This window comes from Podarcis gaigeae (genome assembly GCF_964106915.1).
Source record: "Podarcis gaigeae genome assembly, chromosome: 5".
NCBI lineage: Eukaryota > Metazoa > Chordata > Lepidosauria > Squamata > Lacertidae > Podarcis > Podarcis gaigeae.
The window spans coordinates 67,449,893-68,003,500 of record NC_139681.1 but is presented as its reverse complement, the minus strand read 5'-3'; the positions used below and the strand labels follow the sequence as shown (position 1 = coordinate 68,003,500).

General features: G+C 42.6%; 10 protein-coding genes and 7 long non-coding RNA genes across 46 annotated transcripts; 9 read left to right on the top strand and 8 right to left on the bottom strand.

The window, feature by feature from the left end:
- Positions 1–25,931: 25,931 nt before the first annotated feature.
- Positions 25,932–35,406, top strand: RBP2 (retinol binding protein 2). The gene is made up of 4 exons (XM_083742190.1): positions 25,932–26,076; positions 28,217–28,395; positions 31,721–31,822; positions 35,269–35,406. Exons 1-4 carry the CDS (start codon positions 26,004–26,006, stop codon positions 35,320–35,322), a joined length of 408 nt encoding a protein of 135 aa, XP_083598316.1. The 5' UTR covers positions 25,932–26,003; the 3' UTR covers positions 35,323–35,406.
- Positions 35,407–57,109: 21,703 nt separating this feature from the next.
- On the bottom strand, positions 57,110–62,034 carry MRI1 (methylthioribose-1-phosphate isomerase 1). Its single transcript, XM_083742146.1, has 6 exons — positions 61,874–62,034; positions 60,576–60,817; positions 60,321–60,490; positions 59,649–59,825; positions 58,538–58,762; positions 57,110–58,007 (listed from the first exon to the last, which is right to left on the bottom strand). Exons 1-6 carry the CDS (start codon positions 62,003–62,005, stop codon positions 57,874–57,876), a joined length of 1,080 nt encoding a protein of 359 aa, XP_083598272.1. The 5' UTR covers positions 62,006–62,034; the 3' UTR covers positions 57,110–57,873.
- Positions 62,035–71,984: 9,950 nt separating this feature from the next.
- On the top strand, positions 71,985–93,882 carry COPB2 (COPI coat complex subunit beta 2). Its single transcript, XM_083742082.1, has 22 exons — positions 71,985–72,131; positions 74,784–74,921; positions 75,313–75,399; positions 77,643–77,769; positions 78,995–79,143; positions 79,829–79,975; positions 80,318–80,417; positions 81,839–81,981; positions 82,216–82,415; positions 82,599–82,709; positions 83,132–83,220; positions 83,314–83,420; positions 83,599–83,742; positions 84,660–84,790; positions 85,961–86,168; positions 86,434–86,544; positions 87,467–87,681; positions 89,248–89,340; positions 89,428–89,608; positions 89,721–89,789; positions 90,959–91,048; positions 92,835–93,882. The coding sequence occupies exons 1-22, from the start codon at positions 72,129–72,131 to the stop codon at positions 92,925–92,927; spliced, it is 2,736 nt and encodes a 911-aa protein (XP_083598208.1). The 5' UTR covers positions 71,985–72,128; the 3' UTR covers positions 92,928–93,882.
- MRPS22 (mitochondrial ribosomal protein S22) lies at positions 93,301–100,972 on the bottom strand. Its single transcript, XM_083742147.1, has 8 exons — positions 100,816–100,972; positions 99,888–100,051; positions 98,966–99,130; positions 97,575–97,718; positions 96,551–96,634; positions 95,964–96,109; positions 93,855–93,963; positions 93,301–93,484 (listed from the first exon to the last, which is right to left on the bottom strand). Exons 1-8 carry the CDS (start codon positions 100,946–100,948, stop codon positions 93,392–93,394), a joined length of 1,038 nt encoding a protein of 345 aa, XP_083598273.1. The 5' UTR covers positions 100,949–100,972; the 3' UTR covers positions 93,301–93,391.
- Positions 100,973–180,689: 79,717 nt separating this feature from the next.
- On the top strand, positions 180,690–184,141 carry LOC310845289. Its single transcript, XR_014564618.1, has 2 exons — positions 180,690–181,291; positions 184,047–184,141. It is a non-coding gene; the product is annotated as an uncharacterized lncRNA (long non-coding RNA).
- An 82,198-nt stretch (positions 184,142–266,339) lies between these two features.
- LOC310844240 lies at positions 266,340–276,225 on the bottom strand. Its single transcript, XR_014564021.1, has 3 exons — positions 275,985–276,225; positions 272,394–272,488; positions 266,340–270,364 (listed from the first exon to the last, which is right to left on the bottom strand). It is a non-coding gene; the product is annotated as an uncharacterized lncRNA (long non-coding RNA).
- Positions 276,226–276,297: 72 nt separating this feature from the next.
- On the top strand, positions 276,298–278,481 carry FOXL2 (forkhead box L2). The gene has a single exon (XM_083738103.1). It carries the CDS (start codon positions 276,678–276,680, stop codon positions 277,914–277,916), a length of 1,239 nt encoding a protein of 412 aa, XP_083594229.1. The 5' UTR covers positions 276,298–276,677; the 3' UTR covers positions 277,917–278,481.
- A 35,040-nt stretch (positions 278,482–313,521) lies between these two features.
- Positions 313,522–320,470, top strand: LOC310845325. Of its 2 annotated transcripts, none has more exons than XR_014564637.1 (3): positions 313,522–314,112; positions 315,406–315,533; positions 320,370–320,470. It is a non-coding gene; the product is annotated as an uncharacterized lncRNA (long non-coding RNA). The 2 variants fall into 2 exon arrangements; XR_014564638.1 differs by lacking the exon at positions 320,370–320,470 and adding an exon at positions 316,425–316,635.
- A 4,586-nt stretch (positions 320,471–325,056) lies between these two features.
- Positions 325,057–425,452, top strand: PIK3CB (phosphatidylinositol-4,5-bisphosphate 3-kinase catalytic subunit beta). 9 transcript variants are annotated; one of them, XM_083742074.1, is made up of 24 exons: positions 325,057–325,341; positions 373,592–373,710; positions 385,745–385,928; positions 387,963–388,188; positions 391,608–391,831; positions 393,322–393,504; positions 394,175–394,336; positions 394,610–394,696; positions 396,777–397,028; positions 398,233–398,329; positions 400,168–400,298; positions 401,784–401,837; positions 403,047–403,235; positions 404,774–404,895; positions 406,553–406,696; positions 407,833–407,932; positions 409,948–410,126; positions 411,195–411,304; positions 412,252–412,330; positions 418,348–418,515; positions 420,072–420,195; positions 421,129–421,274; positions 422,722–422,854; positions 423,994–425,452. In XM_083742074.1, the coding sequence occupies exons 3-24, from the start codon at positions 385,776–385,778 to the stop codon at positions 424,129–424,131; spliced, it is 3,201 nt and encodes a 1,066-aa protein (XP_083598200.1). In that variant the 5' UTR covers positions 325,057–325,341; positions 373,592–373,710; positions 385,745–385,775; the 3' UTR covers positions 424,132–425,452. The 9 variants fall into 9 exon arrangements, with proteins under 9 accessions (XP_083598200.1, XP_083598197.1, XP_083598196.1 ...); XM_083742071.1 differs by having other exon boundaries at positions 373,592–373,731; XM_083742070.1 differs by lacking the exon at positions 325,057–325,341 and adding an exon at positions 351,811–352,090.
- On the bottom strand, positions 336,632–345,566 carry LOC310846111. Of its 2 annotated transcripts, XR_014565131.1 has the most exons (4): positions 345,439–345,566; positions 344,644–344,678; positions 339,016–339,099; positions 336,632–336,823 (listed from the first exon to the last, which is right to left on the bottom strand). It is a non-coding gene; the product is annotated as an uncharacterized lncRNA (long non-coding RNA). The 2 variants fall into 2 exon arrangements; XR_014565132.1 differs by lacking the exon at positions 344,644–344,678.
- Positions 425,453–431,486: 6,034 nt separating the features above from the next.
- LOC310845326 lies at positions 431,487–434,027 on the bottom strand. Its single transcript, XR_014564639.1, has 3 exons — positions 433,984–434,027; positions 433,734–433,866; positions 431,487–431,601 (listed from the first exon to the last, which is right to left on the bottom strand). It is a non-coding gene; the product is annotated as an uncharacterized lncRNA (long non-coding RNA).
- A 4,505-nt stretch (positions 434,028–438,532) lies between these two features.
- On the top strand, positions 438,533–458,122 carry LOC310846107 (vesicle-associated membrane protein 3-like). Its single transcript, XM_083742192.1, has 5 exons — positions 438,533–438,795; positions 452,449–452,572; positions 455,294–455,452; positions 455,971–456,022; positions 457,923–458,122. Coding segments are annotated over exons 1-5 (354 nt in total). The 5' UTR covers positions 438,533–438,793; the 3' UTR covers positions 457,940–458,122.
- Positions 458,123–473,206: 15,084 nt separating this feature from the next.
- Positions 473,207–496,697, top strand: PER2 (period circadian regulator 2). 17 transcript variants are annotated; one of them, XM_083742042.1, is made up of 23 exons: positions 473,207–473,542; positions 478,411–478,468; positions 480,388–480,813; positions 481,702–481,853; positions 482,415–482,536; positions 483,506–483,707; positions 484,639–484,690; positions 485,360–485,496; positions 485,593–485,671; positions 486,779–486,885; positions 487,746–487,899; positions 489,084–489,189; positions 489,976–490,110; positions 490,286–490,388; positions 490,663–490,819; positions 490,941–491,059; positions 491,557–491,757; positions 491,958–492,218; positions 492,894–493,738; positions 494,244–494,430; positions 494,530–494,719; positions 495,456–495,606; positions 495,918–496,697. In XM_083742042.1, the coding sequence occupies exons 3-23, from the start codon at positions 480,590–480,592 to the stop codon at positions 496,026–496,028; spliced, it is 3,795 nt and encodes a 1,264-aa protein (XP_083598168.1). In that variant the 5' UTR covers positions 473,207–473,542; positions 478,411–478,468; positions 480,388–480,589; the 3' UTR covers positions 496,029–496,697. The 17 variants fall into 17 exon arrangements, with proteins under 17 accessions (XP_083598168.1, XP_083598179.1, XP_083598175.1 ...); XM_083742053.1 differs by having other exon boundaries at positions 481,699–481,853; XM_083742049.1 differs by having other exon boundaries at positions 481,699–481,853; positions 491,554–491,757.
- On the bottom strand, positions 496,579–499,756 carry LOC310846113. The gene is made up of 2 exons (XR_014565133.1): positions 498,459–499,756; positions 496,579–498,091 (listed from the first exon to the last, which is right to left on the bottom strand). It is a non-coding gene; the product is annotated as an uncharacterized lncRNA (long non-coding RNA).
- A 16,875-nt stretch (positions 499,757–516,631) lies between these two features.
- On the bottom strand, positions 516,632–520,570 carry LOC310845217 (transcription cofactor HES-6-like). 2 transcript variants are annotated; one of them, XM_083740014.1, is made up of 4 exons: positions 520,290–520,570; positions 520,035–520,121; positions 519,826–519,901; positions 516,632–518,549 (listed from the first exon to the last, which is right to left on the bottom strand). In XM_083740014.1, exons 1-4 carry the CDS (start codon positions 520,368–520,370, stop codon positions 518,104–518,106), a joined length of 690 nt encoding a protein of 229 aa, XP_083596140.1. In that variant the 5' UTR covers positions 520,371–520,570; the 3' UTR covers positions 516,632–518,103. The 2 variants fall into 2 exon arrangements, with proteins under 2 accessions (XP_083596140.1, XP_083596139.1); XM_083740013.1 differs by having other exon boundaries at positions 519,826–519,907; positions 520,290–520,569.
- A 2,149-nt stretch (positions 520,571–522,719) lies between these two features.
- On the top strand, positions 522,720–536,786 carry LOC310845218. The gene is made up of 4 exons (XR_014564580.1): positions 522,720–522,863; positions 533,949–534,010; positions 534,296–534,426; positions 535,948–536,786. It is a non-coding gene; the product is annotated as an uncharacterized lncRNA (long non-coding RNA).
- Positions 536,787–548,546: 11,760 nt separating this feature from the next.
- LOC310844460 (transcription cofactor HES-6-like) lies at positions 548,547–553,196 on the bottom strand. Of its 3 annotated transcripts, none has more exons than XM_083738582.1 (4): positions 552,727–553,196; positions 551,491–551,586; positions 551,292–551,370; positions 548,547–549,249 (listed from the first exon to the last, which is right to left on the bottom strand). In XM_083738582.1, exons 1-4 carry the CDS (start codon positions 552,922–552,924, stop codon positions 548,840–548,842), a joined length of 783 nt encoding a protein of 260 aa, XP_083594708.1. In that variant the 5' UTR covers positions 552,925–553,196; the 3' UTR covers positions 548,547–548,839. The 3 variants fall into 3 exon arrangements, with proteins under 3 accessions (XP_083594708.1, XP_083594707.1, XP_083594709.1); XM_083738581.1 differs by having other exon boundaries at positions 548,547–549,252; positions 552,727–553,192; XM_083738583.1 differs by having other exon boundaries at positions 548,547–549,252; positions 552,741–552,907.
- Between the last annotated feature and the right edge of the window lie 412 nt (positions 553,197–553,608).

The following is a 553,608-nucleotide window of genomic DNA, read 5'->3' as shown; positions in this document are numbered from 1 at the left end:
CACCTCGCTATGTGCTATTTAAGGTATGTGCCTTCATTTCTAATACTTACCGAGACATACTGAAAATGTTTTTGTTCTAAACAAAGTGAGAGTCCCAAGAGTGTGGGTAGCACAATAGATAATGATATTCATTTTAAAAATTAAACATTTGTAATCCCTATGCTAATTCATTGCCACTGTGTTAATGTACTGAACCCAATTAGTAATTTGTATGCCAGTGCTAAAGCACTACAGGTGCTCAACAGAAATTTCATCAAGGGAAGAGAGAGCTGAGACCCTGAAGGTCCAAGTTGATAGGCAGACATTTGCTTTACAGTAATTCCAAAGAGACTATTCTAGCGAAAGAGATGAAGCCACTAGAAGCATTATCACTGACCCCAGCAGGCCCAGAACTTCAGCTATAGATTATGAGTGATACTGACATACTACTCATGCGCCCCCCCCCCCACTTGAGGTGAATGGGAATCTAACAACTGGAGGTGGTCACTAAATTGCCACTTTAAGGATTCCTTATACAATAAATGCCTCTTCTAAAAACTGTTTTCAGACACCCAAGAGAGGTCTCAGGCAGCCAGGAATGTGTGTATTATTAGTGCTGAGATTTTATGCATTTATTTTTTAAATCTTTCTTTAAATGCTGTTTGTTTTTCTTTTCTGAAGCTGCCATTTGAGCCTATGAAAGGAAACATATAGAACTGCTTGGCAATATTTTTTGTTTTCATTTAACAATGTGCGCTCAATTCTGGTGTTTGAATTGTTGTCTCACAGGGATGGCCATATAATTAGCCAGAGGGAGTTGGCCACCACAGGCAGTGCTTATAGCGGTGGGGGGTGGGATGGGGAGGCAGGAACATAGCATCCCTGACCCTCACTGCTACAATTAGCTGTGTAATCAGAGAGCAACTTGCACTTAGTAGCTGAGATATTAAATCACTCAATGCCAGTTGTGACACGCCCCATCTTTCTGAGTGAATGACTCTTAAGTCACTATTGCTTGGCTTAGCCTGCCTCACACTAAGCTCCTCTTAGGTCAAGTGGGAGAAACATGCAACTTTATTAATCTATTTATTTCATTTAAATTCCCATTTTTCTCTCCAAAGAGCTCAAGGTGACATACATGTTCTCTCCTGGCCCAAGGTCACCCAGTGGGCTTAATGGCCAAGTGGGGATTTGAACCCTGGCCTCCAAGGCCCTAGTCCCATACTCTAACCACTATACCACACACCATTGGATTCTTTATCTGGCTCGATGTATATATGACTAGTCAATTAGCACTATCATTTCACAAAGCCCTGGACAACTTAGGCCCAACCTCTTACAGTCCAGCTGAATTACTGAGGTCCTCTGTAGAAGTGTTCTTGGTTGTCCCCCGAGTTGGCCAGGCTCATCTGACATCAACCCAAAATGCAGCCTTTAGCATCATTGGGCCAATGCTATGGAATGCTCTGCCTTCTTGTTTCAACTCTTGAATGCAACCTAAAAACCCTTCCTATTCCACCAGGCTGATTAAGAAAAAGTATTTCAATAATTGTTAGTTGGATGGTTTTTTATTGTAAATTTATGCTATATAGAGATATCATTGCAAACTCCGTGTGTGTGTGTGTGTGTGTGTGTGTGTGTGTGTACAGAGAGAAAGAGAGAGTGGTATCTTGGGTTAAGAACTTAATTCGTTCTGGAGGTCTGGTCTTAACTTGAAACTGTTCTTAACCTGAGGTACCACTTTAGGTAATGGGGCCTCCTGCTGCTGCTGTGCCGCCACTGCACGATTTCTGTTCTCATCCTGAAGCAAAGTTCTTAACCTGAGGTAATATTTCTGGGTTAGTGGAGTCTGTAACCTGAAGCATATGTAACCCGAGGTACCACTGCATTTGTATATATATGTGTGTGTGTGTGTGTGTGTGTGTGTGTGTGTCTCTTTCTTTCTCTCTCTCTCTCTCTCTCTCACACACACACACACACAAAAGCAAACAAACATGGAATTGATTTTCCATATTCAGTAATACTAAGCTACCCAGGTGATTCATTAAAAAACACCCCACAGATTGTTATTTGGATTTGTTCAGTACCTACAACCCTGCTGGCCTGTCAGTTAATGTTAGCTGCTTTGCTTTGGATGACTAATTGCAATGAAGTTAGGGTTCATGTACGCTTAATAGGTTTGTGGATAAGGGAATTTTGGCTCTTCTTAATCCTGCATGACAAAGAAGGTTGGTGGTTCAAGCCCACCCAGGGATAGCTGTGGGCAGGCTTCCTGCATTGCAGGGGTCCCTTCCAACTCTAGAATTCGATGATTCTGTGAAAGTGCACCCACCAAAATTCTCTCCTCTACACAACTGTACAGGAGCCATGCTCTTTTTTGCATCTAGCCTTCTGCGGCTTCTTGCTGGAGTTGAGATACTTTAAAAATTGCTTCGTGCATCCTGTGAGAGCTACCGAAAAGCAGAGCCGAACACTTAACTAATGGCCTTCTGTGGAGTTGGGATTTTGGGGCAGAAGAATTGCTTCCAATTTTCTCCAATCCCATTCGCAAACTCTATGATGGAAAGGTATAAGCAGTTCAATTAGCAGCTAGCCAAGTAAATCCAATTGTTGAAGCTTCTTATTACTGTAATCAGACACACAAATTCTCCCCTTGGGGACATTTGACACAGGGGCAAGATTAGCATTGTAGTTAATAATGCTAAATGACTTATCTAAAACATAAGTACTGATTCAACGGTGAAGAAAATGGAATTTTGAAAAAGGTTTTTGCTAATGGTTTATATTCAGATTTGTAGGGTATTATCTAAGCTGCTTTGTCCCTTGTATCGTATTTTTCTGCAAACCCCTATTGAAAATAGAGTTTTTATAAGACTTTTCAAAACCCACAGAAATAGAAATACAGCTAAAAGCAACCAATAGGTTACCTGCCTAGATATCCAGCAATGATTATTATGTAGGCTGAAAAGGCAATGGAAAGACAATGATGACCAAGTATGACTGACTGTTGGGTCCCAGTCTTTCCCAGTCACTGCTTCTACACTTGCAGGTTGCATTGAGAAACCTGTGGCCTTCTAGATATTGCTGGACTAGAACTTCCATCATCCCTGACAGCTGGCCATATTGTTTGAGGCTGGTGGGGTTTGAGGCTTTAGGTTGCTCATCCCTGCTGCAGGATGCTGTGCCAAAATGGTATTTTGTATTTGAAATGTGCCTCTGCACACAAAAATCAGATTTTCTTTTATGATAACCTCAGGCAAGTTCACTAAATTGAGAAATACCGCATGGCTCACAGCAAATTATGAAGCAATTATGTTTTCTCAGAAATACATCATTTTCTGTTCATTTAAACTCTGTGGGCAATGGGTTTAGGACCTCAGAAACACACACTAATAATAATAATGAAATGAGAGCTGAGACAAAAATTCTCAGAAGACATTTTTCTGAGAAAATTTCTGAGCTTTTTCTTACTACACCGCTCTTCCCTGACCTCCGCACCACAAGAAACAGATAATTTTGCAGAACTTGCTCCAAATCTTTTTTTATTGTTATTGGTTGGTTGGTTGGTTGGTTGGTTGGTTGGTTGGTTGGTTGGTTGGTTGCTTGCTTGCTTGCTTGCTTGCTTGCTTGCTTGCAGCAACCATTTTGTCTCCCCCATCCCAGACCCAATAACATTCGCCAGAACAATATTAGGCATGGGACCTTGTGTATACAAAATGGTGGCCAGACTACCAATTCAGTTGATAGCTAGCTGGAGTGGGGGGCAATAGTTTCTACTGATCTTCATCCCCTAGAAACTGTTGAAGAATTTATCCTTTTTCTGGAGAAATTCTGTGGAATTCTCTCCTCAATTTCTTTGCCTGCAAACAAAGTGAAGAATTTTAAGAGGCCATTTGTGCACTGCTCTTGCTTAACCTAGTAAAATGATAAGGAAGAAAAAATATCTCTTTTTAATTTACCTCGGCACAGCTTTCAAAAGGAAAAAGAATGTGACACAGGGTTGAATCCATGGAATAATGATGATAGAGCAAAAGCCATTGTGCAAGACCAATTAAGGATTTCTTTTCACTTTATCAGATCCAACTGAATGCTAATTGGGCACAATAAGCTTTAACTTTGCTAAGTGAATAGTCCCCTTTTTATAATCAGGGATTGAATTGGCTAATTCATACCTTTTCAACAAATTATTGCCGCTGAAGATTTCTATAGCATAAAACAGAAAAATGTAAGAAGTAATAAATATTGTCAAGTCTTCTTTCACTGCCTGTGCAGATCAACTATGTCTCCCCCCCTCCCCCCCCCCTAATATACACAGTGTACAATATCTCATTATCTACCAAGATCCGTACAGACTGGGAATAAATGTAGTGTGTGAGTCAACAGAAAGTGAACTGGTACTGAATCTAGAGAAGAGGACTGACAACAACTTTCCCAATACAGATGGTAAATTTGATCAAATGGGAGCCAGGCTACACACAAACGCACATCCCTTTTGGGAAGATGCTTCAATTAAGCTCACTCTGTAGAGCACATAAGAGATCCTGACCAAGAGGGAAACCATATGAATGTTCAGAGCATGGGTACATTTTCAATTGTAAGAGAGCTCTTTAAAAGGGAAATTGCAGGAGCATAGGAGCCAATAAAATATTTGATGCATCCAGGGCCACTCAAAGTTGATGGACATTGCCATTCAAATGGTATGCATGTGCCCTGCCATGTGTTTGATTATACAGGGTGTGCCTTAGCTGCCCCCCACCCCCGATATTTTATGCAAGTTGGCACCCCTGTACAAGAGGAAGGCCATACAAATGATGCAAATCCAGGGGAAAGGTTCAATGAGAAGTCAGACCTTACACGACAGCAGAGATTGCTAACATGATGCTGCTCAGATGTTTAGGACTAGATAACACTCACCAGCCCTGATTATTGGCTATGCTGACTGGGGCTGATGGGGGTTGTACTCCAAAACACCATGGAGGCCAGTCTCTGGATAAGAGAATCCACACTGGATGGAGGCTATTTAAATGCACGGTGTCAGAAAAGCTACATCAGACAGAAGAGAAACCTTAAGACACAGGAGAGAATCCACACCGGAGACCAACACTATAAGGGAGTATCATCACCTCCTTTCTTTGTTAAAGAAATAGTGTTGTGTAAGAAGGTGTTTGGCTATTGCTCTGAAAGAGAACAAGTAAATATCTATAATGAGGCCTACCACAAGCTCTTGGTCCTTCTATACTTCTTGATGTCTGAAAGCATACCAGGAAACAAAATAATAGCAAAGTATTATGTACTACGTTATGCTAATGAAATTACACTCCCTAATTCTATTCCTGTGTGTAAGATGCCTTGGGAAAGCTTTTTTTGCTCTGATATGTAACCTAGCGGAATTTCAAATAAAATAAATACTAAACACAGAAAAAAGCAACTATTCCAAAATGAAATCTTAAAATGTCATAAAAATGATGGACCACTCTTTGCTGTATTGGTCTAACTGTAACTGAGCAGGTGATGGAAGTACCACAAAGCAGGACACAGTTTAAACTTTCAGCTGCTCAGTGCAAAGGGTTCTTATTATGCTCTTGGAAGATTTATAAAATCAGTGGGCACCTACAGAGTAATTGCCCGTCGAATGGCCCCCTTAATCTTCCCAGACTTTTCTAAGGCGATTCCCTGGGATTTGGTCAATTTTAACTGCTGAATTTCAAGCAGAAAATGTTTTAATTACTGTACAGTTATTCCATACTGGGATAAAAAATAAACCTTAATGAGCAGAACTCCTTTGCTTGACACATTTACTTATTTTTAGAAGCAAGACAGAGCAAAAGACAACAGGTAATTCAGGGATGTTGCCTCTTTTTGATGGATGGATTTATTTATCCTGTTTACATATATTTTCCCCATATAATTTATTATTTTTACAAACTGGGTCTGGCAGACTTTCTTCACATTTCTTTAAGATACTGCTTGAAAATTATATTCCTGAATTTGTTATTTTCCTTAGAAAAATAAGAATCTTTTTTCCCCCTCAGAAGCACTGGTTTAGTGTAGAATAAACATAAGCAGAATTTATTCAGATGTAAATCCCACAGAATTAAAAGGAGTAAAAATTGTGATTAAGGAAAAATGGGAAAACTCCTTCCATATTCTTGGCTTGCCAAAGTCAGGAAAATAACACATATGGTAAACTTCAGAAGGCAGACTATGATATAATAATTTTATAGAAAAATTGGACCAGCATAGTACGAGATCTAGTAAACCCTTAATTATTTTGTTAGGGATATATAGGGTATGGTGCCGCACGATGCACTTTTTCTGAATTGCTGTTGAAGAATAATATAGTTTTACACAGTGCTGTTTTTCTAGAAAAAGAGGTGCTGGAACTTATTATGAATGCCTACCTCATTCTCTTAGAATGGCAATAGCGCCCACCTGAGAGGTACCAGAACTGAGTTCCAGCAAGTTCCAGCCAAAAAAAGCCCTGATTTTACATATGTACTGTTGTAATTGCAGACTCCTGTACACAGCGGAAGGATGAGCAGTACATGCCACATGCTTTTCTTACTTTATTTACACTTCAATGCTGAGAGATTACAAGCATGCATCTTGCTTCTGCAAGAGCAGAGAAGCAACTCCCTCTCCTCGGAAACAAAGAACACCGAGAGAACAGTGAAAAATAGGAAACCAGTGTACGTCACATCCAGTCTCCCATTCCCGTCGGAAACCCAACAGTGCTTTGACTGTGGAATGCAAAACATTGTCCCGTGACAAGCACTTCGCTGCACAGTGAAGGAAGCAGAAACCAACATCCTCCCCCTTTCTGTGAACATCACTGGGCAGCGTGTTCGTACAATATCAGTACAAACCCAACTTCTGTACATAGGTACAGTGTTGATCCCTTGCTACAATCTTGGACAATACATCAGCAGGAATTTCATTACCTGGCATATAGGACACCGTTACGAGTCCCTTCTGAATACATTCCCTAGCATGTTGCAATTTCAATTTCAAGTGCTTCGTGCTTTGCTTACAACCTTCAGAATTCAGCAAAGCCAAACATGCTTTGTTGTCCTGGTAAACCTGGATTGGACATTTGACAGGAATTTTCATGTCTTTGCACAATTGTAACAACCATTCACAATCCTTAAGTGAATAAGACAGTGCATTCAGTTCAGCTTCACAAGTACTTAAGCTAATTGTTGTTTGCTTCTTGCATGACCAATCAAATAGACCCTGATTGTACATGAAGCAAACTCCAGATGTACTTTTCCTGTCTGTAGTGTCACTTCCAAAACTTGCATCTGCAAATATCTCAAGACCACCAGACTTCTGATTGTTAAATCTCAGTCTGTAATGCATAGTGCCTTTCAAATAGCGCGCTATGCCTTTCAGAGCTTTCCAATCCTTAACACTAGGATTGTTCACTTGTCTGCTTAGCAAATTACAGCTAACAGCAATGTCAGGTCTTGAACATCTGGCAATGAAGTTTAGCTTGCCTAGCACACTTCTGTATAGTGTAGTGTCAGAAAATGCTTCTTCAGTGTCTTCTACCTGATAACCTGTTGTCATCGGTGTGTCTACAGGGTTAGCATCCATCAGGTTTAGTTTGCTTAACACATCAGCAATTTTCCGTGACTGGTGTACTAGAATGTTACCATCTTGATCTCTCTCTATTTCCAGAGATAGGTAGTTGTTTACCTCACCAAGATCTTTCATGTCAAAGTGCTCTTTCAGTTGAGCTAGGGCGTTATTGTACATTGTGACATTTTTCCAAAAGAATAATATATCATCAACATAAAACAAACAATACAGCTTCTTTTGCCCCTCCCCTTTGACAAATACACATGGATCAGCTTTCCCTTGCTGAAAACCTAGAGAAAACAATACTTCAGTGAGTTTTGTGTGCCAACACCGTGCACTTTGTTTGAGACCATAAAGGGACTTTTTCAGAGCACAAACAAATCCCTGTTTTACCTGTACGCCATCAGGTGGAAGCATATAAAGTGATTCACCTAGAGATCCGTACAAAAATGCTGTATTCACATATACAAGGCAAGGAAATAGGCAAGGAAAACTACCAATTTTGGATATTGTTCCGAATGATCTATGTCTGAGGTGTAAAAGAATAGATGATGTCAGGAAATATTAGCAGGATGCCAAAGAGGGAAGACTGACAAGAGGGAAGACAAAGCTGAAGTGGAAAATAACATGGCCAGACAAATTGATTTTCTGCCCTGCATAAGTGATAGCACAAGCTTTGAAGAAATTGATTAGTTTTGGAAAATCATCTGTTGTCCACATTAGTTTGATCATCAGGGTCCATTTAAATTGGATTTGATTATGCTTGCTTAACCAGGCTAACTGCTGCAGCACAACTTTTTAGCAGAATAATCAGGAGAAATGGGATCATCGTAGATGGCAACAGCTGCAAAATAAAACACTGCTTCATTCCAAACTCTCTGAACTTATTGGTACAATGATTTGCATAAATAACTGACAGGAGCGAGCCAGCAGTAAATCACACTGGGCACTCTGGAGTAAACTCTTTATTACCAAAAAGCAGGATCTGCACGGTAGTGTCAGGCCTAATGAGCACAGCAACTCATCTCAGGTGGGTATTGCCCCCATGAAGCAGTTGCTGACACTGAAGGTATCCGCCTTCCTACAGCCACCTAAGTCCTCTCCTCTCCCGAGTTTTCCTCACACAGTCTAAGACTGCACCTACAAAAAGCTAACTTCTCCGCCCTCTTCATGCTTCTCCTGGTTCTGGGAGACCAAAGGGGAGGGGAGCTGCTCACAGCAGGAGGGGAAGACCCCCTGGTTTCTTCACTAGCCACATTCACCTCTGTCTCTTGGCCCCGCTCCTCTCCTCTCCCCGCTTCTAGACTTCTCTCTGCCACAGACTCCTCCTACTCACTAAACCCTGTTGCCTCTTCAGCTTCTGACACCTTCTCCTCCCAGTCTTCTTCCTCTTCTCCTTCTGACCACCCATCGTCCCACCACCAGTCCCCTGGCTCTGAACCTTCTTCCCTTGGGGGTTCTCCAGCTGGTTCCTTCCACCATTCCTTTGCATCCAACCAGTCCATGACAATGGCCCAGTACTATATTTCTTCAGCACTATTTAAACAATATTTCAGGCTATTATTTGGCATGAGATTGCTAATTCATCTCTTGCAACGTCCAGTTCTCCCTCTAATGGACTGGTGGAGGATAAGGCTATTGGTGGCTTATAGGGCATGTCTACTGCATCCAGTATGAGAGGTGATATTCCTCTGCAAACCAGTTTTGGGGAACCACGTCCAGAGAGCGCTCTTGTGCTCCTGTCCTGTTTATGGGTTCCCCATTGGAATCTGGTTGCTCACTATGAGAACAAGATGCTGGACTGGATGGGCTTTGGCTTGATCCAGCAGGGTTCTTATGTTCTTAGTTCAGTTGGCTGGTAGTGCAGCGCCAGTGCTTCAGACAAGACCCCACCCTACCTGGAGATGCCAGGGATATGCTCTTCCCCATGCCTTTAAGCAGCCCAGTGCTGTACACATTCTAGGTTCCATCACTTCTGATCCTTCTTGCTTGCTCTGGTGGGAAAAAGTGGAAGCAGGTGCCACACTAGAAGGAAGCTGCATAAACTGGGGCTATGGGAGATGGAGGCATTTATGGCCCAGGCTGAGACTTCTGTATTATTGGGAAGTATTCTGGTCCTGGTGGTTATTATAGTGGGTGAGAGGCAGTGTGGGGACACGGGTGGTGCTGTGGGTTAAACCACAGAGCCTAGGACTTGCCGATCAGAACGTCGGTGGTTCGAATCCTCACGACGGGGTGAGCTCCTGTTGCTCGGTTCCTGCTCCTGCCAACCTAGCAGTTCGAAAGCACATCAAAGTGCAAGTAGATAAATAGGTACCATTCCGGCGGGAAGGTAAACGGTGTTTCCGTGTGCTGCTCTGGTTTGCCAGAAGCGGCTTAGTCATGCTGGCCACATGACCCGGAAGCTGTACGCTGGCTCCCTCGGCCAACAAAGCAAGATGAGCACCACAACCCCAGAGTCAGCCACGACTGGACCTAATGGTCAGGGCTCCCTTTACCTTTTTATTTTGGCCCTGGTGGGTATTATAGTGGGTGAGAAGCAGTGTGGTGTGATGGTTAGAGTGGTTTGAATGATGGACTTGTTCCTGAGAGACCAGTTTCCAAAACCCTACACAGCCATGAAACTCACCAGGTGACCTTGAGTCCATCACTCTTTCAGCCTAACCTACCTCACAGGGCTGTTGTTAAGATAAATGAAGAGAAGGAGAACCATGCAAGCCACCTTAAGCTTAATAGACATTTAATTGCATGGAAGTGCAATGGGAACAAAAAGGAGGGATTTGGGGTCACGTAATAGCAGCTGCAGGGTGAGCCACATACAGTTCAAGGAAAATGCCTTTACCTGGACTCTTTAGTAAATGGTTTGGGACTGCTGTGCTGGAGAAATAATGCCTTCCTTCCTGTGTGCAGATCATCTGGATTCACAATAGTTAGCAAAGGCAATCTTGCCCTGTATTCAGAAAAGATAATGACACCTGAAAGGTAGGGGAATAGAAGTCACAGGTCATCGTAATTACTCTTGATATTAAAGGAGACAAAGCTGAGAAGGCGCATAATGCCCAGATCAGAGTAGCTGAAGGAATTATTGAATCCTCTGTGGGAAATGACTGTTAAATAGACAAGACGCTGTCTAATGAGAGATCAATGTTTTGAAGCATTGATCTGCACCCGTCGCTATGAGGAAAAGAAAGATTTCTCTTCCATGTTCCTGAAGTCCAAGACAAAAGAAAAAGCATTTCCTAGGGGAAGCGTCAGATCCATTCATACTGCCAGAACAGTAGGTCTTGAAGAGATACAGCGTGTTTCCTCAAAGGATAATTTTCAGGTTCTTAGATTATTAATGAAACTTCTTCCCCCTCCCCAAAGCTCTCATCACAGCATTGGCATCACTGGCTCTCTGGGGAGGCTGCCACGTTGTATACATAATGCTTTAACTTGTGTCATTGTTCGCTCCCCCTCTCGCTTTTTCAAAGCCAAAGATATAAAAGAAACCTGTTTAGTCTATAGAATCAAAGAAACTGGTGTAGTTTTATTTTCAGGGAGCTTTTGACTGATGGGCTTGAAGAGAGTGTTAATGCTGTCTGCAATTGGAACAAAGAAGGAGTCGGTGTCAGCGAAGTCCCATGTCTTGCCTGGGGCTAAAGAGCCTTAAGTCGCACAGCGTGTAGATGGGGAAAACAGGAATGCCCCTCATCCCATCATGTCCTACCCCTTCTTGGCCCTGAAGTATGATGCGCCCTCCTCCTGGACAAGCTGAGGATCACAGACCTGCATGAAGCGACAGCAGCCTTTTGCATACTGAAGCTTCGCTCCAGGTTTCCAGCCAAAGGTAGCTAGGAAAGAGAGAACGAGATGGCTGCTGCCAACTTGAAAGCTTTTCTGACATCTGTTTCTCCACTTGCTGTGTTGATGCATAATGAGAGCCAGAGCTAAGAATGCAAGGCTTTCAGGTACAATAGAACTGAAGATTGCTTCATATATTTTTTAGGCTTGGCATGTGCGGCAGAAATATTGAGGCAGGCACGTTTTCTAGCAAGGCCCATCACAGCATGTATTCAAGATGAAATGTCAGAAAGCACTGGGGTAGTATCTGGTGCTCAATGGAGAGGAAGACTTGCCAACCACCTCCTCCCCACTGCAACTTTTGGGCCTCTGTCCCCATAAAGGCCCTCCGGACGCTCGGAGGATCCACATGTGGAAGTTACATCTGACTAATTCTCAGAGATTCCTCAGTCCCACAGCAACTCCACCACCCAATACCTCAGGCCTTTCCTTAAGACGTTTGACCCTCAGGAGAGCCTTATAGGAAACACAGTGTGCTGCAGAGCAGAAGAGATAGAGAGGAATTCCTTTTGCACAACTGAGCGAGGCACTGAATGCCATTCATTGTGTATGGAGAATATTTCTGTTGCAGTTTCTTTTTTTTTATATAATAATTTTTATTAAGGTTTTCCAAATTAAAACAAATCAAAACAAATTAAATCCAATCTATAAACTTTTTGCCAATAACTAGGACTTCCCCTCCCTACCCCCTCTTGTGTTCCAAATCTTCCAGATAAGCAATTAAATTCAACAAGTTCTTATCCCCAAATTACACTTATCATCAATAACCCAATTTATCCAAATTCCCATCCCCTAAGATCGATCTATACCCTTCCACGAGTTTCCCCCTTTCAAACATAGTACAGATGGAAATAAGATAAATATGAATAGTAATTTTACAGCCTTTGGATTCCAATTTTCCCTCCCCTCTTTCCCCTTTGCGTTTCACCTATCCCTCCACTTCTAATATCTTCCTGGAGTTCCCACATTACACTATGTCCCTCAGGTTCTTTGCCAGTCTTTAATTACGGATGTCCAATCGTAGAAGGAGTCTATCAAATAAGGGCCCATTTCTTCTATCCAGGTTTTTATATCCAGGAGTAAAAACTCCAATTTTGTATCCATAAGCTTGTCAAACCTGAATATCCCAAATGTTCCCCCAGTTCTGTCCAGTTCTTGTTATTTCCTTGTTCTTGTCAATCATTCTCCTCCTTTTTATTTCTCTGTTCTCCCACAGAAATGTTCTTTTTCCAAAAGTTTCTAGTGTCTCTGCAGAGGCTTGTTATTCATGGAGCAAAGCATTGCATCATGTTCCTTTCATTTTCCAACAAATAGTTCCATTGTTTCCTGTAGTGTATAGACCTCTGTAGACAAAATAATGTTCCATTCCTGCAGTTTCCCAGGAGATTAAAAGTTCCATTCAACTGTTCAAGTTTCCTGTGAAAAACACATGCAATATCCCTCGGCTCCTCTAGGTGGATTGCAGTAGCAAAGTTCCCTTCCAGAATCACATCCACCAGACCAAGTAGCTTGTTGACCAATATTTAAAACAGTTTATATTCAATTTATAACAAATATAACCGGCAAAGTCCTCATAACAAAATCTCTATTTTAATCTTCCTTTTTGACAGCTCTTTGACAGCTGTCAAAACCTCCATCGCTTTTCTCCAGGCAGTTTCACGAATCGCTCCAGGGATTCCGGGGGGGGGGATTGCTTTTTTAAAAAACAATTCCACTTTTCTCCTCCAGCTCAATCTTATAATTTTCCCTCGCGAAGTTGCTGATTCGGCAAGATAAGGTTACACTCGATCTTAGTTGTCCAGTCCTTTGTTTTGGCTCTTCTACAATTTAGGGGTGGGCTGACTTCCTTTTTTCCGCCTCCCCCGTTCGCTCCGAATTTTAAAAATTTATCCCCTTTTTTTTTTAGTCCATATTCCAATTACTCACGGGTTCTTCTTTAGAGCCGAATTTTCAATAGAAGAAGTCAGCGCTCTCCGCCGGATGGCATGCGGCTGCGCTCGGCAGGGATAGCAGAGAACTCAAAGCACCACGCTTCTCCCCGGCACCCGATCCGTAGCCTTTAAAAAGGCTCCTTCACGAGTCGGGAGAGCGCTAACGGTGCCAGCTGAGTCTCCATGTCCACGGCCTCCTCTGGCCGTGGTTTTTAAGGGTCCCCGCATCGCCGGTGCGGTAGGACCCAGCCCCTGCCAAGCCGGCTCCCTCCGGAGCTCAGAGGGAGTCCGCCATTCGGCGATGGCGCCGACCCGGAAGTCCCTGTTGCAGTTTCTTTTCAACACATGAGACTTTTGCATTTTAGTCACAGATTTTTAATTTAATTTTTTTTAATCCAAGTTTATTTTCCGAAAGTTAATGAATTTAAGCAACATTTGAGGCTGATCTAAAAGGACCTGTATGCCCTTTTTACTTTTTCTGAAATATCCTGGATAGCTTAACATGTTTTGAAGATCCCTGTTTTGTTGCATTTTTCTTTAAAAAAATTGTGTCTGTTTTTGTCCTTATTGCCCCGTTTCTTCTTAGTGATTGGTTTTATTGATCATGTGCTTGGAGAAATATGGCCTAACATGTTGCTGTGCCAATAACCCCATTCTGCCTTTAAAAGCACAAAGAAAACACCTTTCATTTTCAAGGCAATAGAAGAATAGGGATTGTTCTAGCTACCAATGTACTAAATATGTTGCTTTACTTGCTGTGGTTATAGATATGTTGGTAAGGCAATGGGCTTATTTCTGTATACCGTAAGGGGGTTCAAATCTCAGTTCCCATGCAACACCAAACAATGGCTGGACGATGCATGTGGTTCCCGCTTTCCCTTCCTCATGCATTTCTGTTGCTTTAGTTACATAATTCAGCAAACTGTACTTTTCACTTCCCCTGCAAACCAGGTTTTCTCCCCCCCCTCTTTTTTATTAATACATTTATACATACATATTACAGATATACAAACAAACATACATTTCATACAATCCTTAAAAATATTCATACATGCCCACATTTGATCCCGCACATACTTCCTTTTCCCACCACCGTCCCTCACCCCTCACCCCACTCTGTGCTAGACTTCCAATCTACTCAATTGCAATTTCTTTCCATTTCTATTACTTTCTTTCACACACTATTAAACCATCTTTCCACTTCTTTTTCTGTTGCACATTGTTCTCCATATTATTTGATATTTCAGTATTTATAGCGGAACTTGTTTATTCTAATAGGAATTCTGGTTTTTTCAATATGATTTTGCAAATATTCTTTAAACGCCTTCCAGTCCTTGTCTATCTTTTCTTTTGAGATCCTTCTGATGCAAACCAGGTTTTCAACCCGGCCAGGATCAAACCCCAACCTGCAGTTCTGTTTTGTAGAACAGGCACAATCCACAAACCATTTCCGCTTGCCTGATGGAATGATCTGACCTCTCCTCTGACTGCATGCTGTTCCTGGACTCTTCAAACCCAACACCACTCTGAGCGACTTTGGCGGGCAACGTGGGAGGAGAGGGAGAGAAATGTCTGTTAAACAAGTGCAAGTCCTTGTGCAGGCTTCCACTGGTAGGACTAGTTCATTGAATCTGGCCCATAGTTTGCCCGTTTGAGTGAAAGGCCAAAGTATAGATTCTGCAAGCCAAGAAGCAACCAGTTAAACAGAATGTGTAAGGGGCGGCAGAGGAGGAAGGATCAGTTCGTTTCTCTCCTGCCAAACCATGGCATAGCACAACACAGGAAATTTCTCCATTTATGAGGATCACTTTAAATCACCTGATGGGTGGGTGGTTATCTTTGCATAGTAGCTGAACTTGTTGCACAAGCCCTCTCTATCAACACAGGGCACACCTTTGCTAAGAACCATTGCAGAGGCTTGAGAATAATGAAATGGCATCTGAGATAGTTGAGCTGCCACGTAGCAACTTAACCTTTACTCACTGGGCATGAGGAAGGTGCAGCAGGATTCAAAGAAAGATAGCGGCTTAAACCTACAAAGGAATGAATGACTTTCCAATCTGATTGGCGACATAAAAGACACCCAGGATCATTTAGAGCACTCCTTTGCTTTCCTCCACATTTTTTTTTTTTTTTTTTTTTTGCCCTTTGACACCGGCAACACTGATTGCAGCATTTAATGATGATATTCAAGGTGAAGCGATTGCCAGCTTAAGTTGTAGTTTTGACCTTCCTTCCACTAAAGTAATTGTGCTGAATTCATTTCAACCTATTAAAAAGCATGTCCAGCAAAGAGAAACTCTGGTTAATGTAGCAGCAAAAAGAGAATAAGCGCTGTGGCCATGTTTTGCTTTGAAGCAACTGTTGGAACCTTTTATACAGGCAATAAACATACGGCGAGGACTAATTGGTGTCACACCTGCTGGCACCACTTCTGCCCGCTGGGCAGAAGTGCTTAGGCTTACGCTTGCATGGTGCCTATACATGTATAGCCAAATGAGCATTGGCTCCTGTTTGTATTGCCCATCTTCTAATGTCATGCACAAAGGAGGCTGCACATGTTCAGTTTTATGTGCATACATTTCATGGAAACAAAATCCAAGAATTTGCAGCAGCAGGGCCATTGCCAGCGACCATGACCCCCATTTCCCCTCTCTGTGTGGGCATAAATGAATGTGTGTATCTATGTCAGGCATAAGCAAACTCAGCCCTCCAGATGTTTTGGGACTACAACTCCCATCATCCCTAGTTAACAGGACCAGTGGTCAGGGATGATGGGAAGTGTAGTCTCAAAACATCTGGAGGGCCGAGTTTGCCTATGCCTGATCTATGTGCATGAACAGAATTTACAGGCTTAGAGATGGGAGGATACATCTTTGAAGGACCAATGTGGGTTTGTTCATGCCACAGAAAAGGTAGGCCAGTGTCCAGATAGAGGTGGGGAGTTGTGGGGTTGTGAGCAGTCAAGGACCTATTACTATTTTTGCAGCAGGGTCTCAGGCAGGCCCCTGTTTCCAGTGGCTTAGAGCCACTGGCGGAGGAAGAGGAGTGTGGGGCAAGCACACTGCCCCCAGCAGCGCGATCCCGGTGGGGTGCCATGCAACTGCCCCCGCACCCATGCTGGGCGCCATGCCCCCTCAGGCGATGTGCCACGCCCCCAAGATGTGTGCCAGCCCCCACCTGCTCTCTGCCCCCCCCCCCCCGGCGTCCTGGAGCATGAAGCTCCACCACTGCTTAGAGCCACCCAATCAGCATGAAAGGGGGACTTTTATCTACTGGTTCTGTTCACCCTTTGTGCTGATTAGAGCCAATCAGGGTAAAAGGATGTAAGTCAGTCATTGAAGATTGACTCTTGGATCACTCTGGGGAAGGTACATGGAAAAAACACTTGGATGTTGTTCTGTATGTTCCAAAGCTAAACAAAGTGCTTCAGATTCAAGATACTGGTATGTAGTGTTATGTACAATGGAACTTCAAGGAGCTCACATTACTCTGAAAGACCATATTAGAGCACCCCAAATCATTTGCACATAAAATAGTAGATCTAACTAAAAGGAAACACATGGAGATCTGCATTGATAGTTGCAGTGCACCCCTTATTATTATTACTGTATCATTTCAAGATTATTCTATAATCTTAGAACGCTGTGCAATGTTAGAAGAGGGTGTGGTTGTGACTATCAGGTAGGGACTGCACACTTCTGAATTTGCCACTACACTACTGGTCCAGGAACACCCAAGACAACAAACAAGACTACTACGGAATTCGGGGATGATAGCAGGCTGCAGACAGTGGTGGAGCGCAGATGGGGGCGTGGCTGGCGCATGTCCCGGTGGGTGTGGTGGGTGTCCTGGGGGTGTGGCGCACTGCCTGCAGGGGCGTGGTGCCCAGCACAGGGGGGGGCAGCTGCGATGGCACCCCACCAGGATTGTGGTGCCAGGGGCAGTGTGCTCTCCCCACCCTCCTCTTCCTCTGCCAGTGGCTGCAGAAAAACATTCATGGAGAATTCACGGAACATAAAAACAAAAACCTGGCAGCATGGGAGGGGTGAACAAGAGTGCTCACCAGCATATTGCCAGCACCGTTCTTATTTCCTTTTGCAGGTGCTGCTGAGAGATCGTCAAAGCAGTCCTAACTGTTCCTCATCACAGGGCACAAAGCCACGATTGAGGAACAATTCCTGATCAATAGGGATTGGGATATACATGCCAGTTACCCATTCATCCCTGTCCATTTCACATCTTAAAATCACAGCTGCAGAACCTGGAAGCCGTCCTGATGGATCTATTCAGAGCTGGTTTAAGTGGTGTGTGAACATATTGTCTTCTCCACGCTAGGTTCCATTATCCTTAATGGTATGGCTTTTATTGGATAGTGTGCACATTTCAGAAATAAGAATCAAGGCATTGATCCAGCCTTTCCAATTTATCATCAATGATCCCCATTTGTTTACAGCTGCACCATCCTTCTGGAGCAGCAGTGCCCAGACATGGCCACAACACTTTAGATGTAGTGTTTTCATTACTAAACATGAATAGTACAATTAATTCTGGAATCATTGTAGTAATTGCCCTTTACACATGAGCCTCTCACAGTCACACCATATGTTTAAAGCACATTTAATGCACATGGCCTCTTACCAAAGAATCCTGAGGACTGTGGTTTAACCCTCACAGAGGAAAAATTCCGAACACCCTTAACAAACTACAGTTCCTGGGATTCTTTGGGGGAAGCCATGCACTTTAAATGCACGCTAAATCTGCTTTAAATATGTAGTGTGTGAGCGCCAGTCACAGCGAATGCACATGGGAAGATTAGGTATTTCAGCAGCAAGCCACAATCCCAACCTATGCATGTTCATTGTAAGGTTTCAAAAGACCTAGGTATGAACAGCAGATTCCCAAATGCATGTGTCTTTGCAGAACTTATTTGCAATCCTTGCATGCAGGGCAATGGAGGAGACTGTCACCCTCATGCCATATCCATTATGCATTTTATAGTGACACATTGGACACTAGACACATTGGATGGACTCTGCGTTTGTACAAATGTTTGCAAGTAGGCACTGCATGAACAACTGGAAGCAGGATTGTGCAGACAAACCTGCACACACTCCCAATTCATATGCATGCTGGAAGAGATATGCGCTGAGTCTACTACATGGGTTTGGGGTTGGCGCAAGACCTCCACAAGTGTGGATTCTACATAATCTGAGCATGTAAAAAGGGCTAGACATCTCTCTTGACTTGTTGGCCTTTTAGGTCAGAGCATGACGATGGTTTAATAATAATAATAATAATAGTTTATTTATACCCCACCCATCTGGCTGTGTTTCCCCAGCCACTCTGTGCGGCTTCCAGCAGAATATTAAAATACAATAGTCTATTAAACATTAAAAGCTTCCCTAAACAGGGCTGCCTTCAGATGTCTTCTAGAAGTCTGGTTTTTCTCTTTGACATCTGGTGGAAGGGCGTTCCACAGAGCGGGTGCCACTACCGAGAAGGCCCTCTGCCTGGTTCCCTGTAACTTGGCTTCTCGCCGCGAGGGAACCACCAGAAGGCCCTCGGCACTGGACCTCAGTGTCTGGGCAGAACAATGGGGGTTTATTCTGCTAGGTTGCAATGGGAGGAAGCTGAGTTCATAAGCCATTTACAACCTCATGCAGACTACTATTGTGAGGTATGTTTGCAGAGACCATAGTATATGGCTGACTTGGGCAAATTGCCGCCCTGCAGATCTCCCAGTTCCAATCATCCCCAGCCAGCATGACTATTGGTCAGAGATGCTGAGAGTTGTAGTCCAAAACATCTGAAGGGTATCAGTTTGGGGAAAGTTGGCATAGGATCATTGTAAAAAAAAAAAAAAGTATAGTATTTTCAGCTTATGCAAGTGTATTTTATACCAATAGATATTATTTATATAAAATACATCCACAGAAGCTTAGAATGTTAGTGCACTTTTACCATGATTTCCCGATGAGTTTTTTTGTGGGTTGTTTTTTTTTTAGGCAATACTTTTCTGCAAAGCATTTGACAAAATCCATTCTCCAAAACGCTCCTGTAATGGATGGGAACTGGTAATAAATGACATTACAGCATTCTCATTGGTCAGGCATGAGAAAGCTTAATGACATATATATCCTTTTAGTTAAATTATGCTTGTCATAGAGGTAGGAGAAGGGTGAAAGAACCATATTGCTTTCTATGGAATCTTCCCGTTCAAAAGCAATCCATCAATAGTGCAGTTCAATGTCTGAATATTGTAACCTTTATCTGATGAAGATAGAAACTGGCAGCAGCAATTAGAAAACTTTGCCACAGAATAAATACAATTAGAACAATATAGATATTAATGTCTGATTTCTGCAAAGGGTTGGGGGGGGGAATCCAAACAGTGCATGAAAGCTTGATGTTTCTATTTGGATTTATCAATGGTGGCATCTGATATTAATCTGGAGGCAGTCTGGCCAAGGAATCAAGCCAGTACAAACCCACAAGAAGTCTGTGGGTTGTTTTTTTTTTACAACTGTCTCTTCCATTTTATTTATTAAGATTCTATCCCCTCCTTCCTCCCAAAGGAGTCTCTTTGATCATCTTTCAGTGCAGCATGCAGATCCATGGCAATGCACAACGTGCCTTTGATTCCTCAGTTCCCCACTGTTGGCATGATCTGAAAACACAATTTCAACAAAATATTGAAAAAATTGGAAGGACCCAATGAAAGAAAGAGGCTGCATGCTACCTAGGCCTATCATTAAGAATGAAAGAACGGTTGTGCCACCAGGAAAGGGCAGAATTCATCCAGAATGAGCAGAAGAATGTAGCAATGCTGGCTTACCACATTTTTAAGTAAGCCAAGTAACACATTACAATCTTAAGGGAGAGGAAGACAATGAAGTCCAGAGTCTAAAATTACCTAACTGCACCATTGCTAATAAATCCCTGTCAGTACTCCAGGTTTTGCAAACATCGGTCATAAAAAAAACACCTGTGGTGGTTGTAACACCTTTGTCTAACCATCATGACGCCTCTTCTACGCAGACAGGTGCAGCCAGGACAACCATGTTATCTGTAACCAAAACTGACCGATGGGCTATTCATTCCTGCTCTCTGTCATTGCCAGGACATGCAATTTATTTTTAAATGGCATCTTCCTTTCCTCAAATGATGCACTGCTTCATTTGAGTTTTACTTCTGTTTCCTCCCAAGTATTACATGAGAATGAAGTTTGAAGTCAGCAAGAGAGGGATTAATGGCAATGGGAAAAGGATGGCAAGGAATTGACTGGAGACACAGAGGCATTGATCAGATGAGTTAGCAGCCACTGGTGGCAGGAAGCCAGCCATTTTATTTTCAAAAGATTGATTTCAAAATGGATTTTTATGCTTTCTCTTTTAAAGGGGGCTCAAGCACTCAGGAAAATATGCCAGACTGGCAGAACTTAAAGCTGAAGCCTGAATCTGCTGTCCAGACAACAATCGCCTTCTTTTTCCAGCTGCCGCTGTTAAGTTTGCTCGTTCTCCACGAGTTGTTCTTTTCCAAATGCGCACAGGTTGCTCAGCTGCTCATGGCCTGTTTGCACATTGCTCTAGTTGCATGCAACCAGATTTGAGGGTGGATAAGGGTTGGGAGGTGATACTGTACATTAGGGCTATGCGCAGCTCCCCTGATCCGTCCTGGGGGCCAGATGGGAGTGGGGAGGGGGATACGGCATCTCCGCTTCCCTCATGAGTGAAGTGAAGGACATGAGGCAGGAGTTATACAGGTGAGCTGCGCACAGGTGAGTTGCAAGCAAGCTGCCAGCCGGCTCTGTGGAGGCTCCTTTTATTGACACAAATATGCAAACCTAGGTAGATACATTTTGGCCTGTGACCTTTACACATCTTCCAGTCCCGAGATCGTGGGGTGGTACAAAGTTATTTTGGCACCTGTTTCCACAGTGCCATTTTCCCCTTGCACAATGTATGACAAAAGAGACGAGGTCTCAGAGACAAAGGTTACAGACAGGGCACCGCAGATTACTAAGACCGCAAAAGGTAGACAAAGGGCAGACAAATGTTCAGACAGCTGTGGCTTTGTCTGTGAGGGGGAGTGTGCCCCGCACCCCAAGGTCACGCGTGCAGGCAGACTGAGGCTTCCTGCAGGTGGGGAGTGTGCTCCGGACCCAGCAATCATTCCTACAATGAGAATGGAGGGTTCAATGCTGCAAGGTCTTCCTTCACATTCAGCTTCTCTGTGGGGAAGGCACACTTGCAGACAAGCACTCTGCACCCCACAGGATCAATGCCTCTGCTCCACAGATGATATGCTCCAGGGGTAAGTAAGGAAGGAAGGTGGCAAGGCTGGGGCTGTGTGGACACACTGGCAGGGGTGCAGGTTGCTTCTGCCAGAATGCTCACCTAGCCCCAACCTCACTCCTTCCCTGCCCAGGAAGCATAGTGACCCTGTTGTCAGGAAGGCTGTGGAACAGCACCACCACATCAGCTGTGCTTGTGTGCAGGCACTGTGCTCCTTCTCTATCTAATGAACAATGATTGATTATACTGAGATAACTATATCTGACTCTGAAGTAGAATAAAACTATGAATTCGGAGTTAAATTTTAACACCGTGCTTAGAAAAAGCAAAAGAACCACAGGGCCCGGCTTGCAGTTTTTCTACATAGAGAGGTCCCATTGACATCAATAAGAGTTCCCTGTGAAGAAGTTAAGCAGAAGTTAATGAATCATCACCAACAAAATAGCAAATTTGCTTCCAGGCAGCTGCAGCTGCAGCTGCTGCTGCTGCTGCTGCTGCTGCTTCTGACAGTCTAAAGAGTAACAGGAAGATCCTAAGTGCAGAGCATATATTAAAGTCAGTGAAATGACTGGAACTTGCCCACTGCAACTTTGTAAGCATATATAGACAAATGCACAGCAAGAAAATTTTTCCCCACTTAGAAATGGCTTCCCAGCAAGAGATTTCTATCAAAAATGCCAAAGGAGGTCTTGTAGCAAGTGAACTTGTGACCGCACCAACTCCACAGATCATTTTAGTTGTCAGTTCATTGCCCCAACACACCACTAGGACTCTGTTGGATCAATGACCTGCAAAATAAAGTATTTCCAGTGGAGCCCTGAAATAATATTGTGTTAGCCGCACCTGCAATGTCAGAGCCTCTGGAGTCTGTGGGGGTCTGTGCAATTTAGACTGACTTTTGAATCTGATGGAGGCATTATTGCCTATCATAGTATTGACCCTTGAGCTGCGGTGTCTCTTCATAGCCCCTTGCAACCCTTCGCTGTAAAATCTCAGCAGAACCGTCTGTTAAAGTCAATACTCCATATTTTCAGTAATTCTCTGTTTACATTGTTTTTTGGTGGAATATAATGCAATGCTTCTAATTATACCCATGCCTCAGAAGGCACAAAGGAACTGGTGCTAGTGTTGAGTAAATACATGTGTAGGGAATTCCTGAAATAGAGCTAATCTTTTTGAAAAACGAAAGAAAAAGAAACCCACACACCTCGAAGGAAACCAGCTACAAATTAGCAATTAAGAACAATTACATACAGGGTATGAATGAAGACAATCCCTTTATGGAAATTTTCGATTCACTTGTGAGGAAACTAACTGCAAAATAAAAACTGGAATGGGACTCTGGGATAGTACAAACCTTTTTGCAAAAGCAGAAAGCGTCGTCCCAAAAGCATCCTTGCCAGAATTTCAACAGCCTTTGCTTTAAAATCCCTCCGTTTCAACTGGCTTTGTCCCACTTTCTTGCTAATCTTAATTGTCAGGGTATTTTTCTGACTTGTTAATTTGCTTGTAAAATATGCAATGATGCTTCGTGTTTTCGTGTATGTGTAAATACTGACATGTCTCTTTAACTTTCCCTTTGCTGAGCATATCCAGTTTGCCCAGCTTTCACATGGGTGATATGCAACTGAGTTTTACTCAGAGTAGCCCCACTGACATTAATAAATATGACAGAGGGCCACACATATCTCAACTTAATGTGGATTCTGAACCCCCATGCCTCCTTTTCATTACCCCTGATCCATGCAGCAGCATCCTCCAACTATTGCTGTCCCACACTTTGTGCTTTCTAGATCTGGAGATTCCCTATGCTTTGAAAATCTGAACAGGAAAGCCACACCAGTTGCATAGGGAATCTCTGGATTTAGGATGGAGAAAGTGTGGGACAGAAGGAGAATGCCACATTTCCTCTGACTTCAGAGGGTGAGATTCAACTCCACTTTTTATGCTTTTCATGTATTTGGCAACAGATCTTTTGGTTAGCAGGGCCAAATATTTCTTTAAGCCACTGAGGAAAGCAGGGCAATTTTACATAATGTCATGGGATTCATTCTCAAGTATCACTTTGTTTCAATGAAATCGGAAGTAACACAGGGGTTTATTAAGTTCTCCTGCCTCTTCGCTTACTTCAAAATGCCATGAAAGTAGCTTCCCCTATTGCTTTTAGTATGTTACAATTTGTTTTCAGAGACCTTCTGACAAGTGCCTGCATCTTATGATATAAGCTCCCCCTGCCCTCCTTCGGTATGTCTGCAGCTGCAAGCAGAAAGAAAATAGCATTGTATCTGGAGACCTGTGATAGCAAGGAGTCACTTTAATGAAACCTGAAGCTGACCTCAGCGGTATCTCCATCCGAAAGGAAGCTACTGAGCTTCGCTGTAAAGTGACAAAGCAAATGCTTCCAGGGTTGTGTTGTTGGATGGAGCTATTATAGTAGTAAGGAAAGCAACTTGGCAAGAAAGCGCCTGAACATGCGATATTGGGTCACTTGGCCAGCTTCTTTGACAACAGTTGTAAAGAACAAGACTAGACGCATGAGACATTAAAATTCAAATATTATACCTTGTGTTTGTGTGGATCACTAGGCACAACGCCAACATTATCACAACAAAAGAACCGCAAGCTACTCACACGGGGGTCCATAAAAGCCTAGCGGAGGAATCACAAATTTATAAGCAAGCGAAGCAAGAGATTTTCAGTCATAAGTCAGGAGTGCCAAGCAGAGTTGTATTTCATTGAATTGAGTAGAGTAACTGATATTTGAGTAGCAGGTGTGGTGGAGTATGGGTGAAGGCAGTAATTTTTAGACTACTTTTTAGCTCTGTTTTGTTCATCTTTTTGTATAGACTACAGTTACTTATAATTGTTTTCTTGCGGATTTCCTAATTTTATTACCCGTCTTAGTGGGGTCAGCTCATAATGGCCCAGGCATTGCAACAGCTGCTGTTCAGTGCTGCAGCTGTTGTTATTTATCGCTTGTAAGCTGTATTGGGATTCACTTCAGTGGAAAGCAGAATGGAAATACAATCAATATATTTGTATCTAGCTTTTCGATAATTGCAGTTGCTATTTCAGTCTGGACCATAATGTCATAGGATTGGTGCTGGCGATCAGTAAAAAAAGGTAAAGGGACCCCTGACATTTAAGTCCAGTCATGAACGACTCTGGGGTTGTGGCGCTCTTCTCGCTTTACAAGTCGAGGGAGCCGGCATTTGTCCACTCCACAGACAGTTTTTCTGGGTCATGTGGCCAGCCTGACTAAGCCGCTTCTGTCAAACCAGAGCAGCGCACAGAAACGCCATTTAGCTTCCAACTAGAGTGGTACCTATTAATCTACTTGCACTTTTTGGTGTGCTTTCAAACTGCTAGGTTGGCAGGAGCTGGGACCGAGCAACGGGAGCTCACCCCATCGTGGGGATTTGAACTGCTGACCTTTTAATCGGCAAGCTCAAGGCTCAGTGGTTTGCAGTAGTAGGGTCTATTTCAGCACCTGGCCTTCTTGGACAGCTGCTGGAGCCTAAACACCCTTGTTAGGGCCCAACAGTACAGGTGCCTCTTTCGTCCCTCCTACTAGTTCATATCCCCAGCTGCCCTTGAGAAGGAATGGACCACCTCCTACATTGGAGGGGTGTGACGGACAAGTTGCTGTTTGGTGGTGGCAGTAGCACACAGCATCAATGCTCTCATCATTCCCAGGCAGGAACCAGCCTTTTAATTTCCTACCATGTCTGACAACATCTGGAGGGCATCACATTGACTATCCCAGCACTAAACATTTGCACAAGTGGTGACTTGGAGCTCAAAACAGGCAGGGAATGCCTGGTTGTGCCTTTGTTACAACCAGCCTTCAACTTGCAGAAGATATTTTCTTGTCCTTTATGTGATTTGTGTGCCTTTCTTTGTGTTTGGATGACGCAACATCGTGAACATTTCTATTAAAAGTAAATGTTGGATTTTTCATACATCCAGAACATCCACAGAATGTAAACAGGAGTTAAGGAAATTCTGAATAAGCACACACATACACACAATCAGGTTCATATAACTTGATATTATGTAGTCCATCTTCCAGAGCTGTGCTCCCATCAATGTTTCTCTTCTCTTCTTTTATATTTTACAAAGGTCATTGCAACATCATTTTCTCTCTGACCTCTAACCTCAGAAATCTGTTTGCTGCCTCTGCTTTGTCCTCTTGAACCTTGGTAATGAAGGGAAAGTTCTGTTTAGGTTATCTCGCTGACCCTTAGACTTTATTATCTTGGAAGCTGTAAACTTCACCCAAAGAAATATAAAAAGGACAGAATTACAGTAAGCTCTTTCTCCTTTCCAAGTTCCATATCTGAGCCATCCCTGGATTTAAATCCTAGCCGCAATGCCTGTTGATTACACTGGAACGTGGGTGATGGTATCCAATGACAACTTCGAAGGTTACATGGTTGCTTTAGGTAAATATAAAAATAAGAATTTTGAATTGGTGGGATACTTTGTTCTACATTTAATTTAAAAATAAATGAATAAGATTTAATTCAATGTTAACTTTTGCCTTTATAGCAAGCCATTTCTAAGCAGATATATTTTGAAGTAAGCCCAGTGAATACAATGGAATATGCTTCCTAGCAAGTACGTTTTATCTCAAACATTTCTCTTTGAAGGTTTTCTTTTCTTTTTCTCCCGTACAAAAGAATTTGTCAGTCATATTTCAACACCTATGCTATATATGAGAGATCATTGAACAGGTATTCTATAGCTGAAAGGTACAGGTGATTTGCACTGACCTAAACTGCAAATGGGTCAGAAAACTTACTTTGCAGTACAATCCTATGCACATCTACTGAGTCGTAAGGTAAGGATGACTAAGTCTTGCTCCTAGGAAAGTGTGCATAGGGCTGCAACTGGAATCTTGTATGGTAACATTTATAAGAAGCTCTCTGTGCTCCCAATTTGGTGGCATAATCAATAACCTGAAAGACAGGTGGTGCCTCGTGAAAATATCTCCCCCTCCCCAGCTAGGCCATCTCTGCATTAACAGCAGAAAAGTGGCCCTAAATGTGCCACAGTTGTCCCTGTATTTTAACTCCTGATTTGCATCATAAATTGTTGAGGGTGGGTTGTTCAAGCAAGGAGGGTTGTTTTAATTGAACTTATGGATCATTTGCCACACTATTTTTCCTAAGTACAAGAGGGACATCTGACCCCCACTCCCCACCAGTCACTGAGACCATGTTTCAATGATGTAAACAGCATGTTGTACCTAGATCTTAAATGTTTATACTACTGCCTGTCATCCTGCCAGAAAGTCCCTGCAGCATCTCAGCAGTCAGGACACCCTGTTCCGTGGCAATATTTGCTCATGCAGCAAATCTGGCCACAAGCCAGCAGTCCAATGGCCAAGATTGCTAGTCAAATAAAAATAGAAAAAAACGCTGAACAGCTGCGGTGTAGAAAAAGTCCTATAGGGACTTGGGTATAAGTCCTATTGAATTCAACAGGCCTTACTTCTGAGTAGACATACTTAGGGTTGCGTTGCACTGTTAGTCACTGAGGATGGTATTCAACTAAGTTTTACTCGGAGCAGAAATTAATAGACCTAACACAATCATGTTCATTAATTTTAATTGGTCTACTCTAAGTAAAATTTAGTTGAATACCACCCTAAATATATCTATATCTATATCTATATCTATATCTATATCTATATCTATATCTATATCTATATCATCTAATCCAGGCTTCCTCAACCTCGGCCCTCCAGATGTTTTAAGACTACAATTCCCATCATCCCTGACCACTGGTCCTGCTAGCTATCATGGGAGTTGTAGGCCAAAAACATCTGGAGTGCCGAGGTTGAGGAAGCCTGATCCAATCTATATCAATATCTACCAGCTTTCTGCCAAAGTGAGTTACTTCTTGATAAGTGAGGACTGCCTTAGATTACAATCTGGCTAAACAGTTAAACTTGTGCGCAAGTGCAATTCAAATGAGTGATCTTTCCACAGCAGTGCTAAGTACAGTTGTACCTTAGTTGATGAACGCCTTGCGAGTCAAATGGTTTGGCTCCCAAACGCCACAAATCCAGAAGTGAGTGTTTGCAAATGTTCTTTGGAACCTGAACATCCGAAGCAGGTCCTGTGGCTTCCGATTGGCTGCAGGAACCAAGCCACGCCTTGGTTTCCCAACATTTTGGAAGTCAAACAGACTTCTGGAACAGATTCCATTCGACTTCCGAGGTACAACTGTAATGTCTTCCATCAGCACAAGGATTGCCGCTTGTGCAAAAGAACCTTCCCCCCTTCTCCCCCTTTGCACCCTCTAAACCTGTTATGGGGACTCTCCAACCCTCCAGAGTAGATGGACTACACATGGAGAAGGAAGAGATGAAAAGTTCCATTGTGTAAACAGTAATCCTTATGCTGATGGAATGCGATAGTTGTATACCGGCAGTATCATATGGCCCAGGATGTAATACTCCACACACATACCCCAAAAGCAGAAAGTCCTTTGGGGCACACATTACTTTATTGTTTATAAATGTATTTTTGAAGTTAATCAGGCCCATTGTTAACATATTTATTGGTGTGTCTGCAGGCATTGGCCTTGCTACGAGAAAGATTGCAAACCACCTGACACAAACGAAAGAAATTATTCAAGAGGGAAACCATTTCAAGACAAAAACGCTGAGCACTTTCAGGAACTATGAAGTGAATTACACCGTAGGAGAGGAATTTGAAGAGCACACCAAGGGGCTTGACGACCGTGTGGTGAAGGTAGAAACTTATGATTTGCTTTCCATTTACACAGCAGTCAACACCAGCACCTGACATTCAAGAAAACAGGTTGAAAGCAAATTATAAATGTTAAAGAAATGTTTATTTATAAAGAAGCTGCTATTTGCATTTCAAAACGTGGATGTTTTTCTATTGCAACTATTTATTCCATATGTAAATCATGACAGTTTTTCAGCTCGTTGACAGCAAGACAGAATTTTTTCCCCAACTCCTCATGGTTCCACCAGATACTTATATATCCCCCACTGGCTCCTCCAGACTTCCCACAGGCTAAAGCAAATCCCGCTTTCTGGTGGAAGCAACTGCTGAGCTACTGCATATGACCATTCTACCTGTGGCGGCACATTTTTTTCATGTAAGTTTATTTTTGCCCCCTGTAGCTCCCTGTTTCTGGAGAACTTTTTAACCAGAGTGGAATCTATACACACATAAAAACCATTCTGAAAATGCTTTTTAAAAATTTTCCATAAGGCTCACCATCGTCATCTAGTGTCACATTGTATATCACAATTAAAACACACTTAAAACATTTTATTTGCAGCTGTATAGCTGAGTCCCAGGAGTCAAGTGAGCCTGATGCAAGCTGTGTCCTAGTTAGGGCTACATCATAGACAGTGGTGGGCCAGAACTGTGAGCCAGGTGCTGAGCCAGAAAGTTGAGGGGCCTGCACATCAAAAGCCAAAAAACCTTGTGGCTCATGCATGAATGCTCTTGTTCAAATAGGAAGACTTCTATATGCTTTCCTGTCTAGTGGAGTCCAATGGCCTTTCCTGAATAGGAAGGGCCATTCCACAGCTGGAGAGTGTTCGTATGTTCACTTTAGAAGAAGAAGAAGAGTTTGGATTTGATATCCCGCTTTATCACTACCCGAAGGAGTCTCAAAGCGGCTAACAACCTCCTTTCCCTTCCTCCCCCACAACAAACACTTTGTGAGGTGAGTAGGGCTGAGAGACTTCAAAGAAGTGTGACTGGCCCAAGGTCACCCAGCAGCTGCATGTAGAGGAGCGGAGATGCGAACCCGGTTCCCCAGATTACAAATCTACTGCTCTTAACCACTACACCACACTGGCTCTCTTTAGTGGCTTAAAATCCAGTGAGGTCAAACACACACACACACACACACACACACACACACACACACACACACACCTCTGTGTTTCAAGTCACATTTGCACAGTTTTAGAGTGGGGAGAGGATATCTTCACCCAAAGGTCTCCCGAGTTCCTCCATTGCTTCTGGTTCTGAGGAGAAAATTATAATATGGAAGACAAGCAGTGCTGTCAAAATTGTAACTGGTTAATAATAATAATAGAAATGCCCATAGGTTTATTCATCATTTACCAAGCTGTGAGATAGTTATGCCCATATTGACCTTATATGCAGGGATGGAACATCTAGTTTTGCCACCTGAGGTGAAATGGGAGTGCGCTGCCGCCCTGCTGCCCTAACATTCCCTTTGAAGCCTCACTTGCCAGGATCACAAGAGTTCCATGAGATGCCAGAAGCATCCATCATCACCTCTCCTCACTTCTCAGGTGGTGGCAGGGGCAAGGCAGGACGTCCCACTGATTCCACAGCCTTAGACAGCTGCCTCAGTATGCCTCATGGAGAGGCTGGCTCTGCTATTATGGAAATTTAGTTCCTGTGTTTTGTTGTTGTTACTTCCTGACAGTAAGATCTGGCCACTCTTCTGGGGGGGGGGGGACTCTCTGGATTTCCCTTGAGGGAAGATAATTGCATTGATCTGTCTCTCAGAAGATATTGGTCTGATTCTGAGGCAATTTTTATTTCAATTCATTTCCATCCATTGAATTGAACTCTATGTGAAGGAACTCTGAAGCCAAGGTCTTGTTTCCCATATAGCTGCTTTTCAGTGGGTAGCTTCCCTCTCCCCCAATTGGATTACGTTTTATTCCTGATTGTCACCTAATCTGTGCCTACAAAATTTGGTATCTACAAAGCTAAAACAGAATGGCAAGCATTACAATAGCCAAATCATTTCCTCTCCCCTCCCCAAGATAATGTGGAGGAGTATGCTGCTCATAGCTGACATCTTTCCTATTATCTGTGACCTTTTCATGCCCTGACATCACAGCATGCTCCTTAGACTTCTGTCAAAGCTATCCTTTACCAGTCCTGGTAGAAAACTGCCTCTTCCCTGAACTTTCAATAACCTCAATTTTCTCCTATCGTCACTATTGTTATCTGACGGAGAGTAGAAAAAGCATCTTATTTCTTTTATAATTCTATCTGATTTCTTATCAAGATGATTTCTGCCCAATATTCCCCCACCGACACGCTGCTGTTTTTGCAGGAGGCTCAGGAATTAATTATTTTTAAAGAGAGCTGTTCTTTTGCAATCTGTTCTTTTCAGTGCAGAGAATGTGGGATGTTGCCAGACAGCTACAGAATGTACAGAGGTCATATTTTTCTCCCGATCACAATTGTAGTGAAGCAGCACTCAAATGAAAGAAAGGAAGAAAGAGACTATAATTCAAATATCTCCTCTGGTGTGTGCCTGCACTACTATAGTAGCTGTGATCAGGGCATCCCCATTCTTCCAGCTGAGGAGTGGCTCCAAGATGCCTCTTGTTTGCACACAGAGAACTGTCTTTCATGGTAGTCTGACCATGATAAGGTTGACTCCAACCTTTCTTCCATTTCCTTTCTGTTCCCCCCTCTCCAGCGTTATTCTAGCAGTAAACACCTGTTTTGGTTAGCCTGAAAAAAAATTGGGGGACCATTTACATATTAGAATAGGCTCCTATGCAAAAGCTTTGAATACAAGCTGCTGTGAACAATCTCTTCCCTCCCAATATGCCCTCCGCATCCACAACAGAAGTGTGTGTGCATGTGTATTAATGTTGTAGCAGTTAAAATGATCCACGGCTTTTCCTGCTGCTGTGCTTTACAGTGCGTTTGTGGCTTTCTTCTGAGGGAGAACGGAATAATGCAAATTTCATATCTGTGCTCCCCTTTCTGGAGACAAATCCCGTCATAAATTCACTTTATTTAATTATCTTCTTTTGTGCGTATATTATGGATCATTGTGTCAGGAGAAGTAGCCGGGAATTGAAAACATAAAACACTTTTAGTGACACTATAGGCTTTCTACTTAAATTTGGGGAGCTGGGAGAGAGGGGAGGGGGTGGTATTTGCTTGTTGTGTGTTCCCTCTCCCCACCCCCCCACCCCGACCAACTCTGTGCTGCCATTATGTCACCCTGACTCCAGTTTATTCCGATTTGTTTTTAGCCTCACACGTTTCTCCCATGTTGCTGAACTTTATCATTTGATCCCTGCAGACGCTGGTGACCTGGGATGGTGATAAACTAATCTGTGTCCAGAAAGGCGAAAAGAATAACAGAGGCTGGAAACACTGGATTGAAGGGGACAATTTGCATCTGGTAAGAGCCGAAATCATTCATGAAAGATATACCAATAGCAGTACTGCAGGAAAATTCAGTAACTTGGGGAAAGGGCTGTAGCTTTGCATGCAGCAGGTCCCAGGTTCAAGCCCCAATGTCTCCAGGGGGCCGGGAACCACAGAGAGCCGCTGCCCATGTTGACTATTCTGAGACTGACTTCCTAGCATATCATTACCATAATGAACAAAGGCATATATTTCCCTCCGCCTAATTTGAAGCTATCAGGAGTATTATTTACCTACAGAAAAGATGTTCTTGGGGGGTTGTAAGAAGAATGATGCAGAAAAGCAGGTCAGAAAATTGCTCTCAGAATAACCATCAGGCACCCGGTATATACAATCTCTAAAGCGTATAATTTAGTGCCACTGGAAAAGCTGAGTTCATACAGCTGGGTTAGTAAATGAAGTCCAAGCCTGACATGTAGTACGCTTGAGTGGGGCTACAGGGGCCTGTAAAGAAAATAAGCAGTCAGTGAAGTATGGAAAAAATAAATGAGAGTTTACATATTAAGAGGACTCGAAAGAACAATCGGGAAAGCGAACAGGCAGACTTGAGTGAACCAAAGAATTTCAGTTCAGTTTTCAAAGCTCTTTATGGGCACAAGCCTCAGTGAACTAAATGAACAGGCAAAGGAGATGGAGATCTTCAGCCGACAAACACACATAGCTTTTGGAAATGAACCTGCATGTTTACTTCCTCTGATATGGATCTAGCTGCATAATCCCTAATGGCTTTGCACATCTTCTCCATGTAGAACAGGATGGCTTGATGAGTTAATAATTTTCTCAAACACTTTCCATATCCCCGTTCTAAACACATTTAATTGAAAATTAATGCAATGGGGGTTTTTTTCTCAGCTGAAGAGGCACATACCCTTATATGAAAACCTTCTGGGGGCCATATGCCACTGCTAGGGGCTGGAGGAGAAGCAAAAGCTCGTGGAGCAGCAAATGTTAATTTTATCTTTTTACAGTAGGCTTTACACACACACACACACACACACACACACACACACACACTTCTCTCAGTTCTCCATCCAGTCAAACAAGAAGTATTATCAGAGTCCAAGGACACATTCTAGCCAGGCAAAAACACTCAAGGAAGTGCAAAGCCAAGCTAATTGGAAGTGTGGTCTGGGATGAAGGGAAGGGGATGAAAAGGAGTTATGGACTCAGGGGATTCCTGAGGGATAGATAGATAGATAGATAGATAGATAGATAGATAGATAGATAGATAGATAGCTTCAAGCCTTAGATCCCCCATCACTGTTCTAAACAACTGTGTTTAATGTTAACCTCCTGAATGTATACATTTTTAGCCCTTGCCCAGAGTCCAAAGTTATTTTAGGTGCAACCACAGGCGTGCAAACCTCTAAGGTAGACTTCTGAAGAACCCATCTGAAGGCTGCCCTTCCGCATCCCTCTAAGTCCCACTATTCTGTTCCATTCCAGAGCAAGTTTAGAAGTGGCACTTTTTCACCCTGATCCCTAAAACGTTTGAAACATCCTCTGGAATCCAGATTCAACAAACTTTGTAACCAGATCGCTTGAGTTCCAGTACATTCCAATAAGTTCTAGTAGCTTGATATGGTTCTAGTACAGTAGTTTAATATGGCAACATTAGATTATCCTTTGGTCTGATCCAGCAGGGCTCTTCTGTTACATGTCACCCCAATCTCTGAGTGGCGCAAGATTCCTGTACTCTAGACACTTGCCTAGTGTTTGTGTTTCCTTTGGAAATGAGGCACAGTGGAAACTGTGGCGTCTTTCTTATATATGGCTTATTTACACACATATATAACCTGAGCCTATGATGGAGAGGTCGATGCATTACACTCCTAGAGGGTTCTGTTTCTCCCACTGCTGGATCCAAAGAGATCAAACATGGCTTTTTGTCCCTATGCTTAGCTTGCTGTGTTTAACAGACTGACACTTTGTCTCACAGTGGAAGGAGGGGCTTGCACTCATCTACCCTCCGGCACAGAGTATCTGCTTTGTTAATCACCCCTTACCTTTCTTTTGTTCTCCATAATAGCTTTTCTCCCAGGTGTTTTCCCGAGCACAGAAAAACTGCTTTGGCCTGTATTTTCACACTGTTAAATTAAGTGTCTGGCAGCCCATTTTAATAGTCTATCTTGATAATCCAAGGCCCACTAGACACAGGAATTAAGGGGAGTCAAGGCACCCACAAACGCTTAACAATACTAAATGGTGGACACTCACCAGATTCCAGTTAGTCCCTTAGTCAAAGTTTTAGCATAGGTGGACTGAAAAATCTGCTGATGGATTCCATATAAAAACAGAATATGGCAGCCTTCATCAACATTGCAGTGCCTCATGACACATCACAATTTTCTCCAAACCGCAGGGGTGAAGGAGATGATATTAGAAATTAAATTAAATTAAATTAAATTATTAATTTAAAAACGAGGACCATGGAGCGTAAGTCATATGATTCATTAGCTTGTGGTACTTTCCCTTTCACCCTGATAACAGCTTTGCACAATAGATTATTATCCCCATTTTACAGATGAAGAACCATAGGGTAGTAGTTTATCCATATGAACTTAACTGAAAAAAGAAAAGAATCCAAAATTATTTTAAAAAACTAAACACCTTTGCAAATTATGTTTAGAATTTTAAAAAATCCCGCTGCTGTTTTTTGCAACATTCTACCTCTGTTTACATTGTCTCTATCCAAGCCTGCATAGCTCACTTTAATACAAAACCGACTATTTGCAAACTCTGAGGGGCCAGTCTAAAGGGATGAGGGATTAATTTCACAGACTTACAATAGGAAGCTACCTACTCATTTCTATTCTTTTCACGATCATAAAATTCTGGCTTCACTTTTAGCAAAAGAAGGTCAATAAGATGTACAAAATTACCATTGGGTTAATTTCATCCCTGCAGAAACCAGAATCTTATCCTGCTCTGTGCCAGACCTGCTTTATATTGTTATGAAACAACTTCAGAATTGGCTAGTAATCTCATTGACTGGATTTGTTAGGGTTGGTATAACATTCTGAGAAAAGGTCCACATTTTGTTGGGAAACCAATTGACAAAGTGTTATACTTAACTCCTGTTACCTTTAAAGCTTTTCCTTCTCTCCTTTTGCAATTTCCTTGTTGCTTCAGTGAGTTTAATAAATTACAGTATGTTGGTTAATAATAGACAATGCAACGTCCCACAGTTACAGAGCAATTCCTATGCATTTCCCCATTTTTATCCTTTGTAAAAGTCAATTCAAGTGTCAGAATCTAATTACTGCAACCTGTAGTGCTTGCTGGCTGATTGGTTATATAAAATACGCTGCTCTTTCCCTTTTAATAGCCCAGCCCCACTGTTAATGCTCTGGCTTAGCTGTTTTCTCTGCAAGTCTGGAAGGGAATTGTCTGTGCTTACCGATGGTTTTAATGTTGTAGGAGCTGACATGCGAAGACCAGGTGTGCCATCAAGTCTTTAAGAAGAAGAATTAAATGGATCTGAATCCCATCCAGCTGCACACTGTGTAATTATTATATTCTTTGCTGAATTAAATAAATAAAACCTTGACACTGCCAGAGATCTGCTGTTCAGTTCAATGAGTGGGAAACCTCTTATAGTGACATCAAACACTCTCCTACATGGTTTTTTAAAAGAGCTTTTGCTTTCCAAAGTTAAATAATGTATGTCTTGTTCTTCTAATTGTCCCCCACGTAAACCTTGGCAAAAAAAAAAAAAAAAAAAAATCGGCACCAAAGACAAAATGTCCTCCAGTAGCGATGTAAGAAATAAGCACACTTATCTTGACAATGGCCCATCACTCCATGACAGTCTAATATACATTTCAATGATGATGAGGGCAAAGCCCATGTTCACTGTACTTTTTCTAACTTGCTTAGCTATGGTCACCAGGACTCTAGTTTCAGGCAACAAAATGGCTCAGTGGGCTGGGAATGAGACTCAAAGCCACTAACAGCTAGATCACTAAATTAAATTTAGGAAAGGAAGATCACAGCCATCAGGAAAGTCCTATGAACAAACCTAATTTGTGTTCCTCAGAAAGGTGTCTCTGAAAACCCATGCCACAGATATTCAACGGCATATTTAACTCCTGCCTCTCAGAGTTCTTCACATCAGAGTGCTTCATATCATGGCTTCAGCTATATCTCAACTGCTGTCCGAGGCTAAATAAAGGAACTATATTTACACATTGACATTTAGGGCTGATGTGGCCAAGAGGTGTCCTAAAGCACATGTACCATACAGGTACTCTTGTCAGGGGATCAGTACTGTATTGCCTGCCTCAAGAACTCTGTAACCCAGCAGTGGGGAACCCTTTTTCCAACCCAGGGCTGCATTCCCTCGTGGGCAACCTCCCAGGGGCTGCATACCAGTAATGTACCTTTGTACAGGAGGCCACATTCCAGCCATGCAGAGTTAAAGGTTTTACACATGCCTGTTCATCCTCCATCCAGCAAAGCGAGGGACATTATCACAGTCAGGCATGGCCCAGGCGTATCTTGCTTTGCCGCCTGAGGTGGGTGGGAAGGTGCCACTGCCCTGCTGCTGCTCCTGCTCCACCACTGCCCCACCACTGAAGGCTTGCTTACCAGGGTTATGTGGCAGTGGCTTCCAGTTGATAGACTCATGAGATCTTGTGGAACTCTCGAGAGATCTCACCAGAAGTCTCACGGGATTCAGACTCCTGAGGCAGCTGCCTCAGTGTGCCTCATGGGCAGCCTGGTCCTGATACCAGCCCAAAAACATATTCCAGCCAGCCAAAAGCACATTATGAGAGTGCAGAGCATGGTCAACAATGTCTGTGGATTTGGGAGCATTACAAGGGCGATACAGAGAGGTCTGAAGGGGCACATTAAGCCCCTAGATCTGTTCACTCATTTCTTATACGTGCTGTAACCTTTTGATTGCTCAATGCACAGAAATTATCCACGTATGGAAATTGGGGCCAGGATAGGGTCATTGGGCACAATTCTGATCCTAATGCCTAGTATAAACTGTCAAGACTGTATGAAACAAGCGGCTGTGGCAATGAGACACAGGTTTCGCATCAGGCCCTCTTGACATTATCAGCGTACGTGCCAAGATCACACAAGAACAGAAAGAAAGAAAGAAAGAAAGAAAGAAAGAAAGAAAGAAAGAAAGAAAGAAAGAGAGAGGGAACTAGCCACTTGAAAAATGGTGCAAAATAAAACAAAATCACATACCCCATGCACACACAGAGTTTAAACTTCCAAATTCATCATAATGTATTTTATTCATGAACTCAGTCCTTTAGACCAGCATGTTATGAAAAGGAAAGACATGTAAGGTAATGTATTATGTTGCAATTTGCAACAGTACTGGGTGATTTCAACAATGCTCATTATGTTCAATTTCCTACTAAACTACCACAAAGTCCGCTATCTTCCTCGCAGCAGGAGAAACATTAGCATTTGGGTGGGTGAAGGCGGGGGTGAGTTCTGACCAATAAATCAGAGAGCATTCACTCAGAGCCTCTTAACACCTTGATAGTGCAATATTATGTGAACCAGGGAGTCAAACTACACAATATGGTAGCTACGTATATGTGCCCTCAAGGGCACGTTTGGTTAGAAAATTGCCAGCATGGAGGGCAGCAATCCTGATCAGGACTATAGCATGATGGACTTTTAACACTTTGTCTTCTGTTGTACTGAGGGACCCCAAGATGTATTGCAAACATTTGCTCCCATTTAAGCAAATGGAAAGTTTTTACCAATGCAAATTGCAGGTGCAGGAGGCTTGTTCAGGGTGGCACGGGAGTTAAAGTCTCTTATATACATGTACTCATGCCATGTTAAGGTCCCAACCCAAATCAGAACCCCATGCTGGCAATTTGTGTAAAGAATAAACCTCTGCCCAGTGGCATAGATACATAGTGAATTTATCATTTCACTTATCATTTATCTGATCCATCGCCTTGCATGGTGTATGCAGGAGATGACCCACATACAACTCAATGAAGTCCACTTTCTACCCTGATCCTCTCCAGCTGTAGTCTATAGCTATTGCCTCCAATGGGACATCTATCTCACCACATTTTTATCCAGCTCTTGTTCTCCTGAGGCCTCTAAACACAAGTCTGCTGTTATACTGGAAGCATTTTTCTTTTTATTGTTAATTGCTCTGGGAGCTTGACTGTGAAGCCTTATAGAAATTTGAGAGGCGGGGGGACCTATAGTTCATAGCAGGAATAACATATGGACTTGGGCTGTGGCATGGAGAACAATGTCTATATAACAAGTCTTCAACCCCTGGGTCAGCAACCACAGGTGATTGGCGAGGCTACATCAGGTGAGTGAAAGCAGGCTGCCATGTTGGATTCCAGCTTAGGTTTGCAAATGTGTGCATGGGTCCCCAAATACTGACAATCCGTGTTCTACAAAGTGCAAAGTTCTACAGAGAGAGCAGCAGTGGATCCCTTCCTTCCCAGCTTTCAAGATTTTGCATGGATTGAATTACTTCTGGCAGACAACCCCCATCAATTCACATTGGGCAGCATACACCCAACATTTTATTCTAGTTTCAATGGAGACTGGGTACTTGCTTTTCCCCCTACACAATCCGCACATAAATCTAGATCTATTGTATATATTTTTTTGCCCCTGAAAAGTGCATCTTGAGAAATTGGTTTCATTCCAAAAACAAAAGTGTGTTGCAAATTGATTCTGCATCACCCTACAGTGCCTACTTTATTCAAGTAAGCACACCCACCAATGTGGACAACAGGATCTAGACTCAATCCAGATTGAAAGCAGCATGTTGAGGATGAGCATGAACTCTTCTAGAATGAGGGAAAACTACACTTCTGCATCACTAGTTGGGTGTGGATTTGTGGTGGGGGACTACTTTCTTTTTACAATATATTCTTCAGAATGGTTTCAGGAGAATAACCAGAGAGAACTTCTTCCTTTCATGTCATGTTTCACAGATCTTTACCTACAGCCACAGGTTCTATGCACCACACAACTACATGCCAGGATGATGTCTGTATTTTTTTCACACGGTTGGGATCTGGGTGGCAGGGGCAAGGGAGTTGGGAAAGTTTTTAAGAGGGCCCCAGTTCAAAAAGTTTGAGAAAGACTGCTCTAATACACACGGAGACAGGACGCAATTTAATTACAATATTTGTTTCTGCTCTAATTGGCAAGTTCACATTTAGCTGTAATGCAGAGAGATTAATAGGACAACAGATGCATTTACGTTTTTAATGTAGGGTTGGGTCCTTTTCCTTCCTCCCTGCTCCCACACATACACAGCAGAAGAGGCTCTTTTCACATTTAATTTGTGAGTGATTGGACGGGTAGCGGTGGGGATGGTTATTAATTTTGGTCTTCTTGATTGCACTTGTTATGCAGATCTGAAGACTGGAAGATGAGGTGGAATCATTTTGTGAAAATGAGATTAAAGGAAAATTAACCAGACATGCATTTTGAGAGCTGCAAAAATTTTGTCAATTATTTCCCCCACTTCCTACTTGCTATAATTAGATCTTGTGTTGCACCGTGACTGATTACACTAAGAGACTAATACATGAGAGGGAAGATGGTGGAATAATCAGAAAAGCAATAGGGCCCTGTGATGTCACAAAATAAGGCCAACGTGAAATAACATTTTGCTTGCGAAAAATCCCGAATTCAATCCCAGGAATATTCAGTTACAAACAACAAAGTACACTGATAGCTTGCAAAGCCACGCCCAGTCAGAATACTGGCCTACATGGACCAACAGTCTGGCTTAGTACAAAGCAGCTTTTGCGGGCTTTTTCATAGGTTATGCTGAACGTGCACAGGCATGGAAGCTGTGCTATCAACAGCTAACTGGAAAAGCAGTGGTTCCACAGGGGGAAATAAAATAAAATAAATTGGGACAACAGAAACAACCAAAGCTGTTTGCCTCCCTCAAACACACTATCCATTGCAATGTGGGAAGAGGATTTGTGATAGACATGCTCAGACTATAGATATGACCATAGCAGCCATTCTGGATAAGAGGAAAGTATAGTCATGAATGAAAGTTTAAGCAATAGATTTAGAAAGGAATGGATGTATTCTGGAGATGCTAAAAACAGTCAGTAGAAGGTTGCTGTGCTGGCCCCGGGGGTAACCCAATAACCACGGTCCAGGTCTGGTCCAGAATACAAAGATTCTGCTAGGAGTCAGTCCGACAGGGTCAAGGCAGGACATAAGGCAAGGACAGGTACAGGGTCTCAGGCAGGATATGGCATACAGTAATGTTGCTCCCACAACCTAGGGCAGGGTCTGACAGCCTTTTATCTTTGTCGGGGTAGCGGCCGGTCCTGATCCCCCTGCAACTCACCTCCCTGTTTCGCCCGAAGGCGAACACTCCTCCTGCAAGTACTCCGGTCTCTCCTTCTCTCAGACCTTAGTCTCTGTAGAGCGAGAGACGTCGGTGGGTTACTAGATCCAGGGGCCTCCTCAGCCTCCTCAGCCTCTTCAGGATCAGGCCCCAGACTTGGTTAGTTGATGCCTGAGGCAAAGAATCCAGTGCAGACTGAGGCTCCTCTGGTTCTGAATCTGAGTCTGAGCCCGAGTCCCAGGACATCACAGTTACATTGACCTGGATTAGAGACAGTGGTGTAGCTAGACGCTTGGGCACCTGGGGTGGTGCACGCCCTGCACCTGGTGGTGGGCCGAGCTGCCCATGAGGGTGGAGCAAGTTGCCCACAGGGGGGGCTGAGCCAGGGCAGGACACATTGTGCAGAGCCTCCATGGAGTCCGCCTCCGCCTCCTCCCTTTCAGTTGTAGGGCGGCTGAGGGGGAAGCGGCAGACAGATGGAAGCCCCACACTTCTGTTTCAGGCAGTGTGGAGCTTGCAGACACCTGAGCCACTGTGTTAGTCCCAGGAGAGATGCGTGGCTCAGGCACTCTGCAGGCTCCCCTAGCTATGCCTCTGATTAGAGAAGAGTTTTATGTAATTTTTTATGTGGTACGCTTGAAAGTTGAGGAAAATAATGGAATTAGTGGATGTAACTGGGGAGGAAGGGCAAAGAAAGAAGAAGGAAGATGAAAGGCTCTGTCTCCACCAAATTCAGTTTAAGACGGCAGTAATTCATCTGGAAAGAAATATTGCAGAGTTTGGAAGTGAAGGTGAAAAGTAGAGGTGGAAGGGCAGAGTTGTGATGCCTAATCAATCCAGCCAACAGCTAAGTTGCTTGAAGCATCACATTTTAAAGGTGTACACATAAAATAGAATATGTGTTTACTTAAAAAGCGTAAATGGGATTCCATGCAAAAAAACACCTGTGTGGAGTTTTTGGTGTCCATCCATCTCAGGAGACACCTTTGGGGGTGAAGTCAAACTGTTAGAAGGTTGCAGCGCTTGCTGTGGCTGTAGAGTTGAAGCAGGAGAGGCATGTTTGGTTGCAGCTGGGGCAGAGGAAGGCTCCGGTTGTGCTGTTGCAGATGCACCATGGCATTTCTTCTCTCTGCACTCCTCCCAGTGGTCATTCTTCCTCTGGTCATTGCAATGGATTGATTCATGACCTGACTGTCTCCAGGCACTATGCTTGTCCGCAAGGGATTTCCACACGGCAGGGTTGAGAGTAGCATATACTTACGTGTGCCAGAGAGCTGACACCAGCTGTGGTAGTAAACCTGGCTTTGCCTTCATTTAATGTGTGAAACACCACTGTGGCTAACCATTTACAATTAGGCCCCCTCCAGACATCCTTTATTTTTTATTGCGCACCCATGATAAGTTGTGCCTATGATGCTACAGGGGCAGTCATATGTGACCCCACTTTCAATACTACGTGGGCTTGTAAGAATTTGGGGGTCATCACCTTGCTACTAATCAGTCCATATCCTGTAATGTCCTGCTGAAATCCTGCAACTTTTTAAATCACTAATGTTCTGAGGTGCTCTTGCGCTCTCTCTCTCTCTCTGTAGATGTATTTGCTTGTGAATGGCTGGAGGGGTGTGTATGGGTGGGTGGGGTGAGGTGGATGTGACAAAAAGAGGAAGACCTAGGACCATTAGCAGTCCACACTCATGGACTGTAGACATGCCATACACTTAAAGTACATGGTCTCTCCAAAGAACAACAGAAACTGTAGTTTGCAAAGGGGGCTAGAAATTGCAGCTCTGTAAAGCATAAACCAAGGGACACTGTGCTGGTCCTGGGGGGAAGGTTACTGTTACCGTAGTCAAAGTTCAGTTCCGAGTCACTAGCCTGGAATTAGTCCACAAGGTGCGAGGCGAGGTCTGAAGCAGGGAGCCGGGTGGGGACAGGAACACTCGAAGATCAGAAGCAGGAAGCCAGGCGGGGAACAGGAACACTGGAGGAACAGGACTGGATGCTGGGCGAAACAGCTCTTCAATGATGACGTTGCTCCCGCAACCTGGGACCGGGCTGACTGGCCTTTATCTTCTCTGAGGCCAGGGGCGGTCCCGGCCCCCAGGAGCCCCGCCTCCCCTGGCCTTAAGGTGAGCACTCCTCCTGGGAGAAACCAGTTCCCTTCGCCTCTCTGCCCTAAGCCTCTGCAGTTCAGGAGAGGCTGAAGGGTTACTGGGCCCAGGGGGAGACTCACCTGCAGGCACTGAATCCTCAACCACCTCTGGGGCCAGAATGGATTCACCTGGTGCCTGCTCCTGAGGATCCGGCCCAGGTGCAGGCTCCTCAGAATCAAGGCCCTGCCCCAGTTCAGCCGGCCCTGGAGGCGGGGACTCCTGTGCAGGCTGGGATTCCTCCAGTTCACTCTCAGAATCGGAATCCCAGGCTATCACAGACGCGGGTGGCACTGTGGGTTAAACCACAGAGCTTAGGACTTGCCGATCAGAAGGTTGGTGGTTCGAATCCCCGCGACAGGGTGAGCTCCCGTTGCTTGGTCCCTGCTCCTGCCAACCTAGCAGTTTGAAAGCACGTCAAAGTGCAAGTAGATAAATAGGTACCACTCCAGCGGGAAGGTAAACGACGTTTCTGTGAGCTGCTCTGGTTCGCCAGAAGCAGCTTAATCATGCTGGCCACATGACCCGGAAGCTTTATGCTGGCTCCCTCAGCCAATAAAGCAAGATGAACGCTGCAACCCCAGAGTTGGCCACAACTGGACCTAATGGTCAGGGGTCCATTTACCTTTAAAGCATAAACCACAATTCCCAGGATTCTTTGAAGGAAGCCATGTGTTTTAAATGAAAGGTGTGGATTTGAGAAAGAGAGAAATATTGTGACTTGTTGATGTCCTTTAGAGAGAAAGTAAGACTGTGGGGTGACTTTGGCCCTGAGGGAATGTGGCCTTCAGTGGAGAAAAGTTTCTTCAACCCCAGGATGAGGCTTTCTGTTGTTTATTTAGCCATTTCCATTTTGTTATACTTTATACTCCTAGTCCAACCTAAAATTGCCCATTAAAGACTTTATGAACAACTAGGGTAAACTCTGTCAAGCATGCTGTTCTCAGAAGCCCTATTTTTGACTGGAGGAAATGAAAATGAGACATGAAGGTTAAACAGGGTCTTTACCAGTTTAATCCCATAGTATTGCCTTTGGGGTGCTTCTTTCGACTTAGGATAGCAATTCAGTGTAAAATGTCTTCAGTTTTTACAGCCAAGGGCTATTTGATCTATCCGTCTTCCTTAATTGCTCTTCTGTAACCCGTTTCCATCTTTTTTGTTCCCCTGCCTTAGCAAGTTTCACAATTTAAATCGTTAATCCTCTTTTGCACACCTCAACTCTGCATTAATACTTACCCCCCGCTGTTTTTCCTCAAGACTCTTCCATCTGTTTTTCTTAGCAAGTGTAATACTCAGAGAAGGGAACTGTAATAAGTAAACTAAGCTTCTCTTCCCAGGTATATATTATTTTCCCTGGAGAAGCAATGGGGATAAAGATTATCCGGCAATAAAATGTGACCAGAGGGCCTCTCTGATATAGGATTTCCTCTCCAGGGCTTTCAATGCGGTATTCATTTCGCCTATCTGGATAATACATTAAACATGTCTCTCCAGCGCATGGCCACAGGAGGAAAAGTACTTGGTAGCATGCTTTTTTCCCTTGTGTCAGGAAATACAACTTCCTTGGCTGGACTTAAGAAAGACTATGGTGCCTAGAAGCCTGAGAAACTTTAGTTGTATCCAGTTGATCATTTAGTATGACAACAACACAGCCAGGATCAGTGCCCCCCCCCCAAAAAAAACCCCATGCCATTTCTTGGTTGCTTGCACAAAACCCCATGTCAATCTTTAACAACTATAACTAGCTTTTGTTCACATAGCCAGCCCTTTGCTTATAGTAATTGGAAACACTGTAAGATTTAGGACAGCCTTTGCCAACCTCATAGGGACGCAGGTGGCGCTGTGGGTTAAAGCCTCAGCGCCTAGGACTTGCCGATCGAAAGGTCGGCGGTTCGAATCCCTGCGGCGGGGTGCGCTCCCGCTGCTCGGTCCCAGCGCCTGCCAACCTAGCTGTTCGAAAGCACCTCCAGGTGCAAGTAGATAAATAGGGACCGCTTACCAGCGGGAAGGTAAACGGCGTTTCCGTGTGCGGCTCTGGCTCGCCAGAGCAGCGATGTCACGCTGGCCACGTGACCCGGAAGTGTCTCCGGACAGCGCTGGCCCCGGGCCTCTTAAGTGAGAAGGGCGCACAACCCCAGAGTCTGTCAAGACTGGCCCCTATGGGCAGGGGTACCTTTACCTTTACCTTTTACCTTGCCAACCTCATGGACTAGATGGAAGGATGAACATAAAAAGAGTCTGTTGGCTGATCCTTCCAGCTGTTCATCCTTCCAGCTGTTTTGGCCTACATCTCCCATCAGCCCCAGCAAGCATGGCTATGCTGATGGGAATTGTAATCAAAATCAGTTACAGCCCTGGGGTTGATGGAGGTTGTAGCCCTAAGCATCTGGGGGGCATCAGATTGGTGACTACTAGTTTTGCATATATATTTGGTGTCTTCTACTTACACTGCTGTCTTGTGGACTTTGGTCTTCATCTTCTGCTGGCCTTGTTTCAATTCACCTCTAATTTCGCCTTCATTGACCAAAGGTCTATATAATTACTTTGGTCCACTGTTCATTCATTTGTTCATTTATGTAACCCCGTCCTTAAACTGAGATCCGAACTCATGATCACCTGCTACTGAAGTAAGTTGGGTTGGCATAAATGCTAAGAACATGAAGTTGCTCATTTATTTTTTTAAAGATTTTTATTAAAGTTTCAAAAATTATATAAAAACAAAACAAAACAATAATACAAACAGACAAAAATAAAAAACAAGTATAATTTCAATCCCTTTTTTTTCTTATAACTTACTTCCCCGACTTCCTCATACCTCCCCTCTCTGTATTCCAATTTCTAATTTATTAATTCAGCAAATTCTTTCCCTTAACTTTCTTTTAATTTTTGGCCTTTCTTTTCTTTTTACTTATCCATTACAGCTGGAAATCACGTAATTTCTAAACCAACGTCATTCTAACATTCATTAATTTTGCAATATTTCTTAAGATAATCCTTAAATTTCTTCCAATCTTCTTCCGCTGTCTCATGAAGTTGCTCATTTTGGAAGTGAAAACATTCGCCTTCGTGAGTTTGCTGCTCCTGTTGTGGGTCAACAATATCACCTTTGCTTCTCAAACCTCAGGGTCATCTTTGATCTCTTCAAGAATATTCCTGACAGGTGGCTTTCACTGGGTGACAGACACTCTGCTTGATAAGCATGTAAGAGTAGTTTGCTTGATCAGGCTTAATGCCGATCTAGTTCAGCATCTTACTCTCACAACCAGATGTCTAGGGTAAGTCCGCAAGCAGGCGTACAATAGCACTCTTCCCACTTATAATTCATAGCAAGTTGCGTTCAGAGGCATAGCCACTGGGGCTAGTAACCACTAATGAGTCACAGCAAAATATTTCTTTCATTACTAGTCCAAGATATCCAGGCATTTAACTTACATGTGTTGGGTTTTTTAAAATATACAATAAAATAAATGGCAAGCCATTTTACTCCTGTAAGTTCCCTGACCTCTTTGAGAAGCAAATGCTGGTAAAATATTCAGCAAACACACCTGGAAAACTGATTTTCTGCTGTTAGAGGATAAAAATGGCACAGACAGCCTCTGCTCTCTAAAATAACAGCTTCCCTTCCTTAAAAACACAGATTGCTGTTTGTCACTAATGGGTTCCCTAAAAGCATTAGCAATTTGCTTTTCCTGATGGCTGAACTGAATCTATGGAAAACATGAATATTTAGTTAAAATGTTAGCAAATCAGAAGTCGCTAAACAACATAACAGTTTTCTGCAGAAGAGCCTTGTGGGGTATAGGTCTCTCCACTGATTTGCATACAGATAATATACGCTATTATAAATCCCCAAATGTGAGTCCCAAGGAAGACTAGGATGTGGACCAGTCACACAGGCATTTTTCCTTCCTTCCCCTTCCCAAGTGTACTGTTATTCCATACGAGAGCCAGTGTGGTGTAGTGGTTAAGAGCAGTGGACTCGTAATTTGGGGAACCGGGTTCGCATCTCTGCTCCTCCACATGCAGCTGCTGGGTGACCTTGGGCTAGTCACACTTCTTTGAAGTCTCTCAGCCCCACTCACCTCACAGAGTGTTGTGGGGGAGGAAGGGAAGGAGAATGTTAGCCGCTTTGAGACTCCTTCGGGTAGTGATAAAGCGGGATATCAAATCCAAACTCCTCCTCCTCCTCCTCCTCCTCCTCTTCTTCTTCTTCTTCTTCTTCTTCTTCTTCTTCTTCTTCTTCTTCTTCTTCTTCTTCCCCATTCCCCCCCCACCCGGCCATGCATTTATAGCTTATTGCCCTTCCCCTCCAGAGTTCCATCTTCCTTTCTTCAGACTCTCCTGTTCTTTGTTTCAGGAACCTCTGAAGTCACATCCACCACCCATGTAGGTCTCTATTTCGTCTTCTCAAATATGGCCGTCACCCATCTTCACCAGTGAAATTGCCGCTATCGAGATCTTGTCACTGTGCCTTTTCTCCAGCACTGTTGTGTTTGTTTGTTTTTAACTGATCTGAGTACAGCTGATTGTTTTGCCTTTATTCCCTTCTGTTTCTGGCTTCTGTAATGCTCCTCCTCTTCCTCCTGCTGCTGCTGCTCCAACATCTGCTGCTTCTTGTAACCCCTATGTAGGTGTTACAACTGCTGGGAAATAAACATGTGAAGGGAAGCAGTGGGGGCAAGTATGCTCACTGCACTCTCTAGGGATGTTTTTATCACCTTTCGGCTTGTGGAAGGTGACTCTCTGCAGTGGGGAGCCTCTTGTGCCCATGGAGCTTAGGGGAAGAGCATCTGTCTCCACATTGGGCTGGGACAGACTCCTGCCTGAAAACCTGGAGAAAACCAGTCAGTGTAGGTAATACTGAACTAGATGGGCTGTTGGGTTAAGGCAGTTGAGATAAGGTCTTGGTATAAGGCAGTTTTCTATGCTGCTTTGTACCTGTGCATTTTGGAACCCTGATTTTTCCAGTGCTCCAAAATGTGTCAGGAGCTTCCATGAATTGAAAAAAAAAAAGCTCTCTGGTTCAGACAGTCACATTCCACAAGTTGGAAGCTCAAAGGGGATAGAAACACACACACACACACACACACACACACACACACACACAATGTGTTCACCTCCCAGGGTTTGTAATGGTCGCAATCACATTTCTTCCTGATTTTGTCTTTCCCCCATAAATCTGCCTGCATCTCTTGTCCCCCTCAAGTAACACACAGACACACACACAAAATCAGGTTTCTGCCTGTGACAAGGACTTCTGTTTATTCTGTTCTGTTTGGAACTTGATGTATAAAGGATAGAAATTTTTGCCATTCAAACTGGAAGAACAATTTTATGAACTCTGGCTCCTTCCATTTTTGATTACAGTATAGACTGTAGTTAACCTCTAAGCACTGATTGCAGGTACATCTCATGCGCAGAGAATGTTTTTTTCTTTAATTATTTGAAATTCGCCCCTCTTATTAATCAGGTTCTATTTAGAGCAAATGAAGACAAGATAATTCAGCATACTCCTATGCTGCCCATGAGATGAGGGTGACAAACTATCTTAAAGTAAAGAAAAGAAAAACTTTTTGCACTTTTATTATTGTATAGTATAATATAATATAATATAATATAATAGCTGCACTTTTATTATTATTGTTGTTGAAGAAATGCTAAATTCTAAAGGGTGTGCGAAATATTCACTGGCTAAAAATCCCTGCTAAAACGAGCACACAGGGAAGTTGTCATCTGCACAATAAATGCCAGTAAATGCAAAGGTCAGCTAATTCAAGGGTGCTATAACAGACAAGAGTCTGGAAGTTGCACAGGAAATTATTGAACCAAGCTAATACTCAAATGTCTCAAAGTAGTTTGGGTTTACAAGCCTTACTTTGGGGGAATATTATATGTCAAATGTAGCTTACATAAAAGAACATTCAACTAGGAATTATTGCTTCAGATTCAAACTGACTTTTCACCGTTTTCAGAGGCTCCCATTTAAGGGTGTACAATGGGGGGGAGAGACATGCATCTGGCTGGCAGGGAGGCCAAATCCATATGTCCCCAACTCTTCTGTAGACCAACTTTGACAAGTAGATGGGACCACCCAGATGTCAATCACAATATGCCATGTATGGGGTCTTGCTAAGGTCCCAGGATTCTCAGGAAAATATATATATATATTTAATGAAGACAGTATCTTTATAAATATATAAAAGACTTAAGGCTATGTCCAACCTCCCACCTCCACTAATGCAACAGACATGTGTGCAGTGGAACCACCTCTTCCTTCCCCTTCCCCTCCATGCTTTAAAATCAGCTCCAGATAGATTAGGGGGGGTGTAGGGGAAGGAGGAGGGATGCGGGTGGCACTGTGGTCTAAACCACTCGACCTCTTAGGCTTGCTGATCAGAAGGTCGGTGGTTCGAATCCTCACAGCGGGGTGAGCTCCCATTGCTCAGTTCCAGCTCCTGCCAACCTAGCAGTTCGAAAGCACACCAGTGCAAGTAGATAAATAGGTACCGCTCTGGCAGGGAGGTAAACGGCACTTCTGTGCACTGCTCTGGTTTCGGTGTTCTGTTGCACCAGAAGTGGCTTAGTCATGCTGGCCACATGACCAAGAAAAACTGCGGACAAATGCTGGCTGCCACGGCCTGTAAAGCGAGATGAGTGTTGCAATCCCAGAGTCGTCTGTGACTGGACTTAACTGTCAGGGTTCTTTTACCCTTACCTTTTTTAGGGGAAGGAGAGGAAATGGACATCATGTAGTGTGGGCAGAGTTATGCTGGATACAAGCTTTATGGTGGCAGAACTTGGGATGCAGTTTGCAGAGCTTCATCTCTCCTGCTGGTTAAGGTGCTGAAAGTAAAGTTATGTCGCTAGTTCTTATTCTCATTAGGAATGTGACATACATTTTTCCAACTTTGTATTTTGATTGTGGAAGGCAATACATGAATTCATCTCTCAGCTTTGTTGAAGAGTCGTTTCTACATAGACATCTGGACATGGGGCAGGATGCAATGTTGTTTGGTATCACACATATGAGCAAGGGTGTGTGAAAGTTTCTGAAAGACAAGGCTTAGGAAGTATTAATTCTACTTTAACTATATCAAAATACATCCATTAACAGTGTATGTAGCCACTGATGAAAGTTTCTTTTAAAAAGAAAAGAAGTGTATTGAATTCTGCCCATACAGTATTAAAACTCCATTTTTTATGTTTAAAGAAGGCTTTTACAGAGCAAGTAAAATGACGAGAAACATGAATAGTGTAAGTGGACTTACTGAACTAATCTGAATGACTTAAAAGTGAATCCAGTAAAAGAAAGTTTCCTGATGAGATCATTTTAGAACAGTTTACAGAGTCTATATGCCACCTAGTGGCAGAATATATGTACTTTTAGTGTGTGGGCAAATCATATGAAACAGGTCCTGTAGCTCTAAAATGCTACCTTGATAACACAAATGCATATGGCATTTGTGGCCCCAAACTGTATCAGAAATTAAGGAGGCTACATTGAAATACTGTGGTGCTTAATCACGGTGCAGGGGGCAGACATTTAAATTTACTCTGTTTGTGTGCGCAGAAACACCACTCACTGAGTCTTTAAATGTTTTCAGAAATGCTTGACAAATCCATGGTAGATAAATGCAAAAGTATTTGGACCAATATAAGTGACTACAGGGGTTAAGGTTTGGGTGTACAAATTCTGTCCACCACTAAATTGATCCACAGCGGTTATATATCAAAGCAGGCAGAACATTACGAATAAAAGACTGAAGACCAAGGCTATAATAAGAGGGCATTGAATCCTTAATTCAAGGATGGGGAACCCATGGTTGTGGCTCTGCTACAGCCCCATCTCAACAGGCCATGATGGCTGGGGCTGATAATAATAATAATTTATTATTTATACCCCACAAATCTGGCTGGGTTTCCCCAGCCACTCTGGGCGTCTCCCAATCGAATATTAAAAACACAATACAGCATTAAACATTAAAAACTTCCCTAAACAGGGCTGCCTTCAGATGTCTTTTAAAAGTAGGATAGTTCTTCATTTTCTTGACATCTAATGGGAGGGCGTTCCACAGGGTGGGCGCCACTACCGAGAAGGCCCTCTGCCTGGTTCCCTGTAACCTCACCTCTTGCAGCAATGGAACCGCCAGAAGGCCCTCGGAGCTGGAGGTGTCTGGGCTGAAGAATGGGGGTGGAGACACTCCTTCAGGTATACAGGACTTTAAAGGGCTTTAAAGGTCAGCACCAGCACTGTGAATTGTGCTCAGAAATGTACTGGGAGCCAATGTAGGTCTTTCAGGACTGGTGTTATGTGGTCTCGGCAGCCACTCCGTCACCATTCTATCTGCCACATTCTGGATTGGCTGTAGTTTTTGGGTCACCTTCAAAGGTACCCCCACATACAGCGCATTGCAGTAGTCCAAGCAGGAGATAACTAGAGCATGCACCACTCTGGAGAGACAGTCTGCGGGCAGGTAGGGTCTCAGCCTGCGTACCAGATGGGGCTGGTAGACAGCTGCCCTGGACACAGAATTGACCTGCGCCTCCAAGGACAGCTGTGAGTCCACAATGACTCCCAGGCTGTGCACCTGCTCCTTCAGGGGCACAGTTACCACATTCAGGACCAGGGAGTCCCCTACCCCTGCCCACGCCTTCCCCACAAAACATTACTTCTGTTTTGTCAGGATTCAGCCTCAATCTGTTAGCCGCCATCGATCCTCCAACCGTCTCCAGGCACTCACCCAGGACAATCACTGCCTTCACTGGTTCTGATTTAAAAGAGAGGTAGAGCTAGGTATCATCTGCATACTGATGAACACGCAGCCCAAACCCTGTGATGATAAGTGTACTTACACCCTAATAAGTGTAATATGTGTACTTATGATGGCAGCTAAATCTAACCACACACAAAAGACTGCCAAGAGTTTAGGATATTCATTGTCCATGCCCCCAGTTCCTATTCTGTGTCCAGGTTTACATGTGAACACAGTACCATTTGTCAGTGTCCACCTGCTCCTATAATCATTTTCATGACCATCAACAAGCAGTAAATTCTGGAGATGAGACTTTCATTGTTTTTATTTATTTATAAGTATTGATAACCTGATCTTCATTGAGTATTTTATTTATTCATTCATTTCATTAAATTCATATACAGCTTGATTGCAGAAAAAAACCCTCAAAGCAGTTTACAGAAAATATAAAACAATAAAATGATCACTAAAAAAATTACAGTCATAATTTAAAACACACAGAAAGCTAAAACTGCAATAGAATTGAAACAAATGGAAACTCCTCATACAAACATTCCAAACATTTAATCCTAAAGCAGGGAATAGTGAAATAAAATAAAAATCCATAAAAACAAGGCGAATAAATTTAAAAAAATTAAAATAATAATATCACAATTCCATGTAAAACAAGCAGGGACAAAAAGTAGAATTTCCAATTCATCGTCGTCATCATCATTTTATTTGTATGCCGCCTTTCCATAGTTGAAACTATGCTCAAAGCGGCTTACAACATGATAAGATTTACATAATTACAAACATTAACAGAAGTCATAAACAATAAATAAAACACATCAAAAAGTACACAACCAAATGGAAACAATTTCCACATAAATCATAAGATCTAAAACTAAAGATACAATAATATCAATAACAGCAACAGCTCTCTCAACCCCTCGGGAACAATACCCCAGCCCAAGAATCTGTTCAACAATATAACCAAATACATGGGGAGGGGGAAAGGGCGGACTTTAACCAACTGAAGCAAATGGCCTTAGCAAGAGCTCCCACACTCCCTCTCTCACCTGGGGTAGCCCACAACCTCCCTCTGTCTCTCTCACGTGAAGGAGGCTCCACTCTGCGCTATCAGACTCTTGATCTTCGGCTTTTGAGCAACACCTTCCACCCTCATGCTCCAACTCACCAAAGCTCTCACCCCAAGCGGCATGAATCGTTGCCCACAAGCAAAACCCCAAAGCACCAGGGGGTTTCTTGGTTACTTCTGCAGTCTCCTTGTTTGAAATCGCTCCATGGTAAAGCCTAACCCCTCCTACTAATTTTTGCATGTGGATCAGTAGTCAAAACAACCCATGTGGTGTTTATTTTTCTGTTGAAAAGAAAAAAATTGAGATCTGCAAGCAACAGTGGGAATAAAATACTATTATTATTTTTTTTAAGTATTTGTTTGTGAACTGGAAGCTGTACATATGGCACCTTGCATGCAACAAAACAAGAGCAATAGCCTGTACATAGGCTGCGCCATCACTCACTGTAGTGAGTAAATTATTGGTTAACCTGGTCTTGGCAAAGTCTCAGGTGGTTATACCAACATCTGCACTGTGCAATGAATATATTCTGCGATTGCTGGGTGATTGCTAATTGTTTGACCCACAATACAGTTGAAATGCCAGGTGTTTTTTTATTTTTTTTTTTTAAGGAACAATCACTGGTTTTACCCTTTCCAACAAGACCATTAAATAGGCATTACAACTTCTGGAGAAAGAAATTATTTTTAAAACACCTACTATTACCCCACACTGCTGACAGAGCTGTTTTCCCCTTGAAGGAACTGTGCCAAAATCAATGCTTAATATAAGGCATGCCTTATGAGAAATCTTGTGGATTATAGTCACACACTGGGTTTTCTAAAAGCTTCTCTTGACAGACTATTTAAATTACCCTGACCTTAAAGCAAATTTTCACATTAGGACTTTTCATGAACACAGTGCATCAAGAGCCCATCTGTGAGTTGGTGAAACAAAAATCATTAGACTCAGTCGAATGCAACTTAGCTGTGCAGATCAGGCTGCTATTGCAAATTTGATCACTAGCTGTGTAACAGTCATAACACACACTGGTAAAGCTTCAAATCCAGTTCATTTAACTGATGAAACAAATTTTAAAGCGTAAGGTCAGATCTGCAGCTGCTGCAAATGATGGTCAATCAAGCCAACTTAACCTACCGGAGGCAATTTTCATCTATACGATAAACGGAGATTCCTTTGACCTCTATTTTCCTCCTTCGTTTTGCTAGGAATTTGAAATCCCTTATGTATCATAAAGCCCTGCCTGGCCAAGTTAAACATTTTAAATGAACGGTTTATGCCCAGATGATTGGAAAAGACTCGGGGCCAAACTAGATGCGATGACATTCACAGAAATTAACCATTATACGAATGGCTTTTCGAAACGTTAATTGCTTGGGTCCTTATACAGATCATGGTGCTGGCATGAAGAGTTGGGGGAATTAACCCCTTGCTCCCTCCAAGCTCCTGAACTGGATTGGGGTCCGATCCCTGCTATTTGCATTGAGGGCAGAGCTCCAGTGGAAACTTTTTTTCTCAGTGCAGATAGTAGGCACCCACCTCAACAGGACTGCAGGAGGTGTTGAAATAATTAAATCCCCAGCACCATCATGTCAGGGTCTCTACCCAAATTGAGCCCCATCATGTCTGCAATTTTAAAAATTCATTGCCTATTGCATAAGATGCATCATGTCTAATTTGACCCTAAAATGGGGCTGACATCCATGCAGAAATCCTTCTTTTCTATCTGAAGTTTGCATATCTCTTTCTGGCATAGCTTCTGTGGTTTTAACAGCTGCAAGACTGCTGAGTTTCTGCTAAGACGACTCAGCATTTTCGTAGCATATGTTAAATGTTAGTAGCATTTCCTATACACTATCACAGTGGTTTCTACAATTGCCTTTCAAAAGTTTTATTATGCCCACGTTGGAATGGGTGCTAATGCTGAGAGATGGCAGCTTGAATAAAGCAATCTGGCATGGCAGAGGAGAGATTTGGACCACTCTTAGGAGGCAATGCTATGGCAAAATCCACCAGGATGAGCTTAGGAAGCACCAGATCTCTGGCTCAGCTGGTGGTAAATCTCCAATCCCAACTCAGCCAGAGTATAATATGCTGGAGTAGCTAAGGGTGGTGTAAGTCTCCCAAAACAGGCATGGAAGGGGCAACCATTGAGCTAGCTCACATGACCTAACACAGAGCACTGTTTTAAAGATGTGCTTTTCATTTGCCAAGCTGCATACAGAGCAGCCTCACTTCTGCACAGAATTTGGACCTGGTGTGACTTTACGATGGCTTAACTCATACTGGTGCGCTTTAATCCAGCTTCTCATGCAGAGGATTATTTCCTTAGCTTAGACCTACACTGGCTCCCAGTACATTTCCAAACACAATTCAAAGTGTTGGTGCTGACCTTTAGAGCCCTAAACAGCCTCGGCCCTGTATACCTGAAGAAGCATCTCCACCCCCATCGTTCTGCCTGGACACTGAGGTCCAGCGCCGAGGGCCTTCTGGCGGTTCCCTCACTGCAAAAACTGAAGCTACAGGGAACCAGGCAGAGGGCCTTCTCGGTAGTGGTGCCTGCCCTGTGGAATGGCCTCCCATCTGATATCAAAGAAATAAACAACTGTCTGACGTTTAGAAGACATCGGAAGGCAGCCCTGTTTAGGGAAGCTTGTAATGAATGATGTATATTATGTATTTTATTTAATGAATAATGTATTTAATGTAGGTCTTGAAAGAGCTACATTGGCTCCCAGTATGTTTCCAAGCACAATTCAAAGTATTGGTGCTGACCTTTAAAGCCCTAAATGGCCTCAGTCCAATATATCTGAAGGAGCGTCTCCACCCTCATCTTTCTACCCGGATGCTGAGGTCCAGCGCCAAGGGCCTTCTGGCGGTTCCCTCACTGCAAGAAGCCAAGTTACAGGGAACCAGGCAGAGGGCCTTCTTGGTAGTGGCACCCACCCTGTTTTTTATTATTATTGTTATTATGTTTTAATGTATTTTTAATCTTTTAAAGCCACTTCCCCAGAGTGGCTGGGGAAACCTATCCTAGTAAAGAACTTCCTAAATTTATTTATGCTTTTCATATCATATTCATCAAAATTGAGGTTTACTGAAGAGCCTTCTCTAAAATTCATGGAAAATCTTTTGAGTAAGAAGAGCTAGCAGCTGGAACAGCTATTAGATAGCTTTTTAGGAACTTAGTAGAAATGTTACAAAACTCTCCATTTTATGGCATTTCCCAGCTCTCCTGCATCATGTGTATTGATCATACATGAAAGTAAGTCCTGCTGAAAGTAGCTCAAGAAAATCCTACAGCCAAATCTGAACTTGGCAACGAATCCACCAGAGGACTTGAGTCAAGCCACTCTCTTTCAAGCTTGCCATCTCCTCTGCAATAAACAGCTAATCAATGTGACTTTTCAGCCATGCAAATGTACTCAAGATGGGAGTACAGGAAACAGGGGTATTGTACAGATTTCCTGAGTCAAAACCAGTAGGGTACAGAACAGTTGTGCAGAGAATCACGGCTTCTTGGGTCAAAGAACTAAACAAGTGAGACTTTAGGGGAACAATTGTTAAATTAAGACGATGAAGAAATAATTAAACAAGACCTATTCATATTAGTGTAACTTTGGAGGGGAGAATGATGTTTTGACATTGCATAGTATTACTTTAAAAATTTCATAAAATAATAACCGTGTGCCCTACAAGGAAAACAAAACAGAAAAGCTCTTTTAAACAAATAATTCATGTTCCCTATATGAACTCCGCAACAATTTCACTCTAATTAGCAGACTACCAAACAAGGGTAGATGGCTACTCTCCTGTTGCCCTGCTTGCAAGCCTCCCAGGGGCAGCTAGTGGGCTAAGCTTGAAGACAAGAGTGCTGGATTTGATGTAAATTGAGTCTGGTCCAGAAAACCAAGTCTTACATACTACAGAAGGTATTGTCAGAAAATGGATTTTCACTCCACTCTTTTACCTCTTCCTACACCAGGCTCCCCACCCCCCACCCAATTTATTTTGTTTCACTCATGGCATTTATATGCTGCCTTCCAGGACAAAGCCTTCAACGATGCTTCTTACATGTTGTCAGAGCTGCCCGAGGTCCCAGCTCACAAAGGACCAACGCCAGTTCGTTGTTATATACAAAAGTCTTTATTGAAGTTCAGTTTCGATTTCAAAGCCGCGGCGCGCAGCTCTACGTCTCAAACTCTAGACAGCTGAAGCTCCGTCTGAATCTCCTCCCCCCAGACACCAGTTTAAGACTCTAGCCTTGCTCCACCTCTTCCTTTGCTCTTTCCTCCTCTGGGTCCGCCTGTCTGCTGGGGTCTTGCCCTTTCTAGACTCTTCTGACGCTGAGTCCCCTGAGTCTTCCCCCCGCCTCCGGCGGGCTTTAGGACCTGGTTCCCAATCCGGGTTTTCTGCTGTCCCGCGCGCCTGTACATTCGAACTTGGCGCGCGCGCCCAGCCGACAACCTTTCTCCTGACTGTTACACTGCTCCTGTCACTGCTTCCCCCTTCGGGGAGGCTAGCTGGACCTGACTTCCCCTCCGTTCCCTCACTCTCCGATAGAGGCGTGGTCAGCCCTGACTCATCTTCTCTCCCTGCTGGAGGAGACGCTGGCCCTGATACATGGGACTCTTCCCCCCCCCACTACGCTCTGGTGGGGGAACTGGTCCTGATCTCCCGCTGCTGCTTTGGGAGTCCCCGCTGGCCCCTTGCTTCTGGTGCATCCCCCCTGGGACCCCCCTTGCCCTGGCCCTCGGCGCCCCCCTCTGGGAATCTTCTGATTCGCTGGAGAAGCTCATGGAATCTCTCGTGCCACTGTCATACTCCCCTACGCTGCCCTCAGATTCTTCCCCTTCGCTCTCCATTTCCTCTCTCCCCTGTGCCTCTGCTCCTGAGCCCCTGACACATGTGTTTAAAACATAAAATTCAGCTTAAATATTTTTATTGTATTTTTTAGAAAACCGAATGAGTCTGTTTAAAAGCACTACACAGTCAGTAGAGAAAAGCAGATTAACAGTGTTCCCCTCCCCCCAATACCCTAGTGCCCACCAATCTAGCCAAATAATAGTAGAATGCAGCATTCGTACAATTTCACATTGTGTCAAAGGAAGTCTATTTTAGCATGGTACACTGCAAAGCCAAAAAGGGACTATGCAAAATACAGAGTGCAAAACCAAAGCAGCTAGCTACAATTTGGCAGATAAGCTCACACATGAATTAATTTTGCTTTTGTGCAAAGAGGAACCTCACAGCTTTCTTTCGAAGGAGCTAAAGAATATGCAAGGATTTAAGTTGTGCCCTAAGGGTGTAGTGAGAAAGAAGTCTCAAACTTTTCTTTGCTGCTCCAGTAAAAGAGGAACATCTCTCTTGGCTGAGGCAGAAGCAAAGGATCTAAAGAGCCACAAATGGCTCAGGATCCAGATAACCATCCTCTGTATTATTTAATACAGATGCTGTACAGTAACTGGATGGAAACACGAACAACCCTTCTGATCTGGCTTTCCAATCTGCAGCATAAGACACAAGGAAAGTATGTGTCTTTTGCATAGCCCCTACTGGTTTGGCGGAATGGTAACGAGTATTTATCGACAAGTGTATAAATACAAAGCCAGAGAGCTGAATTAGGAATATATCCCACCAAGCTGATTCATCCTTGTCACACTCTTCTCCAGAAATCCAGAAAGCAGCCCAGCTCAACATATTCAGACTTTCTTCGCTGCCTGTGTCAGTCCTGCTTTAAGTTCAGCGGGAGCAAAGACACCAAATTCAGTGATAATGCCACCGGTTATCAGCTCATGAGGGGTGACATCGAAGGCTGGGTTCCAAACGTCAATGCCTAGGAAGCAGAAAGAATACAGTCGGTCCAACAGCATGGTAAAGGTTGTCCTAGCTCAATGCCCCCAATCTCTGCTTCTATGTTTCATTATCCCAGTGGTGCAAATAGGATGCAGACACCTCAAAAGAAAAGCAACATTGTCACAAGAACTCAGAGATGTTTAGTCCCTAAATACGTAAATCAAAACATTATGGGGATGGAGTGGAAATGGAAAGGCTTGTTTATTTTGATTTATTCATTTGTTACGTTTGCATTCCACTCTTCCTTCCAAACGAGCCCATGCATTTTTGCCTCTCGAAAAAGAAGGGGTGATGGGAGTTGTAGTCTAACATTGGGAAGGTCACAGGATGGCCATGCCTGGCCAAAGAGAAGTAGCTGTCTGCTGGATTCTGAGATACTTGAGCCACTTTTCTGTAAAAACTGGAGTACAGAGCCTGGTGTGTCTACCTGTTAAAGCACTGCAACTGAAGATGGAAATGTTCCACTGAATGACCCATTTCTTTGCACATGTCCTTCCCACGCTTCGGTACCTGGTGCTGCAACCCGCACACCATTGATGTGCGTCACTTCTTCACTTGGCCTCTCCTCAATAACGATCTTCCCGCCATGTTCCAAGGTCAGGTCACATGAGGTGCTGGGTGCTGCCACATAGAAGGGGATCCCATGGTACTTTGCAGCAATAGCCAGCTGATAGGTGCCGATTTTGTTCGCAGTGTCTCCATTGGCAACAACCCTGTCTGCTCCCACGATGACAGCTGGGGTAAAAAAAAAAGGGGGGGGGAAGGATGACAAGCGCCATACACATCAAAAAAATGCCCAGCTGCATGCTGCACTTGATTCCTTTTGAAATTCCCCATTACAGGATGGGTGAAGCAGTGCTTATGCTAACAATCTGTGGCATGTTTAGCCTTGGAAGACAGGTGACAGAGAAAGCAATCCCCATGGAATTCAGTGTGACACGAGCCCACTCTAGACACTGACAGCAGGTAGCCCTTCTGAACCAAGGAAGGACACTTTTAAGCGCCAAGTATTAATAAAACTGTAATGTTTAAGTGTCCGCTGTATCTTTGCAAAGGAAGCTGATAAAAAAATAGAATCGGAACGAGTGGAGGCCACATAACTTTTCTCTCAGCAGAGGAGCAACTGTGACAGCAGGCACCGCTTCTAAACCAAAGTAAGACACTTCTCAATTTAGTTGAATGCTAAGAGTCTTCGTAAAATCGCAGTGCTTAAGTGTCCATGGAATGTTTACAAGGAAGGAGGACGGGGCAGAACAACTTGGCCACACCCCTGTGACATCACTGGCCACACCCCTGTGACCTTACAGCAGCCTTGCCAAGTCCAGAGGACACTAGATGCCACTGACTTAAGGGCCTCAAAAGCTGGAAATGTCCTGAGTCTCTGAGAGGGCCTGCGTCCTCAGACTTGGGTTCCTCACTCAAACCAGTGTGCCACATTGGCTAAATTGTCCCAGTTCTTCCTCCATGTTCAAGAGATGCTCGAGCCACCAACAGCTGTTCCAATAGCAAAACTACCTCCAGAAGGCAGCCTGATTGCTACATATCAAGCTTCCTTGCTAAACCAAAATGCAACGCTAAGGGCCAAACTAGACGAGAGAGAGAGAAGCACACCAGCGCTCACCTGCACCAATGAGCTGCTTCATGAGGGCGGCCACCATGCTGTCCGTAATGAGGCATGCAGGGATCTCCTCATACTTTAGCTCGTAAGCAGTCAGCCGGGCTCCCTGATTGTACGGCCTCGTCTCTGTGCAGTAGACCTTCTCCAGACAACCCATGGCATGCAGAGAGCGAATGACACCTACCAAGCAACATCATAAATATTGACACTAGGGAGAAGGTGCCAGGTGTCACTCCATATACAACCTTGCTTTTTCAGAAGGGCAGCTAGGATTCCTAGCTCCTTCCTTTATCTGCCGGGGAGGGACAGTGGGGAACCAGAGAAAAATATGAGAGGGTTGGGAGAGGAAACCACAACTCATGGGAAAGGTGCCCCACCTTTTTTTGTGGGGCACCTTTCCCGTGTTTTGTACTTAAGCTTAGGTGACGCTTCCGAACTACAGTAGTACCTCGGGTTAAGAACTTAATTCGTTCCAGAGGTCCATACTTAACCTGAAACTGTTCTTAACCTGAGGTACCAATTTAGCTAATGGGGCTTCCCGCTGCCGCTGCACCACCGGAGCACGATTTCTGTTCTCATCCTGAAGTAAAGTTCTTAACCTGAGGTACTATTTCTGGGTTAGCGGAGTCTGTAACTTGAAGCGTCTGTAACCCGAGGTGTCACTGTATAACTTACCAAGCGCAGTGCCATACCCAGCAGTGGCCAGTGAGCCCGTGTTGCAGTGGGTGATGACAGTCACCTTGTCCTTCCCTACGTGCTGCAGGAGGTGGCGTGCCCCATGCTCCCCGATGCTTCTGTTGTCTTTCAGGTCTTTATCCAACATGGCTTCCGCCCAGCTGATCACGCTGTGACAAGAGGTTACATTGACCTGTGTGTTCTCACCTAAAAAAAAAAAGGTGTGGGGAGATTGGGAAGCTGTTGAGCCCTCACCTTTCTCGCAAACTCTCAGCAGTGCTCCCTTCACGCTTGGCCTCCTGGCGAACAAAGTGGCCCAGCTCCTGAGCTGCCCGGGCCATGTTGACAGCAGTAGGACGGGCACTCTCTAAGTAGCGCAGCGAGTCTGCCACAAATTTTTCAAGGCTGCCCACAGACTGCTCTGTGTTTCCTTTGGTGTGCAGCTCCACTGCAAGACTCAGGCATCCGACAATGGCGATGGCTGGAGCACCTCGCACCTAATGAAAAGGAAACTGGAGTGTAAGCATTTTTGTTTGGGAGACGGATCCTTCTAGCATGTGCGAAGTGCACTTGAACACATGTGACTTCTCCACAAGGCACATGGCAACGCTGCACACAGTTCAACTGGCATGTAGATTACGTGTGATAATTTTTTTATGTCACTCCTAACACAGAATGTGCCGTGGGGAACTGATTTTTAATGGCCTCATATGGGAACTTTAGGAGAAAACAATTTAAAGAACATGGATAGCAATTAGCAAGTTAAACAGCAGAATCGTATGTGGTCAGTTCTTGTTGGCCTGCATTACTTCAGACCTTCAGTGGGGGGAGAAGAGATCACATGTTCTAAACCAGGTAATGGATAACTTTTAGTCCTCCAGATGTAGCTGAACTACAGTTCCCATCCACCCCAACACTCCATTTTGTAGTTCCCATCGGCCCCAACAAGAAATTGTAGTTCGGCAACATCTGGAAGGTCAAAGGTTCCTCAGGCCTGTCTTTATAAATAGAAACAAACCCTGCCTGTCACGCTAGTTTCCTGCGAACGACTTTTTGAACAGGAGCTGCATCAGCTCAACTCTGAATGCGCGACTGCTAAACAGATAGAACTCTTCGCGTAAGCAGGAATTACAAACTTTAGTTTTGGCCACAAAGGAGAAAACCAAGTGTCCTGCCTTTTTAAAAGAAAATCCACCTCTGCACACGATGAACCCCATTCTTTTCGGCCGGTAATGTTTTGCCTCCCCCCACGATACGGGGGAAAAAATATCCTGCTCATATGCCTTCACTTCTGGATCCTCTGCCTGCCACTCTTTGTAGGGTTCCTTTATCCGAATGATAAACAGTCCCGCAGCTCTACCGCCCAAACTGCGGGCTCAAAAGGCACTCAAAAGGGAGTTGTTTTCCCCTATCACTGCCCCTCCACGTGGCAAGAGCTTCTCCTGTTGAGCCGCTGCCTGCTGTGCAGCTGATAAAGCTGCGAGACCTTAGCCCGGGGAGCAGCACAAGATCGCTCGGGTCCCTTGGGCGTTTCCCCTTCCCCGTCGTAGCACCTTCATGGCGCGGATGGCTCTCCAGCCGTCCTCCACGCTGCCGATTTCCTCGTAGAGGCTCTGCTGGGGCAGCAGGAGCTGGTTGAGGATCTGCAGGGATCCCCTGCGGTAGCGGATCGCTTCCAAACTCATGGCTGCTTCCGAGGCTGGGCTGCGGGAGGCGGAGCGAGAAGCGGAGAGGAAGCAGCCCGCGTGGGTGCTTCTGCCCGCGGCCGAAAAGCTGTGCTGGGTCCTAGGAAGAACCATTTTCAAGTCCCTGCGAATATGCCCCACTGCTGACCCCAAAAGCTCCACTAGGGCAAAGGATCCTTGCTTCTTCTCCTTCTTTTCTATTCGTCTACCGCTGAGTTATTATTTATTTGTAAGAATATTTATATAACGCTGCATCATAAAAATATATCGCAGAAGTTTATGTCCATATAAAACCAAGCAATAACATTGTAAAAAGTTAAGAACAAGCTAAAAGCAAAAAAGAAATTAAAAACATCAATAGACCATTTTGCGGGATGGATGTACTCTTACTTGCCTGCATAGGCCTGGCTGAACAAAAAGTTTTCAGCAGGCGTTTAAAAGTTGGTGCAGAAGGTGCTCACTGAATCTCTAGTGGCAAGGTGTTCCACAGGATTGGGCCAATGACACTAAAGGCTTGGTTTCTTGTTCAAACGAGATTCCAGTCGCGATTCAAGCCTCATCATGGGACTGAAACTGCCTTGGTTGCACTGGTCGATGATCTCCGGCAGGCTAGCGACAAAGGTGAGAGCTGTTTCCTAGTTCTGCTGGATCTCTCAGCAGCTTTTGACACCATCAACCATAACATCCTTCTGGACCCTCTAGAGGGGCTGGGAGCACTGTTATACAGTGGTTCCGTTCCTTCCTCCTGGGCCGTGTTCAGAAAGTGTTCAGACCCCTGGGCTCTCACTTGTGGGGTGCCTCAGGGTTCTGTCCTCTCCCCCATGCTTTTCAACATCTACATGCAGCTGCTAGGAGAGATCATCAGGGGTTTGGGGCTGGGTGTTCATCAATATGTGGATAATACCCAGCTCTACCTCTCTTTCAAATCAGAACCAGTGAAGGCAGTGAAGGTCCTGGGTGAGTGTCTGGAGGCGGTTGGAGGATGGATGGCGGCTAAGAGATTGAGGTTGAATCCTGACAAGACAGAAGTACAGTTTTGGGGGGACAGGAGACGGGCAAGTGTGGAGGACTCCCTGGTCCTGAATGGGGTAACTGTGCCCCTGAAGGACCAGGTGCGCAGCCTGGGAGTCATTTTGGACTTGCAGCTGTCCATGGAGGTGCAGGGCAACTCTGTGTCCAGGGCAGCTGTTTACCAGCTCCATCTGGTACGCAGGCTGAGACCCTATCTTCTTGCAGACTGTCTCGCCAAAGTGGTGCATGCTCTCACTTGGACTACTGCAATGTGTTCTACGTGGGGGTACCTTTGAAGGTGACCCGGAAACTACAACTAAGCCAGAATGTCGCAGCTAGACTGGTGACTGGGAGTGGCTGCCGAGACCACATAACGCCAGTCCTGAAAGACCTATATTGGCTCCCAGTACATTTCTGAGCATTATTCAAAGTTTTGGTGCTGACCTTTAAAGCCCTAAACGGTCTTGGTCCAGTATACCTGAAGGAGCATCTCCAACCCCATTGTTCAGCCTGGACACTGAGATCCAGCACCGAGGGCCTTCTGGCGGTTCCCTCGCTGCAAGAAGTGAGGTTACAGGGAACCAGGCAGAGGGCCTTCTCGGTAGTGGTGCCTGCCCTGTGGAACACCCTCCCACCAAATGTCAAAGAGAAAAACAACTACCAGACTTTTAGAAGACATCTGAAGGCAGCCCTGTTTAGGGAAGCTTTTAATATTTGACAGACTATTGTATTTTAATAGTTTGCTGGAAGCCGCCCAGAGTGGCTGGGGAAACCCAGCCAGATGGGCAGGGTATAAATAATAAATTATTGTTGTTGTTGTTGGTATAAATAATAAATTGTTGTTGTTGTTGTTGTTGTTGTTGTTCAACAACTCAGGGTATGACCAAAGATGTTTCTGCAAATTATTTCAGTGATCGAGCTGGGATATAAGGGTTCAGGTGATCCGTTATGTATCCTGGATCTGAGTTGTTCAGGGCTTTGTAAATCAATGCAAGAAGCTTGAATTGGCTCAGAAGCAGGTGGGCAGCTACTGCAGCTGTTTTAACAATGGTCTCACATGGTGTCTCGACCAGAAGCTCCCATCAGCAATATGGCCACAGCATTTGGCACCAGCTGAAGCTTCCAATCCAGACCCAAGGGTTGCCCCACATAGAATGCCTTACAGTAATCCAGCCTCAAAGTTACCAGTGCATGGACTACCGTGGTCTGGCTATCCCTGGCCATGAACGGCTGCAGCTGGCAAACCAGACAAAACTGGTAAAAGGTACTCCTGGCCACAGGACACTTGGGCCTCTGGTGACAAAGATGAGATTAAAGTGTAATAAATTGAAACAAACTGAGCACTCCTGTTCATTAGCCTGTGATTTATTGAAGCGTTGCGAATGGACTGCATTAAGAGATGCATCGTTTGCGCATTTGCTGAACGAAAGCTGTTTAATTACTTTCTACCAACGAGAATGCAGACATTAGGAATCCTGCTGACCATCTTATCTATCCCAAAATAGCAGGCGCACGTGTCTTACAATGCAATCCTATGCACGTTTACTCAGAAATGCATCTCCACTTTATTCAGTGGAACTTACTCCCTAATCAGTGTCTTTACAATTGCAGTTTAAACTGAAGATATTATTCGGTTAAAAGTGTTTCCCAGCAAGTGCATGTATGTGTCCCACAAACCTGCATCCAGTCAAGCGGGATACATATAATGGTAACTCATGTGAATGTAATCACAGTAATGCTGAGCGGATCTAGGCACTGAGCCTTGGCATACTAATAGGAGCCTTACAGTGTGTACCTGTTTTCATCTCCCTGCCTACCTGCTCATTGCAGAGTTTTGATAACATCCCTAAACATTGCCAAAGGCTATCTTCCTACGTAAATATGCTGCCTTGTAAATAATGCATGGTAAAATATGCGTCTTAGCATGCAATGTTTTTGCTAGTTTCAAGCATTGGAAGCAGAACTGAAATCTGAGCCGAGAGCAATCCCTAAAGCAGAAGGATACAACTTTCGTTCAAATAGAAGTGTGGGATGATAACCATGCAATCTGAAAGCTGTAGCACCGCGACGTACAGGTTCTCTCATTTCTGGTAAAAGATGCCTGCGATCTAAGTGTACTTACTTGTTAGCAGGGTTCTGAAGGCGTGGAGGGGGGGGGGAGTGCAGGCGGAAGAGATTAGTATTGTTGGGCAACAGCTGCAGCCCACAGGGCTATCACTAGGCCAATAAGGCAGCTGCCTAGGGCACAGACCTCAGAGAGGCGCAGTACTGACTTTGAAGGGGCACACTTTTATACAGATTAGTTTTTGCTATATCTTATGCATTACTGATAGTATTTTACCTTTATTTTATATTTTGAAGAATTTTATCATTTTGCAAGTAATTAATAAACGAGATAGAATTGTTGTTCAAGTATATACAAAATAGACACACTGTAGAGTTGATCTGTAAATAATAATACAGTGATACCTCCAGTTAAGAACTCAATTCGTTCTGGAGGTCCGTTCTTAACCTAAAACTGTTCTTAACCTGAAGCACCACATTAGCTAATGGGGCCTCCTGCCGCTGCTGCACGATTTCTGTTCCCATCCTGAAGCAAAGTTCTTAACCCGAGGTACTATTTCTGGGTTAGTGGAGTCTATAACCTGAAGCATCTGTAACCTGAAGCATCTGTAACCCAAGGTACCACTGTACATTTAAAGCAGTATCCTAACACTTTGAACTGTAATGGCTTCCCACAAAGCATCCAGGGACTGTGGTTTGTTGAGGATGCTGAGAGTTGCTAGGAGTTCTCTATTCCGCCCACACAGTTACAATTCCTAGAGTTCCCTGGGAAGAGGGGTTGATTGTTAAGCCACCGTGCAAACTGCAGCTCCCATTCTCCATCTCCAAACACCCAATTTCAGGGCCTTCTGCTAGCTATCAGTGGCGTAGCGTGGGGGGTGCGGGGGGGCCGGCCGCACCGGGCGCAACATCTGGGGGTTAGGGTTAGGGTGCGCAAATCCACGGGTTAGGGGGCACAAATCCATGGGTTAGGGGGCGCAAATTACTTGCCTTGCCCCAAGTGCTGACAACCCATGCTACGCCACTGCTAGCTATCACTAGCCAGTACCCATGGGAGAGCTTTGCAGAAGGATACCTCTGTTTAATCCAACCAACCTTCGCCCTGGCATAAGAGCCAGCTTCCCTGCTGAGCAAGTCAGAAACTTTCAAAACCACTACCCTGTAGGATCACAAGGGTTTAATATTACAGGAACTTATCTAGAATGTGATCCCACTAGTCCTCATTTTTCCATATGAACTATGGACAGAGGGTTTGGCAGCAGTCCCTGCATGTGCATCAGACATGCTGAGTCAATATGTGGTAGGGAATAATTCTAGCTTCAGTGAAATGAAAAGGCATTGTCCCGTACAGTATCTCCTTTTTAGGGTCAATGTGTTACTGTAGTATATTAGTCTATCCAGATGGCCATTGTTTTTTTTTTTATCTATTCCAAATTCTCTTTCTAAATAGCAGCAATTTTGGAACTACTGTTACTTATATGAAAGCGAAGAAACTTGGGCAAGCCCTGCAGGAAGTGGTACACGGGCTGTCACTACAGCACAGTTGCTATTGCCTTCTAGCTTTTTAAAGCCTGCTCTTCCAAGCTGTTTCCAATTTGCTTGTTGCTTCATTGCACCTCCTAAATCACAGTAAGTTGGTTAATAATAGAATATGCAAAGCCCTACCATTACAGAGCGGTTTCATAGCATTTTTCATTTTTATACTTTCTAAAACTCAATTCAAGTGTCAAAATCTAATTACTGCAACTTGAAGCATATAGTGCTTGATTACAGATAAAATAAAGTGCTCTTTTATTTTTTAATAACCAAAACTCATATTGATGCAGCGGCTCAGTTGGTTGGCAGTGATTTTGACGGAAGTGTATGTTATAGTCCCCAAGCAAGTTATTGAAGTATTTCTAGGACAGCGTTGCTGTGTTCAGTGTGATTTCATCTAGTGTATTCAAAAGAAAACTGTTTATTTTGTAATGGTCCCATAGACTTCTGGGCTGCCTGTTTTGGTAGTGATTTTAGAAGTCTGTAGCAATCTCGTTTGACAAGTCCTTTCATAACAGCCCTTAGACACATGATCAGAGGCTACTGAATGTGTGTGTATGTGGGGAATTGTTGGACCAAGATTGCAGAGTCCCTGATCACACAAAGAGCACTTACATGCATCTCTAGAGTATGTACATAGACTCTGCAAAAGTGACCAAAAGTGACTCCACATATGTATCCCCTTGTTTGGATGTAGGGAACAAGGCTAGTATCGGAGCTGGCAGAAAGATCACACGTGCAATAAAGTCTGCAAGGAAACGGGTCATGCGTCATTGGTAAAGCACTATTTTACATGCAGAAGGTCAGGTTTCAGTTGCTGCCAGCTCTGGAGCGGGGAAAGTTTGAAAACGTGGTGTTTGACTGTCATCCAGATTGGTAGACAGTACAGGTCTAAGAAGACTAGCAGCTTCACTCAATATAAGGCTATGTAAAAATGTGTTTTTAGGAGTAAATCTAAAAATTTAAGCAGATACAAAGCAACCTGTGAGAAACACTGATTGTTTTTCTATGGTGTTTGCTTTCTTTAATTCCCTGCTGTTCCACAAGCTGCCATGTTGCCCTTTGGCAAATGATAATGGCTATCTTGCTGTAACACATTCTCCACGCTATATTCCACCACCTTCCATGTTCAAAGTCCAAATGCTAATCATCGGATGTCGTTAAGGACAGACAGCAGGAACCAACTCAGGAAAGTACATCAGTGATAAACTAATTATTCTTTCGTGCAGAAATAATACAATGCATCTAGCAATTCTAGATTTTATTGTTTCCTGGGTGCTTGGTTCATAGGTTCAGCCAAGCAGTGGGATAGCCTAGCAGATGGGTAATGCAATACACAACCTGTCACATCTAGATCACTAGCTTAAATTCAGCACGGATTTCGGATGATCTGAGAGTGGTTACCATCTGTTCAATAAGGGTTAATGAAGTGGATTAATATCCTTGCAGCTCAGGCCTCTTGAAGGACATATGCCATTGAACTAAACATCCCAATTAGCCAACTAGTTGAAAGTCACGACATGGAGACCAATAACTAAATAGCCCTGCAAAATGAAGAAGGCATTTGCATCATATAGTTAAAATGTGTGCAAGTGAAGTTGGCATGGCGAATGCATGTGATGTACCTGAAAATGATTAATTATTGTGCTGGTGGCAGAAAGGACAAATAAAAGAGAACTGTTTATGTGTACATCCTGGATATTCTCTTTTTTTAAAAAAAATTATTTATAAAATTTTCAAATTTAACAATAAAAGAAAAACATTCCATTTGAATTATACATCCAATTCTAATCTTTCCACTTTCAGACTTCCTTCAGTCTTTCTGGAAATTTTCATGTTTTCACAATTATTCACATTTCTTGCATCTGTATTGTTTTGTTTTGTTTTTTAACCAAATTAATCTTAACAATTATTATAAAACAATATTTCTTTCCATTATTATCACAGAGCTTCTTGAAAACCTACAAACGTTAATTGACCTGCACATATATTCTTAATATACTCTGTAAATTTATTCCAGTCCTCGGTAAATCTCTGGTCTCGCCGGTTCCGAATTTTCCCCGTAAGCTTGTCTAATTCCGCGTATTCCATCAACTTCATTCTCCATTCTTCTTTCGTTGGGATTTCTTCCTGTTTCCATTTTTGTGCCACCAAAATTCTTGCCGCTGTTACTGCATATAACAGTAACATCCTGGATATTCTAAGAGCCCGTACCATGCAACTTTACCACAAGTCACTTCAAAAGCTTCCAGCATGGACCTACTTAAAATCTGCTAAATTGGGAATAGGGAACCTGTAGTCCTTTAGATGTTGTTAAACTCCAACTTTAAAGTTGTTAGGCTTTAAAAACAAACAAACATATAAATGAGTTTATTCTTCTAGTTAAAAATACTTATATGTGTCTCTGTACCTGGGCCGTGTCATGCGTATGCAGAAACTATTAAATTAATTTTGGGGGTAGCCCCATTTTATGCTTCTAAACCGATAGAAGCATGGATGTTGGGATCATCCAGAGGGAATAACGATTAGAATCTTGGCTGCTGTTCTTAGATTCCATATTAAGGTGTGACAAGAGGGCCCTGCAAAAAATGTTACTTTATACTGCTGCACGCCTCCCCAAGCTCCTAGCTGTGTGAGATTCCAGAGACTCCAGAGACCCAGGGTTTGGTTTTCTCAGAATGATATATGGTTTGTTTACACATATATACAACCTGAGCCTGTGATGGAGTGGTTCACAGCATTAACAGCCCAAGAGGGTCTAGCTTCCCCCATAGCCACAGCCTTGGATTCCAGCAAAAATCAGGCATGGTTCTGTCTCCCAGCTGCCCAGCCTGCAGCCTTGCTTCTACCTTCTAGCTCACATATACCTCAACTCTCAACTATGTCTTTTATCTAATTACCAGCAAGTTGAGAGAGCGGGGCCCGTCCACTTTTGTCTGGCACAGAGCCAGTTCCTTTGTTACCTTAATGGGCCATACTCAGAGGGCTGTTACCTTACCAGGAAGCTAGCCTGGATGTTTCAAGATTGAATCCAGGAGAGACTTCCGGTGCAGCGCGATCTCGTCGCAAGCGGGGATTTTACCGTGAGGGAAATCCCGGGCTATTTTGGAGGATTAGGGGTGCTACAGGGCGCGGTGGCCCCCAAAAATACCTCTGGTGGGTGTCCAGAAGGTCAGGTTCCCGGCAGGACCAGAAGCGGTCAGCCCGGTTGTCAGGTAGCTTCGAAAGAAGCGAAGAGAACAGCGGAGCGGATCTGCGGGTCGAGGGAAGCCATTATCTACCTCCGAATAGCGAAGCCCCGAGCTTGCTGAAGAAGCGCTACGCTCTCAAATTAATAAAATATTATTCTCAGTGGAATATTTTATAGTTTTAACTGGTTTTTATTTTCACTGTATTGTTCGTACACTGCTTAGAGGTTTTGTAATCAAGTGGAACAACAACAAAACCAAAAACAGTGCTTTTGTTCAGAGCTCCAATCAGTTTGCTATGCCTTCCTCCAACAGGCCATTCTCTCTCCTACCTGCAGTTTTCTGTTTTCATTTTCCAACAGACATTCACCATTCTGTAGTGACTGAGTATGCTCAGTCTTTATTAGGTTGTGTGTGTGTATGTGTGTGTGTGTGTGAGTGTGTGTTGGTGGCTCATTTTGTGTTGGCAGTTGGCACTCACTGCCTGAGTTCATTATTCATTCATTCATTCATTCATTTATTTCCATTTATGAATTGCTTCCTGTAGAAGACCTCAAAGCAAATTAACAATAAAAACATCCACAATGGAAACAAATATAAAACATTAAAGATTTATAAAAACAAAACAATTTGATTCAGCATGGAATAAAAATCCTCACTTAAAAGACTTGTTAAAAAAGGAAGGACCTCAGTAGGTTCTGAAAAGACATTTGGAGGAAGGGATGATTTTTTTTATACTGCTATCTAGGATGCAGGGTTTGAGTGTTCCTTATCGGTTCACGGCTCTTATGGATGACTGTGGAGCAGTGATATCTAAACGAAGAGCTGAGTCTTTTCTAAATGGAATCAATGGTGTACAATTTACAGATGGATCCCATGTGGGTGCAGACTTCTGTGTTCCAACATTTGGGTCCAAAAAGCCTATTGTCTAGATGGGTTTTGTCTAGATGGGTATTGTCTGCTAAATGGATGGTTATTCAGTTGACATAGGAGTGGATTATGTGTGTGTGACCTTAACAGTTTCATGCCCCTGTTCCAGATCCCTTAATTACCCAAGTATACATCATTGTTTCAACCTGAGTGAAACATGTATTGCTTATTTTGCGTTTCTTAGTGGTATTGAGGTCAGCTGGATTATTTCTGAGGCAAGTAGGTAGAGGGAGGGAAACGAAGCACACTTGCAGATAGAATCGCAGAATTCTAGAGTTGGTAGGTGTTATGTACTGAGTTGAACAGGATCCAAAATGCAGCAGTCTGATTGGTCTGCAGGAGCCACCCAATCCAGCTCCAGGTGGAAGTGAATCCACAACCTGATAGGCCTACAGGAGAATCCCGGAATTAGCCAATCACGTGTAAATAGTGTATAAAGGTAAAGGGACCCCTAACCATTAGGTCCAGTCATGACCGACTCTGGGGTTGCGGCGCTCATCTTGCTTTATTGGCCGAGGGAGCTGGTGTACAGCTTCCGCGTCATGTGGTCAGCATGACGAAGCAGAGCAGCGCGCAGAAATGCCGTTTACCTTCCTGCCGGAGCGGTACCTATTTATCTACTTGCACTTGACGTGCTTTCGAACTGCTAGGTTGGCAGGAGCAGGGACCGAGCAACGGGAGCTCACCCCATCACGGGGATTCGCACCGCCGACCTTCTGATTGGCAAGTCCTAGGCTCTGTGGTTAAACCACAGCGCCACCCGCATCCCTAAATAGTGTATATAAAGCAGATATTTTGGGAGAACTTTAATTCCTCACTACTATGAGCTAAATAAAGAGCATGAAATCCACACTCGACTCCGAGTATATTTCAGAAGGGACCACGAGGATCATCTAGTCCAACCTCCTGCAATGCAGGAATCTTTCACTTAGAGTTGGACTCAAACCCACAACCCTGAGATAAAGAGCCTCATGCTCTACCGACTGAGCTATCGCACTTCGCTAAATTCAGCGAGGCTCCCCTTAACAGAGCAATCCTATTCACAGCTACTGGGAAGTCGAATTGTCCACTTAATATTCACGGGAGGTAGAAACGCGCGTGCTTTCCCCCCATTCGAACAGCGCCCATAGAAAGCGGATAAGTCTCTCCGTATCTGTGTGTGTGTCGAGACATACGCGGTCACTCTACCCTTTTTGGCTACCTCTATGAACATTCCCTTCCGCTCCACCCATTGGCCGAAATAGAGGCGACTAGGCGGAAGGGCTCGTGCTCTCGCGTTGTTCCCCCGCTTCTCGCGGGAACTGCCGCAGCCGGAAGCTCCACGTCGGTGAATTGGGCTGTGAGGGAGACGAGGAGCGTCGGTGGCCGCAGCCCGGACTGCGCGAGCCAGAGCCATGGTGAGCTGGGCGAGGAGGGGGCGACGGCAGCGGGGCCCGAAGGCAGGAGGCCGGCTGTGTCTCCCAGGGAAGTGGGCTTGGTGGGTGGGGAGGAGCAGGCGCTGCTGGAACCGGGGAGAGAGAGGCCTGCCAGGCGGGGCCAAGGATCCCCCGTCTTTTTAAGCCGCACAGCAGGCAGAAATCCGGCAGGTGAAGTGTTTCCCGGCATGGAAGCGCCTTGACAGGAGAAGGCTCACCTGCTGGTTTCTGCCTGCTTTGATTATGGGGTGGGGGGCGGGGAAGGTGGTACCTGTACTATTGCTGCCTCTCCTGAAGCGGATTTACCTCTATCAAACTGCCTGCATCTTTCGTGTTGTGCAGCGCAAAGTTCACAGCCAGCTCCCCTTTGGAGCCCATGGTTGTGTGTAGGCTCCCTTTGTTCCAGTGCTTCTTACATTCACAAGTAGCGTCTGGACTGGTGGTGATGGAAGAGATATTGGGGGTGGGGTCCGAGTGATGGTTGATGGTTCAATGAAAGCATTTGCTCAGTTGAAAATGGCAAATTCTCCTGGCCACCACTTACAAGCTGTCAGCCTGTTCTCATCTGAAGATGTGTGAAAGGCAGGCAACCAGTGCTTTTTCCTCCTCCTAAAAAAAAATGTTTAGGGGTACTCTCATTTTCCTACCCTGTTTAGGGGCATATTGAAATACTACTCCTCAATGAGGCCAAACTTTGATTCACAAAATGTTTAGGGGTATACGTACCCCTGCGTCCCCCCAGAAAAAAAGCATTGCCTGCAAGCATTGCTGTACAGTAGTAACTTGGGTTACATACGCTTCAGGTTACAGACTCCGCTAACCCAGAAATAGTACCTCGGGTTAAGAACAGAAATCGCATTCCTCCAGAACAAATTAAGTACAAATTACGTCAGGTTAAGAACTTAATTCGTTCTGGAGGTCTGTTCTTAACCTGAAACTGTTCTTAACCTGAAGCACCACTTTAGCTAATGGGGCCTCCCGCTGCCACTGTACCGTCGCTGTGTGATTTCTGTTCTCATCCTGAAGCAAAGTTCTTAACCCGAGGTAATATTTCTGGTTTAGCGGAGTCTGTAACCTGAAGCGTATGTAACCCAAGGTACCACTGTAATTCACACTCTTATGTATCCTGTGTACATATCTTAAACTGAGGGCTCTGCGGTATGGATAGTAGCCCGATGGCCAGGGATGTGGTTAGGGTATTGGCACAGTTGCTTCCTGTATGTAGTGTCCCGTTTCATGCCTGCTGAAATGGAAGTGCATTGTCTACAACAGTTTTTCCCAATCCGTGGCCCTCCAGATGTTCTGCTGCAACTCCCATCATCCCATTAGCCTTGCTGGCTGGGGTTTATGGAAGTTAGAGTTGAAAACAAATGGAGGGTGAAAGTAAGCTTGCACATTTCTGGGTTTTATGAATTGTATAAATAGGTTAGCTTAGATGTATCCAAGAGGGTGTGAGATTTGATCGAAGCAGTATAATAAAAATGCCAGTTATAGAGACAGATCTGTGGTCCATTTAGCCCAATACTGCCAACTTTTACTAGCAGCAGCTTGATTTATATCAGGCATAGGGAAACTCGGCTCTCCAGATGTTTTGAGACTACAATTCCCACCATGTCTGACCACTGGTCCTGTTAGCTAGGGATGATGGGAGTTGTAGTCCCAAAACATCTGGAGGGCCGAGTTTCCATATGGCTGATTTATATGCTTTTAACTGGAAGAGCCTGGAGTCAAATTCATGCAGTGTGCTTTGTGGGTGACCTGTGAGTTTTCCTGGATGTTTGTATATATGCTAATGGGGCATCAGTTGTTTTTTAAAAAATCCTACCTAGTACTTCTATTACACTTGCCAAAAAAGGGCAGTGCACAAAGGGCATAAACATTCTCTTTTATCTGTGTCACTTTTTGTGAATATTGTAGCAGTATAATTTCATCCAAGGGACGCAGGTGGCGCTGTGGGTTAAAGCCTCAGCGCCTAGGACTTGCCGATCCCGCTGCTCGGTCCCAGCGCCTGCCAACCTAGCAGTTCGAAAGCACCCCCGGGTGCAAGTAGATAAATAGGGACCGCTTACCAGCGGGAAGGTAAACGGCGTTTCCGTGTGCGGCTCTGGCTCGCCAGAGCAGCGATGTCACGCTGGCCACGTGACCCGGAAGTGTCTCCGGACAGCGCTGGCCCCCGGCCTCTTAAGTGAGATGGGCGCACAACCCCAGAGTCTGTCAAGACTGGCCCGTACGGGCAGGGGTACCTTTACCTTTACCTTTTATAATTTCATCCCAAACTGTTCTTTCATATCTGAAATCCTCTCACATTGTCAACATTCTTAGCCTAGGACTAGGTATATGATGAATGTGTGTTATTTTTCACAATAATTAAGCTGACAGCTGTTGCTGATTTTAGCATGGCCTGGGTAAACTAAATCTTTGAGCCATTCCAGAGAACAGTCTGTAAGGAATGAATGAATGAATGAATGAATGAATGAATGAAAGAATAGGTTTATTGCAGTCAGGCTAGTGTGAACCACTTATGTAAATATGACTGGCTGTTTAGGTCCTGTCCAGTTTTCTTTCAGTATAAATATATTTAACCAGCTATTGTATGCGTTTGTAATAGCCTCATTATATTCTTCTGCTATTTAGCCTCTTCGACTTGACATAAAGCGTAAGCTAACAGCTCGATCTGATCGAGTGAAGAGTGTGGACTTGCATCCCACAGAGCCATGGATGTTGGCTAGCCTTTACAATGGTAGCGTCTGTGTTTGGAACCATGAAACACAGGTAATGTGTGATATAAAATATGTTCAGTGAAAAGTTGTAAAATGATTATTGATATTAGGGCCCAATTAAATGTGATTGGGGAGATTTGTGATCAGGACTACTTGTGTTTTATGAAGTCACAGGGTCCTCTGAATCTGATTGGGATTGTGGTATCACATTAAGACCATTGAACTGTGTGGTGTATTTATTTTCCTAAGAATATTAAATTTATGAAGTGTTTGAAACATTTTGCAACTTATTTATGTAACTTTTGTAACTTATTTATGTTTCTAGAATATTGTCCATCGTGTTACGACAGTTGAAAAACTGCTATCTGAAATAGCTAAAGAGATTTCTAAAAAGCGTTTTTTCATGAATAAAAGTTAACATAAAATGTAAACTTTGTTTTCAGACATTAGTGAAGACTTTTGAAGTATGTGACCTACCAGTGAGAGCATCTAAATTTGTGGCAAGAAAAAACTGGGTTGTTACAGGAGCTGTAAGTTATCTTCTTTCACTAAGAATGTTTTGTTGTTTATTTTGGAACCTTGAAGCTACTAATCAATTAGAGGTTTGCTTTTTGAAAAGAATGATATTTAAGTGGTAAGAAATTCTGAATTGCAAATTTAATTGCAGAGGAACCTTATGGACTGAGGCTGGTTGATGATTTTTAAGAGAGATACAGTGTGTTATAAGGTGCTATATTAGCAAAAATATAGGTATACAGTCCACTAAAGCAGAGGTGGTGAACCTGCGGCCTTCCAAATGTTGGGCTTCAGCTCCCATCAGGCCCAGCCAGGATGACCAGTGGTCATGCATGATGAGAACTGTAGTTCAGCAACAGCTGGAGGACCAGTTGTTTTCCCATCTCTGCACTAAAAGATATGCAAAGTGATGCTAGACGTTACCTTTTATTTTTTTTAACGTATCTTTCTGTATAATAATAATAATAATAATAATTTTATTTATACCCCGCCCTCCCCAGCAAAGGCCGGGCTCAGAGCGGCTTACAAGCAATAATAAAAACAAGATGAATAATTACAACTTAAAAACAAAAATAAAATACAACATTAAAATAATGGAACATTAAAAGAAAAAAAGAGAGGGAGGGAATCAAATTGGCTCCAAGCCAAAGGCCAGGCGGAACAACTCTGTCTTACAGGCCCTGCGGAAAGAAATCAGATCCTGCAGGGCCCTGGTCTCATGAGGTAGAGCGTTCCACCAGGCCGGAGCCAGAGTTGAAAAGGCCCTGAGTTGAAAAGGCCAATCTAACTTCCTTAGGGCCTGGGACCACTAGGGTGTTGTTATTTATGGACCTTGAGGCTCTCCGTGGGGCATACCAGGAGAGGCGGTCCTGTAGGTACGAGGGTCCTAGGCCGTGAAGGGCTTTAAAGGTCAAAAGCAGCACCTTAAATCTGACCCTGTACTCCACCGGGAGCCAGTGCAGCTTGAAAAGCACCGGGTGAATATGCTCCCATGGCAGTGACCCCGTGAGGAGCCTCGCTGCAGCATTCTGTACCCGCTGGAGTTTCTGGGACAGCTTCAAGGGCAGCCCCGCATAGAGCGAATTACAGTAGTCAAGCCTGGAGATGACCGTCGCATGGATCACTGTGGCCAGGTCGGGGCGGGAAAGGTAAGGGACCAACTGCTTGATGCGGCGAAGGTGGAAAAATGTCGCCTTGGCTGTTGCTGTAACTTGCGCCTCCATGGAAAGGGAGGCGTCAAGGAATACACCCAAACTCTTAACGGAAGGCAATGGCACTAATTGGGCCCCCGCAAGAGAAGGGAGTTGGTCCCTCATCCCCATGCCATCCCGACCTAGTCATAGGACCTCTGTCTTCGAAGGATTTAGTTTCAATCGGCTCCCACAAAACCATCCAGCCACAGCTTCCAAGCATCTGGTCAGTGTGTTCGGGGCCGAGTCAGTGTGGCCATCCATCAGCAGATAGAGCTGAGTGTCATCAGCATATTGGTGACAGCCCAGCCCAAAGCTCCGGATAATCTGGGCAACATAAAGATGTTAAAAAGCATCGGGGAGAGAATTGCGCCGTGCGGCACTCCACACACCAAGGAGTGGCGCGACGACATTTCCCTCCCTAGTGCCACCCTCTGCCCCCGACCAGAGATAAAAGAGCACAACCAGTTACGGGCTATGCCCTGTATCCCCACGTCTGCAAGGCGGTGGTCCAGAAGATCATGATCGACCATGTCAAAGGCTGCCGACAAATCTAAAAGGATCAGCAGTCCTGACCCGCCTCAATCCAGTTGTCTACGGAGAACATCTGTTAGGGCAACCAGAGCCGTCTCCGTCCCAAAACCAGGACGGAAACCAGACTGAAATGGATCTAATGCCAATGTTTCCTCCAGAAACCTACAAAGCTGTTCAGCAACCGCTCTCTCAATTACCTTACCCAGGTATGGAAGAAGCTTAGAAACAAGTTTAATAAAAACAATGCAAGATCAAAATCAATAAAGTTGTGAGTTGTGTTCCATTCACACAGTGGGACTTCCCTTCTGTTCCTGCACTTCTCCGCAATCTGCTCTAGAGAGTCCCCCAACTCTTTGGAGCAGGTTTTGAGAGTGCATGGGTGGGACACAGAGGAGAGAAGGGAAAGCTCTATTGCACAAATAGAAATCTGTTACACAAGCAGAATGGCAGCATTAGATACAATCCTTTATTTGGAAATGGAAATTCAGTTTTCATTTATAGAGAAGCTGATTTTTATTGGGTTTTTCTCATAGGATGACATGCAAATTCGGGTTTTCAACTACAACACTTTGGAAAGGGTTCACATGTTTGAAGCACACTCAGATTATATCCGCTGCATTGCTGTGCATCCTACACAACCTTTCATTCTAACTAGCAGTGGTAAGAGTTTAATTTTATTACTAAATGTTATTTTAATGAGTTATTCTTTTTTAGCAGCATCTTTAGAATTTTGTAAGAAAATAAGCTGTGTACCTCCTTGAAGTAGCAAATATTTTAGTGACTTCAGAACTTGTAACAAGATTGCTGCAGAATCCTACCGGAAGCTATAAAACAGGGTTGACAAAACAGCCTTCCAGATGTTGCCAAGTTATAATTGCACAACTGTTGTTCGTGCTGGTTGTGGCTATTGGGAGTTGTAATTCTGCAGCATCTGGATGGCCACAGGTTAGTCATCCCTGATTAGAAGTAGCTCCATATTAGCTGGCTTATTGTCTCATAGTCTTCCTATTTATGTTGTTTTATATCTTAAGTTCCCCAGATCTTTGCATTATATGGTAGTCCCATTTTAACATAAACCCAGTTTCTTCTTACAAAACATAAGTATTTATGGTTCTCAAGCATCTGTATTCAGTTATCCAGTTCACTGTGGTAGGATGTAGTCAAACCTCAAAGAATTTAAATGTATGCTGCTGCTGATAATGATGATGATGCATATCTATGCATCATAAAACTCTCATTATGGGGATGCAAAACTGGGGCCCTCTACATTTTGCTTGCCTTCAACTCCCATCAACCCCAGCTAGCATGACCAAAGGTCAGCCATGATGGGACTTGCACCTCAACAACATCTGGTGGGCCACAGATTTCCCATCCATGCTCTAGAAAGAATATGTCATAGACGTATTTGATTAAGAATAAAACTTGACCAAACAGCAGCAACTCAGTATCTGAAAGAGAAACAGTGCATGCTTTCCTATGGCACATCTGAATATAACAGTAGTTTGGGGAGGGGGCTTAGCTGTGAACCTTTTTGGGGGGCCAGGTAGGATCAGAGACAAACACCCTCTGCCAGGTTATGTCTAGGGAAAAGAGGAAGGGAGCGCTGTCAGATCAATGGCACTTAGGCATGATGCAGTCCCGCTGGCATATTTCATATTACAGAGGAGAGTGGGACTGCTAAACAGGTTACTGTAAATTTGATATCACTAGAATGAGTAGACTCTTGAAAAGTGATTTTGTAAAGATAAGCTTTTCAGCCATATTGAACTTTTCAGGTAGATGTTCAGGGAAACAAAAGAAAAATAGTATTAGGTTATCACTATTTTTCTTTCCCTTTGGTGCTTATGAAGTGCATAATGGATGATATTTTTTCTCTCTCTCCTAGATGACATGCTTATTAAGCTGTGGGACTGGGATAAAAAATGGTCCTGTTCTCAAGTGTTTGAAGGGCACACTCATTATGTGATGCAGATTGTCATAAATCCTAAGGATAATAATCAGTTTGCTAGTGCCTCCTTGGACAGAACAATCAAGGTAGAGTGATTTCTTACTTGAAAATCAGAATTTTAAATTTAAAGTGAAATACTCTTCTTATACAGTGGTACCTTGGGTTAAGTACTTAATTCGTTTCGGAGGTCCGTTCTTAACCTGAAACTGTTCTTAACCTGAAGCACCACATTAGCTAATGGGGCCTCCTGCTGCCACTGCGCCGCCAGAGCACGATTTCTATTCTCATCCTGAAGCAAAGTTCTTAACCCAAGGTACTATTTCTGGATTAGGAGAGTATGTAACCTGAAGCGTATGTAACCCGAGGTACCACCGTATTGTAGGTGCTTAACAGCTGCTTGGAGGATATAGCATAAACTGTATTTTGAGTCATTTTAATACTCTGGGAAGATTTTTTTAATTTATCCGCACCAGTATGCATCCTATACAAAGGTTGGTGCACATGATACACTTGTAGTGTAGATTGTGCTCAAAATAGTGTGATCCCTGGGTTTACCTTTTGATCTTCTTATCATAGGGGTAAATGTCATCACACAGAATTCGGATGGGACAAAATATGCCCCAGGATTTAACACAAGCTTCTAATTATACTGCTCCCTTTGTCTTCTGTTCTAAACACATGAAATTAGCCAATAGTGACATGTGAAAGTTTGAAAAGGGCTTCCTGGGTTTCATTAGACCCAGTCACCAATCATTTTCATATTCTTGCAAGGTGTGGCAGCTTGGTTCTTCATCACCCAACTTCACTTTGGAAGGCCATGAGAAAGGCGTAAATTGCATTGATTACTACAGTGGAGGTGATAAGCCGTACCTAATTTCTGGAGCAGATGACCGCCTAGTAAAGATCTGGGACTATCAGGTATGTTGTGTCCTACTGTTCCTATACCATTTATTTGCATAATATTGAAAAAGCAAAAATGTTATGGTTTTGTGTTTTTTAAATCAGGTATATGAATATTTTTTTCATTGGCCGTTTTCAGTTGAAGATTATTATATTTTGCTGGAAGCCACTCAGAGTGGCTGGAGCAACCCAGTTAGATGGGTGGCATATAAGTAATAAAGTTGTTGTCGTCATCAGAAAGGTCTAGTTAGGTACTTTGTAACTGTCATTCAGTTTTATAGTTTATAACATTTATCATATGTTAAAGAGTGCTATCAAGTCTTTGTATCCACAGCTTCATTTCTTTTTTTCCCTTTGCAGAATAAAACATGTGTGCAAACTCTTGAGGGTCACGCACAAAATGTGTCCTGCGTTAGTTTCCACCCTGAGCTTCCCATCATCATCACTGGCTCTGAAGATGGTAAAGTCAACCATTTCTCAATTCTTTTTAGAGTGCCAGTTTATTTCCTTATGGGGGTTTTCTGTAGCAGTGAGAACTTAACATCTCACCAAAGCTTGACATGAGCATTTTTTTCTTTCAGATGCTTACAAATTACTTGAGACAATTAGAAATAGTCCTGTTATAGTTTGTATAGATGCGTTGCAGAGCCCAAAGTGTAGGCTTGTTAATGGGTTTCTTTGTGAACTGTTTTCATTTACAGCTCCTTTATTGGAGGAGCATTGTAAACAAAAGTGAAATATACCTAGAGGCTGTGAGTTTTAATAAGCACAAAGGCTTAAAGGGGGTATAATTACAAATAAATAAATATGAAATGCAAGAAGGGTAGAATTGTTCCATGAGAGATATTTCTATTGTGCAGATTTAAATTCTTCTCAGTTAGAAATGTTTGAGAAGTGATAAACAAATGCTTAATACTCTGATTTGAAAATACTTACCTTTTATAAAAAGACTGAAGAAGGCAGACCTGGCCACAGTCATTCATGCTATGGCAACGTCCCTCTAATGTATCTCTTGTTAGACTGCCTTGAAAAAATGTACAGAAGCTACAGATGGTTCAAAATGCAGCAGTTACTTCTAATTGGGACTGCAGTAACTATGATGATAGTTAGGTTCAGGCATTTGTAAGTTATTTAAATGAAAAAGGGGGTGCTGCTAGAACCACACGCCCCCTCATCATTTTTGATGCCCTCCACAAATTGGAGGACAGTTATCTGAAGCAGGGAACCTCCTGCACACGTGATGGTTATCTACACAGTTGTAAAACGTGCAGGGAGCCTCCACAGGTACAAGGGAGCCTTCCCGCTCCAGAATATGCCCCCTTCGAACTCATCGAAGGCAACAGAAGACTGAGGGGCGGTGGATCTATTGTTCTCGTCCCCACAGCTCCTGTGCCCCGCCCCCAATGTATTGTACACAGGTTACAAACACCTGGAGAGGGCAGTTGTGCAAGTTTTATTGAGTATCTGTTTGTTTCTGGGTCCAGTTCAAGGTGCTGGTTCTATCCTGCTGTGTTCTCCTGCAGGGGAGAACAGGATAGAGAGCTTTTTCAGGTATGGCACCACCCATGTGGAATCACCTGGCCCAATAGCTACTTGCCTTTCTGTGGACAAGGGAAACCTAAATCTTCAGAAAAGTTTTTGATGATGCTTTCATTCTTTTATTTCATTATGATTCTGCTCCTTTATGCATTTAGGCAATTTGTGCAGTTTAGGTATTTGTTGCATTTTATTTTATAGTTTTATTCTTTGTTCTTTATGTAACCCAGTTTTGCACAGAGTATGAAACAGTGTATTAATGATCATGATTAGGGGTTGGGTTCCTCCCCCCCCCCTTTGAAGTATCTGCGTAATGCTGAATGCAATAACTCTGCCACTGCATAGGAACTGTTCGGATTTGGCATTCAAGCACTTACCGTTTGGAAAGTACTCTGAATTATGGCATGGAAAGGGTGTGGTGTGTGGCGAGCCTGAGAGGATCAAATAATGTGGCTCTGGGATATGATGAAGGTAGCATCATTGTTAAGGTATGTGCCTTAGAAAATATTTAACTCTGCTAGATGTCCACTAGTGGAATAATTACTTTGCATGTTTTTATTAAATAATTGGGGTCAGTATAGAGGACACCACTCTTATTTGTAATACTGCATTGGAGACTTAACTGTTGGTTGTCAATGTCAAAAGGTTTTTAAGCAAATTGGTTTATTAGTTACATTGACTATTGTATACATCTACTCTCCTCATGCTTCCTTCCTTGCTAGCTTGGCCGTGAAGAGCCAGCCATGTCAATGGATGCTAATGGCAAGATAATTTGGGCTAAGCATTCAGAAATTCAGCAAGCTAATCTGAAAGCAATGGGGGATGCTGAAATCAAAGACGGAGAGAGACTGCCACTTGCTGTGAAAGATATGGGCAGTTGTGAAATATATCCTCAGACTATTCAGCACAATCCCAATGGGCGGTAAGGGATTTCTTTTTCTGAAGATAAAAACTTAAACCCGTTCATTAATTTTAAATTCTGTTTAGGACCAGAAACATTGTATGTGTGTATCTTTCTGATCATGCTTTTCTGAGTTTTACAAGTCTTACACAACCTTCCTTGCATACTGTAATTTACATTTCTTTTGTTTTTACTACCTTACAGGTTTGTAGTAGTGTGTGGGGATGGTGAATACATCATTTACACAGCTATGGCACTAAGAAACAAAAGTTTTGGTTCTGCTCAAGAGTTTGCATGGGCACATGATTCTTCAGAGTAAGTCCTTTGTTTAATCTTAACATTTTGTTTAATATTATGACGCTTTGTTTTGGAGTATGAACAGCAATCGTCTTTGCATAGCTCTTTGGTCTGCTGTTGTTGTTTTTTTAAATTCAGTATGAAATCTAAAATGTGCAACCAACAGTTTTTGTAGTGGCTGCATCCCAATTCAGTTTATGGCCTAGTTGGAGGCAAGGACACATGGCCTGTGGACTGCATCCAGTTAATTTAAGCCTTATTCCAGCCGTCCTTTCACAGCTGTTTTGGCAAAAGGGGAATAACCTGTCTATACAAGTCTGCAAGAGAACATTGGCAGGATCTATATGGCCAGTGTGCCTAGTATTGACTGCTCCTGGCCTTGTTTGTTAATCTTGCTGAATAAGAGCTTGGTTCTACTGAAATCTTTTGTTTGTGTGCAGGTATGCAATCAGGGAAAGCAACAGCAGTGTCAAGATATTTAAAAACTTCAAAGAGAAGAAGTCTTTTAAACCTGACTTTGGAGCAGAAGGCACGTTATGCATTTTATCATCTGTACCCATCTTAGCTAGTTTTAAACACTGTCCAGAAAGCTTCTAATTTCTTCTGCTTGTGTCCCCTGAAGGCATCTACGGTGGTTTCTTGCTGGGTGTCCGATCTGTCAATGGCCTGGCATTTTACGACTGGGAAAATACAGAATTGATACGCAGAATTGAAATCCAGCCCAAACATGTGAGTTTTGTTCCAATTGCAACTTGCTGATTAATTAAAGCTTACCTTGCAAGGTCAGCTGCTGTTAATTCTGAAACTTTCAGAGTCTTAAAACAGAACTAGTGTGCTCTATCTCTTTTGGTGCCACAATATAGGCTTAATTTGTCTTTATTAAGGCTATTGCATTGTTTTGATGTAGATTTTTTGGTCTGATTCTGGTGAGCTCGTCTGCATAGCCACTGAAGAATCTTTCTTCATTCTGAAGTACCTTTCTGAAAAAGTTGCAACAGCCCAAGAGACACATGAGGGAGTCACTGAAGATGGCATTGAAGATGCCTTTGAGGTAACTACACTTATTGATTAATAGGCTTTTTGGATCTGATTCTGTCTTTTAAACCATTTATACTGCTGTCAAGTAACAGGCTAGCCATGTGATATAAGGAGAATGTGGAAATTGACAAGATGGATTGACTTGGAAAATTAGCTTTGGGACACACACAGTCATTTTAAATAATTTAGATCCTGTTTTCTTTAAGGAAATCAAAGTGGTATACAATAAAAATAAAAACAGTGTAAAATGATATGCAATAGACAATATAATACAATATAACCTGATAGCAACCTAAATACTTATGAGGTCTCTAAAGCCTAATTGAAAAAGAAACAATTTAATTGTTCTCCTAAACATCAGCAGCAAGGGAACCATATTAATATGTTAATAAGGCTTCATGTAAATAAGAATCGTACAGCTGTCTTGATCTGTATAGAGCAGGGCTGGGGATCCTGTGGCCCTCCAGGTGTTGTTGGATCCCAGCTCCTGTCATTCTGACCTTTGGCCATGCTGGCTAAACTTAATGGGAGTTTGGAATCCAAAAATAGCTGGAAGGTCACATTCCTGCTTCATAATATTTTGTTGACAACAAAGTTAGTGAATGAGCTTTGGTCTGCTGGATTTTAAAAGATCATTAGGCTACTTTGTACATATATGTCACATGGAACTTCTTGTACCATATCCCACTACTAAGGGAACTGTGGTGAATAGGGAATTTGAACTTTTGTTAATCTTATCTGTGGTGTAGTAGAAGAGGGTTTTTTGGTGGATTTATATTTTAAGCTGAACTTCCATTAATATGGGACTCTTCATCACCAAGCCTATGGAGTTGACCCATTTATATAACTAAACTCTTTTAATGGACCCAGTGCCTATGGAGAGTTTAGTAAACAAGATTGTCCTAAGCCTAAACACCTTTGTTCCTCCAGGTCCTTGGTGAAATTCAAGAGATTGTGAAAACGGGGTTATGGGTAGGCGACTGTTTTATTTATACCAGTTCTGTGAACAGACTGAACTACTACGTTGGAGGAGAAATCGTCACCATTGCACATTTGGACCGGTGAGTGTTCAGCTATTCATCAGATATAGTTCTAATTGATATGAAATTACCTGTTTATTTGCATATATTTTAAAATTTTCTATATGGAGGTTTTATGATGGCCTATATTTGTAACGCCTAATAAAGGTTTGGCAAAGTAAAATATGAAATTTTTGCTATTAAGTGTAGCATGTTCTACTTTGATAGTTCAATGCACATTGAGCAGAGTTCTGTGGCAAGAAATAATTACTGTGCCAGTGATAGGCAGAAATGTGGTCCTTAAGCAAGAACCTATTTAGAGTGTAAATCTGACTGTGGGATGCTCCAGCAGCATAGCTTTTGTGTTGCCCATGTAACCTGTTTCTTGAAGATTATTTTGTCTTTTAGATATGGCACTAAGTCAGGTGTGGGCTAAACTTTAAGATCACTTACTAAGCTAGGTGTGGCCCTCTAGACATTGTTGAACTACAACTCCTAGCAGCCCTGGCAAGCACAGTCAATGGCCAGGGATGATAGGAGCTGTAGTTCAGCAACATCTGGAGGGCCAAAGTTTCTCTATACTTGTGCTAAGACATAAATTCTTCCTATCCATCACTGCTGTTATCTCCAGTGTGTTACTACTTAAGGAAATGGAAGAGTTTCAGAAATAAAATTCCTTTGAGGTGGGGTTGGTCTCCTCACTGATCTGGAGTTTCTGTACCTCAGCATACTCACAGTTTGATAGAGACTTAGCATATCCTTAGCATATCAGTCCAATTCAAGTGAATTAAATAATTTCCTGATAATTCAGCGTGCAATCTTAAGGACTGTGATGTTGATGGCCAGAGGAGTGCAGGTTAGGATAGTATGTTAATGGCTCTCTTCTGGCCAGCAGGAGTGCTGGGGGTTGTAAGACCATTGCTATTGCCCATGCTAGTAGAAAGCTGCTGCCAGCTGTTGTTCCATCAGCAGTGGAAAGCAAAGCATCCCAGTTGGGTCCTCTCTGCTACACCAGCCAGGATCTGATGCACTAAATATACTGAAGAACCAGCCCACCACCATCTTCCCCAGCCAGTGGAGCTTGGGATGTGGTGGTTCAACTGCCACTTTGCTGTTTGTTGCTCCACATTAGGATTGCTGTGCCAGATGATTTCTCGGACTGAAGTTATTCTAATGAATGCAATCTCTCTCTCCCACCCCCTTTCCTTAAAGGACAATGTATTTACTTGGATATATCCCCAAAGACAACAGACTTTACCTTGGTGACAAAGAACTGAACATAGTGAGTTACTCCTTGCTAGTCTCGGTGCTAGAGTATCAAACTGCCGTGATGAGGAGAGACTTCAGTATGGCTGACAAAGTTCTTCCCACAATTCCAAAGGAACAGAGGACCAGAGTTGCACACTTCCTTGAGAAGCAGGTGAAAACATTTGTCACATTCTATCAAATTAATCTTTGGTCAACAAATATAGATTACAATACTGGAATTGGAAGTGGCTGCAAATTTAATTTGGCAGGGGTGGACATACCTATTAGGCACTTAAATGCTCTTAAATACAAAGTAAATAATCATGGTGTGTGTTTTTGGGCTTGTATAAAAAGGGAGATGTATTTGTGTATCAATTTTTGCTGTGGTTTGCTAAGAAGATTCCTTCACTAATGCCTTTTTTTACTATAATATTCAGGGCTTCAAACAGCAAGCACTCGCAGTATCTACAGACCCAGAACACCGCTTTGAGCTTGCTCTTCAGCTTGGTGAACTTAAGATTGCATATCAGCTTGCAGTGGAAGCAGAGGTATGCCGACACCATTTTAGAAACAAAGGAGGAATTACCAATGGCCATGTTAAGATGCAGAAGAATAGTTTCGTATGAAAGAAATGTTTTGGCTATAAAGGTCCACCTGTAGCAGCAAAACGGAATACCTACATCTGTCCCACCTGCAATAAAACATGTCTCTCCTGTATCAGTCTCTGCAGCCACAGCAGGTGCTGTAACTCTCCAGTGGTTTGACTTTACCCTCGAAGGGGCATTCTTCCATTGTCTCTCGAGACAAATGGATGTCAACATACAGGTGCAAAGTCAACCTGGTTGTTTAGTGTCAAGGCTGAACTGAATTTAATGGAATCTGTGCAAAATATTGATTGCCCACTGAAGTTATAGAATTCCTGATTTTTATATTATTGTAAAGCATTAAACAAGATTATTTGACATGATCTCTGTCTGTCATGCTGAAGCGAGAGCAAGATAGCTTTCCCCAGATTTTGACAGCAGCAAACAGCTTAATTCAAGTGTTTTTTAAAATATATTTTCTGTCTTGCTGCTTATCTGGAGTATCTTGACTAGATTGCTCGAATGATGTTTCAGTGGTATAAGATAGTCCACATGTCTAGGATAGTTTCAAGATCTACCCAGGTTCATAGTTTATGGTTTACAGAGCATAGTTTGAAAATACTGAGGCAGTGAGAAGTTTTCTGTGGGCTAACCAAGAGTTAATTTTTAGAAGAGGCATACCCATAGTTCTTGGGTGTCAAAATAGTGCAATAAGTATCTTCTCTTAAGGCATGACCATGTGCTTTGAATGAAACATTCACTGCAAGTGAGGAACTATAGATGAGAAAGCTGAGATAAAAAAACCTAACTGGGCTAAATTTAGTCTGAATAGGCTTCAGAACAATGCCAAACATGGCTGATGTGGAATTGCTCTCTGTTTACGCAGTCTGAGCAGAAGTGGAAGCAGCTGGCTGAGCTTGCTATCAGTAAATGCCAGTTTGGCCTTGCCCAAGAGTGCCTGCACCATGCGCAAGACTACGGTGGCTTACTGCTGTTGGCCACAGCTTCAGGAAATACCAGCATGGTGAACAAGCTGGCCGAAGGGGCAGAAAAAGATGGGAAGAACAATGTCGCATTTATGAGCTACTTCCTGCAAGGAAAGTAAGTAACAAATAATCTCTCATCTATACTAATCCCCAAACTGAATGCACACACACCCTTGGCAAATTTTTGACGGTGATATCATCATCATCATCATCATTTTATTTTGCTGATGTGGTTTCCTACTGTTGCACTTGACTTGTTCCTACAGAGAACTGCCCCCAAATTGCTTTGGCATTAGTTCTTCTTTGCCAGATTTACAGTGCTTTCTGAATCACTCAGCAGTAGTAATCTTTTTCTGCTGCTGCTGGCTCAGACAGCTGAGTTGTGTTGACTGACAAAAGATCTGACCACTGGTCATTCTGCAGAGCAGCCAAAGGCTAACTGTCTGAGTTAGCAGCTGATCAGAAGAAACCAGGAACCAATGGCAGTAGTGAGTGGGCAGTTTAAAAATTATTATTGTTATTTATAAAAAGTTATTAATAAGTACCTGAAACAGAGGAAGGGGGATGGAAAGCAATAGGGAAAGAAGGTCAATGAAATCCTTTAATTTTGAGAGAGCCAGTATTGGAAAGACAATAAAATGGATCATGACTTAAATGGACACGGGAAAGGGTGTGGGTGCAAGGGAATGGATTCACTTATGAGGGAAGACGAAGATGGAAAGTAAAAACATGCATGTGTGCAGGATCCAACATTGAAAGCTGTTTAAAAAGAAAATCCAGAATTTATCCATTGTCTATGCAATAGAACCTCTCTATGCAAATGTCCTGTATACTCTCAGTCTATTAGTTTTGGTTGTCTTAGATTTGAGGGAAATCTAAGAATGGTCTACAGGAGGTAACAGTGGTGTTAATTATGTTTCCTGCGTTGTTTATAACACAACTATATACCACGAAGAGGCACAGGGAGTATGTCTGGCACAATAGCATCAAAAGCTGCTTGCCAGTGCCAGTATAAGACCTACATACATCATTTTATTTGTATGCCACTTTTCCATAGTTAAAACCATGCTCAAGGCAGCTTACAACATGAAAAAATACATAATTACAAATGTAACAAAAGTAATCATAAAAAATAAATAAAACATCAAAAGGTACACAAGCAAATCAAACTGTTTCCCAACATAAATTGTAATCTAAAACAAAGATAAAATTAATATAAATAACAGCAACACCCCCAAGCCCCTAAACAGTACCCCAGTCCAAGAATCTATTCAAGAGCCTCAGTTTTTGTACTTGGAGTCAGTCAGGGTCTTGCCCTCCCAGTCCAGGTGGAAAAAGGCCTGCAAGGCAGGGAGCAGGTCTTCCAGGACTCACAGCCAAGATGGTATAAGAGAAAACCTGTTTCTTCTAAGTAACCTTAGCAGCTTTATGCCTGATCCTATGTAGTTGCTTCATATGATCAGGGCATTAGACATTCATTAGCCTTTAAAACCACATTGCCAGTAACGTTGAACACGATGGTTTGCTATTAGCATAATCCTCTGATTATTACTATTGTCACATTTGTGTTATACTCCAGTAATGGGTACATTTTAAAAACTAGATTTTACTTCTATTTTTGCTTTATTTAACCAAACCCAAACAAATGAAAATGTGACTTTCTTTAAATGTACCATTGTAGGCTTGACAGTTGTCTTGAGCTGTTGATTAAAACCGGACGCTTGCCAGAAGCTGCTTTCCTAGCACGAACATATTTGCCAAGCCAAGTTTCAAGGTAACTTTGAAGTGTTAGTGTGTGTTTTGTAAAAAACATTTTGCTTATAATGGAGTTGCTTGCAGTGACCATCTGTTCCATCGATAGGGTTGTAAAACTATGGAGAGAAAATCTCTCTAAAGTCAACCAGAAAGCTGCAGAATCGCTTGCCGATCCCACAGAATATGAAAATTTGTTCCCTGGATTAAAGGAAGCTTTTGTTGCTGAAGAATACATCAAGACAACACAAACTGATTTGCGGCCAGCCAATAAATATCCCCTAGTCACTGTAAGTAGATACAAGTTATGAACAGTTTCATATAGAATCTGGCGCGACCTTGAGAATTATTTAGTGTCAACAAAAGTTTCTACTCACATGATATATTCTCTGTCTTTGGTAGCCAAATGAAGAGCGAAACATACTGGAAGAAGCTAAAGGTTTCACACCCAAAATAGGGGAAGCATTGCAGGTCAGTGGTAATGAAATTCTGGAGTAAGAGTTATCTCCACTAAATGTTCAAAATCCTTACTTCCACAGTGTAGACTGTGGCTTTTTATGGACTGTGTTAAAAGAACAAAACTGAGCCATTTAGATTGCCCGTCCTATTTATATTTTACATTTACTTTGGTGATAAGCAATTGCTCTGTAATTGTGTTCTTTTCATACCATGTTACCTTAATATAGAAACCATTATGGATAGCATTGGCACTTAGGCACATGCAGATAATTATGTTGCTGTCAGTTTTCCTGATTTCTGTGTCTGAATAAATTGGTTGTCTGCCTGAACATTGCTGCATTTCTTCCCATCACAGTTGCTTTCAGCACTTTGAAATAGCCCTGAGCAACAGCTCTAAAATTCTTAGTTTTCTTTTTATTATTTATCGCTTTATGAGGCCATCCACATATACTTCACAACATCTAAGAAGATTGTCCTTCTAGACTAAATTTTGAGAGCAAGGGAAAAGGAAGGGTAGTAAGAAAGGAATGGCGAGCAAATGTTGCACATTCCAGGAATGAGAGACCTGGTTCATGTCACAATAAACTAGTTTCCTCTAATGAGAATTCTCAGGCTTGAATGCTCTGCTCCAACAACCTGATAGAAGTTTAAAGCTTTTGATCAGTTTTGAACATTTTGCAGTTTTCCATTACATCTAACTATGTTCAACTGTGGTTAGTTCCAACCAAAGTTAATTCAAATAAACTAGGATCTGAAACTAGCTTTGAGATCCTGGTATGTTAACTGTGGTTAGGACAAAGCTGTACCTGTTTAAATATAACCAGACATTTTAAGCTTCCTTCCCTATTGAGTGTGTGTTAGAAAGATGGGTAGCTCACTAGAGTTTATTTTTGTCACAACCAGGTCATTATTTGGTATGTCATCTGAACAGGGCGAGTGTCAATTAGATCAGGAGTTCTAAGGGCAATAGGTAAGATTGTAGGAACAATGTCTTAATGGAATAAAACGGTACATAGTCTTTCCATATGTTGCCTTCTCTCGAATTTGCTTTTGTGTAGGGCTAATATTACACGCTTTCTTGCTGAATCCGTTTCTTTGGGTTATGCAACCTAAGAACGGGATCCAGTTTTTCCTTATATGAGCATTATCAAATATTTAAATATTTCCTTTTTCGTCATAAGGATTCAGAAGAGGAAGAACTAGTTCCTCAGCCTGTGATAGTGCCTCCGGTTGCAGGGAAGGACCCAATTGAAACAATAAAAGATGAAAAGGTAAAAGCTCAAGTGCACCATGAAAAATCCTAAAGCTGGGAAGGTTCTAATCCGAGGAGCAATCCTTATATCTCTTGTTCCAAACTGTCATTGGAAGTTTCAAAATTAGACTTTTTCTACAGGCTATACAGAATAAGAGTAAGTCAGCAGAGCATTAGATTCAAGACTGGCGATAGCAAATCTCCCTCCATGTAATAAACTGGCACATGAGGTTAAGCTTGGTTTAGTTACTTTTGCAATGTACGAACATTAAATGCAGATCATTTGGGGAGTGAGACAATCTAGAATTCTACCATTACATTTCCATTCTGCATAAAACAATTCAGTGACAAGCTAACTCCATTCTGCAATTTCCTCCACTTTGCTCACTTTCCTATGTTACATTTTCCTTTGAGATCAGATTTGTACTTGAGAGCTCTTGAGAAAATAACACTTTCACCAGAGTGTAGCTAAATGTTAATCTGATCTCTTTAGGAAAGTTTGCTATTGGATTGATTTCCTCTTAATTTAATATAGAAACTTAGTAGTTGTTTACATTTCTGATCAGTACATCACAGTACATTCTTACTGCATGCTCTTGGCTGCAATCAGATTTTGTTTAGGATGGGTGATCTTAACTTGGGCACATGAAGCTTGTTTGCAGAGTGTGTGCTAAAAAGAATGCTTCCTTCAACTGTCTCCCACATATCCCTAATGTGTTTATACACCATGATCAAGTTGGACTGCAAAACTGAACGTTCCCTCTTTCCAGCAAGATAGGTATTTATGATATCCAAGATTAGTCATATTCCCAGTAGATCCATTGAAGTCAGTGGACTTAAGTCATGCCCAGAGTATGACTAGTGTTGGATATTGCCCCTTATCTTGTCATCTAAAAGCCATAGGTTTCAGGCTTGAACCTAGCTGCATAAAAACTTGAATTATTCCATTCAGCTTCTTAGGTTTTGGTTCTTTAGGACAGAATCCAGTGTTGCACCAAGTAGGTTTCCAGTTGTGCCACAGGACTTGCATTCCTCTCCTCCTCCCCCATTTCTGCTCCAGAGTCCTGAAGCAGATTGAAAGTGTGTAGGAGACAGTGAAGTCCCATTGTGCGAGCAGAAGTCCATTCTCATATGTGACAGCAGTGGATGCAACCTTAAAGTCGTTCTATCAGCACGCAAACCTACTTCTCAAGGAAGTCCTTATTCAGATGCAGCTCATTGTCAATGTGTCACAGAGATTGTGACTATCCTAACAGAACACAGGGTATCTTTGATAAAACCAATCTTGCCAATAGCCTCGTTTTAATCTTGCTGCTGACTTGCTGTACTGTACCAAACCCTGCCCCATCCTTATCTCTACTGCCTAAGTAAACTTGCTTCTGCTTGTGGAATGTGTAATATTAATGTAAATACTGTCCCATTATACAGCCTCTAAAACTTCCTTAATCGCCATTGCTCAGAGTGTAGTGGCCCTGTTTGGATAAGTGTTCTAGGTTTCACAATTCTTTATGAAGTCAGAAACAAGTTATTCATCCTCTTCCTTCAACATACAGATTGTACATTGGTTTAAATCAGAGTTGCTTATTATACCCAAATTTTGGGGCTGTGTTTTATAATAAGCAAATATATATAGCAGGCCCATAGTTGTTTAGGATGGTGGTAGCAGGATAGTCCAGTATCACACTAAAGTTGGAGCATTTCAACTTGCAGAAATAAAATAAGTAGTTCCCAGTAAGTAGTTCTTTAGCAATGATAGATGCATGGTATTTAGTAAGCCATTTTCTTCTATGTACTTCCTGCCACAGGCATTATTGGAGCTGGATGAAGACTTGGATAACTTAGACCTGGAGGATATTGATACTACCGATATTAATTTGGATGAAGAGATGTCTGACTGATTTTTTTTTTTTAAATGACCAAATTTCTTACAAATTTCTTTCTCTAAACTTCATTTACTGCAGTCTTCATGGTGGAAAGAAGCTTGGTTTTTAAATGCAAGCTGGATCAAGTAAGTAGGGTTAGATCTGTGAAACGCATTGCAGTATCTATTTTTGTTGTGTAGAACTCCTTAGATACTATGCCAAGCTCTTGTCACATGAAGACCATGCCTTGTAATAAATGTCTTTTAAAATGTAGTTTCCCTTTTAATGTTTTGATTACTAAGCCTTGTACCCACAAAACTACTCGATATGACAAATTCTCTGAATTTCTGTTAATCAAAACAGGCCAACTGTGCTTTAAAAGCTAACTAAAGCTACTTCCCATACACTATACAGCAAAAAGTATTTTATTCAGAATTCTATATACATTTTACACCACCCTTCCACTCACAAACATCATATTAAGTGGATTGGTAAGTTCTTTATGAAGCTGCAGACCTAGGCGTAGTTGCTTGATAAGACTGGAGTGCAAGTTCAATGTATCCAGCTCTCTGTGATTCTGTCTTCACAAAAACCTGTACAAAAATGTAAATGATAATAATTAGGTAGCCAGCAAGCTTTTGGCTGTGTTACTGGCGTTGGGGTCCAGCAGGTAACCTCAAAATGACAAAACTAGCCTACTGTTTTAAATTACATTTTGTGAAATGGAGGATACAGGTTATGAAGTTAAAAGCTGCGCAGTCTCTAGTCCATATAGGAATTATTTAACACTGAATAAAGATAAGTTCAGCTCCATGAAATGTTGGCCTTTCAACAAACTGTTCCATGGATGAATTGCTTCCACAAAACTGTACAATATTTCTTGTCCCAAAACTCCAAAAAAGGAAAATCGCTGTGATAAGTACCTATCACATGAAAAGAGGCCGATATAAAAGATTTGTATACCTTAATTAAATCTAGTCCTTGGATGTCATATTCGTGTGCTTCTTTCGCTGACTGGCAATCAGGATGGAGCATGTGATACAAAGTAACTAAGCTTACTGCGTCCTCGATTCTGAAATACAGAGGTTATTCAAGACTTAATTGCTTTTCTAGGAACCATCACAGTTAGTACTCCACACAAACACATTAAACTGGAACTAGCTTGTTGTTTTATTAAATTCACTAGCTAAAAGAACTAAGTTTTGAGGAATTACTAACAGATGTAAGCCACCACTATGAGCAAATATCTTCAAAGAGGTGGGTTTCCGATCTCAGCTTCACCCTTGCCACCTGTGCAGGTAGTGTCTCCATTTGGGTTCAGACCCATATAGGAGCCATTCCAGCAGTAAGGATTATATCGTAGAAAGACCTCTCCAACACACCTCCTGCTCTGGGCGTTCTGTAGTCACACACGTACCTTTACAATATAAATCACCCCCTTTCAATATTGGGTTACCTCCCAACACCACTAGAGTTTAATGCCTTTGTAAAACTATCCAGCATCACTGATGAACATGTATTGGAGAAGTCTTACTTTCCACCAAGTTTAAAGGGATTATTCCAAAGGACTGCAGCTTCACAGGAAAATCCAATCTTGTCCTTACCCTGACACTCGAATCACGTTCTGCAGCCTTACTCAAACTGAATTGATTCCTGGATGACACCAAAATCTGTTTCGGATGAGTAAATAATAATAAAATGTGTGTGGGGGGGGGATTATTCTTGTTTTAATTATGTATTTTCTCTTTTTTTCTCTTGTATTTTTATGTTGTGAACCACTCTGAGATGTATGGAGTAGTATATAAAGGGTGGTATACAAGTTTAATAAATAATAAATGGAACTTAATTATCCTACCCATACAGGTGGAAATGAAAATAAGCAGTAGCTGCAGGAATTGCTAGCTAGGCATAGTCTATTATTGACAGGAAACACTATTAAACTGGTGTCTCATAGCAAACTTTTTAAAAGTATGTTAATGATCGCTAAGAACCCAGCCTACAGTTCCTGAATAAAAGTCAGCCAGTGCTTTGATCCTGAACACATGCTTACAAGTGCAACTAATCTCAGCAGACAGGCTGCTTAAATATGAACTTTTAAATTCTATATTGCCATGAAGAACCTAGATAACTCTACAGTGGTGCCCCGCAAGACGAATGCCTCCCAAGACGAAACGGTTTTCCGTTTGCGAGTTGCTTCGCAAGACGAATTTCCCTATGGGCTTGCTTCGCAAGAAGAAAGCCCATAGGGAAATCTCCGGGGACCTCTTTTAAATGCTGGCGGTGGGGAGCAAAGCCTTCCCCCCCCCCCTCCGGCCTTCAGAAGAGGTCCAGGAAGGCCGGCGGGGGCCGAAAGGCTTTGCTCCCCACCGCCAGCATTTTAAAAGCGGTCCGGGATAGCAGGGAAGCGGTTCCCGCTATCCCGGACAGCTTTTGAAGGCAGACAGGGGGGAGCAAAAACTTTTGCCCCCCGCCGGCCTTCAGAAGAGGTCCTGGACCTCTTCTGAAGGCCGGCGGGGGGCAAAAGTCTTTGCTCCCCCCTGCCTGCCTTCCCGGGAGAGCGGAGAAACGCCAGCATTTTAAAAGCGGTCTGGGATAGCAGGGAAGCGGTTCCCGCTATCCCGGACTGCTTTTGAAGGCAGGCAGGGGAGGTCCTGGACCTCTTCTGAAGGCTGGCGGGGGGCGAAAGCTCCCCCCCGCCTGCCTTCCCGGGGGCTTTAAAATCGCCCCGGGACAGATTTAAAAATGCTGGCGGGTGGCAACGCTGGCGCCCGCCAGCATTTTAAAAAACCCCGGGACAGCGGAGAAGTCCTCTGCTGTCCCGGGGTTTTTTAAAATGCTGGGGGTGGGAAGAAAAGCCCTTGTCCCCCCCTGCCTTCAGAAGAGGTCGGGGGACAGACTGTCCCCGGACCTGGTCTGAAGGCGGTTTCCATAGGAACGCATTGATTGATTTTCAATGCATTCCTATGGGAAACCGTGCTTCGCAAGACGAAAAACTCGCAAGACGAAAAAACTTGCGGAACAAATTAATTTTGTCTTGCAAGGCACCACTGTAACTCAATAAACAGCACTTACAAATCTCTTTGGAGCATGTCTATCAGCAATCCATCAATCCTCTTTCTGTTTGTAAAGTACCACACCATTGCTCCAAAGTGTCTTGTTGAACGCAGCAGATCATATTTTCCATGTTTCTCAATATCATCATACGTCCGCTGATGAACCTGTGCAGAAGTTGAAACATAATAATGCTTAAATGTAATAGCTTCCTGAGTAAGTTTCCGGAATAAGTGTATGTAGCAAAAACAACAAAGACTTGGGGCACCTTAAAGACTAAACAAATGTAGCATTACCTTTCATGGACAAGTCCACTTCATCTGCATGTAGTGTTATCCTGAGTTGCAGGTATACACACAACCAACTTACAGGGTCAAGTAAGAAGGGGGTTGTAAACAGTGGTGTCAAAGGGATAACAACTTTGAGGAATGATACCATCTGGCATATAGGATAACACTTTGGTCAGCTGCAGCCCATGAAAGTTTATGCCATAATAAATTTGTTTAATGTGCAAAAAGTTAAGACTGTTACAACAAAAACATGACTACCCCTTTGGAAACAGCAGCTGTCTCAACCCCACACTCCCTGCCCAAATGTTGGCAACTCACTCTGATATAGTCAGGTGAATCTGGCTCAAACTGTACAAGGCAACGATCAAGGAGTTCTTCATGGCGGTCTTGAAGAAACGTCGTCTAGAACAATAGTAACAAGAATGAAATATACATGAAGCATCCTGCATCAAAAAAACCAGACTCAATAACAGTAATAGTCCAGGTCTAAACAATGGCAATAATTTAGGGTTCTCATCCGACAGCAGTTGCAAAAATGTTTTGGGTCCGTTCTTTAATAGATTCTATCAAGATTACCAGCACTGTCAAAGATCTGGATCTCAAAGTAGTTTTATCAGCTTCATTTTCATTGGATTTTTATACTATAGTGGATTGTTATACTACACCACTTACATGAGGACTCTGTTCTGGGGGTCCATGGGCAAAAACAAAATAGTGCATAGTGCCCCCACTAAAAGATGGGAGGGCTGCTTACTGGGGTCTGTGAAGGTTGCAGGTCTCGGGGCCCTCCTGTGACCTTCCCAGACCCCAGTAAGCGATGAGGCACCTTCCTTACCAGCCTCTGAGTCCTCCCACCTTCCCATAGACTGCAAAGGATAGGATATGTTTCCTCATCCCATCCTGGTATAATTAAACTGCAGTTTTCTCTAAAAAACAAAACTGAGCATGGTAGTCTATTACTGTATTCTTAAATGCAACTTCAAAATGTGCTTTAAGATTCTGGGAAGTAAAACTCATTAAACGAGTTTTGGACATAATAGCAAACTGCAGGTTAATTATACCAGGAAATAAGTGCCCAGACAGGAAGGAAACCAGAAGACAGTGAGAATGGAGTGTGTATTTTCACTGCTCATTCCCAGCTTTTAAACTATGGTTTCGCAAACAGAGAACTGAGTTTCCAAATGGGCCATATAGCCTAAGGATAATTTAGAAATCATGAAGAAGGATACTGGTAAGGAAGTTGAGACAATGGCAAAGGTGCAGTAGGCCAAATATATTTGTCTCATATTGCTCACATGAGTAAGATTAATTGCTTTGCACAAGGCTGAATACTAGCTTTTACCATAAGGTTTTCTTCTTTGAATAGAACTGGAGGAATAATTTTGCGCCCTTCTTTTGGGAAGTATATTTGTATCATTCTGTCCCGTTCCTCCCAAGTGGCCTTGCGTAATGTTCCATTTGTTTCTCGAACTACAATAAAGCGTTCCTGAAATTGAAAAGAGAAGTAAGCTGCACTTGTAGTCATCTGTTCCATGTCTCTTTACTATAAGATATGGAACAATGCAAACTTAAAAGGCCAATTGTTTTTCAGTAACTTCCTATCAAGATATTTGAAAAAGTAAATTGTATGATGTCTTCTTCACAGTGAAAACAGAACATGCTTGTTCAGCTTACCTGAAGCTGATGTTACTGCTGCTTGGAAGGGATTTAAAGACCAAAAAGCTAGGAGTATGGGAGTTACCTTACTAGTTCAGTTCTGCTAATCCAACTGTTCTCTCAACAACAGTCAGCCAATAGTCTCAAGAAAGCTCACAGGCTAGTCAGAACACAAAATATTGCCACCTGGAAAATCATTCTCTTTAGTTTCATTTAGCTATTATACCCAGTACCCCTTTATTGCCATATCCTGCGTGAATTTGAGGCACAGCATCTTGTAGCAATGAATTCTATAGGTTCAAGTGTAAACTTAATTCCAATAGAAAGAATATAGTAAAGGAGACAAGAGCCCTGTTCAGTCATCCAAAAGAAAATGATTCAGGCCTCTGTTGACCCCATGGGAAGTATCTTGAGGGACAACTGGGATCAGATAGGGCACAAGTTCTTAAACTTGTGGTCTGCAATCTCTACTGTGATAGCCTGTGAAAAGGCTAACATCAGCATACTTCAAAATGAAGCAGCAGGATGGATGCTGCACCTGATCTGAGAATAAAGCTGACAAACATTACAATTTCACATATCTTTGCTCACAAAAACAGGCCCATCTATCCTATTAAAAAGGCCAGACTGAAGTTATTAAAATGTGAGCTTTGTGCTTGGATTTGTAGAACAAAAAACAAATTTATGATGTGGTCTGTCAAGACTCAGCCAATATTCAAGTGGTCCAGGGAGAAAAAGTGTTTTTTTCAGAAGCATCAAGTACTACTTTACAAGAGGGTATAGGCCAGCCCAAGAATATAGTGTCACAACACGCCATGAGCAAAAAGCTCTCTGTGTCCAAGGATGGCAAAGTTCTTCCTTTCTTCAAATCCATCAATGGTATTTTTTTTAAAAGCAAAAAACCAGACCCAGCTATCTATCCTAAAACTGCATATCCTGATTCCAGAAGCAGCTGCTGTTGTGATCCTGTGTATACAATAAAACAGTGCATTTCCTTGTAGATTACAGTGTCTATTAGTGTAACTGCAAAGTGGGTAAAATTCATTGATATTTTTACAAGGTAGCTAACAGACTCACACGGTGAGGGGTGCTGTATGCTAGGTCAGTAAATACATATTTATAAGGTTCTATTCCATCCAGAATCTTGTCTTCTGCTAATACATCATTAATTGGCTCCCGCTCACTTAATACAGGAGGCATTTTGAGCCTCTCTTTAGCCTTCTCAACAGCAGCTTTTGTGGCCTAAAAGAAAGAAGTGAGTAATTAATTGCACAGAAAATGTCATATTGGAAAATCATCTAACATAAAAAATGTGTGAATATTTGATAGATATAGGTTTTTGAAGGACGGGGAGAAATGGTTTAGCCATGCAAAAATATGCAAATTGAAATGGTGACAATTAAACCCAAAGGTTTCAGATATTTTTGCATGTCTTACTACAATTTTTTACACCAAAATTATTATTTGTTGTCATTTCATTGGCAAAACATGTTAGCATTTGATAATTGTTCAAAAATACTAATAAAAACATAAGTGACAAATGAAAGAGCAGATACATTTTTTTTTACAAGCTGCACCTACTATTATTGATCTGAGTTCATGGAAATACTTATTTACATGCCCCATAACTAAGTGCCTGGGATATTAAAGAGTTGTGACCACATTAGCATACTTCAAGTTACATTTCATCAATTTTCATGTACTTGATTGCCATCTGGATCAAAATGAGACAGAGAGATTTTTTTCCTGCTGTACAGGGCTACTCTGAATCAGTTACTGTTTACAACATTTCAACATTCATGCTCATTATTACCACTGCATAAACAATACATTTCTCAAGGTATATTATATGGTCGTTGTATTGCTCTGAATAATTTAAATTATTTTTAATGTTTTTTCGCAACTACCTTGGTATGTTAGAACCACAACATATACATCTTAACAAATATATTCATATCTTAAACCCATATATATTATTTCTTGAACAGTGGCAATATACCTCCTCCAGCTGCGCTTCTGTCATGAGCTTGTATGTCGGGGGGTTGAGTTCTTGTTTTACTGGCTTAAAGACTTTCTGCAAATTCAGTCCTGTCATCTGGAAGAGTAAGTTCTGAACTTTTTCATCCGTAAAAGAAGGTTTTGGAACATCAGATTTCTTCTCCCCTGAAAAACAAGTGGTTGGTCTAGCACAGAGCTTTCCAAACTGTGTTAGTGCGTCAGCTGCAGTGTGTTGTATGATATCTCTTATAAGGGGTTAGCTCAACCTCTGGTTTGCTAGTAAAACTAAATTACTGCACTGCGGAATAATGCATGTCCAAAAAGTGCATCTCCAACGTGAAAAGTTCAGAAAGCTCTGGTCTTGCAGGAAAGCAACAGCTCAAATACTGTTTTAAAAATGCAGTTTTGAGAAGTGAGACTTTAACGATACTAAGGTGCCAGCTGTAATTTAGGCATGACCTATGCATGTTTTATCTTAGAGTCCCATTAAACACATGGGGACTAACTTTTGGTTGCAATATTGGATGTTTTACAAAAAAGACTTAGGCTGCAACCCTAACGTCCTGGCCAGAGCCCTGCCACTTTAGTGGGCTAGTGTAGGGAGGGTGGGAGAGGCGCACAGGGTGGGGTGGGGGAAGAGATGCTTCTTTCACTGCACAAAGAAGATGCCTGGATCAGGCCCAGCAGATCGGTGCCAGCCCAGCCCCTTCCCCTAAGCGTCCCATTTATTGGGGTGGGGTCGTTAACCGGCAAAAGCCAGCAGCAGCAGCAGCAAGTTCCGCCTGCCCACCTGCTTCCTTGGTTAGCCCTTGAGCCCCAACCAGGTGAGCCATTTCCACAGGAGGCGCTTTCAAACGCGGCGTCGCCTCACGCGCCCAACGTGGGGGGCAGCCTGTCCGCCTGCATCCGACCCCGAGGGAAAGACTCACCCGCCTCCGGGCCTTGGCAGAGGCCCCGGCATACCCACGCGGCGCGGCGTCCCTGCGCCCGCTGCCTCAGGAGCAGCGAAGCCACGGCGACCCTCCGGCCCCGCAAGCACCCAGACGCTCCTAGCGCAGCCATGGCGCGGCGACCCGGAACTTGTCCCGCATGCGCTTCCGGGTCGCAGCGCCGCTGGTTTCTAATGTAACGCAATCCGGAAGCGGCGTTAGATCAGTCCGCTCTAGGCTCCGATGATGCAGTGGCCTCTATGCTTGCGCCATAGAGAGAGCGCCGGCTTGAAGTGCTGGTGCTGTGTGTTGGCTGTGCTTTTGAGTCCGTCCGCACCCAGCACTGCGGAGCTTGGTTTGCGTGCAAAAAACAGCAGCGCCGAAGGAGAGGCGAAGGTGGGAGGGAGAGAAAGCGACACTAGAGAGGAGGCGCTCGAGATAGGCACCTCGTTCTGGTTTAGCGCGATTTATTGCTATGGCAGCTCAAGGCAGCAGCACAAACGCTGCCCTGTGACGCGAGTGGGGCTCAGTTTTAAGAGTTAGTGCAGGCATAGGCAAACTCAGCCCTCCAGATGTTTTGGGACTACAATGCCCATCATCCCTGACCATTTGTCCTGTTAGCTAGGGATGATGGGCGTTGTAGTCCCAAAACTTCTGGAGGGCCGAGTTTGCCTATGCCTGAGGTTACCGGCTGGGTGAAGCTCCTCCAGCTGCTGCTGCTTTTTTAAAAATATTTTTTATTGAATGATTTTATGTTACAAAAAACAATACAACCATCGTACCAATAAATATAACTAAGAAATAAAAATCACATACATCAATATTTAGTTTGTTATTTGCCGTCTTATTCCCTCCGAAACATTCCATACAAAAACACACATATGTGCAGACACCCACACCCAGCCCAAAATGATAATAATGAAAGTAATGAAAGTGTGCCTCCAGGCAGGGTGAAGTCAAACTGCTGGGTTGGCAGAACCAAGGGGGCCTCCCCAAGGTGCAAGTCTGGGCAGGGTGTATGGAGATCCTGGGCTGCCCAGATGACAAGACCTCCGTCTCAGCCTTGCTGATGTGGTCCAAAGGGAAGCAGAGCAAGACGTTCGGCACCAGCTTGGCTGCAGGAGTTGCTGGAAGGAGGCATACAAGACACCGTCCAAATGTCGTAGGGACTCTACTCTGGATTTGTGCAGGGTTTACTCATTCACCTCTCTTCTCCCGAAGATATATATCCCCAAAGGCAGTGAAGGTTTAAGATCAGAGTTTTCCTTCTCCCGAGATGAGCTACCTTCCCCATCTGCCCCTCACTTCCCTCTACATAACTGCCTTCTTGACTGCTGGCCCCACTATTGGTCTTGTCCACTCAAGTCTGCCGGAACCTGGCTTCACATGCAGGGGAAGTCCCTAACTCACCAAAGGCTTGAGAGCCATTGGCTACCCTCACCTGGTTTAGCCAGCCAGTCGATGCTGTTCCCAGCGTGTGGCCAGTCACATGTTGACAGCTTCTAGGAGCCACAGGTGAGAGCTGAGTGCAAGGTGGACAAACTGCCCCAGAAGGAGCATGACATGTCCCCCACCTGAGGTACCATCCCTCCCCATGCCGTCTTGGGGATTTTCTGTCTCTTATGTGATGACACATCTGGGTGTGCCACAAAGAATCAATCAATCACTTATTTACACCAACGGTAAAAATACAGAAGAGCAAAGGTGATCAAGCCTCGCTTGGACCAGGAGAGAAATGGGGAGCTAACCCACCAAATGTTGTTTAACTTCCATCAGACCTAGCCAGCATAGGCAGTGGTCAAGGGCTGGTCCTGCACAATAACCTCTAGAGTACCACCATTTCCACAGCCCTTGACTAGGAACACCTTACAACAGACTTGCATGAAAGGTTCTGCCCAGGAATTGTAACTCTAGAAGTTTTTAATGGTTGATGTTTTATTCTATTTTTATTTTTTTGTTGGGAGCTACCCAGAGTGTCTGGAGCAACCCAGTCAGATGAACGGCATATAAAATTATTATCATCATCATCTTTATTAAAACATTTACATTTCCAACACCTTTGTGAACCCTAAATCCGAAATCAAGGTTCAACAGGCAAAACAGTTTAAGCTATCATAAATTTGTGAAACATTGCATTAGTCTTTCAAAAGTTCCTTTCCTCTTAAAATTTAAATCTGGCCAACATAGGGCTGGCATATTCAGTTTCAATTTAAAGGCAAACCTACCTAATTTGCACTTCCCAAAACAATGTGTGAACCAAAACACAACCATCCTTTGAAATGTGCTTTTCTCATAATTTTGTGCTGCAGTGCTCCAGGCAAGTACGTAATGTACATAAGTGCACATGCTAGGGTGAACTGAAAATAACATATACGGTAAAATGCATTATATTGAGTAGAATTGTGTACAAAGTTTGTGTACAAAAGTTTGTTAAGTTTGGACAAATTTTCACTAAAGTGCTGCTGAATTCTCATGTGGACTTCAAAAAAAAAAAATGAGCTGATGGGGAAATGTGGAGATTGGAAAATGAGAAAGTGAAATAGATATGTCCATCCCTAACTATGCACCTTTGAGCAGACTGGATAAGGGGGGAGCCAGCTGCTGATGGAACAGTTGACAGGCCTGCAGGGTGGGAGACTTGGAGGCTGCACACTTCTTTGCCACAGGGTCACACAGTTAAACCCTGCCGAGGCACTTTGGCAATGCTAGGAAACTTTAAAAAAAACTTAAAGGAAATGGAAAGGAGCTTGTTTTTCCACGTTTGATGCACATATTTTCTAGAGGGAGAGTTCTATATACCCTATTAGGGAATTGGGAAGCTATTTGGCTACATGCCTAAAAGCCACTTCAGCCCAATACATGTGTCTGGATGGCAACCCAGAGTTCACTTTAATTTGCAGAAGTGCTTAAGAAAACAATAGAATTTATTAGGTTAGATCCAGGCGTAGTTAAAATCATATTCATTTTGTACTTGAGTGGGAACAGCTGCTGGGAGGATTAGCTTTGCTGGCATGTGAGATAAAGTTAATTCCATATATATTTATAATCATAAATCAAGGTATAGTCAGTTTGTGCTGCTTACAAAAGGACATGCATTTGAATCATGTAAGTAGAGTCAACACTCTGTAAACACGTTTGGAGATGTGAAATTAGTCTATAACAGTCATGGGCGCTGGTGAGCACAAAGGTATGTTGTGAGCATATGTTGGTGGTAAATGCCATACATGCCTTCAGCACTTTGTAGATTTGGGCAGCTGGCAGGACCCTTTACAGATGCCGGCTCTAAACCAACCCATATCCCCACCCCCACCCCCAAGCCTGGCACTCTGAGCAGTTCCAGGCAGTTTTAGCCACCATGCAAATTTCCCACAATGCTCCCAAATCTGGAGCTTCACTGGAGGACATCCAGCTCAAACTGTGAGCCCTTGCTCAATTTCAAATGGCACATGAGCATTTCCAGGGACTCTTTGCCACGTAGGAGGTGGGTAAAGTGGATGATCAGAGCTGAAGTTAGTGTAAAGGAAAGAGGAAATGAGCAGGAGGAAATGAAATGGTAGCTAGCAGAGGAAGGTGAATCTGGGCCAGGACTGATTTTCGAACAGGGAGCAAAATGGAGAAAGGGCAGGCACGAGACTTTAATCAATAATTTTAATGTATAAAATTAAAATTATGTAAAATTTATGTAAGCCTCTTAGAAGTGTTTACAATTAAGTGGTATACAAATTATGTGTGTGTGTGTGTGTGTGTGTGTGTGTGTGTGTGTGTGTGTGTGTATACACACACCCACACCCCAGACTCTCTCTCTATATATATTGACCAGGTCTGATTAACCAAGATAGATAGATAGATAGATAGATAGATAGTTTGGTCAATCAGTTCAGCATTGGATTCACTCCAGAGCTACTCCAGAACATGACTGACTATGCTTAGAACCATTTGGGATGAGCTTCAGCCCCACTCAAAGGTGACTCAAATGCCATAGAGAATGGGGTCTTTACTTCTAACCTAGGACAGATTGGCACAGATTGGAGTTTAGGCTGAAATCCTACACATGTTTTCCTCAGAGAATGTCCCACTGCTCTCGCTTTAAATTTATTTCCGAGTAAACATGCATAGGACTGCACTGTTAAAGTTAAACATGTGTGTGACTCTGCCATTGAAACTGATGGTATATAAAAGTACTGAACTTCGGCTGGATTGTGCCCAAAAATTCCATCTGGCATTTATGAGGAAAGAGATTGGCCCGTGTAATTTGGCTATAAAGTCACATTTCATGCCGTTGCCGGTTATACAAAAATTAGTGTTTGGCTTTCTGTTTTCTGAAATGGAAGTCGTGTGCTGGCAGTTGTGTGGATTTTTCTTTTTCCCGAGGGATGCTCTAGTATGGGCTAAAAGCCACTTCCACCTGCGTATAATCATGATTCCAGTGGGAGTGACCTTTTTTTATTATTTAACAAAGGAGATGGTGCTCAGATTGAAAGAGAGCACTTATCAAAATTAGTAAATTGCATTTATTTAGGCTGTAAAGTACTACACTTAATTGCCTGCTATTTCTATATTCCTTGCAAGGAGTCTCCAAAAGATGGTTTCAATTGACCATGAATGCAGTTACAAAAAATTACTTGCATTTGATTTGACTTGGCAAGTTAAAATGTTACACTAGCATAGTATAGATAGAAGCAGTGACATACGTTTAAAAATAGTTGGAATTTACACAGACACTTTCCTGTGCAAATCAGGGTATATGCATAGTGCAGTTTTTCATTTGCAGCATGTTCATTGTGCTACATATTTGGGTTGGACTAGAACCTTGTGCCTCCAGATGTTTTTGGCCTACAACTCCCATCATCCCTAGCTAGCAAGACCAGTGGTCAGGGATGATGGGAGTTGTAGGCCAAAAACATCTGGAGGCACAAGGTTGGGAAACACTGGACTAGATGATCCTCAGCCTTCGAACTCTATGATTCTATCAATCTGTCAACTCTTTTTGGTAAGCAAAACTAAGCACTTTGAAAGTGCAAAGCTTGCCTACTACAGTGGTACCTCGGGTTACATACGCTTCAGGTTACAGACTCTGCTAACCCAGAAATAGTACCTCGGATTAAGAACTTTGCTTCAGGATGAGAACAGAAATCGTGCTCCGGCGGCGCGGCAGCAGCAGGAGGCTCCATTAGCTAAAGTGGTGCTTCAGGTTAAGAACAGTTTCAGGTTAAGTACGGACCTCCGAAACGAAATAAGTACTTAACCCGAGGTACCACTGTATTGTATTTGCAATTGGCACCTATCCAGTGTTACTACTGAACTTATGGATGGGGGGGGGGGGAAATCAGTTGAAAAGTAAAGCGATAGATTTTTTAAATTAAAAAAATAACCCTCCCATGAGTAGAGAACTGTATTACCACCATACCAGCACAGAACTAGGCAGTAATATGGTGGTGGTGAATTAGGCTGCATATATCCAATTCTGTCTCCCTTTCCTCTTTCATATTGGTTTTTAGTCTTTTCATCATCCTGCAGCTCCTAATAATAATAATAATAATAATTTATTTATTTATACCCCACCCATCTGGCCGGGTTTCCCCAGCCACTCTATTGGTTGCTCCCAATAGAATATTAAAAACATGATAAATACATCAAGCATTAAAAACTTCCCTAAACAGGGCTACCTTCAGAGGTTTTCTAAAAGTCTAGTAGTTGCTTATTTCCTTGGCATTTGATGGGAGGGCATTCCACAGGGCGGGCACCACTACCAAGAAGGCAATTTGTACATAACCTTGTTAAACGTTAGGGACGCAGTTGGCGCTGTGGTGTGGGTTAAACCACAAAGCCTAGGGCTTCCCAATCAGAAGGTCGGTGGTTTGAATCCCCGCAATCAGGTGAGCTCCTGTTGCTCAGTCCCTGCTCCTGCCAACCTAGCAATTCAAAAGTGCAAAGTGCAAGTAGATAAATAGGTACCGCTCCAGCAGGAAGGTAAGTGGTGTTTCCATGCGCTGCTCTGGTTCACCAGAAGCGGCTTAGTCATGCTGGCCACGACCTGGAAGCTGTACACCGGCTCCCTCAGCCAATAAAGCGAGATGAGCACCGCAACCCCAGAGTGATCCGCGACTGGACCTAACGGTCAGGGGTCCCTTTACCTTTACCTTGTTAGACGATGGTGTCCAAACTTGAACACCATTCTCCAAGCATCATCCAGGATGGAGTGGAAGGATAGGAAAGGCATCAGGTATTATTACACAGCCAGCCAGTTTGTTCAATACCTGGGTAGGCGAGGGCAACTTTCTTAGTTACTCACCATCAGCCTCAACCAACACAGCTGGGCATAATTTTACTGCGGTTCCCTTTTGATCTCACTTTGACATCATGTGCATTATTCACCAAGCATGCAGCAACATATTAAGATGGCAGTCAAGTGCCATCCATTTACCAGCAATTTACCCAATGACTTGGATCAGTTTTGGGTCAGGCTGGTTTCAGAACCTAAGCACTGTGTGGGTAGGAACATCTTTTCTGAAGAACACCAGGGGGCACTGTCTTCCTTCATGTGATACACATGAGCTACAGGAGCAATTCATTTCATATACCGTTCTGAAAAATCTTTTTTTTTAAGTTTCTTTTGAATTATTTTATAGCACATTGGGTTTTTATTGCAAAAAAAAGTCATGGATTTGCTTAGTCTTTTTTCTAAAAAAGAAAAGAAAAAAAGTATTCTAGTGCATTGTAGACAAGCTTTTCTTCGTTGCGGGAGTTTTATTTAAGGCCACATTTTGTTGGATGGGATAGAGGAGTGTGAGCTCAGCCTGCGCCTTTCTTTTGTCTAAGCAAAAACTAGATAATTGCTAGATATTCAGGGTTGGAGGAGAAGGGAGAGGAATTTTGCAGACCCTGATATCATCAGAACATTCCTTAGACGACAGGAAGGAATGAAAATACTTCGCTCCCATGTCCCTTTTTATGACACCCTTTACACAATTCTGGAGCTTTAGAGCGAAAGCACACTGAGATTTTAAAAAATAATAATAATAATAAATTGAAGTGACGGTGGAGACATATATGGGCATGTGTGGTTTATCAATGTCAGAGCTAAAAAAAAAAAAAACCTTCAAGAGAATTTTATGCATTACTGCCACTAATGGTGCAATCCCAAGCACACTTATCTGGAAGCAAATCCAATTGAAAACAGTGAAAAGTATTTTTCAGAATTTAACAATTAGACTTTACAATATGAGATTGGCTTCATGGGTCTGAAAATGATGTGAAGTGCAGTTTTATCAGCTAGAGGGCACTCGCCTCTTTTTTTTATTTATATGCCCCCTCCTCTCTCACACACACACACTCACAAAATGCCAAGTATGGAAGATTACTTGTTGAGTTAAACAACTTTCAATTTCAAATATGTGCATCTCCTTTTCCTACCAACTGTTGACTGAAGCAGTGTCCCTTTTCGAAAAGAAACACAGGCGCAAATGACATACAGGACAGTGCACACGGTTCATAAAGAACACAGATGCCAAAGGTCCAGGGACTTTTACAGGCACACATTTTGCATTTGGCAAATATTTAGAGTAAACCGACAAACAACGTTGCAAGTCAGAGCATTGACAAATCAGCAGTTATTTTGTTTCATCTGGGAAACTGAAAAAGAAATGGTTTACAAAGCAGTGAAGAGTCTGATCACACCTTAAGGATCAACAAATGTATTGTGATACAGAATCATAGAATTGTACAGTTGGAAGGGACCCCAGGGGTCATCTAGTCCAACCCCCTGCAATGCAGGAATCTCAACTAAAGCACCCATGCCAGATGATCACCCACCCTCTGCTTAAGAACCTCCAAGGAAGGAGAGTCCACAACCGTCTGAGACTGCTCCACTGTCAAACAGCTCTTACAGTCAGAAAGTTCTTCCTGATGTTTCATCGGAATTTCCTTTCTTGTAACTTGAATCCATTGATTCAAGTCCGACAAATAGGGATTCCTTTGTCAGATCCACAACAACATAATTGCATATTCCGTTTCAGTTGGAAAGGCTTGAATCCACCAACCCCTTTTAAAATCTGGTGGTAGAAAGTAATTTAGTTGGTATACTTTCAGCCGGCAGTGAAGGCTGGAACAAAATCTTAGTTATCAGATATTAGTTATCAGATTTCTCCCTGATACATAGTTATTAAAATCACAAGATCTCTCTTGAGTCAGGACTCAGCCACAGAAATAGTATTTGCACTTTTTGTGTGTATTATGTATAATTGAAAAGCATGAACGCAACAAACACCTGCATCAATACAGGTCAAGGACAAACCTGAGCTTCCTATCACATACTGTGTGAAATAGGCCATAGTTTTAAGTGTCTGGATAGTAGGAATGAGGGATAAATTAAATTCAGTTCCTGTTTAAAAAGCAAACCCACCTAATATACTTTAAGGAGCAATATATGATCTGAAATACAGGCATCCTTCAAAATGTGCACTTCCCTGAATATTGGAATGCAATTTCCCAGCCAAATAAAATGTACAAAATTGTAGTTAAGTGGCATATAACATGTGAAACAAAAATAAATAAAATGTACATATTATTGAAAAAAAATACAAAAATGTATCCTTTTTGAGGAAACTTCTGTGCAAGAATGTCTACATTAGAAGAAATTTCAGAGGCTTTTGATTGACCCATTTCCGTGTGAATACAGCTTTGGGGTTTGCTCTGCCCTAGTTAGCAACAAATATGGAGATTCTGGTTTATAAGGAACCGAAGCAGGGAGGGTCTTTCACTTGTTATGAAAGAGCTTATGAAAAGTGCAAGGCATTCTCTTGAGCACTGAGTTTCTTTGAAAAATGCATCACACCACCATTCCAGATTATTCTAGGGTGAAAAGCCCCAGGACCAGCTCCACCATGAGATAGAGTGAGGCGTCTCCATCACATTTGTGCCTCTTCTTTCACTGTGACAACTGTTACACAAGTGATTACATAATGCATTCATTTTCTGTTGTATTCTCTGGTTTGGGGTCTCACGTAGCAAATTGCTAAAGCTATTTTAACATATTATTCTTGTGTTTTCACTGCTAGGGAGAGGGAGCAATGCTTGCAGGATTTTGTCTTGGGCTGGCCCTGGCTTCTATTTCCATTCCAAGTGAACACTGTAGAATAATCAAGTTACAGACTCCCCAAGCTTTTTGACAAAAACAAAAAACAACAATCTTGCAGCGGATTACTGAGGAATGTATGGATGAAGTGGGAAGCCTTTTCCCCCTATGGTTCAGATATGGATGCTCATTAGCTAGTTATACAAGTAAAAAAATGTATTGGTTTATCACTATAATCAAGCTTTAAGTCAGCCTTTGCTGACTTGGTGCCTTCCAGAGGTTTTAGATCACAGCTGCCATCAGCCCCAGACTTCTTTGTACTTATTTGTTCCATAGGTGGCTCCCTACAAAACTCTTCATTTTCTGTTGTCTCACACAATATGCATAACATGAAAATTCGGGAGCATTTTAGTGTGAATTTATCTGAAACATACACATCTTGCATGTACTTTTGCCTAATACACACACACCACTGCAGAACAATTTCCCCTAATACCATGCATTCTTGTATGTTATTTTCTCAAATATATACATACTTCACCCTAACATATACATTTTTGTACACATTACATGGCTGGAGAAACATTGCAAATTTTTAAAAAATGTACTCCTGTACAGAAATTGCTTTCTTTCTAACCACAGAAATGCAACAGATAGTTGTTGCTTTTCTTGTAAAGGGATGGATGAGCAAATGAGCCAACGTCCAAATCCTCAGAAGTGGCAGCTGGATTTCCTATTCATGATCTAAAATCCAAACTCAGTTCAGTGTGGCATATATGTGTAGAGTGAGCAATGAACATACAGGTAAATGGGCATTCAGAGATGTGCAGCCAGTCCTATGCACATCACATGTATGTCCCATTGTTTTTGATGAGGTTTCCTAACTGTAACGGGCCATAAGGATTGCAGCTGCAGCATCTTCTATTTGTGGCTTAGTTCCCTATTTCGGATTTCTTCTAGCTTCTCCTCTCCTTCTTACTCCCACCTCCTTTGGTCAAATATGTTGAAAGCACTCTGTTCATTTATTCCATCTCAACACAGCGATGAGGTCCAGCTGATGTGGGAAGTGAATTTAGGATGTGTGTGGTCATAGCTGATGGTCTTAGCAGTGAGCATGCAGTAAAATATCCTTGGAATGGAAAATAAAATAAAATGAATGCTAAACCAAAGCAATGTAAACAGCGGCTGATCTAGAAAAGGATCTCTGATGACAAATGAATCACTCTGGAAAGATAACGAATGAATCTCATAAGGAAGTTAAAGTGCAATCAGCTGAACAAATGGGGGGGGGAATTATCTTCAGCTGCACAGCCTGAGCCTATGAGTATTTACTTGGAAGTAATCCTATTTAGTTAATTCTTATTCTCAAGTTAGCATCAGGCTGCAGTCATGCATAAAGTTTATTTTTATTTTTCTATTACATAGCTACCTTTGTACTGTTCTTCCAAGATCCTCAAGATGGGATGACTATGTGAAGTGGGCTAGTTGCCTCTAAGAATCCTGGGAAATCAGAAATGGCACACATAGGATAATAATGGATAAATGATGGCTTATACAATATAAAACAACCATCTCATGAGTGGGCAAATATAGGAGCCTTGAACAAACATAAAGTGTGGGCGGGGGAGAGAGGGAGAGAGAGACTTTTCTGTGGTGGCTCCTCACCTTTGGAAAGCTGTCTCCAAGGAGGCCCAGATGGAAACCTCATTGCTATATTTTAGGCACCAGGCAAAATCTCTTCTGTTCTCCTAGGCTTTAAAAATGTGCTAATGGAAACTTAGTTTGATTTAAACGAGCTTTGCTACTTTAATTTGTTCCTTTAATTTTGATGCATTAGTTTGCATGTTTTATATTATTCTCTTGCATACTTTTTTACTACATTGTCAGCCATCCTGAGAACCTAATATGTACATTTCTGGAATATGCATTTTGTAAATAAATATATCACCTAAGGATCTAATTTGGGCTTCTCGCACTTTTTAATCCCAGGGTCCACTTGGGAAGATTAAAAATCGCAGAGGCCAACCAGTCACAAAATGCTAGTGCACGGGCAGAGTCAAAATCAAAATGGTGGCAGATGGATATTGGCCTAATCAGTTGACAATTACCAACATCATTTTTTATTGCTATCTAACACCTCTTTGGGAATGGCCAATAACCCTGTGGCAGGGAGTTCCATAGTTCAGTTTTTTCTCAAGCTGAGTACAGAGGAAAGAATTCATTATTGTTCCTATGCCCAGTCTTTACTGAGCTTTCTTTCTGATTTCATTGTGGAATGATTGATTATAAGGCAATGAGCATTCATCCTGATTTGCTTGAGTGGTATTTATATGTTGTTCCCATTACTCATTCGTTCATTTGGCATTTTTAAATGTATTTAGGCATTACTTTGCTAACATCAAGAAGTCCATTTCTTTTAAAGTAGGTTTGTTTCCCTAGTGCGACAGAGTGCTTGAATCCACTTTAATTGTGCAAACCTAAATTTGTGGCATGCACTCGAAGCCCTCCTACAAAATAATGACAGTCTGGAGGCAACCATAGATATCTGTGCACAGTGGGGTTTTGTTTTTTTTTTTAAAAAACTGCTTAGGGGTACTCTCATTTTCCTACTCATATTGAAATACTGCCCATCAGTGAGGCCAAACTTAGATTCACAAAATGTTTAGGGGTATGCGTACCCCTGCGTCCCCCCAGAAAAAGCACTGTCTGTGCACATATATTAGATGTAGCATTGCTTCTTTCACATTGATCCAACATGGCTGTAGATGCATCCTGTGTTGCAAAACCTGCTCTGAGCAACAGGTTAGACTAGATGGCATCTAATACACCTTCCGTGAGTTATTCAAGAAGGATTATTGTAGAAAAAAGGTCCTGACACAGTTATGGCCCAGAAAAAATGCTGTGATGAACCTCAAATTTTATTGTATGGGTTCAAATGAAATCTTAAATTCAAGTTGCATAAAAAAATGACCATGAGAATCATCTGTTTTTGAAGTTTTAATGTGTAAGAGTTCCATGGTCTTCTTGCCCCAGTCCAATTCTGCACCTCATGCTCCTTCAGTGTGTGTTCCTATATGTACCTTCATTCATTTAAAGAAGAGCACATCTTTATGCACAAACAAACATGTGTATGGGGTGATTGTTCCATCCAAAATGAATGGAATAAAAAGATGGTAAATGAATTGTTGAGTTGGAACATCTATTTTGTTTCTTCTTGCAGAAATGCAGCGAGAGAGGCTATGCTTAAGTTTGCTCCACGTGCGAGAGAATTGCCACATCCAAAGAACTCATATGTAGCAAATAGCACACAAACCTGAGAGACGGGGTGAAGACAAACAATAACAGCCCTCGTGGCACCTTAAAGGCTAACCAGTTTTATTATGGCATCAGCTTTCGTAGACTAGAGTCTATCAGATGCACAAAGTGTAATCCTCAGTTGACAGGTATGTATACACATGGGTGCAAAGGGAAGGGGATCTAGAAGTTGGCATTACATGGCAATGGAATCTGAAACATATGGTCTGTGATAATTTAATTACTGTTTGAATGTATGTAAAACAAGCAAAGTGACCCTTCATGACACAGCAGAAGACAGACAGACATTCTAGGTCTGGTGAAAATTGTCTGAACACACATCCTTGACCTGAAAACAAAATAAATTGGAATGTAGCTAATGCCAGTTGGTTTTATTATTTAAGGTCTTAGGCAATCATAATATTACAGTGCAACATATAGAGGCAAAAGCAAACAAAGCAAAACTAAAGGCCTTTTCTTCTTCTTTTAGAAATGTATGTTCAAACCATTTCAGCTACATTTTAGAATGCATGTCTGTTTTAATTCTTAGGTCACCACCTGGAATTATTGGAGGTGTGCAGGTCAAGGGTGACCATGTGGAATCCTCAGGTACTGGCCGGGGGCAATGCCCTGACAGGTCTGCTGTGATGCCTGGCCTGCCTCTCCTTTAATTCCCCATTCCCCAGTGCTGGGCCACCACATAGTCAGCATCTAAATATCCTACAACACTCTGGAATCATGCTTCATGAGGAATATTGAGGGGAAAACAGGAGAGTCGGATCAGGACACCCCCTGCCCCTAAAACCACAATGGGGGACACCAGTGTAGAAGAGAGCTCATCATGGTACTGTGCTGAGAGCCCACCCCAAGCCCAGATCCAGCCATAGTGGTGTGCATTTCATTCCATGTACATTGAATTAGATGACTATCTAATTTTGAATTGTCCACTTCTTTCTAAACAGGAGTGTTTTCCATTTAGGAATTTGGTCCATATTAAAAATGAAATGAAATATGGGAGACAATGAACTAGCCCACTCAGGGCCAATTTTTGTTTTGCATATTGTGTACCTGAGTACTAAATGCATAAGATTTTCATCAAGTTTGAAGGGTGCATGTGTGTAAAATTGGGTGCATTTCTCTTTAAATTCTTAGAAGTGGTGCTCCAGAAATGATTGGGCCCCCAATTCTGAATGCTTTGAAGGCACATGCGTCAAATTTTATACATGTGTGCCCTTTGCACTTGTTGAGCAACTTATGTATTTTGTGCTTGGGTATCCATGCCAGAGTGCAAAAACTAAATTCAGAATCAGATTGCATTGCACCCCCCTCTCCACACATACGCTTATGAATATTTTAAAGCAACATGTACTAAATTTTACACATGGGCCCTTCACATCTGTTTATCTTTTTTGTACTTTGTGTCCATACAAGAGAACAAAATGTGAAGTGAGAATTCACGCTGGGTGAGTTCATGAGTCCAGGCTTCCACCAGGTTCCCAGGACCACACTAACTTGCCTGTTTTTAACTGTTGCTTACAACATCCACAAAGGACATTAGAAGGAATATGCACTATGCACCTGTGTATCACTTTTACATCTCTATGTGACTTACGCTTTCCATTTCTTTTGAAGCAAACATTTTTTTCATTAGATGTCATTTTTGCCCCCTTTTATTAAATTATACCTTATCATGGCAACTTTTTTTTTTAAAGGAACAAGACATCCTAAAGGGATTTTGGGGTGGGGTGTGTGTGGAAGGAGTTACCTTTCAAGTCAAGCACAAGACAGATGCTTGGCGAAAATGAAAGCTACAAAGTCTTTGTTAATAGCCATGGGAATTGAAAAGCATTCCAAAGATTTGATCTATGCAAGTGTTCGGTCTGTTCCAGGTAGTTTGACCATGTCATCTAGATGTCACACCCCGGGTCACATCTCTTCAGGAGAGACATTTGGGGTCGACACCCAGGTCTTGGTTTGGCTGTGAACTTTTGAAGCAGCCTCTGGGGCACTTGAGTGGTTAGCCTTCTGCTAGCTTGTCATTTCCTTGTGCATTTCATTTCCCCCAAAGTCAACTTTGATTAGAGAGAGTTTCATCTAAGTTTGAAAACGGTCCTGGAGATCTGGTGGAGATTAATGCAGAATATCTTTTTTTATAGTTGTCAGGTCATAGCAAAAACAAAACAAAACAAAAAAAACCCCAGCTTGAACACTGGGTCATCTGCCAGCATAGTACCTACTGCACAGCAAGATTTATTGCAGCAAAAACTTGCCTAATTCAATGGCAGCATAATGTTTAGGGTCAGCATTTCCCTCTCCTTACATACAATGAATGGCTTTGCTTAAACCTGATCAGTCTAATGCAATTCAAAGTTATGATTACTCTGAATAAAGTATACTCACACCCACTTCACTCAGTGTATTGTACGATTCAGCCCGCTAGATGGATGTTCAGATATTTTCATGACCTCTGTTAAGAACAGATGGTTGTTGTGTTGAAGCCTCCTTCTAGTCTTTTTGGTCTTTCTGATTTCACTGGGAGAATTAACTGATTATCAGTGAGAAAACTTGCTTAGTTCTCTACTAGTAAAGAACTACTGGGACCTGGAAGTGCTCATCTTTGGTTCAATTGTGTCCTTGTTTGTAAACTGAATGAAGGAGACACATTGATTAGAAAGTACACTGGATTTAAAATAGTTCTGGTTGGTTTTCCTTTTCCCTCCCAAGCTACTTCCCACCTGCTACATGTCTTTTTAGACTGTAAGCTTGAGGGCAGGGACATTATAAGTTTCAAAATCCAGTCTAGCTTTATTTCCCCTTCTTCCGCCCATTTTGCTTATCATCCAGCTGGATGAAGAGTTAGGGCAGACTCAGATGCTTGCTTGCCATTTTGTGATGTTTTGGTTGGTCACAACCAGAGCCTTTTTTCAACTGGAACTCAGTTCTGGCACCTCTCAGGTGGGCACCATTGTCATTCTAAGAGCCTGAGGGAGGTGTTCATGGTGAGTTCTGGCACCTATTTTTCTAGAAAAATAGCACAAAGCGATTTGGGGATTTTTCAAAATAAAAGTGACAGTATAAATGCTTAGCCACGCATGCTACTGTAAGCTAGCCCTTCCTCTGCTTAGCATTCTGAGTGGGTTTCTCTCTGACATAAGCTTGTGGCATGCAGAGGATTCACAAAGAGCATCCCAGGAGATGATATAATGGCCCTGCTGTGAAATAAGTGCAGGTGGTTCCTCCTTGTCGGTCCCTGCACCACTACACCACTGCTCCACACTACTGAACATTTAGTGGTATATTTGTGTCACAGATATCATGGTGGCCCCTGTTGAGCCACATGGCTGTTGTTTTACTTCCTACGACACCATGCGGGGATACAATCTTATCTTTAGATGTGCCCCTTTCATCAGAGTGGCTCGAACATTGGGCAAGGTGAAGCCATTTGCTTCAGGTGGTAGACTGGACCCACTCCCTCATCTGCCCTTGCGCTCCCGCCAGCCATGCCAGTGCTTCGCTCCTGCCACCAACACAGCCCCATTGCCTTAGCCACTGCTGCTACATGTTGGTTGCAGTACAGGCACAGCTGTGGGTGAGAATACAGTTCTGGTGACAAGGCTGGCAGGAAGGGGAGAGTGACAGTGGGGGCAGGGAGGAGAAGGGGGCCTGGATCTCCGGAGGGGGGGGCATCATCATGGGGTTGAGGGCAGTGTCAGGGTGTTTTGCCTCCAGCAACAATATGTCTCAGGCTGGCTCTGCCTTTCGTGGATTTCATTGTGAGGTGATGGGTGCATACATTCAAAAGAGGCATACAGTGGTACCTTGGTTTTCGAACGTAATCCATTCTGGAAGACCGTTCAACTTTCAAAACGTTCGAAAACTGAGGCACAATGGGTGGTCTGCAAATTTCGTTGAGAAAAATGAGAAAAATACAGCAGAAGCCATTTGACTTCCGAGGCGTGTTCAAAAACAGAAGCATTTACTTCCAGGTTTTTGGTGTTCAAAAACTGAAACATTTGGCAGCAGAGACATCTGAAAACTGAGGTACCACTGTATATACAAAATAATTAATAAGGGCATTTGTTGTTAATAATGTCTTTTTATATCAAATAAAAACTTAAGCAGTGCCATCTAAACATTATAAACCAATATGGGTTTTACACAAAATGATTTGGGTCTTTAGCATACTTGCATACAACTCTATAGTTCCTATTCTTATTCTTATTCTATCTTTTCTTCCCTTCACCATAAGGTGAATCAGTTAAAAATTCTTTGTTAATAACAACAGAATCACAGTAATGACAAACAGTTGTAAGAAGTGGAACTACCGATCTGACTATAGATGTTGGATTTATCAAGATCGGTCAAGTAATAAGCCTCATGGTTTGGGGTTTGTTTTTTTCCATTTGAAGCCATTTCATACCAATGATTAGCATCCAAATTGGATTCACTTACATGATTTGTTTTAGCTGTGATTTTAAATTATGATATTTGTTTAGCATTAACTGGAAGTTTCCCCCAAAGCTCTGCTCAGTAAAACCTTATTCCGCTGGCTTTAGTTGCTGAACTAGGCTGTTGTTATTTAGATTAGCTTAATGTAATGATATGGTTGGCTGGTGGTGCTGAGGATCACCATTACTCTTTTTCATGCGGCTAATTCAAGAAATGTTTTGCTAACACTGATTAGAGTTGAAACCTGCCTTCATGGCTACTTGGGGATTGTATATACAATGTTTCCTTTAGGGATAGGTATAGAGGCCGGCAAAAGGTTCAGAATGCAGCCTATACAAGGCAGAAACTGAACGAGCATAACAAGGGAATAAAGTTATCTAGCAGGGGTACACACAAAAATCCATTCTGCAGATACATGATGTAGGGAGAAGACCCAAGCTTATATGACTGAAAGGCAGGCACACTTAAGGCAGCCTTTTCCAACCTCGTGCCCTCCAGTCTGGGGATGGGAGGACCTGTCAGTTTCTTAGATTCAGTTCTCCACAATCTTTCAGCCATTTTTTAAATAGAACTTGTACAAATCTGTGTATTTGTCAAAGCAGCATATGAAAAATGTACTGTTGGGAGAAATTCAAACTAAAATGCTAATCAATTTTCATGAGGATTTGGAAAAATAAATCAATCACAAACTTCTGCAGAAAGGGAACTGAATTTGAGATTGGGAAAATGAGAAACCGAAACTGACAGATCTGTCCATCCCTCCTGAACAGCCACAGAGGCTTTGGCAGAGGCCTCCCTCCCATCTGCCAGTGTTGCCATGGCAGCTGATGTGCATGAGGGGAAAACTCCAAAAGCCAAGCAATCTGATGCAGCAGCAGATGTTGCTAAAGCATGCATAGGCCCTAATCCAGCCCTCAAAGTGGGGTGGGATGCCATTGCAAGGCACCCTCCTTCTTTTTCAGGGGAACATAACTGAGTCTGGCCTAACTTTGGAATGATGTTATCTACCTTCCTCATCCTTGGGGCCACCTCAATGGCATATGAACCATTAGGCTAGTCCAAGGTTTAGAACAGGGATGGGGAACACTTTTTCAACCTGAGGGGCCACATTTCTTTCTGACCAACTTTCTGAGGGCCACGTGCTCTCAGACATGGTCAAACCACAAATGTAAATCAGACTAGCTTCTACAAACATCTGCGCACACTCTCTCTCAGTCATCCAAATAAAGTAGAGGCTGCAGCAGAGTTCAAGAATACATTCCAGCCAGGCAAAACTCTGTGTTCAAAGCAGGGTCAATGAGGGGTGTGGCCTGGGAAGAGTTCTAAGGGTCAGATGGAGAAGCTTGGTGGGTGCATTTGGTCCCTGACCCTGAGGTCCCCAACCCCTGGTTTAGAATAGAAGAGGAATGAGGGCAAGGGGAGCTCAGCCTTCTCCATGCCCGCAGCTTGATATATCACTGTAGCCACTCTTTTTCCTTCCAGATCCAAACTATACATGTTACTGGCATTAGCAGATGGGAAGAGATGGGAGATGAAGATCAGGGCTGGAGTGTGTAGATTAGGGGGGTGCATTTCCTTGTCTACTTTAGGTCCTTCCAAGGACCACCTGCCTGAAGCTGCTATTACTTCGAGAGGGAAGTGGCAATTGGTTAGCTGCTTTCTTCCAGCTGATGAAAATGAATATGAATCGAAACAGGGCCCTGTCCTGGTTTCTGATCCATAATTGACTTCTGACCTCTGCTCAATGATTGAAACAAAGATCTTCACATCAAATCTTACTATGGACTAACATGAACTTATCTCTACTCATAAACTCTTATTTTTAATACTGTAACGAATTATTGTGTTATACATATCCTTATGAGTTTGAGTTTGTAATCTCTGTTTGAGTTTGTAATCTTTATTTCAGTTTGTAATCGTTGTCAGAATACATGCTTTTGAATGGATTAGTTTTTGTTACAATTGACTATTGATTTGCGAGTAGGGGCAACTCCCACTATTGAAACTTATATTGGCCAGAGTTCTTGGTGTGTTTTTTTCTTCCTGTGGACAGCAGTGGCAGCTCTAGGGAGGAAGGCCATTTTCCTCTGGTTTGTGGCAGTGGAGGAATACAGGCCTGCCTTATTCCAAGTCAGACCTAGCTTAATGGAAGGATGTTCGGATCCAGAATTGGCCTCCACAGTCACTTACGGACACACCATTAAGGCCATGTTCATGGAAGACAATCTTACTTGGCTACGAGTGATTGCCAAAGCTAAGCTAAGTGAGGTTTCTACCAGCCTTGCCCATCCTGGTGTTCTCCAGATGATTTTGGATCACAATTCCCATCATCCCTAGCCAGCATGGCCAATGGCTCAAGGGGTTTATAGTCTTGCAGCATCTGAAGGGCACCAGGTTGGGGAAGGCTGCCTTAAGTGTCTGAACTCCCATATAGATTGGAACCAGGCTCTCCCATCTACAGCTAGCTGCATGCAGTTGCTGTATTGCTCAGGGCTGTGGCAGCAGGTGTGATTCCGTATTCACACTACATGCACATGTCATGCATCTTCATCCAGGATTTCATGGGGCTAGTCAACTCTGCCATACACATTGCAACTGGTTGTGGATCTGCATCCAGTCTGCATGTCCAGTTCCTCATCCAATGAGACAATGTGTTCATGGAACTCTAATTCTGGTATAAGAGTACAGTACTTTAAGTATGGTGATGTAAGCTAAAGCAAAGCACAGCCCAGAGCTGTGGAGTTATGAATAACCCACACTGCAATATCAAAACATCCCCTTTCCATTTCAATTCTTATTTGAAAGTCAGCCTTAATTATTTTTAAAATTGGTTATGCTGCCTTCTGTTGAGTTTTACCTTTATGTAAATATATGACTTTGCACTAGTAATTTCATTATGTACACGTTCTCTGCACACCCACCTGACACTTTCTAAAGCCTCCTTGTTGTTGTTACTGCACACTGTCCATATAGTGCAAACGACTGAAAGTGATTAAAAAAAACCAAACATATTTGCAAATATCTAGTACCGCTGAAAGACAAACTCTGCATTTTTGCACTCGGTAGCCTGGGGTACCCTTCTCCGTTAATAGGTTCAGGCCCAGAAATGGACTCTAGAGATCTGCATTCCAGGTGTGCAAGCAGAAGAGGACGCCCCTTTCTATATACAAACGGTTGCTGAGATCTTCATACTGTTGCATTTTTCTCATGTCTGTTCAGAAGTCTCAAAGTCCTTACACCTGAGTTTAAAAAAGCAGTTTTACAGATTTGACATAATTTCTTTTCTAAAGGGAAATGATCGTGGAAGTGCGTCATTTCTCCCTTAATGGCTCTTTGTGGCAAAGTGCGTACAGTACTGATATCCATATACAAGCATGCGCACCCCACTGGTACATGCAAGTACAAGGACCCGCGTCCTTTCCCCCCCTCTTTTAGATAGGCAAATAGGACACAGAATGGAACAGAATTCTTTTCCACTCCCCCCCCACAACCTACCACATGTCACAATGTGAGGCATACAAAACCCATGTATTATACCCAACAAATGCAGCTATTTCCCATTAACCATACGTATTGGATAACTGTTGCTTTTTCTGCCAATGCCCCAGTTCCATCAATATTTTCCTAATTTAAATGACATACTGTAGAGATATTTGGTATGAATCACTTCATAATTGGATACGCTAAAATAAGAGATTCAACAGTGCCCTGTTGGTTTCAGCAGCAAATATTGATTTCTGCACCCCCCTCTCCCTCATATATAGCTTTCTGGGGCATGCAAGACTGACACATTCACCAGCATTTGTCTGTTCTTACAAGTATCAGCCCCTTTTGAACCAACACCCACAGTTAATGCAAACGGTGTGTGCTGCTGAGAGAGTTTCAGAACGATGCCAAAAGTATCCTTTTTGGGGGGGAGGGGACCCGACTGATACTATGATTTGTTTTATGATAATCAAAGTTATCTAGAGAGCCAGCCCTTCAAAGATAGGACTGCGTGGCTGATCCTTTAAAGGTACTTTGCCTCTAGGTTCAGCTTTAATCGTTTTCATTCTGTGTTGCTCAATTTGCCCTCATATGTTTCTCCTTTAGATAACATTACTTGTACAAATTCCAACCTTAGCTGGATTGGTAAGACTCAGAGGGTCTTTATGGCATTTCTTATATAACAGATCTAGGGATGGGCTAATCTATCAATTTCATTTCTCCCTGTTGCTCTTTTTCCCCAATCTTAAGTTTGTTATTGACATTCCCACATAAGGTTGTAATTTTGTTTTGTTTTCTAAAAGCTCTTCAATAATTTTCATCTGCATTATAGTGCATGTTTATCCTGATCTACACATTTTGATATGCATTTTTTGCAAGCAATTTTCTGCCATATTTTGTATGTTATTCTCAACAATATATTTTTATTCTATTCTATTTATTTATCATTTATTAAGTTTAAATCCTGCCCAAAGGAGGGCTTTTCCACTTATATACACATTTTATGTACGTATTATCTGATTGGACTACTCCATTGTAAAAGTTGGAGAGGTTCACATATGATTTCAGGAGGTGTGAATTAGGTAGGTTTATGTTCAAATCCAAATCAAAGCAAAATTTTCCCTCATTCCTAAACAGAGTTCAGCTTAACTTTTTGTTCATTGCATCTTTTCAGTGTGTGTTTCCCTGTCCTCAAGTCCCCTAAGTGAAGAAAGATGAAGAGCAAGTGGGGATTGAATAAATATCAAAGGTTGGTTTGTTGGGGAATAAGGAATAGCATGGGGAGGTTGAACCTACTTCAGTTTGGTGCCTTCTCTATGGCTGCAAGCATTTGGGTAGAGGAGGCAATTGGAGTTGGAACAGAAAACAGTCACAGTAGCACCCAAGTAAGTTATGTCTAGCCTCTTCTATGTTTGGGTACATAGTAGAATGAAAAGTAAAATCAATTCCAAACACACAGACTCCACATACTGGCAATACTTGTTGCTGCTGAGAGCTATTTTATTAATATAAGTGTTTCCCTGATAGAGATGGCCCATGCTCATTTTGTGATTGCAAAGTTCATCTTAAGTGATTTCGGAGCAAAGAGTTTCAAGAGCAGGGGCGATATTGTGTAGCTTGTTAGTAAAACCCTGAAACATTCAAAGGAAGAGATCTTGACTCCAACTATGCTTGAACAGCTTGATATTTGTTTTATGCTTTTTCAGAATTGCATCATAGTATGGCCAAGGCGTGCGCACACACACACAATGGCTCTCCCTGAAAAGAGAGATGTTTTGGAATATTGCCTGTTCATTTTCTGGATGCATGGAAGTTTTTTATATATATATATGCTAACATTATTCCTTTCCTAAACTAGCAATATTAAGCTACATTTAGGTCATGGTGTGTTTCTCCAAGTAGGAATGGAAATGGATGTGGAACAGAACACCTAACTATATACATTAATAATGCTCTCCTGCACACATTTCATTGGAAATTAGTCCCACCATGTTCAGTGGGGCTTACTGCCTGGTTAGTGTGTTCAGGACTGCAACCTTAGTTGGGAAACAGACTTCCTTTCTGTATTTGCATTGTTAGGGACAAAGGAACATAGGAACATAGTAAGCCCACAACGTATGCAGCCCTGTATAAGATAACTTTTTAAGGCTTAATGTTTTACTATGTTTTTATATATGCTGGAAGCCACGCAGCAGCTGGGGCAGCCCAGTTTGCTGGGCAGGGTACAAATCATCATCATCATCATCATCATCATCATCATCATCAACAACAACAACTTTATTCAGGGGTTACATTCCAGTGATTGTGCCTAAAGCCAACATCACTTATAGTCAACACACATTGGGTTCAATGGCGGGTGAGATTATCAGTGTCTTTCCAACCATCCCCTTTCTTTCCCTTTTCTTTCTTTCCTCTTTCTTTCTTTCAATATTTTGCTCAGTGTGCAAAGCAGAGTGTGCACAAGTTAAATGTGCATAGGTTGTGGGCTTACTGTATTAAGTCAGATCATTGGTGCATCTAAATAGCTCACACCTGCCTGCACCAGGAATTTTGAACCCGTGGCCCTCTAGATGTTTTTGGACTCCCAACAGCCCCAGCCAGATACAGTTCAGCAAATTCTGAAGATTCTCCACTCGCTAAACATCAGGAAAAACTTTCTGACAGTAAGAGCTGTTCGATAGTGGAATGGACTCCCTTGGGAGTCCTCCTTCCTTGGAGGTTTTTAAAGGTTTTTAAGCAGAGGTTGGATGGCCATTTGTCATGGATGCTTTAGTTGAGATTCCTGCATTGCAGGAGGTTGGACTAGATGACCCTCAGGGTCCCTTCCAACTCTAGAATTCCATGAAAACATAGAATGGTTTGTCCTAGAAAAGCAGCATCAAAGCCCTTCTCCACTATGAAGAAGGAAACAAATCACTACCTTTTGACCCAACCTACTATGTATATTTTGTTGTGCAGCTGGAATAAGCTAATCCTGAGATCCTTGGAGGAAATATGATGAATATGTAATGACAAATAAAAGAAATATGTTTAAGTTGTGGATGTCATCCAAACTTCCTGTACTGAGTTTGAGGCATGCAAGTGAAGACTAAGTAGCGGGCTGGCAGGGAAGAATGGTATGTTGAAGAGCATTTAGCTCAGATACCGCACCGTCAGAAATGTCCTTGATAACAGCTGGGACCACCTGGAACCTCCCTTTCATTTTCAGACATTGTTAAAGTGCTCACCGCCATCTTTTTTTAATTGGCCCAGCTGGGAGTTATCCCCCCCCCTTTTCAATTTCCAAAAATACCCTTGGCTCAGAGACTGTGGCAAGCATGGACGCATGAGTTCAGAGGAAGCTCTGTGCACTCCTCTAAGTACAGTAGAAGGGCGAACAGTACTTTTGCTTTATAAAATATTGTAAATGCTGGAAAGCAGATTCCAGTGTCTCCAATCCGTGCTCTCCCCCCACAAAGAAGAGGTTGAATAGTCTACTGTGTGCTGTGCATGCCTGTGTCCTCTTGGTATCTGGCTGCCTACCTGGAGTCTTCCAGAAGAAGTTGGCTGGCTTGGAATTGCTATGACAAAAGGATGTTTGTTGCATTAGATGTTGTTGTTGTTTAGTCGTGTCCGACTCTTCGTGACCCCATGGACCAAAGCACGCCAGGCACTCCTATCTTCCACTGCCTCCCGCAGTTTGGTCAAACTCATGCTTGTAGCTTCGAGAACACTATCCAACCATCTCATCCTCTGTCGTCCCCTTCTCCTTGTGCCCTCAATCTTTCCCAACGTCAGGGTCTTTTCAAGGAAGTCTTCTCTTCTCATGAGGTGGCCAAAGTGGCATCAAAGGCACTGTGATAGTGCATTAGTTGAGAACGCATCACCCAAAATAAATGTGGGAGCAGTTACGTGAGACAGGACTCCCTTCATGGTGGCTTCCAACTTGGGTGCAGTTGTCCCTCTCATTACTGGCCTTCAGACACAAGCTAAATATTTGTTTACTAAATTTTCATTAAGTAATTTAACTTAACAGTTGATTTCAATTTTTTTTTTGTAAACTGCTTAGAAGTTCCATGTACAATTAGGTAGTATATAAATGTTAAATTAAATTAAATTAAATTACTCACCCAGGTTGGGAATCTTGATCAGGGAGGTTTTTTAATGTTTACATATTTTGGGGGGCGGGGCGGGGGGAATCATAGGCCACTACATATTAGAGAATGTTTAAATGGCAGACAAATGTACAGGAAATCTTAAAATAAAATCAGTTAAACTTAAAGCATCATAAAATTATAAACATTAAGATACAGCATCAGGAAAAGGTACAAAATTCAGCCTTAAGGATCAGGAAAGGCCAGAACAAAAGAAATTATGTTTTTAAGAGGCACCTAAAGCAGGCAACTGTTGGTGCCTCATGAATTACAGAGGGAACAGCATTCTACAGTACAAGGCCAACTGGAGAGAATGCCCACTTTTGAATTGCAACCCCTAAATAATCTGTGCAGCATGGTGCCACCAACAGGGTTTCTCTCTTGATGACTAAAGTGGTCAAAAGGGCCTATAAAAGGGATCATGTGGAAGAAACTTCCTCCTCCTACAGCACATTTCACATAATCTGCTAAATGCATGGAGGCTGGAGGATGCAGCCAACAGCATGTGCAGTACATACCTGTGCATGGAATGGGCTATGAAATGCATGGAATGGGCTATGAAACCAGGTTTGGAACTGGCCCTTTTTCTTTTTGCGTATCTATGAGCCAGAGGCAATAAAATCATTTCTACGATTTGACCCTGTCCAAACGGTCTTCCATCAGCTCCCACAACCAAATACACACCAGTAACCTGTGCAGCACCACACTGCAATGCTTTATAAGATAGCCGTCTAAAAGTAGTAGCAATTTATATCCTATCTACCAAAACCACTGCTGTGTTCTTTACACTGGTTAAGAAGGCTTTTCTTTCCCAACCAAAGAAAAGTGGCAACTTAAGTTGACAGAATATGCACAGCTTCCAGACGTAACACATAGAATAAGAGAACAAGAAGAACATACGTTTAGAGAAGATTGGAAAACGTTTATTGAATACACAGGAAATAACTGTGTACAGCTGAAAACGCTGGCAGCATTAAGTTGAATTCAGCAGTGTAAATAAGTTTTGATGGATGTAATAATGGAATACTGAATGGTATAGTTTCTGTAAAATATGGAGGGATTTATGATATGTAAAATGAACCATGGAAAGAGAAAAAGGGAAGTCATATCTGAAGGATATAAAAATGAGTACTTTAAACTGTAAAACAGAAAATCATATATATATATATATATATATATATATATATATATATATATATGATACATACATTTCTACAGATGCACAGTTAATGTTCCATAAAAGAATGGGTCACACCACAAGAAAAGCCGTATATATATGGCTTTTCTTGTGGTGTGACCCATTCTTTTATGGAACATTAACTGTGCATCTGTAGAATTGTATTTATCATTTTTAGAGTTTGTAGGAATAGTATCATCGATTTCAAACTTTGTAAAATGGGTTTGTTGAATTAAAACTTGCATTTTAAAAATATTTTGCCTCATTTTTATCTTATTGTATACCACTTGGATGGCTTTAGGCTGTGAAGTGGTTTATAAATTATAAAACAACAATGATGCCTACCTAGCAGGGGGGAGGGGGAGGGGAACCACCGCTTTCCATAGAGTTCACTGCAGAGTCAGCTAAAAAAACCTTGTGCTTCCTAGTTCTGGCAAAGGTTTTGGACATTTCAAAGGGCTTGATAAACAGCAGCAATAGCCTCGCCTCCCACACATTAAAGCTTCATCAACGACATTATGTGAAAAGAAGAAAAAGCTGGCAACACAGCAAAGCAAAGGGTAAGGTGTTCCTCGGATGGGTCAAGGTGCTCTAAGTTCCTCTCTCTGCACTGAAATAACAGCAGTTTTTCTGGCAGGAGAACATCTCTAATCTCCGTCTATTCCGAAGAGGCACATCTGTTCACAGTTATGGGTCAGTGCCCATACAGGAAGTGTAATGTTCTGCGCACAGAAAATAGACTCTGGATTAAGGAGATACAGAAAAGCTTTTAAAATAAAATCTTCCTTAAGTGGACTGGATGATAAAACGGATCCAGCTCAGATCCATAAAAGAGTTAAAGACTTCCAATTTGATAAACATCTAGAAAAAATGGTGCAGGCAGAGTCCCGTCCAGTTTCTGTTTTCTGCTGCTTAAGCATGAATTGGCTACAATCATGACTGCGGAGAGTGAACCATAGAAGGGGAGAAACTGGCTTAGATATACCTCCTGGGAGTGGAGGTGCTCAGTTACATCCCCTCCATTTCTATGTACAGTACCTCCAAAGGCCATTAAGTCCATTTCCTTCCAGCTTTGTGCATTTTGCCCAGTGATTTATGAGTGCTAAATTTTGAATGGCAGAACCACATCATGACAGCCCCTGAGCCCACACTCTCAAGGAGATTAAAAAAATGCAGGCAGCTGTATTGACTGATGGACTATCGATCTAGCCATCCATCTATGCACATTAAAGAGCAGCAGTATATAGAACACAATATCCTATTTATTAGGATCAGTGCTTAATTTTCAGGGGATACTCAAAGGTACACAGTACCGGCACCTCTTTTGTTTGTTGTTAAAAAGTATAGCACTCACTGTAACAGCTTCATGGTAAGTACCAGAACCTACTGTATTTTTCTAGGGGAAAAAGCACTGATGAGGATACACATAAATGCAAACCTGGGAAAAGTTTGAGAGTAAACTCCATTGAACTCAGTGGTGCTTGCTTCTGGTGATATAGGTTCCTCTCATAAAACACACTGAGCTTTCACAAAAGATCACCAGCCAACTCAAATGCAACCTTTGCCTTCAAATTAGAAATGCAAACGGTCTTGCAAAGAAATGCTACCATTTGAATTATTAGCATGAAGGAGGAACCCCATGAAAAGGAAATAGATGTTTAGCCTCTGCTTGACTACTTTAAACATTCTCTGATTTCATTATTGCTCACCTGTCAACTATTGTTTCCTAAGATGTAATATCCTATCATGTGTCTCAGGAAGTTCTAGCCTATATCTGATCACTACAATGGTGATAGTGGAGAAATGAAGATAAGGCATGGAGATAGGAAATGAGGCATGGGTTATAATTACAATAATATGAACGTAGGCTAAGGAGACTATTGCTGGAAGGTCACAGGTAGGCCTGCACCAGCAGTAAACCAGGTTGGTCACTGGTCAGGGATCTCAGTGGCTCAGAAGGGCCTCTGACTCAGCTAAGCTGCCTTACCACCCTTCTCCCCACATTGGGCAGGTGTCAACGCAGTTTTTCTGGAAGCCAAGATCAGCTACCATCTGCTGTGGCCACAAAAGATGGAAAATAAATTTGGCTTCCAAAAACATGGCACTACTGCTCGCCCAGTACACAATGCCCAGGGGCCTAGTGAGGAGAGTGGTCAGTGTTGCTGTTGTCATCATGGTGGCAGGAAAAAGGAGTGCAACTACATTTGTTATGGAGGTGTCGGTTGTGTATGTGTTGGGTGGAGGTAGCGAGGCCCATTGGTAGCATTGTGCTGAGGTCTGATGCTTACTGTAGCCACAGGTTGTTCATTCTTGGTTTAGAACATTTAAATCTCTCCTTTCCTTCATGATAGAACTCAAGACAGCATTCAAAGGATTTCCAAATGGTCACCCAGCCAGGCACTGGCTGGACACAGATCTGCTTAGCTTCAGCAGGTGGCTGCATTATGTGCTCTCAGAAAAGAAAAGGCAAAATGTAATTTTAAACTCATCTTCCCTTTCTCTGAACTGCATCCTTTAAGTCATGTCAGAGTTTGTGCTAAACATACACACATTTTACATTTTTACTCAACCCAGTTGCAAAAAGCATTAGGGTGAAAATCTCTCTCTCTCTCTCTCTCTCTCTCTTTCTCTCTCTGTGTGTGTGTGTGTGTGTGTGTGTGTTTCTGAAAGATATATGAATGCTGGAAACCAACCCAATTGCATTAGCAACAAAACGTTTTTCCCCTCATGACAATAAGCATAAGAACATCCAAAATGATGCAACTTTGAGATAAACAATGAAGTTTGCCAAGAATCTCATTTTTAGCCTAAATCTGGTCAGTAGAATTAAGTGAGCATTCAAAGCCAGGCCCCACTTAAATCAACGGAAATTCTTATTTCTTACTTCAGTGAAATTAGCTTTGATTGGTAAATTACTTTTATCAATGTATTCTCACTAAGGGCAATACACTTTTTTAAAAAAATGGAAGGTAAACAGACAAGTTGGCCTGCTAATGGGATATTCATACCTAGATCTGAAGCTCGGTTACCAGGCACAGGTTCTGGTGGCATTTCATTATTACAGCATAAACAATATAAGTGTGATCAGATAATCTCTGCTGCAGTATAATAATAGAATTTTAATCCTTATGATGGCATCCTTCTTCCTTATTTCTTATACAAGCCAAATACAGCCTGTAAAATCATTTATTGCACTGAGTATGTGGTTGGAGAGACAGCCAAAAATGGATCTCCTTTCTGGCTGCTCACCACAACTTTGCGTGCTGAGGTCCCCAAGACACCCCAAACCCAATAACTCAAACTTCACACATTATTTTTGTTTAAGGTTTTTGGCATAATTTTGGCCACAACTTTATTATCAATACAAATTGTGAGTGGTTGCTTAGGCATTGGTTAGACTATCTGTCCTCCCCGCCTTGGGGACAGCCCTGACTCCGTAGTCAGTGCGGAAGAGCAAGATCAGGGTCAACTGGAGCTGCGAAACAGACCCTCAGCTAATCCCCGCATGCTCCTTGGAACTTACACGGCCCGCACCCTGCACCAAGGGTTTGGACGAAGGGGATGGTAAGTTCCAGAATTCCTTTAACGGAATACCCGTGCAGCATTGGAGGGGCAGGCCCAGCCTATCCATACCCCTCCACCAACCAATTTTAACCAATGCCTAACCGCCAACCTTACAAGTTGTGACGATTTGCTACGCAGTAGGCAAAACCCAATTGGCACACACTAATCAGCCAAGAGGTAAATTCCTACTGGGCCCCCGCACCAAGGCGAACGACCCCATGACAGGCATAGCAAGGTCAAGCGAAGCCCAACAAGGGAGGGCGGGCGGGAGATCCGATGTCCACAGCAAAAGAGAAAGAGAAAGCTGTGGACCTTGCTTAAATAGCCACTGACCCCACCCCTAAGTTTGCAACATCAACTTTCCCCAGATAACCAGATCCTCCCATCTAAACAAGCCCTGGCTTTAACTTGCCTAGCAATCATGGGGTGCCTTGTATAGCCCCATCCGCAACCCGTGCTCTCCTTTTAGTGAGAACACGCTTTGCGTGCTGAGGTCCCCAAGACACCCCAAACCCAATAACTCAAACTTCACACATTATTTTTGTTTAAGGTTTTTGGCATAATTTTGGCCACAACTTTATTATCAATACAAATTGTGAGTGGTTGCTTAGGCATTGGTTAGACTATCTGTCCTCCCCGCCTTGGGGACAGCCCTGACTCCGTAGTCAGTGCGGAAGAGCAAGATCAGGGTCAACTGGAGCTGCGAAACAGACCCTCAGCTAATCCCCGCATGCTCCTTGGAACTTACACGGCCCGCACCCTGCACCAAGGGTTTGGACGAAGGGGATGGTAAGTTCCAGAATTCCTTTAACGGAATACCCGTGCAGCATTGGAGGGGCAGGCCCAGCCTATCCATACCCCTCCACCAACCAATTTTAACCAATGCCTAACCGCCACCCGAGCCCTTTACGCTCGCCGCCAACCACTCACAGACTAAACCACACCCTCAACTTGGACACCACTGCATCCAACCAGACATCATTCCCCAACGGGGAAAGATGCACCCCATCATCCCTGAATAATTCAGAGGCCTTGAACGAAATCAGAGGGTGAGGAATCACAAATCCGCCCAAACCAACCACCAATTTGCTTGCCGCGGAATTAATCCGCTTCCTAACTCTTTCGGTGGCCGCCGGGCAAGGGCTACCCCTCCAAATGCGGCGTTTCAGCAGCTGCGACCAAATTAGTGTGGTTGAAGGCACCAAGGCCGCCAAATCCCTCAAGTCCAGTAATATGGCAGCACGCAGCCCAAAGCAGGAAGAGGAAACCATATCATTCTCCCCCAGCTGCACCACTATCGCTGTAGGGGGGCCAGCGTGGAGGACCCGTCTGTGCATGAGAGGCAATAATTCTCTCCACTGCATCCCTCGTCTGGAAATCCAGGACACCTGCACGTGCTGCGGAAGGCCCAAGCCAGCTCCCAGACCAGATTGACGAGCTCTGACAGCGGCCCAGTGCACAATGCTGTGTCCCACTATCCAAATACGGATAGCGGCCAGACCTAGGGTTAAAACACAAAAATGTCAGTACACACACCACCATTATTTCCTCACATATACTTTGAATGCATCCGATCTCCAACGACCCAGGTCCTTTATCCTCCTTGCAGACAAACCCCAATGGGCAGCTGTCGTTGCAGCACCAATACGGAAGGAGTGAGGAGCAAATTCCGATGCTTTGCGGCCGCAGGCCACTACCACCTTGCGCATCACCTTAGTGAACTGATGCCGGACTAAAGGGTGCCCATTTTCATGAATAAACAAAGGCCCCTCGCCTGCCGGCCGCAAGGACAAGTATCTCTTAAGATCCTTTACGGGGCAAGGACCCTTCTCTCCCGTTGCCGAGAGCCGAATGACGGCTCCCCTACCCACCTGGTCGGTCTTCGAATTCCTGATATGCACCCTCAGGTCCGACTGTGACATGCTCACGTCCTGCAACAGCAAACCCCTGGAACCTCCATCCCGTTTTTGCTCCAGGACCACCTCGCCTACCCTCAGTGCCCCAAAGAATGCCAAGGAAAAGGCCGCTGAAAATAGACGGGCCTCAAACTTGGACCAACAGATGCTCCGCAGTTTACTGCGCATCTGTATCAGCAACTCAAAAGTGATGGGACTTCTGGGAACAGTCCTCGATGGGGTGAGCCGTCCCCATCCCTCCAATGCCCGGCGCACCACAAACTTCCTACATGGGTCCTTGTCAAAAGTGGCCCTGCTAAAGAAAGAAATTGCTGCCGAGTGAAGTCGCAGGGTCCTAGCCGCCCGGCGCATCTGGAACAAATGTGCCAGATACTTAAGCACCTGGGCAGTAGAATGAGGGGTGATGACCGCCCCCGCCGATTGGCCATTAAAGGACAGAAAATCAGCCCAGGCCTTCTTATAGGACCTTAGCGTGGAAGGGGCGACTGATGCTGCTACTCCCTGTGAAACTAAGTGTTGCCAAGGTTCCAGAGATGATCCGGGAAAATCTCCGGACGGTCTCGAGCCTCTGGCGCCAATGACCTGAATCGTTCCATCTGAAAACGGGACAGAGCATCAGCAATCTCATTAGAAATACCCGGAACGAAGCGAGCAGAAAATACAATATTAAAACGCAGACAGTGCAAAACAAACACCCGAAGCAAGGCCGAAACCCTAGACGACCGGGATGACTGCTTAGCTAAAACAGTCACTACTGCCTGGTTATCGGACCAAAAACAAACCCGATGGTCCTTAAAATGCTCGACCCACAAGTGTACCGCAACAACTATGGGGAAAAACTCAAGAAATGTCAGGTCTCGAGTTATCGCTTCCCCACACCAAGCCTGGGGCCAAGGTTCAGCACACCACCTGCCGTCCCAAAACAAACCAAACCCCAGTGACCCTGCCGCGTCCGAATGCACTTGAAAATCATTGTGGAGGTTCAAAGTGTCCTGCCACAGTGATACGCCATTAAATTCTTCCAGGAATTCCAGCCACACACGGAGGTCGGCTTGCACTTGGGCGGACAAACGAACCCTATGATGCGGTGCCTGCAGCCCCGAGGTAAGTTTGGCCAGGCGAGAGCAGAACGGGCGCCCCGGCGCCACCACCCTGCAAGCAAAGTTTAAATGACCTAGCAACGACTGAAGCTGTCGCAAGGTAACCTTCCTCAATGGGAGCAGTTCTTCAATGACCTTCCTTAAAGCAACTAACTTATCTGGCGGCAAACTAGAGGTTTGGGCCACGGTATCCAACAAGATACCCAAATAGGTAAGTTGCGTAGTGGGACCCTCAGTTTTCTCTGCCGCTAATGGAACCCCCAGGTCTTCAGCCAGGGACGCAAAGGCACGCAGCAGAACCACGCAATTCCCCGTGTCCCTCGCGGAGGCCAGTAAAAAGTCATCCAAATAATGCGTAACCCCGCCCAAACCGGTTCTGTCGCGCAAGGCCCATTCCAGGAATGAGCTGAAACACTCAAAAGCCGCACAAGCTACCGAGCAGCCCATGGGCATAGCCTTATCAAAATAGAATCCCCCGTCAAACTGAAAACCCAGCAGCCAGAAATCCTCAGGATGAATTGGCAACAAACGAAAAGCCGACTCAATGTCGCACTTGGCCAATAGGGCACCAGGCCCAAACTTCCTTATCATCTTGATCGCATGATCAAGAGAGGCATACTTCACCGAACAGAGCTCCGGGGGAATTACGTCGTTAACCGACGTACCATTAGGATGAGAGAGGTTATGAATTAGGCGAAACTCCCCCGGGGCCTTCTTGGGAACTATTCCCAAGGGTGAAATGTGCAAATTAGGAAAGGGGGGGGTGGCGAAAGGACCAGCCATACGACGTAAAGCCAGCTCCTTTTCAATTTTCTTACGCGCCACACCAGGCATGTCCTTAACGGATTTCTGGTTCCTAGGATTCTGGGCTACAGGGGCCACGACCACTGGGATCCTAAATCCCAGCGAAAAACCATTACTCAAATACGACGCTGACTCTCTGTCTGGGTAAGATTCCAGTAACGCCAGTAACGGCTGTAGCCGAACCGGAGTATAGGCCAAAGAAAAGATATCACTTTCCTGCTCCGGGAACAGGAGGCTGGGCAGGGACCTTGGGGGGCTGCTGGGAGCCCCCTCCCCTGCGAAAGGGCCGCCTGGCCGCGGAGCAAGCAGAAGCCGAGTGGCTCCCAGAGCATTTGTCACAAAGGTGTGCGAATTTACAGGCTTGACGTTGGCAAATGCCCTTATTAAAGTCCCAGCAGAACCACTTGCACCCAACTTTTTGGGTGGCAGGCTTGAATTTTTGCAACTCAGAAGCCTTCTTCTCAATACGTGGTGCCACATAAGTGGTCCACACATCCAAGTCCTTCCTGTCCCAGCGGGCCGTCGGTATCTTGGCCGCCCTACGCCTAAAGTTCTGGTCATATGATAATGCAGCAGTCTCGCCAGCCATCGTAAAAGCTGAACGGACAATAGACAGATAAACCCAGAGGTGCAGAGACCTCTTGGGATACGCTGCAGAAATCACACCAGCAAAAACCTGGAAACTATCCATCCAACGTTCAAAAGTCCTGTCAGCCTTTGCTACAATTGTCCGTCTTTTGGGAACGGAAAGGCCCTTGTCCAGCGGCTCCCGACCATCAAGCGGAGGAGCCAAGCTGAAAATATCCACGTAGCGGCCATCCAGAATCCTAGACCGCAATTTGGAAGACAAGTGGGCACCAGGAATAATATCCCTAGCAGAATTGGTGGAGACTCTTACGTCAGGCACCAGGACCCCTTCTCGACACTCCTGTACGGCGCCATACCTGGCCCTATGAGAATTTGCCCTACGCTCCCAAACCCACTTTGGCAGCCCCGACGACTCCCCGTAGCCCCAGTAAAGCTTAAGGGGGGCCCCCTCATCACTGCTAGAGCTGATGGAGGAAGTACCTGAAGTGGAGGACGATGTGTCCCTCCGTCTCTTCTTAGAGTGCCTCCTGGAGCCCCTTTTTCGGCGACGATGCCCACCGGAAGAGGACCTTGGAGGAAGAGGAAGACTGTCTTCAATCAAAGAATCTGACGCTTCACCCTGTTGCACTGCACCTGGGGCTGACTGAACAGAGACAACTTGTGAATGAACTGGATTAGAATGCCCCAGCGCTGGGGGCCGTACAGGTGAGCCCCGTACAGCGCGGCCCCGGGTCGATGCGCTTCTTCTGGCGCCGACCCTGGCACGACCACGGCCCCTAGGCACTGCATCCTGCGATACAGGCAGCACCGAAGGTTGGACCTGCGGAGCATCAGGTAAGCCAACTCCGGCTAACAGTGGCTCCCCTTCTTCACTAGATGATGATGCAGGAGAGGAAACATCCACCGGGGGAGGCGGGAATGCTGATGACGTTGACGGGGTCGAGCAACGGTGTAGCAGGCCATCCATCTCCGCCTCTACCCTTGCCAGTGTCACCGGGTCGCCAGACAAACTTGAAACCATAGCCTGGATGCGTTTCAAGGACTGACCAGGCTGCGGAGATCGCAAGGCCTGGGATGGGCCTTTTATAGGCCGCTTCGAGGAGCGGGCTGGAACAGGCCTTCCTGCTGCCTTCTTAGGAGCCATTCCTACTACTGGTGAGAAAAGAAAATAAAATAAAATTAAGTAGGAAAAAAAAAAAAAAAAAAAAACCAACTAAGTTCTTTAAGACGCTAGAATCTGCAAGAAAATGAAGCAGAATGAATTAAATAGTTAATTAAAACTAAGACCTAGACTATAAAATGATGCACCAGTAGACAGGAGGCAACCCCTTGCTTACAGATTATGCAACAGATCGGTAACCCAGGAGCAGCTGGGAAGAGCACCAGCCACCAAATCAGAAGCTGTCCAATACGGAAACAAACCACAACCTTGTGCTCTTTACCAGCACACACACCTACACTAGCCGTCCAGGCTGCGTGCAATTGAAGAAATTAATTGCCTGCAAACATATCAACTGCCACAAGAGGTCGCAGTAGTACCAATTATACTCAGCCTAGGATAAAGCAACCACCAGGCCCTGCAATTACTAGGCCTGAACGCTAGAGGCCGCCACGTGGCCGAGAGGAATCAAAATGGCGCTCCCGCCTAATGAGGCTGCAAAATGGAGGCCTCACAGCTCTCCGCTCAAATCAATGCACCTCTGGGGACAACCAGCGGCACCCAGCCCCCCAGCAACACCAGGCCGGCCTCCCAGGGCCTGCTACAGGGCAAGGTAAGCCACCCCTAGCCAGGCAGCCAGCCGCAGGGAAGCAAAGGCCCTGAATAGCGTTTTCGCGGGGGGGGGAGGGGGGGGAGGAAAAAAGGCCCGAAAACACAGGCCGCGGCACGTCGCGGCGCGAGCGCGCCCACCCCCCCACAAAGCGCGCACCCCCGGCTCTCACGGGGAATCGGGGCCCCGCTTGCCTTCGGAGGCCGATGCAGGCCTCTCCGGAGCCTCCGGAGGCCCAGGGAGCGCCAAATCGCAGGGAGGCCCCCGGCACCTGCAGGCCCAGGCGGCGGGGGGGGGGGGGGGATCGCGCGAAAGCCGCCCAGGAGGCCTACTCCGGCACCAACAGAAGCCTGTGGGGAAGGGAGAAGCAAGGACAAACTGAGAAGAAATGTTCCCTTGACTGGGGATCGACCCTGCAAGAGGGCAGGGGAATTGAGGGAAGCCCTCCCCACACGGCCCCTGGGCCCAGGCCGAGCACCCCCCCCCGACTAAATTAAAGGGAATTAAAACAAACAGGAAAATTAAATAAAGTGGGGAAGGATCTTTCAGCAACAAATTAAAGAAAGAGGAGAAAATGGAGGAAGAAAAACAAAGGGAAAAGGTATACGACCCAAACTTCTGCTGTAGTCACTCAGAGATCCGATGAGATCCGATGTCCACAGCAAAAGAGAAAGAGAAAGCTGTGGACCTTGCTTAAATAGCCACTGACCCCACCCCTAAGTTTGCAACATCAACTTTCCCCAGATAACCAGATCCTCCCATCTAAACAAGCCCTGGCTTTAACTTGCCTAGCAATCATGGGGTGCCTTGTATAGCCCCATCCGCAACCCGTGCTCTCCTTTTAGTGAGAACACGCTTTCTCATTACAACAATCATAGGGCTATTTCAAAGTAAATAGGCTGTGGATTGTGCTCTGTAGAACAAAATTGTCAATTAGAAAGACAGGAATAAATATATATAATTTGCTGAACTTTATTTTATGTTGATTTTATGTTGCTTAAAAAGAATCCCAAATGCTGCATGAAAACAAAGATGTAAAATATTAGCTGACCCTAATCATGTTTGCTTGGAAGTAAATTCTGTTGGTTTCATTATTAATTCATTAGTAGCCTATACTGAAGTGAGCTCAAATTCAAGGTGATTCTTCAAGGAACATAAAGGAACATATTTGGTCAAATATTCATAATTGTTGTTTCTGACCATTTGCTTCTCTCCCTAGCAATTTACTTGTGGGTTGTTAAATTGCTTCATTTCCAGAAGCTTTTACACAACACATGCAGGTGTGAATTCTAATCAGTTGAAGCAATTAACTGCTATCTCTGCAGATGCAAAGAAGCCAATCCGGGAAGCAGCTGTACTGGGAATGCCCTTGTTATTTGATAACTTGGTATGAGCATGTTGATGTCTAGCGTTGACTCCCCTGTAATATTCCCCTGAAGAATTCCTTCCAAGCTCGGACATTTGGGGACAATGAACCTTAAGTTTGCATTAAGCAACATGCTGCTTCACACAGGGGTCAGAAAAGGGACACAACATGATTTGGAAGTTGCATAAAAAAGGAATTTCAGGTGCTGGTATGTCCCAGGCCCAGCTACACCCTTCGGTGGGATCCTCCTCCTCCTCCTCATTGTCCTGCCAGTTCATAACATCTGCACTTTCTGAAACAATGATTGAACCTAAACACTGCCAACCTTTGAAATCTGCCGTTCTCCAAATTTTGAAATGCAGTTCTCCAGGCAAGCAATCTGGGCAAAAATACTAGGCTACAGTGTGTGTAAAAATCACATCCGGAAATGCATTCTGTTTAGGAAAATTGTTTTGCAAAAATGTGTGCACTGTGCAAAATACCTTGCAAAAATATTATTTTAGGAGAAAGTCACACCAAAACACTGATGAATTGTCACGAGGGCTTAAAAATTTCTGCAAACTGATGTTGAAATGTGGAGACCTAAACTTTAAGAGTGTGAAAATGAGAAACGGAGAGAAATGAGAACTGACAGATTTGCACATCCCTAGTTGGACCGCATGCTTCACTTGCCAGGGATATGTCTCGCAATGCAGCCCTGCAACAGTGAGTCAAAACGGCTTGCCATAGGGATTGCAGCTATTACATTAGGAATCACTGGGCCCTTACATTCCATTTCTGGAGGCTGCGAGCATGGAGAGAGGCATAATGCGACAGGTTGGGCTGGCGATCACTTGCTGCTCTCAGTGGCATCCCCGGGGGGCAAATGTGATTTACTACACCCATATGAAAGTGTGGCTTAAGTTTAAAGCCTAAATCCAGGCCTGTGTGGGCAAAGAAGATGATGGACTTCAGAGGGGCTTTAAGTGTATTTCGATTTGGGGGGGGGGGTCTTAATTATTTGACAAGCCTGTGTTTTTCAGAAGGGAGGGGAAACCACATGTGGTCATTAAGGATCCCAGGGTATTTTTTACAAGCATAAGAGTGTTAACCCTGATGTCCTGGCTAAGGTCCAATGTGTCTAATTATATCCTCCTAATATTAATTTCCCTTGTAGTTTCAGCTGGTTATGATATTCATTGTTTCCTGTCCTAGACTCCTGAAGTGTGACTGCACTCCCCCCCCCCCCCCGGCCCCGTGTGTCTGTGTGTGTGTCTTGCAGCATATGAATAAAATATTCTCCTGGTTGGAGAAAAAGAAATCATATTCCCTATATATTCCATAAACTCACAAGCCAGTGTATGTTTTACTTGAAACTAAGCCCCATTCAATCTGATGAGTCCTGATTCTGTTTGTGAGGCTGCAGCCTAGGTGCTTGGACAACTGCAATCTGTTACCTGTTGTGGCATTACTACACATTAAGGTAAGTTGTTCAAGGTGGCACTGAGTTAAGAGGATATTATATATATGGTTACATGACCCGATTTAAATGCACAGCTTTAATAAGCACACAGCTGAGCATATTACATCTTTTTCCAATAGGCTAATTTGACATTTTCATACATTAGGATAGTTTAATGGAGCTGAATGCTGAGATTAAGTATAGACAAAAGTAAGTACTTCTTCACACAGTGCATCATTAAAACTATGGAATATACTTCCACAATATGTAGTGTTGGCCACCAACTTGGACGGCTTTAAAATGAGATGTAGGGAAATTCATGGAGGTTAAGCTTATCAGTGGCTATGAGTCATAATGGCTGTTCGCAATTCGTGTATCTGAGATGGTGTGTCTCTGGATACCAGATGCTGGGTAAGACAAGCAAGGGAAGTACTGCTGTGCTCATGTCCTGCTCTTGGGCTTCCTATCGGCATCTGGTTGCCCACCATAAAAACAGGTTGCTGCACTAGATGATCCATAGGGCGCTATTGTATTTGTAACAAATTTGTATGCCTCATTCAACCATTTGGTTTGCTGTTACTGCTAAACACCATCTGAAAATTCCATGAAGAATCTGTTCTCTATTTACTTTGATTTAGATGGTTTGTAGAATTGTGCACTAAGCACAGTCAATAACAAGTAAAGTTGGCAAAAATGTTAAGAGGTGTTTATGCAGAGCGAGGAAATATTAAAGACACAGATGTGTATACGCCAGCAGCTCCTTCAGAACAGCATGCTGCTTCAGAACCCACAATACAAAACTATTTGGAGGGATTGCGAGTCAGAAAGTGGCAGGAAGCCATTCCAGTCTGCACTTGAAATGCTTTTCAGTTCTGTCTTCAGCAGCCTCCTTAGGGGGCTCAGGGGTACCATGGCTCAATGATATGCAGATGGTCCCCAGGTACAATCCCTGACATATCCAGCTAAAAGTATTTTGGGTAGCACGTGATGTAATTGACTGCCTGGGACTTGAGAGAGACAGTAATGGCTGGTCAGAATAGCCAAATACCAGTCTTTTGCATAACTAAAAAACAACTTTTTAAAGACATGGCTGACACACACAGTTTGAGCATTCTCCAAGTGTGCAGTGTCATTGTATTGGGGGCACGGGGGAGGGAAGGTTTCTCACTGCCATATATCACACACAACTCCCAGATCATGGATTAGCAGGGAAGGGCCCATTGCCATCTCCAACGGCATGAGAAGTACCAGTGACTCATCCCTACTTTGCCCTCTCAGATGTGAGAGAAATACAAGGAGGAGGCTATGACCCTGGGGCTTTCTGGCAGTCTGCTTTGCAGCATGAGTGAGAAGTTGGCCCATCAGCCTCAATCCCCTCCCATAAAAGTTGCTGACCATCTAAACTATGTAGCCAATGGGGACTCAGAAACGGACAACAGTGGAGTCAGAACCGTACTCCAGAAGTCTCATCACATTTCATAAATTGATCCCAAACTGAAGACAGATACCACAAGGCACCGAAGAAATACCATTTCCAGGAAAAACCATTACTTCAGAGCTCAGTCTTCTGGCTATTTAAGATGTGTCATTCTTGTTTTATATCAATTTAGTTTTAAAAGATTTTAAATTATACTGATGAGGGGAAATGTCTATTTTCCTATATGCTATGCTTTTCTTACTGAGAAGCAGAGATGATGACAATGATGCTATTTACATTAAAAATAGCTTTTCTTAAATGTGGAATTTTCTGCTTTGTGAGGTTGCTGCTGGGAAGCAGAGATGATGATGATGATTTCATAGAATATCAACTTTCCTTAGAAATAAAGCATCTTGGCAATCAGTATATGAAATACTTTCCTAGAACTGCAAATAACCAGCCAAATACCAACAAATTTGGAAACAATTCACTTGTATTCCCAGGTAAAACATAGGCATTTACCAAATTTTACCAGCCTTTCCCCAGTTTAGAAATCTGAGCCTAGACCTGCATACATGATCAAAACACAGTTGATCAATATGATCACTCAACCCAACAGAGTTGTGAGCTCTGCTTTCTTCTTACAGGTTAGTCTAAGGAGGACTAATATGGAATTGTTATTGCTCCCGGAGAAGGTATGTGAAATAGCACAATGTGGTTATCCCTGCCAATTACCCATACTGGATTTTACTCCAGTGTTGTCTTCTAGTATGGAATGTCACTATTTTCTTGGAGGGATTCAATCACACACCAGCAAATTTAGGCTTCTGCAATTAAAGTAGATTAAAGCTAGGAATGGGGGAGAAATTTAATTTGGACTTCCCCAAACAAAGCACAGCTTTCCTTAAAAGTTCACATTTATCTGAATTTTATGATGCAGTTCTCCATCCAAATGTGTCCAAAAATTGTATGTTTGATTTGATTATTTTTAATTCTATATCTCTGAATATATAAAAAATATCTCTAATCAGTGTACAGTGGTACTTCAGGTTACAGATGCTTCAGGTTACAGACCGCTAACGCAGAAATAGTACCTCAGCTTAAGAACTTTGCTGGAAGCCACATTAGCTGAAGTGGTAACTCAGGTTAAGAACAGTTTCAGGTTAAAAACGGACCTCCAGAATTAAAAGCTAAAGGGACCCCTGACCATTAGGTCCAATTATGACCGACTCTGGGGTTGCGGCGGTCATCTCGCTTTATTGGCTGAGGGAGCCGGTGTACAGCTTCCAGGTCATATGGCCAGCATGACTAACTGCTTCTGGTGAGCCAGAGCAGCGCATGGAAACACCGTTTACCTTCCCACAGGAGCGGTACCTATTTATCTACTTGCACTTTGACAAGGTACCACTGTACAAAAAACTGGAGCAACAGACAACTGAAAAAAAATATTACAAAAATACACAGTTACATATAAAATGGTTACATTAATTCAAAGTTACTAATATATAAAGATCAATATATCTATTCAAGTTCCTTCTGGCACACCCTCCCTCTCAGCTTCTGGGCTCTTGCCCAGAGAACTCTCAGCTTACCCACAAAAATCTCACAGCGAGAAGAGTTCATGGAAACAGCAGGCACCCTCCTGGTCTCTCACTCTAGACTTGCTTTTTATGGACAGGCCCAAGGTGGATGCTACTTCCTCAAGCTTCCCAAGGTTGTTTCCCATTCAGCTGCACTCTCCACACCCAGTTCCAGTTGCAGCAGGTTTAAATTAGGTGGTCTAGAGGTGCCCTAACCAGACACTGACAGAATCAAACTTTAGTGTCCTTAGCAGCTCAAACAGTGGCACATCCTCAGTAATTTCCATGTCCCAGAGGGAAGTCCTGCACATTGTTCCCCAAAGACTGTTCAGCAACATACTTTTATTTTTTTTACTCAATTCCAAAATCACCAGCATATATTATGACAGAATAATGGGTTCTTACTATTATCTTACTTGACAACATGGCGTAGTTGGGTTCCCACCCACACTGAAGCTCTACAGAGGGAAGAACTGCCACCTTCTTTCATTATCCCCCCACAAAAAGTCAACTATTGGGGGGGGGGGAGGTTTCAAAGAAGTGCTTCTTCAGTCTCCCACAGGGATTTCTGTTCAAGCTACTTTCAAGAAAAGAGAGAGCGGGATGACAAATAATCCATTTTGTATCTGAGATGCATAAACATGTTTGCTGGCAACAAAACATCCTAGGGGATGTTCTGATTGTGGTAGACAGAGATGTGAAAACCCAAAGCCACATAGTACATGATGCATGCTGTCTTCAAAGCATCGAAGCACAGCACGAATTCAGCAATGGTGACAGAATTTTTCACTACAACATTTCCCCCCTTGGGTCTGAGTGCAGTAGTGCCTTACACGTTTTTACAAAGTGTGAGGTGTGAGTCTGCCATGGTAGCTACACTTCAGACAGTGTTTCACATTCTCAAATCCTACCACACAGAGAGATTGGCTTGGATCCTAAGATACATTGATGGAAGGTCAAAGAAATATTTTTTCCTTCTCCCTCCTAAAGACACCTGCACTTCCCCAAAGCCTCTCCAGAGAGCTGGGTGGGAGGACAGGGGCTCCTGAATAGCATGAGATGATGGGATACAAAATTGGATCTGAATCATAGGATAATTTAATATGAAGAACTGCACTAAAGAAACATTTTATCTCCCCTTCTCACTACTGCATCCTTCTGCACTCCATCTTACATTGTTCAGGAAGGCCCCCTAATCCCCTAGAAAGGGGGTGTGTGTGAAGAGGGTAGGAGGGAAGGAGAATTTTTCCTTCAGTGAACTTCCTTACATTTTGGCTCCAAGCTGTAGTGAGGATGAATGCAAACTGTAAACCACTTTAAATGCACTGTAAATGCACGTCCTTTGTGTGCCACACAGCTGCCCCAACCTGTTGAAGCAAATGGGTCTGTTTTTGCAGTTATGTAAGTTTATTTGCCTAGGAGTCCCACAAAATATCACTGGATGAGAGCACAGATCACTATATAAGCCTATTGTTCTTAGGATACAGTTGTTCTTAATCTGCTTACTACAGTCTTTTTGGACACCCCAATACAGTACACACATATGTCACACATTGAAGGCTGGATTCTATTGCACCCTAGATAGAAACATCTCCCCCAGCTCTTTCTTTAAACACATAAAGTTAGAGGAAAAATTCTGTGGATTTCAAAACCTAGCTCCCTGCATTTAGATTTTTAGTTGGTCCTAATGAAGTTATGTTGGGTCTAATAGCTATGTCAGTCCTAATAAAGTTATAAGAACTTTACTTTTTGTTTGAAAAAGAAATGTCAACTTTCCTCTCTCCTTATTATCCAAGCTGAAAGTCTAAACATTTGTATCATTTCCCCCCAAGAGTGGGAGTAGTCTTGTTGAAGCCTGTTTACATTTTACAGTAGTCTTAGCACAAATGGGGGTCACATTGTCCTTTTCAATGAAAAGGCCATAAAGTTCTTTTTTTTAATCCATCAGAAGGCCAGACGTTAATACAGGAGCTTACTTTGTCTTATTTACTCCAGGCCTGTATCAGTAGGAATGGGTTTATCCTTGGCCCATTGACACTTCCCAACTTCTCTCCGTAATGGAGATGAGAGTCTAGGAGCTATCTCCGAATGATAGAGCCTGTTTTGTTTTCATCCGCCAAATCGGTAGCCTTGCTTTTAGAACAAAATGTCACTAACAGAAATAAGAGCTCCTTTGGGTGAGAACTGAACTGGCTCGCTGTGTAACAGGCTGTGATAAACGTCACCTCTGTGGTTTGACCACACCAAAACAACTTGGTATTTCAAAGCAATTAAAATGCTAGTGTTGAAGATCATGGTGAGCGGGCGGAAAGAGAAAGAAATCAAATGTAGATAAGCGAATTGCAGCTGGGGCAAGTCAGGTTCACAGCAAGGAAACTGGGCCACAATTTCATGTGAATCTAAATAGGGGTGGATTAATGCCTGATAAGATGAGGCACAAGGGGAGAGAGTCCTCCACTCTGGAATTCTGATCTCATTGACCTTCCATCGCCTCGCTCTCTTATCTTTTCCAAGAAATTTGGCTGCTAAGAAATCTGCATTGTACTAGGCTGAAGAAAATAAGGTGCTCTTGTGAATTGATCGTAAGGCAGAAGCTATAGCCTTTGAATACCCCAATAACTGTACTCTGCTGAACCACGGCTCCTGGACCTCAAATTCAATATGTAAGAGACTCACACACAAAATGACAAGCTCAGCCTTGGGAAATTATCTCTTGAATGTGGAACATGAGATTTATTTTGAAGATGTGAGACCAGATCTTCCTTCTTTTTAAGAAGAAGATCATCACCACCACATTTAACAAACTCTTCTGAGGCTATACAACAGGGATGGGAAACCTGTAACTCGAGAGATGCTGTTGGCCTCCAGGTCCCATCAGCCCCAGCCAGCATGCCAAATGGTCAGGGATAGTGAGAACTGGAGTGGAGGGCTTGAGGTTTTCCCATCCATAAAGTAGTTAGTAGACTTTCAATGGGTTAATAACCAGCCTGTTTCCCTAAAAGGTTTTGGAAGCTATCTGTGAAATCAATAACCTTTGGGAAAAATCTGAGCATTAAATTGGCATGAGCCTGTTTGCCGCACAAAAATACCCTGGAGCTAGGGTGCTTCCTTTACTTTATAACTTTATTTTAAAACAATTAAGAAATAAATACAATGTATAATTTGTTGTACATTTTTTAAAACTTTGCAGCTCTACATCAGCCTTCCTATCTGGTGGCTGTGTCCTCTGACAGGCCTTACTATCTTTGCAAGTCTTCCAGTAGGCCTTTTTACAAGACTCTGATAGACTTACATTCTAAGGCCTAAGAATATCTAGAACATTCCCTGCAGAGGAGCTGTTTTTGTTGTTGCTGTTAAAACAGAACATAATTCAGTTTTTTGTAAAATAAAAAATAAATTAAAAAAGCCCCCTATAACACTTTTCAAAAAATCCTAGAGCTTTTCAGTGCTCTGCAGGGAATAGTTTATTGTTAACCGCCCTATGATCTTCAGATGAAGGGTGGTTTATAAACAGCAACAGCAACAACAACAATTTTGGACAGTGTTACTTCTTGCAAAGCCCAGGGACCAGATAAATATAGAGGTAGGTTGTTGTATCCTCTCTGTGTGAGCAAGCAAGAGTTTGTGGGGGCAGCCACACACAGTGCTGGCATGTGACAATCTGCAGGGCTGGCCAAGGATGAATGAGGGCTTCAGGTCAATAGGAGTTACCCATCCCCTATTGTTAAGAAATAAGTGCATGTGGTAGTGGGAATGCTCATGTGGCCTAAAATTCTGGACCTGGTCAAATGTGGGGACTGTTATGCACAAGTGACAAGGACAATGTGTGCTACTGCAGTTTATAAGGATAACTTGCGCTAGTGTTCAGTACTGACAGTCACCATCAGTTCACTTGGATATACAGTGGTGCCTCGGGTTGCAGACGCTTCAGGTTACAGACTCCGCTAATTCTGTATCTCTGAATATATTAAAAATATCTCTAATCTCTGTACAGTGGTACTTCGGGTTACAGATGCTTCAGGTTACAGACACTTCAGGTTACAGACTCCGCTAACCCAGAAATAGTACCTCGGGTTAAGAACTTTGCTTCAGAATGAGAACAGAAATTGGGCAGCGGCAGTGGGAGGTCCCATTAGCTAAAGTGGTGCTTCAGGTTAAGAACAGTTTCAGGTTAAGAACGGACCTCCAGAACGAATTAAGTTCTGAACCTGAGGTACCACTGTAAATCAGGCAGTTTTGGGGGCCTAATCTGGCCCATGGCCGGTTTTATTTATTTATTTATTGGGGTCAAATCCTAAAAGAAGCTGAACAACCTCACGCATGTTCACTTCATCAAATCTGACCCTCTTTGAAAAAAAGTTTGGGCACCCCTAATGTACGGTACTGTTGTTGTGCATGTTCCTGTCAGTTAAAATAGCCTGGTTGGGAAAGTGGAGACTTCCATCTTCTTCCATTCCAAAAGCTAACACAGCACAAATGTGGGAATGGGAAATAACGGTTATAGGCTTGCATATCAGTTTAGGGAGGTCAAGAATCAGAAGTCTTTTCACCCTGTATGCTTCCTGTTTTGCCCTACATGTAGTCTTCTGAAGGAAAAGTAAAAACAATATAGGCAATAAATATACAGAAATCTAGTGTCAAGTTTGTATAACTAACCAGGTTCTTAAGCTCAGGAGAGGAAGGCAGTGGTTGTTGATTTAGAAATAGCAGTGATTTATTGATCTGTTATGCAATATATCTTGCCGACTAGAGGTTTCTCTTCTGATATCTACCTCTGTTTCTTGAAACTACTATCTATAACCTGGGTTATGCAGCTGTGTGGTTTGTGGTTTGGTTTTAGTGTTATTTGGGTCATTGATTTTTCCTTTCATTAACTGTACTTCTTGACATGTGTCTTCAATGAAAATTAATAAATATGTTTAAAAAACTAGACACAAGAACAGCTAGAAAGTCAAAGGGTGTCTGTTTATGTGTGTTTAAGAAACATCTCCTGTAAATATATGAGTGCATCAAATTCATTTGGCCTTAATATTCTGAATGAGACTTGTGTTAACATTCTACACTTGAGGCATTATATTATTACCTTTATTTTAGTTAGGCTCATCATTTCATGCCTATAATGTTAACATAAACAAAGGTGCTGACAGGAATAGCCGTTTAAACTGGTTCAAATTTGAATTTGACTTATGATTTTCATCAGCAAAAAAAGACTAAACAGTTTAAACAGATTACATTTTCTTAAAGGTGCAGCTAAATATAATGAAAGCCAGTTGTGGCTCTTTTTGTATTTTTTTTTAAAAAAGGAAGAAAATGAGAAAATTGAATATCTGGACATTAGTGACTGACTGGTTGGTGTGATAAATTCCTTTCTCCTGAAATAAAGAGTTAAAACAATTTCCGTTTCCCACGGGCTTCACAAAAGGTAGTTTCAGTTTTCTTATAGTCAGAGGAACTTCGCTATTTTTTTATTTCTCTACAGAGTGCCTGATTAACAAACCTATGAATCAGGATTACCTTTTCAAGGGCATTGGGGAGGGCGAAGAGATTTCAGTGGCAAGGTTTGCAAGACAGGGTAGCCACTTACTAATCTCCAAAAAAAGGAGTGTATCTACTGTGCATCTAAAACTCAATATCAGGCAGGCACTTTCATTGTTTTGTTTTCAATTCCTGTCTTTTTAAAAAATCTGTTTCAGCAGGTCTCCCCAGGCATGTAGTTTGATTAACTATAATTATTTTTAAATTCTGTTGATTTGATCTGTATTTTGTTAATCTTAACATGTATTTTTTTTGTAATACTTGTGGAATTTATATATATATATATATATATATATAAAAATACAGGTTTTGGTGTCCTCGGGTGTCTTCCCGTGTAAAAGTTGGGGTGTCTAGGCGACGTTTCGACGAGGTCTCACTCGTCATCTTCAGGCTGGTGCTTTCGGCTTCTTGTTACTGGAACAGAGCGGGATCTCAATGTTTGAGTTCCTATAAATACTGTAGAGGGGGTGTGGTGTCTAGCCTCCAATGTTCTGGGCAGAGAGGAAGTTCCCAGGCTAGTGTGCCTTTTCTTCTTTTGTTCCTTAATTACTTGAGAGATACCTTGAGTGATTTCTTGAGTGATATCCTGAGTACCACTTAGGTGGGTCATTAGGTGTGGATTAGTTGCTAAAGTCTTTGTGTCTTGACCTCTTGAACTTTGTGAAGAGTTTTCCTGAGAAGATGGCTGTATTGCACTTAGTTGTGCTTTGGCTTGGCTTCGTGTATAGGGGCGAGCTGTGGTTTTGTGGCTTGTGTCAGCCAGATCTGTGTAGGGATTGCAGGGGGGTGCAGCATCCGGAGGTGCCACCATGGATTGGCTACTGGATGGTGTCAGTAATTCATCTGTGGAGAGGGTCTGGGTTTGGGTCTGGTGTGGTTGATTGGTGTTGGCGTTCTGTGTGCCTCTGGATCTGGTGTCAGTTTTTGTGGGGAGGGCTAATTTCCAGATGTCTGGCAAGCGGGATGTGTCGTCACGCTTGTTCATGTTGTGAGGGTGTTTCTCTATCTCGATGGCTTCCATGATTATTCTCTTGTGGTGATGTTCCGTGTTAAAGAGCAATTTGGAATCTGCAAAATTAATTTCGTGTCCTGTTTCTTTCATGTGTTGGAAAAGAGAGGAAGTTTTTTCTTCTTTTTTGACGGCATTCTTGTGTTCTGCGATACGTGCATTTATTCGTCTGTTTGTTTGTCCAATGTACGTGGCTGGGCAGACTTTGCAGGGTATTTCATAGATCCCTTGGTTTTCCAACTGGATTTTATCCTTGGGGTTTCTGAGGATATTGGCTATTTTTTGGTTGGTGCAAAAGGCTGTTTTGATATTGTGTTTATGGAGGATTTTGCTAATTTTATCTGTAGTGCCCTTGATATAAGGAAGGAGGGCCATGCCATTGTTTTCTTCTGTGTCTTGGTTTTTGGGGGGTGTTTCCTTTTGGATTAGCTTCGTAATCCTGTTTTGCTGGTATCCATTGGCAATTAACACATTTGAGAGATTCTGTAACTCAGTTGTCAAGTGGTCTTTGTCAGCCAGGCGTTTGGTTCTGGAGATGAGAGTCTTGGCTACGGAGTTTATTTGTGCAGGGTGGTGGTGTGATTGTGCATGTAAGTAGCGGTTGGTGTGTGTTTTTTTCTGGTAGATAGTGTGTCCTAGGGAGCCATCAGGTTTTTTGTAGATTAGGACGTCAAGGAAGGGAAGTTGGTTGTTGGCTTCTATTTCCATAGTGAATTGTATTTTGGGGTGTAAGTTGTTGAGATGTGTGAGGAAGCTATCCAGTTTTTCCTTCCCGTGTGGCCAAATTACAAAGGTGTCGTCAACATATCTGAGCCAAAGTTTGGGTTTGTGTTCTGACTTGTCTAAAGCATTGGTTTCAAAGTGTTCCATGTACAGGTTTGCGATGACCGGTGAGAGGGGTGATCCCATAGGTGCTCCTTCTATCAAAACAGCCTTTTGCACCAACCAAAAAATAGCCAATATCCTCAGAAACCCCAAGGATAAAATCCAGTTGAAAACCAAGGGATCTATGAAATACCCTGCAAAGTCTGCCCAGCCACGTACATTGGACAAACAAACAGACGAATAAATGCACGTATCGCAGAACACAAGAATGCCGTCAAAAAAGAAGAAAAAACTTCCTCTCTTTTCCAACACATGAAAGAAACAGGACACGAAATTAATTTTGCAGATTCCAAATTGCTCTTTAACACGGAACATCACCACAAGAGAATAATCATGGAAGCCATCGAGATAGAGAAACACCCTCACAACATGAACAAGCGTGACGACACATCCCGCTTGCCAGACATCTGGAAATTAGCCCTCCCCACAAAAACTGACACCAGATCCAGAGGCACACAGAACGCCAACACCAATCAACCACACCAGACCCAAACCCAGACCCTCTCCACAGATGAATTACTGACACCATCCAGTAGCCAATCCATGGTGGCACCTCCGGATGCTGCACCCCCCTGCAATCCCTACACAGATCTGGCTGACACAAGCCACAAAACCACAGCTCGCCCCTATACACGAAGCCAAGCCAAAGCACAACTAAGTGCAATACAGCCATCTTCTCAGGAAAACTCTTCACAAAGTTCAAGAGGTCAAGACACAAAGACTTTAGCAACTAATCCACACCTAATGACCCACCTAAGTGGTACTCAGGATATCACTCAAGAAATCACTCAAGGTATCTCTCAAGTAATTAAGGAACAAAAGAAGAAAAGGCACACTAGCCTGGGAACTTCCTCTCTGCCCAGAACATTGGAGGCTAGACACCACACCCCCTCTACAGTATTTATAGGAACTCAAACATTGAGATCCCGCTCTGTTCCAGTAACAAGAAGCCGAAAGCACCAGCCTGAAGATGACGAGTGAGACCTCGTCGAAACGTCGCCTAGACACCCCAACTTTTACACGGGAAGACACCCGAGGACACCAAAACCTGCATTCCTGTACCCGTGAAAATCTACGAAAGCATATATATAAATAGTTTATACAAACAACTAAGAGATGCATTTTTTAAAAAATTAAGAAGTCTTTTTTTTGTTAAATAAATAAAAGACACAGAGTTGAATATGTTGATTTATATGTATATATATTTATACACTTATGATTTATATGTAGAAATGCAAATATGGGCATACTGAAAGACCAGCTGGTGGGATGAGTAACAAACAAACAAACAAACAAAAAAGCAACTTGGGAGAGAGGACATTAGAAACTTTCTCAGCCCTTTCTCCAAATTATTATTATTCTTAAATGGAACCAGCAGGTTTTTCATCAGCCAGGGAAACTTGAAGGAGCCCAGGGAAAAAGGCCAGTGTCTTACCATCACTCTCTGGTTCAGAGACTGGAAATCTTCATGCCTTACAACCCTGAGCATTTGGAAAACATGTATCCCACTTCCATCTGCCTGTATGTTGTAACGGTCCATTATGCTCACATTTTCAGCCAGGCAGTGAGAGAGCCAGACAGTTGCAATATCTTGTGACCTGTTTCTAGGGTTGGCCAGGAACACCGCTTTGGGAAATCGTAATCTAGTTTGAGGGACCTCATTTTGGCAGCTCCAGTTCCATTCCGTTGACATTTTGTGAGCATAATGTAATCCCCGAGCAGCTTCCATTTGGTTGTAAAAAATATCCTCGGGTATAATTGGCTCTGAGTGCATGGAAACCTATCTTGTTTCTGGTCTTCTAGTTCCAAGTATATCTTTGGATAGCTCCAAGATTTATTCCAAAAGTCAGAAGGGTCAAGGAGTGCATGGGAAAGAGGATCAGGAGAACCCATTTAGGCAACCACATACAATAGTTGGTGCCAATAAGAGCTTTCACCCTAATAATAACAATAAAAAGGTAGAGTGGAACCAGAAGTTGCACTGGTTGCTTAGATGTGTTTTCAGGTACTGAAACATAATACCTGGGTTTTCTTTTCTTTCTTTCTAAAGCTCATGGTAGCTTTACATGAGCAGAGGTATTGGAGGATCTGACATACAGCAAGGAAATTCGGAGGGGCATGCCATTCCTGGAAGTTTTACACAGTACTGCTTTCTGTTTGATCATACAGATGACTACAGAGCCAAGTTTAATGAAAAGTTAGTGAGTGCGTGCCCTGTAACATTTGGCAGGAGAAAATGGTTACTCTTGATGTGGGAATAAGCAGGATAAATGCCATTTCTTTGAGGTCTTGTGGCATGCTCCACCCAAGATACATTAATTCTGAAATATAACCAAGATCTATACAACACCATGTTTGGATTTAGATATCATGAGTTAGCATGTGCCACAAGTCACTCCCCAAATACTAAGATCTCCAGCATTTCAAAATTCAATACATGCTTGTATAGTTGTCAGATCCAGTAACCTAGGAGGGCGGGCAGCGCCCAAAATGAATGAAAATGGTGCTATATGAATAAAGCTGCACATTCATAAGCATACAAGTAATCTTTCAGCGGCACCGTCACATAGGACAACTGTTGAAAAGAGCAACCTAAATGTTCAGCCATCTGGCCATGTGATCCCAGTTGCCACCGACTTTTTATTTTATAAGCATTCATTTAAACTACTGCACAACAAAAATGTAACACTCCGCAACTGCCATTCTCACATTTCATAACAGCGTGTGGAGAGCTTCTCCAGTATTATGTTTTCTCTCGATTACATGCCATGTCAACATTTGGGAGGATATGTATTGCGTTGTATTGCTGGCATGAAGGAAATTGTCGCTTTCATGTTTATGGTATTCAGAAACAACCTTTTTGAAATGGATCCCAGACTCACACTCAGGCTGCTGATGAGGGACCGTGTCAGGAAATATGCTGTTACTTCTTGGCTGGCAAGAGTCTGTATTTTGGTCAGATCTTTTGAGGAGTTTGTAGGAGAGGGGAGGCGGGTTGCTTTGTTTTGATGTTCACCATCCACTTCTTTTTGAAGAAAGGAAAATCATTATTTCATAATGAGAGTCTACAGGCCTCGTGAAAACAATAGGATTGCACTTTCCACTGCCATTTTTAGGCCTGCAGGGAGTGATTTTGCTGGAATGACCTTCCCTGAGGGACTGAAAAGGACCAATTGTATGTTTTAATGCAAATTTCAAAAACCGCAATGGCAACTGGATGGTCCTGGCATTTGCTGATCCCTCTTGGTGGCCAATGGCTTTGGTGTACAGGGTTAGAAGAGTGTTATAGACCTCCTCCCCTATTCTGCTGCTGCAGTGTAATGTGGGTTATATTGTGGTACACCTCTTCGATCACACCTTTAAATATGGTATGGTGGGACAGCCATTTTCATGACAGTTGCAGTTGTCTGGATGACGTGATGTCAGGTTGCTCTGCCTTTCTCACTTTGCCATTTTCTTTGTTTCTTTGCACAAGTCAAATGTATGTCAGAAGTTTAAGTCTCCCCCCACAAAAAGAAATTTCTATTGTGTCTTTTTGATACTCATGCTAATTGGTTGATATCCACAGCTTGACCCTGGATAAAGTCTGGGATGAGGAGGTGGAATTTGAATTTGGATAGAAAAGCACTTGAACTGGAATTCAAGAGTAGGTGGGTCTGCTTTGCTGAAGGATATAAGCGGTTCAATATAGGCCATGGATTCATTCTGTCTCTGGGGTGAACTTCATACTTAGGAGGGAGGACCTGATAGCAAAACGGGGATGGTCTGGGCTGGCTGAACCTCTGAGCTCATTCTACTGCATGCCACATCAACTTAAGCCTAAAGCTTGGCTGGATCAAGAGAGTAGCTGGTAGCACAAAATTTTGGTTTGGACTGATTGAGCATCTAAGTGATTGTTTAGTACAGTAGGCCCGCAATTTGAATGAGGTTTCTGGGAACTGTGTCTAAAGCCAAAATCGTGTATAGTCAAAGAAGATTGTGTTAAGAGGCAAGCAGGACTTCCACATTCATTTTTCCCAGAACTGCCCCCCCTTTCCTCCTCCCTTTTATTCATTTATTGCCACACACATAAAGCTGAATTCACAGAAGTTATATGGGTGTAAGTTGTGGGCTTAGTGTACTTGATAGTTCTATTTTGTTTTCTTTTTGAGTTGAGATTAGTGCACAACTACCTTCAGAGGCCATGGCAAATTGTTTCCTGAGCAAGGTTCTGGAAGTGAGTGGTTGCAGTCCAGATCTAGGTGCTTTTGGAAGAAATGGATTTTCTGGATCCATTTCAATCTGGGTTTAGGCTCAGTTTTGGCACAGAAACTGCTTTGATCACCTTGTATGATGACCTCTGTTGAGGGTGAGAGAAGGGAAATATGGCCCTGTTAATTCTTCTCAACCTCTCAGCACCTTTCGATACCATCAACCATGGTATCCTCCTGGAGCGACTGTCCGAACTAGGGGTTGGGAGATCGCGTGCTCTTTGATGAGTTTACACTTCCTCTGAAGAAGCAGGTTTGTAGCTTAGGGGACACTTCTGGATCCTTTGCTGTCACTCAAGGCTCAGGTGGCCTCAGTGGCCCACAGTGCCTTCCATCAGCTTTGACTGGTGGCCCAGCTATGCCCATATCTGGACAGGGATAGCCTAACTCAGGGGTCAGCAAGGTTTATCTTGCCTGGGCCGGATCGGTACCACCGAGATCTGGTGTCTGTGTGTGCACAGATGTGATTTTCAGCGTCTGTGCAGATGTGATTTTCGGCATCTGCACACGCTCAGACATGATTTTTGGCACCGCGGAAGTGAGTCCCTGAGCTGTGCTGTGCTGGTCTAGCGCAGTGCGTGAGTGGGCAGCTCAGTTCAGGGGCAGCTCATGGGCTGGTCAAACTTCCAGCCCATGGGCCTTAGGTTGCTGACCCTTGGCCTAACTAATGTTGTAACCTCAAGGTTAGATTACTGCAATGCGTTATACATAGGACTGCCTTTGAAGACGGTTTGGAAACTTCAGCTGGTGCAGAATTCAGCGGCCAGGTTGCTCACCAGAGCAAGATTGTTTAATAATAATAATAATATATTTTTTTATTTATATCCCGCCCTCCCCAGCCGAAGCCGGGCTCAGGGCGGCTAACAACAATAAAACAGTACAAAAGTACAGCACAAACACACTCTAAAATCATTCATTATAAAATTAAATTTGAGCATATTACACCAATCCTAGTCCAACTGCACTGGCTACCAATTAGTTTCTGGGCCCAATTCAAAGTGCTAATTTGACCTATAAGGTTTTAAATGGCTCAGAACTGCAATAGCTCAAGGACTGCCTCTTCCCGTACAAACCTACCAGGACCCTGAGATCATCTTCTCAGGCCCTTCTCCATGTGCCTCCTCCTTGAGAGGTCCGGAGGGTGGCAACATGAGAGCAGGCCTTCCCTGCAGTGGGTCCCCATCTCTGGATTGCTTTCCCCAGGGAAGTTTGCCTGGTGCCTTCATTATATGTATGTTTAGGCACCAGGCAAAAATATTCCTTTTTAACCAGGCCTTTGGTTGATTTGATGTATCGTATGCCCTTTTAAGAATAGCAAGGAGAGACAAGAAGACCTTCTTAAATGAGCAATGCAAAGAAATAGAGGAAAGCAATAGAATGGGAAGAACCAGAGATCTGTTCAAGAAAATTGGAGATATGAAAGGAACATTTCGTACAAAGTTTACCATAATAAAGGACAAAAGTGGAAAGGACCTAACAGAAGCAGAAAACATCAAGAAGAGGTGGCAAGAATACACAGAGGAATTATACCAGAAAGATATAGATGTCTCGTATACCCCAGGTAGTGTGGTTGCTGACCTTGAGCCAGACATCCTGGAGAGTGAAGTCAAATGGGCCTTAGAAAGCACTGCAAATAACAAGGCCAGTGGAAGTGATGGTATTCCAGCTGAACTATTTAAAATTTTAAAAGATGATGCTGTTAAGGTGCTACACTCAATATGCCAGCAAGTTTGGAAAACTCAGCAGTGGCCAGAAGATTGGAGAAGATCAGTCTACATCCCAATCCCAAAGAAAGGCAGTGCCAAAGAATGCTCCAACTACCGCACAATTGCACTCATTTCACACACTAGCAAGGTTATGCTTAAAATTCTACAAGGAAGACTCAAGCAGTATGTGGACCGAGAACTCCCAGAAGTGCAAGCTGGATTTCGAAGGGACAGAGGAACCAGAGACCAAATTGCAAACATGCGCTGGATTATAGAGAAAGCTAGAGAGTTCCAGAAAGACATCTACTTCTGCTTCATTGACTATGCAAAAGCCTTTGACTGTGTCGACCACGGCAAACTATGGCAAGTTCTTAAAGAAATGGGAGTGCCTGATCACCTCATCTGTCTCCTGAGAAATCTCTATGTGGGACAAGAAGCTACAGTTAGAACTGGATATGGAACAACTGATTGGTTCAAAATTGGGAAAGGAGTACGACAAGGCTGTATTTTGTCTCCCTGCTATTTAACTTATATGCAGAATTCATCATGCGAAAGGCTGGGCTGGATGAATCCCTAGCCGGAATTAAGATTGCCGGAAGAAATATCAACAACCTCAGATATGCAGACGACACAACCTTGATGGCAGAAAGTGAGGAGGAATTAAAGAACCTTTTAATTAGGGTGAAAGAGGAGAGCGCAAAATATGGTCTGAAGCTCAACATCAAAAAAACGAAGATCATGGCCACTGGTCCCATCACCTCCTGGCAAATAGAAGGGGAAGAAATGGAGGCAGTGAGAGATTTTACTTTCTTGGGCTCCATGATCACTGCATATGGTGACAACAGCCACGAAATTAAAAGACGCCTGCTTCTTGGGAGAAGGGCAATGACAGGCCTTGACAGCATCTTGAGAAGTAGAGACATCGCCTTGGTTTTCCCAGTAGTGATGTATGGAAGTGAGAGCTGGACCATAAAGAAGGCTGATCGCCGAAGAATTGATGCTTTTGAATTATGGTGCTGGAGGAGACTCTTGAGAGTCCCATGGACTGCAAGAAGAACAAACCAATCCATTCTTAAGGAAATCAGCCCTGAGTCCTCACTGGAAGGACAGATCGTGAAGCTGAGGCTCCAGTACTTTAGCCATCTCATGAGAAGAGAAGACTCCCTGGAGAAGACCCTGATGTTGGGAAAGATGGAGGGCACAAGGAGAAGGGAGCGACAGAGGACAAGATGGTTGGATAGTGTTTTCGAGGTTACCAGCATGAGTTTGACCAAACTGCGGGAGGCAGTGACGGACAGAGGTGCCTGGCGTTCTCTGGTCCATGGGGTCATGAAGAGTCGGACACGACTAAACAACTAAACAACAACAACAACATGCCCTTTAAAATGTGGGGGTTTTTGGTGGGGGCATGTTATTGGGTTGTTGTTTTTATTTTGATTCTGTACTTTGTGGTTTTATATTTTGATTTTATTATGTGAACTGCTCTGAGACCTCTGGGTATAGGGTGGTATATAAATTCAATTATTTATAAATAAATAAATAAATAAATAAATAAATAAATAAATAAATGGATCCCTCAGGGTTGGATTGTTCTTTAATTTTTATTTATTTATTATTTATTTACAATCAAGCAGTTTATAAATTTTATGGAATAAATAAATTTGCAGAGAATACAAAGCAAAAGAACAGTAAAAATATCAAGGATAAAGGATCATTCTGTCACTGTATACATTAGCAATGTAGGAGAACATGAAGATACATGTTTCAAATAAAAATAATCAAGGAGTCCATATTTCACGCTTTGCTGGGGCCAAAGTGACTAATTGCTCATTTATAACCAAAGTCATTTTAACACAAGACCATCTCAGAGTTAATGTAACACATTAAACGTATTACAGACTGAGCTTTTGTAGAAAATAGACTACTTTGTCAGGTGCAGAGATGCATCATTTTAGAGATAACTACCTAATGTGTCTGCCTGCTTGCAAGAGGTACTTAATTAATTAAATAGAATCCTAGATACAGATGGGCATCAATCAAAGGTGATCCACTGTGTTGAAGATAAGTGGACTGGGATCTTGTTCCAGCTCTTTCTCATTATTTCACTACACAAACATTCAAGTAGAGAGAGAGAAAAGTGTTGAAATGACTTCTTTGTATGAAGCGTTTACGATGTTAGCTAATTGGTACCATATATGTTTAGCTTCTTTGGTATTTACATTTCCTAAGTGGATTTTCTTTTAATACTGTTCATAATTATAGGGCTTGTAAAAACGTACTCCCTATCATCAAATGGAGAATTTTATAACAGGTTTTTACAAGTCACCAGCACCTCCTTATCCTCCCAAAATATAAATATGCTAATTAAGAGTTTGTTCACATTTGTACATTAACCCTTCCCGTCAGCCTCAGCCACGGTAGCAGAAAATGAGCTGCTTCCTTGGAATCCAGGTAATGAAGTTCGTTTTTTTTTTAATTTAACGAGCCTATCGCTGCTTTCTGCCATCAGACCAGATGTATTGAATCTAGCTTACCCACATTTATCCTAATCTCTAAGTACTAGGAGGCATCGTCATATTGTGCCTCTTGCATGTTGCCCACCAGTGGCAGCCCATGATATGGAAAGAAGGTGGGGAAATACACAACACATATAAGCCTTGTGCTATGGAGGGGAAATGATGAACAAAGGATGCATTGTAAGTGGGATCCCAAGGATCTCCTCCAGGGTTTTGGATGAGATCTCTTATAGCTCTGCCTAGAGATGTTGGGCCCTGAACTTGAGACCTTCTGCAAGCAAAGCAAGTACTCCACCACAGAGCTGCAGCTTTTCTAAGCTGCCATCAATCAATCAATCAATCAATCAATCAATCATTAAGGGGGATTGAATGGTCCAAATTGTGAACTAATTTAATTTAAGTAGAAGAGGAATATGGACCAATAATTTAGAAGAGGATAACTAATGTGGTACCTTTCAGGTGTTTGGGACTTCAAGTTCCATCAGCTCCAGCCAGCATAGCCAGTAGTCAAGGATCATGGGAGTTGTAGTCCACAACATCTGGAGGGCACCACTGGTTACCACTGATTTATAATTCCTTTTAACTACAAAAGCAATGAATATTTGAACTCCATTTAATATCAGGCATTCTCATCTTCAATCAACTATTCTTTGTGCTGCATCGTTTCTTCATGTGGAAGTTGTAGAAATGTTAGAACAAGTATCTGAAGTTTTCTTTACCTTAGTAAGTATATTTTACAATATTTTAAAAAGCTTTGTCTTTGGGGATGGAAGGAAGGACTCTTAAGTTGCAGGGTGACACTTGAGACGTTGGCAACATTGCGAGCGATACGCTTCCTTGTATTCTCCTCCTGAAACCTCAAAAGCACCTGGCTTCTCTTTCTTCCCCTTTCTCTTTTGCTCCCCTTTACAACTCTGAGCATGATTTCTTTACTCTTCTTTTCCTCTTCCTCGCTTCTCCTCCTTCCTCTTGCCCGTGAAAAGGCAGTGAGTGGGTGATGGCCGAGCCAAACACTTTAGAAAACAGTTGACCTCCATCTTTGGCAACCGGCTCAAGTGAGAGATTGAAAGGACCCCCCTGACGGTGAAACAGGACACTGCAAAGGGACCCCTGGACTTCATTATATAAGAGGTCAGTGCACATGCTGTCTTGCAGCATGAATTTAATGAAGCAAAATAATTATTCCTTCTTAAAGGCTGCTTGAGAAACGCATCCAGAAAGAACTTGCTGCTGTCACTCCCGCCCCCACCAACCCACCCCAATTCTCCTCCAAAACCTCATACAGTTGTTAAAGCTCTTAGATTACAGCATTCCAAATGGAATGGCACTAGGGAATACCATAGGAGCAGAGTAAATATCTGAACACTAAAAGCCTCCTGAACAAGATACAGGCAGCACACACTTCCAAGATCTGTAATGCTTTTTAGTCATTTAGCAGCTGAATAGCTATTGGCCATATACATACGGAGCTAATAATTGTTCATCGTTGTAGCATAATGTGGGGCTAAAAATCACAGTGGCCACATGCTTGATCAACATTTGATCCACCACCCTATTTTGTTTAGGGGTGTCCACAGTGTGCCCCCCCACCTTCATCCTGGCGCTTATTTTTTTTCTTAGCCTCATTTCACAAGCACCTCCTGGGCGTATTTATCAGGCATTCTCATTTTTGTGTAGCCAACTTGGATTATACACACTATAAATTTTGCTCAGGGCAGACCATACTGGATTCATTTTGGATTTTGCTTTGCTTTGTTTAGTATTATATGGGAGTTTCCAAAGATTTATTTATATTCTATACCATGTGATTGGTTGCTTCTTTTGACACCGAGCTATCAAAGAGAGTGGCTTAATCATATCATTGCTATCCTTGCAATGCTGGAGGTGCTGAACTCCAAAAGCAGGGCTCTATCCTGATCAGTGAGACTTTCTCTCATGCCTCATGCAAAAGTTCATTGTGGCATGAGGAGTTCTAAAGAGAAGAAAGAAGCCCCAACATATGTGGGGCTTTATGTCTGCTAGATCCCCTTCAATCTTTGTTTCACAGCCCACTCTTTACAGACATCACAGTAAAGGTTGTCACAGAATCATAGGATTGGAGAGTTGGAAGGGACCGCAAGGGTCATCTAATCCAATGCCCTGCAATGCAGATGTTCTACCACAATTTCTTTTCAAGTTCTCCTAGCAAGAACATCTGGATTTGCGGGCACAGTATTGTGCATTGGGCTCGGATGCACGCCATCACCAGCGGTCTGGGAGCTGTGCTCGGGCTCCCATCTGACCTCGCAATTCACTGGCTTGGTTGCCAGGGCATGAAGTGGCATGAATTTATGCCCTTAACTTTGGCAAGAATCGAGTCACCCAGACCCCTGGATGCCTTGCTCATTCAGCTAGGGGGAAACGATTTAGGCCAGTGCAAGGACATGGATTTAATGTGGGCTATTATCAAGGACTTGCATATGTTGCACAACTTGTATCCCTCTGTATGCCTTGGTTGGCCTGAGATGCTTGAGAGACGTCAATGGCACAACCCAGACCCAGTGGGTATGAACCGCGCTCGAAAAAGGCTAATCGCACAGTGAGGCGCTCATACAGCAGTGGGGAGGTTGGGTGGTTTTGCACCCCAAGATCACATTTTCGGACGAGACTCTGTTTTGCCCAGATGGCATGCATCTTTCCCCATCTGGCAATTATATTTGGTTGTCATACATGTTTGAAGGCATTAAGAACAGGATACAGATGGGAGTGGTTTGGTGGTGAGCTTCGCTCGGTTGGCAGTTGAGCATTGGGGCAATCCCTTGTTATGGACGGAGGGAAGGTTGTAGTCCCTGCCTGCCCCTCTGAATGCTGGGGTATACCGTTAAAGGGATCCAGGGGGAGTGGCCATGTTTGCGTGCCTGGGGGGCCAGGGCTGAAGGCACTCCCCCAGACAGTGGTCCCTGCGGGGGTCACCCTATTTGATGTAAGCCTTAGGAACCCTCGCCTGGATTAGCCATGCGTCACTTCCGGTGGGCGGGCCGGAAGTATTTAGATTGCCCCATGCCCAAGCCAACCCCCTTTCATCTGTATTCAATAAAGTTGTGTCCTGTTTTTACCCCAAACCCAGTCTTATTGGTCTCTTTTTTATATGGGTTGGGGTATGGGAAGTCAGATGCCTTGTCCTGCAAGTAGCCACTCTAGGTTATGTATCACTCCCAAAGAGGAAATGCGCCATAAAAAAGAGGGTGCATGTTTGCCTGGAAATCTGCATATGCCAATTCATACGTTTAGATGCAGAATCAGAAATCAATACTAAAATTTCAGTAACCCTGCAGTACATCTCACATAATGGAGAAGACTGTGACCAGTGTGGCTGTCTAGGCAGCTTTCCACACACTTTATGTCCTCTAGCGAGCAGGAGAATTACATTTAACCCATGAAACTACTCTAGACAGTTTACCGTTGCTGCAGAGTGTGCAATCTACAACATAAGGGGAATAAGGATGACTTCAGTGTGGAGACTAAACAATTACCATCTGTGGATTGCGTGCTACATATCATAAAGCATAATTGGAAGGACAACTGTGACCATGGACAGACCTCTACCCAAAACAGTGTGTTTCTCAATCTCATCTGTATTGCATGTGCCCAACTGAGGTATGTGCAGCAGAAGGAAAATCTCTCTCTAAAAGCTCTATGCACCCCAATCCACACAGTTTTCTCTTTTGCTATCTTCTAAATGCAATTCTATACAAACAGAAGTCCATCTAAACATTGCATATCCCCCGCAGGTCTTTTAAAATAGCTTTTTGTAGCAGCCATGTAAGAATTATTCCAGACATTAAAGTCATAAGGAGAGTTAGCATGATCGAAATTACTTTCCATGCTACCATTTAATACTTTTAAAGGCATGCAACAATTTGCAAGCAAACAAACCAATAATCTCCCTCCCCTCAAACCCTTCCACAAACACATTTAAAAAGGATATAAGATGCTAATCAGTCAAAGGCCAGCTTGAAGAGGAAAGGTTTCACCTGGCATTTAAAGGTGCAGAATGAAGGTGCCAGCCAAACTTCCCTGGGGAGAGCATTCCACAAATGAAGAGCCACTGCAGAAAAGGCTCATTCTCATTTCGCCATCCTCTGGACCACTCGTGGAGGAGGCACACAAAGAAGAGCCTCAGGTGCATTGGGCACACACATGGAGAGAAGAGAGGAAGCAGAAATTCCACTGCACAGCCCAAAGTTCTTGCACTACCACCCCTTCTGAACAATAGACTTCCATCTTCTAACAGTAGTAGCCATTAATTTTTTAAAAAAAGGCATAGAAGGGGGCTGTTAGCAATTCGTCTTTAGCTGACTTTGAGAGAGAATCAGAACAGTCAGAGTTTTGTTGTGAATATACAGTAAAGCAGGCTTCCTCAAACTTGGCCCTCCATATGTTTTTTGGCCTACAACTCCCATGATCCCTAGCTAGCAGGACCAGTGCTCAGGGATGATGGGAACTGTAGTTTGAGGAAGCCTGCAGTAGAGAATGTGGAACATCATTTTCTGGTCTATTTCAAACCTCCTGCAACACGTCTGAAAGTGACTTCCTGCAGTTAGTGCATATGGTTTATTCAGGGCATACCTTCTCCGTGGATAATAAGGTGAGGGGAAATGAAAGACCATCAGGATCAGTATTGGACCTGAGTGCTGAAGACATAAAACCCTCCCTTCCTCCTCTCTTAATTCAGCTAAAATATTTCTGCATGGTTCCCATACTGGGTTGCAAAGGGTTATGTAAGCATACAGAACTCAATGTAGGATTAGGATTAAGCACCAACAACAGTAATCTGAATTGTTTCTTGGCACTCCCCTCTTCTGAAGGCAGCAGCTCAATGCTGTAACTACAAACCACAAAAGAATTATTTCACCACAAGTATTTTATTGTGCAACCCTATAACTGAACTCTCCTTTGTTTATTTCTAGATATAGTCATCTATCTTTTTCAACGACCAAACAGGATTATAATATCATTTCCTCCCATAATTCTAGTGGTGATGTTGTATTATAATTTGGTATTGTTATAATAAGGCTACTATTGGATTGTAATTGAAAAATTAATAAAAATTATAATTTTTTAAAAATGATGATGATAATGATAGGCATTATGAGAATATAGGAGACCATCTAGCAGCTGGGTGGGGGGGTTTTGGGGGGGTGATATTGTAATCTTAGTATATTTCTCCAACCAATGGTCAGCAGGTAACCACAAGAGTAGTCATGTTTGTAATATGTGGTCACAAGATCAACAAAAAGTTTTGTGGCATCTTCACACAAAGGTTCAATGATTTCTGGAACCAGGGACACACAATTTATTTATTTAATGGTTCCCCCCCCACACACAGTACAACCCATCAACTAATACTATCATTGTTTGCACACTGCCATCAACATACATTCACATATTAACAGTGTTTCATAAACAAACAAACAAATACATACCCTTGCCCATAAATACCATTCAGCCCAAAATGAGGAAGAGAAGAAAAGGCAAATGCATGCAGTGCAGGTACCTGTCCTACGGGGGGGGGGACAGGCTGGGAGTCTGGTCATTAGGCCTATGGTTGAGACAGTGGAGGGAAATGGAGGGGAAGCACAGTTGGTTTGTTGGAGCCTCTCAGATCTTACAGTGTCATGAAGATGAGCCCTAAGAGTGGGTTGGGTGGGAAGAAAGATGCCCTCCCAATGATTAAATAACTCTCCTTCCATGATACTTAATTTTGACTATTTATATACCATCAGGGGTCAGCAAACTTTTTCAGCAGGGGGCTGGTTCACTGTCCCTCAGACCTTGTGGGGGGCCAGACTATATTTGGGAGAAAATAACAATGAAAGAATTCCTATGCCCCACAAATAACCCAGAGATTCACTTTAAATAAAAACACATTCTACTCATGTAAAAACACGCTGATTCCCAGACCGTCCGTGGGCCGGATTGGGAAGGCGACTGGGCCAGATCTGACTCCCGGGCCTTAGTTTGCCTACCCATGACTTATATGAAACAAACCTCTAAGAAGTTTACAACAAAGGTTAGAACATTTAAAATAAACAGCAAGTACAAAATAAACTCCATAGAATTTCTGTGTTCTATAAAAACACAATAAACAACTAAATAGACCGCTCTTTAATATCATAATAAATTAGGCTTGCCATACATCAGGAAAATTCCTGACATGTCCTGGGTTTTGTGTGAAAAAATGGTGCTGGGGAGAATTTTGTCGAATCAGCAAAATGTCCAGTGTATGGCAATGAGATGGAAAACAGCCCCAAAAGCTAAAAAATCACTATTTTGTGTGTGTAGGTTTTCCCCAAAAAGCTCAACAATTCTGGGGTCTTCTAAAAAAAGCAGGTGTCAAATCTTACTTTTTGAAATAAGACAACTCAAAATAAATATTATACATAAAAAGAAGAACAATTACACACTTGTGGAAGAAACAAGTGAGGCCTTTTCCCTAATCTCAGAGGTAGTTAGGCAGTGGTAAGGTAAGTAAACAAATATATTTTCAAGTGTATTGGGTTGGATGCAGACTAAGTTAATCATGTTTTACTCCAGTTGAAATTGATGTGGCATTATCATGTTCTAGTGATTTCAGTCCGACTAAAGTAGGATTATGTCTTGCTTTTGTTTTGTTTTTCACGTCTAGGGGCAAAATGGGATAGTCTATTGAATGGAGGGCCACAAAAATCTGGAGCTGGCTCTTTAAGTCATGCAGAATATTCCTGTAACATGTTTTTAAAGTGTCCGGTGGACATTTGTTGCTGATCCAAAGCGTTACTGTTCGATCCATTATTCTTGCTTCCAGTCATCTTTGTGTCAGTGGGAAGAGTTTGCAAAGAAAAAAAAATGGTAAGTGGGGGAACCTGATTAAATTATTACATAAATGGGACTATAGTCTAAAGAGAGAAGGGGAATAAAAGTTGCTGCTCCTTGGAATATTACCAAGTGATCTTTTGAATCTTGGAGTAAACTGATACTGTTCAAATGTTTCACACACACACATTCTATTAGGGGAGCCCCTTGACATTGAGTTAATTTAAAGAAGATTTGAGAGTGTGATGCAATATCAGCTGCGTTTGCATAACTCATTTTTGTTTTAATTTGAAATCTCAAGTTTAGGCTCAAATTACAATTTTGGAATTCAGACTATTAGAACAAAGTTAGAGTGTCTATAAAAGTCCCCCTCCTCAACCCTATAGAAAATATTTTGCATTTAAGACAGTGAAGCACAGTTTTAAAATAGCAACTTTCTTCATATCTAAGGATCTAGACAGCAATCCTAATAGAAAATTTGAAACTTACAAGTAAACAAAATTTATCTTCCAAATGCAAACAATTGAAACCATACAAAATCCATGTTTCTCTTCTGATCTAAAATCTATTTAAAAATAGCCCACTTTCCAAAATTCCTTGGGAACAGAGAAACAGATTTTTAAAAAACCAGATTGGTTTACTTTAAACCACTTTGGGTAATGTTTAATGTACTAATGTGAACATTTCATCTCTCTCTCTTTTTCTCCCCATTCCAAATTCCCCCCACCCCCAGTTTGGGGAAAATGCTGAAATTTCTCACTGATAGGCAGATATGCTCAGTACACTGAATAGATTGCATTATTATAGATGGTATTCCCAAGGTGTCTGTAAATGCTTTTACTGTACAACATGCCTCCCATATAGCATTGTATCAAATTTTATTTATATTAAATGCTGAACATGTGTTTGTTTTCCATTAAGGCTATTTTTGAACAAAGAAGATGTGATATAAATTGAATCAGCCCTTTATGAATTTCCTCTTTATCTTTAAAAAGTCATTTGAAATCAATAAAAACCTGAACTCAAGAAAGCATTTTTAAGAGGGGGGGGGGGAATTTGTGTATTAATCTGCCTGCGGCTATGATTTTCACGTAGCGTCATTACAAAGGACCAGTTGCATTGCATTATTGTTAAAGCCTTACATTCCAACAGATAATATGACGTATCGTTTACAACTGCTGGTCTTTTATATACACTTCAGTATGCCCTAAAAACTGAATGAGATGATAGATCCTCTTTCTATACTAGGAAAATATTTTATGCGAGGAAAAATGCTTTCAGCTAGAATAAAGCTGTTGGACCATACATGGAGTCACTCAAAAACCAAAGCATGCAGAGATGTTTCCAATAACTGAGATCTGGCAATACCCGGGGCAAATGCTAAGTCAAAAGGACAGTGTTTAAAATCCATTTTGCCATTTAGATACATACACTTCACTGCCATCTGGCAAACCCAGGAGTTCTAGAACATAAATATTCAGACCAGACTTGGATAAGTCAGATTAAATTTCCGGATGTCTCCACCATCTGATTGTGACCATCATACTCCTTGAAATAGAGGGATGTCAAAGCACATTGCTGTGATGTTGGGTTATCACTTGGCTGGATATTTATAACATGACTGAGCTGGTTGCTATGATATTTATTGAAGGCCTTGATGGTGATTTTAGTGGTTTTAGAGTTTTTGTTGTAGTTGTAATTTTATTGTGACCTTTCTGAGATACAATTCTGCTGTGAGCACATGCAGAGAATGTAGCAGATACATTTTTACAACTCAACAAACAAACAAGAGATCTATCTATCCTCTATCTATCTATCTATCTATCTGTCACCATCTATCATCTATAATCTGTTTCTTATCAAGATGAACATTTTGTCAAGAAATCAAAAATGCCAGAGCAGGTTTCCTATGTCATATTTGTGGTCAGTATAATCGCTACAAAATAAAGTCTGCAGAATGTTTGCAGTGAAAGATCAATTGCATTTTTTAAAGCACATTCTTCCATGTAATGAATTACTGTATGTGGTTTGATTTTGTATGTGTGCATCCATTCCGACTGTTATCAGTTTCATTCTTCAGGTTCATTTGAAAAATAACTTCTGGTTCTGTCTGTACTTTTTGTACTTTCAACTCATTAAGTGGAGACCTCTTTTTAAAAAAAACCAACCCAAAAAACAACTACCCAGTTTAGGGATATAAGGCACACATCAGCGCTTTCAAACTGAAACTGAATTTATTTTATAATTGCATTGGGAATGGAAAGAAACACACAAGTTAATTTCAAATGAAACATCCATTTTCCCTCACCTGCCTCTCTTAAATGCACAAAGTCTGCATATGGGATACCTTTGTTTTAAACATCTGTTGTGAGATTAAAAATAAGATTTTAATTTCTGGCATGCTATTGATGTTAGGAAAAAATACATAGGATAGAAAGCATTATTAGCTATCTGCTGGTTGACAAGAGGGTAGGATTAGGTTTCTTTAAGGGAATTACACTTTTGATGACCCCAGTACATATAAAACATGTTAGCTAATGGGGGTGCGGAGGGGGCAGATTTAAGTGTTTGATCAGGAAATCCTGCATGAGCGTATTGATATTGGATGGAAATTTGATTAGTAACCTTAGTGACAAGGGGATCAGATCCACTCTCGACATACAATCAGATCTGGCAGTACATGCTTTTTTGTCTCTTTGAAGGAAAGAAACATTTGCACAGAATCAAGGCATCGTATTGGATAATTTAAAAAGTTGTCGCATATTGAAACCTGAAAATCACCTTTTTATTTTTGTTTGGAAATATGTTTGCAGTTAGTCTGATTTAAAACATATCAACATATATTTTAATCAGACACTGTTATGTTGTATTGAAAGGACTCTCTCCCCCTCCCTGGCCCGGCAAGGAGAAACAGTTTACCCCAACCTGCACCCTGAAGGAATGGCTATCTCATACCCTCCAACATTTCTCCAGTGAAAATAGGGACGTCCTATTCCATAATGTTAATTTTACCATTTATACCCCACACATCTTACTGGGTTGCCCAGCCACTTCTTATATAAAAACATAAGAAAACATTAAAGATTTAAAAAACTTCCCTATATAGGATTGCCTTCAGATGGCTTGGGGGTCAAATAACTCCATACCCTCCAACGAAAATGGGAACATCCTAAGGAAAAGTCGAACATTCTGGGATCAAATCAGAAACCGGGACAGCTTCTGGAAAATAGGAACACTTGGAGGGTCTGCTAACTTTTAAGCTCCAGAATCCAAAATATATTCAGAAATGAAGAGGACAAGAAGGGATGGAGGCACCTTTTTGAAAACTATTTGCTTGCAGGGAAAGTAATTATTTTGTGTGCTGTTTTTAGATTTTGATGATTCAGTTGCTAACACACCCCACTGCAGGCACTTGCATTGCAACAGGAGAGGAAGAACGGCTACAACTTTTGAAAGTCCTGTTTATTTTCTTAACTAGTTAAGAAATGCTATCATGCTTTCAACTAATGTGCTAAGAATAAATATATCCCTGTTTTGATAGTTAGGCTGTTTTATTTGTATTTAATTTGGAGGGAAGCTGAAATTAACTGTAACCATCACAAGGCCCCCACAGTTTGTTTGGGTGAGAAGGGTGTATTTCAAACAAGGCCTTCAACTAGTGAAAAATCAACAAAATTCTACCAGTCTCTGCCAAATGAGAACCTGGTCTCACTTATTTGGTAAAATCAAGGTCCAGCTCCTTCATAAAATAAAACTCGTGACTGAAACTAGAGCTGAGCTGAAATTTCCCTTTTTCAAATTTCCTTTTTGTTAAGGGGGGGGGGGGGCAAATGATAGTAGGGGCAGGGAAGAGAATGGTCCTGAAATTTTCAGATGAGGCTTGCTACTTAGGAAAGTGGCCAAGGGTTTTACTGGTTTTCTAAGTTGTTTCTAGCTACACGGCTTGGGAGAAACATCACATTGCATTGCATTGCTCCCAAAGCATCCTAGAAAGTGTGGCGAGTCAGAATGGCATGGCAGTGAGATGCTTTATAACTTACTGCTGGCCACACTTCTGGGAAGATCTTGGCAGCAACATCATTTCAGATTGCATTGCTCCCAGGGCACTATAGGAGGAGAGGCTAGTGAGAAACAGCATGATACTTTTTGCTCCCAAGGCATTCCAGGAAGTGGGGCAGGTGGAAAGTTGCCTTGTCCTGTTGTGTATGAAGGTTGCTAGAAACGTAAGCAGGCCAATAACTTCATTAGTTTGTGTGGATGGAAGCAACTGAGGCCCTAGGGCCATTGCTGGACAGTTTGCTGCCTAAAGGGGAAAAGCAAATAGTTAGAGTTGTCATATTTCAAAAAGTAAAACCCAGATTGTTGAGCTTTGGGGGGGGGGGGAATAAAGAAAATGCAACTTTTTGAACTGTTTCTGCTGCTTTTTTCCATCACGTTGCCATACATCTGGATTTTCCCAGACATTTTGCCAGTTTGGTAAAATTCCCCCGATGCCATTTTTTACACCCGAAAACCTGGACATGTCAGAAATTTTCCTGACATTTGGCAAGCCTACAAAGAGTGCCTGCCTCTCCCCGAGTCCAGGTGCAGAATGGGCTGGCCATGTGATTTTGGTACCTGAGACATAAAATCCCCCAGATGCATCTCCCCAGGAGTAAGAATACAATCATAATAGATTAAATAATCAATTATGATCCTTTTCTGATGCCATAAATTGGGTTCCTCAGGCAGCTGCCTCAACATAATAGTAGGACTGGACCACACTTGCAGATGCACCGCATAGTTTGCTCTCTCCTCCTTAAGTCACTCTGGTGGTGATGCTGGGAAGTTGCCCCTTTAGCGACCGTGGCAGCATCCCTGCCTGCCCGACCCTCAACTGCATCCCAATGGAACCCAGTCTGAATTCTGCCCCAATTGTAGCTCAAGTGGAGCAAGACTCCTTGAAGCTGGATCTGTTATTCCTAGAGACAAATTCCTCTTTCTATTTCTCCCAGTATCCAAAACAACACAAAATCATCACATTCAAAATCAGATGAAAGTGAGAAAGATGCCTAACCAGCTGCAGCCCAGTGCTGACATATAAAAGCACTCATTAGGCCAGGGTGGCTTGTTGTTGGGCTACAACTCCCATCATCTTTGACCACTGACCACACCAGCTGGGGCTGATGGGAGCTGGAGTCCAACAGCATCTGGAAGGCCACAAGTTAGCTACCCCTGAGGGCTCGGAAGCAATATGGCTGTGTTTGGGCCTTATGTTTGCCACATGTTCAGTTTGGTTGTATCTCAAGAAAGCCATGGAGTGCCTAAGCTACTGGCAAGCAAAATAATCACCATTACTGTTGTGAGAGATCTGCTGGCAGATGCACTCTTTGCAAGAACTCAGCTCATCTGCAAGTTAAGGGTCACAGAAGCCGGCCTCAAATTAAATAGTGGTTCTTGTAAAGCGGAAGCAGCAACGTATAACTATGCAAAGCCTCCAAAAGACTGCAATGTTAGTACACTGGGGTGTGATCTCCATGGATTCAGTTTTTGAGAGCCTGAATGCTCAGGGATCCTGGGAGTTGTAGTCCAACAGCTTCAAGAGGGTCACAGGTTCTCCCGCACACAATGCAATATATTCCTATCATAATCTGCTGGTCCATATGCAAGACGTTACCCACTGTTTCCTACACTGAAATGATTTCTGCCTTGAGTTCTTGAGTTCAAGTGAAGCACTGCTTTCCCACAAGTATCAAACAGGAGCAGAAGTGGTTTGGCAAGGCCATACAACAATAGAGAAATGCCCACTGTTTAAAGTGACCATAAATTTGTTGTAATCCTGTGCATCCTTACTTTGGAAGCAGTGGGACCCACTTATCAATAAACATACAGCTGCACAAAATAATTTGTTTAGACAGAAGATTCATGAGTGCCATGCAGAACCTATATATGGTATAATGTCATTTAGACTGTGAATGCAATGAGTGCTTGGGCAATTTATCTCAGCCTCACTTCCTCCCTTGTAAAATGGGCCTATGAAATTGAATTCTGACCTCAAGGTTTCCATCAGAGCCCTGGAAACTGTAAATGACTCAACTGTGGGGCTGGCCCATAAGGTGAGATGAGGCAATCATCTCAGGCAGAAGATCTGGCCTCCAAGGTGCGTGTTACTCACTGCCGTGGCCTCCTTCTCTGCCACCAGCCACTATCTCTGCACCTGTCTGCAGAGTGGCATCGTGCAATGGGACTTCCTCTCCCTCTTCTCCCCTAGTTCCCACAAGTCTGCTCTGGAGGATTGGGGGAACCCATCAAACAGGTTTCAGTAGGTGAGGGGCACACTGGGAGAAGAGAGGGAAACTTCATTGGATGCACAACTTCATTGGATGCAAGTCCTTATACCCAGAATACACCCTTGTCGGTAATCCTCCCAATGGGAAAACTGACTGTTCAGTGGCAACCAAGTGAGAATGTTTGTGGCATTTCATGCTGCTACTGGGAGGGATCGGTTTCCTTCAGGAAGAATACTGGCTTTTACAGAGCCCAGGTTTTGTGGGATTATTATTATTATTATTATTATTATTATTATTATTATTATTATTATCCTTCTTCTAAAAAGGACTTGTTGAAACCTTCTGATCAGCTTGATAATATTAAATTGTTTGTGTGAGAGAATTTCCAACTGCAATTAGAGACACCTAATGCCCAATAACCCAGAGGTTATTTCAAAACCTGTTACCTTTAGGATACAATACTCATTTGAGCATGCATATTATATATATATATATATATATATATATATATATATATATATATATGGTACACACACACTGTATATATAGCATTGCTACTTGATGTCAAAATATTTAGAACTATTATTATTATTAAACATTATTTTTCTTCCCTTTAAAAATATTGCTGTTTTGATTGCACAAGATAATTATGGAATGACAAAGCAACGTAAAAGGAAAAAGAAAATTTCCAGTGAGATTTTAAAGGCCAACAGCTAACCAGGAAAAAGAAACTTTTTTTTAACACCATCCAATGATGTCACCAGTTTGAGGTTTCCCTGGGACTTTATTAAAATGTTTGTGACAGAGCCAATGTAAACCATCCTAAATCTAACACAGAGCTGAAAAGGACTGATTTTAGGGAATGTGAAGATATGGATCATTGGGCCTGTCGAAGCAGCATCTTGAGCCAATTATTGGTGTCATCTTGAGCCAATTTAATCAATCCGAGGGGGACTCGAGGGAGGGAGGGAGGAGAGTTGTAAGTGTTGGTCAAACGCTCGGCTCAGATGTAACCGGTGTCCAATATGCTGACGTTTCCTCTTTAGGCTGTTGTTTTGCTGCAACTTGTAAGTAACTGATTGCTATTGACTTCAGTTGCTCCTTCCACGTGATGACTGCTGGAGAAAATATTTTCAGAAAAATACGTAGAAAGTGCTTTCACAGTGTTCTCAGGATCCAAAAACTTTTGCAGGGATTTTTTTTTAATTCCTCCAGTTTTGTATGCAAGTACTTGGAAGTAAACCTTATTTATTTCAATAGGGTTTACTTCCAAGCATTTGGGTGCCAAAACGGGGCTTATTTGATTTCCGAATAAATTCATTTATATTATGGGGTGGGTGTTTACTTGTTTCAGGTTCCTAAATGACTCCCTGGCTTCTTGTTAGTCATGTTATATCTGTCAACATATTTTAAAATGTGTTTTAATTTTATACTACCCTTCTTGATAATATGGAGAAGGAAAGATATGATGTTTGGTTTTATAACTAGGATTTGCATCACAGTTAACTGTAGATCAGCTCGCTTAATCATGCTTATATACAATACATTATAAAACTAGATGATGATGTTACAAATGTACTAATGGGATATCTGTATCTCATTTGGATCTTCAAATAGCTGAAGGACTGACTTGTAGATGATGGAGCAAATATATTGTCTTTTGCTCTAGAAAGTAGGAACTGAATTAATGGGATCAAATTACAAGAAGAGAAATTTCAGCTAAATATCAGGAAGAATTCCCTGATGGTGTAAGTTGTTTGACAGTGGAAAAGATGGTGCCTCAGAAGGTAGTTGGCCACCTAACAGCGATGTTGCAGCATGGACTTCCTACATCAGCATGGGGTTGAAGTACCGTAGATGACCTTTGAGGTCTGTTGATTTTATACACATTTATTTGGTCCTCATTCCAGTTTTGAATGAGAAGTCCCATTGAAAGTGGCTGAATGATATTTGGAAAGGACTTAACTTGGCTCATTCATGTGAGTGGGACATCCAGCTTGAGTTTACTCAAAAACTAGTCTTCTCATTGGGATTTACTCCCAAGTAAACGTACATAAAACTGCTGCCTTAGTCATGGCTAGCTTTCGTTGGATTGTGCCAATTCAGTATAAGCACATCTATTATCACTATCCAATAAGGCTGCATACACACAACATTTTACGCTAGAATCAGTAGAAAGTGAGTACTTGTTTTTCTATGTAGTCCACACACAAACTAGATCAACTGCAGATATTTTGCCCCCTGAAAAGTGTTTCTTGAAAAACGCTTCTGAAAATAAATGTTATTGCAGATTGATTCTGTTTTACCCTGCAGTATGTCCATTTGAAAACATATTTAGGTGATCTGGCAACGAGGGGGATATTTACACCTGTCCAGTGATGTTCTGAGTGGGCATATACAAAGGTCATAATCAGCATTTCCTTCTTCATTCACCTGGGGCATGTATAGGGAGGAAAAGGCATGGGTAATCTGACCATCACCTAGAGACATCACCTTGCCAACAAAGGTCCGTATAGTTAAAGCTATGGTTTTCCCAGTAGTGATGTATGGAAGTGAGAGCTGGACCATAAAGAAGGCTGATCGCCGAAGAATTGATGCTTTTGAATTATGGTGCTGGAGGAGACTCTTGAGAGTCCCATGGACTGCAAGAAGATCAAACCTATCCATTCTTAAGGAAATCAGCCCTGAGTGCTCACTGGAAGGACAGATCGTGAAGCTGAAGCTCCAATACTTTGGCCACTTCATAAGAAGAGAAGACTCCCTGGAAAAGACCCTGATGTTGGGAAAGATTGAGGGCACAAGAAGAAGGGGATGACAGAGCATGAGATGGTTGGACGGTGTTCTTGAAGCTACAAACATGAGTCTGACCAAACTGCGGGAGACAGTGGAAGACAGAAGTGCCTGGCGTGCTCTGGTCCATGGGGTCCCGAAGAGTCGGACACGACTAAACAACTAAACAACAACAAATCTGACCAAAGGAAGTGATTTCAAATATTCATCAGGTAACCAGACTCCCTGTGGACAGCAGGATCTAAAATCAATCTAGATTGAAAGCAGCATCTTGAGGAGAAACATGAACAGTTCCAAATGGAGAATTCAGTTCTATAAATGGATTGGTGTGCATGCTTTCGGAAACCCACTTCCATTAATCTCTCTCGATCCATAAAATGTGTGCAAAGACCTCGTGTATGTGTGATGAACCTCATTCACTTCTATGAAAGTTAGGACTATGTGTGCTCAAAGGGGTTTGGAAAGAAAGGTGGCTGAATGGAACCAACACAGTCCATATGTGTATCTATACCAGGCTTAAGCAAACTCAGCCCTCCAGCTGTTTTGGAACTACAACTCCCATAATCCTTAGCTAACAGTACCAGTAGTCAGGGATGATGGGAATTGTAGTCCCCAAACAGCTGGAGGGCCGAATTTGCCTATGCCTGATCTATACCTACTGAAGAAAATTGGATGTGCTGAGAATTGGAGTGCATTTTAATTTAGCCAAATATATACCAAAACTATACGTTAAACCCTATCCAGTGCAAACATTTGTAGTTATGTCTGCATATATAAAAACAGACTGATAGCATGTACCTTTGTTTCCTGATCTTCATTGGATTTACATGCAATTTGCCCATTACCATGCATTTATCTCCATAGCATTAAAAGGAGAGGTAAGCATTTAGGCAGTACACTGTGTAGTAAGCATATTCATAGCATAAAAATATACAGGCTGTATTTATAGGACACACACTAATACGATTTTTAACAGCTGGTATATGGCAAAGTTCCAAAGTGCTACTTTAGGTGAGTTCAACAGCTTGCATGGACTCATTTGGTTTTTTGTTCTTCCGACACTTTACACAGCAGAGAACCGCCTCCACCCATTCCATATTTCAGAATGCTTTTGAAACTAAGCACAATTTCCAAAGCAGTATCACCATGTGACATGAGGAGCTACTGTTAAAGAAAAAGAAACCCAGAATCCCCTTTGGCATATGGAAAGAGTACTTTGGTCCTTTAAATGTAGATCTGGATTTCAGGTACCTTTAAGAGAATCTGCCTGCTCATGAATCCAATTTTAAAAAACCCCTGCTCTGCAAAGCATCTTGTTTTGAAATAGCTAATCATCAAAGAGACAATGACGATATATATCACAAACCTAGCTTCATTAGTGGGGAGTAGAATCCATGTAAGACAGTGAGATATACCATACTTATTAAAGAATTGAAAAAACACATTCTTCTTGTTAAAATAATCTTAATTTTATAACTTTTCTATTTTAAAAAAACACCTCAGGAAGCAGACTAAAAAATGTATGAATGCAAATAAAGTTGTTACATAAATTCCAGGAAAGACAGTGATGTTTCTAAAAAAAATATATTGATTTAGATTTATGAAATGTATTTATACTTAACACTGAAAATAAATATACTGTTGCACTGAAAAAAGCTAGTGAATCTTTATACTTGTTTGCATGCACTAGTATAGTAGTAGATAAAACTGAACTATATTAGTAATTTCCCCAGTGACTTTATTGGGACTCAGATAATTGTTTTATCTGCTTAAATTTCAAGGCTAGGTGACTGACTAGTCCAGAGCAATTTTTAAGTGACACAACAAACGGAATCAAAATTCCAGCCTTGCTTGCCTCACTCCTAGTGAAAAGTCACAAAATACTAAAACAAAACAATTGGGGACTATAAAGAATAATACAGGACATCAAAAAGTTGATACTACAGAATTACTTTTGCAGTTCTAGAGCCTTCAAATGCTCAGTTTTAACAGTTAATCTCTTTTGACATTTCATTAATCAGATTTTTTTTCAGTGGCAAAAAATGTTTTTAAACCCAGAAGGGAAAGTATGTTGGCTGACCAACCTTTTGCTTAACAGCTTGTCCAGAGTGAAAAACATCACAGTTCTGTAGAAATTATCAATGGGAAAAACTTACTGCTATATTTATAAAATCATTTTACACTATTTATTATACAACAATACAACCCCCCTTTTCTCCTCATGCTTAGCAACACATCTACAGTGGTTTAGCTTCAGCTAGAATCTGCTGGCTCGGGATCTGTGATTTATTATTTTCAGTAAAAGATCGGGTCCAGAGTTTAAATGTCCCTAGCTGAAAGTTTATACCAGTCAGGATAGAAAATTATTCTCTATGCCTAGGTTGAAGTACATTACTTCTTTATTGAATTAATTATGATAAGGATCATAACTTTAAACTAGGGGTGAGGTGCTGGCTTTCTACTAGGATTGCTTGAAGCAATTTTCATCTGAACATTTTTGTAGAGTTATTGAGTCTGGCAGGTCTGAACTTTATGAGAGAGTAACTCGCTCCATAACTTAAAAGAGGTTGGACATTGATCCAGGCAAAGGTTTACCATATCCCATGTCTCTAGCCAGAAAAATTTGCACTGCATACTGAACAAATAACTGCAGAACCAAATGAAATACATCGTGGGGTTTTTTTTAAAAGGCAACTTGGCTCTTTCCCAGTGAGATTGATCAGAGAGCTGTTTTAATGTGACATCTCCCCTTCTTCTTTGTTGAGCATGGTGAGTGGCCAAAGAAAGTTCTAAAAAACAGAATAAATCAAGAGGAAAATACCCAACTTGTGTGCACAAAACAAAATAGTCCTGAAAGTAATTATCAACAAAGGCATAGGCCCACCACCAGACCAGGCTGCAGTCCATAGGAACACAAAAAGCCGCATTATACTGAGTCATAGTGTTGGGAGGGACCCTGAGGATCATCTAGTCCAACCCTCTACAATGCAGGAATATGCAGCTGTCCCTTATGAAGATTGAACCTGGAACCTTGGCATTATTAGCACCACGGTCTAACGAACTGAGCCATCCCAGCATTGATCGTTAGTCCATCAAAACAGCATTTTATTTTCCTTTCTTAATTTTTATTTATTTATGCTTTTTAGGTTTATACATTTCACTGATTTTACAATCTTTTTAACATTTCAAAGTTAACTTCCTTCCCCCTCTTTCTGCGGTTCCTTAAATTTATTTTTAATATCTTCTACATATCCAAATTAACTTAATTTGTTCATTTATTCATCTCCTTTAAATATATACTCTTATGAAACGGCCAGTTATTACAATAATCCTGCCAGTGTTCTTATCTGTTTACAATTCAGCTGTAAATCTTCAATAAGATTTCCATTCCATTTTTAAAAAGCTTGTTATCTTGATTTCTTATTCTTCCAGTAAGTTTTGCGCTATTCTGCATATTACATAAGTTTTTTGTATCCATTCTTCCTTTGCTGGGAGTTCTGCTTCTTTCCATTTGGGAGGCGAGTACCATTCTTGCCACGATAGTCGCCTACATGAATAAGTTTCTATACAGTTAGGATATGTCTGTCCCTATAATTCCCAAAAGAAAAGCTTCGGGGGAGGGGGTTGGTGTTTTTTTTATAAACATCATTTTAAACATCCTTTTCATTTCATTATATATCATTTCCCAGAACAGTATTTTTAGGGATATCCAATGTGGTGCTCTCCAAATGTTGCTGGAGTCCAGTTCCCAACCTCCATAGCCAATAGCCAGGGATTATGGGAGCAGAAGTCCAACAACATCTAGAAGGCATCAGGTTGGCCCGCTGTCAAGTATGGGAGTTCCCCTCTCCTCTCTGGTAGCTCACCGATAAGAATTAACAAGCTTTTGGTAGATTTATAGTCTTTTTATTACAGTATCATGTTGCGAGCACAGACAGGCAACTCTCTGCAAGCATGGCAGTTGCTCACTCTGACTTCTGCAGCAAGAAGCGCGCCAACAGGATGTCCCTCCTCGCAGAGGCGGAGCAACCTGCTCCAGTGCCCGGAGTGGCGCTTGTCTGAGGGGGCGTGGCATGCTGCCCGTGGGGGTGTGGCATGCATTCTGGGGGCATGCACATGCCCTGGGGGGTGCTGCAATCGGGGGTTGGCATTTTGTCACACACCCTTTGGAACGGCACCTGGGCCACCCGTCCCCCATGCCCACGCCTTGGAACGTCCCTGCATCTCCTTTGTTCTCTGACACACTCAGACCTCCAAGTTTTGGGGGAGGGAGGAGGTTCCTCCCCCGCTCTCAGCCCAGCTGCTCCCTCCCTTCTGGTTGCTTAGCTACTATCTCAAAGCTGGGTAGCTCCTCTCTCAACTGAGCAGCATCTGTCTCTGCCTGCCTGTCTGCTTCTGGAAACGCTGGAAGCAGGTGGGGGGGGGTAATCCCCCTCCTCTTCTGTTAAGATTCCCCAGTCTTCTGATCCACACCAGCCCCTGACACCAGCTCTGGTCTAATAGGTACTACTCTCCAGGATTTCAGGCAGAGACATGCCCAGTCCTACACGGAGATGTTGGGGATCTTTCACATGCAACACAGATACTCTACAGCTACAGCCCGTTCCCAATCCTATGCACATTTACTTGGGACTACCCCCCCCCCCCATGGAACACAATGGGACATTTCTGAATAAACATGTATAGGATTGTATTGTGGTTATGGATATGGTGTTACAGACTGTGTTGGATTAACTTTTAGGTCTACTAGGCTGTTTTGTTGAGAAGCACAATGCTATAATGCACTAGTCTAGTTGCCTTATCTCTAGGTGTTTGGAGGCAACCTGAACTGTGGATCTGGCAAGCAACTCACTTGAAAGGTAAGTTTATCTGCTCGAGCAAGTAAGCAAAGAAGCTAACATCAAGCAAATGTATGAAGCTGATGACACTTCCACGTGGAGGTTAAGGACTATGGCTGGTCCTTCATCTCAGTTGTGGCAGTAAATGAGCCAAGACTGAGCCAAGGCAAGGCAAGCTCAAGGTGGTAAATGAAGACACTGTGTTCAGTATCTTCCACCAATCTCATAGTAGGTGGTGTGGGTGTAGATTGTGAGAGGTTGCCAAAGCTACAGCAAAATGCAGCTGTAAACACTGGACAGAGGAATCCAAATAAATTATCCAAATAATTTTTATTGGTTTTCATGTAAATACAAGAACAACATATAACTACAGTAACTTGTCTAGTGGTATATAGAAATGGAATTTGAAGAAAGGAACAATGGACTAACTAGACACCAAATGAGTGCCAACTCTAGGTATTTGGCATTATATCTGGCTTGCCCTCTACCTATTAGGCACTGCCTGCCTTTGTGTGAAAGAGGGTTGTAGGGGAATGGTGATTTGCTCAAGGTCTTTGAATATCCTTGAATATAACTTACTGCCAGAGCCTCAGATGTGATGTAATAAGTACATGGAGATCCTGAACCAATGAGCTTCCATATTCACTTCAATGGACAGGGCAGCTCCATCTGCATTCCTTCCCCTGCTACTTAAACAATTGATCTTCTGGCCAGACAGCTCTGCACACACTGAAGTCCCTGTGCTTACTGCTAATTCCTAGATCAAGTGTCAGTACTTATGTCTTTCATTTTACATCCAACAGTTGTGTTGGGTGGTTTGTTTTTTTTTTAAAAAAAGAAACATTCATTGTGTTTGGGGCGATTTGTGCACATGTAGTCAAACACACACACACACTGGAATCTATTTGTTTTCTGCCAATTTCTAATTTTCTCAGTTTATTGTTTTTATCTAGTTCCATAATATATTTTATAACAGAATCAACACAGAAAGCCAAGTTATTTCCTCAGTAATTTCTTTTATATGCAAACATTTCATATTATACATTAAATTGTGAGTTGTAGCCAATGTTAGTTTTACTCAGTGCAGACCCATTGAACTTAATGGCCATGATGAAGTTAGGTCCATTAATTTTAATGGGTGTACTCTGAGTAAAACCTAGTTGGATATAACCCTGTGTTTGTATTTCTGAAGCTGTTCTATTCTTTGGAAGCTATTGTATTTAATTTGAGTAAGGGTATTATTGGCTAATGGACTGTTACAAGAGACAGCAACTTAATTTTAATGAGTTGCCTGCATTAGATCTAAAGCAGGCGTGGATCTCTGCCTTAGGAACAGCTGAAGTTGGTCATGTCAACAAGACGGAACTTGACTCCTCATAGGCTGCAGCACCCACACAAATAAGAGTGTGCAATGTTTTCAGAGAATACACACATAAAGAGAAGGTATCATTAGCATCTTAGTGGAGTGTGATGGATAACATCTGTCCTACTTTTCATCAATTTGGAAAGTGCCACCCAACGAGGGGCCTTTTTAAGCTAGGTTGCATCCAGACAACTCACCCAGTTCTGTGCACTACTTAAAGTGGCTGATAAATCATTTGATGCAAAGTCTACAGAAGTGGTAATTCAAGCTGACCACAGACCACCAAATAACATATTGTGGCCAGGCTGCATGATCCTTGACAAACCATCAGTTTTCAAAGTCCCAGACAAGTCGCAAAACCAATAAGCCCTGGTGGTCTGCGATGCACATATGGTGGATTGCAGTCAGTTTGATGCTTGTCAGTGATCTAGGCTTGATTAAGTAGGAGTAAATAAGATGAGGTTAGTCATTGTCACCAAAGTACAAAGGGTTGCAAAGTTTCTTCATTCTCTGTTTGGTTTGCTAGTCTGTAAGCTGCTTTTCGATTCCTGGCCTCCAACATTTATTTTTTTTTACAGGATTGACAAAAAATACAAATGTGGCCATGACAGGGCTTGAGGAAAGTGGTCTTGTGACGGAAGAGCAAGCGGAGGAGTGATTGACAGTAGAGTATGGAATGTTGGGTAGTGTGAGTGACAGGTGGAGAGTGTCGGTTGGGAAATAACTGCTGAAAGGAGAGAGTGACTAGGGGAGGGATTGAGAAAGAGGGAAAGAGATGAAAAGAGAATGAAAGCGTATGTAAAAAGAGATAGAATAGCTATTAAGGAGGATATGATATTAGAATTATGAGGAATCTGTACGCAATGACTGATTGCTCTGGATTTCATGTTGCTTAAGTAAATGTTGGAAGCTGAACATTGAAAGATACAGGGCAGACAAAAGGAAATACTATTTTACACAGTTGCATGGTTAAGCTTTGGCGTTTGCCCCTACAAGAGGTTGTGATGGGCAGCAATGTAATCAGCATTAAAAGAGGATTAGACAAATTCATGGAGGATAAGGCTATGAATAGCTACTAGCCACCACTGTTGGAGACAGCATGCCTCTGAACACGAGTTACCTGGAATCACAGGTGGAGAGCATGTCACTGAGGTCAGGATTTGCTTGCACCTTTCAGGTTTCCTATTGCCATCTGGTTGGCCAATGGGACAGTAATATATCTGTTCAGTATAATGCAATTGTTTACAAACCGTGGGATGTGGCTGCCTCTCGAGAAGAAGAAGCCAAGATCTAGATGGGTTCAATGTTGCCTGGAAGTGATCTTGTGAGTAAAGCCCCACCATCCCAATGTAGTTTAGGAAGAAGGACATTGTTTTGTTTCACTGTGTATGACTGGAAAGCTCAATTGGTTAAAGTGTGGTGCTGATCATGCCAGGGTTGCAGGTCCGATCCCCTTATGGGACAGCTGCATATTCTTGAATTGCAGGAGATTGGACTAGATGATCCTCAGAGTTCCTTCCAACTCTGTGATTCTATGACCCTCAGAGAAATGAGTAACCAAACAATTAAACCCCTGTGTTGCAAACAAATATCAGTAATATCCAAAGGCAACACAATGACCAAGTACAACAACACAATGTCAATATAAACTCTTTATATAATCTATACAGAACATTGAACAATATGAAATATATGAAATATGCACTCTCCGCAAAACCAAATAAACAGAAATCTTCCAAATCTCTGAAAGTCACAAAATAAGCGCTCTTGATGGATTCTCTTGAAAGCATAGAACCAAATAAAGATAAGTCTTATAGGTCTCTGAAAGTCTTTGTGCGCTATGCAAGTCTCTGAAAGAAGCAATGGGTCAGATTCTTATCTGGTGAAAACAAGCTGTGAAGCTTTGTCTTATGATGTCCAACGCTGCCAAAGTGGTCCGCAAACAGACATAGTGAACAGTGATTCCAGATATACCCACTGTTTTGTGGAATTCTCCTTCAGCACAGCAGAAGGATACAGAAATGCTTCATAAACCCATCTATATGCTGAATGGAATTGTATAACAACAATTGCTATGGAGCACCTATAAGACTTATGTTTATTTGGTTCTATGTTTTCAAGAGAATCCATCAAGAGTGCATATTTGGTCACTTTCAGAGATTTAGAAGATTTCTGCTTATTTGGTTTTGCAGAGAGTGCATATTTCATATTGTTAAATGTTCTGTATAGATTATATAAAGAGTTTATATTGATACCTCAGACAAATGAAACAGAATTTGTGACCCAGCTGAAGGAGGAGATGAGAGGTATCTTCCTCTTTTCCTGTTCTAATGCCAGGGTGGGATTACGACCCCAGCCCACAGGTGGTTGTATGCACAACACTACATTGAAGGATCTCTGCAAAGTGAGGAACAGAGGACTGGTGCTGGGTTGTGGGGTTACAGAAAGTAGTTTAGAAGAGGGCTGGCTGAATTTAGGGGGGTTACAAGCTGTGATATGATGGCTAGGGGAGATGTCTGCCTCTCCCCTATTAGCATACAACAAGGCACAAGGAATGATGAGATTGGTGCAAAGGAGGGAAGGGAGGTCAGGATCAAGTGTGGCAGGTGGAGCATTTTGATATTGCATCAAAAGCATCAGATTCCTAACAAAAGCCTTTGATTCCCTGATTGTAATGTAAAGAGCAGTGGCTTTAAACCCTCTTGAAAGACCCACCTTAACATAATCCAGGAGAGAAGAACCTCTTCTGAGCACCAGGCTTGGGCATGAAAGCACTTGTGTCTCCAGCTGCCATTATCACTGTTCAAGGAAGGACAAGTTCTAGGAAGCTGTAAAAATAAAAATAAAAATCAGGGTGTCTGCATCTCTGAGCAAAACAACTGATGGGCTGCATGTTTTTCTAAGCCCTTACCTTGAAGGAGATCATTTGACTTTAATAGGATTATTTCAGACCCTCTGGTTAGAGCAGTGTTTCCCAACCTTGTGCCTCCAGATGTTTTTGGCCTACAACTCCCATCATCCCTAGCTAGCAAGACCAGTGGTCAGGGATGATGGGAGTTGTAGGGAAACACTGGGTTAGAGGGTTGCAGCCCTGAGGAGCTTAATATTATCTTCTGTCTTGAGGACAAACCTTCAGAAAGGTCAGCATGTTCTTAGCTGTGAAAACTTTGCATGCAGAAAATGTGAGAAGCAGCTAATGAGCAAAGCATCTAGTCGCTTCAGAAGGTTACACTTCATTTGGGAGTTTTATACCTTTACATGACTGTAACCTAGAGAGATTGGCAGGAATAGTCCGTCTGGAAAGGCTTTCAGGCTTCAGCTTTCAGGCAGGCCTTTCCAGTTTGGAAATTTGGTACAAAACTGAAAGTGTGCAAAAGCAACTGGAAAAGAAGGAAAGAGACTTGTCCATTGCCTTATTGAAATTAATGGACCTAACATATTCATGTTCATTGAATTCAGTGGATCCACTTTGAGTAAAATTTAATTGAATACCACCCATCCTTGTGCATTATTATTATTATTATTATTATTCACTTTAAAAACTAAATATAACCTTACAAAGTGACTTACAAAAAAGTTGCACATAAATTAAAGCCAACATAAAACTAAAGCTAAAAGCAGATTCATAGCCATTAAAAAGCATATTTATAACACGTTTCTGAAGGAGACCACAAATATCAATCCCTTCCAAATTAAATGCCAAAGAAAGGCCTGGCAGGAGGGGGGAGGGGACCCACCATTTTTGCCTCACACCTAAAAATAGCATGGGATGGCGCCAGGCCTGCAGATCCTCAGTAGGGCTGGTCAGCAGCAGCACATTTCTTTATCTTTATCAACTTCATGTCAGGCAGAAATCAACAGGAGGTGCACTACTTCTCACACATCTATATTCTTGGAGGGGGCGGGATAAGTGGCATCTTAAAGGCTAACTAGTTTTATTAGGGCTGATGCATTGGGTGGCAGGATCCTCAAAGATGTCCTCTATGGGAAGCTGGCTTTGGGCACCAGACTTGTTGGCAGACTAACTCTGTGTTACAAAGCTGGCAACATTAACCCCACCATATGGGAATCCCTTGCAGATGACAGCAGCATCAGGAGACAATCAGTCGGGTTATGTATCCAAAGCAGGGACCAGAGGAAGAATGACCATTGGGAGGAGCGCAGAAAGAAGAAATGCCATGGTACACCTGTGTCAGCACAACTGGATGCCTTCATCTGCCCCAACTGCAACAAAACATGTCTCTTCTGTATCAGTCTGTACAGCCACAGCAGGCGCTGTAACTCCAATGGCTTGACCTCACCCCCAAAGGCACACTCCTCCATCGTCTCCCAAGACAGAAGTAATAGTGCCACTGTATTCTGCTCTGGCCAGACCTCACCTGGAGTACTGTGTCCAGTTCTGGGCACCACAGTTCAAGAAGGACACTGACAAACTGGAACGTGTCCAGAGGAGGGCAACCAAAATAGTCAAAGGCCTGGAAACGATGCCTTATGTGGAACGGCTAAGGGAGCTGGGCATGTTTAGCCTGGAGAAGAGGCGGTTAAGGGGTGATATGATAGCCATGTTCAAATATATAAAAGGATGTCACATAGAGGAGGGAGAAAGGTTGTTTTCTGCTGCTCCAGAGAAGCGGACACGGAACAATGGATCCAAACTACAAGAAAGAAGATTCCACCTAAACATTAGGAAGAACTTCCTGACAGTAAGAGCTGTTCGACAGTGGAATTTGCTGCCAAGGAGTGTGGTGGAGTCTCCTTCTTTGGAGGTCTTTAAGCAGAGGCTTGACAACCATATGTCAGGAGTGCTCTGATGGTGTTTCCTGCTTGGCAGGGGGTTGGACTCGATGGCCCTTGTGGTCTCTTTCAACTCTATGATTCTATGATTCTATGATTCTACAAGTGCCAAGCATGCATTGGATAAAAGTGCCACATGCAAGACCCCTTGTTGCATTTGTTGCAACAAACAAACATGGCTGCCCCCCCCCCCCATTTCCACAAAAGCTCCCTCAAAGGGGCTATGAAACTTCAGTAGTTCTGTGCTCCTGGCTTCTTTAGAACTGCAGCCCCTTCAGACTTCAGCTGAGGGCAATCTGAATGAACAGCAAGCTGGATGCATCTGGCAAATTACCTGCTGGTGAGCAAGTTTTGCTTTGAGTGACAGGGCTGTGTGCCTGTAACCCTAAACATCACATTGAAGGCCTTTATCCTCAAGCCAAGTTTACAGATTTCATAAAGGCATTAAACAAACAGTGCAATGTTTTCACATAAACAAACTTAGCTAGCAAAAATATTTGCTCCATTTCCTTTTCCTTTCGTTAGACTTTGTGTGATTAATACCTGTGTGTCAGTTAATGTTTCCCAAAGCTGTCAGCTTCCCTCATTAGTACTTTGGTGGAAACACCAGGCCATGCAAATTACTCTTAGGCCCAATTACAAGTGGGCAAATCAAAATAGTAAGCACTGGTGAGGAATGCCAGCAGCAGGATTCCTGCATATTTAACAGCCAGGAAGAAATTCTGTACTCTTCACATATTTCCTTTCCGGGCAGAAGGCAGGCAAATGCCATGCAGGCTGAGGAACAGACAGTTTATATTGTTACCAGTTTATTCTTTAAGCACAGTTGCAAGCGCCTCGCAGTATAGCTCAACAGAACAAAGTTTCAGGTGACTGAGCCATGGTTTTGTGGGAAATCTGTGGGAGAAATAGGAGCAATAAACCTGTCATCATTGCAAAACAATAGTGATACTCTTTTATCTGACAGATCTCTGCTTTCTTTGGCATTTATGATTTACATAAAGCAAGTGCCTGTTTTCTCAGCTCTATCCAAGTGCCTTCACATGTCTTCAACTTTTCTTGGCCTCTATAATACTACCCAAGGGTATTCTCATTATAAGCTCAAAAACGGGCCTCAGCAACAAATCCGGTGCTATGTCTCTAATTCCTATCACAATACCAGGATGGCATGGAAAATATAGAACAAGTTGGACTTCTCAGTTTAGTCTTCATCATCATTGGCACTTGTGTATCTCCAGTTAAGGAAAACTGGAGATGTCTTGTTTGGATATAGTATCTTTGGGTAGGGATGGAAGGATCTGTCAATGTTGCTTCTCTCAGTTTCTCATTCTTCCAATCTTAAATTCAGTCCTCCACATATCTGTAGCAATTTGTGATTTTTTTAAATCCTCATGAAAATTCACATTTTAGTGTGAATGTCTGCCAATCTACATATTTTTGTATGCAGGTTTGACTAACTTACACATGCCTGAAAGCATTTCCCCTTAGTATAATGCATGTTTGCATGTTATTTCCGTATATGCATTTTATACAAGCATTCTCCTAATTTATGCACATTTGTACACATTGGTTGGAGAACTGCATCGCAAAATCAGAGAAGAGTGAAGTATGTAGGAAAATTGTGATTTAGTTAACTTATTGGTTCACTATGTGCAAATTAGTTTCTCATTCAAATGAAAACAAAATTGAATTTTCCCTCCATCCCTAGACCCAACCCCACATTTACTCTTAACTGCTAAAATAAGGCCTGGACAATAGAATCACAGGTAGAAGTCAAGGTTGTAAAAAGTTTGGTGAATGAGCTTTCTTTTAGATTTTTTTCCCCTTACACATGCCATTAATCTTTCAGAGAGCTTGATTTCCCTAAATACCAGCACTCTTCTGCCAGTGGTTATGGATCAGTTTGTTCTCGGGAACCTCTGAAGCATGTTGGAATGTCTGGGCTCATTTGGGTGCATTTTCTGTAGTTTGCAATATGATCTCTGAAGGCTCTGGGGGCCTAGCAAAAACACAGAAATGCCTCGAGTAGATGCTTGATAATAGACTGATGCATATAATGGTGGCTTCTGTCACAGAAGAGTTTTTGGAGTCAACCTTCCCTCCCACATATGATAGTTAACTGAGCCTCAGTTAACTCACAGATAGCTCACAGAGCTATCTATTGGGATTTAAACCCCAATCTATTTTTGGACACACCTACTAGGCATGGAAGAATGGTATAGAGAGGTGTGGGATACAGCTATGAATCATAAATTAACACATGCTGTTAAGGTAAGATGGGGAATATGCAGGAGAAATGATTTTGAGGAGATATGGAAGGTATCTGTAGAATTTGTACTCTTAAAACGGAAAGGAGTCAATCCATCGCAAGAGGTGTTGAAATTTTGAGAGGTTGGATAGTTACAATGGAATGGTCTCGGGTGGGGTGCACATTTTTATTTTTATGTATTTATTATTATAACAGCTTTGTCAAAAGAAAAAACAAAAGAAAACAAAGAAAGAAACGGTTTCTCTGTGCAAACAAGGAAGTGATCTCTGATATCTTCCACGTTTTTATGTGATCTCTCACACAATGTAAGAGACACTGCTGGAAATCCAGTGCAAGGCTAGTGCTCATTTCTGTGTTAATTGTTTCCAGGAAAAAAAGCATCTATTTACAACCCTGTTAAGTTGGAAAATCGGGGGAGTTTTGAATTGTAATTTCATGTGTCAAAATCTGGGCCAGTGTCCTGGCATACTTTTGTTTCCACCATTTAATATTTAATGCAATGTGGAAGGATATAGATTAAAAAGCCACAGAACCGCAATGCAACAGGTAATACAGTTTAGGAGGAAAGCTAGAAATTGGGCAAGCATTATAACCTGACCTTGACCTTGACCTCGAAAGGCAGGGAAAGAGGGAGCAGCCAAGTCTTCCAAGGCAGGAAGTCTGCAAGCTTCAGCACCACTGAGGTCTTCTCTACGTACCCTCCCATCATCCACACCAAACTACTCCAAGAGAATCAATTTGCCAAGTACTAAGGATGGTTTTAGGTCAGGCATCTGGAACATATTTGTGGGAGGTTGCGTAGTAAAATCCATATATCTGTACTAAGGCAGAGAGAACCTGTCAGTTTGGGTTTCTCTCGGTTTCTCATTTTTCCAGACTTGAGTTCACTTCTCCACATTTCCACATCAGTTTGCAATTGATTTATTTGTTTATTTTAAAGGGATCCTTGTGAAAAATCACCAGCATTTTAATAAGACTTTCTGCTAATATACACATTTTTTGTATGTAATATGGCTTATTATTCACATTTTTCCAAAATAATTTCCCCTACCATAATGTTTTATTTGTCAGTATTTGTGTTTTCATGTTCCTGTTGCCCTCATAAATACATTTTTGCATTAATTACTTGACTGGATAACTACATAACTACAAATGGAAATTTTGAATGATGACTGCGATTCAGTTTGTGTATTTTTTCAGGAAGTGTGTTAGGTTCACCTTTAGATATGAACCTTATATTCTGCTTTCTCTTCAGATCATATACCTCTGAATCTTATTTCTCCTCTAACCCTTGATCTCTATGGATAGAGTGTTTACACACACACACACACATTTCTCTTTTCATTTCCTTTTTCTCTACAGCCTAGGGATTCATGGAGAAGGAATTTTAAGCCACCGATAAGCATTTTGAACATAGAGACACATTAGGGACTGCACACCTTTGTTGCCTGAGCAAACCTGGATAAATTAAAGAGTGTGGCTGCTGCTTGTAAATGTTCCGCGCTCATGGTTCCCACCCAAATGGCGATGTTCCCTTTTCACATTCTGTCTAACTTTGCAGGCGCACGGGAAAGAAAACTGGTTGTATCTGGCTGACGTGATCCAATATCAGATGATTTCTCAACTCCCCAGCGATGCACCATGCCAAAAAAGTAAATCTGCCAGACCTCCCAAGAACACCAGAGAGCTTTCCTCTCCTGCTCTCCCTCTCAGCAACAGTAAAATGGGGGGTGAGACAGATAAGATCGCTTCTTATCTTAAAGGGGTGTCCTTAATTCAGTTACATTTTCAAAGGGAGGACTGCCTCTCAGAACCCAGTGTCCTCCTTTGGGTTTGACCCTTTGACTGTTTCTTATACAGTAAAAGAATAAAGAGTGTGGAAATGGATGATGATGATTAAAAACTCACCTGAATGGTCAGGGATGCTGGGAGTTGTAGTCCCCCATCTGGTGAATCTGACTGTAGGTTTAGAGACAAAGAATCGTTTTAAAATCACCAAAGCAAGCATTCCTGTCTGCCCATTGTTGAATTCTCTTTAAGATGCTGGAAGTCACGTGAAAGGGCAATAGTTGCTTGAAATGCACATGTGGCTGCGTTTAAGTAGGCAGCACTGTGATGTGGGGAGAGTGCTGTTGTACTAATGTCCTGCTTTGAGGTTTCTCTCACTGCAAGAAGCAAACTTACAAGGAACCAAGCAGAGGGCCTTCTCCGTAGTGGCGCCCGCCCTGTGGAATGCCCTCCCATCAGATGTCAAAGAGATAAGCAACTATCCTACTTTTAAAAGGCATCTGAAGGCAGCCCTGTTTATGGAAGTTTTTAATGTTTAATGCTATATTGTGTTTTTAATATTTAATTGGGAGCCGCCCAAATTCTTCTTCCTCTTCTTCTTCTTCTTCTTCTTCTTCTTCTTCTTCTTCTTCTCCTTCTCCTTCTCCTTCTCCTTCTCCTTCTCCTTCTTCTTCTTCTCATGGGCATCTTGTTCGCCACTGTGATGGGCCTTTGGTTTGACCCAGCAGGGCTCTTCTTACATTATTATGGTTATGGGATTACCAGAGAAATCCTATAAACAAGAAGCTGGCATAAAGCAAGCCAGTGCAAGTTAAACTTGTGTGAAGTGCACCTGGGGCAGGACTAAAAGGTAAAAATAGGTAAAGGACCCCTGGACAGTTAAGTCCAGTCAAAGGGGCTTATGGGGTTGTGGCACTCATCTCGCTTTGAGGCTGAGGGAGCTGGCGTTTGTCTACAGACAGCTTTCCATGGCATGTGGCCAGCATGACTAAACCGCTTCTGCCACAATGGAACACCATGACGGAAGCCAGAGCGCTTGGAAACGCTGTTTACCTTCCCTCCCTCCCTGTTTATCTACTTGCACTGGCATGCTTTCAAACTGCTAGGTTGGCAGGAGCTGGGACAGAGCAACAGGAGCTCACCCCATCATGGGGATTCGAACCGCCAACCTTCCGATCAGCAAACCCAATAGGCTCAGTGATTTAGACCACAATGCCACTCATGTCCCTGGGGCAGGACTACTGCTGGCTGAGACAGACTAAGCTTGGCAGGGGAAAATAAAACCATTTAAAGGAGTGTTTGTGTTACACCACCCTTTTTTACCAGCTTAACTTTTGCTGGGTAAGGTTGCCAAGTTACATCACTGATCTGAACAGGCTTAGCATCCAACCTAAGTCTCCCCTCTGTGGTCGTGCCCTGTCCTTTTTGTGGAGGCTTACGCTAGCTTAAGATCAGCCAGGTTTGGCTCAGCCAGCTAGGTCCCAGCTCAGCTGGGTCTGGGATGGGGAAAATATGTTGTGTAGATCCCCCTGAGCCCAGGATGTGGATTTATGCTGGTATGGCCCAGTTACACCAGGAGCCTCCTGGCTCAGCTAGAGGCCCACTGGTTCCTAGCCCAACTCATCCCAGCAGATCTTGCTATATGATTGCTTCCCCAGTCACTAAGGTGAAGAAGGGCAATTTAGAGATGGGACAATTGCTCCTGGATTAGTTTCATGAATGATTCCAACATATCAAGGACCATGCACAAATTTTGTAAACTGCTTCGAGGTGCTTTTTAAAAAAACAATAATCAAGCAGTGTATTAATTTTATGTAATAAGTAAGTAAGTGTAAAAGCTGAAGTGAATTTTTAATCTGCTTTACTATTCTAACTTCTTGTATGTTTTAATGTATTGTGATGTGTTCCTGATGTTATGGTTGTATCTTTTTGTAAACCGCTTTGAGATTTTTTACAATCAAGTGGTGTACAAATTTTATTAAATAAAAAATAAATGAATGAATGAATGAATGAATGATGTGTCACAATACTATGTAGCTAAGACTGGCCTGTGTTTCATATCACTGAAGACACTTGAGACTGGTAGGAGCAGAGTGCAAGGCAAATTAACAGGCAAACAATGTTGCAATGAATGCAAAAAGATAATCAAAAAGGGGAGTCGTTTTCCTAAACTGTATATAAAGTTTCACTCAGCCCAGTGATATGAACTATATGCCCTCATTTCATTCATAAATTCATCCAAAACTGACAATGAAACAGGAGCCAATATTCTGTTTTGAGTATTGTGAGTAATATGAGGAGGAGAGCAACATAATAGAAGGAGTGGGAGAGAGTGAGGGGAAATAATTTTCAGTTATGCATATATTTTAATGTAGGAAATAATTCATTCTTGAGTAGCCTGTATCCCTTTGAAATCTTTAGTGTTCATATGAATAAAACATTGGGGGGAGGACACCAAAAGATTCAGCGTCAACATTGTGTAAAGCGACTGATGACCCACTCAAAAGGCAGTGTGGAATGGATTAAAAATCTGCCATCCCAGTTAAGCAGAAAACCATGCTCAACAATGTACTGTACCTGAAAGTGAAGAAGGAATGTGTTGCTTTCCGTTCTCTTACAGGCTACTATCTAATATGACACCCGATATTTGGAGACAAAGGATCCCCTCCGACAACAAACTACACAAAGCTTTGGGGATGTGTGCCAAATAAAATAAAAACAACTACCTGAGAAATGTGCAGCAGAACTACAAAAAATTAGACCCAGAAGAATGTCTCCCAAATCTTGGCGTTGGAATTGTTTCTCTGCTGTGGAATATTGACAAAATGTCTTTTTCTTCATCTGATTTCAGCTGTGCAGCCTGCTTCTTGCCTCTGGGCATCTAAAGATGATGTTTACCTCAACGCATGTGGCTCTAAACTGATGAGTTCCTGGTGTTCCCCTTTCCTTTTGTTCATGGTTTCAACCGAGTCCTGCAGCCATTGGAATTCATTCATTTTTGATGCATTTATATGAAGGTGTTCATAGAATCATAGAATTACAGTGGTACCTTGGGTTAAGAACTTAATTCGTTCTGGAGGTCCATTCTTAACCTGAAACTGTTCTTAACCTGAAGCACCACTTTAGCTAATGGGGCCTCCTGCTGCCGCCACGTGATTTCTGTTCTCATCCTGAAGCAAAGTTCTTAACCCGAGGTACTATTTCTGGGTTAACAGAGTCTGTAACCTGAAGCATCTGTAACCTGAGGTACCACTGTATACAGTCGGAAGGGGCCCTAAGGGTCGTTTAATCCAACTCTCTGCAAGAATCACAGTGTTTCTTGAGGAGAGAATGCCCTCAGTTTCCCACTTGAACAATTCTCAGTTCTCACTTGTACTTAATGTTGGCTTCACACATGCAGCAAAGGTGTGGAGAAGAGAGCAGGATCACACCACTAGTAGTCATGCCCCTGAGCTCAGCACACCCTCTGACAGTTTTTGTTTTCTCTTCCCTTCATTTCACTGTATTTCCACATAATTTTTTTGTGGTGGTGTTTTAAGTTCTCATGAAAATTCATCAGTATTGTCATGTGCATTTTCCTGTCCGTTTGTCAAAAAAAAATGCACATTTTTGTACGTGAACTTTGCCTGATCTAAACATGCTTGCAAGACATTGAATGATGCATTTTTTTGTATGCTATAGACACTCTTTCCCCAGTGTACACACTTTCCCTAACAGGTGAACAGCATCACAAAATTTAGATAAGTGTGATTTTTAAAGGATAGCTGTGTTTCAGTTTGTATACAGTTTCGGGAAATTCAAATTAAACAGTCAGTCAATCATGTTATGTGCACGCCACCTTTCCAAAGTTAAAACCATGCTCAAGGCAGCTTGTAACATGTAAAAAATAAATCAAATAACTACAAACAAAAAGCAGTCATACACAATAAACAAAACATCAAAAAGTACACAATCAAATTGAGTGATTTGCACATACATATGAGATCTAAAATAAAGATACAAAAAAACCCAGAAACAACAGCAACACCACCCAACAAAACCCGCTAAACAATACTCCAGCCCAAGAGTCTGTTTAGCAGCCTCAGCTTTTGTAGTTGGAGTCAGTTCTACTTTTTCTGCTATGTTCCATGGTAATTGTGAAGATCAACCAAGAACCACTCTTGGTGGTTGACTGTAACAATAGAATGGGCACAAGAGACGGGGCCTTCTCAGTGGTGGCCTTATAACTGTGGAATTTCCTTACAAGGGATGTGCACTTGGTTTTAAAACAGGCCTTAAATAACCATTTCCTCCATGCTGCTTTTGGCTGAAAGGATGGACTGAGTGTTTGATTATTTATACCACTGCTAGTTTTAGAACGTCTTCTTCTGAATTGTTTAAATTGGTTTTATGTAAGTGTTGTGCAGGGCTGTGCAATGTTTTTCAACTGCAGTTTTAATGGGTTAGTTTTATTAGAATAAGATGTTTTGCTTTAATGTTTTATTGATGTAGGTAAACCACCATGGGAGGGCTTTGCCTTAAGAAGCAGTCTAAAATCTTAAATAAAAACAAACACACAAACAAATCCTTTTTTGTTTCAGACTCACAAATGTCCGAGCCCAAATATTTCTCAATAGTACTGTAAAATATACTTACTTGGGCTGGCTTTTCATGGCTAGGATGAGGTAGATATGGAATAATTTTAATTCTGACATAGCATATTAGTATTTTGATAGTGATTTTATGCATGGGTTTTATCAGTTGGGGGGGGTTGTTTAGTTTAGTTTAGTATTATCTGTCCCAAGTCCTCAGGATGTGGCAGGCTAGAGAGCCAACAAATGTAATTAATTAACATTTTATGCTGAAGGAATTACCATGGACATGACCCTGCTTAATAAGTTATGCCCCTCATGCAACAAGAGGGAGAATAGGGAGGAAACACTTGGCCCTTGTTACCTATCCCCACCATCCTTCACAAACTGGGAGCCAAATGTCTGTGGTGGGAAGCTTTCTCCACTCATGTACACTCCCCATGTTATTTAAATTCCTGATTATGTAGGGGTCTAAATCAGGAGCAAGGGACGCGGGTGGCGCTGTGGGTTAAACTACAGAGCCTAGGGCTTGCCGATCAGAAGGTTAATGGTTCGAATCCCCATGATGGGGTGACCTCCTGTTGCTCGGTCCTAGCTCCTGCCAACCTAGCAGTTCGAAAGCACGTCAAAGTGCAAGTAGATAAATAGGTACCACTCTGGCGGGAAGGTAAACGGTGTTTCCGTGCGCTGCTCTGGTTCACCAGAAGCGGCTTAGTCATGCTGGCCACATGACCCGGAAGCTGTACGCCGGCTCCCTCGGCCAATAAAGCGAGATGAGTGCCACAACCCCAGAGTCAGCCACGACTGGACCTAATGGTCAGGGGTCCCTTTACCTTTACTAAATCAGGAGCAGGGAGTCCAGAGACCACATTCCCTTCTAAGCAATCTCCAGAGGACTCCATGCCAGTGGTGGGTGGGGTCAGTGAAAGAAAGGGGGCAGAGAAGCACATGCAAATTTTGCATATGTGCAATTGGCTAGTTTGTACACTCACATGATTCTACTTGCATTGAGTGTGTGTATGGGTCAACTATTGAATAGGTGGTTTAGTTCTATAAGCCAAGTCAGTGTTTTCCATTGGGGGGGGGCAGTTCACAGTTTGCTTTTTGGGGGGTGTGCACACATACAAAATGTGAAGTGTAAAGTAACAAAAATGAAAATGTCAATGCACATGCTCTCTACTGAGATACACTCCGCCAACTAAAAAGGCATGTAGGAAATGCTTGCTGTTATTTGACAGCAGAGAATGGACAGAACATCCTAAGTTATTTTGCTTAACATTTGAAATGGGCCATGAGCAAAGAGTTGGTTGTTGTGCGTGCTGAACAGAAACAATAATAAAAATGGTATTTCCAACTTTCACAGCATGGCATGTGTGTTATGCAGCCCTGGGGTTGCAGTTATAGTCATATCTTTCAATTACCGTAATATTTTCTCAGGCTCAGACTAGGGACTGTTTGTTACCATCCTTGTAACCAAATGCGCTCTTTCTTTAGGAACGCCAACACTTCTTCATGCCACAGTTTTCAGGATTTGGAAAAGAAATCCTGGCTCTATGTCAGTGTCATAGGTCTGCTAAACATATCATAATGAAGCTGTACTGTTTACTCTTCTTAGGATATTAGCTTTTGTGTGGTCCTCACGCTCTGCAGAGTTCAGCAACGCACGAGTTTTGTTTTACAGCTCTACTCATTTTGAATTGCACGAATTATGGTCTCCAAAATACTCTGAGCAATACATGGCAGGAGGTTCACTCTGCTCCTTCCAGATGCCTCTTCTGCAACTGTATGAACCTGTTTCCCTGTTTATGCATGGCTATGGGATTCTGTTCATTTCAGAGTTTATACAATTATATAATTTTAGATTGTATAAACTATTCATGTATATAATATAAACCAGAATGGTCCTAGGAACCACTCCAACACATGCAGTTGGATCCAGATTAAGGAAATTACTAGCTGATCCCATTGATTTCAACAGAGCTAAATTCATCAAACTTAATCTCAATCCAGTCCATGACACCCATGAGGTATCCCTCTTAGTGGTTCCAGAGATAGTTGATGCTACTCATACTGTCCAACACTTTGAAGCCAAAATCCAGGATGCTATTTCCTAGATGCCATCTTCCCAAATGATGGCTGCAGACCCCATGCAGCACCCTTTGTAGTGTTGCAGGGAATCCATATATACAGGGTCCTGCTGCAGAGGGCTCTCTGTGGATCAGGATAACAGTCCATCAAAACATTCACCATGGCATATTAAAGCAAAGCATTCTCCAGACATCATGAAACTCTACCCCAGAATTCTGCTTTTGGCTGGAAATGCCATTTTTGTTTATTTTCTACTAATTGATGAGAAGAGAAGTTCCTGAAATATATATTTGTTGGGAGCAAGGGGACCTTTGCTTTCTTTTATTGCCTTCCCACCAAAGTCAATCACTTTCCTTGCAATCATTTCATGCTGCAGATTGGGTTTTCATCAGTGCTGCATGCTTTCAAAGCAGTCTGTCAACTGTGATCAGACATGCTGTTTGCTGCAAAGCACAAAACTCAACCTGATGCCTTCAGACCCGGGCAAGCAGTCAGCAGGAAGTTCCAGCTGAGGTTCACAGTTCCAAAGTCTGCAACCTCCTAATATTTTCAAGGTTTCATGTGCTTTGCACAGGTCAACACATGGTCTGTTTCTTCTAAAAGTTCACCAACAGTTTAACAACATCTTATGCTCTGAGGGAGGGGATTTTTCTAAAAAAAAAAATTAGGGGGAGATGCTCCTTTACCTACTGCAATACAATTTTATGCAGTATCTATATATTTGACTTTAAAATCATCATTAAAGATTTACTAAATTGTCAGCTGGTCTTTTGAGGTGTGCATTCTTCCCAGCCCTCCCTTTCTTTTCCATTCTGTCTGAAAAAGATCTGCATGCACTGATTTTTATTTTTAGACATAGGTAGTGCTTTTTTCCCTGGGAGTACGCATACCCCTAAACATTTTGTGAGTCTAGGTTTGGCCTCGTTGAGGGGCAGTATTTCAATATGAGTAGGAAAATGAGAGTACCCCTAAACATTTTTTTTAGGGGGAAAAAGAACAGGACATAGGATCTGCAGATATAGAAGCTCACAGAGTTTGAAAATTATATTGACACTTTGGATACAATCCTATTACTGGTTGAAGGATGCTCCAATGGCAGAAAAAGAGGCTGGCTGAAGAAGCTACACCAACACAGTTTAGCGTACTAGGTCTCCCAGTACATTAGCAGACAGTTCCACCCATATAAGATACTGGCAAGATTCTACTTGCAGTGCAAGGGAAATCTGGGACATGTTAGGGAAGGGCATGAATCCATAGATAAGAAGCCATCTCATTCCTCCAATGCCCTCTCCCATCCAAAGAACCAAACTGTATACCTCTCCTGGGGCTGGCGTAGTTATTCCCATTCCATGGGAGTCAATGCAGTAGAGTCTGGTATATTAGGACAAATGGAATACCGCCTTACCAATTTTGGTCTGTCCTCATTCAGCCCACACCTGCCTGCCTTCTTACATACAACCAGTCCTGGGCTACTACTATGCAATTAGAGAAATGAAAGTAGGAACTGGCAAGGGGTGGTGTTGCCTCACATATTATCTGAATTATGGCATTTTGGTGTGGAAAGTATGTATGTGCACATACCTGCAAGATATACTTAAGCATCACCTTGCCTTTGCACAATTGGCTGGGTGGCTGATGCTATTAAATTCATTTGGGAATGTTAAAAATTGTTAAAAAGACTTTAATGCAACAAGATGTCTTCCAGCTGCAAAACAACAGCAAATCGTTCTGTTCTTCACTAAAGGCAGCCACCTAGTAAAACACACAGTAAATTTTCATTTACTACCAGAAGTGTCTTCTCTCAAAAGTTTGCTTCAAGTGAAAGTATTTGTTTGTGACTGCCAGCTTATAAAAGGCTTATGGTTAATCATCTTGTAGTTTACCGACAAACTGATTAACTCATAAAAACTAAAGATTAAAATGGGACCCTGAAATTACTTGAGAACAGGTTGTGTTGGACATGAGATGCTGCTGCTTTATTGAAGCTAAGTGGGTAGGTGTGGATCAGGTTAGCAATCTGGATGAGAAACCACTGGGAGTTCTATGCAAGGGCAGAGTATACCTATAATAACTACGCAGGCAACATCTTAACTGCAGAAGCATTTTAAGGCTATTCAACAAAGTGATAATTTCTCCTTTTTGAAAACTGTTTCATATCACTTTATCCAGAAATAGGCTGTGAGCAGAATAAATTTATAGAACTATGGTGCCATTTTATAATATATTGTCAGATAATTCCTTACATCCCAAATGCTCTCTTTGGTTTCAGTGTGTAAGAATAAACAAAGTTGTTAATACTCAGAATTATATCAGCTGTTAAAAGAAAGGTAAAAGTCAATATAACAAGACGTCAAGAAAGGCAACAAAGTTATGAACACTAACAGCTTTATTTAGCGCTAATATAATTATATAATATAAAACATATCCAATCATTTTCCTTGGTATAGTAATGAAACATTCATATGATATAAATCTACTGTGCTTTTCTTTTTTCTTTTTCTTTGTATCTGTTATCAATGTATTCAGATATACTGTGAAATTTTGGTGAAAATATTAATAAAAGTATGTTTGTGTGTGTGTGTGTGTGTGTTCTAAAATACTACCTTACTAGCGTGGAGGTTCTATCTCACTATACACAAAAAATAGCCTTTATTTGTTGACCACACCTAGTTAATAAAAGTTGTACACTGTGTGAAGTAATAGGTAAAAAAAAAACATGAACCATCAAACAATGAAAGAAGCTAAAGGAGTAGGAAATAAACCACAAAATTAATATGCAGATAGCCAAATTATGTGCATGTGTACTTGGAAGTAATTCTAACTGAGTTAAGTGAGAATTACTCTCCAAATAATGTTCATAGGATTGCAGCCACAGTCAAACCTCCACAGGAGCCAGTGATGGCCACCAATCTGGATGAAGAAGAAGAAGAAGAAGAGTTTGGATTTGATATCCCGCTTTATCACTAGCCAAAGGAGTCTCAAAGCGGCTAACATTCTCCTTTCCCTTCCTCCCCCACAACAAACACTTTGTGAGGTGAGTGGGGCTGAGAGACTTCAAAGAAGTGTGACTAGCCCAAGGTTACTCAGCAGCTGCATGTGGAGGAGCGGAGACGTGAACCCGGGTCACCAGATTACAAGACTACCGCTCTTAACCACTACACCACACTGGCTCTCAGTGTGGATGGCTTTAAAAGAGAATTGGACACGTTCATGGAGGAGAGGGCTGTCAGTGGCTACTGGGCATATTGAACATGCTTTGCCTCCACAGCCAGAGAGAGCAATACTTGTGAATACCTGTGCTTGAAACCACAGGAGGGGAGAGCACTCTTCTGCCCAGGTGTTGGATGAGGGTTTCCAACAGGCATCTGGTTGGTCACTGTGAGAAGAAGATGCTGGACTAGATGGGCCGTTGGCCTTATCTAACAGGCTCTTTTTAAACTTTCAGTATTGTCTGAATACTGTTGAATATTGTTGAATATTGTTTCGAATCCCTGTGACGGGGTGAGCTCCTGTTGCTTGGTCCCTGAACAAGGTCATAATCCACTGGATCTCCAGCTGAGCTGAGCTGGGAGGTTTCCTGGCACAGCCAGGTTACACCAGTATAATTCAACATCCTCAGCTCAGCTGGATGAGCCAACATATTTCCCCCCATCCCAGTGATATTTCATGAGGAACTTCATTCATTCATTCAGCTAGCAAACTGAGGTGGAAATATGGAGAACTAAATTTAAGACTATGAAAAAAAGAGAAACCAATAGTATTATTTTTGTTGTTGTTGTTAGTTCATTAAATGCATATATTACCCTTCATCCAAAGATCACAGGGCATTTTATAGCATAAAATACAAAATGAAAATACAAAATACCTATCCTAACAACAACAAGCAATACCCCCCCCCAAAAAAAATAAACTAAAGAGCCAGAGTCATGCCACTAAGGCATTTACATTTGACCTGATTCACTGCTCCTTCAGCACATATTTTTAATTGTTTGGGGCCTACCTTCAGGCTGCACACCTACACCCATTTACTTACGAGTAAACCTCCATTATGTAGGCTGTGTGGATTGTAATTAAATGAAGCAAAATATAGAAGGGGGGCAGCCTGGTTTAAAATCAGCCGCATGACATGCCGATCTGTAAGTTACATCAGGAGGGAGTAACAATTAGCTTTCAGCGACCCGGTGCTGATGCACATTCCTTAGAAAGAGATGTCCCCCACCAACTCCCCTTTTACAAAGCACTGAGCTGTCAAAGAACAATGTCAAACCTGGGGGGGGGGGGAATGGAGGGGAACCATCCTAGAGTGGCTTTGTAGTGTCCAAGTGCCTTTCTTGATGCTTGCTGTTGAATTTCGCTTTCCATCTGGCTTAGCTCCTGATAGGCCTTTCCTGGTTTGGCCTGTTGATAAGAGCCAGGTGGTCAGGTTTTGGGAGCTGTCTGTCATTTACTCAAAAAATGGGACTTGGCTGCAGCAGAGAGAAAATAGGATATATGTGGGGGACAAAAGGCATTGGCAGCTGTGTGCCGGCAACAGAATTCCTCTCATTCTGAGGCTATTCTCCTGTTAAAACTCAGCAACACCTGGGTGTTTGGTTGGTAATGGGCTCTCTCGGGAGGCGTGAAAGTCCATGCTGAGTGCAAGCTGTAAGCAAACTTGTGGGCAAACTGTGCAGACACTGCACAGATATTTCCAAGGGCTGAACTTGTGTTTCTGAAACTGGACTAATCAGAAGCTTTGAAGTGGTTTCCAAGCCAGTTGGACATAGTATCCATCGATGACCCATGTGTACAAAACTGTCAGTGAGAAGGTTCTGATGTAAAGTTTGGCACTCATGGAGTAACGTTTTGAAGTAAACCACCAACTGTATTCATGGGGCCTTCACAGCTGACATATAATGATGATGATGATGATGATGATGATGATGTATTGTTTATACCCTGCCCACCTGGCTGGGATGGTCGGAGCAAAGGACATCAACAAATCAATTCAGTTTATCTTGTAAATAATAGTAATAATTAAATTCATATTTGCCTGAGGTTTTTTGTTTTTTTTAGTAGTCCCAGGTATGGATCATTTTGGAAGCAGCTGGGTGGAATGTCTGCATGAGTTCCGGTCATATGTTTACTACCTAAAAATTCAGGAAAGATGTGGTTGGATTCTGGTAGTTTGAATTTTGATTGTCTATAGCAAATGTTGTTGAACTACAACTCCCAGTCATCCCCAGCCACTATGTCCAGTGGTCAGGAATGATAGGAGTTGAGGCCCAATGCACTTGTAGGGCAAATGATTAGCCATCCCTGGTCTATAAACTGTGATGTGTAGATATAAAAACATACCCCTAAATCAAGTAAATAAATAAAAATAACTAACTGACCAATTACATCACAGACAACTTGATCTTGCCCCCCTAACACAAAGCCTGTCCCCTCCCCAAATAAATACTGGCTACCCCCATGCACACATATTTAGGAGTAAATGCCATTACATCTGTGGTAGTGACATCACAATAAATATGGATAATAATAATAATAATAATAATAATAATAATAATAATAAATTTATACCCCAGATAGTTGTTTATTTCTTTGACATCTGATGGGAGGGCATTCCACAGGGCGGGCCCACTATTGAGAAGACTCTCTGCCTGATCTGGACAAAATAATACAAAAGGCCACACCATTTATTTTCTTTCCCAAGACAAATCCCTCAACAAATCCCATCAACCCCACCTTCTTCAGAAGGATGTGCATATATCACATGCTCAGAAATAACATTCTGTACTGTAACCATGACATTAAAAATAGATTTGTCGAGAAACAATGAATTTGGAGCTGTTCTCTTTGTGAAATAGTCTGGCTGGCATCAGTTGTAAAAGAGCAGTTTAGAAATAGTTTGCTGTCAGTTACTTTGTCCACTTCGTAAAAATCAGAGAAACATCACCAAGGACTTGTAATATGAAACCAACAGAAGTCTGCTCTTGCCCTTTGACACTGACTAACCAGGTAGGGTTTGGGCAACAAGAGATTCATGTTTTCTACCTCTCTTATAGCATCTCAGCGGTAAAGCTCAATTTTTATTGAGAACGAATACAAAGAACGACAGATTATTACACTTTTTGCTAAAGAAATTTAGACTTGACTAAATAATTGGAAGGATGATCTTAATTTGCAACATTTTGTCTGGATATTATTACACAATTACTGTGGCATTAAGTCTAAATTCAATTTTCATTTGTAGAAAGGAAAAAGGAACGTGTGTAATACCGTATGACATGAAGGGTCTAGAAATCAGCATGTTTGCAACTGTGCCTTGAACAGCATGTGGCCTCTAACACAATTTAATTATCCTAAATGATTACAGGAGTGATCACATTTTATAACATGGCGCCTGGCTATTGTTATGCAATTACATTGCAATAATGTCTAAAATTCTGTTTTCCTTTTGTGGAAACTCAAAAGGAAATCTATATACTGCCTAGGAGAACGTGATTAGTATGTTTGCAGTTGCACTCTTCTCGGGGACCACGATTATGATTTTATAAAAGAACACTGTTTTCAGAACTCAGGCTTGAAAATTCCGCTCACCTTTGGCGCGTCGGTGGTGGTTGCAACATGGCACAGCCCTGAGATCTGGGTGCTACTGGCCAGCGAGAGAGAATTCCACTCATGTCAGCCTCTGAAATTTGCCTGCCTGCAGATTGACCAATAGCAGGTGGCCTAAGAGGCTGGAGTCGCTGGGGGTGGGGCTGGCTGGAGACTCTGGCCAAGTCTTCAGCCTGGTCTGTTCTTGGAGCTTAAATAACATGTGACATGTGATGAAGCGGGGGAGGGGTGTATGGTATGTCTCTGCCCGCCCCTCCCAGAAATGTGGTATCTCATTAAATGGATTCTAGGGTAGATGCTTTTGTTCATATACCCAAATGCCAACCCTGACAAAGATGCATGGTGTAAGTCATAAGTCATCTCTCTGTCAGGATCAAGACCCAGCAGGCAGGCTGGTGGAATCTGGATTGCCCAAGGCCTAAGTCAAAACCCACTTACATCTATAACCAATAAAGCTGTTGCCTAATTTGAACCCCAAGATAGTGTACTGTCATTCTTTCCATGCCTAACAGACACAGCATCGTCCTCACGCCTGAGCACATGAGAAATGTTGCTAAATTTATGGCATATTCCGGTATACTGGGGCTAAATGTCAAAGCAACAATTTCATCCATTAATGTTTTTAGGGTGATTCCCCCATAGAGCAATCTGCTCTTGAAAGATCTTTGAGCAAGATCACAGATTCCTCCTACCTTAAGATCATTCTTAAAAGCTGCATGGGGTGACATTATTATTGTTGGCGGTGTTTTGCAGAGTAAGGAGTATGTATTTAAATATCTCATTTTAAGGGAAACTCTCACAAAATGGTCCATCTAACTCAGTTCTGAGAGCCTCCAGGGTTTCAGAGGAGAGTCTTTCTCAGTTCTTTACTGGAGACCCCAGTGATTGGATTTGGGACTTCCTTCATGTAAGGGATATGCTCTATACCACTGACCTATGGCTCTTCCCCAAACAAGTTTGGGATTAACATACACATTTCAGAGCTTCCTCTTCTGTCTGAGCACTGATGCTTTTGCAGAACTTTCTTAAAACTAAGTATCCTGTTCTCTTAGTCTGCATTCATAGAAACAGTGCCATTTGCGGGTGAGTTTCCGTTTCCAGAGATTTCTTTAAAATTTGTGGTTCTTGGAACAATGCCAACATCTACAGGTCAGAGATGTGTTGAGTGGTAGTACATTCCTTGATGATCAAGTTGGTATTCCCAAATAGAGAAAGTTTTAGAGTTATTACAAAGAAGGGATCAGAAATAATGGGAGAAGGAAACAGCATTGTGCTCCCCCCCCCCATCAGAAGGCAAAGTATGGAGTTAATATAAAAATCCTGTTTTTCACTTAGCTAAAGGATGACCTGCAGTTTTTGGAATTACGGTATGTTCAAAGATATGTCACTGAAATAATGTAATGCCACAGACATTGGGCCATAATGACCTGAAAAAGTATGTGTTTGGTAGCTTGCAGCTGGAGACTCGGAAGGAGAAAAAGCACTTGAAATGAGCCAGACCATCTCATTCTGAAAACTGGGCTTAGCTGAACAGATTTACTTTTATTCAGATTGTCATACAATTAGTGGATTCTGAGGAAATAAGCTAATTATCCCATTTTTATACCCCTAACAGATTGGAAAGACAAAGAGAAAAGGTAAGAAAATATTCAAAACCCACAGAGGCAGAAAAACAAGGAATATGTGGCTTCTAACCATTTGCTTGCCTGGTATACTACCACCACCCTGAAATCATTCATCCCATACATTTGTTTTGTTTTTGTTTTAAAAAAGAGATTTCTCCTTTTATTTGGAGGTGCCATGGATTGACCCCGAGTCCTTCTGCAATGTGCTATTACAGCTACTACGGAGCTGTGGTTGTTTCCCATGAAAGGAAGCTGCCTTGAGAGTGTTTCCCCCACCCAATACAATATCCATTGCAGAAGAGTTTCAAGATGAGTGGCCACAATTGCAGTCATTTCAGCTACAGATGGAAATCAAAGAGAAGAAAGGACTGAGGTCCAACCTTTGGGCTTCCTCTGACAGTGTTCAGATGCCAGATTTTTAAATGAGAAATGCTTTCTTAACCGCCCTGGTACTCCATTCCCTTCATCTCCAGCAGAGATTTACTGGGTCAAGGTCAGGTTCAATTACCATTGTTCTCAGATGAAGAAGAGACTGACTCTAGAGATAATAAATGGCAGGGAGAAAACTGGGCTGGGATGCAGGATTTAGCCAGAAAGGACTCTTTAATGTTCTAGACAAAAGAAGGCAAACTTTACATCATTTGAGGGCTCTTAACTCATGAAAGCTATTCTCGCTCCAGATAGTAGTGTGATCTCTTCATGTTATCCCAGCTCTGATATGTTGGCTCCAGAACATCTTTGATTAATAAGATACCATGAGATAAGCCATGTGATAATTAATACATCACTAGAGCTCAATACAGTTCATCAGATAAAACCATTAATGGCTCTCGTTTCCTAAAACATGGCAGGCTTGAGATGTGGCGTCGTGGTTTCTTGTGTGAGGACTTCTGTTCTGACATGGAAGAATGCAGGCACAATTAGCATCACCCTTTGCATGAATTTCTACTTGCTTTTTGCTCTTTTTTCTGCAGGCTCCCCTGCCCCACGGTAACCTTTATATATATGGTTACTTGGCATTCTTGCCCACATTCCATCTAAACAGCTTGTCTTGTTATTTTAAGAGGAGACAGCTTGGTTTGATAGTACTGCTGTATCTGTGATCCTGTAATACATTTTGGAAAGTGGCTTTTATTGGAACCTCAATTTTAAATTTCCCTATTATTATGGCTATATTCAATGTAACATGTAGATAAAAGTGGTATGCAAATATCTGCTCTTTCAAACAACTCTGCTCTGATCTGGCACCAGGTGAGAACATTTCTTTTTTGCCAAACATCTGATTTTATACAGCTATTGCATTATTTTTCTGCATTTATATATGCCATCTTTTTTCCACCAATGAGCCCAATAGTGTATAAAGTCCACGTACATGCAGCACATGCAATTCCCAGGCAGACTCCCACTCATGAATTTCATGTCTATGTGTTGTTTTTTGAATGGGGAGGGGGTTAGTTTTTATTCACCAAGAGACTGTTCTATGAGGAAGAGTGGGATATAAATGAAATACATAAATATATGCTGGTTTGACATCATCTGATAGGAAGTGCCTACAGAGGGTGGTGAATACAGCACAATATATTATGGGCTGTCCTCTGAATCCACTGGATGAAATAGCGGAAGAACGTTGCCTCAGGAGAGTGAGGAAAATTCTCAGGGGTGATTCACACCCTGGCCGGCACTTTCTTGATCTCCTGCCCTCAGGCAGAAGATATAGAAGCATTGTTAGTCGCACCAACAGGGTAAAGAAGAGCTTCTATCTGTGGGCTATTAGGTTGCTAAATGAAGATAACAACAGGGCAGCTGACTTTCGGGTTTGGTGGGTGTGCGTCAGTAAACGAGGGGAATTAAGACTAAGAGGGCTGAGTGGGAGGTGTTCGTGTAATCTCACTGTATACAAGTTGTACAAGTGACAATAAAGTATTTCAGTTTCAGTTTCAGTTTCAATATCATGTCACAAAGTCTGCTGTGTTTGCAATATGCATCTGTTGACTGGAGCAAAACTCAGGTTGTTGATTTACTAAGCAGAGGGACTGAAATTGCTCAAGCCATTGCAGAGTGAAGCATGGGCATAGCCAAGGGGGGGAAGGGGCAGGTGCCCCCATCAATAAAAATCAATAAAAATGCATAGCTAACTGAGGTTCAGCCTCCCCTAACAAAAGGCCTGCCCCCACTAACAAAAATGGCTATGCCCATGGAGTGAAGATCTTCTTGACATGAGTCCGAACAGAAATGTGACAGCAGCAGATGTCTCTCACCGAACAAGGTTCTTCCAGACATCCATCGTAAAAGGTACAGGGAAGCTTTGGCCTGCCAGACATTGCTGAACTACAACTCCTGTCAGCCCCAGCAAGCATGGACAATGGCCAGGGATGATGGGAGCAGCAGTCCAGCAACAACTGGGGGGCCAAAGGTTCCACACACCTGCCTTATAAAGTGTCCCATTTTATGAGCAAATGTAGCATGTGAATTGAAGGGCTATGAGCTCACCTCTCCCTGTGACTTACTTCCCAGCAGTCTGTTCTGCCAAGCGCTCCTCAGTGCTGGCTCACTTCCAGTAGGAGAGCTTGGCTGAAAGAAAAGTTCCAGGGAAGTAGTGGGGAGAGCTCCAGGGAACTGAGCCACATGATGGTGGAGATTTCCTTCTCACACTTTGTCTTCAAATAGCTCCCACGCAGGCATGCACACATGACATGTCATTGATGCAGATCTACATTTTTTAAAAAACAGCTCCGTGGTAGAGCATCTGCTTTGCGAATAGAAGGAACCACGTCCACCCCCAGAAACCACAGGAGTGAACCCTGTCTGAAATCCTATACAATCATGGCCAGTCAATGTAGACAGTATTGAGGTCAATGCACCAATGGTCTGAATCAGAATAAGGCCTCGGTCCTGTATACCTGAAGGAGCGTCTCCACCCCCATCGTTCAGCCCGGACACTGAGATCCAGCACCAAGGGCCTTCTGGTGGTTCCCTCATTGCGAGGTGAGGTTACAGGGAACCAGACAGAGGGCCTTCTCGGTAGTGGCACCCGCCCTGTGGAACACCCTCCCTTCAGATGTGAAGGAAATAAGCAGCTATCTTCTCTTTAAAAGACATCTGAAGGCAGCCCTCTTTAGGGAAGTTTTTAATATTTAATGCTGTATTGTTTTTAACACTTGATTGGAAGCCACCCAGAGCGGCTGGGGAAACTCAGCCAGATGGGTGGGGTACAAATAATAAATTATTATTATTATTATTATTATTATTATTATTAGGCAGCTTCTTGTTTTCCTAAAGGGCTATTGTGACACTGGCACATCTACAGTAGTTTGACCCTATCCCAGAGGAAGATGAAAATGCTCAAGGAGCCATCAGTGGTTTTTATCTGTCTGTTTTGAGTGGCACAGGACAGTGCCTTGTTTCATTCATCTTAAAAAATGATGCACATGGTTGATTCAGCCTCTGTTTATGGGGATACATGTGGATTTTTCAAGAACACCAAGAGACAAAAGCTTTGACACCATTCAGTACGTCTAAAGAATGGCCATGCCTGGGCAGGCCAAGGGAAGAGTCTATTTATTTTTGTATGTGATTATATTACATCACAGGCAGGCAGCCACAGTCACCAGCTCCAAAGGTTTACAATGTAACTATTATCAACTCAATTTCAGAAGACCTAGTAAAGTTTTGCAGAGGACTGGAAGAGAGGCGAAGAGAGCTATTTAGCATGTGTGGAGGAAGAATTGAGTAAATCCATGCAATCAATCAGTCAAACTTTATTGTGATCACGAACCAGCATAACCATGCAAGGTTTAGTAGTTCCTCCCTAAGAATCATAAGGTGTACAATATAATACAACACAACACAGTCTTCTCTTTGAAAGGCTGTCCAGTCCAAGTCCAGTTTAAAAATAAAGAGCCATAAAAGGGGAGAGCTGGAAGCTGGAGCTGGAAGCTTGCCCATCAATAGCTAAGAGAGCAAGCAGTCGCAAAGGTCACCAGGTCACAATTTCCCCCACTATGGTGAGATGTGTTGCATTCTCTTTAAATTTGTTGCTCTGTCTCAAGGTGCATCTATCCATATAAATAAGAAGATGGAAATCTGCATCCCGCCTTATGTGTTTTCCCTTCTTTGGCAATCTGTTCAGTGACCACCCTACCTGTAATGCTAAATTGCCTGAATGCAATTAGTGTCTCAAACATTTCCAGTCTAAGTAATAACCTTAGGGGAGATAGCAGCGAAATCAAGACTGTGATGGGATGAAGAGAGTTTTTTTAAAATGATTTTTCTCTCCTCCCTCCCCCCTTCATTTAAGACTAATTAGAAAAAGGCACAGGCAATGCAGCAAAATTATGCAGAGCTGCAATAACACCAGCCCCTTCTTGGGAAGGGGTACTTTGGGGCTCCCTGGAACTTTAACTATTTAATTGGGGGTGCATTTTAGTGGGCACAGCAGCTGTTCTTTCATGGTATGTTAACATGATCCAGCACATGGTCTGGAAATTACTACAGTGGTACTTTGGGATAAGAACTTAATTCATTCATTTGGCCATTATAATGTTTAGAAAACTAATATAGTGGTATCTCGGGTTAAGAACTTAATTCGTTCCGGAGGTCCATTCTTAACCTGAAACTGTTCTTAACCTGAAGCACCACTTTAGCTAATGGGGCCTCCTGCTGCCGCTGCGCCACTGCTGCACAATTTCTGTTCTCATCCTGAAGCAAAGTTCTTAACCCAAGGTAAAATTTCTGGGTTAGCGGAGTCTGTATGTAACTCGAGGTACCACTGTACTCCAAAGTAATATCACTTCAGAGGTATGTGCATTCTGAGCATGCAGCTGCGTAGTTCAGCATCAGTAGGTGCCCCGCAATAATCAGATGACCATAAAGAAGTGCCTAATGCCAGGTCAGACATTTTTAGACGTTTCCAGATAGGTGTTTACTGCAAGACTGGTCCTTTTCATGAATGCCAGGTTTTTGGTGTGGTGTCCACACAAAATTGTTAGGTTCACAATGCAAGCCCATATTCCACCCCACCCCTCACCCCAATTTAAAAAAAACCCAAAAACACTTTCTGGGGGAAATCAAATGACTAATTTGTATTATCTCAATTACCCATTTGCAAATTAAGGCCCCATCTAGAAGCATCCTTTGTCCACTTAACTCAGGTATCGAGAACCTCTCATGGGCCAAATTGGGCTTAGAGCAGGTAAAGATGCAGCTGCAAATGAAAAATATGAAGCTTTAAAGGGCACTCCTGATTGCTTTTTGGCAAGCAAGGCTTGCATTCAGCATCTTTTAAATTTAGTCCCACTGGACTGGCTGCACTTTGAGTCCAGCTGAACTCTATACTTAGTGGGGCTTGCAGTCAGCACCAAATTTAAATTCAGCCCTGAGTGCAAAGTCCACTTTCAACAGGGAGCTTCCTAGTGCAGCTGAACCCTGTCTGAAGCAGGGTTTTGTTCAGAATCTTTCTTTCCGGCCTAGCTCATGTTCAAGCCAGGTCCCAAAGGCAGAAAGGAAATAACCAGCAATACACTAAGAGCATGTTCTTGAGTGTTTCATTTGAAGTTTATTTGATTGTTTCATCATGAAGTTCCTGACATCATGATGGTGTCAGGTGATCAATAAGTGAGTAGACATGCCCACCTGTCAAAGTGGCCTGTAGGACCTCAGGATCCAACCTACCCATTGGATCCTGTTCCCCACTCCTGATTTAAGCCAGTCTGCTGAGTATTTAGCCCATGGGTAGGCAAACTAAGGCCCGGGGGCCAGATCCGGCCCAATCACCTTCTAAATCCAGTCTGTGGATGGTATGGGAATCAGTGTGTTTTTACATGAGAAGAATGTGTGCTTTTACTTAAAATGCATCTCTGGGTTATTTGTGGGGTATAGGAATTTGTTCATTTCCCCCCCCAAAAATATAGTTCAGTCCCCGACAAGCCCCCTGCTCAAAAAATTTGCTGACTTCCACGGGTCAGACGTTATCCATCCCTAATATGTTCTGATCAGCAATGGTTCTGCCGCAGACATCTTTCACACTGCTACTTGATCCTCTTAATGACAGACACCAGGGAATGAACTTGAAACTTTTCGCATGCAGAATATGTGCTCTACCCATTGACTATGATCTCCTCCCACTGCACACCCTTCCCCTGTTTCTGTATCTATGCATTTCCGCCCCCTCAACAGTTTCTAGATTGTAAACCCAGGGGGAAAGGACTTGCCCTCTTATTCTTTTTAAAGTGCCATGTACATGGATGGAGCTATAAATAATGATTTAACACACCATTTCCTTCCCCCGAGGCTTCAGAAATTGCCTTCTCGCTTTCCTCACGCTAGTCACAGGAACTTTAATGCCTCAGCCTTAACCCCACCCCCTGTTCAAAACCAGTGAGATCAGATCAGTTATGTGAGCAGCACTGTCACTTTGTAATCCAGGGCCTAAGTGGCAGGAAGATAGCAGACAGGTACTCAAGACAACTTCAAAAGATCATGACACAATGGGGGGGCACCTACAATCTGTGTAGCAATTAGTTTCAATAGAGAAGTACACCTGCAACCAGGAACTTCAGCTATTTGAAGAAGCTGATCTCCAAAACCATAAAGCGTAGTAGACTCTCAGATTTAGGTTTTAAAAGCTGACAGGATTGACCTATCGGCCCCTCTGAACCAGTGACCTACAGGTGGGAAGAGGTATTGTTAGCGGCGGATAAGCACGATTGTAAGTCTGGGTTGTTTTGATGTTTAAGATATCCATTTCATCTTGGACCAAAGAACAACAACATACAGATGAGCCGGCTGATAAAAGGGAAAACTGCACTTGAATTAGCTCAGCCAGAGAAGATAACTTCCACAAATATTTATACAAATTTAACAATGAAGACATGAGCAATCCTTTTCTAACGCCAGTAACCTGATTCATATATTTTACCTCACTATGATTCTGCATGTACTCTCTTAAATATGTTTAAAGCTTTTTTCGTTGTAAGATAATGTACATTGGATCAATATTTTTTTGGATCTCTTTTCAGGGACAGAATTCAGGGTAGACTCTGTGGAGAAGCCTACCTACTTCTTCTAAAATTATTATTATTTTGAGACACTCCATTTTTCAACCTTTTACTTGTGTTAGATTAACAGGAAACAATATAAATGTTTTGACATGTTATATTTTCCAGCTTGTTTCTTATGTCTTGTTTAACCAAAAGATTACATACACAATGTTGTGTTTGTGTGGTTCTCCTCTTGGCTTGGATCCTTAATGTTGAATCATGATTGGTGAGGAGCTGCAGTTTGGCCCAACCTGTTCATGGGGGACATAGGAAACTGCCTTGTATCAATCCTGACCATTGATCCAGCTAGTTCAGCATTGTCTACACTGACTGGCAGCTGCTCTCCAGGGTTTCAGACAAGGCTTCTTCCTAGCACCACCTGGAGATGGTCATCCCTATTTTCATTGCGTAACAGTTGGAGGGTGTGGTATCTGAAACCAAAGGGGCACACTGGTTGAATTCTTTTTCTCCTAACCCACTAAACTGTTTTCATTGGAGATGCACCAAAGTTTACTCAGATCGTGCATTCCTGTGTGTGATTACACAGAAGTAAACTGGATTGCCTTCAGATGCAATCCCATTCTCACTTATCTGGGAGTAAGTCCCATAGGGTAGAATCCAATGGGGGGGGGTCATTCTTCTGAAAGAAGGCATCTGTCAGTAGAAGCAGGAGTGGGACGATTTTTGGTGATCTCACTTCTGTCTCTGCAGCTCACTTGATCCGCCAGGTTGTCTTGCACCATGGAGATAGAGTAGGGTGAAAATCCTAAAACTTTTCTTCTTTTTTAACAATTCCATTGCAAATCTCATTAGACCCATTAACCTAAAGCAATGTCAATGTCAGTCTCTCTCTCTCTCTCTCTCTCTCTCTCTCTCTCCATGTAATGCTTATCATGCTTTTAAAAAAAACAGTAATAAAACAAATATAATTTCTGGGTGCTGGTTTAGATCTATAAAGTCTGATATGGCTCAGGAACCCAATGCCTCAAGGATCGCCTCTCCTTGAGGCCCTTCTTCATCTGCCCCCTCCATAGGAGGTCCAGAGGGTGGCAACGCAAGAACACATGGTGACTCCCCTCTTGTGGAACATTGTCCCCAAGGAGCTCACCTGTCAGCATCATTACAGTGGTACCTCAGATTAAGTACTTAATTCGTTTCGGAGCTCCGTTCTTAACCTGAAACTGTTCTTAACCTGAAGCACCACTTTAGCTAATGGGGCCTTCTGCTGCCGCCGCGCTGCTTCTGTTCTCATCCTGAAGCAAAGTTCTTAACCCGAGGTACTATTTCTGGGTTAACGGAGTCTGTAACCTAAAGCGTATGTAACCTGAGGTACCACTGCACATATCTTATGGCACCAGGCAAAAACTTTTTGGGGTTTTAGGCCTTTGGTTTTTACTCTACTTATCTATAGCTTTTTTATGTAGGTGGGACATATTAACCTAGTTTTTAAAAAGTAGAATTGCCTTTCAGATTTTTTTAAAAATGCTAGTTTTAATGTGTGTATGCATGCATGCAAACATGTATGTAAGTTGCATTGAGGTGCCACCATCATCACCTTTTAATAGCTGGTGGATTTAGTCAATGCCTTTAGTAGAAAGTCTAGATTTGCCCCACTCTAATTTTGAAAGAAATTATGCCTTATTTAATGTTTGTTTGTTTGTTTGTTTTTAAAAGTGCCCCCCTCAAAATGCAAGGCTCGCCCTAAGTTATATAGACCTGTCCCTATGATTTAAGTATAAAACAACTTTGTATTAAATAGAACCTTTTTAAAAAAAAATAAAGTAGCTAAGATATGGGCACTAGAAGTTAATTGTTTTTTTATGTTGCTGCTGTCTGTAATAATTTCATTAGTGAAATTTAGCTTCCAGATTTGCTTTGTAATCCCTGTGTCTATTACTTAGTGAAAAAGAAAAGCACAAATCAAGATGACATTTTGGAAAAAAATGTGGCTTAGGTAGACCTTGTAGGAACACCTGAACCCTTTCCTATATTAAATGCCTTATCTCTCCAGCAGCAGGCCAGCCATTTAAGGAAATTAAAGGGAAAGATAGGCAGGAGATTCAAGCAGATGACGGAAGGCAACCGTGCATTGTTTCTAGTTACACAGGTAATTAACGTGGCCTTTTCAGTTTATCCCTGTCTTAGCTTATCCTTCATCTGCTTAAATTTAAATGGATCAGTCATTATTGAAATGATTTTTTAACCAGAACACTCTAGTTTCATATGACTTATTTGTATGCATCCTATAAATCTGAAGGGTTTGGCCAGACAGCTGTTGTAGATGCTTGTTGATATAATTCACTCTGGGATTAAATTTCCCATCAGCTTCATCAAAAACACTAACATTTAATTGACCTTTAATTTTCCAGCCCCTTTTATGACTGCCATTGCTAATGCAATGTCCAGAATTTCCCCCTGTGTTTTCCTTCTCATCCATGATTCTGAGAGCGTACTCACCAATGTACCCAATATCCAATATTATTATCATTGAGGAAAACATTCCAACAAAATATAACAGAACATGGCGAAACATCAGACATTAAAAATTAAATACAGGGCTGCCTTCAGATGTCTATGGGATATTGTTTCACTTCAGCATCTGATGGGAAGGCATTCCACAGGGTGGGTGCCACTACCAAGAAGGCCCTCTGCCTGGTTCCCTGTAACTTAACTTCTCACAGTGACGGAACCACTAGAAGGTCCTCAGAATGGGAGAATCTCAGCTATGCATTCTTTTTTCTGTGTCTGTGCAAAATCTAGAATCAGTGTTCCCATGGACGACCATTTTAGATCCTGCTGAGGGCTTTCCTCAGTCACTGCAATAGATAATTTATATAGCTGCAATTATTACATGAGAGTTCATCTTCAGAAGACAGCAATCATCAACTGTGGCAACAAACAAAAGTGACATACAGCATGAACTTGCATTACAAATTTTAAAGCAACAGTCATGAGTCTCCATAGATGCAGATACAGATTCACTGTGTTCCTGCAACTGTATGATGGACGTCATATACACCTGGCACTGGTAATTAGAGTCGAAGCTACTTCAGTCTAATATTGCAAATATCAACAATGGCTGAAGTAGGAACTGGATCCCTTAGTTTAAGCGATAAGAGAACGTCATAACAAGAGCAGACCCAAAGCCAAATGCCTCTTCTCCATGAAGGAGAGTCCACCACTTACTGAACAGCTCTTGCCATTGGAAAGTTTCTTCTCTTTAGTCAAAAAAATGCCCCCTACAATTTCTGCCCACTTTTTCTAGTCCTGCCATCTAAGGTGATGTCCATAAGGACATAAGAAGATTCTTTGCTGGATCATGCCAATGAACCATATAGTCCAGTGCTCTGTTTTCACAGAGACCAACCAGATGACTATGGAAAGCCATCAAGAAAGACCTGAACACAAGAGCAAGCTACCCATTTCGCAAAATTTCACAAACATCCATTTACAGTTGCTCAGTAGAATGACACTGCAGCATAAACCAAAGTTATGATTTTAGGATTCAGCTAATCAAAGGGAGAGGTGTATCTATGTTCCCTCAGCTGACCTAAGGTAGGATCCTTAAAACAGCAGCATTTATTGTCCTGTACCTGCAATAAATTGTATCTGAATTAAAGAACTGATTGTTATTAACCAGTATTAGACAGCTCAGGAGACTGGTAATGGAATACAATGCCTTTGTTTGGGCTCATAAGTATGAATTTGGCTCGCATCAGCGCCTAGCAATAATAGCTAACATCTGATGGCCGTGCAGTTTTCCTAAATGAATTGAAACATTGATCTCTGTCCAGTTTGCAGTGTCCACATCACAGAAGCCGCCATCATACACTTGGCAACTTTGTTCAAGGTTTCCTTGATAAAGACCACAGATTTCAATTACTGCAAAAATTAATTTAACATTTCCAAGGAACTGGAATGGAACCCAGAAGGTAATCTTATTTGGTTCTCACCCCGGTCCTATAAGCAGAGTCCTTAGCTTTGCCATGATGTGCTTCCCTCCCCAAGAAAACTGAAAGGTTTGTTACTTTTGTATTAACTCTTCACCTTCCTGGGATCGTGTGCCCTGGCAGGGAAGGAACAGTCCTTTCACGGCCTGCATCCCCTGCATTTATGCTGGGAATTGGGGAGGAGAGGCCAGAGAGCTGCGCCAACAGCTTCCAGGTGCCATTGTCTGCCCTGTGCAAGATGCACAAAACCCATCTGCATACCATTTCTTGTGCATCCCTGCTTTAAAGGGAGCTGGCCCTGTGGCTAATCTTTCATCTTCAGACTCCTTGCATTTTGGTCCCTCTTCCTCCTCGACGCCTGTCTCCTTCACCACATCTACAGAGCACAAGAAATGAGTGGACTGTTTTTAATTGCAGGAGAGAGAGAGAGAGAGAGAGAGAGAGAGAGAGAGAGAACAAGCACTTTATTTTTAGCACAGAAATTCCAAAGTGAACAAGAGCGCGTAACATTCTCCATGTCGCAAATGGTGCGTAACAGTTCTGCAGACCTCGAGGCTATGTTCAAGCATTCTTATCCATAGCATGAACAAGAAGGGTACCAAACTGTTTATGAAATGATGTGTTTTCCTAAAACACACAGGATTCCATATGAGAGAAATCCTCATCAAGACATGGCAGAACTGTCCTCCATATGCAAATAGGGGTGTTGAGCTTTTTGGGTATTGGTTTTCCTCCACTGCAAACTGTAAGGCGGTTTTTGGCAACTGTGATGTGTTTTTAATAGAAGGACACACCAAACTTGAGTCTGTTTCCAGTCCTGCCAACATCTTGCTTGGTTGAATGAGGGAAAGAAAGGAGCGTAAGAACAAACAAGCTCATACATGAAGCTCTTTCCACTTCCCCAATCCCAGGCCAAAACATCTCCTGGCTCTGCTAGGTAGGAGCCACAGGGCAGCCAAATAACAAAGATTGGCACTTATTCCAGTGCCAATCCCAGACATTTCCTGCTTGAGGTAAAGGTCAGATATTGCCCCCTCTCATTACATGAACAAAATCTGACCAGACTGTGGCAACTGCTCACAAACACTGAGGATAGGATAATGTTGCAGGGTACTGTATGGGGTACAGGTAGGTAGTGAATCCATCCATTTTGGTTTCTCTCTATTTCTCATTCCAACCTGCCTCTTCAGTTCTCCATATTTCACATGAGTTTGGGGTTTGTGTGTGATATATATTCTCATGAAATTTCAAAGTGCAAATTTCTCCTAACACACACCTTTTCTTTTGTATGCAGTGTTACTTAATATGATATATTTATTATAATTTATCATTATAACTTATTAGATTTATAGCCCACCCTTTCTCCCAAAGAAGCCCTGGGTGGCAAATACGCAAGCAATTAAAAAATCTGAAAACAATTTCCTGAGTGCCCTCACCCAATGATGTGGAGGACCTTGGGGGTGCTGGTACTCTGATGACCTACATGTGATGAAACAAGACAGTGGATCGCTAGAGGAAAAGTGGCCTGATTTGTACTTTCCAAAATCATATGAGGAACAAAATACAACCATGCTTTGAAATTAGCAGTTCTCCAAATTCTACAGTGCAGTTCCATATACCCTCCCCTGGGAGACTCTGAAAATGGAACAAGAAATCATTCGTTGGCAGGGATACCAAGGCAGGCTGGCTGGGGTGTATTTTATACTTTTTGCATTGTATATTCATTAGATGATATTACTCTACTAGTATTTATTTGATAACAGTCTGGATGAGCTCTTATATATTTATTATTCCTTTCCAGCAGGAAACCATTTTTGAAACCCACTGGTGACTCAGTTCTCTGAGGTCTTTCCATAAAACTTAACTGAAGTCTGGAGACTGAGAGGCAATAAAGAAAATAACAAAGAACTATTTACAAACACAGCCAGTGCAAATTTGGAATATCAAAAATATTTTAACATTTGAGGCTTCCTTTGCCCAAAAATATTTGGATGCTTAGCAGCAGAACGTATGCAAATGAGCTGATTAAAAGATTTAGTGGCAGAGGTTTGCGTAGTGGCACAGAAGACACCTCTGCATTATCTAAAGGTGAACTAAGGACAATTATGATATTGACTGAGGTTTTTGCTTCATGTTTTTATCCTCATTAATGACTTATCATAAGCAAGCATTCGTTTCCTTCGTTTTGTGATAAGAGTGTTTTGAAGTCTTCGGGGTTATCTCTTTTTGTACACATGCTTCTGCCAGTCTCATATGTACCTGCATGACAACATAAGAAAAACCCTGCTGGAGCAGACCAAGAGGCTGTTTAGTCAAGTATCTTGTTTGCAACCGTGGGTGACGAGATGCTACTTAGAAGCTCATAAACAGGCAGTAAGAGAGGTGCATGAGGCAAGAAACACAAAGAACAAAAGCAGAAGACGACTGGAATCAACCGATTGGAAATGCCTGGTGATTGTGAGAGTGGCAGCATCAGGATATCAGGGACAGGAGACTTCAGCCCAAGAAGAGGAGCTGTAGCAATTACTGTAGATACTTGGGAAAATCCTAGCGCTACACGAAGTCATTTTGCACCTTACGCAAACTGCTTTTTCAATTCAACAGAATGGAGCCACAGCACCTGTAAGCTTCAATGTCTTCCTGGTTTATGCTTTCTTTTTAAATGCTGTGCATCTTTGTACAATGCACTCATCTGCCATGAGGCCAGCAATTCTTTTGACACTTTTCACTTAAAGAAGTGTCCACATCTTAAGGTAACGTGCTGCCAATCTTCATGAAAATGCTGGTTGTTTTACCATTGGTTTTTGTACCTTGCGAACCAGTGGAACTATTAGGATGTCTTGAGGGCTAATTCATCGACACTAATATGTAAGGAAAATGTAAGTATGCTTTTTAATTATTTTCTTCTTGCTGCAGTGAGGCTTCACAAAGGACTATAATACTCCTTTGCAATATTTACAGTCTGTATCTCTACATTTTGGGGGGACGATTCTCGTTAAACCACTCTGGTTATATAGCTGGTTGTTGTTGTTTTAACTAGTGTCTCAACTTCCAATTTTTCTGTCTCCACAATTGCCAATAAAAGGGGAATAACATGCTTCTTGTAAATTTAGAGAGTACAAGATCCAGGAAAATATTTTCATGAATAAACATATTTAAATATTTTACAGTGTTTCTTCCTTCACTGAATAGTAGAGGACAATTACACTAAAGCTACTCTCCTATAATCACTTAACTAAAAGTAAGTAAAAAACCCCAACTAAGATTAAATCCCAGTTTACTTACTTCTGAGTTTACTCAGAGTAGACATGCATAGGAATGCACTGCTTCAGTATTGTTTGGTTATGGAATCCTGCTGCTTTTGATCATAAGCAGTGATTTAGTGACCCTTACTTCCAAGTAAATATGTTTGCCTTTTGGAGAGATTTTAACACCAGTGCCACCTGAGAAGCAGTCTCTCTGTCTGCTTTACCATGGTGAATTACTACAGCATAGTATCACAAAATAGGATTTAAGACGAGTCCTAACCTCGCTTACCTGGGAGTAAGCCAGCTGAATTTAATAGGTGTAGAAAAAGGTTAGAACTGCACTGCAGATTGATAGAAAAAGATCTGGAGAAATAAAACCTAATTTGTCTCCACTAAGAACTCTTCATTTCAGTGTGCATAGAATTACTGAGCGGTTTAAGAAATAGAAAGCATTTTTCCCCCATTTGGTACCACCATACAGTTGCTGTCAAAGGGACAAAGCCTTTTACCTGGGGTTATGTTTTGTTAATATTTGTGGAATACAGTCATGACCACAAGGTGAAAGCCAATTAAGCATATGTAAATGATATTGATTCCAATGGGTTTTTAATATGCCTACCTGTGTGTGTTGGAGTAACACTCGGGCATTGTTGTGCTAGAGCTTTGTGAAATCTACAGAGTTAAGTGATGAGCATGTGCTTTCTTATTCCATTAGCTGAACTCTCTCCCAAAAAGACTGTTCTCTTCCATTCATATTCCCAAAATGGTGAAGGTACAAAGGGGAAATGTGGGCTGCTTCCCTGCCTTTCTCTCTTCCTACACTCCTATCCATTTATTTCCCCTACAACAAATGACTGTCTGGCTGTCTGTAAGCTGAGCTGTGCTCATGATCCCATAAGTTTTGCAACTTTTCTGTAGCTTCCTTCAGATCCTAAATTTAACCCTCCATGTGTTGGTAGGGAAACCCATCTACACCAAATCTCCACTTAAATCTCTCATTTATAGAACTGCAATAACATTAAAATCTCCCTTTTTCATACATACATGGATACATCGTCATCGTCATCGTCATCATCACATGCATATCCTGTATCCAATAGCCACCTCACCTCTAGCCTGAGTAGGAAGTTAACATAATGTATTAAAATATTTTACAATAAAACTAATGTGAATTTATTTGTTTCCATCTGTATCCCACCTTTCCTTCAAGGAGCTCAAGGTGGTCTCCATTTTGTCCTTAGACAGACTCAAGGTCTCCCAGTGAGTTTCATGTCAGAGTGGAGATTTGATCGCTGGTCTCCCAGCTCTTAGTCTGATATTCTAACCACTACACCACACAGCTTGGACATCACAACTGAAAAGCACCACACGTTTCTTCCCCAGTCCTGGTTGAAACTGCTATTGTTGTAAGAACATAAGTAAAACCCTGCAGGCTCAGGCCAATGGCCCATCTAGTCCAGCATCCTTTGCTCCCAGTGGCCAACCAGATGCCCATGGGGAACCCAAATGCAGAACCTCAGTGCAAAAACACCCTCCCCCCTTGTGATTCCCAGCAACTGGCCTTCAGGAACATCCTGAATGTAAATGCTCACATGATAATTGAGGAAGCAGGTTCATTCTTCAGACTCTGTTTTCGTGGGTTACCTAGTCTTTACCAGTAGTCATGTTCTTGCTCACACATCTCTCTTTGCTGCTCTTCCAGGAAATGGAAGGAATAAGTTGGAAGAAAGGATATAACAAAATCCAGAGTTCACAGCAGCACTGGGGCAACCAAGCTGTTTATCTTGAAGCATTGGTGTGGTTTCTCATGTGAAGTCTATGAACAATCACTCCATACAAGTGTAGCATTGTATAATATCCTTGCATAGCATGCATTCTTATTGAATTAAACTATTTATGTGTGCTTATTGAAGTCTATGGATCAAGTTTTGACCTGTTCCAGACCCTAAGCTTTTCTAGGTTTAGACCAATGGAAACAACCCAACGTGATGAATACCCAAATATCTACAGTGATGGAGATTGAGTTATAATTTCTTAAGGTAGCTGGCCATGCCATTGTGTCAATCATTATCATACCCACATTTTCCTGGTTATGTCAGTAGGCATGGTGCTAAGACAATATTTGAATCTCTAGACAGCTTGAATTCTACACAGAATTAAAATAATATGGATGAATCTGACACTGATCTGATGTTATGTAACATACATAGGAGACAAGGCATGCAAGCATGTGCATACAAGCAGTTTGGGGCTGTATTATGAAAGCTATGGATCAAACGTCCACTATTTCATAAGTGCCCCACCATGATTTACTATATGCACTGACCCTTGTGCATGTAGTGTTAGTATTCCCTTGACTGGCATATCAGGCAGGCATACCACTAGTGTACTAACACAAAACACAAATTTGTTTGTGCCTTTAAAGGTGTTTGTGTGGAGGGAGAGGAATGGAGAACACTAACATTAAATTTTTTTTTAAACCAAAGCCCATGTCACATATAATTATTGGCACTATAAATTATTGTCACTATAGATGGCAGTGCTCAAAATTTTACTATAGAGGGCAAAGGTCTGCACTTCCACTTCCCTCCTCCTAATTCTGAATTTTCTCTTTCTCCTCTCTCTCTCTCTCTCTCTCTCTCTCTCTCTCTCTCTGGAAGGGGGGACTGTACCTCTGACCCCCTAACCTGCCACGTGGGACATCTCCCCCTTCCCCCCACCCCTCAATACAGAGCAGCTAGGTGGCAGTGAAGACGTTTCTAACGTCTGTTGGTTGAGTTGTTTTATACTGAGATAGTAAAACAGGCAACATGGAATATTCATAGAATTTGCCTTTGAGAGAAGTGAGAAGTCGTGGATTCAGCTCTGGAAAAGTTACATGCGTGACTAATTCTAGTTGCCACATCACTTTCCAGAATGTAGGCACTCATATGTGTGGTTTAATAAGCAAACCATAGGTGCAAAACATTCCATTGGAAGCAACCCTAAATTTATTAATTACAAGTGGTGTTTAAGGCCTATGCTGACAAATGAGATTACTGTAAAAATGTTATATCGTTTATAGCAGAGGTGGGGAAACTTTGGTCCTCCAGATGTTGTTGGACTTCAGCTCCCAACAGTCCCAGCCAGCATGGTCAATGGTCGGGGTGGTGGTGGTTGTGGTTCAACAGCATCTGAATGCACACAGGTTCCCTGTTCCTGATTTATAGCATGAACGGTTGGGGGAAGCTTCATGAAGAAGACACCAAACACATGTCTAAAGAGAAGCCTTTTACATGAGTCTAAAGCATCAATTTGTTATTTATGAAAACCCAAAGTGAATTAGCACAACCCACAAAGTCATCACTTAGGGTGCTACACTGAGAATGCTGGAGCCATCATTCCCAGCAAAACCCATCTACAAAACCTGAGATGGGAAGACACTAATATATGGTCCAGCTGCCCTTCAAAATCTGGCAACACTATGATTTGTGAGAGCAATAGAGCTTGGCAAAAAGTCACAAACCTGAGTCACTATTTCCTTTCTCATAGCAGTGAGAGCAGTACCAGTGATTTGTTGCATGGAAACGAGAACATGTCGTCTCCCGACCCCATAGTGTTTGATTGGGCTCAGCTTCCTACACTGGCATGGGGAATAAGAATGAGACAGCTAACATTCTCTAAGCCTCCATCAATATGATTTTTCAAGAAGGATTTCCCCATCAGAAGACAACCTCAAAATTATTCTGGAAGTGAAGCAGTTGGAATCCATCTTATTAAGCACAAGTGGACTCCCCATTTGCTACTCACCAACCCCCATCACCCCCCCCATAGAACACCTTAGATATACTGCTTTCTGTCCTATACAAATACCAAGCCTACTTTTCACTTTCTCAACCCTGTTTCAATATGATCATTGATCCAGAATCATGGGAGCTATAGTTCAGAAACATCTGGAGGGCCACAAAATAGCTCCCTCTGTTTTGAAGTTTCAATGGTGTTACGTGCATACAGTGGTACCTCAGGTCACATACACTTCAGGTTACAGACTCCACTAACCCAGAAATAGTGCTTCAGGTTAAGAACTTTGCTTCAGGATGAGAACAGAAATCGGGCTCCGGCGGCGTGGCAGCAGCAGGAGGCCCCATTAGCTAAAGTGATACTTCAGGTTAAGAACAGTTTCAGGTTAAGTACGGACCTCCTGAACAAATTAAGTACTTAACCTGAGGTACCACTGTACTAGTCTTTTTCGCTGAAACCTGTTGACATCTTACATTTTTTTAATATAGTAAGACTACTATTGTATGGATTTTTATAATGTTGCATGTCGAACAAGTAAGCTCAACAAATTTGGCTTTGGGTTGTTGTTTTCAAACTCCTTTTAAAAAATCTTAAATCACTGGAAGTTATTATCATCTGTTTCACTTTACCAGATAATGCTGTGCTTAGTAAAGAATTAACACTAGACACTAAAATGTTAATTATCAGCCAACTAGTTATTTCTTGGCCATATGTAATTAAATTTTAGGATATTACACAACCAGTTGTAAAAAAAGAGAGAGCCATGCATGGATAATTTCTAACTTATCAGAAAAAGTATTACATGATGTCATATTCCGTATCATTCCCATAAGAGTTAAAAGTGTCATTCATTCCGGCCCCAAATCACTTGCAGTATATTGTAATGAAAATCTAATAATAGACATCTGGCTGTAAATGGCAGGCAAACATTTATCACAAAAATGTTCCTGGAGCTGAAATTGAACAGGATAACATTTTGTTAAGACTCTTAGGTTGCAATCCTAAAGTCAATTTCCTGAGAGTAAAGATCATTAAATGCAATGGGATTTACTTCAGAGAAAACAGAGGGTTGTGCTAGTAGTTTTGACAACTTTGTTCACTCAAATATTCCCAATTCACATTTCCACTCAAAGATATTTCCCATTGAGTCCAACAGGGCTTACTCCCAGGTAAATGGGTACAGAATTGTGCCCTCTATTCACAAAGTCCAGTCAAGTTCTCCTTCATATGACTAAAACAGCTATTTTGTGATGCCCATGAATTTATTACTTGGAGAATTAATTGCAATTTATGATATGGTGAGTTCACCCATTCCTAAACAAACGAGGGGCAGTGATTTATCCGAGATGGGCACTGGTAAAAGTATTGTGCCACTTAGATCCTTGTGCTGAACATTCTCACAGAAAGCATCTACTGAATTTTCCACATCTGTCTACCCATAAGCCGCATGGAAAACTACAACGTAAAGTCAGCTGGGCAGACTTACGTTACGTCTTATTTCCTGTCATGTCTTCAAGCTGCGATCCCCCTCCATAACCTTGACAGAATTAGAGTGCTCCTTGAAAAAGAAAATAAATAAAATTATAAGCTGCCACATTTGGTAAGCTTTTATAGTGGAGTCATTGGTGCTTCAGAACAACTGACCTTGGTTACTATTTTAGAGATATGGATTGTCGTGCCATGTCATAGCAGTGTGCTCTCTGGGGTCCCAGCTACACCATACATTTAAAGCAGTAACATACCACTTTGCACAGTCATGATTTCCCCCAAATAAACCTGAGAACTGTAGTTTGTTAAGGGTGCTGAGATTTGTTGGGAGACCCATCTTCCTCTCACAAAGCAATGATTCCCAGGGTGGGTAACTATCAATCCATCTTCCCAGGGGAAATCTAGGAAACTGTAATTTTGATTTTTTTAAATTTGTATCCCACCTTCCAAATGCAAACATACTAGCAGAAGGATCAGATTGGCACTGCTGGTGCATTTGCACCACACTGACCTCTCCACCATCTCCCACCTCCCCCTTCTTCCTCCTGGTAAGCGGCAGTGACTCAGCTATCTGGAAGTCAGGTGAGCACTGCCACACCACCATGCGGTCCACTTCTGAAAGACTACAATAATAAACAAGCACATAATCAGATTAAAACAGGCAAAAACAGTCAAGAGAATCAGAATGAAACAGAATAACAGCAAAACAACCAGAGGCACGATGAGAAAGAAAACAATAGCCGCTCTTTCTCTACTGCTCTTACTTCTTCTTCTGATAGTGTATAGATGTTCTTGTAAATTAAAATATGCAATATTTGTTGTTGTTGTTGTTGTTTATTGAATTTATATACCACCCTATACCTGGGGATCTCAGTGAGGTTTACAAAAATATCCAAAGGGGCTTTGTTTTATTGTAATTTGAGAAAAGCAATTATTTTTTGAAAATCTGCAAAGAGTTTTGCTTTGTGAAATTCGGGCAGTGGAGGTAATTGATCCATTTCACAGAATATAAATTTCATTTATGAAGGGGTTTTGAGCAAAATAAGCAATGCAATTCTCACCCTTGTTCTGCACTGCTAGAGGGGGTTAGGATTGATTGATTGATTACTTATATGCTACTTTCCCACAATGACTTATGCTCAAAGCAGCTGAAATAACTAATATGAATTCATAACCGTATCTATAATTTGGAAGATTATAACTCTGAAACACTGACAAATATTGACTCAATTGACACAGGAATCTTCTCTTCCATGTGAAAAGTCTCAACTCAGCCTCAACCCTAGGCAACCATGAAGGGAAACATAAGGGTGACCTGGTCAGTATACAGATCTAAACAACACCAATTTCTGAAAATTATAGACATGCTTTTTCTAGTTTCCAGAATACCCAAAATTCCATGAACTCCCAAATTACCTGGTGCAATAAACAGCTCTGGGGTTGTTGATGAAGATTTTCTAGTTTATTGTTGACGGTGAAGATTTCAAAATTTCCTTGCTAAAAATAAACTAAAGTCTGGAAATATATAATGCTTTTATTATAATGAGCCAGCAATGTGACTAGCATGGATTTGTCACGTCAATGATATTACCACCTCGGTATATGGAAATATATATATTCCTACAATTTGGCAAAAGATCTTAGAAGCCCTCGTCAACAAAGCAGTGAAGCACTGGCATAATTGACTGTTTTATTTTTCCACAGGTTGAAGAAAAGTAATGGGAGGTTTTGCCAAATGGATAACTTAGTACACAAAATCATTCATATTTCCCCCCCCCCATGCTACTGCAACGTTTACAGGTAAGAATTGTTTTACTTAATTTTTCCTCTTGACCCAAAAGTTCCACAAGTTTGCATTCACTAAATATAGCCGTCTTTCCCACTACCTGAATTTAATTCAAACCATTCTGCAACCTTCTAATATTAATCCTTTCATTTCGGTTTTAAGTTACTGCATATATGGCACAATGGAAATATTTTTTTCAAACATAAATTAGAAACATACTTTGAGAAAGTAAACCTACTCCCTTCAGTTCAGAATGAAACTGTTTTAAGTAACTTTCCAGATAAAATAGAATGATCTGATTTCGCTTGAAATTTCAGATCAGGAGAGAAAAGTAGTGTTAAAATTTGACCCACCAGGATCCCAATATGCAGCTTTTCATGAGTTGCCCAGAGTCTTCCTGGTTCTGAGTATAATTCACTTCTCTTCAACATTGAACTTGAACTTCAGCAGCATACATTCTTGGGAGACTGGGCCGTCTGATTTTGGCTGCACACACACAATACAGTTAAAACACATTTAAAATACATGCCAAGAATCCTGGGAACTGTAGCTTGCCCCTCATAGAGATATAATTCCCAGCACCCATAACAAACTAGGTTCCCATACTTCTTACAAGGGTGTGCGCTTAAAATGTATTGGGTGTACGCAAACTGTTTGCATGTGTTCAGCAGTTCGGTCAATAAATCATGAACCAACCATCCATGGAGGTGAGGAACTCCTTCCTCGCAGGGATGTTGAGAGGATAATATGGAGAGAACACTACCTTGAGCTCCATGAGAAGAAAGGTGGGGTATAAATACAATAATAAAATAAAAATGTCAATGGCAACAATGATCACCAACAATCAGGTATGTATCTTAACCTTTACCTACCTGGTACAAGGTCCCATAGTGTCAAAAGGACAAGTGTAAGTGATCTAATCTGAGCTGGCAGTCATTACACTTGTAGTACATGAAAGTACATGTAGTACTTGTAAAACACTTGCAGTACTTGTAGTACATGTTGCTCCTCAACAGTCGAGTGAGCTCATATAGGGAGAGACTGTCCTTGAGGTATGAGGGTCATAGGCTGTACAACTCTAAGTTTAAAACTAGCATCTAGAGCTGAGCCTGGAATAAAATTTGCTGACAGTACAACTGGTGCAAAATAGTTGAATACCGTTATACCTTCCATCTTCTAGCTGAAGACATACTGGCATACACATGTAGGGACTCTCTGTGTAAAGGGTAATATTGATTGGCCCAGAATCTACCCTTGCATTGGAATGCACATACTCTAGAACCCCTTCTCATGCTCACCAGATGCACAGATGGTGGGTGGTGGTGGGTGGCATGAACAAAGATGGGAGGTTGGGATTAGTCCTCAGAGTCTTCTTGCATGTGCTTTAAAAGTGTGATGGAGCTTATCTGGATTCCCTGAAATACCCTCCTCTTTTTCACCCCATATACTGTTCTCTTGGCTGCCAATGCATTTTTATTTTTTTTAAACTGAGAGGTGGTCAAGACACTTTTAATATAATCCAACTAGAAAAATTACACAGGTTAACCTACAGTGCCTACATAATCTAAATTCCTCTCATTTGTAACCTTTGAGATCTATCCTAAGTGCCAATTCGCTTAACCTGCCCCATTTCCACTTGGTAAAAAAATAAGCAACATGAGAATTTCTTGTTTTCTTGATATTAGGGAAGAAAATGCAAAAGTACCTTTCTGTTTTACCTAAGGGTGCCTACATCTCTGTCTACATCTCCCCTAAAATACTACAAACTCACATAAGACATCTTTGCTTTTTTCCTACGCATGCCAGGCAGTTTGAAACAAATGGAGATCAAACGTGCTGCACTCAGCTCAAGGTATTGAGTGGCAAAGAGGAAGGTGACAACAGATACAAAACCCAGCTGAATGACCCCTCTGGATCAGGTTTATTTTTTTTAAAAAAATGGTGCACCTGTTTGCAGACTCCAAATGTGATACTGACATGGTGGCGAAAGGAAATATAGCAGAATGTGGATGGTGGCAGAATGAACCCCATTAGGTCCTGGATTTGCAGTTTCTATTAAATGTAAAAGAAAGACTTAGGAAAGTAGAAGTAGAAGTAGAAGAAGTAACAAGAGCTACTGTGGTGTAGTGCAGAAATGGGAAACCTGAGGTCCTCCAGGTGTTGTTGGACTGCAACTCCCACCATCCCTGATTATCAGCAATGCTGGCTGGGGCTGATGGGAGTTGGAGTTCAACAACATCTGGAAGACCACAGGTTCCTCACTCACCCCTTGCACACAAACCACCTCCATGGTAGCCTTCTGCATCTTCCTCTTCCTACACATTGCAGCTATTAAACACCCTTTTCACCGTCAGCCCAGACTTACATTTTTTAAATGTATATAGGAAGAAATGAATAATAGAGCCACAGGCAATGCAGCGTTGAATGAAATCAATATATCTGAATGCACATAGTTCAGTGTGGGATCATGACAACAAGAAAGCAGTTCAGTTTGACTTTCATCCCTCTCCTACCACACTATCAAGCCTCTTAGAACTTGCTTTCAAGATGTGATCTTCAGAGCAGAATGTACTGTATTTTTCGCTCTATAAGACGCACTTTTTCCCTCCTAAAAAGTAAGGGAAAATGTGTGTGCGTCTTATGGAGCGAATGCAGGCTGCGCAGCTATCCCAGAAGCCAGAACAGCAAGAGGGTTCGCTGCACAGCGCTCCCTCTAGCTGTTCTAGCTTCTGGCTTAGCCGTGTGAAGCCTCCGCAGGGCAGCGGGGAGCCTTCATTCCCATGCCCTGCGGAGGCTTGGCGGGGCTATCCCTGGCTTTTGCGGGGGGGGGGGGAGAAAAGCCCCCAAGAGCTGCGCTCCCTTTCACGAGCTGCGTGGAGAGTGTCACTGACGGGCTGCCTTTCTCCCTCCTCGGGGAAAAGCATGCAAGTGCCGCACACATGCTCCACGCGGTTCGTGAAAGGGAGAGCTAAGCAGAGCCTGGGATGCATACAGGCTCTGCTCAGCGCTCCTTTTAAAGAATTTTTTTTCTTGCATTCCCCCTCTAAAAACTGGGTGTGTCTTATGGAGTGAAAAATACGGTATATGGTTCTGGAAATCCCCAATAGCTTTGCTTTGTTAGTGAAGTAACATCCCTTGGGAACATGACCTAATGACCCTATCCACACAGGCACTTGTTAATATTACAGTCCCCCCTTTTCTTCTACAGAATTCCTCAACTAAACTGAGAGAGTCAAACTGATTTTGTGAATAGTTCCACATACATCTAGATAACAATTTAGGACATTTGGTGAGCAGGGATGGGGTGGGGGATAGAGTTCTGGTTTGAAATACATTGTTTTCAACTGTGATAGGGATACATTGAGTCATGTGCAAGGCTAGTCAGGCATCTGCAAATCAGCAAAATTCAAATCAGCTAGATCAGCCATGCCCAATGCCCTCCTGATGTCTTAGACTGCAAGTCCCAGAAGTCCCAGCCAGCACAGTTGTGATGGATGGCGGTGATGGGAGATGTAGTCCAAAATTTCTGGACATCTCTGGGTTGGAGAAGGCTAGTGTAAATTGTAATGTATTTTTTATAAAAAAATAAAAAAATTAAGCATGTGAACATACAAAATACGTGCATAATGTTAATTAAGATCTTCCCTGGAATCTAATCTGATCTGGGACATGAGCCACGATCTCTTAGCAATGTCATCTTTTGTCTGCTGCACCATTAAGAGGAAACTGGCAAGAGCTTTGTGTGTGGCATGTAGGACATACAGAAGAGGACCTTGATCATGTCATGCATTGTGTGGGATGCTTTCAGTTTTCAGCATGAGAATGGCAAGCTGGGCTGTTGTCACTGTTTTAATTCAGCTTTTCTCTTCAGTTTAATTCTCAAGGCCCACTCAAGCAATCCAAAAGGAGTTTCTCAGTATGTATGGATAGATGGCAAGTACTTGTTGTGTGAACACCAAGTACTTTTGATTTTCCCAAGGATGGGTTCTGCAGCAAGTAATGAAGGCCTGAATAGTTTTATCTGTCTGTTGTTTTCTGCACTGAAAAGTGATAACAGCCTGAAGGAGCAAATGATTTTTGTGCAGGCCTAACCTTGGTTTCATCAAATGCTGAACATAAGCTGTGTTAGGAATTTATTGGTTACATGATCTCCTGCTTCTGTATAATCAGAGATTAAAAACGAACTATTTCTAAATACTTGATTTTAAATCCACATGTTAATGGGAAACTTCTTATGATGATATACATCAGTATAGCTTTTGCACTCTTCTCAATATGTAACTATACAGTGGTACCTCAGCTTACATACGCTTCAGGTTACAGACGCCGCTAACCCAGAAATATTACCTCGGGTTAAGAACTTTGCTTCAGGATGAGAACAGAAATCATGCTCCGGCGGTGCGACAGCAGCAGGAAGCCCCATTAGCTAAAGTGGTGCTTCAGGTTAAGAACAGTTTCAGGTTAAGAACAGACCTCCGGAACGAATTAAGTACTTAACCTGAGGTACCACTGTACTGAGAAAAGTGTTACATATTGAGTGGGGTAAAGAAGCTGGTAGCAGCCAACCAGACATAAAGCTTGTTGGGTCTACTTTGTCTTTCACTAAAAACCCTAGATTTACTAACCAGAGCCAGGTGCAAAATATGTAAGAGTGAAAGAACAGGGTGCCTCTGAGCACATTAAGAGGATAAGAATGTTTTTTAAGTTCCAGAAGTAGACTGTGAACATAGCAGCATCCTATTTGTTGTTGTTACCATAGTTAAACAAGTGGGAGTCAGTTATCTTCTTGATCCACTTCAAATCACCCAGAGATCTATTGCAGACAGTACCCAGCTAAATTGATCAATGCTGTGACTAGTATAAGTCAGCAGCTTCTGTTCTTGTGTACAGTGGTACCTTGGGTTACAGATGCTTCAGGTTACAGACCCTTCAGGTTACAGACTCCGCTAACCCAGAAATAGTACCTCGGGTTAAGAACTTTGCTTCAGGATGAGAACAGAAATCACGCAGCGGCGATGCAGCAGCAGGAGGAGGCCCATTAGCTAAAGTGGTACCTCAGGTTAAGGACAGTTTCAGGTTAAGAATGGACCTCCGGAATGAATTAAGTTCTTAACCCGAGATACCACTATATTAGTTTTCTAAACATTATAATGGCCAAAGGAAATTCTGTAATGGATTCTAATGGCAAGATGGGTTAGTGTCATCAATGGTCTTTTCCACTGGCTTGACAACTTGAAGAGCTTTTGCCAGTCAGGAGAAATAATACTGGACACTGGACCTGATGGACCTATACTGTGCCTCCATATAAGACAGCTTCCTCTGTTTGAAAAATTGATCGCATGATTTGGTGTGACTTAATGTAGCATGACTTGATTTAAAAGTGAAGATGAATTGTTTAAACTAGCCATTTCCAGAGAATGTGGTGTAACTTTTCTATGGAGCTGATTATAAAGATGCCTGTGAACACAAGAAGACCCTTGATGGGTCAGACCAAAGGCCATTACTCCAGCATCCTGTTTTCTCATTGACCAACCAGAAACCCACAAGCAGGACATGAGCACAATACTGCTCTGGCCACTTGTGATTGCTAATAACTAATATCCAGAGTTATACTGCCTCCATTAGTGGTGATAGTGCATGGCCATCATGACTAGTAGCCAGTTATGGCCTTGTCCTCCATGAATTTGTCTAATTCCCTTTTAAAGCAATCTAAGTTGGTGGCCATCATGGCATCTTGTGGTAGTGAGTTCCATAGTCACTGTTGTGTGAAGAAGAAGAAGAAGAGGAGTTTGGAAGTGATAACCTGCTTTATCACTACCCTAAGGAGTCTCAAAGTGGCTAACAATCTCCTTTCCCTTCCTCCCCCACAACAAACATTCTGAGAGGTGAGTGAGGCTGAGAGACTTCAGAGAAGTGTGACTGGCCCAAGGTCACCAATGCATGTGGAGGAGCGGGGAATCGAACCCAGTTCACCAGATTACGAGTCTACCACTCTTAACCTCTACACCACATTGGACTTTCTTTTCTCTGCTTTAAATCTTCCAGCGATCAAGTTCACTAGATGTCCCCAAGTTCTAGTATTATGCAGCATGGAGAAAAACTTCTGTCTAATCATTTTCTCCTCACTGTGCAGCATTTCATAATTTTATTCATTTTATGAGGATACTACTTGTGGCAATATGAGCCACCATCGTTTCTTTCTGTTCCATCTATAAAACCAGCTCCTTAGCTTTTCACTCTATTTTATTTATTGAGTTCCATGTTGCTTATTGGATCCTAAACAAGTCACACTCAGCTGCAGTGGTAGACCTACATTTGGGAGCCCTGAAGCTCGAACTGTTATGGGGGGGGGGAGCCTTCACAGCCAGTAACAAGGTCTGGTTAACCACTGTTAGCTTCTTCAATTGGGTTTTTCCATGACAGTTCACCACTGTCGACTCTCAGACTTTGGGATTGTTGAAGTACACACAGAAAAAACAATAAATCAGTTTGAATCGTATGACTGAAAATGGGTCTACTAGAATCAAAATGGTTAAGTAACTGGAACCAAAGTTGCTTCTGGGATCCCTCCAGAATGAGGGACTCTGAAACTGAGGCTTCATTAGTTGCATACTAGATCTGGCCCTGCTCAGCTGCAAATTCTGCGGATGGCATTGGTTCATGTTGTCCTTGAGGTTTAAAAAAAACCCACACAGAAGCTTATTTTCAAAGACAGAGAGAATCAGATTAAACAGGGGAGGAGATGAAGAATGCAAATATTTTCATTAGTAGGGCAGTTGTGTGTCAACAGCTGGTAGTGATGTGGGTCACTGCACAAGGATTCCACATCAGTGCCCCCTTTCTCACTCATTTCTCACCCACAGAACTGCTGCTTGCAGTTTAGCAGAATCTACACTGGAAGTCTAAAAAAATTAAAATAACTACAGCTTACTTACTGCTTCTTTTTTTATTGGGTTAGTGTCTGGAACCTCATACCGCTCAGAGATTGGGGTGGCATGCAACAACAAGTGGAACCGGATTCTCTCTTGCTGCTTTTCTATTAGGTCACATCACTGACAAACTCTCAACTCTAAACTCGGGCTTCGTCCTTCACACTATCTCCGAGTCCAGGGAGGGAGGGGTCCCACCCCTTTGCTGTCTCACGCAGATCCTCTTCCTTTGACCCATCACCCAGCTGATCACCTCAACACAGGAAACTAGCCTGTCTTATATTTTAACACTAGCTGGATCCGGGGATTAGAAGGATTTGCATGGAGCCTATTTTTCCCCCACCCCCGCAAACTCATAACAATATGAGTCACTGGCACATTTGTAGCAGAGATGAAGCGACAAGTTGTTTGACCTCAGTGGTGGATAGGAATGGAGGAGGAATTCAATAAAGTACACATTTAAAAAGCCAAACCTCATTTCACTCTCAGATGACCTGGAAGCTACAACTAATCCAGAATGCGGCAGCTAGAATGGTGACTGGGAGTGGCCGACGACACCACATAACACCGGTCTTGAAAGACCTACACTGGCTTCCAGTACGTTTCCGAGCACAATTCAAAGTGTTGGTGCTGACCTTTAAAGCCCTAAACAGCCTCAATCCAGTATACCTGAAGGAGCATCTCCAGCCCCATCGTTCTGCCCTGACACTGAGGTCCAGTGCCGAGGGCCTTCTGGCGGTTCCCTCGCTGTGAGAAGCCAAGATACAGGGAACCAGGCAGAGGGCCTTCTCGGTAGTGGCACCCTCCCTGTAAAACACCCTCCCACCAGATGTCAAAGAGAAAAACAACTACCAGACTTTTAGAAGACATCTGAAGGCAGCCCTGTTTAGGGAAGCTTTTTATGTTTAATAGGTTACTTTTTTTAATATTCTGTTGGAAGCTGCCTAGAGTGGCTGGGGAAACCCAGCCAGATGGGCGAGGTATAAATATTATTAAATAATAATAATAATAATAATAATAATAATAATAATAATAAATAATTTATTTTTATTATTATTATTACTATTATTATTATTTTCCAATGGAAAATAATATGGAACTTGGTCCCACAGAAGGCAGTGATAGCCGCCAACTTGGATGGCTTTAAAAGAGGATTCGGCTGTCAATGAATAATAATAATACTAATATTTTTTTATGGCTACTAGCCATTGCAGTTATCTTCTGTCTCCACTGTCAGAGGCAATATGCTAGTGAATAACAGCTTCTGGGAATCACAGGTGTGCAGTGGGCTGTTGTGTTCATGTCCAGCTTGCATTCTTCCTACAAGCATCCGGTCAGTGACAGTGAGAAGAGGGGGCTGGACTAGATGGGCCATTGACCTGGTCAAGCAGGCTTATCTTATGTTCTTACATTCTTAATAATAAATGGGACCACCCACCATTTTCTCTTTCTGTAAAATATGAGCTCTTCTGCAGTAAGAACACCCACAGGTGGGAAAGAAACGAGCAACAGGTTTCTATCTAAAAGAAAATTTGCAATGCTGTGTCTGTGTCTGGGACCTAGACAGATAAATTGGGATGTACTAATTAATTATCTTAAATCTTCAAGCTGAGCCAAGAGCACCTTTAGGGCAGTAGAGGAAGGAGGGGTGATAAAGAAATGATGGGCGGATTTACCTGCTAAAACCTATTGCTTTGGCTAGAATTTCTTGGAAGAAGGTATAGTACAAGGAAAACATCAAGGCCGTGGACACAGAATAGGAAGAATGTGATGAGTAATCCTGACATAATTGTACAACACTCTGTACAACAAGAGGTAGCCTTCACCTTTTGCTATAATTTTTGGCAACCCAGAGAGTTTATCTTTGAGAACATGTAAAATGTCAGGTGGATTGCAGAAAAAGAATGTAGACAAGGCAGTTATCAGCAGATTGTTTTGGTGAGAACATCTTTAGACTTTGTAAAATTAGTTGTTGTTTTAAAAAAACAACCCATGGTTATCCTTTATTCCCCCCTCCCCTCCCCTCCCCTCCCTGCCATATATGTCGCCATGTAAACATTCTGTTGAAGGAAATTATCATTTTAAAAGTTAGGTTTTTATTGTTTTTACACTACACTAACAGTGGTAAAAACTTGTTGACTCCTCTGATGGTTCTTTCAAAAGTGAACTTGGCATTATCATTTAAATTTACATACTGACCTTCACCCACAGATCTCAGGGCGTTTAGCAACATAAAACTATGATATAAAAACCACAAAACCCATAGTAAAAATAAGAACAGCAATAATCCAATAATCCCCCCCCCCAACACATTTAAAAGGGCATCAGGTGTGAATTTCCCCTCTTCCTTCATTCTCATTTCCTACCTTCCTTCCCTCTGCCTTTAGTATTTCATTAGGAGACAGTTGCCAGAGTATCACTGCACATGCCTGGCACAGATCTCCTGGAGACAGCTGGATCTACAAATGGGAAGCACCCATAGGACACAACACCTGTGAATGTGTTGGAAAATCCTCTCACATGCACGTAGCTGAACACATGGGCAGATGGCTCATGCCACAAAATTTGCTCACAATATTTTAGTACTTTAAAAAAATCATCTGTGCCCTTGCACATCCGTGGTTCTTATTCTATGCACTTGTGCATGAATGGTGCTTCTACTTAACCATTGAACAGATAAGTTTGCTTTTGGGGTGATTGAGTTATCTGATGGCAAACCCATTAATTTAAAAACAGACAGGTTTGTTTTCAGAATTGGATTGCATTATCTGTATGATACCTTTTTAGGCATAAGTAGAAACAAAATTGTTTATTTTTCATTATGCAAAGATGACTTGTGTGTTTGTTATACCCACTCTTCTTGTTGTTTTAATGCATTGCATAAGAACCAATATTTAGGTCAGGAAAAGGAAGGCAGCTAGGATTGCCATCACTCCCCCCCCCCCCCGAGAATATTTTGAGCCAAAATATGCTGTCATATTCTGTAAAATCAGAATATAGTTCCAGAATCATAGGCATCATTCACTAAAACCTGCAGTGGTTTTGTCAGATCCGATGCTTTGTCCATGAGAAATGTTTTTAAGTATTTTCACTGCCATAGAAACAATCTCCCCCCCCCCCTCAACAATATCTGTAACGCTTCGTACCAAACCCACTTGCTGTTATCTTGCCCAGCTGCATGATAAAACCATTTTGTACTGAGAATGCTAATTGAAAACGTTAACTCTTCACTTCATCTTTCTTTTCCTTCTGGGTCAGAAAAAACAGAAGCTTTGGGATTACCAAACTGATGGTGCAGCTCAACTGTGAGCAAATATATGTGCCACAATATTTAAGACAAACTAGGTGTGAGGAACCTGCAGCTATGACACCTATTGCTGTGTCAGCTCTTCTTTCTAATGCTAATATTTTATGATTTTGACTTTGATGTTGAAGGAGTAATTCAAATCCTTTGTTGCACTGGAGTTAAGCTTCATTTTGTGACAGCAGTCCTAGCTAGACCACAGGATCAACCAACCCGAGATACAGAAGCCCTTGTGTTGGGACCAAGTTGTGTGTTGGGACCAATCTGTCTCCAATGAGTTAGTTACTCAGATATGTCATCAGAGTGGGTTTTTTAAGCAAACAAACAGGAAACATGAGATTAACAGTTGAATCACTGATGTAAGGAAAAGACCAGGAGCTTCTGTTCTCTAAGAACAGATCTAAAACAACAGTTCTAGTAGATTTTAACATACACTATGGTGTTGCATATTTTCTGTGTTGGCTTTGCTGGAGTTATTTCGTGTTTCGTTCCCAAGATAAAACTGGTTGCAAATGGTAACTTGGAACAATGTGGTGGTAAGGAAGAAAGGGGCCTCTGTATGTTTACCCAAGCCATTTACATGCAAGAGATCCTTCCCACATCCCTGTGCAGTTGAGAGATGCTTCCTGACGGCAAGTGCCACTTGTGGACTAATGCATTTGTTCCTTGCTAGCAGGAAAGTGAACCTCCCAGTTACTGATTAGAGAAATGATTCCCATAGAAACATTTCTTTTAGTGTCACAGTGGACATCCTTAATGTGACTTTGTGGCTATTTCCATTAAAAAAAGCTAACCCAGTAAAATACCTTATCACCAGAAGAAAAACATCTCACCAATTGCCCCATTACATCATCCAGGAAAAGCCACAGAGAATCAACAGGTCTTCAAGACCTGCTCAAATATTTGTATGCTGTGGGGCACCAATGAGGCAGTGGTGCCTCTCCCACATGCACGCCAGCCTAAGTAGGCAAACAACAGGGCCTTGAAAGTGGGGGCTGGGGGCTTGTATGGGATAGGGAAATGAAACCATTCAGATAATTAGATATTCAGCTAAATAAATGTGTGAGCAGCATGACATTCACTTGTGTGATGGGGTCATCCCCACCTCCTCCCCTTGCCATCCCCAAGCCTGTTCCAGAGCCTTGAAGGAAAACCCAGATTGAGGGGCTACATGGGAAGAGAGGAGGGAGGAGAAAGCCCTATTGCACAATCAGAAATTGCTCTGCTTGTGCAAAGTGTGACTTAGTGTTACATTTAATGCAACCCTTAAAAATGCAAACCATCAAGAATCTACTGACCATCAGTACCTACTGTCATGGTCTGGTTCATGGGCGATCGAAGTCCTGGCTGGGGACATCAGGACCGGAGGCAAGATGGTGGGGGGGAGCAGGAACAGGAGTCCAGAAGCCATGAGTCAGAAAGCCAAGAGTCCGAGGGTCAGAGAGCCGGGAGTCAAGAAGCCGAGGGTCAAGAAGCAAGAAGCCAAACACAGCAAGGCAGGAAGCATGTTGCTGTGGCAAAGAGCTGAAGGGAAATGCTGACCTTATATCCCTTCCCAGCTCTTGCCACCAGGTGCTGTGAGTTACCAAGGTTGGTGTGCTTTGCCTCTTCAGAACAAACTTAGGAAGGCCCCAGTCCCGCAAAGTCCTACTGGTCACAGGGCCCGGCTCCTGCACGCACACCTGACACCTATGTTCCAAACATCCAAGGTTTGAATTACTGGTGTTTAACTTTACTTCTAGAAAGGCAAGGGGGAAACTACTCATTGTGGTTCACAGTGAAAGAATATTTACATTTCAAATGTGTCTCAGGTCATGCATTATTTCAGGAAGTGTGAATAAGGTCAGGTTCTCCCCCATCTCTGCTGTGCGCACACCAAAGAAATAATAAACGAGATACAAATCTAGTTGCAAATCTCAAGTTGCCAGGCGCATCTGCAGGGCACCATCAATGTACATGCAAGTCCCAACACTGCATACCAGAAGAGGACTCTTACAAAGACTCATAGCTTTCTCCTTTTACTGAAAAAAAGACACAGAAAGGAGAACTTAATAACAAATAAGGCTAGAGGGGAAGGTCACCCATCACTAGAGGTTTCTCTGCAAATGCTCAAAGCACTAGAATATTACTATGATTTCATTGGATTTCTCCAACATCCCTGTAGAACATTTCTTTCCACTCCTCCTTCCAACAGCTGGGTATGGAACAGCATTGCCTTACTGATGCTGCACTTTAGATTACACTTTATTAAGCTGAAACAAGAGAAGCAGCAAACTCTCAGAGGGAGTTGAGAAGTTTTCCACCTTTTGCTGATTGCATATCATACAGGAAATGGAGATTTTTTTTAAAAAAAAGGAAAAGGAAAAAATGCTTCAACAAGACATTTAGCATCTCATCTCAACAGAGTGATCAGCTTAAAATATGCTCTCATCATCTTTAATGTTTTCTGTAGATCAACGAACTACTTGGTTGCAGAATCCACCAACAAAGGAAAGGAATTCCCAGAATAATAAATGTTGCTCCATTTTCCTTGCATTGTGTCCTTCAAAAAGGATAGTAAGAAAAAGTCTATCCCAGCTTTTTAAATGAAATGCTGCATGTTGATGCATTCCCCCCCCCAACCTGCTTCAATCCAAATTTGTAAGAACAACCTTGCTGCGTTCTAAGCCAGTAATGTGCACATAGCCTAAATGAGAAGGATCTGGACACACACTACCAGCCTAAGGGCTGTTTCATATGACATAATTCAAGCAGTTGAGCAAGTGGTGAAGTGGATGTGCTGACTTTTCACTGTGTGCTTAGCTTTCAGCTTAACCTGCGATTTAAGCACTTCCAAACCTGTAATAGTGCAAAAAAAAAAAAGGTCGAGAAAATGCAATTAATAATAATAATAATAATTTATTATTTATACCCCACCCATCTGGCTGAGTTTCCCCAGCCACTCTGGGCGGCTCCCAATCAAGTGTTAAAAACAATACAGCATTAAATATTAAAAACTTCCCTAAACAGGGCTGCCTTCAGATGTCTTTTAAAGATAGGATAGCTGCTTATTTCCTTGACATCTGATAGGAGGGCGTTCCACAGGGCGGGTGCTACTACTGAGAAGGCCCTCTGTCTGGTTCCCTGTAACCTCACTTCTCGCAATGAGCGAACCACCAGAAGGCCCTTGGCGCTGGATCTCAGTGTCATTCAGTTGCCATCTGTGCATGTGTAGTCATTGTCTCAAATGTGCATACATCAGCTTTACTGCACATGCCTAAATTAAATGGAAGCTGGTTCATGGGGAAACACATCAAACAGTAGTATTTCTCACAAAATTACAGGATAGATGTGGATTGTGGCTAACATCATGTAAACACAGCTTCAAACACCAGCAGTGGGAATGCACCGAAGCCAGAATAAATGATAATGTGTGCACACAGCCTTAGAGCTATCTGAATATTGCTTTGTGGGAATCCAGTAACTTACTGCTAGCTGAGTATCTTTCTGCAAAATGTCTGAACCTGAACATAGGCTCTTAGACTTACCAAATTACATAAACATGGGATTTGGTTCCTGCTGTCTGTACAGTTAACGAGACATCTGCTAATGAAATACGCGTCTTAAATGTCAGTTGATGGAAGTAGTTGCATATTTATCATTTTTATCAATCTCTAAAATACAGATTAATCCCATTATTCAGCCAAAGCCCTATAAACTACTCAAACATGTGCTTTTGCTATAGTCCTTGAAAGCCATTTGTTTTTCCCCGCCGGCTAAAATTGTTTCTAACCCGTTTGCCACAGTGTCTAACAACACGTCCTGGGAATAATAGAAAAGGCCTGAAAATGGAAATCCTTCCACAGCTATTGTGAGAGGGCTTGAACCCATTCCATTTTCTATTTAGGGCACTTTATGGAAACCAAGGGGAAACACAGCTTTGCCCATAACCCAAAGAGCTTGAAAGAGACAACAGAAGGAGGAGGCCCAGCCTAGAACAACAACAGAGATGCTTCCCAAACAACAGAAATAGCTTGCAGGCCATGTACTCATACCACTGGGGGCATAACTTTCTTCTTTCTATCCTGGCTGGCAGGTGATGTCATCCAGGTGTCTCCGTGTGTGAAAGAGACCAAGAGACACCCAGAGTCAGGCTTCATACACAGCATACATTCAAAGCTCATTTAAAACACATGACTTTTCCCCATCTTCTCCCCCATATTCTTTAGTGGAAGCCATGTGCTTTGCAACAATGGTGTGTATGGGACTCTGAAGAGATGGGGGGCTATGTTTTGGTTTGGAAACTTAAAAGCATTTCAGAGGCTGGCTTTGTACCCCAAGAAATCTGATAAGAAGGACTGTATGTAGGGCATCAGTTACAGTCATGCTGTACTTTCCCCTATGCTCAACCTGTACATATGTGGAAATAAAAATAATATCACAAAAAAGTATAAGCCTCCAGTGACCTCATTCCAAAGGGTACAGACAACATCCCTGAAGTCAACACTCAGAGAATTGGGTGGGTGTAGCAGTAGGGTGTGTTGAATTTTTTTCAGCTTTCAAACTCCCCAAATGAGGGGGTGCTAAAAAGTTGTAAATGACTTGGGAATTCGAAAGATATTTGAAATATCTTTATACTTTAGTTTTGCTTGGTAAGTAAAATGTGTGTAAAATTGCATGGAAAATATTATAAATGACTGCCAAGTACTTGCAGTTATATTATATATTAAGATTAATATTTTTATTACGTATTATTATTACTTAGCATTACCTGACATTTTCAGAAGGTAAAATTAAAATTCTTTAGTTTCCCAAAATCAGTTTATACGTTTTTTAATCAAACATATTCCCAACCTAAATGTTGTCCAATGACAAAAATAACAGGCGATTTGAATTCCTCACTCCCCATCACTGAAGAAATTTGCAAAAATTAAATTTCACCCCCTTAATGACATGCCTAGTGCTCCCATGCTCCTTAACAGCCTGCCTCTCAAACTCATCTCCCCATGACCCTGTTGTTCATTCCATCTAGAGCAGCCTTCTCTCCTGTCTCTTTTGCCATCTATTTTTCAAGCCCCATCTGAAAATGTGTATTTTCAACCATGTCTGGAGAACTCCAAGGAAAACAAGCTCCGCCGGTTACACAAAGAGGGTTCAATAACCTATTTCGGTAACTGCCCCAAAGTATAAAGGTTGCCCATTTAAAACAAAGAAAGAAAAAGACCCCACACAATTGGGAACACACTGATTATTTTCAATCCTATGGGTCAGTTAGGTGGAAACAAAGCTTAGCAAATGATCTCCAGTGGGATATTGCTGCATGGAATTGCATAGGTGCATGAGCAACGTAAGGCTAAGACCCGAAGGAGTATTTCCTCCTCTGTTCAACCCCCTTCTAATTCCCAGTAAATAAATAGCATCAAAGATGTCTTGACTGAGATTGGTATCTGCAGAGTGAAATCAGTATGTAGCAACCAACCATATGACAACAACAGCCAAGGCTGACTCAAACACGCTCATTTGGAAGCAAAGCCAGATGAGGTCAATGGGTCTTATTCTCAAGTGTGTAAATGTTTAGCCTTAAAATAGTTCTAATTCAGCCAACCAGGGTTTAGGATTGCACCCTAAGTCCCATTGAACACAGTGGAGAAAACATGCATAGGACTGTGCAATTAGGGTTTTGTGAATCTGGTTGAACTAGCTTTTATTGTAAAGAAGCACAGCCCAAATTGGACAATTCTTCACACAGAGCTGCATTAAAGGCAGCATCACGGAAAAATTGGTTCCAATTTTTGGGAGGAAGGGGGCTCTTCAAAGTCAGTTGCCAGCTCTAAAATTTTCTCAAAGCCCTTTTTTTAACACAAATTGTGTGATATCCTTCCCCATAACACATCTTCTACTTTTCTCATCCTAGGAAAAGGAATGCAGGTTCAACCACCGGTTTTCAAAACTGTTATGCAATGCACACTACATTTCGGTCACAGTCAAACACATCATGATGCCATCATAAATCCCATTGAAGGCAATAGTGCAGGCTTCCTCAACCTCGGCCCTCCAAATGTTTTTTGAGACTACAATTCCCATCATCCCTGACCACTAGTCCTGCTAGCTAGGGATCATGGGAGTTGTAGGCCAAAAACATCTGGAGAGCCAAGGCTGAAGAAGCCTGCAATAGTGTTTAAGCACACCCAATCTGAATTAGATTGTGGCCTTCAAGTTCACTGAAGTTACCCTGGACCAGATCTCTCCCCAACCCAAATTCAGATTGCTGTTACCAGAACAGCTAGACTTTATCACTCATCGCCACCTCAAAACCTAACGAGGAATTATTCAAATGTTCTCCTGCAAGCTCTTAAATCAGTTGTTAGAAATTTTAGATTTAACCATCATTGCTTTTTCAAGGAAGTGACTATTTTCAGTTTACTTAGTGGGGCTCAGGTTCCAGTTAAAGCTGCCACTCAGTTCAACTCCAATCTAGTGCATGTGCGTCAAATATTTACTGTTGGAGCCTAATTACGCCTATCCTCCCCGCATCAGCATTCTTCAGATTGGGCAGATAAAACCAAACACTTATTTGTGGTTGCTGGTATTACTTGTGGTTCTGTCAAATCATTCAGAGGCACATTCCCCTCCCAGTCCGTTTTTGCTTTGTTTTGCTTAAGCATTGCTGGAAGGTAGGGTGGAGCATGGACAGCTGATCTTGCTTAAGAATAAGAGATCGGTCTTGCAGTCTGCAAGAACAATAAGCTAATAATTGCATGTTTCTCTTTGAATACTATAAATACGATCAGCTATGCATGGTTGTTGCTGTTTGAAGGCTTTTGTTATATCTTTGCAGCTCATGCATGATTTAGGGCCTCTTCAGACTGGTTGCTCTTTGATGGGCGTATTCTGCAACATGTCATTGAAGCAATAAGAGTGCATTAGTGGTGGAATACTTGGAGGACGCGGGTGGCGCTGTGGGTGAAACCACAGAGCCTAGGACTTGCCGATCAGAAGGTCGGTGGTTCGAATCCCCACGACGGGGTGAGCTCCCGTTGCTCGGTCCCTGCTCCTGCCAACCTAGCAGTTCAAAAGCACGTCAAAGTACAAGTAGATAAATAGGTACCGCTCCGGCGGGAAGGTAACCAGCGATTCCGTGTGCTGCTCTGGTTCGCCAGAAGCGGTTTAGTCATGCTGGCCACATGACCCGGAAGCTGTACGCCGGCTCCCTCAGCCAATAAAGCGAGATGAGCGCCGCAACCCCAGAGTCAGCCACGACTGGACCTAATGGTCAGGGGTCCCTTTACCTTTTTACTTTGAGGAAGGGCCATGGCTCAGTGGTAGAACAACTGCATTGCATGAAAAAGGTCTCAGGTTCACATTTCTGGCATCTCCAGGTATGTCTGGGGGTATCCCCTCTCTGAAACACTGCAGAGCTGCTACCAGTCAGTGTAGACAATACTGAGCAGAATGGACCAGTGGTCTGACTCAGTCTGGCATAGACTGGCCTGGCTCAGTTTCCTAGGTTCCTAACAGTCACACCTCACTCCATCTTATTAATTGTTCTGCAGCTGCAGATACATGACCATTGCCAGGACTGCCAACATCTGTTTTTATCTGTTTCCAAATGAACTCACAACAGGGTAGTGCAGAATCAATTTGCAATGAGCTTCTATTTTCAGAGCGAAACCAGTTTCTCAAGAAGTGCTTTTCAGGGACAAAAGATATGATACAGATTGCGGCTGGACTGTGTAGGAAAAACAAGTACTCTGTCTACATTGATTCGAGATTAAAATGTTCTGTGTACATAGCCAAGGACAAGCATACACAATTCTGTATTGAGGGGGAAATGACATTTTTGCACTATAAATGGTTAAGTGTGCACACAGCATTTCAGTCGACACAATGCCAGTCCTGTACCATTTAAATGAAATTAAGTGAGCCCTTTTGTAGCGTAGAATTAATTAGATGCATTAATTTTATGCAGGTTTATTTTTTAAGTCATGGAAAAATGTGTATCTTTTAGAAGTCTTCTGGATGCAAACTTCTAAACATTTATACACATACCAAAGGTTACGAAACAAATTCTTTATTATTGTTTAATCATTATAATTGCTAAACTGCTCTTCATCCAACCCATACACACTATATTGAACACAAATGCCAGAGTTCACAAAACCTCAAGTCAAATTTCCATTGGGAATATGCTTTGATTAGGCCTTGAACAAGAATTTGTAACTCTTGCTCTCTAACCTTTAACTTTGAAACTTGCACCCCATTTTGGTGGCTTTTTACTGTAACGCTATCTGGGTCCACTGTAGTCAAACAGCATAGGAAATATGATTACAATAATTGTGTTAGAAACAAGGTGCTGTCATGATCAAGTAAAGGCCTCCCAAATGAAACTGATAAAATTGTATCTTTGACCTTCATGTCAGCTCAAACGAGACACAGTTCAAATGCTGTCTATGAATATTAGGCTTATTATTGCTGAAGCAGAGGCTGGTTTCTGCATATCATTTCCTTTCAAGAATTTAGAAGAACTAGCCCAGTTTGCAAAAATCTGCAGCCAGAAATAAACAGGGGGTTGTGAAACAATCTGCCAGTGAAACAATGGACCGTGAACCTCAGTTAAGTCAATGGAACAACTTGGACAGGCTCCCCAGAATTTTTTTAAATTTTCCCATAAGTGCTCAGTAAATTATTCTGGTTTCTTCAATGAGAAAACTTCAGAACATCTCATTTGCTTAAAATGACAGCTCCACATATCTGTGGAGAGCAAGAGTAACATCAAGATTTGTGGTGTTGTGTCTGTACTGAAGATCTAATCTTGATCTAGCTACCGACAGATCTCGCTAGTACTCAAAGGTTGTTTGCTTGTTTGTTGATTTAATACATTTGTTTGCTTGTTTGTTGATTTAATACATTTCCTGCCTTTCTGTATGTTTTATTTCCAGGACAGTTTACATAATTGCAAATTAAAACAATAAACACAGAAAATGAAATAAAGTTGTTTTTAAAAGAATGAGAAATATTTCACAGCTTTCAATAGCTACTTATTCCACTTTGGTTACAACGCTTCAAACACTTATTTCAGAGTAATCCCATGCTTAGCTTGTGTGAGTAAACTCATTTTATTTAATTATTACTGGCTTACTACACATGTATATATGTATGAATTAATGAATTAATTAATTTATTACGGTCATAGACCAGAAAAAACAACAGCGATAGTTTACAAGGGGAGTAATGGTGTCAATTAAAAATTGTAAAATTATACATAAAAGCAATACACATATGCACACACACACACACACTGTATACTGCTTTTTTCCTATCGATGTACAAAGCAGTCATAAAAATGAAAGCAACAAAATCCATCTTCAAAACAAGCAAACCTTTTTAAAAAAACTACAGTAACACCCAGAAACAATACAATATGACACAGTCTGTATAAGGTATGAGACCTGACTGAGTAACAAGTTGTCTTGATTACAGGTGAAATAATAGATGATTTGGCAACTGGAGATTGAGGGAGACTCGCAGTGTCATTTAGCAATCTTCAAACCGTCCACATCTATAATGTAAGTTTTAATAACTTTTAAATCACATGTTTTTCCTAAAAGAATCCTGGTAACTGTAGTTCTGTAAGGGATAAATGACATCTTTGAGGATTCCGTTGGGGGAAGAAAGGAAAACATTGTCTGGTTCCAGATGGCACAAGCCATTATTAGCCCTACTTACATGAAAATGAATGAACCAGACTGATAGTTCTTGAAAATATTCACTAATATCATTCTTCCTTTTTCACAGTTAAACAAGTACTTAAAGGCATCCAGACCTCATTCCATTTGACCACTAGCACAAGCCTTGCCTCTTTTGTTTTGTTTTAATTATGATTCCCTATTTGATTGCTATTTTCAAATGAATTCTTTTTTTTTCTTTTAAGCATTACCTTGGAGGCAGAATGGCAATTCATAAATACTTTTAATAAATACATTTATTTGGTGTTTCAAACATCTATTTAAATTAGACGATCCATCGTCAAAGTGGATATGTTCTTACACACATCACCCCAGTGTTTATTTTCCTTTCTGGTATACTTGTGGCTGTTCGGGTTTGAAGAATGTAGCTCAGTTGGCACGAGTGTCGGTGTTAAAATGGTCATCCCATAAGATGTCTCTGCATTGTTTTGAAATGTACTATTACAAGGCATTTTAATAAACTTTGTTTGTATTTGCCTTGATTAATAACACATTTGCTGGTGAATTTTCTGGGATGTTTGGTTCATGGTCTTTCCTTTCCTTCCCTTAGAACTCCTTGGTGGTAGCAGCCGGCAGAAGGCCTTGTGGGACTATCCCATAGCGATCTGACCTGGTTCTGGCTTTGTCCAAGTAATTTTACTCGCACTAACACTTCTGACCCCTAGAAGCCACTGATAAGCTCCAGCCCACAAAGTGCAGGGTCAAAAAAGTTTGAAATGTGGCCCAGGAAATTATTATTTTTTTTTAAAAAAAAAGCATGTGATTGGTGCTTGTTTTTCTCTGTTTATGTGTATGCTGGGTGTGACATGACGCAGCACAACACACTTCGGCTGCACTCACTAAACCTCATTAAATCCAATGGCACTTACATGCCTAAGTAGGCATGCGTATGATTGCACTGTTAAAGCTAGGCTTCCCTTGCTCTTTCATAAATTGGATTTATGCTAAAGGAAATGATGCTGTTTAACTGGTAAAGGACTCAGATAAATCTCAAATGAGCATGTCAAGGAATAACTTTTCCAAACATGCATTTCCAAACTTCTCTTGACAGTGGCTGTGTGGCTACACTTCTGGCATTTCTCATGATTTGGGATTAAGCCTGAAATTTAATTTGAAAAGCAGTTTTATGCCATTTTTGCCTCAATTGTTTAAATGGTAAGGCACAGGTGGTAATATGGTTCCACTCTAAACTTCAGCATTTTTGAGTGGCATTTTTAATTTCATAGGACCCTTTGACTAATGCAACATTTAAGTTTCATTTCACTTAGAGAGAGAGAGAAAGAGTGAGAGAGTGCTTTTATATCAAACACAGCAGAAAACTGAATTACACTGAGCTCATAGTGTGATGTCATAATAGCTGGAAGCAGTCCTAAATTACATTGCAAAAATACTGGCATCTATTCAGGACATGTCGGGATGTCCTGAAATGTAATAATGCATGTTTTGCTTTTGGGATGTTGTCTGACGCGTTATTAGTGGCAGGCTGATCAGCACGAGCTCCTTCCATAAGTGAAAGTAGCAATCTGTTTTTCCACTCTATATATGGCAAATTCTTTTCTCCTTGGGGGTCAAAAAATGCAAATACTGAAGGGAGGTCCAAGCACTCCAATTTTGTAAGGTTGCACAGCTGGTGATTGAAACCATAGCATGGGCTCGTCCTTTGCGAGGCAGATACTGTAAGGGATCCGTGAAGTGTCCGGAAACTGGTGTAGGGTTTTGGCAGCCAGCCTCCAACAAAACATATTGCTCATGGTAATGATACCCAGTGATACTGCCAAGAAGGACAACTCAGCGATGCTGTATGAAAACATGCCCTCACGCATCTGTATCTGACTTGAGTAAATGGTGCTGGTGGTTTCACGTAATTAGATGGTGGTCCTTTCTAGGAAACCTGGTGTCGCGGATGGCTAAGAAAAACACAGAACCTTCAATGAAATTAGGTCCCTGATCCTAATCCTCTCCCTTGAGAATCTGCAGGCTTCAGGAAGCACTTTGCACAATGCTTTACAAGTTTGGGCTCCCCTGGAGAGGTCACGGCACACCACATTCTTTACCACAAATAAAGCACAGCTTTGTGCATTGCCCTCAAATACAAAGCTTTATTATTTTTATCTGGTCAATGGACAGACAGGCAGTCCATGTTGCTCCAAAGGTGTAGAGCAAAACCAGAGGGAGAAGATAAACATGGGGAGTGGAAACAAAGCATCTTCGAATTTTGAAAATCACATTTAGGATGCGACTTCTTCTTTTTTAGTGGAACCATTTCCAAACTGTGCTATTGAAATTTGACATTGTGACATGCTTTTGAAGGAATTAAGCCTTGAATCTAGTTGGTGGAGGTAAAGACAATGTTCAAAAAATGTCAACTTGACAAATTCAATATTTTTACAGTTCTCTCTCTAAAATCTCTGTATGTGAGGCCTGATCTACATATGCAGTGGAAGGAAGTGTAGGAAGAGTTCTAAGAGTTCCATAGCTTGCAGGAGGAGGAATCAAATTGTTGAATGTTCCCCTATAAAAGCAAGCCCCACCTCCTAAAAATTCAACCTCCCTGTGAGCAGAAACTTAGCACATAGGGAGTAGGCTAATGTGCTAGTTTTCTTATATACAAGGTTTTTTTTTTTAAAATGTAAGAGAATATTCAAAATCTATCCTTCCATCCGATTCTTCTGTATACCAGGTTTAGCAGTATACACAATTTTTTGTGGTTAATTAATTGCCTAATAGAAGTAAACTTCATACTGCTGTATGCAGGTTAGGAAGGTTTTTGTAAATATCCCTAACAGTACAACCTCTGCAAATCTACTCAGAAGTTAAGTTGCATTTAACTCCCAGGTAGATGCATAAAGGATTGCAGTGTAAACTGGCTTCAGCTCTGCTTGAAACTTTGTCCACAAAGTATGCAATTGTGGTGATTGTGCTAATAGCATGTAACATTTATTAAGTGACTATCTTGTACAGGGCAGTATACAAAATACGAAACAGATGTGAGTCTGCTTGGTTTACAGTCTGGAACAACAGGACATAATTGTGAGTAATGGAAAGAAGGAACTGATGGAAAGCACAATTAATTAATAACTACTGCTAAGAATCCCCAACAAGTCAAATTGGATTAACAAGCAGTGTGCCTTTCCAGACCAGGACATGCAGGCTGGAACATTGGGAATCAAGTGCAACCAGGGCTACTTATTTAGCCCTTACTTATTTATTTCTGTCCCTACTAAACAAGAACAAATGCCAGAGCACTCAGACTAGAGAGAGCATCTTCATGATGACAACAGATGGGACACAGGACAACACAATAATGAGAAGACAGAACGGTGAGACCCTTGCCTGGGAGCACCGTAGACAAGCAGATGATAGCATGCGCCTGAACAGATAGTGCTGGAGTAGAAGCCACTAGATGGGGACAAAAGGGCAGAACAGGATTGGAAGAAGGCACATACAGAAATATTTCACCGAGCTTACCTAGACCTTTCAGATCTACTCATCTTCTGAATATGCATCTGATGAAGTGCAGTGTAGTCCAAAAAGGCTTATACTAGAGACCAGTGGTCCTTTGGTTGCCTTTGAAATCCAACTCTCATGAAAGCCAGCCACAGGCATGGCCCATGGTCAATAATAATAGGAATAATAGTAACTTTAACCCACTCCCAGTACTGTATTGGGGTTTTAAAGGAGACATGTTTGAACAGGCATCTGGGAGGTTAGACTCTTTTGTGTGGGGGGCAGCTGCACCAAGCTAGACTCTTTTGTGGGGGGGGGGGGCAACTGCACCAAGCTCTCACTAACTAATACTGGAATTGTCTGAAAATATGTCCATACTAATGCCCTGTGAAGACCGGGACAAGAGGTTCTGTTTTATTTTAAAAAGTAGGCAAGTGGCTTTCTGCTCACACATCCTCTCCTATCCCTGGGTCACCCCTCATATCTGCTCCAGAGAGTCCCCCAATCCAGATTTGTGGGGTCCACAGGGGTCTCTTGTGAGGAAGAGAGCAAAAAGAAGTTCTGTTGCATTCCACTCACATAGAACACTGTCAGATACAAGACATTTTGTTTTGCACATGACATACCTACTTACAAAACCATTTAATCTGAAGTATCTGCTTCCCCTATGGTTGCTGCTTATGAGCTGAGACACTGCAAAGCACATGATCAGCATGTTTGTATCTGTTTAAAGGTCAACTGTTTAAAGGTCAACTTATGATAAATAAGACCTAGTTTTCTAAATGAGGAGTTGAACACTGAATGCAGTAGGAGTTGGTGATATCTCTGGGAGATACTTCTCTAGAAATAGCATGTGTAGTCTAAGAAAAGCATACAAGATGCAGACTGCTTAGAGTTCCCAGAGAAGAGGGATTTATTGTTCAGCCACTCTGAGAATTGTAGCTCTGTGAGGGGAATAGTTCCCTTAACAAACTACAGCTCCCAGAATTATTTGGTGGGAGCCATGACTGCTTAAAGTGGTATCATAGTGCTTTAAATGTATGGTATGACGGTGGCCTAAGTTTCTGAGAAAACATTAAGATCAATATTCATTCCATGATCATTTTGGCTAGTAGTCATTAATAGAAACAGTGCACCTAGTTGTTGACATTTGTGGCAATGCCCAATCAAATAACAGTATGTTTGAAATACAATTTATTAAAGGCAAACTAATGTGAAACCATCAGTTGTCAGTAATATTGTGAATTATTCCTGTCTTTACTGGTAAGTGATTAACAGTGTAAAGATTCCTCTCTGACCGCAGCTCTCTCTTTCCTATAAAACTAATTAGGTGATGATAATTGGGTCTCTCTCCTAGAAACACGAGAGCTCAAAGGAGGCAGCTGGATTTAATGTGCAAGGAAACCTAAAACCAGTGACAGCTTTAGTATTTTGTAAAGAAATTGACATATTCTTTCCTACCTGGGTGAGTATCGCAGATAAAACAAAACACTGTCGGTTTATTTTGACAGCTTTTTCTACTTTTCATGGATTTTCAAAATTATGGAAATTACATGCATCTTGGATATGATCCACATCCTATTGAAGTTAGTAGCGAAACTCTGACTGGCGCTAATGGAACTGGACTGGAGTGTGAGGCAGGGAATTACTGCTGAGTAAGTGTACAGTACATGAGATTTGGTGGGAAAACCATCAAATGAGTACAAAATATAGTTTAATCACCTACCTTTTAGAAAATCAATCCATTATTCAAATTTATGTAGATGTGCATATTAACAATACTTATGTAGTGTTTCCTTTTGACATTTTCAAGGAAGTGTAAGCTAACATGCCCTTTAATAAAGAGTATTGTGGCACCCTAACGACTTAACAAATGTGTTGCGGCCCACAAATCACAGGTGGTCCGCAAGCTTCATTCATGTGACCATTGATTCAGTGCATCTATGGGTTTGTGGTTGAAGAAAGAAGGCAGGACATCCATCACATTAAATATTCTATGGAATTCAAATGGTAATGTGATAGACTATAAGAAATAAAACAAAAGATTAAAAAATACAATTAAAAACCATACAGCACCTAGCACAGCACACTGCTATGGCTACAACAGGCAGAAAAAAAATAATTAAATGGCTGCTAGAACCCTCAGCAATGTTTCAATGGTCCAAGGGAGGGCACCATTTACGACACAATAAAGATGCTTCGTTCTTTTTGCTGCAACAAGCTAGCAGCGCTATTCCTCTAGAAATTGGCACACTAAAATCTAACCAGAAAAATCTATTTTTGAAAAAAGCATCTTTAACATTGTCTTTTCATTCTGTTACAGTAACACACCAATAACAGAACAGCTTTTTTTATTATTATTATGCCTGTAACTTGCAGCCTCGCTGACTGCAATTTCTCCCCAGAAATGAGTAAAACTAATGACTATAGAATCATAGAATTGTAGAGTTGGAAGGGACCCCAGGGATCATCTAGTCCAACCCCCTGGAATGCAGGGATCTCAGTTAAAGCATCCATGACAGATGGCCACCCAATCTCTGATTAAAAACCTCCAGTGAAGGAGAGTTCACCACCTTCCAAAGGTGTCTGCTCCACTGTCAAACAGCTCTTACCATCAGAACGTTCTTCCTGATGTTGAGTCGGAATCTCCTTTCTTGTAACTTGAAGCTTTCGGTTCAGATCCTACCCTCCAGAGCAGGAGAAAACAAGCATGTTCCATCTTCCATGTGATTAAAACCAATTAAAGCTTGCAACTGTGGAAGAAACTGGTAATTTTGGGACTGTTTTAATGGCAACAGTAATACCTCCCCTCCCCTCTGCCCCACTCTCTCTCACACACCATCTATTGTTAAAACACACTGTTGCTCCCAGAATGCCGCCTTCTGACAGAACGAGAACAGAATTCTGTGCTATTGCTTGTCAGCTTCAACCCCATAGAGCTCCTTCACACATTGTATAATCCCTGTATGGAAACAACTTCCATGTGGAAAGCTGCAGGAAGTCTTCATTATATACACAGACCATTCCCTGTGAGGATCCTGCATGTGCGTAAGATTATTTCATATGAAAATTATTTCATATAACGATGCACAGCTTCCTATACAGAAGAGAGTGGCTTCCGTGCAGGATTTTTACGGCATGTGATACAGCCCATAATCACACATAGCTGACATAGCTGGCTTCATCATAAGCCAAAATGACATTAGGATACTGTCACCAGTATTCAACTAATGTGACCTGCCAGGGCCAAGGATTTCTGATTGTGTGATGACGATGGTTTCATTTGTACTACGCCCATCTGACTGGGTTGCCCCAGCCACTCTGGGCAGCTTCCAGCATATATAAAAACTTTCCTCCCTCCCTCTCGCCTCCCTTACCTCATGTCCTCCCCAAAATCTGCTCCAGAATGTTGGGGAAGCCCTAGAGCAGATTAGGTGGTTGTGCAGAATGTTCACTTAGCACTACCTTAGATGCAACCTTGGGTAGATGTGTTGGCACCTATCCCATGCTCAATATACAGCTTCAGTGTCCAGTTCTATGACAGGGTGCTATGTGGATCGCGGAAAACAATAGGACAGCCTTGGTTCCCCTGGACCCTTGTCACACACTCAGAACTATATGTCTTCATTAGCACCCTATGGGCCTTTGCTGGAGTTTGCAGTCCATGGAAAGTTAACCAGGCTTGTCGTCATGAAATACACCAGGCATAAATAGGCTTAACCTTTCCTGGAGGGTACCCTTTTGTGCAGTAGAGGAGAGAGAATTACCGTATTTTCACCCCTATAGGACCCACTGTCCCATAAGGCGCACCTAGTTTTTTTGGGGGGGGGACCCCGACCCCAGCCCCCAAACAGGCAGCTCTCTGCAAGCCGTGGGAGCCCAGCGCTGGCTCCCGCTGCTTGCGGAGAGGTCCGCGAAGCCTGGACGTGCTGAGCTCAGCGCACGCAGGCTTCAGCATGCAGGCAACTCTCCGCAAGCAGCAGGAGCCCAGCGCCGGGCTCCCGCTGCTTGCGGAGAGGTGCGCGAAGCCTAGAGACCCCTCTCGCTCTCCAGGCTTCAGCGAAAGCCTGCATTTGCTCCATAGGACACACACACATTTCCCCTTCGTTTTTGGAGGGGGAAAAGTGCGTCCTATAGGGCGAAAAATACGGTAGGTCCTGTATTTCAAGGATGGAACTGACGTCCGGGGGGGGGGGGTGATTTCCGCTTTGTCAATTGAAATTTTTGGCATTTTTGTAAAAATAGAATAAAAAGCTCAACAATTTTTGTTTTTACTTCCAAATGTTACCTTGGATGTGCCATATATACAAGTAAATGTTGTTAAGGCCTTAAGTGTCCATTTTTCATGACACCTCCTAGCAAGCATTTCTTTGATTGGTAGTCCATAACAGACTTGGTCTCCTGAACTATGTATAGATTATAGGTCAGAAGGGGCTCAAGGTGGTATGTTTGTCTTACGCTGATGAAGTCAGAAGTTAAAGAAACAGCAAAACACTGCTGCAGAGTTTGATTCGCTCTTTGGCCGTAACCCTGAAAGGCAAACAATCTAGCGTATGAACTTGCCTTTCAGACATTTCATTTTTGTTGACAGTGCAATAGTTTCTGAATAGCAAGGCTTTTTGCCATTTAACTCGATGCTTATGTGGCTGAGCATCTCAAGTCACCTAGCAAAGAGAAATAGTAAGAAGCATTGGTATCCCTGGTGATTTCCACCTAAACCAAAACATTTTCAGCAGGCCAAGTGACACATCCATCATGATGAATGGCATTTCTAGTGGGGAAATGGCTTGTAGCTGTACGTTGTTATAGTGTAACAAGCTATACTGACCACTTGTCCGGTATTTATTTTTACTGTATCGCAATGATGGCAGGGAGTCTGAAAGCTCGCTAAGATACAAATGGCAAATAAAAGCTGCCCTACACTTCTGAATCACTGGATCTTCCTGTCTGGTGCTTATAAAACCTGAGCTACTTTACTGTTTGTTTTCATCCATCTGTTGTGGTCTGCATGATATTGATTGGGTACTGTTGTTAATAATAATAATAATAATAATAATAATAATAATAATAATAATAATAATAATAATAAAAATAATAGCAACAGCAGTCCACTATTTTAATTAATTCTTCTGCTCCGTCTTCCCTCTCATCAGCCACTTCTGCCAAGCTATTTTAACAAATTAATTATTTTTTATTTCACACAAATTAAAAATGTAATTATTCAAAGCAGCAGAATCCATTGTTTTCTGTTGAAACATCAACTTCCTTCCTAACACTTAAGAGCACTTCCAGGCTGTTGACAATTTTGGGCGAAATCCAATCACATCCTGACAAATTCTAGATGTGTACTTACTGGTGATTTGGAGGTTTTGCTGAACCAATCCACAAGTCCAATGAGGAAATGATGGGGAAATACACTCAAAAGTGTAGGGAAACAAATGATGCAATATTGTCTAACCTTCCCATAAGCAAATCAGAATGGATGCTTAATAAATATCTAACATCGTCCAACCTCCTTTCAAACAAATTGGTCGGGTCATCTGAAAGCTCCCTGTGTTACGAACCTTGTTTGAACTGCTTGAGTGCTCTCTTTGTTGATGGAAGACCTCTTATTTTAAGCATCTTCCCTCTCCTTACTATCCACTTCTATTCTATGTGGGTGAAGCACTCGTCTGTACAACTGGACATTTGTCATGTGCAGTGTCCTCATTGCTTCAGACTCAGTATTCAGACTTTACCTAAAGCAGATGAAAAGCTCTAATACATGGGAACATTCCTTTTGGATTTCTGGGTTATACAAAGATAGTTAAGCAACTACCCCACGAGGAAAAGGAAGAAGGGAGAAGTTTTCACCACTGAACATAAGTGAGTTGCAGAATATACAAGATGGAAGGACTATGAGGTTTGGTGACCGTAATGACTGTAGCCTAGCAGTAGAATACATCCTTTGGTAGCCCAACATGACCCTGTCGACTCTAGTTAGAATCATAATGTTGGAAGGGACTAATAACATCATCTAGCCTTTGGAGGGCAGGATAAAAACAGTGGTCAACATAAGACAAGCACAGGGATGGAAACCTGGAGGGTCTTCACCAACTCTGCTGTAAAGGTTCTTCTCAGTTCTGGGCCAGCTCTGCAGTGAACTGTGGTGTAAATCAGGAAGTAAATGCCATTTTATCTCTACTGTACCTCTTTAACATGGTCAAATTAATACTCACTACCTCCCTCAGTGAAGACTGCTTCCCTATATTCCATGCCTGAGAATTGCAGAAGGTAGCAGGAATTGTAGCTTGACTTTCTACACTGGGTTGGGCAGTGGCTGGAGCAACCCAGTCAGATGTGCAGGGTATTAAGTAATAAATTATTGTTATGATTACCAAGATTTACCAACCAGAGCCAAGATCAAAAGCCACAGAGTTAGAACTTAAGTCTTTGCTGCTATAGTTAAACAAATGGGAGTCAGAAGCCCTTGCATATCTCCCACATCTACCTTCCACCCACCCCTGTCTGAAGGGAATAAGAACAATTTATTTGGAGATTCCAAGAGGAAATTATAAAGTCACAAAGAACATTGTGAAGGGTAACTAACTGTGGTTGACTTTGCTGGAGGAGAATCCCATAAAAGGCAGGAGAATGACAGGAAGGGAGGCTGCTGGGGCTCAGAGAAAATCTAGAATGAGTGACCCCATAGCCTCTGCATGTGAGGTGCTGCTAGGATGCTCACAGAGAAAATGTGGCACTAATTATGTGTCATGAGATCTTGAAGGTTGCCTAAATGCCTATACATCAAATTCTTTCAATGTGGACTTTGTAGACAAGCCAATAATTTGTAACTTTAAAAACAGTTTGTTAGTAATGTGTTCACAGCTTGATCTCTTTACAGCCAGTCTTTAAATTCTTCCACAAAATGTTGGCATTAACTGGTCTTGTGTTTTAACCCATCTTTCAGACATATCTTTAACCATTTTTCTTATAAATGCCATTTGAGTCAAAATCATTTACTACTTGTTTCCTAGTATGTATGCTTAGGGAAGCAGCAAATATTTTTAAGATATTTTCCTAAACACAGAATCGTAGAGTTGGAAGGGACCCCAAGGGTCATCTAGTCCAACCCCATGCAATGTAGAAATCTTAACTAAAACATCCATGACAGATGGCCATCCAACCTCTGCTTTAAAACCTCCAAGGAAGAATAGTGCACCACCTTCTGAGGAAGCCCGTTCCACTGTGAAACAGCTCTTACCATCAGAAAGTTCTTCCTGATGTTTAGTCAGATTCTCCTTTCTTGTAACTTGAAGCATAAACATACCCAGGTCTTTCAACCACTCCTCATAAGGCTTGTAAATACCCTTCTTAAATTATGGCCCCCACGGAAATGGACACAGTATTCCAGGTGTTGTTTGACCAAGGCAGAATAGAGTGATATTATGACTTGATCAGGACTCTATACTTCTGTTAACGCAGCCTATAATAGCAATGGCTTTTTTGCTCCTGCATCACACTGTTAACTCATGTTAAGCTTGTGGTCCACTAAGACCCCTAGATCCTTTTCGCATGTACTACAGGCAAGCCAGGTGTTCCCCATCTTAGATCTGTGCAGCTGGTTCTTCCTGCCTAAGTGTGGAACCTTACATTTGTCTCTACTGAAATTCATTTTGTTAGCCTTGGTCCAATTCTCCAATCTGTTAAGGTCATTTTGAATCCTGATTCTGTCTTCTGCAACGTTAGCTATCCCTCCCAGAGCCAGTGTGGTGTAGTGGTTAAGAGCGATAGACTCGTAATCTGGTGAACCGGGTTCGCGTCTCCGCTCCTCCACATGCAGCTGCTGGGTGACCTTGGGCTAGTCACACTTCTCTGAAGTCTCTCAGCCCCACTCACCTCACAGAGTGTTTGTTGTGGGGGAGGAAGGGAAACGAGAAGGTTAGCCGCTTTGAGACTCCTTCGGGTAGTGATAAAGTGGGATATCAAATCCAAACTCTTCTTCTTCTTCTCCCAGTTTGGTATCACCTGCACATCCCCTCAGTTCCTTCATCCAAATCATTTATAAAGACATTGAAAAACAATGGGTCCAGGACTGAACCCTGCAGCACCCCACTTGTCACTTTTTTCCAGGATGATGAAAAATTATTAGTGGGCACTCTGGATTTCGTCAGTCAACCAACTACGAAGCCGCCTAACTGTTGCCTCATCCAGCCCACATGTTACCAGCTTCTCTGCAAGAGAATATCTTCTCTGCAAGAATATCATGGAGGACTTTGTCAAAAGCCTTACTGAAATCAAGATACACTATGTCCACAGTATTCCCCTGATCCGTCAAGCTTGTAACTCCATCAAAAAAAGACATGAGATTTGTCTGGCATGACTTGTTTTTGAGAAACCTATGCGGGGTCTTAGTCATTACAGAGTCCTGCTCTGTGACCTTTCCTAGTATTGGCATCAAGCTGATGGGTTGGTAGTTGGTAGTTACCAGGGTCTTCTTTTCTCCCCCTTTTGTGCTGGAATATTCTAAAAAGAACTTGAGAATTGGTCTTGAACAGGTTGCTAGGCAACAGAAAAATCTACCCAGCAACAGGAGACTTTGTGAAGGGCATGTGATCGACAAGAGTCAGTGTAAAGTGTCAGTGTGTAAATGAGCATGAGTCAGCATTAGGTCTCTGGCTAGATGGCTGGAAGAGGAAAGGATTATGTTATTTTATTTTTATTCGACTAGTGTAAATATTTGTAAATAATAAAGATACTCAATTAAAAGGAAGCTCTGCTGCAAGTCTATTAAAAGAAGAAAACCCAAGAATAGATGCTGCACACACATCAACATTTTGAAGATGGGGACAACATTTGCCTCCCTCCAGTCTGCAGGGGCCTCCCCTGTTCTCCCAGAATTTCCAAGATTATAGACAGATTACATCCACAAGCTCCCTTGGTTGCAGCTAATCAGGCCCTTGAGAGCTGAATTCATTTAAAGCAGCTAGGTGTTCCCTTACCGCCTCTTTTCCTATCTTGGGATGCAGCTCCCCCCTGGCATCATTTATTCTATTATCACCTGGTTCATCCCTGCTTTCCTTTTGGGTGAAGACAGAGGCAAAGTAGGTGTTGAGCAGTTTCACTTCTCACTGTCACCCAACGGCATTTCTCCATCTTTTCCACACAGAATATCTACTACTTGCTTGTTCTTCCCCTTGCTTTGGACATTGCCAAAGAAACTGTTTTATTATTTTTTAACCTCTCTTGCAAGCCTCAGTTCATTCTGAGCTTTGCTGTGCCTTACCTTCTCCCTTCAACTGTTGGCTACTCGTGTATACTCTTCTTCCATGATTTCTCCATTCTTCCATTTCTTATACATGCCCTTTTAAAATTTCAGCTCATCTGTAAACTCCTTTTGTAGCCACACTTTTGCCTCCCACTTTTCTTTATTGTTTGCATTGTCTGGATTTGCACCTTCAATGTTTCACCTTTAAGAAGTTCCCATCCATCTTGGACTCGCTTCTCTTTGAGTATTTCTGACCATGGGATCTCTCCCAATAGTTCTTTAAGTTTTCTGAAATCAGCCTTCTTAAAGCCCAGAGTGTGTGTCTGACTACACTCACCTTTCCCTTGCCTCTGTAACATGAAACCCAGGAGGACATGATCATTTTCTTCCAAGTTTCCCAGGACTTCTACTTCATTCATCAGTTCCTCCTTGTTAGTGAGGACCAGGTTCAAGTGAGATTACCCTATTTTTTGCACCATAACACTCTCTTTTTTTCCTCCTAGAAAGTAAGGGGAAATGTCTGTGCGTGTTATGGAGGGAATGCCTACAGGTGGCATGCCTACGGATTTTCCTCCTCTAAAAACTATGTTCGTGTTATGGTCGGGTGAGTGTTATAGAGCGAAAAATACAGTATCTCCTTGTTGCTTCTTCCTCTTTCTGGGAAATGAAATTATCAGTGAGGCAATGCAGGAATTTGTTGGACTTTACATTATTGGTTTGAGTTCCAAGAAATATTGAAGTCTCCTGTGGCTACTATATCTCTTCTTCTTTTTCAATGGTTGGAAATGGCTACATATTTGAAGCAAGTCCCATTAAAACTAATGGAACCAAATTCCTAGTAAAAATGTGCTTGAGGTTCCCCTGCCCACAGAAACACAGCAGCAACCTTTGTCTGGGAGAACTATAAGAGAGAACATTGCTAGTAGACACACACAGTGATGTTTTATTTTGTTTAGTCATTTTATTATCAGGCTGTCATAATATTTGTAGTTCGGAAGAGCATTCAATGTTCATAGCTTTTATTATATTCATTTTAAGATTATGTTTTTATGGATGTGGTTTGTTACTCCCTTCATTGCAGTAAGATTTGTTATTGAAACCTGGGTTTCTGTGTAAAGATGATAGATAGATAGATAGATAGATAGATAGATAGATAGATAGATAGATGATAGATGATAGATGATAGATGATAGATGATGATAGATAGATAGATAGATGATAGATAGATAGATAGATGATAGGCAGACATTGGCCTTTCGTGGTCAAGATTTCTTCAATATACCTTCTGCCAACTGATATTTATTCACAGCTGTTAAGGAGTTCTATAAATATCACTTTCCCCCTACAGTTAGAATCGTAGTGCTCCATAATACTGCCATGTTGTAGTTTTAACTTCTCCAAAATAATGACTTGGATCCACTGAGATTCTGATTTAACTTGGTCTAGAGAGAAATTAATAGTGGGGTGGAAAACTTGAAGTTACATCAAATATGTAATGGCAAAATTACAATCAGTCTTCCCCACCCTTAAGCAATTTGGCCATGTAAAAGGCCTTACTCTGTGTTCTTTCTTTGAAGTCTGAAGGCGGGGGGGGGGGGAATCTGGCCTTCGTCGTTCTTTTACTTGGGGAAAACGAGTTTTGCTGTGTGCAGCAATTGTTCCCATAACACCATGGGACACTTAGGGCACATTGTGTTGTCCTAATCCAAACACTTAGCTCATGTATTGTTTTACACTAAGGACTACTCAATTGAGCCCTGAAACATTTGGAAAGGAAGCCAAAGCCACATTTAATAAGGGATTGTCCCTTCCTTAGACCTACTGCTTCCCAAAAGCTGTCTGCTTTGTGTAATGCATTATAATTATATGACAGGGGACCAGGAGAGAATATGGCATACAGTTTCCCATAGGTTTCCTTTTTCAGATAAGAAAGATAAACATTCTGCTTAGCTTCACAACAGCCCTTTTTTTAAAGTCCCTCTGCAGTTTCCTGAGAAGCAACTGAATGTTGGATGATCTTTGTAACTCTTGTCCTTTAAGTGTCCAGACAATGATCTCTGGCGTATGGGGAAATTGGGTGCACAAAGTAAGGAAACCCCCTGGATTGAGGTGCATGTCCTATGCTTCCTGAGAATACAGACCTTTATCTGAAAACATTCCCTGGGCTTTCACACTACATTATCAGCACAGATCAGGGAGTGAAAAAAGAGGAGAGGCTGTTTGTTTTTGTGAGGAGTTCTCTTGTTCTATGTACAAAAGAGAGGATGCTTTTCAGTGAGGCTTATAGTGTTGCCATTTAAAGTGAGCAGGAAGGCATAAACCATGGGGATGGGATGCAGCAAGCATCTGCCTTCCATGCAGAAGGTCCCATGTTCAATTCCAAGCATCTTCAGGTAGAGCTGGGAATGTCCTCTGTCCTAAACTCTGGAGAGTCAGTGTAGACCATAATGAGCTAGACGAGCCAGTGGTCTGACTCAGTGTAAGGCATCTTCCTGTGTTTCTAGAAATGGGGAAATCGACATTGTTTAGCAGCAATCAACTCTAAAGGTTTCAAAAGAAAATGTGGACTGTGTCCTCAAAATGCTGCGCAGAGAAGCTGGGCAGGTGGCGACAATGCTCAGTGTTTCTTTAACGGGATTGTGAAGTGGAGCACGTGCCAGACTTGGACTGGGAGCAGCTGAGTTCAAATCTCTGACAGTGTGGTGTAGTGGTTAAGAGCGGTAGTCTCGTAATCTGGTGAACCGGGTTCGCGTCTCCGCTCCTCCACATGCAGCTGCTGGGTGACCTTGGGCCAGTCACACTTCTCTGAAGTCTCTCAGCCCCACTCACCTCACAGAGTGTTTGTTGTGGGGGAGGAAGGGAAAGGAGAATGTTAGCTGCTTTGAGACTCCTTAAAGGGAGTGAAGGCGGGATATCAAATCCAAACTCTTCTTCTTGTCTTCTTCCTCCACAAAGTTATTTTGGGGTCTTGATAGATTCATTGTCATGCATCCTGACTTACATGGAGTAAGGAAGGGCAGGAATAAGCATCAGAATCATAACAAACGGAGGCATGGTCAAAGATGGGAGGGGCAGCACCAAAGGGGTGTGTCTAAGGAAGGAAGAGGGGTGGGGCTACAAGACCTATCAGTGCCATATGTGAGAGTGAGTGGGTGTTTATGGTACCTCAGGGACAGACTTCAGTAAGATTAACAGCCATTATTATTATTATTATTATTATTACTACTACTACTTAACATTTGATGTTGCAGCTGTGATTCAACAATGGCATCCTAGTCAGTAAAGTGTTTGCTTTGGGTTGATGTCTTCAACCTAGGAACATTAAACAGCAGACACACACATGCACGCAAGTATATGCAAACACAGACACAACACATGCACTTAACAGTCAAGCTACATGGAGAATCATTTTTAATTAATAGCTAAATGTGATCAAGAGGCTCTTTTCCCTCCTGCATCTATTTGCTTAAAAGGATATGCCCGTCCTTGCCTGGGGAGGTGTTGCATTTTAGCAAGGCAAAATTTTCATAAGGAGAGTTTCAAAAGTAGCTGAGGTGTGAAGTTCCATATGGTAAAAGCACATGGATGAGAGAGGTACAGTACTCATTACTGTCACTGCGCCGCACTTAGCAGCACCTAACTCGTGCTATTGGTGCTTTTCTATTTATAATCTATATTGCAGCCTCCCTAAGATGTGTGGTGTACTGACATCTGCTGTGTGCTTGACTAATACAGCACGAAGATTCAAAGGTATGAAACATGTATTTACAATTTGGTTGGTAGGCTGCTTATTGCCAGCATGCATTAGGCTGTTTTGATTGCTTAGAGGAGATACTGCTTTAAAGTACAAATTAAAAACAGACTCTCTGCTCCGAGGACCTTACAATCTAATTGTGGTTATTCCATTGGAAGAAACCATAATCCTGTCGTTTTCAGATTCTAGTGAGGTATATTTTGGTAGGTGAACAGAGGAAATAAGCATATCTTTTAGTTGCATTTTATGGGTTTTAACTTTAACAAAGGTTGCTGCCTTACAATTTGCATAGTAAGGTATTGTCCTCCTGACAAATCCCTTCAGTGCTGTATAATAGAAACATGTGGCCCAATTCTATGCAGGCCTACTGAGAAATAAGCCCTATTGACTTCAGTGGGTCGTTTGAACTATACAGGTTCTTTTTAGAGCAAGTGTTCAGAGCAAACATAGCATTCAGACTTTAAAACTTATGCAAAACTGGTATGATAGAGTTTGGAAGGTTGCACTTGTAGACAAACTAGCACAACATTGCAGAATAGTCAGAAGTGACATTACCAGTGATAAATGTTAAGATAACTTGTCTCTCTTCATTTCTTTCATTAATTCTTCACCAGACCACTAGACCACTTTATGTTCAATTTTCTTTTTGGAGATATATGTTACCCTGAACAATTAAAAAAAAAATACTCATTTATTACCATAGTCTATTCACTAACTCTTTGAAAGGTTCTATAATAGCCAAGTGGAATTTGAGTTTCCCCTTACATCCCACACTATCCTCAGCATTGTAACGTAAAAATAAGTTTCAAAAAATAAGTGTAATTTCACTGAAATAATTTTGGATGAATCAAATTCATTTAGGGACTGGAGAGTTTTAAAAGCTGCTTTCTTTACAATTTCATTCCAAAACAATGTTGCAAAGGTGAGTTCTTATTAGTCCTGGACCAAAATTTTCTCCCATGTTTTTAATGATAAAATAAATTGCATTTGGAAGTAATGAATGGGGAGAGAAGATTTCAGTGAAATTTTCATAGTTGGGGTGTAGGATTTTTGTCCCACTTTTGTTACTTTGGAGGGGAGTGCCTTTTCTTTCATTCTGTAAATAATCCCAACAGTGGTGTGCACTCTGCAGCCTTCCCAGGAGCCTTCACCTCAATTAAAACCCAGGGGTGAGGCATCATTAGGTAACATCATTGGGGCTGTTTCTGACAAGTAAGTGTGGGAAGCCAGGAAGGCTGCAGTATGCTGGGTAAATGTTTCCTGGAAAGAAACACACATCCCTTCGCCCACCTTGCAATGATAGTGTGAACTCAAATAAAGAATGTTTAAAGTTCCCTGAGAATGAGGCAAGCAAATGGAAGCTTCTTTTGGATGGAAGGAAAACTTCAGAGAAATTGGAAGACTGATTTCAGCACAACACTATTTCTAACCTCAGCCTTAAATAATTCCTTCCCCAAGCAAACCAACTTGGACTCTAATCCAATTAACATAACCTACTCCAGGGTCATATCTCATTTGATGGACAAATACTGAAGACCAGACATCAGTGTATTTTACTTTTGAAGAGTTATGGCAGATGGGACCTTGTGGCTGTAATCCTTTATATATTTTCCTGGGAGTAAGCACTATTGAACCAAGTGGGGTTTACATGCATAGCATTGCACAGCATGGCACTCAAAATCTTGCAAAATATGTTTTAAGACTAGTTGTGGTTTCAGCCTTTACTAGTTCAATCTCTTTGTGTGACAGTGCACTTGAATATATGCAAGCATGCATCCAGAAAGATGGATTAAGTATAGAACACACCACTGCAATTTTTAAAAGATAAAGAAATCATTTTTTCTATCATCTGCTATGTATAATCTGAAAGCTAAATTTAGCCAAAGCTTAGTTCATTGCATTAGATAATTCACCTCCTTAGTTCTAGTTACAAGTTATCTGAAGAAGTGTGCATGCACACGAAAGCTCATACCAATAACAAACTTATTTGGTCTCTAAGGTGCTACTGGAATGATTTTTTTTATTTTGTTTTTCCTCCTTAGAAATGCTAAGGTGCTACTCTAAGATTGATAGTCATGAGCAAAACCTTAAAAACGTCTGGTGTGTTGCTATATAACGATTTAGACTGTCATGGTTTTCTTCCTGTGCAAAGAACACTGGGAATTGTAGTGTGGTCAGTTGCAGAGAATGACTTGTTTGGTATCATAGGAACTTGGGAATCTGCCTTATACCAAAGCAGACCATCGGTGCAGCTGCTGTCCAGAATTTCAGGCAGGGAAACTTTCCCAGCCCCACCTAAAAATGCTAGGTCTTGAGCAGATCCGCTCCACGTAGCAGTGGAGAGGAGTTGCAGTGGACCACGTGGCCGGGGGCGGGGGACTGAGTCCCACATCACCTGGAGGCTCCCTGGCTGGGGAGGTGGGGCCGGGACCCATTTAGACAAAGGCACAAACCAGAGAGCTTTCTCAGGATGCTTTGAATTCCAAACTACTTTCCTCCCTGACCATTGTGGCTGTTGGGAATTGTCGTCCAAAATATATGGAGGGCACCAAGTTGGGTGAAACTGATATAGATATGTCCTAAGGCTTTTTCAGACTTTCCTGTAACATGTAGCTTGGTTTGTTTTCCTGAGTAAGCTATGTTTCACTAAGCATATCATTCCATGAGATGATCCTCCAACTCTACAATTCTATGATTCTGTTATTTATATGGTTTATCTGCCATGGATTCCTCAGCATCTGGATGATCAGCAGTTAGTTAGGCATGTTCTCTGTTTTTAGGTAAGGGACGCGGGTGGTGCTGTGGGTAAAACCTCAGTGCCTAGGACTTGCCGATCGTATGGTCGGCCATTCGAATCCCCGTGGCGGGGTGAGCTCCCGTCATTCAGTCCCAGCTCCTGCCCACCTAGCAGTTCGAAAGCACTCTTAAGTGCAAGTGGATAAATAGGGACCGCTTTATAGCAGGAAGGTAAACAGCATTTCCGTGTGCTGCGCTGGTGCTGGCTCACCAGCTGCAGCTTCGTCACGCTGGCCACGTGACCCGGAAGTGTCTGTGGACAGCGCTGGCTCCCGGCCTCTTAAGCGAGATGAGCGCACAACCATAGAGTCGGACACGACTGGCCCGTACGGGCAGGGGTACCTTTACTGTTTTAAGGTAGATCGCTGGGCCCTATGAAATCATTGTTACCTTATTTACACATTGCCACAGACAGATATTCTGTAAAATGTGTTTACTGTTTCAGTGATGGCTAGGGGTTCTCCTTCAAAGAGGAAAGAATTCCTGTTTGTCAAAAATGTCACTAAGTTTGCCTCAGTATCACTGAGAAGCAAAATGCTGACACAGGCAATGACATTTATCTGAATTCTTAAAATGTAGCCGAACTTTCATTTATGCAAAATTTCATTTTCTGCTCTAGAAAATGGCCATGGCTGACCATTAATTCCTGTTTCTTGTCTTTGAAGCTGAGCCAAGCTGTCTATGTTTACAGCTTCCTAAAGGGACATCAGTTCTCTTTTGTTTCAAATGGGGAGGCTGGTCTGTTTGTTTTCATTTGCAATGTTCAGCAGCCTTGCTGTAGGCCAGTGACTGCAGGACAGCAGCAACACAGGATAATCACAGCAGCCAGTAAGCCTGTAACAGCCAACTGGATGGCCAATCTAACGCTGCATACACCAAGAAAGAACAACAACACTGTTTACATTTTATCACATGACCAATTGTGTAAATTCAGTAAGGTTTTGAGAATAAAGCTCTCCCCGCCACCCCCCGCCCGGCTGCCGCCTTTTGAGTTCAATCAGCATGCTCCTTCGGAGTATCTCTATTTTTGAATGAATGCAGGAGTACTTTTTTGTATTTTGAGACTCTTGAAAATAGGTTAGAGTTTAGAATTTTCATCTTCACACATGTTACTCATTTGTTCTTGTCTGCAGTGAAAGACATTCACGCAAGGGAGGATACTGTGTGGCGGAAGATGCTATTGGTTGGGGACTGGATTTGCCCCTGCCCTGAGGAATATGGGATGGACACCATTGGAGTTGAGCTGCCTTTTACAGCAAGGCAAGGGTTAATATTAATATCAAATAACATTTTGCCTTCAGAAAACTGTAGTCCTTTTGACATTTTAATTTCTTGGCTTTCTATCAATGCTAGTCATACTCAGTGTAGACCCATTGAATTTAATGGGCATGACTAACTTAGCTTCATTAATTTCAGTGGATCTACTCTAGGTGAAACTTAGTTGGATACAACCCAAAGTTTAAGATGGATCCCCTCCCTCCTGGGTTGTGTTTTTGTTTCTGGGGCATCCAACAAATTTAGTTTAGTGACATTCCCAGGGTTCTGTTCTACAGCTTCCTGATCTCTGCACAGTTTCCTGGCAAAAAGGAATAACTATTCTGCAGAAAATTATAGTGTAGAGACTGTGCTGCTACCTTTCCTGTAGCATGTAACAAGTTCTTGTTTTCTTGAATAATCTGTGTTTGTTTAATAAAGCACATCTCTTGTTCTCTGCTATGGGATTCCTCGGCCATTCCTGTAGCATGTAACAAGTTCTTGTTTTCTTGAATAATCTGTGTTTGTTTAATAAAGCACATCTCTTGTTCTCTGCTATGGGATTCCTCGGCCATTCACCTGCTTATGCCATACTAACATCCGGATGAATGTAGATAATACATGCCCTTCTCTGTTAGACTGCCAGTCCAGCCATACTTTTCTGTAAATAAGTCCCATTAAACTCACTCGGGTTACTTCTTAATGTATATAGGATTTCAGGGTTAATCATTCTTGAGAAATGTTAGAGGATTTCCACAGGGGTAGATAGACATGTTAGTTTGTTAGAACAAAAACAGGATAGTCTTGAGTCTTAAAGAAGGTTTCATAGACAAGAAATGAGACTCAATGACTTTCATGTCACTTTCACAAATTATATTTATAGAGCAGGAAAACTTTATCGGGGATTAACTGTGGGAAACAACAACCTTTGCAAAAAGACTGTGGGGAATTTGTTAAAAGCATGAGCCTTAGTGCACAATGCACAGCTCTTTGACTTCAATAGCAAAATACTCATGGACTTCAATAGATCAGATATACTAGGATATTCTCCAATGCAAAACTCAGAGAACTGAACAGTTCTTATTTCATCTGGGTGTGCATGGGGAAGCATACAGCTTATACTCACTGGAAGACATGCATTAGGTGTTTTTAAATACCCCAGCATTCCAACAGTGTGATCTGCAATGCAATTAAGCCAAGCGCTTAGACTCCTGGAGCCTGTTTAATTCCATTATGAAGTTGATAGCAAAGGCTAAGCAATTTTGCCCTGAACCAGTGACAATAATCTGGGCTCCAACTGAATCTGATTAGTGTTGGCATGTGCATTTGTACCCCATACAACCATCACACCCTACATGTAAAGGACATGGCTTCTCCCAAAGAATCCTGGGAAATTGTAATCTGCTGAAGATGCTGCAGTCCCCAAAGCCATGTGCTTTATGTGTGCTTTAAATGTACAGTGTGACTACAGTAATACAGTATGTGGGGGGAAATCCCATTGATTTCTGCTGCTGCCTATGAATTAACAGGACTTGCTCCCCCAAGAGCTAATCAACCTGAATGCAAATATATGGATTCAACAGTGATGTAGAACAAAGTTTGATTTGGATTCTGGGGGGTTGAACATTTTGACCAGGCCTGACTAAGTGCGGCTATCCAAATGTTGGGCTCCAACTCTCATCAGCCGCAGCCAGCCTAGACAATGGTTAGGGATGATGGGAGCTGTAGTCCAACAACATTTGGCGCCACAGGTTATCAATCCCTGATTTTGCAACCAAAAAAACCCCACCCAAGTACAGTATATTAAAGTTTGCTTGGGGTTTTTTTTAATGCTCAGCTGACTAGTTCCCCTCATGTAATGCAACAATTTATGAATGACACAACTAAAGAGTAATGTTTGTTTGGGTGAGTTCAAAAATGATTCAAGGACTTCAAGAGAGTTATAGATTACTACAGGATATTCTGAAATCCATAGGCAGCAATCATATATCCATTTACCAGGCAATAAGTCCTATTGAACTCAGTGAGGTTCCATCTGAGTAGACATACATAGGATTGCGCTGTTTTGTTCTTGTTTGGTATGGGAAGCAGCTCTCAGTAATTTGGGGTGCATGGTCTGGGAGCATCTTTCTGAGATGCCCCTCTTCTTTGTTCATGGCATGTTGTAAGTTTGGATTGCATAGACTGCATAGGATTGCATAGTCCTGTTCTGTAGTCAGGACTGGGTGACTGGACTTCTTTCTACTGTGTGATTTTATGGTATGTGTGTAGACACATATGAAGAAACTCACACAGTATCATAGGTGTACTACAGAACTGCAGTTAATCAAACAAATACTATATTCTGAAAAGGATTTTCAAATAAACAGCTTTTCCATTTCTATCATTTTTGTTTACTAACGAAAGAACAAAAAGAAAGCCATTCCATCAGGCAATTTGCATAAATAAGGTTGTATCATTATATGTTTGGGAGGCCTGTTTAGGTAGGTAATAATGACACCTAGATGCACCTAGATGCACATAACATGCAAGCGTCTCAAGTGATTGTTGATTTTGGCTGATTAGATGCCTGGTTGATTAAATAAATGCACACATTGAAAATCCTCAATTAAATTACTCATCTGAGGCCTGAGTATAATTTGCATGTCAGTAACTCAATTTGAACACTCAAAATACCATTTTCAGTGTGGCCGCATATTCCTTTTTGGTGTTCCTATTTATGGATCTGTCTTTGCAATGCTCCGGCTATACTTCTACAGTATATGCATATACTGCCTGTCCCCCCCCATGCAAACATGTACAATGTACTGTTTTGCATGTAATGCATACATAAATGTGTGTGCATATATGTGGGTTATAATCAAGCTTAGTCTCTTTAGGAGAACCCTAAAAGTGTGGGTATAAATAATAAACTTATTATTATTATTATTATTAATCTTGTGAAAAACCAATCTAAACCTGATGCAAAATCCCTCCTTCAAGAAAAGCTTTCCCTTCCATTTCCCACACTTTATTTCCTTTGGACTCATTACTTTTAAAGGAAAGAACAGTTCCTAAAATGCCATGTTTATGTGTATGCCTGTTTCTTTCCCCAATTGTTATTGGAACAAATAATCCAGGATCTTTAAATAAAGCATGGCGAGTTTATAAGGGGCGGGTGGGAGAGACCGACTTCTGTAAAGACTGTTTCAAGATAAATCAATTCTCGAAACTGTTGATGCCGCAAGCCTGCTGAAAATAGGAAATAGGGGAGGGGAGGAGGTAGGTACCGCCAAACAGCAACCCCACGGCTTTTCTTCTTGGGAACGAAGGAGATCACATTCTCCGCCGTTTCATCTTGCTGGGGGTCAATCTGTGCAAGGCTCGGTTCATTCTTAACAGATTGAGGTAGGGAACGAGGGCTTCAGAAGGGCAGGGTTCCTCTCCTCCCTCGGAATTGGTGTGAAATTGACAAGTTGCATGAAACCAGGCCGGAAAGTGGCAAGCGAGAAGTAGGTGATCGAGGGATCCGCAAACACGTTTCCCTTGGTGAAGGGTGGAGCGGGGGTGGGGGAAGGGGAAGAGATCCAGTTACCCCACAGTCAGCTTCTTCTTCTTCCCACCCCCCTCTTTTGAAATTTTCCGAGAGGATCTTGTGTTGCGTAATTTGTAGCCGCCCTTTCACAGTCTCTCTCCAAAAGAAAAAAGAGAGAGAGGGAAGTATGTTTACACGCTTGTGTGTGCCTGGCAAAAGTTGAAATTGAAGTATTCTGTTTTTCTTCGAGTCGGGCCGCTTGAGGACGAGACAAATGGCTTCGGTAGGAGCTTCCGAAAATTAAACAAAAGAGGCTTTGGGGAAGCGGGCCATTGTGAAGAGAGCTCTGCAGGTTTCGGGGAGGCGACCTCTGTACTTCCCTTCATATTTATTCCGTTGGAGTCAGAATAACCTTTACGTGGAATAGAGAGAGAGGAACCGGCTTCCCTAGCTGATCGTCCGTTTAGGGCGGGAGGGGGGCATAGCTACAGCATTCATCAGAGTTAAAAGGTTAAAAAAAGAGGGAAAAATACGTTTCTTTCAGCCTAGAATCGAAACTGTTCAGTTGATAATGATATGAAACAAAGACACCGGTCAACTCTGATTGGCATATATTTTTAAAAGACAAAAATAAAACAAAATTATATTTTAAGAAAAAAATAAAGCAAAGAATTTAAATGTAAAGGAATATTTCCCTGCTGAGTTTCGTTCTCGTATATTTCGCCTTTCCAGGCAAGAGTTGGTAAGCCCGGGAAAGACTGGCGAACTTTAACCACAAACTCAAACGTTCAAGTGCGGAAAAGATGGGGCTTCTTGGCTCAGGTTGAAATATTATTTGATCCGATGGCGAAGCTAGTTGCTGTCGTTGTACCCTCTGAATTCAGATATAGACTACGTTACAGTGGTGTCGACGATCTGTTGGTTATACTCTCAGTGTCTTAGCCTTCATAAATTAAAAGAATTGTTTAAAATGAGTTTATAAAAATCATTGATTTCCCCACAAGGTGAATTCATTACCATCATAAGATTTCATTTCTTTACCTGTCGAGGAATTTTGAGGATGTTCGAAGCGGGCTTGTTCTTTTCGGTAATTTCTACTATGTCCGTGTTTTCTGTCACTTAACCCGCCATGCCATCTTTTAAACAAAAACATGAGATGAAAGAAATGAGATATGGTAAAGAACTTCCATTGTGCCGTAGCCGTCAATGTGTGAGAAATTTAATCTGAATGGCCCAAATTCGCTGGTTATCCTCGGAGCCACCCTTGGAAACGTGTTTATTTTTTTTTTAAGGGCAATAGCCTCCGTTCAATAAGGAATTGATCTTAATAGGTTTTCAGGATCCTTCTCGCTTTTGGTATTGTAGCCGCTTTACTTTGCCTTGCATTACTTGAGTCTTGTCTGCAAGAACAAGAACAGAAAATTATATCCTCAGTATCTTATTTAAAATGCGCGTGCCACCTTGCAACCCTGGCTTAAGATCCAGCCGTAGTCGTATTTTCCATTGCTGTCAATTGAAAAATTAATTGTGCGCTCAACTCTTTCTGAGACCAATGCTACTTAAACAGAGGGAACCATCGCGTATTTACTCCGAGGTAAAACCCACTGCACTCGGTGGAGGCTAGAAATTGTTGAATTTCTAGTCAACAGAAGCAAGGCAATAAATGAGCACCATTTTTTAAAAAAAAGAAAAAGAAAAGAACTGTTGTGATATTTGGGTTAAAAAAAACAATGAAAACATCATAATCACCATTATCATTATTATGCTTTGTATTCCGTGGTTTTCTTCCCTTTCAAAATATTGTTTCTGTGAATACCCTGATCCAAGCCAACCATTTTACTCATCACCCTGAGTCAATCTGTGTGATTGAAAGCAATTAATATTTCCTGAGCCGGGGTCATTAAAATGAAATGAATGTGATTTTCCCCCTTGGCTACTTCCTGAATTGCCCATGAGCATCTAGGCAAGATGGTTTTCCAGCTTTCTATAGCTAACAGAGCAACTCAGCATGATTTTCGTTCATCTGCCCTTCCCTCTTAAGCGCAGAAAAGGATTCACCCGTGGAAGACTGGCTATTCCTTTCAGCGGGGATGGAGACTGCGCCACGGCGACCTAGATCCTAAACTGTGACTCTGAAGAAAACGCCGTATGGGCCTTACTTCCAAGTTAAACCCGAATCCTAAACGGTTTACTTAGAAGTAAAGCCCGGTTTATTGCTGCAGAACCTATTTTTCTGGGAACAGGAACCCTATCGTTTAGTCAAAAGAAAGATATGATCCCCTGGAAAACCTATAATCTGTGCCCTAGACTTATCCCTTCTTGATATTACCCCGATTGCCAATAAACCGTGGTATCGGCAGCCGGAGTATTTCAGGTGCTGAAGTCTTATTGGGCGTGTCCTTTTGATATCCATGTGATTGTGATTTATCCCCAACTTTACATTTCAAACCCCGCTAAGCCTGTCGCTCTACTTAACCCTGAATATGTTGAATTTCAACTGACTGGATCTAGATCCAGTTATATCTCGGATCCCGGCGCGTCGGTTTAATTTGGATAGAAAGCAGGTCGTAATCTGTCTTGGAGATGCCAAGACTAAACCCTCTGTGTGGGTTTCAGTAGTTCCAGGTTAAGATCCAGATACAAACTTGTGCCTGGCAATGCGATCCTGACCGTGCCTGGCAATGCGATCCTGAGCGTGTTTGCTCAGTTGGACCTTCTTCAATGGAACTTGCTGTCATTGGGACTTAACTCACCGTTAAACTGCGTTGTAAACAGCGTGCGCAACCTTTTCTGCAGGAATTTAGCTCCACTCCCGATTGCTTATGAATTTTAGAACTGGACCTTGTGAACCTGAATCCATTTTGGCTGAACGCAGATATACCTTCGCCTCTGTGCATTGCACACCCTTTCTAATTCCATGACGTTTTAGCCAGTGGCGTAGCGTGGGGGTGCAGGGGGGGCCGCACCGGGCGCAACATCTGGGGTGGGGGGCGCTCGCACTCGCAGCTCTCTGCCCCTACCTGGCTCAATCAGGGTTAGGGGGCGCAAATTACTTGCCTTGCCCCGGGTGCTGACAACCCACGCTACGCCACTGGTTTTAGCCCTGAGTTTGGGGAGAAAGAAAGGGATGGAACCGTGGCATCCCTAAGAATCTAAGGGCATCTATAAGAAAAAACTGATTGCACCCCTTTTCCTTTTTTGAGAGATGAGCCCTCCTATTCAAAGAGAAAGGTTTCACAAATCAACTCTTCAAGAAATTTATTTATGCGGAAGATGCTAAACCTGCTGATGTATACTGTTATCCCTTAGCCCTGATAAGAGTGACCTCGAAGTCAATGCCAGGGAAATAACATCTCGATCCCTGGACGCTTAATATTTACAGGCTGGATGGAGCCAGAGCAAATTAGGTACCAACCTAGATAAACTTACCTGGGAGTAAGTCCTATTGACCTCAGTGTGGCTTACTCTTCAGTAGGCATGCTCAGTAGATTGTACTGGAAGCGGCGCTTAGTTCTCCAAGAAACCTGCGGAGAAAGTCTTGTCAGTCTCGAGTTCAGCTGCAGACCTTGCTGCGCCCTGACCTGGGAGTAAGTCTAATTGGCTTCAGTGGGGCTTGTTCCTGAGTAGACATGCGCTGTCCCTTCCTTCGGATCCAACCTATTCTATAAACAACTAGATTGCTTCTGGAAAAGCTAAGCTGCATGGATCCTACCATTATTTTTTAAAATAATAATAATAATAACAACAACAACAACAACAACAACAACAATATCCTCAGGAAGGTCTTGCCAAGCAGGGGCTGGCTGCCAGTGTGCAGGAAGAGGAGAGGGAGCAAGGAGAGATTTTCCTTGAGCGAAACAGTGACCCCCGCCAGCCCTGCGCGCTGGGCAGAGACACCCACGGCTGTCCCCTCACCTTCTTCGCCATTTCTGTCCTCCTCCTGAGTTTCTGATTTCCTGTCAGATCCCACTGAAGCGTGTGAGGAGAGAGAAAGAGGGACTCCTCAGAAAACCACCCTTTGGCCGAGCGCGCTTGCCTCAGTTGCCGCCGCCGCCGCCTTTCCAGGCTTGGGAAGGGAGGGCTCTGCAGTCTGGCGGAGGTGATGACACACAGCACAATGCTGCCGCTACACCTGCGGAAGGAAATGCCTGTGAGCGGGGCGGGGTGGGGGAAGCAGCCCCGGCCAGCCTGGGTGGTCAGGGGGAAGGAACTGGCCCTCACTAGCTCACGCCACCGGCCTCCGAAAGAAAGAGCAGCCGCGGCTCTGAATCCCAGCAGGCGGCCGAGCGCTCGGTTTCCGTCGGGGGGCCAGGAGCTGGCCCCGTCGGATCCAGAGGCAGGGACTGCCCGCTTGCTTAGCAAAAGGGAAGCCAGGCTGCTGCAAAACCCTCGGGCCAGTTTGCTCCAGGGCAGCCAAGCTGGCCCTCGGGAATCAGACCCGCTTGAGTTCGGCGGGGCATACTTCCCAGTAAATGCGCCCACTGTGCCTCGCAGCTTATTCGGATCCACAGAGCCTTTGGGTGCGTGCTTGGCGTCCTACGTGGGAAAGAGGTTTCCCCGCCAGCTTCTCTGGGCTTAAGATTTCAGGAAGGGGCTGATCCTAAATCGGAGAGCTCACTTTAAACACCCAAGCTCCAGAAAAGCACCAGAAGGGATTCCAACAGAGATGACTCCAATAGAAATATGCACTCCATTAGAAGCACACGAAGATAGATCCTTAGCACCTCGGTTGCAAACCAAAAATAGTGCGCTTAAAAAAAACAAAAACTTCTGTCCCTTTATGTACCTCGTCTTAGTTGAAGCATTGACTCAGGGGCTTCCTGATCTTTAACCACAGTCTCATTCTGTTCAATAAAACTTTTGGCTTTATTTTACTTCTAGGCTGTAATAGTGTTATCAGCGTATGTAAGTATACAAAGATACAGGTCTTAACGGAAAAGAGAGCAGCACTTTCCCCGGTTGCTTTTGGGAGATGCATTGTACAGACAATATGCTCTTAGGAGACTCCTGCTTCAATGTTTCAGTCCTAAGCCTACTTAATTGGAAGTAAATCCCATTAAATACATTTGGGCTTCCTTCTAAGCAAGCTTCTTTTTTTCTTTTTCGATGGCTGAACAAGTCGTAAAACTTGTTTTTGGTTTTTTTACGCGTCCAATAGGAAACAGCATATATTTGAACATGTGACTTTTTAAGCTGCCAGAAACAGTCACACTTAACTTGGAAAGAAAGTTTTAGTGAAAATGATGAAATTTGGAGGTAAATGCGTTTGGGACTGTTAGTGACCTGCCACAATTTTGTCACCTCAGTCTTTAACATTTTAAATCAGGAAGATATCAAATAAACCTGATTTTATTGATTCCGACAAAGGGAACGGAACTATTGCCATGTGCGTTTATTAGAAACTAATTGTCAAACATTCCAATTTTTTTTTTAAAAAAATAAGCATCAGGTACAGTTACAAAGAAATCCAGTTGTGTGAAAGCAATAAAATAATCATAAATTACACACACGCGCGCGCGCGAAAGAGATCAGTTAGGTGCCTGTTGAGACCCATTGACACCAATGGGGTTTTCTTCTTCTTTTACAAATATTATATACGGGGGCAGAACCAGCGTGGTGATATTTCCCATTGTATTTAGCTCTATTCTCCACTCCCCAGAATCAAGCGTGCATAATTTCCGAACAGGCTACATAAACCATGGCAGGCAAGTTACCCTGATTCAAGGGCCTACCCACCCATGGTTAAAATCTCTACAAAGCCCCGCAGCTGAATGGCTGAACAGAGTCATAAGAGCCCTTTCCAGGAGAGAAAATTACAGAGCGCGCAAGAACTGCGTTGACAGAGCCCCTTTCTCTTCTGGAAGTGAGGGCGGCGAGGATTGTCATGCCCAGAATGAATGAAATTATGTACAGTACATTCGAAGTGGAAATGCAAGACCTGATGGTCCCAAGTGGCCATACGAAATGAATGGCAAAGAAGGACAGTAAAAGGATCCTCACAGGCCCGTGGCTGTTGAGAACAAGATGAGCAGTTGTTTACAGGTCACGGGAACGTGGAAGTGAACCATCTCTATTGGATAAACATCAGAAAATCGAAGGCCTGGTAGCTAACTCGGTTGCTAGGCTTCGGTCCAAGGCCTCGCAGAGATCGAGGCTTCAAGGCCGGCCTGTGCGTGGGATTTGCCCGAAGGCACTGGAGCACCTGAAGGAAAGCTCGAGGAGGAGGCCCTTTCCTAGGCACCAATTAACCCGGGGAAACAGCAGCCTCCTCGAGCTCTTCCTTTCCCCCCAGCTCCCCACCCTCCTCATTCATTCGCTGATTTATTTATTTGTCTCGCTGCCTCCCCCCCCCCTCAGACCTGGAGGATGTCTCTGAAATCTAGAAACAAACAAGTGATACCTGAATGACATGTTTTTGAAAAACATCTTGTCCGGAGCCGGCAGCGAAGCGAGCTGTTAGAGGGCTTGTTTGCTTTTGTGCACGCCTAAGGTGAACTAAAAGGTTGCAAGGACAGAGCCCCAATATGCGTGGGATATTTATATTTTGATGTGTCAAGTGGGAAGGGCGCCCGAACTCGATTCTAAGTAGAAATCACGCGGCTCGTTCTGTCTCTAGATGGACAAGATAGATAGGCAGAAAGAGAGGGAGAGGATTTTGACACCCCTTCTATGTATTAACTTCCTTAAAATATATGAGCAGGGCGTGCAACTTTGTACTCTCAAACAAGGTGACAATAATAGCAACACTTCTTTGGAAAACAGGCGTTGCAGCAAGACGTTGTCACCTTTCCAAGCCGAGATCCTTCAAAACTGCCTCGCGTTCCCAACCTAAGTTTTCCAGAGCAACCTCGCTGGACATCCCTGAGATGGTGGCTTCCGTCAGCGGCCCCCATCCATCCCGGCTCACTGAGGAGCCCCTACCTCCCCAGTCGACAGATCGCCCTTGCAAATTTGCAATCTTTTTGCAGCGTGGAAAGAAGAGAAATGTTTTCCCCAACACCAACCCCCCCTTCTCCTCACTTGTTTTGCTCCTAAGCTGCCTCGTGCAGGAGTCGCAGAGACGCAGCTTCTTTCTTTTTCTCCTGCCGTGGATTCTTGCCCTCGCCTCTTCCCACCCCCGCCCTTCCCTCTGCTCTGGGACCCCCAGGGGGCTCCAGCCTCCGGATTCCTCGCTGGGGTGGACTTGCGCGGTTTGACTTCGCCATGAACTCGCCCGTGCCCAGCTGGCTCCCAGGCTTGTGGGACGGGCGGGGGAGGGGGTGGCACACACACACACACACACACACAGAGAGAGAGAGAGAGAGAGAGAGAGAGAGAGAGAGAGAGAGAGAGAGAGAGAGACGGGGGGGGGGGGTGCGATGGGAGAAAAGGGATCCTGACGAAAGCGGAACTCGCCGGAGCCCATACAAATCAGAGGAGAGCTCGTCCAGAAGTTGAGTGGATATCTGAGCCCGCTGATCAGAGGCTGCCTCTTGCAAGGGAGACAGAAGCGAAGAGGAGGAGGAGGAGGAGGAGAAGTGGGTGGGGGACAGAGAGAACCAAAAAGCCCACCAGACTCAGGCAGGACTTAAAGCAGGCAGGCGGGACAGGCGCTCCCAGCAGATCGCCCTGAGAGATCGAGGGGAGCCTCCTTCGGGATCCGCAAGAGACCCCCTGAAGAAGAAGAAGGCGCCTCCGAGGCGCGCAGCCATCGCAGCAGCCGCAGGTGGTGCCATGATGGCCACCGGCTACCCAGACCCCGCGGGGCCCGAGGACGCCGTGTCTCTCCTGCAGCAGCACCAGGCCATCAAGGAGCCCTGCCTGGGCGGCGAGTCGGCGGCTGCCAAGAGCGAGCTGAGCCCGGCTGCCCCTGCCAAGGCTTCCCCGGCGGGATCGGCGTCCGCCTCGGCTGCGTCGGCGCCTGCGGAGAAGGGCGACCCGTCTCAGAAGCCCCCGTACTCGTACGTGGCGCTGATCGCCATGGCCATCCGCGAGAGCGCCGAGAAGCGCCTGACGCTGTCGGGCATCTACCAGTACATCATCGGCAAGTTCCCCTTCTACGAGAAGAACAAGAAGGGCTGGCAGAACAGCATCCGCCACAACCTGAGCCTCAACGAGTGCTTCATCAAGGTGCCGCGAGAGGGCGGCGGGGAGCGCAAAGGCAACTACTGGACGCTCGACCCGGCCTGCGAGGACATGTTCGAGAAGGGCAACTACCGCCGCCGCCGCCGCATGAAGAGGCCGTTCCGCCCGCCCGCCGGCCACTTCCAGCCGGGCAAGAGCCTCTTCGGCGCCGCGGCCGAGGCGGCCGGCTACGGTTACCTCACGGCGCCGCCCGCCAAGTACCTGCAGGCGCCTTTCCTCAACGCGGCCGCCTCTTGGTCCCTGGCGCAGCCCGCGCCTCCGCCGCCGCCGCCTCAGGCGCCTCAGGCGGGAGCCTACGCCGCCTGCACCATGTCGGAGGGAGCGGGCGGCTCGGGCGGGAGCGGAGGCGGCGGCTCGGTGGCGGGAGGCGGCGGTCCCCTCAGCCCCGTCGGCGGCGGCGGCGGCGGCGTCAAGGGAGTAGGCCTGGCGGCCGGGCCTGGAGGCGCCGCCGCCTCAGCGTACGGGCCCTACTCCCGCCTGCCGGCCATGGTGAACTCGTACAACGGCATGGCGGGCCACCACCACCACCCGCACCACCCGCACCACGCGCACCACGCGCACCACCACCACCCGCACCACCACCACCAGCACCACCACCACGCGGCCGCGGCGGCCCAGCAGCTCGGAGCGGCGGCCGTGGCGGCGGCAGCGGCGGCGGCGGCGGCCGCCACGGCAGGGAGCGGCTCCCCGCAGGGCTCGCCCAACGGGCCGGCGGGTTTGCAGTTCGCGTGCGCCGGGCGCCAGCCTCCGGAGCTGGCCATGATGCACTGCTCCTACTGGGACCACGAGAGCAAGCACAGCGCCTTGCACTCCCGGATAGACATCTGAGCGAGGGGTGGAAGAGAGACGGCAGGCAGGAGAAGAAGAAGCAGCGCCCTCGTCCTCCACATCCCCTTCTTCTTCTTCTTCTTCATCATCATCGTGTTGGATTTCTCTCCCGCTCCCTCTTGTAATTCCCCCTTCCCCCCCCCCACCCGCTGCTGAAATGGGACAGTGACTCTGAGTGCCAAACGAGAACCACACGCGCGCAACCCCCCTTCGCCCAAGTCCTGTGTGCCTGAAATCATACAGATCCTCTCGGTGAAGGCAGCGTAAGTTCACAGGACTTCCACGCTCATCCTCATTGCTGCAGGAGCTCCGTGGGTCCTTTGGTTCTGCGTTTCTTTTTTCACTGGGTTCTAGGGTTAGCGCGCGCACATAAAGGTGGCCGAACAGTATTTGCCTTTTGTTTCTCTTTTCCTATTTGCATTTCCTTGAAATTAATATCCCCATCATAAGCACTGTTTGGTTAGAAGTGTTGTTGGTTAGAAGTGTTGCTCACTGGTACGTAAATCTCTTTATGGTCGAGGTATTGGTCTCATTGTTTTCGCGGGGAGTTTAAAGAGAGGGAAGGTGGGGGATTTTTATTTTTTTTATTTTTGGTGGGGGGAGAGAAAAATAGAAGAGGGGAAAGCGCTTAGTGAGTTAGGGACAGAATTCTAAACTAGAAGAGGTCTGTTTAGTTAGGGAGGGAACGTGCCGAAGCAATAAACTGCTCTGCCGCCGGGTTGAACAAAAGCACTGAAAAATAATTCCGTTTTTTTGCAGAATTCCTGGCGCTAGCCAGAAAAAGTCAGCTGGGTTTATTGCGAAGTACATCCTATTAAAGTTAAAATGGGGTTTCAGCCGTCCAGCAAATGGGGAAGGCAGAGAAAACCCCGCTGAAATAAATTAATTTAACAATATGCTCCAGCGTTTACATCCCTTTAACTGCGGCAGGGTTTAAGCACGAATAATTTTGCAATCCACAGTCATCTGATTAATGATAATCAGATAGGATTGCATTTGATGGCATCTGCCAACCATAAATGGAATAATTTTACTAGAATATTTTTCCAGGTGAGGTGGCTATTTTAAGCATAGCACTGCGGATGAAAATTCCTTTGAAAGGATGAAGAAAAACCCAAATCACGCACACTGCATACTTGGAATTTAATTTAATTCCAATTGTATTTTTAGAGGTGCCAAAGACTCAGCAGTTGTTCCTTGTCAGTTTAATTCACACCTCGGATACACTTGGTCGGGTAGTTTGGCCCAAAACAGTTTCAACAATATTTAGCTCCAAAATATATTTGGGGATGAGCGAGGAAAACCGGTTCAATTCCTAGGGAATGAATTTAGGATCGGGGTCCAAACGTTCAAACTAAAGCTGAGGAAAAACTCCTTTGAAAAACTGCCTTGGGGGGTGATCCCTGTATTTTGAAATTCTGCTGATGCGGAATTAAACAAGTGTAAGGCACTAACTCTTTGCCAGTCTGATCTCTGAACGGATTATTTTTATTATAATTTCCTAAGGGGAATATTGCACTTCTTCAAAGATTTATGTTTCTATCCAAAGTAGTACTTATTTGGAGACTGTATTTGAGCAAGAACAGCCTTTTATACAGTATCTAGTAGCCATGTTGATTTGATTGTTGAAATGCGGAGGAGATTTGAGAAGAGTTGTGGGAACAATAGGTGTATATGTATATGTATTTTTTTTTTAAATAGAAAGCGTTCTCTCAAGATAGAGTAATTTTATACAAGACTATAATTATTCGGACAAAACAAGACTGTTTCCCGAAATTATTGTTAATAGTAATAATAATGGAGACTATTTTTCCAAATGCAATTGTTATATTTTTATTTTTATTTTTCAATGGATGTTAAGAGTGATTTTTAAATATTTTTGACCCAGACGAATCTCCGTTAGATTCTTATCATCTTCTTTTTCGAACAGAGTTGCAATCCTAAACCCTGGGAGAGCTAATGTAGAAAAAAATAATGTGTTTTTAATTGGGGGAGGGGGCAGGTATTAATGATTTCCTCAGTGTCTGTGTAAACAAATAAATATTTGGTATTCTGCCACCCCGGGACCAACTTTTCTAGAATAACCTAGCACTTTTATTGTATATCGTAGCATTGTATAGTCTCCAATAAAATGTGGTTTTGTTCTCTTTTACTAGAGTTTGATTTTCCTTTTGTCAAATATTTAATAATTTAATTGGCTTATCCTCTTTCTGACACACCTTAAAAAGTGACGTTTTGGTAATTAACGTGTGGATTTTGGTGGAACGGCTGCTAACAGCATTGGGAAGGTTTTTATGGTCGTGTGTAGAATTGTCAGGCCCTCAGTCGCTGGTTAGATTATTCCTTCTCCCCGCAACGCTCCCCCACCACTCCAATCGTTAAAAAACGACATAATCCGGGGAAAGAAAGACTTTAAAATACAGTCCTCTAAAAGGCTTCTCCCGCCTCTGCTCGCCCCGGTTTTTGGTCACCTGAAAATACAATGGAAATAATTTACTTTCTGTTGGGCACGCTTCAGTTGTGTTAAGGCTTACTTGTTTTGAAAAATAATGATAATAACCACAGCTGGTTATCTTAAGCACCTTTATTTGGAGTATCAGTGATGCTTCCTTCCAGGTAAGTTCTGCGTAAATCACTGGGATTTATTTCCAAGTCAATGCGTTTTAGGGGCTGCGGTACCTAACAGGCCTTCTCGACCACGTTTGGTCAGAAGTAAGTCCCATTGATTGCGGCGGAATTTACTGCTAAGCCATTGTTCTTATTATGAGCGCTGGCCAGGTGATCTATATCCCAATGAAAGCAACAGGGCGCTCTCCCCAGGACATATGGCTGCAGAAGCACATTACCTGGCGAGGCTGGCTTTAGAAAGAGAGTTTAAGAAGGTAAAGTAAAGGTAAAGTAGAAACAGCGTATTTGGAGCCAGGTCTCATCAAACTTTTATTGTAAACTCTAATCAAGTAGTTTAAGCCCGGCGTTCCTTGTTTGGGGTGATGGTTTGCTTGCACGCTTTTAATGCTCTTTCCATTCTGGCGTCTTTGTGCGTTGAAGAAGATGCCCGTGGCGCTTTAAATACTTTTTTTAATGCGTAGTGGTATGAGTTTCCTTACACATTTTTGTTCACAAGAGAAGAGGGATGCATGCAGAATTGCGGCTTGCCGATATCACGGAAGGCAGAGATGACAGAGATCAGAGGCGGGCGGGAGAAGTCTGCGAGTGCGAAGAAATATCAGATGCTTGCGCTGTTCTTTTTAATTTCGGAGAGCGAGGTCATTTGGGGGGAATGCCTCCTTCTTGACACGAGCACGGTGCTATTCTTAAGCTCGCTTGCAACAGCAGCCTGATCCTTAGCATGGCTACTCTGAAGTCAATTCCAGCGTGGTTCAGTGGGGACTGACTTCCTGGCGATTAGGCTTAAGAATTGCAGCCTTATTTGGAGGCAAATTCTGCGAGGATGACGAGGGCTTACTTCCAAGCAAATGTGCAGAGATGTGAATGCCCCCTTCATAATTATCCTATTTAGGGGCAGACTCTCATTTTCAGTGATCCCTGTTCGATTCTTTTAATTGTCACTCTGTTGCTGCTATGGGAGGGCCCGCCTCTTTCAGACCTTTTGCTTTGTTCGTTTGCCAAGCGGCCTTTTCTTGACCAGGGATCCTAAACGCAGCTACTTGATAGCAAGCCCCATCCATTTCAAATGAGCAGCGGACAAGGTTTCCAGTTCTCCAGACTTCTTCTTCTTTTTTTAACTATTCTGTGACGTTTAATGCTGTTCTTATGACAGTTTTATCAGGCTGTAATATTTGGGAACTCCCCTTCCCCCCGGTTAGGACACCTTCAGGGCTACCTGCAAACTTTTGATCTCAGTCCAGTTTTGCATGTGTAAGATTAGGAAAATAGGCTGACAGGACCGCGAGCAAAACTAATTGGGGAGTGGAGGGGAATTTCACAGCTCAGAAGGCTGCTTGCTGGTTTTTGAAAGGAAGGAACGATTCCGCTGACTGAGGAAGCCCGGAGAATCTGTAGTCCCTCAGTCACTACCAAAAAGGAAAGTCCCCCGCCGGATCCTGAACCCAGTTAAAGCCGAAGCCCTCGGATGGAAGGCGGATTCATCCATCCAAGTCCTTCGGAAGTGCGTGACTGTGGAATAGTCAATTAAGGCTGCAGTCTTAACCCCGTTTACCTGAAAGTTAACCCCATTGAATTCAATAGGACTTATTTCTGATTAGTCATAGTTAAGCCGACTCTGTAAGGCTCCCCTCCCTGACGGGGAGTGCTAAAGGTGGTCGCCCTATTCTTTCCCCTACACGTGTGTGTGTGTTGGCCAGAAGAGATGTGGTAAAGATCGAAGTGTGCAGAAAAGCAACAACCTTTAGATAAGCTTTGCACGATGGACCCTGCTCAATACTTGGCACCGGCCAATAATATACATGTGCACAGTGTTTGCATAGGCTAATTTTAAAATTATATATACCTTTGAGTAAATTAAGATGGTGGGTGTTTGGGGCCGGACCCGCATGCTGTTTTGCAAAGCACTCAGCCGTCCTTTAAGAAAAACCTTCTTTTTTTAAGTTTGTAAAAACTGAGAGGAAGGGGCAGGAGAGACCCCGAGCCAAAGACTCCTCCTGGTCTACCACCTAACAACGCTCCCTTGCATTCGGCCGGGATCTTTCCTGCTCACGAGAAGGATGCCCCAGTGAAATCCACGGGGATGTCACTCGACTTAAAATGGCTTCACTGGCTGATAGGAGAGAGAAAATAATGTTAGGGGAGAGAGCGGCCTTTGCAGAACGGAATGAAAAAGCCCGTTCCCAAGCTTTCACAACATGCAGACATATGCAGGTAGATGCCATCACACAACACTCGGAGGGAGATCGGTACGATCTGTTCCGAGGCAGGAAAGTTGAGCCCTGAGTCTCTGCCGACGCGCTGGACCCGATCCACCTCTTCGGAGCACGTGGAGGCTCCCGCTATCTATCGCACTGTAGCGGGTTGGGATAGATGACCCTTTGGGACTCTTCCATGTCCACAATTCTATGATCTGCTGCCAGGCGGCTAGCGCTGCTCTGGGTGCGACACCGCGGCTCTTGCAAGGCTGTATTCAGTCCGCCTCGCGGGCTCCCCGCTGCCCTTCCGCCCGGATTGTCCCTGGCCAGCCTGATCCTCTGCGCGCTTCCTCCTGAATTCATTCCGATTTACTTTAACTATTCTAGACATTCCTTTGCTTGTTTCCTGGGAAGGAAGTCCCCCTGAGTTAGAGGGGACTTCACTCCCAGGGTAAGAATGCCTAGGGTTATACGCAGGACAGTTTCTTCAGAGTAATCCCGACCCTTGCCGAGCGTGTTTCCTTGCTGATCTGCTTCTATTTTTATTAAGGAGGATCTGTTCGAGGTTTTAAATGATTTTTATTGTTTTTAAGTAGGAATGCATTGTTCTATGCAGCTCTGCGATCTCTTAGGAGAGCGAGGGCGGAATAGAAAAATGACAAAGCATGCATGGAATCTGTAAATGGTGATGCCCACATTTTAAAACCTTATTCCCCGGCAAACCCTTCGCTCCCTAAGTTGAACTTGAAGGGTTTGCAATCCCTTTTTCTGCAGGCTTCTTTTGGATTTGGCCGTGGGGGTTGTGTATAAATGGGAGCTTTCGGTGCGGCCCTGGACATTGAAATGAAGGCCGGGTATCCTCAGAGAAGTCTAAGTTACTTTTGGAATTGGCGGGGAGTTTGCGCCTCTGTGCAACCCTTCCTTCTCAGAGCACCGGTTCCAAAACAGATTCTAACCCGCGTTGGACCCTGCATGTCTGTAACCTAGGCTACTTGCTTGATAGAAAGGCGTTCTGTACTCAGTGGGGCTAATTTCTAAACGGGCATGGATAGTATTGCGCACTGAGAATATATTTTGGGTGAATTAAGGAGGAGTTCCGTGCTCCACACCGGAATGTTGCCAAGGAGTTCTGTGGAAGCGGGAATAGCCTTGGGCTCATTTGAATCAGGGACCCGCTTTCGAACTCATCCCTCCAACGCACGCACGCACAGCTAGGACAGTTATTTAACTGCTTCCGGGTCCCGACGCCTTTGCCTGGGGGGATGAGGGAAGCAGAATTATGGTTAGGGAGACTTGCATAAGGTGCGCCTTTTAGACACCCAGATCCTGAGCACCTTTCTTTTGTCCGATTTGTCCGCCATTGTTTTAAGCAGAGTGAGTTGACTGCTTCAAAGTAGCTCCTTGCGAGTACAATGAAAGGGCAGGAAATAGATGCTGATGCTGATGATGATACATTAACTATTATTGTTGCGTTTTTGGAAAATTGCCAGATAAGGTGAGAGGCTCTGGTGGGAGAACCTTCCGCCTCGAGTACCAAAAATCAACTATCCTTAGGGACAACTACGCACCTTGACTACAGACGGTGGCCGGGCAGTTTTGGGGTCGTCTCTGTAAAAACGAAGGCAAATTCACAGGGAATTACTTACCCTTGCACCTCAAATTAGGCATGAAATCCCAAGCAGGCTTATTAAGAAGCAAGTCTTACGGAAAACCGTAAACATAGTTAGAAGGTCGGGATGAAAATCGAGCCGAGGCAATCCCTCCGAGGAGCGGAGGTCGGGAATAGCTTGTACTCACTTGCAAATGAAACTGATTTCAGCAAGCGGTTTGTGCGTTTACAAATTACCCCCTCTCCATATAAACTCCTCCGCCGACTTGTATCCAAACGTCCTGACTTTCCCTCTAAGTGTGCGCGGGAGCGGGGGGGGGGGTACGACGACTCTGGGGCTAGGTGTGCGGAGCTAAGTGCTCGAGCTGAGGGCTTGATCCCGCAGCCCTTAAAACCAAGCGAAAATATAACACCGGCCAGCTTGCGAACGATCCTGTGCCAGTTCAGTTCAACTGGTTACGTTCTCAAAGCATCTCTATAGATTCCGTGTGGATTTCCTCCTGGCTTGGTATAGAAGGAGAAAACCTCAAGCAAAAAGCAAATAAAAAATTAAAACTGACGGGTTATGATTTATCGCATAGGGAGGACTAATCACAATCATAAATGTCTTCGCAAAGTCAATACATGTCTTCTTAATGTCAGGGGGAGTCGAGTGCAGGAGACACCGGGAGACTTTATTTGCGCTGTATGGGAATAGAAACTCTTGCGTTTCGGCTCTGGGGCTGACTTACTTCATTTTATGTTTTTCTCCACACTGCTGACTGTTCTTCGGTTTTCGCACAACCTCTTCCCAACTTCTAGGTCCTAGGACTTCTCTGGAGCTTTTTGGAGGAGCGGGGAGTGGAGGGAGGGCTGGAGTGACTGCCGAGATAATGCCTGCTTCCAGAACTTAATTTTAAAAACCTTGACCCTTTAGGCAGGATTCCAGCACAGTTCAGCATATTTTGAATGCGGGGGTAGGCGCGGGGGAGAGAATTAAATCAATCGGACTTTTGTAAAAAATAAAAAATAAAATAAATGCTGCACTTTGGCAAGATTGTGCACATTAATTTTCTGAAATGTATTTATTTCACTTTCGCTCTCCCCCTGTGTGTATGTGCAAACATTTAGAAATGAAGGCTGCAATCCTGTTCGGGTGTTTTCTTGGTAGAAAGCCCCAGCCAATTCACTGGGAAATGCTTCTGAGTAGACGTAGATAGGCGTGTGCTATAAGTCTGCAATTTATAGCGCATTTACCTCGCAGCAAGCGCCATGGACCCCACGGGACTTGTTTCCGAAGGAATCCCCGCTGGTCGAAGCAGCGTAGCTCTGGCTACCAGCTGCTGATGGTCTCAGGTGGGCTTCCTGTGAGCATCTGGTTGGCAACGTTAAGAACAGGATGCTGGACCAGATGGGCCTTTGGGGGTAAAGGCACTTAGGACAGGAGGCATATGCCTTTATTAAAATGCTCGAGTCCCCCGTTCTCAAATACTATGTTCATTGAAAACAGCTATCGTTTGTAAGAAACAGATGTAGCCGTGATAGTACATAAGATGCAAACCTTCCAAAATCCTCAGTTGGGCAATAGCTTTATTGAGACCAGGCAAAATGTCACAAAAGTGTGGCGAGCTACAGGCATCTCCAGAGTTCTTCCGCAGGGAAGACGTCAACACAACGCAAGGAGTGAGGAAGAGGAAGGGAGGTAACAATCAAGTGCATAATGATTAGGCTGATGTTGTGTAAGCTGCGTTCCAAGCTGTATCGATTCATAACGGTGAAAGGTAATTTCTAAATTAGCTGGGTTCTTCGTGAACCCTGGTGAGAGAGAAAGTTTTTATTTTACTTTTTACCCGAACTGTTCTAAGTGTGCTACAATATCTGTGGGGAAGATCAGCCAACATGAAATAACAGCTCGATCCTTCCTATATTTACTCGCAAGTAACTTCCACTGTCTTCATTGGGACTTGCTCTCCTGTAACTGTAATTACATCTGGCCAGGGGTACCTCTGATATCAGCTGGTAATGTAAGTGTGCGCTTGACTCCGAAATCCTATGCACACTGGATAGGAAAATAAGCCCAGTTTAAAGCATTTGAGACAGCTATTTTCCTATAAACTGCATAGGATTGGACTGCGAACCCACGGAAATGAATGTTATTTAAAAATTGTTTTAACTCTGGCTGGATAGGTACCTTAAATCTAAATACCGACGTCACAGCCAAAGATTAGAGTTAGGTTTGCTTAAACCTACTGATTTCAAGTATATGGTATGCGATTGAGACCCAAGTCCAAAACACATAGGGTTGTATTCTACTTAGTTTTACGCAGAGTACACCCATTGAAAGGAACAGGCCTAAATTAGCCAAGACCATTAATTTAAATGGGTGAACTCGGAGTAACAGTTGAATGCAATCCGTGGAGCAGAAATTATATTGCTAAGTAGGCCCATCTTCTTTTTGCAAAATCCCATATATAGAGAAGGCGCATTTAAATTTCATCCAGTTCAGTGTGGGGTGCATGACTGTACCGGATTGTGGATCAGATGCTTCGCAGCCGGTTCTAACACCGATCAGAATGTGTATGTGGAACAGCAGTCCGCGAAAGTTTATGCCATAATAAACTGGTGAGTCTTGAAGGTACCACAAGACTTTCTGTTGTTGTTTTCTGCAAGAGACCTAACAGAGTTACCCGGAACTCTAGAAATGTCTTGTTCTAGCACGCCTCTCTATATTTTTTAAGGAAACCAAAGATTAAAAACAACAACCTGGGATTAGAGCCAGATTTAGTTACACTTAGACCCAGTGTGATCAATGGAATTTGAGATAGACTAATTTAAGTCCTATTGATTTCAACGGATCTCGTCTATACATTTTAAGGTCTGGATCTAACTCCTAGTCAGTCTTTGAACATCCTGAGTCCAAAGGAAAAGCCTCTCTAAGAGTCAGGATGGAAACACAACCTAAAAGTAAACAATTTTAAATTGACTTGTGTAGGTTCCGCTGCTTTTCCTTTCAGTTGCGCTATTTGCATTAACCGGGCATTGATTGCAGCCATATGGTACCAGCCTCAGTGCTCAGTGAAGGAGTATGGCAAAAATAGCCTTTTTCATAGATATTGGGTTAAAACATGCTAACAACCTAGGGTGTAGTCAACTACGTTTTACGCAGAGTACACCGACTGAATGTGACTAAATACGCCCATTAATTTCATTGGGCCTACCCAGATTAAAATTTAGTTGAATACCACCCCATGCGATTACTCCTGCCCAGGCTCCAGCGCTAACGCCTAGGCAGGGACAGAGACCTGCGGTGGAATCCTAAGCACGTTCCATTGATTCATTGCTGGGTCTTACTTACTAGAGTACAGGACCGGGGAATCTGTGGCTCCATGGATGTTGTTGGACTCCAACTCCCATCAGCCTAGCCAGCGTGGCCAACAATTAGGGATAATGGGAGTTGTAGCACATCGGAATTTTGGAGGGCGCGCGCGCACAGATTCTGCAACCCAGGAAGTGCATTTAGGATTGCATTCATCTGGTTTTGTAGCACATGTTCTTGCGGTTCTTCTGAGTTTTACTTTTCAGAATTGAATCTTGTGCGTAGGGAGGGGGGGGGATTGTTGTTTTTAAGAAGTTATAGCACCAGTTCCCCCTGTTGTCCGGAAGGGCCTGATGAAGGGCTCACTGAACCCAGCGGAAACTGGCTGGCATTAATTAACCTGGGATCAGCCCTCCCCGAAAGCGGAGATTACGCTCGCCTCAAGATCCACAGGCTTTCCTATTTTTCCCTGCACTGTGTAACTTTAATGTGCGCAACATCCTATTGAAGTCAGTGGAACTAATTTCCAAGTTGTTGTTGTTGAATTGCTATTTATTTAGAAGGCTATTTGCATAGGCTCCACTACCTAACTTGGTTCTTTACTTCTAACTTCAAACGTTTTGGTCCTCCAAAACTGAAATACTTCTTTACATCCAGTGATACCAAAACGCATTAATTTCAACGGAATTAAAATCCTCAGCAATGTGGTTCCAGAGCCACAAGTTCAGTAAATTTAGCCTGTGATGCTGTGCCCCCTTTCCTGGGAGAAAGCTCCACTGAAGTCAGTGAGGCTTTCATCTGAGCAGACCTCTATGGGATTACACTGTTAACCTCTGCTGAAGTTAATGGTGTTTAAGCTTTTTTACTCGGAGGTAAGAAATACGTCGTCCTGCAAGGAGGTTTAAAAAGGAAGACATATAATTTGGGGTTGACTCGATTTAAAGCGTACTCATTCTGTTTCACTGGGGTATGAATTCCAGCTGTCAGCTCAGCTAAGAACAGGGACACCCCACTCGTCACAACATTTGGAACTAAATCCCATCGAATTCGACCCCTGCATTTGAAATAGTGCTTGATCCCGTAGACGTGTTTTCTTCGTGATAGCGGTATGTATGATCCGAACCCCAGGTATTTCGGGTTCCTGGCGTTGTGTGAATGGGAGTACACAGGACAGGAGCGCTCCTTATCGATCAAAGGAAAACGTTCCTCCTCCTCCAGCGAGATGAAAGATGGTGGAAAAAGCAGCAGACCAATTGTTTCCTCTCTGTATTGATGTGCGAAGGGCATTGCTGCTCTGAATCAGATGCTTTCAATCCTGATCATTGTTTATTATTCCACGGGAGCTTTCCGGTGGCTTCCTTGCCTTCCGCCCCCACGACTCAGGTCACTTCGTGACTTTAGTGTGTACACAAATACTCCTCCATGGAACCGAGCGGAGATTTCTGAGCCGCTTGCAAGACACCCGCCTACCTTAAGAAGTCCCCAGTATTTTTAAAAAACAAAACTGGAAGGCTGCAGAGGGCTAAAACTGGGCCTTGTTAGTAGGCCACCTCATCAGAGCGATTGCTATACCTCTTGAGTTATACTTGTATCTTTACTTCCCAATGGGACAAAGGATTGCAGGAGTGGGGGTGCTTAGACACGCGCATCTTTCCCTCCGTATGATTTCGAATCAGCTCTTGCCTATCAAACACAATTACCGGTAAATAATACCGCATACAGTATAAAATTACCCAGTAGTTGTATTAGGACACAAGAGCTGCTTGGACGCCATATGGAGAGAGAAGCGTGTGCAATATTTCACCCACACGCGCACACCTGTAAAGACTGCAATCCTATGCCCCCTTAAACATTGTGGACGTACTTCCAAGTAAAGAGACATTGTAGCCAATGTTAGTCATTGGTTAGACCAACATTGAGCAAATCGATTGAAAGGAACCCATTTGAAGAGCCAGGGTAGTGTGGTGATTAGAGTCGCACTGAGACGAGGGTGCATATCCCCATGATGAAGCTCTCTGGGGGACCTTGGGCCAGTCACCCACACTCAGTGTAACCTACCTCATAGGGTTGTTGTGAGGATACTGTAAGACGGGGAGGGGGAGAACGAAGTACGCCACCTTGAGCTCCTTGGAGAGAAAAAGGGTGGGTTATAAATGCAAGGAAATATACAATAAATAACAAAGATTGAAATCAATGGGCATGGCTCACTGAGGTCCATTAATTCCAGTATGTCTACCCTGAGTAAGGTAAAGGTAAAGGGACCCCTGACCGTTAGGTCCAGTCGCGGAGGACTATGGGGTAGGTGCTCATCTCGCTCTATAGGCTGAGGGGAGCCGGCATTTGTCCGTAGACAGTTTTTCCGAGTTATGTGGCCAGCATGACTAAGCCGCTTCTGACGAACCATAGCAGCGCAGGGAAAGGCCGATTACCTTCCCGCCAGAGCGGTACCTATTTATCTACTTACACTTTGACGTGCTTTCGAACTGCTAGGTGGGCAGGAGTAAGACTTGGCTAAATACAACCCATACATGCACAAAGAGGCACACAAACATGTGAATCACGCACCCAGCCGACCCTCAAGCAAAACAACAACCCCGCCGAATTGAAGGAATTGCGCAAGAACCGCAGCGCAGAGTTCAAATCCCGCTGTGCCAGCAGGCTGGTGCTCCGCCAACTGTGCTGCGCTTTCCAAGCAGAAAAAAAGACTTCAGGAGATGATACCAGGCAGTCCCTCTTCTGCTTTGCCGCAGATCGCGAGGAGGGGTGTGTGGCGGAGAGAGGAGCAGCCTGCCCAGATGATGTCCTCTTGGTGGCATCTCTGTCGTCTGGCAGCCTTGCGTGATAACTGTGGGACAGATTACGGCGGGGTAGAATCAAACGGCTGATCTGTTCCTGAGCATTGCTTCAATGCTGTGAACCGTAATGTCCTTTTTATATTCAAATTCCCTCCATCTGCTTGATTGATTCCTCTCTTCTGCAGTGGAGCCAGAGCTGGAGAAATGCAAGGAAGGCCCCGTCTGCATTATTCATTCCGGGGCATTTTTATTATTAAAACAGGGCAGGCGCATCAGGGGGAAAAAGGGGAGCGGCTGGCTGGCTTGATATTTCTCCAAAATGTTCCAAGGAGGCTTCAGCTGGTCCCAATCAGGTCTCTGCTAGATCCTCGAAAATCTTGCATGATTGTTCCTTTTGAAATATGTCAATGCGATTACCCATGTGAAAACAACCATGGGACGCGCATTTCAAGGAGGACAACAAGGGAACAAGCATGGGGGCATTTCTGGGATGCCCTGATCGAGTGGCTGCAAAACGGAACCGTTTGCTTGGGGAAAACAAACGCCACTGAAAATATCAGTGGGATAGCTGAGCAAGCGTGGAAACCCCACACCACCACCCCAACCTTCACACACACACACACACACACACACACACACACACACACACACACAAAACTATAGTGAAGGCTGAAAGTCCCATTGAATTCAACCGGACTTACTTCCGTGTAAACCTACACAAGGAAAGGGGGTACAAATAAAAACCTGACATTTCGGTCACTTCAGATCTACCGCAAAACATTAAATTTGTGAGCTACCAAAGTCTTTATAGGCTTGGGGAAAAACGAAGGGAACGAAACAGCCTCCTTCCTGTCTTTGAAGTTTTGCAATGCTCTGTGCCAGGTTTGGTGTCTTTAATATTACTATTAAGACCTCACAGGGTTGTTGTGCGGATTAATGCAGAAGAGGAGAACCATGCAAACCACCTAGAGCTCCTTGGAAGAAAAAGCAGCATATAAATGTAATAAATTTATTATTAATTATGATAATGATGATGATGATTATTATTAGGGAAGTGCTCAGAACCATCTGCTAGATCTGCCAGGTTTGTCAGTTTGGAGAGCAAGCCAAGGGATCGACCCTGCGCCCTCCTCCCTTCGAAGGAATTGATTTCTCTCGGCGTTTATACCTACAGTATTTCAAAGTGTCCTCCTTTAGGAAGACATGATGTACGCAACACAACACCGCTCACTTGCTGATTCTCAGTAGCTCATATTCAGGGGCGTCTTGGCTCCGATATTTCCCCCTGGGTGTCTTCACTGGTGATCACTTATTTCCGTATCAGTGGTTCAGTGAGAAAATTTGGACGTCATGCTCTTGTTTAGGGCGTCTTCGGGTGGTCTCCTCCGTTCCTACAAAACACGGTCATTCAGTCCAGCTGCGATTGAGGGTCCTCCTGCTCATTCTGCCGAGTTAAACCTCATTCAACCTCTGCCTGAAAGCCCTAACCAGATGGCCCCATTGCTTAGGTAGGGGATGGGTAGCTGGGCGGGGGCAGTTACTTGACTTTTTATTTATTGGATTGATATCCCATTTTTCCTCCAAGGAGTTCATAGTGGTGTGCGTGGTTCTTTTCCTCCTCATTTTATCCTCCCAACATCCCTGCGAGGTAGGCTGGGCTGAGAGTGACTGGTCCAAGGTCCGTCAGTCAACTTCGTCTCCCAAGTCCTAGCCCAACACGCTAACTTTGCCAGGAAAGTTGGATGTGGTCGATCAGTTCTTGTATGGACCGAGTTTCTAAAATGAGAGAGAGATTATAATCACAATTTTAAACAATGTGATATTTAGAGCTGAGGGGTTGGAACTGAATTAAAAACCGAGGAAGTCGAAGGGGAAGCCAAGCCTCGTCCTTGCGGGCTGTTTCTGCACGATCAGGATAGAGTGTCAGCCTCAGCCTCGATTTCCCTGGGACTTCTGTGCGGTTTGGAAAGCAAAACACGCTCGGCCCAGCTCCATGCAGGTCCCTTCGGTGGCCCGTCCTGGAGGTGCCAGCGGAGCGCAAGGGCCCATCTGCAGCGGATTAAGATAAACCACGACCGATGCTGCTGAGGCTCTGGAAGGGGCTGCGCGCGTTTGGCTTCCGTACTTATACTTTGTTTGAAAAGTCACCCGGCTAATAATTCCCACCTTTCGGAAAGGGTTTCATTTTGCGCTTCTATCACACGCGCTTAAGTCGCCGATGCCTTCCCACCCTCTTTCTTCCAATAGTATGGGAAAACTGCTGAGGTCCTTTACAGCGCAGAGCGATCCTATGCGTATCTACGCAGAAGTCGAATCCTAACTGCGTGTTCTCTGGGAGGTAAGTCCCATGAGTTCTGTTGACGTGCCTAGTGCTATCAGCAGTCAAACGCTACTCAGTTCAGAGTCAAACCGGATTCGATTCTTAATTGCTGCAGGCTGCGTTCATACCAGCAGCTACAGCTGCGCATTTCCAATCGCCATGAGACTCCGGACTCGCACACCTGCTGCTCGATCCGAGGCACGTTTACTCGGGAGGAAGCACTACTAAATTCAGTGGTACCTACTCCTAAGTAAGTGGATCTAGGATTGCAGCTTTGAGTCTTGCTTTTGGGGGAATGAGTTCCGTTGATCTCAACAGGAGCACTTCTTCCTCCCGAGAAAACATGCATAGGATCGGGTCGTTAACCACTATTCCCCCACTGCTCGCATCAGGGACCGGGTTGCCAACACTCTCCTTCTGGTACGAGTGCAGCATGAAAACTTCAGCAGTTAAATATCTGTTTATCACGGGTTCTTAAAGGTAAATAGCGATTCTAGTGGAGGGTTTTTTTAAAAAAATATCGGGCGATCTTATACGGAAGGCTTTTTGCTCCAGATATATATGCAATAGGATATTTTCATTATTTTATAAACAGAGGCCGCAGCTGAATGTAAACAATTTCTTTCAGCGTATTAAAAAGAAAACCTCATGATGTTGCTGTTTGTGTGAACAGCACCCTTTCTTATTCACGGTGGCCCTTTAACATGTAAGTAGTAGTATTTCCCCCTCGCTGTGTCCCTCAGCTCTTGGCAACAGCACAGAATAACACAGGCGAGGGGATCTTTGGACAGCTGACCATTTAAAGGATGTGTGTATGGAGATTTGGGTGGAAGCCGATTTTCTATCCTCAAAGACTATCTCATTGATTTGTGTGCAACTCCCAAGTAACTCTGTTTAGGACTGAGGTGGCAGGCATTTCTCCAAAGGACTCACTGAAGCCTCTTTCCCACTGCCTGCTTTTCTTTTCATGTGAGAATATTGGGGATGGTGGTTAGGAAGCAGAAAAGTGGCATTTTGGTCTAAAATAACGCAAATGAAAAATGCACAGGGCATGTATGTTACATGACAGGGCTGGCAGAATACATTTTGCCACCAGAGGCAAACCCCAAAAAGGTGCCCCCTGTACCTGCCAGGGAAGAAGGGGTGAGTGAAGATCTGCATCAGGAATGAGGGGGGGGGAAGAAAGACCAACATCAGGATTTGCTGCCCCAGTGGACTTTGCTGCCTGAAGCAGTCGCCTCACCTGGCCTTCTGGGTGGACCAGCCTTCATTACAGGTACAAAAAGCTCTTGCTAGTGTCCTGCGTGGAAAAAGTAAGGAGCAATTTTGCAAACAGGCAATTCTGAAAGTATCGACAGGTTGGTAACTTCATGTTTTTAAGATGAGATCTGGAATAACTATTATTGCATGTCTTAGCGAGTCACTGAAATCTCAATCAATAAACTTTGGATTTAGGCTCATGGATTTGTGGATTGCAGACTGCTGAAGAACAAGGCTTTTCCTAGACCTGATCTTCAAAACTACAATCTTCCAATTACAACTCTTGTAGACTGTGATCTTAAACCCACAATCCAGTTCCTTCAATAAACATATTTAGGGCCAGGGTTTCCATTGACTTTAGCCATTGGAATGAAGAGTCTTTCACTGACTTCTTCTGCGGCAATTCAATTGATACCCATGAGATTATTTCACATAAGTGATTTGGGTATCATGGCCTTAATTAAGCTTCTCTCCCATAAATATAACAATGTGCTCTTAAACTTGTGTTTAAGATTTAAAAACACAACGGAGGGAGAAATCATGGATATATTAATACTGAAAATGCATATTGGAATTGTGGAGACTATATGTCCATTGGTTCAATGAAAATAAGTTTCAGTGGCCAAAATAATGTTTTCCCTCTATGATTTCACTAACTGCTTGTTGAGCTTAGGTATGGAATGGGGAAAGTTTGGCCCTCTCAGTGTCATTGCTTCAGCTCACATCACCCACCGCTGGCATGGCCAGTGGGCAGGGATGATGGGAACTGTAGTCCAATAACATATGTAGGACCACAGGTTAGTCACTTGTGTAATGGGAAGAACCACAACCTAGCAATTCCCATGTTTTATCCTCTTTTCCTCCTACCCACCCCAATTTGAACCATATCAGTTTGTGGAGTTCTAAGTACAGTTCCTTGAAAATTTGTTTTGTTAAAACTGGGATCCCAGTGGGCAAACCCCAGGACTCCAGTATAACTAGATTCAGATTATTAAACTCAATCAGATATTGCTGGTGTGTTGTTCTTTACATTCTTTATTACAGACAGGAATGTTTGCTGGTTCCCTATACATCTGCTCCAGATTGGGCCTCTGTATGTGCAACTCTTGAATTTTCAACCATCCTAATCTATATGCCTGGACAAGCCTCTTCCGCCTCCAGCCCAAGCTGGCTGTCACTGCATTGAGCCTGGCTGGAAATCATGTTTCTAGTGAGATGTTTTCCTCTGCAAAAATTTGTAGAGAGCTGACAGAAGCTTGTTTTGTAAGGATGGGGAGGGGCTGTGAGTGACAGTAACCACACCCATGTGAGATATTTTGTAAACAGCTGGGTTGATAGGGGAGGGCTTCTTGTTTGTCAAGTTCATTGTGTCGGATTGGAGCTGTTACCTATAGCCCCAGGGCAACTAATTTCACTGACAGGAATGAGGTGTCTGGAAATACTAGAAAGCTTCCTAATTATATCGTTTCAGTTGCCTTATCCATGTAGCCTCGCACTCTGATTCTCACCAACTCTTAAAGCAGGGATGAGGAACCTCAGAACTGGAGGCCAAATGTAGCCCTCTCTATCTGGCCCTTGGGACTCTCCATTGACCATGCCATCTCCCCAGGCCATCCCTTCATCTGGCCTGCTCTGTGCTCTCCTTGAGTGCATTTGCCTGACTGGACCTTCTTTTGAACCATGTAGAAAGTTCTGATTGGTGTGTTGCTGGAATGTAGGCTGCTGGACAAAAGTAAGAATCACATTCATTGTTTCACCCACAGTTCCCATGCATGAGGCCCCTGGAAGGTTCCTCTTGAGGAAAGGTGGCCCTTAGTCTGAAAGAAAGGTCTTTTACACCAATTTTTAGGCATATAATCAAACAATAAAAGTATCTAAAGCAGTTAAATGGCCAGTTCCATCCCAATGATGATGTAAAGGTAAAGGTAAAGGTAAAGGTACCCCTGCCCGTACGGGCCAGTCTTGCCAGACTCTGGGGTTGTGCGCCCATCTCACTCAAGAGGCCAGGGGCCAGCGCTGTCCGAAGACACTTCCGGGTCACATGGCCAGCGTGACATTGCTGCTCTGGCGAGCCAGAGCTGCACACGGAAACGCCGTTTACCTTCCCGCTAGAAAGCGGTCCCTATTTATCTACTTGCACCCGAGGGTGCTTTCGAACTGCTAGGTTGGCAGGTGCTGGGACCGAGCAACAGGAGCGCACCCCGCCGCGGGGATTCGAACCGCCGACCTTTCGATCGGCAAGCCCTAGGCGCTGAGGCTTTTACCCACAGCGCCACCCATCCCACCTTTATCCATCATTTAATATATTTGATTGAAGTTCAGGCTCTCATGGAATAAAAAAGTAGAAAAATAGTACCAATCCTTAGATGGATCCTACAACTATTAAGACTGCAATCTGCTGAACTCAATGAGGCTTACTTCTGAGAATTTAAGTATAGGATTGCACAATGAGACTTCTGAAGGAGCAACAATCCTATCCATGTTTAAAGAGTGTGGATCAATAACAAACTGAGGGAGTAGATAAAATAATTCTAACAATGCTTTTGAAATTGCTGGTCATGAATGCTGGAAGGAGGTGTTTCAAACTCTTATGGGCAATTTTAAGTAGATAGACAGGAAGAAGAATGAGGTCATTTAAAAATAATGTTATTTTGAGAGGTTACCTGAAGGGTCAGAAGGGAAGATATTAGGTTTACAGAAACATGGTTTGATGTTTTACTGGAATTATCAGAGGACAAGCCTAGGATTTGATGTGCCTTTAGATCAGTGATGGCAGTTCATGGTCCTCCTGATGCAGTTAGACCCATCACGCCCAACCAGCATGGCACGAATAAAGCTGTAGTCCAGCAACATCTGGAGGAATTCCCCATTTCTGCTTCAGACTGAAATCAGGTCCTTAAAGATCTGATGAGAAACCATAATACATCTCCCACCCCAACAGAAGCCAGAAATACAGATTAATCAGCAAGTAAGCACAGCTATTTTTATTTTTAAATATTTGCTTTTTAGCATATAGTTGATGGTTTCCATTTATACATTTTTTCATTATATGGCTTTAAAGGTAGTTGAGGGAAGGTCATTTTAAAATGGGTTCAGAAGAGATATTGGGTTTACTGCATAAAGAGCTCAACTTGAAATGGCCAATGGTTTTTGTAACCAAAAGGTTATTTGTTTTTGTAAAGCTAGAGACTGTAAATGAAAGATTGTGATCTTATTGTGCCTTTTGAATTTGAGTTGAAATGTTGTTTTGATAAGTGGTACATTGTTTTTTCCTCGGTATTAGTATCAGTTTATTGTGGAGTCATTTGTTTATATGTTTTAAAGTTATAAATAAACAAAAGAAAAGATTCCCTCTTCCTTTACATGCACATTTCTTGGTAGGAAAAAAAAATCCAGTTCATTTTAGTGAACCAGGGGATGCTAATTATTCTGGATTAAGGAATGAAGTGTGCTATTCTGAATTAATTGGTCTGTAATATATATATATATATAAAATATTTAGAGGCTCCAATTCTGAATTTAAAAACTGATTCCTTTCTCATTAGATGAACTGTTTCACTCTGGATGCATCCAACCTTTCCATGAGGAAAAACAGAACCTTTAATGGACAGAACCCAAGAGGGAACTATCAATGGTTAAAGCTTGTCCCGGCATGGAGTTGCATTGATAGGAAAGGCATCACCTGTCTGCTGTCTTACAAATTTGTCTGCCGCATTCTGAATCCTTATCCTCTTATAAAAAGTTGGTTCCCATTTGTATTGCATGCAAACAAAGACTCTTTTGTTAGACCGGGTGCCAAGCCACACATGTCGTTTTGGTAGGATGTACTTAATACATAATACCTGTAATTTGCTGAGATTCTCTTGTTTGGGTTCTCTCCCTAAACTCGCACTTCTGTGCAGCTTTCTCTATCTCATTTGCATTCATTTATTTGCCATCTGTCTGAACTTGTTTCTTTTCTTTTCTATCCTTTAATAAAACTCTCATCATCATCATTATTTAAAGCCAGCTTTGTTGAGGACCCTCAGGACTGAGGGATGGCATGAGAAGAATTCTATAGGTCATTGGTGGCTGCCCTTTGCCACACGATATGGACTACAACTTCCATTATCCAGTATCAATAGGTGTTGAAGTCCAACATCTGAAGGGCCACAAATTAGTCACCCTTTTCGTAGATGCTGACTATGGGTGTAATTCAGCATCATGCTATGATGAACAGTCCATCTTCACAAACATTGCTGGATGAAACAAGCCCTCTGTTCTTGAGGTTCTCCCACTCCCTTGAGCCAATTTCGGAAGGCATGGGGGGGGGAGCGGGGAAAGGCCCATTGTGCAAGTGGAAGCGCTTTTGCTTAAATCCCACCCTATATCCTTAATGCAGTTACATCGTGAAAGTGTTGCAATTAGCCATAGCTTCTTGAGAGGATGAATCCAAATATGGTCAGTTTATTCTATCAGTAAATGGGCACAATCTAGTGAACACTGTACTCTCCTCTATGCAAATATTGGGGAGGGGGCTCCAGTGTGATTTTGTTTTCTGCACCCCCAAAACACAACTAATTCAGCCATTTGCAATGGAACAACTTTTTAATAAAAAATGTATAATAAAAACTTGAGTCAACATTTATTAACTTTTGTTTTATCTTTTTACTTACTTTTACTCACCAAAGTCTCTGCTGTCTCTCATTCCAAGGAAACCAAATCCACCCTAACATTCAAATCCAGGTAAGTGACTGGAAGGCTTGGAATCTCACACAGCTCTGAGATCAGGGTGATGTGCAACATTATTATCTCATGAAGGATGTATGCATTAAGTTCAGAGTCTAAAACAGGGGTCAGCAACCTTTTTGAGAGCCAGTGTGGTGTAGTGGTTAAGAGTGGTAGTCTCGTAATCTGGGGAACCGGGTTCGCGTCTCCGCTCCTGCACATGCAGCTGCTGGGTGACCTTGGGCCAGTCATACTTCTTTGAAGTCTCTCAGCCCCACTCATCTCACAGAGTGTTTGTTGTGGGGGAGGAAGGGAAGGAGAATGTTAGCTGCTTTGAGACTCCTTAAAGGGAGTGAAAGGTGGGATATCAAATCCAAACTCTTCTTCTTCTTCTTTTCAGCCGTGGGCTGGTCGACCATCCCTCAGACTGTTAGGATATTTCCGTTCCACCTTAAAAGGGAGCAGGATGTTTGTGTCACAGCCTGCGTATTTCCTGTTCACAGGATGTTTATGTTCTGTCTTTGCTTTCTGTCTTTGCTTTCGTTTCTCTGTCTGTGCCTGAGACATTGAAGCAGGCAGTCATGTTTTCTTTGTTCTGACCAACACCGAATAAAGTTGTAAATAATGCTCTCCTGCGTGCATCTTTTGCTCTGCATTATCTGCTGATAGAGTGTGCACCAGCTCTGGAATGTGGCAAGCTATTTCTGGAGCTCGTGTCGTTAATTGAATGATACTGCGTGTCTACGGGAGGCTGATGGATCGCAACGGAGACGACGTGGGGTCATGATGGACTTTGTCTCCCTGGCAGTATCCCAACACAGACCAGGTGGTGGGCCGGACTATATTTTGAAAAAATATATGAGCAAATTCCTGTGCCCCACAAATAACGCAGAGATGCATTTTAAATAAAAGCACACCTTCTACTCATGGAAAAATACCAGGCAGGCCCCACAAATAACCCAGAGATGCATTTTAAATAAAAGGACACATTTCTACTCATGTAAAAATACACTGATTCCTGGACCGTCCACGGGCCGGATTGAGAAGGCAATTGGGCCACATCCGGGCCCCGGGCCTTAGGTTGCCTACCCCTGGTCTAAAATAACCCAGGTACTTCACTGCACAATAAGCCTTTTGGACAGGGCTGGAAGTAGTCTTTTTAAAAAGTGGCTTTTGCGGGTAAGTGAAAGCCTTCAGTGGGGAAAATCTTTTTCTTCCTAGCTTCTGGAACGGGGGAAGAGCAGTCATCTTTTCTCACTCAGCACTTTCTAATTCTACTTCTTCTCTTTCCATACCCAAGTGAATGAAGTAGAATAGAACTAAGAAGGGATTTTGTCACAAGCAGTTGGAGCCAACCAGTTGGCTAAGGCTAGGGAACAATCCTGTTGTGAATTTGGGGTAGGGGTTAGGCTATATGATGCCTGAGTCCCTTTTAATTCCTGGATCCAGCAAGGGTTAAAATCTAATGGAGGATCGCATTGTTTAAGTAGCCAGGCAAGGGGCATAATGCCCTCTAAGAATGGATTGTTGGTACAAAAAAGGAAGATCTGTGCCAGAGGCAAAATGGGTGGTCCCCTCCCTTACCTGGCTGGTGATGAATGAGAGAGCCGGGCTAGGAGGTGGCAGAAACCAGAGAGGGAGAGCCATGCTTGATTTCTGCTTGAATCCAAGGCTGTGGCTATGGGAGAAGTGATACCTTCTGGGGTGTTACTGCTCTGAGCCCATCCATCGCAGTCTCTGATGTAAATAAGCCACATATCCTAAAGATACCACAGTTTCCACTGCCCTCATTCCAAGGAAACCAAACCCTGGGGAGGCACCTAGAACCCCTGGATTCTTGCACCGCTCAGAGATTGGGGTGGCGTGCAAAACTGAGATCACAATGTTATTGAAATATACTTGTAGTCGAGTGTGGATTTCATGCTCTTTATTCAGCTCTTAGTATTGAGGAATGTCTGCTTTATATACATTATTCACACAATGGGCCCCATGTGATTGGCTAGTTCCGGGATTCTCCTGTAGGCCAATCAGGTTGCAGATTCACTTCCACCTGGAGTTGGATTGGGTGGCTCCTGTGGACCAATCAGACTGCTGCAATTTGGATCCTATTGTTCTAGGACCAATCATACTGCTGCATTCTGTATCCTATTGTTCTAGGACCAATCAGACTGCTGCATTCTGAATCCTATTGTTCTAGGACCAATCAGACTGCTGCAATTTGGATCCATCAGTACATAACAGTCATGTCACACTACCACTTCCACCCGCCTATGTACAAGAGCAGTCACAGATATCATGGTCACCTATGAGATAAGACAGCAGAGGTTCTGCCTCAGCTATTGAAGAATCATGTATATGGTGGTGCCAGATCAGAGGTGGGAAGCCTTTTTCAACCTGAGGGCTGCATTCTCTTCTCGCCAGCCTTCCAGGGACCACCCTCCAGTTGCAGGTGGGGCTAGAGGCACCAGTGGGCAGGCTAGTTTCTATATACATGCACCCCCCCCCCCGTCTATCTTCCATCTGGGCACGCAAAGGACACTCTCAGAAATCAAGGACCTGTTTCAGCCAGGCGAAACATTTGAGAAGATTGCAAAGCGGGGCCAGTGAGGGGTGTGGCCTGGGGGAAGGGTGTGGTGTGGTTCAGACCCAGAGGCTTGGAGGACCACCCCTGAGGTTCCCCACCCCTGTGCTAGATATTTGTCTGATCCAATCCTCTAAAGCGGGGCTGGGCGATCTCAGGCCCAGAAGCAAAGTACATCTCCTCAAGCCTCTCAGTCTGGGTGTCACAGGAGCCTGCTTGTGAGTAACCACATGGTTCAAAGCCGGTGTTAACTCTTTAGAAGAGTTTGGATTTGATATCCCACTTTATCACACACTACCCAAAGGAGTCTCAAAAGCAGCTAACATTCTCCTTTCCCTTCCTCCCCCACAACAAACACCCTGTGAGGTGAGTGGGGCTGAGAGGCTTCAAAGAAGTGTGACTGGCCCAAGGTCACCCAGCAGCTGCATGTGGAGGAGCAGAGATGCGAACCCGGTTCACCAGATTACAAGTCTACCACTCTTAACCACTACACCACACTGGCTTTATTAGCAAACAAACAAACAAACAAACAAACACACACACACACACACACACACACACACACACAATCTCCCCAATCTTGACTGAATGTAAGGCGAATGAGAAGAGCAACTCATTCCCGGTGATCTTCCTTCATGAAAATCAGTTGCTGAGACTGAAATTCCCTGCCTCCTCAGGGCTTTCCCCAAGAAAGTGGAAACTTCATCTGCATCATGCTGCATGCAGCCAACCTCTCCCCCATCCCTTTTCATGTTTCTCCTGGTTCTGGGACACAAGGAGGGAACGGGAGCTTGTTGCAGCAGGAGGGGGAGACACCTATGACCAGGGTTTCCCAAACTTGAGTCTCCAGCTGGTTTTGGACTACAATACCCATCATCCCTGACCACTAGTCCTGCTAGCTAGGGATGATGGGAGTTGTAGTCCCAAGCTGGAGACCCAAGTTTGGGAAACTCTGCCTATGACTCTTCACCAGCCATTGCCCTTGAGCTCTGATAATACTTCTTGCTTGTCTGCATGGAGAATAGAGAGGGTCATGTGCGTATGTGTAGAAGCAAGCTTACTATAAAATTTACATTTGTTTCTCCATCCACTTTTGCCTCTGGCCCTACTCTCCACTGTCCTGTAACACTCAGCCTGAAAAAAAAGTTCCTTAGCAACTACCCTAATGTCACACTTTAAACCACATGGAATTTCTCCAAGGAACTTACTTGCACTGAAGAGAAATGCAATGTGTCAAAGAGGCCCTTTGTATCTCTGGGTGTTGCAAGAAAGTTCTCAACGCTCCTGGGACTGAGGTCACATCCTCTCCTATTCATCTTGGTGCCCCATGAACAAAGGAGGCCCAGAGTATCATTCAAGGTGCTGTACACCTTTCCCTTGGCCAATGTTGATGTTTGACTCAGCGTGATTCCTGGCATTCTTGTTTGTGTTTTAAGTGTCAAAGAAGCAATTTCCAGTCCCATGCTCTGGGCTTCACCTTAACCTCATTGAAAAGCAAGTGTGGGGTCAGTTCTGTTTATAATACAACCGATTAAAACAGGAAAATATGCAAAGCCTTCATTCACTGAGATCCGGGTATTGTTAAAACAAAATTCACATTTTTGTTTCTAAAATTAAAAAAGGGCATTGGTTACTTGACAGAATTTTGCTGTTTGCCTGCATCTGTAATATGTATTTCTGTCTCTTGTGTTTCACACTGTGTTGTGTTTTGGTCAATGTGGTCACTGTACTCAGGATTCCTGGAAGTGTAACATGGAATGGTGAACAGAACCTCTTGGAACCAAACAGAGTTCTCATTTTATTTTTATTTCTGCCATTCTTGCTATTATTTCTCCTGTAACAGGGACACACTTGACTTCAGATACACCTGTGCCTACCAGCCGTGGTTACGTGGAAACTTACTATTTCCCAAAAGCATTTCAAGGGTTCTAGAATGATAAATGACACACCAATTTCCCTGAAAGGCAGCTTGCACCTTATGACCAAATTCCTCTGCTGCATGTAGCTGGAGGAAATGTTTGGGTCTTGGATATGCTTGAAGCTATATTCTCAGTTGAAGGCAGGCAACAACAATGAGAACCAGGAGCCTGTTCCCTGTACCTTGCCCAAACTGTGTGTGCGCCATGCAATAATAGAATTATGAAGCTGGCTATTCCTTGTACCCTGCTCCATAATTCTATTATTGTATGTCACACATTCAGTTCAGACAGGAGACAGGGAATACCCTCATGGACCTCAGCATTGTTGCCTGCCTTCAGCTGAGAAGACAGTCTCAAGCATACATGGTACTCCTCCTTCTGTATGTAGAATCTACAATACAGGATGCAGCTACCTACAGTGTCCCTGGTGGATGGTGAAGCAAGATCTCTGGGAGTGTTAATGCTGTGAGCCCATATACACAGATATGTATATGTGTATAAATAAAAGAATACATCCTAAAGACACTGGAGTCTTCATTCCAAAGAGACCAACCCCTGGGTAAGTGCGGGAACCCCTGAAGTCTCTCACTACTCAGAGACTGGGGTGCACACAGCAATACCATTAGGGAATGCCTCCTGATGTTAAGTCTAACTATGCTTCCCTGTACTATAAAGACTCACTTCTGCATATCCTTTAGGTGCTTGAAGACAGCTGAAAGCTGTAATCCTAAACATCTGGAGGGGAAGGCTGACATCAAAGCTTTGGCTATCTAAGGAGGTGCTGTGATGGGACCAGTCCAAGGCAACCATACAAACCATACACATAACTCCTTAATGAGATTTTGTATAAAGAATTTCACAAAATTGATCATGAGTGACTGCTGAGACCACATAACACGAGTCCTGAAAGACCTACATTGGCTCCCAGTATGTTTCCGAGCACAGTTCAAAGTGTTGGTGCTGATCTTTAAAGCCCTAAATGGCCTTGGCCCAGTATACCTGAAGGAGCATCTCCAATCCCATTGTTCTGCCAGGACACTGAGGTTCAATGCTGAGGGCCTTCTGGTGGTTCCCTCACTGTGAGAAGTGAGGTTACAGAGAACCAGGCAGAGGGCCTTCTCGGTAGTGGTGCCTGCACTATGGAACACCCTCCCATCAGATGTCAAGGAAATAAACAACTATCTGACTTTTAGAAGACATATGAAAGCAGCCCTTTTTAGGGAAGTTTTTAATGTTTGATCTTTTTTGATCTTTTATTGTGTTTTTAATATTCTGTTGGGAGCCAGAGCTAATAAGCCAGAGCTGCTGCTGCTGCTGCTGCTGCTGCTGCTGCTGCTTCTTCTTCTTCTTCTTCTTCTTCTTCTTCTTCTTCTTCTTCTTCTTCTTCTTCTTCTTCTTCTTCTTCTTCTTCTTCTCCTCCGCCTCCACCTCCTCCTCCTCCTCCTCCTCCTCCTCCTCCTCCTCCTCCTCCTCCTCCTCCTCTTCTTCTTCTTCTTCTTCTTCTTCTTCTTCTTCTTCTTCTTCTTCTTCTTCTTCTTCTTCGTGTGAGAATGTCAAATTGTAGAGTTGGAGAGGGGGCCTGTAAGCCATCTTCTAGTCCAGGCACAGGCAAACTCTGCCCTCCAGATGTTTTGGGACTACAACACCCACCACCCCTAGCTAACAGGACCAGTGGTCAGGGATGATGGGAGTTGTAGTCCGAAAACATCTGGAGGGCCGAGTTTGCCTATGCCTGTTCTAGTCCAACCCCTTGCTAAATGCAGAGGACTGCCCGTGCTTTGCTTGAAGATCCTCAGTGAAGAGAGAGCTCACCCAGTGGTGGCTGGTGAGCATCAGGAATGGTGGGGCAGAAAGCAGAGAGCTCAACAGTAGGTGGAGCCAGAGCTAATGACAGGCAGATCCAAGTGATGCTAATTTGAGCCCTGTGTACCTCCTTTCTGAGTTCTACAAGGTCAACCGGGAGATTGGATTTCATTAAAAAGGCAGGCAGGTGGCATCTGGCTGAGGCTGACCAAGGTTGGTGAGGCAATGCTCCATTTCATCTAATGGACCAGCCACCAGTGAATACCCCCGCCTAGGTAATTGGCCCCAATGCCAAACTCTTTTTACCTTCAAGGGCAGATGCTTCTAACGTTCAGTTGAAATATGTATAGGAGACTAACATAGCCTCACATGCTCTATGTCACCTAAAAGGACTAACAGAACATCTGGAGCTGCAAGGCACTTCTAATGGCAATCAAATAAAACTGTATGTGAACATTGCATTAGGTTTAAGGGATGGAGTTGGGGTTGACTGAGAGAAGAAAGCACAGGGACTTAGCCCACTACCTAATCCCAGTGCTGCTGTGCAACTGGGAAGGAAATATACTCTGAGCACATTCAGAGTCCACTCCACTGTTTGCTCTGGAGCCGGGCCTTCGAAGGTTCTAATGCTCAGGATATGTAAATAGCCCTTTCCCGCATGCATCTTTATGTCTGGATACAGTGGTACCTCTGGTTATGTACTTAATTCGTTCTGGAGGTCCGTTCTTAACCTGAAACTGTTCTTAACCTGAGGTACCACTTTAGCTAATGGGGCCTCCCGCTGCTGCCGTGCTGCCACCGCACGATTTCTGTTCTCATTCTGAAGCAAAGTTCTTAACCTGAGGTACTATTTCTGGGTTAGCGGAGTCTGTAACCTGAAGCGTATGTAACCCGAGGTACCACTGTACTTTAGATATTACTGTGGCTGGTGGGAAAGGGTTAATATAAAAAAGAGAAAACAAAAACCCCAGCACACTGTGAAGAAATCACTGACACATTTTCCTTGAGGCTGTCCAGCTCGACGTGTACATAAGATCCCTTCTAGGAAATCTCATTATTGGGGATTTTACACTTAAGTTAATTTTTTTCTGCTGCCTACAGACAACTCCCAGCCCTTTCACATAGGCCTTCACTCCAGTGCTGGAGGAAGTGGGGGGGGGGGGAGAAGGCTGTCCAAAAGTCCAGAGAAGTCAGCCAAAGTTTGTTACAAGAAAATAAGAAAAATGCATTCATAAAAAGCCACCCTTGCAAGCAACACAATAACCAGCTTTTTGTTGTAGAGAAATTCTACAACAGTTAAATTCAGTGGAAAGAAGAGGCTCATTGGGGCTACAATCCTATCCCACTTCCCTAGGCAGTAAGGCCCACTGGTTCTTATGTCCAAGTGGGCATGTAATACCCCTTGACACAAGCCATTGGGATATGCTCCTCTTCAAGCCCCATTGAAATAAATGGGAGCTCCCCAACAGTACAGCATCAGGCTCCTGTGCATCTTCCATTCATTTGGGTTACACCTTTTGTCAGGCATAAGATGAATAAGCTTATTTATATTTTGTTCCGTTTCCATTATCAAACTAAACACGGCTAGAGTCAATGCAAATATTCTACATTAGGTGCTCAGTCACACCACACAGTGGTACCTCGGTTTTCGAGCGTCTCCGTTGATGAACATTTCGGTTTTCAAACACCGTAAACCCAGAAGTAAGTTCTTCGGTTTTCGAACATGTCTTGGAAACCAAACATGCCACGCCTAGCTATTGGCTATTGAGTTTTGGGTTTTTGAACGTTTCAGAACTTGAACGGTCTTCTGGGATGGGTTACGTTCGAAAACCGAGGTATCACTGTATATTGAAAGCACTATGATACCATTTTAAACAGTCATGGCTTCCCCCAAATAATTCTTGGAGCTGTAGTTTGTTCAGGGGGCTGGGAAATGTTAGGAGACCCCTATTTCTCCGTTCCCAGAAGCTACAATTCCCAAAGTTCCACATGAAGCAGTATTGATTGTTAAACCACTCTGACAATTGTAGTTCTGGGTGGGGCATAGGGGTCTCCTAACAACTATCAGCATCTTTAACAAACTACAGGAGAAGACTTGACTGTTTCTGTGGTAGCCTCATAGTGCTTTAAGTGTATGAAGGAGTCACCAGTGTGGTATCTCCAGACACATGTCCCTCCTCCCGGATGAAATTTTGCTTGGAAGATGCATTCTATAGAAACAGCTGCAGTGTGTGGGGGGTTGTGGTGTGTCTGCGGTGCCCACAACAGTTTCTTTGGTTTGCAAAAGCACCCATGGGCCCCCGAAAGGTTGGCAGCCCCTGTTCTAGAAGACCCTTGATAAACAAATTCAGATGCTTACCCAGAGTAATTATAAAGAAACCAGACGCCTTATTTTTCTTTTCAGCTCAATATTTTTGTAAAGCAGGGCAGGCTTAATTAAGTTACACTGGGAGAGTGTTAAAACTTAGCAGAAGTTAAGGAGTGCCCCTTTACTGAGGTGTTTTTTCTGGTCTCCAGGGCTCTGCTGTCAGTAAATGTTGACTCTATCAACCAGCAGAGGGCAGGGGAAAGAGTCAGCCCTAACATTTAAATTCCTGACAGCACAGTCCTTTGCAAGTCTACTCAGAAGTAAGTCTTAGTGACTTCAGTAAGCCATTTTCTCAAGTAAGCAAGAATAGAATTGGGGCCTCAATTTGAACAGAGTTAGATTTTGCATTTTCCATATATTTTCAAAGTATACCAGGTGAAAAGGAAGGACCTGGGGAGATAGAGCATTTCTGGTACAGACACATTTGCAGTGCTATTTTTCTAGAAAAAGAGGTACTCACCATGAATACCTCCATTGTTCTCTTATAATAGCTATGGTGCCCAGAGGTGGAGCTAGCTGCTCCGGCACCCGGGGGCAGGGCTAGCCAGCCGTGGGGGTGGGGCACGCATCCCAGGGAGGTGGGGCAGCGATGGCACCCCCCTCCAGGGATGACACCCGGGACGGACCGCACCTACTGCACCCACCTTCCTCCACCAGTGATGGCGCCCACCTGAGAGGCGAGTTCCAGCTAAAATAGCTCTGCACATCTGTATATGTCAATTTAGATACCCTGAAAATTAGGGATGAGGAACCTGTCATCCTCTAGGTGTTAAATGGGACTCTTAACTCTCATCTTTCCTGACAACTGACCATGATGGCTGCGGCTGATAGGAGTTGGAGTTCAATAACAACTGGAATATCACGGGTTCTACATTCTTGCTGTAAATGTTTTAAAGGATGTCTCCTAATAAAATATGCTGGGGGGGGGGGGAACTTTCATGTTCTGCCTGTGGGCTCCCAGAGGCATATATCTGCCTGACTGCTGTTGGATTTTGAAACCTAGGTGAGTGAGACCTGCAATAAAATATTGCAGTGTGGAGTGCTCCCTTTTCAGTCCCACCCCAATTTTTCTGTTTTCCCTCCCACAACTCTCAAACAGTGTTCTGTGGCCATTGAGGATAGTCTGCATTGGGCTGAGTTTAGGAATGTTTGCTCCACTTAGAGTTCTGTTCCCATAAAGTTTTTCTTTATAGACAAACCTTAGGATTCCCTCAAACTTGCAAATGTGTGTGGGTGATGCTGTTTTGGCTTCTTATGAAATGGCACTCACTTCCCAAACGTGGGAAATAAAGGATATGAGTAGATGCATCTTGGTTTAATCCAGTTAGGCACTTTGTAACATTTTAAAGTTGTGTAAGATATCACTTAAATCACTACTATATGGTATTTTGTTAGTTTAAGCATACTGTGCTCTACATCATTTTGGATAAAGTGTATGACATTTCTTTTTTAAACTGAGATTTCTAACTGCTATTGTTCCTCTATGTCCTCATAATTTCCCCACATCCCATCTGCATTGCTCATGTGTCAGTACCTGGCAGGTCCTGCTATGTTTTCATATGCAATTATTGTAAATTGCAGGCAGGGACTGTGGTAATTCTCTGTTTTGAAGAGCACATGACATGCTATTGGCAATAAAGATTCTGGGCACAATAGAGCAGGACATTCTTCGGCTTAAATCCCATTGGAATTAATGGGGGCATCGCAGGAGCAGCAGAGACCTTATGCAACTCCCATACTTTTCAGTGGGGCTTAAGCAAAATATTGTCATGAACTGACAGGACAGCGGAGAGGAGAAAGAGGATTCCAGCAAGGGGTGTAGCTGGGACTGGGACACACAGGGGAAAGCTGGGGATGGGGAAGAAGAGGTTAGCGCAGGAAGTACTCACAAGGTGATGGAAGATGATGAGGGGATGGGGTTCAGTGCACAGGAACCAGAGCAGCAGGACCCATCACCAGAGCCAGAGGAGCCCCTGTTTCCCTGAATACAGCAGGCTCTGAGGTGTAGGGAGCAGCAGGTGGGGCGCTCCACGAGGCTGAAGCAGGCCAGGACCCACAACCCAGCTGTATGGCTGGCCAGGTGGGGCTCGCTGGCTCTGGAAGGAGGTGTGTGATTCCTCTTCTGGAGTAGGCTCAGATCCGGTGAGGGTCACATGCCTCATCAAGCCCAGATGCTGCAATCAGCATAAATAGTAAAAGAAACGGCAGCAGAGATGAGGTATTGTGTCTACTCAGCTGCTCATGTTGATGGGCCTCAGTTTGGATGCTCCAGGACAGGCATTGGCCAACTCAGGCCCTCCAGATGTTTGGGACTACAATTCCCATCACCCCTAGCTAACAGGACAGGTGGTCAGAGATGATGGGAATTGTAGTCCTAAACATCTGGAGGACTGGAGTTTGCCTATGCCTGCTCCAGAATCTCTGCAGGACTGTGCTTCGGGTTTGACTCTGGAGTGTATCAGCCCACCATTTGTCATATTTTAGAAGCTACTGGTTAATATAAATAAAGTGATTTATGAATCTGCCACAAACTCCCCTGAAATGGATATGTGAATTGTTTGTTTAAACACTCCCAGCCCCAGCCCCCCCAAAAATGTTAATGCCTTTTTAAATTTTGGATTTTCTGGACACAAAGATAGGAGAGAGATGGGAGAGAGAAGGAAAGTAGCATTGACTTCTCTATACACCAGAAAGGTCATTAATTTTTTTCGCATCAGCATTGCCATTTCTTGAGGAACGATTTTTGAGTATATGCACCAAAATGCACTTTTGCAACTTTGGGAGTGGGGGGGGGAACGTGCTCTCTTAGCTTCTCTCGTGTTTTCATTTTCAAAATTGACAGATTTGGTAGAAAAACCTCAACTGTTTCCTATTAGAGGGGAAGAGTTCCCCAATGTGTCTTTCTGATATTCACTGTTACACATTTTAGAGCTCAGTGCAGAAGTACAAACTAACTAGCTGCAGTTGGCCTGAAGTGCAAACTCCTGATTACTTTATCTTTCTGAGTTCAGTGTGGAAAGAAGAGTCCAAATACTACAGAGTTGTTTTGATTGCAACTCCTCACACCTTCCTATCACTGGGACAAATTTTGTTTTCTCAGCACTCTAAACCTTTAGCTTATCTCACAATTGTTCTACCGACAGATTTTCTAAATGGCTCCCTAAAAGTGCAGCCCTCCCCACTCTCTTATAACACTACCTACATCAGGATGTCATAAGCAGTTAACAGAAGGGCTGGATTGGAAGCCTTAAGAACAGTTACTTGCAAGCAACTTTTAGGGACATAGTGAGATCTTGATCCTATTCACATTCAGAAAATGGAAGTTGCAATCAACACTAGTTGCCAAAAATGATCCCTGCAGAGTTCAACAGATGATCTCAGGTTTCTGAAAAAAAGAAAGAAAACCACGCAAAGCAAATCCTATATGTTTGCTATAGGTTGTGTGAACAGACACAATTACAAATGACAGCCTGATTCTGTACAGAATTACAGTAGCTGTGTCTTAAACTAACTGAACAAAATGGAACATTATTTTAAAAAAGCTACTTTTCACAACATGATTTATTCCAATGTACTGAATTGTATGGAACTCCCTGGGAATGGCACTCAATTGTGAGTTATTTTTGTGATTGCTAGAAAGGATCACAAATATATTGTTTGAGGAGTTACATCCAGACCAAACATTGGCTTCAGAAGTTTGGATTCCATGCACAGCTACACACAGAGAGATTATTTTAGATGACAACCATAGGCACACTTATTTGGGGAGTAAGTTCCAATGGGAATCTGTGGAATTTGCTGTCAGGTAAAGCTTATGCATACTTGGGGTCTTGAGCTAAGTGGGATTTGTTTCTAAGCTTGCTTGCTTATTTATTTAAATTTAAAATTATAACCTGCTTCGTTCAGGTACACAAATCCAAAATGGCTTATAGTGAAATAATCTTTTAGGAAACAGATCTGGGTAACAGCTGGATTTTATTTTTCCAAAATGGGGAGGGGATATCAAGCACTGTATGTACCTTCTTCCCTGAAGTCCCAGGTGCAACTCAAACCCTGCAAAGCACCTAATAAAACACAGCACACACCCTCCCTCAAAGAACTGTCATTTTAGGGTGCTGGGAATTGTAGGTCTTTGGTGGGTACAATTCCCAGCATCCTGGAGGGTTTGTGCTTTGAGAGTTTGGTGTACACAGCAAAGTCTCATTTGACTGTCTGCTTCCTCCTTCCACATTACATCTTAAGACTGAAACTAAGCACAGACGCCATCAACAGACCCCCCCCCCAAGTGTCCCGGTTTTTCAGGGACACCCCTGATTTAGAGAAGTCTCCCGGGTTTCTAGGAACGCGGGTGGCGCTGTGGGTTAAACCACAGAGCCTAGGACTTGCCGATCAGAAGGTCGGCGGTTCGAATCCCCGTGACGGGGTGAGCTCCCGTTACTCGGTCCCTGCTCCTGCCAACCTAGCAGTTCGAAAGCATGTCAAAGTGCAAGTAGATAAATAGGTACCACACCGGCGGGAAGGTAAACGGCGTTTCCGTGCGCTGCTCTGGTTTGCCAGAAGCAGCTTAGTCATGCTGGCCACATGACCCGGAAGCTGTACGCCGGCTCCCTCAGCCAATAAAACGAAATGAGTCGGCCACGACTGGACCTAATGGTCAGGGGTCCATTTACCTTCACCTTTAACCTGGTTTCTGATTTCATCTTGGAATGTCCCACTTTTCCTTTGGATGAGAAATGCTGGATGGTATGGAGTTATCTGACCCCTGAGCTGTCTGAAGGCAATCCCGTATAGGGAAGTTTTTAAAAATGGGTCATTCCACATCAAATCAACACGAAAAACAAGGGTTTCGCCACCCACCGTCTTGGATTTTGATGAAACTTGGTGTACACCCTTCCCTTATGGTTGAAAGAAACACCCTAACATTCCCCCCTCTATCTCGAACGGTTTTAATTTTATAGCACTTCAAAGTTTCGTGAAATCTGTGTTTCTGTCCCTCTTGAGATCCTCGGCCTTGTGGGCATTTTAATTTTTTTTCTCCAAAACCAATGATCTTTGAAATTTTACACAGAGCTCAATAACCTGATGAGGATTTCAGGGAAAAATACACCAACACTCAAAAGATTTTATAAATGCCTAAAAAAATGTATAAATGTAGTTTTTTTGTGGAAAAATGAGGTATAGGAAACCTAAATTTTCAGCATGAGGGCATGATGGAATCAGAAGTTTTTGATGGTGAAAATTATTGCAAAGACACACTCTTTCGCAACAGAGAATAAAATGTATGGATCTCTTATGTCTTCTAACAAAATTTTACATTTTTTGGACATCTTGGGGAAAAAATGGCTACGGGGTACAACTTTCCTACAATCCATAGCTGTAATAGAAAAAAATTAATGAAACAAAGTTGTTCATCTTAAATAATAATAAAATAATATTGGCTATTACAGAGGTTTCCCCCCCAAAAAAAGTGCAGGCTTGTTTTTCAGTTTGAGGGTATTTAAAACTATGAAAATTGGCTAGAGATAGAGTGGGGCAATTTAAGGGGTTTTCTTTCAACCATAAGGGAAGGGTGTACACCAAGTTTCATCAAAACCCAAGACAGTGGGTGGCATGACCGCGTTGAACTGATGTAGAATAACCCAAATGTTTAATGTTTTATTATGTTTTTATGTATGTTGGAAGCTGCCCAGAGTGGCTGGAGCAACCCAGGAATATGTGGGGGATATAAATAGTGACATTATCATTAGGAATAGGACGTCCCTATTTTCATCGGAGATGTTGGAGGGTATACATCAATGGCTCCAACATTAGCCAATTTTTATTCTCCCCCCCCCCACTCCCTGTTTAGTTTGCTATCTAGCCTGTTGAAGCCTTCTGAAGAATTCAGAAGCTTGCGCGCGCGCGCACACACAAACACACATTTTGGTTGGCCTGATAAAGATATTGCCCTCCTGTGGATTTTGGGATGAAATAATGGTAACAGTCAAACTTTTTTAAAAAAAGATTAAAAAAATAGTAGCATGCATATAATAGTGCTGTGTATGCCATGATCTACAATGCTGCAGTCACGCAGCATTTGACAACTCCCAGTGGCATAGCAGGGGTGGTTGCTACGGATGCAAAATTGTTAGGGGCACAAAATTTCAACACCCTGTGCTGCCTCAATACAGCTGTGCACTTCCATCGCTGGGCTCTGCTGAAAATGGCCTGTCCATGTGAACCAGGAAGTGACCTCCCCAGACAATGGAGTGACTCTTCTTTTCTTATCTCTGTGGCTGCGATCTCCTGGGTGACACTGAATGCGCAGGCGTACTCCGTCCATTTCTCTCCTTCCTTCCTACCCTCCCACCACAGGGCCCCGGATGCTGGAAACCCATGCTATGCCACCAATAACGCCTCTCATGTAAGGGCTGGTCCATCCATGCTTGTCCATCACTTGATGAGGGCCAACCTCCAGGGATCACTCGTACTCAAAAGTGAAACATTACAGACCTTTTAATGTCACCTTGTATCCGTTCACACGTTCATCTGTTGCGAGTAAGCAGGCCTTGCGCAAAGACGACCAAGTGAGGCAATACGATGTGTATGTACACACAGACAATTCCATCCCCTTCCTCCAAGGCTGGTATGGGTGGAGGTAGCAGCCTTGGGGAGCAAGTGCATCATCTGTCTGCAATGAAACCAGCACGCCTGTGCACCAGTGTACCTGACACAATGTGAGAACTATTTTTTCTATATCACTTACATTATAGCAGAAATGTGAAATGAACTCCATGTGGCAGCGGCCAATAAAAAAGAGGGGGCCGGTGAATTAAGAAGCGTTCTCCAAAAAGTTTCAGTTATCCCTTGGAGCTATATGACAACATAGACTGCCCTAATTGAAACAGTGTGAGAGCTTCCCCCGCCTCACCCCCCAAAGTTAAATCACTGCAAGTCCTTGTCCATCCCACTCCCACCCCATCTCCCGGAAAGACAGACAGTTAATAGAAAAGGACATCCCTGCCACCTTTGATATCTATTATTTCCCTCAAGAATTTAACTGTTAAAAATAAGGAATGAGCATTCGCCTTTCTCCTGCCCCCCTTCCCCTCAGTCCGCAGCATTAGCAGCCTCTGCCTATTCCCTCTGGAGGCCCAGACACTGGATACAAAGGGAACTGTATGGGATATTGGCCCCTTTGGGGTTTCATGTTTTCCCTCAATATTTCTAACAGCTAAAGATGACACCACATCCCTCTGCCATCCCCTCCAAAGAATTTGCCCCCAAGGGAGCTGCACTCGGAGTTAAGTTACTTGGAATAAACCTCAAGAATGAAGTCCAAGCGACTCGCATCCATCACAATCAGGTGGGGAGTATGATCCTATGTCATGCTTACCTGGGAGTAGGCCCACTGAACACACAGCAGGATTTACTTGTGAGTAAGCATGCTGGAAGATTGACATGGTCGGTGCATTTACTTGGGAGGAAGTTGGGCTTGCTGGGTCTGAAGTAAACAGGTGTAGACTCATGCTGTAAGCTTTCTTGAAATAATTATTAATAATAATTTATTATTTATACGCCACCCATTTCCAAGCCACCTTCAAAGGCAGCCCCATATAGAGCACACTGCAGTAGTCCAAGCAGGAGATAACTAGGGCATCTACCACTGGTGAGACAAGGCATAGGCAGGCAGGGTTTCAGCCATTTTACCAGGTGGAATTAACCTGTGCTTCCATGGGCAGCAGTGAGTTCAAAATGACCCCAAGGCTGTGCACCCAGTGCTTTAGTGGCACAGTTTCCCCATTCAAGACCAGGGAGTCCCCCACAATACTTCTGTCTCGTCAGTCTTTCTTCAGCATGGTACGAACCTGAAAAATACTGGAAGTCCTCTAAGTAATCATGCAAAGACTGAGGATCACTTTTGAAATATCAAAAGTATTTTAAATCATGCAAAGGATCCCATCTGCTGTAGACAGATGTTCGGTTGGTTGGACTTTGAGACTTTTGTAGCCATTTTTTCTTCTGCACAGCTTTGCTAAAAGGGCATGCATTCTATTACTTCTGATATGACAAGTGCAGGAGATCTTAAGAACTTAAGAAGAGCCCTGCTGGATCAAGACTTATATATTACAGCATCCTATGGAAAGCCCACAAGCAGGTCAGGAGGTCAATAGTCTCAATGGGTGGCGCTGTGGTCTAAACCATTGAGCCTCTTTGGACTTGCCAATCAGAAGATTGGCAGTTCGAATCCCCACGACAAAGTGAGTTCCCATTGCTCTGTCCCAGCTCATGCCAACCTAGCAGTTTCAAGGCAGACCAGTGCAAGTAGATAAATAGGTACCACTGCAGCAGGAAGGTAAACGGCATTTCAGTTTGCTCTGGTTTCTGTCACAGTGTTCCATTGCGCCAGAAGCTGTTTAGTCATGCTGACCACATGACCCGGAAAGCTGTCCCTCAGCCTGAAAGTGAGATGAGTGCCACAACCTCATAGTTGTCTTTGACTGGACTTAACCGTCCAGGGGTCCTTTACCTTTTACCTTTTTAGTCTCATTGTGCTCATGGTCACCTGTAATTGGTGTTCAGATGCAGTCCCCTTTTGTACCTGGTGGTAGCACCTAATAACTAATTTTCATGGTGGATTATGCCTCCAGGCTTTGTTATTTCTGACTTCTGCCACCACCACTTCCTGCATGTACACAATAACTAAAGCCTCTAGTAATCTTTACTCACCGCTAACTGGAAGTTAAACCAGTTTAGCTGCCTGGAGTTCATTGGGAAGAAATTGGTTTCAATCTAAACACCCTCTTAAGGGGCACAGAATTAAATGACAGAAAGTAAATACAGTAAATATCAGGAACCAAGCCTGGTATGTGGGAATAGGAAAAAAGGGGAGGGGAAAAGCTTTCTTCCTCTATATAAAGTAATGCATAAGTTACAAAAACATAAAACTGTTGTTTTAAACGAATGGGATCAAGATGGATTATGAGGTCTTTGAAAGGGAAATCTCCTGATTTAAATGTATGCCCCGCTCTGAATTGTTTCCGTTTAGGAAGAAGAACAACTGAAATCAGAATGTCAGAAACAGTCTGAGCAGCTCCAAGACTCATTTCAAATGAAGGAAGCACCAAAAAGCAACCAAAGAATCAGTGGATGTGGACAAACTATAGATCAGTGTGAGAACTAGACAGTTCTGTGCCAAGGGCAAACAGTTCCCTGTCTGCCTCTTTTTCTGAAGCTCTCCAGGGATTGATGGACTCAGCCCATGAGCAACATGGGAGAAATCAATATTCTTAGGTGGGGCACTGGAATAATTGACACCAGGCATGCCTGGCTCAGGAGGGTGACAAGGCTGGGCACAATTCAAAGTGTTGGTGCTGACCTTTAAAACGCTAAATGGCCTTAGCCCAGTATACCTGAAGGAGCGTCTCCACCCCCATCGTTCTGCCCAGACACTGAGATCCAGCACTGAGGGCCTTCTGGTGGTTCCCTCCCTGTGAGATGTGAGGTTACAGGGAGCCAGGCAGAGGGCCTTCTCAGTGGTGGTGCCCGCCCTGTAGAATGCCCTCCCATGTCAAGGAAATAAACAACTGTCTGACTTTTTGAAGACATCTGAAGGCAGCCCTGTTTATAGAAGTTTTTAATGTTTGATGTTTTATTCTGCTTTTAATCTGTTGGGAGCCGCCCAGAGTGGCTGGGGAAACCCAGCTGGATGGGTGATGTATAAATATATCATCATCATCATCATCATCATCATCATCATCATCATCAGGGCCCTGAGAGAAACAGAGGGTCCTCTGTCCCAAGAATGCTACATTTCCGTTTTACACAAAGTACCCAAGAAAATCTGATGTGACATAATGCCACAGCCCTGAGGACATCCATCTTACCTCTTACAGTATATGGCAGGCAATCTCTACCCTTGCTCAGAAGAGCTTCTGAGATATTTCTGAGTGCAGGTGTTTAGGAATAGGGGGTGTTATTCTCTACAAGCACCTCTCTATGGCAGAAGCTTCTGCCAATTTCTTCAGTATGATTCTGAAATGTGCCAACATTCCTCTTCCATTTTGGACCTTCAGTTTTACCAAAGCATCAGAAATCTTTGCCTAGCAACGTTTTCCACTGCCATTCATTGTTCCCATTATTTGGCACTGGCTGGCGCTGAGTTTGGAAGTTTCACACTCACTCACTCAGCTAATTGCATGGATATTTCCTTTTAACTCCCCTGCTTGCTTCTCGAAGACTGCCAAGCATCATGGCCAGACTGCACAAAGATGGGGTCAGCTTTGCTTTGAAGTTCTGTTGCTACTCCCCTTCAGGCAGAGCTTCAAAGGAAAATTTCAGTGCAATGCTCAACAGCACCAGGAAGCAACTGGGACTGAAAATGAAATTTTGTAGCAGAGAACCAGGCATTTTGTGGCATAAAATGCAGGGCTCAAATCGAAAGCAAAGGCCCTGAGAAAACCTGAGTGTGCAGCTGAGAATATTTCTACCGCCGAAGGTCACAATGTCAGCATGACTTCTGCAAAGTGAAATTTGCCTCGCTATTATCTTTGTGTTCTACAGGAATGTTGGTAAGCATGCAGATAGGATGAACATGTAGACACTATATGCCTGGACGTTCACATTTCCTTTTAACAAATCACTCAACAAAGTCTCCTAAGGAAACTTAGTAAGCAGTCATGGGGTAGATAAGAATGCAGGAACACAAAATGCAAAGATTAGTAATTGAGCAAGTCAGACCTGCAACAAAATGTTGCAGTGTGGAATTTTCCAGTTCAGTGCTACAACCAGTCATTTAGTCATATCTTCCACCATTATTCATCCATTTAATTATTAAATTTGTATACCTCCTTATGACCATACATCTTCATTGCATCCCCCATCCTACTCAGCCACAACAGTTAGTCAGCATGTAAAGTTAAAAAGGTAAAGGTAAAGGACCCCTGGATGGTTAAGTCCAGCCCAAGGAGACTATGGGGTTGCGATGCTCATCTTGCTTCAGGCCGAGGGAGCCGGCGTTTGTCCACAGATAGCTTTCTGGGTTATGTGGCCAACATGACTAAACCACTTCTGGCACAATGGAACACAGTGACGGAAACCAGAGCACACAGAAACACCATTTACCTTTCCACCACCTATTTATCTAAAAGGTAAAGGTAAAGGTACCCCTGACCATTAGGTCCAGTCACGGACGACTCTGGGGTTGCAGCGCTCATCTCGCTCTATAGGCCGAGGGAGCTAGCGTTGGTCCACAGACAGCTTCCGGGTCATGTGGCCAGCATGACTAAGCCGCTTCTGGCGAACCAGAGCAGCACACGGAAATGCTGTTTACCTTCCCGCCAGAAGGTAAACACTTTGATGTGCTTTTGAACTGCTAGGTGGGCAGGAGCTGGGACTGAATAATGGGAGCTCACCCAGTCGCGGGGATTTGAACCACCAACCTTCTGATCGGCAAGCCCAAGAGGCTCAGTGGTTTAGAACACAGCACCACCCACATCCCAGTCAACATGTATTTACTTATTGATATGATTATTTGTGGTGTGTGTGCATGTGTGCGTATTGCCCATTTGACATGTTGTGAGCCATTCTGGGGACAATTTCATACAAAAGCAGCATATGAATGAATGAATGAGAATTCCACAACCTCTGAGCATGCTTAGCTGTTACCGGGCTATTTTGGGAATTTCCTTTTTAAAAATTCTTAAGCTTTTTTTTGTACTTCTGCAAACTTTGGGTTCTCCCAAGCCTGTTGATACCTCCCACTTTTGCATTAATGGTTCTATTTTGACCACATTGGGACTGCCATTTGTCTCTGAAGTTCAGAAATAGAGGAAAGGATTAAGGGAAAGGAAATGGTGGCCAAAAAAAGAGATTGTTTTCACAAGGGGTAGAGTGGATATATTATGGGACCAATGCTCTTTAATGAATATTAAGCAGATCGTAAAAGTTGTGGAGCCAGGGTAAGTAGTGAAATATCCAAACTTGTAAATGGCAGCAAATTATTCAAATGAGAATATTATTCACACAATGCACAATTAATGTAGGGCATTCTAGCCAGTTAGACAAACTCACATGCTGCAGAAGTAACCACTGAGGTAGCCTCCAGATTAAGATACAATTCCCATCAGCTGCTGCCAGCAGGGCTAATGCTCAGGGATGATGGGAGTTGTAGTCCAATGAGGCACAGCATTGGCTATCCCTGTGATGAAAGACCCCCCCCCCCACACACACACACAGTTTCAGAGGCAGCACACTACCTAATACCAGTTGCTGGAAACCAACAGTGGAAGAAGGTTTGAGGACTTCTGATAGATGTCTGGTTGATCTCAGTGGGTTGCAGAATGCTGGACCTCTGATCAGACTCAGCAGAAAGAACTCTTCTTCTGTTTTTAAAACCACTTATGAGAAGCAACTAAGTTAAGTGCAAAATGCCAAACATGTCCATATACAGAGATTCCCTGATTATCTGTTTCTGACTACAAGCCATGGAAAATGGGTATATTTAGTATGTCTTACATTATACTATTTAATACATTTTGGCAACAGTGTACAGTGGTACCTCGGGTTACATATGCTTCAGGTTACATACGCTTCAGGTTACAGACTCCGCTAACCCAGAAATAGTGCTTCAGGTTAAGAACTTTGCTTCAGGATGAGAACAGAAATCATGCTCCGGCGGCGCGGCGGCAGCGGGAGGCCCCATTAGCTAAAGTGGTGCTTCAGGTTAAGAACAGTTTCAGGTTAAGAACAGGCCTCCGGAACAAATTAAGTACTTAACCCGAGGTACCACTGTATGCACATTCACCTGAGAGTGTGTTCCTTTGAACACAGTAGGGTTTCCTTCCAAGTAAGTGTTCATTATATTGCACTGTTTAATATAGTACGCTCTAAACAACTTTGCAAAATCCTTTTGTTAGATACTGTATGGGCTATTATAAAGACATTCTAACTGCAGGCATATGGACAGTTGTGTATTATCTTTTTGTACCCTCAGTGTAACATGGAAGGGAAAACAAACCCACATAGCAAATCTGCATGAAGCAGCATAGCAGAATTAGAGCAACTTATCTTACATATGTTCAATGAAATGACTGAGAGCGGCACAAAACTATCCATATATCCAAGAATAAATGCATTGACAGACTAGTTGGAATTCTGTTTTGGCCACTAGGTGGGGCTAATAGCTCTTTTAAGGAACCAATGAGGCTAGTTTAGCCATTTTCTTATGCTTATGTTGAGTATATATTGCCAACAAACTGGAAGATAGCTTAAAGATTTGTAAGGAAGACTATCTGATTATCTGATTCCATAAATACTGAACCACAGTACCGAATGCTCGTCCCAAAATTAGAAGATGTCTATGAAATATTCATTCCTTATCTTACAAAGTAGTTTTCTCATTTTAAGGAATTTAATTTACATTGGGATCATACAAAATGACCACAGGAAATAAACCAATGCACCCTATAAAAAGAGTGCCTGGTTTTGTTGCAGCCAGCATTCAAATGATGTCCTATTTTATTTACAAAACCGCTTCCTGTTTTGTAGTAGTTAGTCATGATAACTGTTATGGCACCCTTGGCATCAAATAGTAAGATATCCCAGGCACCCAAATTGTCACAAGTACTATTCAATTCAGTTCAGTGAAGGGGAAACATGAGGGAGCACAGTTCCATGACTTTTTAAAGAGAAGGGGTGATTACATCATCATGGAACACCAGAGTAATTGATGGACTTTCTTTGCTCCGGGAAGTATATTAGGGGATTATAAGGCTTTCAAGTTTCTTTCAAGTTTCTGTAATAATAGCATAGAGGAACTTGTAAGGTGAGAAAAAATAACCAAAAAGAGGCCGCACACTTCTTTCCTTTGATCAGGTTCCTATTTCAGGCCAATAGGAGCCAAACCTTGTCCTGATTGATAAAGTTAAATTTATAATGTACATAAAATGCTGTGTTTGAATGCTGTAAAGGGAAGTTTATCTTAGACAAGAGATTCCCCTCACAGGGTGTGTCAAGGAACAAGCTATGCCAGACTTGGTGGGGCAGTCAATCTACACAGAAGAACAGCATGACTGGAAAAATATTTTTACCCATCAACAAATGTTTTCTCTCGATTCCCCGCCCCCACTCTGACAATAACCACTGGAAATTATTTAAGCTCAGCCAAACAGCTTGATGACAGATAGATGTCACAATACCAGCCACCACAGCCCTCTTATCTACTGCAGTATCTCTGCTCCTTGAATTTGCCTTGAGTGTCTCATATTCAGATGAGCAATCATTTCTGATCTGAACTGAACTAGAAATGGAGAGAGGTGGAATGCAGACATGATGTCAACTACTCCAGGATAAAACTAATTCGCCTTAGGGCAAATGATGTCACAACATGAAGAGCACAACCTGAAAGGTATGCATAACGCAGCAGGTTCTAAACCTATGAATAAAGAAGGGGACATAAGATTTTAAATTCTGGAACAGAAAAGGTTTGCGTGATTTAACACATTGGTGCTATGCTGCATCCTTTGCTGTTGTTCTTTTTAAATGATATTGCTTGCCCATATCTGACAGTACAATACATAGCTTCATTGGCCTGTTGAAAAAGAGATTGTTTGTGACTCTTTCTACCATCACAAAACCAGTTACAATCCTGCATATGAGGTGGGACACGCCCAACACTTAGCTGCCAAGCCTCTGGTTGAAGATCTCCAGTAAGTGGGAGTCCATTACCCCTCTAGGTAAAGGTAAAGGTACCCCCTGACAGTTAAGTCCAGTCGCGGACGACTCTGAGGTTGCGGCGCTCATCTCGCTCTATAGGCCAAGGGAGCTGACGTTTGTCCGCGGACAGCTTCTGGGTCATGTGGTCAGCATGACTAAGCCACTTCTGGTGAACCAGAGCAGCACACAGAAACGCTGTTTACCTTCCTGCCAGAGTGATACCTATTTATCTACTTGCACTTTGATGTGCTTTTGAACTGCTACGTGGGCAGGAGCTGGGACCGAACAATGGGTCCCCCCGTTGCGGGGATTCGAACCGCCGACCTTCTGATTGGAAGCCCTAGGCTCTGTGGTTTAGACCACAGTGCCACCCACATCCCCACCACCCCTCTAGGTTTGTCCATAATGTTTGACAAAAACTACCCTCCTGTAACTTAAGCCTATTGGAATTAGTCCTGGTCTCCGGGCTGAGAACAAGTCATCTTTGCCCTCTTCTCCATGGCAGCCTTTCTGGCATTTGAAGAGTGCTATCATGTTCAGTGAAGAGATGCGGGTAGCACTGTGGGTTAAACCACAGAGCCTAGGACTTGCTGATCAGAAGGTTGGCACTTCGAATCCCAGCGATGGGGTGAGCTCCCATTGCTCAGTCCGTGCTCCTGCCAACCTAGCAGTTTTCTAAAGCACGTCAAAGTGCAAGTAGTTAAATAGGTACCGCTCCGGTGGGAAGGTAAACAGCGTTTCTGTGTGCTGCTCTGGTTTGCCAGAAGCGTCTTAGTCATGCTGGCCACATGACCCGGAAGCTGTATGCCAGCTCCCTCGGCCAATAAAGCGAGATGAGTGCCACAACCCCAGAGTCGGCCATGGACCTAACGGTCAGGGGTCCCTTTACCTTTATCATGTCCAGTGCCACCAAGCGATGGGTGCTGTTGGTACTGATGCACTCAGTCCGCAGCCTACAGGGATCTCAGACTCTGAGCTTTCATTTTTTAAAGAAGCAATACTTCAGCTCTCCTAGAAAGGAAGTTATGGAACAAAAGGTACAAGTATCATGCAAAGTGATTTCTGAGAGATGAGTCAGCCTGACTACTACTGCCTTTCAGTGTTTTTAGTGAATGAGTGAAGTCAGAGTTGAGTTGTTTGGACACCAGGGGGTTAGGAATCCCTGGGGTCCTAAAGAGATGCTATTTCCCCCTCCCCTTCAGTGCACTTTCCCTGCTTCTGTCTCATTTCCTAATCCTTGGAATGTCAAATTTCCCTTTTTCCTAGCAACTAGAATGCATCTTTCCTGGTTGGTTTCATCTGACACAAACCAAGGAAATAGTCTTTTCTGAGGCTTGAGAAGACTGCATATAAGCGAAACATACCTATAAGCCCAACATACGATAGTTTGAGACCAGACTTCTCAGTAGACAAGGGAACAAAACAAAACAAAGTTAATTAGCTCCCTGCTCTACTTTCTTATGCTGCTGGAAGTTTTATAGGACAACAATTTCTAAATAGGCTCTAGGACCACCACCAGCTGGGCAATCAGCTAATTACAACTCCAGGTCTACTCGTTCAATCATTTAGTAACTCTACCCTCATTTTTCCTCTCTTGAAAAATAATATAATTTCATGTTGTGACTGAATCTGAACCTTTAGCTTTCCTACTGTGGCTCCACCCCTCCAGGCAGCAAACCAATAGCAGATGGAGGGTGTGACAAAGTGGGGGTGATATGGAAATAAGAGCCTAGCTGCTTTGAAACACAGGTGTGGTGTGAGTAGAACTTCTGCAGCTTGAGGGAAGGGTCTTCAGAAGGCTAAATGTGTAGAAGTCTGAGGTCACAAGGCGACATTCTTGGCAATTGGCACCTCAGCTTTGCAACATACTCCACCGCTGCCACTCAGAGGTTTGGCTTGCACCAGCTATCTTTTGGCTGAAGATCTTCCTGAAGACTTGGAGCCTAATTCCGCAGAAAGGCAGGATATGGAGCCTGGGCTCCCAAGGTGGGATGGCAGTGGTGCCTCAGATTTGGAACATTATTCCACCCCCCCAAAGTTTGGCTGGTATCAACATTGTCTAACTTTTGGCATTGGCTGAAGCTTGTCCTCCTCTTTCAGTCCTCTTGATAATGAGACCTTTGATCTATGTAATATGGTGAAGTTATTTTGAAAAGCACATTTAGACTGATTTATGTATTGTGACTTCCATGTTTTGATCTTTGCATTCTAAAGCTTTGTATCTGCCTTGAGGTCTTTTGAGGAACGGAGGAATATAAATGGCTGAAATAAATAAAATGGAAGACAAAATGCAATAGAATACCTTGATACAAGCTAAGCAAAGATTCTGCCTCCCCCCCCCCCCCCCCGCCGCCGCCTCAGGGTTTCTCACTCTTAAAGTCTGTGATGCTTTTACATCTGCCATTTTGTTCTTTTTTCTGTTTTCATTGCTGCTTTAAAGTTCTTGCTGCATTGTAGCTCTGTTAGCTGCCGTGCATTGAAATAGATGTATTGAAGGATGGAGTACAGATGTACAGAGTAAATACGTTCATTTATCTAAGATCTCCCTGTCCAAGCTGAGGTAATAATAGGAGTGAGTCAGTGTGGTATTGTAGGATGACTATAGCCTTCTGCTCTTGCACTCTAAATAAACTCTTTTTTTGTCTGTGTGAATGGCACTTGCCCATGAGTAAGCATCCCATAATCCATTGTTTACATCCAGAGGTCCTGGGTAGTTATTTTTAGAGAGCATGTTTTGGTCTAAAGTAATGCTGCATCTTTATTTTGCTTCTGTGCCTTTAGGGCAATCTTCAAACGGATGACTGCGCTCATAGATCTCTGCATATCTTTCAGGCACAGCTCAGTTGCTAAAACTATTCATCCAGCATTCTTACCTTTCTACTCATCAAAGCAGCTAAACTATTTCTTTGCTGTCCTTTGCCACTGCTCTCCTCCAGGGAAAGAGGAGGGGTTTACTATTCCCTTCCAGTCTCCGATCGATGACTGTTTTTAGCGTTTGTATCAGGGATTCAGGGTTCCTAACAGCGCTTTTGTGTCTGTTTCACACAAACCTATATGGTGAAGCCCCACCCCCATTTTCTTCTTCTGTATTCCAAATATATATACAACAAAAGAGCTGAAAAGAAAAAAAAGTACAGCAATCATGACTTTATAGGAAGAATGACATGCCTCTCTGTGGCTTACCTGTGTTAATGGAAACCTAACCAGAGAACCCAGAAGAAGAAACCTACAGAATCAGAACCCGGACAAAGGTAGGAACTTAAATTCTTTATTGTTTTTTTCTTCATTAACAGACCAATGCCATTTATTAACAACTGCCCCTCTCTTTATGAAGTATTGTGTCATGTGTGTGGTACTCCATGCCCTTGTCCCTTTCAGCTTATTCTATTGGAAATTACAAACCTGCACAGGTGAAATTTAGAGAAAGATTACATATTTCTATTAGAGAAATAAGGTGGGCAAAGATATTAATACTATGAATTTTTGGTGTGCAACAGGAAGAATAATACAGAGAAAAGAACAAGGCAAACTCAGTGAAGAAGAACTAATAATAGTTTTGTGGCACTTTAAAGACTAACCAATTTTATTTTTCGTGGACTGTGGGACACACAACAGATGCATGAATAGCTGGTAGGTGTGGATGCACACAGTGGCGTAGCTTGGGGGGTGCAGGGGGGCCGGCCGCACCGGCCGCAACATCTGGGGGTTAGGGGGCGCAAATCCACGGGTTAGGGGGCGCAAATTACTTGCCTTGCCCCGGGTGCTGACAACCCACGCTACGCCATTGGATGCATACACTTTGAGGGGGGGGGACTCTTGTAGTAAACAGCGAAAGCTAAAAAAAATGCAAGAGGTACACTGTGACATTTCTCCACAGAAGGTTATACCTGATCAAATCGTTAACCAGAATCCTAACAAAATATCTCTTAAACATTAGACAGAAAGTTACACTTTGGATAACCATTAGGTATCAAACAGCTGTGTTACCTTTGTTTTAGGAGGGGTGAAGTTCAAAGATTGGGCATAGATAGCCTGTTGCCTGAACCCAGGCTTGTGACTGAGCTCTCTCCAGACTAACTGTAAATTATAACCAAGGTTTGTTCTTAGGCATTCACTCTAAGCCAAGGTTTGACTAAGGCTGCATTCAGGCATGGGTTTTATCCTGTTAGGTTCACTGGCTTCTCTCCCAATTTCTAACATTCCTTTTACACTGCAGTACCTGTGGCTTTTGACTGAAATAGTGCCATGTCATGGTAAATTTTAAATGGTGGGAAAGAACTGTATGCCAGGATACTGCTCCAAATTTCATCACGTGAAATTACAAAGCAAAACTGCTGTGATTTTCTGTCTCAACAGGGTTGCAAATGCATTTTTTTTCTGGAAACAATTAACATGAAAGGGAGTGCAAAACTTCCATTGGGTTTCCAGAAGTGGGTTTCACATTGTGTGAAAGGTCAGACAAAATGTGGAAATGAATCAGTAAGGAAATGTCAGGAAAATGGAATAAAGTACTGCCTGAATGCAGCCTTGGTGTGAATTGCAAACTAGGCCATTGATACACAACCCAGTGGTTGAGTCACTTAATTCAATGTTTTTCTTGTTGCTAGTCTTGCCGTACAAGACCTTCCGGCATAATGTATCTCAGGGGTGGCCAACCTTTTTGGCCAGTGAGCACATTTTGAATTTTGAAAGAGTGCTGGGGATACCAGTTACAAAATAGCTGCTGTATCTTCATGTAATTAAAAGTGCATGGAGCACTTTTGCTGCAAGGGACATTGTGTCAACAGTAGCAGCCTTGTGTTTTTGCTTTGTTTTTAATTGTAGGAAGTGTGAATTTTGGGTACTGAAAATGTGAATGCACCCTCTCCAAAGTGGGAGGGAGAAAAGCAGTTTTAAAATGGTCATGGCAGGGACTTACAGTGATGTTATAGCTCAAGGCTTTCAATACTAGAGGAACGACTTGCTGCAGTTTACTAGCAACTTGGCTCAGTAGTTTGATAGTTGAGAAATCTGTGATTTTTCCTGCCATGAAAATGCTTGATGGATGAAATGGTGTGGTTTTAGTAACAGCTGCACAGTTCCCCATTAAGTAATTTACAGCACCTGGAAAATCCCTTGAATCTCACATATTGAGTTCAGCAGGATATATACCCCATAAAACTTTAAATGTTTGTAACGTGTTATTGTATATTGTTGTAAACCACTTGGAGGTTTGCTTCTTTTTGCAGTCTAGCAATAGATTCATCTTATTAAAAATAAAATAAATAAAACTTCATGTATATTTTTTTATGTAAGCCATTCTGGTCTGCATGCAAATGTATTCTAAGGTGCCCTTCATACTGTTAATGCACTCCTTGCCTCTTCATGCAATAACAGCCTCCAAGGCCAGTGCTAACTGGTTTGTTTTCCTTCTGGAGCAAAAATTGCTATGGACATAATAGCATTTCTGTATTTTTTTATTGATTGATTCTGTAATATTTGAGTTTATAAATATACCAATGGAGTATAGGTGAAGATGGACAGCATAGCACAGTAATTGCATTCAGGTTCCCAGAGAGAGAGAGAGAGAGAGAGAGAGAGAGAGAGAGAGAGAGAGAGAGAGATGTGAAATCGGAAAGGTGCCTCCCAGTCTGCAGCCCCCCCCTCTCTCTCACTCTGCCTCTCCTTGAATCATGTTACTGTTGTTCTCTGTTCACAAGACCTCATGACCCACCTGTAGAGAAAGCCCAAAATGCTATCTCTTTAAAAGTCCTGGTGTACCTGGCACAATGTTCCCGTCTTCCTCGCTCATATGAATCATCACATACCTGTCACATTTTACGCATCCTCCCTGTGGAGAGACTGGATTTTCCCTTCGATGGTTTCTGTCTACCAGGAAATCTGGTCCAGTTCCCACTGTTTGGTTCCATCTTTCAGGGTTGTTCTGTGTATCTGTTGGAAATGTAATGTATTGTTGAAACTTTGGCCCTAGAGAGATGCTCAAGCCATATAGGCATAACTGGGACATGGGTGGTGCTGTGGTCTATACCACTGAGCCTCTTGGGCTTGCCAATCAGAAGGTCAGCGGTTCGAATCCCCATGACGGAGTGAGCTCCCGTTTCTCTGTCCCAGCTCCTGCCAGCCTAGTAGTTTGAAAGCCCACCAGTGCAAGTAGATAAATAGGTACCGCTGTGGCGGGAAGGTAAATAGTGTTTCTGTGCACTCTGGCTTCTGTCACGGTGTTCCGTTGTGCCAGAAGCTGTTTAGTCATGCTGGCCACATAACCCAGAAAGCTGTGTGTGGACAAACAGGGGCTCCCTCGGCCTAAAAACGAGATGAGCGCCGCACTCCATAGTTGCCTTTGACAGGACTTAACCGTCCAGGGGTCCTTTACCTTTACCTTTGTACCTTATAGGCATATCACTTACGATGCATGGTGGATCAGCTGAAATTGATTTGTCTTTTGCTGTTACTAGTTTATTGATTTTTCGTTTTATGAATGGTTTCACTGTTTTGATATGGAAACTGTAAACCGCCTCAGGATCCTTTGGATGAAAGTCAAAAATTAAAAAGCAGTAAATAAATACTGCTTGGATAATCCACACCCTACCAAACTCCCCATTCAATTCCACAGAGTTAAATTGGGGAAAGGTCAAAAATTAAAATTAAAATGGGGAAAGTCAAAAATTAAAAAGCAGTAAATAAATACTGCTTGGATAATCCATACCCTACCAAACTCCCCATTCAATTCCACAGAGTTAAAATGGGGAAACTCAGTGGCTTTCTAGAACAGTGTTCCTCAGCCGTGGGTCACAAGATGTTGTTGAACTACAATTCCCATCCTCTGCAGCCATCTTTGCTGACAGTCACGGATTATGCCAGATGTAGTCCAACAATAGAGGGATGCGGGTAGCGCTTTGGGTTAAACCACAGAGCTTAGGACTCGCCGATCAGAAGGTTGGCGGTTCGAAACCCCGCAACAGGGTGAGCTCCCGTTGCTCGGTCCCTGCTCCTGCCAACCTAGCAGTTCAAAAGCACGTCAAAGTGCAAGTAGATAAACAGGTACCGCTCTGGCGGGAAGGTAAATGGCATTTCCGTGCACTGCTCTGGTTCACCAGAAGCAGCTTAGTCATGCTGGCCACATGACCCGAAAGCTGTACGCTGGCTCCCTCGGCCAATAAAGCGAGATGAGCGCCGCAACCCCAGAGCCAGCCACGACTGGACCTAATGGTCAGGGGTCCCTTTACCTTTACCTAGTCCAACAATATCTGGGGACCCAATAGGTTATACAGCCAATATTAGAAAATTTATCCAGATTATTTGGGGGGCTTGCGGGATATCGCATTGTGAAGTAAAGATCCTTGCAAGGAATCAGAGTACTTATAAAAGGATTTTGGTGAGGAGCCCTAGATTAAAATAGAAGGGTATTAAAAGCACTTGATAAATGTCAGTGTCTTATTCTTGGGATGTGGGTGTTGTATTGGTGTTTGTCCACACACACACACACACACACACACACACACACACACGTAGGAGTTTTGACAGGAGGAAAAAAACAGTCAGACATGACACAGCTCTTAAAACTCTACCTCCTCTTTGTTATGTCTACTAGTACATGTTCTACCCCTCTGCATCATTTTCTGTGTGGGAGGAGAGAAAGTGGCAGATCCCTATCTTTCCTGGTAAGACTAGCTTCCTGGTACAAGTACTGTCCACACCTACATAGAGTTGGAAAATACCGGTATGCACATGGCACACCGTCTCCTGCTTCAGCAGATTCCCTCCTACCAACCTCCTGAACTTTTTTCTTCTTCCTGCATTTAGATGGAAAGAATAAAACTGGAAATACCTATAATAATATTGGCAGTGTAACAGGCACAGGGAAGACCAAGGCCTCATCTCAGTCACAACCACCCACTTCAATGACCTTTCGAATGATTGCCTTATTCATTCTATCTTTGATTGTGGCATTCCATTTGTCAACTGGTGAATATTTCATTTATGCATGTTATGTATTAATAAGCCACATTTCTGGGCCATGTCTTCTTGGGCTGACCTGCTATTTTGAGTTTATTGCTTACTATCTTTAGTGTATGGCTCTGGTAAATATTTGGCATGGTGCACACTGATGTTTCAAGAAATACTGAATACCAAAGGGTCCTTCCAGGCAGCAAGATGGAATGGATATTTACCTTGATTTGTTTGAAGGGCAATTAGGTGTTTACAGTATTGAGCATTCATTCTGATTTGTTAGCAGGGAGATTATACTGTGTTGCACCAAGAAACTGTTACCCTTCACTTTCCATTGCATTTTCTTGTCGCTTTCCTTATATCAAAAAGTCTGATACTTTGGGTAGGCGCGTTGCTGTACAAGAACTCCAAATCAATTTTGATTGTGCAACCTGAATTTGCTGGAATGTGAGGTGTAAGGTTGAATTGATGTGCCTTCCATTTTGATCTTCCTGCTATCCTGTTTTCACTGTTTATTTAGGTTCCATCCAATCCTTTCCCACATCCTTCATAGCCTGGAACATGTTTAAAAAGAGCTGCCCTCATCTTAATGTACACGGCAGCAGTGCTGAAAATGGAAATGCCTGACTGCATGCTGTGCAACTAGCAGCAGTGATAAACGATTTTTGAAACCCACATTTCCCCCACTTGTATGCACCTTCTTTGGCTCCATCTCTCCTCTCCTCCCTCCCCCAGTATTTGATGGGGATGCTTATCCCTTTTGTGACCTCTGTGGTTTTAGTAAATAATAACATGCAGACTTTTACCACATGCCTATTATGATGAATTAGAGAGCAACTTGGTGACATCAGCCCATCACTGTGTTTCCTCCTTGAGCAGAACCAACATTTAAAGTATCGTTGTTTTCAGTTCTAGGCGCATTTGCATCCCAGCATAAGTTTTAAAGAACAACACATACAATAATGTGGTGGTGGTGGTGGTGATTATGGTAGAAAACTTTTATATGCTGCCCCACTATTGATACTTGTAGATGACATGCGTTCAAAATCATCTTTTTAAGATATCCGGCACCTTACCTTCCTCCCCAGCCCCCTAATGTCTTCTTCATCTCACCTCATTTCTACCTGGATTAATCACAGGTGGTAGAGGGGAAGAGATCTAGTATAGATGTGGGGCATTGTTAAGCTTGGTGTGGAGTTCGGTTCAGGAGGGGGCACAAGGGTTGCTACATTCTCACCCATATTCATGAATTCATATGTCTTTATTTATTACATTTATCTACCACCTCCCCCTGCCCGCCTGCCGGGGAGCTCAAGATGGCGTATATGGCTATCGCCTCACAACAACCCTGTGAGGTAGGCCAGGCTGAGAGACAGTGACTGGCCCAAGGTCACCCAGTGAGCTTCTTGGCTGTGTGGGTATTCAAATCCTGTTATCCAGGAGCATCGCCTCATTGGCTCTCTAAATAGACAATGTTGTGGTCCAAGGCAAGCAATTTCTCCTATTTGTTTATCTTTAAGGATGTCTCTCCTATTATATCTTGTTGCTTACACATGAAAGGTCCCCCTTTCCTCACACTTGAGGCTCGCAAAACAAAGGGGATGTGGGTAGCAAAATTACTGCTGAATAAGCTCGGCCCTTTTAAACCTCAGCTTCAGAACATTAACTATGTTGACAGCTACCAGCAGAATTCAGGCAAAGAGATGTAAGGGGGAAGTGGAAAGAGCTGGATGTCTCAGTGCTTTTTCTTTAACTGAAGACCAGTTGGAACACCTCTCCTTAGCTTCAGATTGGTACTGATTTAAAGGAAAGGGAGAATGGCTGCTGCTGAAAGCAACCCATTTTTAAAGTCACAGAAGAAGGGCAAAGTTAGTGTGGGTTTAAAATGTAATATTTAAATATGGAGTTAAACAATAACACTCCTGTTGCAAAGTGCAATAAGAGTTAGATCTCCATGGAATACTTTAGGGCAATTCCTGTTCTGCTTTAGCGGAGTTACGTCAGTGCTTCGGTCTAGCAGCTTTGCTTGCATTGGTTATAGAGTGGAATGCTGCAGCTTTGAATAGGCTTGCCCTGCTTCTTGGCTGAAGTTACCACAGGTAACACACATACATAACAACGAACTCTAAATTGGAACAAATCTGAGGAAACACTGCAGCTCTGGCAGAGACCATATATGGCAGTGATAACAATGAAATCACTTGTGCTTTTGAAATGGTTCTGGAGATTCCCAGATCTCTTAGGTGGGTGACCCTAGGTTCTTGGTGATCATAGGAAGAGACTGCCTGCAGGATCAGTCCCTAGGTTTATGCATTCCAGCATTCTTGTCCCTGAAAGCCCTCAAGCAGAACCTCAATTCGCCTCTTCTGCTGTTGTTTTCCAGAGGCTGGTAATTTAAAGGGCATGATGTCTGTGATTTTGGAAGCAATATGCAACCCTCGTGACTAGTAGCCATTGATGGCCTTATCCTCCATGAATTTGTCCAGTCCCCCTTTAAAGCTTTCTGGCTAGGTGGCTAGGTGGCTATTTCATCATCTGCTGGTGATGTACCGGTACCATGTTTTGTCTTACAATAAGATTTGTTAACCTTCTGTCTTGTAGGTTACTCAGAGGGTCATTCGGCATCTAGTGCTGCTTAGCACTGTCATTAATTACTTAGGTTTACAAAATTGGAGAAGCAGTTGCAAATGCTTCAGAGCACGGGTTCCTAAACCATGGTTTGTCCATTAAAAACATACAACATCTAATACAGGACGTTGCAATGACTACGGCATTTTATTAAATTTCTTGATAGTGAATGGGGGTGGTGGAATCAAGCACACCCAGACTTCTGAACCCAATCTATCAGCCCTTAAATTCATCCAAGCCAAATCAAGGTGCTTTATGAAATGCTGAAATAATAATAATAATAATAATAATAATAATAATAATAATAGTTTATTGCTCCCAACAGAATATTCAAAACACAATAAAACATCAAACATTAAAAACTTCCCTAAACAGGGCTGCCTTCATATGTCTTCTAAAAGTCAAATACAGTGGTACCTCAGGTTAAGGACTTAATTCGTTCTGGAGGTCCGTTCTTAACCTGAAACTGTTCTTAACCTGAAGCACCACTTTAGCTAATGGGGCCTCCCACTGCCACCGCGCCACCGGAGCCCGATTTCTGTTCTCATCCTGAAGCAAAGTTCTTAACCTGAAGCACTATTTCTGGGTTAGCGGAGTCTGTAACCTGAAGCGTATATAACCTGAGGTACCACTGTAGTTTATTTCCTTGACATTTGATAGGAGGGCGTTCCACATGGTGGGTGCCACCAGGCCCAGACAGAGGGGGCGCCATATGGGCCACTTGGCCCAGGCCTCCGATTCCAAAGCGGGCCTCAGTCAGCATATTTATCTATATTTTCCATTTTGTCTTTATATGCAGATACTGTTCAAGCCTTGAAATAAAATTATTTGTCAGCATAACCTTTGTGAAAATTATTTATATATTTACTTATTTATAAGACTTCAGTTATCCCCAGGGTAAAAAAAGGGGGGCACATTATCTACCTGGCCCGGGCCTCTGCCTGGCTCTGCAAGGCCCTGGGTGCCACTACCGAGAAGGCCCTCTGCCTGGTTCTCTGTAACCTCACTTCTCACAGTGAGGGAACCACCAGAAGGCCCTCGGAGCCGGACCTCAGTGTCCGGGCAGTACAATGTGGGTGGAGACACTCCTTTAGGTATACTGGACCGAGGCCAGTGTTGGTCCAGGTATACTGGACCGAGGCCAGTTCCCAGCCTTGGAAGTGTTAATTTACTGATTTTTTTTAAAGAATAAAAAATACTGCTTTTATTTATTTTCATGGTACAGAAGATAAATTTTGAGAAAACAATTGTTACAACAGTAAACAAGTACTTGTCATGATAAAATTACTTATACCAAGAATCAAAGTTCAGCCCATCACCGGTTTTCCAACATCTGGCTATCTCAATACGCGCAGCAGTCAATAGAAAGGCTAAAAGGTCATATTTAGGATGATCATGAACAGATGGGATCCTAAAGTCAAGTAATGCTAGTGCAGGGGACATTTCAATCATTTTGTTGTGTATCAAGCTTATTTCCTTGAAGACAGCATTCAGAAGGGTTTGATGATGTCACAACACCACCACATATGTAAATATGTACCTTTGACTGCGCATCCCCTCCCAACAATTGGGATTGACTTCCTTACATATTCGGGATGCCCAATGTACAATTTAGCACACAGGTCGGTTGTTGCCCAGGAAAGAAGGAAATTGAATCATGCTGCCTTTTTGAAGGCTACCAGAAATAAATAGCAGTAAACACAGACTGTTGTGCCTCCTACATATACAGATACTATGACTCTGAGCAGATGTGATGAGTGGGAGCGTGTGTCATTGCATAATGCTCTCTGCATGTCAGAACAGCAAAATACTCTATTTAAAAACACAGCAGGAACTTGGCATCTAATTGAACACTCCCACAGAAAATACTAGTAATGGGAGGCAACAAATTCCAGTGGAAACCTGTGCGTAGTCTTACACGGAAAATAAAAGCGATGTATTTTTTCAAAGCAGCTAGTATAACAATAGCAACCATGTATACTTAAAATAGCAATTACTGTTAGGCATTCATGACAATATTGAAGGGTGTGCTTGTGTACATTAATGTTCAGAATCATCACAAGTGCTGGGATGAATGCACTGTGTTGTAAAAGCAACAAGGGGAATTCATATCCAGCCTATACAATAAATCATGGGGAGGAAACGTGAAAGTGATGGGTTAGGAAGTGAGGGATTGGTTCAGCTTCCTGAATATCGCTTCTCCAACATTTGAAAGCACTCCCATTGGAATGAGTCACCTGTTAGGCAGTTTGTTTTGTTAGCAGAGCTAATGTAAAAGTTGAAAGGCGGGAGATGGAGAAATCGAGACATCCAAGTTCTCTCTGATACATTGCCAAAGAGAGTAGGTAAGAGTGCTCCACATTTTAATGAGATCAATCAGTAACTGGAAGGGAGAGCGGCATAGCAGCTTTAAAAATAGATGCAGGAAAGTGGGAGAAAAGCAATAACATTATTGGCTGGCATTTTTAAAAGGCAATAATAGCTTCCCTCCTTGTTTAAGCTGCTACAGCTGTTGCGGTGCTACTTAGTTCAATGCAAAAAGTACCCTTTTTTATAGCTGAACATCAATATATTGGACATTGCCTGTATACCTAGTAAGAGTGGATGGACTAGACCAGAGCATTATTGGAAACCTTGGGAATTCTGACAGCAGGGGACCCAGTGCTGATCACATGAACAAGCAAGGTATTTAATACAGCGGTATCTCGGGTTACATACGCTTCAGGTTACATATGCTTCAGGTTACAGACTCCGCTAACCCAGAAATATTACCTCAGGTTAAGAACTTTGCTTCAGGATGAGAACAGAAATCTTGCGGCGGCGGCGCAGCGGCAGCAGGAGTCCCCATTAGCTAAAGTGGTGCTTCAGGTTAAGAACAGTTTCAGGTTAAGAACGGACCTCCGGAACGAATCAAGTACTTAACCTGAGGTACCACTGTACTTCTAAGACAGGGGATGAGATCCAGCAAGGCATCCCAGTAACAGCACTTAATCTAATGAGGAAACTACTGAACAGAACTAAATGCTCCCTAGTGATATTAAATAATTATTAAATCAATGGGATGCAATTATTATTGATTCTGCTTCCCTTCCTACTTAACCTTAGTTCATTAATACTTCAGAGCAGCAGTATATCAAGGCAGTAGCAGAAGGAGAGAAATAAGTGACGATGTGCAAGAAATAAGCTTGTATCGTATTTCTGTACTCTGTGCTAGGGATTATTTTATTTTACAAATCTAGCCCTTGCTCTTCAGCCAGTTACCAGGGCAGTTAAGATAATATATCTAAGAAGAGTGGTTCATGCAGGTAAGCAAACTAATGCTGTGCAAGGTTTTAAAAAACCTACACTCCACAGCTGGTGGTTGTAGATTAGAGTAATCTAATATGCCCTATCTTCTCTTTGCAATCAGCTTCCTCTGAATTAAGACAGGTGCTAATATTGATGGAGCTTATGTAGCCACTCTATAAGAGACTTGAGCAAGTTCATTTGAAGTTCATTTGAATTTTTAAATTATTTTTGGTGATGTTGGAAGCCATGGTGGCAAAATGGCACTGGGCATGTATAGAGAACAGCTTTAGGGCAGTGCCATCATGGGCAAGCTTGTAAAACTGCTTCATTCCCCCCCTTACACACACACATTTATGTTTACGTGTGGCATGGTGATTTTAAGCGGTATTGAATTTATAGAACTGAAGATTTATTCATTTAAAAATGAAATAAATCGATTGCAGGGTTTTTGTGCACTTCTAAGCAGCCCATTATAGTCAAAAGCACACAGGTCTTCCTTACAGCATGTTTGCATCATTGGTCTCACTTGTGTTACCTGAGTTGAACAAAGAGTTGAACAAAGTTGAACAAAGAGATGAAGCTTTTCATCTCTGCTTATTTGATTATTGGTTTTAAATCAATATGTTCTTATGCAGGTATTAAAACTGTCTATTGCAATGTTGTTCCCCAAGATACTTTGCAGTGAACTCTGCAGTTAACTGTGTTGGCAAAGAACCAATACTGCTAAGAGCTGCTAATCTCTATGGACATCATCTGCTCTCGGTAATCAGAGACTGAAATTCGTTTGTCCAACACCTGCATTTACAGTCTGGTGCAGATGTCAGTTGAGCCGTTCTTTTTTGGTGTCCTTCTGCCTCAGTTGTGCAGCTGGAAGAAACAAAGGGAAGTTTATCACAGAGAATAGAAAGCAGGAAAAGGCTGCAGTGAAAGAACAGCTGCCTCAAACACCTCAATAGTCTATTCCTCTCGCTGCTCTAGCAACAACAAAGTGCTCACTGTACTGCTGTATGATAATTTTAGCTCTCCATCTTGGGGAAGAACGGCTTGTGGTCAGCTCTGGCATCATGAGACAGCAGCTCATAGGATCAGATGCCAGGTTCCCTGATCATAGGACTGAGTAGCAAGGTCCCAGTGCCAGGGGTAGCTAGGCTAAGAGTACAGAACCTTTTCCGGCCCAGGGGCTGCATTCTCTCCTGGCTAACCGTTGGAGGTAGAGACTGTGTGTCACTGGTTGATTGGCCCACTATACCTCCTCCTCCTATTCTCTCTCTCTCTCTCTCTCTCTCTCTCTCTCTCTCTCTCTCACACACACACACACACATATATCCATTCAAACCACATCTTTATGTAAACACACATATATACCTAACACCCAAAATATGCTTCAGAAAAGCAGTTTAGCCTTTTTACTCTACAGAGGTCACCGACAGCAACAGAGCTTTGATATAACTGGGGGGGGGGGGCCACATCCTAATCTTTTAAGACACTTTATCTTCTGCATAGGGTTGCCTATGCTGTATTGTTTTTAATATTCAGTTGGAAGCCGCCCAGAGTGGCTGGGGAAACCCAGCCAGATGGGCGGGGTATAAATAATAAATTATTATTATAATTATTATTATATTGCCATATTTCAAAAAGTGAAAATCCAGACACAAAAGTTGTTGAGCTTTTTTCTTCTCTTTTTGGCAGAGTTATTGTTTTTAAGGAAAGCCCAAAACAATACTGCCGACATGGGTTACCATACGCCCAGAATTTCTGCGATTTCTGCCTGGACACTGCTTCCGACTGCAGTATTCCAGCTACGTCCAGGAAATTCTGGACGTATAGCAACCCTACCCTTGTGGAGCTCCAAGAGTGCAAAAGGAAAACCTGGACAGAGTCTTAGTAGGAAAGGAATAGAGCTTAGTTCAAATCCTGTTCTCTCTGCAGTGAGAGATTGGTTGGCACTTGCGGAGTTTCTGTTACTACATCCATATACCCTATCATTCCTCCAAGGAGCTCAAGGTGGCCCATGTGATTCTCCCCCACCTCATTTCCCCTCACAACAACCCTGTGAGGTAGGTTAGGCTAAGAGATTGTGAGTGACCCATGGTTACCCTGTGAGGATCATTCCAGCATAGGGATTTAAACCCTGGTCTTCCAGGGTCCTAATCAAACACTCTAACCACTGAGCCGCACAGGGACACCTTGGGCCAAGCTGTCAGTGTTGCTGTGTTACCTCTTGTTTTCATGGCAGTGTTTTGCCTTTCCCTTTGCAGCTCAGGATTCATATTATGCCAGCTGTAGTCATGACTTGCCGATCAGAAGGTCGGTGGTTCGAATCCCTGTGATGGGGTGAGCTCCCGTTGCTCGGTCCCTGCTCCTGCCAACCTAGCAGTTCGAAAGCACCTCAAAGTGCAAGTAGATAAATAGGTACTGCTCCGGCAGAAAGGTAAACGGCATTTCCGTGCGCTGCTCTGGTTCGCCAGAAGTGGCTTAGTCATGCTGGTCACATGATCTGGAAGCTGTACGCCAGCTCCCTCAGCCAATAAAGCGAGATGAGCGCCACAACCCCAGAGTCGGCCACGACTGGACCCTAATGGCCAGGGGTCCCTTTACCTTTATCTTCCAGGGTCCTAGTCAAACACTCTAACCACTGAGCCGCACAGGGACACCTTGGGCCAAGCTGTCAGTGTTGCTGTGTTGCTCTTGTTCTCATGGCAGTGTTTTGCTTTTCCCTTTGCAGCTCAGGATTCATATTATGCCAGCTGTAGTCATGCCACAGCAAACCCCCCCCCCCGCAACATAGCAGTAGCATTGGACTTGTCTGCTCATCTGTGCATTAACCTTTTTTAACCCATCTGGCTATAATACAAAACTAAACTGCTTTGCTTCGAGTTTCTCAAAAGAAAACTGTGACCCGATACTTGTTTGGTGGAGGGCAAATTCATAAAGGCCCTCAGAGCTTAGATAATGAAAATGAAAATGCATAAAGCCGGAGGAAAGAGAAACAATGTAAACTAACAACACCCTTAAGCACCGAAAGGATCAGCTGCAGAAATTTTAGAGCCGTAAGCAACCTTGGGTGGCGAAATCTTGGAAGACAGCTGAGCTGCTTGCAGACTGACAATGGAAGGGCCCCCATCTTGATATCTCATAGTGCTCTGTGAAAACAGAATATGTCAATTACAAGCATCTAACATGAACAGATCCTGCTCATCTCATTGTGAAAATCCAATATAATTTGGTGCTGGGATTGGGGTTCTGGGGCCAGGTGGGTTTCTGGTTGTTGAAATGGGGGGGGGGATGCAAAGCATACAGTGAGTGAGCTGATTTATGTTCTCTTGTACAAATTCCAGAAATATGGACCAGAATGCACTGGTATTAGGATCAGTGTGTCAAAGTGGGATGGAATGACAAGGGTTCTTAGGCTCAACTTTTGTCTATTTGCTAAACTATTGGACTGAAGGAATTGGGTGTGATCTCTGGGTGATTTTAAAAACAGAGAACAGATTGAAAATTCACTCAATCAGAACATGATGGGAAAGGGGAAAACCTCCGTACCATTATTTGTAATTAGGTTAACAGGATTGTGGATTGGGCCGTCTGTGTATTTTTAGAAGGATTATCTTTGCTGCTAGTAGTCCAAGCAAGTTAGAGTGTGAGAATGAATATGTGTCTCCTCAGTCATCCAATAAACCTTCCAGACAAATTGTCATTCCTGGCATTTTTCAGATAAAAGAGCAGAACATAGCTTACAAGGTGGGTTGGGTTGGGGGAGGAGAATTGTTTGTTTTGTGTTTGTATGCTTTAAGAAATGAGCTTCATTGGCTTTGAAGTAACATAAAATCTACCTAATTCCCACCTTCCAAAACAATCTGCAAACTGAAACACAGCAATGACCCTTCTCCAAATTTTGCAATGCAGTCAAGTAAAGTGTCCAAAATGCAGGCGTTAGGTAAATTGTACACAAAAATGCAGATATTCACGGAAATAACGTACAAAAATGGTATATTCTATGCACTGTTACTCTGGTCCAGGGGTCTGCAACCCGCGGCTCCGGAGCCGCATGTGGCTCTTTTACACCTTTGCCGCGGCTCCGGGGCGGATACTAGCGAGGGGAGGAGGCGCATTGTGCGCCCTGACACTCCCCACTGTGACGGGCGCTGTACTGGCTGTGATGTCGAATGGGGGCGGTGTGTGCGTTAGTCACGCACTGTCCCGACGTCACCTTCCCACCCGCTGTCAGATAGTGGCTCTGGAGATATATTTGTTTTAAATGTCGCAATGGTTTTGCGGCTCCCAGTTTTTTTTCTTCTTCGGAAATGGGTCCAAGTGGCTCTTTTTGTCTTAAAGGTTGCAGACCCCTGCAGTCTGGTCAAATGAAACATGATGTTTGTCATGTAATTTGTCCTAGCACGCAAGATTCTAATGAAATAGCTGAGCTGGATTTGCAGCAAGATTTGGGGTTAGTGGGATTTAACCCTTTGTCCCTGTACTGGTCCTGATTCAGCATCAAGGGAGATGTGCTCCCATCCAACTGGATGCTGTGCGGAGTGGTCGGTCAGGTAAGTAGATGGCCATGCCCTGCCCCCCCCCCCCGGGCCACCACAGATTGGCTCATTGGAAGGACAGGTTAGGTGGGAACCTGTGAGCCCCTGTGGTGGCTGGAGGAGATGGGGAAAACAATCTAAAATGGCATTGCGCGTCCAGGGGAGAGAGGTGGCGCCACATCAGGCCGCCACCACCACTCACCAGCAAGACGGTAAGCAGCCCTTCCCATGCCGGTAATTTGCAATGAGAAGAAAGTGTTAGCAAAGTCAATGGATGATGTAGTCCAGATGGGAATGTCTTGATAGCACTTTACTGAGAAAACTGCACAAACATAGTGAATAATTTGAGGAGAAAGGGTTTTGCCTTTCTTAGTTCCGACTTTGTACATAGCAGGGAGACGTCCCGCCAAACATACACAGAAAAAAAATCCCTCAGAACTACACAGCTAGGCAGACAATGGGCTACCTCACTAGAGATCATTTCATTCTGCCTGGTTGCTGAGCAACCCCTCCAGCTGACTTTAACAGGAACAAAATTAACCTTAAGTAACAAACTGAATAGCCCCTGCCATTGCACTTCCAGCACAAAGCACAATAAATGCATTTACAAATTATCATTTCTACGTGACAGCCACTATGCGTATACAATTGAGTTCACATGATTTGTGCAATAACCCATTTCCTCTTCTGGAGACACGGGGCACTTTCTGTGAATTAGGTTTCAAATGTAACACTTGTTCCCCCGCATTAATAAACTTCCTTCAGGTGATTCCCTAACGGACTATTGTCCTCAGCACTTCCACTCTGTTCTCAGCACATTGTGCAAGAAATCACGTGGCATTCTGGGCAGGCTGAAAATACTGTGGATATTTTTATGGCAAAAGGGTAATGAGTAATACATGGTAATGACTAATGCTTTTACTAAAAAGGAGAACTTCCACATGTTTCAGTTTCTGGGGTTTGGGTAATGCATTTCCCTCCACGTCTTTACATTAGAACTGGATCCTCTCTCGGCAGCAGGCAGAAATCAAGAGGAGATGCTTCTGCCATGCAGCTTATTCATAAAGAAAGTGATGGTCTCCTTGATTCTAATACAAGAGACATTTTGTCTGTAGCTACCATTTGTTGAAAGACTAAGGGCCCGGGAGAACCCAAGTAACATCCAAGTTACCGATGAAAAGTTTTTTTTTTTCTTCAAAAAAAAATTATTGGTTTTCACAATATATAAACAAACACACAAGATAAAACAAACATAAATCATAGCCTTATTGAAAATTACACTTATCAACTTTGTTAAGTGACTTCCTCGCTTCCCCTTGGTTGAATTTCATTGCATGTCCTTTTAACGGTTTTCCAAATCCCAATTCTTATGAAATTTAACTTAAACATTAACATCCTTAAATCTTCACATTATGGAATTAAACATATTAGTTCATCACTTAACATAAATAAAATCCTAAGCCAATTAAGTATCGGCAAGCTGTTTTCAGTTAATTTAACTTAACATATTTACCGTAACTAAATAATCATTAAATTTGATCCACTCTTCCTGATACTCCTCCTCCTTCTGGTCGCGGACTCTTCCAGTTAGGTCGGCTAGCTCCAAAAAATCCATCATCTTCATCTGCCATTCTTCTATTGTTGGTAATGCTTGGGTTTTCCACTTTTTAGCTAACAAAATACAAGCAGCAGTTGTGGCATACAAAAATAATTTAACATCTTTCTTGGGCAATTTCAAACCCGTTATTCCAAGAAGAAAGGCCTCTGGTTTCTTTATAAATGTATATTTCAACATTTTTTTCAATTCATTATAAATCTTTTCCCAGAAGTCTTTCACCTTGGGACAGGTCCACCACATATGATAAAAGGTTCCTTCCTTTTCTTTACATTTCCAACATAGATTGTCACAGTTATGATATATCTTTGCTAATTTTACAGGAGTCAAATACCATCTACATCATTTTCATTATATTTTCCTTTAACAGAGGACATACCGATGAACAGTTTAAAAGCCAAATACACTTCATTCAACAGTCTCTTCAATGCTTCAGAAATGACATGGTGATGCTGGTGCACTTTCGAAGTATGAAAGCCAACCTGTCTCTCCTCCATTCCCCTACATTACGTTAACTGCATCTTGGAACCAAATATGACCTTCTAATCCACCCTGACATATAGACTTCTTCAGTGGAGGTGGCTGTCCTGTATGGGGCAGCCACAGTCAACATGCTCAAACTTGGTACACTTAAGTGGTCTGAAGAACACGCCCTTCGTGTGCAAAGGAGTTTGCATCTATATCCATTATTATGCTTCTAGTCAAAGATTTTTGGTGTGCAGCTGAAAGAATGAAAGCAGATTAACAGCTGCCTACAGCCCCTCATAGGGACGCGGGTGGCGCATAGGGACGTGGGTGGCGCTGTGGGTTAAAGCCTCAGCGCCTAGGGCTTGCCGATCGAAAGGTTGGTGGTTCGAATCCCCGCGGCGGGGTGCGCTCCCGTTGCTCGGTCCCAGCGCCTGCCAACCTAGCAGTTCGAAAGCACCCCCAGGTGCAAGTAGATAAATAGGGACCGCTTACTGGCGGGAAGGTAAACGGCGTTTCCGTGTGCTGCGCTGGCTCACCAGATGCAGCTTTGTCACGCTGGCCACGTGACCCGGAAGTGTCTCCGGACAGCGCTGGCCCTGGCCTCTTAAGTGAGATGGGCGCACAACCCCAGAGTCTGTCAAGACTGGCCCGTACGGGCAGGGGTACCTTTACCTTTACCTTTTACAGTCCCTCATATGAACATAAGAACATCCTGACCATGCAGATCAGTTTCCTGCTCTAGCCATGTTTCTATGGGAAGGCTGTGAGCAGGACTCGGGTGCAAGAGCACTCCCTATACCTGCAATTGCTACCAACTGATACTCAGAGACATACTGCCTCAAATAATGAGGTAGAACATAGCCATCGTGCAGAGTAGCCACTGATAGTCGTATCCTCCATTGGTTTGTCTAACCCTCTTTTAAAGCCAGCCAACCTAATGGTCATTGCTATATATTCCAGTTTAACTATGTACTGTATGAAGCCAAAGTGGTTTTTTTGGCTGCCAAAATCTTCCAACCTTCAGCTTCAATGGAGTGTTCCAGTTCTAGTACCTCGGGTTAAGAACTTAATTTATTCTGTAGATCTGTTCTTAACCTGAAACTGTTCTTAACCTGAGGTACCACTTTAGCTAATGGGGCCTCCCGCTGCCGCTGCGCCACCGCCACCTGATTTCTGTTCTCATCCTGAAGCAAAGTTCTTAACCCGAGGTACTATTTCTGGGTCAGCGGAGTCTGTAACCTGAAGCGTCTGTAACCCGAGGTTCCACTGTATTATAAGAGGGAAGGGGAAAAAATCTTTCTCCACACCATGCAGAATGTTATACACCTCTGTCATTCCATATTCTCCATTTTCTAAACTAAAAAGCTCCAAATGTTGTAACCTTTCCTTATAAGGGAGATGCTTGAATCCCTTGGTTTAGGCATCTCCCCTTTTGGTTGTCCTTTCTGAACCTTTCCTTGCTCTACAATGTCCTTTTTGAGAGGATGCAACCACAACTGTGCACAATACTCCAAGTGTACAAATCCACAGATTTGTGATGGCCTCATATGCCTCCAGACCATTCCTGGAACCAAATGCAGACATTATATACAACTTGGTCACTGTAGGTGTAGAAAGTTTCATGAGCTTTGGAGTTACCATGTCTATTGCAATGGGATGATATGCCATCTTAATCTATTGGCAACTGTATTGAAAAAGGAACTCTACTATTTAAAAAAAAAGTGAGGTGTAAATGTATGCACCCCACCCCCCTGGAGCAGGAATCCTCCTTTGAGGGTACACCTTGGCTTCTGCCTCTCTTCTGCTTTTCTCCTCTAAGCAGGAAGGAACCCACCCAAAGGAAATTTATTTTTCTCAGTGGTGACCTGCAGTCTTTGGGCCAAGCTACACATGCCCCTGAACACATATCTAGCAATTGCTGCTGCCCTAAATTAAAATGAAATATAAATAATTGCAGGCTCCATTCCTTCCTCCAAATTTTCATTGGTGGTGCGTAGGAAAGGGTTGTCTCCAACCACCCTTCCCTGTGCCTTTTTAAAAGCACAGTTGGTGATTGCTGAAGATATCATCACCTTTGGCCTTCAGTGTTCCATTCTTCAAGTTTTCCCTGGAGGAAAGGCAAAGACCAAAGCATGTGTAAGACAAGGGAGCGACCACCAAGGCATAGTGTAAGCAAATTTTGCTTCCTTCCTTCTTTCTGACCAAAACAGATGAATGAGAGGAGGAGCTGTGCTCTTGCTGACACAGCCAGCCTCCCTCTGGCTTCCTGCCCGCTTGCAGGAGCAGGCTGGGAAGCCACAGAGAATAGATCTTTCTAATGCAAGTTTCAGAGAATTGCCTGTTAGTGAGCTCTAGCTTCCCCTTCTCACAAATGAAATTTCCAGAGTTCCCATGCAAGAACTGTTGCTGTCAAGTTGGTTTAGCAGCACCATCCAGCGCATGCTTTCTCAGAAGTAAGTTGAATGGTAATAAGATGCAAAAGTAGAGTGGGAGCAGGGTATTGGTTTGTTTTTGTTTTATTATGTATTTTGTGTTCTCATTTTGAATTTTTCTGTTGGGATTCGCCCTGGGATCTTCAGAGGAAGGGCAATAAACAAATGTAATACCTGCAGCAGCAAAGTGCTTTTCTAAGAGCTCACTGAAGAATCACAGTGAAAAAATATCTGACCCCATTAAGAATCAACTAGGGAGCACATGCCAAGTCTGATTAAAGATGGACAAATCTGTCAAATTTAAACTTCTTATTCAAATCTTCAGTTCAACACACCACATTGCAATTGTAAAATAGAAGTCCTCATAAAATTCCAGCAGAATTTATTGTGCATTTTACCTGTAATTTTGCCAATTAAAAAACCCCCAAAATTTACTTGCAGTAGCAGGAATTGAACAGTCTGAGAAATCTCTTCACCCCATGAGCCATTTCCATCATGAATCCTAGAAGGCACTCAACAACACAGTGACACAGCAAGTCATGTCTTCAACCGTGATTGTATATAATAGCACCTGGCTACTATGATTAAGCCACCTGACAGAGGTATTGAGCAAAGCCAGTTGAACACTTCAGGTTTCCTACTACAGTTTCCAATCAGAACATGAAAAGGATTCCTTGAGTCAAGCGTACAAACTACACCTGAGTTCTATTTTAAGGAACGTGAACTTTCAGTGGTTTTGTTAGTACAATTCTACATGGAATGGAAGTGGAAAGGAACATCACTGGGAGAGGATTTCTTGCCTCCCCATCCCAGAACCAAGGACAGCTTCCTGACCATGTTGGTTTTCATAAAAGGCTTTGGTTAGGACTAGAGGCAGAGTGCACTTCTTATTCTCTGCACCTTCATATTCATAGTGCAGAGAACCAAGTCAACATGGTCTTATCTAGGTAAAGGTAAAGGGCCCCTTACCATTAGGTCCAGTCATGACCGACTCTGGGGTTGCGGTGCTCATCTCACTTTATTGGCCGAGGGAGCCAGCGTACAGCTTCCAGGTCATGTGGCCAGTATGACTAAGCCGCTTCTGGTGAACCAGAGCAGTGCATGGAAACACCGTTTACCTTCTCGCCGGAGCGGTACCTATTTATCTACTTGCACTTTGAGGTGCTTTCGAACTGCTAGGTTGGCAGGAACAGGGACCGAGCAACGGGAGCTCACCCCATCACGGGGATTCGAACTGTCGACCTGCTGATCAGCAAGTCCTAGGCTCTGTGGTTTAACCCACAGCGCCACCCGTGTCCCATGGTCTTATCTAATATACTGTTATTTGGAGTCCCTTCCCCAAAGATGTATATCGCACAGAGCAGTTTCTTCTGTGTTTATGGTGTCTTTGTCGGGTATTAGTTATCAATGGAAAGAACCGAGGAGTTTATTTTGGTCTTGAAAAGCTGAATAAGACACAGAGCACTTGGCATAGTGAGTGGACCAGCCCTGAATTCAACACACAAAAGTTGGAATAATGCAAGGAACAAGTTAAACCTGAGATCCAAATTCCATTCATCAGCCTATATTTAGCAGAGGGAAAGCAAGCCTTTAAAATAGTGTTTGAGTTGCAGCACCCATTTTTCCAGCTTAATTTATGTCAGGTCACCATGTGACATAAACTGAATGGGCTTAGAATCCAGCCTAAGTCCCCCACTCTCTGGTCCCATCACCACAATGCACCCCGGAGCACCCCCTTTTCAGAGTTTATGCCAGTTTAAGATTCACCAGGACTGGTCTCAGCAAGGATCAGGAAGATACATTGGCGTATCTCTGGCTGAGCCAACCATGAGACAGTTAAGCCACTGTAGAGCTCAGCTGGAGACCTGATGGATCCCTTTCATCTTGCTGTAGGATTGCTGGCTTAATCAACTTTGCTAAATCAATTGTACTAACACCTGTTAGTACAGGAAACCATTGTCTTCATTCAGACTCAGATTAATAGTATCAAACTACTTGATGTGTTGCAATTCAGCAATTTAATGCTGGAACCTCCAGTTGGATTATTATTTATAAATAATATTTTTATAAATACTAATTATAAATAGTAACACAAAGCTATGCTCTCTTATGGAACAAAGTAATCATCTGTTTCTACTCAAGTCAATTTAAAAACTCACATAAAGAAATAAAAAATTACTTCACTATAGCAGGAAATTGGCAGTCTTCCTTTATTTGGCTGCTGGTGATTTAAAAATAGACATTGATTGTTGTTGTTAAAGGTTTTGTGTTGCAACTGGCAATTGCCTTAGGATTGTTTTTGTTTTAAAAAATCCCAATTCATTTAAGGTTCAGGATTTACTGAAGAACTAATAGGCTTTTCTAAGGAAAAGTAGTTTTCACAATAAATCTTCCTTCGGATTGCCAGTGGCCAATTCGCCAATGCTGCTATTTAAACAATGCTTCCTTTTAAAATTTATATCCTGACCTTTCAGTGCTTGTGCACATCATGGTGGCTAGCAACACTTTTACCCATCCATAAAAATGCAATACAATTCCAGATCAGCTACAATACAGCAGTGACGGACTCAAGCACAGTAAATTAAAACAAAACCACTGGATTAAAAAAAAATATCCCATAAAAGGAGCAAAACCCACCCCAATAATAGGAAGGTTTTCGTCCTACGGCACTGCCCTATAATATTCCACAAAACCTTTGTTCTAAATAGCATTATATGTTCTTAATCATTTTAAAACAATGTTTATTATTATTTGATAGCTATTCCAACTTTCCTCCAAGGAGCTCAGAGTGGCATACAAGGTTTCCTCCTTCCGCATTTTTTATCCTCACTAGAATCCATTGAGGTAGGTAAGCTTAAGAGGAAGTGATTGGCTGAAGTTTTGTTTCCATTGCATTGTCCTTACTACTTTGTGGTTTGCCACCCTGGATTGCTTAGAGAGGGAGGAAGGAGGGAGGAAAGGAGGGGGGTGGGCTGGATAGAAAATTAATAAATAAATAACAATAATGTAATAGTAGAAACAACAATTAATAAAATTGTGTCATACTGAGCCTCCTATTCTATAGTTCCAGATATGTGGTTATAGAAACCATCTCATTTATGTAGCACCCTATTTAATATCCCCCTTTCCATTGAAGTCCTCAAACTTCCTTATGATGACAACAGACACGTTCAAAATGACAGAAAACCCAGCCCAGCTGGAGTTTGATGTTATCTCTGTCTGCCTCTCTTGCTCTCCTGCTCTTTCTCAAAGAGCAATTGGTAGAAGCTGCCACTGCTGTAGTATGGAAGGGGGCTGGGACAGAAGGAACTTGATGTCATGTTCGTAGGCTTCCTTTCCAGGTGTAGTTGGTGTTAAGATGATCCTGTAGAGAGGAAAAGGATAGTCCAACTGGAGTGTCCATTTGGTGCAGATGAGTCCCAAGATCAGTTGCACAACCAAGTTTTCTGGGAGTGGAAATGTTCTCCTACTAGTTCCTGAATATTGTTGTTTCTGAAGCTAGGTTTGTGCCCATTTATACAGACTTGTCTGTATTATCTAGTACAAGCATGTCCAACTCCCAAGAGACTGTGATCTACTCCCAGTTTTAAAAAAACTGGCATTGAGGAGGATCTACGAGTAAATTGCGATCTACTGGTTGGACATCCCTGATCTAGTAAAAACATTCTGTGTAGGACAACTCTTAACATTCATCCTCAGTCTGCAGTATTTCACCTTTTGAGGCAGTGTACATTCTCTTAAAACACAATGCAAAGTTCCCATTAGGTCGCTGCTTGAAAATGGCATTAAATCTTTCTCCAAGTTCAGCGTGGCTCTGGGCCCAGCCTTTCCAGGAAAGTCTGAAGGGGTACACCAACATGCTTCACATTTTCCATTACGTAGTAACGGGAAAGGAGAGAAACACAGAGAGGCAGAACCAACAAGAAAATGTATCAGGCTTTGAAAAAGTCCTACAGACAAAACTGCTGTATGTATAGTAGTTGACCAGTTAATTGGCATCATCTCCAAACTTGTTTTTACTTGTACTGTATGTAAATTTAATAAATTGTTAAAACAGATGATTCCCTAAGAATTCCTTAAGTGGGACAGCCCTAAATTAAAACTGAAAGATTACTTTGTTTGCCTTAATTAAGAGTGTAGTCCTATTAATAATAATAATAAAATAATAAAAATAATAATAATAATAATAATAATAATAATAATAATAATAATAATAATAATAGAATTTATATACAGCCCTATTCCTGGGCGTCTCAGGGTAGTTCACAGTCCTGTCTTTGCCAATTGATGCTGGAGGGGTTAGAATGATGCAAAGATACCTCTTCATGGGCCTCAACCAGCGCAGTGATGGAGGCCCCACCTGCCGCAGGTGGTGAGAAAGCAACCACTGGCAGCAGCAAGCAGAAAACACTAGCCAGTTGTAAGAGTAATGTCAGAGAAGAAAGAACTGCATCACTGCCACTATCTACCCACTTCCTCTACTTGGGGCTGGGATGTGGCGGTGCATCTCCTGCCCTATTCCTCCTTGTCCCCCACTTGGGATTCCTCCACAGGTAGTTCTTTGAATCATATGCAGAGTGTTTTTCTCTCTTTCAGCACTGGGTAACTACAGCAATCACTGAGTCTATTAGATCATCGCTATATCTACTTCTACTATATATTTTGAAAAGTTGTCCATCTGTTCTCTACGCAGTTGGACACTTCTTGAGATAGCACCAAATTTGGCAGTGTGGTTCCTGAGATTGAGGCCCAGGTCTTTGATTTTCAGACACCACTTTGAATCCAGATGGTGGATTGAATCTTTCAAAATCACACTGATTTTGACATCACTTAAGATATCTCAACTGCCATGCCTCTGCTGGATGAATCCTGCTCAGAGAAGGACATGGTACAAACCCCAAAGCAAATGTTACAGAGAAGAAGGCTGTGTCAGTGACCAGAGAGAAATACAGTATATGGGGTATCCCAGGCCTTCAAGAGTCACAGGATTGGAGGCAGAGGGTGAGCTGCCATTGAGTCTATGGAAGCACTGGCTCCTAAAGGTGCAGTTCCAAAGTCCAAAGTGCCTGCCTGAAGAACAAAGCTCCTTGGAGGTAAGGGGCTACTCTGTATGAATCTATTTCTCATAAGCAGCCCAAACTCCTTGGGCAATCCAGATGGCCTGAATCTGTGCTCTGGGAAAGACTCTGAAGGTTCGTGAGAAAAGCATAAAAAAGGGCCACACATTTGGCAAGTTGAAAATGGTTTACTTACAAACTCTCAAAAGGTCAGTGTCATGTGCTTTTTCATACAGCATTAAGACAAAGTTGCACAGCTGTAAAGTGGTGAAAGTTTCTAACTTATTGGAGTAGGAAGAGGTTTCACACTGAGCTTCTCAGGTGGAGGGGTGGGGAAACAAAGGCTTGATTACCTGGCAGGACAGTTTACTCTGTGGTCTTAACGATTTCATGCATTGATTAGACTTAAGCATATTGACTATGAGGTTGGTTATCCTTCAAAATACTGGAATTTGGAAGAAGGCACAAGAATCTTTGTTAAAAGTTACTGATCCAATCTTAAGTACATGTAGTAGAGAGCAAGCCCCCAATGAACATTTACTTCTGAGTAAAACATGTATATGATTGTGCTGTATGTACTGTTTTTATAGCTGTGCTGATATCTGCCTCTGCTTCAGTTGAGATTAACCACCACCTCTTAGCTCTGTTCCCACAACCTGAGGCTTATCAGTTCCTGATTAAGCATGAATTAAAACTGTGGGGGTGGGAGTGGTAGGGATGGAATTCACTCTTTATTTATAAACTGTGTAACCCACATTTTAATTCAAAGTTCTCATGGTGGAGAACAGCATGTAAAACACTTTGTGATCTAATACAGCAATTAAACCATCAAATGAAGAACATAATAAAAAACAGTATAATAATTACAAAAAACCATGAGCAGAACGAGTAAAGCAGCAGCCAATAAGGCTACAGTTTTTTTAAATAAATAAATCTATCCAATGAAGTACATCTTCAGAAATGTATAGATGGGTCACCCGTTCGAAAGAGGGCAGAATCCCAAGGTTGCCCATCAAGCAGTAACCAAGAATACCCTGCCTGCAATGACAGCCACCGGACTGGAAATTTTGCCGCTGAGTTTGAGTGCGGCATCGTGGTTGAAGACTGCAGTCCAGTGCAAACGTCCTTAGTCACAAGACCTAGTGACCACAGGCGGGACGTACTCCGAGCAGAAATGCGGGGAATCAGACTGCGCGGGCGTTAATTTAACCAAGACCGGAGTTGCCTCCCCAACCCAATTGGGTGCTCTTGCGCTCGGGTCCTGCTTGCGGGCTTCCGTCGGCATCCGATCGAGCACTCTGAGGACAGGATGCTAGATTAGATGGGCCACCGGGCTGATCCAGCAGGCTCTTCTGATCTTGCCCACCGCATACGAACCTCTTCCCTTCTCCACCCTCTCTCCCCTCCATGGAACAACCCGAAAGCTAAGCGATCCCTCCTGTCCAGGACGCGTCCACCCGGCGCAAAGGGTCTCCGGAGTCGTCTCCCGGGCTAACCTGCGCCGCGCGCAACCGACTCCGCATTGCCAGGGAGGCACGTCTGTTTTCGGCGGCTCGTACCAACCGAAGGGAGATTCCAACCACCTCCCTTTGGCCAAAGCCGGAGGAGGAAAGCGAAAGCACTCCTGCGGGGCCCTGGGCGGTTTTTAATTGGCCTTTCTGCCACGAGCTCCCAGGAGATTGGCGGAACGAATTGGGAGGGCGGAGGAGCAGGAGGAGAAGAGGGAGGGAAGCTGTTGCCTAGGTGATGCGCTCGCCCTCCCCCTTCCCGCGCGCCGGGGAGGGAGAGTGCGCGCGCCCGGCCGCCTTTCGCCAGACAGGCACACTCGCCGCAAGGGGGCTGGCGCCGGAGCGACCTGGGCCCCGGAAGGTACCGTACGAGCAGGAGTTGCCGGTGTCAGGGGCAGGCCAGGGAAAGCCGCCGCCGCCGCCGCCGCGTTGGTTGGCCAGAGGAGGAAGAAAGAGCCTGTGGCGGCTGAGGGAAAGCAGGAGCTGCTGTGGCTGCCGCCGCCGCCGCCCTTGCTCGTCCAGGTGAGTGTGTGAAACGCGGGTTGCGCTTGGCTTCTGAGGGGGAAACCACTGACGTTACCTGGACTGGTGAGGTAAGGAGAGAGAGAGAGAGAGAGAGAGAGAGAGAGAGAGAGAGAGAGAGAGAGAGAGAGAGAGAGAGGAAGGGTCTGAGGGGAACTTGCGGGCTGCCGGGCTTCCCTGCCCCGCCACCCGAGCGCGAGGGGATGTGAGAAGGGGTGGGTGGGTGGTTAGAATCGCCGTGTCTGCTGACGCAGCGAGCCGCCGGGCTGTGGGAGCTCTTGGTGGGGAATGTGGCGCGGAAGCCGCTGGAAATCGGCTGTTTGAAGCAGCCCCGGATTGCGGCGGCGCCTGCGCGCGAGCGCGTGCCCAGCTCCGGTCGAAACCTTCCCCGCGCGGACTTTTACGACCCGGGCGTGTTTATTTAGCAATCAAGTCCCGCCGGCTTCTGTGGGGCTTCTTCCTCCTTCGTGACTCTGCTGATCCGGGATTGTAGCCTGACATGGATTCTGGGGCCGTTGTCCCCAACCGAGACCTGTTTTCTTCTCTCTTACCCGCCCCCCCCGCCCCTCTCCCTCCGGGAACAGCTCACTCTTGTGTGGGACATGGCAGTGTGCTGCTGTTGCTGCTACTGCTGTTGTTGTTCCTGTTGGTGTTTCATCGTAGTAAAGGCGGCAAAGGTATTTCTCTTCGTTTTCTCCCTTTCGGTTGCAACACCGACTTGCTCAACAGGCAGCGGAGTCCGCCGTCTGCTTCTGCCTTCCTTTTAGCGGTCATGTGAAATTTAGTCACTTCTCGCTCTTTTTATGGGCCGGGATGAGTGAAGGCTTCAGACAGAGGGGCTGGGGACGCCTCCGAAAGGGAACGATAAGCGCTTGAGCTGTGAATGTTTAAACTTAAGATGTTATCCCTCACTTGTATCTCTCCTTTTCTGCATGCAAGGCTAATCTTGCTTGACTTCATACTGCGAGGCGCAGCTCCTCCCATTTTACAGCTTAGCGACTGAGAGTAAGAACTGATTTTTGAAAACAAGTTTCTGTTTTACATTTGGGGTTCTTGTATTTAAGTACAGCTTTTGTTTTGTTGTGTATATACTTCTAGGGTGGCTTCGATTGCTCTGGCAAAAAGCTATTTCCCTCCAGCCCTGTTTCAAGTTCTTTTTTCTATTTCTGTCTCTCTCATTCAGCAGCTCCTTGCTGTTGTTTTAAAACATGTTCAAATGTTGCATAAGAATTTCCAGAACCTCACTAGTCTTGAGAATGGAGTTAAATGGGCATTCCTAGTGTTCCACTGTTAAAGATTTAACACTTTCTGGGAGCATTGCTTTGCTGAACATACTTAACTCCTGGACTCTCTTGTTGACTGACACTAGAGTTCTTTCTTCACATTGGATCCGTATTTCTAAGCATAGTTGATCTGTTTCAAGCACTTAAATGAGGAAGGGGAAGTTGCTTGGGTCAGTTGTGTTCTCTGTTTCCAAATCCTCCTACCAGCTCATTATGAGATTTCTCTTAGCAAGATAACAACTTCATTTCTGACAGCTTTAATGCACAGTCACTGACTTTGGTATCATATAGGGCTGGAGCTCACCTGAGTGCCTGTAGTGCATGCTGTGCTAATATTAGTGTTGTCTTTCATTACTGCTTGTAGGCGCACATAGCTGCTTAAGAGTGCAATCCTAACTCACGCCCCTTGCAGGAGGGGCTACATGGAGAGGCAGAACCACAGCCCTGATGCTCATAGTGGTTCCAGCACAAGGTGTGGGATGCACTGGTGGAGGAAGAGGAGTGGGGGGGGGGAGCACACTGCCCCTGGCAATGCAATCCCCAGGGTGCCATAGCGGCTGCCCCACCCACCCTGCAGGCTGCACACCCTGCCCCCAGGATGTGCACCAGCCCCGCCCCCGCCTGCTCTCCGCCCCCCCCCCCCGTGTCGGAGCATGAAGCTCCACCACGGGTGGGATGGCAGAATAATTGGGCCTGATCTGTAGCCAATGTTGCTGCATAATGACTTTGAGACCAGCTTGGGATCCAGCACAGACTGGCTTGGGCCTCCCCTCTCCCTGAACACTCTATGTTGAGGATTTCTGCTGGTGGGGAACTGACCATTGTGCCTTCTGCATTTCTAGTGGGCATAAAGGGGAGGTTGGTGCTGACAAAGTGACGTTTGTGTCACTCTGTTGGGAGGCTGGCTGAGCCAGGGGGAGAGAGACTTCTGCTTGCAGTCAAGAAGGGGTGTGTCAGTACAGTGGTACCTTGGTTCTCATAATTCGTTCCAGAAGTCTGTTCCAAAACCAAAGAGTTCCAAAACCAAGGCGCACTTTCCCATAGAAAATAATACAAAACAGATTAATCCATCCCAGACTTTTAAAAACAACCCCTAAAACAGCCATTTAACATGAATGTCACTTTCTAACGAGGCCATTAATCCATAAACAATGTACTGCAGTCACACAATCAATCAGTAGCTGAACTGGGTTCTGCACAGTCACAAAAACAGAACAAAAAGAGTTGCAAAAACGTAAAATAAATAGCAAAAATAGACCTCAGTGTAACACTCAAAACAGAAATGTGGCGCTCAAAACAGAAGCATAACACTCAAAACGGAACACATTCAGCTTCCGAAAAAAGTTCGTAAACTGGAACACTTACCTCCGGGTTTGCAGTGTTTGGGTTCCAAGTTGTTTGAGTACCAAGGCATTTGAGAACCAAGGTACTACTGTATTCTGAAATGTTGGCCTGAAAGACAAAGCATTAACCAAGATAAATAAATAATCATAATAACTTATTTCTAAACCATTTAGTTTTTGAAATGTCTTAAGTGTTGCACAAATCAACATAAAAACACAAAAGCATTACAGTAAAAGCTGAGGTTAAAATACCACACATAAATCCAATGGTGGTGGTGGGAAATCCAATGATTTGGGGAAGCCTGCAGAAAAAAATGTTTGCAATACATCTGAAGCAAATAGTGGATGTGATGCTTCATCTTTAACAGAGGGGGAGGGCGTTTCAAAGTTAGAGTCAATAGCAGAAAATGCTGGTTTCCTGGTCATATTCTGTAGCATGTGATGCCACAAGAAATTGTATCAGCTCCTAGTCTTACAGGGACAGATAACCTGCTTCTGAGCTATTCAGAGCTTTTTATATGTTAATAATCTGCTACCTTGAACATGGCCTGTTAACTAATCTACAGTCAGTGTGTTTCCCTCAGTGCAGCATAATACATGCATGTCCACCACTCAAAACCAGTCTGATGGGAAGCCTGTGTAGAGCACTTTCTGTAGTTTAAGCATGAGGTTGCCAACTTTGTTTTCTTTTTATAATATACTTCTGTGTGATGTGTGGTTGAATGTACACATTGTAGCTCACTGCCTGTAATTCAGTAAGGAATACTAATTTTCCAGGGCAACTACTGGAAGTGATAGGTTGTTTTGGGGGAGGGGGTACTGCTCATGTTTCAGTTGATGAAGAAACACTTCCTATGAACTGATTAGGAGAAAAGAGTTTTCATTTCAGGGATTAATGGAGACTAACTGGTATAAATTGTAGCAGCAAATGCCAACTGTAGTGGAGGGCTTCTGACTTGTGGTTTGGAAGGTCAGTTACCTGATTGCATAAACTGATTTTGGACTGCTTTGGGAGGAAGCTCAAGCTACAAATTTAATAAATACATAAATAAATCATAAAGAATAATCACAGTCCCATCGAGCTTTAGACCTGCACAGTCTCTCTCTGCTCATGTGGCAGCATTTGACAGCTATTGCTTCCAATTTCTATTAAACTTGACATGTTCTTCAGTCAGCTAAACCTGATCATGGAATATCACGATCTATTGTCACTTTCAAAACAAATCATCTTCAAACCATGATTTCTGATGCTGGCTTGTTTAAACCAGCTGTAGTTAGTGGCCATGTTCGCACAATCAAATTGAGGCTTAATAAGCTGAGGTCCAGATGAGCTTAATGTATGGCTTCATGTATTGTCTGATTGGCAAAACCATAGTTAATGGTTTCCAGATGAGTCAGGATCTGGAAGCCAACTTTAAACCTTGGCATTTGTTATATTCTGGCAGCTCAGAAAAAATAGGAAGCAATGGCTAGTTGTGGGTTTTGGAAATCTTTTGGGACGTATGTGTGGTGAAAAAGCAGGAGCAAAAAGGCTGTGTATGTAGGTGAGTGAAGCATATGCATGATTGTTTGAATGCAAATGTGAACAATGATCAACGGTTTGAATGAAACAACAAGCTGATTTTAAAGGAAACTGAAATTAAATGTGGAAGTGTTCCTTGATGCATGGGAAGGGAAACAGGGAGCATGTAAGGCCAAGGGCTTGGTGCAGCTCATTCATGTAGCAGTACGTCAGGGGTGAGGAAATGCTTTCACCCAGCTGGCCAGATATATATCTCTCCTGCCCTTGCAAGCCAGCTTTGACAGGTGGGTGTGGCCACCCACCAGTCAATCATCTGACATCATACCTCTAAAAGTGATACCTCTCAAAGCACAGCGCTTCCTAAACACTCGACTTCCAGCTGTGTAAGGGGCTCTTCAAGCACTATGTGTGGTGCTTGGAAAGCGCTGAGCACAGGAATTACAAAGTGCACAGTACTTCCCAGATGCCTGTCAGTCAGCTGCTCATTGGATGCTTGGGAAGTGATATGAAAGGGACTTTGCAGGCATTTGTCCCTTTCAGCCAAGCCCCATCTTTACCTGCCCCACATCCAGCATCATATATGATGGCAGGTGGGTGTGGCTTGGCCAAAATGACCTGGCAGGTCAAGTATGGCCTGAGGTTCTCAACCTCTGCACTAAGCCATGGTTTAATGCTGTGTCTGAACACAGCCACACAGTTGCTTGGGAATCCCATCTCTCACAGGAGCCAGATCTTTGTAGGATGAAATCTGGTAGTTGGGAAATTTCATGGCTTGGAAACACCAGGACACTTGTAAGCTGTAGGAAACATCCCATTTGAAGATTCCACAGGGTTAAGTTAGGTTGTTGCAGAAAAACCAACAGAGAGATTTTGAAATGACTTACAAATGGGCTTCCCTGGGCCAGAACTCATTTTCTAAGATGCATGAAGCATAGATTGGTTGAGACAGATACTCTCTTTATGAGTGTCAGCAATAATAAAAGAAGCAGTTTTGGTGTGGGACGGAAACAGGGAGAGAGACAGAGAGCTGAAGGCTGGAAGCAACTTCAGGTGCAAGGTGTCTCTCTGGAAATCTGATAAGCACCGACCGAAGAAGGCAGGTGTTATTACGAAGTGATTGGCCCATTAATGCAAGAGGGAGGTGTGTCCTATTACAATGCAGAAGCAGTTGAATATGAAACACCTCATAGGAACAGATTATTATTACTATTTATTAAATTTATATGCTGCCCTATACCCGCAGGTCTCAGGGCGGTTACAACATAAAATCAGATAAAAGTTGGCTTTAAGAATTACAGCTAAGCATTAATTATCACCATTTATTGATCCTCTTTCTTTAATGGGGGAAGGCTAGAGATATTGATTTGGAACTCATACTTTAAAATGTGACTTTAATCTGTGGCACTGACCTGACAACAATGTGTAGAAGTTTTTGAAAATCTTCTGATGCCTCATATTTTGGAAGAATTACATGAACAAAATGAAATGGAGCTTGAATTGGTTACTGGTGGGGGGAAGGGCATCACCCAGTTAACCATGTCTTCTGTTTTATTACCATATTACCAACACATTATAAGATTGCTGCTGATTATTGTAGGTGGACCATCACTTAAGCATCTTTCAACAGATCCCATACTGTGGTCAGGTTTTGCTTCACAGACTGGAATCTGACTTGTTTAAAGCATTTTTATCCCACTCTTCAGCCAAAAAGGTCTCGAAAGTGGCTCACAAATCAAGGAAAGGAAGAAAAAAAACCCCTCCATAGATATATTTATTTACAGAGCAATCTTAACTCCCACTAAAAACCTGATGGGGTGGGGAGGTTTTGCAACCCCCCCCCCCCGGTGATAGCTCCATCATCATTGTCACCTGTTTGCTTGTATGCTACTTTCCTACAAAATTGTGCCCAAAGGGGCTCACAACATATCAGCCTGAGATGTCTGAGGATTGACCCCTTGAGGGTTCCATGCCGTTAAAGACCGTATTTCATAATGGCCCAGGATGACTGGTAGACTTCCACTTTTTGTGTGCTAATCTTCTGAGATTGATGTAGAATGAGAAAATGATCAGAGTTTAGAAAAGGGATGCATGTAATGAAACAAAAAAGTTTTGGTATGGCAGGGAAAGACCAAAGTAGAGAGCTGGAAAGTAAGCTGGTGCTTAGACACACCTTGAAATGCAGGTGCCGCCTGAGAGAGCCCTTGTGAGGTGGGAGATCTGACGCCTTGTGTGTGTGCCATGTGTTTCTGCTTGTGTTCTGTTGTATATTTGTAAATACTCCAACTTTGCAGCACTTGGTTTAAGTCTCCAGTTTCCAAAGGAAAGCAAGCCTTGGTAGCACTGCCTCTAGAATTTCTCAGCTCCTGGAGAAGTGTGGAGTCCCATAACAATATATTAGATAGCAACCTGATAACCTGCTCTCAAAGTTGAAATGCATGTGCATTGATCTCTAGCAAGGTAAAACAATGTAATGATCCAGAAATCCAATATGGACAATTGAAATGATCCTAAGGGAGCAATACTAAGTATGAGAAGTCATAATAAATCATGCCAAATTCAGACTCGGTTCAGGAGCAGGGCTAATGCTGACAGAGCCAGCGTAAGGCTGGCATAGGGAAAAGAAACCTTTTTAAAACAGAGTTTGAATTACACCACCCATTTTGCCAGCTTAATTTATGCCGTGTTACAAGGTCACATGAGCATGCTGAATGGGTTTAGGATCCAGCCTAAGTCTCATTCCTTTCTGTTGCACCCCCCGTCCCCTTTTCAGGGCTTAAACCAGCTTAAGATATTAATGGAAGGCAATTCTGTTGAAATGAGTTGGACTAACACTTGAGTAAACTTTGTTCTTTATTTGGATCGGTCTATATTCAGAGGTTCTGAGCAAACTACGATGCATTTGTCAATGCCTAAATTTTACTAGTGTTTCAAAATGCCATGCCTCATCATAATTTCCACCTTTCTCATTTATTATTGCTCCACCTCGGATAGCTATAGAAGAGCCCCGTTCACAAATGGACCCTTCCACATTCCAGAGCTGGGCTGTAGTTCAGTGGTATAGAATTCAGGCTTCCTCAACCTTGGGCCTCCAGATGTTTTGAGACTACAGTTCCCATCATTCCTGGCCACTGGTCCTGCTAGCTAGGGATCATGGGAGTTGTAGGCCAAAAACATCTGGAGGCCCAAGGTTGAGGATCACTGGATAGATGGTCCCTACATTTCCTAAGTTTAGTTCCTAGCATCTCCAGGGCGGGTTGCAAAAGACTTTGTTCTTGGAGAGACAATTCTTCAGGTAGGCCTAGGAGAGATACTCCTGCCCGAAGCCCTGGAAAGCCACTGCCACTCTGTGTGGATGATGCTGAGCTTCATGGACCAGTGTTCTGATTTGGTATAAGGCAGCTTCCTATGTTCCTGATGTCATTTAAATTTGGAGTGTTGGTTAACCCTGTCTTCTGTGTTGGTTGAGTCTGTGCATATCCCTGTAGTAATGGAGGCAGGTCTGAAGAAACTGGTTGAATGGTTCCTGTACTACCTGCTTTCCATATATTAGGCCAGTACCTCAAAAAAGAGGGAATCATTACTACTGGGGCAATGGACTTATATTTCCTTGGGTATGTGACTGTTCTTAATATTTCAATGAGCTTTCTATTGTTTTTTTTCATCCGAAATCAAGGTAGACAGTACCTTCAGATGTTGTGGACTACAATTTACATCAGCCCTAGCTTGCAGCATGAATGGTTAGGGATGATGGGAGTTCTAGTCTGCAATATCTGGAAGGCACCATGTTGGCTACCCCTGCCTTATACAACACAAACTACCTGCTAAACATGTGGTGCGTTATGAGAGTGGGAAATGGAAGAACTACTTCTCTATTATAGAGACAGAGAGAGAGGTTGCTTGGGTGGGCTGCTGTTTTCAGCTTTTGCAATTTGTAAAATTTACAATTCATGCTCTGATTAAACTTCCATGAATTCCTTTATAATAATAATAATCCAAGTGCACCTTTCTCAAAGCTTGTCTCATTCAGAGCAAAGTATAGAATCATGGACTGCATGAAAGATGTAGCTTATTTTTCAAAGCAATCCTTAGAAGGTCAAGGTTGCCCTCTGGGAAGGAACAGTCTCATTTCTCTGCTCTCAACTGCACTGGTGCTAAATTAATGTTTAGCAACAGCAGTAACTTCAGTTAGAGGTGTGATAAAGTATATTGCTTTAAAGCCATTAAATGTGACTTCTAAAAAAATTCTTCTGGTAGTGAGTGAGCTGTTGGCAGTGGACAAAAGAGTATTGCACAGCTATTAGAGGTTTTATTTGTGTGATCTTTCTCCTGCCTGGGTGAATTTATATTGGTTCAGGTGTGCATATAATGACTTTTGTCTGCAAACTTGCATTGTTCAACAGGATGCATTTGCTCTGGACTTCCTGGTTCCATTCACCATTGTCATAGAACCTAGCATGGCAAATATAGTTGATGGAAGTGAAGCAAACTGAACTACAGCATATGATCCTAGACAAGTAAGACACTGGTAGCTCCTTTTCTGGAAACTCTAATTTGGACAGGTTCTTAGTGGCATTATAGGAAGTATAAGAAAGCAGTATTAATCTGGCTTTTTAAAAATAAGTTTTAGTCCGACTATGAAAAAAAGAAACTATTTCTGTGCTGTCAAAGAGAGAGAGGGAGAGGTCCTAATCAATCAAAGGAAAATCTACAGCACATGTACAAGATGTTCCACAGCCCAGTTAAATATGAATGCTTGGGTTGATTATTTTGTGCACCCTGCTTGCCATTGCTAGTAAATCTGGTCAGAGGGATCTTGACCAAGACCTTTCTTAATGAGCAAAATGTGTGGGTAAGTTCATATAGGGAAAAATCAGAATCTTCTGTTTCAGAAGATTCAGGCCCCAAGCATAATTAAACATGTTGAATTAATTAAACATAATTAAACACGAAAACTTTGAATGGGCCCAGAAACAGCTTGGGAGCCATTGAAATATATGTTGGTGTTAGGTGATCTGACATGTGGGCGCCTGTCAGCAGTGTGGCTCTGTTTTGTACCAGCTGACTTTTTTGGCACATATCAAAGGCAGCCCCGGGCAAAACTGAACTGGATGTCACCAAGGCAGATGCAACAGTGGCAAGATTGGTTTTCTCCAGAAACAGATGCAGACTCAGGTTGTGCAAAAGCACCTTTTGCCTTGGTCATAGCAGCAAACTGGTCTTCCAGAAGTGCTCCCTGTTTTGAAGCAAGTTCCAGTGTATTCAGTGTATGTTTTTGGATACAAGAAGGTACCTCTCCCATTAGGCCTGTGATAGGATTAGTTCCTTAAGAATTGGTCAAGCTGACAAAAACAACATTGGCTTGTTAGCCATTTACATTGATGCTCTTTATTTGCAAAGTCAAAGCATTACTGGCTTATAGTTTGTGTAACAAAGATATTTACTTTAAAGTTGGTTGTAGCTGGCATTGGCAACTTTGGATACTAAAAAACCCATCGGATTGATAAAGAATGTCATTGCTTATTTTATATGTGACTATTTCTATGCAAGTGTTGCATTTAGCTCTGCAGTCAATGAATGCTTGGTACAGATGGATACAGATGAATGCCTGATACAAATTTGCACTGAGAAAGTGTCAATTAAACATTTCCAGGTCTTTTATGATGCTGCTCACAGACCTTGGACACTAAATTCTATCACCAGTCTCCTTTATTACTTGAGTGCTTAAGCATAGATCATGCATGCAGCCCATCTGTGATCTGACCATCAGAGCTAACCGATGACAAGGAGAGGAGGTTGAGACACCCCTCACATCTGTCCAGCTGTTTTGTGACAAAGTGCAATTTTGAAAATCCATTACCTACAGGACAGACTATTACAATTGAGTGCTCCTGCCTTGGTGCAATTCACTGAAGCTTTTTCAGAGCTTTGTGATGAGCAATAAGATTTGAAATGAACAGTTTCTGACCTCAGGCAGATAACATTTGCTGTTTGCTTATGCAGGCGACAGCATTTACATAGTCTCTTGCATACTGTACTGCTTGCATTAGTAATCAGGAAGAGTCTAACATGTAAGAAGCTGCAATTGTGAGTGCCTTTGCATTAATTGTTTGAACTGATACATTCTTTATTCTGTTTTCCCCATCTTCTCTATGACTCCTCCAAAAATAAAATCTTATTTATAGCTTGGGTCCTCCCACATAATTACCAACAATATTTTGGATGTTCTGTAGTCACTTCAGTGAAAGTACACTAGCTGTTCAGTGACTCACAATGCCCTTGCTCCCCCAATAATAGTAACAAAAAACAAACAAACATTGGAGCTGTTTTATAGATACTAGTGGTGATGTACAGGGAATTCATTATATTCAGGCTCAAGCTTTGATCCTAAAAAACAAAGAAACCCCAAAAATCCAGTTTGTGCATCTGACTGATACTGGTAGCCTCAGTTCAGGTCCAAGCACCTCTTTTGAATCACATCTATCAAAGGTAATATTTGAAAAATATTAAAATGTGAATGACCTGGGATTCCTGGGCATTTTTAGGTACAGACTCAAGTATGAACTGATTTTGAATCTTTAAGTTTAGATGTCCACATATGACGAAGAAAGACCATAGTGATGTAGGGAACTGGATACAATTATTATTAAATGTCAGTTTTGATAAAGATGGGCAGCTTGCATTCCAAACATCAAAAAGGGTGCAGAAGTAAGGGTGCAGAGGAGTATGTGCAAATATAGTTGCATATACTCAAGCTTTGTTTCAGTTGGGAGTAAGGACTAGAGGATTTGGCAAAAGATTTCACAAAAGAGGCAGGTAGTTTTGAGAATGGATTTGAAGAGAAGTAGCAAGTTGTCTTTTGGGACGAGGTTCAAGCTATATGAGGTGGGACAGGACATGATGTAGTGTCCATTTAATGGAAAATGTCAGAATGGTTGAGTACATATGGAGGAACAAAGAACCCAGGTTAGGGATAGAATAGTGTTAGGAGTTCAGCCATCTTGATTACTGTAAATAAAATACCACAAATAAGGAATTTTAGCCTATTACAAGGTGAACTATATAGCAACATCTGTAGGAGGTGTGAACAGTTGCCAAGATAGACAAGTGAGATGTTTTAGCTACAGACATTTGCAACTGGAGAGTCAGTGTGGTGTAGTGGTTAAGAGTGGTAGACTCGTAATCTGGTGAACCGGGTTCGCGTCTCCGCTCCTCCACATGCAGCTGCTTGGGCTAGTCATGCTTCTTTGAAGTCTCTCAGCCCCACTCACCTCACAGAGTGTTTGTTGTGGGGGAGGAAGGGAAAGGAGAATGTTAGCCACTTTGAGACTCCTTCGGGTAGTGATAAAGTGGGATATCAAATCCAAACTCCTCCTCTTCTTCTTCAAGTGACTACTACTCACTCTAAATTAATGTAACAGGGAAAGGATGTGCTGCATTGTCCTAGAAGTATTGCATTGATGTGCACAATAGAAGAGATGAAAGAGTGCAAGCACAGTGCTTGTTTTGGGTCTGATAAACTCAGTTCATTAACTCATGAATCATACCATCTGAGTTAGGCCAGTATAGGATCTGTGGCAATTAAGTAGCATGTAACCTTGGGATTATTGCTGTATGATATGGGATTTGTAGGATGTAAGGTATATTTACACTCTGGGAAGTCTGACCTGGAATCCCAAATCTATTGCCCTCCCATTAGCCCCAACAAACAAGGTTGGTGCTCAGAAGTGTTGGGAGTTGTAATCTAAAACATCTGGGGGGCACTGAGTTGGGGAAACAAAGTTCTAGGTGGCTGATATCTATATTTTTTGTGAATTTTTCACATCACAATATAGAATGCTTGTTCCTGTAGCATGAAAATACTTGAAGCATCTTGGATGGACATCAAGTTTAAATATTGCAGTTTTCAATAAGTATGCTGCAGATGTTGAAGTACTTCACTCATTAGAGATGGACTGAACTTTATTGTTCAAGCAGAATTCTGCTGCTATTAAAACCTTGGTAGCAGCAATCATGTTTATTGAGTTACCATGGGTGACCAGGTGGCAGGACCTTTGAATGCCTCTCCCTTATCAGACAGGTCCAAGGATTGAATATCAGGAGCTCCTTCAGGTCATTTTCAAGGTCAGTTTCCTTATTTGTATAAATATCTCCTTGAGTAGCAATTCTTTTTACTTTTCCAGCTCATAAGATGCCAGTTCCCTATTGTGTGCATGGGAGTGTTTGTTTTGATTCTTCTGGGCTATCACTGCTCATTACATAGCACTGTGGTAAATTTGGCTGAACCAGTTGTTCTTCTGGGTGGCAGAGGAAGTACTTTTATAGAAGTTAGTCAGGTGCTACTGAATGTCAAATGCAAAGGTTTCACTCAGGTCCACTTCCCAGCCTTAAATTCCAGCCACCACAGGAGCCAGCACCTCAGCTGGAGCTGGCTCCTTAGTCAGGGTTGGTGGGGGGTGTGTGTGGACAGAATGGAAGACACTCATTCCACCCTCTCCAGGAAAACAGGGTATCCCACTAAAGGGATCCTAGGGAAGGTGCTTTTGTCCAGTGCCCAGAAAGGGAATTAGGGCCATAGCACTCCTCCAATGCTTCAATCCTGAGGGGTTGCATGTATTTGAGGATGTATGTCATAGGGCAATCTTCATCAAGGATTGACTCCTAACAGCAGTCAGCCAGCATTCAGGCTGGGTGATTCTGTATACACCCAATGACTATCCCAAAGCCTTACATCTGTGATCAATAAATTTGTGGCCTGTTTTGATCCATGATCAGTGACCTGTGATTACTTCACCTCAGGGCTTTTTTCCCCAGCAGGAACTCACTGGAACTCCATTTCAGCACCTCTCAGGTGGGTGCTATTCCCATTATAAAAGAACAAGGGAGGGTATCACTGTTGAGTTCTGGCACCTCTTTTTCTAGAAAAATAGCACTGCTTCTACTACCCACACTTAGCTTCTGGGGCAGCAGTCTCATGGTACCTGGGTATGCAAATAGGTCCTCAGAAGTTAATAATATCCCGATCCCTACAATAAATCTTAGTTGGCTGCCTACCAACCCATATAACAATTTAAAAAACAGTTGGGGGCAGGGGGTTTGTTCATTTGTTTCACTTTGTTTATGTCCCAGAAATGAACAAAAAAAGGCAAAAAAGAAAGATTTTCAAGCTATAGGCTTGACAAGATGATTTTCCTTTATCAAACATGAAGGGTTTGATATGAAACAAACTCATGAAAACTTTGCTGAGTGTTACATGTGGTTTCTTTAATGTGGTTTTTTTAAAATGAAGGTTACACAGATAAATGAGGTTTGCTTAGTGCATTTCAAATGCATTCTCTCTACCTGTTTACGTTTTAAACTCCATGTGTAGAAACGTGGGTTTAAACAATACAGCTGTTTGGAGGTTTACACAACTGAACAACAAATTTATGAATTCTAGTTTTTATTTGTTATTTTAATGTAACCAAACCTCCTATTTGGGTAAGAGCTTGTTAGAATGCAGGCCAGACTTGTTTCTACTACTTGGGCTCAGCCCCTAAATACATGATGTAATGTGATTTCTGCAGTGATAAATTGCTGTTTCTCGTTGACGAATTGTATCTTATTATCACTGAGGAATGGTAATCTCTTGCAGGCAGGCATTTTGGATGCAACTATTTAGGATGGGCTCTGCCTACTGCTAATTTAAATTATGGTCGTGGATTTTTGAGTTGTGTATAAGCTTGATTTATAACCTGTAGCCAGTTGTAAATGTGTTTCTTTTTCACCGTTGTTGTTTGCTGTCTTCTGTATTTCACCAGAAAGATGGCCTATAAATAAATACACAAGAAGGTCTTACATAGATCTAAAGGAATCTCTTTCCAAAGGCAGAATTCAAAATTGGATTTCTATTATTCTTTATCACAATTTACTTAAATTATGGAGAAAAGATACAATGGCACAGCTCTTCATTAAACAATGTTAATCAGTCTGGTGCCTTGCAGATGTTTTGGATTACAAGTCACATTAGCCCTAGCCAGGACTTGGTTGGTGGAGGCTGTTGTAAAGCAAAGCAGCAATTCTGGTACGTGAATACATGCTTAAGGCTGTGGTCCTGTGCATGCCTTTCTGGGAGCAAGTCCTTCAAGGGGGGACATGGGCCTTGCTTCTTAGTTAAATATGATGTTTTGGGCTTTTTTTTAAAAGTGGGTTTAGACTTATGTTGGTGTCAGGGAGTGTGAGACACCACCTGGTCACCTAGGGCAATTTGTAGTCATCAGTGGTGATAAGGACGCCTTACAAGCCTGGCTTTCCAAAGTTCAGATCACTAGTCTCTAAAGTACTGTAGTGTGTATATGTGTTGTTCCAGCTGCAACCCAGCAGGGAGAAACAGGAACCTTTAATAGACAGAAACTTCTTATACCTTGAGAATTGATACAGCATGGAAAGTCCCAGGAAAAACCAGCTTTAAGCCAAAATACAGAGTTATGATACAATTATTACACAAGTTTTATGAAATACCACTCTGTGTCTGAAAGCACAGATGGAATTCCTGTGCTACTGAAGCTAGCTTTAAGAAAACATATCACTCTAGCATTCCTACATATATTTAAATACCAAACTGAATAGAAATGTGGGTTTTTGTACACTATTTTTGCCCAAGAGCACATTTTTTGCTGTATGCCCTAAAAGCGTGTCCACTGCATTACAAAACAATCCAATGAGCTGATCTCTGTGCAAAGTTATGTACTTCTTCTTCTTCTTTAAATAAAGCAAGATAGAAGAGGGGAACTGCATAGTTGAAAGTGCAGCCACCCTAATCCTAAAGATGTGATGGCAAAGGCAGCGAAGGTACAAAAATGTATTCTAACTCGTGTTTAAAATATTAAGGAGTTAACATAGAGATAAAAAAGACTTTTTAAAGGTTCTTAAAAGAAGGAAGGAACAGTAAGGAAGAATGTTCCAAGACAATGTCCTGGACATGGTAGGAAACAAGAGGAAAATGGTAGATATCTGTTGGAACAAGAGATTTTGCACCTAATAAAAAGAAAGGGAATCAGTCAAGTGAAGAGCCCAGCCTTCCAATACAATGGTAAATCAAAGAGGAGCTGTAAGAATAGGTTAAGGTAATGTCAGATTGAAAAATTAGTTTAATCTGAATACAAAAATGAAGTCATGACACAAGTCAGTCAAAAAGAGTACAGTAGGTGGAAATAACATATTAAGAATGAGTCACTAGTCTCTTGTGTGTTACCTTTAAGCCTAGAAAAGTGGGAAAAGATGATATTTGGACAACGTTTGATTTGTTTGGTTTAAAGGAATTTATTGGTATCTGGAGCCTCACCATACCCCTTTACATCGAAGTCCTGCCTTTCTCTTTGTGATGTTCCACAAAGGTTAAAATCTGAAACAGCTTTCTTAGAAATAAGAGTGAATAAAATCCCTTTCTCAGTTTAATTACTTGCTTTGTGCTCATTATATTTCACAATACTGTTTCAGCACCATGCAAGTGAGTAGAGTAAATTTATTTGACATCTGCTATTCAGCTTTCTGGTAAGTACCTGAGTAAGCACTCTTTATATTCCCTGGTAAGTTCGCTCTGTATGTTCATTTCCTTTCCAAACAAAAGTATAGTAAAGGAAAAAGTTCCAGTTCAGAAGTTGTGTGCACTCATTAAACCCATCATGATCCTAACTGGAAACATAAAAGAACATCACAGTGATATGTGTTGCTTGAAGAAGAAGAAAAGACACGGTTTGCTTTACTAGGAATGGGATGAGAATTCAGAACAAGGGTGCTTGACATGTGCACATCACTTCTCTAATTGTTCCAAGCTGAATTGGAGGTAGACACTGCCCACCTCAGATAGATCCTCTGCCCTGATTCTGCTGGCACTCCTTATCCCTTCCAGCAGCCCTATGCTGCAAATAGATGGAAATGTCAGTTGATTTGCATAGTGGGCTACTTTGAAAGGCAGCTTGTGGCAGAACTGTTCCTGAGGGAGACAGCGTACCCCACAAGTGGAGACTTTAGGTGCGTGAGGGTCCCACATGGGGCATTAGGAGAAGACAGCTAGCACAGGGATAGGCTCCTTCTTCCATTGCTGGGATTTTTCTTTTCCTAATGATGGAAGAAGAGGAATTTTAATCTTTTCACCTACAGCTTAATTTGTCCCTGTTAGTTTTTTACCCACAATAGCTTGTATATACATCTTTTTGACTGTGAGGCTTCAACAGAACTTCCTTGCCTATTTGCGTACATTGTGAGTGGATTCAGAAGATTACTTAACGAGATGTACGTATGACCTCATGGTAAATTGGTTATATTTATCATCCTTTGAAAGAATAGGTAGAATTCGCCATGTGTCAGGTACAGATGCATGGTAAGCCACTTAGATCTTGCTATGGAAATTCTTGCCTTTATCAACCCACATTATGTTTCAGGTGCAGGTTACAATAATGATTTAAATGTGGTGTTTGCTTCTCAGTAGACTGCTTTGGGCTTCTCTTTTAACCTATGTATCCTATCACTGGTTATATTCCTAATATAAGCACAACAGTCTCCCTCCTCACATCTGCTTGGGAGGCAGATCTTGTTCTATATCTGCTGAAAGGGATGAAGGTGCTATTGTGGCTGTTGCTCTCCTCCACTGGTGCACAAGCCTTTAAGTGAATGCAACTTAAGGCCACACCCACACCATACATTTAAAGCATTATTACTGTATACCAGGGGTGGCTGTGATCTACTCACAGAATTAAAAACTGGCAGTGATCTACCCCCTTTTGGGGGGTTCAGGTCAAAGTTGTTGAGCTTTTTTTAGGCAGGAGGGAGGACTCAAGCCTAAGCTCAAGGGAAACAGCTGTTCATCAACAGATCACTGGCAAAACAAACATCCTCTCTGAGTAAACTCCATCTTATGTTCTGCAGGTCATGCAACAATGCAGGGCAGGGTGAGGGAGCGGGGCTGGATTCTGTCTTACCAACACCAAGAAAAGGGACCCAGTGATCAACCACAATCCGCCAAAACCTCCCAGGGATCTACCAGTAGATCGTGATCGACCTGTTGGACATCACTGCTGTATACTGTATCACTTTAACAGCCATGGCTTCTCCCACAAGAATCCTGGCAACTCTAGCTTGTTAAGGCTACTTGCTGAAAATTGTTATGAGACCTCTATTGCTCTTGCAATAGGGATGCGGGTGGCGCTGTGGGTAAAACCTCAGTGCCTAGGACTTGCCGATCGCATGGTCGGCGGTTCGAATCCCTGCGGCGGGGTGAGCTCCCGTCTTTCGGTCCCAGCTCCTGCCCACCTAGCAGTTCAAAAGCACCCCTAAGTGCAAGTAGATAAATAGGTACTGCTTTATAGCGGGAAGGTAAACGGCGTTTCCGTGTGCTGCCCTGGTGCTGGCTCGCCAGAGCAGCTTCGTCACGCTGGCCACGTGACCCAGAAGTGTCTCTGGACAGCGCTGGCCCCCCGCCTCTTAAGTGAGATGGGCGCACAACCCTAGAGTCGGACACGACTGGCCCGTGCGGGCAGGGGTACCTTTACCTTTACTTATTGCTCTTGCCGAGCTCTAATTCCCAGGGTCCTGGGAAGAGGGATTGCTTGTTAAACCACTCTGGGAATTGTAGCTTTGTGAGGGGAACAAGGAACTCCTGTCAACTCTCAGTAACCTTAACAAACTACAGTTCCCAGGATGCTTTGGGGGAAAGCCGTGATTGTTAACATGGTATAATAATGCTTTAAATATATGGTGTGGATGTGGCCTTAACTGATCAGTAATTTGAGGAGATAAAAGATTGATAGCAAGATTGATAGGGCAATATTTGTGACTCTCCAAGTCTGTCTGTTACTTATTTAAATGCAAACTAAAATAGTGCAGGAAATAAATAGGGAACTAGGGAAAACTAGTTGCCCACAAACGATTTCAAAATGTTAACAGAAATGTAGCAGTGAATTAAGGCTCTCTGAAAGATCATGCAGAGAACAGAAAATAGAAGTTTCATTCTGAAAATGTTATTAGAATTTGTAATCTTTGCAAAACTGCAGGTGAAGACAGTAAATTGATTCTGGTTATGGGGGGTGGGGGTAGTTTTGGATTATTTCTGGATAAACTGTAGAGTTCTTTTTAGCTGTAGTGATGCATGTTTGTATCTCTCTCTCTCTCTCTCTCTCTCTGTTGCATATACAGTAATCAGTAAACAAATGCTAAAGGTGGTTAAAACACAACCAGTGATGTGTCTTGACTATATAATGTAGTAAAATATCTTATCCATTGATTAATGCAAGTCTTTCCATTGTACAGTTTGTATGCGTATTGCAGCCAGAAAGCTAGGTATTCCTTTTTTAAAAAAAGAAAAAGTAAAATAATTACTCATACGTTGACGAAAACATTCTTGGCGTATGTGAAATAGTTGTGTCTGAGTGCCCCCATTTTAAATGGTATTTCATTTTCCCTACTCTTGTGAAATGTTTATTGTTGTTTACAGAAATAATCCCTTCATATTCTAATTATATGATCTCATTGGCTAGTAAGGAAATACATTTCCTGGAACATGGAAAAAGAAACTGTTGCAGCTAAAAAGCTTGAGTTTCAGACCCTTATCTTTCCTAGAATTCTTTTTTTTTTTTTTTTAGTTGTTATGTAAGCCTCATGGAAATTGGTGGAGTTTGTGCTGACAGCTAGAATTTCAGCCCTTAATGCTTAGTCCCTCATCTCCTGCTGGCTCTTTCAGATTTATTTTCAGTTTAACTTCCAGGATGGTTTTGTAAGGTAGAGAAGAGACTGCAGTGCTTTCTTCTTTGGCAAGGAGAAGCTAACTGTGAATTCATCCGCTGTGTTGGATTGCAGCAGAACCTATTTGTGAAAGCTTTGCTGCACTAGTTTAAAAGGGTTTTTATGGACTGGAAGCTTTTTATCCCTGTGAAAGGTAATGCAAAATAATACCAGTTCTTGCTAGATTTCAGCAATGTTTACATTTTACCTTGTAATGCAAGTGTAATATTAATAGCATGCTACTGTGTTCCATAATATGATGTGTTTACTTATATAGGGTTTTCTCTCTCTCTTTCTTTTGGGAAAGAATGTAGGAAATTGACAACTGATTTTACCATAGCTGTGTGTTTCCTCTTTCATACTTGAGATTTTTTGACTTGCTGGAGTATTCTGTGTTAACTGGATTATTGAGACAGATTTTGAGTGTTTGAGGATATGTGTGTGTGTGCATGCGCATGCGAGTGCTTGTGTGTGCATGCCAGTGTGGTGGAGGATGGAAACAGCAACATGTATTTCCAAACAAACCAGCAGAGAGAAGATTTGTGGAGTATCATCTGCTATACATGGTCATAGCCCCTCTGTCTAAAATCTTTGACTCATACTGGACTTGTATTAGCAGTAGCAGTTGGAGATTGCGGAACTGGGAATCTTGCACCACTCTTCCGCAGATTGTAATTCAGGGATGGGGAATCCATGGCTGTCTAGATGTCCTGGATTTGAATCCCATCAGGCTTAGCCAGCATGGTCAGCGGTTGGGGATGATGGGAACTGTAGTACAACAGTACCTGGAGGGCCACAGGTTTCCCACATATGCTAAAACCAGTAAAGTCTGCTACTAGTTAGGTTGTTTGTTCAGTAGTACAGATCTGTGGGGGCTTCGTGTTGCATACATACAGTTGCACAACCAACTTGTGCAATCTGCATAGTGCTTCAGGTCAGTGGAAAACTGTCCCATATAAATGGGTAATCCAGAGGGATAAATTGTAATGTTGGTGTCTGCACTACATTGATTTGTAAAGTGCTATATATCTATCAGTGGAATTTCCCCCTAAATGGGTAGTGTGATGCTATATAATTACTATTGATGCAGGTCTGGTTTGTGGTGGAACAGTTTGCTTTGCAACAGTGCAGACACAAGTGCAAATGCAGTCTGAGCACCTGTTATGTAAAGAATTAGGGCTGCGGTCTTGTACTCTGAGAGAAAGCACATTGAAATTGATGAAACTTATTTCTGGTAGGATTCATCTGCAGATTTTATATCTACTTGGCTACCATTTGAAATCTTCACTGACTATATATTTAACAATAAATAAATGGCCTTCACTGTTAGTGGATCAATAAGTTACCTGCTGTCTACCATTGTCATTATTGGATATATTGGTGGTGGCACTTATAAGTAGACTCAGAGGTAATGGATTACAGTTGAAGCAGCAATTTGTACCCTAGTTCTTGTACCCTCGCTGATGATAATAAACAATATTTGAGCCAGACTGCCAAAAAATAGGGGGGAAATGTCCTTCCTTTCCTGTTAACTGATCCTGTGTATTTAATTTAATTATCATAGGCTGAAAGGAAGTTCTTAACATCTGGTATGTTTCTTCTGATGTGTAATGACTTAGTAGAGATCTGTCATTTGTGTACGCAAGTTATCTGAAGCTGACTTTGAATAGCTATACTAGGCTTGTAGTTGGCCACAAACCTAAGGCAAAGTACAGTTCCTTCCTGGGATTGCAAAGCTTTGTACTGATACAGTGTTTGTACTTCTGATACTGTAAGAGGGTGTGCAGCTGCTGCATCTTTTGCTCTTTTCAGCTGGTCATCTCCTCATCCATCCCACTGCATATTGCTGTAGTAGAACCATGTAGAGCCAAGGCAGTCATAGCAGGTGGGTGAAAGCGCCCATGAAATATCAGGGCAGGAGGCACAGTGGTTGGCTCCTACCTTTGTGTTTTAGAGCCTTTAGAACAGAAATGGGGAACCTCTGTAGACCTCTAGATGTTGTTTTACTCTCACCTCCCTCAGCAGAGCTCCAGTCAACATGGCCAATGGTAAGAGATGACGGGGGTTGTAGTTGCACAACATATGGAAGGCTAGAGGTTCTCCACTGTTGCTTTGAATGTATATGGACATGCTCTAGGTAAGAACTTAGCAGTCCCTTTCCTTCAGGAGCATGACCTGCCAGAGCTGTCATTCAGGTTGTTTTGTAGCATTCAGTTCCTTGTGTTGAATAGTTTACTGCAGTGCCACTTATTGTCTATGCCAGAGCAAGCCTAAGGGGAGTTGGGTTCCAGCAACATCTGAAGAGCACTTTGTTGGCTTCCCTGCATCTAAGCCAATAAATTAGTGAATATATTATTACTGTTTACAGTATTATTATTATTATTATTATTATTATTATTATTACCACCATTATTATTATTATTAACAGTAAAATTGTGTAGATTTCACATGATGTACTGTGGAATGTTCAGGGAGAGTATTTTGGCTGAATGTGTGTTTATTAAGGGCTAATTTGGAGTTTCAGTAATTTAAAATTTCATTTCATGTAATTGTTTTAAAAACATGCCGATTCCCCTTTCTTCTTTTTCTTTTCTTAAAGGCTAACTTTTGAACATCTGATAGAGCCTTCCAAGGAAACCAGGAGAAAAGATGGTTTGTACAAATAAGCTTACATAGCCAGAATGAAATTAGAAGAGTTCTCTGGGAAAAAGCAAAAATGTAAGCTCTTCCTTTTTCAAGGTACCATTCCATACTTATGCTACTTATTTATCTCTTAATAACATGCTTAGAGGAAAAGTCTAGGTAGCTGTCATTATAGATCAGCTCTTAATGCATGCTCTGTTGGAAAGAGTAGAGCTTTTAACCCTAAACTCAGTGTTTCCTCTCCAGACACACAGGGAGGGGAGCAGGTTTGCATCAGCAGGTGAAACCTTTCTTTTGTATGTTTAGACGTGGGTGGGAATGAGGCTCCTTGAACACAGACCCTTTGTGATCAGATCCCCTGATTGTAAGTGTGCATATAGCTATATGTTCATAGAGCCCTGTTTTCATCTTTGAACACTCAGGAGACAGGATTGGCTTTTCCTTCACACGTGTAGAACAAATGCGCATAAAGGACTTTTGTGTCTGTCATTTTAAAAACTTAAGATACTGGGCATATTTCTGTTATGTTAAAAATCTCGCTCAGAGCTAGAAAACCCTATGCAGTTCGTTTAGGTAAGAATAAGTCCTTAACAAATATCATTAACCACAAACGATGATGTGGAATGATGGTTTAAAGTGTATTTGCTAACCATGGTTTATCTCTGTACAGTGGCGTAGCGTGGGTTGTCAGCACCCGGGGCAAGGCAAGTAATTTGCACCCCCTAACCCATGGATTTGCGCCCCCTAACCCATGGATTTGCGCCCCTTAACCCTAACCCCCAGATGTTGCGCCCGGTGCGGCCGGCCCCCCCCTGCACCCCCCACGCTACGCCACTGCCTCTGTATCATGTATAAGGTCTTCTCCAGTGTCACTGTTTTAACTGTGGCATGCTGGCTTTGCTAGTGGCTTACTATTCTTGTCCCATGGGGACAGGTCTTATTCTGGCAAGCAAAACCATGAATTTATTACATTTTTGTAAATTTAACTCTGTTTAAGGCAAAACACCATTGTGTTAATTATCTTAAACATTTGTCTGCACTGTAACAATTTGCCCGAGTTCAGTAGATCTTAGACAAAATAGAGGTTGCATGAAGAATGAAGACTCTGGCTCCCCAGATGTTGCTGGATTATAGCTTCCATCAGCCTTGATTATTGACCAGTCTCACTGGGTCTCATATGAGTTGTAGCCCAACAATATCTGGGGAAGGCACAGGTGTCACATTGCAAAACTCATCCAATACTTTGAGAAGAAGAAAAATAACTGCAGGGGGCTGCAGACCTCACCCAACTAAAGTTGATTTTCCACTAATTTTCTCAGTAAACGAAAATGAGAGAGTTACGTGTCTGCCATGTAGCATCTGGGTTTGTGTGGACAGATGTTTGATTGCAGAAATGAACCTGGATTTCCCATTGTCACACTTTGGGGCCACTGCACAATGCAGGAAATCTCATACTGGATACCTCCATTCTTCAGGCCTAGCTAAGCACCTGTTCCAATCTAGGCTCCTGAGATTTTCTGAGTAATTGTAAACAGGAAGTGTTCTGGAACAGTCATAATTCTACCTACTACTTCATCCTATTAGTCATTAAAGGAACTTGATATTTATCAGGCCTGATTATTCTTGTATGGCATCTGTAAATGGGAATCTTGGGGGGGGGGGAGATTGATTATTATATTTTTTTAATGTCACCCTTCAGTTGAAACAAAACAAAACTCACAAGGTATATAAAAGATACATAGGGGAATGGTTTTCTTCTACTTCAGGCAGGCCGCTAAGGATAAAATAAGTTTTCTTTATTGTCTTATAACTACTGCTCATACTTTTCTGCAGCTGAGTAATGAATTGCAGCGTGTTTGCTTTTTTTGGTTTGAATTCTCCATTTACCCATTTTTGTTTTTGTTTAATGCATTTTCCTCATTCAGCATTGATTTCTTTTATGGGGTACATCTGTTTATGACACTTAAAGAGCCTGAATAGAATAGAATTCTGTGGCTCTTAATTACTGAGGACCCCCATTAAATCAGTTGGCATACTGGATACTTTTCCAATCCAGTAAATGTAGTGTTGATAGGCAAAATCAAGAAAATACTACCTTTAAAAAAAAAAATCCTTCTTGATTTGCTTCTTGAAGGTCGTGATTGGGCATTTGATCAGTCAAAAAGGAGTGGTCAAGTTGTTGTTTTTAAGCCTTTAAAGTTATAGAAAGAAAGATCACAAACAACAAATTTGTTACCTGTGTAAATTACAAAAACAAATTGATACAGTGGGTTGCACCAATGCTAAATGCTAAACCTACTCAGTGTGAACCCATTGACGTAGATGAACTAACTTAGAGTAATTGATTTCAGTTGACCAACTATTAGGAGAATTTAGTAGCATTCTGTGACTGCCACCCCCCCCCCTTTAAATGAAATATTTTATTTCTGCCTCTGCCTGTACCTCAGGAAGCTCTAGATAGCATACATAGTTCTGACTAGCCCAACATCACCTAATGAGCAAGTGTAGATTTGTGCCTGGGTTTTGCTGGTCTTAACTCAACACGTGACTTTGCTGTGCAGTGGTATTTGTCAAAAGCAATTGCTTGTGTTCCTGTTTGAAGATGTTTGAAGATGTTTGCAGTTATAACAGGCCTGTGGTAGAGATGTGAAGCTCCAGGGAGAAATGAAAAATTGGAGGGGTAAACACTACATCCCTCCATTTTTTCCTCTCCCCCCCCCCCCAGTTTTTTTCCTGAAAAATTGGTTAACACTTAGGGAGAAACGGGCTGTTTCCCAGGGTCACTCCCCCTGAAAAACTGAAAGAACCAGGAAAAGTATCTCTCTGTGTATACACTAAGCTAAAGTGAAACTTGGGACCTAATACTAGACACATAAAGGAACAAAGAAATAGGAATGTTCTTGTTGGTATTCATGGTAGAACTAAATGTTGAGATATTGACTGCAACTGTCAAATTCCTGTTTATTTTTCAGTGGGTGGTATGAGAACAGAATAGACTTCATGAAAATCATTTATAAGCCATTTATGTTTTCAATAATAGTAATACTTAGCATTTTTACATTACTTGGAGTGTTGAGTACTCTTAATGTACTCAGAAATCCTTACACCACCATTCCCAGCCTGGGGGATCCAGATGTTTTGAACTGCAACTCCTGTCAGCCTCAGCTAGCATGGCTATTGGCCATCCTGTGGCTATTGGAGGGCACCAGATTGTGGAGGGCTCTCCTATATTGTAGGTAAATATCACTGTCCCATTTTATAGATGAGAAACATCGAATATTACTTCATTCTACCTAGGAGTTGAGGTGAGATTTGAGAGACAATCCCCCAGCTTGCATTCTTGGCTACTATGCCAGACTAGCTGTACAGCAGCTTAATCTTTGTTAAGGAGGATAAAAATCTTTTAAATACATTCTATAAATGCATGTGGTCAAAGACAGGCTTGCACAATAAGTTATTCTGTGTTGGTTAGTGCGCAATCTAAGTTTCTGGATAAAATAAAAACCATTCCTAGTGGTTGTTTTAACATCTCCAAACATTGTACTTTCACAGTTATTCAGTATAATAAATATGTTCTTCAATAAGAATTATCCTGTCCAAATATTACAAGTCTTGAAAAACATACTTGTGGTACAGCTTCCACTGTATTTTGCTCCTGAGCGAGGTTTCGTGTATCACAGAAGCTCCAAATACAGGGAGAAAGACAGAGTAGCCACAGACATTCAAACAATGATTTCTTGCCAGCTAACTTCACTGCTATCCAGGAAGGGGATATTCTGTGTAATGGTGCAGAAGGACCTGTCAACGGCTGTCTTTCATAGCTCAGGAAATCAAATATTCTCTTGACTACAGCAAGCTTTGCTAATATTGAACAATTCTGTGATCAGACTGAATCTGCAGTACTATGCATACTACTTTGGGAGTAAGTCCCATTGAACTCTGTGGAAATTAACATCCAAGTAAGCATGTATAGGATCAAGTTGCCCTGCAGAATTCAGCTCTGACCACAAAATCACACTGTCATTGTTCTAAGCAGCTGTGTAAAGCTTATGCAATGGAACAAGAATGAAAATATTTCATTTAAAAGTATTGAATGTCTATATTACTGTTTCCACTCTTCATTAGTGTTTGCTTATAGAAGGAGTGTGAATGTGTGGTGTAATGTTTTTAATGTTAGAAAAATACAAAAGAGGCACAATGTAGGAAAATACTGTAACATAGAGAAGAAATAACAAAGGTGCAGCTTGTCCAGAAATTTCCTGTTCCAGAATATAACAAATGTGCTTCTTCAATAAATGTGTTTAATCCTGAAGATGCTATTTGGAAATTGAGGGAGCAATAGAGTTTTCCCAAATGACAGCAAAGCAATGGTGAGAATATTTATTAATAGTTCTTAATTTCATCAGCATAACAAAACTGCTTCAGGGCCTTGAAGTATTAAATAGCTAGTCACTTCATTTCATTTACCAAGAATGTACAGTATGTTTAATGTTATGTATGTTAGTTTCTCCAGGGTAGTTGTTAAAAGTCTGTGATCACTTACTGAGATATCAGGGTTTGTAATGAAACATACTTGAAGCATTGATAAGGGTTGAAGGTTACTAAAGAAGAACTCCTCCTAATTACCTCTGAGGGGAACATCCTATATGAAAGCTGCTATGCTGTGGTAATAGTCCCCTATTGTAAAGAAGTTCGGCAGAGTTCACTGGGTGATAATTTGAGGGCCAAAGTAGGAATTACACGGGAGCCATGTGTCTTATCAGAGTCTTTGCCTTCTTCTCATATATAGTCACTGGGCATGAGGATTAAGTATGTTGGAAGTTGCCTGATGCCAGGCTACCCTGTTTTCCATGTAGCCTAATATTGTCAGCAACATCTAGAGGTGCACAAGTTCCCCATGCTGACTTTAATTGTATCATCTATTCACCTTTACTGGAGACCCAGTCAGTCACCCACTAATTTGAAGAAGAAGAAGAAGAGTTTGGATTTGATATCCCGCCTTTCACTCCCCTTCAGGAGTCTCAAAGCGGCTAACATTCTCCTTTCCCTTCCTCCCCCACAACAAACACTCTGTGAGGTGAGTGGGGCAGAGAAGTGTGACTGGCCCAAGGTCACCCAGCAGCTGCATGTGGAGGAGCGGAGACGCGAACCCGGTTCCCCAGATTTCAAGACTACCATTCTTAACCACTACACCACACTGGCTCAGGTGTAGATGATGAATAGATGATGTATTTAACAGAAAGTATTTGCAGGCTGCATTTGATGTATTTGCAGGCTGTTTGTTCATTTGACCTCTGAAGAAGACCTTTAAATAACAAATGCCCAAAATGTGTTGGGCTGTTTTGAAAACAAGGTCCTCATTTTGCCAACATCTTGAGATACTATTTCCTTTGGTCTGGGTTTGTGGGGTTTTTTTTGGGGGGGGGGGTTTCATATGAGACATCCTTTTTCATGGGTGGTTGTTCCATCATGTCTTGTTCAGACCCTGAGAGTTATGGGCCCTGTACTTTTCATAGTCATGAAATTATGCCTGGTAAGAATATGCCCTTACACAACAGTAGAGATAAAATTTGTAGGCTGACCTGTGTGTGCAAGATATTTCATGTGTACAGCTGTACTTGAGATTTCATCTTTGTGTGGATGCTTGGAGATAGGCTAATCTGGTGTGCCTCCAGGTATTGTACAAAGTAGCTAAATTACCAACTGTAATTCACAGTCAGTGCAGAAAACATATCAGGGAGGAGCCATAGGGGAGCTTGCTCCCACAGAGCCAACAGAAAGGGCCTTGCCTTCTCACCTCTTTCTCAGACACAGCCAATATAATTTTAGGTCCTGTGGCTAACAGTTTGAACTGGGGGAAAATCAGCCGATGTTCAGTTTTTTAGGTTCACCTCTTTCTTCAGTTCTTCACTAAGACGCAAAATATCCTTAGCTCCTAGAATAGTTACTCTAATGCTCAATATTATCTACAACAAGGATCCTGAGATTTTCTGGTTGACCCAACCATTTATTGATTATGGTATTCAAACCCAGGGAAATCCTTTTCTTTTTCACACTTCCTTTGGCAGGGAGTGAGTGGGTTACAAAGATAAGAAAGAGAGACTGGTGGGGTGAATTTGCCATGGGATTGTGAATGGTCTGAGACAGAGGAACCTAAGATTTGGAGAACTTCAAGGACACTCAACTGAGAACCTGCACTGTGGTGGGAGACTTTAGAACAGAAGTGTCTTTTTTGTATGTTAAGAGACTTTTCATAGCAGTGTAGTAACACCTTTAAATTATCTCTAACAGTAAATCATAGATAGCAGTGATGAATGAAACAACGTAATTAGAACAAAAATCTGAAGATATGAAAAACATATATTTATCTACTTTTATGATACAAAAGAATTGGAAAGAAAAGAGACTTTTAATAATCATGTGCCTCCTTTTACAGTTTTGCATCTGGTTAGAATTATTGATAATTGAGCCCCTCTCTTCAATAGAGATGACGCCCCCCCTGCAGTTCTGCCCCATTTTCATTCCCAGATTCTATTATGGCTTAAATTTAATTACAGTTATAAGTTGCTAGAAAAGGGGCGAGACTACATTACTGACTGAGTAAGGTAGTCATGTTGAAAATTGGCACAAAGTGCCAGGAAAAGAAACCATTATTAAGATCAACTTTATAATGGAGCATGTGAGTTTTTTGAGATAACGTGGGTTCTGCATGTTTGGGATAAGCATCGTGAACACTGATTCATTGACAACTTGACCCTCTGAACTGCAGTTGACCTATACAGATGCATGCTGTTCCAAAAAGCATTACAGCATCTCTTTCTATTGTATTAGAGCAAATGAGAAGTGCTACGAATTACTGAGCATGCCATGCATACTCTTAATAGAATAATTAGGAAGCAAACTAAAGAGTACTTTAAAAGGGATGTGCAGAACAAAGGCAGGGGCTTCCGCTCAATGTTAAGCCATTTTGTTTTTAATTATTTATACCCTCCTTCAGAGAAACAGTGTACAGTATACTGGTAGCTCTTCCACTGTGAAACGCATAATGCCTTCCGGTAAACACACTGCATTGATGAGCCATGCTGAAGTAAAAGCCTCTTACAAACCTGATCACTTGGGGAAGGCCCATAGCTCAATAGGAGAGCATGTGCATTGCATGCAGTCAGTATTTGGAATCTCCAGGTAGGGCTGGTAGAGACTCCTGCCTGAAATCCTGGAGAGCTTCTGCCAATCAACAATAAACAGTACTGAGCTAAATGTCCCAATGGCTTGGCATAATAAGTCTGCTTCCTATACCCACTAGGAACTTCTGTTGAACTGGATGGGACCTAACACTCCAGGAACTAGGCCATAGTACATATGACACAGTTCTGTGCATGTTAATTCAGAAGAAAGTCCCACTGTGTTCTGTGTGGCTTACTTCAAGGTGAGCGTATGTGGGATTGTGGCCTTGTGATCTAAGCCTTAGACCTGGCAGGGGCCAAAGATTATTCAATTCACTATCTGTCTTAAAATGGCATTCTGTTAAATGATATTCAATATATGCCATCTTTTACCTAAGTTAACCATAAACGCTGGTGGTGTGCACCCGCCACAGGATTCACGTTGTATCTGTTGTGTTACAAAACAACTTGAACTGTGTTGAATCCACTGTCTTTCTGATTTGGCTTGTTATTCAAGTCTGCATCATATGTCTTAAATCCAAAAGTCTGTTTCTCCCATCCTATTGACTGAAACAGGTAATCTGAAAACAACAATGGATGGAACTTGAAGGCAACAGAGCTCTTCCTGCAGTCAAACTGCAGGGTTTTTGTGTTTGTGCAGGGAACCTTGACAATTTTTTCTAACCTTTACTTTTTTTCACAGAATTGGATGCAATTCGCAGGCAATTTGTTGGCCTCTCTGAAGGGATAAAGGGTTGTATCCAATGCAGGACTTTTGTTTCCTCTTATGCCCCTGCTCTCCCCAGCCCTCCAGTGCTGATTTCGAGGGTGCAGAGGGGACTGGAGGGAACAGGTGGGGAAATTATTTGCATGCAAAGAGCTGAAGCATTGGCTACATCCCAAAGTCTGCCATTTTCAGTAGAATAGGTGTAGTGGTTTTCCTACAAGGGCAGACTTTATCTTGTGGGGGTGGGTTAAATAGAAATCAGTCTGGAAACTGGTGGCAACAAGGTGGTGCCCCTGGATAATTGGGTAATGATGGGTTGGCAATGAGCAGCACAACTGGGATTGTACTTCCATAGCTGAGTATGTATCTGTGTATGTGAAGATACTAGAGCTAGAAAAGTAAGAAGACAACTTTAATAGAAATTAATAATACTCACCAGGAAGGACTCAATGTAATGGAATCACAGGCATCTTAAAACTGGAGGCAGGAGAATGAAGCCTTGAACTAGCAAACTAAAACTGGGAGAAATAACATTTTAAATGAATGAAAAGCAACACGCACGGCAGTTTGTGTGGGATGGGGACTCTAATAAAAGATTGCAGAAGCCTAAAGATAAATAAGAATGGAATAAAAAATAAGTAAATGTTATTTGTTGGAAAATAGAAAGGGACTGAAATAAAAAGGAACAAATAAATCATGTGAAAACGGAAACAGAATTGAAGTAACCTGGAACGATCCTATACTGAGCTCTCCTAAAGGTTTACAAACTAAGAATGAACACAAATTGATTGAAGTATTGATTTTTTTAACTGTTATGAAAGAGACAGTGATTCAGAAGGGCACCAACACCCTTCCCTCAAATCACTGTGTTCGGAGTGCCCTGTGAAAATAATTCACTGTGGTTAAAACATAGACCTGTTCAACAAAATGAAAGATTCCACCCCCCACCCACCCAGGCCAAACACACACGCTCCCCTACTCAAGTTTAGGGTCTTTCTCTAGTCAGTTTGGTCACTTTAAATTGAAAAAGGCAGTGGTTTGGGGCACCCGAGTTCACAGAACAACTTTAGCAAGGCCCTGATCCACCTTGAGATTCCTTATTAATGATGCAGTCACTCCTATTTGCTTCGTAATTTGTACTGCACATGAAGGTGATAGACACCCCTACCAAATACTGCAACTCACAAGCACAAATTATGTAGAAAATGTGATTATTATGTATTATGGTATCTTCAGAAAAAAGCAAAACATATTTTTTTTAAGGAAATACACAGTTGACTAGGAATATTTGGCAGTTTTTCAATGCAGCATCATGTAGAATACTTCTCTACTGTATTAAAATGTGAGGTGAGTTTACATCATCAAGTGCAGCAACTCAAGCAAAGTTAAAATAGAAAAGTTCCAAACTATTGTTTTATATATAAACTGTATACTATTTTGTATATAAATGCATAAACACGCAAGAAAATGTACTTGCAGAAACTACAAACATTAAAACAAACAGTTGCGTGATTCACTGAACAAAAAGTGTGTTTCTACCAACACTTTTAAATTTACCTATCACATTTACCTATCACATATGATATGACAGCCATCTTCAGACATCTCAAGGAAGAGGGAACAAGCTTGTTTTCTCCTGCTCTGGAGGTTAGGACCCGAACCAATGGCTTCAAGTTACAAGAAAGGAGATTCCGACTAAACATCAGGAAGAACTTTCTGACAGTAAAAGCTGTTTGACAGTGAAATGGTCTCCCTCAGGAGGTTGTGGACTCTCCTTCCTTGGAGGTTTTTAAGCAGAGGTTGGATGGCCATCTGTCTTGGATGCTTCAGTTGAGATTCCTGCATTCCAGGGGGTTGGACTAGATGACCCCTGGGGGTCCCTTCCAACTCTACAGTTCTACTCTACAGATTTAAATCACCTTTACAGATTTCAACTTTCTTGCTTAAAATATTTTTATACTCTCCTTCATCAAAATGATTTTGAAGTTGTATTGTTTCAAACAAACAATAGTTAAAGATAACAAAACAAGAAGCTGCAGTTAAATAATAATAATAATAATTATTATTATTATTATTATTATTATTATTATTATGGAATCCAAACCTGCCTATCTTCTTGCACTTGGTGGAGGAGGAAGAGAGTGTGAGAGCCAAAGGCCCACTAACATTCATTCCCATCACAGTGAACTATGGTTCATCATGATGTCTGAACTGGCTCATTAGGTATAAATAGTTGCATACAAACTTTTCCCCCCTTTTGCTGTGGGCTGTTTAAAATTCCTCTCATGTAACTATTTGCCACAGATGGATCTTTGGCATTATTTCAACTGCTGGATGTGAGGGTGTTAGTCATTCACAGGCATCGCCTTGCATTATACAGTTTGGCCTGTGATTCATTCTCATAGCAGTCTCATGGCTGTGACAAGTGCCATTTTCTGTATAAATACTTTGCACTTCTCTGACCTTTATGTTGTCCGCAAGTGGCACAAATTAGAATGGCGACTGGATGTCATTTCTGAAATAAGCTAATCTGTTTCGTTGATAAACAAAATGCTCACTCATTCCTTTCTACTGTGCAGTTGTTGTATTTGCATATTGAAAACACGCCCCCGAATGCTAGTTTGATTTCAGCGCTTGCGAATTGATCTTCACCTGGGACACTTCCTCCCTCCTGGCAGCTTCCTATTGAATGCACAGTTTAATAATAAACCAGAAGTTTACAAAATGGTATCCACACAAAAAAGAGGAATATATTTGGTTCAGGTTTTTGTTGCTCTTTAGGGACTTCTGCCTTCCCCAAGCCTGTGATTTTCAGCCTGTGTACTAATTTAGTGCCCCTGACATCTGAAAAACGTTTAACCCCCTGAAACAGTTCCCAAGTCCTAAAATCAAATGTCAAATGTCACCTAGTGAGAGCAGGATTGCTTATAGGATTACATCTAGTTCACACATGACATTGTGACATGATCACCACTTGAAAAAAGCCATTAAATGGAAGAGAGATTGTGTGGTATGCTGTTCATGGGATTCACTTCCCACAAGGCTCCAGTGATTTTCGCCATGTCCATTGTGACATCTTTGCAAGAATAAGGTGAAAACTCCTGGGATGAGGGTAAGCTTCTGACATGAATGGCTTACTGTGTAGGGAAATTTGGGCTTACACTCTCATGTCCTGTGCATCCACTGTGCTCCCACTGCTGTATTTTAAGTTGGTATTGTGTACACAGCCTTGTGCTCTGTAGCAGTTTGAAGCCACTTCCATACCTCTTTACTGCATGGGTGGAGTTAGCCCTGTATACATTGCTAAACTGTTAATTGATTTGTTCCTATTGAAATCCCTTTGCTTTCATGCTTCTGCAAGTATTTCTAGAATACCCAATTGCTGCTCTGCTTTTCTGATCCCTATATAAAAATAGCAGGATTTTAGAAAGCTGCTATGACATTCTCCCTTTTCTAAGCTAAATATGCCTTTTTTCGAATTTTGACTCATTATGTTGCATACATGCTGGAATCCAATGGACTATGTAAATATTTGTCCAAGAGTGCTTTGTACTTGAGCTTTGTAAATGTAAATTCTCAACTCGGGCTAGAACATGAATTATAAGATGTATTTTGTGCACCCAGACATTGCAAAATGGGGGTTGGGAGTTGGGGTTGGGCTGTCTTTAAACTATTGTTTCAATGACAGCAAAAATCGACCTTCTGGGATTATTATTTACTAGTTGCACATCTCATAATCACACATTTGTGCTTCTCTCCCCCCCCACCCCCCAAAAAATGTCTGAGCAAGATATTCTAACTTGAAATTTGTATTTTCTTCTAATTTTACAGTTGGACAGTCTCTCCATTACAAAGATTTCTAATCACAGCTCAGAGCTAGCATAGCAGTCTATTGTGTGTGTTGTTTTTTGCCTTCTAGAATGCCTCATTTCCAAATGCCTACTAGACTGGAAGTTTTTTAAATGCGAAAAATACCCTTCAGAATATTGCAGTTCTTTCCTTCTTTATTCCTCCCTTACTCTACATTAGACAAACTTAAGTGAAGCTCTGACCAGAAGTCATGCCTAAAAAGGCAGCGTCTTCTCATAAACTTTGTCTATGTGAGTGTTGGTGCTACTGTTTGGTACACTTTGATGTTTGTTTAGTATTTGGTTCTGATTTAAAAGCAGTCCTATGGAAGTGAACATAGCAAATTATTCTAACTTATTTTTTCTTCTAGGACCACATGGTTATGAGATTTAAAGTCCATTATGCCTCCTGCCATGGCAGATGCCCTAGACATCTGGGCAGTAGATTCACAGATAGCAGCTGATGGCTTAATATCTGTGGACTTCCTGCTTCCCACTGGAATTTACATCAGTCTAGATGTCCCACGTGATGCCACTATCAGTCTTATAAAACAGGTAATACAGAACAGGTAAAACTGGCTTGCTCTTAAAGTGTCTATTAGCTACTTCTCATTGAAGTGCATTTTGTTTATCATATAATTTAAGTGTTTAGAATAATATTCCTGAGTATGTAACCTGATTTAAATTTTGTGAAACATGACTTAGGGGTCTGGTTTGAAGGGCAGATCCCAATAAAACATTAGCTTCTACATGAACATCATCCCATTGTTGTTTTCATGCAAGGGTGCATTCTTGTAACTATGTTGGTTAGAACTAGGCTGCATTCAGACAGTATTTTATTCCATTTTTCCAGGGGTTCCTTACCCGATTTTTTTTTGCTCTTTCACAAGGATTAAGGGACATTTATGGAAATCTATGGAAATTTTAGGGTTAATTTCTGTGTTAATCGCTTCCAGAGAAAATTCAGATGCAACCCTGGTTACCCGAAAAATCCTGTGGTGTAATTTCCCCGTGGTTTTCATCGGTCATGTCGTGTGATGAAATTTGGAGCGGCATTCCAGCATACAATTCTTTCCCACAGTTTTCATGGGGGAATCATGGGGAAATAGAAACACACACAAACACATACACACACACAAATGATAACACAATTCAATGTAACACCAAACCCACTCGTGCGAATGAGATTTAGCGTGACATGGCAGTAGTATATCAATAAAAAAACACACCAAAACAGTTCACAACACAGCAAGTATTGCAGTGTAAATGGAACTTTAGAAAGCAGGACAGAAGTGCTAGCATTATAACCAGGAAAGCTAATGGAATAATCTTCATGTCTAAATGCAGTTCTAGTCACCCCCATGGACTTTACTGGAAAGAATTCACAAGTACAGGAGGTGACCGTTTTGCGCCCATCCAAATGATGTGTGACTGCCAATGTGCGGGTCCTTTTGGACCCAGAAGAGAGCAGGATGGGAATGTAATGGCACATAATGGGAGTGGAGCAGGCAGCGGCAGAGCAAGCTGATCGGGTGTCTGTGCTGCACGTGTGCCCTGCACCCAGAGGTGTGGCCAGCTGCCCGTGGGGGCAGGACACTCCATGGGGCCTCCAAGGAGTCTGCCTGCCTCCTCTCACTCAGCCACCCTACAGCTGGGGGGGGAGAGGCAGCGGGCAGACTGTTTGGGGTAGTATGGAGCCTGCGGGCGCCAAAGCCACTACGTCACTCTCTGCATGCCCTGCAGTGAGTGCTGCCCAGCATTTTGTCACCCCCCTCGGTGATGACATCTGGGTCGGCCCACCTCCACCGCACCTCCCTTTCTCCATCCCTGGAGTCAGGGCATAATGGGGCTATAATTGGGGAGATCATGCGTATGCGTGCTCTGCCAACGTGGGGGGGGGCAGGAACAGAACACCATGGAAAACAGCTGCCACCAGTAGTGTGTTATGGGGCCCTGGGAACCTTGGAATCTGCTTGCTAAATATTCTCCTACTAGTAGACATAGAAGATGGTCAGGCAGATTCTTTTCTGCTGAGATGTCATCTGTTTAACTAGCTTACTGGCTGATAGATGCAGAAATCTTAGTGGCCCATAAATTCTACAACTGGCCTGAAATTGATGTCCTTTTCAGATGCTTCGTGGCCAAAACCCAACAATAATCTTGCCAAATCCGCAGTCAAAAAAAAATGCAGAAGAACTAACTTGGGAAAGAAGTCCCACCCCACCCCTTAGCACTTGTTTTTATTACTAAAACATGAATAAAGACAGTGACAAGTGTACCTTTTTATTCTTGACACTTAGTTCCAGAACACTCTTTACAGCAGAGAGAACCAGTTTTCTTTCAGGACCAGTGATTTTTAGTTTTAAAAAACAATGGCTGTATTAATTTAAAATACCACTATTCTCTGGAGGCTTGAGTCAGCTGTGTTTGATTGAAGGAAGTTTGTTTAAGCTGAAGTAAGGGCTTGCATGAGTGATACAGAAACACCTACCTAATGCTGTGCGTACAGTTGACAGAGGTCTTACTTTCCAGTGAGTGGGTTTTGTGAACAAAGCATTCTACTGTTACAGTCTCTGTGCTTATTTGCAGCTATTATGGAAGGAAGCACAGAGTTACCCTCTGTTTCATCTTCTTATGGAGATCGACTCCTATATGTTCTCTTGTGTGAACCAAACAGCGGTACGTGAAGAACTGGAAGATGAGACACGCAGACTCTGTGACGTTAGACCATTCCTTCCTGTCCTTCAACTAATTACAAGAAGCTGCGACCCAGGGGAAAAATTGGACTCTAAAATAGGTGTCCTCATAGGAAAAGGTAAATATTGGTGTTCTTGGCTGTGGAGATGGAGATACAGCACCAAAAGAGCACTGAGGTGGATTGAAATTAGCCCGAAAGCATTAAAAGGACTGGGCTTAACTATAGTAAGATTAACCCCAAATAAAATTTAACATGACCATTTTCTGTCCTTGAATGTGTGTCCCTCATTCTAATTAACTATGAAAAAAACAACCAAATTTTAATACTTTTACATAGCATCATAATTAGAGTAAATACCATATTGAAGAACGCATTCAGAAATCAGTTGTATGTGTTTCTGTGTTAGGATGTTACAAATGTTGGATAGTAATAATGTTCTATTAATGATGTGCATACAAGGTATGATGGAGCACATTAATATGTACATTACCCAGTAATTGGACTGTAAATAACTCCTATTAATTGGATATTCTTTCCCTAAAAACCCATTTTAATGATTTTCACCATCAGCTATAATTGAACAAGCTTATCTTGACTTAAGATAGAAATGTATTAGACACCAAACTTCTACTTCTTCCAGTGCTCCACAGGCTTGGGACAGTCTTTGTTGCCAAGACAAAAATTGTGGTTGTAAGGAGCTCTAATCTTGTGTTGCAGCTTCATGTAAGGTCAGCAACAATTCTCTGCTGTCTGTCACAGCTCAAGGTTGTTACTGAAAAGGATGGTGGGGACTTGTCTGTAGGGCTCTATGCTATTCATTCAGGGGACCTCAGCAATACAGCAGCCAAAGAATACCTTGGAACTAAGAACAGGGTGGAAACCTCTGCACACATCTGCAGCTACCAAAATTGACAGGAAAGCTGAGGCTCACATACTTTTTAGTGATGGCAACGACACACCTGTCAGTGATCACTGGAAACACAGTACAGAAATATCTGTTTTCATATGGTTTGCAAAAGTGAAAGTAAGATTTATCGGTTTCATTGCTTTTCTCCCATGAGGAGTTGTACTTTTGTAAATGATATCCTGCCCATGGGTAGGTTTACAGCATAACATTAAAATACATACGCACATACACATGAGAAGTTTTAAAGCCTCCACATCTATTGAATGCAATTGGGCCAAAAAGGCTGCTGACCCAATGTTTGAGTTGGAGCAATTCCTTATAACCAGGTGCTCCTCATGTTAGTGGTGGTAGTAACCAATCGCTGTGCACATGCCTTTCAAAAGAGAAGGGCAAGCCAGAGAAAATCCTCTTTTTCTACCATCTGCAGCAGACTGCGTGGGAAAGGAACATCTTTGCAGCAGCATTAGCAAAGGCCGTAAAATTGCTACTTCAGCATTTGAATAACCAATATGTTTTCTATGTGTGTATTTAAAATTCTTCTGGATGTTCTGATTCAGCTGCCTTTAAGGCAGGGCTAGGGTGAACCTCAGGTCCAGGGGCTGGATACAGCCTGCAAGACCTCTCTGTTTGGGCCTTTCTACTCTTCCTTGCAACACACTTTTACTGGCTGTGTTTTGCACCCCAAGTATTGCTCCCCCATAGCTCTTAAACTTTGATAATGCTTCTTGTTTGCCTAGATCAGCCTTTCTCAACCTGTGGGTCCCCAGATGTTGTTGAACTACAACTCCCATCACCCCTAGCTAGCAAGACCAGAGCTCAGGGATGAGTTGGGAGTTGTAGTCCAACAACATCTGGGGACCCACAGGTTGAGAACTGCTGGCCTAGATGGAGAGTTGAGAGGGTCATGCAAATGTTTGTAGAAACTTGCCTGTACAAAAGTAAGCTTTACATTATTTTCTCTGTTGGCTTTTGCCTCTGGTCCCACCCACCATTGGCATGCAAGTGGTTGTCTTGCCATATACAGCTAGAAATTTACCTATTGAGGAATTCAGAAACTACAAGTCATAAGAATATAAGGTGATCCTGCCGGATCATGCCAATGACCAGATGCCTGTGGGAAGGCTGCAAGATGGACATAAGCACAACAGCACTCTGCCCACCTGCAATTCCCAGCAGCTGGTACACAGAGGCATAATGCAGTCAGTTGCTGTTGAATTTTTAACATAATAAAATTTTTCATGCTTGCAATTTGCAAAGGGAATGATGCATTTTATGTTGAAATTAAAAATAATCAATATGCAGGCCATGCTTCCCATCAGAAACAATGGGCAGTTGTTAGTTCCTGGCACAATATCTACAAGTTCTGTTTAGCTTTCAACAGCAAACTGAACCCTAACTTGTCTGTGCTGACAATGGCTTCTACTGACGCACAGAGTTCTTTTATAGATTTTTGTAACTGATTATTTCGAAAAAGAATGACTGGGCAATTTCCCCCGTTTTGAACAAAGCAAGTTCTCTGGTTCTTTGTACTTCTCAGGGTAGAATTAGTTATTCCTCTTCGAACCTGCTTGACCTGCGCTTTATGCCATGTGCTCCTCAGTGAAGGCTTGTGTTTAAACGCCTAAGACATTGGCAAATACAACTGAAGTTATTACTAAAGTATTAATGGAAAATGTAATGTTCCTCTTCCCACACCTCCTGTACTGTACTATGCATATGTAAGGGGCAATTCATAACCTTTTGAATTAGCAGCCTATATCAATTTTGCTCTTTTTGTGTCTTTTTCCTATAAAAGTCAAAATACTTATCAAAGTACTCAGTGAAAATATGATTTCAGTGTTCCGTGGAAGACAAAGTAAACCTATAGCTGTGATTTACAAAAAATAAATAAATCTCAGACTTCCTCAGCAAAATAATCTACATGGAAAGTTCAAAATGACAGCTGTGGTAGTATCTTGAATGCTTGTGTGTGTGTGTGTGTGTGTGTGTGTTTAATGGAGTTAGGGTTTTTAATGGAAAATGTGGCATTGAATTGGTTTGTGTAATAACACTAAAAGAAGAAACAACTTTTTGGGCTAACTTTTTGGGCTAACTTTTTTAGCTAAGTTCAGCTAAATTTTACTCAGAATAACCCCATTGAAATTAGTGTCTTGCCGATCAGAAGGTCGGTGGTTCAAAACCCACAGCGGGGTGAGCTCCCGTTGCTCGGTCCCTGCTCCTGCCAACCTAGCAGTTCGAAAGCACATCAAAGTGCAAGTAGATAAATAGGTACCGCTCTGATGGGAAGGTAAACGGCGTTTCCGTGTGCTGCTCTGGTTCACCAGAAGCGGCTTAGTCATGCTCGCCACATGACCCGGAAGCTGTACGCCGGCTCTCTCAGCCAATAAAGTGAGATGAGCGCCGCAACCCCAGAGTCGGTTACGACTGGACCTAATGGTCAGGGGTCCCTTTACCTTTACCTTTACCTTTCCCTTTCCCTTACCCCATTGAAATTTGTGTCTATAGTGGAATTAGGCCCATTAATTTCAGTGGTCTACTCGGAGTAAACCTTAGTTGGCCGTGTGGTGCAATGTGATTCTTTGCCTCTGACACTTTAACAAATATGTATTGTTTAATTAAATCATTTCAGGCCTCCATGAGTTTGATGCCCTTCAAGACCCAGAAGTCAAAGAATTCCGGATTAAAATGCGGCTAATCAGTGAAGAGAAGATGCAGTCACTTGTGGGGCTGTCTTGGATGGACTGGTTGAAGTACACTTACCCACCGCACCTAGAGCCAGCAACACAGGAAAACCTCCAAGATAAACTTTATGGTGGCAATCTAGTTGTGGCTGTTCATTTTGACAACTGCCGGGTAGGATTATTGGCCATAGTTAGAAAACACTTCCACAGCTACCTCAAGTAATTCCCACTTGCAAGTTGCAAAATGTACATTGTCAAACACTTGGAAAGTTGTCGCTGTGAGATGAATAGGTGTCTTCTAATAGCTCGGAACACATTTACACACAGAGTAATGTGTGTAACATCTATCTATGTCCAGTGGTATCTGCCTTATTTAAAGTACTGTTTGTTTGCTTTATTAAGCTATTTATATACTGTCTGTTGTGCAATCATTTCAGTACAAATATACAAATACAATAAATATTCAGTACAGATATACAAATAAACAGTATATAAAAATATATACACTGTTAAAATCAAGTCCAATCGAGCAGTCAATAAAAAATAAACTTTATACAGTGGCTGTCGTTGGGCCTAAAACAGAGTCCAAACAGAGATAATAGACATCTTGCATAGCTTTTGATGGATGTATTTGAGTTGTTATGGGATTTAAACCCTACCTTGTGCACTAGTGGCGTAGCGTGGGGGGTGCAAGGGGGGCCGGCCACACCGGGGCGCAACATCTGGGGGTTAGGGTTAGGGGGCGCAAATCCACGGGTTACGGGGTGCAAATTACTTGCCTTGCCCCGGGTGCTGACAACCCACGCTACGCCACAGTTGTGCACCTTGAATGGACCCAGAAATGAGCTATCAACCAGTGCAGCAGTTGTAAAGTGGCTTATATGAGATCTAAATTGAACCTCAGTCAGTAATCTGACCAGCTGAATTTCTGACCAGTTTCTGAGTCATCTTCCTGAAGGGTTCCAAAGCATGAGATTCAATGTATGCCATTAATCTAAAGTCTATTTTGACCTTTATACATTAGTGTTTAGAACATTTTATATAAAAACAATTCTATAGAAACACTGTGTTTGAGGTCTCCTTTTTTAAAAAACTGAATTGCGAGGGCCTCTGTATCTGGCAGTTAACTTTTTTGAGTAGCTTTTTTGAGACAGATAACTTTTGAAACTGAGAAAATATTGAATTGATTTTGACAGACTTCTTCATTATGGCTATGATTTTCCATTGCAAGGTTTGGCTTGCTACCAGAAGGCTGCTATATAAATAGGCCTGTAGACAAAAAATATTATTCATCATAAAATGTAAAATGAAAGCAGGCATTTGTAAATAATTGCTTTTGAATTCCTGCATCTTCTTAGTGTGTTCGAAAAAAAAAAAAAAGCTCTGTATGTACTCTTATAAAAGCATTTGTGCACAACATAATAGGCTCTGTGATGAGGATCCATGTGAAGAAACGTATTTTATCCTGCACAATTGTGTATTAAATAGTAAAATGGGTACCTACACCTACCAGATTTCTTTTTATATATAAATCAGGAAATATTCTTAATAAAACCTATATGGTCCATAGACTGGGGGGGGGGGTTATTCTCTAAAGTAAAATGAATTACTTATATTCATTCATACTTGAAAGTAATATCTATTACATCTTCTTTTTAATAGGACGTATTTAGTTTTCAGGTGTCTCCTAATATAAACCCTATCAAGCTGAATGAACTAGCAATTCGTAAACGTTTGACTATCCATGGAAGAGAAGATGAAGAAGTTGATCCTTCTGACTATGTTCTGCAAGTTAGTGGAAGACTGGAATATGTTTTTGGGGACCATCCATTAATTCAGTTCCAGGTATTCTTTTCTTTTCTTTTAGAAGAAGAGTTTGGATTTGATATCCCGCCTTTCACTCCCCTTCAGGAGTCTCAAAGCGGCTAACATTCTCCTTTCCCTTCCTCTCCCACAACAAACACTCTGTGAGGTGAGTGGGGCTGAGAGACTTCAGAGAAGTGTGACTGGCCCAAGGTCACCCAGCAGCTGCAGGTGGAGGAGCGGAGACGCGAACCCGGTTCCCCAGATTACATGACTACCGCTCTTAACCACTACACCACACTGGCTCTCATATTGCTCTTTTAAAGCAATATGATTGCTTAGGAGATGTGTCTTCAAAATTAATCAGATATTAAGATGTCTATTTTTTTACTTCTTTGGTAATGTCATACCATATATAATTGGACAATTCAGATGTGAACTCTGTGTTTTGCTCTACAATACAATTTGTTGCCCAAGCACCCAAAAATATGAAACATTTTTTGAAAATGAATCAAGAGTTGCTGCAAATCTTTTAAGTGTGAATGTGCTTGACTGGTTAATTGCTTTTTTGAAAGCATAAATGACCCCAAATGATTTCCCCCCCTTCCTTTTTGAAGTATATATATGGACCTAAATAAAACATGCTTTAAGGACTTCATGTTTAATTTTCAGCATGCAAATAACAAATTCATTGCCTCTCTTCCTTTCTCAGTATATCCATCGTTGTGTGATGAGCAGAGCCCTTCCTCAACTCACTCTTGTTGAATGCAGCACCATAAAAAAAATGTGTGATCAGGAAATGGTGGCTATAGAAGCTGCCATAAACCGAAAACCAGGCAACCCTCCTGTTCCTCTACCACCCAAAAAAACACGTGTGAGTTTTCTCATTCATTTTAAGAATTGTTGCATTCATGTCTGGAAGGTACAAGCAAATCATTTAAAAATGCAGCTTAAAGTTGACTGTTAGTTAATGTTTGTATTGCTACCTCCATAAGCCATTCTTGGCAAAAGAGAAACATTCTTTGCAGAAGAGAGACATTAGTTGTTGATTTAGTGCAGGGCTGTTTTTTAAGCAGCATGATCTTCAAATGTATGTGTTTCTTAAAAAGCCTGGAAATCTCTCATTGCTGTTTCCTTTCTACAACAGTTGACTCAAAGTGTATGGGATATTAACAATCCTTTCAAGGTAGTCCTAGTGAATGGCAACAAGTTGAACACAGAAGAGACAGCTAAGGTAACTAAATTCCTCCCCAACACAAGTGATTTTTCTGCTGGTCGTCTTAACAAATTTCCTTTGTTTGTCAAGGCTGCATTTGATTTGATTATTTAATAAACAAGTGCCTGATTTAAATACCAGTAGTCTAAATGACTACATGATTACAATTGGGAATCGGCTTGAATCTCTGGCTGAGCTCTAAATCAAAAGCTACAGAGTGATGCTAAATGATACTTGTCTTGAAAAATATTTAGGTAGACAGAAATATCATGACATAAGGTGATATGTGAACTCTTAATCAATCTGCAAATTTAACTGAAACTGAAAGATATTCCTAATTTTATGGCATTAATATGTAAATGTTTTTGTAAATGTTCAGATGAATTTCCAGCTTTTAAAAGATTTGCAAGTATAATCTGGTTCCACTAAGCATTTTGCTCTGTACTTAGTTCACTGAAGATGCTGAATGTAGAAGCAAATGAAATGTTATTTCCTGTAAAAAGAATGCATTTTAAACCAAGGTTGTAACACAGGCATCCCCAAACTCCACCCTCCAGATGTTTTGGGACTACAACTCCCATCATACCTAGCTAAGAGGACCAATGGTCAGAGATGATGGGAGTTGTAGTCCCAAAACAACTGGAGGGATGAGTTTGGGGATGCCTGTTGTAACATGTAAGAGCTTACTGCACAAACCCCTTCCTATGCATTTTGCCTATGAAATAGAATGGCAGGCATTTTCCCTTCTTTGTTTGGCATACAGTTAAGTGAATGAATGAATTTTCAGCTGGAGAAGACAAATATATATATATATATGAATGGGCTCATAGTGTGGCATGACTGGCATGATGTTTAAAATAATTCACTGACCTTTCAGGGCAAATTGTTTTGAACAAAAATCAGTTCAAGTTTTTATATACTGAAAGGGAGACAAATGCAGTAATTGCTAAGGAGAAGCAGAATGCCATAAAGCTATTTTTAAGAAACATGTTTTACCATTTTGCGTTTTATGTAATCTGTGTTTTTATATTGTATTTTTATGTTGTGAACCGCCCTGAGATCTACAGATGAAGGGTGGTATACATAATTAATTAATTAATTAATTAATATATAATATCGTTTCCCTGTTTGTTATTTTGGATGAATATTGCAGAAATTATGCATATCTATAATCCTAGCAATCTTTTTCTTCCTGAAAACAGAAGAGAGAGAGAAAAGAGATTGTGCAATGATCTGTTTAAAAAATGGGACAATAATGTGTGCAGCAAGTTTTTGTCTACATTTTCAAAAAAAACCAGTGCTCAGTGCTTCATTTAAGCTGCTATTTAAGATTTTGCCACAAAGATTTGTCAGAAATAAACCACATTTAAAATCAGGGAGATTTAGCATTAGTTCTGGCTAAAACCCATGCCGTAAGCTTTGAAGGAAATCTGATTGTGAGTGACTAACTTTTTTGCTTGTATTGCTATTTTGAAAAGTGCTTTTTGGCAAAGGTACCTTAGACAGCCCCCAAAAGTTCGGTAATTATATGAAAGAGAAAGGACTACAGCTTTAGGAATACATTGTGGTGTTTTTTTTTAAAAAAAGCTATGTTTACATAGGAATATCACTCCATTAGGACACAGTGTAGAATATTAAGGCATGTGCCAATTATATGCACTTGAAAATAATCACATACCGTACGTGCATACTAATTTGTAATTCAAAAGCAAATTGAACCATTTCCCAGTTAAAATAATTGCCTCCAAAGATTCAAAGGCATACTGAATCGTCATTATCATTCCTGTTCTAGAAATATAAGCAAAAATATGTGTGTGAGGTTAGTTATGCTTCTTGTCACCATCTACTCTCCTAATTGGTAAACTTTGTGCCCAGTCATGAGAAGCAAAATGTTTACCATCAGTTTACCTTGGCAATACCCACAGATTGCTTAGATCCTCAGTGTAGCTAATTCTCTAGCACGTAGCGTAAGAACACTAATTAGGGCAAATATTCCAAAGCTGCCTTGCCTTCTTTCTAAGCAGGAAATACTTCTAGGTAAATAATCCTTACTCTCTGGAATGTGTTTGGATACTTCCCTGTCATGTCTCTCTTGCAGGTTCATGTCAGGGCTGGTCTCTTCCATGGAACTGAGCTCCTTTGTAAACCTATCGTAAGCTCAGAAATATCTGGGAGAAATGACCATGTTTGGAACGAACCCTTGGAATTTGATATCAACGTCTGTGATTTGCCAAGAATGGCTAGGCTGTGCTTTGTGGTCTATGCTGTGATGGATAAAAAGAAAAAAAATAATCCAAGCAAGACACTTAATCCGTCCAAATACCAGACCATTAGGAAAGCTGGCAAAGTGGTAATGGATTCGTTTCTTTACATTCCTGTTCGTTGTACTGGGAAGTCTCTGCATGTGTTTTGCATACTTTTCATTTCCATAGCTTTTTAAAATTCTGAACTTCAGAGTGAAAGTCAGGATATATACTGATATATACACACACATATACATATACACACGTACATAGAGAGAAAGAGAGAGAAATATATATATTTACACACACACACACACACACTTGAGTATGTACTATTAATTTTTAAACGGGGGATAGGACCAAATAATAATAATCTTGCCTCGCTGTATTTTCTACTTGATTCTCATTTCTACCATTTCTGAATTTCACCTACTGTTCTACATTTGAATATAATAAAAGGAATAAAGGTCAATGCTTCATATATATATACAGTGGTGCCTCGCAAGACGAAATTAATTCATTCCGCAAGTCTTTTCGTCTTGCGAGTTTTTCGTCTTGCGAAGCACGGTTTCCCATAGGAATGCATTGAAAATCAATCAATGCGTTCCTATGGAAACCACCTTCAGACCAGGTCCGGGGACAGTCTGTCCCCCGACCTCTTCTGAAGGCCGGCGGGGGGCGAAAGTCTTTGCTTCCCCCCCCCCGCCTGCCTTCCCGTCAGGTTTGCTGAGGCTTTGCTTGCTTTTCCATGGTGTTTCTCATAACAAACACAACTGGACTCTACATTGTTGTGTGTTTGTTGTATGCACTGAACTATGTTCATGACCCAGAGCAGGGTTTCCGAAACTTGAGTCTTCAGCTGTTTTTGGACTACAACTCCCATCATCCTTAGGAGCACCAGTGGTCAGGGGTTATGGGAAATGTAGTCCAAAATCAGCTGGAGGGACCCCCCTCCCTGTCTGGGAAACCCTGCTCCAGAGGAAAGAATTCACCTAATATGATGCACCTCATCCGTCATGTAGTTCTAGCATCTTATACTACAGGGGTGGCCAACTCCCAAGAGACTGCAATCTACTCACAGAGTTAAAAACTGGCAGTGATCTACACCCTTTTCGGGGAAGGAAGGCCTGTTTTGGGGGGTTCAGGTCAAAGTTGAGCTTTTTTTTTAGGAATGAGCATTTAGGATTTTTCCAAATCTACATCACAACTTCTTTTTCTCTGTGTGTGTTATGTGTGTGTGTTGTTCCATTGTCTTACGGTTTTGAATCCACTATGGCCTCATCTTCAAACAGTATGATTTTTTCATTGCAGCACTACCCTGTCGCATGGGTCAATACTATGGTGTTTGATTTTAAAGGACAATTGAAAACTGGAGACCTCGTACTGTACAGCTGGTCGTCATTTCCTGGTAAGGCTTAATTTGTGATAAGAAGCTGCTTGTGCCATCAGCTATGCTGTGTTACTGCACAGCCTCCATCCATTTCAGAGGGGCTGCCTTGCTTAGGCTTACACAAAAGCCCCTCTGAAATTGAATGAAAACTTCGTAACATCAGATCACAATCCATTCAGTACTTCCTGTAATACAGACTTCAGTGTCTCCTGAGCACATGAAGATAATGATTATGGTTATAAAACGCAGATAGAATATGGATAATAAAATATGCCTCGTAATATAAAAAAATGCAAATGTTACCTTGAGGTAAAATAAAGAAATTTCTTAGTGTAGGAAAAGCACTATTATGGCAAATTTTGACTCTGATGTTTTTCACTTAACTCATGTGACATGGGCTTGGAGCAACTGTTCAGCTAAGGTGCAGCTTTGGCTGAATGCATGAAATAACTTGGTCTGGAATAGTAGCCATTCTATAGGATAATCACTGCATGACTACAGACTGAATTGGCATTATTAATTCAATGGATCCTTACCAGTTCCTGCTGACTAAACATTTTGCCTTTTTTGCAATTTGAGGTTCTTTTAAAATGCAGAACATAGCAAAAAGTGAAAGTCGGTATTTTTATAACAGATATCGTATCCCTGGAATGGAATTGCTAGCTTTTTCTGTCTTTAGAAAAAGAAACAAATCCAGCCCCAAAAGTAATCCCCACCCTCACATCAAAGTTTTAGCAGACATTTCTGGTAAAATAGTGCCAAACCACTTCATTGACTTGTGTGTGCTCCTTGGTTTAAAGGAAAGAGTTATCTCTGTGCTGCCAGTATTCCAAACCTCACTGGTCCTCAAGTCCATGAAGGCTGCAGTCTTCTGCACAGAAAGGGTAGCCCTTCAGATGTTGTTGGACCGCATCCCTAACCACATCTAGCAACAGCTGGAGGGCCCCATTGGCTACACTTGCCACGTACATTTAATTGGGAGCAAGGCCTGTTGTACTATACATTTGGCAATAGCTTTATAACTACAGTGGAACCTCGAGTTGTGGACGTAATCCGTGGCGGAGGCATGTCCGCAACCCGCAGCGTTCGCAAGCTGAAGTGCCACGTCTGTGTAGGTGCTGGCACGATTTGGCGCTTCTGCACGAGCGGCAAAACTCAGAAGTGACCTGTTCCAGTACTTCCAGGTTTTCCATGGTCCGCAACCTGAAAAAAACATAACCTGAAGCAAACGCAAAATGAGGTATGACTGTACACCAGTCACCACGTTCAATATGAAGCTAATGACATGTCCAACATCTACCACTGAAACAGGATATCAGAACTTGAAATCCAACATAGTAAGGATAATCCTGAATGGAGCTTAATTCATGTCCTCGTCACTTCTATTATAGCAAGTCTGCTACATTTTTATTGTGGATTTAAAATAGAAATAGACCATTGTAGACTTTTCCAACCTCTGGGATTTGTAAACTTGTTTCTACATTGAATTAAAAGGTATCTCTTACGCCCAGATGGGAATGGTCCAGGAGTAGAAGAGCAGTTCTGTGCATCACAGTGTGATGAAATTATTGCACTTCGTTTCAGGGTGGGGGGCCATGGAATGTGTGTGAGATTTCTATGAAAGTCATCAGTGGAAGTTGACCACCTCTCCCAGCTTGCCTTGCGACTTTTAAAACCCAACCTCTAAAATTAAAATTATATAGGAAATAAAAGTTGGCTCTGCTTACTTGAGGCTCTTACTGTGGCTCTAGGAGCTTTTCTGCTAATGTGGCCTGCCTGCCTTGAATTTTGTTTAGCTATGCTACAGATTGAATGCTATTAAATATAAACACAAAATGTGTATTCTGGTTGCCTAGATGAACTTGAAGAAATGTTGAATCCAATGGGAACTGTACAGACAAATCCATACACTGAAAATGCAACAGCTTTGCAGATCAAATTTCAAGAATATTCCAAATTTCCTATTTATTACCCTCCCTTTGATAAGGTAAGATTGTTATGGGTTCTTGTATTTTCTTTTCCTCCATGCATGATCCTGAATGCATTCTCTCTAACTTTACAGAGTTGCTCCTCAGTTGCTGCTGTTGTAACGACAGTCAAGTATATGAATATGTGTCTACAAAAAGTTGACTAAACTTGGAAAACATTTTGGCTAACTGCATGTACGCAGATGCACATGTGCGCACACATGCACCTGCACACATACACACACTGCTCACAAAGGATTACATTCTATACACACTCCGGCTTCTGAGTAGAAGTGTATATGATTACCCTGCAAGTTAGTCACAAAAAAATCAGTGGGAATGAAGTTAGTCGTGACCTACATTTCCCTTGGTTATGACTAAGTGTAGTTCACTAACAGAACAATCCCAGTCCCCTGCTGCCGCCACCAAAGCTCTGCAGAGCAGCAGACCCACATCCTGGCCACTCATGGTGGCAGGGTGGGGGACAGGCAGATCAATCCTGATCCCTGTACCCGCCTCCAGACTGGTGCAGTGATCAAGCTTGTTGCCAGCCGGTACCAGCTATAAGAGCATCTCAGGATCCAACAGATCTTGGGCTGGCTTAGCTCCCTCCTCAGGGTACCCTATTTTTGGGCTTTCCACTGTTTCGGCATAACTGCCCTTCTCCTATTAGTGCTAATTTTAACCAAGGGTGATACAATGGTACCTCAGGTTACATACGCTTCAGGTTACATACGCTTCAGGTTACAGTCTCCGCTAACCCAGAAATAGTGCTTCAGGTTAAGAACTTTGCTTCTAGATGAGAACAGAAATCGGGCTCTGGCTGCGCTGCAGCAGCAGGAGGCCCCTTTGGCTAAAGTGGTGCTTCAGGTTAAGAACAATTTCAGGTTCAGTAAAGATCTCCGGAACGAATTAAGTACTTAACCCGAGGTACCACTGTATATAACTCCATCTTAAGAAACAGTCAACAAACATACCCATCTTGGAAACCAGAGTATAATCTGAGCCAAGCTGATGACCCATGTCCATTTTCCTACTTCTACTGCAAATGTATCAAGGCTGTTGAACCCAAGGATTTTTTATTACAGTTCTGCCAAATGGAGTGTAAGAGAAATGTTTTAAACTTGGGGGATCACAGAGTGCACAATTATAGCCAAAATAAATCTGACCTTTTGGGGACCATAGTGTTTCAGAGTCTACGTGCTCCTGGGCTAATTCTTTCCGTACATGAGGCTGTTTTCAGTTCTGTTGTTGTGCGTTAGAAGATGCAGTGCACTAATCCAGTCCCTGTTGAATTATGCACTTTGTTTACATAGGAGTATTGTGGCATAATGTACACGCGCTTATATACTGCACTTAGCAAAAGGATTTGGGAAAGAAGAGCATAAATATTTTATTTACTTACATGACTTTTCAAACTATAGAGATCATACCGTTTGATCATCTTTAATTTCATTGTTCTCCACCATTGTCATTTAATTCCTGTCTGGTGTTTGTTCTTGCAGATACTTGAAAAGGCAGCTGAAATTGCAAGAAATAATGATAGCTCTGGTATGGCAGTAAGTATCAAAGGTGAAACAATTATCCTTTCCCCCATTTAAGACTTAGAACAAGATGTATTTTTATTACCCTCCCGCTGCTTGTCCAGAAAGCATCTCTTCAAGCTGTAGTGAAGTTGTTCTGCACTTTCAAAATTATATTTTTAAAGGACAGGGCAAACACACAAAACCTGTTCATTTCCCTACAACCCACTGAAGGCCAAATCCACATTATGCTCATATTTTTAAAATGATTGCAAATTTGGAATCCTAAACAAATTTGAACAGCTTGGTTGTCATAGCCTATAATTTTAATGTTGTGAAATTATAGCTTAAATAATATGTCATTCAGCATAGTGCACAAATTCCTTACTAATGTGCAAAATAATAAGAATTAATTATATCAACAAAATATTTCATCTGAATTAATGATCTTCTAAGAATACCCCGTTCTATTTTACACAACTTGTGTGTAGATAATAAATTCACATGCTAATAGCCTCTTGAATGTAGAGACTTTATAAACAATTTTTGCCACTCATGATATATAAAGCTCCATTTGAAACTCACTGAAATATCTTCTGTACACGTTTAATTAATGTGGAATAAAAAGTCAGAAGAGATAGCATGTATAGTCATTATAAAACGTTAAGTCTTTGGTGGTGGTGGTTGTTACAGTTCAATAACAGATGTTGGAAATGCAAAAGTCCGTTTTTAGCATTACCTGCAAAACTGCTTTAGTTTTAAAGTATTAGTGACTTGTTCCTCAGTTTTGGCTTTGGCTTCATGTGCTCTTTTTCATCCTTTGCATACTAGCATTTAAGTTACTAGAATTGCTCAATTTTCATCAGTTGTGTGGGTCTAGAGACATCTACAGTGCCTGTGCAGCAAATATAAGCCTCCAGCATGGCTCAGCAGAAATGTTTCCCAGATTAAATGGGGAAATAGCAGTAGTGCCCTCTAGCGTTGAAGTGCACACTTGCTGAAGTTGAGTATTAAAATATATACAGGGTGAGTCCTTTAAAAGAGGCCCCGTGGATACAGAGTACACATGTTCCATAGGGCGCCTTTTAAAAGACTCACCCTGTATAATGCACATTAGTTGCTAGCAAGGAGAGTTCATGCTGTTCTAGCTTCATGCCATTTGGACATGCAGTATAGAAACAAGCACATTTGTCTCAGCATTATATGCATAACTTGTAAACGGTGGTTCTCAACCTTTAACCAAAGGGCCGTGGTGGCAAAAAGTTCTACATTGAGCTAAAGGAGATCATGGAAAGGGACCCCTTGTCTCAGCTGTGTGAAAATGAAATGGATCTCATTTGGACTTTACGGTATGACTGCCGTGAAAATTTCCCACAATCCTTACCAAAGCTGTTGCTCTCTGTCAAATGGAACAAACTTGAAGATGTTGCTCAGGTAAGAGGAAAAAGAAATACCTGTACAGCAATAATAGTAATGCCAGGGGCAGAATGTGAGCAATTGTGGGAGCAATGTGGGAGATTTTATTTTAATTGCCATTAACTGCTCATCAGTGAAACCAACTGCCATTAAATGGATCTTGTTTTTCTTAGGTCTTCTAAGGTGCCACAACATTCTTCCTTGTTTTTAGTAGACTTTGCATAGCTACTGCTCTGCACCCTCTTTGTCAGCAGTGCTTGATCTGAAAAAGAAGATATTGTTTACCTACTGTTATAGATAGGGTCAACCTAATGTGAACAAGGCACTGACTCAGGGATGGGTGCCTGTGGTTTTACTGATTGCTGAACTCACACCAGCCCAAGTCAGCGTGGCCCAACCATCAGGGGTGATTAGAGTAGCAATCCACCAACTCTGGAGGGCTACAAATTCTCCATCCCTGCTCTTAACTGCTAAAGCTTGCATTTTGCCAGTTTAGGCTTGCCAGCTCCTATGGAAACACCACACACATACTAATTCCCCATATACGTATTTCCAAACAAACATGCATTTTGTGGGTCAGTATCACCTGTCTGGTATTCCTACATATAGTAATTGTGCCACTTCATAGAAGATGCACAAGCATTGCACACAAGTAGCAGTGACTATTCCTGACTCTGCTTCTGAAATCCAGGAAGACTAGCATCTTTCTGACACTAAACAGAAGCTTCTCAGGCTCTGCCTGCCTGTCTGCCTTTGAGGAAGCCCCCCACCCCTCTGACTCCCCTAAGGTGTGGAGGAAGAAACAGCTGAGATACATTCCAGAGTCAGACATCCTGATATATCAGCATATCACAGTATTTAGCTGTTGATACATCTCATTGTTGAAAACCAGATATTACCCTGGCCAGGCCTAATGTCCACAGTTAATTAGTCCTAAGCAGATACCCTTGATCAGTGCAAAAGACAGACCCTCACGTTCCACATGTGGACAGCAGGTTGATGCATATGAGAGTTTGCCATATAAAACTAGCCAGTACCCCAGGCTTTCTAGAATCTGTAATTAATTCTTCAGGGTTGAACTAAATTGCTTGCCTCCATCACAGTCAAGATCAGACAACTGTACTAAATGAATGATTCTACCAAGTGGCAACACATCATAGAAAAAGCTCCAGATAATCCTAAGTGTCTTATCTGATGCCACATCCGATTTGTTGCCCTCCCCACAAACACCTCCTTTGCCCATTTTCCCTCTGCTGCTTCATTAGCCATACTCAGATCTTTGTTCTTGTGCTGTTCTGCCCTCTGGTGGGCGGTTGTGCTGCTGCTGTTGCTAGAAAAGCAATGCCAGCTATTCCCGGCCTCTTTTTCCCAATTGCATTTCCACCTAGATGAAAATATAAATGCACACTCTGAATTGCAGCTTTCTCTAAAGTCGGGGGTGGGGAAGGGTACCTGTGATTTATGCTATATAGTTGTTGAAATCTGCCCATGGATATTCTTAAACATGTATCTATTTAGTCTTGCTTAGTTATGTGTGTGTTTATTTTCCTTAACAGCTTCAGGCTCTTCTCCAGATATGGTCCAAGCTGCCTCCCAGAGAAGCATTAGAGTTATTGGATTTCAATTATCCAGATCAATATGTAAGGGAATATGCTGTGGGCTGTTTAAGGCAGATGAGGTGAGTTTGCTGGCAACTTTTATTTCAACAGCTGACTCAAAGAATTAAAATGCAGCCACAATGAAAAGACTCGGTGACTTTCACCCTGCATGAAATAAATCTTACAAATTAAGGAGCAGGCAGCCTCTTCAGTGTCCAGCTGTGGGCTAGGCTGCGATCCCAGTTTACTGATCGTATCAGTGGAACAGGAGTGGGTGGTCCTCCTTTGGGAAGTGCTGTCCAGTTGAGACAGAAGAAGGCTTCCTTTGGTATCTGGGTCAAAAGCCTCAAGGAAAGCTGATGGGTTTTTAAAGGTTTTCCTAGAATATAATGCTTTCACACATTACTTAACTGAAGAACTGCTTTGCAGAACTCAGAGAAGTGCAGATTTTGAAGGAGGACAAAGCTTCAGTTTGTGCATTGTTTCAGAAAGTGTGGATTTGGTAGGTTCATCTTTAAATGTGAATTGAATCCATTTTCCCTCCTCCGTACCTATGTATGTCACTGATGTCCTCTGTCTACAGTCCTATCCAAACATCTGGGAATAAGCTTCACTGAAAATTGTGAAACGTACTTTTGAGTAAGCATGCTTAAGTTTGCCATGCGCACATCCAATTTGCTTGTGGATGTTAAAAACTATGTATTTTCAAGAAGCTTCTCAGCTGTTTTTTTTTTTAATTATTATTTATCTACTTAAAATATTAATGGGCTTAATGCCATTTTTGCTCCAGGAAAGAAATGGGATATTATCAGTTGCAATGCTGCTATGCTCCTATTTTCCTTGACTTCTCAAGAGTACTGGATGTGATGTACAACATTTTTGAATTATTTTCAAGGCTAAATTGTTAACAACATATTTTGACTTCAGTAAAATGTAAACAAGGTGATTTGCTCTGTCAGGCTGGTCTAGACTTGTGTAATGAACCAGTACTGCTGATAGAGTTGTTCTTAGATTTCTTTGAATTCATTCTAGGTATATTCATTATTAACTCCTTGATGCGGTCAAATAATTGAATGCCTATGTAATTTTTTGGGGGGTGGGTAACTTTTCATTTGACATACTTTTCAAGAGAGTAGTTTTAGTCACTGTACAACATGTTAATTTGTTTGGACATCTTTTCTTTCTTTTTTTGCTGGGCTGTAAGTAGATGAGAAGAACCCCTTAAGTTATAGTGAACTATTTGGTAGTTCAGCAGTGTTTTATTTTGTCACCTGTAATAGTTATTCCTTTTCAAAAATAAATGAGTGAACAATGTTTCCTCCTTAGGTTAAAAAAACAAACAACCCATTACTTCAAATTTCATTTCAAACCCAAACAGCTGCAAACTAGCTTTTTTATTTTTATTTTTTTAAAAAAAGATGTCGTAAGCACAGGAAAGCCAGAAAGCAGTTACTGAACTTGCCTGATGATCTTTAAGACAAATTCATATGACTGATATTGAATACTTTGTACATCTATCAGAGATATCTGCTATGAATGATAATAAATGTTGCTGCTGTTTAAATACTTCTGGTTCCTATCCTCTGCTTTTATTCATTGCACGTCATCCATTTGCTTCATATATCATGAACATGTTTCTAATCTGATGCATTTCATGTTGAGAATTTCCCTCCTGTTGATTTAATGCATCTTCCCACAACTAAGCTAGTTTCTTGGGTTTTCTTTATCTTCTTCCAGTGATGAAGAACTTTCTCAGTATCTTCTGCAGCTTGTGCAAGTATTGAAATATGAACCTTTTCTCGACTGTGCTCTCTCCAGGTTCCTGCTAGAGAAAGCTCTGGCAAATAGGAGGATAGGACAGGTGCTGTTTTGGCATTTGAGGTAAGGCTTGCTCATCTATTGACATGCAAACGTATAAATTATCTCTCTTCCACAGAACTCCTTTTAGCAATTTACTGATACCATGATTTTGGTGTCCTTGAGACTAGTCTCATCCTCCCTTCATTTATATGTTCTGTCAGAAAAACTGGAAAATGAAGAATCTCCTCTTCTGAGACCAAGTTTCTTAGCCCTAATAGATGTGATGAGAAACTCTTAAGGCTGAGCCAATGTCTCAGGCACCGAAAGGGATCTAGATGAAGCTTCCAGCAAGGGTGTAGGAAAATTTGTAAACAGTTTTCAGGCTGTTTTGTTTGCTTGCTTGCTTTTTTACAATTAAATAGCATATAAAGTCTACAAAATAAAAGCAAAAATATCTAAAACTCCACCTAACTCCTGGCTTTAGATCAACTTCCTTCTTGCCACCTTTTGGCATGTTCTCTGCCTTCAAAGAAGAAATGGTCCTAGCCTGTCTTTGTAAAATAAGAGATGCTATTAGGGAGTCTGTTATATGGGAGGGAGAGTGCTTGAGATTTCCCTGTTGTATACAGTCTGTTGTATGGGAGGGAGAGTGCTTGAGATTTCCCTTCCAGCTATGCTCTTCCCCAGTTGTCTCACTGCCACGTTGAACAGCAGTGAAGAAGGACTTCAGAAAGATGGTAGGTGCTGCCGCGGCACTGTAACCCATCAGAAACCCATCTCTCTGGCAAGGCTCCAGCGTGCATTCCTTCTACTACAAAATAAGCTAACAATGTAGAAGAGAAGTCAGGGGAAAACCCTCCCACATAGGAAGGTGCCTGCCAAAATGTTTGACTCCCGCTCTGTTTCCTGTATTTTTGACTGACTTCATGACAGGACTCATGTCTACTCATTTTTATTCCTTTTAGCAAGGTATGATTTGAGAGTTCAGAATGCTTCACTTGGAGCATGGGGTGGACAGCTGTTTTGCAAAGGAGTTGAGGTCACAGTGGTATCATGCTATCCCATATGAAAGGCTACATGCCCACTTGACTTTGAATTTCTTTATTTTTAAGACACTGACGTGATATTGTTACATCCATCGTACAACTCCCTGATTATGTAGAATGAATGCGAGAGACGTATTTGTACATGGAGGGGTTTTTCCTCTTTTCTTGTAGATCAGAAGTGCACATACCTGCCATTTCAGTGCAGTTTGGTGTGATACTTGAAGCTTACTGCCGTGGAAGCATTGCTCACATGAAAGTACTTTCCAGACAGGTATTGCTTATTTTAAATCTTTACCTTCAAGTCACTCCTGGAGATGCGATGATGGTCCAGGTTGCACATTGCACATCGCAGAAACAGTTTACTATGTACATGGAGAATGCTCCCACTTCACTGTTCCCCTATCAGACAAACCATGATACTAAACCAAAAACAAAGTATGGCTTAATATTGTGGTTTCAGGGCATAACACTAACACAGGGATTATGGTTTGTTGTGTCTGCTCATCCTAGGAGAGGAGCCATCTCCATGTTCATAGTAAATCATTAACTATGGTTTACTGAGACATGCAAATGCTGCCTGTGAATAGGAATGAGATGAGCAAAGAGAGGATAGATGGGTACTATGATGTATAAACAGGTGTCCTGGACATAATCTGGAATTTTAGCAGTCAATCTGATTCTGCCCTTTTGTGTTAGGCTTAAACACCACGTAGCATAGCAGTGGTAATCTTTGCATGCACGCAATTTTTAAAAAGCACTGGTCTTTTCTAATGAAATAATTTTGAAAATGGTGCTATTTATAGTTGATTTGTAGGTTGGCAAAAATTTAGATGTGTGTGGTTTTTTCCTGTGCAACCATAATTACCTGAATTCAGCAGTTCTAATGGAATCTGCATTGCAAAAGAAAATCATTTAGCTTTGGAGTATTGAAAATGTTTTCTTTCTTACAAATGTGTTTGAATGAACTCCTAAAAGGGAATGGGGAGTCTTAAGCATATTTCAGCACTGATAGGCTTTGGGACTCTGACATTTCTGTGCACTTTCGAGGAGGAAGTGCATGTCAGTGCAATCAAAGAAGGGGCGCAAAAAATTCCCAACTGTGCAAACACGGAAGAAATACAAAGTAGAAATACTTCAAAAAGTTCCTGTTTGTGTAGCACAGGTTGCATTTTGTTCCCTTGTTGCTGATGTTTGCACAGCTCCTGGAATTGTGGAAATTAGGGAGCTTTGGGTTTTGACAGATGGCTGACCTGACAGGTCTCCACTGCCTCTCTTCTGTAATCAAACTCCATACAGCTTCCACAGCATCCTGCCAGGCATAAATCAGCTTATCTGTAAGAAAGTTTCAGCCCTTGAACTGTGCCTGATGCATTAAGGTAATTTTTACAGCAAAATAAAAACTGTAAATTTGAAAGTGAATCAGTACTGGTGGAGAGAAACCTACGCAGCCTCCTATCCCAAACTTAGTTCGCTTAATAATAAGAGAATCGATCTACGTTGGAGCTGCAGAGAGGTGCACAACACTTTTGCAGTGTTAACACTTAATTATTTTCAAGGCATCCCAGCTGCTTCCTCCTAGAAACTCCCAACAGTAAGTAGATAGCAGTTGGAGATAATTGCAGCAAAGCAGAAGTTTCAGTCGGCTCCGTGTTTGTGACTGACGTTTGCCAAAAACAGAGCCTCTATTTTGGCTTGGATTTAGCATGTAAGCTTTCATCTGGGTTTCGAAGGCACAAGGGCAGAGAGAAATAGCTAAGGATGGGGAGTCTTGTGATCACATTGAAACCATCAGGCATGCATCTGAATAAATGGAATGAGCAAAATATTTTTCTGGTGACCCTGACAGACGAGATGACAGAAACATTAAGCTTTTTTTGGATCTAGGTCAGGCACAGGCAAACTCTGGCCCTCCAGATGTTTTGAGACTACAATTCCCATCATCCCTGACCACTGGTCCTGTTAGCTAGGGATGATGGGAATTGTAGTTCCAAAACATCTGGAGGGCCAAAGTTTGCCTATGCCTGATCTAGTTACTTAAGGATCCTTTTCACATTAAAAAAAGCCCCTGTGTGGAAGCTGCTTTTTCACAGCTTTATCCCATGGTGCTGACTTTGCGCCAGACGGGCAGTGCAGATAATGGGGGTCCTTTCAGTGTCAATGCTGCCCAGTCAGAATCGAGGGTAATGCAGTGTTTTCTCCGAGATTGATCCCTTCCATTTTGATTGACTTAGACTTTGACCTCAGAGAGATTTAGAAATTAAAATCTATTCTGCAAATTTATTTCAGGTTGAAGCACTGAATAAGATGAAGACTTTGAATAGTATAATAAAACTGAATGCTGTGAAACAAAGCAGAGCCAAAGGAAAAGATGCAATGCACACCTGTTTAAAACAAAGGACCTACAAAGAAGCCCTTTCCGATCTCCAGTCCCCGCTGAATCCTTCCGTTTTGCTTTCAGAACTGTAGTAAGTGCTTTTATGTACGCTGTAGCTCTTAGGTGGAAGCAGACAGGCAGAAGGCTCTTGCTCTTTGACTTCTGTTGGCTGCATTGCTCAGCAGACGCGTTGGCACACAAGGCGGCATGTCTTCATGTGGCTGACAACTCCCTCATGCTTTGACCTGGCTATGTAAGCAAATCTCTGGCTTCCTAAGGTTAAGATGCCTGTTTTGGTTTGGACTAAAGATTTTTGTGATTGACCTTTCGTACTTAAAATGTGTTCTTACAATACCTTGAACGATAATGTGCCACCTTCAAGTCAGCAATCAGTGACTGACAAAAGATATATGAAATTATCAGAAAACCTACCAGTTTAAGGCTATCTCATGTTGGCACAAGCTCCACAAAGCCTGAAAATGCAAAGCTAAGACTGATGCCTTGACAGACGTTCTCTGCGTTAAGCAATGTCACACATTTTCCTTCACACCCACACTTACCCTTTGTCTTTCAGACCCTAATCCAGATAGGTAGGGAGAATGTGTGTGTGTAAAAAATGAAATATATTTTCTAAGTTAATATGGACACTTATTTACTTGCCTTGGTAGCTGCCAGATCCAAGATCTATAGGTTTCAGTGTGGAATTCAATGTACCACTAAGGAGGTTATTCCATCCATGCAAGCTTTTTTGCTTGCCTAATGGAACAAATTCCCATCTCCTCCCCGACATACCATTCTGGGGGTTCTCCTGGCCCTCTAGATTTGGGAAAGTGGGGGAACAAGGGGACTCTGTTTATGCTAGCAGGAGACCTTGTGCTGGCTTCCACTAGTGGAGCAGTTGAGTTGACTATATATATGTATATGTATATGTTGACTATATATATATGATATATGTAACATACCCTATATACAGAACATGCAAACTTGCCAGTGTACCTTATACAGTAGCAGCAAAATGAAAGTTTTTTAAGGCATTTATCCAAGTTGCAATGTTGTGTTACTGAGTTAACTTCAGAGTTAGTTTTACCCTGCTACATTTAGGGCGATTGTTCATTTCCCTTTTTAAGTCACTAACATTATTTATTACACTTTGGCCTAGTGTGGAGAAATGTAAATACATGGACTCTAAAATGAAGCCCTTATGGATCGTATACAACAACAAAGTATTTGGGGGAGATCTGGTAGGGATCATCTTTAAAAATGGAGATGGTAAGTAAACAAAACAACTCCCCCCCCCCTTACTGCTATTATCTTAATTGTGCTACTGTTGCCATTGCAATCCTTTAGTTTTGTTAAGTGAAAGAGCACTGGATAAATTCTATCATTTCGGTGCTGTTTGTACCACTGTACAGTCTGGGGAAAAGAGGGTTTATTCATGGCTCCATTTAACTTCTCCACTGTAATTAAGGCAGGGGTTGGGGACCTGCGGCTTTCTAGATATTTCTGGACTACAGCTTCCATCATATAGCTCCCATTATTCTTCACCATTAACCATGGTGGGTGTGGCTGATTTAACATCCAGAAGGCCAAAGGTTCTCCATCCCTGAAGTAGAGGTTTGAACAAACTGCCTTGAATTAATTTGTGGGCCAGAGAAGGACACTGACAAACTGGAATGTGTCCAGACGAGGGCAACCAAAATGGTCAAAGGCCTGGAAACAATGCCTTATGAGGAACGGCTAAGGGAGCTGGGCATGTTTAGCCTGGAGAAGAGGAGGTTAAGGGGTGATATGATAGCCATGTTCAAATATATAAAAGGATGTCACATAGAGGAGGGAGAAAGGTTGTTTTCTGCTGCTCCAGAGAAGCGGACACGGAGCAATGGATCCAAACTACAAGAAAGAAGATTCCACCTAAACATTAGGAAGAACTTCCTGACAGTAAGAGCTGTTCGACAGTGGAATTTGCTGCCAAGGAGTGTGGTGGAGTCTCCTTCTTTGGAGGTCTTTAAGCAGAGGCTTGACAACCATATGTCAGGAGTGCTCTGATGGTGTTTCCTGCTTGGCAGGGGGTTGGACTCGATGGCCCTTGTGGTCTCTTGCAACTCTATGATTCTATGATTCTATGTGTTTGTTGCAATGCACATAACACTGTTGGTCTTTAATTCAAATTTCTTAGTAGCAGCTATTTGATAAAATCATGCCTTCCTGTTTTGCAGATCTACGGCAAGACATGTTAACACTTCAGATGTTACGCCTGATGGATTTACTTTGGAAAGAGGCTGGTCTAGATCTTCGGTGAGAGTGCCTGCAGTTACTAGATTTTCTGTGTTCTTGCCAAGCTCTTGCTTTTCAGAGATGTATAATTAGACTATGAACATGTTGGGCACTACATACAAATGGCAAAGAGTCTGCTTCTGATGGCTGCACTTTTTATATTATTCATTTTTAACTTCTTGGTAGGGGGTGATATTAGACCTATGGTATGTTTGCTTTATTGTATGATTCTATATTCTTCTGTTAGTATTGACAGAGCAAATAACATTTGGGTCCTGAGCTGTGTACGGCTTTATGCAGATTAATTGCTGCCCACTTTGCTACAAGGAAGTTGTGAACTGGGTTCCTCTCATCTCCAGCAGCATCTCAGCTGCTTGAGTGTTGCATAGCAGAGCCGTCTGTGGCTTCTACGCCTCCTGGAGTTGTAGGTGTTTTTGTATGATACCATGATTTGTGCTGTCAATATTCAATCGCTGGCAAAATGCCCACCATTGTGGAACACCTTATATATTGCAAAGATATCTAGGAGACAGTATATGTCTCTGCACAGTAACAAGTTCTAGCCCTCTCCAGGATCTCTGTAAGTGAGAGCTGGGCCACAGTTGCAAAAAAAGCACACTTAGCAACAAAATAGGGCAAGGCGCTACCCCTGGTAAATGGATCAATTGCAAATACGAGTCAACTTGATTCGCCTGAATAAACAAAATAAATAAGTAAATGTCAGATTACATACAAAAGTTTAAACAAAATGCATGCACGCTTCTTGAATCCTGCTCTTGAAATTTAGTGGTTTCCACTTTTTCCACCTGCAGTCACTTCCCTCTCCAAATCATCATTTTATTTTACTTACTAAAATAGTTGCATTCCGTTTTAAAACATAAAACCCAAATCAATCAAATTAGCATTAAAAAAAACGAAAATGTAAAGACCCCAAAATATGAGCTTTGGGGAGGAGCCCTGCAACTTTCAGAAGAGATCCTAAACGTACCCTGAAACTGCAAACATAACCCTGAAGTCAACCTTTGCCTGACTTCAGAATAGCCCCAACAGAAAAGAATCCTGAATAAACATCTTCCAGAAGGGAATTTCAGAGCTCCAGTGCCATTGTAAAAAGGCCCTATCATGGGCAGCAGTCTAAAGGGGTGTGGACCAGAGAATAGGGAGGGTGAGCCGAATGAGAAGTCTATTTGGTTCCCTGCTCCTGCACTAAACTGTGGTTCTTAACATTACATGAGAATAAACAATGTGGCTTCCAAACACTCTGAAGTGCTTCTGTTGGCCATTTGTCCCATGCATGGTCCCTTGTCTCCTGGACCAGAGTGTCTTACATAGGAGTATTATTGTGCTGTAAGTTAATAGGACTCTACAATATTTGCTTATTTTACTTGCTACTGTGCATATTGTTTTACAAAGCTAGGAAGTGTATTCCTGACACACCAGATGGTGATCTTAAGCTCATATCTTAAATATTTTTTGTAGGAGTTGAACAAACAGAATGAGCTTCAGACACACAGCCATAGCCCACGCAGATAAGAGCGGCAGTTGTAAAACAGTGACCCATCAGGCAAATATGCTATTCACGAAGAGGTTCTCTTTAATTATGTCTCTGGTATCAGAAGAATTTAAATATAGATTATTTCAGGAAGTTTATTTGCTTCCTTCAGGGTAAACAGATGAGTGTTTATTTTCTCTGAAGTCATATATTGATTTACCATCTCTTTTGGTAACAGGAAAAATATTTGGAGATACTTTTCTTCCAAATAAGCAGCTTGAATTTTGCTAAGAGTTAGGGTAAGGTCTTCCTATCTGGCATATGTCAAACAATAAAAATGAGAAGGTTGAGCAGTTGTTTTGCATTTGCTGCCTCCCTAATGTAGGGTGGAGCTTATAAATCTCACCCACATACTTTGTTGGCAATCAGCGCTAAGTTTGGAAGAGTTATTTAAAATGATTTCTCTGATTCACTCTTATCTGAGGCTGACTTAAGGAAGTGGAGTAGGATGAGGCAGTTCAAAGGTTGCTTTTTAAATCTTCCAGGAAATGATTGACCAGCTGTTATAATAAGTGTCTTATGTGTCAATCTTTTTTTCCAAATAATGTTAGGGTTTTTGTTTTGTTTTGAAAAAAGGAATGGTAGGCTAAATGAGCTGACATAAAACTCCATCAGAAATCCTTGTGCTTATTTTTATACCCCCTTTTAATTGCAATGTTGGAATCTGTAAGAGGAGTTTAGGTTAGCCAAAATCTACAGGAGCAACTGAATACTTTTTTTTATCTAGGTTAGAGAAAATGGGGCACAGTCTGCTTCTCCTCAGACATAGAGCCTTCTGCCGGATTCCTCAGCTGCCACCCCAGCAGATGTTTGTCCACGCTTTTCTTGGGGGGGGGGAATTGGGGAGGGTGGTCCTCATTAACAATACATCTACATTATATTGGTATCCTCCAGATTTTTTTTTACTATAGCTGCCATGAGCCAGCCAACATGCCCTAATGTTTGGGGATGGTGGTTGTTGGACTCTGAGAATATCTGAAGGGCCCGGGTTGGAGAAGGTTGGTCTAAGACAGGCATCCCCAAACTCAGCCCACCAGATGTTTTGGAACTACAACTCCCATCATCCCTAGTTAACAGGAGCAGTGGTCAGGGATGTTGGGAATTGTAGTCCCAAAACATCTGGAAGGCCAAGTTTGGGGGTGCCTGGTTTAAGGCAATGACTGCATTGAAGCCCTGTTCTCCATAGAGAGGGAAGCAGAGAGCAGAATGACCAGGCCAGCCTCTGAAGACAACTACGGAGTTTTACAATCTCCTGAGAAAGTGGCATACTCTAAGAATTCTCTGCCTGGGAAGCTCTGGTGCTTAAGTATTCCTCTCCAAGGAAAAAACAACCACAAATTATGAAACTAAAGAGTCTGCCGAATAATGTCATCCTCAATGTATATTCTCATTCTCATATTTTGTTCAGTATCCTGCTGCATTACCAAAAGCGGTCACTGCAAGGAGGAACAGGATTCTTGTGACTCAGTCTCCAAATGCTTGGGGCTCACTTTGCTAATACCTCCAGAACACAGGTGATGACTGTGCACCCTTTCAGACAAATGGAGAGAAGGTGATCTTACTTGGCTTTCCATGCCTTCAGTCCCTTGGTCTGGCACTACCATATCTGCTTTTGGTCCAGTTTTGACAATGGTGTCTATAAAGTGTGTACAGAAAAGTAAAGGAGACCAGGTGGCACTGTGGTCTAAACCACTGAGCCCCTTGGGTTTGCTGATCAGAAGGTTGGTGATTCAAATCCGCACAACAGGGTGAGCTCCTGTTGCTTTGTCTCAACTTCTGCCAACCCAGCAGTTTGAAAGCACACCAGTGCAAGTAGATAAATAGGTACCACTGCAGCAGGGAGGTAAACGGTGTTTCATTGCGCTCTTTACCTTTACCTTTACCTTTAATTAATAGGGTTGCCAACTTTTTCCTTTTTCTATTGGCATTCTATGCTTTCAACCATTGCCCCAAAGGCAGAAATTCAGCACATATTATTCTGTTAGCATGGAGGTGGAAGTGGCAGGTTAAAGCTTCACCTGTTGAATTTCTGCCTGCCATGTAGCCATTAAAGGATTGATCTTCTGTTAAGGAAAAAGGGACAACACTAATAACGAGCAATAAGTTTCCTTTTTATGGTTAAAAATGTGGCATGGCTATGGAAAGGATATATTTATGGAACAAATAAAAGTAGGCAAAAGGACACCAAATCAGGGAAGAATCATACAGACAGTGGTAAATATAATACATTTAATGGGTTCCAGGGTGCTCCGATAACCAGGCCTTTGGGAAATGGCAAGACCAGCATCATGAAGTTCTGCGTAATGCAAGCAATTTACTCGTGAGCTTACTCACCCCCTCTACCCCCCACTCCCAACAATCCATGAAGGGAAGAATAAAGTTATGCATTGTGGAGGCTGATAAACAAAACTTATAGCAGACTTAGAGTTGCCATGTGTCCTCTTTTTCCAGGACATGCCCTCTTTTTGATGGGTGTTTAAAATGAGAGTTGTCATAGCGATCCATAGTTAAAAGTAGAAGTCGGCAGATGTGCCCTCTTTTTTGCTTTTCAAAATATGGCAAGAAGCCTGTGGTAAAATCTTGTCTTTGTTACAAAGAAGGTTATAAATTCAAAGATTAATTGTGATGTAAGGAAAGCACCAAACCATATCAAATTTATTTGAAAGAGGCCGGGCTTGAACTGATAGGTGGACCTTAGGGGGACATTGCAGAAGGAAAATAGCAGTCATTTCTCAGGGTGGCTTATAGATCTGTCAGTAGGCTATCTTTATATAGTTCTTTTATGGGGACAAAAGAATCCCTCTGGCAGATGTTGAAGGCAAGGATGAGGTGGACCAGGGCCCTGAGGATTTGTCCCCAGCTTGACTCCTGTCAAGCTGTCTCTCTGACGAGGATGTTTTTTCCTCTGGTTGTGAGCTTACCATCCTCAGGGGGCTGAGCAGCTTTCATCATTGCCTGCTTTTGAAGGGGAAGTTGTTGGAAGCGTGCCCAGCGAAAACTGCAAGTAAGGGTGGGTTGAAATGTCACGAAGTGCAGCAGGCAGCAAGCGTCACACTTTAACCTCACAAAACCCGCCCAAAGATTCTCAGGTCGTAATAAGGGCTCAAATGCACTTCCTTAGATCGAGGCAGCAGGAGTTTCAGAAGTGCAGCTGCTGTGCGATCGCCTAGAGTTGGTGGTGGGATTCAGCATTATTATTATGTGGGGAAATGTTGAATTGAGCGCAATGGCACAGATTGAGATGTTGCTTGCTGTGTTTGTTGACGTGATGGGAGGTGGAGACAAAAGTACATCTGAATGGCCAGAAGTTTGCCAGCCCTGCAGTGTAGGAAACTTAGAGCAAGTGGGGAAGAGGATAGCTGGACTTCTACTCTGAGCATATTTGAAAATGGAACTGTCCAATGAACATGGCTTGGCTGTGTTTGCATTAACATTCAGCTTCCTAAGTGATGGAGTAACAGCTTCTCATTATTTAACTCTGCCTTGATCATTGGTTTTAAACACATTGAACTGAACTTTGGCTTTGATGGGAATGTTCTTCAAAAGGAATGTTTACAATCTGCAAAATGTTGTTGTTTATTTGAAAAGCAAGCTGAGATTGATTTAATTCTCTTATAATGTTCTTATAATGTTCTAATCCTCCACAAAAGTTGCATTATAAATCCTACTCTGTAGGCTCCTGGTAATTGGTTTTTTAAAAAAACCTTCCTTCCACTTCAGGCAATTCTGCCATCCTTTATCTCATTCCTTTAACAGAAAATCAAATTTATACCACAAATCCTAAACAAAAATCCATTCCAGTGCCATTCACAACATGAAACTATCCAGCCCCTAAAGCCTGGAGAACTTCTTCATTCAACTGCCCTATCATGTGTATCCATTTTTCAGAATCCAGATGCTTTATCCTTCCACAATTGTGTTCCTTGCTAAAGTAAGTAGCCTCATCTCATGAAGCTCCCTAAATGACTCTCCATGGGGCTGGTACACCAGAGGCCATTTCATGCCTTTTAAGTACAAAGTGTGACTGATTTTAAATTGGCAAGATCCACTTGTCAGTTGCGAATGGGACACATACATTTAAGTGACTGAATTTCCTTACAAAATCAATAAGGGTTAGGCTCTTGCTTCTGCATTCACTGCAAAGAGTCTCTCTTTTGTATTGGTGAGTTCTTCATGCTTCTTTCTTCTTCCACATAGTCCATTATGCCAACATACCATTCTAGCAGATTGGAAGGAAGAAATAAAAGAAATAGCACCATCTGTTGTCAGAATATTAGAACTTCAAGACTATGATTTTTCTCCCTCTGCTTCAAAATGCTAGAACTTGGACAACATGTTGTGTTGAGTTTCCAATAGTTGTTTTATTTTTTAACCCAGTCCTTTTATTTTTTAACCCAGTCCTTTAACCCAGTAACCTATACATTTGCCCCGAGAAATTGTTTTAAGCATGTTTCTGATTTGTTTATAATTTCTCCATTTTCCTCAGAATATTACCTTATGGATGTTTAGCAACAGGAGATCATTCTGGCTTAATTGAGGTTGTTTCTACTTCTGAGACAATTGCAGACATTCAGCTAAATAGTAGTAATGTTGCTGCTGCTGCTGCATTCAACAAAGATGCTCTCTTAAATTGGCTTAAAGAATACAATTCCGGGTAAGCTGTAATTTATTTATTTTTATGATGTTGGATTTTTCATAAAACATTGACATCTCACAGTTCACACGAATGACCTTTACAGTGTATTAGAGGTGAGCTATCACAATTTGCATGTTTGTGGTGGGATCTAACTGTTAGCACAGGCCTTGAGTACTTTCTCCAAGAAGCATATTGCAAAACAAGATATTTAACAGAAGCCATAAACTAATGCAAGTTAGTGAATGGAATTAAATTCAGCTGAACAAGGTTACTAAGGGTGATTTAACTCATAAAAATTAAAGCTGGAAACACCCTCTCTCTCTGCCTTCTTTTTCTTTTCTGCTAATTGAAAAGCAGCACCTTTCTGACATTATCTCCCTGGAAAATAAATCCCCAAAGATCCTCATTGTGTCAGGCTGTGTGGAACTCCTGACTTCCACCCTTGTGGAACTTTTCAACACATCCAGAATTCCATGTTGGAATCTGGTCTATCAGGCGTAAAGGATGCTCTGATCTTTCATGCCATCCAGGGAGGAAGAGAGAGATCATTTCCACCTGTATAGTGTTCACCTAAAATTGTAATCAAAACCAACATTCTTCAGTAATGCTCCCCTTGAGAAATTCCTCCCCTCACTCATCCCTTTTATTAAATGGATGGCTTTGTTTGTTCTTCCTGGGATTCAGTTTCAGTCAAAAGCAAGAGAGTAGTAGCCGTGGTCCTGTCCACTAGGTCTATTTTGCTTTCCTTAGAATTTATTTTAGTCATAGTTAACTGACACAAGGCACACATGCCATATATTGCAGTGGGGTTTGGGGGTTTTGTGGTGCACCTGAACTTCCCCTCCTTTTTCTTTCCCTGCTCACCCTCCCACAGGCCTCCTAAATCAGCCCTCTGGAACAAACTTGGGGAGAGTGTGGGAAACAGAGTGGGGTGGAAACTCTATGGCATGAATGGAAATCCTTGCACCAACAGAACACAGAGCATTGGATACCACCCAGTTTCCAAAAAGATTGGCCACTGATGCTTTAAGTGTCTCCTGTCACCGTTCCTTTCAGTGTCCTTGCTTAAAGCTGCAGTCAGTTTTTTCAAGCCAGGCAGTTATTCAGATCCTGAGATCCAGTTTAACTGATCCTCAGCACTGTGTTTCTGAGTTTTGAAAGTTGCAGGCAATAATTGTGAGAGGCGTGTTCCGTGTTGTCAGCAAGGTGCTTGATGCGTTACCATTGCCAAACAATGAATATTGCCTGTTCACTGTATGTTTTCACAGTAAATCTCATAAAGGACAAGCGTAGCTCTCTACAGTGTTCTTTCTGTGAATTAAATTTGCACAGCAATTTCACATATTGGAAGGCCCCCATAAAAACACAGCTCACAATGTTTCATTATCTGGTTATATTCAAAGAGACTCTAATGTAGATTTTGTGTTTGCCTTCTATCTAGGAAGATGCTTACCTGATGCTGTGCAAGGGGCAATTCAGGATATGCCAGTTTCTCTTCTTTAATTTTAAGCAGCATGGATTTGAACAAAATGCATTAATATACCAATAAAATCCATTTTTTCTTTTCAATTCAGAGATGATTTGGATCGAGCCATTGAGACATTTACTCTCTCTTGCGCTGGCTACTGTGTAGCTACTTACGTGCTGGGCATAGGAGACAGACATAGTGACAATATTATGGTCAGGAAGAATGGACAGGTAAGGTCATGGTAGGCAAACAAAGCACTACATGGTCCTCTTGGTGAAATGTTTTCCTTGGAACCTAGTGTATTGTATTGATTTTATTTATATCCCACCCTTTGTTCCTCCTATAAATAAAACTGCTAGCACAGGTGCAAAGCTAAGCTGGGTCCAGTATGGTTTCATAGTGGATGGAGGACTGCATGTTGGAATTTCTGCCTTGCAGGGGGTTGGACCTGATGACCCTCGGGGTCCCTTCCAACTCTACTATTCTATGATTTTACGATTCATCACAAGCAAATCACACAAGCGGGTCACATTAAATTAAAAACAATACAGAAATCAGTAAAGCAATAAAATCTGAATTGCTTCAGTTGCTTCTTATGAAAATACCACATAGTTTGCTTATCTCAACTGCCATCTCCTCCAGAGGCAAGGAGGAAGACAAGGGTTTTCAGCTGGTGGCAAAAGCTGAACTATCAGCCGCACATTGGAGGGGAAGAGCATTACACAGCTGGGCTCTATCCCAAACTAATGCACGTGGGACTTCACTCAGTGATGGAACAACACTTTCAAAGTGTAATACCCTTCTAAATCATGTAACATTCTATAAATACTAAGATCCACTTTCTACATGGCATTTTCCTACACAGGTATTAAATGTAGAAAATAACTTCGTGTTTGGGGACTATGAAACCTGCTCTATTTTGCATTTCATTAATATGTAATGATGGCTTCTGCCTAGGGCCATATGTCTGGTGCTGTGCTGATTTACTTGCTAATAAAGTAACTTTTAAGTCACAAACCATTTCTGAGCATTGGGGCTAGAAGAAAAATTATTCATGTTGCATTTTGGAGAAAATGCATGTAATAATGCTTTAACAATTAGAGCAACAGAATTATGAAATTATTGATTTATTCACTAACTTCTCTTCCTATTCCTTTTCGCAGCTCTTTCACATAGATTTTGGCCATATTCTTGGAAACTTCAAATCCAAATTTGGAATTAAAAGGGAGCGAGTGCCTTTCATCCTTACCTATGATTTTATACATGTCATTCAGCAGGGGAAAACTGGAAACACTGAAAAATTTGGCCGGTGAGTCCTAAATTCTCAAAATAATTTCCTAAGATATTATAGTGGACCACAAAATGAAGTCATCAAACAGTAAAATAAAAACAAAGCCATAATTATGAACAAAATCACACAATATAATCTCAGTGTTGAAACTGATATTTTGTTAAAGCAGTTCATTAATTTCAGTGGGTCTGCTCTGAGTAAAATTTAGTGGACTACCACCTCTATAGTCACACAGCTTATCTCTTTTCCCTTGTAAACTCTTTCTGTTTCTCTGTCATAATATGATGTACACACAGTCTCAAAGCTTACTTGTGTTCACATGAAGGTTTTCTTTCATTCATTCTCCTTGGAGAATGAAAAAAAGAAGAAAATTTCCTGCTATTTTTGTAAACCTCCCTGGGAAATATAATTGAAGGATGGTATAAAACCACTTAAAAGGAATACATAACACTCCCATTCTATCAAGTCTAATTTCTTAATCTTCCTGTTAGTAGGCTAAGAAAAACTAGGCATAGTAAACACACTGGAGAATTTAATTTTGGAAGGCATATTAAGGTACAAACACACTCAGAAACGTGTGGAATTAAGTGTAATGGTATCTTTGGAACAGTGGCGTAGCGTGGGGGGTGCAGGGGGGGCCGGCCGCACCGGGCGCAACATCTGGGGGTTAGGGTTAGGGGGCGCAAATCCACGGGTTAGGGGGCGCAAATTACTTGCCTTGCCCCGGGTGCTGACAACCCACGCTGTGCCACTGCTTTGGAATATGTATTCCTATCACTAGGGAGCAGCTCAGACATGTTTGCTTCCAATAACAGCATATCCACAATAATGTCCAGTTTTCTGATCCTCCTCCATGGAATCACCCCGGTATGACTTTCCCTAAACTAAGTAACAGTTTCTGCTACAGTCAAGTCTTTCTTGAAGGGCCTTTACATTGCTGCTGCACCATAATCCATCGCAACCCTTTGCAAATCTTGCAAACTTGTTAACCTGGTACTTTCACGTGGGCTGCAATATGTGTGAATCCCTCTCTCCCTTCCTCCCTCCCTCCCTCTCCCTCCTGCATGCCATAGAACAACACCCCATAAACCATACAGACACCACCTGTTCCTTGGCTACATTAATTTGCTTTGGCGCTGCAATACAAATGACTATATTTGGCTTCCTTCCTTCTAGCAACTGGAGTTGTGCTGCTCTTGTATTTTCTGTTGCTACGCAGGAGGAAAAACAAGTGATTTGCAAGGGATCCCTTTTTTCACCTAAAGAGGGAACAGCCCTTGGTTTGTCCACGTCAATTTGCAATATGGGTGCAGGTGATGGGTTAACAAGTTCATTTACCTCAGATAACAGCAATGAGTAAATTCTGTTCAAACAAATGTCTCTTGAACCAGATCAGGCTGCCTGGGGTCTGGCCTACTTTTTGTTGCCCTGCTTTACAGTATGTGTTTGTTTGTGCATGTTAAAGGTTCCGCCAATGTTGTGAAGAAGCATACTTGATTCTGCGAAAACATGGAAACCTATTTATCACTCTCTTTGCACTGATGTTAACAGCTGGGCTTCCAGAGTTAACCTCTGTTAAAGACATCCAGTATCTAAAGGTAAAACTCTGATAGGCACCTTAGGTGATATTTGTGCTTTTTCCTAACCATGTTCAAAGTTTGTTCACTGTGATGCTCCTAATGTAACTGGTGTGGTCTTCCTCATATGCTGTGAACATAAAAAGCTCATTGGTTCCTCTAGTCTAGTTCTGTCTACTTCAAAGGACGATGGCTATCCAAGACCTCAAACAACATGGTTTGTTTTCTTTCATCTGAATACTAGATAAGTCTATACTCCATAGCAGAGGTTTTCAACCTTTTTGAGTCCACGGCTCCTTTGACCAACTACATTCTTTCTGCCGCACCTCTGTGGGGTTTAGGAGCCCAGTTATGTCACCCCTTGCTTGCACAGCTGACAGCCCTTTACCCCTTCCTTGTGGAGGGTTCCCTCAGCCTCTTCTCTTTCCCCCTCTCCTTGGGAGTCCTCTGGGTTGCCACACCTGTTCTAAGGCCTTAAATGAGCATTTTAGGTTATATTTTAGTGATTAAGATTTAACTTATATATATTTTAACTGCTTCTTTATCTGCATTGTCCCTGTTATACCCAATTGCAAATTCAAATGTATCCCTGTCTTGTTTTATTATTTCCCTGATGTTGTATGTGAGCTGGAACTGGTCTGTGATCAAAATTAATAAATTCATTCATTCAGCCACAGCTGCTGCCCCTGATCTCTGAGCTGTCCCCGCTGCTCCAAAGAGAGGTGCCTTTTCATGCTGCCCCCATAGGGGCCGGTGAAGCACCCCCTGCCCAGCGCCAGAGGCACCACTTTCCTGCAGAGCTTGTAGCTAGGGCTGCTGCAACAAACAGCTGTGCAAGCCTTTGGGAGGCAGAGATACAAGAGGTCATTAGAGGAGAGAAGGAAAGAGGGGCAGAGGCCAGTGTTGCCCGTGGCACCCTAGGGTGTCACAGCACACTGGTTGAAAACCACTGCTATTTAGTCCTCAAATTGGGCAGATTTATTTTTGTGTCAGACTGAAGAAACAATACTGTTCATAGAGCATAAGAAGCATATTCTTACTGTGTGCAGCAAAACAGTGGCAGTTTGCCATGGAATAGCAGTATTGGCAAGTAAAGAATTCTCAAGGGTTGGCTATTCAAGGCAAATAGCAATCTTCTTAATACTACTTTTTGTTCCTAGGACTCCCTTGCCTTAGGAAAGAATGATGAAGAGGCACTAAAGCAATTTAAGCAGAAATTTGACGAAGCGCTCAGAGAAAGCTGGACTACTAAAGTGAACTGGATGGCACACACGGTCCGGAAGGATTACCGATCCTAGGTGGTTCATGAATTTGCACTAAGCTTAATGTTACCCTGACAATAAAGTATTAAAAGGGAAACAACAGACCCTTTCTCAAAACAGACCCAAGGAAATTGCCTGAATGATTCCTGATTTTATTTTGCACTCTGCTTTGGAATGCTTCAACAAGATTTGGGATTTTGTAACATTAGCAGATTCCTCAATCGCTTCTGCTGACTTTGCACGCTGAAAGCTACCACTAAGCTTTTATATTATTATTATTTTGATACATTGAGAAGCTGTAAATATTTGAGATTTTTTATGTTTGGACAGTGTTCTCTAACTTGGTCTAGATGGGTAGAGACTTTTTGAAGATCTGATTGCTAAACAGCATCAGAGATGTTTCTGATGTCTTTAATTCTGCTGCAACTGAACATTGTTGTGTGTATATATACTTTTTTTTTCTGGCACAAACATATTTGTTCTGCTGTAAATAACTGCCAGATCATTCATTGTACAGCAGGGTGCTGCTTTATTGTCTTGAACTACTGCCAGAAGAAGAGAGGTTTCTACATTTAATAATGAAAAGAAAAATATTTAAAGAGACTCTTTTGCCCCAAGTGCTCTGTGTTGATATAAATGTATTGGAATGTATGTAGAGCATATATGTTTGGGACAACCTTTTGCTCTTGGAAATTCCACCTCAACGTTTACTGCCTTTTTGAATTTTATTGAACGTTCAGCGAAAGCCTGCAACATCTAAGCTTTTGAAGACATTTCAATAAAGAGTTTGTCACTGGAAAACCAACAGGCCACCCATAACAACTATATTATCTGCACACATTTGTGTAAATCACAAAACGGAAAGCATTAAGCATCATAGTCAGGTTTTGTATATGCAGCTCAAACTAAGGGAAGTGTATGTTCAAAACCAAGAGATTGTGATTTTAAAAAATGATATATTATATCCAGAAGGGAGTCAGACCTGTTCTTTACTACTTAAATGCCTGCAGCACTGTTTGTTTTGTCAAGGAAGTTTGTATTTTGCCTAAGTTGATACATGGGAGAAACTGGATTTATTTTAATTTATCCAATGAGGTACCATACTTTAAGGTGCTTATAACAGAAGAGTAATTCAAGTTAAAAGTGCAATAGGAACAGCTTGTTTAAAGATATAAACATAAAATGTTTTGAAACAGTGGCGAGGTGGACTTCTAACTACTGCTTACTCGCCAAAGAACACTGGTAGTTCTTAACTTTGATGATGATTGAATGAAAGTAATTATATATAAAGTTGTCTTTGAATCAGAACAATGATTTTAAATAGGAATTGCATTAAAGTCTATTTTACTTTGTCAAATGTGTTTGTGTTTCTCTAAAGTATGCTATATTCAGTTGGATAGAGTTCTGTGTTAATATTAAGCTGCAATCATGTTGGGGATTCACAATTTGTGAATATGCTAAGAGGCCAAAGCTTAATGAGGAATATGTCATAAATGTGAAATTACACTAATTACAATAATCATGCACAAGTGTGAGAGCATACACACAGTAGCACTGAGAAGCTTTCAATTACTCTTTCCATGATGTAAAATTTCATTTATTTCAGTCATTTACTATACTGTATCATCAGTCTGGAATCCAGCTGCTTAATTATTCCCATGTTTGTGTTTCAATGGGAGATCCAGCTTGTATTCTGGTGCCTATGACAGTAAAACATCCCATCTAAGTGGCATGAAGCTATCTATCATCTATCATCTATCTATCTATCTATCTATCTATCTATCTATCTATCTATCTATCTATCTATATCTATCATCTATCTATCTATCTATCTATCTATCTATCTATCTATCTATCATCTATCTATCTATCATCTATCTATCTATCTATCTATCTATCTATCTATCTATCTATCTATCTACAGTATCTATCATCTATCTATCTATCTATCTATCTATCTATCTATCTATCTATATCTATCATCATCTATCATCTATCTATCTATCTATCTATCTATCTATCTATCTATATCTATCTATCATCTTCCACCTTTTCTCCAAGCATGGTGCAAATGGTTCTCAATTTTATCCTCACTAATAACCCAGTGAGATGTTAGGTTGAGAGTGTGGTGGCTACACCTAGGTCACCCAGTAAACTTTGTGGGTGGATATTTGAACCCTGGTCTCAGCACTCTAGCTACTATACAACACATAACATGTGCATCAGATATAGTGCTTTTCAGGCAGATTGGACAGTTTCAGTTTTATATGTAATTCTAAGAGGTGCACCTCACACCAGGTGTGCCTAACCTGTGGCTCTCCAGCTGTTGTTGCTGGACTCCCAACTGCATGACCAGTTGTCAGGGGTGATGGGAGTTTGTAGTCTAGAAAGGTTAACCATCCCCTGCCCTATACTCTTCAGATTTGATTTTGGTAGTGAGGCCCAGCTCCATTTTTCCTGCTAGTAATTTCTCTGTGTTTATATCCTTTGGGCATAAAAATTTCAAGTCTTCTGTTACTCCTCCAAAAATCAGACTTGCCAAATCTCCAACAGGATAAAGGGTCCCCCTTTTATAGATGCCATTTTTATATGTTCTCTCCCTCCTCCCCCCTTTTCATGCACTGTTTTTATACCTGTTAAGGCTGTTGGAAGAGTGTTGTGATTTTTCTTTGCAATGGAAACCAATGAAAAACAAATGAATACCTAATTGCTTTTCATTTATAATTTATTCAATTGAATTCCCATTAGTTTTCCTAACAAACAAGTGGGGCTCAATAGTTTCATTTAGTTGTTCAAATGAATGCTCTTCCCTTTTGTCATAAAACGCCTGTGATCACAGTTTTCTTCTGAACCCTGTCCCTCGTTTACCTTCAAAGCCAATGATAACCCTTACACTGCAGTGCCTCCAAAGAACTGTGAGTGAAAGAGAAACGGATGCTAGCACTGTGTGCAAACCCTGGCAAGAGTTGTGCATCAGTTCTTGTGCTTTTGCTGGCTGAAGATGTCACACAAGAACATTTTTGCATTCAGTTTCACTGTTGCCATGCAGCACTTTAGCATGAGGTATCAAACAGTTCTGCTACAGGTGGAAAGGCGTTGCTGGGATCCATTGCACATAAAGGAGGCATTACTATGGTCATTTACAGAAAGGTAACGCCTTTCTGTTCTGCTGCAGCCCCACTCCCACCTTCACTGGAGCTAAGACCCGTGTGCCTTGAGGGGGCGGCAGGAGGAAACGAAGAAGGCTGGGAATCACCAGTTCCTGAAGACACCATCAATAGAAAGATCTGTTAGGCGTACCACCATCACCTCCTTTCCTGAGGCATCTTCACATAGACCTGTGGGTTCCTGAGGGAAGACAGAAGTGAGGAAGCCTAGGCCCATGGAGCTTGTGGGATCTGCTCCTGAAGTTAGTCTGATAATATTTATTACTGTTTGTGTTGAGGTTCTAAGTTGTGAGGTGCCTTGGCAGAAAGGTGGTACATAAATAAGAGAGAGTGCTGTTGATCTGAATGCATATCCTAGTAAGGAGTTGAACATATGACATGCTGGCATGGAGAAGGCCTAGCTAGCAGATCTGAGGTGCCTGTTGATCTTCTGCTGCCTCAGAATCAGGCACCTTATGAATACAATATTTACTATGGGCAGGAAATTTGGCAACAAGCTTAGCCTTGCTCTCTTTATTACTAACCATATCTCCAGCTGAGATACTTGTAATAATTAAGGCCATAATTTCCATCCTCTTTTCAGCCACTTGCACATCTAGCAGGCTACTCAGTTTTTCCTTGGCCCATAGACCTTAATCCCATCATTGACAAATAGCTGGTATTCTCAGAAATAGATCAAATGCCAATTTACTTGATAGGTCACATCTCATGTTATTTCAAAAAGTAGGAGATGCCCCAGTATGATAGTGTCCTAGATTGTACAGAAGGAATTCATAGTGCAAGGTTTTCTGGTGCCAGCGTTATAGCAGCTCCAAGAGACATAATGCTGAAATGGAAAGAATGTATATCCCTGGCCTGCCAACATTACCAAAGCAGTCCAGGAAAGAAGTCATGCTGCTGTGGTTTCTGTGCTGCTGAGGTAATATTGGAAGATACTGTCAAGGGCTTTGGCTGCCATTACTCTTGGATGGCTCTCCTAAGCCTGTCCCAATAATTTGCTTCTTCAATGTGTGACTGGAAATGGCTTCAAATCAGAGAAGTCTCTGGTCTCATGGTAGTTCTGTGTTCAAACCCCACTCAGTATGGAAATAGTTCAGAATGCAAGCGACACCCAGGAAAACTTGTTTATTATTCTGCATGTAAAAGTTGTTATGGATTGGAGGATATTAGAGAGGGGTTGGCTTGAGATAACCCTGTTGTCATGGTCAGACCATTTTCTGTGGAGCTTTAGTCTGAAAGAGTCAACTGCTCCCTGCAGAGGAAGGAGGACGAATTAAGATGGCCTGCTCACAGAGATATATAGCAACTGATGGTGAAATGAAGTGGTAGCTAGAGGCTTTTTTAACATTAAATACTTAGGTGAAGAAGGGATCCTTCCATCACTATCCTATTCCTCATAACACCTTTAGGCTATGGAATACAGCTTGTGAATACATCCTAGGAGTAGCCCATCTCCTTTATGGTATCACTTTAGGTATGCGCTGCTTAAAGAAAAATTCAGGTATTTCTTCTCCCTCTACCAGCTATTATGGATGATGCCAATTAGCAGCTGTTATCTATGATAACTGTGTGGCTCCTCCAAGCTAACAGACTCTGGGTGAAAACAGACCAGTTTACCACATGGCTAACTTGGGAGTTTGCCTGCTGCTTACATGGGCGTTAAAATGTGCTAAAAGGAAAACAGATGACCTTGGCTGCCTTGGTGTTTGCTGTGGTTGTCATTGCTCCGCCCCTAGTTACTGACTTGTTCTATTGCTATGGAGTGAAGAGACATTTCTCTCCATGCCTTGCTGCACTGTTTTATCACTACTTGCTGGTTCTCTGCCTTGGGAAGGTGATGGTTAATCCATTCTCACATAGTGATGCATAGTGATAGTGTTTCAAAGAGGTCAATAAAATATTCCCCCCTATTTGGAGTTGATCTCAGGAATTACTTTTTTTAAAAAAAAGGTTGTGCTGCTGTTTAGCTCATGGCACCCATTACTGTGTGTAATTTCGCAGTTAATTCTCACACGTCCTCACAACTCTTCATTGCACAACACACAGCGATAACAATACCTTCCATGATCACAGAATCTCTTAAAAAACGATGATCTGGCCATCTTATTATGGGATAGGCCAAGATTCAATCCTTAGGCTTTTATTCCCCTCTACCCATTGTTCTCCAGGAAGAAACAGCCACTTTTCTTAGCCTGCAGTGGTGAAAGTCTGAGATATACATTTGAAAAATAACTCCTCTGAAAACATAGCAGATATTTTGGAGAACTGCCAAAAGCCCAAGAGAGATTTAACCATTTCAGAATATATAAACACTTCTAGGAACAGAAATCTGAAAATCTGAAAAACATGGGGAAAAAGCGAAGAAGATGGTGTTTCTTTAAAAGTAGCTCTTGCTGGGACATTGTAGCCCAGGCAGTGGCGTAGCGTGGGGGGTGCAGGGGGGGCCGGCCGCACCGGGCGCAACATCTGGGGGTTAGGGTTAGGGGGCGCATATCCACGGGTTAGGGGGCGCAAATCCACGGGTTAGGGGGCACAAATTACTTGCCTTGCCCCGGGTGCTGACAACCCACGCTACGCCACTGAGCCCAGGAGAATAGTTCCCCACTTTGATATCACCTGCTTTGGGTTATTAATACAAACAAGCCCTTTTCAAACATTCTTCCCTCACATGAATACAATTGCATGAGGGGAAGCTGAGGCGTGTTTATTGGCTCTGCCCTCCTACAGCATTCTCTGCACCCCATCCATGTGGGGTGGGTGGGGAAGAGCTCCGAAGGGGAGGGATCCTGTTCTAGAGATGTGGTCTCCCCACATGATTTAAATTGTCTGAGAGAGCGAGAGAGCAAGCGAGCGAGGATGCAGAGCCAGGTCTACCAAACACAGCTCTAACTTCTGAAAGGGAATACAATCAATTTACCAAGTGGTTATTGTGGGTTCATAAGGAACCCAGGCTTTAGCAAACAGTAGGTTGTTAGTGGGGTGCGGGGGGGGGGGTCACACCCCAGGAAGCTGACATATACCAGGTCAGACAATGGGTCCATCTAGGTCAGTATTGTTTCCACAGACTGGAAGCTGATCTCCAGGGTTTTAGGCAGGGGATATTGCCAGTCCTACCTGGGCATACCAAGGATTGAACCTAGAACCTTCTGCATACAAGGCAAATGATTTAACACCAGTAACCTTTCCTCAGTGCAGACTATGCAAATCTGTGGTCAAAACCAAACCTTAACATTGGGTAGCTGTTTGCCTGAATTGGATCTATGGCTCCCATGACAAGATGTGAAAGAAAAATAAGGGGTTGGGGGACACTCCCCAAAATGACTAGTGAACCTCCAGAAGCCACTGACCTAAAATGGACCTCTGGACTTACCCAAAAAGGCCATTTTGTTTCCAGGTGTCCAGACAATGGCTCCTTGTTGTGTGAATCCAGCTATGAAAAAGCTTGCTGCATTAGCACCTGTAACCACATAAGTAGGCTGATACTTTTGGGTGCTGAGACGAGTTTGCTCATTTTCTGTTCTGCTGTGGCTAGAGATGGCAAGTCTCCAGAACGACTCCTGGTTGTCTGGATTCACCCAGATAATGCCCTTGTCCGGTGGCTTTTAAGTAGTCTCAGTCTTTCTGTACAACCCACATACAAACACTGTTTAAAACTTCAATAAAACTTTAATATACTAGAACATCAACAAACATTTTTCTGACAACAGGTCCTAGATCAGACAATATATTTTACTGAGCTAGCCTGACTTGCTAAGATCTGCATCATTGCAACCCTATTCTTTTCTCGATTGAGAAGTGAAATCAAATACTGTATGTTTCATGCAGCAGAGGGAATACAGCTTCCTGTGCTTTGTTGGTGATTTCACATACTAACCTTGCACACCGACTTGGCAATGTGCACACTGCTGAGCCATTTGAAAAGAATGCCTGCTATGCAGGGCAAGGAAATTTCTTCAGTTTGTCTCTACAAAGTCAGGACAGAGAGAGTCGCAGTAGAGATTCGGTTTCCAATGTAGCCAGGTTACAAGACCTGCCAGGAGAGAAGGATGGTCCTGCACAGTGCTTACATACATGGTGGTCTTGGGGAAATTCAGAATCCAAGCAGCAAAATGAGTGCCTTCCTCTGTCATAGTGATCTAGCAAACTGTGAGCAATGAAGCTGCTTTCAGTATGTAGCATGTTGCACACCCTGCAAACGACAATTTCACATTTGGGACACATTTTCCCAGAGTGAGCCTTCCCCAAGGAACACATCTCCTTCTGGGCTTTCAGCTGCATGGACTCTTTTCTTTGCACACCTCTCTTCTTGTCTTCAAGGTGCCCATTATTTTCCTGAGGACTAAAAAGCCAAGACAAAATAGTGATCTGAACAGTCAGTGGCAGCTACCATTTTCCAAAGTGCATCAGGGCAAAGGGCCTTCTCAGTGGTGGCGCCCGCCCTGTGGAATGCCCTCCCATCAGATGTCAAGGAAATAAACAGCTATCTGACTTTTAGAAGGCATCTGAAGGCAGCCCTGTTTAGGGAAGTTTTTAATGTTTGTTTGATTGTTTGTTTGTTTGTTTTTAAATAATTTTTATCAAATTTTCCATTTTAACAATCCAATCAGATCACATTAAGTGTTCCAAATTATATAAATACATATCATATGGTCCAAATATTCTGCCAAATTATAAATTTATGTTGGGGCTTCCCATGCTTCAAGTTCAGTGGGACTCTAATCAAATGTTTGATAGTTTATTGTGCTTTTAATTCTGTTGGAACTCGGAGCCACCCAGAGTGGCTGGGCATAAATTTATTTTTATTTTTATTTATTACCACCACTTTTCACTGCATGTATGATGAATCATAGAATTTTAGAGCTGCATAGCAGAAGGAGGCATCACACTGGTGAACTACCAAAAAAAGGAATCAAGCCATTTGAGTAATTTTTTTTGAAGATTTAAAGGGATTTATTACCTCCTCAGCCTAATATCCTGCCACCAAAGCAGGAGGGCCCTGGGAGGGATAGATCCTGGGTTTGCCTCATGGTGACCCAGCAACTGGTGGGAGCTGACAAGTTGCTCAGCCAATCAGGAAAGGGAGGGGAATTTAAGTTAATAATCAGCTGGGACTGTCAGAGAGTGCAGTCAGAGATTGTCTATGGGTTAGACAGGAACCTGGGATTGGGGACAGGGTGGGCAACTGGAATCTCTGACTATCTGCGTGGACTCTGGTAGGGTATATCTGTCAGCGGGAACAGATTCTAACTAGCTGAGGGAAAGTTTAGGATTCTAGAAAGGACTGGGTGGTGTACGAAAATAACCATCCTAGAAAGAAATTATCTTTCCAAAGTCAGGTTTAAAATATGAAGTTAAGCACAATTTTAAATATCTCTGTAAAGAGTGTTTGTATGAAACAAAGTGTTGTGCCTTACAAAAGTCACCAGTGAGCTATACAGTTTGGTTTAGACAAGCCTACCCAAATATCTAGGGCGATGCGTTTTTAGTTTTTGCTGGTTTAAATTTTGTGAATGTTTTAAATAGTTTTTACCAATAATTCTATTCTTATATTCCGTTTGTAAACCAAGCATATTTTTGTTACAATCAAGCATATCCTGTTTATTCCCCATTATTTCTATATATAATCTTCTAGTCCAGAGTTTTCTTACCATTGTTCTTCTTTCGGTGCACAGTGCAAAAATCTACATTTTTCAGATTACACATGAAATAAAACACAGTTGATCATAGTTCATGGGAAGGACAATGTGGAAGCAGATGGTTGTAAAACAATTATGGCTTTAAAGGTAATCAGCAGCACCTTGAACTGAGCCAGTGAAAATGGCAATTTTGACTGGGGTTGCCAGCTGGTCAGCAGAGGGATGGCTGTACCTCCCCTTCTACCTTTAACAGCACCTTAATAAGCAAACAGCAGATAAGCTCACAGCACTTCCAGATGAGCTGCTTATGAAGCATTCAGCCCAATTTGTTCACTGGGAGATTCAAGGACACTGGCTAGTTAACAAGCATTATTCCAATTTGCTTGCAGGTTAGATGAAGCCGCATCAAAGAAGTAATACCTCCCTCTTTCCAGTTCAATTCTTCCATCGCTTTCCTTATCACAAAACTTCCAGTATTTGGGGGAAGTGACTTTATTGTGCAAACCCTCTAATCAGCTGTAATTGTGTAAACCGAATTTGCCAATTAGGAAATGAATCCCACTCGAAAATAGCAACGGTCTCAAAGAACCCCAAGATGTTACTAATTGCTGGTGTCTGCATAGCAAGCTGCTGCTCAGGGCAATGGAGCCACCTGAAAATATGGCACTCTTTGATGTTGCCGCCCTTTGTCTGTCTCGGCCATTTAGTTGATCAACCTCCTTTTCCCTTTCATGATTACTCAGTGTTCACAATGGCTCCGGTGTCCAATTTTAGTTCAACCCATGCCATTTTTAATTTTCATTAGAAATAAAATATTAAAAAGAGAAACACTTACATCACATTCCGTGAAGGTCCAGAAAAGAGACTGAGTGTTGAAAGCCTCTTCTTAAAGAGATGCCCATCCTTTTTCCTGCAGTGTTTTGCATCACCGATACCCTCTTCCCTTCTTGACTTATTGAAACTCTGGCCTGTCTCAATGGCAGAGCAGAATGCAAAAGTATGTTCTCTGATCATCATGTTTGCAAGTAAGGAGCTTACTCCCCAAGGGAGGGTGGGATGGTCATAAGTCCAAGTTGCGTACTAACCTGCAGGCATCTTTGGAAAGCAGCGCGTCTCAGGCAATGAAAACTCCAGCTTCAGGGATCCCTAAGAAAGAAGAGATGGCCAGGTGTGCCTACTTCAACAAACCAGAAGCAGCAATGGTTGCGAAGTTTAAAAATTGCCTCTCTCCCTTTCCAAATGACCCTTACAGAGCAGTGGTAGGAGCAACAAGAGTCTCCCGTGTATGCAGAGCATGGGAAGGAGAATTTGGTTCTTGTAATGAACAAGCGCAAAGCCAGAAAGTGAACTGTTGCTCAGGGCGCTGCATATAAACAATTTCTTTCTCCTATTGGTAAATCAACTGATTAGTCTTCATTTCCGCGACGTGTCACTGCATCTCCAAGACAGATCCTTTTGCCTACTCTAATTGCATTAGTCTCTCTGCTCTCCAGTTGATATTTTAGTAATTGTATTTACTTTTGGCTGATGGACTTGCCCCACAGTTTACACTTGCTCTCGGTCTCCGGTAAGTACCTCTGGCTCATCCTGGTGATTTGTCAGATCTGGAAGCATTTCCCAATAATTACTTCTAAGAACAGATAATTAAAACTAATTTTGAAAAGTAGTTGCAAAGTATTCCTATTCCTGCACTAAACTGCAGTCCCAAACTACATCATACTGACTATTCCTTAATTATAGACTGTTTAAGAAGCTACTGAATTATAGAATTGCATAAGGGGGCCCAGTCTGACAGTGAAATTCATAGTCTTATAGGTTTGGGGTCTTCGGGCAGACACTCTCTCTCTCTCTCTCTCTCTCTCTCTCTCTAACATTAAGAAATATATTTACCCAAAATCCAGATTGAAATCCCTTTTCAGAAACAGGGGAAGATAGTCCCATTTTCAATTCACCCTAGAGACTTCCTCACCTTACTATTCCCATCACCTGCCAAATATCCAGATTTTACCAGCAGTAATTAAGTCCCACCCCTTTGTGACATCACCTCTGCAAATGAGAGAAAGGCTCTATGCTTTCTGACCTGGTAGATGAAAAGCCATAGCTCAGTAGCAGAACACATGGATGCCTAAGGGTGAGGGTTCAATCTCCAAGTCGGATCAAGACAGATCCCTGCCTGAATTCATGAAGAGTTGTTCCCAGTCATTGTAGATGCTGAACTAGCTAGATGGACCAGTGGTTTGACTTGATAAGCTAGCTTCCTATCAGCTATGAATACTACCTCCAATGGCTCTAAGACAGAGCAAAGTGAATGAGGCAAAAAGAATTGTCGTGATTGCTCATGCTATCGAAGCTTTCCTCTGTTGGTTTGTTGGTTTGGAGGCACTGCATATGCAGTATACCTTTAAAGCACTGTAGTTAGCTCAGAATGCTAACATTTTGAGGGGTAAATTGCAGTGCTCAGAATTCACCAATGTGATCCAAATGCAGCCAGTGACGCCCTTCTCTTCCAGTAACGATCTCATTTTTCCTAAGGTAAAATAACTGCTGTAGGGCATCAACTGATGTTTAAAACTTACAGTCCTATCCACATTCACTATAGAGTAAATTCATTTAATTCATTGAGACGTACATCTGTGTAAATGTAGACAGGCTTCATATCTCAGTATTAATTACTGAATGTATGATCTTTTATACCTGTGGTACCTCAATAAAATTTACCTGCATACTCTTATTTATAATTATTTGTTTATTTGTAGTATTTTTTCCTTTCTCTTCAGGAATGAAATGCTTTGTGGGTGGGTAGGGGGGTAGCTCTGGGATTACTCAGTTGGCAGAGCATGAGAATCTCAGGGCTGTGGGTTCAAGTCCCATGTTGAGAAAAAGATTCCAGCATTGCAAGGGGTTGGACAAGGAGATCCTAGAGGTCCCTTCCAACTCTACAATTCTATGATTCTAAGATCAATAATACCAAGAGATACCCTGACCACAGGCTTGCTGTCGGAAAGACATGACACAAAATGGAAAAGAAAACAAGAAAACTCAGGCATCACTTCCTAAAGCTACATTGTAGCTTATAGTGACTGTTACAGGTATCTGGGGATTTTCTGACTTCTTATAACAGTCTTTTACTATAGAGCTTTGATACTTTTGGGAATAATATCATTGGGCTTAATCATACTTGGGCATTCAACACAGGGAGTCCAGTTCTAAGTGTGCTATTTAAGCACACTGCTTTACTGCAAGTAAAAAAATATTCAGAGAGACAGTTTCTCTAGGCCTCATTGGAGTAAAGTATGCAGTTTCTGCAAATATTTGTTGGTCAAAGTAAATTCCAATGCACTTATGGATAGGAGACTGAGTTCCCTGTTCCTTTAATTGTTTGGGAGAAATTGAAGGTTCAGTCACAGCTTTTCTCATCACTGCACAATGAGCTACACCTGCCAAAATTCCTTTCTTCTTCTAGACAACCATTTAAAGGCATAGGAACCTATACTCCTTTGCATCTGGTCACCAGAGCTCCAAAACCTGCAATGAGAACATTGCATGAGAGAAGGTATGTTACAACTTAAGACTGACCCTTGAGTTATATATATGATAAGAGATGGAGAGGGGGGCTTTTATTACTCTCTTTACATTCCTTTCTGTGTAGCTGGAGGAGATGGGTAGCAGTGACTGTGGAATGAAGATGATAATGATGTAATTATTTGTACTCCTGCTCATTTGACTGGGTTGCTCCAGCCACTCTAGGAGGCTTCCAACAAAATATAAAAACACATTAAGGTAAAGGTAAAGGGACCCATGACCATTAGGTCCAGTCATGACCGACTCTGGGGTTGCGGCGCTCATCTCGCTTTATTGGCCGAGGGAGCCGGCATACAGCTTCCGGGTCATGTGGCCAGCATGACTAAGCCGCTTCTGGTGAACCAGAGCAGCACACGGAAACGCCGTTTACCTTCCCGCCAGAGCGGTACCTATTAATCTACTTGCACTTTGACATGCTTTCGAACTACTAGGTGGGCAGGAGCAGGGACCGAGCAACGGGAGCTCACCCCATCGTGGGGATTCGAACCGCCGACCTTCTGATCTGCAAGTCCTAGGCTCTCTGGTTTAATCCACAGCGCCACCTGCGTCCCTTCAAAAACACATTAGGAGCAACCAAAAATTAACAAAATGGTAAGCAAGCTTTCAAGTTCTCCAGAGCTCTTCACCAATGCAGATGTTAAGCAAAATGGGGATGGGAGGGATAGAGGAGGAAAGCTCACCTGAGCAAAGTGTGTGTGTGGGGGGGAGACTTACAGAATTCCATCCCAAGGGCATAGCCACATGACTAATTTTTGTTGGTTTTATTTTTACAATTCAAACTTTTACTTAATCCAATAGGCTATGCTGCCTGTCAAACTCATGATCTATCCAAGAGGTGTGACCATGGTTTATACTTGCATTCTACTCTGCAGGTGGTGAACCTGTGGATCTGTAGGGAGAAGACATCTGTGGCCCTCCAGTTGTGTTTGGACTGCAAATTCCATCAATTCAGCTAGCATGGTCAGCAAGCCTCCCTAGTAGACACATGTTTCACTTATGCCCATTCTAAGAGTCTCATGTATTAGAATCCTTGAACCATGGAAATAACATATATTGGCAGATTGAATCAATAATGTACACTTATATAGGGACAATGTTTATTGAGTACCTAAAACAAAAAATATACATGACGGTCTGGGAAATGCTTGTCACTCGGAGCCATTTCAGTGTGTTCATTTTCTTCTTCATGTTACTAGGAAACTGCTTTGTAGGAGGATAGAATGGATGGTGCTTCTTGTTAGATACTGGGAGCTTACATCCTATGGTACCTGAGAGTGCATCAAAGGGACATGTTCTGAAATGAACACATTTCAGTCCTTTAACAAAACCCCATTCAAAACTGGACCCTACACTCTCTGGGCAACCAAGTAGAATGATGGTGTAAAACTCCCTTGCTTTGATGGGCTGACCCTTCCTTTGAAGCCTATGTTGCAAGTTCTTTCTGCATCTTCCAAAGGTGAAGCTTTTCACAGCATGAAGATAAAACCACTAGTTGCTGCTGTTAAAGACACAGCAACCAGGAACTGGCCCAAAAGTTGGCAACATCACATAACAGTCATGTGCTTGTTGCACAGGACATTTTTTCTAATCTGGGTCAAATAGTTGGAATTCACAAAGTGTAACTCTGCATTGCCAGGGTGCTCTACTAGTTAGACTCTAACCATTAGGCAGTGATTCTCAACCTGTGGGTCCCCAGATGTTGTTGGACTACAACTCCCATCATCCCTGAGCTCTGGCCTTGCTAGCTAAGGGTGATGGGAGTTGTAGTTCAACATCTGGGGACCCAAGGTTGAGAAAGGCTGTATTAGAGCATTGTGCAGAACTGGGGGGACTCAAGTTCAAGTCCGCTCCCTGGGTGATCTAGGGCTAGTCACTGTCTCTCTCAGCCTAACCTCACAGGGTTGTTGTGAGAGAGGAATGGAGGAGCCCTGAACTCATTGGAGGAAAGATGGGATTCAAATGTAAGAAATAAAAGAGATGTTGGCTTTTCGCTGCTTAGCCCTCTTTACCAACGCTACGCAGCTGCTTGAGATTTCGTTCTTTCTTTCCAGGCAGGAGGGGGATTCAGAACTCCACCCCTGCCGGCTGCCCTGGGACTGCCACTGATACGAAGGTGGAAAGCGGCGCACTGACTCCTCGTCTTCGCGGGTGGGAGCGATGAGGTGCAGACATGCTCAGTAGCTTGTGCCTTCGCCTCAGCAACAGTGCCTACAATCCTAAGAGGCTGTTTGCATCAGAAGGAGAACTGGAAAGCCATCTTTGCTGGCGACTGAGAGAGAGAAAGGGAAAGCCGAGACTATAAAAAGGGGAACAATGTGAGTATCGCCTGTTTGGTTTTGTCTTTAAAAGGTTCGCCCTACCAGCGCCGATGGGCTTTCTGTGGGGGCTCCCGAACGCGGGTGATGTCGAAGCGGCGCTCGGGCGCTGTCCGGCAGCTGTGGTGCTGAAAAACTCCGACTACTCAGCTTGAGCTATGGGCGTGTTCCTTCCTCTACAACTACAGAAGGGCTACAAGGCTCCGAGGGGTCGAGATTCCTTTGCGGGGACACTCCAAGCCCCAGATAGGCTTCTGCTTGCAGTAGAAAGTGGGGAAACTTGGACCTCTGGAGGGTTTCTATTTAGGAAAGCCAACACAGTCCCCGGAAAGTTCATGCCTAGATAAGTTGCGATTTGAGCTTTTGTGCGATGGCTTTTTGTCCTGTATTTTGTTCTGAATAGCAGCAGGGGATTACCGTGGAACAGAAAACCTCCATTTGTGCTTTATGAGGTATAGCTGAGTGGTGAATGAGGCTGTAATAGAACTCCACTAAAGTAAAGGAGGAGCTCACCCTTGATTTAGCATTGGAACTATAGGCACTTGAAGGTAGTAATAACTGGCAGTTCAGTAGGTAATATACTTTTCTGAGATTACATTACAAGATATATGTTGGTAAAGAGAGGACTGGAAATACACAGTATTCTGATTAAGACACATCTCCAATACATATTTCACCTTCATGTACAGCAAAACAGTGGTCTGATGCCTTCATTTTAGCAATGGGTGGGCCAAGTAGTCCACACTGAGGTGTGTGCAAATTTCTTACCTGCCTCCTTGTGGGCTGAAAGCTTTAAGCTAGCAGTAGGAAGGAGCAATCAGATGACCATCTTGCTTTGCAGCTGACAGTAATTTACCCAGAACCTTCCTCTCCAGGGAGAGCTGCAATGAAGTGGTCTAACACATACTTTACCTGCACAATATCTTGGCTTCATCCTGGTCTCTGGCATATTCAGCAAAGGACTTAAATGAATCCTGGCAAACAAAAACAAAGAAAACTGCAACCATGCAGGGCAGGCAGTACTAGACAGACAATTAGCCCAACTTGATATAGGTCATTTCTTTATATCAGGGGTCAGCAACCCGCGGCTCTGGAGCCGCATGTGGCTCTTTTACACCTTTGCCGCGGCTCCGGGCCGGATACTAGCGAGGAGAGGAGGTGCATTGTGCGCCCCGACACTCCCCACTGTGGCGGGCGCTGTACTGGCTGTGACGTCGCATGGGGGCGGTGCGTGCGTTAGTCATGCACCGTCCCGATGTCACCTTCCCGCCCGCCTGCCCACTACATTGTAAGGGGCATGTACGCTGGTCACTGTTTTGAAGGGGAGTGAAGAACACATACACAAAAAAAGGTAACTTGTTAATTTAACGTTTATTTCTATGAGGAGGAGTAATTCTGAGGGGTCAAACAAAGAAATAATAAAAAAGTGACAAAAAAGTTATTTTTATAATGACGAGTTATGCGGCTCCCAGATTTTTTTTCTTCGGAAACGGGTCCAAGTGGCTCTCTTTGTCTTAAAGGTTGCAGACCCCTGCTTTATATTATATTATATTATTTATTATATTTACACACTGCTTTTCAGCCAAGATTGTCTCCCAAAGCAGCTTAGAATTAAAAGCCACACTGTAATATTATTAAGGGTATCAAGGCTGGGGGCAGTAGCTTTGGGCTCCTGGCAGAGGGTGATACACTTTAGGATCCATGCTTTTCTCACCAGAGAGAAAGGGCAAAAAGACATAGGTGGTGGCTGATATTGAAGATACCAGTTCACAAGCAGTCTGTCTGTTGACCTGCAGAGTCTTCAGACCATGGGAGCTGGTGTGTTTCTCACAAGAAGGAGGGGGGGGAAGGAATTGCAGATGAACTCAGGGACTTTGTATCTACTTTGTGTTTCTATATCCACTGGCCTCCTGTGAATCGACCTATATCAGGGTGGAGAAACTTTTCTAGCTTGAGGGGCACATTCCCTTCTGGGCAACCCTCTGGAGGCCGCATGTCAGTGGTGGGTGGGACCAGAGGCAAAAGTGGGTGGACCCACAAGTGTGAATTTTACCTTTGTGCAGTAGGCTAGTTTCTGTACATGCTCACATTCCCTCTCTATCCGGACAAGCAAGAAGAATTATCAGAGTTCAAGGTACATTCCAGCCATGCAGAGTCACTCAAGCAGGAGAGCTGGGCTGGGCTGGACAGAGTCCCAAGGACTAGACTGAAAGGTCTGGAGGGTGGCATTCAATCCTCAAGCCTGAGATTACCCATCCCTGCCTTAGATGGTCATTTGTGGTGAATAATATGTTCACACGTCTGCTCAGACACAGAGTAGGATACTCATGACTATTATGGAAGCAAGACTTTATGATCTGCTCAGGTCTCTAAATCTTCAATAGCTTGCTGTGTTGTGTTTCTAACATTCTTATCTAAGCAATGTTACAGCTGGGATGTGAAGCCTGTGGCCTTCCAGATGTTGTTAAGTTCCACCTCCTATCAGAACATCCTCTATTTAATATGTATTGAAATGTTTTGGAAAGATAGTGGGAGCCCATGGCAGAGCACTTTACTGAATGATGACAGTTGTTAAATCTATTTTCTGGTTTTCACATATTTCATTCATATTATGGACATCAATATTTATAGACAGATATAAACTGGAAAGAAATTATTAAGGGCAGTGAATCTGTGCAAAGCTAGCCCATATGGACACAATTGTGTTGATTGCTCCAGAACACAGGCAACATACCACTCAGTAGCACTTATCAAACCACGAAAGGATGAGTAGCCAGTTTGGCACTGTAAATATGAGTTACATTACCAGTTAGGCACATTCCGAAGGTATGGGATAAATATGAGTTGGTTTTTCTCTAGGTCAAGCTCACCTGAAAATAGAATGTGGCTGCATGATGCCAGCTTTTTATTCCCAGATACCTCCAAGCTCCAGAGATTCATCTCATGCCAAGCCAAGCCAAGCCAAGCCAAGGCTGCCCATGGAAACATAGATCAGTGCTTGGAGCCAAGCAGATACAAAAGAACCCATTCATCAGTGGGTGTGCCCACCAGGCAGGGAGCAAGTAAAGGCTTTGGAATATTTGCAAGGTCTCCCGTGCAGGGGCTGGCTACCCTGGGCTGATTTCAAAGGTCATCAGTAAATGAGCAGGTCAAGCATATGACAGCCCTGACCTGTGCTCTTCCAGCAGTCCATTGACTGATGCGGAAGGGTGATTGAGATAGAGAGAAGGAGTGCCAGAGGGAGGGAGGGAAAATGTTTTTTGCACTGGTTCTGCCCACCTATGCTTTCTGCTCACCCTCCACTGGCATGTGGCTCCTAACAGATTATCTGAAGAAAATGAAGCCCTCCACCCCTGCTCCACAGAGTGAAGTGGATAGGGAACACCTTACCCAAGACAAGCCACTAGGCTGTAGTTGTCCCCTGTTCTTACATGAATAGCACAGGTAAGGTGCTCCCAGAAGCTATAGCCCTATTAGATTTACTTTAGAACCAAGATCGGGGATATTTTTCATTCTGAGGGCCACATGAAACCTTCCAGGCAACCTTCCGAGGGCCACTTGCCAATTGTGCAAACTGAGCAAACCAAAAAATACCTTTGTACAGCCGGCTCATTTCTACACACACAAGCAAATTTCAAGTTTGGATACCATGCTAATTCTCACAGGGCTATAGATTTTACAAAGCTAATTGTACATATGTTTGCACAGTCTGGCTTTCAACACCCAGCCTCCTAAAATAGTGGCGTGTAGTAAATACTTATGCTTGCATTTTAAGAGATTCACAGATCCTGCCGTTCTGAATAGGTACATCATAATTGAATTGTTTCACATTTACATATCATTAGAAATGCTTTCCTTCTTCCATAGGTATGGCAAGACACTGGGCATGATTCATCTAAAGTTAGTCATGCCTGAAGCTTCACTCCTGCGCACCCATACCTTAGAGTAAGCTCCATTGAACACAACAGGACTTACTTCTCAGTAGACATGTGTAAGCTTGCTCTGCATGTCTCATAAGGAAAAAAAGCATTTAACATTATATACTGTATGTCACTGATCTATCCCCAAGGAGCTAAGGGGAAAATTTATTGCCTAGATTATGCCCATTGACAGCATCCACACAAAATTTGATGTTGGCTATCAGCTCCTTCAGGCAATCAGTTTCTTAATCAATTATCCTGTATTGCTTGCACTCTATAGGATAGTTCTTATTAAACAAACACATAACTTAAGATATTTTTCTTTTTCTTTGATTTAAAATAAAACTCATTTAACTGTGTAGCTATTCTTCCCAAACACAGCTTGGTTTGATGTGGCACCTTGTATCTTTCCAGCTTTTATAAACTTGCCCTGCAGTTCATGCTATTGCTGCTGTGTTGCCTAGCTGTGTGTATGCAAGTAGGCAGGATGACGTCAAATACCTTTATTTGTGTGGGCTGTTCTTTGGTGATTAATGCAACTATTTCCTGCTGCCGCATTACATAAACTGTACTAATAGGCCTTCTATATTTAACTTGCTTTGTGTGTTTTCTAGTACTTCCATATTTATTCAAAACAAAGTCACACAGAAAAACCTGAGAGGGGACTCAGGGCGGCTTACAGCTAAAATAGAAGCAGCCAAAAACATTGGGGGAGGAGAAGCAATTAAACATTAATAGAACACACACACATGCATATATATGAGCTATTAAAACAAACAGATCATTGCAATGAAAACATCACAGCACCAGCCTTTTCCTTAAAAACAGTCTCCAGAAGCCTGCTGGAAGTAGGAAGTTCCAACAAGATATTAGATAGGGGACATTACTCTCTGGTAGAACATTATGAACCTCTAGTTGATTTTTAGATGCCCAGCCATGGTGACCCTTGATGTCAGCCTTGGTCATAGTGACTAGGAACATTTTTTTTACTGGCTTCAGTTGGTGCACCAGCTGCACACTTTCCTGGACAAGATGGACCTGGCTTTGGCCATTCATACTGTAAGCACACTCACCCTGTATGAAACGCCTCTGAAGACAGTTTGGAAATTTGAATTGATTCAATTTGCAGCTGCTCAGAATGTTGATTGGTGCTCGCAATCATACAGCTTTGAATCATCAATGAAGAGATGTCAAAATGTGTGTCTCATCCAAACACTGCTTCGAGGGGGAGAAAAAGTTAGAATGGCCATTTTGGCTACATCAGTACCAGCACTTGCCTTTGAACATGGGAAATAGAAGGGATGACCATCTCCCTGCACCACCGCATGTTGCTTATTGGGTTGTTCTGTATGAAAGGGCAAGTCTCACATCATCAGATACCTTGATAACATCAAAGCATGTTTACAATCATTTAAAATTAGATAAAGAAACATTTGGAAGCCTTTGGGACTTCCGTAAGCAAGCCACCAACTGGAAATGTTACCATCAAAGGATCATATTGGAAATGTCATGGGTGAGTGGGAGTCAAAGATGGGTGTGCTGGGACCTGACTCAGTGCGTCATACTGGTCCCCTGTCTCACTTGACAGCATCACTGGTCACAGTCATCTCTGTTGTAAGTGCTTCCCAGGGAATGAGTCACTGATTGAATGACCTTCTGTTCCTGGCATCCTGGCCTTCTGTCACCCTGCAGATGCATTGTCTTACATTGTTACACCTGGATAACAACAGAATCTTTTTCACTGGTGTGGGTTTCATGCGCTTTTAGCTTTTGCACATTGCCTGATTGCAGGGGTAAAGCAGGTTTTAATGGCAGCTTATAGATAAAATGGAACATTCTGTTGTTATAGTCTCATCCCAGGAAATGACTTACCCTCCTCCCTTTGTTTTATCTACCTGTAGAGGATGATGAGTCAACAGTACTGATTCAACACTTACTGTTCACTACTCTTCCATTCCTGGATGTCTGTTAAGTAGTTTGCAAAAGATCGTGGACGGTGCAGATTATTCAGCCCTCAGCTTTGCAGAAGGCTTATTCTACCTCCTACACACACACACCCCTACCATTAGGGTGAGCAACACAGCTGCCTCAGGCAGCAGGTACTGGAGGGTGGGAAGCCGGTGATGAAGCATAAGCATTGGAGAGCACTGCTGCGGATTTCATACAGGGGGCTGCCCAGTGCCCCCTAAGCTGCCCTCCTGCCCCCAGGTGTGTTGAAGCATGCTGTCCCATTGACAGGGTTGAAGTAAGATTCAATTACCAGTTTGGATTGAATCTGGAGGGTGTGTCGAATGGGGAAAGGGGGTGGTCCTTTGTCTCAGGCAACAGAATGTCATGGGCAGACCAACAAGGATAGCTGGCAAGGCTTGCTACTCATCATTCACTTCATAAAATCATAAGGTTGTGAAGAGGGGAAGACTTTACCAGGCCCTGCCTTGCCCCATCAGTCTCTGAAAGGTAGATCTATGCACCACAAATGGAGAAGTGATAGCGATTTCCTTTCCCAGTGCCTCTTTGGGAGTATTAAAGCTTGAAGCTTTTAATGGTAAACCTGTGATGCAGGATGGATGAACAAAACAAGTAACACTAAGGCTACCATCCTATACACTAGCGGTGGGGAACATATGATGAGCCTGCTGAATCAAGTTAGTGGCCCATCTAGTTCAGCATCCTGTTATGGCTGTCGCCAACCAGATGCCTGGAGGAAACCTGCAACCTGGACCTGAGTACAAGATCATTCTCCCCTTCTGTGGTTTCCAGTAACTGGTATTCAGAAGCATTACTGCCCCTGTCCATAATCTTTGGCCTCCAGAAGTTCCTGACCTGTGTTTTTCCCCTCTCCTTTCCCTAGTATTTTTGTGTCCCCTCCTCTCTTTTTTCACCTCCAGATATGCACCGTATGTTAAGATTTGTTAGACTTGGGAAAACAGGCATAGAAATAGAATTCCTCCTGTGTGTTTTCACACATTCTTAATTGGCAGTGTTTACTAAAAGCATGCCAAGTTTAGGGACTGGAAGTGATAAGCAAGTATCTGGTTTTATTGGTACTCTCCTGTGATTGTGGTTGGTCAGTGGTTAATGGTGTGAATAATCATTTTTAAGGAAGAAAGATCAGCAAGTACGTATCACAGATGAAAACGTTTTTACGTGCTGTGCAAAATGTGTGACAACCCTTGGCGTAAATATATTCACTGCTTGTACCAACACTTTTGCTTCACAGGGACAGGAAGTCTTCGTATCACACAGTTTTTGATGACTGCGTGCGCATCTTCATGAGCATAAAGATATAGTTATAACAGGCTACTGCATGCTTCCTTGTTGCTGTTTTAAATGGCATCTGAATGCTTTTTCTCCAAACAATTTGCACTTGATTATTCTTAGCTTCTGTCCATGCCCTGGAGAATAAATCTAGAAATCGTTGATGCAAAAAGTAATTTTGTCAAATACGTATTGAAAACTACCCACATTTTCAACCCCTCGAAAGCCCACCCTTTAAATTTTGTTCCACTCACCTTTATTAGGAAAAAACCTTGGATGAAGGGTGGTATAGAAATTTAATAAATAAATAGGGCTTACATAGCTTGACTAGACTGTGTACCCTGCGGGCATATCGACACCATATATTTAAAGCACTCTTATATCACTTTAACAGCCATGGAAAGTCCTGGGAAGGGCTTTTTTCCAGCTGGAACTCACCAGAACTCAATTCCGGCACCTTTCAAATGGGCTCCATTGCCTTTGTAAGAGAACAAGGGATGTGCTCATGGTAGAGTTCTGGCCAGTGATTTGTGGCGACCTGTACCAATCAGGATGCAAGGAGGAAGCTTCAGAGCTGGAGGGTGGAGCACAGGATGGGCTGGAAGAAGAGGAGGAAGAGGCAGGTCAGGCATGTGAAGGGCTGGGTGCTTCCCCACCCTCTCCTGCACCACTGTCTCCCAGAACCAGGAGAAAATTGAAGTGGGAAGAGCAGAGGCAACTTCCACACAGGCATAGTCTCTGGCTGTACGCACACAGCCCATCGGGGGGAGCAACCTAAACTGGTGGAGGGGGAGTGGCCCCTGTTGCTGCAGCTGCTCCATAGAGCGCAGGCCTGGGAATAGCTGCCTAGATCAAAGGTTGGCAACCTAAGGCCCATGGGCCAGAAGCGGCCCATGAGGGTCGCTTAACCAGCCCATGAGCTGCCCCCAAACTGAGCCGCTCACTCGGCTAGACCCCATGCACTGCACTAAACCAGTGCAGCACAGCACAGGGACTCTTTTCCACAGCTCTGGAAATTGCTTCTGCACATGCCCAGACGCCGGAAATTGCGCCTGCGCAGGCACAATTTTCGGTGTCTGGGCATGCGCAGACACGATTTCCAGTGTCACGCTGCACCAGTCTGGCCAACAGAGGATCTCCACAGGAGTGATCCAGCCCATGCCCGTTAAGCCTTGCCAACCCCTGGCCTAGATGCTAGACTGGTGTGTGGGGGTATTCAGATCCACAGAATGACTGTAAGTCCCAGCTTGACAATAAAGAGTTAACTGTCTGCTGTGTGCATTCCTTTGAGTGTGGAGTGACTTTGACACCTGGCCTCCAAGGAGTGTGCCGCTGCAGTGGCGGCAGCAGTGAGCAATGCGTTGTTTGGAGGCTGGCTCTGCTGCCCCTGTGGATCCCTCAGACTGAAACCTCACCTTGCCTCATGGGTAGGCCAGCCCTATGCATGAGCACTGGAGTCCAACAACATCGGTCAGTCTCATCCCCAGTCTAGGCAAATCCAGCTTTCCCCACCTTTATGGATTTTGTCGTTTTGCTGTAGAGACAGTTGTGCTCAGTGCTGATCGGCTGACAATGGCAATCAGTCTTATCCAGCACATGTTGCAATATTTTGCACACTGCTTGTGCTCATTTGGGACCCTGTTTTTTTATGAAAAGTGCAATCAATTTGTAAAATACTGTGAAATGTTTTCGGGGAGTGGGCTATTTCCTTGGAGGAAGCGCAGTGAGAGCGCCTGCAAAGGAGAGCGGCTTTTTGCTTGCAAGTTGGAGAAAGTGGGGCCAGAGCACAATGGGGGCTGGCAGTTTGGATCCAATGTGGCAGCCACGAGAGAGAGAGACAGGACCCGCTTGTGGGTGTAATGCCTCCATTGTAGGCTCAGGTTGTATATATGTGTAAATAAACCATATATCATGAAGACAATCTCTCACTGTCCAAAAGGAAACACAGAGCCTGCTAAGCCCCTGGTACCCCTGGAATCTCTCACTGTTCAGAGATTGGGGTGGCATGTAACAGTATTATTTAGCATTTACTACGATGGTGTGGTCTCTTTGATCACGAGGTAGAAAAAGAGTTCCCATGCTTATGAGGTAGCCACAATTTACTGACCTGTGGAAAAGGTTTCAAGGAGACTTAGGCTAGTGGCAGAACAGGTGTGTTCCTCACATGGGGTCCAAGAAGATCCCGTCTGAGTAATATATTCCATCATCCAAATTATCCAACTTAAAAAGGGAAACAAATCTATGGACCTTATACCGCAATAGGTCTTCCTTCTGCTGTGTGAATATTACTAAGTGCTAAAATACAGAAGTGATTCATCTTGGTGCTTGTCAGATGTGTTCGTTGTGGATTCAAGGTGAGCAAATGCTACCTTCTGACTCAGTCTGGCTTGAAGAAAGATCTGGTAGATGGGATGGCAGGTAATAAATCTACTAGTTTAGGGAGTTGGGTCTGGATGATACAACAGGAATCTTCCACGCCTGTGATCCTGTATCTGTGAGAGTAGAGTCTATAAGAGGAAACCTGTCAGACTGGTTCTTTTATCAAGATGATGGTCTTAGCTGCTCAGCTAAGTCTCCATTATTTACATTTTGAAAGTGTGAGCTCTGTTGCCTTAAAGACAATTTTCGCCACCTCTCCTGGCGGGATGCCCATCATTGTAAGATGGAGAACAATGGGAGCTGGGCTAATGCTGGGAGCTGGGGACACATGTGGTGCTCTGTGCTTGGCTTAGAGATCCCCTGGAAACCTACTGGGGAAGCAAAATCTATAGGAGTCTTAATGCTATGAGGTCCCCCTCCCACCAATCCTATCCTCGCTGGGGAGGGCAGTAAATTGGGGTGCCACCACTGTGAAGACCCTTTCTATTTTATCATCATCATCAGCAGCATTTATTAATACCCTACCCATCAGACACTCTGGGTGGCTTCAAACATAATAAAAACACAGCAAATGTCAGACATTAGAAACAATCATAATGCATGGAGCTGCCCTAATGAGACACCTATTTGGAAGCAAATCATAAATTAATAGATTGCAATTTTGTGAGGAATATTCAGATCAGCTTTAGAAGTCACATCTCAGAATATCACTTATTCTTTGCTGCACCACTCTATTTAAAATATTTTTTTCTTGGTAAGTCTTCTGCCGGCATGAATTGTAGACATTCTGCAGCATGTAGGCATTCTGCAGCATGTAGGCATTCACAATTGCAGGGACTCAGGTGGCACTGTGGTCTAAACCACTGAGCCTCTTGGGCTTGCCAATCAGAAGGTCAGAGGTTCAAATTCCCATGACGGGGTGAGCTCCCATTGCTCTGTCCCAGCTCCTGCCAACCTAGCAGTTTGAAAGCACACCAGTGAAAGCAGATAAATAGGTACCACAGTGGCGGGAAGGTAAAGGGTGTTTCTGTGTGCTCTGGCACTTGTCACGGTGTTCTGTTGTGACAGAAGCAGTTTAGTCATGCTGGCCACATGACCCAGAAAGTTGTCTGTGGACAAATGCTGGCTCCCTCGGCCTGAAGTGTGATGAGCACTGCACCCCATAGTTTCCTTTGACTGGACTTAACTGTCTAGGGGTCCTTTACCTTTTACCTTTACTGAGGCATTCGCAAGCCTCTCAGCTTGCATATAAACCCACTGCAAAGCCTCTTACAAACTGATCTTCATTTCTCACAACATGGCAATGTGTCTTTGGTAGTAGGCAGTGTTACTAATGTCGTTATATGCTGTATGATCAATCATTGCAATGTTGGCAGCCAACTGACAAACTCTGCGCTACCATAGATGGCAACCACTGTCAGTAATGAGTTATAGGCATGCAGCAGAACATAGTTAAAACAATAGATTATAACAGCAGCAGCACAAACAAACAGAGGGTGATAAACCACACATTTCCTGGCCCCTTTGTAGTTTCCTAGGGACTATTCCTGCTCTGTGCCTATAGTTTTCAAAGTGAGAGGTGAAAGATTCCAGGAGCTCAAGAGGCACTCACTGGATGCCTTGTAATATACCCTAATAACAGACTATTAGGCTGTGTACACGCCACATATTTAAAGCACATTCTTTCCTCAAAATAATTGTGGCAGCAGGGGGAGGAATCCTTGCTCAGCTTGGCAGAATTCCACGCAACCCCCGTCTTGATTCATGCAACCTGAATCAGTTTTCATCCCATCCCTAATCATTTGCTGTTATATGCTGTTTCATTTTTGCATTTTGCTTCATTCCCAGGGATTTCTTTGGCACTTCTAGAGGAGGTTGGCTGTCTCCCTATGGGATTAAATGACGAGGGACCTTTCAGAAAGGACAGTGAGTCACAGGAGTGTGGGAGGAAGGAATCATTAGGAACTGTCAGGCCAGTGGGCGTGAGGAAGACTTGCTGGCCGATGTTCAGCCACCAGTACAGATTGGATCTGTCAGGAAACCTCCAAAGGGATGTTTTTGGTAATAAAAAACAGGCTCCTGGAAAGAAAAGACTTGCCTTGTGGATTAATTTGAACAGAAACAAATGCCAATTTCCTCTCATTCGTATATCAATGTTTCAGTTTTGTTTTCATTCTTTAGAAACCTTAGGAGGCTGACCTCGAATGTGAAATACGGATCAACGAAGGGAGGTGGTGCAGATCAATGGTTAAAGCACTAAACTTCCGGGCTTGTAACTGTGAAAATAGTTGCCTTGTGCATTCCTAGATTTATACATGGGACAGTGATGCCCTAGGACAAAGTTGAGGAACCTTTTTCAAGCACTTTCTGTTGCACCCCATGAGGGGAAATAGGATGTGATGTGCCTGAGTCCCTCTTCAGTGTGCAAAATTCTGGCTGGAATTCGTCCTTCAACTGTGAAAATGCCTCTTACTTGCCTGGATGGAAAACGATGAGTGCATGTAGAACCTATGACTTATGTGTGCCTGAAATGTAGCCTTATCAGGCAAAAGTAAGAGTCACTTTTATTGGTACCACTACTTTCAGTCTGGCCCTGGCTACCACAAGTATCCAACCCAACCCAGCCCTGCTTCTCACCTTCCTTGAGGGATTTTTCCCCTTCTTCAGGCTGGACTGTGCCCTTGAACTGCGAGGGTGCCTCTTCCTTGCCCAGACGGAGAATGGAGAGATAGATATGAATATTGTGGGGAGAGGAATAGAAACCGAAGACTTTTGTGTGACTCGAACATAGCCTACTATACACAGGCAGAGCCTCAAATTAATTGCACCGCCATATTTTTGCCTCTGGCCTTAGCCACATTTATCTATTTTCCCCCCTTGCATTGATATCCTGCCTTACATTCATCCTAGAAACCAAAGTGGCCTGCATGTGGTTCCCTTCGACAAGATGGTGTGCTCAGATGCTTCCACGCCACAGTCTGTGACTTTTGAGGCATGTGGTTAGAGGCATGTGGCCAGACCCTCCAAGTGTCTCTGTTTTCCAGGGACAATCCTGGATTTACAGAAGCCATCATGGTTTCTGATTTGATCCCGGAGTGTCCCACTTTTCCTTAGGACGCCCCTATGTTGGAGGGTAGGGAGTTATGCAACCCCTGAGCCAAGGAGATAAGTAACTATACAACCTTTAGAAGGCATCTGAAGGCAGCCCTGTATCGGGAGGTTTTAACATGTTTGATGTTTTATTATGTTTTTCTATATGTTGGAAGCCACCCAGAGTGGCTGGGGCAACCTAGTCAGATGAGCGGGGTATAATGATGATGATGATGAAGAAGAAGAAGAAATAGGACATCCTGATTTTCATCGGATAAATATTGGAGGGTAATCAAGTGCAAAGTTGCTAATGACACAATATGGCCCTCAAATTAAGAGAGATCTGCTGAACCATGTCATAAAGGCAGGGGCAAGGGGTGATATTCCATAGCCAGCATTCTGGGGGAAGAGTGTGGGGTTGGCTGGGTGCACTCTATGCCTTTAAAGCACATTTGAAGCACATCCTTTCCCCTCAAAGAATTCTGAGCACTGTAGCTTGTTCCGGGTTTCTCAGAACTGTAACTTAGCAATCAGAGAAAAATACAACATTGCGTGATGCTCCTGCCAGTTGAATGTTGGTTAGGATGTAAGCCATATCATACAAGGGTGAAGGAATGACCGCTGGTGTGGAGCACACTTCCACCCACAGACAAGCCACAGCTGTCTGAACATCATGCCCTCTATCTAACCTTTTGCTTTCTCAGTGGTCTGCCATGCCCTGTCTGTGACCTTTGTTTCCTTCGTCATACATTGTTCAAGAGAGAAATGGCGCGGTGGTAACAGGTGCCAAAATAACTTTATACCACCCCTCGATCTCAGGACTGGAAGCTGTGTAAAGGTGACAGTCCAAAATGTATCTGACTGGTTTTGCATATTGTGCTAATAAAAAGAGCCTCGGCAGAGCTAGCTGGCAGCTTGCTTATGCACAGCTCACCTGCATTACCAACTCCTGCCTCATGTCCTTCACTTCACAAGGGTATAAATATGTGCTGGGTTTCTGATTTAGGTCAACAGCAGCTCCTTCCCAAGGTGCAGGAGGAGCCCCCAGTCCAGGTGCAGCGGGGGCTCCGCTTCAGACCAACGTGACCAGCAATCGTAGGCTGCAGCAGACACAGGCTCAAGTGAATGAGGTGAGCTAAACACAAGTTGTCTTTGTTGAGATCTGTGGATTTCAGGATTGTGATCTGGATCATCTGTTGAGTACCAGTTTTGAATATGCCACTCACCTAGGGTGCGCAGTCATTGACCCGAGGTGAATACTCATGTAACAAATTCTGCATTGTTGTTTATTGCGGTGGTCTACCCTTTTTCATGTTTCTTGAAGTGACTAAGGCTGCAATCATAGCCCCGCTTACCTGGGAGTAAGCTGCCTGAATTCAATACTTCCAAGCGGACATGGTTAGGATTGCACTGTGAATCTATGTGTAGATTCGCAACCAGCCTGAGTAGCTCTTGTTTCTCAGGTTCTGTGCATCATCTTTTATGTCTCTCATCTACCTTAAACGCTCTTGTATGTTAAAGGCAGAAGCTGAAGATGGAACAGGGCATAGCTGGAGCAGCTTCGGACAACACAGACAGGCATGAGAAAGCGACAGGCACACAAACTCTCACTGCTTCATGCATCAACAGACACAAGCAGAGTCAAACACTGTCTCTCATCAATGCACAGGACACAGCTAACATCACTGGGAGTTTGTGTGGAGAAATCCACTAAAGTAGGGGTGGGGAACCTTCATCACATGAAGCAAATCCGGCCCAACAGGAGACTTCCCCATTTGGCCCACTTGGGGTGGGCGATGATGTGTAGGTGGGTTCCCATGAGCCAAGATACAGTGATAACAGCAAGAACCTTTATTGACTACATAACTGGGTAACAGGGGCAAAGCAACTGCTTATATACATTTTTGAAAGCCACTCCTAACATGATTGGCTGTCTAAACTTCCAAGCTGCAAATCACAACTCAGAGTTCAAGAGCCAATGGCAGAGGCCCAAACCCCTGAAATGCTCTGTGATTGGACATCATGTATCAAATCAGAACACAGGAGCTCAGAATCCTTAGTCCAAACAAGCTCAGGCAACACAGACCACTGAATACATAACAGGCAACCACCTTTTTTGCACTACTGTTGTTATTATCCCTGAACTCAGAGCTCAGCCTGCCACTGCCACCCACCAGCCTCTGCAAATCTGATGTTTGCTCCCCCCCCATGCCTGCTTGAGTCACCACTTCTGTCTCACTACTCTGCACTTGCATCCGCCCTCACACATAAACGTGAATGAGCCAGTCCACCAGACAGCAGGCCAACGCTTATTGACCACCTTCTCCTCTCCTGCCACCTTCTTGCCACCATCAAAGACCAAGGAGAGAGGTGAGAGCCAATTTGCATTTCAGCCACACAGTTAACAGCAAACACCAGATTTCCACCAGCTGCCTCTTGTCCCAGAACAAACCTGCAGCCAAGCCAGTTGTGTCCCCTCCCCCTCTACTTCCAAGTCAGCTGACAGCATTAAGTGGCAATGTGGGAGCAGCAGCAGGAACAGAAAATCTGTGCTCAGTTTCCTACGAAATACTGGCATTGGTATTGGGGAAATGCAACAGTCCCACAAAAGAATCCTATCTATTGGGGAATGCATTTGGATCTCACAGAACAAGCACATAACAGTTCTTGTCCATTTGCTGTAATTTGGAGAAGTGGGGGAGTCCATCTGAAAAGATCCTTAGAAAATGTCCATTAATATGTTGTGCCATATTAAACATATCCTCAAGGTGGCACTAAACATCCACACCATAATAAAATCTATTACTATTACACTTTGGGGTATTTCTGTGAAAAATGTCAAGCTGTTGAATCAGTTTGGTGTTATTTGCAGCTGTCATTCACTGGAGTACTTCATTAAGAAAACTTTTCACTCTTGAGTGTTTCACTTTCTTTACCATTAGCTGAAATAAACTAGTTGAAATTAGAATTCTTTGGTTGCTTCTTCATTTAAGATAGCTACTCTTTTCTCTCTCTAAATGGAAATAAACAGCCCTAGCCTTTGGGTGTTTCCTTCAGAATTAAGTATCACTTAAGGGGTTTATTTCCTGGCAAGTGCAATTAGAAATGCAGCCTAAGACATTTACTTAAATAAAAATTTTATTGGTTTTGCATAAAGTTATACACAATAACTATAACCATTCCAAATCATAAAAAACAAGGTTCTTTCAAACCTTCAGACCGCCTTCCCCCTTCCATAGGTTCCATTTCTAAAAAAAAATTCCTTTCCTTTTTCCCTGTATCTTTTACCATTATCCATCTATTATATAATCATAGTAACCAAAATTCATTTCACATTGCAAGTGTCATTGTATCTCTGCCAATGATTTTAACTGTATACAGTGGCCTTTTAAGTATGCAATAAAGTTATTCCAGTCTTTTAAAAAACACTTGTTCTTCCTGGTTTCTGATCTTTCACGTTAGTCTTGCCATTTCTGCATATTCCATCACAGCCTAAGGCATTTAAACCACCAATCCCTGCCTTGTATTTGACTAATTCAGTTGTTCCTCTTTCCTGCACAGAGCAAATAGACAGAGGGGTTATTGGAATTGGCAGTAGGACATCACTGCTTCCCCCAGCCCCATACCTGACATCTGCCCATGAATTTGCCCATAGTCTGAAGATGCTTAGTCTCACCTTTTGGACGTTGCACAAGTTTGAAAATGCAGTGGAGGGGGAGGGACAAGGATGAAGAGCATAGCTCTCTGTTTCTCCTTCCATACATTCATTCTCTGCATGGAGGGGAAAGACCTGACTAGGCCTATAGGTCACCACCCCAGTGTTTTACAAGCTATTGATATGTCCATTTCAGGTGGTGGATATAATGCGAGTCAATGTGGACAAAGTACTAGAAAGAGACCAGAAGCTTTCGGAGTTGGATAACCGGGCGGACGCCTTGCAAGCTGGTGCCTCCCAGTTTGAAACTAGCGCAGCTAAACTGAAGAGGAAAAACTGGTGGAAAAACTGCAAGGTAAACGTTACTACTGCAAGGACATAGTTCCAAAAGAACGAGTGCAAAGATTAAACTAGGGGTGGCCAGACATTCAGCCTGCTGCTGCAGCCGCTGTGTTTTTATTTGAACCCCAAGATCCACCAACAAAAGTCAGGTGCAAAATAGATAGAGGTGGGAAGTCGTACACATCAAATTAAGGAAGAGAGCACCCTTTCAGTACCAGAACTGAGTTCAGTACTTTCATATCAAACCTCACTTCTGCATTTTTGCCTTTAGCCGGTCTGATTTTGGTGGGGGATGAGCCTAATTGTTTTAGCTATTGTTAAATGTCAGAAATCCCATGGCAATCTGTTGCAAGTTGCCCAGACATCTTACGAGTAGATCATGATCTACTTTTCTTACAGCACATGTTTGTTCCCTGGGAAATCTGAAGTATGAGCTGTAGAAGGCAAACAGCCTGTCCAAGTGTACAGGCAAAGCTAACCTTTCTCTGTTTTCCTCCCCTAAACTGACTCTCCCTCTCTCTCCCTCTCTAGATGATGATCATCCTGGGTATCGTATGTGCAGTCATTCTCATCATAATTATAAGTGAGTGGTTCAATTCTTTGTTTTGAATTACCTTCACATTTCATTTCATGACTACTGACAAACTGTTCTGAAGGTAAAAAAAAAGAGTGAACAAATAATTTTACGAGTTTGGAATTTCCCAGTGTCTCCTTCTCTTACCAACCCACCCCCCAAAAATATCACCAATGCCCCTTCTCAGTGTTTTTCTGTGGAAAAAAATGTTTAGGGGTACTCGCATTCTGTCTGAGACTCAGGAAATGAGGCCGCCATCGGGGGTAGCAACAGAACTGAAGATTCATAGTGCTAGAGAAGAAATTAAAAATTTTAAAATGTTTAGTTTCTTCTCCCATTAGATTCACAAAATGTTTAGGGGTATGCGTACCCCTGCATCCCCCAGAAAAAAAACCACTGCTCCTTCTATAAGGAGGCACACTAAGTAATGCTTCCTTTATAGCTGGCTTGTTTTTGCTTAAGTATCCATTGTATAACTGTTTAATTTTCTCATTGCTAAAGGGACAAACCTTTTTCATGATGAAGTAGAACACTTACGTAATTATAAAAGCTCTAATCTTGGTCTTAAAATCAACAACAAAAGTCTTTCTGAATCCAGGGTCGGTCATTAAATTAGCTCAGTGCTGCAATAGCTGGACAAAGCCCTTCTGGTGGCTTGGTAGGGGTGGATTAGGAAACCTGAAACCTGGAAAGCTTGAGATGTGTTGAGATTTCATCATAACAAGGTGTATGCGTAGGACAGTAATGTATTTATTTTAATACTGTAAACCCACATTCAATGTCCTGTTAAGGAAAGCATTGTCATATTTAGAATATGGCATTACACCTGAAATTATAGATTTATCTTGTACAATACCCACTACAGTTTTATGACACTGCAAACCTATGCACTGTGCACAGGATTGCACCTTGAAGGTAATATATTAATAACAATCTGGTTTGGTTAAAATAACCAACACTACCAATGTTTCACTGTGTCTACCAGCATTTCAAAAGGGTTGCATTAAGTTAACCAGTTTTGCTGTGAGCAAGAGAAGAAAAAACATGGCTTTTAAACCTACTTGCTGCATTAAAATTGCAGCATAGACACAAGCATATGACAATAATTTCATCGCCTTGTGGTAGCTATGGACAGATGGACTTCAGTTAGAAACGGGACTCAGCTTGCAGGTACTTCTGGGTCCACTGCTGTCGCTTGAGGCTCTTGTGGCCTCAGCAGCATGGAATGCCTGCCATCAGGTTGGGCTGGTATCCTATGCTCTGGTAACCTCTAGGTTAGATTACTGCAATGCATTATATGTGGAGCTGCTCTGAAGGTCATTTGGAAACTTTAGCTGGTGCAGAATTCAGCAGCCTGGTTGCTCACTGGGGCAATATGTTATGGACTTCTAATGCCAATCCAGGCCCAATTCAAAGTCCTGGTTTTGTGGAATGCACTCCCAAGGGAGACTTACCTGGTGCCTTCTTTGTGTATCTTTTCGTGCCTGGCAAAAGCACCACTATTCTCCCAGGCCTTTGGATAATTAAACAATTTATGGTCTTTCAAATTGTTTGGTAGGGTTATTGTTTTTGCTTGTTATATTGTTATGTATTTTTGTGTTTTTTATAGTAAACCACCCTATGAACCTCAAATGAAGAGCGGTGTGTGTGTGTGTGTGTGTGTGTGATATCCCTCCTGACATCAAATGACCTTCCCCACTGCCCCATTTTTTTACTCAAGTCCTGCTAACTCCAGTACAAAACTTGGACGTAGCCGTGAATACCTTTATTTGCTTACTTCATTTCATTTTTAAATTCGCATATATAATTTTTTCACTGAATTTCTCTTTGTGTTTTGATTGGATAAGCATGCTCATTTCCCTGACTGAAATATTAAATATTTACCTTCTTCATTCTTCTTTTCTTCCAGTCTATTTCTGCAGCTGAACCACTCGTGGCAAATGGCTTGGCATGGCTTGTTTCCCGATAATCTTTCAAATGAAGCCTGCTTTTTAATTCCTTGTGTCTTGGGGCTCTTAGCCTGCAACAGTATGTAAGAATTCAGTGATTCAGTGTAGTCTGATTTTGTTTCCCTTTTGGCATTATGTGTCACACACACACACACACACACACACACACACACACACACACACATTGTGTGTGTGTGTGTGTGTGTGTGTGTGTGTGTGTGTGTGTGTGCGCCAGCAAATACTGCCAACCAATGCCACTTATTGATCTCTCACTGTGTCTTCACATGTGCCCATGCTGACCTTCAGAAACAAATTTTTGGAAACCATTTAATATATATATATTACATTGAGCAAGAAAAGTTTTGGAGCTTGTACGTAAAGGCACCTTCCAAAACAGGTATGTGTGATTAGATATTGGGGCCATCATTCTCAAAATGTGCCTAGGAGACCTCTGTCTCAGTGATAGATGATTGTCGTGAAAGCTGAGCACCCACTAAATATGCTAAGGTCAACAAGAGCTTCATATCCACTGGGCACTTTATCAGCAAGTGTAATTTTACTATCAAAAGAAGGTATCAATCCTAATAAGACTTAGGCTCCAAAGCAATGAGAGTTCCTAAATTATTTGTATAGAAACACAAAGATGGCTTGGTTAAGCCATGTAGTCTAAACTTGGAGCATCTGGCTTAGACCTCTTTACGGGTAGGGTTCACATGGTGACATGGGAAATGCTTGATAACCCTGCCTTCCCAAGGTGAGGGGCAGTGACCTAGTGAAGCCCAACAGGACAGCTTACTCTATGGTCTTAACCCCTTCATGTATTAATTAGACTCAAGCACGTTGCTAATATGAGGCTGGATATCCCACACCACCAACAAAGGAGGGACATTTCAATGAGGACACCCTCAAACCTGAAGCCAGCTTTGTCCACCACTCTAAGCATTATACTATACAGTGGTACCAAATGGAATCCATTCTGGAAGTCCATTCGACTTCCCAAACATTTGGGAACCAAGGCGCAGCTTCTGATTGGCTGCAGAAAGCACCTGCAGCCAATTGGAAGCTGCGTAAGCTGCATCACACATTTGGGTTCCAAAGAAGGTTCAAAAACCGAAACAATCACTTCCAGTTTTTAATTATTCGGGAGCCAAAACGTTCAACTCCCAAGGAGTTTGAAAACCAAGGTATGACTGTATTGACACAGGTACACCACTTAGGCATAGCCAAGGTTTATTTTAGGAGGGGCAGGCTTTATGCTGGGGGGGGCAGAATCGAGTTATCTGTGATGCAATTGGTCAGTTAAGTATTTTTATTTATTTACTTGATTGGGGGGACAGCCGCACCCCCCATCTACGCCCATGGTGCACCAACCCTAAGAGCATTATATTAAAACAGGGATAGGAAGTGCTCTCTGACTCTCCCAGTGTTGTTGGACTCGCATTTCCATCTGCCCCAGCTAGCATGGCCAGGGATGATGGGAGTTGTAGTCCAACAACATGTAGAGTGTTGCAGGTTCCTCCTCCTTGTATTCAAATGACTACTCATAGGGAAAATAGACAGAGAGATAGATACGCACACTTCTGGACAAATAACACATGTATGTATATTAGGAAAGAATAAGCAATGCCTAAAAAAAGTATGCAGGGAGTATATGTACCAGTGAGTGGGCATTTCTCTTTTTCCGAAGCTTTCTTAGTTTTCAGTTCCTTGGGATGTTTTCAGTGCCCTCTAACGTCAGGAGACGGGGGGCTTGAGACTCTTCCTGGCCTCTGCTATTTGGCCTAGAGGGGGTCTTAGCCCACCATCATAGGGGAGATTTGAGAGCGTACTTCTCTCTCTTTCCCTCCTGTGGAAAAACTACCATTCTTAGTGCCTTCCTTCCTTCTCCAGTGCTCTTGCTACTAAATTTCCTTGGCCAGACCGTCGCTCTCTCGTTCTCTTCTGTTGTCCTTCTCCTCCTCAATTTTCTGAAACTTTTAAGAGTATGATTCTTTGTGATGAAAAACACAAGTGATAAAATGGAACCCACTATTCTGTTTGTTGTTGCTTTTTTAACCCCCCCCCAAAAAAAATCAAGTCAAGTCCAGCCTTAAAAAGCCACTTTATTGTCTCCTCCTGAGTTAAGAAACTCTACTTTCAGGACAGGGAAATATCTTGAATATATAGGGCAGATTAAGAAAACACATCTCATTAGCAATGTATGCACGTACTCCTAAAAGTAGAATTTTTCTATACATGTGATATGCAGTGCATACTGTAAATTCAATGACTATATTCTTTGCTTAGAATGAACCGAGGACCTTGAAGTAGGAAGGGAGTGTTCGTTCAGGCTCACAGTCATGTCTCCAGTTTGTACTCCAAGCAGAAAGTACCGTACATTGTTCAGCATATTAAACCCAAGCAGCAGACGGCTGTCTCTGCCTTCTTGACCTGCCACCTCTAACCAAAACCTTCTTCCTTCTCTTCTTGGTATATGTTGAAATCTTTCATTGCAGAGAGAGAGAGAGAGAGAGAGAGAGAGAGAGAGAGAAAACTAGGTTTGCTACATAGTTTACCAGCTCTTCATCTTTACCTTCCATAGCCACCTTTCAATACTCTACACATCTATGTTAAATCTACTTTCCTCCTTCAGGTCAGTGCTTTTACAAGATGGAAAGTGAGTCTATTTTCACTCAGTCTGGCACAGAAATCTTCATTCTGTTTTCTCGATTTTCATTGTGTTCCCCACCCCCACCTTATGATGTAAATATTATCATATATACATATACACACGATATCAAGTGTAAGAATATAGAAAATATAAAAAACAAAACCTGCAATCCCACACATAAAAATAATGGGGAATAAAAAGGGGAAAGGTCAATGTGGGGGGAATCTATTCTGAGGGACTGGATCCTCTGGAACAAATCTGGGGACATAAAGGAGCTTTGTGTGGGAGGAGTGGATGGGAAAGTTCCATTGCAAAAGTAGAAGTCAGCTTGCACTGTGCTGGACATCACCCAATACAAATAGACAAACTTTATTTGCCAGAAGCAAATTTCTATATTTCTGAATATCTAAACTAATATCTAAACTGCATCCATTTTTCATTCAATTCAGTTCACAAGTTTATTGTTCTAGCCAAAGGACCATGGCAAACTTGTATTAAGCAACAGTATTAATAAAATAATACAGAACATACATCTATAGTGTAAAAATCTGCAAAGACTTTGCCAAGTTGCTGAGCATTAAAACACAGTTTCCCTTGTGCTTCTCTGACAGTTCCAATTCTAATCTTATTTGCCTTTTTAAAATCCAGTTTGCCAGTATTTATGGCAAAAGAGAGAAGTTACCAGAGACACCAACAAAGACAAATACATCTTCAGATTAAACCTCTGAATCACCACAACAATTTAGTGATTTTATCTAATTCATTTTTCCTGATATATTTTTTTCAGACAGTGCATAGAGGGCCCCACTGTGTATCATGAAGCTATTATTGTCGCTGGAAAAAAAGCTGAACCATTTCTGCCAGGGTGTGCTTGCTTGCTTGTGTAGACAACAGTTTCAGAAAGCAATCTCTTGGGTCTCTATATAAGGGTCAGGCTAACAGAATGAGTGATGTCTTCCACCAGGTTGACCACACATACAAAGTCTTTCTGTACACTGGACCCTGTTGTAGTAGCCATCCAAGACTGCAGTTGGCATCACTTGGGAACGCAGTTCAATAAAAGCACTTCTTAAGGAAACTGGTGAGAGTTTGGTCAGATGACTATCTCTAAAATGCTCTGTTCTCAAGAGTGGTTGCTAAGGGGGAAATTTGGTGTTTTTACTTAGTTGTATGTCCTTTCTGGATATTATCCAGAAGAGCCAATTCCTTAGCTGACACTTATTCAAGGTCAAAGCAGAGCTCTTTATGAATGATGTTGTTCCCAGAATTTGTCTTCACTCTGCTCCATTACTGCTAGTCCTAATTCCTACACTGGTTTTTTGTTGTTGGTGGTGGTGGTGGTGGTATATTCAGCTTTCTTGTTTTTGAGCAGACTCTCATATTCCAATCTACATTTCATCAAATTTTCTATGACTTCTTTTTTGGGTTTCTTATGAGAATCCCAAATTGCCTTAGCCAGAGCATTCTTAGCCGCTTTGCATTGAATGTCAAAGCAACCAAGGTGTGTTGATTGTGTGTAGTTATTAATTGTACAAGTTATAAAATAGGGCCTGAGTTCTGTGACAATTTGCTGGAAGCCTTGGAGATTTGCTTATAAAAAATTGGTGCTTGTTCATCAGAGGATTACTATATAGTGTCTCTTAAATGTTGCTGCTCCATCTGTGAGACCATTTCAGCCTTTTCACACCCTTTATTTCTCCAAACATTCTTGAAGATTCAGGTATTGGTATGCATTCTGATAAAACACATGGGGTCACTGACAGCTGTTCATTCTAACACTTCAAAAATGTTCACAAAAGTGAATAGTGAAGAAGAGACTATAATTGACAGCACTTTAACCATGTTTGTTCAAATAAGTATACTGACCCCCTGTGCTCCCTGGTCAGCTTCACATAGTGGAAGAGGACAAGCAGTAGGAAGAAAATAAACAAAGAACTTTCCTAACTGATTATCATTGGAGGTGAAGGGCTGTGACCTAGCTGAGTCTAGGAAAAAAGATTACTCTACGGTCTTAACCCCTTCATGCATTAACTAGAGCTGAACATGCTAACAGAAACTTACTTTGATTTCTGCTTATCTCTTCATCTCATCAGTTCTGTCAATTTAGACCAGGGGTCTGCAACCTTTAAGACAAAAAGAGCCACTTGAACCCGTTTCCGAATAATAATAAAAAACTGGGAGCCGCAAAACTCATCATTATTAAAATAACTTTTTTTAAACTTTTTTATTATTTCTTTGTTTGACCCCTCAGAATTACTCCTCCTCATAGAAATAAACGTTAAATTAACATGTTACCTTTTTTGTGTGTGTGTTCTTCACTCCCTTTCAAAACAGTGACCAGCGTACATGCCCCTTACAATGTAGCGGGCGGGCGGGAAGGTGATGTTAGGGGGGTGCGTGACTAACGCACGCACCGCCCCCATGCGACGTCACAGCCAGTACAGCGCCCGCCACAGTGGGGAGTGTCGGGGCGCACAATGCGCCTCCTCCCCTCGCTAGTATCCGCCCCGGAGCCGCGGCAAAGGTGTAAAAGAGCCACATGCGGCTCCGGAGCCGCGGGTTGCAGACCCCTGATTTAGACACTTCTACCACCTTCCATATTTTAAATGATTCTTTTAACATAGAAACAGAATGAGTTCTCCATTTCTTAGCGGCCAACATTTTTGCAAGAACCAGCAAATTCAGATCCAGAACCTGTGGAGGGTGAAGCAAGAGGCCAAGAAATATTTAAGCACCACTTTTCCTGTTCACTTCTCCCCTGTAAACCCTTGCACATATTTCTTAAAGAGAAGCAGAGGGGAATCAAATGTAGAAGTGACAGTAATTTCACTAGGATAGTAAAAGCGGGTTGGTGGAGGAAGGTGATTTTCTGCAGGAAAATAGTTTAAGAGCTGATTTTTCTTTCTGTTTCCCTGCACCCACCTGTCTCCTCTGTCAAACTGCAGCCTGCTATTTCTCTTTTTTTAAAAAAAGCTATAAAAAGTATTGCAGAATGGATTTACTCATCATATGTGCCTCTGTCACAACTTTAGTCAGACTTCAACAGAGCCAGGTTTTGTGAAGCTGACAGTGTTTCATGTAGTGGGATCTGCACAGGGCATAAGAGCAATGTCAACACCTGGAAGCATCTTCTCTCTCTCTTCTCCAACTGACTCTTCCTGAAGTCCCACCTCCCATTTCTCCCCCTCCAGTGTTTTCTTTCTGTGGATGTCTCTCCTGCAATTCATTACAGCACTTCAATGCAGCTCATCTCAGGGGCTTAATTTTCCCTTTGTGAACCGGAAGGCCACTATATTAAGCACCTCTGTACACAAACAATAGGGGCTCAAGTCACTCACCACAGTTACAGCTTCCCATTGAGGTGGCATTTAAAAGGCAACATCTGTGAATGAAAAGGAAGCACAGAGGTGGTCCAATTACATGTAGCTCTGTGAGTGTAAACACCTAGTTATGCAGCAGTGAGTCATTTAGGCAGTAACCTCATTCTGTCATGAATGTTAACATGCACCATTTCTCCAGATAAGACTGAGTGAACATCTAGCATGGCTTGTTGGAAAAGATAAGAACCATTATTAACAGCTATATTTGCATACAATAGTCAAGTATGTGCCAAGGCAGAACAGGAGAGACAATGTAGAATGATAGTTAAAGTAGGACTGGGAAGGCCAAGGTTCAGATCTTAGTCATGAAGTTGTCTTGGGGGTGGGGGATGTAAGTCACTCCTTCTCTCAGCCAAACGTACTTCAGAGAATTATTGAGCAGTTAAAATTGTGAGCAAGGTGTGAGCTATTGACGCAGCCACCATCTTGTTGGAATGAAGGCAGGGTATGCATGTTAATAAAAAAGAATAACTCAAAAGGAAAAGGAAACAGGCTCTCCTTTGAAATAATTCAGTTGGGACAGGTGGAGACCCACAGCAAAATATTGCAGTGCATCTGTGCTTAGCCCAACCCCTAAAAGGAGTGCTCCTCTTCAGGGCTCCAAACAGCCTGGAGCAAGAGCGTTGTAGTGTCCAAAGAGGGGAGAGGTTTTTGGAGGGGAGGTGTGGAGAAAGACAGGTGTTTCCCTTCACCTCACTTCCTGATATATGTGCATCCTTCTCACCCCAATATTACCAAACCACAAATATTCTAACCTGTTAGAGCAGCAGTGGGGAACCTTAGACTTATGTGTCAAATATAGCGACGGGGTGAGCTCCCATTGCTCGGTCCCTGCTCTTGCCAACCTAGCAGTTCGAAAGCACGTCAAAGTGCAAGTAGAGAAATACCTTCCGGTGGGAAGGTGAACGGCATTTCCGTGCGCTGCACTGGTTCGCCAGAAGTGGCTTAGCCATGCTGGCCACATGACCTGGAAGCTGTACACCGGCTCCCTCAGCCAATAAAGCGAAATGAGTGCCGCAACCCCAGAGTCGGCCACGACTGGACCTAATGGTCAGGGGTCCCTTTACCTTTACCTTTTTATAGCCCTTGAAACATCTCTATGTGAGTCTTAGGACTCTCTCCAGTCCATATCCCCTTTCTGGCCCTGCTTCATGTGTTCTTTGCCTGTTTTTGCCTGTCTGGAATCAATTCTGCTGATGCCTGCCTCTTGCTTCTCTGAATGGAGGATAGAAGTGTGTTTGTGTGTGTGGAAACTAGCCTACTGTATATAAAGGGAATATTTACATTTGTTGCCCCACCCACTTTGGTTCTAGCTCCACCTACAAACAGCATGTGGCCTCCAAAAAGTTGCCCGGAAGGGAATATGTCTTTTGAAAAAGATTAGCTGCTGCTTGGGTTCTGGCTTTCTCGTTATCCCAGTCCCTGTTGCAATGCAACAATAAAGGACCTTCCAAAAGCAAGGAAGCAAACAAAGCAATGTGAGTTACAAACAGGACACAGAAATAAACAAATCAAGGATGGTGAAAAAAATTCTTGGTAATCACATGGCTCTACCTAAGTATGTGTTTTCAAAGGGCATTTAATGTTTTCATTCTCTCTTGCCTATTAATAGACTTCACCAAAAACATTCTTTTTAATGTACTAAAAATATTCCACATCATTTAAAGCTAAGCTGTTCACAAACCCATCATTTTTCTGGTTTTGAGTAAAGTCTAATTAAGATTACATTGTACTAGCAGCCTTGGACCCAGCATTGCTTGGGAACCCTATGAAACCAAAATATCTGCACAGTTTTGAATACAGTGATTAAAATGAGTGCAGTTTTGAAAGATTCAAATTGGTGTCCACGTATCCAAATATAGATGAAAACCTGCTTTTTGGTCTCAGAAAACGTCATGTAAATTTGGTTACATCTTAAGAGGTGTCCAAATACACAGCAAACAAACCACTTCCCAAAATATAGAAATAATTCATTTATTGTTTGCAGCTCCATTTGATGGATTGGACACTGCCACAGTCAGCTACTTGTAGCCCTGAATTTAATTTTATTGTCTTAACCAATAAATGCTATGTGAACACTCCTAAGTGTCTCCACTCACATCCCATAATAGTTACCATTGTTAATAAGAACTGGGACACTTGATCATGTAGAAAGTTCTGAGAAGACAGTGGAAACATTAACCAAATGAGCTAAGGTACCTGGATGTCTGAGGCAGAAATTCAGAATCCTTCCTCCTCCTTTAGGGGCAGATGAAATAACAGAGTTGACAGTTTTGTTGCCTTTTAATGTTAATCTGAAGGTCAAAATAAGATATCTCATTTCTTTCATATTTACATACGGCTTGATGGTAAGAAAAACAATCTGTAAGCAGTTATATAGCTTACTGTGCCTTGTAGTTAAATTGAGGCAGTCCCCTTAGGGAGAGTGCTTTTGCTCTCGGTTGTGCTTGCACACTTCCCATGGGTATGTGAGAATGACGAGCTGACTAGATGGGTGTTTGGTCTGATCCAGCAGGGCTCATGTTCAAATGCTAGGGGGCAGGCAGAGCAGTAAAGTTCTGAAATGTGTGTGGTGTGTGGCCAGTTCTCTGCCTCCTAAACGAGCCTGACGGCTTCAGGTATAGTGGAGGATGCTGTCCAGTCACCAGTGCTGAAGTAATATTCAGCAACCAATTTAGTTGGCTTGGGGAGATAAAAGAGGGGATGCATCTTGTGCTTTGCCTCAGGCAGCAAAATGTGTTGGGCTGGCCCCAACATCAGCAGTAGATAATCTCTAGCAAAACCAGTTCATGAGATCTGGGAATCTCAAAAGACTGCCTTGAGAATATATTATCAACCATGAGAAAGATACTGCAATAAGGTTTTGTTTTGTTTTAGATTCCTCACCCCCAAGTGTTCACCTAACAAAATATGCATTACTTGCAGCCACAATCCATTTCATATATATTGGGGGAAAGCGAAATATCTGAAACATAGAGTACCCATTCAGTACAATACGTTATTTCCTCAAACCCTTTTACCCCAAGCTGTTGCTCATCTTGGCTCATGTGAACCAAGTAAATATATTTACTTTTGAGAAAAAATGCCCAGATATTACATGTTAAGCACTTATTTTGTAAGTACACTTTCTAGAGCTTTGAATCCATCGCTTTAGAGTTTCTGTGCCTTCCTCTTTATCTGGATAAAGTTTGGTGTTTGTTTTTTCACTCAAGTGAAATTTATTTTGCATAGCAGGTTCAGGATAACAAAGAATATGTTGAATTTAGCAGGAGCTTAATATGCACAGGGAATGACAGAGGGACTGGTCTTTTGTCAATCATCCATCTTCCTTTTTTACTGATGCATCCTTTAGTAGCTCAACAGAGCGTTCGGATCTCATTAGCACTTGATAATGAATATGAAATTTCCATTATCAAAGAAGATGAAATTGTAATTGCAAAGAAAAATAGTTTTCATTCTATTCCCCATCCTTTATTTCCAATTTCTCCAAACAGTATTGGTCTCCTCTCTATGCACTAAACTGGTACATATACTCCAGGTTTAATGACCAACACTGGTCACAAAGAGCCCATTCAAGAGCACAGTCCTAAGTATGTTTACTCAAAAGTCAGTGTCACTGCATTCAGTGGGGCATAAGCGGTTAATCCATTTGAAATCTCATTGATCTCAATGGGAGAGATATAACCACTGTACTTAACATCTGTTTGGTGCTAATGTGTTTCTGAAACAAAACTTGCGCTAGGTAGCACCTCTCATTCTGCACATTTTATTATGCAGAACAAAGTGTTGTGATTTACATGCCTCTACAATACATTCCAGCCACCATGTCTTAATATAGTCACTGGGGAAAGCTGTCAAGAGTCCAGCAATTTTGTTCAAGAAGGTCAGCAAAAATGCACATCTAAGTAATGAAATTCTGCATGTAAATAACTTGACTTCTTTTGATGTGCACTATTTACAAAATCTGATAGCATTATACTTTTGTGTATAGTGGAATTTTGAAGTGGTGGTGTATTTTTCAAGGCTACTGTACACATTTGTAATATGGATGTTTGCACCAATAAATTTTTCTTTTAAGAAGGTGATTGCTATAATTACATTTTTTTGAATGTGACTTTCATAAATTCAGAGATTTATTTATTAAATATAAAGGGGGGGTGCTATGGTGCATAAACACTGGAGCCAGGATCCAAAAGGCCCACTACTTTCACCCATTCACCAGGTGTGTTTGTGCGCATACCAATTTTCAAGTGGCAACTCTTATATTTCATAGGATGCAATTTCAGAGGTGTCTTTGGAAGGAGCTACTCCAAGAAGACAAAAACTGGAAATATACACAGCAGTGTATGGCTTTTGGTGTCCGAGTCAAGATAACAAGCTTTTTGGTGCTAGTATATGTGGAGACATACAAACAGATGCCACCATGAAGCCAAAGAAGTTGACAAATTCTTTAGGAAGTAATTAGCCGGCACCAGGCATCCCATTGGGAAGACCCAGTTTTCTGAGTGCATGTTCTGGAAGTTGGGTAATAGGGGCAGTACAGGATTCCTACTGGTATACCGACCTCCCCGCTGCAACAAGGATTCCCTGCCCAAGCTGCTTCAGGCTGTGGCCGATGTCCTCTTGGAGACACCTAGTTTGGTTGTCCTAGGGGATTTTAACATCCATGCTGACACCACCTTACAAGGGGTCGCTCGGGACATTGTGGAAAGCGTGGCCTCCATGGGCCTGTCCCGGAATAAGTTTGGCCCAACTCATAGCCATGGATATGCCTTAGGCCTGGTATTCACCTCTATGGATGTGGGTGATCTGAAACTAAATAAAAGTGAAACAAAAGAAGTGTCATGGTTGGATCACTTCCTGGTGCAACTGAACTTCTCCACAATCCTTCCCCTCTGCAGGGAAGTGAAACCAATTTGGATGATACGCCCCTACCACTTAATGGAACCAAATGGTTTCCAGAGAGTAGTAGGGGATGTTTTATCCCATGTTGATGGCCTTTCAGTTGATTCCCTGGTGGCCCTCTGGAATGCAGAGCTAACCAGGGCTATTAACTGTCTGGCTCTGAAGCACCCTCTCCAATTGCATGGAGCCTGGATGGCCCCGTGGATTTCCCCAGAGCTGAGGGTGATGAAACATAGCTGAGACGGCTAAAGCACTGATGAAGGAAAACTCATTCTGAATTGGACTGAACACAGAATAAGAGCTCAACATTGAGACTAGCAAGTGGCAAAAGCGACAGTGAAGAGGACCTAAAGGATCTTCATTGGCTCCCAGTGCATTTCTGAGCACAATTCAAAGTGTTGGTGCTGACCTTTAAAACCCTAAATAGCCTCAACCCAACATACCTGAAAGAGCATCTCCTCCCCCATCGTTCAACCCTAACACTTACGTTCGCCTTCAGGCGTCTTCTGCTGGTTCCCTCACTGCGAGAAGCAAGGTTATAAGGAACCAGGCAGAGGTCCTTCTCGGTAGTTGCACCCTCCCTGTGAAACACCCTCCCTTTAGATGTCAAGGAAATAAACAATTATCTGTTAGAAGAAATCTGAAGGCAGCCCTGTATCGGGAAGTTTTTAACGTTGTTAGTATGTTCTGGTATATGCTGTGAGCTGCCCAGAGTGGCTGGGGAAACCCAGCCAGATGGGTGGGGCATAATCATCAGCATCATCACCATCTACCGCTTCTGTATTTCAAATTCCTGGCAAGAATATGAAAGACATTGAATTAAATTTTCTGCTGATGTACATTAGCCCAGCTTCACAGAGTGATTTTTCCTTTGCTAGCCTCTGATTCAGTTTCTACAAAACATTTAGAAAGACAGGAGGATCACCCTACTTACATAGCCCAGTAAGGGCTAACTCTTTCATCACAAATGACAGGCTCATTCCACTACAAAATCTGACCTAGAACAAAGAGGAAATGTCAGTTTAAACTAATGGGATTTGGAAGAGGAGCCCTACAGTTTTCATCCTCTTAAGTGTTCAAAATGCTCTTCTCTTAACAAGTGTGGAATTAACCTAGAAGGGTGGTGACGGTGAAGCAGTAAGATGAAGGTAAATTGCGCAGTGAGTGTATGTGTTTGTCAGAAAGACGGACTTTTATGATACAAGTGCGTGTGCACCCGGACCCATGGAAAATGAAATACATGAATGCTTGTAAGCCAAATGTACCTCATATAGGATTTGGAAAGTTACTGGATGTATGAAATCCCTTTAAGATCTTTTGCCAGCCTTACTAAAATTCTGCTGACTTCCTGCAGATTTCTTCATAACGTTAGTTATGAATCACCTCCATTAGCTTTGAATTTTACTTTGGACAAAATTTTGGTGCCAACATTTTACTGACATTCCTAGCAATTCCTTGAAATAAATGTTGGCAATAACAGTTGCTAGAACTATATTGTGATGTTTTTTGGAATGTTACACTTTACCTGCATCTGCTGGTGTTGTCACAGCTTTTAAGAGAGAAATCAGGAGCACAGAACTTCCTTTTAAAAAACGGAAGGGATCCTACATGGCAAGGAAACAGCTGTAGTGCAAATGGGCATTGCAGCTGTCTGATTTCTCCAGCATAGCTAAACATCAGTACACAGCCATGTAGTTCACACACAGGTGTGATGTACAAGACAAAGCCAATGCATAATTATTTATTTAAATGTTCTTGGGCAATGAACATCAAAAATCACCATTAAATGAGACAGGATAAAAGTATTATCAGTACATAACAATAGATATATTGCCTTCAATAAAGTGTTATATTGCTGATATCAGAGTAAACATTTTACCTCTTTTAAAAGGGATAGAAAGTATGTGTAAAGAGGTCAGGCAATTTTTCTGACCTCCTGAGAATCAATGGAGAATCAATTCCACAGCTGGAGACAAAAAATGTGAAAGAAACAGAAGGCAGGCAGGTTTTAAAAACAAATAACAAGCACCAATTCCACAAATATCTGGATTACTTTAAAATTTGCTGTTCAGGAACCCTGAATATATTTCATAATATGAAGTAATGTAATCGGGTATCTTCTGCATTTTTTTAAATAAAAAGGGAAATGTGGCATTGGTGATGTGTCAAGTAGGCAAGGCAGAACTGGATTGCCCATTCCTGGTATTCTCTACCTATTCTCTCTTTTGTAAGTGGCTTTCATGGATACTGTAGTTGACTATGGAATTTTATCTCTGTGTCGTTTCCATAGGAACATCCTCCTGTGGGACCAGAAGCCTGTTTTATTATTGATCACTGAAAGCTGCCTTATCAACCATTTTTGGTTATAGAGCAGCAGCAACTTACTCCTATAGAGGGTATGAACTGTGACTTTGCTTTAAATCACTCCACTGGTTGCTTTAAAAACAGATTTTTAAACATTGTTTCAGGATATCCAAACCTATCTGCGGAAAAGTCTGTGTGACTAGAGACATACTGGGTAACATTTACATGGGGCACTGATATGGCTAGTTGGGCTTCACTGTTACTCCACAGGAACTGGATTTTAGGAAGCCTGGTGGTGATGGGCAATATTCTTTCAAGGAAGTCTGCCCACCATTACTGATATTGTCACTGTAGAATCCCCAACACACTTTGAAATACTCTGAGGCAGAACAAAAAACGAACATACTATAATCTTTTCTACATCCTGATGTTGAAAAAATTGTAAGACAGATGAAGTGAAAGGTAACAGGCTCATCTCAGCCCATTCTTTAAAACCAGGTAGGTGCAACTTCATTACCAAACTAATGTACTTGACGCCAGAAGTAATGAATGGCTCTGCAGGGTTAGCAACTTCTGTGATGCAATAACTACATTTGTAATTATTAGTTTTACGTCATCATCCCTCCTCTACCTTAATTAAGTTTGCTTTACCCTTAATCTGGCCCTTTGCACAGAGGTGGAAAGCACTTGCTCCTAGTGGATTTCCTTATTGAAAATGTTAACATCAAAAGCAGCTCATTTAATTGATGTAAAAGTGTGTGAAGGCACCAGCTAATCCAACAGGCAGAAAGAACATTTCTTCTCTTCCCTCAAAACATGTTTAGAAGTGTAGCACTAATCCACTTCCCTTTGTTTCACAATTTCTTCCATTTGGACTGTGACTTCTAGGCACAGGTCCAAGAGGTTTTATATTTTGTCCCACTTCCCCTGGGAAAACCCAGCTTGCCACTGTAGAAGAGGAGGAGTTTGGATTTGATATCCTGCTTTATCACTACTAGAAGGAGTCTCAAAGCGACTAACATTCTCCTTTCTCTTCCTCCCCCACTGTATCACAAAAAACGTCAACTTGCAGAAAACCCAATCGACAGTTGACAGTAAACAGTAGGACATGGACCAAATGGAAATGTAGAAAAGCCCAACATTTAATTGCTTGTCCTTCTGCAGACAGATGAGGACTTTGTTTCAACAGGCTTTGGGGAACTGACTGCTTTTACTGAAAGGGCTGGTGTCGTGCTTTTTATTGTAACTATTTGCATGGTTTTAACAGAATTAAATCTATCTGTCTATCTATAATCTACCAATGTTTAATTGCTTTTTCCTACATTTTTAGTGGTTTCTTCTTCTTCAGTGATCTTTAAGGTGCCTTGAGTCCCATCAGGGAACAAAAAGGGATATAAATTAATATATAATAACAACATACCACCCTACTGTGCTTTTTAATGTTTTTAATGTTTAAAGCAGTGGCGTCATGTGGGCTATTCAAATCAGGGCCACCCCACTGCTTATCAAAGGAACACCATCTGTCCTGTTTTCCTCGCACAGAAAGAAGGCAGACTCCCAGGGCCAGCCCAAGCTGCTCTTTCATGACACCCCAGATTTGCTGCTTCCTTGGGGTAGCTTCTCCTGCAGGCCCAACGACAGGGCCGGCCCTGCAGAAGCCTTCCCACCCCGCTAACCCTCCAGACACGTGGGAAAAACGTCCTCCTATGCCTAGGGGGCAATTCAGGACGCCGGTCGGCTGGCCGTCCCCTTCCCCGGGCTCCTCCGGGAAGCCGCCCCTTCCTTAGCTGAAGCGAGCCGGAGAAGGCTAGCAGCGCCGCACCGAGAAACAACATCGCTCCACCCGCCGCCGCTTCAACTAGCCCACTTGCCGAAGAAACATGGAGTCACACGTGAGGCTTATGCAACTCGAGTGGCGTCCGCCGCGGCCAATAGAGGCTCCCCGAGCGGCGGCGCGGCCCACCCGGTATGCAGATATGGCTTCGCCTCAGCCAATCCCCGCCCGCCCGAGCGGGCTCCCTCAGGCACGGTCACGTTTCTGACGGTATGAAGCCCGGAGTTTGCCGGGCTGTGAGGGGGCCGCTTCCCGAGGAAGGAAGGAAGAGGCGGCGGCGACTGAGCCGCTGAGGGGAGAAACGAGGGAAGGGGTGGGCGAAGGAAGGACTGCCGGCCGCTCCCGTCCTTCTCCTCCGCCCCGTTTCCCGCCCCCGCGGAGCCCTTTCGAGGCAGGCAGCGTCACTCGTTGTATAACCGGCGGCTTCCGCCAAGCGGGTCCGCCGCTCCTCGCGCCCGCCGCCACCCCCGGGGCTGGAGCGCGGGGGGCGCGGGAGCCTCGGTCAGGGTAAGCAAGCGGCGCTGGTGGTGATTGCGGGGCGGGGAGGCCTGGCCTTTTCCCTCCCGTCACACCCCCTTCCTGAAGGAGGAAAGGGGCGGCGGGACGGGGCAGCGCCGGTGGAGCCGAGGCTGCTTTTGTGCGCGGGAGAAAATGCCTGGGTTGGTTTGGTTTCGTGGGTGTGGGGTCTCCTGCCTATCTATCGGTGGGATGGAGGGGCTTAACTAATCTGAACCAGGAGGAGGAGGAGGAGGTTCCCACGTTTCCTCTTATTCTGAGGCGTTTCGTTGTGTGGCATTGGGGCTCGTCTTTCTTTCCTCTTTTTTAAATGGGATTCAAGGAAACGAGGTGCATGGGCATGAAAAGCGGCGGTATGAAGCACAGCAAGTAATGTAGCTGCGTGGCTTTTGCGACCCCCGGTGAAGGCGTGGGGGGGGGCGGCGGCAGCCGAAGGACACGTGGGGATCGGGATGCAGCGGAAGTTTTTAAGAAGTGGCCTCGCGCGTGCCTGGGTTGTGTAAGTGTGCTACTAATAATAAGGCTGCACTCCTCCTGAAATGCACGCACCGGAGCGATCCCCTTGGAGTGACAACTGGAATAAAATATTTGGGGGGGGGGCCGGTGAGCCCCGCCCCCCAAAGTCCATCACATGACGTGGTGCGCGAACAGCATTTGAATGACTATGCCCATCAACTTGTGGAGGGGGCGGCCCCGTGAAATATTTTATGGGGGGCGAAGGCCCCTTGGAGTTCGTTCCCATGGGGGGTTGTAAGTGACTGGCACTACCGGATCGCTTAGGCCACCGCTGGGTCACTGGGCTGCTTTCCGTGTGTCAGTCGTGGCCAGACTCTGCATAGGCTCCGTTGAAGGCAGTACTACACGCTTTGCACGTTTGCGGGGGGGGGACGGGGAGGCGAGCTGTCAGGTAAGCTGCGCTGGGGTTGCCAGGGTGGCTTTCTCTAATCCTTTGAGCCTAGCGTTAGATGGTAGGTTAGAATAATGGTTTACACTTAATGCTTCACTTGCGCTTTCAGCGAGACATGATGTGTTTTTAATTCTAGGTGCTGTAAACTTTTCCCGTTGGCTGGTTGCATGCCTTGTTAATTTTGTTCGCCCCCTCCCTCCCCACCCTGCCTCCCAAGTTCATTGCAGAATGATGTGATGTAACTGAGATTAGTTGTGTCTTTAGCAACAAGTCCCTAGGTTTATGATTGATTATGCAAATGTTTGCTGATGCTGAATGGCTATCATTTTAGATAGTGGTTAAATTGGTCTGGATTTTTAATAGTTTTGTAGATTACAAAAGTGATACAGTATTTCGTCTTTTAGTACTCCCCTGGTAAATTCAGAGTAGTACACCTGTTATATTCCTAGATAGTGTATGGGCAGCATAAGTAAATGGGCATTGTTGAGAAGGAATGGCAAGTTACATCTTTTTTATCTCAAAAGACTTTATAATTTTGCTTTTTTAAACTAGTTTGGATAGTAAACTTTCATGTCACTCTAATCTTTAAAATATTAAAACATCCTGATACTAGTAGATGTGCAGCTGTATAGTACTTCAAGAAATACTGCATTGAGTAATTCTCATTGGTTTGGGATTTCAGAATGTTATTTGCAAGGAAAACACCTGCTGCAGCCTTTCCCAGTGATGTAAAATACGTTTAAGAACTTGTACTGTAGTCTAATCCTATACAGAAGTAACTTTCACTTTATTGATAAGGGTTTTCCCCTAGTAGATATGCATAATATTGTAGCGCTAATGGATACATCATTTATAGCAGTTGATAGGTAGAGTTGAGATTAGTAGTTGAAACAAGGTGAGAAGTTTTTATCAGAAGTGATAATTCAAGTTTCTGCTGTGTTCCTTTAAGCAGGCGTGCTGTTTGTGTGCCTCTGACACAGTCATTTATGTAACTGTACTTGTGGCCTGGAATTACAAGAAAGAACCTTGCTGTTTTTTATGAAACACAGGAGTGGAATTTTGAAAGCTCTTTAGTAGTAGAAAGACAAACGTGGAACTGGAAACTTTTAGTCAGCTCTAGTACAAAATGGGGAGCAAATGATGGGCATTTGGGCTGAACAAAACTTATTCTGTTTAAGACTAGATGATATTTTCAACAACTTCAGTAAACTTGTATGACATCTTATCTATTTTTGTTGGCAATTCTTCTGTTCCTTTCTCCCAGTGCTCTTATTTTTTCCCTACCCCCTATACTTTGGGATTCATATATCCTGAATCTAAAAGAGCCAATCGTGTCATGCTCTGCAATAGAGGTTCTCAGGCTGTCATCTACGAGGTCCATTCAAGTGGCCCATGGCAAGGTGGCAGAGTACTTGAGAATATCTGTACTTGGCCCTGCACTTGATTTATTTTTTCTGATGATGGAATTGAAGCTGTTCTGACCAGGCTTGGATTTTCATACAGGCTAACAAGGCCCTGGCCTGAGGCTTGTGGTTTTCATAATAAACCACTGGTGCAGTCTACTATTTCCCCCCCCCCCTATTGATTTCCCATTAAAAGCCTGCTAGTTAGAGGTCTTTTTCAGTTGCCTGACTTAGGATTCATGATTTTTTTTTTGTAATTCAGAGCTGATTTTAACAATGATGTTGGTTCTGAAAGGTGGGGAAAGTTACTTTATCTTTGCTTCCCCAATTGTCAGAAGATAGCGAACCATAAGAGGACCCGGATTTTTTAAATGAAAACCTTGGTCAAATGCTGTTTGAAAGTCCATGACTAGAATGTCTGCCAAATAATTCCCATCCACATTCTTGTTGACACTGGCAAAGAACTGAAAAGTTTGGTGAAGCAAACTTCACCAAAGTTTATGTGTATATATAATCTTTAAGCTAATTTGCCTGTCGTTTCCAAGACATTCTGTCTTGTGACTTTCTAATTCTTAGTTTTGTTGCCAAGTCTGAGAATTTCATCTATTGTCACTGTTTCACTCTGCTCTTCAGATACCATTCCTGAAATAATGACTTTGAATTGTATCTCATGATTTTAGTAACAAATATAGCTTACTCATAGCTGAGTCAGTGAAAACTTAAGCTATTATGTAAACGCATGGCACATACCTATGACAGACTGGTTTTCATTGCCAAAAAGGCCTAGTTACTAAGTAACATAGCAACAAGCCAGTTAATTCTTATAGTATCTGTAGTGAGAATCTGGAGGTGGTTATGAGATGGAAAGATGTGTCTGCTGTTGAAGACTATTGGCAAACTGTGAGTGCAGTTCTGTTTACCAGCATTTGCTGACCTGGTTCCCCCCAGATATTTTGGATTACAACTCAATTCAGCCCCAGCTAGTAAAGTTGTGCATGAGTTGTAGTACAAAACATCTGGAGGGGTCCAGGTTGGCAAAAGCTGCCATACCCACTTACCTGGAGGGAAAGCTCTTTTGAACTCAATGGGACCTATTTCTGAGCAAACATGCACGGCTTTGCACTGTTAATGATGGTTATAATGAACAGTACAGTGGTACCTCAGGTTAAGTACTTAATTCATTCCGGAGGTCCGTACCTAACCTAAAACTGTTCTTAACCTGAAGCACCACTTTAGCTAATGGGGCCTCCTGCGCCGCCAGAGCACGATTTCTGTTCTCATCCTGAAGCAAAGTTATTAACCTGAGGTAATATTTCTAGGTTAGCGGAGTCTGTAACCTGAAGCGTATGTAACCTGAAGCGTATGTAACCTGAGGTACCACTGTACAGTGGAACCTCGTGTTACATACCGTCCTCATTACAAATACTTCAGGTTACTAGCTCCACTAACCCGGAAATAGATGCTTCCGGTTGCGAACTTTGCCCCGGGATGCGAGTGGAAGTTGCATGCTGGCGGTGTGGCAGGAATGGGAGGTGCCACTAGCGAAAGTGCGCCTCGTGTTCAGAACTGTTTCGGGTTACAAACGGACCTCCGGAACGAATTAAGTTCTTAACCGGTGGTACCATTGTACCTGGTAGGGATGCAACCTTTGTTCTTAGGTATAACTGGGGGCAATTTAACAGATCTGTTACATCTTCACTTTATTTCTTTTGAGGAATGCAAATAAAAATGGTGGAACCATTTGAAGTTTAGAAAAGTTTAGTTTTTCTTGATTAAGCAAGAAATTAGAATATTAACTTGTATTAAATGCTTGATGTTGCAAACCTGAGTAGGAGACTTGGATTTTCAGAAGAGAGGTGCTTGGTCAGTTCCTACAAGAGGTATGAATGCCTCTATAAAAAAAAAGTGGCATGTTAAAATATTAGCCATGCCTGAATGTACCATGATCACTCTTCTTCCTAAAAAACAAATGTTGATGCATTAATTTCTAATATGCATCTTCCTTATTTACCAGTAAATCCCTGCCCCAGTAACTGGAACAAATATGGTTATGTTGTAAGGCTTGGCTGGAGACAGTGTGTTATTTCTGAGTTTTAGCTGGAAACATGTAGTGGTCAGCACTTTTCTAGTATAAGGTGCTGGTTAGTTGTCAATTTCATAGTTGGACTGTGGTGTTAAGAAAGCAAATGTGCTGCATATAATGGTCCATATTTTATTTGAATTGTACTGTGGGAGTGATTGAAAATAAATAAATCTACACCTGTTACTATAACAGAAAGTCGTCAACAGATTTACCACATCTATCAGCCAATCACCCATTCCCACCACCCTTCTGAGTAATACCCCTCCCCACCCTCCCTATATATAAGGGTCTGGTGACTTCTGTTTCAGTGTATCTGAAGAAGTGTGCATGCACAGAAAAGCTCATACCAATAACAAACTTAGTTGGTCTCTAAGGTTCTACTGGAAGGATTTTTTTTTTGAAAGTTTGTTTGGATTTTTTCATTGCAAAAACTGCCAATTTACAACTGTCTTTGTTAATGCTACAGGTGCGACTTCTGCTCTCTTCGAAAGAACCGTTTGACTGACTCGAAGCCCGTGAAAAAGGTGTGTCCCCTAAAGCAGCTGCTTGGTATGCTTTCAATCTTTAAAATCCTTAATTCTTAATTTACTATAATAAGAACACACCCACACCCCTCAGACATATATCTGATACCTTGGTGACTGAGTAGTTTAGTGGAATTTACATCCTCTTAAAGTATGCTTAGGAATTAGTCTAAATGTTTTGAATTTTTTGTTTAATGAAAAAGTTTTCATGTATTGTAAATTTTTTCTGATTTCTTTGTTTTATCTTTTTGGAAACCGCTTTGATTTTTTTTTACGATCAAGTGGTGTATAAATTTTATTAAATAAATAAAATAATTTTAAAAAATTGCTAGTGTGTGTGTTTTGGGGGGAATAAGTACTTTCCCTTGTAAATACCACACTGGTCTTAAAATGCTATCTGCTCTTGAGCTCTGATTAATTCTATATCTGTTAGAAACTATTTTATAGTGTAATTTTTTTTGGATTTCATGGGTACTTCTGTATAAAACTAGTTTAAGTTGTAATGCCTTTTCCCCCTTCTCATACCTTTTGTTCCAGAGTTATTAAAAAATACATCAAGAGGTTGCTTGAAAAATCCACTTGTCAGTGAAAAATCTAATTGGAAACTATGAAGGTCTAAGGACAATCAGATCTTGTTGCTCTTTTGTAAATGAAAGGCTAAATAGTTATTTGTTACAGGGTTGGCATAACTGACCATCTTTGGCATTTATGTGCTTCCAAAATATTTGTAGAGAACATCATTGGGGGGGATTCCAGGTATTTCTCTTATATTTTATAGTTCTAGAGGTGTCCGGATCCTAATGGCTGAGAATTAACATTAGAAGAGGAAGAAACAAGGTTTAAGTGTTCTGGACCTAGGTTGTGCTTTTTGATGCTAGCTGGGAGGGACCATGATGTATGGTACATTTATGCCAACCTTTCTTTTTAAAATATAAGGTAAAGCATGACAGTTGTCTTTCATGATGTGATCCCAGTAGCTGACCATATCTCTCAATATAGATTTATGGCTCTGCAAATACTTATATCCAATTATTTGCTTATTCCCTCTTGTTACTTGCTGCTATTTGGTTCAAGGCTGTTTCTTGGTGTAAGAGGAATAGTACAGTAAGTTTCATAATAGAAAGTATCCAAGTATGGCTAGCAGTAGTAATGTAGTTTAAAAAGGTAAAGGACTCCTGACAGTTAAGTCCAGTCGCGAACAACTCTGGGGTTGCGGCGCTCATCTCGCTTTACTGGCCGAGGGAGCCAGCGTACAACTTCCAGGTCATGTGGCCAGCATGACTAAGCCGCTTCTGGTGATACCAGAGCAGTGCACAGAAATGCCGTTTACCTTCCCGCCGGAGCAGTACCTATTTATCTACTTGCACTTTGACGTGCTTTCGAACTGCAAGGTTGGCAGGAGTTTAGCTTGTAGTTGGCATGTAGTTTAGCAGTGCCCATAAAGTGCAATTCCTCTTTCAACCAAAAGCAAATTATCTTGCATGCATCTCTAGATAATTGGGAAGAAGAGTGTTGCATGTTTGTGAAAGCTTGGGTCAAGATGTAAAATGTCTAGAAAATTCAGTTAGGGTATATAAACCTTTGGTTCATCAGGGTTATATTAAGTCTCCTAAATGAGACTAGCTCTGAAAGCCCTTTTGGACAATTTCTCTAACCTTCCATCATTTATATAGAAATGGTGAGCCAGAAAATCTAAAGTGATGTGACCATATGACCTGCAACAATATACTAATTTTGTTAATACAACCAGAATATTAACACATTTTTTCACAATTAATATTTATGGGGTTAGATGCAAACTATGTTGTATACATTTAAGATCTGCTGATTTAAGTGGTACCAAAGTGTGACTAACTTCATCTAGATTCAGCCAGTAGTTCTTTGCATGCTCATTCAACAAATGTTTTTCTTCCTCCTAGGTGAACTCAGATGTAAAATTTGAAAATGCTGAATACAGATAACAAAGATGGCTTAAAATATATCAGAACTGTACAGCAGCTTATGCTAAGTACAGGTGTTCTGTTCTATAACGGAGGAGCTGGATTCTGAACTATATGAAACAATTTGAACTCTTTGAAAATATTTTATAACAGTCATTGACCCTGAAGTTCTTTGCTCAAAATGAGTGACTATTTGGAAATGGCAAATGCAGAAAACATGGATATTCAAATGAAGAATGAACAGAATTTGGAAGCCCTTCAGGAAGATATTGAAATGAATGGTGGATCCAGTGCAAATGATGCAAGTGAAAATTACTCCAGTGGGCATGATTCACATAGCAATGAGGGTGAAGAAAATGGGAAAGAAGCAACTATGATTATGGAATCTTTAGACTGCTATAAAAGGTAATGATGCTACATAGTATTTTTGGTTGTATGAATGAATTAGAGAGAGAGAGAGAATGTATATGTAACTTGCACTAATGTAGCTACAAAATCATCCAATATGGTGCCTTGGATATGCCCCACTCATCAGTCATTTATATGGAGATACTGAGAGTGTTGGTGGTTTTTAAGTCCTAACTTGAAATGTAACATGCTCACATCTTATGAGGGGGTTCGGTTCCAAGGGTAAAGTGTATATGCAAAAGTCACCTATAGCTGGGCTGCCACGAACAGTGAAGAGGGACCAGAGTCAGCATGCTGAACAGAAAGCAAGGCCAGAGTTTGAATGTTCTTTTCACTCTGTGTCCTCTTGGGTTACTAGGCACCAAAAGAACTTTTAAGCTCCCTACCTTGCTTCTCAGGCAAGGCCTGCTTGATGTGCTGGCTCTGGGACCAGCAGGGATGCTGTCATGAGATCTCACAGGAAGTCAGACTGACCTGTGAAATCCCACGAGGGCATCCCTACTACATTAAGAATAGGGCTTCTGCTACTAGTATTGTGTTGCACTAACAGCTGCTGCAGTTGGATCTCACCCATTGAAATAAAGAGACCTAAATTAGTCTTGTCCATTAATTCCATTGGGTCTTCTCTCAAGTAATCTCTTTTATATTAAATAACAGTAAATTAAGAATGATCATACCACACATCTTTTAGATCCTTATATGAACAAACACTCCATGTAAGGAAGAAATAATTATAAATCTCAATAGTCTTAAGAGCAATGTATACCCAGTCTGCATCCAGTTAATCATTTTGCTCTCTTAAGTAATAAACATTAAGAACTTGGGCTTTGCAGAATACAAAGCTACATTTAAACCAGAATTGTTTTTGTTCATGTTGTCTAGCAGCGAACTACCATCTAAATCTAAAACCCAGAAGGAACTAATAAAAACATTGCAGGAATTAAAACGGCATCTTCCTCCTGATAAAAGGATCAAAGGCAAACCTAGTATCCTGGCAACTCTGAAGTATGCACTTGGAAGCATTAAGCAAGTTAGAGGTAACTATATCAGACCTTTCTGCTGAATCAGTGAAATTTAAACCTCATTGTTGAACTACAGTAGGAAACAGCAAGAGAGATTCTGAATTAATAACTGTGTCTCTTGGTATGCTGGTTGGATTCCTGGAACATTTCATTTGTCTTAACCTTCCTCTTCTTGGTCCTTACTTTCTTCAGCTAAAACACTAGGGTGGGACTTGTTTGATATCTATTCAGTATGAACATGTATTGCAGATGAACAGTGTGAAAGCATTGCAGAGTAAAAATTTCAAATTAACTGCTCTAAAACATGATACCACTTGCATGTTTAGACACACACTCTCTCTCTCTTGCCTTACCTGCCACCTGAGAGCTGGTGTCATAACCCAAGGTGGGGGAGGGGATTACCATCTACCTGCTTAGCAACCTGAAGTTATATAGAAGAGGTTGTCTTTTCTTAATGTTTGTTTAAGCCTCTGGAAACCATGATGGTAGGATTCATATTCCTGAGCTACTTTTCTGTTCTAATTAGACTACCATGTAAACAGTGTTATTCAAAATATAAACTTTGTTCTCCTGTAGCCAATGAAGAATATTACCAGTTGTTGATGACTAATGAAAGCTATCCATGTGGCCTTGATGTATTGTCCTATACTGTGGAAGATGTTGAAAACATTACTACAGAATACATCATGAAGAATGCAGTGAGTATCCTTGCCCATGAACACATGTGCAAATGATTTTTTAAAAGACTGAACTGGGAGTTGCAGAAATTCACGGTTGTTAATAATCACAGATTCTATATTTCTAAATCGAATAACAGCATACACTGTGTTACGTCACAGATAGTGTGGTGTGGCGGTTAAAGTGTTAAACCTGGTCTATGAAATGTAGGTTCAAATTCCCTCTTGCCTGTGAAGATCACTGATGACCCCAGGGCAGCCTGTCTTCTACACACAGTTTGTGTGAGGTTACATTGGGGGGAGCAACCCAGATCCCCATGCTGCTTTCAGTTTTTGGGAGGAAAGGCAGGATAACATTGTAGGAAATGAAAAATAAAGTCTAGGAAACCACTGCCTTCCAAGGTAAAGCATACATCTTGTCACATTGTGAACAGAGAATGATCTTGGTCTAGTTTCAGTGATATAGGGGATCTCTGTGAATTTCCATCTTGCAGTATTTTGAAGCCTTTTGAGTGCTTCCAGAGGAAATTCAATAGCATTAGAAAAACACTTGGGGCTAATTAGACTCAACATTCATAATTGTGTAACTATGGTTAAGAGTCAAGAGTAAGCCATTGGAACCTATTCTTTCTAAGTAAATGGGAAGTCTGTCGCAGATAAGTGCAAAGGCAATCTGCAAGAAGGAGAAGAGGCAAAGAAGATTGTATTGATGACTGCTTGGAGTACTCCACACAATCTTATATGGAGTTACTCTTCTGGTGTGGCATCTAAGAAAATATGCTTTAGATTACAACTGCCACATTTTTGTTAAAAAATCATTGATAAATATGCAGGTAAATACTAATACTCTTAACAAGAAAAAATGTAAAACCTACGATGTCTCATTACTTTAGAATATTTGTAACACAAAACTTCTGTTTAACATTTTCCCTGACTAAACTAGTTTTGACTTACTATGTATTGGGTGCTTTATTGTCTGTTTTTTTTAAGGATATGTTTGCTGTAGCTGTTTCTTTGGCTACTGGGAAAATTCTGTACATCTCCGATCAGGCTGCCTCTATTCTCCACTGTAAGAAAGATGTATTTAAAAATGCCAAATTTGTGGAGTTTCTGGCACCTCAGGATGTCAGTGTGTTCTACAGCTCTACTACTCCATACAGATTGCCATCCTGGACTATTTGCAATGGAGTTGGTAAGTGTGTTTAAATTGTTGCCTCCCCCCCCCCCCCGCCACTGCTCATCTGCATTTGAGCCATTAGGATATGTCTTTGCTTAATTGCAGTTTCTTTGGTGTTTTGCTCTTTTTAATTGGCACAGTCATTTGTAGCTGTTAGATACAAATATTTTATATTCTGATCTGTTTTGTCTCATTTCATCTGGCTAATAGGATGATTAAGCACTGTACTTACATGCTCCAGAGAGGTCACTGTGTATGCCTGTTGCTGCAAAATCAACAAGGAGCCTTGTGGTGCCTTAAAAACAATATGAAAAAAATTATTGTGGCAGAAGCTTTCATGGGTCTGAGCTTACTTCATTGAGTTGTTTGTCTGACAAGGTGGACTCTGTGTGAGGAAAGCTTTTGTTACAGTAAGTGTATTAGTTTTTAAGCTCCCAGAAGAATTTTTGTTGGTTTTGTGCATACTTCCGTTCAATTCTTTGGCAAAACTAGACTTTACTTTTGATATTATTCCAGTCCCTTCACTGGAACGTCATACAGTTAATGTGAATATAGTCTGTCCAGCTTTTAAAACTGTATTGTTCAGAATAGAACAACAACCTTCATGCCGTTACTTCCCAGTCTTCTGATGCCCTGAGAGATAGCAACTTTGATAAGGGAGGAGCTTCCAAATTTTAAAATATGAATTTTCTCTTATAGCTTTGAAAACCTATTTTAACAACTACATCTAGTATTAGATAAATTAGTTTGGTGCAAACACAATGTAGAGTTCTCTTAACTGCACTAAAATAACAAGAAGAAAGGCACCTTTCTCTGCCAGTTACTCTGTGTTTGCATTGTTTTCAGCTGAGTAATTACAGGGGACATCTTTCTGACTTTCAGAGTATACACTTCTTTCTGTTACTGTAGATTATAAAGTCATTTTCATACTTTTATATTTTTATAGAGTCTACCACCCAGGAGTGCATGGAGGAAAAGTCTTTTTTCTGCCGCATCAGGTGAGGCAAAATTTTAAGTCAGCGTGGGGACTAACAGATGTTTTGCTTCAATCTATTTATGTTCATTGGTATGTGGCTTAGCCGATTTACAAAGATGAATTCCAGAATCCTCACTAAAAGCTGGATAGACCTTACAGTTTAAGATGTCACCACAAAAAGCAGTTTCTAGGCTGTTGCATATTCAGTAGTGGCAAGTGAGGTGGTGCAGGTGGGCTCTATTGCTCTCCCGGCTTCCCAACACAGTGGGTTGCTTACCAAGACCCACGTCTCTCTCCCCATAACTTACCCCTCCCCTTCTTCCCCTCAGTAAGCGACTGTAACTCCTGTGTTGGGAAACCAGGAGAACAGCAATAGAGTCCCACCTGGCCGCTACTGTACATATTGCTTCTCACATAATAAGGCCTAATGGCCCTTGCACATAGGTGGTCATGGAAAACGGGAGGTTGGCCTTTTTCCTTTCCTTGCACTTCCTAGAGTGTCACCTTGGAGAGTCTCTTGATTTTTCACCGGTGATTTTTCAGAGGATGCTTTAGTAAGAAGGAGGGTTTAAGAGTCCCCATATGTGCATAGTCCAAAGCCCATCACTTAGATTCACCTACCAAATACCTTCTTCTGCTTGGGGGCTATGCAAACTATAAGAACTCAACTGTTGTTTCTTTTAATTTTTAGTGCAGGGAAAGAGGAGCATACTAGTGAGATCTGCTACCACCCATTTCGTATGACTCCATACCTTATCAAAGTACAAGATGAAGATGATCAGCTTTGTTGTGTGTTGCTTGCAGAAAAGGTCCACTCTGGTTATGAAGGTAATAATACAGCAGTTATTTTTGTGCTTGAAATAAAGCATCTTGTTCATATAAATGCTCTAGTTCTACAAACCTTGTCCTTTTTTTCCCTTTCAGCACCCAGAATTCCTTCTAATAAAAGGATATTTACAACTACACACACCCCAAGTTGTTTGTTCCAAGATGTAGATGAAAGGTGAACTACTAAAACTATGATATGCATGGTTGTGTCTTTAGCCGTAGTATTGACTAAAATGCAAAAATAGGTAGGAAATATTGATGTGTGACTATAGTGAAATGTCCTCGGTGGGATACCTTTGCAGTTGTTTAAATAATGAGGATATTAAAAAATAATAATAGCTCTTAGTGAATCTAATTGTGAATTTGATCCATGTTTGACCCGTATTGCATTAGGGACAGGAGAGGTCTTTCTGATGCCCATTTTCTTGAAATGTTCTTCAAAACAGTGATGGAATGCATTTCTAGATGACCTCTTAGCTCCTTTTTTCTTTATTTACTCATACTGAAATTGTATAACTTAATCTTATTTTGATACCTTGTTCTATGTAGGAAAAGGGGGAAGATGGTCACTATAGCAGCTTGCTGGGTAGGACAGAGCTACTACGCCATCTTCCCAGTAGGTGGGTCACTCTTGTTTACCAGGAGGGAGAAAGGTGAGGTAGGGAAAAGGTTGCTGTGGTGTAAATCTACTGGCATAGTCAATCTGGTGCTTCTGATGGTGCATTTTCACCATGCCAACCCCCCCACTACCTCACCCGCTACTGATAAGCAGCTGCAACCCACCTGCCAGGAAGTTGGCATACTGAATCCACCCCACCCTGCTTCTGTTTTGTATTGTATCTTTTTGTCTGCACTATAAGTCCCCTAGAATCTTGCTTTGTTCTAGCATCAGTGTGTTACTGTGCTGACCTCCCTGCCATCTCACCTGCCCCCCCCCCCCCGATAAGCAAGAGAGACTCTCCTGCCATGAAGCCAATGTAGTAGCTCTGCCCCACCTGGCGAACCACTCTGGTTTATCACAGGTGACCACAACTGCTAGAGTTACTAGACTTTTTGGAGGTTGCATGCTTCGTAATTGCCTCTTACGTCCTGACAATTAGCACAGAAAAGAGTGTCGTAAATGCTACACAATAATATTTAGGTTCCGCTTATTGGTTTGCAGAACTAAACCTGATACAAGTCCAAACATTCTGTTTTTATTTCAACAAAGTCTGTAAATGAACTAAAGGCTGTGTTTAAATGTATTTTGCTTCATGATTATTTAACCTTTTGTTGTTGTTAGAGCGGTGCCTTTGTTGGGATACTTGCCTCAGGACTTAATTGGAACTCCTGTCTTAGTACATCTTCATCCAAGTGACAGACCTTTAATGATAGCAATTCACAAAAAAAGTAGGTGACTCCTTTTGCATAGTGTGTTTTTCATGAAGGTTGGGGGCAATAAAAGATGAGGGATCCTCATATAGTTTTTGGTAACTTTTAATCAGTTCATTGCTCTTCCGATTATTAGATCATAAAAACATACACACAGTATTTATTGTAGACTCAAGAATCATTAGCTAGATCATACAGTAGTACCTTGGTTTAAGAACAACTTAGTTTATGAACAACTTGGATTAAGAATGCAAACCCAGAAGGAGGTGTTTTGGTTTGTGAACTTTGCATTGGAAGCAGAACATGTTTTGCTTCCTGTTGAGTGTGTGTAAATTGAGCCCCTTGCTGCTATGGGAAAGCACACCTTGGTTTAAGAACGCTTTAGTTTAAGAACAGACTTCTGGAATGGATTAAGTTCGTAAGCCAAGGTACCACTGTATTAAATTAGGAGTAATATGTCATCAGTGCACCCATATCTTTTGTTTGAATTTTTTTATTGTTTTAGGTTGTCCATGGGTCTCCCATCCAGGTCTACATCTGCTTAGTTCTGAAACTTTTATAACATCTGGTGTTTTCAGATTATTCACTGACTCTTATACACCCACAGCCCCATTTGATTCCATGTTGATGTTAAGACCACCACAAATTCCTCTACCCCACTCAGAAATAGATAAGATTAATAATTAGGGAATAGAGTAATTCTTAGCTGTAAATTTTCAGTAGTCTTCAGTTCTCAAGCACATTTAATTTTGATACCTTTATTTAAATGTTTCAATGTGAAATCTTGAGAATTACAAATGCTTGGATCATTTAAAATGAGAAATTGTGAATATTTCTACAATAAAGCTGAAATTTGAATCAATTTTTTTTTGTTACAGTTCTACAGTGCGGTGGACAGCCATTTGATTATTCACCAATCAGGTTCTGCACCAGAAATGGTGAATACATAACTCTGGATACTAGCTGGTCCAGTTTCATTAATCCCTGGAGTCGAAAGATTTCTTTTATAATTGGAAGACACAAAGTTAGAACGTAAGTGGTAATAAAAATGAAGGTTCTTCTGTCATGAATTATTTGAGATTGGTCTCTTAAATACTGAAAAGAATAATGTGGAAACCCGATTTCCACAACTACCTGAATAGCAAGAACCTATTGGAAATGCTGCCCACCCCCCCAAAAAAAATCTTTAAGAGCTGATCTACACATCTTCAGAAACAGATTCCATTATATAACCAGAAATTATGGGAATGGCTTTTTAAAAGTAAATAACAGGTGCGGAGTGCCCATTCTGGATCAAGATGCTGGCAGATATAAGGGAGACTTTAACCCTTCCCCCCCACTCCAAGTCCAGACCTGATCTGAGGTGGATGGGCTCATGTGCTATTTGCATTGAAGAAACACTTCTATTGGTGTTAATGGGCACCTTTCTTCAAGTACAAAATAGCAAGTGCAGAGGACCTGATCCAGATTGGGGGACAACAGATTAAATCCTCTATTAATGCCCCTCCCCACTTCACGACAGGGTCCAAATCCAGTTCAGGCTCCTGCACCTGCTTTTATTTTTAAGAGTTATTCATGCAGTTGCAGAATGGCAGTGTGCCAATTAAATGGTTGAAACATCTGCTGCCCCTATGATGTGGATATTTCACAACTCTTGGAAAACCTTTCTGCTAACAGTTGCTGGCTTTCATATTAGTAGTAGCAAGAACCACCTCTATTCAATGTAGAACATTAATGCAATAATAATTGCTATACATTATGGCCACTGCTCAAAAATGCTTTACCAGTGATAATTGGATAATATCTGACTACATTTGGGATAGTTCTAGTGTTTTTGCTTCTGTGTATTTAGTACTGGTAATTATGGAGACGTTTGTCAAATGTGTGGAGCATGCAAAGTTCACACATAAGAAAATGGAATCTATTTGCAACCATATTTTGGAACATAGATTTGTTGAGGGGGGAGGGTATACATAAAAATTGCTCTTTTAAATATGTGCTATAAAGTAAATGCTTTTAACAAGAAACTTATAAGTGCTACAGATCTTTCCAATCTTGTCAAGAATTACTTCAGAATGAAGAAGTCATGTTTGGAGTGAGTAAGCCTGAATATTTTATTAGTTTAAAAGTTTGTAGATGCAATAGAAAAACAAGGGCTGATATAACTGAAACAAATGCATTTGTCACATTCTAGATATTATTAATGATTTTTACAGTGGTCCCTTGAATGAAGATGTGTTTACACCTCAGTGCGCAGAAGAAAAAATCCTTCACCCTAGCATCCAAGAAATTACAGAGCAAATATATCGGTTATTATTACAGGTACACTTTCCTTACTGTGTTTTAAATCTAAATTTACTTAAACCTCTGAGGTCTCCTCTCTAGAAGACTGTTATAAGGTGAAATGTTCGTAATTTTTTGTCCCAAAGTAATGTAGGCTTACAAAGTATTTAGATACTTGTTCTTAGAATTCTGACCTAGAAATTAACATTGGGTTTCTTTTCTCAGTTATTTAAGAAATTTATCATTACTTCAGCCACTGCAGTATTATTCACTTCAGTAGTTCTATTGACTGTAGGTTTATGGACAAGAAGGCTCAGGCGATACTAAAACTGGACTGCTCACCTTGAAATTAGTGGGATTACATCACCTTAAACTAGAACAACTGGGGTTTTATGGGTATGCTGACTCAATTTTTGCCCCATTTCTGTTCTGGAGCATGGACTTGCTGATAGTACTTGCATTTTCCCAGGTGTGTCGTGCCACCTATGCTGCGGGTGATTTGCAAAATGACATTCATTCTCTTAACTAGAATGTTGGCTTATCCTGTTATCCTGTTTTATCATGAAAATATATCCCTGCGATCATTGTCTGCCTATACAGGAGGTTGTGTCTGTGAAGATGCAGGTTCTAGGTGCAATTCTAAAATTATTTCTTGAATATGAGGAAAAACTTACCGACTTTCTTGATAGCTTGCTTGATTCTTGAACTGCTTGATTGCTTGGTTGATTCTTACTAGTTACAGTATGCAGTATATTTGCAGTATATAGACTCCAGCTAGTCATTTTCTTTTCTGTTGAAAATGTGTGTGTATATATTTATATTTAGCCTGTACATAACAGTGGCTCTAGTGGCTATGGAAGTTTGGGAAGCAATGGATCACATGAGCACCTAATGAGTGTGGCTTCATCCAGTGACAGCAATGGGAACAATAATGAAGATACCCAGAGGATACCCAAGCCTGTAAGATTTTCATTATATTATCTTAATAGATTCAGTCTAATGGGAAATTAACCCTGGGGTTTTTTCTAACAGAAGTCTAATACCTTCTTCATTCACCCCAATCAGCAATTACCGTGTATGGCTTACTGTAAGTTTTTTCAGTAACTCGTTTGTTTGTTTTAAATCTTCACTCTAGAACTCTTCTCAAGGTATTTGTAAAGATGGACGTGAGGCCAAAAATAAAGAGCATGTCTTCGTCAATTCCAGATCAAAGCTTGAAAGTGAGAAGAAATATGCAGGTATGATAGCCAAGTTAATCTGGAATCAGATTTTGGAATAACTCCAATAGTTTAGCTTTAACCAGGAATACCTTGTCCACAATGTGTGGTCAAGTGCACACAACCAAGCCCTGTTTGTAGTTGTCATTTTGCACAAACAGCTTTGCTGTAGACTGGACACTCTCACATGCTCATACTTAAAGCCCCCACCTATGTTCCCAGGAGTGCATTCAGCAGCTCCCTGGCTTTTGAAAGGTCCATATATAAACATTCTTGGGATGTTTCTGTTACACAGTGAAATCCAGTGACCACGTGGAAAGTGCTACTCAGCCAGCAGAAAATGATGCTGTTGGAATGGCTTGTCAGAGGAGTTTGGCTGCAGAAGAACTGGCTTGGGGAGAGCAACCTGTTTATTCATATCAGCAGATCAGCTGTTTAGACAGTGTTATCAGGTGAACAACATACCACTCCACTAAAGCAATGGCTATATGGAACTGACAACTTTATTTCTAAGAATATCAGGGTGTGTGTTTTTAACCAAGGGTTTCTGGGGTTTTTTGCTTTGACTTGTAGGTATTTGGAAAGCTGCAGTGCAGGTGATGCAGTGAAGAAATCACAGCCTTCCTCAAACGCTGCTTCACTGAATTCTGATATGCTTAGAGAGAAAAGGCATGACATTAAAACACCCACAGGTATTTACTGTTAACCATATTTGTAATGCAATCCTATGCATGTTTATTCAGAAGTAAGTCCCACTCAGTGGTGGCTGGTGTCTGCTGGGATTGATGGGATGGAAGGCATGGAGACCAACAGCAGGTGGCACCAGAGCCAATGACAGGCACAGTCATCCCCTGACTGGTTGTAAACAAGTAAGAAGACAGGCAGGTGGGGGCTGGCTGAGGGCAGACTGAGCTTGGTGGAGCAGTGCCCCATTTGCCTAACAGACCAGCCTCTGCTGCTTCCACTAATAATGCACTGTATAAAAACTTGTCAGTCAGTATCACTTGTCATGTTAAGTAGGGGTGGGAACTGTGTTTGACTCCTCAAAGTAATTTAGTTAGACCTGAGTTGTATTCTTCACTTGCTGTCACATTTATTTTGTCTTGAGAAACTTACATTTATACATTTCTTGTTCTTTCCTTTGTGTGTGTGTATATCTCTGTGTTGTTATGTGTTGGTATTTGAGAAGAAAGTGTGCTGTCAAAATCCCACATAGGCCCTACGGAGTTGGAGATACCTGAGAAATCGAATGCTTCTGCTGTTGTTGGTGCTCACTTAACTTCTTTAACTTTGCCTGGCAAGCCAGAGAGCGTTGTATCTTTAACCAGTCAGTGCAGCTACAGCAGCACCATAGTTCATGTTGGAGACAAAAAAACACAGCCTGAACTAGGTACAGTACTGCTTTACAGTTTCTAAGAGGAATATAGACTTTTATAAATCGGATTTTAAGAATGACTATGTGCTCTCTTTTATGTAGAAGTGAACCATGGGAAGACAGATCATGCGAATTTGGAAGAACAAGTTCTGATTAGATGAAAATGAGATCAACATTTCACTTTGTTTCCCCTAAATGTTTTTGTTTGTTTTTAGAAATAATAGAAGATGGTCCCAGTGGAACAGAACCCATGGAGAGTCAGCTTATTGCTCCACAATCTACCACTACTCAAAAGAATCAAGAAAAAGAGTCATTTAAGAAATTAGGGCTTACAAAGGAAGTCCTTGCAGTGCATACACAAAAAGAAGAGCAGAGCTTTCTGACCAAATGTAAAGAAATCAAAAGGTTCCATATTTTTCAATATAATTGCAGTTACTACTTTCAAGAAAGACCCAAAGGACATCCTGGTAACCGTGGTACGACTGTCTTTGCTTATAGCCTCATAACACCATCTGAATGAAAGAAACCCATTGTCATGTTGCAAATGTGCATAGGCAGTTTAGGGTGCTTAGTTAAGTTCAGTTTTACTATCGGTTGCTCCAGAAACTCAATATGCAACCTTAGAAGTATTAAGCAGGTGGATGTGGGATTAAACTCACATCATCAGTGATGCATAGTTTTCCCCTTCTCCATGATTTAAAGAGGACATGATTTGCTACTGTATGCAAAAGAATTAAGGTAATTTCTTTCCTTAACATACATGTTGGGGAGCAAGGCTCACTGGGTACAGTGAGGCTTACTTCTGAGCAAGCATGCATAGGATTGTGCTATTCTTCTAGCTTAGAGGTTTGCCATAACGTGTGGAACACAGGATTAATGAGATGGCGGAAGAGACATGATTTGTGTTAGGGCTCCCCACAGCTTAGAACTCATTTAAATACCAGTTCAGCCCTGGTAACTGTGAAGAAAAGAATGTCTCTCTAAATGTGTGCATAGTGTCTCTCGTCTGCTTATAAGCAGTAGCCAGTTTCCACGTATCTAGAATTTACAGGAAATAGCTTTTTGGTCCAAAGATGTGCTTGAGTATTGATGTCAACCTTTTTAAAAGTTAGATGCATTTTGTTGAATAGCTTTTCTGCCTTTCTCTCCAGGTGTTCATGGACCACGACATGGCTCTGGAGTAGATCAGTCTTGGAAGAAAAATGGGAAGAACAGGAAATCTAAGCCAAAACGACAGAAGCCACACAATTCTTCAGACAGCACAACTTCTGGTACCAAACCTCCACACAGGTTTCCCCGGCTTGTCCCAAATAGCACAGCCTGGTCTCCGTCAGATACTTCTCAAGCAAGTTATCCAGGAATGCCTTTTCCTACAGTTATGTCTACATACCCACTTCCAGTTTTTCCACCAACAGGAACTGTGCCACCAGGTCCTGAAGCGCCTCTTTCTGCTTTCAGTGAATCGCAGGACTCGGGAAATCCCTGTCACTTGCCATTATCACAGTTTCCCAACCCTCTGATGACTCCAGTGGTAGCACTTGTACTCCCCAACTACATGTATCCTCCAATGAACAATGGGATCCCCCAAGCACTTTATCCTGATCCACCTAGCTTTCCTGCTCAGCCTTCTTTCTCTTCCCAAGCAGTGTTTACAGCACAGCCTCCATTCACTGCCTCAAACACATTCCCACCTCAACCGTTCCACTATAATCCACTGGCAGGGAGTGAAAAGACCACTGTTGTAGAATCTCGAAATGAGCAATCCCGTTCATGCACTCCACAGTCTCCTGGCCCACAAGGTCAAGCCTCACCACCATTGTTCCAGTCCAGGTGCAGTTCTCCTCTACAGTTGAACCTTCTGCAATTAGAAGAAATGCCCAAAGTGGCTGAAAGTGGCGCTGCTGGTACACTAGGAAGCCATGGAACTTTAACTGATGGAGGGGTGACGAGCAAACCCATGAGCTCAGATGACTGCAACAGAAAAGCATCTTCCCCTGTAAGCATTGTCTGTAACTTTCTGGGAAATATCTGTCTGGAAAAAGCCAACATTTTTATCTAATTATGCACATGGAGAGCTCTTTCAATAAGCTCAATTTTTAAACAATTCCATTTTAAAACAATTTCAAATTGTGGATGTTCCTTGGGAAGATTTGTACTAGTTAATATTAGAGTTCTTAAATTTATGTGTTGCCCAATGTAAAGAATATCTTGGGCATTTTACAGTACAGACAAGAATATATAATGCAAAATAATTTAAAGCTTTTAAAAAACACTAATAAACAACAAACCATAATAAAACAGCCAACTATAAATGAATCTCAAGCTCTTGTTTTATCCTGTGAGCCATCCTGAGACCTGTGGATATAAGGTTGTATACAAATGTAATACATCATCATCCTCTTGTTGCATAATCTTAGATTAGGAACTGGAGTTATGAACAACAAAAAATACCTTTTGAATTGACAGTTTGTTTTTTGTGGTTTTGTTCTTTCATTGTTCAGGTTGGATCGCCAATGGAAGTTCAAAATAGCGATGCCTTCTCTGTATCTAGTGATTTACTTGATATTTTACTCCAGGAAGATGCAAGTTCAGGCACTGGGTCTGCTTTGTCAGGAAGTGGTGTTTCAGCAGCTGCTGAGTCCTTAGGTTCAGTTTCAAATGGATGCGGCATGTCAGGCAGTGGAACAGGTAACATCATGTGTGCGGTTAAGAATTCGTGAGGCTATTTCAATGAAAAATCTGTTCTCCATAATTAAAAGCACACCTTTTTTATTGTTGTTTCTGAAGGAAGTAGTGAAACAAGTCATACCAGCAAATATTTTGGGAGCATTGACTCATCAGAAAACAATCAGAAAACAAAGGAATCCGAACTGGAAGAAAATGAGCAGTTCATTAAATATGTCCTCCAGGATCCCATCTGGCGGCTGATGGCAAACACAGATGACACTGTTATGATGACTTACCAGATACCCTCCCGGTAATTCAACGTTAGTTCAGACTTGAAGCAGCTTGCACTGTGAACTGCCACTTCAAGTAGATGTATACTTGAAACAGCACTAAAAAAATTCATTTCTCAGAACTTCTTTCTGTTGCCTCTTTCCTCCAATTTAACCAACTTAATTAAAAAGTAGAAATATAATATACAGAAATATAATAAAATAGGAAAACCATCCTCTTTACAATGAAGTGAGTTAGTGTCAATTTCAAATGCCAATAATGTGTGTGTGTATATATATATATATATATATATATATATATTTGCTTTCGTATATATATATATATATATATATATATATATATATATGTGTGTGTGTGTATATATATATATATATATATATATATATATATATATATATACTACTCTAGAAACTGTAGCTCTGTAATGGAAATAGGGGTCTCCTAACAACTCTCCGCAGTCTTAACAAACTACAGCTCCCAGGATTCTTTTGGGGAAGCTACAACTGTTAAAGTGGTATGATAGTGCTTTAAATGTCTAGTACAGATGTGGCCTTAGCAAATGTGCTAAAGATGATCTCCTAGTTCCCTCAACTTAATTTACCTTCTCAGACAAAATGGAATTTGGCATTTGGATGCTTGGCATAATACCTGCAATGGCAGGAAGCCTGAGCTCCAGAATAATCAACTATTTATAAAGTCTGCATGTTCGAGTAGTTGAAGACCTGAAAGGGGTTTGTCTGTATATTTTACTTCAGAAACTTAGAAACTGTTTTAGAAGACGACAAACTGAAACTGAAACAAATGCAGAAGTTCCAGCCAAAATTTACGGAGGAGCAAAAGAGAGAGCTACTTGAAGTGCATCCATGGATTCAGAAGGGTGGACTACCGGGGGCTGTTACTAATTCGGTATGTTTCAATGGCTATTTCTTCTTTCAGTATAAAAGCATTAACTTCTATTTGAGACTTAAGAGTACTCAAATCACAGAGTTGGAGCACTCAGAACCATATTTGCAGTGTAACCCTAACCATGTTTTTGCAGAATCAAGTGGCATTGTATTTAATTGGGTTTACTCCCAGGTTTGTGTGCACAAAATTTCAGACATAGTATGGGAGACGCTTTTGAAATTCATGCTGTTGGGTATTTCTAGTAACATGTCAAACTACAAGATACCACTGAGGAAAGAAATATGAGTTACTTTTTTCTTGTTTTTTTGAAGGAGTGTATTTATTGTGAAGAAAATGTTAACAGCAGACTGTATGCACAAGATGAAGAAGAAATCCATAAAATGGAGCTTAATGAAATGAATGAAGCCATTGGGGGGGAATAGCTCAACTACCCTGAACCAAGTCAACAGTGAAAATGTTTAATCCATGAAGATCCATTTTGAACATGATCTGCTTTATAACTATTGCAGTACATCATTAGATCTTCAGGGTTTTTAAGTTTGTTTCTTGTGAAATGGATCTAATTTTATATAAAGCAAATGGATTTTTTGTTCTAGAAAAAGGTCATTTGTGCTTAATCTCTTTGAGAGGCTGCATCCCTCAACCAGTCATTGCTGAAGAAGTATAATATCCATTATTTAAAACTATGGAGGATATACTCGGAGCCTGAATGGATACAGCAAAGAACTTCACAAAATATTGTGCCATCCTAAAAATTTATTTCAGACTGCTTTTTTCAGTGACACATAATTTAGAAATATATGGCATATTTTCTAGTTTTGAATGAATTTCAGGTTAGCGGATAAAATCATGCATGTTTCCCAAACCTAACTTCACCCAATCCCATCGATAGTCTAATACTTACTGTTGTTAAAAGCAACTCAAATAATTTCACCTTTCCAAGATATCAAGTAATTTGTTTAGCTTCTTTAAAAAAAAAGGTTGTATGCATGAAAAATCCCTGGCGGCCCGCCCACCCCACACCAGTGTTAAACCATTCCCATCCTATTTTTCAATTATCTTTGATCCAAAATTATAATAAATAATTTTTTTTGAAATATGCATCAGTGACTTGTTAAATGTTTTAATTGATGTTTGTTCCCACGAATTCCCATATTTTATCAGCCATCAGTAATTGTCAGTTCAGAAACAATCTTGTAGAGAATCATACAAAAAACTGCTAGTATCCAAAAAAACAAAATTACCCCTTGAAGGTTGGCGTTCTGAACCAAAGGAGCTATTTTCCCAAACGGGAGAAACTAATCTTAAGACTGATTTAGCTGGCATTATAATATTTCCATAATGAATAATAAGCTGGGAGTTGCAATGATTGCATATATTTAAATAAGAAGATAAGTTAAGTGAAGGAGTCCGCCACTGAGGAAACATGGCTCAACATGACCAGAACACATTTCAGCTTTTAATTGCCCATCCTCTTTGCCTTCTCAAACAGCTGGCACTCTTTTACCTGCTGGATTACAGGCAATCTCCTCTCCACTGGCCCAGTAGTCACTTTAACTATACTACATTGATTATATATCATTAGCATTGTGGCCTCTTGTGGTGTGGAGGATGGTAATAAAATCATATTAGAAAGCCATCTGTAACTGGAGCGTTAATGTACATCTGATATCCGTGACTGCATTCAGTTCATTTTCAAGCTTTTTTAGATTTATCACTTTTGTTATTTGTGCCCCTAAAGTTAACTTCCAAAGACTGAAGTGTTAGTACTGTATAGAAAATGCTGTTTGTTGCTGAATAGCAGAGCTGATTTCAGGAGTTAGTCACGGCATAAAAATCACTTTTATGTAACTAGGACTGCCTCTCTCCACTTGCACTGACCCAGACCCTGCATTTATCATGAGACCCTTCTTCATGTGCTCCCTCCTCTAGAGGTCTGGAAGGCGACAACACAAGAATGGGCCTTTTCTGTAATCGTTCCCCAGGGAGTTTGGCATAGCACCTTCATTACACATATTTAAGTGCCAGATGAAAACGTCCAGGCCTTGGGCTGATTAACATTCTATGGCCTTTTAAATGTATGGGGGGTTATTGCTTTGTTTTTCTTTTAATATGTAGTTCGTGTTCTCATTTTCATGTTGGGAACAGCCCTATAATCTTTGGATGAAGGGCAGTGTAAAAATTTAATAAGTAAAATCAAATAGACATAAATGTACATATGCATACTAATCTATCTGTCCAAGAATCTTGTCATGCCATGCTTGATACCAACATGTAAGAACTGTCAGACAAGATCTGGCCAGTGGTCCTCTGAGCCAAAGATACAGTCCGACAACTTTTTGTAACCTATGCTTTAGCAAAGAGAAGTCGTCTCAGGATAATCATGGGTTCATTTATTCCTGGGTGGCTGCTGTGATGATGGTGGCTGTTTCCAAGCTTTCCTGCTAAGTCAGAAGCTTGTAGGCATTTTTGAATGTGAGTCTGCCTTCCGCAATCAGCTAGCAATCAATGCGGGTGGCGCTGTGGGTTAAACCACAGAGCCTAGGACTTGCCAATCAGAAGGTCAGCGGTTCGAATCCCCGGGACGGGGTGAGCTCCCATCCCTGCTCCTGCCAACCTAGCAGTTCAAAAGCACGTCAAATACAAGTAGATAAATAGGTACTGCTCTGGCGGAAGGTAAACAGTGTTTCTGTGCGCTGCTCTGGTTTCGCCAGAAGCGGCTTAGTCATTCTGGCCACATGACCCAGAAGCTGTATGCCGGCTCCCTCAGCCAATAAAGCGAGATGAGCGCCACAACCCCAGAGTCGGTCACAACTGGCCCTAATGGTCAGGGGTCCCTTTACCTTTACTGCCTTCCGCAATCGGCTAGCAATCAACTTTATCTGAACCAATAAATTGTACATCTTAATTGTGAGTTGTATAAAATAAGGATGAAATCCAACGCAGCATTGGCAGGGCTTCTCCTTCCCTCATGTACCCCCAGAAACTGCTTGAGAGTGTTGGGGAACACTCAGGAGTATATTGGAGGGGATTACAGAGGGAAAAGAAACCATAAGTCCCATTGTACAAGCAGATTTCAAGAGGGCAGACATCACGGGGTACCCCAGGTATCTTGATTTTCAGCTTGCTTCTGTTGCTCTGGTGCCTTCTAATTTTTGTATTTCGGGAAAGAGGTAAATAATACTCGCTTTATCTGCAACCTTCTCTCAGAGCAACTTGTGGCATTATGTGCATGTAGCTATGAACCCTGCCTGATGTAGTTTTTCCTCATTGTAAACTAGGTAATTGAACTTATTAATGCTGCTCACACATCAACATATTGTGTATATCCTGTTGCACTTAAATTGGTCATTTTTAGCATAAAACGAGGAGGGCCATTTTGAGGAAATGAAGCTTTATCGAATGGCATGTACTTAAATTCTGATTCTGCAGTCACTTATGCACAGGCTTTACATGTAATTTTTAAATCACATGGAAAACTCTCAGTGCTTAAAAGTGTCAAAATTCAGAGTCTCATCTGATTAATTCCACACTCCACAGAACTTTGGGCTTGTGACTTTCTTCTTTTATAGCAGCCACCCAATGCATGGTGAAACTACTATGAGAGCTTCAAAAGCAGCCTTGTGAAATGGCATTGAGGGTATGTTTTAAAGCACTGGAGGTGGGAGTCTCACCACACCTGCCAAGTCCTCTCTGAAGCTTACTGGTGTGGCAAGTGTGGTTTAGTATTTAGTATAGGACTTATGGGTGTAAATTTATTTTTGTAGACATCTGCAACGTGTATGTGTGGTCATTTTCACGACGATTTTGAGAGGCCGGGGAGAAAAGTTGTTTAATCCTTTAATGGGTGGTTTCATAAAGATGTCTACATCGTTTTAAAACCTATTTTATTTACAGGAATAGTACTAAAATATTTTCCTATAAATTTTTAAAATTGCAAGCCTCTCTTTTTAGGCAAGATTCTGAAACCAGATTTGTTGTAGGTTATTTTAGCTTAAAAATACTTGGTCACTATGAGAGAACTTCATTACTGTGCAGGTTTTCCATCTTCAAACAATGTTTTCTGTCTACTGTGCAATATTGGTTTTTTGTCACGTGACTTATTTTTACTACATGCTTTGTAGAAAATTGGTAAATAAAGAATTTTTATTTTTAACTGTAGTCTTTCCATAATTGCTTTGTCTGGTTAAACTGTTCTACAGTGAATTGAGAAGACTTGTTATGAGAAATGTCTGCACCCAAATTGCAATGCTTAAAATGAAATCCTCGCCAGAATTTTGAATAATTGTTGTTGGACTCCCATCAGCACCAGCCAGCATAGTCAGTAGTCAGCAATAATGAAAGTTGTAGGCCAGCAACATCTGGAGAACCATAGATTCCACATCCTTGTTCTACATTGTAATAAATTATTTTGATAGTCATTCTTTATAGATGGAACCTACACAGGCTTGCAGCCAATGATAGTCATACAGAGAGTACAGCAATTGAAATTAATGAGCTTGGCTGACTTAGGTCCATTAATTTATTTGGGTCTACTATAATTTAGCTGGATACGATCCAAAATACATTGCCAATTTTAACCAATAAGAGTGTGCTTGTAATCTCTGAAACACTGACAAACCTTTTAGTGGCACAAAACCCCACACGTACACTATATAAAATAATATGCCTTACCACCTCTCCCCCCTCTTCTTCTCCAACCTTATACTGTACTCAACACTAATGTCTAACAACAAATGTACCTGATTTGTAAGAGAGACTGTACAACCTGAAAAAAGAGACAAGGCATGTACTTTTTGTAAACCAAGAAAATCTTTAATATTTAAAAATCCAAAACTTTATAGTGGCCTGTAGGTGTCACTCTTCCAACACATTTAGATATCCCTAAAACCTGTTTAGAATTTTGATGAGTATTTTACAGATACAGGATTCTATTTTTCATACAATTTTGCGGTCGCACTGTATTTTCAAGAGTCTGAATTCTGAAAGTATCAGTCAGCTGGAAAGCACTGAAGATGTGCTGGTTTTGCTATTCTTATAATCTAATGGATTAACTAAATTAGCTAAAGACCAACTTTTATCACCTCTGTTGAATCACTGGATCATGTCATTCTGGCTTCCTGTCATTCCCTGGTACTCATGTAGTCTATCCAGTAAGTTGTTTGTCTACTAGTGTAGTCTGCATTGCAGTATTTAGTGTTGGAAACAGCAGTTTGTCTCAAGTATCTAGTTTCTTGAGATCTGCTGTTCCTCAAAGATATTGACAGGATGTTGGGGGTGGTAAAAGCCACAACATGCAGATTGGCTAAACTCCGCTAATTGCAGCTAAATTGTCAGTATGTATAATGGAGACTGTTTTCATCAGCCGTAAAGAAAGGGCTTGTTTGTTTCTGAAAATGCCAGTTTGGGATAAGGAATATCGTATCAATTTTTCACTGGTGTGTTCTCATTTCTGACTGACGGCCTGAGCAACTCCAGACATTCCTGAATAACAGATTTTATTTGAAAGGGTCAATCTGGCTTCCACCCTGGCTGTGAAACTACCTGGTAGGTTACTTGAATCTAAAGCAGGCACAGCCCACCCATGAAGCAGGGTGAAGCCACTGCCTCGGGTGGCAAAAGTCTCAAAGGTGGTGCCCCACTACCTCCTCTGCCAGCAGAAAAGTAGTACCAGCACCAATTTCTTCAGATATCTTGGAGCATGCAATGTTTTTGCTATATTTCTGCGAGTGAGGTGAGCAGCACTTCCCATTTTGCTTCAAGTGGCGGAAACTAGACATGCCAGCCCTGATCTGGAGGCTGAAAAATGATTATTTCTTTGCTTATTTTGTTAGGCCTTGCAATTTTGTTAGACCTTACAATGGTTTTTGATTCTGAATACCATAATATTCTTCTGCCCTACCTTCAACCTCTAGGTGTCTCTGGGAAGGCATTCCAATAGGTTTGTTCCTATATAATTAAAAGACGGGTTATTGTGGAGGCAATGTGTATTAGAATGTCAGAATGTCCATGTCTATGGGAAATATATGGGGTTCCACAGGGCTCAGTATTATTATGAATGCTGCTTAATATCTGCATGAAGCCTCTCTTAACAGAGATAGGTGTAGCATTGGGATTCAGCATCATGAATATGCATGGGTCTTTCCTTTATCCAGTTGGCAAGATTAATAACGACATCACCACACAATTGCATATGCTAGTGACAGTTAGCAACTGTGTGCCCTTATTTGTATAAGAAACAAAACCATGCCATTTAACCAGTGCTTTTTTTCTTTAAAAAATGTTTAGAGGTACTCATCTTGACTCAAGAAAATCACCATTTTATAGTTCAAATTGGGGGAAATAAATACAGTAAATGGCCCAAAGTACAAAGATTCACAAAATGTTTAGGGGTATGCGTACCCCCAGAAAAAAGCACTGCATATAATGACAACAAAAAAAGCTGTACCCTTTAGATGTTTTTGGTTTATGTCTTTTCAAGGAGGGCAATTTACCCTCTAACATACCAGTAATCTACATAAATTATAAAGACAGAAGAAGCGATTCCAGGATTTGGCAATGGAGCCCTGGGCTGCTGTTATGGGGTGAGAAATAAGGTTTTAATTTCCACATCCTGTTCTGTATATACAGGTGTAGAAATAGTTCATTTAGTTATCAAAGAGATCCTAGTAAAACTCTTATTCAGAAATTCAGCCATCTTGGAGCAGCCCTGCCATATACACTATCTCTTACCTGAACCAGTATAGAGGCTGGATGAGGGTGAATAGTTTGATACTGAAACCCAGCAAGACACATGCGATACTGGTACAGGATAGCCAGTCTCTGGAAGGACTTAGCTAGCCTATTACAGTCTCCCTGTTGACTGCCTGACCAGGTCAGAAGCCTTGAACTTGGCATTTCTTCTTGAGAAGTACATGGAGCGTCATTGCAGGAGTGCCTTCGTTCAAGTTTGGCAGATGAGCAGACTCTCTTCCTCTCCTAAATGCATCAAACCTTGCTATGTGGATCTATGCTTCTGTTAACTTTTAGGCTTGACTTCCACAATGCACCCTACATGGTTCCAGCACAACTCATACGTCTAGGGAAGAGCACTGCCTTCCAACATCATCTGGAGTGGGCACTGGTCTAATTCAAGGTACTGGTTTGAACATTTCAAAAACCTTTAACCTTTGTTCAGCCTGGTCCCATTCCTCAAGGGTCGTGGAGCCCCTTCACTAATTGAGATCTAGTAAACAAATGTTTTTATCTGTCAAAACCTGCCTTATACTGAGTCGTACCCGGCTCAGAGTTGCCTACACTGACTGCTAATGGCTCTCCAGGGTTTTAGACAGGAGTCGTTCCATGTCTTGTGTTAAGGACAGGGCATGCAACCTTCTGCATTTAAGGCAAGTGCTCTGTGAATTGGTTACGATCCTCCCCCTGCCATTTCTATTGGAAATTGGAACTGCAGTGGCTCAGAACAGAACTTTTGTGATCACTGCTGCCAAACTCTGAAAGGACCTACCAGAAAAGGAGAAGAAAGCTACATCTTTGTCAGCTTTTCAGAAGACCTCCCCTTTTAGCAACAAGTTCACATTGAAGTCCTGCTTCTGTGGCTGCTTGCATTTGCATTGTGTTCATTGATGAGCACCCTGCTGTTCATTACAGCAGAGTGGTATACAAGGTAAGCATCCTATGCTTTTTCTCTGTCTTTTAGTGATGTCAAGGGCAGCCTCCAGGATCAGTGTCAGATGGCATGCCTTTGAGTGTCAGTTGATGGGAAACAACAGCAGGAGAGGGCCATCACATTCATCTCTTTGTGGGCTTCCCATTGGCATCTGGTTGGCCACTGTAGGGAAACACTTGATCAGCCTTTGGTCTGATCCATCAGGGTTCTTCTTATGCTCTTATGGCCATAAGGTGAGAAGAAATTTGCCCTGCAAATGCTGTTGACATTGAGTGAGAGTTCACAGGGAGAAAGTCCTGCAAAACCAGGAATAGCATAGGTAGTGGTCCACTGGTGATAAATTTGGCTTTTGAGCCAATCTGATCACTGACCCCGATCACAGGCAGACCCATGTAAGCATGGCAGAGGCAATGGGATTTGTCTGTCCTCTTTTTGTCCCACATATATCTCTAATGTGCTGGCTCTTGGGGCCTGGCCCTCTATGCTTGTTTTCACAACCTTGTTTAGTTTATTTCTGACTCATCCCAAATTCTGACAAGAGAATAGCATCTTCTGTGGGACATGGCTGGCTGAGTAGAAGCACTGCTGTTAAGAGTTATCAGTTGCAGTGGATGTTTGAATTTCATACTTTGAAGCATAGGAGAAACAATTCTCTTATTCTGTTACCCTCCTCAGGTTTTCTTTTCCAAGTCATGTTCCACATTCTGTGGATACAGAGCATTCTGAGGCCTCATTGGGCAGCTGGTGTGGCAGATATTCCCTTAGGGTTTGCTCTCTTCTTTGGTTTGGCACTAGTCCTGCCAGCCCTCACCCCCTGAATTTGCAGTTAGAGGGCGTCATGGAAAGCGGTAAGAACATAAAGAAGAGCCTGCAGGATCAGGCCAGTGGCCCATCTAGTCCAGCCTCCTGTTCTCACCATGGCCAATCAGATGCCTGTGGGAACCCTACAAGCAAGACCCAATCACAAGGGCATTCTCCCCTCTTGCAATTTTCAGCAACTAGTTTTCCAAAGCATTACTGCTTCCAACTGTGGAGGCAGCATAGCCATCATGGCTAGTAGCCATTGATAACTGCAGCCTCCACAAAATTGCTCTCTTAAAGCCATCCAAGTTGGTGGCCATCACTGGGGGAGCGAGTTTCATCATTTAACTGCACTGCATGACAAAGTACTCTTATTTGTCCTGAACTAGATTGTGGCACAAGGGACGCGGGTGGCGCTGTGGGTTAAACCACAGAGCCTAGGACTTGCCGATCAAAAGGTCAGCGGTTCAAATCCCCGCGACGAGGTGAGCTCCCGTTGCTCTGTCCCTGCTCCTGCCAACCTAGCAGTTCCAAAGCATGTCAAAGTGCAAATAGATAAATAGGTACCGCTCCAATGGGAAGGTAAACGGTGTTTCCGTGCGCTGCTCTGGTTCGCCAGAAGCGGCTTAGTCATGCTGGCCACATGACCTGGAAGCTGTACGCCGGTTCCCTCGGCCAATAAAGCGAGATGAGCGCCGCAACCCCAGAGTTGGTCACGACTGGACTTAATGGTCAGGGGTCCCTTTACCTTTACCTAGATTGTGGCACAGACCAAATAAATGCAGCAAAGTTGGCAGTTTAGTATGATATGTCCTGTGCCACAGATATTGCACACACACACACACACACACACACACACAACCCACCCCCAGGGAATGGCTTAAGGGGGAAACACCAAAATATATTTCCTTACAGCTCCAAGGTGTAGGCTTTTGTTTCCCTGCCTGAAACTAGTTTCTCTTTCGTCCATTCTGCTTGTGGTAGCAAGAATGTTGGTGACTGTAAATGATATATCACTACAGAGCAGATGGTTTTGTTTGGCAACGTCCAGGTTTTCCATTCTGGAATTGACGGCAGGAAGCTGGCCTGCAAAATTAATTGCTGCTACTGTTTTACATGCCCTGAATGACTCTCAAAAGTGGGGCTGGGGGGGTGAGGAAACCCACATGCTCTTGTGTTTGCATGAAGTGTTGGTTAAAAACCTTGCGTGGAGAAGAGGATAATAATGCCATAGGCTGGCCGCTGGGATCAAATAATGAGCGGCTCATGATGTAACCTCCATTCATTGCCGTGAGGTTTGTGCAGAAGATCACCGTAGGTGATGTCTCCTTTATTTTTGAATCTAGAAGAAAAAGAAAAGGCAGTCCAAAGCAATACAGACCTGTGTTAATAAAAACACTTTTGTTGGTGCTCTCTGCTCAGTGCTCTCTGCTAGAAATGGAATCCAAAACCCCACTTTCGTTTGTTTGCAGTTCGGAATGATGTTTTTTAAAAAGGGTGAAAAGACACAGAGTAAAAGAGGGTGCTGAGACTTTCCCCAGAGCAGCAGCTGGAGCCGTGTATGTGGCAGTTGCTTTCTGAGCCGGTTTTGTTCAGCCTCTATTATCTCGCTCCATGCTGCTTGCTGGCATTGTGTCCTGAAGGCCATATGCCCCATCTGCTCTGCGCAGACATTCTGTTGGCAAGGAGCAGGGTGCCTGCCTTGTGCCTGCATCTGATTTCCATCCCAGGCAGGAATCCAAACTTTTATTGACAACTCCACCTCCCATTTAGCAAAAAAAAAGGGGGGGGGGAGAAATGAAAAAGAAATGATGGGGCCATTTGATTTCAGTTTTTAAAGCTGTAAAGTTTGTAATGCATGTCTCATTCCACTATAGAAGAGTTGAGTTGATATAAAGCTAAGAACACGCAGGCAGATCTTCTGTGTGCATTAAAAGAAGCAATGCAGCACAAAGGAAGCACGGCAACTGCATCTCCAGGTCCAGATTACGATAGGCAAACTGGTCCTATACAAAGCAGGTTTTTCATGCATTTTTAGAATTCATGTTGTGCTTTGGTTTCTGGTGTGTTCTCATGGGATTGCATCAGGTTGAATATAAATTATCATTGAAATAATCATTAAAAATGGACTGGAGCATATACTGCTGTTGGGTTATGTCATTTATTCCACAGGGTGAACCCACACCTGCCCTAAATTAGGCAATTCCGGCTTAATTTTTGCTTGCACTGTACTTGTCTGGTACATGTGCTTCTAGCAATAACATGTAACTTATTAACAGTGTACAAGAAGAATCAGGCTATAGGTGTGGCAAAGACCACAGTAAAGAGACCAGTTACATGTAGAATAATACCTATAAATGCACTTTATAAAACATTTAACGGCTGAAACAATTTCTTGCATTTTGTTCTCATGCCACAACCTTGTTGATGATCTAAATCCGAGGATGCCTTTGTTATAACTTGTGGGACAACTCAGCTGGTAGCAGTGGCGTAGCGTGGGGGGTGCAGGGGGTGCCGGCCACACCGGGCGCAACATCTGGGGGTTAGGGTTAGGGGGCACAAATCCACGGGTTAGGGGGTGCAAATTACTTGCCTTGCCCCGGGTGCTGACAACCCACGCTACGCCACTGGCTGGTAGAGCATGAGACTCTTATTCTCAGGCTCTGGGTTCGAGCTTCACATTGGGTAAAAAGATTCCTGCATTGCAGGGGGTTAGACTAGATGACCCACAAGGTCCCTTCCAACTCAGCAATTCTATGATTACACGTGCAAGGCGTGTGAATGATTGCAGGCTGTGGTGCAAGTTTCCATTTCCTTTTAGACATCAAATGGTTCTGAGGTTATGTGGCTTTTACACATGAATATATAGGTTTTTATGACAAAAATAGGTTGCATAAAATTAGCCCCATATAAAGTCGTGCAATCACACTCACGCACGCAAAAACACTGTCAGTCGGAATGGGGTATGAATTATCTAAAACTTGTTGCAGACAGCATGACCTTTATTTGTCATTTTTAAATGTGCTAATGGATTTGCTGAACAAAACTGTCACAGAGGTAAGTCAAGTTGTAGAACTGTGTGTGGCGATCTTTAGCATCCTTACTCATGAGTAAGTGTACTTCAGGCTAGCATCCACTCTCTTGAGCCCTACGGAATTTGCTTCGTCACCTAATTTAGGCTGTATTAGCCTGTGAACTTTATGGTGTCAACTTTTACTCCATTAGGCTGACAGCAGCATATTTACAGGTAAGAGTCTTTGTTGGATGCATCTGACATGATCAAAGGGTCCAAATGCTCAGGAAGTCATTGAACAACCATGCTACGTGTAGCCTTTGAAGGCTTATAGACCTAGAGGGACTCAGCAACGAAACCCAGACATAGTCATCCTGCAAAATGCAATATAAAACCAGCCTTGTCTGAACTTTGTCTACTTTAGAGGCAGCCTGGGATGCTGGACACACTTGATAAAAAGGTGTGCTTAGAAAGATGGGGAGATAGGATTCACTGACACTGTTGATCATTGCACCAAAAAAGAGGTATTAGCTAACTGTATAAAATATAATCATGATTATGTTTGTTTCTATACATTTTAATAACTCTTTAATGACGGGGGGGGGGGGATTGAGTGGATTTTGCAGAAATTATTTGGTGTGCCACATTCCCACCCTGTCTGAGAAACACTGGAATAGAAAGAACTTGAAAAGTCAATATTAAAATATTTTCTAGCAAAATACATTGGGCTGCAACAAATCAGAACAACACCTCCTAGCTCTTTAAAAGGTTGCCTATCTTTTCCTTGATGGTTTTTCTTACCAGGCCTGCTGTCCCTTTTAACAGCTATGAAGTTACAAAAGAATATGAGTTGCTGCTGCCCATCTAGAAAGTGGAGACTTTTCCACTGAAACTTTTGAGCTCCTCAGACTCCCTGAGCTGGCCAGCCCACTGAGTTGCCGAAAGAGTTAAATCTCGATAGAGTGAGCTGCTCTGCTCTCCTCTCCCCCACCCCCTATTCTCCCACCCAAGCAAACTGAGACTCACTTTGCAGTCTGCAGACGGCTGGAGTTCAGCAGCGGCTGCTGTAGGCAATGTAAGAAGAGCAATGCCAGCAGTCCTTCAACAGTGAAATTCAGACTTTTGAAGCAAGTCTGCGTAGCAGAGCTCTCCGAAGGCAGCATTTTGGTAAAACTGGTTTTTCCCATCCTTTCCCTCCTTGCTGAAAAGAACGAGGCACAGAAACCGTGCCAATTGCTCATTTGGAAAAATGCCGTCAGCCTGGTTATGATCCTGCCTGCGTGGTTAATACCTGGCTGCGTGATCTTTTGTTTATCATGGGATTTCCTCTCTTTATAATTTACACAGTAGTGGAAGCTGAGGATTATGAGGGGAAAGCTGCGAGGATGTTCTTTTGAGAAGAAGTCCGCAAGCCTGAACTTCACAACGAATTTATCCAAATACAGTGGTACCTCGGGTTAAGTACTTAATTCGTTCTGGAGGTCCGTTCTTAACCTGAAGCACCACTTTAGCTAATGGGGCCTCCTGCTGCTGCCGCGCCGCCGGAGCACGATTTCTGTTCTCATCCTGAAGCAAAGTTCTTAACCTGAAGCACTATTTCTGGGTTAGCGGAGTCTGTAACCTGAAGTGTATGTAACCTGAAGCGTATGTAACCTGAGGTACCACTGTATAGTATTGTAGAAACTAGGGAAGGGGGTCACAATTAATGCCTCTCTTGTAATTCAAGCACCCCCTACTACTCTGTGAGCGCTTTTCTGGCACCACAGCATCCAAGCATTATGGAGTTGTGTCCTGGATCATGTTCCAAGCATGTTTTTCAGAATAAGCCACCATAGTGGCCATCTTGGGAGGGAAGGAAGGAAGGGCACAGCCAGAACCATTGTTTTATACATGAGGGTGGTACACAAATTAAACATCTAGGCCCACAGTGTGCAGTTCAAGTGAATGGATCCGCGCAAACACTGGGCAAGCATTTTGAAAAGGAGGACTTCTGTTGAGTGTGCAAGGTGCAAACTGTGTTGAGGGGGGAGGCAGAGTCCCTTTTTCAAGCACTGGTGAGCATTTCCAGTTCTTAGCTGAACCTACCTGCAGTTCTTGAATAATTCCACTAGCTGCCCTCAAGATAGAGAGCCAGTGTGGTGCTGTGGTCAGAGCATTGGGCTAGGACCTGGGAGGCCAGGGTTCAAATCCCCACTTGGCCATGAAGCTCACTGGATTGGCCACCTACAACTTACACCATCTCTGATTGTTGGCCATGCCGATTGGGGCTTTAGAGAGCTGTCATCTAAAACTGACCGGAAGGCGTCATGTTAGGGAAAGGTGATTAATTGTGTCCAAATGTATGCTGTCCACTGCAAAGGAACCTGTTCCTATTTTTGCAGACTAATAACTCTTGTGGGGTGGGTGGCACTGTGGGTTAAACCACAGAGCCTGGGACTTGCCGATCAGAAGGTTGGTGGTTCGAATCCCCGCGACGGCGTGAGCTCCCGTTGCTCAGTCCCAGCTCCTGCCAACCTAGCAGTTCGAAAGCACATCAAAGTGCAAGTAGATAAATAAGTACCGCTCTGGCGGGAAGGTAAACGGCGTTTCTGTGCGCTGCTCTGGTTCGCCAGAAGTGGCTGAGTCATGCTGGCCACATGACCCGGAAGCTGTACGCTGGCTCCCTCGGCCAATAAAGCAAGATGAGCGCCGCAACCCCAGAGAGGGCCACGACTGGACCTAATGGTCAGGGGTCCCTTTACCTTTACCTCTTGTGGGCTAACATATAAGCCGGGCATATCATCTTTATTCAGAGCAGCCAAAAGTCACAGAATAAGATCACTTGTGAGTTTCACAGAGCTCTCCTGGAAGGAGTGCCGGAAATAGCATTTGCACATGTGTGTGCGCCCGCACACTCCGGCCCACCGGCCCAAGCCACAAACACTTTGCTGACCCCCTTGTTAATGGATTGTATTGAGTATGTGACAATCTTCAGCAAGTGATTCAGGATACTTTTTGCAGACTAATGGTTCTTAACCTTTCTGGGGTCATGGCCCCCTTTGAGAATATGATGAAAGTTAAAAATCACAGTAGGTGTGACGTAACACTTGTGATGTAAAGAGTTTTTTGAGGGAAAGAAACTGCAGATAAAAAATCATATAATATATTCTGAAACCGAGATGAAGGGAAGTCAATCAGTGTTGTGTGTTATTTAGTAAATGTAAGTTAATTTGTTGGTATCTTATGTTAGGAGATGTTTTTTCTTTTGTTTTCGTTATTATTATTTCTCTTTTTTATGTATTTCTTTTTTGTGTGTATGTGTTATGTATGTTTCTTTTGTTTGGCTTAATGTTTGATGTAGCAAAACGAATTAAAATCAATAAAAAAAGAAGAAAAAAAGAGAATATGATGAAAGTTGTGGAGCCCACCTCCCACCTCAGATTTTTTTCAGAAGGGCAATTTTCAAAATAACAGGAAATAAATTGATTTTATGCCCAGATCCCCTGAAACCCATTCCTGGACCACAGGTTAAGAGCCTCTGATATAGACATGCTTCTCCCCAGCAGAGGGAAATGGTTTCTGCCCAACTTCAGTCATCTACTGCCTCAAGTCCCTGGCTTTCATTCCAGTGTGTTTTTTTACCATATTTTGGACACTTCCACAATCCACCTTTTATAAAAATCCCCTCCTCCCCAGCATGTTTTTCATTGTAAACATTTATTCAGCACTTTTGCAGGGAAATAAACATTTTTTAAGAAGAAAAATGCTAGGGGTGGGTGAGGTTTGTAGCAGCAGCTTCGTAACTGTCACAACTATTCACTGCTTCTAAAATAGTTTGATCTCAAGCCAAAAGATCTGAGCTTTTTTTCAAAAACACACTGGGTGGAGTACGAGAACAATTTGAAACAAAGATGTCTTTTAGAAGCTCTTTGTAGGAGCTGCTAATCTGTGAGGCTTGGAGAACATCTAAATGAGACATCCATGGGGGGAGGCAGACGTGTGTGGGTCTTTTCCACAAAAGCAGGAGCATTCTGAGAAGTGGTGTGTGTATGGACTCATTTAGCCCTGTCCACTTGACTGAATACAGAACTACTGCTCTAGCCCTGGAGGACCTCCTCTCAGGTGAGCAGCCCCCTCATACCTGTGTGAATAAAGGACTTGAGAAGTACCAGGTTCTCCTCTAATCTGCTAATTAGACAGCAAATTTTGAAGCTCTTCCTGTGCTTACGATAGGCTCCCTCTGTGAGGTAGAAGATTGGAAGACCAGGAGTCTAAATTACTCAGGGAACCTCCCCAAGTAGATGAGAAAACACCCTGCTTCCGGAATGCAATGGAGGTGGAGCTTAACACGCTCATCCCTGCTTCCATGTTGGTTTTAAACACGAGAATACCCAAAGAGGTCATATGTCTACCTCAAATCTTGTTTATCAGAAAACACCAACCGGATTTGAGCCCACAACACATCATCCAAGTTTATCATTCGTTTCAGTAAGATTTCAGTGTACCTTTCCCTGGCCTATTTATTTATTTACATTCCATATAGCATATTTCATATTCACAGCTCTTCCTTGCGCCACTGGCCTTTTGACCTCTTTAAACGAAGCAACTTCTCTGGACCTCTGTGCACATATATTGTAAGTGACCTTTTCACACATCTTGCCACAGAGGGCTTTTTTCGTCTCTAAAGGTGGCTAGAATGGTGTTGAGCCACCAAGGTTAATTATCCACTATTTGGCTGCAAACGTTTTCCTGAAACTTGCTGTCATCTGGATTTGGGGCTTACAACAGGCATGGAGGAGAGGGGTTGGATGGATGACCATTTGCCACTACAAATACTCACTGTACCCAAAATACTTTCTGAGCCTTGCCCTTGCATAGCATGCCATTATGAGGGGCATGCAAGATCACCTGTAAGGCAAATACTCCCCATTGACATTTGACCCAAAGCAGTAACAAGCCCTTCTCCCAGACCCTTTTCTACTGATCTACTTATTTACAAGCATCACTGACCACTGCCAATGGTGTAGTGCTAATAACTACAGGGTTTTCCAACTGCATATCAAACAAATATCCCCCTTCTTATGGCATGGAGGGGTGTACCTCTTTTTACAATCTAGTACAGTAACAACCCAGCTAGGGTCTTGCTATTACTTTGAAATTGCAAAGAATAAAGGCAGTTTCTATGTAGGGGGTGGAGAGAAAAGAGAAAAAGCATGAACTTTCTTTTCAGTGTAACTGCTGGAAACCACATCCCCACCCCAATGAAAAGCTCACTCTTCCTGCCTTTATCAAGGAGGTGTCAGATCTCACACCTTTGCAGTAAGGTACAGAAATGCAAATTTTTTTGAAACCCGGTAACACCTAATGAGAGGATGTAAACTTTCTGTGAACTTAATTTGTGGATTTGTGGTGTGTGTTTTTTAAAATTTCTCAATGTTTCAATGCCAGTTGTACATTTCCAGATTGCACATTTTAAAAATACAGAACTTGAAGATGGTCCTTTGCTCTTTTGAAAGACAGAATGACTTCAGTTTGTTAGACCTCCTGTTTATAACCCCCTGCATGTCTGCAGGAGACAAAAAAATATACAAAGTGCAACTCCAGAATTACATACCTCAGAATCAGCTGTTGAATTTCCACTGACTCTCTTCTCTATTCTAGCATCAAAACTTCACTTTTTTAAAACTTTGTTTACAAGTTACAATACTCCCCCTTTTTCCAAGTTTGCAGCTGCTACTACTACTACTAGTAGTAGTAGTAGTAGCTGTACCTTATCTTGTAGTGCCTTATCTTCAATTAACTAAGCTTTCATCCCACAAATTCCTGTTTTGCATACTCAACAGTGAGCAATCCCTACATACGTACATACTTTGGGCTAATAGGTACATCATTGTTTTGAGAGCAGTAACATCACCCTTGACCCAACCACAATGCATACAAGAGTATTTACATTAGCACAGGCATGTCCAATTCCCAAGAGACACTGATCTACTCCCAGTATAAAAAAACTGGTAGTGATCTACCCATTGTCATTGGATCTTTTTAGGAGGGAAGTACCCAGAGTTGTTGAAGGGACGCAGGTGGCGCTGTGGGTAAACGCCTCAGCGCCTAGGGCTTGCCGATCGAAAGGTCGGCGGGTGCGCTCCCGTCGTTCGGTCCCAGCGCCTGCCAACCTAGCAGTTCGAAAGCACCCCTGGGTGCAAGTAGATAAATAGGGACCGCTTACTAGCGGGAAGGTAAACGGCGTTTCCGTGTGCGGCTCTGGCTCGCCAGAGCAGCGATGTCACGCTGGCCACGTGACCTGGAAGTGTCTCCGGACAGCGCTGGCCCCTGGCCTCTTGAGTGAGATGGGCGCACCAACCCCAGAGTCTGGCAAGACTGGCCCGTACGGGCAGGGGTACCTTTACCTTTTACCCAGAGTTGTTGAGCTTTTTCGGGGAAGGATTGCACAGAGTTTTTTTAGCTCCCCCCCCTAACTTTTTGTACATGATAAGGATCCTGCAATCTACCAGGATCAGCCAGGGATCTACTGGTAGATAGCGATCTACTGGTTGAACACCCCTGCATTAGCAGAATTGCTTTACCAACCAGAGGAAAGGAGCATTACTGTATCATATTGCTTTGTTAAAACAGCTGTGTGGTTTCTTGTTCAAAACGGCTGCATGGCAAGCAGAACTTGAACAGGTTAAACTTTTCTGTTGCTTATGCAAGGATCCATTTAATTGGTTGAATGTGTCATATACCTATTAAAGACGCAGAACTTTACTGGGGAAAGGGGAAAATAACTTCTCTACACTAGATGCTGCCCTCATAAAAATATGATAGTAGACTTCAGGACCGCAAGTTAGTGGGAGGGAATCCTGTGGCCTTTCAGCTATTGTTGGACTATAACTCCCCACCTCATGATGGGAGTTGGAATCCAAAATTCTCTGGATGGTCACAGGTTTCCCACCTCTGTATTAAACTAAGGAGAAGACTAATCTCCCCCCTAGAGTTTACTACATACAAGCAGCAGGAAATACATGAATCAGCATTCAGGAATATGACAGCTCTTCCTACAGTACATAATTGTGCCACCAGAAAAAACTCACATCTGGCAGGATCACAACAAAAAGTTGCAAAGACCTACCAGAGATTCTGGCGCCTTAGAAAAGTAGGCATGAATTGTACAGGTTTGTGAACAGAATATGGGGTTTTGTTTTTGCACCCTCCTTTTTTTCAGTGACACTCAGAAAGACTAATATAAAGCAAAGGGACCCAAGCAATTATTGCTAAAAATTCACGACTTTAGTATTTGCTTGTTTCCATGGTTGTCACTTTGAGGCTTGCAAGGTATATCTCTTTGCAAGGCATATCTCTTTGGCTTGCAAGGCATATCTCTTTGGCTGGAGAGTAGAATTGCCAATTACACTGGATGGGATCTGGCAGCTGCTTCCCATAATCATCATTCAGAAAGAGATGAGACTTGAATAGCAAGGAAAGGCTGAGGTCATCTTTTTGACAAGAATGAGTTTAGCTTTCCTTTGGTCAAAGCCACCTAGGCAGAAGTTTAGAAAGCCAGAGACCTGTAAGTGAGAAAGCTACTGACACAGCAAACCTGTAGATTTGGACAGAGGTGGCTCTCTCACATACACACACGGGAAAGGGGAAATGTGAGCCTGGATGAACCATATTTTCCAGATTCCCACTTTCATATGAACAATTCTACTAGAAGTCATGCAATTGCGCACAGAGTGCTCCCACAAATATGCAAAAGTCCAAGAGGAAAGGCCTACATTGAATGCACAAACCCACACCCCTAGAACTTGCTAACGTTTCTGCACCACCCAAACCTTTAAACCGCTTTTGATATACCTACCCATGCCCTGTATATGCAACCTCTTCCCACATCCATCTCTAGGCGGAGGGAACCATAAACTCTTATAACAACATGTGTCCCTTTCCGTGGGGCCACAAAGCACACGGCTGCAACAGTTTTTGAATTATTTTCAGCTAACAACCAGCAAGACAAAACTGTATGTACATTCTGTCTCCCCTCCCCACAGCAGGTTTGAGAAAACTGGCTCGGAAGAATGATACAAGGTTGGTAGGTAAAACCAGCCCTCAGGGATAGAACCAAGTCAGAAGACACCTCTCAGATTTGCACCCGGGAATCAGAAATATGGAATCATAGAGTTGGAAGGGACCCTAAGGCTCTCATGTAGTCCAGCCATCAGCAACACAGGAATTCCTCCCTGGGTGAGCCAGAATCACCAACCTTCTGGTTAACAGCCAGACCCACTGACCCACTTGGATAAAGAGAGTATAATCGTCCATAAGTGCAGACAGCTTAAGTACCTATACCAGGCTGCTCACAATGTGCAAAGAGCAACTCAAGGCTGGCTAGTTTTATTTTCTCCTGAAAAACTCCTATTCATTTATTGCGTAGGTAGTCCATTATTAATGTGTGGGTACCAAGATGTACACTGCCTATTCAAGGGTCCAAGAGGGCCAGTGTAACAGTCCTTTAACCCTATGATTATGCTGCATCCTTGCTCATTAAACCTTTGTGCGATTTTGATGCATACCTTCTGCTGAGGGAATCAAACAAAAGCAGGCCAACCCAAATATTGTCAGGATGACATTTAAAGCCTCAAGCTTGAAAACCTATTTTTTCAAAACTGAAAAAAGGCTGGACTTGAAGCATAACCACGCTTACCTGGGAGTACGCCCCACTCAATTCAGTAGGATTTACTTGTGAGTAGACATCCTTAGGGTGATGTTCCTAGACATTTGATGTTAAATTGACCGCTTATAGTTATTTTGAGGTTCTCCTATTCATTGTGATTTTTTTTCACTGAAGATCATCTGCTAGGTCCATGTTTCCCAAACAAGGGTCTCCAGCTGTTTTCAGACTACATTTCCCATCATCCCTGACCACAGGGACTTGCTAGCTAGGGATGATGGGAGTTGTTATCAAAAAACAGCTGGAGACCCAATTTGGGCTCCTACTCTAGTCTTCTACCCCACAATACTATTTTTTCCCACTTAAGAATTTGCAATAATCTACTAAAACAAATAATAACTTGTAATATTTTAGTTCTAGTCCAGAATACCTAAGAGACTGCAGCCCTAAATACTGTTATTCAAATGCTGCTTTTAAACACAAAAAACAATACAACAAGGTCCTGCTCATGTTTAATGTCCCAAGTAAAAGTTTATTTGACCTCCCTGGGCCTTAACTTAAGCTGGTATTATTACAGCCTATTTCCTTTATTCCATACACTCTCTCTCTCTAAGTCATTATGTACAGGGTGTTATTTTCACTGAAACTGTCCATACTAACGCTTAGTTTGCACATCAAAACATTCCCTGATCTACTGTAAAAGCAAAAAAGGTCTTTACAGGGAAGACTTCCCCTTCATGGGGGAAAAAGTGGGAGGGAGAATGTGGGCCTCCCTTCTAGTTCAAAGGTAGGTGAGAATCTAGCAGTCAGAGAGAAACAACTCTTGTGACAGGCTTGAATTACGGGACATCCAGTCCGATGGCTTAAAGGTTAGTTACAAAGCACACATCTACCAGTAAACTTTGTTTCCAATTTTATTATTCCACATGGTTAACAAAAAGGAAGATTACATAGCTAGCCCTCCAACCTTACTTTTACCCCTCCCTTTCTTTCACTATGCTGGGACATTTTCTTGCGTTAAGGAAACTTACAGCATAGATCTATATTACAATGACAGCTCTGTGGAAAGGTAACAGCACAAACAGCTCACAAATCTTAAAAAATAAAAAACACCTGTTTTTTAAGTGGAGGAAAGCTGAAGTTGCAGTAGATCAAAGAACATCTTTCGAGTTTCTTAATTAATGGCATGTAATTCAATGTTTTCCATTCAAACCGGGAAAGTATTCAATGGTTCAAACCCTAACTAAGCCATTTGTTATTGGCTTTTACACAATTACCAATGCTGTTGCTTAAAAACAAAGGCTTAGCAATGACAGACTAAATTGGGAAGTCATGTAACCAAACGCAGGAACATACGTGTGCCAAAAACCAGAAGTATAACCACCGTGTTAGCCCAAGAATCCTGAACAAATGAAACATTCCAACTCCCCATACTTGAACAGGCAAGTTCAGTACAATAATTAAGTGCTTAATTACCAATGTTTGCACTCAAGGATACATATTTATGAATTTCTCACTTGGAACAGAATTTCTAGAACAGACGTGTCACCCACCCCTCAAAATACATGCAATCATTGGTGAATTTAGTTGCTTTTATTTTTATATATATAAAAAGATTAAAATAAAACATTTGACAAGCTATAAAACATACCACAATAAATTCAAATGTGCTAGCTGTGCGTAAGACACGTTTCTAAAAGGCACCCTGCCACCAATATTTTAAATGCTCACCTAATTCCAGTCTGGCTCCTAGTTTCCTCTTCCTTCACTGAAGGAGAAATCCTAGACCACTAAACTCATCAAGAGACTAGCTTCACCAATCCCTTTCAGGGATTTTCCTTTTTAAAAAATAAGAGAGAGAAAAATCTATCACTAGAACATTTGAAGTTGTGCATAACTGCTTAACTTCATACATTTCACTGGTATTAAACCACCAAGTTTTCAAATGCACAAGGGTTTTCTCCTAATCGAAAAAAGGTAGTGATTCAGGGCCACTTATAAGGACCATTTAAAAAACCCCAAGGAAACAAAAAAGGTAAGTTGCAAAACACTGCTGTGCTTCAACAAAAGAGCTCTGCTTCCATACTTCCATCTCTTTTAACCCACACCCTTAATCATAAAAAGAAACCAATACTTTCCAATATTCACCTCTCACACTCACAGATGAAATGTTAACACATTCGAGCTATTTAGCCTGTCAGGATTTGACAGTGTAAGAGTGCCCAGCTATGCAGTCCTGAAATACAGCAACATTACGACACAAATGCACCATCTGAAATCCTCACCGTCTCTATTCCAATGGCTAGAAGAACACAGTGCTCAAGTATTCTCCCTATTAGGTAGATCTTCGTTGGTTCCTGCGCAGTCTCTTTACTACCAAGGTCTCCACATAGATTTGGAAAGGCTGGAGGAAGGCACATTTTGCGTCCTAGACCTGTCCAGTCCATCCAAAGAGATGTGGCTTTGCTCAGCCTCCGTGTCTTCCACATCAGAGCAAGTCTCCTCACTGGAGGAAGGTGAAGGAAGAGGCGAATTGGGACTGGGCAGGTTCAAAGCTGCAGGCGATTCCCCAGGCGTTTGGGAGAGCCCATCGCTGCCAGGCCACTGGCTGATGGAGGGGTCTGACAAGACATCCGCTATCAGGTCCTGGAAACTGCCTTCGTTCAGAGGCATCGACTCCAGAAGGTGGTTCAAGAGCTCTGCTGCAATGGTGGAATCAATCCCCGGGCAGTTGGAGACAAACGTATGAACTTCATGCATGCACTGAATGTACCCAGCTGCAAAGCGCTCGCTGGCCTCCCGCTGCAGTTTGTCACTATCTGAGGCCACAGGCAAAGAGAGAAACACAGCAAGGGTCACAAAACATCCATTTCTCCTCTCCCCAGTAGTACTGCAGAAGGCTATCTACTCCCTTGCCCTTCAGGGCTGGCTAGATGCTAAAACTACATCCCACCCACCCCCCACCATACCTGTCAATGCCAAACTTGAAAAATGAGACCTAAAGGCTTCTAAGGGACAATCAGCCAGCATCACTGCAAATCTGGCTGAGGATACAACTGTATGTTTCAGGGTGAAAGCCCCAGCCTTTATGCAATGAGATAAATGTTTTGGAAAAACAAGGTAGATGGGGCTGATAGATGAGGTTTTATATACCTAAATGTGCCTGCTTTCTAGTAACAGTTGTATAAGAATAGTTTTAACTAGACTGAGCAAAGTTGGATTTATGCAGTCATTTCACCGCAAGTCCAATTCACAACTCAAGCAGAAGCAGAACTGCAATACTCTTTGTCACAAGCACAGCTCGGCCTAGGTATGTTTACTCCAAATAAAACAAGTCTCATCATAACAATTAAGTTAGATCAAAAAAGGGATAGCAGCAGCCACTAGGTAGGGCAACAGGGAAAGAAAAAGAACATAAAATGAAACCAGAACAGTGAAGGCCAGCAACTTTGGTTCAAACCAGAAATACTTCAGGTGTGCTCTAAGTAGCACCGGTTTTGTGTTAAACTCCCTGGTTTGTTGTGGTATCACAAGGGGCAGGGAGAAGAGACATCATGCATACAGCCCTCAATAGCAAAGAGGAGGAATCAAAATGTAATGATCGTAAGGAAGTAAAGAGAGCTGCTTACAATACAGCCCTATGGATGTCTACTTGGAAATAAGTCCTACTGAATTCAAGGGGACTTGCTCTCAGGTAAGGATATACAAGACTGCTGTCTTACTAAGGAGAACAGAAAAGATAGCTTCCCACCCCAAGAGAAATGGGAGTACAGAATGGAAACGCTTTATTGGCAAAATAAGCAATGGATGCATGTGCCATGCAATCCTTGGGTCCTGATGCTCCCTTCTTTTCTAAAAAATAATAATGAAATTTAACTCTGCACCCCCATCCCATTTCCCTCCCTCTGTCTGACAATCCCCTTTAATTTATCTGCCCGGCAGCTTCCTCCTCCAGCCCTAATAAGGAGTAGTTCTCTAGGTAACCGAGGAAACAGCCAGATCCCCCACGCAGGACCAGGATGGAGATGGGAACGAGAGAGAAGGAAGGAAGGAAGGAAGGATGGATGTCACAGGGCAACAGCTGCGGCCACTCACCGAGAGACCTGTTCTGCAGGATGCCTTGCACTCGCTTCACCGTCAGCTCCAACACCTCGGCGTTCTCCATCTTCGCCTGGAACTAGCAGCAAGCAAAAGGAGAGAGAGGGGGAAAGGCCACAGCAAAGAGCGAGCTCGTCAGTCCCAGCCCCCCTTCCCGTCCTCCGCGCCCCCCCCCCCGCCCGAAAGCCCTCCGCCGGCCAAGTTACCTCCGTGTCCGCCAAGATCAGCCGCAGCTCTTGCAAGCTCTCGTTGATCCGCGCCCGCCGCTTCTTCTCCACCAGCGGCTTCCTTGCCTAGCGAGGAGAGAAAGAAGAGGGGAGGAGCAGAGGGCGCCACTTGCAGATCGCTGCACGCGCGCCCGCTTGCAAAAGCAGGCGCGCACGTCGCGAGCGCAGCCCGCCCCAGAAGTCCACCCCCCCCCCCACAAACACCACCCCACGCAGCTCCCGCAGCTCCCTCACCTTCCTGTCTCCTCTGGCCTCGAAGAAATCCTCGTCGTCCCGGCTCGGTCGGTTCTTGCTGGGCCGAAAGGAAGGAGCCATGGCCGGATCCGGGGCGATGCGAATGGGGCAAATGCAGGACGACGGAGCGGGGACGGAGAAGTGCAGAGCAAGGGCGGCCGGGGGCGGAGGCAAGGAGGCGGAGGCCGGAAAATCGTGCAGCGAAATAAATAGATGAAGCGCAAGGCTGCTGCCTCCGTCCCGCACTCCCCCGCCCCCTCCCGCGGCCGCCGCCCCGGCCTTATTTATAGCCTCTGATTTGCATGTCAATGAGTCTATTGGACGCGGCGCGCCGAGAGGAAGCCCGAACGTTGAGCGAAGCCACCAATGGCGGGCGGGCGCTTTGTCTGGCCGGGCGCTTTCGGGGACGTTTTCCTGGTCGTAACAGAAGCGAAAGCAGCGGCAGCGGCGGGGGGCGGAGGGAAGCCGCGCTGCTGGACAGGGACCGTCGCCCAACGCGCGTTGTAATGTTTGCTTGCCGTTAGTTTCTGCCTGGTGTTTTCTCAGTTGCTCGCTCGCGGGATTCGACGCGATCGTTCCGTTCTCAAGAGTTAACAGCGGGGTTTCTCGCTGGAGGAAGGGCAGTAAGGGAGCGTGTGTATGTTAGAGAGCGAGATGGGAGTTGCAATAACGTGTGGAAAGGGTGTGAAAGCGACGCGCAAGTTGCTTACTGGGCTTGCTAGTGTGCAGTCTTCAACCATCCAAATTTGCACTAGGATTTCTTACTGTGATTATTAATAACCACATGTTTGTAAGGTGGTGATAGTACTGTTGTTGTGACCTATCTTGTAGGGTTGCCATATTTGAAAAAGAAAAAACCAGGACACCCCGAAAGTTCTTGAGCTATTTTTTGTTTTTACAAAAATGGCAAGAAACCGCGATTTTAAAAAAAATGACTTGCCTATGATCCAGGACAAACCACCGCTTTCGGGACCCGACCCCCCCCCCCATCACCACGTCAATACCGTCTTTGAAATCTCACTAATGTCCAGGAAAACCCGGACGTATGGTAGCCCTATGAATCAGACCGTGACCCAGTCCAGTAGTTACTGGCCAGCATGTTAGGTGGCTGGACATCCAAGTTCTGACAGCAAAGTTATTAAATATGTGCATACTTTGAAAGCAGCAGCTACAGAAAACCAACTTTTCAGTGTTAGATCATTGATACTACTGGAAGTGCATGTGTACAAGAGAAAGAGGCAGATGGATCTTCAAATCACAGCAGGCTCAGCAGGAACCGTCAAAATGATCTATGGTTGCAGCCTCTGAGTCATATTTTGCCTTCAGGTTTTGTTTGTTTTATATACAAACCTTACGGAGCGCATATCTGCATCTAACCTTGAAAAGGTTTTGTCAACACTACTGAGAAAGATTTGGCTTTTCTCATCTCCCCAAATCATCTGAATAATTCATGGGGAGGGGAGCAATATCCTATCATCAGTGGAAAGAACTCTGGGAAATAACAATATTTGATACTTGGGCAATCAGTGTAATTTAGTTACAAATCCATGCTCCACAAGAAGTAGAGTCAAACTGCAGCAAAACAGTAACTGTAGGAGGAAATACTAAGAAAACCCACAGCATTCTTAACAACTCCACTGCCACTGGCAAATCACAATGTGGCAATCACAATGGTGCAGAACACAGAACAATTACAACACAGAACATTACATAGGATGTAATGTAGCAATTCTATTTGGAGACTTGGATTTTCAGGAAGAAGGCACTTCCATTGCAGCCAGGCAGGTGCACTCATCAATGGTTGAAGAATGCTTTGTTTACTACAATGTGTAACATATAAAGCAAATGGGCCCTTGCTACAAAATGACAGTGCTTCTATTTAGGGTTTCAGCCACTCAATTCCATTCTCTCATCCCAGTTTCCCTTTACCTCACGCATGTCAGAATTCTGCACCCACATGCTTAGTTTGGGGAGGAGGGGTTTCAACTTGGGTCTTTTAATCTCCTTTAATTTTAGGTGATGTACAAATGACTCAGTTAATATCTCTGAGTAGCTTCCTCTCCCACCTCTTGGGAAATTGAAACACAGCTTGCCAGGAACTGACAAAAATATGGTTCCTTCTACACACCTGTCTCTGCTCCTGTTCCAGCTACTCCATTCTATTCCTCCATTCCATCCAGCCCCGCTTCCTTGTCAGTTTTCCCATCCCGATTCAGTCTCTTACCCTTGCATGCCAACTATTATGGAGCAGGTTTGTTTGCTTGCAGTGGCATAGCGTGGGTTGTCAGCACCCGGGGCAAGGCAAGTAATTTGCACCCCCTAACCCGTGGATCTAGGTAGGGGCAGAGAGCTGCGAGCGCCGCCCCCCCAGATGTTGCGCCCGGTGCGGCCGGCCCCCCCCCTGTACCCCCCACGCTACGCCACTGTTTGCTTGTTTTTTATTTCCCTTCTTTTAGGTTGTTTTCTGAAGATTTTCTGTACTTGTGCATCCCTTAGTTCCTCCATTGGTTCTTCTCTCTTGTGTTTCAGGAGTGAGGTTTTAGCCGCAGAAGCATGAGGACAACGAATACTCCAGTTAGTACTGTATACAGATTTTACAGCCATTCATCTAGACCAGGCATAGGCAAACTCGGCCCTCCAGATGTTTTGGGACTACAACTCCCATCATCCCTAGCTAACAGGACCCGTGGTCAAGGATGATGGGAGTTGTAGTCCCAAAGCATCTGGAGGGCCGAGTTTGCCTGTGCCTGGTCTAGATACCTTGTTCATTGTATCAGCTGAGTCCTTGGGATCCTATCTTAAAGTTCCTTGCTGTCCTTTTCGAGAGGCAGACGTCTTGGAGATGACTACCAACTCAGTCTTACAGAACTGAGTTCTAGTCAGATTGCAAAAGATTGTAACACACACCTGTGCATGGGAGCAGGGAGAGAAATCATTTTTGAGATGTTGGAAGGCAAAATTCTGAAGAATATTTAATCCTAGATACCCACACTTGTAGGTTCACAAACAAAGGAATCGGCTTACTGCCTGTATTCAAAGTGCAAGGCCAAACAGACTCTCTGATGGGAGAGAGCCACTAGCAAAGCTTAAATATCAAAGTTAAGCAGCTTAGTGAAGCATAAGAATATAGGCTATTAAACCTCCTTTATCCTGTCTCAGTTATGTGTAGCAGCAGACTTCCTTCTACCCCTCTCTGCAATAAACAGACAACACACTGCAAAGTAAGTTTTAAAATACATAATCGGAGGTCTGCTTCATGTGTTATTCACTGCAATAGCAAAAACAGCACAGGTATAGTATTATTGTGTAGAAATACAGAAAAAATAGCTTCAGACACATGTCCTCCCTCCATGACTTACATCATGAAGAAGAGAGTGAGGAAATAAAGTGAAGAAACACATTGTTTCCTTACCAAAAATGAGGGGGGCATGACCTTACTGAGCCTACTCTTACAATTTGACCTCTGTGGTCCTTAACCCCTTTATATGCTAACTCATAATCATGTGTAGTTATGTTTGACTGCAAATCTCCCACAGAACAATGCCCATATGAGTAGAAAGGGACAAAGAGATGACCAAGTAGGACAGCAAGAGTATCCATGGGAGGAAATTTACATATATTTGGTAGCCACCGTGTGGCACATCTTATCACTTAAACAGTGTGCAGTTGAAAAGAGTAACATTCTAAGGGTTAGGTGTGCCACCAAACAGACATACATTTTCTCTTATGCAGAATGTTCCAAACCAGCACCATTCATCTCATTTCGTACAACTGTGTTGATTTCAGTGGGACCAATCAGTGGTTAATTTATCCAGCCCAATGTGTCTGTGTAGTCCTATATAGCTATATGAAATGAGTGAAACAGTACTGGTCTTGACTCAGTCTCTCTAAGAAGAAATATAAGGTGCTTGCTACTTCAGAAACTGTGTCTTGAACATCACCATAATAAAATTTCACAAAGTTGCAACACAGAACATTTGAACTGGCAAAGGTTGGACTGTAACGTCAAAGCGTTTTTTCTGTCGCTGGCTCAAACCAAAAGCTTGATTTTAAAGCATTGCATTCAAGAAGCCCTTCAAGATATCCCCCCAATGCCTAACAACTTCCTTTTCCTAGAATTCACTCTGTTCCTTCCAAAGCATAAGAAGAATTAAATTGCTACCCCTGTATGCCTAGCACTCATTTAAATGTTCATCATGTTGAAAGCAACAAGAACTACTAACTTGGGGTTTGGGGACCTAGGAGTAAATTTCCATTTCCTCTATGGGAATGTGCACATTTCCAGTATGTGATATGGAGCCATGCTATTGTTTCTCAACAATAGTATGTTCATCATTATGAATGACATAGGAAGTCAGAGGTCATTAGTCATCAGAATGCAAGAAAGGCTATTAGCAGAGCGATCATTGAGGTCCGTGTTAGCTGTATCAGTGCAAAGCAGTATCCTAGGAAAATATTGCTGTTCTTCTTGCTGGTATCAGACTCCCTTACTCTTACCCCACACATTCCACATACAGAAGCCAACTGGGCTGGCAGAGAAATCATTTCACTACTGACAACTGGACAGAGTCGTCCACCAAACCTGAGGGCAGCAGATTTGTTATGGGGGTCCAGGACATGGCACACAGAGCTTTGTGCTCCAACAAAAGGGTAGGGCCAGGGGACTTGGGTGGGGGGGGAGACAGGGGGCTGCTGTTGCCCCTTGCATCTGCTGGCCCCTTGCACCTGCTGCCTGAGGCAGTCACCTCGCTCTGTCTAATGTTAGGGCCAGTCCTGAATGCGTGTTGTTCAGGACATTGCATAAGTTATGGGGACCCCTCCAATTCTGATTCCACTCTTCCTGCTGTCCATCAGCAATTCTTTAAGCTGTTATTTCACTTGCAGATTTCAAACACTGCTATCTGATGTAAACACAATTCGTTCATGACAGTCGCCTTTTGATATCTGAATACATAGCTTGACAACACGAATGGTGTGGGTGTCATGCCAGTAGCACAGGTGGGCAAACAGGCATAGATGTAGCTACCAGGAGCTGCATTGGCAGTCCCCGTCTGCCACACTTTCTCATGGTGACAATCCACACATTCATGATTTTGAGGCCTTTGTTGCTGATCAGGTCTAATAAATATTGAAGGGATGCATATGATGAGGGATCCATTTTGTCATCTGAGGCGAAATGGGAATGGGCTGTTTCCTGTCCCCCTGCCACACCACTGCCCCCAGTGCCCCACCCGCCCCGCCACCGGGATGCCCCCCTCACTGAAATTCAGCAAGAGGAAGGCTTTCCGAAAGGCCTCAGTGCTCGTCTTCGCTGCCCTTGTGGTGGGGAAGATGAGCAGCAATGCTGCAAGCTGGAAAATCTCCCTCTTGCTGAACTCAGTGAGAGTGGGGCAGGGGGCATTCCGCAAGGCCTTGGCACTTGTATTCTCTGACACAGGGTTTGGGAAGATAAGCAGCAACTCTGCGCACTGGAACGCGTCCCTCTCATAGGAACTCGGTGAGAGGGGGGCATTCTGGCAGTGGTGGGGTGGGCAGGGCACTGCCCCTTGTGCTTCCGCTGCCTGAGGCAGTTGCTTCAGCTCACCTGATGGGTGGGCCGGTTCTGCATATGTTCACCTGTGTTCCAAATTTTTCAGAACCAATGGTGGATTGTGCCTAGAGCAGCCCACAGCAAGCATAAAATGCCAAAGTGTGATGCCATTATTTCAGAGCACAACAAATTAAAGTATGACAGAAGCTCTGGATAGAGCATTTATAATGCAGCTTAAATAAACACACATGCAGGGTTTAGCACGTCCTCTGCCTCCATCTCCCCTGTCCTCCCTGTACATTTTAGAACCCGGATTTTCCAGGGTTTCCAAAGGGTGGGAGGAGACCCCAGAATGCTCCTCTGCTGCAGTCTGTTGCCCTCAAATACAGCGGAGGGTGACAGGGACTGTGGGGGCAGGGCTGGCATGCTCATGCACACTTTCCCCTTTTCACGTGTCCATTTAAGTCCCATTACGCACGCCTGAACGGCTCTTAAAAGTCAGTAAGTTGAATTCAATATTACAACAATACTTTAAAAATATCAACGGGTCAAAATTTAATAATAATAAAAAAAGTTCGGCAACCCAGTTACTGCAAGGGATCTGAGTACAATCATCCCATAAAACAGCTTCACATTCAAGCTAACCTATTTTTAACAAATAGGAACTAATTACAAGTATTTCTTGATAGCTGGCGTGAATCAGCCTGTGCATTTCCCCCCCCCCCCAGGAGGCTGCGATCACAGAGAAAAGCTGGATCACAGTCTCATCTTTACATGGTCAAAATATTTCTCCCTTCCTCACTCGTTTTCGCTGCTGCCTCCTTCCCTTAAACTAAAGAATGAAATCCTCCAGCTTTGTGAATGTAACTTGATGCTGATGACAGTTGGCAGCTGCAGTCCTCTCAACAGACTGAATCAAATAAAAGCATTAGGTCAGGGGTCTGCAACCCGCGGCTCCGGAGCCGCATGTGGCTCTTTTACACCTTTGCCGCGGCTCTGGGGCGGATACTAGCGAGGGGAGGAGGCGCATTGTGTGCCCCGACACTCCCCACTGTGGCAGGCGCTGTACTGGCTGTGATGTCGCATGGGGGCGGTGCGTGCGTTAGTCACGCACCGTCCCGACGTCACCTTCCCGCCCGCCCGCCCTCTACATTGTAAGGGGCATGTACGCTGGTCACTGCATTGAAAGGGGGCTGGTCACTGTTTTGAAGGGGAGTGAAGAACACACACACACAAAAAAAGGTAACTTGTTAATTTAACGTTTATTTCTATGAGGAGGAGTAATTCTGAGGGGTCAAACAAAGAAATAATTTTAAAAAGTGACAAAAAAGTTATTTTTATAATGACGAGTTTTGCGGCTCCCAGTTTTTTTCCCTTCAGAAACGGGTCCAAGTGGCTCTTTTTGTCTTAAAGGTTGCAGACCCCTGCATTAGGTCTTGTCCCCAAGGAGAAGGACAGGTGTTCACTCTGACTTCTTTGTTTCTTTCCCCACCCCCTCGACTCCCTAACCCCCCAACACACGTTGGTAACGTATGTCATATTTTTACTAGCCAAGAAAGAAATACATCTATTGTGTGTGTATGAAAACAACCGCAGGCGCAAACGTGCTGTGTTCAGACGCAGATATTCAAGGCAAAATGTTTGCTAGCAGCTGCAGCCCTGCTTAGCATGTTCTGGACTAGAGTTTGTTTTGCCAGAACATCATTCACACCAGGCACCTCCACTTGCATGAATACTACTATTGCATTTATGTAATGTATCTTAGCAAAAGAACTGGGATGCTGTATGTGTCCTCAGGTGGTACTCTGGGGAACGTACATCGGACGTAGTTATCCTAGATAATGAAAGGAATTGCCTTTTTTCTTTTGGGGGCGGGAATTGTTCCATTGCCAAAGCTTGCAGTTTGTCTGCATGACAGAATGGCCTATAAAAAATATCAGGAGCATTTTGACACAGGTGTATGAGTGCTTTTTTTCCATTACACGCTTCCATTACATGCTTTTTTTTCCATTACACGCTTCCATTTTAGTTTTATGTGAAATCTGCAAAAAAATAAAAAATAAATGAAATTTCAGGTTACCTATAAAAGTCAATTCCATCTCTGAAGCCACATGAGCAAGAGCTCGACTGTTTAAAGTTTAAGTACATCTTCACAGTCTACATAAAAACACTCTGAAGACTCTTCTAAGTCTATGCAGGAAGATTTGAGCAAAGTGTTTCTTGAAGAGTGCAGAACACGCTTCTGTCCTGGAAGTTTCTCCTACCCTGGTTTTGCAATGATCCACTTATAAGCAGAATCTTAGCTTTACTCTTCAATGGGTACAAGCAAATAACAATAAGCTGGAGACTATATGCAGTCTGCAGCAGTTAGGCCTCCTGATGCCCATAGGCAAACAGCTTTTGTCTTTATTCTAGGTATCATGGAACTTTCACACATTAAGTTCAGTAAATTAGATTTCTGGTTGCGTATTGCTTTATGGACTCACTTCAGGAAAATCTGTTAACTTGACTGCATGATTGTTCGGCATCTGGCTGTTCTTAAAGCATAGCCTACTTGAACACTGAGTTACTGGAATTAAATTTAATTATGTTCAGGATAAAATGATTCAAGTTCATATATCAGCTTACCTCCCTGCACACATTTTCAGAGAAGGGGAGGAAAATGGAAAACATAGTATAATACATACCTTGGAGATTAAGATTTTTGGAAGGAAGGTTGTGTGCATGTTTGCATTTCTATGTTGCAAGTACAAATCTCAGCCTCCACCCCCAACCTGTTTTCAAGGAAATCGAGGTGTAAAATGCAGCAAAACACAACATTTTCCTTGAGCACTGAGAGAACAAAATGATACTTGGTTCTATAATCATGGCATAATTTTCCATTGGAAGACTGAACATTAAGTGAAGCCTTTGCACCCATTTTATAAGGGAGGAAGGAGATGCAGAATACTTTGCAATGCAATATCTGGAGCAAGGCTTCCCAAACGCTATGATGGTTTTTTAATAGTTATTTGATTCCCAGAGTTTGCTGTGAAGAGGGATTGATTGTTAAACCACCCTAGGAACAATACCCCCCCTGAGGGGAATAGAGGTCTACAAACAACTCTCAGCACTGAACTAAATTTCCCAAAAATTTTCAGGGGAAAGCATGGCTGTTAAAATGGTATCGTAATGCTTTAGGGGCAGATGGGGCTTGTCAGCCTGGGAAGGTAGCCCACCTAGGAGGAGGAAAACTCGGATCCTAAGCCTCCACTGCCTTGTGGGATATCTTTGGGACAAGAAATGGCTAAGGTGTAAACCCTACACAAATCCAGAGTGCAATCCCTAAGCCGGTTGGATGGCGCCTTGTACAGCTTCCGACAGCTGCAGCCAGGCTAGTGCCAAATGCATTGCTCTGCTTTCCTTGGGACCACATCAGTGAGGCCAAGATAGAGGTCTTGTCATCTGGGCAGCCCTGGACCTCTATACACCCTGCCTGGGTTTATGTCCCAGGGAGGTCATTTGGATGCTGCTAACCCAACGGTTTGACTTCAACCCTTGGAGGTGCACTCCATTGTCTCAAGACAGACAAGCAGTGCCACCCTCTGGAGTGGTTGTAAGTAGGAAGACAGGCAAGTGAGGGCTTGCTGAGGTTGGTGGGCAGTGCCCTCTTTGCCCTAATGGGTCAACCTCCACTGGCTATACTGGGATATATCCTTGGCAGCTTTGCTGCATTGGCACTGGGAGTGACTTAGCTACCTTCCTTTTCAACCAGGCAATTCCTTCACCATAACTGCTTGATGTAATTTCTGAATAACTTTTTTTGTGGTCCCCCAGCACAGTTTCTTAGATTTCAAGTTGTGGCCCTGGTCCTCAAAAGTTTGTGGAGCCCTGCATTAAAAGATCTGTTGTACCTCCGCACATATTGGTGGTTTTGTGTATCACAGTAAATCATCGTTCATGGTCAAACATTTAGACGATCCCTGTTTTGCTTTTCCTTAGAACAAGCAACAAACCTTCACCCATGCCTTAGTATTATGTCAGAGCCAAGAATCGTGGTTTGTTTCACTCTAAACAAACCATGACGTGAAGCCAGTCGTGCTTTGTTTGAGAGAAATAAAACCACAACCCGCAATTTGGACGTAATGCTAAACAAGGGGATCATGGTTTGTTGCTCCTCTTGCACTTGGGGATGATAGCAGGAGCCATCTGTGCTTCCAGTGTAAACTATTTATTATGGTTTAGTGTGATATGCAAACTGAGCTATTATATAATTGATAAAATCCGTTCTGGTACTGAAGCAATCCTTTGGAACCTTGCAATAGGCTGGTTCATGGGTATGCTGTAGATTAGATGCTCCTTGATCTGTCTGCTGCGTTTGACACCATACACCATGTTGTCCCCGGAATGTTTGGAACAGATGGCAGAACTGTCTGGAGTTGGTCTGCCTTCATTCAAATATTATCTTGCGAGTAGCTGCTAATTTGCTAGTTAAACATTCCAATCCTCCGAGCAGGTTTCAGTCTAACAGGAATTGGCTTTGCTTTTTAGGGGCTTTGTGTCTCATCTTTCTTTTGATATTCTGTTTTATTAGGAAGCTGGTAAAAATTTGTTTCTCTCTGGGCTCAAAGTTACTTTATTTGGAGGCCTTCAGATCTCCATTTCTTCCCTTAAATATCTTGTCTCTAGAGCTTTTTTCTTTCCTCTTTCTCTCTGTAGAAAGATAAATTGAAATGTTATCATGTCATCCCGCACAGTGCAAAATTTTCTTTGGGAGAGAGCACTGGGGAAATATGGTGTTTTGTATTTACAAAGATATTCTACTATGTAAGAATGAACATTTTAAAAAGGAATATTTAGTACGTATCCCACTTTTTTTCAGAAAGGCTAATAGCACTATTTGTTTTATTGTTGAATCCTAAGATATGGTTTGAAGGCACATGAAGCCTAGGGTTGCCATATTTCAAAAAGGAAACCCCCCAAGTTTTTTTTTTTTACCAAAACTGCAAAAAATGAGAATTTTCTAGGACAAAGTGCCACATTTTGGAAATTCCACCTGGACGTCAATCCCAGTAGTGTCCAGGAAAATCCTGACATGTGGCAGCCCTAATCAAACCACCACCTTGCTTTAGCTAATTAGGTCTGGATCCAGTCATTCCATGGATGCTGAATTTCCTGCAAACCACATACACGCCACCTTGAGTTCCAAAATGGAAGAAAAGGCAGTGCATATCAAATAAGAAAATAAATACATAAAATCTATGTGCCCTCACATCGTGTTTGGGACTGAGCACATCCATGTAGCTCTAATCCCAAAGCAGCAGTGCCATCCCTCCATCTAATTACAGCCACCCTTTAGAAAAACTAGAACAGCCTTTTTTTGCTTCCTTGAACAAATTTCCAGCTACCCAAATTATTATCGAGAGACATTCTGAGAACGGCAGCTGCCTATTGAGTCAACTAATCAGGATTATATTTTGCAACGTCACGTTTCCAGCTGTACAAAGACCAAAATAGAGAGGAACAATTTGCGTACCAATATACAAGGCAGTGTGGGCTTCTGTGCACACTCCCCAGCCCCCAGACTAGGACCCATGTGCTCAGCACATTGCTGAACCCCAGGGTGCAAGATCTTTAGCAGCGACAGTTCCTGCTTTTGGACTGCAAACTCCACAGTGCTGGCTCCCAGTCTCTAGTTCCAACCACATCAGAGTATTTCGATGTGTTATCTTTTACAGATTGTGAAAAAGCTTTGAGCAGCAGTAAAGAAGACCAAGAGATACCATTTGTGTGGGAAACTCAGCACATGTGAACCTGCCCTATTAATCTTTGAGTCCCAGTTGAAGAAGCCAATAAAGGAGGTTAATGGTAATGTGACAAAGTTTCACATGAAACCTTGTTGTTGTTCAGTCGTGTCCGACTCTTCGTGACCCCATGGACCAGAGAACGCCAGGCACTCCTGTCTTCCACTGCCTCCCGCAGCTTGGTCAAACTCATGCTGGTAGCCTCGAGAACGCTATCCAACCATCTCGTCCTCTGTCATCCCCTTCTCCTTGTGCCCTCCATCTTTCCCAACATCAGGGTCTTTTCCAGGGAGTCTTCTCTTCTCATGAGGTGGCAAAAATATTGGAGCCTCTGCTTCACGATCTGCCCTTCCAGTGAGCACTCAGGGCTGATTTCCTTCAGAATAGATAGGTTTGATCTTCTCACAGTCCATGGGACTCTCAAGAGTCTCCTCCAGCACCATAATTCAAAAGCATCAATTCTTCGGCGATCAACATGAAACCTACCCCCCCCCCCCAAATCCAAACACCCAGGGATGGCTGTGGGCAGGATTCCTGCATTGCACAGGGTTGGGCTAGATGACCCTTGGGATCTCTGCTTCTATGATCTATGGGCATGCTGTGGTTATGTAGAGTGGCAGAGAGAAAGGCATGCATTCTTCGCATGTTCAAAGGCACTCTCACTTCCACCAAGTCCTGGTTCATGTTAAGTTCTTAATCTGCTCCTCTCATCTTTTATCTTGAGTTTCTGATTCCAAAACACGAAGTACAGCTGTGTTTCCCCTACAGTTTGTGGAACAGACAAAATGTTAATTTCAAAAAAGCAGTTTACAGTCAAGACTCATGGTGATAAAATTTCCCCACAGGAATACCACCCATCAACACAGTACAACTATCAACTTGCTAGAAAAATTCCCCTGGGCTGAAATCTTTGCAATCATTTATATTATAATAGGATTGGTAAACTGCCAGGTCTTGTGAATTCTACACAAGGTCTTTTAGGGAGTCTTCACATTTTTCATGTTCTGTTTAAGAACAGTCTCATGCCTTTCCAGGGATTTTTCCAAAGATGAGCTTTAAATTTTTAAAGCATACCCATACATTTGCTGGCATCTGTGTTTCAGGAGACAATGGGGGAGTGTGCCTTTGTCAAACTGTTTGAATGTTACAATGCCTGCTGTGGGTGTAATGACCAATATGGGAGAAGCATGAGTGGAAGTCTGCTGTACTGCTGTACCAGTTTCAGAAAGCAGTTATTTTCCAGCACCAGTAGCTGGTCACTTATTAAAAGGGGTTTATCTTCAATACAGTGGTACCTTGGTTCTCAAATTTAATCCATTACGGGAGTCCATTCAACTCCCAAAACCATTCAAAAACCAAGGCACGGCTTCTGATTGGCTGCAGGAGCTTCCTGCGCTCAAGCAGAAGCTGCGGCGGACGTTCGGCTTCCAAAAAACGTTCACAAATCGGAACATTCACTTCCTGGTTTGCGACATTCGGGAGTTGATTTGTTCAACAACTAAGCCGCTTGACTACCAAGGTACCACTCAAGGTACCACTGTACAGTGGTACCTCGGTTTATGAACTTAAATCCATTCCGGAAGTCCGTTCTTAAACCGAAACCATTTTTAAACCAAGGCTCGCTTTCCCTAATGAGGCCTCCCACTGCTGGTGCCCTTCCACCTTTTGGATTCCGTTCTTAGATCGAGGTAAAATTCACAAACCAGGACACTACTTCTGGTTTTGCGGAGTTCGTAAACCAAATCGTTCGTCAACAGGACTGTTCTTAAACCGAGGTATCACTGTACTACCAAACTGATCACTGCAGTTCCAACTGTCAGTACTGCTAAACCAGTACAGTGAAGATCTCTCATTAAAAGACAGACCTAGAAAGAAGGATACATATGGAAACCATGGTGAGGGTGGCTGAGTGATGGAACTGGTGATTACAGAGGGCTGCAGATAGCTCGGAGATGAATTGTATGCCAAAATGGAAAGGCAGATTAAATGTGGACAGATGTGGCAGGCAGATGTAGGCGGAATTGTACTGGTAGCGAGGTTTGGAGTCAGAAAACAGATACTGATTTCACAGAGTGCCAGGCACCCCGAAGTTCATCTGTTCAATTTCCCTCGGCTCCTGGCATTTAAACCACGGTGGACATTATCAAACGTTTGTTCTGCGAAGCTTAACGATTGCATGTTTGCTAGACTTTCAATATTTACCTTTCAGGCTATCTCAAGCCCTGTTCATTCTGCAGCTGTTGTCTTCCCTCCACCCCACCCCACAAAATAAGACAGGTGCTAACTGGCAACTTGTATGTTACATGTTCCTGAGTTCAAAGAAATGACACTCTTTACATTATTTAGGTAAATCCACGAGGGAATTTTGCAGACAATCCACAAGACAATGCTTTCCCTTTCCCTCCCAGGTAATTGGAGCTGCACACAAACACACACCACATTTACCCCAATAGTACTGCTTGTGATCACTGCACAAATACTGAAGGAGAGGGGGGATACCTTTTTGCAGGAGGAGAAACCTGTTTGATTCCTTTTCTTGCAAACCAGAGGTATGCACTCCAGCACAAGAAAAATAGTTAAGGCACATCGAAAGAATATTGCTTTCCTTAAGATGAGACTATAATGTTGAAAAGCCAAGGTAATGCTGTGAAAACAGATTACTCGCAAATTTCCCCCCCCTCTTTCCTTTTTAGGGAACTATATGGGGCTCGTATTTGCTTGAGTGGAGAAGCTCTGTGAGGAGAGGTCAGGGAAACTTCCAGCCAGAAGGACAGCCAGCCAGGCTGGAAATGATGAAGCTGGGAGCCCATGCTGAGGAAAAAAGGTAAAGGTAAAGGACCCCTGGACAGTTAAGTCCAATCAAAGGTGACTAGGGCGTTGCGGCGCTCATCTCTCTTTCAGGCCGAGGAAGCCGGCGTTTGTCCACAGACAGCTTTCCAGGTCATGTGGCCAGCATGTCTAAACCACTTCTGGCACAATGGAACACCATGACGGAAACCAGAGTGCATTGAAATGCCGTTTACCTTCCCGCCACAGTGGTACCTATTTATCTGCTTGTACTGGTATGCTTTCGAACTGCTAGGTTGGCAGGAGCTGGGACAGAGCAATAGGAGCTCACCCCTTCTCAGGGATTTGAACCACCGACCTTCTAATTGCCAAGCCCAAGAGGCCCAGTGGTTTAGCACTGCTCAGGGTGAAGCAATGAGGGGAGAACTGTGTATGCCACCATGAGCTTCTTGGAGGAAAGGTGGGATATAAATGCAGTAAAAAATAATCATGCAAATTCAAGAAGATCTATTTTGTTCCCACTGGGAAGTCCCCCAGACACCTTGAGAAAGCTCTGTACATGCATTTAGTTGTTCTCTCTTTCTGGGGAAAGAGGTGATCTCTTAAAATCCCAGATGGGTCCATAGGCCCCCAAACAAAAAAACCCTATTTAAAAAAAAGCATGGAGTATCTGAAAACAAACAGAAAACTCCTAACTCATCATCTAAGGGAAATAAAAAATAAGACATTGGCCTCTTTTCTTCCTTTTATTTGTATGAATCAGCATGCATTTGTTCACTTATGTTGATGGGCTTTGTTGCCTATGGGTTGTTCAGCTGTTTCTCTGTTTCAAGCCAGCAGTGTTTTAGGTTCTGATTCAAACAAATAAATGTACGGTAAGAACTATGGAGGGCAGAGCAAGTTTTGTGGCAGAGCAAGATACCCTTGAATGGTAGAAACTGCCCAATATTGCTTGCTTGCTCAGGCTGCATGCCCTTCTCTCCCTTAAAAGAATTGTGCATTGCAGACTTTTTAAACAAAAACAACCCTGGAAAGTCTGGCACTAAGATTTAGCAGATCCTAGTCATTTCTAGACACCCCCATCCCCCATCCCTTCAGTCTGTCTCCCCTTCCCCCAACCACCATCTGTCTGTCTCCCATTGTAAATGTTTCGCTTCCTGATAAGACTTTCCAGTTCCCACTCCCCAGCCCTGCTGCCTCCCCATCCATCAGTTCCTTGCAGTAAATGCTCTTCAGGCAAACTCTCAACAGTCTGCTTCTTCCTCCATCTACCCTTCCTGCAGCCCGCCTCCCCACCCCTCCTACTTTTCACTCACCAAGAGCCAGGCTTACAAAGAGGCTTGCAACTAATATGGTCTTTTAGGTGTGCTTCACACTTCAGGCACCCCAGACAAATCCTATTAGGTAAGTCCTAAGGAGCCGCAAGTTTTAGTCACATTGAAGGCAATGGGACAAGTGACTCGTGGCCAACTTGATTCTTACTGATTTCAATGGGACTAATTTGGCTGGACTCCTTGCCTAACCAGAAAACTCACCAAAACGTCTTGAGCCCCCCCAGGCTTTGCTGTGACATTGCAGCCAACATTCGCTATGCACTCCCTATTAAGGGAAGAGACACCTGAAATTGTTGTTCATGCCCTTTCTGCTGTTTAAAATGAGCATCTGCTGTGCAATTGTGTGCCAGGCAACGATTTTGTTTTGGTTTCTGTCCTGCACAGACATGCCAAGGAAATATTTTCTTCATTGCATTTTCTCTCTCTTGGAAGACTTTGGAGCATTGCTACACAACCCGTGCTACATCCTTTGCTCCTGTAAGCAGCAGGTTGCTAAGCCATAAGGACTAACAACGAAAATGAAGCTCTGTCACTTAGACCTACTTTGTTTTGACAGCAGAGGGTGAGCATCCTGTCTGTTCCCATTAGCTGATAACTAGAATCCATGGCAAAGTGTGAAATCCAGACCATGCTCAGTTTTACACAGCGGTGCAGTGAAGGGGGAACACAGCTCTGGGACTTTTTCCGGGCATCTGCCAGAGTGCAAGAATAGTGGGCAAAGTTCCCTTGCTCTGGCAAGCATGTGAGGTGACAGCAAGGCTTTCAAGTTTCCACAGAGGAAATTAGAGAATGAGGAAGATAATCCAGCTGGGGCTGCTCATTTCTTTTCTTTGATGGAGCTCTTATACTAGCAGTTTAAAAGACTAATATGTCTTCACAAAATTGAATACCTAGTGAAAAGCTCCCAGTTGCATTCTAACTGGCTAAAGGTATTTTGTTAAATCTCAGAGCGCTATATACAAGTTGAACCTATGCAGGGAATAAGCAGTGCTGAGTTCAACGGTGATGATTCTCGGGAAGCTGGCAGTCATGCCAAGCCTAATAACCTGGGTATTAAACTCTCTGGTTAGTGTGTGTGCCTGTGTTGGTTCTTCTTTATCATTAAGCCACACTTGAACCAGATGGAGGATTCCTTCCAGCGGAGGTCTTCTGGCAAGTAGAGAACTGACCTGGGTAAAGTAGGAGACGTGGCCGTAGGTGTGCATGGGACTGTGTGCTATTAGGTAACTCTGGATTAGTGCAGTTCATGCATGCATGGCAGTGATGGGGAACCTCAGGCCCAGGGACTGAATATGGCCCTTCAGACCGCTCTATCTGGTCCTTGAATACCGCCCAGGCCACACACTCACACCCAAGATTTTTTGCTCGATGGGATGTGTTCTTCCACCCCCCACCCACTTCTGTCCCTCCTGCTGGAATGTGCTCTAATGACTATTGCTTGTCCAGAGCAAGGAAACATGCCCTTTGGCATGCCCTTTGGCACCTGAGGCAAACCACAGAATGGTGTTCACTCCTGTCAGATAAGAAAGGGTGAGTGAACATTGGGAACAAAGTGTGTATTGATACCAAAATCGGAAACTGAAAAGACACAACTCAAGAACTATCGTCCCATCTCCCTTTTAAATGTGGATTACAAAATATTTGCAGATGTTTTGGCAAGCAGACTTAAAAGAGTTTTAAATGAAGTAATCCATAAAGACCAGGCAGGCTTTCTCCCAGGTAGACACATATTTGCTAATACAAGGAACATTATTGACATCTTGGAACTTTTGCAAACAGACATAAATACAAAAGCAGTGTTAATTTTTATAGATGCGGAGAAGGCCTTTGATAATATCTCTTGGAAATTTATGAAGGGAAATCTAAAAGAAATGGGAGTGGGACGGGGTTTTGAGAATGGGATTGATGCAATATATTCAGAACAAAAGGCTAAATTGATAGTTAACAATGTGGTTACAGAAGAGTTTAAAATTGAAAAAGGAACACGACACGGCTGCCCGATTTCCCCTCTGCTATTTATATCGGTTCTGGAGGTGCTCTTGAATATGATTAGAGGGGACCGGTTGGTGGAAGGGATCCAGGTCGGAGCGAAACAATATAAACTTAAAGCTTTTGCAGATGACCTAGTTTTGACTTTGCAGGAGCCAGAATCTAGTACAAAAAGAGTATTGCAACTGATACAAGACTTTGGTCGGGTAGCGGGATTTAAATTAAATAAACAGAAAACTAAGGTGTTGGGGGAAAATTTGACAGATACAGAGTCAGAACGGTTTCAGAGAGAAACAGAACTAACTGTGGTTAAAAAAGTAAAGTACCTAGGGGTAAACATTACAGCAAAAAATCTGAGTCTGTTTAAGGACAACTATGAAAAATGTTGGTCTGAAATTAAGAGAGACTTGGACAGTTGGACAAAATTGAAGCTTTCTTTGTTAGGCCGAATTGCTGCTATTAAGATGAATGTATTGCCAAAAATGTTGTTTTTGTTCCAAACATTACAGATTGTGGACAAGACGGAGTGCTTCCGGAAGTGGCAGAGAGACATCTCTAAATTTGTCTGGCAGGGCAAAAAGCCCAGAATTAAGTTTAAGATATTAACTGATGCGAAAGAAAGAGGGGGCTTTGCCCTGCCAGACTTAAAGCTGTACTATGAAGCCGCAGCTTTCTGCTGGCTAAAAGACTGGCTACTTCTCGAAGACACTGATGTACTGGACTTGGAAGGTTTTAATAATGCTTTTGGTTGGCATGCATACTTATGGTATGATAAGGTTAAGAGCAATAAGGCCTTTAAGAACCATATTGTCAGGAAAGCAGTATTTAATGTCTGGATAAAATACAAAGACTTATTGGAAAATAAAACTCCGAGGTGGCTTTCACCTCTGGAAGCTAAGGCCCGAAAAAGACCCAATATGGAGGCCAAATGGCCAAAATATTGGGAAATATTAGAAAAAGATGGAGACAATTGGAAATTGCAGAGTTTGGAGAAAATGAAGGATAAAGTGCGAGACTGGTTACATTACGCTCAGATTAAAGAAGTCTTTAAAAATGATAAAAAGTTAGGGTTCCAGGTGGAGAAATCGAAGTTGGAAACAGAATTGTTAGAACCAAAGACTAAGGTATTATCAAGAATGTATAACCTGCTGTTAAAATGGAATACACAAGACGAAATGGTTAAATCGGCTATGATAAAGTGGGCTCAGGACATTGGGCATAACATTATGTTTGAGGACTGGGAAAGGTTGTGGACCACTGGGCTGAACTTCACTGCATGTAATGCTCTGAAGGAAAATGTAATGAAAATGATATATAGATGGTACATGACCCCAGTTAAACTTGCCAAAATATACCATTTGTCTGATAATAAATGCTGGAAATGTAAAGAAAATGAAGGAACATTCTTTCACCTCTGGTGGACCTGCCCTAAAGTGAAGGCCTTCTGGGAAATGATATACAATGAGTTGAAAAAGGTGTTCAAGTATACCTTTACTAAGAAACCAGAGGCCTTCCTTCTGGGCATTGTTGGCCAGAAGGTGTTAAAGAAGGACCGAACATTCTTTATGTATGCAACAACGGCAGCAAGGATACTCATCGCCAAGAGTTGGAAAACTGAAGATCTACCCACACTGGAAGAGTGGCAGATGCAGCTGATGGACTATATGCAACCGGCCGAGATGACTGGCAGAATCCGGGACCTGGGAGAAGAGAGGGTTGAAGAGGACTGGAAGAAATTTAAGATTTATTTACAAAAATATTGTAATTTGGTTGAATGTTAAGAAGGATGCTAGATCACAAATAATTGCCCACCACTGAATTAGATCCGAATTTGACGATAAGTGAGATTAAGGAAAATATAAATCTTTTGGAGAACTGCTAGATCCTATTTAAATGAGCGGATATAAGATTGTAAACAAGATGGTAATTTGCTTGGAAAAACCTTTTTTAACGATGTAAGTGAGAGCGGGAGACGTGAGGGAGTCCAAAGAAGTGATGAAATTATGTTATGATATAAATAATGTTGTTTATTATTTATGCATTTGTATTCAAAAACCTTAATAAATATTTATTTTAAAAAAAAAAACAAAGTGTGTTGGGGGGGGTCAAATCCACCTTACCCAGTGGTTGAAGTGGAAATCAAAGGTTGTTGTTTGTGGGGGAGGGGGGCTGCTTTGAAACACACCAGGTAGGTGCAGAGCCCAGGAGACCTCAGAGGGCAGCCCCTGCCGTTTTCTTCCTATGGTGGGGAAGAGACCACCCAGAGGCTGCATTGGAAAGGGTTGCTGAGAAGGTGGCAGATCCGGCCTACAAGGAGTGCCCTGAGGCTGTTGCTGTTATCATTGCAGCGTCAGCAGCAGCAGGTAATGCATTCTTTGGAGATTGGATCCTGCCACCACCTGAGGCAGTTGCCTTGCCTCATGGGTGGGCCAGCCCTGTAGCCAACTGTACCAAGGTAAGTTCACTATGTGTTGCTCTGCCCACTTTTGTCCCTGGCCCTTGGCCCTTGTCAGACTGCCCAGATCAGGCATCCCCAAACTCGGCCCTCCAGTTGTTTTGGGACTACAACTCCCATGATCCCTAGCTAACAGGACCAGTGGTCAGGGATGATGGGAACTGTAGTTCCAAAACAGCTGGAGGACTGAGTTTGGGAATGCCTGGCCCAGAAGGTAACGCAAGCCCCTCATTAAAAGGATTCCCCACCACTGTTGTATAACAAACCATCAGGAAGTATTGGATAATGTGCAAGAGAGAATTGCTACTGCCCACTCACCTGCTACACCCATTCTTTAGCAGTTCTACGATAATAAATATATGCTTGAGGAACTGCACTGGCTTTATTTATTTTCATTTATTCTGCTTTTATTTTTTATTTGTTTTCATCTTTAGGGTTTTGAATGTTATTTTACAAATACTGTCAATAAACAGAGAAACGTCCTTACCCACTGTCATCACACAGGTGCCAAAAACAGAGAAAGCGGCCATGGTGCTCCTTATGCCCAGGGTGCTTATAGGAAAAGGAATATATTTCATTGATTCATTTATTATATGCCTCTTCCTACTAGGCTTCTGAGCGGTTTGCAAAGCATAAAAACCAGTTGCATAAAGATTAAACAGCCGTAATTAAAGGACACAATATAACAATCTCATGATTAATGCATTTTTAAAAATCCGTAATTAAAATAAAGAATAAAACAATCCCATCAAAGCAAAATTGCAACTAAAGCAGGAGAGTCGGGTTGAGAGATCAAGGGAATGCCTATGTAAGCAGGTGCATCTTCAAAAGGCATCAGAATACCAACACAGAGGGGGCCTCTCATATTTCAGCAGAGAGTGCATTCCATCACACAGGTTCCACCAGTGAAAAAGCCCAATGATAATCATGCTCTGGCAAAACCAACTGAGTTTCAGTTGTTGATCTTAATGCCCTCACTGGGTAATGACAATGATAGCTCATGAAATTCAGCCTTGCTGCATGCTTCTCAAACTGTGGCCCAAACACCCAAGGTGCTGAATTTTCAGTGTCTCAATGAGACCACAATGAAAACGAGTGTCTCAATGAGACCACAATGGAGGGCCCCATATTTCTTGGAAGGTTCTGTTATATCTGCTGGCTCTGTGTAAAAGATTAGATGGGGCAGCTACACTTGGACGTACTGGGGCTCTTATTATTGATTTGTTTACTGCTAGTGTTGAGCTAGAAAGGCCTGCTGTTTATAAAGCAATAAAAACAAGACACCTGATTTGACCAAATTCTTGAGGAGCTGGTTTTGTAACCTTGTGTCATTTGTATGGACACCAGAAGCCTCTGCCGAATCAGGCCAATGGCCCATCTAGTCCAGCATCCTGTTCTCTCACTGGCCAACCAGAAGACTGTGGGAAGCCTGGAGACAGGAAGTGAGTGCAAGACAGTGGAGGCGGAACATAGGTGTTGTGGTTAGTAGCCAATGATAGCTTTATGAACCTGTGTAATCTTTATAGTCATCCAAGTTGCTGGCCCTCACAGTCTCCTGCAGAAGTGAGTTCCATAGTTTAACTATGAGCTGCACGAAGATACGTTTTCTTTCATCTGCCCTGAATCTTTCAACATACAGCTTCACTGAATGCCCGTGAGTTATCCATATTTATCCATTTTCTCCATGCCATGCAAAGTTTTATAACCTTCTACCTTGCCTTCATTATTAAATGCCTCCTAGCTTCTGAACCAGGGACGCGGGTGGCGCTGTGGGTCAAACCACAGAGCCTAGAACTTGCCAATCAGAAGGTCGGCGGTTCGAATTCCCCACGACGGGGTGAGCTTGTGTTGCTCGGTCCCTGCTCCTGCCAACCTAGTAGTTTGAAAGCACATCAAAGTGCAAGTAGATAAATAGGTACCGCCCCGGTGGGAAGGTAAACGACGTTTCCGTGTGCTGCTCTGGTTCGCCAGAAGCGGCTTAGTCATGCTGGCCACATGACCCGGAAGCTGTATGCCAGCTCCCACAGCCAATAAAGCGAGATGCGCGCCACAACCCCAGAGTCGGTCACGACTGGACCTAATGGTCAGGGGTCCCTTTACCTTTTTAGCTTCTGAACCATAATTTGAGGACGGGCTGATAATAAAAGAGTGTTTCATAATAACTGTTCTAGAATGAAATTGCATGGAGGAAGCTTTTCTAGAACTTCCTAGAAATGTTTACATTGTGGGTTAAACTGAAAGCCCATGCAGGAAAGAAACAACATCAAGATCTAAATGAATCAAGGGTCTGGAAACCAAGCTTTATGAGGAGCGCTTGAAAGAGCTGGGTATGTTTAACCTGGAAAAGAGGAGACTGAGAGGAGCTATGATAATCATCTTCAGATTTCTTAAGGGCTGTCACATGGAGGAGGTACCATGCTTGTTTTCTCTTGCTCTGGAGGGTGGGACTCGAACCAATGGCTTCAAGCTGCAAGAGAGGAGATTGAGACTAAACATTTGGCAGTGGAACAGACTTCCTCTGGAGGTGGTGGACTCTCCTTCCTTGGGGCTTTTTAAGCAGAGGTTGGGTGACCATCTAGATGCTTTAGCTGATATTCCTACATTGCAGGGGGTTGGACTAGATGACCCTCAGGGTCCCTTCCAATTCTAAGGTTCTATGATTCTATGAATATATCATATCCAATCAAGTCCAAGAAAAATTCTTTAAAAAATAAGTTTATTTACAGTTTTCATTTGTAACAAACAATTCAGCAAAGAAATAAAAACAGTTCTCACATATTGAACTTTGACTTCCCTCCCCCTCTTCCAGCTGTTCCATGAATTTACCCCCACCCCACCCCGCATATCCCAATTAACTCTCTTTATTCTTTTCCTCCTCTATTTCATACATGTTTTAGAAACTGGAAGTTTTTACAGTAATCCTGCTAATGCCTTAAATTGTTTACAATTTGTTTGTAAATACTCAATAAATTATCTACCATTCCTTGATTAAAAAAATAAATCTGTTGTCTTGATTTCTTATTCTTGCGGCAAGTTTTGCCATTTCTGCATTGTCCATTAATTTCTATAACCATTCTTCTTTCGTCCGGACTTCTTTCCATTTTGGGGTGGATATCATTCTTGCGGCAGTGCTTGTATACACAAATAAATTTCTGTATTGTTTAGGTAACTCTGATCCCATAATTCCCCAGAGAAAAGCTTCTGGGTTCTTATTACAAGACCACCACATATGGAAAAAGGTACCTTCTTTCCTGTCCAAGAAAAATTCCATCCCCCTGCACCCTCAAAAAAATCCAATATTTTTTTGTAAAAATTTATAAATAATTTAAAAACAACACTGTTCGCTGAGTACATCGCAAAGGAAAGTGTTTTGTATTTCACAAAGTGAAAATAACCACATTCTGCAGCTAAATACTCATATTGCTAGCGCTACTTTTCCTTTTGGTTATGTAACTTGGAAAGAAAGCAGTAGCAGCGCCTAAGTCCTGCAGGAACTGTGCCATGACTCCCTCTCCTGGTCCTGAATAGTCAATGTTACTGCTGACATTGAGGAAAAGCTCTGGGTCTTCTGAACTTCAGCTGCTTTCCTGTTGCTTGCAGGAGAGGCTTCCCTATCCTTGCACACCCGCCAGCAATTGTTGGATGAAAATGGGGGGAGGGGTGTTGTTTGGTGGAACAGTAGCTCCTCCTACTGTGATGCTGAGCAAGTGATATGATACCATGGGATTTGGTAGGTGATGTTTGCCCTCCCTTCAAAGATGCTTCACCCTAAACATTTCTAATGCACTTTGAGGTACCACAAATTTCGTTCATCAGGTATCAGAATACACACACAAAACAACTATCTTGGAGTAACTGAGGGATCTATTTAATTATTTGGAACCGAAACCAATGGCGCCAAGTTACAAGAAAGGAGATTCTGGCTAAACATCAGAAAGAACTTTCTGTCAGTAAGCGCCATTTCACAGTGGAACAGACTCCCTCAGGAAGTGGTGGACTCTCCTTCCTTGGAGGATTTTAAGAAGAGGTTGGATGGTCATCTAGTTGAGATTTCTGCATTGTGGGGGAGGGGTTGGACTAGATGGCCCTCGGGGTCCTTTCCAACTCTACAATTCTATGATTTTGGTAAAATGGCAGAAAGCACCCCACACAGTAAAAACAAAAAAGGCAGTGTACTGTATCCTATATCCTTAGTTTGTGACCATCAGGTACTGACATTAACATGGCTATACAGTCATATTTCTTGTTATGTTTGCTTCAGGTTACGTCTTTTCAGGTTGAGTCCTGCGGCGACCCAGAAGTACCGGAAATGGTTACTTCCGGGTTTTGCCACTCGTGCATGCACATATGCGCAAAATGACGTCATGTGCGTGCGCAGACGCGGGTTGCGTTCCTTTCAGGTTGCAAACAGGGCTCCGGAACAGATCTCATTCGCAACCAGAGGTACCACTGTAATTGTGTTTTGCAAGTAGCAACACAGTTGCCCTTCCCAGCTATGTGTGGTATTTAGACAGGATGAGAAGGATAGTATGACTACTAGTCATCTTCACCAATGAGATCTTATACAGCAAATCTGCATTCACATCACATGGCCGCCTGCCATCTTCAGCATGTTTACTTGGATGTAAAGTTAGTAGGTGGCCAGATGCAAAAGCAGGTATCTTGGCCTTCTGTACCATTAATAGCAGAACTGCACCTATCACACCTATAACAGCATGACAAGGTATATCTTTTGGGCAACTATTACAGGTGCAGAGACCATGTCCTCTTTTACACCTAGCTATCCTTGAAACCATTGAGCAAGTACATTTGGAACTGGGATTCTGGACTCCATCATTGGTAGGCTGTAAGTTCTGATGAAATATAGATTTCCTTCTACATAATTAACCTGCCCCACTGAAGCCACACACAGAAGCATGTGTCTGCAGACACATTCCCTGCTAGAACTGCGCTTGCAAAAGGGTGCCAGATCTCCCAAATGACAGCAACAAACCTATGTGTGTTTGTCTGAGAATAAGCCAGACTTGACATTTCAATAAACATGCAAATGATCACACTCTGGATTTCTGTGTCAGCATTCAGAGCTGTAAAGGTAAAGGGACCCCTGACCGTTAAGTCCAGTCGCGGACGACTCTGGGGATGTGGCGTTAATCTCGCTTTATTGGCGAAGGGAGCCAGCGTACAGCTTCTGGGTCATGTGGCCAGCATGACTAAGCCACTTCTGGGGAACCAGAGCAGCGCAAAGAAATACCGTTTACCTTCCCACCAGAGTGGTACCTATTTATCTACTTGCACTTTGATGTGCTTTCAAAGTGCTAGATTGGCAGGAACAGGGACCAAGCAATGGGACCTCACCCCATTGCGGGGATTCGAACAGCTAATCTTCCGATCGGCAAGCCCTCACAACTAAAAATGAACAGAGAACCATGCGCACACCAGCACACATTGAGAAGAGAGGGTTGATCTGGAAATAGTGGGACTGAATTCAGGCTTCCTGTTGATTTCAGCAGGTATGCCTAGCTGGTGCAGGCCAGCTAGTAAAGGTATCAGGAACCCTCTCCTGTTTGGTGCCTGGTGACCTGAGCCACAGAATACAGGCAGCCTACCGCTGCTGTCACATATTACAGGACAGAGGACAGGATTGTTAGGATCAAGGGGTTGGATGCAAAGCAAATATTCTGTCCATTGACTGAATTATTGCATAAAGCTCCTACAGCAAAAGTCTATTGAGACTTAAATACAAAGCCAAGGTTCTGATATTTTCATATATCTGCAACCTAATTAAGAAGTAGAGAGTGATAATCTCTCCACATTTATGAATACGCTTCTTTATACTGCACTAGAAGCATATTTTCTGTTTAAAACGGTAGGCCAGATTTCTGAGGCTCTGCAGAAGTGACCCAGAGTTTTCAAAGGCTGGACCAATGCAAAAAAAAAAAAAGAAGAAGAAGAAGGACAGGCCTTTTACACCTGTATAACTCTGTAAAAGATGGAATTTCACCCGGCACAACTTGTCCTTCAATTTCAATTACAGTAAATGATTGCTCGATTTCAATTAAATGATTGCTCCTTTTACTAACAACCAGTCCTTAAGTCCCACTGCAGCTTTATTTTTATTTTATTTATGTTTTAAAAGAACATCTTGCAAAAGCAAACTTCCATCAGCTTGCAGGGATTGTCCACTCTTATGAAGTTGTGACCTGGTTCATCAGTTTTATATAACCCACATCCCCCCTTGTCCTTCTTGCCTCCTTTCATCTTGTGTTTTCTTGCATTGGTAAACTGTGTTTGTTTGTGTGTGCACGCACACAATTTAATTTAAGTACCAAATAAAACATGCATAAAATAATAATGACCCGATTAGAGTTGTCACCATTTTTTCTGGAAAAACTCTTCTACTCAATGAATGAACACTAAACAGGCTGAAGTTTTTGCAGCATGGAAATGCAATGCTACTTTTAAACAAAAACTTAACAACCTTAACAGAAAAAGTCCCTTGCATTCTATGCAGTTATTCCACCTCAAAGTCTGATAACAACATAAGGAGTGCTTGAAAGGAAGACATTCAGGCTGAAGAGGAGTTTTTCCCAACCAAACATTGTTCTGGAATTGATAGATAAGGTAGTTTAAGTACTGCTGTTAGAGCATTCTAGGAGACATCCTGGTTTTCCCAAAGGCAGCTTTTAATACTGCCATCCTGGTGCTATCGTTGCTAATGGCTTTTCAAGAGGAGAGGATAAAAAGAGAAGAGTTACACTACAAGAGGTGCTAAAATACAAGGTGATGACATTCACTCTTCCTAACTCTCATCAAACAAATCAGTGTGCATAATTAGCGTCCGGATTCTGACGGGTCATTAATTAGTATGCACAGTGTTTGTTTAAGCGGATCCCTCCCCCTTGCTCTCTACTTTTAAACTGAAAAGAACTTCTAATTGCTTTCAACTTGGAGCGCCATAGCAACCAAATGTTGACTACCAAGTTTAGAGGGTTCTCCCAGTGCTTGCAGGTAGGCTTCTCAATGAATCTTGCCTTACGAGTTCAGCATTCGTGTCTCATCTTGGAAGATCAGCAGGGGAAATATCTAAGCAAATTGACACTATTATTTAGCAGAACAGCTCACTTTCTTAACGGTTTAGTGCAAAAAACAGCCTGTGTGGATTTTGTTTTCTTTGAGAAGCTATCTGGCTACCTTTGGGGTGGGTGGAAACAAACGTACTGCAGACACCTAATAAAAGGGGGAATTGGTTGTTCCTATTGGATAATCAGCAATAATCAAAACCTCACTCCAAATAAGGGATGGAATTGGGCATAGAATGACACTGTCATAATATATTATTACTATTACTATTAATACTACAGTTGTACCTTGGAAGTTGAATGGAATCCCTTCCGGAAATCCATTCGACTTCCAAAACGTTCGAAAACCAAATTGCGGCTTCTGATTGGCTGCAGGAAGCTCCTGCAGCCAATAAGAAGCCACGGAAGCTGTGTCGGACGTTCAGGTTCCAAGAGAACGTTTGCAAACCGGAACAATCACTTCCGGGTTTGCAGCGTTTGGGAGCCAAAACACCCAAGTTCCAGGGCTTTCGGGATCCAAGGTACAACTGTATTACCAACATTACAGAATACCAGCTGTTTTCTACTCAGTCTTCACCAATACCTTATCATGCCCTGATCAAGGCCCCTGCCTAGGTCTTAAAAATGCAAGATCCTTCAATGAGAACCATATAGAATCAGAGGTCTGTAGAGTTGGAAGGGAGCACAAGGGTCTTGTAGCCCAACTCCCTGCAGTGCAGGGATCTTTCACCCAACGTGGGTTCAATCCCACAACCCTGATATGAAGAGTCTCATGTGCTACTGAATGAGCTATTCCAGGACTATGCTGCAAAGCTTTGCTAAACAGTACCATCTCAAACTCCAGGTGAGGAATAGCATGTTTGAATGCTCTCTCTTATAAAAAGCCTTCTGCACATCTAGAACACTTGCAAGCTAAGGGACACAACTGCTTCTTCTTTTTTCCTTCAGTTGCAGTGGAGCAATGGAGACAAGTTTCCCCTACTGCCTGTAATCCTGGGAAATAGAAGTAGAAATTCCCCAGTTTTGGAACAGGCAATAGCTCAGTGGTAGAGTGTCTGCTTTGCATGACACAGAAGGTTCTGGGTTCAAACCCTGACACCTCCAAGTAGGACTTGCAGAAATCCTTGCCTGAAATCCTGGAGAGCTACTGCCAATCAGTGTAGAGACGATACTGAGTCCATTGGATCAATGGTCTGGCTCAATATGCTCCTATTTAACAGTAGCTGCATAAGAAAAGTTAAGAAAAGTAGCTGCATAAACGCAAGACCAGCATCTCGCTGTGGTTTCTATTTTTATTAATAAGTTGTTAATTCTTTTAATAGCATATGAAAAGGAACATTATATAAGTCACATACACTAAACAGCCCAAGAGAAGATTCTATAAAATAATTTAGATGCATTAAATAAATACAATAAAATAGCAGCCTTCTACAATGCAGGCTACGCAGCGGTTTACTTCGGCTTGAAGTACCCTGGTCTTTAGTACACCTACAGGAGCAGACTTGCTCCAAAAAGTGTTTTAAAGAGGCATATCTATAAGATACATATAAAAGAGGGTCTAAGATTAGAAATAAGGTTTCTCCAAGACAAGTTTTACCATGGTCTCCACATGTCTAATGACCCCATGTTAATGCCATTGTGTGCAAAATGAGACTGCAGGATCTGACCGGGAGGAGACGACTCATGCTGATTACAGTGCAAGGGTGTTTGGGGCTGGGATGGCTTTTTCAACCCTGGCTTGTCTTCGGCGGGCTGGAGCTGATCCTGAGATTGGTTGGACCCTGTGCTATTCCCTTTGCTGTTCCCAGGGGTGGTAGAACTCAAGTCTGCCTTGCAGGTTTCCTCACTAGATCTGGGCAAGGATTTCAGCAGGTGGTTCAGTAGCCGTGCCCCAAGGGTCTTGTCCATCCATTCGCAGGTCAGGAGGAGATTGTGGACTTCGTGCATACACTGGATATACCCAGTGCTGTACCTCTGCTGAGCTTCCAACCCCATCTTGGAATCTGCTGAACAAGAACAGAAGACGCTTCCTGTTATTAAAGAGTCAAGACTCTAGTTTATAACCAAAGTCCGCCCCTGCCCAATATAATGAAAAGTCGCCTCTTTTCATATAACACACACTCTCTTGTCACTGACAACAATCTAGCCTGATAGCCTGCTTCAGCATAGCACTTTAGTATTCTTTGCAAGTGCAAACATTATTGTTTCATGTGCTTAGTTCACCAAGATATATTTGGTTGCTAAGAATGGTCTACAAACCCTCGGAGGTTCACAGTATCACCTTTGCTTACAAAATGATGTAGAATGTGTTAAAAACCAAGCCACTAACCAATCCTAGCCATGTTCACTCAGAAGTAAGTCCAATTTAATTCAATATGACTTAATCTCGGGTAAGTGGAGTTAGGGTTGCCGTCTATGTTAACATCTGGGCAATACCTATTTAGCTACTGCTAAGCTACTTAGCTGAAAATGTGAGCAAAATACCTTCAGGCAAAGTTTTGCTCTGTGGGGACCACCTCTGAAACATGTACAGCCCTTGGAAACTCTATACAAGTACCGTTACATTCTATTGCCTCATTTTGGTACCCTGGTTATTTTATCTTCAATGCTTTGGACTTCACACATGAAAAAAATATATCTGGGGCTGTTTTGTCAAGCCTACACCAGGTGGGAGTCAGAAAGGCTATTATTACCCAGATGTATGCTCCCAGCCAGGGATGCGGGTGGTGCTGTGGGTTAAACCACAGAGCCTAGGACTTGCTGATCAGAAGGTTGCGGTTTGAATCCCCACGACGGGGTGAGCTCCCATTGCACAGTCCCTGCTCCTGCCAACCTAGCAGTTTGAAAGCACCTCAAAGTGCAAGTAGATATATAGGTACCGCTCCGGCGGGAAGGTAAACGGCGTTTCTGTGCGCTGCTCTGGTTCGCCAGAAGTGGCTGAGTCATGCTGGCCACATGACCCAGAAGCTGTATGCCGGCTCCCTCGGCCAATAAAGTGAGATGAGCGCCTCAACCCCAGAGTTGTCTGCGACTGGACCTAATGGTCAGGGGTCCCTTTACCTTTACCTTATGCTCCCAGCCTAAAGAAGAAACCTTTATAGGCCTTTCTGTGGAGGTGGCACCAAGGGTTAGTTTGGGTTAGAAGAGCCATCTCAGTACCTGTTAAGCCTTTACTTCCAAGGAGATGCTCCAGCCTGTTGTCCCGGCACCAGACTACACAAGGCAACTGTTACAAGAAGCCATGAATTCCTAGTTGTAGTCCCAACGTGCCTGTCACCGCAACTTCATAAATGAAACTATTGTTGCTGCCATGTTGAGTCCCTTGCACATGCACTGTTAAAGGCAAGGACTTCAACCGATACTTTATAGTATGGCTATGAACAGCGCTAACAGCCCTCCATCTTAAGTATTGATATCATGTAAGAAAATGGGCACTTCCAGTCAGCAATTTCCCCCCTCTCAGCTTTGCATTAACACACTAAACTAGAAATGGGATATTGAGAAGTACTTCGTGAAAGCACATTCTTTAAGAGGCTTACACCATTATAGTGTGGACTTGCTGAGGCACTGGAGACACCAGAAGGTGAGAATTGCAATTCAAGGACTGCAGTATGAATGTTTGGGAAATAGGATCCTTCTATGGTTTTGTTTGAAGATGTTGAGTGGTGTGGACAGCCTTCAATAAACAATGCAGTAAGCAGATTGTCTGAGAAGGCCCCTTCGGTCTATAATGTCTAGTCAGAAGTGAGCTTGATCGGACTTTCGCCCAGGTAAGTATACATAGGATTGCAGCCTTGGTATTTTTTATTTAGCATGGAGTCCAGTAGTCACTGCTTAAACTGTTCCGTGTCACTGTTTTATACAATTTACAAAGTTTTATCAGTAACATCAGGCTGGAAAAGTACTGTCTTCTGACTTTTCTGTTTTACTTTTCGAACAATAAGATTGGACGGAACAATGTTCAAAGCAGTGCAGAAGTTACAGAGGTTTGAATAAACACGAAGGGGTAGAAGAGTAAAGCATACAAGTACATAAATCCACTTACCCATAACTTTGCTATTTTGGATATTCTGGAGATGTTTTACCGTCATTTCGAGGATATCTGCTTTTTCAAGTTTAGATTGCTGTTTAAAAGTGCAGCAACAAAGTGGGTTATTAGTGGCAAAGAATTGTTTTTGAACAATGCTGAAAAAATAAAGCAAAAAGGGAGATGGAGCAGAGGCAGGCTAAAAACCGACACTTACATCAAGCCGAAAGGCCCCAACAACAGTCTCCTTGAGCTGGTCCAAGCAGTTGTTGATCCTCTCCCTTCGTTTTCTTTCAATCAAAGGTTTTCTTAACTACAGTGATTAGAGGGAGAATGTTAAGAGTACCTTTTCTACATGGAAAGCTTGGGTCCTGCTTTTGGCTACTGGTCTTGTCAGTTCAAATGCACATAGGGCTTCAATGTTTTTGTTCTTAAAAACAGGTGCCTTTTCCTTATAGCAGCAAATAATTCATGGGTACCACTGTGGCCAGTATTTTACCAGTTCGGTTGTCTCTCCTGACACACACCCATACACCAGATTTCCACCTAGTTCAATTTTGTATAAAGTCTGACAAGGAAAACTGACAACTCAATCCTATACCTGTTTACTCAGAAGTAAGCCCTACTCCCGGGTAAGTGTGCGTAGGATTGCTGAATTTGTTTTGCCTAACAACCCAGTTACCAAGGAAGAAACAGGAAACTGTGATTTCAATTATGTCCAGGGCATGAGCTTTGTTATAAAACTCTCCATAAAAGCTTTTTACAAGTTTCCCATAATCTAATATATTGTGGTTTTTATTAAAAATTTCATTCCACAACCCACCCAGTCAGACAATTCTTTTGACAACCACTTGCAGTTGTATTTTTGCTGCTGATTGTGATGGAAATCAGGTCAGGTGGAACATTAAATCCCTGCAGTGCTGCCGGCTTTCATTTCTACAACAGCATATACTAAATTCTACACACAAATAATCTACTTTCTAAAAAAAAATAGTTTGTGATTAAAATTAAGCATATAAAGCAAAATTAAGAGCAGTAAATATAGTTTATATAAACTAGATATATTTTTCTCCTGGGTCACATGTATGGACTGAAATATACAACTCCATATTAAATATGTGTGTACAGATAACAGTCAGAGTCTGCACACACCCATGTGTTGTGTACTTTACCTTTGGTGCCAAATTGCTCTTAGCTTATCTCTCAATACTGTCTGTGGGTTAGTCGCTTGAGAGCTAAATTAGGAGTTAACTCCTAGTAAAACACAGAAACAGCGACCGCTAGGATGTGAACACATAGGGTTGCACACAACGTTAGTCCTACTCAGAGTAGAGCCATTGAAATGAATGGGCATGCCTAACCTTACATCCATTCATTTTGATGGCTGTTAGTTGGATACAACCCATCCTGTGTCCTTAAACCCTCAAGACATCTTCTATCTCAAGCCACTTACAGAATGTGACATACCTTCCTTTCCTCTTTGGTGTTGGAAAGCTTCTGCACGCAGCTGGCCAGGGTTGTGGCAGTCATTGTAATCCACTTCGCCTGCCCCAAGGCTTAGGGGAGAAAGGGGAGAAAGCCCTTTGGCAGCTGGCTGCTCCCCTTGCCTTCTGGGGCTTTCTCTTACATGATTGCCCTGCTCTGCTTGCATTTATAGTCTGGTATTAGCATGTGAATGAAGGCATTGCTTGGCTAGCCCTCTTTTCCCACAGGAGGGGTTGAGACCAGAGGCTTGTGACCATCAATCAAGGCTGACAGGTCACTACTTTTCAATGGGCAAATCGTACACACGCACACACACATCCCGCTCCTAAAGAGCGACAGATGTCCAGCCTCTACAAAGCTATGCTTGGCAGAAATCTTTTGTTAAGGAGACGGCAGAGAATGAGAGCACTACGTGAAGGCTGTGCGGTCCCTCTCAATTGGCACCGATTCCCATGGAAGGGGTGGCTACAACAGGGTAAAACCAGTTACACCTGGGCAATTGGGGTTAGTGGTTTTGTTGTCTTTTGTGTACAGGTTCCACTTTTTTTGGTCTGCAAATCCTACATCTCACGCTCTTGATCTTCCCATCAAAATAGTCTGCATTAAGAAGTGCCCAACTGGGGTAGACTTTGGTGATCTTTTGTAATATGGCGCCCTGTGTGAGACCAACATCTGGCTCCCGCAATGGATCTTCTCACTTATGGATCTTCTCAATTTTATGCCCCCTTGGCTCGGCCCCTTGTGCTGGGGAACTGCCCGCACAGCCTTATTTCTGGCACCGATGCCAGTCTTCTAAACTGGAACTGTGGAATGTAATCTCTCAGGAGTTGCCTACATATCTTGCTTTGTG

What these genes read in the sequence shown, in the direction of transcription:
- RBP2 (XM_083742190.1), top strand. Translation starts at nt 26,004, where the DNA reads ATGCCTGTTGATTACACTGGAACGTGGGTGATGGTATCCAATGACAAC. An exon ending in TTGACGACCGTGTGGTGAAG is followed by an intron (nt 28,396 to 31,720) that starts GTAGAAACTTAT and finishes TGATCCCTGCAG; the next exon opens with ACGCTGGTGACCTGGGATGG. An exon ending in AAGGGGACAATTTGCATCTG is followed by an intron (nt 31,823 to 35,268) that starts GTAAGAGCCGAA and finishes TTAATGTTGTAG; the next exon opens with GAGCTGACATGCGAAGACCA.
- MRI1 (XM_083742146.1), bottom strand. Translation starts at nt 62,005, where the DNA reads ATGAGTTTGGAAGCGATCCGCTACCGCAGGGGATCCCTGCAGATCCTC. An exon ending in GAGCCATCCGCGCCATGAAG is followed by an intron (nt 60,818 to 61,873) that starts GTGCTACGACGG and finishes CCTTTTCATTAG; the next exon opens with GTGCGAGGTGCTCCAGCCAT. An exon ending in GCTGAGAGTTTGCGAGAAAG is followed by an intron (nt 60,491 to 60,575) that starts GTGAGGGCTCAA and finishes CTCTTGTCACAG; the next exon opens with CGTGATCAGCTGGGCGGAAG.
- COPB2 (XM_083742082.1), top strand. An exon ending in TAAAGATCTGGGACTATCAG is followed by an intron (nt 79,976 to 80,317) that starts GTATGTTGTGTC and finishes TTCCCTTTGCAG; the next exon opens with AATAAAACATGTGTGCAAAC. An exon ending in TGGGCACATGATTCTTCAGA is followed by an intron (nt 82,710 to 83,131) that starts GTAAGTCCTTTG and finishes GTTTGTGTGCAG; the next exon opens with GTATGCAATCAGGGAAAGCA.
- MRPS22 (XM_083742147.1), bottom strand. Translation starts at nt 100,948, where the DNA reads ATGGCTGCGCTAGGAGCGTCTGGGTGCTTGCGGGGCCGGAGGGTCGCC. An exon ending in CAGAAGCGCAGCTGGAGGAG is followed by an intron (nt 99,131 to 99,887) that starts GTATATTGCCAC and finishes TCTTTCTTTTAG; the next exon opens with GCCACAAAAGCTGCTGTTGA. An exon ending in GACATGCTCCAAAGAGATTT is followed by an intron (nt 93,964 to 95,963) that starts GTAAGTGCTGTT and finishes TCTGTATTTCAG; the next exon opens with AATCGAGGACGCAGTAAGCT.
- FOXL2 (XM_083738103.1), top strand. Translation starts at nt 276,678, where the DNA reads ATGATGGCCACCGGCTACCCAGACCCCGCGGGGCCCGAGGACGCCGTG.
- PIK3CB (XM_083742074.1), top strand. Translation starts at nt 385,776, where the DNA reads ATGCCTCCTGCCATGGCAGATGCCCTAGACATCTGGGCAGTAGATTCA. An exon ending in TTCATTTTGACAACTGCCGG is followed by an intron (nt 391,832 to 393,321) that starts GTAGGATTATTG and finishes TCTTTTTAATAG; the next exon opens with GACGTATTTAGTTTTCAGGT. An exon ending in GGCTGTTTAAGGCAGATGAG is followed by an intron (nt 404,896 to 406,552) that starts GTGAGTTTGCTG and finishes ATCTTCTTCCAG; the next exon opens with TGATGAAGAACTTTCTCAGT.
- LOC310846107 (XM_083742192.1), top strand. An exon ending in CACAGGCTCAAGTGAATGAG is followed by an intron (nt 452,573 to 455,293) that starts GTGAGCTAAACA and finishes TGTCCATTTCAG; the next exon opens with GTGGTGGATATAATGCGAGT. An exon ending in ACTGGTGGAAAAACTGCAAG is followed by an intron (nt 455,453 to 455,970) that starts GTAAACGTTACT and finishes CTCCCTCTCTAG; the next exon opens with ATGATGATCATCCTGGGTAT.
- PER2 (XM_083742049.1), top strand. Translation starts at nt 480,590, where the DNA reads ATGAGTGACTATTTGGAAATGGCAAATGCAGAAAACATGGATATTCAA. An exon ending in GGAAGACACAAAGTTAGAAC is followed by an intron (nt 487,900 to 489,083) that starts GTAAGTGGTAAT and finishes TGATTTTTACAG; the next exon opens with TGGTCCCTTGAATGAAGATG. An exon ending in TGTTTAGACAGTGTTATCAG is followed by an intron (nt 490,820 to 490,940) that starts GTGAACAACATA and finishes TTTGACTTGTAG; the next exon opens with GTATTTGGAAAGCTGCAGTG.
- LOC310845217 (XM_083740013.1), bottom strand. Translation starts at nt 520,370, where the DNA reads ATGGCTCCTTCCTTTCGGCCCAGCAAGAACCGACCGAGCCGGGACGAC. An exon ending in AGGCCAGAGGAGACAGGAAG is followed by an intron (nt 520,122 to 520,289) that starts GTGAGGGAGCTG and finishes TCTCCTCGCTAG; the next exon opens with GCAAGGAAGCCGCTGGTGGA. An exon ending in TGATCTTGGCGGACACGGAG is followed by an intron (nt 519,908 to 520,034) that starts GTAACTTGGCCG and finishes GCTTGCTGCTAG; the next exon opens with TTCCAGGCGAAGATGGAGAA.
- LOC310844460 (XM_083738581.1), bottom strand. Translation starts at nt 552,924, where the DNA reads ATGCAAGCAGAGCAGGGCAATCATGTAAGAGAAAGCCCCAGAAGGCAA. An exon ending in TTGGGGCCTTTCGGCTTGAT is followed by an intron (nt 551,371 to 551,490) that starts GTAAGTGTCGGT and finishes ACTTTTAAACAG; the next exon opens with CAATCTAAACTTGAAAAAGC. An exon ending in CCAAAATAGCAAAGTTATGG is followed by an intron (nt 549,253 to 551,291) that starts GTAAGTGGATTT and finishes GTTCTTGTTCAG; the next exon opens with CAGATTCCAAGATGGGGTTG.